The 567,692-nt window shown below is 37.4% G+C and overlaps 9 protein-coding genes across 22 annotated transcripts; 4 read left to right on the top strand and 5 right to left on the bottom strand.

Moving 5' to 3' along the window:
• Nucleotides 1-34,346: 34,346 nt before the first annotated feature.
• LOC103039711 (adhesion G-protein coupled receptor G2) lies at nucleotides 34,347-41,700 on the bottom strand. The gene is made up of 11 exons (XM_049463639.1): nucleotides 41,678-41,700; nucleotides 40,690-40,840; nucleotides 39,943-40,071; nucleotides 39,397-39,516; nucleotides 39,260-39,299; nucleotides 39,050-39,141; nucleotides 37,694-37,815; nucleotides 36,797-37,062; nucleotides 35,667-35,736; nucleotides 35,297-35,574; nucleotides 34,347-34,497 (listed from the first exon to the last, which is right to left on the bottom strand). The coding sequence occupies exons 1-11, from the start codon at nucleotides 41,698-41,700 to the stop codon at nucleotides 34,367-34,369; spliced, it is 1,422 nt and encodes a 473-aa protein (XP_049319596.1). The 3' UTR covers nucleotides 34,347-34,366.
• Nucleotides 41,701-56,982: 15,282 nt separating this feature from the next.
• On the top strand, nucleotides 56,983-124,182 carry fsip1 (fibrous sheath interacting protein 1). 3 transcript variants are annotated; one of them, XM_022672590.2, is made up of 12 exons: nucleotides 56,983-57,076; nucleotides 57,733-57,917; nucleotides 57,999-58,062; nucleotides 58,783-58,937; nucleotides 59,707-59,788; nucleotides 61,095-61,187; nucleotides 61,600-61,736; nucleotides 63,234-63,347; nucleotides 64,196-64,318; nucleotides 74,859-75,026; nucleotides 100,041-100,196; nucleotides 122,351-124,182. In XM_022672590.2, the coding sequence occupies exons 2-12, from the start codon at nucleotides 57,747-57,749 to the stop codon at nucleotides 122,570-122,572; spliced, it is 1,485 nt and encodes a 494-aa protein (XP_022528311.2). In that variant the 5' UTR covers nucleotides 56,983-57,076; nucleotides 57,733-57,746; the 3' UTR covers nucleotides 122,573-124,182. The 3 variants fall into 3 exon arrangements, with proteins under 3 accessions (XP_022528311.2, XP_022528312.2, XP_022528313.2); XM_022672591.2 differs by lacking the exon at nucleotides 122,351-124,182 and adding an exon at nucleotides 104,854-105,420; XM_022672592.2 differs by lacking the exon at nucleotides 100,041-100,196.
• Nucleotides 124,183-125,417: 1,235 nt separating this feature from the next.
• LOC103029184 (thrombospondin-1) lies at nucleotides 125,418-141,646 on the bottom strand. 2 transcript variants are annotated; one of them, XM_049463531.1, is made up of 23 exons: nucleotides 141,391-141,646; nucleotides 140,785-140,881; nucleotides 139,189-139,748; nucleotides 139,018-139,093; nucleotides 138,793-138,885; nucleotides 138,563-138,672; nucleotides 138,136-138,261; nucleotides 135,363-135,459; nucleotides 135,069-135,242; nucleotides 134,764-134,940; nucleotides 134,489-134,662; nucleotides 134,256-134,383; nucleotides 134,004-134,156; nucleotides 132,892-133,110; nucleotides 132,689-132,796; nucleotides 131,617-131,776; nucleotides 131,378-131,496; nucleotides 130,606-130,840; nucleotides 129,887-130,114; nucleotides 129,507-129,778; nucleotides 129,309-129,406; nucleotides 129,032-129,171; nucleotides 125,418-127,870 (listed from the first exon to the last, which is right to left on the bottom strand). In XM_049463531.1, the coding sequence occupies exons 2-23, from the start codon at nucleotides 140,852-140,854 to the stop codon at nucleotides 127,863-127,865; spliced, it is 3,525 nt and encodes a 1,174-aa protein (XP_049319488.1). In that variant the 5' UTR covers nucleotides 140,855-140,881; nucleotides 141,391-141,646; the 3' UTR covers nucleotides 125,418-127,862. The 2 variants fall into 2 exon arrangements, with proteins under 2 accessions (XP_049319488.1, XP_015462406.3); XM_015606920.3 differs by having other exon boundaries at nucleotides 140,785-140,878.
• Nucleotides 141,647-209,810: 68,164 nt separating this feature from the next.
• LOC103031026 (KATNB1-like protein 1) lies at nucleotides 209,811-276,282 on the top strand. Of its 2 annotated transcripts, XM_049463538.1 has the most exons (10): nucleotides 209,811-209,925; nucleotides 270,496-270,613; nucleotides 271,028-271,065; nucleotides 271,812-272,043; nucleotides 272,159-272,274; nucleotides 272,374-272,424; nucleotides 273,157-273,246; nucleotides 274,372-274,479; nucleotides 274,577-274,664; nucleotides 275,499-276,282. In XM_049463538.1, exons 2-10 carry the CDS (start codon nucleotides 270,497-270,499, stop codon nucleotides 275,535-275,537), a joined length of 879 nt encoding a protein of 292 aa, XP_049319495.1. In that variant the 5' UTR covers nucleotides 209,811-209,925; nucleotide 270,496; the 3' UTR covers nucleotides 275,538-276,282. The 2 variants fall into 2 exon arrangements, with proteins under 2 accessions (XP_049319495.1, XP_007258004.3); XM_007257942.4 differs by lacking the exon at nucleotides 209,811-209,925 and having other exon boundaries at nucleotides 270,197-270,613.
• acp7 (acid phosphatase 7, tartrate resistant (putative)) lies at nucleotides 244,392-269,655 on the bottom strand. 2 transcript variants are annotated; one of them, XM_007257929.4, is made up of 15 exons: nucleotides 269,428-269,655; nucleotides 266,486-266,616; nucleotides 264,637-264,802; nucleotides 263,134-263,334; nucleotides 261,563-261,745; nucleotides 260,631-260,656; nucleotides 258,490-258,587; nucleotides 254,156-254,218; nucleotides 250,997-251,111; nucleotides 250,644-250,757; nucleotides 249,343-249,409; nucleotides 247,531-247,598; nucleotides 247,326-247,397; nucleotides 247,078-247,215; nucleotides 244,392-245,672 (listed from the first exon to the last, which is right to left on the bottom strand). In XM_007257929.4, exons 3-15 carry the CDS (start codon nucleotides 264,743-264,745, stop codon nucleotides 245,607-245,609), a joined length of 1,320 nt encoding a protein of 439 aa, XP_007257991.1. In that variant the 5' UTR covers nucleotides 264,746-264,802; nucleotides 266,486-266,616; nucleotides 269,428-269,655; the 3' UTR covers nucleotides 244,392-245,606. The 2 variants fall into 2 exon arrangements, with proteins under 2 accessions (XP_007257991.1, XP_049319491.1); XM_049463534.1 differs by having other exon boundaries at nucleotides 264,637-264,780.
• Nucleotides 276,283-277,916: 1,634 nt separating the features above from the next.
• Nucleotides 277,917-524,697, top strand: LOC103026471 (ER membrane protein complex subunit 7). Of its 4 annotated transcripts, none has more exons than XR_007424032.1 (6): nucleotides 277,917-278,329; nucleotides 279,978-280,097; nucleotides 280,209-280,347; nucleotides 280,474-280,554; nucleotides 281,379-281,764; nucleotides 524,607-524,697. XR_007424032.1 is itself a non-coding variant. In XM_007257927.4 (5 exons), exons 1-5 carry the CDS (start codon nucleotides 278,052-278,054, stop codon nucleotides 281,559-281,561), a joined length of 801 nt encoding a protein of 266 aa, XP_007257989.3. In that variant the 5' UTR covers nucleotides 277,917-278,051; the 3' UTR covers nucleotides 281,562-282,361. The 4 variants fall into 4 exon arrangements, 1 of the variants encoding a protein (XP_007257989.3); XR_007424033.1 differs by lacking the exon at nucleotides 524,607-524,697 and adding an exon at nucleotides 474,153-474,283; XR_007424031.1 differs by lacking the exon at nucleotides 524,607-524,697 and adding an exon at nucleotides 441,921-442,020.
• On the top strand, nucleotides 284,605-290,199 carry zgc:194887 (uncharacterized protein LOC571819 homolog). Its single transcript, XM_022672489.2, has 3 exons — nucleotides 284,605-284,745; nucleotides 285,977-286,136; nucleotides 287,190-290,199. The coding sequence occupies exons 2-3, from the start codon at nucleotides 285,995-285,997 to the stop codon at nucleotides 287,882-287,884; spliced, it is 837 nt and encodes a 278-aa protein (XP_022528210.1). The 5' UTR covers nucleotides 284,605-284,745; nucleotides 285,977-285,994; the 3' UTR covers nucleotides 287,885-290,199.
• chrm5a (cholinergic receptor, muscarinic 5a) lies at nucleotides 290,787-318,609 on the bottom strand. The gene is made up of 2 exons (XM_007257925.3): nucleotides 317,961-318,609; nucleotides 290,787-293,148 (listed from the first exon to the last, which is right to left on the bottom strand). Exon 2 carries the CDS (start codon nucleotides 293,064-293,066, stop codon nucleotides 291,498-291,500), a length of 1,569 nt encoding a protein of 522 aa, XP_007257987.2. The 5' UTR covers nucleotides 293,067-293,148; nucleotides 317,961-318,609; the 3' UTR covers nucleotides 290,787-291,497.
• On the bottom strand, nucleotides 364,068-562,412 carry LOC103030706 (ryanodine receptor 3-like). Of its 6 annotated transcripts, XM_049463517.1 has the most exons (105): nucleotides 562,211-562,412; nucleotides 525,132-525,251; nucleotides 519,707-519,808; nucleotides 511,298-511,372; nucleotides 511,121-511,199; nucleotides 509,129-509,241; nucleotides 507,743-507,842; nucleotides 506,831-506,924; nucleotides 504,746-504,820; nucleotides 503,925-504,081; nucleotides 502,093-502,257; nucleotides 501,729-501,850; nucleotides 499,341-499,521; nucleotides 496,353-496,488; nucleotides 491,142-491,237; nucleotides 490,775-490,893; nucleotides 489,505-489,638; nucleotides 488,257-488,498; nucleotides 486,909-487,101; nucleotides 486,109-486,325; nucleotides 484,882-484,986; nucleotides 478,761-478,864; nucleotides 476,385-476,468; nucleotides 474,667-474,826; nucleotides 473,035-473,182; nucleotides 471,036-471,238; nucleotides 469,676-469,850; nucleotides 467,866-468,074; nucleotides 466,622-466,821; nucleotides 465,680-465,746; nucleotides 465,416-465,576; nucleotides 465,166-465,331; nucleotides 462,403-462,489; nucleotides 461,248-461,474; nucleotides 457,395-458,199; nucleotides 455,705-455,905; nucleotides 454,335-454,437; nucleotides 453,081-453,215; nucleotides 443,730-444,003; nucleotides 442,576-442,690; nucleotides 437,695-437,827; nucleotides 436,524-436,627; nucleotides 435,002-435,137; nucleotides 433,995-434,181; nucleotides 433,571-433,679; nucleotides 433,048-433,168; nucleotides 431,734-431,903; nucleotides 430,680-430,900; nucleotides 430,471-430,561; nucleotides 428,921-429,061; nucleotides 428,030-428,193; nucleotides 426,121-426,199; nucleotides 423,183-423,272; nucleotides 422,094-422,240; nucleotides 420,420-420,482; nucleotides 419,493-419,568; nucleotides 418,694-418,817; nucleotides 417,953-418,068; nucleotides 417,445-417,512; nucleotides 417,209-417,330; nucleotides 415,683-415,732; nucleotides 415,488-415,548; nucleotides 414,553-414,791; nucleotides 413,768-413,849; nucleotides 413,181-413,311; nucleotides 411,614-411,937; nucleotides 411,286-411,526; nucleotides 410,177-410,264; nucleotides 407,755-407,799; nucleotides 406,833-406,925; nucleotides 404,404-404,418; nucleotides 400,229-400,399; nucleotides 400,074-400,133; nucleotides 398,958-399,092; nucleotides 398,586-398,698; nucleotides 395,871-395,967; nucleotides 391,846-391,955; nucleotides 390,541-390,592; nucleotides 390,265-390,321; nucleotides 390,058-390,157; nucleotides 389,268-389,347; nucleotides 388,552-388,628; nucleotides 388,322-388,395; nucleotides 386,777-386,794; nucleotides 385,459-385,539; nucleotides 384,629-384,717; nucleotides 384,381-384,509; nucleotides 383,905-384,009; nucleotides 381,671-381,752; nucleotides 379,200-380,509; nucleotides 379,008-379,066; nucleotides 378,139-378,316; nucleotides 376,985-377,071; nucleotides 374,604-374,786; nucleotides 373,748-373,878; nucleotides 372,917-372,959; nucleotides 372,611-372,738; nucleotides 372,358-372,418; nucleotides 371,304-371,450; nucleotides 370,945-371,079; nucleotides 368,372-368,528; nucleotides 366,150-366,214; nucleotides 365,878-365,978; nucleotides 365,481-365,532; nucleotides 364,068-364,500 (listed from the first exon to the last, which is right to left on the bottom strand). In XM_049463517.1, exons 1-105 carry the CDS (start codon nucleotides 562,256-562,258, stop codon nucleotides 364,405-364,407), a joined length of 14,691 nt encoding a protein of 4,896 aa, XP_049319474.1. In that variant the 5' UTR covers nucleotides 562,259-562,412; the 3' UTR covers nucleotides 364,068-364,404. The 6 variants fall into 6 exon arrangements, with proteins under 6 accessions (XP_049319474.1, XP_049319476.1, XP_049319475.1 ...); XM_049463519.1 differs by lacking the exon at nucleotides 386,777-386,794; XM_049463518.1 differs by lacking the exon at nucleotides 404,404-404,418.
• Between the last annotated feature and the right edge of the window lie 5,280 nt (nucleotides 562,413-567,692).

The raw sequence follows: 567,692 nt of genomic DNA, 5'->3' as shown, positions 1-567,692 counted from the left end.
AGCCAATAGCTTGGAATGTTAAGACTAAAATGCAATAATATTTATATATCTTCAAGAACACAATCAGAAATGCTGAGATTTTAAAGAAAATCTATTCATTAATACACAGACACTGCAATGTTTTATATTAATGGTTAAAAAACCCACATTTCACCTGATTTTAACCGTTCTTACTCTCTAAGTACACATTATTTACTCAGTAAGTACTCAGAAACAACAGGGAGCGTCTGGCTGTATTATGTAGTGTACAGTGTCTTACTTTTCTTACTCTGTAAGTAACTACACAGTATAATAACGCATTACCGACGTTTTTGTGTTAAAATATATATATAATAAACGGTGTTTTGTCTATTTAATAATTAAAGCTCGTTCTTGTCCTTTTTAACACTATTTTTTTTTTTCAATGCAAAGTGTGCCTCTGAGATTTGATTTTGCTCACCGTCGCGTGCTCGCGCCTTTTGCACTAAGTTACTAGGTCACTCAGCGATTACGCAAAAGTTATTTTAAGAGTGATGCAATCTGCCCAAAGCAATGTGTCACCCCTGAAGTAAATACTGCAAGAGCGACACTTGCTTGGCATTTTGCTTGGCATCGGGGTAGTGGATTATTTTATTACTTTTAAATGAGACAAACCTGATGGAAAACTTTATCTACTAAAATAGAAAATAGAAGGGGTTGTGCAAACTTTCTTTTTAAGAAAGTTCTCAAAACCGCTCAGTCTGAAAAACCTAAAAAAACACAAAAATGCTGGTGTTCTTTTAGTTTAAACAGAAGTAAAAGGAGGAGAAAACATTTTAAAACTAAAAAGACGCACAGCTATACAGGACAGTTGAGCACTCAACGCTTTTATTACTTTTTTTATCTGTTTAAAAGTTGTTCAAGCATCTTATATTTATATATTCTACTTAGGACTTACTTAACAAATGTCCGTGCAATAACATTTGCCGATATGTCTATAGTGTAAGTGATTATGTGTATTTTTATTGTGTGTATTCTTTATACTGTAAAGTTTAAAAATCTGTATATTTTATTTTATGTTATTTATTTTATTTTATTATTCTGCTTGTTGTAAATACTGTTCTCTGCCCAATTCTAGGAACCTGCACCCAAGTTTTTCCACTCAAATGTACTCCTGTACTCTGTGACCTGACAATAAAAATCTTGAATCTTGAATAAAAAAATACATTTGGAACACTGCGTTTTGATTCAATTATTAGAAAATGCAATGTGGATGCTCTTCATAATAAGGTTGATTAATAACAGATTGTTATAACTGTGAATCTGAATCTGAATCATACTTTGGAAAATGAATGAAAAACCTTTCATTATGTGGTCTCTTATTTTTTCCAGAGCTGTATATGTGAAATAAAACCTTAAGACAACCTTCGATGAGGTTCTTTGTTAGTTCTTACGAAACCAAAAGAGAACAAAACATTGTGTTTCATATTTCCTAGAAAGTTCCTGGAACAGTGAGTACTTCCCAAAAAATATCTGGGGTTGTCCAAGAGGTTGTCAGATGTGATCATTCTGTATCTGCTAATCAAATTTCCCCTGGATAAATCTCAGCTAAATGCTTAACCATCTGAAGTTTGGGTTGATGGAATACTTGGTGTAGAATGAATAAAGTGGTGTATTTAGAACACTAAATACATAATAATGCATCATATTCTTTGCATAGTCAAATGGTTCTTCTGTATGATGGAGAACGTGTGTATATAGATCTTTATGAATCTTTTCTAAATAATGTTAAATAACAGTAAAAGGTGTTCCATTACTGTGTAAAATTTTAACTAATTGAAAACCTGAAATATAATCAAGAGGAAGATGGATGATCACAAGCCATCAAACCACCAAACTGAACTGCTTGAATTGATTTTTGCCCCAGGAGTAAAGCAGCATAAAGTTATCCAAAAGCAGTGTGTAAGACTGGTGGAGTAGAACATGATGCCAAGTTGCATGATTAAAATCTGTGATTAAAACCAACCAGGGTTTTTCCACAAAATATTGATTTCTGAACTCTTAAAACTTTATGAATATGAACTTGTTTTCTTTGCATTATTTGAGGTCTGAAAGCTCTGCATCTTTTTTGTTATTTCAGCCATTTCTCATTTTCTGCAAATAAATGCTCTAAATGAGAATATTTTATTTGTAATTTGGGAGAAATGTTGTCTGTAGTTTATACAATAAAACAACATTGTTCATTTTACTCAAACATAAACCTATAATTAGCAAAATCAGAAAAACTGATTCAGAAACTGAAGTTGTGTTTCCCTGACATAATCTCAGCCTGACCTCACTGCATGTGAAATGCATTAAAATTTCATATCAGAAAGGCTGATGCCAGAGCATGACTTCAAGACACAGGAGGTAATGAGGTGTTGCCTGTGAACCTGCTCTGTCAGTGATGTAACAGGATGAATATTTACATTTATAATGTGTTTCTCAAGTTCTCTGTGTATCTCGATAAGTGTGTCAGCGGGTTTATATAAAAGTAGGATGTAGAGACCAGACGATAAGAGTCTGTTGATGCTTAAACGGGAGTTTCTGTATAATTACTTTGTTGGGAAAAAATAATTGTATGTAATAATTGTATGTTTTATGGCATTTTTCTTATAATAAGCTTCATAATAAACACTTCTCACATCATGATTTACATTAGCGTCACAATAAGTTTGTGCAAACAGCAAAACTCAATAAAATATCTGCAATTTTTTTGCCTCAAAAGCAAATATCTGTCAAACAACTATCTTGTCGGTTCACATTCACTGTAAATGTAAGTGATCTGTATCTGTGTTTTTAATCTTGGCATCATGTTCTCTTCCTCCACCAGTCTTACACACTGCTTTTGGATAACTTTATGCTGCTTTACTCCTGGTGCAAAAGTTCAAGCAGTTCAGTTTGGTGGTTTGATGGTTTGTGATCATCCATTATCCTCCTGATTATATTCCACAGTTTTTAAATTTGTTAAAAACAAAGAAACTCATCATTTTTAAGTGCTCTCTTTTTTCCAGAGCTGTATAACAGTAGCTAGCTTATAGCATGGATCACTTCTGCTCTGTTAAGTTAATTTTTTTATTATTTTTTGGACAGGACATATCTCTTTCTGCAGTAAGACGTGCGCTTGGCTCTTAATACAAAGTAAAATATATTCCTTCTGGAAATCACAGTTCCAGCTCTTCTACTAACCGTTTCAGATGAAGGACTAATTTGAGCTCTTGAGGCGAAACATTTCTTCCAGAGCCAGAGAAGAGAAGAAATGAGTGTTTCTCGTTTCTCACCAGCAGCACAGTTTGTTTTTGCAGGGAGTTAATGGCCGTAATTGTGGACACTGAATCATTTCCGAAGTGCAGCCGGTGAGTTTAGAGGGACAGAGTCCACTCATAGTCTTAAACAGTCCCTTCCATTTATGGCTATCTGTGTATATTAGTATTAGTATTAATATTAGTATTAGTATTAGGTGTGTCTGGACTACCTGAAAATATGCATAGTCAGTTATAGTCTTGATTTATAATTTATAATTTTACATTTCATTTGTAAATTAAGGGAGCAGAGTCTGGAGGAAGAGTGGAGAGACACACAGTCCAAACTGCTCGAGGTCTAGTGTGAAGTTTCCACCAATCAGTGATGGTTTGGAGAGTCATGTCTGTCATCTGCTGATGTTGATCCACTGTGTTTTATTATCAAGTCTAAAGTCAGTGCAGTTTTGTTTTCCCACAAAATCTTACAGCACTTCATATCTTACAGCTTCCCTCTGCTACTGATGACTTTTATGGAGATGCAGATTTCATTTTCCAGCAGGACTTGGCACACTGCCCACACTGCCAAAAGTACCAATTGGACTAAAATATAAAATTCTAATTTTCTGAGACACTGATTTTTGGGGGTTTTCATTGGCTATAAGCCATAAATATTCATGAACAATAAAATAAATAAACGTTTAAAATAGATCACTCTGTGTGTAATACATTTTAATTGACCCCTATAGATTTAGACTATACCTTCCAAATGTCGAGTCTAACATCAGCCATGCTGCTCTGTACTAAGCTAGCACACCAGGGTTGGGTTGGGTTAATGAGTTCAGAGTTAGGAAGTTCCCACAATGCAGCTGGACCTGGGAGCTGGACGTGCATGACAGCCAGAGCTCTACACAGCTTTGAAGTGTTTTCCTCCCTTTTTCTAATCACAGTATCCTATCAGATAATCAGAAAATCAACACAAACAAACCCAACTTTCCCAAAGCCCTGCGATAAAAACAGCTTAATAAGTGAAACGTGCCTCAGTGCATCCTTAATGCTTTCACACATTACAGTTATAAATAATAAATAACTAATAAAAATAAGCAATAAAAAAGAAAAAAAAATAGCATTAAAAATTTCCTTAAATAAACAAAAGCAAAAAAATGGGAAAAGAGTTTCCTTTCATCACAAATAAAACAGTTTATAGTTAACAATATGGACTTGTTTTCTTTGCTTTATTATTTGAGGTCTGAAACAAAATCTTTTTTGTTATTTCAGCCATTTTTTCTAAAGAACCCATTCCAAGATTTTTTTCACTTTACCCAAAACAGAACCAGCTGCTAAACCAGAAGGCAGGCTATGCGGATTCTATGTATATATATGTCTATGTTCTTATCAGTACAGTAATGGCGGTGCTCGGAGCTGAAAGCTAGCGGCATAGGAATATAAACAGGGTTTTTTAATAAGCGTCTTGTGCACTTTTAAAGTTATTAATGCCTTGTTTTAAATGTCAGGGCTCTCCGGATTCTAGCAAGGAGGTGTGGAGCAACTTTGAGCCTGGATAACGGTGTAAAAAGCGATTTATCAGGGGCAGAAAATGAGTCGTTGTACAGAGTGCTGAGCAAAAAAAGCACAAAATTACTGGATCTCAGAAAGCTGTGGGAGAGCGGAGGTGAGCTATTAAACAAAGATAAGAACTTTTTTTATCATGTTTTACTAACTTACACCCAAAGTCCATTTTACACCAGAGTTCTCCTTTAACTTCTACAGTTGTTGAGCAGCAGTTTATTGTTTAGCATCAACTGGCTTTTTTAAGCTTTCTCACTTACTCACGAACTTTCCCTTTCTGACTTTGCACGTTCTTTTACAGACTTTTATTGTTGGATATTCTCTTCACTCTCATTAAAGGTTTAAATGGAAACCCTCCATGGTGTGAATGAGAAACTCCAGATATGTGCGTTATGCCTGTCTGAACTCAATTACACCATCAAATGTACTTAATGGAGCGTCATCAACAAAACCATAAAAGAAAAGAACAAATGCAGGCCTTGAATAAATAACAGAACCGCTCGTATATCCTGTTCATGAGGAAATGAGGATTTAGGATCTGCTCATTCTAAGGAAGCAGAACTGTCAGTGATGGGCAAGGAGGACTTCATTTATCCAGCAGCTACATAAACTCTAAACGTATGTTGCTTTAAAAGAGTATGTTTCCTCCTGGCTCCTGAATCTTCATTACTGGGGAATCTTCCAAACCTACACTGAAAAAAATGATGAGTAAAATTTATTTTTAAAAAGTTTCTGCAACTTTCTGCATTTCATGCTTTTTAAAAGTAAATTTACAGGTGTTGGAGAATGAAACTGAAACACCTGGTTTTAGAGCACAATAATTGATTGTGGTGACGGACAGTTCTGGTGGAAACAGGAGAGTTGAGGTGCACATTGAATTCTGCGTGATTTGATCAGCCGTGGTTTTATGTTTTTTGGATACAATCCGGGTTAGCACCCGAACATCCCTTTCAGACAGCTTCCTCTTACAGCATCCACAGTTAATCCTGTTGGATGTGGTTGGTGCTTCTTGGTGGTATGCTGACATTACCCTGGATACCGTGGCTCTTGATGCATCACAAAGACTTGCTGTCTTGGTCACAGATGCTCCAGCAAGACATGCACCAACAATTTGTCCTCTTTTGAACTCTGGTATGTCCCCCATAATGTTGTGTGCATTGTAATATTTAGAGTAGAACTGTGCTAGTAGTAAACTAGGATAAAGAAGTATAATAAATTATTTGAGTAATATTGTAAAAATGAATTGTAATTGTAATTAGGTAATATTGTATGCACAAATAAATGAAGTAAAGTTTACTAAAAGAAAGGATTGACTAATGTTCAGTTCACTTATGTATTCTATGTAGCTTAATTTAAGTCTTGAAACCGAGTTGAAGTTACTTAAATTTATCTGAAATTAAATTTACTTTAAAAAAAAAGCAAATGCAGAAAGTTACGAAACTTTTTTTAAAGTAAATTTTACTCATCATTTTTTTCAGTGTAGCAGAGCACTGCTTTCTTCTGCTCCATCTTCCTTCCACTCCAGACACACAGCCTCTGGTGTTGCCATCAGGACTAATTAGAGCCAGGCCTTGTGGTGTGTGTGTGTGTGTGTGTGTACATGTGGTGTGTGTCTTCCATGTGGCTGCCGTGTTTGCCTGTGATTATCTCGTGTAACCTGGCTGTGAAAAGCTGGCCCTGACCCCAGCCTGACTCTCCTGGGGGACGGAGAGTGGGGAAGTGTGTGTGTGTGTGTGTGTGTGTGTGTGTGTGTGTGTGTATGTGCACACACACACACACACACACACACACACACACACACACACACACACACACACACACACACACTCAGGTCTCACCGTGAACGCGGCCCGTCCGCCTCTGGAGCTAATCATTGTTTACTAGTCTCATTTCCACTTCTCAGTGAGCTACTGTCACGCATGGCCCAGAGGAAGAAGAGAAAGAAAGAGGGAAGAACTGGAGGAAAGAGGGGAGGAGAGAAAGCCGGGGGGTCTGACAGACCCGTTCAGGAGCTCCTGAGACGGCAGGGGGTGAAAAGGGAGGAAAAAGAAGAAGAGGAAATGGCCATTCTCTCATACTCAGGTGATGGGTGATTGCACCGAGCATGTGGAAGAATCATTTTAAACTGGGCGGGTGTGATGCGGTCTTCTTTCAGAGCGGATGAATCCGATTCCAGGTTATGTTCAGTCAGAGAGAGAGAGAGAGAGAGAAAGAGAGAGAGAGAGAGCTCAGTCAGAAACTTCACTCCTTCGTTTATTTGGTTTTACTATGAGTGAATAAAGGAGCTACTGAGCTCTGAGTTTCCTCTTCTGAAGTCTCCATTGCTCCACCAGCCGCTCGCGTTCAGTAAAACTGAGCCGGATCCGCTTTTAGAGGCTGTACGTGTGACATAAGTACATAATGACGCGTGACATGGCCAGAAAAATAACTCCTGCAAAAAGCGACACAACACCCCAGTTTTTAGAATGAATATATTAGGACTAGCAGGGATGGTGGTTCAGCATACTGTTACCATTAAACACAATATTTTATCTATATTCTTCTCCACTCAGAAATGCTTCTGTTTTCAGTTTATCTAGCTTTATATAGCTGCAAAAACAGCAAAAGCAAACCACCTGGCCTTTTTTTTTACCTCCTGGACCTGAGCATGAACTTCAGAGCAGCTGTTTACTGTTTCTCCACTCCAGCAAAAGATGCTCCACATATGAGCTGCTAACTCATCCATTTCCCTTTATAAAGCTACGAGTCTCTCCTCTCTCTAATATGAGGGTTTTTATTGTTGGTGAAGAAGGAGGCGTTTATACAGGTATCAATGTGCAGCATGTGAGACGGTGTTTCAGGAACAGATTCTGTGTTCACATTACACACAGATACAGATCACTTACATTTACAGTGAATGTGAACCGACAAGATCTGAGCAAAAAAAATGGATTTGATCATTACCATTATCACTGTTAAGTTATGTTGGATAACAGCAACATAACGGCTTTCCTCAGCATGACATAAGCGTCTCAGTACTCATCAAATGTTAAACAGTACTGTTGCATTAATTATTTATGATAAACAGAGTTCAGCCTGAGCCTCACTGACATGCATAAATCACACTTCACCTGCTTAACATGGACATGTTTTCATCATTACATAAATCCAGCATCTGTTTACTGGGCAAATGTCCATTCAGGGCTCATAGTCATGTTTTTAGCAGTTCCCCCCCCCCACACACTCCCCCCGAGTAGCCTAAGGCTATGCAGGCAGACATTTAAATGGTGTACTGCTAATATTTGTGTATTTTGCCAGCTGCATTCAGCCAACAGCCTCTGCTTAGCCTGTACTCCATCTGATTTCAAGTCCCTTGGGGTTGTGGGAAAATTCTCCACCAGAGGAGCATCAAACCGCAGGAACTTGTGGCTCCTCTGATAAGCAGAGCCTGGTGGGTTTGAATTTTAAGATTTCAAATCAAATCAAATCAAAAATTTATATTTCGCTTTTTATAACAGATTTTGTCACAAAAGCAGCTTTACAAAAACTCCCAGTGAGCGACAGTAGAAAGAAAAATCTTGCTAAAATTTTGCTCAGATTTAATTCGTCTATCTAGACGGTTCACATTCACTGTAAATGTAAGTGATCTGTATCTGTGTGTAATGTGAACACAGAATCTGTTCCTGAAACACCGTCTCACATGCTGCACATTGATACCTGTATAAACGCCTCCTTCTTCACCAACAACAAAAAAAACCTCATATTAGAGAGAGGAGAGACTCGTAGCTTTATAAAGGGAAATGGATGAGTCAGCAGCTCATATGTGGAGCATCTTTTGCTGGAGTGGAGAAACAGTAAACAGCTGATCTGAAGTTCATGCTCAAGTCCAGGAAGTAAAAAAGGACAGGTGGTTTGCTTTTGCTGTTTTTTTTTTGCAGCTATAGCTGCACAGCTCCACCAAGAGATGCAGTGTGGGTAGGAGAGAGAAGCACGTATCGCTAATGCTAATGCATAAAAGCAAAAAGACGCATGAATCCCACATGATTTGACCATTCACATTCATGTTTCATGTCCATGAATCGTATCTGGATACGTATCTGATTTAGGACCACAAATGAAAGTGACTCAAATCTGATTTGAAAAAAAAAAGCTGATCTGGTACGTTCACACAGCCATAAAAAAATCAGATCTGATCTGATTTGAGTCGTTTCAGCCTGGTAATGTGAACGTAGTCTTAAAGAACCAGCACCCAGTGGTGAGACTTTCTAAATTAGAAGGAAAACATCACGACACCTCTGTTCCTTACTAGTGTCACATAATATGCTTTATAATCTGGTGCACGGATTATAGTGTGAAAAATACAGTATGCCTAAAGGCTCAGATCTGAATATAACAGCATAACCAGAAGGTAAATTTTAATTAAAATGATATTTTTTAAAAACCTAAATAAAAATAACTTTTTCTTTTCTATTATTTAAATCATTTTCAAAATTAAAAGCATAAATTAAATAAACCAAAATTTAGGAGGACCCTCCTTTTCCTTATTGGACTGTACCAGTGCGGTTTTCTACTACTTTTATAAACTTTATAAACTGTTGAGAGCAAAAGTTTGGGTACCCCTCATCTCTTTGCAATCTAAAATCTGAAAATTTGGGACAGTATAGAAACACAATGTATAGGAAAAGAAGCATTTTTGTTAATAATATGTGTGAATTTAACTATATTTTGCCTTTTTCAAGAGCTCTATGTCCAAGCACTCATTTATTAAGCTTTATTTTGCTTTATTTTGCACTTTAATTTTAGATTTCTATTAATATACTGTTATTTAGACTTTGGCTAAATATAGCCAGACCAGACCAGAGTGACTCTAAATACTCCAAACCTCATTTCCCGCTCTTGTGAAACTTTTTAAACTAGGCTAAAGTTTCTTTAAAGGGTAGTTTCGTAAGTTGTGGACGCGCTCCCTCCTCCTATCAGTCTGCGTGCCGCTTTTTTTGCTGAGGTGCCACCGTGCAGCTTCATGCATTATGCAGAATTATTTGTTGCCTTTTCCTGTGAGTTTAGTGCGTGCTGGGATGAGCTCGCGTGCCATGCGGGCCTAGCGTGCGCACATCTCAGTTACTGGTCCCCGACCTCCCCATGGGAGCAGGGGGTGGAGATTCTGCCAAGAGATTAAAATGAGACGGAGAGAGAAAGAGATGGGGAGGAGGGGGAGCGCACCGCGAGAAATGGCTTCCAGATGACCCCGATTTCTTTTGAGTTTAGCTCATCTGTAGCTGGCTGATGGACCGGCCAGGGCATGCATAATTAGGAAAAAGTGTATGATGCAAATTCAAAAAATAAAAAATATAATATATAATATAAATATAAATATAATTTAAAACATATATATTATTAAATATACTTTATTATTCTTTGCTATTCTTAGTTATTTTTAAATTATTTCAGTTTGAATTCCACCAGTCTTTACTTTTATTTTTGTGCATTTTGTACGTTTTTATAGATTTTGCTGCTAAAAACTTTTGCTTCTGGAATCTCTTCTTTTGTTTGATTCTGCTTGAGTTTTTTGCTTCTGAGTTTTTGCACAGTTTTCATAAGTGGGCGGGGCTTAGAAGAAGGCGTTCCCCTTGAATCTTCATTGATAGGTCTCAGCTTTATTGGTAGGTCTCAGGTTCAGGTTACCCATCAGTCCAAAATCAGGTGACCAGTGGAGATTCACAAGGAGTGCCTTCTTCTAAGCCCCACCCACCTGTGAAAACTGTGCCAAAACTCACAGTTTGTATACAGTTTGTGTAAACCTGGTGTATTTTTGGACCTCTATTTTGCCTTCTCCCTTGTGTTGTTGGATTTACCGTGTATTTACCGTGTATGCTTGCCTGACTACTCTTTGGTATGCTGTTTACATTTGCTGCCATTCTGTTACTGACCTTGCCTGTCCCTTACATCTCTTTTTTTCTAATAAACTCTGTCAATTTTATCTGCAAATGTCTGTACCTTGGCTGAGAACTGAGCAAACTGAGAGGTATATATACTAGGGAGGGTAGGTGGAGCCAATTAGTAACTCGGAGAGCAGGAGTGCAAAATTTCTGGTGTATCGCTATCTTGGCAATGAAAAACACAGGTGCACCACTGACTGAAAGACAGAAACATCTCTGTTAAAAGCAGTGAGATGTAGTGACTGTAATAAATGATGATAAATGATGATTTAATTTTATGGGATGAGTTCAGCATACAGTACATCAGACTTAAAATGACATTTATAATGGATAAATATACAATGAATTATAATAAATGTAAAATTAAAAAAAGTTATTTGCATTTTTACACACATTTAAAAAATGGCCTTTTAAGGAACCATCCGTTTTTCTACATAATAAGCTACAAAATCCATTCGGAACACTTGTACGGTGTTTTTAAACAATAATAAAAATGCATTTTGATTGTTATGACAGTGTTTTTGTTTTTCTCGTGCAAAGTGAAATAACGTCTTGTCAAATAAAGCCTTATATTTTAAGAGCACACCCTATTTTTTCCACATTGGTTTTAGCAAACACGCACACATGCACTCGCATGTTGACTCAAATGTGGTTTCTTTCTTTCTTTCGCAACCGAACCAAAATATGGCGTTCAGATCTAGAGAAAATACTATTTTTTTTTTTTTTTTAACATTTGGGGTCCACTGGAAAGAAAATAAGGTGGTTACCTAAAAAGACAGAATACATACTGATAGTTAGCATGTATAGCATGCAGCACAGAGTACACTGCATTTCAAGTACAGCATAAACACTCATTTTTGTAATTAACAAAGCTGCGCTGCAGTCCAATAAACTGGATAACAAATGTGTTTCACGCCTTCGCAGCACACTGTCTGCTGTAATTAAAAAGATATTTGGCAGCAAAACAAGAGGAAGTGAAGTTCTGTAACATGGGAAAGTATCTCCTTTCTTTATTGCTTCCATATCCATCCATCTCATCCTTCATAATAGCAAACATATGAAAAACACTGTTGTGTCTGACATGCATGCAACACGGCGGTGTTGACAAGAATGGAAATGTACAAGTATGATACTGTTGACAAGGATAAGCTGTTTTTTTCTTAGTCTGAGCTCAGTAGTTAACTTTACCCAGAGACAGACTGTATTTTTTTAATCAATATACATCAATTTTCTGGTGTTTTTTCATACATAAGGCACATCGTAATATTAGAAGCATTATGAGACACTGTTATACTAGTAAGGAACAGGGGGATTGCCATGTTTCCCTTCTAATTCAGCACCTGTAAAGCTAAACTAAGTAAACAAATTTGTAATTCTTAAAAAACATTTTTTTTTCTATTAATGTCGAACAAGCAATGGATGTTAATCTACAAAGATTTCTCTCCTGAAAACTGTTTATTTGGGTGGGTAAACGGCTTCCGTTTATTTACAGTAAGCTTAGATTTCCAGATTTCCACTAAGGCTGGGTGCAGCAGCATTAGCATTAGCATTCGCGGCTGACCACTAGTGCTTTTTAGTGCCACTAGTAAATTTTACTTATCGTTTTTTTTTTACGTCCCCCAAAGCCTCGTTTTAGTCGGCGATGGTGACATAGGTGAATAAAGTTTATTCTCATGTAGACAGTCAGTAGTTGGACAGGGGTTGGACAATGAAACTGAAACACCTGGTTTTAGAGCACAATAATTGATTGTGGTGACGGACAGTTCTGGTGGAAACAGGAGAGTTGAGGTGCACATTGAATTCTGCGTGATTTGATCAGCCGGGGTTTTATGGAGTTTTTTGGATACAATCCGGGTTAGCACCCGAACATCCCTTTCAGACAGCTTCCTCTTACAGCGTCCACAGTTAATCCTGTTGGATGTGGTTGGTCCTTCTTGGTGGTATGCTGACATTACCCTGGATACCGTGGCTCTTGATGCATCACAAAGACTTGCTGTCTTGGTCACAGATGCTCCAGCAAGACGTGCACCAACAATTTGTCCTCGTTTGAACTCTGGTATGTCCCCCATAATGTTATAGTGTGCATTGCAATATTTAGAGCAGAACTGTGTTCTTACCCTGCTAATTGAACCTTAACACTTTTACTGCTCTTACTGGTGCAATAATGTGCAATTAATGAAGATTGAACACCAGGCTGCTCCAATTTAAACATGAAACCTAAAATCCCACACTAAAATGATGACAGGTGTTTCAGTTTCATTGTCCCACCCCTCATCGGTTATACCCCAATTTATTTGAAACATGTCATGTCTATTGAATTATGGGAGTATTTCCCAGCACACCTGTTTCTTGCACACAAGCAGGATGTTTTGTGTTTATCACTTTATTTGTCACTTGACACATTTTTCTCATGGACGTATTCATGTGTGAGGGGAACCGGTGGGCCTGCCGTGCTCTTTTTCTCTCTCCAGCCATTCCTCAGAAGCCCTGCCAAACATTCACCCGTCACTGATTCACCCGTCACTGATTCACCCGTCACTGATTCATCATGTCCTTCATACAGATGAATGAGTGGAAGGAGGATCGCTCTGCCGAATCAAGAACTTGTACATGATTTGGCTTGTTTCCCTCGATGTGAACAGTCTAATTTTTCCATTCTGGTCTGATATCTGCTCTGAGTGAGAGAGAGAGAGAGAGAGAGAGAGAGAGAGAGAGAGAGAGAGAGCACAGTGGGAGCGTTCTCTGCGGTTCTCTGCGGTTCTGTGTGCTGAGTGGCTTTTCTGATTGTGTAATTGGGCGGGTAATGTTCCGTGATTCCCTCTCTTCTGCACCTATATGTTCCACTTGAGTGCCCAGCTGCTTTTTAGGATCCTGAAAAGGAAACCAGGTCAGTTAGCGGTCAAGCTGAACCCCCTAATGCCCCCAAAACCCCAACTCACCATCCATCCACCCACCCTGTTCCACCCCCCTGTGTGTGTCTCTGTTTGTCTGATGAGTTCAGCTGTTCCCATTGTTTGCATCACTCGTAGTGTTTCAATTACATTTTTTCACTGACCAGGTGCTTAATAATGAGCTATTCCCAAAATTATTATAAAATCATTTTTCAAGAAGTTTCTGAGGGAGAAACACACTTTTCCCGTCCTGTTCCATACTGACATTTATGTATTTGTATCAGGTGAACTCAGGTGCCACATAGTACCTGGTGCTCGGTTAATAGCATCTAGTGCTCACCTGATAGTATCTTGTACTCACCTGATTACATGATAAGAATCAAATGCTATCCTGATAAGTTTATAGTGCTTAAGTGCTTAAGTTTATTGATATTATCTGGTGCTCACCTGTTAAGAATCAAGTGTTCACCTGATAATAATTTAGTGTTAAGTGACCTAATAAGAATCTGTTGCTGACTTGATCCCCAAAAAGAATCTAGTGCTCATCTGATAAGAATTTTGTGCTCACCTGATAAAAATGTAGTACCAAGCTGATCACCTGATAAGAATTTAGTTCTCACATGCTAGTATCTGGTGCTCACCTGATAACAATTAAGTGCTCGCCTGATTAACTGATAAGAATCTAGTGCTCACCTGATCACCTGGTAAGAATCTACTGCTCACCTGATAAGTATCTAGTCCTCACCTGATAAGAATCTAGTGCTCACCTGATAAAAATGTAGTGCTTAACTGATAAAAATCTAACGTTCCCCTGATAAGAATCTGGTGTAATGTTTACAAGATAGTATCTGGTGCTTTCCTGATAAGAATCTAGTGCTCAGCTGATCACCTGATTAGAATGTTGTGCTCATCTGATAAATATCTGTCCTCTATTGGTCACCTGATAAGAATCTAGTGGTCACCTGATAAAAATCTAGTGGTCACCTGATAAGAAACTAATGTTCGCTTGATAAGAATCTATTGCTGACTTGATCCCCTAAAAAGAATTTAGTTCTCACATGCTAGTATCTAGTGCTCACCTGATAACAATTAAGTGCTCGCCTGATTAACTGATAAGAATCTAGTGCTCACCAGATCACCTGGTAAGAATATTGTGCTCATCTGATAAGTATCTAGTCCTCACCTGATAAGAATTTATTGGTCATCTGATAAGAATGTAGTCCATCAGTTATTAGATATATCAAACTGAAATGACTGTTGCAAACACCCAAATATTTAGAACTAAAAACGATTAAGATTAATAGGGGTGCCCAAACTTTTTCATATGACTGTACTCTCGGAGGTGTACGTAAAAAAAAAAAAAAAAAAAAAAAAAAAAACTTTGATAAAACTTTGTGTCTGAGTTGCCCTTTGAGTTTTGCTCAGAAGATTCTTTGAATAAATCTGGCGAAGCTACTTATAATGTATCACAGCAAACACTTATAGAATTAAACACAGCAGATCAAAAACCTTTCATAATATCGCACTATTGCTCAGTAAATAAATGATGGTGATAAATGAAGCAGTTCTGCACTGAGAAGAGCAGGGAGATGCGTCTGGAGGTGTGTTCTAGCGGAGACGTGAGAAAGTGGGAAGTGTGGGTGGCCTCTGCGGTAGTGCAGTCGTGCAAGTGCTCATTACAGCACATCTTGACGGCACGCCGCAAGCATCTGCGTGCAGTGGTGTAAATGGAGACGGGCAATCAGAAGGGTCTGGACCTCGGCTCGAGCCAAGGGGAGATACTCGGCTCTTGTCACGGAGGTGTGAAACATCCTCGAGGAATCAAAAGCAAAAAAGCTGAACTGTGTCCTCCACTGTCCCCTCAGCTCCTTCACCACATGTGTTTCCACTCTCAGTATTCTCCCTCTCGTATTCTTCATAGCTCACTAACTGATCTGTGTTCTGTGTACGCTGAGTGTATTATAATCTAGAGCAGGAGTGCACAATTACAGTGCTGGAGGGCTGGTGTCCAGCACGGTTTGGTGATTTCCCTGCTCAAATGCATCTGGTATTCGCCAGCTTTAGTGGACGTGTTTCAGAAGGGAAAACTACAAAACTGTGCTGGATACTGCTCCACTCGGACAGGAGTTGTGAAATAGTGGATTCAGCGAATATTTGGCAACTAAAAAAGGCAAAAAAAAAATATATATATATATATATTTATTACATCTATTATTATTACATCTATACATTATTATTACATCTATTTTCAGGTCTCATAAGGCACACTGCATTATAAGGTGCATTATGCAACACTAGTAAGGAACAGTGATGGGAGTAACGGTGTTGAAATAAATAATACGTTACTAACACCGTTACTTTTTTCAGTAACGAGTAATGTAACTAATTACTCTGACTGTAACTATAACGCCGTTACCATTTTCGACAACCCCCGTTACTGCACGTTACTTCAGCAGCTCAATGAACTTTTTTGTTTTTAACTTCGCGCGTAGAGACAAAGTTGTCCACGACTTGAAATCAAATTTTAGTGTTAGTGCGGCGCGCTGGAGCAGCATTAGCGTTAGTAGCTAACCATGCTTAGCGCTAGCTCTTTCCCGTTGTCCCGTTCAGAGGTGAGTATATATCGGATTATAGTCTGCATGTTTACCATGTTAAAACAAGCTACATGGGATGAACTGCTAGCAGTTAGCTGCTAATGCTAATGATGCTGATGCTGCACCTAGCCTTAGTGAAAATCTGTAAATTTGGAAATTTAGAAATTTAAGCTTACTGTAAATAAACAGAAGCACTTTACTCACCCACTTTACTAATTAGGAGTGAAATCTGCGTAGATTAACATCCAGCACTCGTTCGACTTTTTTTTTTCAGAATTACAGTTTTGTTTACTTAGCTTAGCTTTACTCCAGCTTAATGCATAACGCACCTTATAATCCGGTGCATATTATAGTGAGAAAAAAAACTTTTCTTTAAAAAACCAGACAAAAAATAGAGATATTTAGGCATTTAGGCTGTTTAATTGTTACCATAAAAGCTACTAATGATTGTAACCAGCAGCATCTGGCCATATTCACGTCCAAATCACATCCATATTCAGGGTAGGAGACATTTGGCGTATGCACCAGTTTAAATATCCATTGATGAGACTTCCTGTGGATATTCTAGTAGGTTTGAAACGTCTCCAGGCTTTGGGTTTCTTCTATTGAGTAACTGTAATGTTATTCCAGAGAGACTAAATCAGCAGATGTTTTGGAAAAGCTGTCTTTGTTATGTCCTAATTAATCTGTTCCCAATGACACAAGTTCTTAATGGGCCATTTCCTACAGCTTAAACGTTTCTTCCTGCACATCCCAACATATGTGGTAAAAAACAAATACCATCCCAGCATCACTGTCCCCTTAACGTCCACCCTCTCGGCTTGCTTCTAACCGCACTGGATAACCAAATTATTTTAGATTAGAATTGCAATAATTTCCAAGCATGCTGCAGTTAGTTGATTATTTCCATGTATCTGTCAGACCACTTGCTTGTGCTGGTGCTGTAACATCGAGGAGCTAGCAAATAGCTCTATTATATTCAGAAACCATGCTGGAATGCTCTCTTGGGATGAGACAGGATTTGTGTTGAGGAGAGACAATATACTGTAACATTAAGGATGCTGGAGAAGAATTCTAATGCACTATAAAACCAGGAAAACAGCTTAACATGGGCTAACGTCCAATTTCTCAAGATCTTTAAAGAGCTTTCAGTGTCAAATTAGCCTTCAGTAGTGCTGTTGTCCCGCTGTCACCATTAGCTTTCCAAAAGCAAACACATTAATCTTCCCAACTGGCATTAATTATGCCTCGAGCTATGTCCAGAAAAAATATAGGCTATTTCTTTTTCTTCCCTGTTTGTTTTTGGAGCATATTAGTGTAGTGTAGAGTTGCATTGATCTTTTTTTCTACTCTACAGTGGTATGAAAAGGTTTGGGCACCCATGATAATTTTCATGATTTTCCTTTACCAATCATTGGTTGTTCAGATCAGCAATTTAATTCCAAGACACACACTTTACTGCTCCCCACAGTCAAATCTGGTGGTGGTTCCATCATGCACACTAAACTCTAAACTCTGCTCAAAATCCCGAAGCTCAGAACAAAAAAAATGTCAATTTAAAAGGAAAATTAATAGGCTTCCCAACAGCATTAGATTTATTGCCAAGAAAAAAGAAATAATGTACCAAATGCAAAGTTCTTTATATGTTGTGTTATCTTTAGAAAAGGGTCCAAGTCCAGGTCTGAGGGTACCTCCCTGAAATGATTTTTTGCAATGCAAACTGCGGCTAGTGCTAGTGGTTCTCTACAAATGCTAATGCTGCTGCTGCTGCTGCACCGAGCCTTAGTGGAAATGTGGAAATCTAAGCTTACTGTAAATAAACAGAAGCACTTTACTCACCCAAGTAAACAGTTTTTAGGAGAGAAATCTGTGTAGATTAACATCCTGCACTCGTTTTACTTTTAAATAAAAATGTATTTTTTTTTTTTTACAGTTTTGAATTACAGTTTTGTTAGCTTAGAAGGAAAACATGGCGACACCCCTGTTCCTTACTAGTGTCGCTTAATGCACCTTATAATCTGGTGTGGCTTATAGTATAGATAGATGGTAGTATTTGTAGTCAATTTATAGTGTGAACAACTGGTACATTATTGTCATTTATTGTACGTACAGATTTTAGCTGTCCATTTAGCATTAGCTAACCACATGCCTTGCACTTACCTACAGTTTATCCCCAACAAACGAGAGTTCCACTGTCACTGGTTCTCAACAGAGATATAAATAGCGAAGGCCTCCTATCCTAATGTCTCTTTTTGGCCGTTCTTGTGCCTCTTGGGAACCGCAGGGTCTGACAACAGGGCAACACAGGAATTTCCCTTTATAAGGCATTTGGCAACGCAGCACTGAGCTAATGTAAACACATAAAAGTGCATCACTCGTGCCAGGAGACAGACAGATGGTTAGGGATATTTACTGTACGTCTAAGACAGCGCTCTCCGCGGCAGCCAGGGAATGATAGCGTCTGCAGTTCTTGGCCTGAATTCAGCCGAGGCCCAGCGGTTTTCATGCTGCTGTTTCACACAGGCAGCGACCTGAATGGCAGTTCAGAAGATAAGATATTAAAACGCAGAGAAAATCACATCTGCTTTTCATTTTTTATTCTGTAGACTTTATTCTTTGTTCTGAAAGACTACAGACGCGAAGGACGAAGATGAGATAATGCTAACAAGGCTGATTCCTTGTTACAAGTACCTAAATGGTTCCTGGCTTGGCGCATGCACACGTTATTTCCAAAAATGGTTCTTTAAAGATGCAACGTCCAACGAAAGTTGTTTTTCTATGGCGTCTTTCCAAAGAACCATTTTTGGCACCTTTGCTTGTAAGAGGGTTCGCTTGAATAAACAAGGCTTTGATGGAAATTGCAAGTGTCTCATGTTTGTCACAGCCATAAAACTAAGAGAACCACAAAGTCAGCTTAATTTTTTTTTTTACAGATGTGACAACATAGAGACCCTGTGTATTTGCTTAATTATCTTATTTTCAACTTAATAAAAAACAAACTTTAAAAAGCTATAGAAAAGGTTTAGAGGCTGTTCTAAAATCTACTAAAGGATCTACTAAATATTAATGTATTGATGAATTTTCTGTTGGGTCCCAAATTTATACATTTATGCACCTGCTTAATTTAGTTTAAAGAGAATTATTGCACACTTCCTGTAAATCCTATAAACTTTAAACATTTAATTTTTTATATATCTCTGTGTTTGTATGCAATATGATATACAGTATTTAACTGAAATTGCTAGATAGATAGATACTTTATTTATCCCGAAGGAAATGTAGAAAACAGCTGGATGGAAACTTGGCTACATTGTAAGCCCGGATAAGTTGAATTTACTTAAAAATTGTTGAGAAAACCGGTTGCCTTAAAAAAGTTAAGTAATGGGGAATGAAAACTTGAGTTAGAATAACTTAGAACATCAAGTTATTACAACTAAAGGGGAACTTTTATATTTATTTCTAAGGTAGTCCAGGGGAAATCACTACACACTGATGGTGAGTGTTAGTTTGTCAGAAACTGTTGGACACGCCCAGTATGCAAATAGATTGTGACAGAAGCCAATAGGAAAGAAGCTGCCAATGGCAACAGACTAAACTTAACCTCAGATATTAAAGGTTGGTTTAACTCAAAGATCTCAGTTTGAATAGTACAGTATATGTGCTCACAAATTCAGTTCAACTAACTCAAAATAGTTGAGTATTGTTTAAAAAATATCCAATTTTATGTAAAACAGACTTTTGAGTTCATTTTGAAATCATTTCAAACAACGTATGGGTTTACAGTGTAGGTCAGAAATCTACTTGCTATTTGTACACAGACAACAACAAATAGTTGCTAGTTTTTTTAGCAATTTGCTAGCAATTTTAAGCCCTTAAATAAACTACTTCATATGTCATTAAAAAATGATAAGTAAAACAGATTAACAGTCAAATCTGGCCATAAAACTGCTTAGCGGTTAATCATCCAATTGTTTTTCTCATTAGCATCAAAGTATCAGACATATTTCTATTATATTTCTTTATACTTATACTCATATCTGATAATACTTCAGAGACTAGGGGAAGAAGAGTGACTTGAAAAGTCATGAAAATGTCTGTAATTCCACTGCTAAACTATGCTGCTCTGTGTCCTTCCAAGTCTGGATTTAGATAAATTTACTCTGGATAGTGAGATGATTAGACATTCTGTGATATTCAATTTCACTAAACCATGATAGAGAGAACAGACTACGAGTAGAACAGCTGCTTTCCACAATATATTCCATATGTTCCTGTTGAAGGCCATAATACCTTGTATACCTACCATCTGGTAAAGACCACCTATATTCTGTAACTATATTCTGCCTTTCTTGGAAGCCATTGTTCTCCCTCTTCCCTCAATGAAAAGTAGATCATATAATAGTAGATTACCTTTATAATCACTCCTAATAGACTGATTATGCAGAAACCCATTAACACATTAAGTACATAACTTGTACCTCTATGAAATGAGCAATATATTCTTTATTTTAATGTATGCTGGTACACAAGATTTAATACTAAGTAACTTTCAGTTATCTCAGTTTTGTGGACAGTGGAGTTAGTGGATGCCAGTGTTTTTAGGTGCCTCTGTGTCTATGTTACCTTCTGACTCCAACTCCCAGAATACACCTATGTTGTTCTATCTCGCCGAGCTTCTGATTGCCCACACCTGGTCCTGTTGGTATAAATATAAATACCCCCCTGTTTCTGTTCCTCATTGCCCGGTATTATAACATAATTATTACTTTACCTTTTTTTATTATCCTGTTTTCTCCCCAAGAAAAGGCCAATTACCCAACCCACTCATTAGGACTCCCCATATCACTAGTGATGCCCAGAAGGGTGAAGATTAGCACACGTCAGACTCCGCCTTTTTTTGAACTGCTGCTGATGAATACAGCATTGCCGAGTAGCATCACAGCACAGTGCTAACGCTTGGAGGAAAGCAGCGCAGCGACTGGGTTCTGATACATCAGCTCACAGACGCAGCCTTGTGCTGATCCACATCACCCTATGAGTGATGAGGGAAAAGAGAAAGAGCGCCATCTACTGTACTGTACCCACCCAGAGAGAGTAGAAAAAAATGCAATAGTTACTTTTACAGGTAACTAGTTACTTTTATAGTGGCGTAACTCAGTTAGTAGCTCTTTGGAGAAGTAGTTAACTACTAACTATAACTAATTACGTTTTCAAAGTAACATGCCCAACACTGATTATTTTATCACAAACAGCCTAAAATAGACTTTTGGCACGGGGTTGTTACTGGAATTAAACAAGCAGAAGAGAGTAAATGCGTGTGGGATTATATCAGTCTTCCTCCTCTGTCCTTATCGTTTAATCGCGAGCGCTAATGGACTTTGATGGGATGGCTGTTGCATGAGAAGACCCCGCGTTCGGGCCCCTGCGTGAGAAGGCCCGGGACAGTTGTGATGGCCCCTGTTGTGTTTGCGTGACTGGGTCCCTCCTCTCTGTCACCTCCTGCTCTCCCCTCCCACTGAGCTCCCCTCTGACCCCCTTCACGCCCTCGTTAGGCGACGAGCTGCTGGTTTATTTACTTTGGCTCCCTGCCCGTCTGCATTCGGCCTGCACTCGGACCAGGCACGAGATGGGGGGGTGGCGGCTCGGGGCTCGGGGGGCATGCAGGGGGAGGGGAGGTGAAAGGAAAACACAGGACACAGTAGTCATCATTAATTATATTTAGCATATTTAGTAAAGCTACAATTAAGGGAGTAAATTTGGAAAAAAAGATGCAGAAAAAGAGGCAGAAAAGAAAACACACAACCCAGAAATAACAGGAAGAAGCTGTACTAACAGATACTGTAGATCACAATGGGTTTAAAGCAGACGTCCCCATTAGTTTATTTTCTTTTAAACTGAAAGCAGCTCGTAGTATTCCTGAGTTTAGAGTTTAGGAAACATTATATTACTATAACATTATAATTAGTAGTGAAGGTGCTGGCACAATCATCCCTGCCACGCCCAGACCAGAAGCAATGCCTTTTAAAACTTCCCAGGGATCAAAGGCATTACTGATAGATTGATATATTTGATTGCATATTTGTTTATTTATTTAGAAGATTTATTCACTTCATTATAAACGAAATAAATTTTATATACTGAAGAAAGAAAAAAATACAAATCACAAATAAAATGAAAGGCAGCAGAAAGAAGAAGAATCTTGACTAAAAGAAAGAAAAAAATGCCTGATTTTTTTTTTTACCACATCATCCTCATATTGAGCTTGAAAGGCTAAAATTGCCACAATAAAAGTGTTTTTTAATGGTTAGGAAATGTATTTAGACAAAAATATGATTTAGGGTTTAGTGGCTATTTAAAACTTTTTCTAATACTTTTTTTAGAGTGTAGTATTGGTAACATTCAGAAATTAATACCGTATTTTCCAAACTATAAGGTGCACTGAAAATCCTTACATTTCCCCCCAATTTTTAAGTGCTCCTTATGTATGAATTCTATCAGTCAGGTATTAAGGAGCAGTAAAGCCACTCCACTGAAGTACAGAGTTATACAGGAGTTTCAGTTTAGTTCTTATTAGTTAGCATTAGCCGCTAACTGTGCTAAGTGCTAGCTCTTTTACTGTTCAGAGGTAATTTTACAGGTATTATCAGCCTATAGCCTGCTGCTAATCCCAGCTAGCACTTCTGGAGCAGCATTAGCATTATCCGCTAAGCACTTGGCCCTTTCACAGTTCAGAGATAAGTATTATCAGACTCTACCCTGTGCATTCACCGTGTTAAAACAAGTTACGGTAGCTACTGTCCTAGCTATGAGTTCCTGCTAGCAGTTAGCAGCTAATGCTAATGCTCAAGCCTTAGTGCTGGTGAAATTTGAGAATCTAAGCTTACTGTAAATAAACGGAAGCATTTTCCTTCTTTACAAATAAACAGTTTTTAGGAGAGAAATCTTTAAAATAATTTAGTTTTTTTTAAGAATTACAGTTTTGTTTACTTAGCTTAGCTTTATTAACTTAGATAATCACCAACCAGCAGTTAGACCTGCTGAATTAGAATGAAATCATGGCGACACCCCTGTTCCTTACTAGTGTCGCATACATAATGCATAGTGCCTTATAATCCGCTGTGCCTTGTGTATGAAAACAGACCAAAAAATAGACGTTTACTGATAGTGCGCTAAATGATCAGGTGTGCCTTATAGTGCAAAAAAAAAAATACATAGTGATTAGTGCTTAGACAAGATAAGATAAGTGATTTAAAACTGTGAATGTCTTAACCCTGAGAGCGGGGTGAGAAAGTGTGCACAGGTGGTGCTCCGTAACCCTTTAAGCTGGTCTGGAGGGAACAGCTCAGTGGGGAGTGAAGCGTGATCAATCACGGTCGCACGGCTGCGGTAAAAGTGCCCCACACGCTCGGTAGTGGTGTGCATTAACCCCTGACCCTGCCTGATTCCACTCTACACCGCTGCTCTTCCCGTGCTCCAGTGTTGCACGCGAACAGGAACCGCACGCTATCGGCTGACGGCGGACCCACACACACTGAAAAAAATGATGCGTATAATTTACTTTAAAAAAGTTTCGCAACTTTCTGTATTTGCTTTTTTTAAATAAATTAAATTTCAGACAAATTTAAGTAACTTCAACTCAGTTTCAAGACTTAAATAGAGTTACACAGAGTAAATAAGAGAACTGAACTTCAGTCAATCCTTTCTTTTAGTAAACTTTACTTAATTTCTGCATACAATATTACCTAATTACAATTACTTAATTTATACAATATTAATCAAATAATTAATGATACATATTATATTATAATTCCTGAAATTTTTATATTTTTCAACACATGGATGGCATGTAAAACATTCTTTATACTAGAATATTAAAAATAATGTATTACATGCATCCGTGTGTTGAGACAGTGACACTTGGTCTGTTTACAAAATAAATCTTTGAGATTATTTAAATATTTTAACGTGTGTTTTAACTAAAATTATATATAATAAAATTGTATAAATGAAGTAATTGTAATTAGGCAATATTGTATGCAGAAATTGAGTAAAGTTTACTAAAAGAAAGGATTGATTCAGTAAAAATAAATGAAGTAAAGTTTACTAAAAGAAAGGATTGATTCAGTAAAAATAAATGAAGTAAAGTTTACTAAAAAAAGGATTGATTCAGTAAAAATAAATGAAGTAAAGTTTACTAAAAGAAAGGATTGACTGAAGTTCAGTTCTCTTATTTACTCTATGTAACATTTAAGTTTGGAAACTGAGTTGAAGTTACTTAAATTTACCTGAAATTAAATTTACTTAAAAAAAAGCAAATGCAGAAAGTTGCAAAACTTTTTTTTAAAAGTAAATTTTATGCATTTTTTTCAGTGTACACGCATGTTTGTTTCAGCAAATTGCAGAAAAGCGTTCGGAAGTTGTTGTCTGCGAAGCAATGCGTCATTTTGTCCGTGCACTTTCTCAACCACCTTGGGGCCTCGAGCAACTAATGGAAAAGAAGATTTATGCGTCGGAGATGATCTGTCTGAGACCGCAAATCGCGTGATTTCCCAAAGACCACGTTCAAGCGGCGCAACTTCGTGTCGGCTTCCTTCGTGACAATGCCCCACAGCTGCTTGCAGCCACATCCGAATGACATCCATAAAAGATAAATGAGAGACATTACAGAGCCGGGCCACTATTACTGTAACAGCCCCCCACCACCACCACCACCCCGAATTCCACTCCCAACGCTAAGTCACTGGTGGTCCATAAGATGAGAACTATGTAGCAGCAAATGCAGACAAACTGCCGCACGCAGACGCTGATTAGAAGTGGCAGGAGGAACGAATGCTCTCTGAGAAACCTTGTGTTTGTTTATGTAAGATTCTGAGATATGTGCACGAGAAAGTGTGAGAACTCTACCCCGCTGCACAGAGAAAGAATGTCCTGACTGTGATTGAAAAAAAAAAAAAAGAAGAGAGACAACATGTTGAGAAATGCCACTCTGGATGGGCAAAATTAGATGGGCTGAAGTGGAAACAGATTGTTCCTGGGTAGACGTACTTTCTAAGAATTTTCTAAAAATATATATATTTTCAGCATTTAAGAGGCCATCAAATCAATATCAATTTAAAAATATATATATTTCACACTGATACTGACTGTAAAGCACCACTGTTGAATAGATGGATATATGGATGGATGGATGGATGAATGGATGGATGGATGGATGGATGGACATGTTGTCAAGGAAAGGCTGATGTTTTTTTTTTTATTTGCATCTACACACATCTGATGCCAGGTTCACACTACTATGACTTTTTGTTCGCACTACACGACTGATGCTGTGCTGTCATGACATGACTGATTGCCAACATGGATTAACAGGGAGAGAGAAAGTGATCAGACTGGGTCAGATATCTAGCATGCCAATTATTTGCTGGGCATCTGCGACGAATCAGCAATCACTAGGCAACGGAACAGATCTTCCCAGAGTCCACCAAAGAAGTTGAATCCATGTGTTCAGCATAATATCCAAAGATTGGCTTTAAAAAAATAGACGAATGAGTGCTTGACGAATTGGGAGGTCAATTTGCATTGCTCAGCTTTGGCTTTGTCCTAAAAGAAAGCCTCTTCTAAAGTTGATGCACAATAAAACCTGCAAACAGTTTACTGAAGACAAGCAGTCCAAGAGCGTAGATTACTAGAACCATGTCCTGTAAAACTAACAAGATCAAGATAAACTTGTTTTATTAAGAGACACTTCAGTTTCTGAAGCAGTTTCTCTGATTTTGCTATTTATAGGTTTATGTTTGAGTAAAATGAACATTGTTGTTTTATTCTATAAACTAGAGACAACATTTCTTCCAAATTCCAAATAAAAATATTGCTATTTTGAGCATTTATTTGCAGAAAATGAGAAATGGCTGAAATAACAAAAAAAAAAAAAAAAAAAAAGATGCAGAGCTTTCAGACCTTAAATAATGCAAAGAAAACAACAAGTTCATATTCATAAAGTCTTAAGAGTTCAGAAATCAATATTTGGTGAAATAACCCTGGTTGGTTTTTAATCACAGTTTTTTTTCATGCATCTTGGCATCATGTTCTCCTCCACCAGTCTTACACACTGCTTTTGGATAACTTTATGCTGCTTTACTCCTGGTGCAAAAATTCAAGCAGTTCAGTTTGGTGGTTTGATGGATTGTGATCATCCATCTTCCTCTTGATTATATTCCAGAGGTTTTCAATTTGATAAAATGAAAGAAACTCGTAATTTTTAGGTGGTTTTAAATCGTGTTAAAATTAAAAGTATAAACAGAATATTTATTAAGTTATTTTTATATTGTATATGTTGCACTGTAAGATCAGTGTTTTTGAATGAGCTCTCGTTGGGTGGAGCAGTGTGGCAGTATAGAGGTTATGGGGGTCAAAGCTTGACTGGTCCCAGTGGAAGCTGGAGCCCCCGGTTTCGTGACGGACAGCGAGGGGAAGGGACCCCCACGGTTCGGCCCCTGACGTGAGAAGAGCTGAGGGGATCCAGCAGGAGAGAGCAGGCATGAAAGCAGAGGTCAGACACATGGTCTAAATGCTTTTACAGGTGCCTTAACCCTCTCCCCCCCAAACACACTCATAAATGACTTCACCTACAGGAGCCTCCACAGGTTGAGATAATGGAAAAATTTATATATATATATATATTTTTTTTTTCTTTATCACTGCACTTCACCTGTTAGATCTCTCTTGACTTAGTCCTTAATCATGTTAATCAGAGCTAAATGCTAAAGCTGCTGTTTCCATGTGGGTCAGCCAGACGCGACTCTTCCTGTAGCAGTTTTTTTTTCTCCAGTTTCTAAGAGTCTTTATTTGAAGGTGTAGGAAACAGTACTCACCGCTCTCTGACTTCTGTATCTGTAATTTCTCTAAAGAAAAGAAAGACGGTACCCCTTTAAAATAAGGGTTTATAAATGGTTTACAATTCGTTTATAAATGGTTACTAATTAGGTTGCAAATGCCTTAAAAATCATTAATAATCAGTTATAACACATACGTATGGTAGAAAGGGCACCAATGACCTGTTGTTTGCCAAATAGTGACTATATTACACAGCCATCTATATTGTTGCCCTTTCTATGTATGTGTTATAACTGATTATTAATGATTTTTAAGGTATTTACAACCTAATTAGTAAGAATTAATAAACTAGTTGTAAACGATTTATAAACGCTTTATAAAGGTAGTCTTATTTTAAAGTGGTACCAGAAAGACTTCTACTTTTAATAGTTACGAGTTTTTTTAAGAGTTCTCTGTGTTTTTGAGTATTTTTCTAGTTATTATGATGCAATCCTGCTCAAATGCAGCTGCTTTACTACAGATTAAGGGCCCTGATAACAGTCTATTTTTTTATGCCTTGCGCCCACACAGGTGTGTTCAGGTACATTTCTATTTCGTATTTCTATCTTGGCGGCAAGAAATGCAGGTTTTTTTACTAGTATTTTAATTAACATTTAAATGTCCACTATAAAAACTTGCATCTTAAACCAACAAGTGCGATTAATTGCAGCTAATCACAGAATATTGTTGTGATCGGTTTGATTAAATTTTTAATCGATTGACACTAGGGGTGTGCCAGATCGTATCATACGCAATAATATCCCCAACATTGTTGAATATCATGAACGATATTATACCCTGAAATATCGTCCACCTCTTATTACCACATCAGGGTACTACTTTTCTTTATTTTTTTTTATTTTCCTGTTTTTAGCAAAAGAAAAGAAAAAATCACAATGTTCTCATTATTTCCCATTATATTATATATCTACTAGAGACAGATTATATCTGTGCAGTATAATTTATTTTACTTTATTCCTGGATATATGGAGATATTTGGAGTGCATTATTATTATTAGTTTCATGACCTCCTTCTGTATCATTGACTTCTGTTACAAATCTGATCAAATTCTTCCATTTTTTAATATCTCAGTTAGGGGTGTGCCATAATAATAATTTTACATATTTTTATTTTATTTTGTTGCAGTAGTGTATTTTTTAAAATATATATTTTTTAATTCAGTGTTTTGTCTTTTTTTTTTTTTATCGTGCAAATACCATGAAATATCGTGATATTATTTTAGGGCTGTATCGGACACCCCTAATTGATACAACTATATAGAACTTCAGTCTTGATTGAGTCTTGAGGTTGGTGAGATTGCTGATGTTTTAAAGTGAAGTCCAGTCTGTTGGTTGTGTTTTTTATTAGCTCCTCAGCAGAGCGCACAGAGCTGCCACTTTTACTTAATTTTTGACCTTTCAACCCAAAGCACCTTTCCTTTTTTTGGTCCTCCTGCCTCCTTTCCTGTTTGGATTGATGGGGCTGATGATGGAGGCAGGGGCTGTGAGTGTGTGAGTGTGTGAGTGTGTGTGTGTGTGTTTAGGGGGAATTCTTTAGCTGTAGTTTAACTTTAGAGCCCCTTTAAAAAATATAAATTTAACCCGCTATAATTTATTTGACCCTTTCTGAAGAGCTTTGCAGCACTGCAGTAATTTGCATTTGAGGGGGCAGAGCATTCCCAGGTTCTGCTCTGCTGTATAATATAGAGTTATCCTAATCACCACCACCCCCCCCCCCCCATATGCACACACACACACACACACACACACACACACACACACACACACACGCACGCACACACACACCATCCCCAGACCTCCCCCAAAACTCGCTGTCACGCAACGACTGCCCTGTCTGTAGACCTCGGCTGGCTGTTTTACTGCGAGCGGCGGGAACACCATATGCTACAAAGGGTCTGAGGGCCACATCAATTTCATGAGTTGAGTTACTGGAGAATAAATCATCTCAAGGACATAAGCAGGAGGGAGGAGCTGTGGTGGATAGGGGGTTTTACTTCTGAAAAAAAATAAAATAATCTGAACTCCACTCTACCTCGTCCTATTCACGCAAGGTTCATAACTTCATATTTATATTTATATTTCTGATATAATGCATGTTCTGCTATTATTGCAGCAGAGCTAAAATCATAAAAGCGTAAAATCACCAAATGTATCCAGTGCTTCCAATAAAAAAAGAATGTTCTATAGACAATCTACAGGCTGTAGTTGTAAAGGTCTTTGGAGGTTTGGTAAGAAAGAAGATTATAGATTTTATTGCAGTCCAGTTTTTATGCACTGGGCGCCGGCTGCTACGCTATGCGAAGTCTATGTATATATATATATATCTATGTTATGTGTACTATGTCAGTACAGTGATGGCAGCTCCTGGAGATGTAGCTAAGGCTATGGGATGTAATCAGTGGTTTTTAATAAGCTTCTTCTGCACTTTTTAAGTTATTAATGCCTCATTTTAAATGTCAGAGCTCTCTGGATTCTACCAATGAGGTTTTGAGCTACTTTGAGCTGGATAACGGTGTAAAAAGCAATTTATCTGGGCAAAAAGAACAAAGTTACTGGATCTCAGAAAGCGGTAGGAGAGAGGAGGTGAGCTATTCAACAAAGGTAAATACTTTTTTATCATGTTTTACTACAACAAAAGTCCATTTAACACCGGATTCTCCTTGACGATACGAAAACATGCCAAAGTCAGAGGGCATCTGGCTCTTAAAGAGAACGATAAACACACCCATGACTAATTAAGAGAATTAGTACACGCCTTTTTTTTTTATTGTCTGTGCTCTTACAATCCCAAATCAAGCTGTGTGATCCTTAGAATCCTTAAAAACGATGCTTAAAATGTACTTTTAAAAAGTTTCGCAACTTTCTGCATTTGCTTTATTTAAGTAAATTAAATTTACAGATAAGTTTAAGTGACTTCAACTCGGTTTCAAGACTTAAATGTTACACAGAGTAAATAAGTGAACTGAACTTCAGTCAATCCTTTCTTTTAGTAAACTTTACTTCATTTCTGCATACAATATTACCTAATTACAATTACTTCATTTATACAATATCACTCAAATAATTTATGATACATAATATAATATAATACCTGAAATTTAAATATTTTCTCAACACATGGATTGCATGTAATACATTCTTTGCCATCCATATGTTGAGACAATTATATATTTGAATGTGTGTTTTAACTAAAATTATATTTAATAATGTTTTATAAATTAAGTAATTGTAATTAGGTAATATTGTATGCAGAAATGAAGTAAAGTTTACTAAAAGAAAGGATTGATTCAGGTCAGTTCAGTTCACTTATTTACTCTATGTAACTCTATTTAAGTCTTGAAACTTTACTTAAATTTAACTAAAATTAAATTTACTTAAAAAAAGCAAATACAGAAAGTAGCGAAACTTTTTTTAAAGTAAATTTTATTCATCATTTTTTTCAGTGTATCGTGCCCTCTGTCAGTGTTTAGTAGTGCGGGCAGAAGCTTTCGCATTGCTCTTCTGGAAATGCTGCTGCTTAGAAACCTCTCTAATCAGGAGCATATTCCTCAGGTCTTTAAAGGTTGCGTGAGCAGGAATTCTGCAGCCGAATGAATCTGTCAGCAGAGCCAGTCTGAGGTAAGCACCCCCTCACCAATCATAGCAGAAAATTGTATTTAAACACAGCAAGTTCATGACTGGAACAAGAACCACAATGTGTTAGTCATAATGAAACCAGTGCCAAGGATTCTTCCCAAGTTATTATGGAGCCCCAGTTCAGGTTCGTAGCCCCCCCACACCACCCCCCAACACCCCCTACCTAGTATATTTATATTTGTGTCAATCACACGCAGAACTATTCAGTCTTAGACTTTACTAGATTTAACTAGCTTATATAAAAATACTATCACTTAAAAATGACTGTGGTTTCTTCTCTCTATAGTGGTTCATATGTAACTTTAATAATTAAATGTATTTATAAACCAGATATAGTGCAGCTGGTGAGGTAAGGGATTAGTTTCTCAGGGGGGTTCTTGGGTGATTTTCTCTTTTATGGGTTTTTCATCCTCTGTGATTTTATTCCCATCCAGAACGACCATGTACGTGTTTTTTTTCTCTCAGACGTCCTCTGACATAAAAAAAATACAGGATGGATTATCTACTGTTTTTCTCTAAACTCTTTTCTTCGTGTTCCTGCGGTAATTTTAGTCCCGTCCGTACGCACATCTCTGAGTTTCGTCTCTTGCGTTTATAAAAAAATTAAGCAATTTGTTCACTGCCACGCACCGTAATTACACTTTGGCCGCTTGGGCGTTTCCACGGAGATCCACGTTAAAAAAAAAAACACAGCAGCGAGTGGAAATGGAGAAGCTACTGAACGCCGCGATGTCATGTGACCGAGAAAGCAAAAAAAAAAAAAAAAACTACTGGTCCTCCTGTTTTTTCAATTGCAGTCTGGCTGCAGGAGTTTTATCACTGAGTAGAAAAGTGTGAAATATTTTTCACAGACGCCCCCCTGAGAAATTAATCCCTTCTGGATTATTTTATTTGTATGATATGATATCTGGATTGTAACACAAAAAGTAAGGAAATTTTATAGGTAAGGAAGTTTGATGGATAATTTCTCATAGAATAGTTCTCATATCATTGTAAAGACTATTTATTACCATTTTAGTTGGGACACAATGACATATTTGTAAGGAACGTGCATTTGGGGGATGAACAGAAGATTAAACACGTGTAAAATATCTTTTTTGCGAGGTCTCTCACGTTTTTAATATCAGTTAAGATGTTTAAAAATCCTGTGAGCCAGGAATAAGTCACTGCTGTGAGCTCCTGGCCTTCGTTAACTGGATTTTTTTGGGGGAAAAAATCACAGTTTGAAGAGGGGGGATGATGTAATATCTCCCTTAGGTACTGCAGCACCACAGGTAGCCATGATATTTTATACAAGGGGCTGTTAAAACACACCGGCCTGTGGGTATGACCCTCGCTCGGCTCACTCTGGGGCAATTACTCTTGGACACGCAAGTGCTCTGGCCCCTACATACAGTAATTATAGAGAGCTGTGTGTGTGTGTGTGTGTGTGTTAGAGAATGCAGTGCTGTGAGAAAAGATTAGGGCTCGTCTTTAATGAACACCACAGGAAATTACAATAAAGTCAGAGACTGCAGGTTGAAACCACGTGGTAATGTGTTGACAGTAATGCATTACTCATTTAACACAGGCTGGATGGAAGGGGCTAATTTCTGGCTATGATTCACGGCTGTACTGCAGGTTGTAAATGTTTAGTCATGAGTGAGACTACAGCTGCCTGAAATTGCAGGAGATAGGAGTCACAGAGTGGCTAAGCTTAAGAAATGACGTAGTGTATTTTAATGCATGGCGTCTACGTCTTATAGATGCACTCTACTTGAAACTGGTTGCCTTAAATAATTAGTTAAATAATGGGTAATACATAGTTATTACAACTAAAGGGGAGGTTGATTTAACTTTTTATTTTTGTCATACTGTAAGACTAAAGCTGGCTTGCTCAATTTCTTTAAGTAATGGGGAATGAAAACTTGAGTTAGCATGAATCTAAAACATCAAGTTATTACAACTTAAGGGCATCTTGATTTATTTGTAAGGTAGCCCAGGGGGAATCACTACACACTGATGGTGAGAATCTGTGAGAATCTGTTGGACACACCCAGTATGCAAATAGATTGTGACAGAAGCCAATGGCAACAGACTAAACTCAGTTATTATAATGACGTTGCTTCAACTCAAAGATCTCAGTTTGAATAGTACAGTATATGTGCCCACAAATGCTCAACTAAGTCAAAATAGTTGAGTATTGTTTAGAAATAATAATAATAATAATAATAATAATTTGAGTTTAAACAAGGTATGGGTTTACAGTGTAGATAGATAGATAGATAGATAGATAGATAGATAGATAGATAGATAGATAGATAGATAGATAGATAGACAGATCATTTTGTTCACTAAGGCAGTTCCACATTAAAACGGAACCCTTGTTCCTTACTTCTAACTTTTATACATGAAAATAGACCAGAATATAGACGTTCATTGATAGTGCACCTTATAATATGGTGCTTCATATAGTGAGAAAAATACGGTCAATTTCTGGTGTATTGCTGTCTTAGGAATGGAAAATACAGGTACGCTCCTGACTGATTAATTACGAGAATTAGTACATGCATTTAGCCTTTTTTGACCAGCACAAGCTGTACTTTTCCCGTTGTTACGATAGCAAAGAGACACTGAAACGCTCTAAATCAATCTGCATGTTTGCAGGCTTTGCTTACATTCTATACAATATAGGAAGAATATTGGGGGTTTGGACTATGGAAGAACCATAATTTTGATTTCAAACTTTTATAATTAATAAAAAAAAAATAGCTTTTATAAAAATTTAAAAACACTTCAGGGCCCAAAAATCTGTGGCAGTACTCATACAAAATATGTATATCTTTTTTGGAATGTTGAATCCACATTTCTATCACTGGCACAGATTTGAACGTTTGCAGAAAGCTCACACTGCCCTCTTGTGCTTCTTTTATACTTAAACAGACTCTTTTTTTACATTTTATAAGTGTGGTATATACAGTATTGAAGTATACATTCATTGTTGGGGCAAAATAATTGTATTTTGTACACTTTTTGATACTTTTAAAAAGTCATACTGTCCTTTATATTGAGCAAACCTTTTTTATAATACAAAATGCACCAATAGAAATTGTCCAAAATTTATTGAAAAATACATACATTATATTTTATACATTGCAAAAATAATATATATATATATCAATCACTTACATTTAAATTGAACAACATTATATCACTGTTATTATGGACATCTATCATGAAAAATAATATTATTACTAATATTATTATTACAGAATTGTTACATACTTGATATTTGCTATATTACAAAGTAAAATATAAAAAGTATACATGAGTGAAATTTTAATTTTGAGTTAAAGTTTTTTTTTTTGCTTATTAAATGAACCTTCAAAAAGTATTAAGTATAAAGTAAAAGTAAAGTGCTGAAACTGTACAGTGTATCAACAGTGTATATATTCAGATTCGCATTATGTATGTAGCTTTTAACTGTTGTAAGTTATAATTAATAAGTAATTAGTATTGCATGCAAAATAACACAAACACCCTTTTTAAAACATAATTATTTCTCATATTTTACAACTTTATTTTTACATTATTAATGTGCGCGTAGTTCTATGTTTTATCTCCAGTGTAATATTTCTCTGTATCTCTGCCAGTTACTTTTCTTTCTCCTCTATGGTTGAGGTTGTGGTGTTGGTGTCATTCGTTTTTTTCAAAGAAGAGTCAGACTGACCCATGTCCACATCTTCATTCCGAAAGAAGTAGTAGTAGAGAAACAGGAAGAAACCTAAGAAAAAGTAGAAAAATTTAATAAATAATTCTCTATGGAACAGTGTAACAATAAAGATTTATATATTAGGTTACCACAACTATGTATAGTGGTTAATTTCAATATTTAGCTTTTCTGATATTGAGCAATATGTCTTTACATTTTTGCTACATTTTATTATTTTAATAAATTACACTATAAAACTCACCAGATTAGGCGCACCGGATTATAGTAAAACAAGCGCTGAATTTCTCTCTTGAACACTCTCCTGTTCATTTGGATCAGTAAATCACTTCTGTTTATTTACAGTAAGCTTAGATTTCCAGATTTCCACTAAGGCTGGGTGCAACAGCATTAGCATTAGCGGCTAACTGCTAGCCCTCGTCGCAGTTAGCAGCTGACCACTGCCTACACTGAGGAACCCTGAGTGTTCCGGCTAACCCCTAAGCTCACTGTAAATAAATGGATGTGCTTTACTCACCCAAATAAACAGATTTCAGGAGAGAAATCTGTGTAGATTAAAATCCAGCACTCGTTTGACTTGTCTGACTCTTCTGAAATGTTTTTTTTTATTCTTCAGAATTACAGTTTTGTTTACTTAGCTTAGCTTTAAGCTAAGCTTAGCTACTTGACTTGACTTGACTTGACTTGACTTGACTTAAAGCTGAATTAGAAGGAAAGCATGACAACACCCCTGTTCCTTACTAGTGTCGCAAAATGCGCCTTATGAAATAAAAAAAAATACGGTAACATACATGAACTGAACTTCACAGATTAATAAATGAGACTGTATAAATGGAAGAGAGGCACCACCTACCTTGGAAAGAATTGAGAATGGAGAAGATGTAGTAAGATGGGATTAGCATAGGTCCATAACTAAAGAAGGCCACGCCCCATGTCAGACCCAAAAGGACAAAAAGACTAAAGATCATTCCTGTTCTCTTTGATGATGTTTTGATGATACCATGTTTAGTAAGTCTTGTGTGGGTGATCTTCTGGACGATCACGATGAAGATGGCGCATGTGAAGATGAAAATCAGTGCGTAGTAGCCAACATTGACTATATAGTGAATATATGTGTTTGTGAGCCAACACCTGTTAAATTAAAGGGGGAAATGTTTTTTTTATTTTTTTGTTTGTTGACTTTTAATTGTTAAAAAATGCGATTTCTCTAAAAAGCAACTTACATTTGATAAGATTTTATTTGTTCATAGTTCCCTGTAGCTGCGATCACAATAACAACCACAGCTGGAAATCCTGAAAAGAAGCAAATGAGATGCGTTGAGTTATTTTGTGTGATTTGTCAAAGGTTGTGGTGCAAAACAACAGGCAAATGTTATCAACTAAATGTTTTGTAAAAAGTGACTGTCCTTATGCTTATGTTTCTAACTCTTAGACCCACACAAGTGGTACTTAAGTAATACAGCGTGTCTGATATGCTCACATTGGCTCAACATGCTTATTGTAATCGTTTATTCCCCCATGGGAAATGCTAAAATCACTATTACAAACTGTACAGCGGGCAAGTCTTTCATAGTTTTTTACTTTTAGCCGATATGGATATACTTTAGAGTAGTGAGAGGTGAAATGAGTTTTAATGGGAGCCACAATGCTCCTGAACGCATGCCAATACAGGGCCAGTATTGCCGATATCGATACCGATACTTTTTAATATTTAAGCTTCAAAGATCCAAAAGACCTAGGATAGAATTTATCCAAAATACAACATTTTTCACAAGCAACAATGAAACAGAAACAAAAAAGTTTGCCTTAACATAAGGAAAATAAAACTTTTTTGGCAATACAAAAGTAAAATAAAAGTAGATTTTGATGAATCCGCGTGCGCAGCAATCAGTGCGGATCGATACTCAAGTATTTTTACATGAGTATTGATCAATATCAAAACCAGCGTTGGTGTCAATATTATTGATATTTGGATCGATAGACTGAATGGCTCACTCACAGATTCTTTGTAGAGAACAGGCCAATCAGAACCCTTTGTTTTGCATGCGCTTCATGAATATGCACTGAAAATATCGCAGAAAATTCTAGCCAGTGTTTTTGAAATTTTTTGAAATGACTTTTCTAGCCATTTAACACAGTCGCTCTAATTTATTACTGATTATTCTTTTAAGCTCAAACTAATCATTTATAAAACTGACCTAAAAGAATGAAGACACAATGTGATTGAACATTTGACACAGTGAAATAGAAACAAATTAAGACATTCATATCAAGGTAAATGCAGCTAAATCCTTATAAAAACAGATCAGCACTGTACAGCTAATAAAAGAATGACTTATTATTCAAAACTCACCCCATCCTAAACCAATGACTGACAGCTTGTATTGTCTCTTTGTGGTATTGATTGCATTGAGGCTCAGGTAGAAGTGAAGTGCCTGGACGAAGAACCAGGTGAACGTGGCTAACATGGAGAAGTGCGTAGCGGCTGCGATGATGACGCAGGAAACGCTGTTATTCAGATTCGTTACTTGCTGATTAGACAGGAAAGTAATATTCAGGAGGACCAAAGCCACAAACAGATGCATCAGGATTGTGGTGCCCACCCTGATTTTGGCACGCCTACAGACATAAAAACAGGACAGATTACTCAGCTTACAGCATTTACACACAGTTACAGTTTCGTTTATTTAGCTGACTTTAACATATTGAGAAAAAAACATCAGAGAGCACATAAAAACTACGAGTTCCTTTGATTTTTCCTACATTTAAAATCCTCTGGAATATAATCAAGAGGAAGATGGATGATCACAAGCTATCAAACCACCAAACTGAACTGCTTGAATTTTTGCACCAGGAGTAAAGCAGCATAAAGTTATCCAAAAGCAGTGTGTAAGACTGGTGGAGGAGAGAGTGATTTCTAGCTTGTAGTGTGAAAAAAAGTATTTATTTGAATATCTTACGAAAAAAGTAAAAAAAAAAAAAAAAGCGCTGTATTTCAGAATGCTGGGTGTGAATGGAGGTGGGCTACTCGACAAAAGTTTGTACTCTTTATCATGTTTCATTAAACCCCAAGTCCATTTCACACTGGATTTCTCCTTTAAACAAAGCTAACTCAATACAGTACTTATTTTACATGTATTGCAATGTGCTGAAATGTATTGAGTGTAGAGTATCTGGCATTACTTTACAAAACTACAAAACATCTTGTTCAGTTTTTAAAAAGTTGTTGTGATGGCTTAAAAAGACTTACCGCATCACGAAGTGAATGAACAGACCTACGATGAGGAAAAAAGTGGACAAGCCACAACCAATAGAGGTGATATAGGTCAGTGACACCACATCTACTTCCGAGATCACCTGGTTTGGCTGCGACTGAGAGAAAAGAATGAAGAGAGCTAGTTTAGTGCTGTGCGATATGATGATAAATATCGTGGGGACGATAGAAAAGTGTCTATCGTGCTGCTTACCTTCTATCATCTCTATCGTTTCTACAGAAATTTCATAAATTATTCATGCAAATATATAAAGTAGGCTATGATGAAATGTTTTGGCGTGGTCTCTTTGCATAAACTCGGTTTATATAAGTGATAATAAAGTGATCTTCACAAAAAAAAAAGCTTCATAATGTGGTTTTGCGACGTGATGCTGCTTTATGTTATTAAACTCGTGAGAGCTGAGCAATGGAGACGCATTGTTCCTTTGAAAAAATTAGCTACTGCATCTACCTCATCTGTTTTTCTTTTCATTTGATACATATATATTGCTGCACTAAAAGGTACACAAAAGGTAATTCTCATTTGTGAAAGTTTGGTTTAATGTCACTTTGAAATAAAGTTGGAAAAAGTAAGAAATTATATTATTTTGTCATATTTTTCGAAGAATAACTGAAAACATACTTAAATGTGGTATATCATGATATATATCGTTATCGTGATATTAAAAAATTCCATATAGTGATATATGATTTTTCCTATATCGCCCAGCACTGAAGAGAGTAGTGGCTTCTACAGCTCTGGAAAAAAATAAGAGAGCACCTAAAAATTATAAGTTTCTTTGATTTTACCAAATTAAAAAAAACCTCTGGAATATAATCAAGAGGAAGATGGATGATCACAAACCATCAAACCACCAAACTGAACTGCTTGAATTTTTGCACCAGGAGTAAAGCAGCATAAAGTTATCCAAAAGCAGTGTGTAAGACTGGTGGAGGACAACATGATGCCAAGATGCATGAAAAACAAATATTGATTTCTGAACTCTTAAAACTTTATGAATATAAACTTTGTTTTCTTTGCATTATTTGAGGTCTGAAAGTTCTGCATCTGTTTTGTTATTGCAGCCATTTCTCATTTTCTGTAAATAAATGCTCTAAATGAGAATATTTTTATTTGGAATTTGGGAGAAATGTTGTCTGTAGTTTATAGAATAAAACAACAATGTTCATTTTACTCAAACACAAACCTATAAATAGCAAAATCAGAGAAACTGATTCAGAAACTGAAGTGCTCTCTTCATTTTTTCCAGAGCTGTATTATGAATCACTCCAGTAAATACTTTATGTATTCCCGAGTAAACAGTGTATGAAAATACAGATACAGATTCTTACCATCAGGAGCGCAAAGAAGGTCAGGTGAGTACAAGAACACTGAATTGTGTTGTTTATGAAGTTGGTTTTACAGCCAGATGAGGTCCACGTATCTTCCAGGAGACAAAAAAAAGAGCTAATTTAGAGAAATCTGAACTTTTACCATAAAACATTTACTTTTACTGGTTTCAAACCAAACTGGTTTTGATTAAAAAAAAGTTAAACAATTACCTGCACTATCTGAAGACATACAGGTCCAGTTAGCAGCAGGCTGTGCAAATAAACTCATGTAAATCTTTAGTTTTGTACGTAAAGATTATATAATTCCTTATAAAAGGAATTATTTTAAAATTGAGAAAGTGGCTTACCATACTCAGCTTTCTGAAGTAGATGTCAATGCTGTTTGTGAGATTAGTAATATTGGCCTCCATCGATATGCCAAAAACATCACTTTTGAAATACAGTGTTGAATCATTGTCTATGATGCTCTGAAACATTAATGATACACAGCAGGATACATTTTAGTGTACATTTTATAAACTGTTTCTCAACAAAAAATCATTTAAAGCTCTCATTTCATAGTTTTTTTCATTTATTTTAAAATGTATGGTTTGTAAATTATCAGTCAAAAAATGTGTTTTTAATTAACGGTTAGAAGTGTTCCAAATTCCAATAACTTCTTAAAATAAATTAATTTACATCTAGAATAACTGTAAATTTCAGTTTAGCTTAGTTTCCATCAAAATTCACATTTAGTTTCCTCTAAAAATACCAACTAAAAGCTGTTAAAAGCAGGTGAATCATGCATCGATCTTTTTTAATGAACTGAAATAAAGCGTTTTACAACCCGTTTGAAATATGTTTTCAGGTCTAAATAAAATGAGTAGATTTTTATATTTTTTAAAGAAAAGTACCTCTACAAGATCTTGGAATCGCACAACCCCGACGAAAGGTGTTTCATTCATTTGCATACGTGCCATACTGAACGCTTCTTCTGGAACCGTTACAGACCACTTTGACTCCTGTGAAGTGTCAGCCACAACCTGTCGAAATTAGAATATGATTATTCACAAAAAGCATTTCCAACACAGGCTTCATTCTGAGCAATGATTAAGGCTACATTCACACAGCAGATATATGATAAATATATACATATTGTAAAGTTTTAAGAGTAGAAAAAATCTATATTTGTTTTTTTTAATCATGCATCTTGGCATTATGTTCTCCTCCACCAGTCTTACACACTGCTTTTGGATAACTTTATGGTGCTTTACTCCTGGTGCAAAAATTCAAGCAGTTCAGCTTGGTGGTTTGATGGTTTGTGATCATCCATCTTTCATCTTCCTCTTGATTATATTCCAGAGGTTTTCCATTTATTAAAATCAAAGAAACTCATCATTTATAGGTGGTTTCTTGTTTTTTAAATTTCCAGAGCTGTATAAGGGAAATGGATGACAGCAGCGAGTAATGTACTTTAGTATACAAGCGTGAACTGTTTGGATTAGCGTTAAAATTAAAAAGATAAGGTGAATTGCTTAAAGAAAAGATCAAATTTGGTTGGAAAATTAGATTTGGCCCACTTTTACAGCAGTGTTGAATGTTGGGGCTGTGTCTCGTCATATGTTACACTTATATCAGATATGCAGCAATGCAACTCTTACCACCACGTCCCAGTTGTCATCATATCCGATTTTCACGCTTTCATTCTTGGCATTTTTAACAACAATGCCTTTAGCACCATCCGTTGTAATTGGTAACGTGCATGCATCACAAATTGATTTAGCTGCTTTTGGGAGGTCTCTCATCACATTTCTGAAAATTCAAAAACAGAATTATAAATCATTTAAGGACATTCATTGCAAGAACTGTAATTTTTCTTTGTTGAAAAGACTTTGGCTCCATCATATACACTGCGTAAGGCATGTCGCAATGTTAATTGCTATCATACACCCCGTCAACAGTTTAGGAATAAATCTACACTGATGGTTTTGGCGTGGAGGTCTGGAATTGAGGTGTGTTTAGGTAAATTCCTGGCATGTTTCTGTACTAACTTGCTGGCGGAAAAAACACATCGACAGAACTTGACTTTTAACTCAACAATAAACAGAATGAAGAATAAAATATCATTGCTGTTCCCTTAAATGAGCTGCTGGTGTATCTTCATGTGCAGGTCAGTATCCTATATCTGCTGAGACGCACAAAAGCGCCGCGCTGTTAAGATACGAACGCGCCAAAGTCAGAGCTCACCTGGTTCTTAGAGGAAATGACAACTGATTAGCACACTGATTGGTTTATTTCACGTTACGCTCAAAATTAACCACACCCATGTTTAATTAAGAGTATTAATTCATACCTTTTTTGCATGTTTAAGACACACAAGGTGCATATTTTGCGTCCTCACGATACCAAAGACACATCAACACGCCCTAAATCAAGCTGCATGAGCCGCAATTCATTGTTGAGCTGTAGATCGCTAAAATAGGGCCCATTGTGTTTAACTATTTCTGGTACATCATGGTACATCTGGTACATTCTGGTACATCATGAAAATTTACTTTACTCCTTGTAACTCAGGATAGTGACCAAAACAGTAGTCTACTTACAATGCTTTTGAAATCTTTTCCGATCGATTGAGTGGTCTTGGTGTACTTGGTGTTGTCGGAGTTGTACATGATGTATTTGGTTGACAGAAGCTTCTGCACTTTTCAATGTCTTGAACGTGCATAATGTATTTGCTATATTTTTCTTGACACAACAAAATGCAGATATTTAATCAGCTACGTTTTCACTTCTGACCAAAACAGTCATAAGCAGCAATGGACAAAAAAGTACTGGCACTCCTGCAGTTTTTCCAGAAAATGCACTGCATAACACAGATATACACAGATATGCACTGCATATCACAGTTACGACTTTGTTTAATATTATTATTATTATTATTATTATATTTTATTTATTTTTTTCATTTTCCTTTAAAATGACCCCAGCTGGCACACAACCGACCTTCAACGTTGAAATGTGGTTGAAATATGACTAAAGTAATGTATGTTGTTGTTTCAACATTGAAACAATGTTGAATCAACGTTTAATGTTCAATGGTTGCGCTAAGGTTGAAATTTTAATGTCCTCAACCTTCTGACTTTTGAATCAGCATTTTACATTTCATCACCATATAATTCCTAAAAATGGTTGGATGGAGGAATGAAACAATGTTTTATTTCTATTTGCAGTAACTGCTTTTCAATTTAACATCATGTTCATGTTTTATTAGATTTGAGTTAGTGTTTTGAGATCAGATGTTCAGTAATCAGATTGGTAGTGGTGGGTAACTTTCTTTATACTCAGCTTTACTGCAGTGATGTGAGTTTATTGTTAACACTCTATTAACTATAGGATTTTCTCATTTTAGTGAGCTATGGTTTAGTAAAGTTTGAACATATGACATTGAAACAACGTTGCCATATCAATGTTGATTCACTTTTAGAAATCAACAGTTGATTCAACGTTGAAATGCCAGCTGGGACAGCTTAAATACTGTAACATTTACTAGGAAAAGCTTTTTACAGTGCTCACATATTCGAATGTGGATTCTAATTCGCCAGCTCTCTACAATAGTCAGATATTTCACTGAAATGATAAAATATAGCTGATGCACTGTGGCGCAAATAATAATAATAAAAAAAAATCACATTTAGTTTCCTCCAAAAATGCAGCTAAATGCTGTTAAAAAAACCATTATTTTCGTGAAATTACGTGACAGATTTTAAAAAGCAGTCTTGTTATTATTATATTTATTATTTATTTTTTAAGGTTATTTTTCTTTAAAAATGACAAATACTTAAATGGTGATAAAAATGCATATAAAAGCTGTTAAAAACAAGTAAATCATGTATTTCATTTAAACAGATTTTTTCTTTTTTTGAAATTACATGACACGTTTTTAAAAAACAGCCTATTATCATTTTTAAGGTTACTTCCCCAAGAAAAACATGACACTGAAAGTACTGTTAATATTACTGGGAAAAGCTTTTAAAAGTGCACATATTAGCACATATTAGAATGTGGATTCTAACTATACAGCTTTATATGGGCAGATATTTTACTAAAATAATAAAATACAGCTGACGCACTGTATCTTTAATGATAAGTGTAAAATTTGAATAGTTGAAGGTATTAAAAAGGGAGCACAGTGTGGGGTTTGGGTTTAATAACAGCCATAAGGTTTTGCATGCAGTTTCCTTTACAGCATGTCAGGTGATTTGTGTAGTGAAGGTCACCTGGGCTGTATGTTGTATTCCAACAATCTGACATGTTCTTGCAGAGATCATGGAGGATGAGAGTGTTATTGGGGCAGATACCTATAAAATAAATGGAGTTTCCAGTCAAAATCAATGAGCTCAAGTTGATACTGTAATATTTATAGTTTTTATGTATTTATGTTTAAGTTTAAGTTTTTATATGCTGTCACGTTATGAAACGTTGTCACATATTAAACCTGTATGGCATCACATCAATGTCAAAAGTCGTGGCGCAAAAATACCAGGTGAAAAATATTAACCTGCGTGTTTTAACATGTGTTTGTGTGTGTGAAATAACTTTTTATGCGAGCGCAAATGTGAAACTTGGGAGCAAAAAAAAGACAGAACAATATATCGCTCCCGAGATTTATTTCTCTCCCTCTCAAGGTTTTTTTTTTCTCTAAAATTCACAGTTGTCCTCACGCACTATGCAAATTGCCTGAAGCTACCCCTTTTGAGGGGCACAATATGAGGGCGGGGTCAGTGTGGTGTCACCTCCCTCAGCGAATGCTATTGGTCAATATCTCCATCAGGGTTTGTGCATAGCATAGCACCCCCCAAACTGTCAAAAACACCCTTTCAATACTCCATTGTAAAAGCCTCACTCGACAGAGTTGCCAGGTTCACATTTTTCCCGCCAAAATTAGCTTGTTTGAAAATCCAAAAAAAAAAGATGCAGAGCTTTCCGACCTCAAATAACGCAAAGAAAAGACAAAGAAAAGTTCATATTCATCAAGTTTTAAAAGTTCAGAAATCAATATTTGTTTTCATGCATCTTGGCATCATGTTCTCCTCCACCAGTCTTACACACTGCTTTTGGATAACTTTATGCTGCTTTACTCCTGGTGCAAAAATTCAAGCAGTTCAGTTTGGTGGTTTGATGGCTTGTGATCATCCATCTTCCTCTTGATTATATTCCAGAGGTTTTCAATTTGGTGAAATCAAAGAAACTCATCATTTTTAAGTGGTCTTTTATTTTTTTCCAGAGCTGAATATACTTTTTGATGCTACAAAAGGTCATTTTAGAACATGTACACCAACCTGAACCTGAAACTTTTTTTTATTCAGGCAAATTGGCTTTAGTATCCAAATGGTTCCTTAAGTTATTATGATTCTATTTAAAACCATTGCTTTGACTAAATTACTGATAAAAATACAATCTTTTAAAAAGCATTATATATAATGAAATATTCTGTAATGTTTCATCTAAAAAGCTTAATGACAACAAGATTAAAAATAAAAAACAAAACTAACCTGCATTAGTCTGGTTCTCTGATGGCAGAACTGTAGAAATATTTGGTAGAAACCGCAGAATTATGTCATCAGTAAGATTTTTATCTAAAATGAATTCATACGAGCTCATATTTTTGGTCACAGTAAAGTTTAGTTGGCGGTTGGGTGTGTTGAACAAGCAGAAACCTAGAAAAAAAGGAAATGTTAGGAAAATTGAGAAATTACCATGTGACTCCAACATTACCTTTGTAAAATTATTCTATGTCTTTTGTTTTTACATGTTTTTTTATATCTTATAACATATTTTCATTTTAGGGGATTCCTTAATCTTAATTAGAATAACTGTGTTTATACAGTTTTCTAGTCTATTTTACATAAAGCAGACAGAGATGAAACAGTAATTATTAACTATTCATAGGTATTCATAGCAAATATACTCATAATATTCTCATTTTCCTTACTGTCTTAATCTTCTTATTGATTGAAAATTTTTATTCCATTTTCTCCCCAATTTACAAGGCCAATTACCCAACCCAATGATTAGGACTCCCCCCATTGTTTATACATTTAAAAAATCAAAGTCTCTTTTTTGTTATTCAAAATTTGCTCCAAATATCGTGAGAAAATGAAGTTGCAAATACTGAATCATGAATCCAGAATCAAGTATTGAACTTAATCTCCAGCAGTGTGCATCATTACACCCAGACTACATACATTTATGCTTATAACTGAACTAAGAACCTTCACAGTGAATTTGCAAAGCAGTTTTATTAATTAAAGCTTTACTTCTATTTCAGACTAATTTCACTGACATAAGTAGTCTTAAACACATTTGCATATTTGCATGGGATTTCATGATACTAACTATTTACCAACAGGCTATTCTAAACATTGCTTACCTTTAAATTAAACACAAATTTGTCTTTTTTATTTAAAAAGAACAGAAAAAGAGACTGACCTGTGGGCGACTGGTCTGAGACGTACATCAGACAGTGATCTCCTATTATTTTGTGATGTCCTGATGTATTACAGCCGGTGTGTGTGTCTGCAAAAGCAACATCAACAATTAAACAGCGTTAAATGTAATCTGTGTTTTACTGTTTGATTTATCTAAATAATAAATAAAATTAGCAATATTATGATTGTAATATATGTATGTATTTCAAACTCACAAAAGCATGTGCAGTTTGATGTTAAATTGAAGCATCCCACAGATGGCGTGTTTGTTATGGTAATCAGTTTTTTACAGGCTATAAAAAACAAGAGAACAACATAAAATAAAGAAAAATGTTTAAAATGATAGATGATGATGATGATGATGATGAAATATCAATCAATTTTGTAATGAGACTAACAACACAAAAACAACACTAAGTGCTTTTACTGTACAAAACAGTTGCATAAAACAAGACTTTATGGTAGAATTATTTGACATGAGTTGATCTGCTTTAATCAGGCTTTAATCATCTGGCCTTCGGCGACCCTAAAATATGGAGTGAATTTTGTGCCAAAAGTTTTACGCAAAAAAATAAAATCCACAAACAAAATTTTAAGAATCAAAAAGTATACGATGCAAATTCAAAAGAGAAAAAAAAATATAGCAAATATATATATATATTTTTTGTAGTTATTTGAAAACTCTTTCAGTTTGGATTTTGTCAGTCTTTGCCTTCATTTTTGTGTTGTTGTGAATTTTACATGCATTTTCTGTGGATTTTGCTGCTAAAGACTTTTGTGGAGTGAATGTTGTGCCACAAGTTTTCAGCAACAACAACAAAAAAAAAAAAATTAAGAATCAAAAGGAAAAAGTGTGTGATGCAAATTCAAAAGAGGAAATAAATATAGAAAATATATATTTTTAAATATACTTGGTTACTATATTTTATTATTTGCAGTTATTTGAAAATTATTTCAGTTTGGATTTTGTGAGTTTTTGCTTTTATTTTTGTTTTGTTTTTTGTGGATTTTGCTGCTTAAGTCTTTTGCTTCTGGAATCTCTCATTTGCTTCTGCATTAATGTTTTGCTTCTGAGTTTTGGCACAGTTTACATGGGTGGGCGGAGCTTAAAAGACAGCGAGTCCCTTGAATTGTTCTTCAGCTTACAGAAAAAGAAATAAAGCCTAGCTAATATGAGCTGTAAAGATGTGATTTACATCCCAGTAAATGGCCACTGATGGATCTTTTTGTTTGCAAAGTCACTAATAAGATCTGTAAAGAACAATTATTTGGCTAATTATTGCTTAATATATTACTGTACTATACTGTATTACTGTATATTAGTGTACACTTGAGCCTACAGTGACATTGTTAGGCTATTTACATGTTGATATATGCAGTAGAAATATTGCTATGTGGATCATCTATTAAGTCTCAGCACGGAGTTTAACTTTCAGCTCTGCTGTGTTACTAGACAATAGGCTATAGAGAACGCACTGAACCAAAAGGCTAATTTACTTTAAACTCAAAGTAAACAACTTGCATTTATTCAGCAATTCTACCAGTCAGCAGCTCTCTCTTAAACCAATATACCAACGTAAGTGGGGGTCGGAGAGGGGGGGGGAGTTCACCCTTGAATACTTAAAGAAGGATCTCACCTTTTCTGGCCTTTTCTGCTCCAGCTGGTCCAGCTGCTGTGGTTGTGCAATGGGGATTCCCTGAATTTGGTTAATGTTGACAACTAATGTTAGTCTGCTCATAATTAAGCAATAATACACTCGAGGTTCGTGCTATAACATGTAATATTGGCACTGCTGTGCTGCGGTCGTAGGCATGAGGTCGAAGGCCGAATAATGTAGATCAACACAGCAGTGCCAATATTACACGTTATAGCACGAACCTCGAGTCTATTACTAGGATTATACCACAGTTACATTATCACTGTTTATTGAAATATTTTGAGTTAAATAGGACGAGAAAATGTGATTGGTTTGGTTATAAAAACTCCGCCAGTTAAATTAGTTTCATTGCTGCTCCGCTTGTAGCTGTAGCACTGTAATCTCTGTATTTCTAAGCTTACTGAAATTAAACAGAAGCGCTTTACTCACCCAAATAAATGTTTTTCAAGAGAGAAATCTGTGTAGATTAAAGTCCAGCGCTTGTTTGACTTTAAAAGAAAATGTTTTATTAAGAATTTAAGTTTTGTTCACTTCGACGCCCCCCAGCAGCAAGACCTGCAGAATTACAAGAGTCCACCGTACATATAGCTTAAAATACCCTATATTAACTGGAAAATATTTACATTTAGCTTTTATTTTAATAATAACAATGCTTAACCTGATATTGGTGGCTGATAATGTGTGTAATAATGTGTATTTTCGAATTGCTGAGCTTATTTATTTGTGGGACCGTGTCTTTGCCTGCGCATTTGGTTTGTATTTGGTTTGTAAGCTAGGTTATTTGTATGTGGTGGAGTAATACATGGAGAACTTCGGTTACAGTGCATTACCGGCTGATAATGTTCTTTTTTCTTCCTTTCTTTCTTTTTTTAATAATTCAATTTCTGCTTTTTGGGCAGCATGATGTCTCTAGCCCCCAGGTCGTTCAATCTGGGCTCACTGATGTTACACTTGTGGCCGGTCGCTGTCCAGAATGTCTAATATGTTGAGAGGATTCTGACTAAAGTTCATTCCCTCAGTTAATGTTATCAATATATTTGAAATTTTAAGTAATAAATAATTAATTGCAGGCCCCTCTCCCTACTTGGGCTCTGGTTAGTTAGGTAAAATCTGTATTTATTTAATTTTTTATTTTTTTTACTATTTTGTTCCTTATTTTTTCTGTTATTTTTTATTACATGTTTTCAATCCCCTTTTTAACTGTAAATGCTCGTCTGTGTTATAGTAAATGAGGGTCATCCTCACTGTATTCCTACATGAAAATGAAGGTTAATTGGTATCAAGACTCAGCGATGCTGCTGCAGCCAGAAAACCACAGGTAAAACTCAGTAGAAGCATCTTCATACTCTAAAATCTAGGCAAAATCACTTTTTATCTGCAATCTTTCAGTCAGAGAGCATCCACAAAGCACAGATAACTAACTTATATGTCTACAGCCTTTGAGCAAAAGCTTGCAGATTCAAAATCAATCTATTTTAAAATATAGAATAAACAGAATCATATTTTAAGCACATTGCTAATCATTTTAAATGTATAAGAAACAGAATTCATAGTAGAGCTTACTGTTTGATTGAAGGCATGATGAGTCAACGTGAAGTATCATCAAAACTGCTGACCAGAGGAAAGTCCACTTGATCAAAGACATTATTCCGATTTTTGGGGGGGTTTTAGATTTTGCTGAATATAGAAATAGAAATCCCTTCGTTTGTAGTTTGTAACTTCCTAAAACATAAGTTGTGTTATTCATTTTATTAAGATAAGAGTATAAACAACTATAAAAACAACATATCATTGCTGTCCTATGAAAAAAGACTTATCTCCATTTTTGTCGATTTTTAGTTTACTACATAATTTGAAAAGACAAACTGTCCCCTACACTGTGCCGAAATTTCTTGATGAACGGACCAATAGAAACTCTTCAAAATGACCTGAAATAAACTCTTTTTACACTGACTTCCATTGAAAGTTTACAAGGTTTTTTCTCTCTCCCGTAAAGTTGCTGTTTTGGAGATAAGTGATTTTCATTGGAACATTTTCTTACACAGACTCTTACAATAATATCATAGAATTCAGAATTTACGACAGTTAAGAAGTTAATTAGGCAGGTATTTGAATAATTACGGTAAAAAATGTAAAAGAAAGAGAGCGGTAGAACGTCTTACCTGAGGAGAGACACTTCATACAGTATGTGTCTGTTACCAGTATTTCAGGCACTGATAAGAGTCGTCTACTGATTTCACTTGCAAATCATGTTTGTGTTTGTGTGTCACTGACGAAGACCTCTGGGTCTTAGTAGGTCTATGGATATTTAGTTGGCTTAAATATGGTCTGCCTGAACTCTATAGGTCAGAAAAAAAATTAATTACAGCAAACTAAAATAAATCCATGTACAGCTCTTGAAATATGAGTTTCTTTGATTTTACCAAATTGAAAACCTCTGGAATATAATCAAGAGGAAGATGGATGATCACAAACCATCAAACCACCAAACTGAACTGCTTGAATTTTTGCAGCAGGAGTAAAGCAGCAAAGTTATCTAAAAGCAGTGTGTAAGACTGGTGGAGGAGAACATGATGCCAAGATGCATGAAAAAAAAACTGTGATTAAAAACCAGGGTTATTCCACCAAATATTGATTTCTGAACTCTTAAAACTTTTAAATCTTTATGAATATGAACTTGTTTTCTTTGCATTATTTGAGGTCTGAAAGCTCTGCATCTTTTTTGTTATTTCAGCCATTTCTCATTTACAGCAAATAAATGCTTTAAATGACAATATTTTTATGTGGAATTTGGGAGAAATGTTGTCTGTAGTTTCAGACAACAGCGTGACTCACAGGTCAGTTTACTTTTTGAAAACATATATTTTAGCTTAAGAGTAGAGACAAATCATATATTCACAGCTTAAACACATTTAAATTTCTGTTATATATTTGGTGGTATGTTGTTGACATGGATTTGCAAACGATTTTGATTTTTCATCAGAGACAACTGTTTGAAATGTATTTTTTTTAAACAAATTCCTCTATGTTTGTAATAATGTGTTCAGAGTAAATATTGAAAAAAAAGAAAGAACTATTAAATTGATATTGACTCTGCATATGACCACCTGACAAGTAATTTATCCCTCCTTTTTACTTGTCAATATTATCCTGCCAAAACGTCAGTTATTATATAATAATTAAAATTGTTACCCAAGTTAATGTTACATGCCTTGTCTTTTTGAATGTATAAACGATTTTGCAATCATAACAAACATATGGACTGAAAATTACTTTTATGTTGTAAAAACTGATAAGATATATTAAATTGTACTAAATGTACCCATAATATAATAGGACGGTTATGATTCATTCTTTACTTTTCCTTAAAAAACTAAAAGTCTCCACTCTTGAATGAAATATATAGTATATATAGATATGTATTGGTGTTGTGTGTTGAATGACTTTGCAAATTTGACAGATTTCCATATTTTTTATCACACAGGTGTACTTTCCCCAGCGTGACCACAACTCTGTTATAGACTTTTAAAGAGTTGTTGGCTTTTTTGGAGTTGACATAATGCCCAAATAAGGAATCAGAGATGTTGTAGAAAGTCCCCGGTACATCCTGTTCTGTGTACATGTTATAGTCAAATATCCCTGAATCTGAAAATGAATTACTGGATATGATTGAAGCACCGGATATGGATGTTGCAACATCTTTGAGATAATTTATTGAGAGTGATTTACAGTATGAGTGTATTAATAGCTTTACAGTATAAGAGAATGGCTTTAACCTTTTGAACTTTAGGCTGTTTTTGGGGTGTTTTTTTCTCGGGTTTGGTCAGTTCCTCTTTTTTAGGTGTTATAGCACAGTAATTATATCAGACAGACACATGCCCTGATCTCTTTTACTCCAGAAGACATACGGCTGCTCAAAAATATAATCATTTAAAATGTAAAAGGAAGCAGAATCATTATATTTTCCTGCAACTGATCATGTTTTGGTCAAAATTTTACCAAGCGCCTGTTTTTTTTTTTTGTTTATTTTTTTTTTATTTTTGAATGTATAGACTTTAAATATATTCACACCTAAGATATCTTTCCAAAAATGGTTAGACTAGAGTGTTTATGAGTTGAACGCTTAAGAATATTGATAATATATAGTTCATTAGATGGCTTATTAATTATTACTTTGATAAAATACATGGAGAAACAGCATCAGCCGGAGTTATTTTTCTTGATAATCAATAATCACACCTCTAGGATACATGTAGATACTAAAAACCTGACACTCAGAGCAGCCTATGCCTTTAATTATTTTAATCAGTCAGGACACACAAAGAAAACGTCTACAAAAAGGTAAACTTTTTAGTCTAAATAAATAAAATATTTAGAGCAAAATAACTACTTAGTAAAAATGGGAAAGTAAAATAAAAAATATATATATATAAAGTAGTGCGCACACCATACTTAGCTTTAGCTTGAGTAAAGCAGGTAGTTTCACACTTTTTCTGTGGACACTTTTCAGTCATTTACTGATATTATTTGGTTTAAAATATCATTTAAATATGTACCGAGAGACATGGTGTCTCTTAGCTAACGTTAGCTAAAATATTCCCCACTAAAATAAAGTAGTTAACATTAGCTAACCTAGCTAACATTAGCTAAAACATTCATCACTGAAATAAAGTAATTAACATTAGCTAACCTAGCTAACGTTAGCTAAAACATTCCCCACTGAAATAAAGTAGTTAACATTAGCTAACCTAGCTAACATTAGCTAAAACATTCATCACTGAAATAAAGTAATTAACATTAGCTAACCTAGCTAACGTTAGCTAAAACATTCCCCACTGAAATAAAGTAGTTAACATTAGCTAACCTAGCTAACGTTAGCTAAAACATTCATCACTGAAATAAAGTAATTAACATTAGCTAACCTAGCTAACGTTAGCTAAAACATTCCTCAAATAAAGTAGTTAACATTAACTAACCTAGCTAATGTTAGCTAAAACATTCCCCACTAAAATAAAATAGTTAACGTTAGCTAACCTAGCTAACATTAGCTAAAACATTCATCACTGAAATAAAGTAGTTAACGTTAGCTAACCTAGCTAACGTTAGCTACAACATTTCAGACTGAAATAAAGTAGTTAACGTTAGCTAACCTAGCTAACGTTAGCTAAAACATTCCCCACTGAAATAAAGTAGTTAACATTAGCTAACCTAGCTAACGTTAGCTAAAACATTCATCACTGAAATAAAGTAATTAACATTAGCTAACCTAGCTAACGTTAGCTAAAACATTCCTCAAATAAAGTAGTTAACATTAACTAACCTAGCTAATGTTAGCTAAAACATTCATCACTGAAATAAAGTAATTAACATTAGCTAACCTAGCTAACGTTAGCTAAAACATTCCTCAAATAAAGTAGTTAACATTAACTAACCTAGCTAATGTTAGCTAAAACATTCCCCACTAAAATAAAATAGTTAACGTTAGCTAACCTAGCTAACATTAGCTAAAACATTCATCACTGAAATAAAGTAGTTAACATTAGCTAACCTAGCTAACGTTAGCTACAACATTTCAGACTGAAATAAAGTAGTTAACATTAGCTAACCTAGCTAACGTTAGCTACAACATTTCAGACTGAAATAAAGTAGTTAACATTAGCTAACCTAGCTAACGTTAGCTAAAACATTTCTCACTGAAATAAAGTAGTTAACATTAGCTAACCTAGCTAACATTAGCTAAAACAATCCCCACTGAAATAAAGTAGTTATCATTAGCTAACCTAGCTAACGTTAGCTTAAACCTTCATCACTGAAATAAAGTAGTTAACATTAGCTAACCTAGCTAACGTTAGCTAAAACATTCCCCACTGAAATAAAATAGTTATCATTAGCTAACCTAGCTAACGTTAGCTAAAACATTTCCCACTTTAAAACATTTCACATTTCTCACTTTTTTAGGTGTTTTTCTCACTGTTTTTCGCACTGGGATTTGATCACTATTTTTAAGGAAGTAAGTTCAGCCCTTTCTAACCATATATGGATTATTTTTATGTGTGAAGGGATTCTTGAGTAATTAAACTGAGAACACAAGGTGTGATTTTGGACAGAAAATCCGTCCGTAGGGTTCTTAGGGTTAAAAAAGGCTCAGACAGTTTATTGATTGATTAGGGGCATTAGCATCATTTGACTACAGATGAGCAATACACAAAGTTTCATCACATCACTTATCATCATTGCCTGATAAGTGCGTATAGTGCACAGGCTTAAATTCACTAGTGCAGAAAGAAATAAATTGAGTGAAATACTGTAATTCTTTTTTTTTATTTAGTATAAAATGTACAAGTGTAGACACAGTGATATAAAGATAAAGAGGAGTAAATACACAGGAACACATTGTACACTGGCACCATTGTGTTGACAGTCCTTGCTCCTCTATGCAAATCCCTTGCTTCTGCTCCTCCAGCTCATTCTGTAACTTTACAAACAGATGCAAATTCATTTTCCAGTGAAGCTGCATATATTGAAATTAGTGGGCACCAGAACAGTTACACAGCATCACTGAGCCAGTACTCCTCTCACGTAGATGGAAATGACATGCAGTGGGTTTTTTTTTATCAGCATTTTACTGACAGATGACACTAACAGCATGTCAAATATATAATAGTACTTCAGTTTCTGAATCAGTTTCTCTGATTTTGCTATTTATAGGTTTATGTTTGAGGTTTGAGTAAAATGATCATTGCAGTTTTATTCTATAAACTACAGACAACATTTCTCCCAAATTCCAAATAAAAATACTGTCATTTACAACATTTATTTGCAGAAAATGAGAAAAGATGCAGAGCTTTCAGACCTCAAACAATGCAAAAAAAAAAAAAAAAAAAAAAAAACAAAACAAAAAAAAACAAGTTCATATTCATAAAGTTTTAAAAGTTTTAAGAGTTCATAAATCAATATTTGGTGGAATAATCCTGGTTTTTAATTACAGTTTTCTTATGCATCTTGGCATCCTGTTCTTCTCCACCAGTCTTACACACTGCTTTTGGATAACTTTATGCTGCTTTACTCCTGGTGCAAAAATTCAAGCAGTTCAGTTTGGTTTGATGTCTTGTGATCATTCATTTTTCTCTTGATTATATTCCAGAGGTTTTCAATTTGGTAAAATTAAAGAAGCTCATCATTATTGTCGTATTTCAGAGTTTTTTTGTCTAGATCTTTAAAAAGGTTAATATCATATAATTGAAAAGTTATTTATTTCAGTAATTCAGTTCAAAATGTGAAACTCATATATTATATAGATGTATTACACAGAAAGTGATCTATTTTAAGCGTTTATTTCTTTTATTGTCTTAGAAAATTAGAATACTTTATAATGCCAATTGATCCTTTTGACAGTGTGGGCAGTGTGCCAAGTCCTGCTGGAAAATGAAACCTGCATCTCCATAAAAGTTGTCAGTAGCAGAGGGAAGCATGAAGTGCTGTAAGATTTTGTGGGAAAACAAAACTGCACCGACTTTAGACTTGATAATAAAACACAGTGGATCAACACCAGCAGATGACAGACATTACAGCATGATGTGTTTGATTTAATTGCCTTAGGTGACGTCACACATTCTGCGATGTGACTATTGCGCAAGCTTAAATGATATATCGTGCATCCCTACTCCACATTCATATCCCGCAGGTCAGCGCAGGTCAGTGCTGTGTTCTTTAGAAGTTCCATTATGCAAAACAGTTAGATAGAAAAATCATCAGTGGGTGTATGTTTACAAGTCCTTTGCCAAACCAACATATTAAGCAAAACTAAAAGATCTGATAAAGAGCGTAAAAAGAGTCCTGTCTTTAACAAACCTGTTTTAATAAAAGCTGTTTTAGACCAGATTAGCCCCTCCCACTAAACTGGAAAAACAAACAGTAATTCAGACATTAGGGCATGGTAGCACTAACCTGTTATTCATGGAGGCAAAATTATTGCTTAGTTTTACTAATTTTATTTTGTTTTACTGTTTAGGAACGGTTTGTGAAATAAAAAGGTCAATATAATATAAATATTATAAAAACAGGATTCCAGTGAAATTGAATTAAATTGAACCTCTATGGCATAAATTATGTTTTTTTTATATATATTTCCACCTTGTGAGAGTTTTGACTTTAACTTTTTTATTGTAATAACCAGCTGATTGTTTAAATCACCGCTGCTTTAGCATGATTGCCCTAAGAAAAGTGATAATGAGATATATATAAAATAAACTAACAGGCAAAAAAAGGGGAAGAGGAGAAAAAAAACTTAGAAAAAAAGGTCTGAACAGGATAACCACAGAACTTTATTAATGGCATTGTTTTTGTTTAATATTATTTTTTTGTTGCTGTTTTGCTGTGAAAAAGTTATTGTGTTTTATCTTATTTTATTAAATTTATTCTAAATATGGATTCAATAAAAAAAAACTGTATGTCTATAGTTAACAGATGAGACATTACTTTTTATGAAGTTTATTTTACTGTTTAGGGATGTTTTGTAAAACAAAAAGAAAAATTTATTTTATTCAATTTATTTATTCTATTTTATTAAAGAATTATTCTAAATATGGATACATTTAATAAATAACTGCGACTGTTTATCTGTCGTTATTTCGTAGTATTTTTGTAGTCATTTTTTATTTATAAGCAGTATAAAACGTTATAAATGTGTGTGGGATGTATTCATATATAATGAGTGATAAATCATGTATTGGAGTCTGGAGTGTTTTGTCCAATGGCGCTTCCTGCTGGCAGCGTTTATTATCTTTATAAAAACTGCAGCCTGAACTTAGAATTACTGTCATTTTAGTGAAGATTGTGATGACAGTGATGGACAGTAGGGGTGTGCCATATCGAATCATACTTAATAATATCGGCAACATTTTTTAATATGATGAACGATATTATACCCTAAAAATATGGTGCCATATTACCCACCCCTAATTATCACATCAGGGTTCTACTTTTTTACTGTTTTTAGCAAAAGACAAATTTACACTGTTCTAATTTTCCATTATATATCTACTAGATACAGATTATATCTGTCCAGTATTATGTATTATTAGTTTAATGACATCATTCTGGATCATTGGCTTCTGTTACAAATCTGATAAAGTTCTTGTATATTGTAATATCTCAGTTAGGGGTGTGCCATATCATATAGTATGCGATAATAAAATGTAATTTTCATTTTGTTGCATTAGAGTGTTTCTGCATTTCTGCATTTATTTATTTATTGGTTATTTTTTACATTTATTATTGTATATTTCTGCATTTATTTATTTTCACATTTCTTCATGTATTTATTTACGTATTACCATATTCGTTTCTCTATTACTGCATTTGTATGTTAATTTGGTAGGCGGTCCTATACCTGCGATAAAGCAGGATTGGTTAACTGCAACTTCAAATAAATGAATAATTAAATAAATGCAGAAATATATAAATAAATAAATGTAGAAATAAATAAATAAATAAATAAAGGTAGAAACACATCAATCACTAAATAAATATATAGAAATACATAAATAAATAAATGCGTAATAAAAGTGTGTACTTTTTCATGACAAATGTACTATTATTTTTAAGTGCGTTCATTTATTCATACTTTTGTCATTTTTTGTATTCCATACGATCGAGAACAAGGGGTAGGGGTATAAAAGAGAAATGTGATTGGGCCTTTTAGTGTATGGTGCGGATTTGGGACGCAGCCGTAGTCTCGTTGCGCTTCTCGGGATTTCTGGGGAAAAGTCTGGCAACCCCGGCTGTGAGCCCGTTGCCCTTGGAGACCGAAATCGCTACAAACAGGAACCCGGGATCTGAGCGGACCTTCAGTAACAGCAGCGCAGCGCGAGTTACTGAATTATATTCAGCACATTTTCACGGTAAGACCGCAGTTCTGAACTCAGAGGAAATAAGTGCGGATGAAAGTGAAGAGAAAACATGTTTAAACCCGCGGTGACGTCATCTGCACTTAGAAAACGCTCGGTCGCGCTATCTACACCGAAAATTACTGTGCGCGTCTAAACCGTGTTTTACGGTAGTCGCGTGCACATATCACCTGCAGAAACTAGTTTTACAGCTAAATAAACATGATTTAAGCAGGTTAAATAATTCAATACACACCAAAAGACTATACTGCCTTACTATACAACAGTGTAACATTTCATATATTTAGACAAAATATATGCAATATGTTTGCATCCTTGTAAAAATTGTAGTAAAAATAATCATAAATAATATGCTAGTTTTAGTTAAAAATATAGTGCAACATCTTTGCAAGCTTGTTATTAATAATGCATGTTAAAAGATTTTTTGTAAAAATGACAAAAAAATTATGTGCTAGTTTTATTTGAAAATATAGTGCAACATCTTTTTTGTAAAAATGACTAAAAATGATGTGCTAGTTTTATTTGAAAATATAGTGCAACATTTTTGAAAGCTTATAATTAAGTAATAATGCAGCTCTAATGCAATAGTGCATCTCAGCTTATTTGTTTTACTGTTTATAATCTCATGCTTTATGATGATGTTATTTTAGGTAGAGATTATTTCATGGACATCACTAAGGGCAGTCTGGAGGAGATCTCTCGGCCAGCCTCCAGTGAGCGCTCTCGACCGGGCAGCCGTGTGTCCAGCATATCTCTCTCTGAACTGGGAAGAGTGAGTGTGGAGAGCCCGGGGTCTCTGGAGGTTCTGAGCACAGAAACTCCATCAACACAGGCAGTGAGAGCCCTGAATTAATCTCCTTAAATTTGTTCTTTTAAAATAATAATCACGTAATGAACATTTTTTCTTTTATTATAGGACAGTGGAATTGAGAAGGATGAGGATTTAGACTGCCCTTCAGAAAACTCAGCCCCCGGTCAGGGTAAGTGATTAACTGTGGATCACCCTGACCCTTTTTGTGACATTTGTATTTTCTAAAACAATAAAAAGATAAAACCAGGAATTAATTGGTGGGGTTGTAATTGGGTTGTATGTACAGTGTTTGAAATATACTGTGGAAAAAAAAATAAGAAACCGCTTAAAAATAATAAATTTCTTTGATTTTACCAAATTGAAAACCTCTGGAATATAATCAAGAGGAAGATGGATGATCACAAGCCATCAAACCACCAAACTGAACTGCTTAAATTTCTGCACCAGGAGTAAAGCAGCATAAAGTTATCCAAAAGCAGTGTGTAAGACTGGTGGAGGAGAACATGATGCCAAGATGCATGACAAAACCAACCAGGGTTATTCCACCAAATATTGATTATTTCTGAACTCTTAAAACTTTATGAATATGAACTTGTTGTTTTCTTTGCATTATTTGAGGTCTGAAAGCTCTGCATCTTTTTTGTTATTTCAGCCATTTCTCATTTTCTCTACATAAATTCTTTAAATTACAATTTTTTTATTAGGAATTAGAGAAATGTCGTCTGTAGTTTATAGAATAAAACAACAATGTTATCTGTTTGATATTTAACACGTTATGTCAATACAGTCTCATTTATTTAATTAAAATAGTATTATATGATGTTATAAGAACTGGTATAAGCTATTTATCAATGTTTACAAATATGTTATGAAGTCGTATGTTTTACAGATGTGTCTGATGAAGAGACTGAAGATACCCAGTTGCAGAAAGCCATTAAGAAAATGAAAAGACTGGATAGAAGACTGGCTCTGGCGATTCGCAATGAAGAAGAGGTGAAAAAGCGAGGGAGGGAACTTCATCAGAAACTCTGGCAAGAACTGCAGGTAATACTGAGTTTAAACACATGTTTATAGATGAAGCATTTAGTTAGATTTCATTTAACCATCCATGAAATAAGGATTCTTTAATTAAAAGTACCTACAATGTAGGGGTGGTCGATATGGCCATAAAATAATATCACAATATTTCATGGTATTTTACAGATAACGATATTCTTAGCGATATGACAAAACACAATTTAAAACAAAAATTCCAAGAATACACTACTGCAACAAAATGAAAATTTAATTTTACTATTGCATATGATATGATATATCACACCCCTAACTGAGATAATAAAAAATACATTTTATCAGATTTGTAACAGACGTAAATGATCCAGAATATCATGATAATTATAATGAACTCCAAATATCTCCATATATCCAGGATTAAAGTAAAATAAATGATACTGGACAGATATAAACTTTTGCTAAAAACAGAAAAAAGTAGAACACTGATGTGATAAATAGGGGTGGGTGATATGGCACCATATTTAAGGGTATAATATTGGTATAATATTTAAACTTAATACATTATTATTTACAACACTTACAATTAAAATGTAGAAATTATTAATATTAATGTCTTAACTAAATAAATATATAATAATTCATTGAGACTTATCGATGAGGCTTATTCATTGAATAATGTTTTTATTACAGTTATAATACTACTGTTGTCTGTGAGCCTTATTGTAAAGTGTATGTGCACTTTCACCCTGATTATTGATTTGACCTGTAATGCTTTTTTAATGTTTAATTTTTTTTGTAGGATCTTAAATCTGAAATGAAGGCAGAGTGCAGTGACCAGGTAGAAAACACACGGTCGTTTTTGGCACTAATGTCCAGCAGTTGTAAGTAATGCTTAGAGAACACTTTACCAGAATTTGATTAAATGTGTATTAATGTTAGTTTGTAATGCATTATTATTAATATTTTTTATTTTAGCCTCTTTTTCTTTCATATTGACAGTTTTGCAATATCAAAAGAATAATCACTAAAAATGAATTAACATTTTTTCTGTGTTAAGTACAGACCTCATAAATGTCGCCACCATTACACCCTATTATAGTCAAAACTGCTTTAAAGTATATATATTAAACAAAAATATGAAAATATGAATATAAAATGCTATGCACACAAAAGGCCCTTTTCTCTAAATTTAAATCCACAGTTGGGTGTAAATCTGTGTTAGTGAGCACTTCTCCTTTGCTGAGATAAACCATCCACCAGTCACAGGTGTGGCATATCAAGATGCTGATTAGACACAGTGATTATTACACAGGTGTACCTTGAGTTGGCCACAGTAAAAGGCCACTCTAAAATGTAACACACATTTAGACCCAATAATGAACAGAATTTAAGAGAAAAAGACCACTTTAGATTCTGAATCAGTTTATCTGATTTAGCTATTTATAGGTTTATGTTTCAGTAAAATGAACATTGTTAATTTATTCTATAAACTACAGACAACATTTCTCCCAAATTCCACATAAAAATACACACATGGCTGAAATAACAAAAACAGAGCTTTCAGACCTTAAATAATGCAAATAAAACAAGTTCATATTCATAAAGTTTTAAGAGTTCAGAAATAATCAATATTTGGTGGAATAAACCTGGTTGGTTTTTAATCACAGTTTTTTTTTCATGCATCTTGGCATCATGTTCTCCTCCACCAGTCTTACACACTGCTTTTGGATAAATTTATGCTGCTTTACTCCTGGTGTAAAAATTCAAGCAGTTCAGTTTGGTGGTTTGATGGTTTGTGATCATCCATCTTCCTCTTGATTATATTCCAGAGATTTTTAATTTTTAAGTGGCATTTAAATTTTTTATTTGAGCATAAATCTACGTACCTGCTGAACTTAGCATAAGTGCTACTGTTTTTACATCCCTAAATTAAAGCTTGCATTAAAGTTTCTGGATTAATCACACGTGTTAACGTGATTCATTTTAATCCATCCATTATTATAATAAATAAATTATTAAATTCAATTATATGTCCATGTACATATACCAGCCTGTGTTAGTTATAGACACAAAATAATATTATAGAAAATAATTATTATTACGATCAAAACATGTATTTTAAGTAGATATAATATAGAATAAATCTACTGAAAGATGCTTCATGACCCTCAATAATATTGTCTTTAGCTTGCAGTGAGGAGATGGAGTTTGTACCTGTGTTTGGGACCCAGGTTCCAGATGAAAGCACTGCATCATGCCCCCTGAGCCGGGAGAATAAAGGTAAAAGCAGGTTAAAATCTGAGCTTATTTTGTGTCTTATTTCAGGACCTGATTCACTTGTGCTAATCGTGCACTAGAGGGAGTTATTGCCCTGTAAATGATTATTGTGTCCCAAGTTTATAGGTTTACCAGATGCTTGGTTTTATCTGATGCTGTTTCTCAGTTTCTCAATTCTCTGTTCATGGGTTTAAGTAACTAAAGTAGTGCTTGGAGAAAAATTCTGAAAAACAACTTTAAGTTAAAAGTTAGGCTATTAGTCATTGTTTTTTTTATTAAGTTATATCTCTTATTTTCCACCAACAAGACCTCCATCTTTTCCAGAAAGTAACTTTTCCTAAAGTATATATGACTGTCTGCTGAATTGCAGTGTTTTTACTACTTCACTCTCCTGTATGCTTGTGACCCCACACAGAGGTCGGAGGTCACGCTGAGTCTTCAGGCTCTCTAGATGGGGGTCGGAAGGTGAGGCAAGACAAGCAGACAGACAGCAGAGAGACCACAGACGGCAACAGCAAGCACAGACAAGATTTCATCCAAACAAACATCGAGGTATGTCGACTTCAAGTCCATTTGAAGACTGTGTGGGTGGCTGAACAGCAGGTCACTTTCTGTATTCGGAATAATTAAAAAAAAAGAAAGAGAGAGTGAGAATGAGTGCAAATAACTAATTTATGAACCTAAATTCATAAATTTTGTCCAAAAGCGACTTACAATAGTGAAGTACAAAAGTAATAGAAGTTAAAGGTAAAAACATCTTTAGACAGGGCTTAAAGGAGGTCAAAAGGAATAATGGGATAGAGGAGTAGAGCAGGGGAAAGAGGTTAGAAGTAGTTACTGTGTTAGAGGTGTTAGGAGAGTAAGAGCTCTTTGAAGAGCTCAGTCTTCAGGAGTTTATTAAAGATAGTGAGAGATTCTCCTGATCTGGTAGTAGAAGGTAGTTAGTTAGAGGTGTTAGGAGAGTAAGTGCTCTTTGAAGAGTTCTGTCTTCAGGAGTTTATTAAAGATAGTGAGAGATTATCCTGATCTGGTAGTAGAAGGTAGTTAGTTAGAGGTGTTAGGAGAGTAAGTGCTCTTTGAAGAGCTCAGTCTTCAGGAGTTTATTAAAGTTAGTGAGAGATTATCCTGATCTGGTAGTAGAAGATAGTTAGTTAGAGGTGTTAGGAGAGTAAGTGCTCTTTGAAGAGTTCTGTCTTCAGGAGTTTATTAAAGATAGTGAGAGATTATCCTGATCTGGTAGTAGAAGGTAGTTAGTTAGAGGTGTTAGGAGAGTAAGTGCTCTTTGAAGAGCTCAGTCTTCAGGAGTTTATTAAAGTTAGTGAGAGATTATCCTGATCTGGTAGTAGAAGGTAGTTAGTTAGAGGTGTTAGGAGAGTAAGAGCTCTTTGAAGAGCTCAGTCTTCAGGAGTTTATTAAAGATAGCGAGAGATCCTCCTGATCTGGTAGTAGAAGGTAGTTAGTTAGAGGTGTTAGGAGAGTAAGTGCTCTTTGAAGAGCTCAGTCTTCAGGAGTTTATTAAAGATAGTGAGAGATTCTCCTGATCTGGTAGTAGAAGGTAGTTTGTTCCACCATTGGGGAACTCTAAGTGAATGTTTGGCAAAGCGATGTGACGTTCATTGGAGGAGCACAGCGACCTATATGTCTAATGATTTGCACAGTGCTAATGAATTGAAATCATCCAAATATTAAATTGCAAACCAGATTATTCAGTTTGAGCTAAAATGTGATATGTAATATGACTGGTAAGTAAGAATTACGTACTAATGTGATGTTTTTATTTAAATTGCATTTTTTTTTTCGATTTATGGCATGCATTATCATTAAAGGGTTATTTATTAGCATGATCAGCATTAGCTATTATATTTAGAGAATCCTTGGAAGTTCACTGGTCATTTTTAATAGCAATTAAAATGCATATTTTTGCATTATAGCTGATCTTGAAAATTAACCCTTGAAGCTCCGTTGCAGAACTGGATGATTCAGTAAGATGAAGACGTATGAGTCCATTTTAACGATAATATGATGTACGTTTGTGTGTAACTGTTGTAGCTTGCAGGTGACGCAGTGCGTATGACTCAGAGGGAGAAAGAGCGCTTACAGGAGCTCCTCAAGGACATAGAAGAAGAAGAGGAGGCTTATGATGACCCACTGGCCAACCCTGAGGTACATACAATCATGGCCTAAAGTGTTGGAACAGAAAACGATTCGATTAGCCTTTTTTTTGCTCTATAAGGTGCACTTAAAATCCTTTAATTTCCCCAAAAATCGTCAATGACTTTTATAATCTGGTGCTCCTTATGTATGAATTATATCAGTCAGGTATTAAGGAGCAGTAAAGACACTCCACTGAAGTACAGAGTTATACAAGAGTTTTAGTTTATATCTCCAGCACTGAGACTGGAGCAGCATTAGCATTAGCTGCTAACCACGCTAAGCTAGAGTATATCAGACTGTAGTCTGAGCATTTACCATTTTAAAACAAGCTATGTGGGATGAACTGCTAGTTAATAGTGCCCTGGCTTACCAGAACACGCAGGGTTCCTCAGTGTAGCTCTGTTGGGTGGCATTTACTTGCACTAAGCACTGCTAGTGCTAGCAGTTAGCCGCTAATGCTAATGCTGCTGCACCCAGCCTTAGTGGGAAAGCTTACTGTAAATAAATTAAAGCACTTTACTCACCTAAATAAACAGTTTTCAGGAGAGAAATCTGCATAGATTAACATCCAGCACTCGTTTAACTTTAAAAGACAATGTTTTCTTTCCTAGGAATTACAGTTTTGTTTACTTAGCTTAGCTTTACTTAACTTAGTAACTCAGTAACACTTCACCACCTTTAACACACAGCAGTGAGACCTGCTGGATTAGAAGGAAAACATGGCGACACCCCTGTTCCTTACTAGTGTCCCATATTGCGCCTTATAATCAGGTGCACCTTAGGTATGAAAGTAGACCAGAAAATATAAGATATAAAATATAAGCTATGAATGTGATGTTTGATTGTATCTGATGCAGCTTGCAGGTGATGTGGGGAGTGGAGTTTTGACTCAGAAAGAAAAAGACAGATTAAATCAGCTCCTCAGTGACTTAGAAGAAGAAGAAGAAGAAGATTATGATGACCCACTGGCCAGCCCTGAGGTACACACTCACACACATACACACACATACATCACATTTTTCTCCATTGTGTCTAGAGCCCCATTACACTGTCAGGACCGCGTCAGTGATGAGTCTACAGGTCTTATCTTGTCTGCTCGGTCAGCGCAGTGCTGAGACTGAACTGAACTTGAGGAACGTAACTGCTCTTTGATAAATGATGTGATGACAAGTCCTCTGAGACAGAGTTCACTGGTACAAAGGGTGTGTTCACATGCTGGATTTGTTTGATTTGATTCAGTGGTTACATGACTTTTGATTCCTTTAGCCCCTTGCCTTTATAAAAATAAATATTGTCAGAAATTACTCATAAGTGCTTATTTATTTATGGGAAAACTATTTGAGAAAATGGGAAATTTAAATTATGGCAAATGACAACAAAAATTAATACAAGGCTTTTGATTGACAGCAGAAATACAGTCATTGACAAAAAAAATAAATATCACAAAGAAGGAGATGTTGACAAGGATTTTACTGTATATCATTATTAAAAAAATCCATGTTAACATCTTCTTTATCCAAATTATGAAAACATGGAATTATTTTCTGAACAAAATTGCATTAAACAATCCAGAATATATTTTATATTTTACATTATACCACAGTTATGTCCGATGTCCCTGCAATGTGATTCGCTGAGAGGCATTCTATGAGTGCCGTTATCAGCCGGTAATGCATTGTAACCGATGTCCTCCATGTATTACTCCACCACATACAGGTAACCTAGCAACGATGCAGCGCTTACAAACCAAACAGCACAGTTACAAACAGAGCAGCAATGGAACTATTTTAACTGGCGGAGTTTTTATAACCAAACAGATCCTGTTTTCTCCTCCTCTTTAACTCAACATCTTTCAAAACAAACAGTGATAACAGAACTGTTGTATAATCACAAGCAATAATACACTCAAGGTTTGTGATATAACATGTAATATTACAATAGTGCCAATATTACATGTTATAGCACTCCTTCTCATGTATAATTGCTTAAGTATATGGCATTTTTTACTCATGCAAGTAAAGTGGGTTGCATAAGTATTCATACCCCTTGAACTTTTTCACATTTTGTCACCTTACAACCTCAAACTTAAATGTGTTTTTTTTTAGATTATAAGTGATAGACCAACCCATAATTGTAGCAGATAATTGTAAAGTGGAATGAAAATGATCAATAGAAAAGAAGTGTTAAGTGCAAAAATATTCAGCCCCCCTAGAGCCACCTTTTGCTGCAATTAAAGCTGCAAGTCTTTTGGGGTATATCTCTACCAGCTTCGCATCTTATATCTAGAGACATTTAGAGGTTTTTGCTCCATTCTTCTTTTTTTTTGTTTTTTATTTGATTTAAATTTTAAAAACGCTGTATAATTTTTGTTGTTTCACTTCACAATTATGTTCTACTTTGTGTTGGACTATCATAAAAATACAATCTCAATAAAATACATTTGAGTTTGCGGTTGTAAGGTGACGAAATGTATAAAAGCCACTTCATATCATGTGTGTTTTTTTTTCTCTGTAATCCATTAGGAACGTGTGACTCAGACCATCACTGGGTTTATATTAACATTCTTTTTTTCCGTCTGTGGTGCCAAGACTTCATCTGTCTGTTACTTTTTCCATTAATCCACTTTGAGGCTGCTACCTTTGGAATGAAAAGGTTTGTGGGAATAGCCCATATTGTCTTCATTATACAATTGCAACACTCCGTTCCCCGCTCTGGAAATTTGTGAATGATGATTCTGAGACATAATGTCAAAATCTAAATTTTTCCGTCCATCAGCCAATAACTGAAACAGCATGTGAGCTGCAGCATACTGTATACCGGGCTGAAACTGGACTTTCATGCAGTGCATATCGTCGCTGTCCAATAGAAAACACTTACCTCCAAAAACAGCAACTTTACAGGCGAGAGAAAAACCTTGTAAAGTTTCTATCGGTCCGTTCATCAAGAACTTTTGGAACAGCGTGAAGGAAAATTTGTCTGTTCAAATTATGTAGTAAACTAAAAATCGACAAAAATGGAGATAACTGTTTTTCATTGGACAGCGACAATATGTACAGTGGCTTGCAAAAGTATTCATATCCCTTAAATCTTTCCACATTTTGTCGCCTTACAACCACAAACTTAATTGTATTTTATTGAGATTTTAAATGATAGATCAGGTTTGGGGTCATCGCCTTGCTGGAGGGTAAATCTCTTTCCCAGTCTTGCCAAGTCTTTTGTTGCCTTCGACAGGTTTTCTTCATCCTGGAAGAACTCTGACCAGCTTCCCAATTCTGTCCCTGCTGAAAAAAAAGCATCTCTACAGCACGATGCTGCCACCATCACCATGTTTCACAGTGGGGTGTGATGGTGTGTTCAGGGTATAGACTGTGTATAGCTGGACAGAGGATCGTCTCTCAAAAGTGAAGCCACCACAGGTCGTGCGCCCCCTGCTGTTCGGTTTCAGAAAGCTGTGTAACCCCACCCATCCCCATAGGTTTCAATGGCAAAACAGACAAATTTCAATCACGTTTTTTTCTAATATACTGTAATTCTACCTCCATTATTTAAATGCAGCAGCTAGTGTAACCTCTGCTTATATTGTTAAATTTTTATATCCCCACAGAATTCGTTTTTTATAAACGTTATTAAGCTCTATTTAAAAAAGGTGTGGTTATTGTAAAAGGGCTGGTTATGGGCGGGACCAATAACAGACCGTCAGCTCCGCTCCGCCCCGCTCTGCAGCCTGTGACCTCGAGGAAGCCCTCAGGGGCGGGGTTATTTAAATGAGTAGGCTGCTCTCCACAGTCTTTCTCCCTCCTCTGGTCTCTACTGCGACTCAGACTCGGGTATCAGGATCGCCAACATGGAGGAAGATTTTGGCTTCATTTTCATTGAATGAATGGGAACGGCGACACAGCGTCCATCTTTTTTTACAGTCTCTGGTTCAGGGTGATTAGTTTCAGTGTTACTTTTCCTCCCCATATAGGTTATATGCATTTAAGCCAGACATTGTTCAGTTCAACGTTGGTCTCATCTGACCACAGAACCTTCTTCCACATGTTTACTGCAACTGCAAACAGCAAATACATGTTTTTTTTTTGTTTTTTTTTTTTGACAATGGATTTCTTCTTGACACTCATATTCCATAAAGGCCATATTTGTAGAGCGCATGACTTTTTGACTGTTTTTGATTGTTGTTCTGCATACAGATTCTCCCATTTGAGGTGTGGATTTCTGCAGCTCCTCCAGAGTGACCATGGGCCTCTAGCACTGGGTTTTATTTAGGAGTTTCAGCTGAATACTTTTGCACGTCACACTTTTTTTTTTTTTTTAATTTGATAAAACAATTTAAAACCATTTATCGTTTTCGTTCCACTTCACACTTATACAATACTTTTTGCTGGTTTATCATTTAAAATCTCAGTAAAATACATTTAAGTTTGTGGTTGTACGGTGACAAAATGTGGAAAAGTGATAAATGCTAAAGAGAGGCCGCGTTTAGCTAAATTTTCCCCTTTTTTCTGCTGCCTATTCCAGCATCACTCACTCCGCCGCGCGCTGCCAGAGGATTTGGCTGCGACAGTTATGGTGTCCTTCTTCCCTTTGCAACTCGTTCGTCTGCAATTATACATGGAAACCAAACAGAGCGGAATACAGATGCTCGGAGGCCACCTGAAGGGTCAGAGCGAAAGGCTTCCTGTTATTGCGAGACCCTGTTGTTGTGCGTGCTGCAGACATTTTTTGATGTCTTTTGGCCGATGCCGGGGACATGTGAGTGACCAGGCACACAGAAGGGTCTTGGCAGCCTCTGATATGACCTCATAATCAAACACAGACGCCTCCTGTTCTCCTCTTCTATGTTTTATAGCCCGTCAGTCAGGAATCGATTCCCCGAGGCGTTAAAATGTGACTTCTACCTGCAGGAGGACTATAGTTAGGACTGAACGGCGTTTTAAATCTTCCTCTTTTGCAGACTTCAGGCTAAATTTGAGAAAAGACTGATGACCTTTAAACTGGTTTCCAATCCAAATGATCCCCATTATCCATTTTTCATTTGTAGTTCTAAAATTACAGACTGTAGTCCTGAATCTCTTTCTCTGCAGGCTTTATTATCATTTTCTACCCGGTTCTTTAATGGTCAGGACCCCACAGGACCATAGGACCTTTTTTCTGGCATGAGTAGATCAGATGCAGCAGTGCTTATGGAGTTTTTAAACACTGTTACCACTCATTAACATTTTAATGTAACACAAGACAAACAATAAATCTACACTGATGCCTATGATGGTCTGGAAGTGAGGTGTGTTCATGTAAATTTTTTGGTGGGTTTCTATGTATTTTGGTGGTGGAAAACACAGGAGCTCCACTGACTGATTAAAACCCTGACAACAGTCAATCATCAGAGTGCATTCCTATAGGTGCTCCCAGCGCTGCATTCACCCCTGCTCATTAAACACACACGAACACAAACCCAACTTTTAACTAACAAGAATAACAACAGAATAAAGAATAACATAACTGTGTTAACATGCAGGTCAGTATCCTTTGCTAAGACGCACAAAAGCGCCGCACTGTTAAGATACGAACGCTTAAAAAGTCAAAAAGTCAAAGCACACCTACTTCTTAAAGAGAATGACAACTTGCACTCTGATTGGTGTATTTGGTTTATTGGTTATGCCCAGAACACACCCATGATTAATTAAGAAAAGTAATTCATGCTTTTTGCGCGTTTCGAGCTGATATTTGATGCCCTCACGATACCAAACACGCTGTCATTATGGACATTCGTCATAATGACCTAAAAATTTAAAAACTAACTAAAAATCTTGCATCAACTAAAAACTTGCTTGCATCATTACCCAAAATGCAAAATTTTATTTGTAAACCAATGCACATATAACACCCATATAACATCAACATTGTGTACCACAGCAACCCTGAGACACCAGTGAAACCACTTAGCAACCACATTGCAACAGTATAGCAACCCCTTGAAATACCAAAGCCAACCATTTATCAACACCATTGCAACCACTTGGTATACCATGGCAACCTCTTAACAACACCATAACAACCACCTGGAAACCATAGCAACCAATTAAAAATGAATTGAAACTGTGAACTTTTTTGAGAGTTTTGATGATATATTTTATATAAGTAATCAGCAAAGCACTTTTTAAATTCTTTAAAAGAGAACCAAATTTTTAACAATTATTAGCATTTTTTTACTTATTAATTGATTTTATTTAAAACAATCCTAATCCCTACTGAGAAAAGACATCTCAGCAATATCTCAATATCTGTGCCACCCCACATACTTCACTTTTTAATCTCATCTGACAACTAAATCTTATCTCATATTTTAGATGAGTCACTCTGATGCTTCCTTCCAAAAAAAAAATAAAAAAACGAAATAAAATAAAAAACACCCAGCTCCACACTGCAGAGTGGAAAAATGCAGCTTCCAATTCCTCATAATTGATCTAACAGTGCTCTCTGGATATCCTGATTCTTTCCTATCTTGTGCATGTTTTATTTTATATCTATTCATCTCTGTATTAGTGGAATTAAGGAGGATCTTCACCAGAATAAACGTTATATAAAATAATCATTAGTTGGAGCCCTACAGTCAGTTAGCTGGTCTGTTTTAATGAAAGGACAAATCTGGATAATATTTATATCTACATCTGATTTTCTGCACATGTTGTGACATAAAAACACTTACGATAATTAGCATCGCTCTCTCAACCGCCACCCAGATTAAGAACTATCAGTCTATACAGTGACATGACCTAGTTTCAATTTAAAAATGACTTTTTCTTATGCAAATAAAGACTAGAAATATATTTAAATATATTTAAATTGTCATAGTAATCTACAAAACTACACTCCCTGGCCGTGTGAGCTGTTATTTGTAAAAAAAAACAAAAACAAAAAAAAAAAACAGTGATCCAGTATAATGCTGCTTTAGCCAATAGGATTGTGGCTCTTGCTTATAAATATTCATACATGCAAACAGCACTAATAACAGTCTAATAAATGTCATTTGTTACTTTACAACATGTGTAATAATGCCCTGCTAAGTGCAGTTCAGTCACTGACTTAGAGTCTTAGAGTCTCTGTAAAACACCAAATCCACCGGAGATCCTATTTAAACCTATAGTTACTTACACACAGAGGTGCGTAGACCAGGTCCAGAAAGTAAAAATCCACCCCAACCCCACATCATTTACTCATTTAAATCCAGGTGCCAGTTTATAAAGTACCATTTCCATCATTTATATAATTTAGATTCACAACAAAAATCTGTGTATTTTTAAAAATTATTTTTAATCTCAGATTGAGTCCTCCTCTTGCTTCCTAATGCTTTTCTGTCCTCTATTTTTTTTTCTTTTGTTGTTTTTTTCCACACTTCATAATACAGCAACCGAGTGCTACTTGATATTCAGAACAACCACATCCAGATGTGTTTTGTATTACATCACTTCTCTTTTTCGGGTGTTCAGGCGGATAGGAGTGGAGATCAGCCCTGTGGAATCAGATCAGGGCAGATCCCTGTATCTTTGTTGAGCCTGGTGTTGTGTTTCCATGGAAGTTGCAAAGAGGTAAAAATAGGGCAATATTGTGAAAGAAATCTGCATTTCATGGGAAAAAAAAAAATATATATATATATATATATATATATATATATATATTTTTTTTTTTTTAAGTAGCCTTTAAATGCTAATCATTAGCCTAAATCAAATTTTATATTTTAATGGAGAAGTCTTACTCTTAATAATAAGAGTACTACAGTTTTTTTTACTACAATTTATGTTTGTTTAAATTTATTTTTTTTATTTTATTGCGTGCTGGAGTTCACTTTCTGTCGAACTGTCTTGAAATTTGCTAATTTTCTAACTAATTTACTGAAAAAAATGATGCGTAAAATTTACTTAACAAAAGTTACGCAACTTTCTGCATTTGCTTTTTTAAATAAATTTAATTTCAGATAAATTTAAGTAACTTCAACTCACTTAAATGTTACACAGAGTAAATAAGTGAACTGAACTTCAGTCAATCCTTTCTTTTAGTAAACTTTACTTCATTTATTTTTACTGAATCAATCCTTTCTTTTAGTAAACTTTACTTAATTTATTTTACTGAATCAATCCTTTCTTTTAGTAAACTTTACTTCATTTATTTTTACTGAATCAATCCTTTCTTTTAGTAACTTTACTTCATTTATTTTTACTGAATCAATCCTTTCTTTTAGTAAACTTTACTTCATTTATTTTTACTGAATCAATCCTTTCTTTTAGTAAACTTTACTTCATTTATTTTTACTGAATCAATCCTTTCTTTTAGTAAACTTTACTTCATTTATTTTTACTGAATCAATCCTTTCTTTTAGTAAACTTTACTTCATTTATTTTTACTGAATCAATCCTTTCTTTTAGTAAACTTTACTTCATTTATTTTTACTGAATCAATCCTTTCTTTTAGTAACTTTTACTCAATTTCTGCATACAATATTACCTAATTACAATTACTTAATTTATACAATATTACTCAAATAATTTATGATACATAGTATATTATAATTCCTGAAATTTAAGGATTGATTTAGCAAAAATAAATGAAGTAAAGTTTACTAAAAGAAAGGATTGATTCAGTAAAAATAAATGAAGTAAAGTTTACTAAAAGAAAGGATTGACTGAAGTTCAGTTCACTTATTTACTCTATGTTACATTTAAGTCTTAAAACTGAGTTGAAGTTACTTAAATTTATCTGAAATTAAATTTGCTTAATGCAGAAAGTTGCAAAACTTTTTAAAGTAAATTTTACTTATTTCAGAATTTTTTTTTTTAAGATTTCCAATTGAATGAACTTATATGTCACTTTTTAGAAAGAGTTTATTAGGCTTTCAGGGACTAGCGCAGTAGCCGTAAATGCTACTATATTTCCCTCTTACTACTGGCAATCGCGACCACAAACGTGTCCCATATTCCAATATGGCCACTCAGTGAGATCACAGAAATAATATGATGGGGATATATAGTGACCCTCCAGCCTGCTGTGGGCAGCATGACAGCCATTACCTCAATCCTACAGTGCCCCTGACCTCACTGCACTGCTTCATAGGCCCAGAGCCTATTGGGAAATTTGCTCATTTGGAAACTGCGGTGGGAAGGGTAGTCCGTTAGTGAGAAACCTGCTTTTAACTGGGAGTTTTTGGCTTTAGAAATGAGCAGAGCAATACGGCTCTTGTCAGTTCGCCAAAGGCAGATACCAGGTGCAAGACAAACACTGAGCCTTTGTTGATTAAAGTGAAGTTATAAATGAATATCTCATCTGAAGTGTAATATCCCAACATTTTTCATTGTTTTAGTTCCCCTGTTTTTCTAGAATCTGCAAATACAGCTCTGAAAAACTTAGAAATCACTTAAAAATGATGAGTTTCTTTGATTTTTACAAATTAAAAACCTCTGGAATATAATCAAGAGAAAAATGCACCAGGAGTAAAGCAGCATAAAGTTATCCAAAAGCAGTGTGTAAGACTGGTGGAGGAGAACATGATGCCAAGATGCATGGAAACATTTAACTTTAAACTGATTAAAAAACAGGGTTATTCCACCAAATCTTGATTTCTGAACTCTTAAAACTTTTTTTTGCATTATTTGAGGTCTCAAATTATATTTTGGTGTCATTCACTCGAAAATCCAGTATTATTCTGAGGGGACAGTAATAATAGTGTAGCTTTTTACTGTATTATGATCTATATCTAAGAGTAGAGAAAGCAGGCACAGAGCGAGTGAGAGAGAGACAACACGAATGAGCTGAAGAGAGAGAGAGACAGCGCTTTTTTGGTATTGAATTTTGATACCCAGCCTCAGCCATGACAAGCTGTTTTAACATATTTGAACAAATCAGTTTTGTTTTAAATATTTGTAAATGTAATAAATAGAAACACAACGTTAAAACTTAGGATCCATTACCATTACTTGATGTATTCACTTGAATGTTTTGGGTCATTGTCATGTTGCGTGGTCCAACTTCGCTTTAGCTTCGGCCAGTATTGGGCAGATAGCAGTCTCATATTGATACTTGATATCTGGCTAAAGCAAATTATTCAGTTTTTCTAATGGTAGATCTTGTATTTTTACATTATCTTTGGCAAGTGCTACCTGTAGGTCTTGTACCTGTGATGGGGTGTACAATATGGAAATAATTGTGATGTGTAAAAATCGATGTATTGATGTAAACATAATAAATTCAGATGTTTTCATAATTTATTTCAAATTTTATCCAGTCTTCATTTTGGAAGGCTAATTACCCAACCCTATCTGTAAGACTCCCTCTATCACTAGCAATGACCCAACAAAGAAAAATAGCACAGAGGATGATTTCAGATCAATAAATTCCAGTTTGATCGTCCAGTGTGGCTCATCGATCCAAGCATGTGCTTCTAATTTAAAAAGGCCAGAGTTTCCTCAAAACCCTGCAGCAATAAAAGTCGTAGAGTTACATAACCGTGCTGAAGCAGTCATAAAAGCATCCCTACGATCTGATCTACGCAGAAGGTTTGAAAAAAAAGTGGTCAGAGGTGAAGCTGCTTTGTAAAAGAGAGTAAAATAAGAGAGCTCTTAAAAATTTAAGAGTTTCTTTGATTTTACTAAATTGAAAACCTGCTTGAGTTATCCAAAAGCAGTGTGTAAGACTGGTGGAGGAGAACATGATGCCAAGATGCATGAAAACTGTTGAAATATTGATTTCTGAACTCTTTTGAATATGAACTTGTTTTCTAAGCCATTTCTCATTTTCTGCAAATAAATGCACAAAAAAAACATCATTTTTATTTGGAATTTGGGAGAAATGTTGTCTGTAGTTTATAGAATAAAACAACAATGTTAATTTTACTCAAACATAAACCTATAAATAGCAAAATCAGAGAAACTGATACAGAAACTGAAGTGCTCTCTATATTTGAAAACACATAATGTATTTTTCACACACTTAAAATCCTTTCATTTTCCCAAAAATGCAGCAAAATAAGCACCAATAAACCTGTGATTGGCAGAGCTGTCTGGCGTGGGAGTGAGAAAGTGAATATAGTGAGGAGATTTGGTGTTCTAGCCTGCAAAAATCGGTGCATTTTGAAGCTGCTTTAACACAGAACACTGAAAATTTGCAGCTGCACTTTTAAACCTGTGTGTGTTTTTTTAATGGGACGTGCAGTGAATGCAGCACACATGGGTGGGTGTAAACAGCGTGGAGCAGCAGCAGAGAGAGAGCAGAGAGAAAGCAGTATATTTGATATTTGGTTCGGATCAGGACTGGATCACTTTATCACCCCAAGCACAAAGCACTCCAGGATGCTTTTCTCCAAACCTGAGTGTGATTACTGTTTTATTTTAACACCTGCTCAATCGAACCGCACTGAGTGTGGAAACCAACCAGAGTCTGTTTTAACCGAACTAAACAGTGCTGGTGTGAAAACGCCCTCAGATTGTTCAGTATTCAAACTGCTCACATTGTGTTTTATTGCTCTCATTTCAGGCAGACTTTTCACTGTGGACTGTGCCCACCACATCTGGTGAGGGTTACACGCCCCAGCCGGCCGAGCTTGACCAGCTCCTTCATATCGATGCCAGACTGCAGCTCCTACTTCCTGTTGAGGACTTCTTCTGTGTGAGAAGCCCATATACTGACCGCAGCCTGACCCAGGTACGTTTCATTCTCCCACTTTAGACATCTGCGACTTTCAGGAGCCTGTGTTCACAGAGGTCCTGTATTATTTTTTACCTGCGTTAAACGCCAGCCGCCTCAGCAGCACGGCTAACGCTGTTAAACTCAGTGGGTTCTATCCTCAGGTCATGAGTGAAAGTCATGGTTTCTTTAAATGAATCCCGAAAGGCAACCTGGCATCTGTTTGCTTTATACTGTAAAAGCTTTATTTGGGGGTGTTGCCTCTCCCTCAGGAGGAACAGCGCTATGTCACACTTTCCATGTAATGCATATATATTGCATTCTTTTGGCCGGGTTACCACATGATTGCTCTACATGCTATAATAGCTGCCACTTTCCCTTTGTTCTTTCTTTTTCTTTTTTTTGTAGTATATTAAAAAAAAAAAAAAAAACAGCGCCGTTAACATCATGTGAACATCTTGTTACGTTAACGTGCATTAAAGTTTTTTTCCTCCTGCAGGAAAGTTGCTATCTGAGAGATACAAGGTTTTGTTATGACAACGAAGCTAAAAAAAAAAATCTGCTGGGTGGGTGGGATTGTACATCCGTTATAGTGTTAATCATACTCGTCCTAATTTGCTGAATTTGCTTGTTTGTCATTCGCTCCAGCTTTTTTAACGTTAAAGTTGCTGGAAAAAACAAGAGAAATTTAGGCCCAATACCAACATTTTTGAATATGGTGAATATGGTGGATATCAAGCAGTTCAGCTTGGTGGTTTGATGGCTTTTGATCGTCCATCCTTCTCTTGGTTGTATTCCAGAGGTTTTCAATTTGGTAAAATCAAAGAAATGTTTTGAGTTGTTTAGGTTTATTTCTCAGGGTAAACTGACAGATTACGTCATTAATGAGCACAGTTGATTTTTTAGTCATTGTAGAGCAGGGGTGTCCAAACTACGGCCCGCGGGCCATTTGCGCCCCGTTTCCTTTTTTGGAGCGGCCCGCGAGGTATTTTAGAAATAGAATGAAAGTTGGCCCGCTGTTAAGCAGGTTTTTATAATATAAGATTCAAAGTTCGAAAGCTAGGTGTCAGAAACGGGGCAAAGAGCCTAAAAGCGGAGAGAGTGCGCATTTCTAGCGCAGAAAAATGGGCCAAAGAGTCTAAAAGCAGAGAGAGTGCGCATTTCTAGCGCAGAAAAACGGGCCAAAGAGTCTAAAAGCGGAGAGAGTGAGCATTTCTAGCGCAGAAAAAGGGCAAAAGAGTCTAAAAGCAGAGAGAGTGCGCATTTCTAGAGCAGAAAAACGGGCCAAAGAGTCTAAAAGCGGAGAGAGTGAGCATTTCTAGCGCAGAAAAAGGGCAAAAGAGTCTAAAAGCAGAGAGAGTGCGCTTTTCTAGAGCAGAAAAACGGGCCAAAGAGTCTAAAAGCAGAGAGAGTGCGCATTTCTAGCACAGAAAAACAGGCCAAAGAGTCTAAAAGCAGAGAGAGTGCGCATTTCTAGCACAGAAAAACAGGCCAAAGAGTCTAAAAGCGGAGAGAGTGCGCATTTCTAGCACAGAAAAACAGGCCAAAGAGTCTAAAAGCAGAGAGGGTGCGCATTTCTAGCACAGAAAAACAGGGCCAAAGAGTCTAAAAGTTGCCGTAATTAAGGAGTTTAATATTAAGAGACATCATGAAATTAAACATCAATTTGAAAAATCTTAGTTTACACAACACTGTCAAAGATAAAGATAGTAAGTCAAGTAAAATGGTGTGTAAATGAAATAATCAGGACAAAGTATTATTTAAAGTGGTATATTTCATTATTTGTTTAATTGCAGAGTCTGTGGCCCCTGACTTCAGATATATTTCTCCTTCTGGCCCCCAACAAAAAAAGTTTGGTCACCCCTGCTTTACAGTGTGTAACTTAAAGATGCAGTAGCTTGAATTAAAGGAGCATAGGAAAGAAGCACAGAGGATGATTTCAGATCAATACATTCCAGATTGATCGTCCAGTGTGGCTCGTAGATCCAAGCATGTGTTTCTACTTTTAAAAGGCCAGAGTAACCTCAAAAACCTGCAGCAATAAAAGTCGTAGAGTTACATAACCGTGCTGAAGCAGTCACTAAAGCATCCCTACGATCTGATCTGCGCAGAAGGATTTAACCAAGTAGAAAAGTTGCAAAGTGGTCAGAGGTGAAGCTGCTGTGATTATTATTTAACTGAAATGTTTGATAATATATTTAAGGTAATAATGCATACCTGTCATGTTGTAGTTTGTACACTTAAAGAAGAACTTTGGGGTAAAATGGACCTTTGTTGTAGTAAAAGTATTTACCTTTGTTGAGTAGCCCACCTATCTGTTCTCCAGCAATGTTGTGCTTTTTGCCCAGCATTCTGTACAACGGCCACTTTGGGGCATATTTTTCCCCAATAAATTGCTTATTACACCGTTATCCAGGCTAAAAGTAGAGCCTGTGGAGCTACTTTGAGCCTGGATAGCTGTGGTGACATTAACAAGTCCCCCCATGTAGTTTTAGGCTAATCTCTCACCTTCCTTATGATTAAGGATTCCCCACGAGGTGAGATTTTGCATGGAGCCCCATAACGATGATGATTGACACTCATTTTGTATTTCTTCAATTTTCCTACTATTGCACCAACTACATATATACATATACATATCCTCCTAAGACCTGAACTTTTGCATGGCATGCAATTTGTATTTCTCTTTGCTATTTGGGCTAATTGGCACCTGATTAGTGTAAAAACAAAGAATTATCTTTTTACACTATGCAGTGTCCACATATGAGGACTTAGGTTTTATATTTCGATAGTACACAATGAAGTCGCAATTAGTAATTTTGTGCAAAATATTAATTTTGTGCCTGAACACAGCAGCATTTATTGCCTGAGTGCAAAACAAAAGTGAGCAATATGGCTAATTTGAAGTCCTACTACAAAGACATACATTTTACTAAAACAAACAGTATTTACTGTATTTACTGTTCATTTAAATTGCTGAACAAAATCAAACTTGTTAAACTCTTCTGCCACCACTAGGTGACAGTATAATGGCCTCATAAGAGGACACCAGGCCCTTGTAGAGCGAAATTAGTGGAAAAGAATAAAAAAAAAATATTGTGGTCTACAAATCCCAAAATGTGATGTCCACACACAGGATATACATTGATAAAATAGGGCCTCAGTCTCATCACTGACCACCAGGTTTGGCTACCTCTACAGGTTGATTAAAATGCAAAATGAGATAATTATACTTGTTTTATATAGTTTAGTTAACTGTGTAACTTAATAAATAAATTCTCATTTCGAAGTGAAAACAAACCTGAATAAAATCGGAAAAGTCAGAAACTGCTAAAAGTCACACAAGGCCAAATCAAGGCTAGAAGTCATCAAGGCCAGATGTCTCTCTCCTGGCTTTTGTCTTCTTCTGAGATTCTGCTGTGGGACAGGAAATGTCACGAACGATGAAATATTAAGATCTGTTCTCTCCTCTTGACTTTCCACCTGGGGCTGAGGCAGGGCCCGTAACCTCCACCTCGGGGACCACAGCGTTCCTTAATTCGCTTCATGGCTGGAAGGGACGAGTCTAAAGACGTGTCTTAAGTAAATACGAACATCTTCTTATTCTCTGAGGACATTATTAATGGCCTTTCCAACTACATCATTCAGAATGAGGCCAGCGGTCAGTGTTTTAATGATGTAGTGGGCATGCTGTTAAAATGCTGTCATGTGAGAAGCAGATGAAGGGGTGGAGTCAGATCTCAGGATCTGATCTTACTTGTTTTTTACATACTTCTTCTGGCCCTCAACCAAAATCTCAGTTCTCTGCATCTGCAGATGTTACATCTTAATTCTAACATGCGTTTAATCCCAGCTTTTTATTAATGTCTTTATATAGTGGGTGTTTACTCTCAGCACATGTGCTGTATATTCTCTATCTATACAACAATAAGCACAGTAGAGCTGCAACTAATGATTATTTTGGTAGTCGACTGATCTGATTATCATTTTTTCGATTAGTTGATTAGTCGAGGTTATTTCTGCCATGTCCTCCAGCTCTAAAACAACAGAAAAACAGATAAACATGAGATTTAAAAGATATTTATGATATCCACATTTTGTTTAAATGTGGAGAATGCTGATATTTAGTGAATAAATATGTATTCTGTTGTGTTTGGGCACTTTTGGAGACACAGACCAAGTTTCTTCTGTCCCCAGCACTTTGTGTAATGCGGCACTGTTACAAATTAACGATTAGTCGACAATGAAAATAATCGTTGCAGCCCTTAAGCACAGCATTAATATTAATAGTTAATATTATTATTATTGCTTTTATTACTTTTCTTTTTGCTGTAATGTTACTTTCCAAGCTCATTCTGATCCCTCTCATTCTCTTAAAAAGTTTTCAGATGTTGAACTGCTTATCGGACCAATGGGCTCTATTTTAACGATCTGTAAGTGAGCTATCAACTGCACAGCGTGATTTAGGGTGTGTCAGTCATCTTTGCTATCATAACAACGGGAAAAGTATGTTTTGCGTCCGAACGGATTGTACTTATTCTCTTATAGGTGTGTTTAACTTGCAATAAACTAATCACAGTGTCACTTGCCGTTCCTTTTAAGAGCCAGGTGCGCTCTTACTTTGGTGGATTGCTATTTCAGGGGCGCAGCTACGTGTTACCTCAGGGGACTTTATGTATAACTGTATAAGTTGTGAGGTAATACCTTGTGCATGAGGTTGAACACAGGCCGTGAGAGAGCTGATAGTGGGTGGGAGCAGGCCAGATCCACAGTATCATGTTTGTACGGGGAATATATCATAGAAGGCAATGAATATCTAATGAATAATTATTGTAACTTGTTGCCATTAAATTTTAAACTTGAACTTTGACAAAGTTTTAAGCAAATTTGTGTTTGATGTTTAGGTATTTTTTTATATTTTAATAAGTTATGTAGACAGTAAAGAAATTTAATGAACAGCAGATATTAGCAAATCTCTTGCAAATACTACTTTTAAAAGCGTCCTTCTGCTAAAATCCACTTTTTCTTGTTCTTTGTGAAATACAGCACACTCCTCCACTGAACTGAAGCAGTGTTATACTGAATCACAGGAGCAGTTTTTTTTTTCACAAAAACCAGCTCACAATGCATTACTTCATACTAGAGACCACAAATAGACATTTTAAAATGAATATAAAAATGATGGAATTTGACCTTTAAGTTTTTATCTGTTTGTTTACCTGAAATTAGGTTCCTAATTTGCTTATTAAAAGTAAAACAAGTTTTTTTCCACAAAATTATGTCATTCTGACCTTTAAACCAGAGTCATTAACCCAGTTTGTTAAGAAACTCTGCTTTTGTCCTACTTTTGCAAAGTATTAATATATGGTTGCATTAAAATACCCTGCCTTCTGTAAAGCATCTTCTGTTTAATTGTGTGTTCCCGTCAGGCTACTGAACTGTTATGCTCCTGCACTCCTGTGCAGACGTTTGATTAAAACCGTTTGGATAATTCAGCCTATTTGCTCACGTGCAGGACTGCTCACCTCCTCACCGTCATGCACATTGCCTGCTGGACCCGAGCCCTGAGAAATCCCAGGTTGCACATTTCACCATTATACTGATTGGCAAAGACTTACTGTCTCTTCTCCAGGCCAGAAGAGCATTGCTGGGCTATTCTATCATTGCTCTGCACTTCCAGGATCCATGACAGAATCGCAGTTGGAAGGGTTTGTTCGATTTGTTTCAGGCCTGTCAGCAACAGGAACATTTGAAGCACTTGCTAGCTAATCATCTCAGGTTTTTCTGTCGGATCCCGACCCTTCCATATGTTGTTGCACACATGTGCGAGACTGGAGCCATGTTTCCATGCCATTGCTTAGAACCAAAGAGTTTTACTGACCTCATTCAGCACTTTTCCACCGAAAGAACAAAAGTTTTAGTGGAACCGTTTTAGTGGAACCATCAAACATCATATCATACGTCTTTGCACAGCGATGGTACAACAGAAGCAGTCACAATTTGCGCTAAAGAACCTGGTATACTTCACTTTTCGCTGCAAACAAACGTTCTTGGTTCCACAACCTACTTTTGTTGGTGAAAACCAGTTCAAAATTAGGTTTACAAACCAGAACGGTGCCGGTTGCATGCCGTTGGAAAAGCACTAACAGTGTCACGCTGACCAGACACATGACAGACACTCACAGATACCAATCGCACAGTTTATTTAGAAAGGGAATAGGCTAAGAGGAGTAGTAAGGGACAGGCAGGGTCAGTAACTATATGGCAGCTAATATAAAACAAACACAAACCAGAGTGTGGTCAGGGTCATAGACAATACATCCAGCAAAGAAAGGGCAAAGGCAAAAGAAAAAGAAAATAATACAAAAATAGTTCAGCATTGGGAATAAACAGGGGGCAAGAGGGCAAGGCAACAATTGGCAAACACGTCATGTTGCAATGGTTTGATTCTTGACACAAAAAGTAGATACACAGCGTTGTCTCTGTGTCTGTGTGAGTGGCAGGCTGCTGCTGCCTGAGAAGCGTGAGGGGGAGGGGGAGCAGTAAGAGCAAATATAAGAGTAAAGATATTTCCATCTACTGCTGAATTCACGCTTTTAATCTCAGAAAAAATAAACACTCTTATTTACCTTTTAAAAAGCCATTTAAATGCCTGATTATTAGGGTTGATTACTGTTGTTTTGCTTGGGTTTTTCTTTACTTGACTGAATTAGGTCTTTATCGGTCTGGAGACGTCACGGGCGCTGCATTGTTTAATATTGTAATATATATCACCGAAAAAAGAACATTTGCAATGTAAAATGTTTCTAATATCGTGCAGAACCAGTATAAAAAAAATACTCAGGTGTAAAATTGCTCTAAATAAAGTCCCCTTCCTAGTTTAAAGTGGAAAGAAGAACATAGAACACAGAAAGCTTCCTTTCATGTGTACTTGTGATGGATTCGATTCTATTGGATGCTCTGTTTGGCTGTACACACCGTTCTGTCAAAGTCCCTCCTCGTTCAATAGTGTGTGTTTAATCAGTGCAAGTGCATAACGTCACCAGCAGATTGTAACCATCTGAAAAAGGTCAAATATTATGGTTAATGACACCGGTGCCAATTGTATGGATTTCAAGGACATGTGTAGGAGGAGAGACTGGTTAGCGGAGCTCCAGATGCTCTGGATAAATATTGAAGAACTATCGTGTCTGTCGAAATACGAATTCACTTATTTTATTTTGAGACCAGAAGGCATTGTTCTGAGACTTCCACTTCTTAAACCGTTCCAGCCTGGATCTTCTCCAGCTCATGTTCTGGTCTAACGCCATCGCTCTTTTGTCATTTCAACCCATTTCCCCCATTCTGTCACTGGAACCATTTTTCATTATGGCTTAAATTCATTCAGATATTTGAGAACTGAGATACTACTTTTTCTCTATTTCTACTTCTCTCTAAAAAGTGATTTTGTGTTTTCGTCAGAAGAACTAACTGTTATGCTGGTTTTCTTTGTCTCAGATCTGATTTTAAGGTCAAAGTGGCTCAGATCTGATTTTTTTCATGACTGTGTGAACGTGCCAAATTAGATTTTTTTAAATCAGATTTGAGTCACTTTCATATGTGCTCCTAAATCGGATACGTATCCCATCCACGGACATGCGGCATGAATGTGAACGGTCAAATCATGTGGAATTCATGCGACTTTTTGCTTTTACGCATTAGCATTAGCATTAGTGCTACGTGCTTCTCTCTCGTACCCACACTGCATCTCTAGGTGCAGCTGTGCAGCTATAGCTGCGAGAAAAAAACAGCAAAAGCAAACCAAAGCCTGGCCTTTTTTCACCTCCTCAACGTGAGCATGAACTTCAGAGCAGCTGTTTACTGTTTCTCCACTCCAGCAAAAGATGCTCCACATATGAGCTGCTAACTCATCCATTTCCCTTTATAAAACTAAGAGTCTCTCGTCTCTCTAATATGAGGGTTTTTATTGTTGTTGGTGAAGAAGGAAGAGACGTTTATAAAGGTATCAATGTGCAGCATGTGAGACGTTTTTTTAGGGACCTATTCGTTCACATTACACACTGATACAGATCACTTACCATTTACAGTGAATGTGAATCGTCAAAATAGACAAATCTGATCAACTTGAGCAAAAAAATCAGATTTGAGCAATGTGGCTTTGAGTAATGTGAACGAGAAAGTGTGTTGTTTAGAGCAGGAGTTCTCCTCTTGCTGGGCTGCCAACTCTCACACATTAGCCGTAAGACTCCCACAGTTAGATTTAATCTCACACAATCATGCTCGACTTTTTTAAATGCATTTTTAATGATCCCCTCGTTCCCCTCCATAACAACCTTCAGATGAATCTGACCACACGTAGTCTACTACTCTGGATTTCAGTGATTAAACACACACTGGGGCTGAAACAGCAGCTTTTCGAAGGGATTAACTGTGTTAGTATACATAGTCTTCTGCCAAAACTGTAAACAGTTGCAATAAATTGCAATGCTATTTTAAACATAATAAAGCTTACCAGAAACAATAAATGATTCACATTTTAGAATATACAGCCATTTCATGTTTATTAAACTTCTCATGCAGAAGTCATATGTAATATGTAGGATACTTCATGCTTCCCTCTGCTGACAACTTGTATGGAGATGCGGATTTCATTTTCCAGCAGGATTTGGCACACTGCCAAACGTATCAATTGGTCTTATATAGTATTTAACTTTTCTGAGATTTCGACACTGATTTTTGGGTTTTCTTTGGCTGTAAGCCATAAACAATCACCCACAATAAAAGAACTAAGCGCTTAAAACAGATCACTCTGTGTGTTTAATACATCTATATATATATATATAGATACTTATATATCATAAGTTTCACATTTTGAACTGAATTACTGAAATAAAGTTATATATAAAGTTAATGATACTCAAAAAAAATTGAGATGCACCTGTATGTAAAGTGTCTGTGATGGAGCACAAAGATTTTTTCATAATTGTTACATAATGATGGTGATGATGATGATGAGTATATAAACATACAGTGTTTTGCAAAAGTATTCATTCCCTTAAAACTTTTTCACATTTTGACACCTTTCAACCACAAACGTAAATGTGTTTTATTGAGATTTTAAGTGATAGACCAACACAAAGTAGCACATAAGTGTGAAGAGGAACGAAAATTAAATAAAAATCTGAAAAGTGTGACGTGCAAAAGTATTCAGCCCTTTATACTCAATAAAACCCCTAAACAAAACCCAGTGCAATCAATACAATCGCCTTCAGAAGTCAATTAATAAGTTAATAGAGTCCTGCTGTAATAATAACTATAATAATTTAGTCTCAGTATTAATATAAACAACTGTTCTGTGAAGGCCTCAGTGGTTTGTTAGTAAACACTAGTGAACAACCAGCATCATAAAGACTAAGGAACAATTATGTGCTACTTTGTGTTGGTCTATAAACTAAAATCTCAGTAAAATACATTTAAGTTGAAAAAGTTCATGATCACCTTTTTTAAACTGTGTTTAAACTGAGTAGAAAAGTTGTAAGGTGTGTAAGCTTTTGTTCTGTAGATGAGTTGTAAATATGTTATTGATCTGGAGCAGACTGGAACAGTTGATCTAATAACTCATTTAGTTTAAGTAGCCGGGAAAAAAGATCCGATATTTCACGTTGATTTTTGAGCGTCAGCCCGGCAGTTAATAAATCGCAGTAATTTTGAGCATTTTTATGTGCGTCATGTTTTTTGAAGCAGCCATGCGGTTTTGATCTGTTGAAAGCTCACATTTAGCCAGACCACCCTCATTCTCCAAAAGCAGCGCTACCACGTCCAGATGACCCGGGACTCCGGGAGTTTATCTTCTAATACTACAGGAATGCGCGGCCATCAAAGCTTCATCTGTGAGTGATTCAGCCTTCACGATTATAAAAGAGAAAAGTGTTCATGCTCACCAGGGAATATCTTGATGCTGAGATGATTGGGTGTCATCACAGGGATGTTAGGTACTGTTGTATGACCCCTTATAATTTTCATGATTTTCCTTTATAAATCATTGGTGATTGGTGGTTGGGATCAGCAATGTTTATAGGATTTACAGAAAGTGTGCAGAAATTATTTAAAGTTGCAGTCTGTATTATTTTGTTTATAAAACGGAAAGCAGAAGCATTTCTGGAGAAGAGTGGAGAAGAATATGGATAAAATATTGTGTTTAATGGTACCAGTGTGCTGGAACAACCATCCCTGCTAAGTCTAATAATATATTCATTCTAAAAACTGGGTTGTCGGTCACATTTTCGCGTGAGTTCTTCTTCTTCTGGCCATGTCACGCGTCTTTACGTACTTACGTCTCACGTACAGCCTCTAAAAGAGGATCCAGCTCAGTTTTACTGAACGCGAGCGGCTGGTGGAGCATTGGGGACTTCAGAAGAGGAAACTCAGAGCTCAGTAGCTCATTCATTTATAGTAAAACCAAAGAAACGAAGGAGTGAAGTTTCTGACTGAGCTCTCTCTCTCTCTCTCTCTCTCTCTCTCTCTGATTGAACATAACCTGGAGTCGGATTCAATTGCTTTGAAAGGAGACCACATCACACCCGCCCAGTTTAAAATGATGATCTTCTGCATACTCAGTGCTATTACCCATTCTCACCAGAGAGGCACTAAATCCCCAAATTCCCACAAAACTTACGAACATCAGATTCAACATTGTTCTGAAGAATCTGCTGACATTGACTGGAGTCCATGAGACCCTCAACTTTAACAAGATTCCCAGTACCTGCACTGGTCCCACAGCCCCACAGCATGATGGAACCACAAGCTTTTTTCTGGTCTTCAGTTGTGAAGGCTAGAACACCAGCACTAGTGGTGAATGTTGTTCAGTGCACTGCAGAAAATGGGTTGCCCCAGATTATGAACCAAATATCCTTCGTAAAAAGCAAGCATTATAAATATAACTGTAACGACATATGCAGTGCTGTGTTAAAGTTAAAAACAACCCATTTTAATTTTATTTCCAGATTTGGAAAAAGTGGAATTTGGAAAGATGTTCGTTTTTTTACAGAAAATGAGGCAGAAGCTTCAGAAACTAAATATAATATCAGATGTTGCAGTATTTAGCGAGTCCACCCTTTAGCTTTATTTATGAGCTTCCATTTTTTTCAGACTTTTCAGACTTGCTCTCAGTTCTTCTGCAGGGAGATTTTTCCACACTGCCAAACTCAGCCTTAGAAACATTTCCTGCTTCTTGCCAACCAGCTCACTCAACCACCAAACACATTCAGTGGTGTTAAAGTCTGCATTTTGGGGTGGTTGCTCTGTTGTAGCTTTAGCTGTTTTAAATGCAAAGGTTCTTATTTGTTTGCACAGTTTTCTTAGTAAGAAATTAGTATTAATACATTTTAGCAATGTCTTTATGTATATTATCTAAACAAATGTTCTATTTTTTCCACTTCACCAAAGCAGCAACATTTATGTGGGTAAACTGGCTTTTTAACAATAATAATGCTCGATTAACTAGTCCTGCAATGCAACTACAGGGGTTGCACAATGAAACTGAAACACTTTGTTTTAGAGCACAATAGTTTATTGTGGTGACGGACAGTTCTGGTGGAAACAGGAGAGTTGAGGTGCACATTGAATTCTGATTTTATGTTTTTTGGACTGGAAAATTCTATATAGACTATTCTATGTGAGATCATGTTGGTAATAATGTTAGAATCTTGACCAGAATGATGACTTACATGTTTGTGTTTTCTATTTGTGGGAAATGATTATTCCATTCTGTCCCTGGTCAGATTTTCATCATTTCTAGTGTGATTTTGCCAGATTTGCTCTGTGACTTGGCAGCTTGTATACAGAGACACTGGAAGTTCATAGCAACTGTTGCAGTTGTATTGTTTGTTCCTTTTTGCAGGCCATCCTTTTATTTTAGCTTTACTACTACTTTATTACTGTATTTTTCAGACTATAAGATGATGCAGTGATGCGAAAGAAGCCATTTCTGCAAGCACGCCACAAACAGAGTCGCCTGAGGTATGCTTCGCATACTGAGAATATATTTTGCATAATAAGAAATGGCTTCTTTTGCATCACTCTCCTATACAGCTTCTCCTTGTGTAAAGTGCGCTGTATTGTTGACTGATGCACAGTGACACCATCTGCAGCAAGATGATGCTGCAGCTCTTTGGAGGTGGTCTGTGGATTGTCCTTGACTGTTCTCACCATTCTTCTTCTCTGCCTTTCTGATATTTTTCTTGGCCTGCCACTTCTGGGCTTAACAAGAACTGTCAATGAGGTTACCAAACCAATTTTGTGCTTCAGTAAGTCAGTAAAAAGTAGTTAGGAGTATTCAAATCAATAAAATGATAAGGGTGCCCATACTTTTGCACCGTTCAAATTTTAGTTTAATGCATATTGCACATTTTCTGTTAGTACAATAAACCTAATTTAAATCCTGAAATATTACTGTGTCCATCAGTTATTAGATATATCAAACTGAAATGGCTGTTGCAAACACTCAAAAATTTTGAACTAAATGATTAAGATTAATAGGGGTGCCCAAACTTTTTTCATATGACTGTATATATATTTATATATATATATATATATATATATATATATATATATATATATATATATATATATATATATATATATATATATTTATTTTATTTTTTTTCAGTTCAGTTTTTCATTTCACTTTTTTTGTTTTTTTGTTAAGTACATAAAACTCTACATGTGTTCATTCATAGTTTTGATGCTTCAGTGAGATTCTACAATGTTTACATTACATTACATTACATTACATTTGGCAGACGCTTTTGTCCAAAGCGACTTACAATAGTCAAGTACAATGTAAAATAAGTTTAAAGGAAAAACATCTTTGGATAGGGATAAAAGGAGGACAAAGGGGAATAACAGGATAGAGGAGTGAAGGAGAGGAAGAAGGAGATGAGGTTAGAATTAGTTAGTTTGTTAAGAGGTGTTAAGAGAGTAAGTGCTCTTTGAAGAGCTCTGTCTTCAGGAGTTTATTAAAGATAGTGAGAGATTCTCCTGATCTGGTAGTAGAAGGTAGTTAGTTAGAGGTGTTAAGAGAGTAAGTGCTCTTTGAAGAGCTCTGTCTTCAGGAGTTTATTAAAGATAGTGAGAGATTCTCCTGATCTGGTAGTAGAAGGTAGTTAGTTAGAGGTGTTAAGAGAGTAAGTGCTCTTTGAAGAGCTCTGTCTTCAGGAGTTTATTAAAGATAGCGAGAGATTCTCCTGATCTGGTAGTGGAAGGTAGTTTGTTCCACCATTGGGGAACTCTGTATGAGAACAGTCTGGATTGCTTTGTGTGAGTGTTTGTTTGGCAAAGCGAGGCGACGTTCACTGGAGGAGCGCAGCGGCCGGGAGGTAGCGTAAGCCTTCAGGAGTGAGTGCAGGTAGGAAGGAGTCTGTTCTGACATCACCTTGTAGGCGATTGTAAGAGTTTTGAATTTGATGCGAGCATCAACTGGTAGCCAATGGAGCTCAATGAGCAGCGGGGTGACATGTGCCCGTTTTGGCTGGTTGAAGACCAGACGTGCTGCTGCGTTCTGGATCATCTGGAGTGGTTTTACTACACAGGCCGGGAGGTCAGTTAGCAGGGCATTGCAGTAGTCGAGGCGTGAGATGACGACCGCTTGCACCAGGAGTTGGGTGGCCTGTTGTGTCAGGAACGGTCTAATTTTTGGGATGTTATAGAGCGCAAAGCGGCAGGACCGAGCAACTGAGGCCACATGGTGCGTGAAGGAGAGTTGGTCATCAACCATAACACCCAGGTTCCTAGCAACCTTTGTCGGTGAGAGAGAGAGAGAGTCGATACTTATAGAGAATTTGTGTTGAAAAGATGGTTTTGCTGGTATGACCAGAAGTTCAGTCTTTGAGAGATTTAATTGAAGGTGATGCTCCCTCATCCATGAGGATATGTCAGAGAGACACTGCGATATCCGTGCAGAGATTGAGTGATCTTCAGGTGAGAACGACAGGTATAGCTGGGTGTCATCAGCAAAGCAATGGTAGGAAAATCCGTGTGAGCGGATAACCTGACCAAGAGAGGTGGTGTATATGGAGAAGAGAAGGGGTCCCAGTACCGAACCTTGGGGAACCCCAGTGGATAGGGAGTGGGCTGAGGACAGCTGTCCTTGCCACGACACCTTGAATGAGCGCCCAGTGAGGTATGATCTGAACCATGACAGCACATTATCTGCGATCCCCATGTTTGGGAGTATAGTTGTAAATAGTCATGAATAGTCATGAAAATAATAAAGAAAACGCATTGAAAAAGAGAAGGTGTGTCCAAACTGTGGCCTGTACTGTATGATCTTTAGCGTTTCTATGCATTAAACCTCAGAGCTTGAGGAAAGCTGTGGAAGATCTGTGTGTGGAAGAGTTTTGGCCTTCCACGTGGCAGTGGCTGAAGAGGCAGCAGTGGAGGGGCAGACTGTGTGACTCATGCTGCCTCTGTTTTTGTTAGACTTGGGCCAACTTCCAGAGCTCACATTGCACGGTCTGAGTGTGGGGGCACACACAGGAGAGCAGTTCCGGCGCTACTTCACAGCCCGGCGCTGTAAAGTTTAGTGGCGTCCACATTGAGAAAGCTTCGTACTTGATCTTAAAGCTCGGCTATGAAACTATAAAACTATAAAATGAGTTCAAATTCTCTTGGATGAGGTTTATATACTGAAATGTAACATATGCACACACTATATACATTTCTTAATAATGCATAATAAACATCTTGTTAGAAACAGAAAAGTTTAAACAAAAGAAAGCAAGAAAACAATAAAGTAGCAGCCTCTCTAGACGACTTAATAGAAATAGAAAGAAATATACATTAAAAAAAAAACAGACCCTCTCCAGCTTATTCTTCAGCTGCAGAAGCATCAGATTGCAGATTTGGGGCAGGAGCTGAAAGCTGGTAGTCCTCAGTCCTCACAAGAAGCTTCGGAGAATCAAAAAAAAAAAGAGCTAAGCTTGGCTAATGGAAAACAACTGGAACTGCAAACTCTTCCCCAGCACTCTCTCTGTCTAATATGTCTGCTAAGAAAACAGCGGCATACAAAATGTTTGGACACCTCTGGTCAAAATAGCAGATACTCTGAATATCCAAGTAAAAGAATAAAAAGTTGCCTAAAAAGCTTGATTTTTCCTAGAGGTCAGTGATAGTGAACAGGCTATAGACCTATCAATCTAATTTTTGAAAGAAAAATAAGTCAATAAGTATTAGTTATTAATACCTTGCTGCCACTATGATCGGGAGATCGCTGGTTCGAATCCATGTCATGCAGCTCGCCATCAGCTGCCGGAGCCCTGAGAGAGGACAGTTGGCTTTGCTTGCTCTCTCTGGGTGGGTACAGTACAGTAGATGGCACTCTCTCTTTCCCCTCATCATTTCTAGGGCGATGTGGATCAGCACACGGCTGCATCTGTGAGCTGATGTATACCTTATAGTCTGAAAAATATGGTAGTCCACCTTTTACAATCAAGAGCGTGATTCACAGGAGTTATAACACGTGAATAATATGTGAAGACCATAACTTGAGAAAGTTAGCATTTTTTTTTATCAAAGCTGTACAGTGAATAAAACACCCAGAGAAGTGCTCTCTCAGGGCTCCGGCAGCTGAAGGCAAGCTACATGACCGGGACTTGAACCACTCTGAGCCCCCAGCTGTTTAGTTATTAGTTTATTGTATATCTTTTTTTGTTATGTATTGACTGTTCACACTGTTCTCTGCGGCTGTTCTTTGTAAAATGTAGCATCATATTTCAGAAGGACTTTATTTTTTCCCTGATTCAAAACCTGTCAGGTAAGAGGAAATGCCAGTAAAGCTGACATTAACTTTCACATTGAAAAGGTGAAACCCCAGGTCTGAGTTCTGTAGAATTTCTGCAGAAATTGGAAACCTTCCCGAAGCAGTGCTTAGAGTGCTCACATCATGGTGAAATCATGTCAATGTGTCAAATAAAAGACGTTTCTGAAGCATTGTTTTCATTAAAGTAAACGGCTGCACCAACAACTCACCAGTTTTTATAGATTTAGCTGATAAATGTTATACGTTTTCCTCTACTTTTATAACGGAGCATTGATTGATTTAAGAAAACAAACAGTAAAGCTCATTTTGATGCTTTTAAATTCCTTAGAAACTGAGGTCAGGCAAGTCATGAGGAACTGGAAACTGGGTCAAAATGAGCGGTTTTATGGAATGCAAGCTGTAATCATCTAATATGTCTGATTTTAGGCATTTTTTATCTTCACCTGTAAGCGTACCTAATATGTATTGCTTTTCTCTGCTATTTATTTATCTATCTATTGGAATGACTGATGAGTAAATGTACTCAGAGTTGCATTTAAAAACATATTGGAATAAAACGTATGAATATGCAGTTTTATGGTCCTTTTGCTGCCACTATGATCGGGAGATCGCTGGTTTGAATCCATGTCATGCAGCTCGCCATCAGCTGCAGGATCCCTGAGAGAGCACAGTTGGCTTTGCTTGCTCTCTCTGTGTGGGTACAGTAGATGGCGCTCTTTCTTTCCCCTCATCACTCCTAGGGTGATGTGGATCAGCAGAAGGCTGCATCTGTGAGCTGATGTATCAGAACCGAGTCGCTGCGCTGCTTTCCCCCGAGCGTTAGCGCTGTGATGCTACTCGGCAATGATACATCATCAGCAGCAGTTTAAAAAAATAAGTGGCGGAGTCTGACTTCACATGTATCGGAGGAGGCATGTGCTAGTCTTCACCCTCCTGGTTTTGGGGGGCATCACTTTTGATAGGGGGGGTCCTAATGAGAAGTTTTGGTAATTGGCCTTGTAAATTGAGGAGAAAAAGAGATAAAAATGTTTTAAAAATATATGAAAGACTCCAATGTGCTTTTTTATATATTGAGATAATAAATTTAATTGAATAAAAGAAGTATAAAAGAAGGAAGAGGTCATAATGTTATGCAAAGAGGCAAAGAGATAATAGGAAAATTTGTGTTGTATGGTTCTCAAAAAGCCTTATGACATAATATTGTGCATAATTTTGTACACAATACAAAACTGTTGTCTGAATTGAAGTTGTAATTTTATGACTTAAACTCTTCCTTGCTATGGCTGTCCGAAAGATTTCAGATAGTGAAAGTTATGTGTCTACTGTCTTTTGGGCCAAAGAGGAAAAGGACTATCCAGATTGTTATCAGCATCTCTGATGGTATGGGGGTGTGTTAATGCAGATGGCAGTATCATTATCACAAAAATACCAAGAAATATTGTGATATTATTTTAGGACAATATCGTTCATCCCTATTTGCAAAAAGCAAGTTCATCCATTTGAACATTAACTATCTTGTCTTTGTAGTGGATTAAATTAAATTAAAATGGTTGAAAAGTTTTTGCAAATCATTGTATTCTGTTTTTATTTATGTTTTACACACCGTCGCAACTTCATTGGAATTGGGGTTGTAGATTAAATGAAATAAACTTGGTGATTAAGGTGGTAGAAAGTAAGTGTTGGAGCAAGTTTCCTGCCAGATAAGCTCAATTCCTGGAGAGGGATTGTCTGCTGTTGTTGGCTTCAGGCCGGATTAAGTCACATCTTGAATTTTGCCAGTAACTCCTGGATGACTGATTTGTCAGATGTTTGGGATTAGGCAAATAAAAAAACTGATTAGATGGATTCTCGGGTTTTATACTCATAATAACACACACACACACAATATTTAATAAAATGAAGGTGCTACAAATGGTTCTTTTGGTTTGATTAAGAATCGTACTTGTAATAGAGAGGTGTCAGTGTTAATGTAAGCTTTCAAAGGCTTAAAGAGAAGCTTTTACTTGATGTGAAAAGTAGGGGTGGGCGATATGGCTCTAAAATAATATCACAATATTTCAGGGTATTTTTGCGATAACGATATACTTGGCGATATAGGAAAACTTAGTTTTTTTGACTGGGTGTTTATGTAGGTGATTTCAGGAACTCATCTAGCTCCCAGTGGAATTCAGTGCACTCAGTTTAAGCTAAATATGGAGTTTCAGTAGCAAATAAAAGGGCCTCAAAGTGCCTAGAAAGCTATTTTTCACATGCTAGTGACAGACACAACATCAGCATTGGTGATATTTAGATATCTATATGATTATAGTTCTTTTTTGAGATTCTCAGACGTGTGAATAGAATTGTATACCTGTTAAAGTCATGGTATGATTTATATTTGTAATAATGAAAATTAATGTAATGTAATAATGGCCTGAGAGAGCACAGTTGGTCTTGCTCTCTCTGGGTGGGTACAGTACAGTAGATGGCGCTCTTCTTTCCCCTCATCACTCCTAGGGTGATGTGGATCAGCACAAGGCTGCGTCTGTGAGCTGATGTATCAGAACCCAGTCGCTTTCCTCCGATTGTTACTCGACTCATGCTACTGAACAATGCTACAGCATCAGCAGCAGTTTAAAAAGAGAGCCATTCTTTGAAGATATTAGCAAAAACAACCCCCTCAGAAAGGTTTTCTCAAGAAAAACTGACAAGCACTTTCATTTAATAGGAATAACTGCTTGGGTTTTCTCTGGTATTTCTGCAGAAATATAAAACCGCCTCAAAGCAGGTCTGAGAGTACTCTCATCCTGGCGTCATGGCCAAATATAATAATTTATTAAAGCATTGTTTTCATTAAACTACAAGATTTCACCTATAACTCACCAGGTTGTATATTTTTAGCTGATAAATGTCGTAACTTATTCTCTACTATTAATAACTGGAAATTGATTGACTGTGTGCTCTCTTAAAGCCACAGTCAGGAAACGATGCTGAAACGATGCCACAGCCGATTAAAGACTGGCTCAGAGTGAAGAATGCAGTATCAAAACCTGCCAAGTGCAGTGATCTGTAGTTTGGGTCCTTAATGATAAAAAAAGTCCCTTATCATTTTATTGATTTGAATACTCCCAACTACTTTTTACTGACTAACTGAAGCACAAAATTGGTTTGGTAACCTCATTGATCTTTGAACTTCATAGCCAGGTGTATCCAATCATGAGAAAAGGTATTTAAGGTGGACAATTGCAAGTTGTTCTCCTATTTGAATCTCCTCTGAAGAGTGGCATCATGGGCTCATCAAAACAACTCTCAAATGATCTAAAAACAAAGATTGTTCAACATAGTTGTTCAGGGGAAGGATACAAAAAGTTGTCTCAGAGATTTAACCTGTCAGTTTCCACTGTGAGGAACATAGTAAGGAAATGGAAGAGCACAGGGACAGTTCTTGTTAAGCCCAGAAGTGGCAGGCCAAGAAAAATATCAGAAAGGCAGAGAAGAAGAATGGTGAGAACAGTCAAGGACAATCCAAAGAGCTGCAGCATCACCTGAGGTGTGCTTTTGCATAATGAGAATATATATTTTGCACAATTTTAATAGACTTGAATACAAAAAACACAGCAAAAAGGCAAGTATTAAATTAATTTGAGTTGATTTTAACTCTTTTTCATAGGTTCAAACTCTTTGGAGATAAATCAACACTTTCAAAATAGTTAAACCTTTAACACCTTGCCAGATTTCCCTTTTTTTAACTCACATTTGTATTTCTTTAACTTCCTAAATTGTTACACTAAAACTGAAAAGAGTTTAAATATATATATATAAATGAGAAGAAGATTAGTCAATTGATATGACTTTTTATTATTTAATTATTATTCAGGACAGGTTAGCGTGTAATTTTCTATTGTATTTCTTTGTGCATTACCATCACTTTATCACAATTTACTGTACAGAGGATGGTAACTTGCTCTTATAGCCTACAATATATTGGCTAGACAAACAACCATTAAACAAAATATAACACAACACCCAATGGAAGGAGCCCTGGTGGGCAAGATTTAAGATTTCACACTGGTGGTAAGTTAGGATCTGGGGGACACACCCATTATGCAAATATCGTGTTTGACTAGGCGGAGTTTAATTGAATCTCTGTGGAGTTGGACAGTATTTATTGGGTTTAGTGGGATTAACACTGAAATATTCAACTCTGTCAAATAACTCAAACACTGAACACCATTTAAATCTGAAAGAGTTAAAATTACACTTTGAGAGTGAAAAAATTACACTGTCCTTGTATTGCTGATTTTTTTTTTTTTATGAAAAACAAGTAAATTATCCTAATTGAAGCATTACCTGTTAAATTAAATTAAATTAAAAAAGTAAAAAAACATAAGGTGATGATTAAGCTCAAAAACTATGATTTTTTTTGTTTAGTCTATAGCCTTTTTAACCCTTGTGTTTGCACATTTTTGTTACTCGTTTACTTTGTTACTTGTATTTAATTCAGCAAAATGAAGCAATTTTACATTAAAATGCTTTACACATGCTCGCTTCACCTAAATTGCAAGCAATATAAACAGCTTACATGGTTAATATTTGCCCTTTACCTTTCTTATGTTACATTTCTTTCAAAAAGTGCTACTCTTTTTTTATTAGTTTTTTAATAAAATGTAAAAGAAAATGAATTAAACTCAAGATATGAGTAGAAAATTTGTTTAGTTTCAAATTTACAAATGAAGCAATGTTTATTAACCCTTGGCCAAACATACTGTATGTAATATAAATGTGTGTGTGGGGGTGGGGGGGCAGGTGTTTACAGTGTGTGTTTATCGAAAATGTGTTTTGATATATGTTTTTCACAAAAAATGAGCCAATGCCAATGAGTTTGAGTTAGAACAAATATTTTTTTAGTATCATTTGATGAAAAATGAAAACGGGTCCCACAGACCCGAACACCACACAAGGTTCAATTCATTGTTAGAAGTTTTAAAGGCCGAAAGACAGTATTCCCAATACTGACCCCAGAAAATAAGAAAATTGGTTCTTTGAAGTGTTTCTTCTTCTTTAGGTGGGAGTTAATTCTTACAAGGCTTGGTGAATAGAACCAAATATGTTTTTTATCTGATCTGAAATATCTTCAGCACTCAACACTGGATATGTGGTCTCTCTCTCTCTCTCTCTCTCTGCGAGTTGTTCCACACGACGGACGTCTAATCAGTTGAGACAGAGTCTGCTCTGCAGATCTGGAATCATTTGTTCCGGCCTCTCTGTTCAGGCTGCTCGGGATTTGTTGTTGCAGTCATTTGAAACATTAGCGCACGCTGAGACTCTTAAGAATAATAAAAAAAAAAAGGTTGTTTACTGGCTTCTGGCTAATCCAGCGTTCTCATGATCAGAGCAGAGACCATGAAGCATCTTCTTGCTATGACCTTTTATTGAGATGCAGCTGTAGCAATCTCCAAGTCCTGAATAAAAAAAATTCAATCTAGGTCAGATGGAATTAAAGACAGTTATGAAAGACAGAAGTTGATCCAGAAGGCGCAGCGCTGTGAAGCAATACTTGGATTGGACTGAGGTCAAGGAAATCCATTTCTCAGAGTCTAATTCAGCGGGTTTATGTAGATCTGGACGTCCACCGTAGGTCAAAAAAGTATATAATTGCTTATACTGATTAGTCATTTAATTCTCTTTATTTCAGGATGTGCCTGGTGATGTCATTTTGAATGGGGTCTGTGAAGGTGAAGGGTTGAACTTACAAGCAAACATGTGTGCGCGCTAAAACAGTACAAATGACATCATTGGATTGGCTCTGAGATTTTTGTTGGGAGAACAAAGACGAATGCGGTTATTTCTATGGTTTATGGCCACTGTGGACAGAACCTGAAGCACAGTGGCAAAAAAAACAATAGTGGGGAGTTCAGAAACCAGTTCAGAAATCAGTTCCTGTGCTAAACACACACATATGGCCCTGTTTTAGCAATCTATAGGCGAGCTATCAACCTAACACTAGATTTAGGGCGTGTCAGTGTATCTTTGCTATCGTAACGACAGGAAAAGTATGCCTTGTGTGGCTCGAAACTAATCATAGAGGTGTTTTATAATGTGACCTTTGTACAGAGAGCTAGAATGCTGTATTCAGGGTTCGTACGGTCTTGAAAAACCTGGAAAAGTCATGGAGTTTGAAAATAGAAGTTTTGGAAAAATAAAAATACCCAGAAAGTTTTGGTAAAGTCACGGAAATTTGGTCTACAAATCTTTTGTTTCAGTTCATCGATGGAGAAAATCTACTTTGAGCTAACAAATAGCTAAATCAGCTAATTACTGAGATAATTCAAGAATTTAGCCCTAAACAATGGAGCGCTTAGTATCTGACACACGTTTTATTATTAAATAATAATAATTGTGTGTCAACATTTTTATCAGATTCATTTTAGGCCTACTATAATCAATTTTAATTGTAGTTTTAGTTAATTTTTGGTTTTATTACTGTCCACGTCTGCACTGATGTTTTAAAAATCGTATAGTCATGAAAATTCGCCTTGAAAGCCTGATGGAAAAGTCATGAAAAAAACATGGAAGTTTATTGGTTAAACTGTGTATTCTCCTCCTGTGATTCTAGCAAGGATGAAACCGAAACTTCACGTGAAGCGTTGCTCTTTTGCGTATGCACGCCTTTCAGAGAAATTTTACTTTTTTTTTTTTTAGATTTTTCTGATTTCTGTGTGAATATAGCGTAATTTGCTCCAGTTATTTTGCCACAAATACCCTCTTTTACCTTCTTTCTACCCCCCTGGCTAAATCTCTGCATCTATAAATCTCAAAAAAACGCCCCAATTGTGCTCCTGCTACTTTTCTCTCGCTGTTGTCTGGACTGCCAGTTGCAGAGATATATAAATATAAATGAGTCATTAAAATCTTTATGATGGAAGTATATATTACTTTTTACAGAGTCTCTGCATAGGATTCCTGTAAATGTTAGGTTAGGGGTTTAAATTTAGCCCCGCTAACGCTGCTTTACGAGACAATGAAACGCCACAGGGCCTCTTAAAGGCTGGGCGTCGAGTGAGAAACCATGACTTATAGCAACCTAAATAAACAAGATGACCTCACTGTGTAATTACAAACACACACTCCGCACAAGATGCTACTTTTCTTAATCAGTTCTGAAAATTAGCACTCGATGCACGGCTGCGGGGGCTGTGAGGTGAAACAGTCTGCATTAAACCTTTAGTAGCACAGCATTTAGTCACCATTATCACCTGATTTAGTTTTGTTAGATGCTATTTTTCTGAATTATCTATACAAATAAAATAAAGAATTAAATAAGAATTGTAGGGGAAATTTAGACTATACTTTTAAATCTATGATAAAAACACTTTGAATTGATTTGTTTTGGGTTTTGTTATAGTTTGCATGATAATCTGTCATTTTAAACATGCAAATATATAAATAAAAGAATATATATATTTTATAATATATGTATATACATATGAGTAAGTGATTTACGGCTCCAGGAGGTTTTATCAAATGTAATTATTAGAATTACTGTTTTAATGCAATTTTCATCAACATTTGATCATTGAGAATTTATATATGTTCATATAGAATTTGCCAGAAGGAATTCAAATAGATTTAAATAGGCTTGTGCTGTAAAAAACAATATAAAAATATATAATAAAAATAATCAAAAATACAATTAAAAATCGCTCATATGTTTAGATGTTTCACTATTCAGAGGTGAGTATATCAGACTGTAGTCTGCGTGTTTTTACTGTGTTAAAACAAGCTACATAAAACAAACTGCTAGCTGATAGCGCCCTTCAGTCTAGCGCTATCGAGCAGCATTTACGTCCCGCTAGCGTTGCAGTTAGCAGCTAATGCTAATGCTGCTGCACCCAGCCTTAGTTTACTGGAGAAACTTCACTGGAATCTCACCCTTAGACAAAATATTGGAAATCTAAGTTCAGTCATTAGTTGAAACCCTACATTCCAGTCATTCCAAACCCATTCAATGACGCTGAGTCCTGGATCCTGGGATGTTCAGTCAATTGTTCTGAGGACAGCAGCAGCTGCAGCACTTTGATTTGTGAATCTTCTTTATTTCAGACTGTTTGCGTTTCTCAGCATTAAGAACATCCAAACATGGAGAGAGAGAGAGAGAGTACTCGCTGTGGTGCTTCTCAAGCATTTAAGAATTATCTTTGTGCTTAGGAAGATGGAGGATCACAAGCCATCAAACCAAACTGAACTGCTTGCTGAATTTTTGCACCAGGAGTAAAGCAGCATAAAGTTATCCAAAAGCAGTGCGTAAGACTGGTGGAGGAGAACATGATGCCAAGATGCATAAAAACTGTGATTAAAAACCACCAGGTTATTCCACCAAATATTGATTATTTCTGAACTCTGAAAACTTTATGAATATGAACTTGTTTTCTTTGCATTATTTGAGGTCTGAAAGCTCTGCATCTTTTTCTAATTTTCTGTAAATAAATGCTCTAAATGACAATATTTGTATTTGGAATTTGGGAGAAATGTTGTCTGTAGTTTATAGAATAAAACAACAATGTTCATTTTACTCAAACATAAACCAATAAATACACGGTTTGGACAATGAAACTAAAACACCTGTCATCATTTTAGTGTGGGATTTTAGGTTTCATGGCTAAATTGGAGCAGCCTGGTGTTCAATCTTCATTAATTGCACATTGCACCAGTAAGAGCTGTAAGAGTGTGAAGGTTCAATTAGCAGGGTAAGAGCACAGTTCTGCTCTAAATATTGCAATGCACACTATAACATTATGGGAGACATACCAGAGTTCAAAAGAGGACAAATTGATGGTGCACTTCTTGCTGGAGCATCTGTGACCAAGACAGCAAGTCTTTGTGATGCATCAAGAGCCACGGTATCCAGGGTAATGTCAGCATACCACCAAGAAGGACCAACCACATCCAACAGGATTAACTGTGGACGCTGTAAGAGGAAGCTGTCTGAAAGGGATGTTCGGGTGCTAACCCGGATTGTATCCAATAAAAAACATAAAACCACGGCTGATCAAATCACGGCAGAATTCAATGTTCACCTCAACTCTCCTGTTTCCACCAGAACTGTCCGTCACCACAATCAATTATTGTGCTCTAAAACCAGGTGTTTCAGTTTCATTCTCCACCCCCTGTAGCAAAATCAGAGAAACTGATTCAGAAACTGAAGTTCTGGTTCTGTGCTGTGTTGTGTGTGTTAGTGTGGGCTGCAGGGTTCGGATGGAGAGCGTGGTGAAGAGCGGCGGCCGCCGGGGGAGAGGGTCCTGAGGGATATGAGGGAGAGCAGAGGGCAGGAGGAACGTCTGCGAGAGATCCAGCAGCAGCTGCAGCTCCTGGGACTCGGCCAGCAGAGCAGCGTGAGTTCAAAGAGCCTCCGCTGCACACACACACCCAGCCTAACACACACTCAGCCAGACCAAACACTTCCACTGTAAACACATAATGTGAATTGAAGGTATACACTCACTGAGTGTAAGTGCAAGACAAAATACACATGTGCCTTTTTATAGGACTGGGCTGTGTCACCAAACACCTCATTTTTTTCTTTCTTGTTTTGTTTTTTGTAAGGATCAGTGACTAACTTTTCATCCGCAAAACACACAGTGAGTTTCCATCAGCTCTGGACAAGATAATAAAACTATAGAGGAAAGAAAATAAAAAACTAAATTATTCTCACTGTGTATTAGCTGTACTGTAAGTAGCCCAACAACTGAGCACATTGAATTCTGCGTGATTTGATCAGCCGTGGTTTTATGGAGTTTTTTAGATACAATCCGGGTTAGCACCCGAACATCCCTTTCAGACAGCTTCCTCTTACAGCGTCCACAGTTAATCCTGTTGGATGTGGTTGGTCCTTCTTGGTGGTATGCTGACATTACCCTGGATACCGTGGCTCTTGATGCATCACAAAGACTTGCTGTCTTGGTCACAGATGCTCCAGCAAGACGTGCACCAACAATTTGTCCTCTTTTGAACTCTGGTATGTCACCCATAATGTTATAGTGTGCATTGCAATATTTTGAACAGAACTGTGCTCTTACCCTGCTAATTGAAACTTCACACTCTTACAGCTCTTACTGGTGCAATAATGTGCAATTAATGAAGATTGAACACCAGGCTGCTCCAATTTAGCCATGAAACCTAAAATCCCACACTAAAGTGATGACAGGTGTTTCAGTTTCATTGTCCAACCCCTGTAGTTATTTGGTTTAATAAGAGCTATGAACTCAAATGAACTCAAATATGCAGCTTTAAAAATGATAAGTTGCCTTGATTTCACCACCTCTGGAATATAATCAAGAGGAAGATGGATGATCACAAGCCATCAAACCACCAAACTGAACTGAAGGCATAAAGTTATCAAAAGCAGTGTGTAAGACTGGTGGAGGAGAACATGATGCCAAGATGCATACAAAACTGTGATTAAAAACCAGGGTTGTTCCACCAAATATTGATTATTTCTGATCTCTTAAAACTTTGATATGAATATGAACTTGTTGAGGTCTGAAAAAGCGCTACATCTTTTTCCTTATTTAAACGAAATAAATGGTCTAAATGATGATATTTTTATTTGGATACCAAATAAAAGCTTGCATTGTTACCAGGGTGAGCAATACAGATAAGCAAACAAGCAGAATGACTACAGTCTGCAGTCTGAGCGAATAAATTGGATTTAGTTGCTTAAAACTTGATGAAATCTTCCAGCTCTGCAGTGGAAACAAAGCCTATGAAGAAAAGCTATTTTATGCTTTTTAAACTGTGCCAGTGTGTCAGGCTGCAATTTACATCAAAGTGACATAAGAACATAACAACGTATTCCGGCCAGACCGCAGGAGCGAGGACACTGCATCGCTGCAGAAGTAGGCCATGAATACGTCAGGCTGGGGGATATACGGTTATTGGTAGCTACATTTATTCTACTGCTTTCCTCCGAACTGAAGCTGGAAATGGTCAAGAGAAAGACACCAGCCAGGACATTCCTGCATGCAGGACATGGCAACATGGGTTTTTGAGAGGTAATGAATCACTGTGTCAGCCCAGAGACCTTTAAAAGCAAAGACTATGAGGCAGTTGTGTGCAGTAAGGCCCTTCTAATCGTTCAGAGAAGGGGTGACTATAAGTGCATGTAATATCATTCTATAAAATTTAATCAGGAAATATATATCATAGTTATTGTAAACTATAAGCATATATTTCATTAATTAACTTTTTGGCACAGTTTTCACGGGTGGGCGGGGCTTAGAAGAAGGCGTTCCCCTTGAATCTTCATTGGTAGGTCCCCAACAAGAGTTCAGGGTACCCGTCAGTCCAAAATCAGGTGACCAATAAAGATAGATTCAAGGGGAATGCCTTCTTACAAGCCCCGCCCAAATATTTGTGTTTTAGTTTATTAATGCAGAAAATCTAGTTTGAGCTGCAAAAACTTTAATTACTTTAATTCAGGGATTTAGCTCTACACAGTGGAGCTCTCAGCATATGACACACATTTTATTATTAAAGAATAATTGTGTGTCAACATTTATCTGTTATGATTTTAGACCTACTATAATACATTTTGATTATAGTTTAAGTTTTAGATTTTTGATTTTACTGTCCATGTCTGCCCTGAGGTTTTAAAAAATGTATGGTCATGCAAAAGTCGTAAAAAAAAAAAAAAAAAAAAATCATGGTAATGTATTGGTTTAAACGTGTATGAACCCTGGGGTTGGATTGGTTTGGATAGTTAGGATTTGTTAGGTTTTCCTCTAATAAATAAAATTGTTATTTAAATAGTGCTTTTTATTTTCTATATTTACGTTTTATTTTATTTTTTTTTTTACTTTTTATCTTTGTCTGAAATTAAAGTTTGTTTAATTATCGGAAAAATATCATTATGACAAAAAAGCAGAAACAAAAGAAATCTGTAAGGGGAAAATACTTTTTCAATCTGCTTATAATCAGATTTTTAGCATCTAAATCTGCACATATCTTTAGTCTCTTTGCTGCCTAATAAACTGTTTTATAAACTAGCTTTTGCTACAGAAATGCAACAAAAGGAAGTAGCCTCACATCAAGCACATGGATTTGTTTTCTTAACATCACTGCTTTCTCACTTACGCAGTCTCGCCAATACTCCAGATTTCTCAAGACCAGGTCCCGAAAGCCCCAGCCGGACTGCTGATTGTGTGTTTGCTGCTTGGTAACGCGGCGAGTCGGCCAGGCTTGGCTGATAACAGCAGCGCTCGTTTGATTTGTGCGTCTGCCCTGGTGGTGAGAAAGATAATGCCAAAAGAAACACCCTTATCTCACTGTTAAAAACACCACCTGGTTCGGCCGTTGGGGAATTCCTCTCCGTTTGGTTAGTATATGGATTTTGAAGCATGGCAAATGGGTTTGTTTAGCAAGAAATGATCCATTTAAGTGTTTCAACAGATAATATTTCAACAAGTGAAGTCAGGAGGACACGACGCTCTGATCGTCTGTTCCTATAGAACAAACCTTAGATCTTTTAGATCTGGCTCTTTTCTCTGACACTAAATTTAATGGTGTAAAGTTTAAAACATTTAAATATAATTGTTTCCATATGGCAGCAGACTTTGACAATAAAAAGTGCAGTACTGTACTCAGCAAGTTGATGTTTGATGGAAATGCTACAACACCTGTCATCATTTTAGTGTGGGATTTTAGGTTTCATGGCTAAATTGGAGCAGCCTGGTGGCCAATCTTCATTAATTGCACATTGCACCAGTAAGAGCAGAGTGTGAAGGTTCAATTAGCAGGGTAAGAGCACAGTTCTGCTCTAAATAGTGCAATGCACACTATAACATTATGGGGGACATACCAGAGTTCAAAAGAGGACAAATTGTTGGTGCACGTCTTGCTGGAGCATCTGTGACCAAGACAGCAAGTCTTTGTGATGCATCAAGAGCCACGGTATCCAGGGTAATGTCATCATACCACCAAGAAGGACCAACCACATCCAACAGGATTAACTGTGGACGCTGTAAGAGGAAGCTGTCTGAAAGGGATTTTCGGGTGCTAACCCGGATTGTATCCAAAAAACTCCATAAAACCACGGCTGATCAAATCACGGCAGAACTTAATGTGCACCTCAACTCTCCTGTTTCCAACAGAACTGTCCGTCACCACAATAAATGATCTTGGTCTGCATTATCTTGTGCAGCATTATACAAGGACGGCAGCAGTAGTAGTATTAGCCATTAAACTGCGCTAGGAGATATCTTTTACATCTCAGATGTGATTATTATTGTCCTGTAGCCTTCTGCTGACCCCAGCTAGCACTGCTGGAGCTGCATTAGCATTACCCACTTACCACGCTAAGTGCTAGCTCTTTCACCGCTCAGAGGTGTGTATTATCAGCCTGTAGTCTGCATTTTTACCGTGTTAAAACAAGCTACGTGGGACGACATTAAAATGATGAGTTTCTTTGATTTTACCAAATTGAAAATCTCTGGAATATAATTAAGAGAAAGATGGATGATCACAAACCATCAAACCACCAAACTGAACTGCTTGAATTTTTGCACCAGGAGTAAAGCAGCATAAAGTTATCCAAAAGCAGTGTGTAAGACTGGTGGAGGAGAACATGATGCCAAGATGCATTAAAAAACTGTGATTAAAAACCAACCAGGGTTATTCCACCAAATATTGATTTCTGAACTATTGGGCCACCCATGGTGAACACTGCTGTTGTACTCCAGGAGGCACAGTCACTGGTATTTAAGAAACCCTTGAAAATAAATACAGTATGTATGAGTCTATCCTTATTGTACTCTTCTATGCCTATTTTATGAACAGCTCAGTGAAGCCGAGGCCTCGCTATGACTTGTGGTCACAGATAGTTAACCTTTCCACAGAATTACAAACGTAAACTATCCATAAAAACCATATCTAGCTGTATAATCTTGAATCGTGTTCCTCTGACCGGATGAAAAGTGCCTGCAGATCAGTCCAAGATCAGGCCTGAGAAAACAACAGTAAATGTTTTTGCTTACATCACTACCGTTATTTCAGGTTTACAGGCTGACCGCTGTTTTATTTGGGCTCGAGATGATTCAGCCTGCAGTTTGCAAAAGCATGGGAAGAATTTCTGCCTGCCAAACCTTCGGTAAAAATGTTGCAGAAACCGACATGCTCTCAAAACTGGTATGAAGCTGCCTGCATTAAATCAAAGCATCAAATAAATTGTAATCAATAAAAACAAATATTTCAGCCTTACATTGAGAAAACTAAAATAAATTTTATTAGTGGTGTCAATCAATTAAAAATGAAATATAATCATGATTCTTTTTTTTTAATGCTGCTAGTTCCCTGTGTTTTTGAGAGGCGGCAGTAATAATAGTGTAGTGTGGTTTAGATCAGGCAGACTAGAGCTTTTTTAGTGTATTGTAATATGTCAGGAGAGAGAGAGAGTGAGTGAGAGACAGCGTGAGTGGGAGAGAGAGAGAGAAAGAGAGAGAGACAGAGGGAGTTAGCGAGAGACAGTAGTGCGAGAGCAGGCGACTCTTTACTACTTTTACTTTTACTCTTTACTTTTATCAATTAGATTGATCTGTAGTTCTTTATGATCCATAGTTTGACCTGCAGATCTCTATGGTCTATAGTTTGATTCACAGATCTCTATGGTCCATAGTTTGACCTTCAGTAGTTTGACCTGCAGTTCTCTATGGTCCATAGTTTGACCTTCAGTAGTTTGACCTGCAGTTCTCTATGGTCCATAGTTTGACCTTCAGTAGTTTGACCTGCAGTTCTCTATGGTCCATAGTTTGACCTTCAGTAGTTTGACCTGCAGTTCTCTATGGTCCATAGTTTGACCTTCAGTAGTTTGATTCGCAGATCTCTATGGTCCATAGTTTGACCTTCAGTAGTTTGACCTGCAGTTCTCTATGGTCCATAGTTTGATCAGCAGTTCTCTATGGTCCATAGTTTGACCTTCAGTAGTTTGATCTGCAGTTTTCTATGGTACATAGTTTGACCTTCATTAGTTTGATCAGCAGTTCTTTATGGTCCATAGTTTTACCTTCAGTAGTTTGATTCACAGATCTCTATGGTCCATAGTTTGATTCGCAGATCTCTATGGTCCATAGTTTGACCTTCAGTAGTTTGACCTGCAGTTCTCTATGGTCCATAGTTTGACCTTCAGTAGTTTGATCTGCAGTTTTCTATGGTACATAGTTTGACTTTCATTAGTTTGATCAGCAGTTCTTTATGGTCCATAGTTTGACCTTCAGTAGTTTGATTCACAGATCTCTATGGTCCATAGTTTGATTCGCAGATCTCTATGGTCCATAGTTTGACCTTCAGTAGTTTGATCAGCAGTTCTTTATGGTCCATAGTTTGACCTTCAGTAGTTTAATTCACAGATCTCTATGGTCCATAGTTTGACCTTCAGTAGTTTGATCTGCAGTTCTCTATGGTCCATAGTTTGACCTTCATTAGTTTGATTTGCAGATCTCTATGGTGCATAGTTTGATCTTCATTAGTTTGATTTGCAGATCTCTATGGTCCACACTTTGACCTTCAGTAGTTTGATCTGCAGTTCTCTATGGTCCATAGTTTGATTCGCAGATCTCTGTGGTCCATAGTTTGACCTTAATTAGTTTGATCAGCAGTTCTCTATGGTCCATAGTTTGACCTGCAGATCTCTATGGTCCATAGTTTGATTCGCAGATCTCCATGGTCCATAGTTTGACCTTCAGTAGTTTGATCTGCAGTTCTCTATGGTCCATAGTTTGACCTGCAGATCTCTATGGTCCATAGTTTGATTCGCAGATCTCTATGGTCCATAGTTTGACCTTCAGTAGTTTGATCTGCAGTTCTCTATGGTCCATAGTTTGATTCGCAGATCTCTATGGTCCATAGTTTGACCTTCAGTAGTTTGATTCACAGATCTCCATGGTCCATAGTTTGACCTTCAGTAGTTTGATCTGCAGTTCTCTATGGTCCATAGTTTGACCTTCAGTAGTTTGATCTGCAGTTCTCTATGGTCCACAGTTTAATTTGCAGAGCTCTGATTTGAGTTTCACAGAAGCCATGTTTTCCCTCATTCACCTACCTTGCCTTACTTGTCTTGTCTAAGCACTTTATGGTAATAATGTGTCTTCAGGTTCATTAATAAGGACTGAAGGACCATTCAATCATTACATCATTCAGAGAGCGAATAGTTGAACCCTCCAGTTTGCACAGGCCATGATTGTCTCTGCTGAATGTTAAGCTGTTAAAACACAATGAAACAATTTAGGGTTTATATGCACCTATCCCCACCTAAAACCAGCCCCTAAACGCAGTGTTGCTGGTTTGGCTAGCCACGCTGTGACCTGTTGTTAAACCCAACCAGACCATAACTGCACAGCCAAGCCCAGTCTCTTTATCCCATAATCCCCAGAACACGCAGAGGGAGTCAACGTCCAGTGTGTTTCAGCTGCTCACATCCTCGTACTCGACCACACCAGGCAACCCGGCCACTCACTCTCACCGCAATGTAGCTCTGCAGCTGGACTGGCTGTGGGAACGGCCGGCTTTCGGACGGTTGTGGTGCACAGTGCATGCATCCTGCCTGACACATCTATTTAAACTAGTGCTACAGAATCTCTGCTGGTATTAAAATTAGAATAAATATGTAAAGTTGCACAATTAATTACATAGTTTGTGGCACACTGACTCATATGGTTCATGTTTACATTTTATTTCATTTTTTACTGTTTAAATGTTTCAATGTTACATTACAATTCAATTTTAAAGGTAAAGATTTTTACCCTAAATATATAAATTTTCAATCAAATTTTATATGTTTTAGCTAAAAGAATCTTTCTTAACAAAGTCAACATATTCTAATTTAGTTTTTTCAATAGTGTCTTTACGTGTGTTAGATGTGTTTGCATAACTTATTTTTTACTTAAGAAAAAAATAAGATAAAGTTAAATCATTCTTCAGTTTCATATTGTTTGGTCTGTTTAAAAAAAAAAAAAAAAGTTAATTTTAGATTTATGTAAAGTTAAAATTGTTCTTAAAGTTCCAGTTAGTTTTGGCCCTTTGTACACCTCCGAAAGTTGGACCACACAAGGCAGGTGTGACAAATCCTTAGTTTCTTTTTAAGAAAAATCAAATATTTTTTTTACAGAAAAAATAATAAATAATAATAATAATAATAAAATATTTCTGCATTTTCAGAAGAGTTGCTGGAATGTTCAAATTTTGATGCATTACTAATCACAACTAATCACAGCTATTTGTGCACGGCCAATACCAATACTGCACAAACTGGTATAAAATAAAGTTATATGTGTTTTGTATCTGCTAAGTGGTCCAGTGTTCTAAAGCGCTGCTGCTATGTATGGGAGATTGCTGGTTCGAATCCCGACCATGCAGCTTGCCATCAGCTGCCGGAGCCCCGAGAGAGCACAATTGGCCTTGCTCTCTCTCTCTCTCTGGGTGGGTACAGTAGATGGCGCTCTCTCTTTCCCCTCATCACTCCTTTAGGGTGATGTGGATCAGCACAAGGCTGCATCTGTGAGCTGATGTCTCAGAACCGAGTCGCTGCGCTTTCTTTTGAGCGTTAGCGCTGTGATGCTACTCAGCAATGCTACAGCATCAGCAGATTTAAAAATGGAGAAAAAACTGGAGAAAAAAGTTTCGTATAGTACTTTTTAAGGTCAGAGTCAAATGCAGACTGCTGGACTGTTTAATCTAAACATCCATAGTTCTCTAATCCCTTTTGTCAAAGTATTAAAAGTTTTCACAAGCTGTTGATGTAAGCCGATGATTAATGATGAGAATCACTTCAGTCTTCCATTGAATTCTTTGTGAGTTTCACTATTTAAGGCGTTGTTGATTCTCTTTGTCATGCTGTTCTGACTGTTGTGGATGGTTCTGTGAGATTATGATTTATTCCTAATCTGACACTGAGTTAACACAGGCTTCTACAGAACTCACGTCTTCAGAAACAGCTAATCAAAGGGCACTGGAGGTCAGTGAGAGCTCTGTTCTTACTCAAACTGCTGTAACTGTGGCGCTTTTGACGTTACAGCAAAGAGCAGAGAATTAAACTTTTAAAACAGGAACAGGATACAATATATGAGTTCCAGTTAGAGATATAAACAGCCAGTCTGCACGTAAAAGAGTGAGTCTGTGGCGTTAGATCAGTTATTTGGATTTTAAAAAAATATTTTGTCTTCATAGAATGTCAAAAGCTTGTTTTTTTTGTAGTATATACTGGCATGCTTAAATGAGTTTAAGTGAGGCCTGGTAGTTTTTTTTAACTGTATACTACTGCATCTAAAATATATATATATATATATATATATATATATATATATATATATATATATATATATATATATATATATATATCATTGAAAGGTTATTTTATTTCAGTAATTTAGTTTAAAATGTGAAACTCATATATTATATAGATGTATATAATAAAACACAGTGGATCAACACCAGCAGATGACAGACATGTCTCTCCAAACCATCACTGATCATCAGTAAATTTTACATTATTTCATTTAAAGTAAATCAAGGGATCAGAGTCTGGAGGAAGAGTGGAGAGACACACAGTCCAAACTGCTCGAGGTCTAGTGTGAAGTTTCCACCAATCAGAGATGGTTTGGAGAAACATGTCTGTCATCTGCTGGTGTTGGTCCACTGTGTTATATCAAGTCCAAAGTCAGTACTTCATTACCATCAAACCTGAATGAACTGGAGATGTTTTGTAAAGAAGAATGGTCCAAAATACCTTCAACCAGAAGACTCTCATTCAACCAGACTCTCATTGGAAGCTTTAGGAAGAATTTAGAGGCTGTTTCTGTATTTATGCAAAAGGACGATCTACTAAATATTGATGATGTTTTTCTGTTGGGGCCAAAATGTATAAATTTATGCACCTGTTTATTTTAGTTTAAATAATTATTGCATACTTTCTGTAAATCCTATAAACTTCTTTTCACTTCTCAAATATTTAATGAAATTGCTGATTTGAATGACCAATGATTTATAAAGAAAAATCAGGAAAATAATCAGCACTGGATGTATTGTTTTGTATAAGAAATTGATGTATTTAAGACATTGTACAGTAGCTTTGTGAAGTTATACCCTCCTGCATTCTGCCACGTCTTCCTCTCTCACAGAAAATATATGGGCAGGTGGCATGCTGCTTTGAACCGCCTGCTCTCTCTTCTCTTTCGTAACACTTTTCCACATCATACAGGGCGAACTCTTTGGGTATCTCCGGCTCTTTCCAGAGACACAGAGGAAATCATGGCAGATGGCTTTGATAAATGCCTCAGTAAAGTGCCCTCAGCTCTCAGGAGATGGGATTCTCCAGGATAAAGCTCAGTCTAGACAGTCTTTGCTTTTATTCCATTTTCATTCAGGAAATGTGGAGAGGAAGCCTTTAGCAAATGCACAGAATGTATACAATTCAGCAGCTGCAGACACTAGAGAGGAAGAAATATATGAAGAAACCTAGATTACCATGGTGATCATATTTTATTATCTTGCATATTGTGCATAGTGCACATCTTTGCACTCATTTTAAAATGTATAGTTGTGTCTCTAGTATGACTGAATGCCATGTGAGCTGTTTCTTGTGAAACAAAAGTGCTCCGGTGATCCAGTATAACGCTGCTTTAGTCCGGTGGAGGAGTGAGTGGGGGCGGGGAGAAACGATGCTCATGGATATTCATACATGCAAACACATCGTCTTTGATTGGCTACCAATACTGCGACACTAGAAGGCACGAACGAGACGGAAAACAGTTAGAAATTATTTTAAAATAAATACATTTTTACACTAATAACATTTAAGTCTTTGCAATGTCATATGTTACTTTACAACATGTGTAATAAAGCCCTGCTAATAATAAGTTCAGGCACTGACCTAGTCTTAGAGTTTCTGTAAAATGCAAAATCCACCGGAGATCCTATTTAAACCTATAGTGACTCACACACAGAGGTGGGTAGTCCAGGTACATTAGTGCACTTTGTGTTGGGATATCACCAATGATATGGGGAGTCAGAGTTGGGCAATTGGGTAATTGGCCTTGTACATTAGGGAAAAAGTGGGATCAAAATAATAATAAAACAAAAATAGGGTGAAAAGTGCATGAACGCCTGGAGGGGCAAGCTAATAACGCTATAAAAAATTGACCTCATCACCCTTTCGCACAAACATGCAGCACTAGTGGCCGTGCTGATGACTTTATTGCTCTCCCTCGTGCAAACGTGTGCACTCGCATCGCCCAAATTGTCCAATATATGGGGAAATAACCAAATATGAAAACGTCTGTTGTACAAAAAGCGTACGATGTATCACATCCAAAAAACAGCACAAGAAATGTAATTTTTTTATAGTTCCTATGATCCTGTTGTTCTGTGTTTCCATGTCAAAAGCTGTAAGAGAAAAAGCATTTAATATTTGTGAATAAAATGATAAGAAGAAGAAGATTAAGAAGAACAGCAAGTTGTTGTTTTTTTTCAATCCAGCTGAAAAAAAAAATATTTAGGTTTATTTAAAGCTGCTTAGTGACATTTGTTGGTCTCGACTATGACTACTTAAAGTCTTGGCCTTAACCTGGATCTGATGTGTCCCGGTCTTGATTTTGGTCTTGGTCTTCAGGAGAATATCAAAGAGCTCCACCACCACCCAGTTTCCTCCTTTTTAAATGTTATCTCTCATTCCTGGCTCCAACCACAGGAGGAAGGAGGACGAGCTTCCTACCACAAGAACTCCAGACAGATATCTCTGAAGTCTCTCCTTTCCCTTCAGGTTCCTCCCAGTCAGGGCACATCTAGCATAAAGTGATTTATAGACAGACACAACAGATTTATTTATGTTGCGTTTATATTGTGTTCTATTGCTTGTAATGCTCTCAACTAATGCCCCAGATGCTTTAATCCCCCAACTTTATTATCAACTTCCTGTGTATTAATAAACAGGTTCTCACCACTCTCTGCACAGTTGGAGCGGAGCTTTAAACTGAGCACTTTCACTCTCTAAAGGTTGGAATCTCACATAAAAGACTACGTGTCCTGTGTGGACCACTTCACAGAGAACTACTGGGGGGATTGGAATGCACCTTTTCTTTTAGAACCGCCAAATCCAGCATGTATGGAATGTAATGTGATGAAAGACCTTGTGAAAAGTATGTTTAAATTAGGTAAAGAAAACTAAAAGTGCACTTTCTATTTAATATTCTTTATGAAAATACACATTTAATATAATTTCTCTGTATTTCCATAAAATGTATTTTTAAGAAAAAAAAAAATATAGTGGCATTAAATACTAATTAAAGTGCACTTTAGTGTAGTTTTTTCCCAGAAACACAATATGTGCATCAACACGCAAAGTATTTACAAAATACTATAAATGTATTAAAAATTATATTTAAAAAAACACATTTTAAGTTTGCAGAAGTTATACGAAAAAAGCACAAAAAATCACAACTCAGTGCTTTTATTTTGTGATTTTACAGGGTTCCCGTGGGTCCTGAAAAAGTCCTTATATTTAGCTAATGTACTAACATTAGCGGTGAGCTAGCTAACATGATAACATTAGCGGTGAGTTAGCTACGTTACTGAGGAAAGAACTAAGGTTAGCAGAGAGCTAGCTAACATGCTAACATAATAACATTAGCGGCGAGTTAGCTACGTAACCAGGAAGAGAACTAAGATAGGTGCAGATTTTTTGGGAAAAAAAAAAAAGTATAACAAATGGGAAACGTTAAGTTTTGATTTTTAATACAATACATTTATTTCTACCAAAACAATTATGACTACATTTTTGGGTCTTAAAAAGCATTACATTTGACTTTTAAAATGATGCAAGAACCCTGTTTAACTATAGCTTAATTACAATCGATATACACTTAAGTTGCAGTATGCTGTTCCAAAATAGTATATTTAGTAGTTTTTTAGGTGCATATTAATTTTAATGCTAAAAGTATGTACTTTTCCATGTTAAGTATACTTGACTAAAGAGAACTAAGGATAGCAGAGAGCTAGCTAACATACTAAAAATATTAACATTAACAGCGAGTTAGCTACGTTAGCGGGGAGAGAACTAAGGTTAGCAGCGAGCTAGCTAACATACTAATGTTAGCAACAAGTTAGCTACGTTACCGGGGAGAAAACTAAGGTTGGTGGAGAGCTAGCTAACATTAGCAGCAAGCTAGCTAACATTAGCGGTGAGCTAGCTAACATACTAACATTAGCGGTGAGCTAGCTAACATGCAATCATGATAACATTAGGTGCAACTTAGCTACGTTACCAGGGAGAGAACTGAGGTTAGCAGAGAGCTAGCTAACATGTTTACACACTAATATTAGCAGTAAGTTTTGGGGTGTTTTCAAATGACGCAAGAACCCTGTTTAACTATAGCTTATTTACAATTGAATTATGCTTAAGTTGAGCTGTGAGCCGTGAGCTGTTCTAAAATAGTATGTATTAGTATTTAGGTGTGTATTAATTGTAATGCTAAAGTATGTACTTTTCCATGTTAAGTATAATTTAACAAAAAATAGAATTAAATGCACTTTTCTTTTACTAAAGGAAATAAAAGAAGGGACATGGCTAAGTAAGGCAGAAAAGTTGATTCCATTCATTTTTATTCACAGAAAAAATGAGAAAGGTTTTGAAGTGATTCTGAAGTGATTAAATCTGAGTTACAAAGCAGCAATCGACATGTGTTCTGTGTTAATTTGCATAGACTACTGATACCAGCGTACCAATTTTTTAAATATTTGATTTGAGTGTTGCAATCCAATAAGACATATTTTCCGTTCGGTTAATGTGAGATAACTAGAAAAATGTGAAAGATATTAAATAGACTGGTGCCTAGATTTCTAGGTTTGAGACAAATAAAATAAAATATTTTGGCAGGTAGAGGTCAAACTTGTGACAGAATATTTCAAACAAGACAAAGCTACAGCAAGATAAGAGAATAATAACTGGAAGAGAAGGAACAATTATGCTGTCTATACTCTACATGACTTTTTTAAAAAGACTTTTAACAGCCTCTCACATCTAAAAATGAGTTACAGACTGTTTACTCACAGACTAAGATTTTGTATAGAATGGGCACCTTGCAGGGTCACTATTTGCCAAAGTGCAACAACAGCGGTTGGACAATGAAACTGAAACACCTGCTTTTAGTTTTTTGAATACAATCCAGGTTAGCACCCGAACATCCCTTTCAGACAGCTTCCTCTTACAGCGTCCACAGTTAATCCTGTTGGATGTGGTCGGTCCTTCTTGGTGGTATGCTGACATTACCCTGGGTACCGTGGCTCTTGATGCATCACAAAGACTGAACTGCATGAACTGACTTTAGACTTGATAATAAAACACAGTGGATCAACACCAGCAGATGACAGACATGTCTCTCCAAACCATCACTGATTGGTGGAAAGGATGAGGAGAGACAAACAGTCTAAACTGCTCGAGGTCTAGTGTGAAGTTTCCACCAATCAGTGATGGTTTGGAGAGACATGTCTGTCATCTGCTGGTGTTGATCCACTGTGTTTTATTATCAAGTCTAAAGTCAGTGCAGTGTTTTTTTCTCAGTTCTCTGTAGATTAGAATTCAGCTCTAGTCTCTAGGACTCTCAGACTGATCCTGTTGAAGCGTCTGGTCTGAAACATGTGGCACGGCCTCAGGGCTGGCGTGGGGAAGTGTCTGGAGTGGTGGCCGACTCATTGTGATGCTGCTGCAGTGCTGTAGATAAATCAGTACTCAGGACCCGTCTGCTGCTGCTGTCTCTGTTCTCTGTTTTTATTTTAGGGTTTGGGTGAAGCTGCCATAGACTACATTCATCACCAACACTTTCAACATTGCTCAGCTTTTCCTTTATTCTCTACAACACACAACATATCATTACTGCCCTCCTGCTTCTGAACTTTAACTTTTTTAACTTTAAAAGTGGACAACAAACATGTATAGGTTGTAAAAGGTGATTTATTTGCAATTAAATACGTTTTAAGTAATTACAGCCAAAATTTCAAGTGGAAAAAATTAAATTCCAGGTATTTGTTTTTATTTTTATCAGTGATGTGCAGTGATGCTGCGTTTCTGGATGTTTAAACTGAATTACAGGTTTTAAAAATACATTATTTAAAAAAAAAAAAAATGTCTACAAAAAACATGCACATATTCTAAAGCTGCATGTAATGCAGTTAAATTGCCACTAGTTTTGTAAAGCAGCAGCTTATGGTTTTAACAATATAGGAAAATATAGGATTTTCTTTTACCTGCATTTAACATACTGTCCATACCTTTTTTCTTTTATTTGGGGTTATAATTTTGGGACATTTTATTTGATCTGTTTATTGTGAAATGTTCCGAAAAGTGCAGCTTCTGAAATCAGGCTAAATCAATTTTTATCTTTAAAATTAAAAGTTGCTGTAAATTGAATATTCTATTGGAATAATTTTATTCCAAGTAAATTAGCAGCATTTGTATTGGTTTGTTCATAACAAAAATTGGACATAATTTAAAGAACAGTTGCTAGATTAAAATTATGTCCGAAAGTTAAAGTGGGATGTCACGTATGGTGCTGTTAGCTCCTCTGTCCCTTCCACACCCAGCTCTAACGGAGGTTCTCAGGTCAACAACTACATTACCCAGAATGCACCACCCGCTGACATCACGCACTCACCTGATCACGTGACACCTCACCTGCTTCCTCCAGGAAGTCCTGAATACTGATTACTGGCACTATATAAGAGCACTCCACACAAACACCCACGCCGCGTATTGTAGGTTCTCCTCTTTACAAAGCGTTCTATATCTCTTGTCTCAGTTTATCTCGTGTTTGACCTTGCCTTTGTTTTCTCGACGCCGATTATTGCCTTTGCCTCTGATATTGGATTGCTTGTGTATTACCTGGACTGTGTTTTCACTACTGCCTCTTGGATTACCTCTGACATTGGATCTCTCGTGTATGAACTCTGGACTGTCTCTCGTTTATGGTATGGTTTTGTCTACATTGCTCTGGTTTCTGGTGATTAACTGTTTTCTGTATCAACCACGTATTACATCTGTTTATTTTTATAATAAACATATATTTTTATCAGTATCTGCACGTGTCTGCAATTCTGTGCTCAACATGACATGGGACAAATTAGATGCAAGGTTTTTGTGTATTGGTGATGGACAGCGATGCTATTTTTAATAGTAGGTTTCATAAAAAACGTAATTTTAAAAACATTTTAAAGATGCACATAACGCAGTTTAAATGTCATAAAGTTCCAACTTTTAAAATTATTATTATTTGGGGTTATATATTTGGAACTTTTCGTTTGAGCTGTTCATTTTAAAATGCTCTAAAATGTTTTGCTGCTGTAATCAAATAGTGCCAGGCAAAAACCTTGTATCTGTTCATCATAAAATTTGGACACAATAAAAAGAACAACCTCCAGATTTAAATTATGTCCAAAATTTAAAGTTTGAAAAATTAAATGCCAGTTTTTTTTTTCTATTAGTGATGGACAGTGATGCTCATGATGTTTCTGGAGGTTTAAACAGAATTGAAGGTTTTAAAAAAAGATAAAAGATGCACATAATGAAGTTCAAATGTCATATATTTTGCAAAACAGCAGTTTATGGTTTCAAATACTAAAAAAAATATAAGACATAAAAAAATAAGATTTTTTTTATCTGCATTTAACACAATGTGCCAACCTTTTTCCTTTTATTTGGGGTTATAATGGGGGTTATAATTTCGTACATTCTACAAAAAAACTTCTAAAGATGCACATAATGCAGTTTAAACGTCATTTGTTTTGTAAAACAGCAGCTTATGGTTTCAAATCCTCAAAAAGGCAAAATATAAGTCTAAATATATTTTGTTCGGATGTGTTATTGAAGTGTGAATATGTACAGAGAGGGGGAACTGTCTGGTTCAGTGTTGGGAGTCTGGAGTTTCCTGTCTCTGCTCTCTGGTGTTCTTGGCCTCCTCCCCCACACTAAGTGTGAAGCAGGAGCTCCAGCAGCGCCTGGACCTTTGACTTTTAACTTTTTAAGGTGCGATGTAGACTTCACGCCGTTCCCCAGTATTTAACACATCTCTGTGATTCCTGTAGAGCTCGCAGGGACGACTGCAGGAGTTCCAGCGTGTTCAAACACATAACTCTCCCGTCCAGAGGCATGTTTTCCTCAGGCCAGGCTCCAGCGCTGGCGTCCCATCCTAACCGCTGACCTACTTTGTGCCTTCAGGAGGCTGGGATGGATTTTAATACCCACCTGTGTTAATATGCAAGAGTGGAGCTGTGTTACAAGCTGTAATTTAGAGGGCAGGCTTTCTCAGGAGCAGAGGGATGAAGTTTGTTTTAATTTCAACACAGTATTTTCTCTGGGATCTGCTGTCATATGAGGATTCGTGCTGCAGCGGAAAGTCATTTATTTTAGTGTGAGGGAAAGGAAGGGTGCATGCAGGACTGGGCGATATGGTAAAAGTAATATATCACAATATGCAAAAATATATATTTTTATGACAAACAATGTTTACCTTCATACACATCAGTTAAAGTATAGTAGTGAAGAGGTGGAGTTACAGGTATACAGTGAATAGTGAAATTTTGACTAATGTTCTAATCCAGGTTATGAGAAGCAACAACTACTCAACTAAATAAAGAAAAAAAAATACTTAAAAAAATAAACACCAGTCAATCAGAAAATTCCAAGAACTTTGAAAGTATCCTCAAGTGCAGTCATAAAATCATCAAAAATGTTTTGATGAAACTGGCTCTCATCAGGAATGCCCCAGGAAAGGAATAGCAACAGTTACCTCTGTTGTACAGGATGAATTTATCAGAGTTACCAGCCTCAGAAACCACAATTTAGGTTTTGAGTTGCTTTTTGTTTAGTTTTGTCTGTTGGGTTAGCATGCCTGCCACTCAAATACTATATATTTTTTTTATTTGAAATTAAATTGACCAGAAAGGACATTAAATATCCGTGTTTCATACATACAATCAAATAAAAATCAAGTAAAGTAAAAGAAATGTATGTGTGTTTAACAAACTGTGTCAAACTTTTGGGGATTATATATATTCATGAAATTTAGGAGCATTTCTATTGATCTGCTCATCCTAAAATTTAGATTCCATGTAAAGAACAATGACCAGATTGTGTCAAAAATGTTGCAATAAATTAATTGTTTGTCTATCAGTTAAGATGTGTTTCTTTTTGCGTTTCCTCTTCAGCGATTCGCCCCCAGCATTCTGAAATATACCTCTTTTAGCCAATGTTCCCATAATGTTGCCCAAGCAAAGAAATTACTATTTCAAAAAGCTGGGGGCAAATGGAGTTTATACTCGCTATCATGTTTCAAGTCAATTTCACTCCAGATTTCGCGTTTCACCCTTCACTCTAAAAAACAGAGGCACGATATGAGTACTTTTTTGTACTCTAAGGTACATTCTTAATAATTGTACCCTCAAAGGTATAATATTGGTCTTTACAGGGTCAGATTTGTTCCCTCTGAAGTGCAAAGTAGTTTCTAACAGCAATAAGTACAAATTTGTACCATTTAACCTGCAGCCAAAAGGTACAATCAGTATTCTGTACCACTGTACTAATAAACAATATATATTTTAATTGCAATTTTTTTATTGAAAGCCAGACAATTTTGCATCATCACGTTTTTGAGCCATATTTAGTTGATGATAATGTTTATAATTTTTATAATCTTTATTGGCACAAAAACCATGGGTACAAAAAAGGACTTTCACTGAAAGGTACTTTTTTGTACCTCAAAATAAGGTACAGCCCCAGCGACAAGCTTTGTACTCTTTTAAGTACAAATCTGTACTTACTTTTATAAGTGTGTTTTAGACCTGAATTATGTTCCACTGATGGAATTATATATAAAAATGTTTTCTGTCTGTAATGCACAAAAACAAAGACTCTAATATTCTAATACAAACTCTATATAAAATTGAAGGAAGGGTGCATGTAGAACTGCACAACACAAATCCTGAACCCAGCTGCTCAGTTTAGCTAATAAACATTTATAAATATAATCCAAAACCGTGCATCTTCCAGTTAATTGTTTAAAGTCCATTGCTCTTTAAAACGTGTAATTGCATTATTATAATATTATACCATCGATACATATATTGGTGGCATACAATGGTCTTACAAAATGAAATGAAGTACATCGTTTAGCATAGCCATTATTTCTATAAAAAAAAAAAACAGTTATCATGACAGGCCTAGCCAAACCCTTTTGTTCTGACAATGATAAAACGATGCCTTCATCAGACCATCATCGTTATCTTGTCTTCTGCAGACTTACAGCTACAATTTTTCAGTCATGGAGGTTGAAGGTCAAGTCTGAGGACATAAGTCAAGTGTATGAAGGCTGACAGTTTAGAGACGTGTTGAGGAGCTCAGGAGTTAAGTAAAGGGGACGGAGCTGGAATGTGTCTGAGAGAGAATAGCTCTTTTTCCCATTAACATTAGATCAGAGGAGGAACCGGGGCACTTCTGATTACAGGAGAGGTAAGTGGAGGTGCACCACCCTCCTCATCACGGCCTGAGGCGGCTCATTAGGGTTGATGGAGCGCACCACAGACAGCGAGCCATCCAACCTGTGGAAAAAAATAAAAACTGGTGTAGGTCACAGGCATTGTCATGGATGAGGGAGGTTCTGGGGGTCAGCGTAGGTGCTGGGTAGAGCCTGAGGGGGTGTTACATGAGACTGAGGAATGCTGGTGACCCTTCTTCCATCTTTGCAGCAAAAGGAGAAGACTGATGAACTACGCTGCACTCGTCTGCACTCTTGACTCGTGAACAACGAAAAAAAAAACAGGTTCTGTTAATAGACGAGTGATCCACGACTGTCTGGAATGGATTTGTGTCAAAGGGTCAAATGATGTGATGGAAGATTTGGGTTTACACCTACCCAGAGAGGAATGCGTCTACTTGGCCGGACTTTTCTGTCGATTTCATAGAATAAAATAAAAGTGGGGAGGATAAAACCTAGCTTACTTTAACCGCGCTCAAGCCAAACACGTGCAGTATCTAACAGGAACACAGAGCTTTTCAGAGTTTTATCAGTAGGAACAAATGTGTCATACATCGTTGGGTTCCAGCAGTGGAAACATGGCCGTACAGTAGTTTTTTCGGCCGCCGGTTCTCAGGATATTCTCACCGGCAGCGTTTGATGAACTGGCTCTGCACTCCCACAGTCCCCGAGCATTAGGTGGAGACTCATCGCAGATCCACTTAGAAAAACAAGCAATGATTCCTCTTACTCCCAGATAGAAAAACAGTCTGCTCTCCAACTGGACCTGTCCTACTTCACTGGCCGTGTTTACTTAGGCGAAAACCGGACCTTCTCTGGGACAGGTCCAGCGCAAGTAGCTCGGGGGACTTTGATGACAGCTTGATTCATCAGTAGGAAATACCACAGCAAAATCTGCTGTTATAGTCAGCGGGTAAACAGGCCATATCACACTCCAACGTATGTCCCAATTACAACAAAAGATTTGTCCGAGGACTATTTGCGGTTTTTAGTTTAACAAGAAGAAAGAGAAGACTTTTGTTCTCCATCACAGAAGCATTAAAAAAAAGATTACTGTACATCTTAAAGGTGTCCTTCTGCTAAAATCTTCCTTTTCTTGTTATTTTGTATTTTGAAATAGAGTAGGTCTCTCTGAGTTGTATTTGATGCTGCACTCTCAATTCTCAATCGACCTCCATTGTCTGCAGAAGATAGTAAGATAGAAAATATTCAGAAAAAAACAAGTCGATCAAGAAAAGTACCGTCAATTTTACAGCTCTACAACTTTTGTACAAGGGACAAAATGTTTTTAGAGATACAGCCTTAGTTATAAAGATACAGCACTTAATACTAGGTAAAGTTAACCATTAAACTTCGATTAAGGGTTTGCAGACTCTCAGCATCAGTTGTGCTACCTTGTCAAACCGTGCTTCCCTAGTGTATATTTAAGGTCTCTGTAAAACACAGAATCAACCGGAGATCCGATTTAAACCTCTAGATACAGTCATATGAAAAAGTTTGGGCACCCCTATTAATGTTAATCATTTTTAGTTCTAAATATTTGGGTGTTTGCAACAGCCATTTCAGTTTGATATATCTAATAACTGATGGACACAGTAATATTTCAGGATTGAAATTAGGTTTATTGTACTAACAGAAAATGTTTGAACAGTGCAAAAGTATGGGCACCCTTATCATTTTATTGATTTGAATACTCCTAACTACTTTTCACTGACTTACTGAAGCACAAAATTGGTTTGGTAACCTCATTGAGCTTTGAACTTCATAGCCAGGTGTATCCAATCATGAGAAAAGGTATTTAAGGTGGCCAATTGCAAGTTGTTCTCCTATTTGAATCTCCTCTGAAGAGTGGCATCATGGGCTCATCAAAACAACTCTCAAATGATCTAAAAACAAAGATTGTTCAACATAGTTGCTCAGGGGAAGGATACAAAAAGTTGTCTCAGAGATTTAACCTGTCAGTTTCCACTGCGAGGAACATAGTAAGGAAATGGAAGAGCACAGGGACAGTTCTTGTTAAGCCCAGAAGTGGCAGGCCAAGAAAAATATCAGAAAGGCAGAGAAGAAGAATGGTGAGAACAGTCAAGGACAATCCATAGACCACCTCCAAAGAGCTGCAGCATCATCTTGCTGCAGATGGTGTCACTGTGCATCGCTCAACAATACAGCGCACTTTACACAAGGAGAAGCTGTATGGGAGAGTGATGCGAAAGAAGCCATTTCTGCAAGCACACCACAAACAGAGTCGCCTGAGATGTGCACCTTTAACTAATGCTGTTAGTAAAGTCATTCTCCATTCTTTTATAACAGGGGTCTGCAATTAATTTTGGCCGGGGGCCAGATATTTTCCAAGCCATAATAAAAAAAAATGATCTGTTTTGGAAAATGTAAAAAGTGTAATGGGATGGAGTGCTGCTACAGACTAGTAGCTCTCCTGCCCAGAGGGTTGTTGAACCCAATTGCAGAACAGTTGATCTCAAAGCAGGTAAACCCAAGAAGAAAGGAAAAAATAAATTAATTAATTAGTAAACACAGTGCTCCTCACGCAGGATCGAACCGCGTCATCAGGGTCACGCTCCAATAAACTACCGCTGCCCCGGCTAGTGAATTATTGGGACACAACCAGAAAAAAACAGCCTTATAAGGAGATAGGGAGCCCAAGAACAGGCGGAAAAACAAGATTGAGCAGAAACTAAAGTCACGCCGAGAGAAGCATTGTATAATTAATTTTTTTAATTATTATTCTTCGTTATAGTTCAAGCAACCTCTTGTGCCTGATGTTTCATGCTTGTAAGATTGCAATAAAAATGACACAGTGTCAGTTAGTGATGAAGAAGCAGCAGCAGGACAACATTGTTCTTTCTGTGGGTTTGGATTCAGGTGGATCTCAGCTGCCAGAACTGCGCCGGTATAAAGCCGTGGGCTGCCGGTTTGTTCTGGCTGTGAAACGAACTCTCAGCGATTTCTCATGTTTCCACCTGCAGGTTCTACCTGAAGAGCAGCTACAGCGTCTGCTGGAGGAATGTCAGACGGCCGTGAGCAGATGTTCTCGATTAAGTACAGAGGATTCTTGCCCTGCGCCGTACTGCGCTCTGGAAGGACCCGAGGTGTCTCTGCTGGCCAGCATGCCCTGCCTGTCCAGTTCTGCTCTCTCAGAGCTCATGCAGGAGATCTGTGAGGGTGAACATGAAGAGACCCGGGACTGAGAACTGAGAGCTATGATCAGCGTGTGCAGGCTGTGATATAATATTAATGATTGATTCTAGACTCTGATTTGAAAAAAAAAGGCATGAGTCTACTAGACATCTTAAATGGTGTAAATTCTCAGATAAAAATTGTGTTTTGTTATTTTTACCAAAATATTATTGCAAAAATTGCAAAAAGCATTGCCATACTTATGTAAGAGTTACACCTTAAACTAAAAAAATGAAAAAATCATGAAGAAAAATGGAAAAAGTCATTTATTGCAATTTGATTTATGAGCAGAACATTCCAGTCATATTTTCCCCAAAGTGCTTCTCCTGCTGAAGAGCTTTACCCTCTCTGCATCACGACTAAGTTCACTTTTATCCGTGAATTTAAATTCAATTTAAAGTTCAGAGTAAATGTGGTTGTGTAGTTTTTGATTATCATGTATGTCTGTTTTTTTTAAGGGTCATTAAAAAAAAAGTAATCATATTTAATATTAAGTCTTTAATCATTTTTCCAACCTTAATAACTTTTTATTTTTACTTTTTACTATTTTTCCATTTTTAACCGACTATAAGGCGCACCGGATTATAAGCCGCATTTTAAGCGACACTAGTAAGGAACAAGGGTGTTGCCATTGTGTTAATCTACACAGATTTCTCTCCTATAAACTGTTTATTTGGGTGAGTAAAGCCCTTCAGTTTATTTACAGTAAGCTTAGATTTTAAATATTTTAAACAGCACGGTTAGCAGCGCTTAGGCTACATTCCGATATATACTCACCTCTGAACGGCAAAAGAGCTAGCGCTGCGGTAGCAGCTAATGCTAATGCTGCTCCAGCCTTAGTGCTGGAGAAACTTTACTAAAACTCCTGTATAGCTCTGTACTTCAGCAGAGTGGCTTTACTGCTCCTTAATACCTGACTGGTAGAATTCATACATAATAAGGAGCACAGACGATTTTTTGGAAAATTAAAGGATTTTAAGTGCACCATATAGTGCGAAACATACAATTTTTTAATGTCTAAAGCATTCCCAAGTTTCTAAATTAATATACACTTGTTTGTCTTTGCATTATTTTAGGTCTAAAAGCAACATTTATCATTTTCTGCGAATAAATGCTCTAAATGTCAATAGTTTTATTTGGAATTTGGGAGAAATGTTGTCATTAGTTTGTAGAATTTGGGACAAAATGCATTTTTATTAGCGATTAGCAATAATTCTTACAAACTACTAAACTTTCAAACAGCACTAACAACTCCATTAACACTCGGGAACATGTAGAAATGTGTGTTGGAAGATAGCGATGGTGCTCCAGTGCTTCAGCTGTTCAAACAGGATGTGAAAAGATCCACAAAATCAAGTCTATTTTAGGATTATTTCAGGTTATGAGCACACATCCAACAGTCAAAGAGCAAAAGTTACCCCTTAAAAGAATTTCAAAGCAGGGTGTAACACGCCCTTTTCCCTTCATAGCTACATTTGCAAGAAAAAGTATGTGAACCCTTTGGGACTATACTTGGATTTTTGCATAAATTGGTCATTAAATGTGTTTTAAACTTCATCTACATCACAACAATAGACAAACACAGTCTGCTTAAATTAATACCACACAAACAATTTATATGTTTGCATGTTTTATTGAACACAGCATGTTAATATTCACAGTTGGGGGGGGGGGGATTATGTGAAGCTTTGTATTTAATAACTGGTTGATCCTCTTTTAGCAGCAAAAACCTCAACCAAACGTTTCCTGTAGCTGCAGATCAGACCTGAACAACAGTCAGGAGGAATTCTGGATCATTCCTCTTCAGTAAACTGTTTCAGTTCAGCTATAATATTATGGGATATCTTGTGTGAATCTCTCTCTTGAGCTCATGATGCTGCAGCATCTCAATTGGGTTCAGGAGGTCAGGACTCTCCAGAAGGCGCTGTGTTAATTTTCTTCTGTTGAAGTCGTTCGGTTGTTGATTTACTTCTATGTAGGTTTTGGGTCGTTGTCCTGTTGCATCATCCATCCTCTGTTGAGCTTCCATTCTTGTTTAATGTTTTCCTTATTGTAGATTTGTCAACAAAAATGTTAGCATGTGCCAGAGATTTCTGTATTCAGTCTTCAGCTGACACTCTAGGATTCTTCCTCACCTCATTGATTCACCTCATTCTGCGCTGTGCTCTTACAGTCATCTTTACAGGACTTTTCCACACCTCGGGAGAGTAGCAGCAACAGTGCTGAACTTTCTCCATTTGTAGAGCGTCTATCTTACTGTGGACACATGAACATCAATACTTTTTTTAGAGATAATTTTGTAAACCTTTCCAGCTTCATACAAGTCAACATTTCTTGAACGTAGGTCTTCTGAGAGCTCTTTTGTCTTTTGTTCGAGGCATGATTCACATAAAGCTGCAATGCTTCTTAAGAACAGCAAACTCAAAACTGGTGTGTGTTTTTTTAGAAAAGTCATTATTCTAAGGGTTGACATACTTTTTACCCTCCTCACAATGCAGAAATCCAATTTATCCAGAAATCCAAAGGGTCCACATACATTTTCTTGCAATTATATGTTATAAAGTATAATAAAGGAGGTGTTAAAGAATAAAAACATTTAGCTAAGCTATGAAGCTATGCTACAAACCACAATACCCTCTTATTGTGTATTTTACCATGTATGACCCTGTTTTTCCTAATTGCGCTCTGGTATGTTGGTTACATTTGCCGCCCTACTGTTACTGACCCTGCCTGCCCCTTACTACTCCTGTAAGCCAAGCCAAAGTTTATCGTTTTGCATAGTTTAGTATTTATTATAGAGGTTTAATTATTTGATTAAAAGGAACTCATGCAGATATGAAAAACCAAAAACATTAATTTCTCTGTTTTCAACTGTTTATTGTTCGGTTGTCCTTTTAAAAAATAACTGATACGAATAAAAAAACAGCATTTCTGTGGGTAAAACTTGCAGTATTAAAATACAAAGTAGCCCAAATTGTACAAAGGGGGGGGAAAGGAGGGGGGACAAAAGAAGCAACAGACACTAAACAACAATACAAACATCCTCAAGTCAGTGTGCAAACAGTTTATACAGACAAAAACACTTCCAATGTCAGTTCACACTTCCTGATAAATTATTTAAATAGTATATATCTACACACACGAAATGACTTTTTGTTTTTCAAAAAGATAAAAACAACTTTAATAATAACTTATTCTTTAAAAAAAAGGCATCATTCGTTCACTAAAGCACAAAAACATAACTTAAAAAAAACAAACAAACAAAAAAAAAACAACAACAACAAACACAATAGTCCATTTATACCCTGTTGGGGGTATTTTATGCTCCGAAAAATATTTTGTATTATATACATTTTTGAAAATATATGACCGTACTACATTTGCTAACTAAATACAAATAAAAGAAGCCGATGGGTTTATATTCTGCAGCTAAGAAGTATTTGTATTTTATTGGTATTTATTTATTTTTTTATTTCGATTTACAACAATGAGGTAATATTTGTATATTTTTGTTTTCATTGGATTTTTTTTTTTTACTTTTTACAACATAGAGCAAACTGAACTGCACCCTGTGCTAAAAGAAACTACTAACTACTAAAACTATGTTAGATTTGTTCTTTTTTTATGTGGAGAAAATGAATGCTGGCTTTCTATACAATTTGGGCAATTTTAGCCCATTTATCTCCAGTTCGTTCTTTAATTATTCAATTATTAATAACTAATAATCAAGTGATCAAGCTGCGTTGAGATGAATAAAGGATGAGACGAGGATAATTGATAATTCAAGGTGTTAAAAAAAATCATTAATTCATTCATTCAATCACAATTGGGTACTATGTTTTCCCTGTTTCCCTGTTTCACATGTTTTCTTCCCTTTCTTTTTTTAAGGGGATTTTATTCCATTTTAAGCTTCTTTTAAGCTATTTGTGTAAATATCTCCTGGTACTTTAAACTGCTTCTGTTCTAAAAGGCTGATGATGATGTTGATAATGATGATGATGATGATGATGATGTTGATAATGATGATGAAGGTCATTTTAACCCTGAGAACAGCTTGGAGAAAATATACAGCTCTGTAAAAAAAATTTAAAACACTTAAAAATGATGATTTTCTCTGATTTTACCAAATTAAAAAACCTCAGGAGGAAGATGGATGATCAAAAGCCATCAAACAACCAAACTGAACTGCTTAAATTTTTGCACCAGGAGTAAAGCAGCATAAAGTTATCCAAAAGCAGTGTGTAAGACTGGTGGAGGAGAACATAACTCCAAGTGTGATTAAAAATCAGGGTTATTCCACCAAATATTGATTTTTGAGCTTAACCTTAATCTACACTTAAAACTAAATGACGATATTTTTATGTGGAATTCGGGATAAATGTTTTGTTTAGTTTATAGAATAAAAAAAAAATATATATATAATGTTTTTTCATTTTACTTAAACATATACTTATAAATAGATTTTTTTTTTTCTGAGCTGTATATCTCCAGAAAAAAGGCAAGTAATAGCCTTTCAATGGGCATGCTGTCATCAACTATAAAACTTGAAACTTGAAACCTGATTGGATGGGTTACTGGATGGGTTAAATCATTGTAATCATTGTAAACAATAAAATAAAATAAAAAAGAATATGAACATAAGAGTCCATAAAACTGGGGTGTTGGTCATAAACATACACACACACACACACACACACACACACTCAAAAACACTCATTCATTCTCTCAACATGAAAGACAGTCCATTTCTGTTTATACACACACATATATATTTATATTTATATTTATATATATCGTCCTGTGCATCCTCCTCCCTCGGTTCTCCCACAGTTCCTCCACAGTGGGACCTCAGACCCAGCAGAAAGAAGTGGAGCTCCTGTTGCTTTTCTTCATTTTTTTATGAGAGGTTTCTTCCTTTCCAGATTATAGTCCACAGCAGATCTGAGCTTCAGCGCTGCAATTACAGACAATAACGCTTCCTTTTCTCTTTTTTTGGTCCGCTATGACGGGAGGATGAACCTGACCAGTCGAGAAGTTCAGAAGTCTTAATGTTTCTCGCTCGTTTCAGGCAGAACTCCACGCATGTCCGTGCTCTACCTGCCACTGGTGCAGGGTTCGGCTGTCCCCGCTGTCCAGGTCACGTGACTCCATCTCATCCAATTGGTCCCATCATAGGAAATAATAAAAAAAAAAAATCTCAAAAAGGCTTCGTCCCAGAAAATATGTAATGAACTTATAAATAGGTCGACGTCAAAAGATGATTCACGGCACATTCTTCGGGGAACTCAAACTATGATCCCGTTATATATCTGAGAAAAAAAGAGAGAAAAGACAAAAAAAATCCATGTGTTAAAAATTCTTATCATTTTACTTGACTTTTACCTATTATTATTATTATTATTATTATTATTATCTTTTTCTTCATTTTATATTTCATAAATTCTTTACTATTTAAAGAAAAATGAGTCTTGAGCAGTATTAGAGGTCAGTATTATCGGCCTGTATCCTGCTGCTAACTCCGGCTAGCACTACTAGAGCAGCATTAGCATTACCCACTAAATGCAGCGCTAGCTAGCTCTTTTGTCATTCAGATGCAAATATATCAGACTGTAGTCTGTGCGTCTAGCATGTTAAAACAAGCTACATGGGACTAACCGCTAGCTAATATCGCACTGGCTTACCGGAACACTCTGGGTTCCTCAGTGAAGCACTGTCATGCAGCATTAGCTGCTAACTGCTAGTGATTAGCCACTAACGCTAATTCAGGAAATTCAGGAAATGAAGCTTACTGTATATAAACAGAAACTGTGTAGATTACCTTTCAGCACTCGTTTGACTTTTTTAAAGAAAGTCTTTTTTTTATTACAGTTTTGTTTATTCAGCTTAGCTTTACTTAACATAGTTAGCTCTACCTGTATATTAAAGGTTAATATTAAAGCTTTACATAAAATGTTTCATGTTTGATAAGAAACATTACTGAAAATCCTAATTGTAATTGTGATAGAAAACATTTTAACAAACTGAAGTAAATCTGCAATATTTTCCTGAATACAAAACAACATTCATGTCTTCCAAAAGTTTTGTTTTGATATAGTTGATATGATAGTTTTCTATGGTTGTCTATTTTCAAACATGCAGAATTTGGGGTTGATTCCTCTTGAAACTGATGTGAAATTATGAATTATAAAGTGCATTAAGAGTAGAGAGTGAACAGGCATCTTCTCAAAATTTTGGTAGGATAATCTCCACGTTCTTCAACATTTTCAGAATGTAAATAACTTTTACATGTAACTGCAGAGAAACAGGGTTTTCGTATCACCTACACCTGTAGCCTGTATACAGACCAAGGCCTGTTAAGGTTTATTTTAATTTTTAATTTTTTAGAAGACAGTGCAAAGTGTATAGTAAGGTGGGTATGAATGAATGGTTCAGGGCAAGGGGTCTAAGTCAAAAAAGTGTAATATATTTACCTCTGCATTCATATTTGAGGTCTGAGAAGTAAACCATCTCTTGAGAGAAGACAAAGAGTCCAAGTCTTCCACCAGCATACGTCTTGTCGTATACGCTTCCAGAATCTGCCATAACCTTCTTGCCTTCGTACATGATGACTCTAAAAAACAAGAAAAAAGAGCAACAAGATTTTAGACACGATTTAGACACGTTTCCAGGCTTAATTCTTTTGTTATGTTCATAGTTTTAAAAGTCTTTAAAATCTTCATTAACGCTAACTCACTAAACTCATCTCACCTGATGTGTCCAGTTTTAGGTCTGTGGATCAGGTGCCATCTGTAGGCAGTGTAATCCTTCCAGCCGATGTTCTTGGGGTCGTGCCACAAAGTGCGAACCTGGAATTTAACACAGAACATGATTCCTCGATACAGTTCTTACAGATACAACTAGAACCAAGAGTAGAAGTGATTTTAAAAGTCAGAAAGCACTGCTTACCTGTCCTGCCGTGTCTCCAGTGTGCCACAGCGCGTTCCTGAGGTGCTCTCCGGGTCCTGTGGTGGAGTTTACCACTTTGATGGACAGTCCAGAATAGCCCTGAGCTCTGGTGGGTGTGTGGGACCAGTATGTCTGGGTGATCTGTTTCCACATCACCACGTAGAAGCGGGAACTGGACTGATAGCCGAAGACGAAACCGGCGTAATCGTCATCACGGTCGGTATTGATGAAGAAGGTTCCACTGAAGTCCACGGCGTTAAACTCATCAAAACCTACAAGAGATAGAAAGGAGATGATTTTTCATGAGTTTGTTCTTGACCTTGAGAGGTTCCACTTCTTCTACCAGTTCTTCTAAGTTCTACCGGTTTTCCAATACGTACCAACAGCAATGCCAGGGTCGCAGTTGACTGTCTGCAGAAGCTCTTTGCCCTGATGCCGGACCACCCAGTTGGGGTCAATCTGTGAAGTTCCTGTGGGGTCCAGGGGAACCATCTGGAACTTGCGGAAGTCTGTCTCACTGATGGCGAAGTTCTCCGGACAGACGTCTTCAATATCGGGCACATTGTCTTGGTCAAAGTCGTCTTTGCAGGCATCGCCACGCCCATCACCTAGAATGCGACAGTGCAGAACCTTGGTTAGCCTTTTTTATTTAGATTTAAACAATTTCACAAATCATCTTCTTTCCAATTTACAAGGCCAATTACCCAAACCCACTCATTAGGACTCACCAACACCAGGAGGGTGAAGACTAGCACATGCCTCCTCTGATACATTTGAAGTCAGACTCTGCCTCTTTTTAAACTGCTGCTGATGCAGCATCACAGCGCTAATGCTCAGAGGAAAGCAGCGCAGCGACTCGGTTCTGATACATCAGCTCACAGACGCTCACAGCCTTGTGCTGATCCACATCACCCTAGGAGTGATGAGGTGAAAGAGAGAGCGCCATCTACTGTACTGTACCCACCCAGAGAGAGCAAGAGCAAGGCCAATTGTGCTCTCTCTCAGGGCTCCGGCAGCTAATGGCAAGCTTCATAAGCAGGATTCGAACCAGTGATCTCCCAATCATAGTGGCAGTGCTTTAGAATTTTCATTTCCTCACCATCAGAGTCAATCTGGTCTGGGTTGGGGGCCAGTCTGCAGTTGTCTTTGTCGTCAGGAACACCGTCGTTGTCGTCATCGTGGTCACAGGCGTCTCCCTTGCCGTCCTTGTCGTGGTCGGCCTGGTTGGCGTTGGGGATGTACGGGCAGTTGTCCAGATTGTTCTGATGGCCGTCCTCGTCGATGTCCTGATTGCTGTCGCACTTGTCGCCCACATTATCTGAATCTGAGTCGATCTGTAGGAGGAGAGGAATGAATGAGGCTGTTGTTATAAAGGGATGCTAAGTGTCTTTGTGCTGCTTTGCTCATTCAGTGACTTTTCACTAAAAATGCCATTTTCAGTTTTATTCATTATGACTTATACAGCTCTGGAAAAAATGACATGTTAGAGAGCACTTCAGTTTCTGTATCAGTTTATCGGTTTATGTTTGAGTAAAATGAACACTGTAGTTTTATTCCTTAAACTACAGACAACATTTCTCCCAAATTCCAAATAAAAACATTGTCATTTAGAGCATTTAATCACAGTTTTCATGCATCTTGGCATCATGTTCTCCTCCACCAGTCTTACACACTGCTTTTGGATAACTTTCAAGCAGTTCAGTTTGGTGGTTTGATGGTTTGTGATCATCCATCTTCCTCTTGGTTTTATTCCAGAGGTTTCCAATTTGGTAAAATCAAAGAAACTCAACGTTTTTTCTGGTCTCTTATTAAGTGGTCTCTTATTTTTTCTCAAGAGCTGTATATATTTAAATAACATTTAAATAACCTACCTGATCAGGATTGTGCTCCAACGGGCAGTTATCACAGTGGTCTCCAACGCCATCATAGTCTGTGTCTCTCTGGTCAATGTTGTACACGTATGGGCAGTTGTCTTTCTCGTTCAGAATACCTGAGAAGATCAGATAAAAGAAGATCCTTTCTTTAGACACTTTTTCAATCATTGATCTCTTAGCTCTTCTGCTAACAGGTTTAGCTTTTTCATGCTATGAGGCCTAAATTTGTTGCTTACCATCGCCATCGATGTCAATGGCACAAGCATCGCCTTCGCCGTTGTTGTCGGTGTCGATCTGGTCGGGGTTGCTGTCGTACGGGCAGTTATCACAGCGGTCGCCGACTTCATCGCGGTCCTGATCATACTGTCTTGGGTTGAAGGTGAACGGGCAGTTGTCCTGTTTTAGAGAAAGACGAAAAGGAAAATTCAAATTATCAATAAAAAAGAACATGATTCATATTGATAATACCCCTAAAAACATTTGCTTGGGGGCAATGAATGGTCCAGCTTTCTAAAACACTGCCACTATGATCAGATCACCGGTTTGAATCCCGGCCATGCAGCTTGCCATCAGCTGCCAGAGCCCTGAGAGAGCACAATTGGCCTTGGGTACAGTGGCACAGATGGCACTCCTAGGGTGATGTGGATCAGCACAAGGCTGCATCTGTGAGCTGTTGTATCGGAACCGAGTCACTGCGCTTTCCTCCGAGAGTTAGGTCCGCTGTGATGCTACTCAGCAATAAGACTTCACATGTATCTCCTGGTGTGTTTAGGGCATCACTAGTGATAAGGGAAGTCCAAATGAGTTGGTTGTGTAATTGGTTGTGTAACAGTAGGGTTTACTGGCCGATCAAAAACCTGTCAGAAAGACATCTGTTGCATCTTTTCTGCTTCTTCTTTTTTTTGTTCTGTTTTTTTTGCTCTATGGATGGATGGAAACTTAGGAATACACCAGCACTAGCACTTCAAAGTAAGCACTAAATCAAAAGATGGAGCCATCCACCACAGACTCAACACAGGCTGGATTCAGGATGGATTCAACTGTGCTGGTATGTAAGATTTGGCTCTGGCGGCAGCTGCTACTGTTTACTTGCCCAGTTATGTTTTTTTCCTCTCAACGCAGGGCTTTTAAATTATGGACGTAGAGCCGAAAGGCATTATGCCCGTAGCAAAACTGTTATTTATGTGCTACTGGAAGGCCTGCTCTGTGCTCACTGTTCCCGAAGGTTTTGTACTCCCCCTAAACTTTCATTCTCTCTCTCTTCGTTTCGTCTTATTTTGAATAGGAAAGAATGTGTTTTCCTCTCACCCTATCATCAGGGATCCCATCGTTGTCATCATCGCTATCACAAGCGTCTCCGGTTCCGTCTTTGTCGTAGTCCTCTTGCCCGGAGTTGGGAAGGTTGGGGCAGTTGTCCTGAAAGAAAACGCATTTGGATTAAGGGTTTTGAACTTCAATTATACGACATAGCGTTTTTTAATCATACGGCAAAAACAGGGGTGGTTACATACCTTCTTGCAGTGGTAGGTGGCATTCTCCACGCAGTGAAGATTGGTGTTGGGCCAGCCATCCAAGTCCGAGTCCTCACCGCAGATGTGTCCGTTTCCTGCGTAGCCAGGTTTGCACTCGCAGCGGAACATGATGTCGGAGAAAACGCCCAGGTAAATACAGTTTGCGTTTTTGTTGCAGTCATGGCTGCCATCCTCGCAAGGGTTCTTTGGTGCGCAGACCTGCAGAAGAGAAGAAAAGAAGAAAACCACATAAGACATAATAAGATAAAGACCTGTAATTTTCATATACAGGACATATATATACAGGAGTTGGACAATGAAACCGAAACACCTGGTTTTAGACCACAATAATTTATTGTCTCAACGGACAGTTCTGGTGGAAACAGGAGAGCTGAGGTGCACATTGAATTCAGATTCCTCTTACAGCGTCCACAGTTAATCCTTTTGGATGTGGTTGGTCCTTCTTGGTGGTATTATATGCTGACATTACCCTGGATACCGTGGCTCTTGATACATCACAAAAAAAATACTTGCTGTCTTGGTCACAGATGCTCCAGCAAGACGTGCACCAACAATTTGTCCTCTTTTGAACTTGATTGTATGTCTCCCATAATGATGTGTGCATTGCAATATTTTGAGCAGAACTGTGCTCTTACCCTGCTAATTGAACCTTCACACTCTTCTTCATGCTCTTACTGGTGCAATAATGTGCAATTAATGAAGATTGGACACCAGGCTGCTCCAATTTAGCCATGAAACCTAAAATCCCACACTAAAATGATGACAGGTGTTTCATTTTACTACTTTTTTTATTGTTTTTAGCAAAAGAAAAATTCACACTGTTCTCATTTCCCATTAAATACTGTATCTCCTAGAGACAGATTCTATATGTCTAGTATCATTGATTTCACTTTAATCCTGGATATATGGAGATATTTGGAGTGCATTTTTATTAGTATCTCAGATATCGTATGCAAAAATGTAAAAATAATAATTTTCATTTTTTTAATTCAGTGTTTTGTCATATCATCAAAAAGATGGAATATCGTGATATTATTTTAGGGCCATATCGCCCACCCCTGGTGAACAACAGAACTAAGGAGAACACTCACCTGTTTGTTGGCCATCGCCTGTTCAATTCCTTTTCCAAAAGGCTGGACTCCGGAGTAGCGAGGGGGACACGGAAGGCAGTTATAGCCGGGCTCTGTGTTCTCACAGCGATGGACTCCGTTAAGAGTGAAGCAAGCTTCAGGAACAGCTTTGCACTGAAGAAAAAACAGAAAAGATTTTAGAATTTAGACTCAGTTTCTAGTTTCAAAGAACAGATTTAAAGTTTCTTATTGGTGAACACGGCCAATAACTACCTCGTCAATGTCCTCACAGTGCATGCCATCTCCAGTATACCCAACAGGACACTCGCCACACTTCCAGGAGCCGTCAGGAAAGCTGGTGCACTTGGTTCCAGCAAAGCAAGGGCTGGAGAGACAGCCATCTGTTGGGAAAATGATGGAAAATGAAGGATCTGATTAACAATGGCTCTTAGTGGAATAAGAATTAGAGAGCATGGGCGCATTTGTTTTCCTAATTTCGCTCCTACCGATGGGACAGTCCTCGGAGTTGCACAAGCGAGTGCCTTTAGCATCACCCACGCACTCTTTTCCACCATGTTTAGGCATGGGATTGTTACAGAGGCGATGTCTGGTCTGCAGTCCTCCTCCACAAGTTACGGAGCAAGTGTCCCACAGTGACCACGGCCCCCAACCTCCGTTTACTGATGTCACAGAAAAAGATGAGATAAAAAGTGAGACATTTGGATACTTTAGACTGTAAATCATTTGATGAACTTTGATGGATAAAACCCAAAGTTCTTACCAGGGCATGGAGACATCTTGCATGGCTCCGTTTGACGACCCTCTCCCTGGCAGTCCCTGCCTCCCATTTGCGGCGTAGGCGAGTTGCAGAGGCGAATGCGGGTGATGACGCCCTCTCCGCACGTCACTGAGCACGAGGACCAAGGAGACCAGTGGCTCCAGCCGCCATCTTGCCTGACTGTGGGACGAAAAGAAAGAAGTGTAATATGAAAACAGTGTGTGATGCAATACGCTCACTCAATTCGTCATCGATGCATCAATGCATATCTAATTACTGAACGGATTTAACAAGTGTACTTGACTCACAGCGCTTGTCGCATTCCTGCAGGTAGCAGTCTCTGGTTTGCACAGAGGTTCCCTCGCAGTTGCTGTTGATGCGGTCGCAGGAGCGTCCGCGCTGCTGGATGCCACGACCGCAGGTTACCGAGCAGTGCGTCCACTCAGACCAGGGGGACCATCCGTCCTCAGCGTAGTCACTCGCTATGAGAATAAAAGAGAGAAAAAAGTCAAATAGATGAAAAATGGCTGCAGCAGTGTTTTTTTAATTACATGCAATTGTGATGATGGCATCCAGCCAGGGTTAAAAAACGTTGAACTTACGTGTTCCACAGCGTGGGCAGCATTCACCGTCGGGCACGGTGGCGTTGGCACACGGCATGAGCGGGCAGGAGATTTCCCGGCAAATGGTGGCAGAGTTCTAAGGAAAAGGAATGTTGTGTTAAAACTTTTTAAAATAAGATTTTACTAGATTAAGCCTTTTTTTTAACCCTTCTGTCATGTTCATTTGTCAGGAACAGTAATGGTTTAATTGTGTTTAATTATCCAAAAGATGTCTGAAACATAAAAAAAGACATGTTCAAACTTTTATTTATTTATTTATATATTAATGTTTCACTACTTTTATTACTTTTTTAAAATGCCAACTATTATCAAACATAATAGTTTTACATAACATTGCAGTTTTCTTTTAGTTTTTGCGAAGTTGATTGCAAATATGTGAGATGGTCCATTTTTTTAAATTGTATGTTAATTTAAAAATATATATTTTACTACACTTTAAACCCATACGTTGTTTAAACGCAAATGATTTAAGTCTGTTTTACATAAAATTGGATTTATTTTAAACAATACTCAACTATTTTGAGCTAGCTGAACATTTGAGGGCACATATACTGTACTATTCAAACTGAGATCTTTGAGTTGAACCAACTTGATTATAATAACTGAGTTTAGTCTGTTTTACCATTAACAGCTTCTTTTCCATTGGCTTCTGTCACAATATATTTGCATACTGGGTGTGTCCAACAGTTTCTGACAAACTAACACTCACCATCAGTGTGTAGTGATTCCCCCTCTGGGCTACCTTACAAATAAATCAACTTCCTGTTTAATCTTTAGTTGTAATAACTTGATGTTTTAATGTATGCTAACTCAAGTTTTTTTATTCTCCATTACTTAAAACAAAAAATAAGCAAATTGGCTGCTTTAAAAAAGTATGATAAAAAATAAAAGTAAATAATAATAACTTGATGTTTTAAGTTATGCTAACTTAAGTTTTCATTTCCCATTACTAAACTTTTTTAAGGCAACCGGTTTTCTCATTTTTTTTAAGTAAATTCAACTTATCCGTGCTTACAGTGTAGTTTTAGCCTTTTTTAAACTATTTTAACACACATCACCTCAGTTAAACTCAATCTGTAGTACATATTTTAAGGCCGTCTCAACTTTCTTTTTTCCGTTTTTTCGTTAAAAACGTAAACTCAGCAGTTACAGTTTCCATTGTTATGTCTGCGTTTGGCAGTGGAGGAATGACCTCTGGCTTGGGCAGGGGAGTCCTGTGGTGTTATAGTCTCAGCCGGTTGTTTGCGGTTAGTTGGGGTGGGCAGAGCCGTGGCTCACACATACAAAACTCACAGAGCTCTATAATTGTCACGGTAGTGACTGATGTTTTCTGCTTTAATGCCGTGGTCAGCATGAGGTGAATATTACAGCCGCGAGTCTGAAGCCCTTTTCTGAAGCCTTTTTTTTTTTATCTAATAACTGCTGCTAGGAAAACATTTTCCAGACAGATCTACTCCACTGGATTTAATGGATTTTATGGAGAAATCGTGGCTCGAGAGAGAGAGAGAGAGAGAGAGAGAGAGACAGGAGAGGAATGCTGATTCAAAACTAGACCTAGAAGTCTCAAAAGTTTGTCTAAAAGGGAACAAACTCAAATACAGACTGACTACAAACTTTTCGATTTTTTTCTTTACAAAAAAACCCTGCTGGCTGCAACTCTTTCTCTCCTATTCGCAGGCAGGATTCTGATTCAGGATTCTGACCAATAGCCAGCCGCTCCAGCTGAGTAACGCAAGCTCGATTTGCAAGCGTGCCGTTCGCACTCACTACAGGATAGCTTACCGAAACCTGTTAGCATGTTAGCAAGTCTACAAGCACAATTTTTGCGGAACTGCAGTAAAAAAAAAAAATGCTGTACTTCTGATTATTATTAGTTAAATCCAAGCAAAATTCACTTTACAACCTAAATAAGTTACTCCACATTACTGCAGTTAGAAATAATTATGTGCGCAATGTCTTAAATATATACATATATGACAAAAACTGATCAGTTATTACCTAATATTTAAACAATATAACAAAAAGATTAGGTTATTATTATTATTATTATTATTATTATTACTATTATTATTATTATTATGTATTGTCATGCCCATTCTGTTGTATACTTACATTTTCTCCACTCTTTAATTTTTTTTTAAATCTCAGTTGCATTGTGTCCTGTGTTTTAATTTTTTTCTACTAAAAGCACTTCTTACGATGGGGTCCTTTTATTAAAAGAATGTAATTTTACGTTTCATAGAGATTTCTGGCAGCAGTGAATATATATGTTATTCAGCTATTCAGAACCCCCGCCAGGAAAAGCACCCTCTCTCTGGAGCGTGCACCCACATCTTCTTGGCTTTAACTTTACTTAGAAAATGCAATGGAAATACCCAAAATACCCAAGACATGTCACCTGCAGCCTCTCACGAGAGGTGGCGCTTTTCCTGGCTGGGGTGCTGAATTCGGCACCATAGTTGTGCCTAAATCTGCACCCCCTTTCGGCAGTTGTATGCATGTGTCTTCTTGATAAATGCAATAAATGAGAGAGGGTGCTTTTCATGGCGGGGGTGCAGATATATATCTGCAGTATAAGTTTTTGTAATAGGTGTAATCCACCTATTTCTGATATCAGGTAGGACACGTACGCCAATGGATGAGTGTAATTAAAAGGACAGTTGGGCCAGGACACGTCTGTCTGCTGTCTGTCCACTGCTGTCTATATCCTTTGAACTTTGCTGAGCTTTTGTTCCAGCTCAAGTAAGCTTACCTGGCAGGTGCAGTGGGTGCAGCTGTCCACCGTCCACTCGTCCTTGTCTTTGTAGACGACGCCGTTGTGCAGACACACGCCGCTGTGGATTTTGATCTTGTTCTTTATCAAGTTGTTATCCGTCCTCTGCAAAGAAAAGAAAAGAATGGGGTGAGAGATGAAGAAACGCACACAGAAAGAGAGCACAGTTACTTCTACTTCACAGAGGGAGGCAAACATAGATCGTAACAGGAGGGATTCCACTGGATATGAATCAGAGGGATGATCGAAAAATGGAAGAAAATGGAAGAAAGGAGGCTTGTTGCTATTCACATGAGGCAAATTTGAGGTTTGGCACAGACGAGGAAGTGACTAAGAAATAAGTGTCTCGGCAGTTGAATAGAAAAATAGAGCGCAGAAACTGAGCACAGCTGGTTTTGATACTCACCACTTGGAGGAGCTCGTTTGACAGCTGCTTAACCACCACACCGAGCCCCTTGAGCTCCTTAAACATGCTGGCCAGGTCCTCACAGGAGAAGCCACAGATGTCTTGGAGATCTGAACAAAAAAAAATACACTCTCTGTAGAGTCTGAGACTTCACAGACCATCACAGAACCAAAACCAGAACCAGAACCAGAGCAAGAGTCCAATGAGCGCTAAAAAAAAAAAATGCTAACCTTTTGTCTTGTGTCCAGTGTAATCAGTGCGGATGGCCGGACTGGAGCCGTTCACAGGGTTGTCCAGGGTCATGACGTCTGTGATGTAGGTGGCTATGAAGGGAACAAACACAACGGTTGGCTCAGGACTTCAGCTTTTCTTTTTTTTTTTTCTCTGGCTTTGGCTGAAAATGATTCATTTGTAGAACTATGCAGCTTTGTCACGTGACACACATAATCACTTACAGCTCTCGCATCCCATGTTGCGTCGGATCGCGTCCACTGTGGTTCTGAATACAAAGCGCACATTCTGGAGAACACCCTGTGGAGACAATTGAAGCACGTTTGTTAGGAAATGCTGGGAAATTCAATAGCGATTTCAAGAGCTCAGTATCTTAACAAAAAGCTCACACTCACCATAAACCTATCTTTCACTGCTCCCTTCCCGATCCTGAGGTTAGCGATATCGACGACCTCCTGCGTCAGAATCTGGTGAATAGGCACGTCCAGCTCGCTGGTGTTAATCTCTTCGCAGCCGATGTGTAACTGCGCACGATCCTCCTGCACAAACAGCGTGATGTTCTTCCAGCTGCCGCTCGCCAAGTGGGCATCCTCGATGGACACCACGTCCTGCTTGTTAGCCGTGGTGAAAACCAAATCCAGAGTGTTGGCATCTCCGTTGGAGATAATCTCGAAAATGGGCCCGCTGCCATCCTTCTTCTCCACAGTCAGAAGGCTGCCTCGGGTTTTCTTGGCCTGCTTCAAGTTGACTGTGAAGAGGAATCCCTTTTCTTCCTGAATGGAGTAGACGAGGTCCCTGAAGGAGTGCTCTGGGATGGAGGGGATCAGGTTAGGGTTGAGGATTTTGTACGCGGGACTGTAGGGTTCCGGCCCCTTCACCAAACTCACTCCGTGGTTCTTCTTATTCACACGTGCCAGCTCGAAAAGATCGTACACGCTGTTGTCATCTCGGTTCTCTGTGAATTTTTAAAAAGAGAAACGTTTATTGTTAAAGAGAGAGACTGAAGTGTTGAGTTGAAGGTTTGGGAGTTTAGGAGTTTAGAGTTAAGAGTGGAGAGTTTGGTTGCAATGGATAAATCTTAATGTTAAATGTCTTTTTTTTTCTTTCTTTAGAATGATTTAATAGAATGTCTTAATTTCTTAAGGATTGCATGTGTATTTATATTTCAAGTTATGTTTAAACTCATTCAATATATTGCAAAGTTTAACAATTAAAACATCAGCATCAGGTCAAACACTTCTGAAGTTCTGAAAATAGTAGAGCTTTTTTAGATTATTAAACTTTTAATTATCCAATTATCACAAAAAAAAGAAAAAAAAAATGGTCCAAATAGTCACTACAACCACCTACATGCATTAGGGCTAATATTGTTGCTTTATTATTGTTTTATATATTGTTTGGATCCCCATTAGCTGCTATGGCAATAGCACCTATTTTCTTCTGATGTCATAACTATAGCACATATAACAAATATATACATATAAATACTTAAAAAAAGAAGAAAAAAAGAAAAGATAGGGGGAAAAAACTACTACAACATATATATACAAGAAACATAAAAATAAATGAGAAAATATATATATTCTCAATTTCTCAATAATGCAATAACGCAATTAAATTAAGTGATTAAATACAGATAAATTCCGTTTTTTTATATTAAGCATGTAAATGAATATTTTAAGACAGAAAACCAATGTTGGACTTTTGTTTTTTGGTTGTTTGCATCAATATCTTAAATGTGCCAAACAGACTAAAATTACGCTATATATCACATATGTCACACAATTTTGCTATCATATTATTCAGTCCTTAATTATAAGAAAAAGAGCTGAAATGCTCATTTTATCCACCTAAATAGAAATATAAAATGAAATATAACCCGTTAATACCCAGCATTCACCTCACCTCACCTATTCTATTCACAGGGGTTGAGGCTACCTGAGGTAACTAACTAGCGCGAGACACCCGGTAACTTTCCATAAAGTCCTCACCTGCCATCCGGCTTCCTTCTGAAGTCCAGCAGCAGAGCATCAGCAGTAAAAAGAGCGCGCTGAACATCATGATCACAACTTCTTCACTTCTTTACTGCTTTAAAAAGAGCAAACAGCAAAGTTTAGCCTACCAGTCAAGAGATCACTTCAACCATCAAACCAAGCTGAACTGCTTGAATTTTTGCACCAGGAGTAAAGCAGCATAAAGTTATCAGCCAAAAGCAGTGTGTAAGACTGGTGGAGGAGAACATGATGCTAAGATGCATGAAGAAAAAACTGTGATTAAAAACCACCAGGGTTATTCCACCTAATATTGATTATTTCTGAACTCTTAAAACTTTATGAATATGAACTTGTTTTCTTTGCATTATTATTTGAGATCTAAAAGCTCTTCAGCCATTTCTCATTTTCTGCTCTAAATAAATGCTCTAAATGACAATATTTTTATTTGGAATTTGGGGGAGATGTTGTCTGTAGTTTATTGAATAAAACAACAATGTTCATTTTACTCAAACATAAACCTATAAATAGCAACATCGGCATTTATAGCTAATCTCAACTGTTCTATTATTATAGTATATTTTATATTATATTATTTAGACTCACCTGAATGAAAATGAGATATCCCAAAAAAGAACAGCAGACAAAAAGAGTCTTGGTTAAAATCCCTTTTGTTTAAGAATCTGTGAGAATCTGTGATAATAAAAAAAAGCCTAAAGTCCAGCTCCTCTGATTAAATATATAGTTCTTTAAATATAATTATTAATATTCTCTGATGGTTTTCTCCATTTAAAGGCTTTTCCTCCTCCTGGTTCCTCTGGTTTCAGCTCAGTTCAGCTCGTTCTCACTGAAACCCTTCAGAGATAAACGCTATTTAACTCCTGTATGGACATTCCAGAGGCGCTGGCTCAGCCAATCAGAAGTGAGGACCAGCGAAAGGAGGCGTGGTCTTCTGTGCTTACCTCACACTGAGAGGAATATCTGAGAAAAAAAAGAAAAAAGAGACACATTCCATTGCAGAATTTCCATCAGCGGAGAAATATTTTAAAGACGAGCCAAAGCGTAAAAAGAAAAGCAGATTTTCAAAGAATAAACTGGTTTAAACTGCTTATATATTTATGAATATTAGATAGATAGATAGATAGATAGATAGATAGATAGATAGATAGATAGATAGATAGATAGATAGATAGATAGATAGATAGATACATATATACATAGATAGAAAGATAGATAGAAAGATAGATTAACAGTAATTAATATAAAACTATAGAAGATTACTATGCAACATTACTTAGTCCAGTCTACATGCAGAATATTTATATACAGCTCCATCACTTAAAAATCACTTAAAAATGATGAGTTTTTTATTTTTATTAAATTAAAAACCTCTGGAATATAATCAAGAGGAAGATGGATGATCACAAGCCATCAAACCACCAAACTGAACTGCTTAAATTTTGGCACCAGGAGTAAAGCAGCATAAAGTTATCCAAAAGCAGTGTGTAAGACTGGTGGAGGAGGAGAATAATAAATAGATTGGTTTAAACTGCTTATATTTATTTATAATAGTTAGATAGATAGATAAATAGTGACCAGGAGAGCAGTTGTACAGTGTGTGATTATAGTATAGATCAAAAAGTAACTAAATAAAGAAGAGAAAAACACACATATTGAGTTTGTTTTGCCTGTAAATCTGGTTTGCTGAGCATTAAAGTGGATTTTAAAAAGTTTAGCTCAGGTTTTCACCTAAACATTTGTGTATATAACTCTTTTTTTCTCAGTAAAAGTAGGAAAAAATAATAAATAAATATATATAACATAGTTTTCGATACTTTCAATGCTTTCTCCCAGTTGTCTTTTGGTCTTTTTATCACCAGAACAGACATCAGAGTCAGAATCACAGTTCCAAGGTTATCCACTAGGAGCCGGTCTACTCCCCCGTCTCCTCCACAGCTTTACCCTCCTAATCTCACTCATCCATCCAGCACTCAGACTGATTTCCTCTGCTACTGAAACTGCTTTTCTATTCTTCACACAAGAAAAGAGACAGGGAACAGTGTTTACACTTTGAATTTTAGCTTTATCATTCACTTATTAATTCTAATGCATAATATATTGCACATATTTAATATAAGCCTGAGATTTCCTTTTTTTACTTTTATTTTTTTCTATAAAAAATGTCATATTTATTGGTTCACATACAGATATCACCATTGTGAGTTTAGATGAATTCATGAATGAACTAAAAAAAAAACTATTGTCAAGCCCACTTCTGTACTAAAATAAAAAAATAAAATTCTATAGGCTTCAGATACAGTAAATATGTATAATAATTTATTTCTATAATTTATTTAGCAGAAACCTGATAAAGAGTAAAAATATACACTATACAGAACTACATTAAAATTATTTAAAAAGTATTAAAAAAGGGTAAATAAAAGAAAAAGCTCTTGATCAGCATCTTCATTTTGTGGATTTTTTTTTTGTATTTTTACTATATAATTTAAACACATAACCTATCCTTTACACTGTACCAAAATGTCTTGATGAATGGACCAATATAAAATCTCCAAAAAGAAATCATTTTTGCTTTGACTTACAATTACTTAAAAGTTACTGTAATAATGTTTTATCTCTCTTTTGCAAAGTTGCTGTTTTGGATATACATGTTTTTGATTGGACAGCGACAATATTTTATTCTCCTTCCCATTTATCTGTTACTCAGCTGTATATAACCCCCATCACTAGTGATGCCCCAACACCAGGACGGTGAAGGCTAGCAATACATGCCTTCTCCAATACATGCAAAGTCAGAGTCCACCTCTTTTTTTTGAACTGCTGCTGATGCTGTAGCATTGCCGGCATTGCCGAGTAGCATCACAGCGCTAACGCTTGGAGGAAAGCAGCGCAGCGACTCAGTTCTGATACATCAGCTCACAGACGCAGCCTCACCCTAGGAGTGATGAGGGGGAAAGAAGAGCGCCAGCTACTGTACTGTACCCACCCAGAAAGAGAGCAAGGCTAACTGTGCTCTCTCAGGGCTCCGGCAGCTGATGGCAAGCTGCATAAACAGGATTTAAACCAGTGATCTCCAGATCATAGTGGCAGCACCTTAGTCTGCTGGACCACTCAGAGGCTTAATAATATCAACCTAAATGCTAAGCCTTCATGATTATGCTTGATATTTACTCGAGATGAGAATCATTAAAATGAAATGATTACTGTAATTAGCTACACATTCCTTGCTTTCTTAGGGCCAAATCTAGCTGCCAAATTGAGTTGAAATCATTCTATTCTGCTGTCACTGAAGCCAAAACATGTGTACGTCTGTTTGTTTTTCCTGTCCCTCTCCCTGTTCAAATGTCCAGATGCTAATTTGTTAAGATTATAAATGGCAGTGGTTCTATTTTCAAACAATGAACTGTTTCAGTGTAACGAGTCAGAGTGGATGAACAGGGATTTACAAGCTAATTTACTTTATACTGCAATATTATTTCCAACAAAATACACGTTTGGAATAGGAAATTATAGCGTTCACAAATCTCATGAAAAGCGCAAACCTCTGTTTTTGGGGGTAAAATAGGCAGAACGGTGCTCGAAGGGCTTTTAGGTGTTCAGAGAGCGATTTGTTGGTAATTTTTACAAATACAAAGAGCAAAGTAAGCTTTCCTATTAGTTAGGACTCCAGAAACTGGACAGAAAGTCTAGATAAAAAGTTTTGACTGAAATGGCTCTAAGGGCACTATTGAGTATGTCAGCCATTTTTCTTTGAGTGGAAATGAACATGATTTTGAGGGCACTAAAATCCCCCATAATGCTCAATGACTTTATAATTATAGTAAACATCGCTGTACACTACACAAGCTGAATGTGTCCCAAAATGCATCGCGAGTCTCGCTACTAAGCAACAGACAGAAAAACAAACAGAGCGGACAGCGAGCCATCAGGGTTGCCAAATTATTACAGTGGGATTCAGATAAAACACAGATAAAACAGTTTTCAAATCCGCAAAAAAGGCTGAGAAAACTGCCCAAAAAAAAAAAAGCTGGTGTTCAGAATATCAACAAAATTATAGGGTTTATTCCAACCTGTCCTTAAATAAAATACCTTATCCTAAATATCACCAATTACAAAAAAATATATATTTAAAATTATTTTATCTGCATGTTTGTATTGTATAGTATATGTTTGGGGCATTGTATGATAGGACACATGAACCAATGCAATTAGAAAAGCAATTACAGTGCATAAAAATAAATTGGCAAGCAATGAAAGAAGTAAATACTCTTACATAATAACATAACCAACACAAACACCGTTTATTAAAAAAAAATTCTGTGGACTGTAGTCTGTGTAGGTAATACCATCCCTGGATTACTGGAGCATTCAGGGTTCCTTAGTGTAGCGCTGTCTGTAACTGCTAGTGATTAGCCGCTAATGCTAATGCTAATGCTCCAGCCTTAGTGCTGGAGAAATTTGGAAACCTTAGCTTTCTGTAAATAAACAGAAGCGCACAAATAAACAGTTTCTGAGGAGAAAATGTGTGGATTAACATCCAGCACTTGTTCAAATTGTTCAAAAGAAATTCTTTTTTTTTTTTACAGTTTTATTTACTTAGCTTAGCTCTACTTAACTTAGTTGGCTGCACCCTACCACCACCATCCAGCGGCAAGACCTGCTAAATTAGAAGTTCCTTATAGTGTCATTTATTAAAAATGTAAATAAAAACGAAAATAGACCAGAAAATAGATGATCACTGACAGTGTGCCTCATAATCTGGTGTGCCTTAGTAGTACGAAAAATATGGTTTGGAAACACAGGCGAGAAGGTACTAAAAGAATACTGGGAACCGGGAACCGTGTATAACGGGGTAGGGGGTGTGTATAAATGTGTTTATTGGTCGTTCAGTTCCTTGGCAGAAGCGTAATCCTAAAATATTTCCTGGAATTTAAAGTGAGAGTGTAAACGCAGGTATGTTGAGACGTGCCCATGACTTCAGCGTGTGGGTGGTAAAGGGATGGCATGGGCGGGCACAGGAACCTGCCAGATTAGGGGAGCCGGCTTCCTCGCCCACCCTCTATCCTTCCTGTGAGACTGAAAGAACAAGTTGGTCATTCTTTCCTTCAGAGCCAAGATACAGAATCTCATGCAGAAGAGGAAGGTCTTTCTGTTTAGTATCTGATCAGTGAGAGTGTTGTAGTACTCGAGTGCGGTCTCGAGACCAAAAGCATCTCAGTCTCATCCCTGTCTTTGTCCAACATTGTTTGAAATGGGTCTTGTCTCTGTCTCGTAGTGAGGTAGACTCGGAGACTGTGGACGAGCCTGGCCGAGTCCGAGTCCTCTGTCTGAGGTGAAGTTCAGTAAAAACTGAACCATTTTTCTATTGTTACTAAACATCAACAAATCATTAAAACACTAATGTTACCTGGAAGAGTCCTAAAGCTACTGACAAGCTAGCTACACTTAGCGACAAGCTAGATAACCTTAGCGACAAGCTAACTAATCTTAGCGACAAGCTAACTAACCTTAGTGACGAGCTAGCTAACCTTAGCAACAAGCTAGCTAGCCTTAGTGACAAGCTAGCTAAACTTAGCGACAAGTTAACTAACCTTAGTGATGTGCTAGCTAACCTTAGCAACAAGCTAGCTAGCCTTAGTGACAAGCTAGCTAAAATACTAATGTTACTAGGGAGAGAACTAAAGCTACCAATGAGCTAGCCAACCTTAGTGGCGAGCTAGCTAAAATACTAATGTTACCAGGGAGAGTTCTTAAGCTAGTGACGAGCTAGCTAACCTAAGCAACAAGTGAACTAACCTTAGTGACAAGCTAGCTAAAATTCTAATGTTACCAGGGAGAGAACTAAAGCTAGTGATGAGCTGGTTAACATTAGCGACAAGCTAGCTAACCTTAGTGACAAGCTAGCTAACCTTAGCGATGAGCTAGCTAAAATATTAATGTTACTAGGGAGAGAACTAAAGGTAGTGATGAGCTGGTTGACATTAGCGACAAGCTAGCTAACCTTAGTGACAAGCTAGCTAACCTTAGCGATGAGCTAGCTAAAATATTAATGTTACTAGGGAGAGAACTAAAGGTAGTGATGAGCTGGTTAACATTAGCAAAAAGCTAGCTAACCTTAGTGACAAGCTAGCTAAAATACTAAAGTTACCAGGGAGTGAACTAAAACTAGTGATGAGCTAGCTAAAATACTAATGCTACTGGGGAGAGAACTAAAGCTAGTAACGAGCTAGCTAACCTTAGCGACCAGCTAGCTAACCTTAGTGACGAGCTCGCTAAAATACTAATGCTACTGGGAGAGAACTAAAGCTAGTCACAAGCTAGCTAGCATTAGCAACAAGCTGTTTGCGGGCAAATTGTGTTTTTTTTTTACATTTTATAATAAAAATGATATAATTTGATTCAGTTGACTTTGTGTGGTGACTTCGGATTAGGTTTTAGAAGAGATACAGATAAAAAAACATAATTTTGATAAACAGAGAAGATATTTTAATGTTTTTATTTTTAAATCTTAATCTGGTCTCAGTCTTAGACTCAATCTCAGTTTTTCTGTCCACCAAAAGTCTTGGTCTTGACTCGGACTTGACATGTCCCGGTCTTGGAGACTTGATTCAGACTCGGCTCTTGATTACAACACTAGTGTGAGGTTCAGTCACAAGGCAGAGTGTCTCTATTTCCAGCAGTGAGGGATCCAGGTCTGTGTTCAGTTATATCAGTTCATGAGGAGAATTAATTTCATTAGCTAAATGTCAGATGGAAATGTGCAGTAACTCGAGACTGGGCTGAAGTTCCTCGCTTTTCCAGAGCTGAAATGGAATAGAAATTAGGAGCTCATGTCACGCCTCAAAGACCTTGGCTTTGCGTCTTCAGCTGAGCGTCTGACTGAATGATATAAGCGGACGTTCCGTGCAGGTTTGATATCTGCTGTCTTAAACAGATGCTGTCAGTCTAGCCAATAGGCTCTCGTCGACAAACCCGAGCCACATTACCTGGGCATGCTTTAGGGCACTGTTCTTTAATCCTGGAGATGTTCCAGTCTATAGCAGCCCAGGTTTCCTGTTGGTGACATCCCCTTAAACAAGAAACCTGAACGGCTATAGCCTGGAACTGGATGAAGGACATGTGATGAGTTTTTAAAATCTTGCTATTGCTGTGGAGCCACCAGTATTGGGCACGTTACTTTGAAAAAGTAATTAGTTATAGTTACTCATTACTTCTCCAAAAAAGTAACTAACTGAGTTACTCCACTATAAAAGTAACTAGTTACCAGTAAAAGTAACTAGTTCATAATTGTGTTACTTTTGTTATTCACCTGTAAAAAAAAAAGAAAGTCAATTATGTATATACTATTATTATTATAAAAATAACACATGAAAATAAACCCAAAATGTTGACAAAAATATAATCTACCGAATAAAAAAAAAAAAAACTAAATTCTCCACACAGCCAAAGAAAATTACTAAAACTTGTAATATTGAAAAATACGAAAAAAAATGAAAAAACGCATAAATAATCTGATTACCCCTTTAAAATGTAACTTAGTTACAGTATAAATTACTTGATATTAAAAATAAAACTACTACTAAGTAAAAGTAACAACTATCACTTTTGTTCCAAACACTTACAGAAGACCTGAATCCCTATCGTACACCATGTGCAAGTCATGTTGCGATGCTTATTGCTATCTTACACCTCGCCAAAACTTTTAAGTGGCTGCGTCCCTGAAATAGCAATGCGCACCTGGCTCTTGCTAGTGATAAGCTGATTAGTTTATTGTACGTTACGCCTTAAACACTCCCACAATTAATTTCCGGAAGTAGTGCATGCCTTTTGCATGTTTTGAGCCAGACAAGGTATACGTTTCCTGCTGTTATAATAGCAAAGACAAAAACAGTAAACAGTGTTTTTAATGAGCTTCTTGCGCACTTTTAAAGTTATTACTGCCTTGTTTTAAATGTTAGTGCTCTCCAGATTCTTCCAATAAGGTATGAAGCTACTTTGAGCCTGAATAATGGTGTAAAAAGCAATTAATCTGGGAAAATATGCCCGGATAAGGCTGTTGTAAAGAGCACAAAATTACTGGATCTCAGAAAGCTGTGGGAGAGCTGAGGTGTGCTATTCAACAAAGGTAAGTACTTTTTTTCATGTTTTACTACAACAAAAGTCAGTTTTACACCAGATATTCCTTTAAATAGACTCCTGAATTTAAATCTGTCCTCTTTGAAAGGGGAAAGAAAATTAAACTACACTATAAAATTACTATCTATTAGATCTAAAAACAGCCACAGGTGTTTCCATCCATCCCTCCTTCCACTGTAAAAAAAAAAGCATCAGAATTTTTTTTAAGTGGATCCACAGAAAAGAAGGGAATCTGTATTAAAGGATAAAGATGGACTACATGCTAAAACATCTGATATTATACTGTATTTATTTGCTTAGGCTTCTGTGCGGTTTCATGTTTTCTTGGTTCCTGATGTTGACACGTTGTCTGGAAAAGAAATAAATCAGTGGTGTTCCCTGACTTTTGCACGATGCTGTCATTAGCAGGGCTGTCATTATTTATTCCAAATCATTCCAGCGAGCCAATAGTTGGTCACGCATCCCACAGTGTCTTTAATACACTAACTATATTCAAACTTGTGTAATGTTTGTTATTCCTCTCGGGACGCGACTCGATGCTGATAGATTCATTTCCAGTGTGACACAACTGGGTCACAAGTATAACTCAGAGTAACGGCTCAGAGGAGGACCAACAATTTCATATTTGGACAACAGCAAAGTGCTGACACCACCTCAACCCAGATCCCAGCTCCTCTCAAAGAGCTCACAGTTCTCAGAACGCTCCTTCAACTCAGCGTTTAGCTGCAGTTCTTGATTTGTTAGCAGAGAGATGGCGAGCTTTTCCCAGACTTTGGTAGGTAGGATGTACACGGTTCAACCACACTTCCAATGAAGATGATACCTTGTGTAACACATAAATAAAAACAGATGCACACTTCAAACCGAGGGGTATGAGAATCACTGGTATGATGGCAGAGAACACAAGAAACCCAGAAATGTAAGTATTTTCCTTGTTAAAAAAGTGACAATTAGCAATATATCACCATAGCTTAATGCCTTGTTTCAAAGTTTCATGCCCAAATTCTTCATAACAAGCCTAAAAAAAGATCTAATTGTTACTCTTATTGTTACATAGTTACTTTGAAAAATGAATCGGATTACCCCTTTAAAATGTAACTTAGTTACAGTATAAATTACTTGATATTAAAAATAAAACTACTACTAAGTAAAAGTAACAACTATCACTTTTGCTCCAAACACTTACAGAAGACCTGGAGCCCTATCTTACACCCTTTGCAAGGCACGTTGCGATGCTCATTGCTATCTTACACCTCGCCAAAACCCTATTTTCACTTTTAAGTGGCTGCGTCCCTGAAATAGCAATGCGCACCTGGCTCTTGCTAGTGATATGCTGATTAGTTTATTGTACATTACGCCCGTTACGCCTTCAGGAATTTCAGGAATTAGCGCATGCCTCTCGCATGTTTCGAGCCACACAGGGTATACTTTTCCTGCTGTTACGATAGCAAAGACACATATGAACTGTGTTTTTAATAAGCTTCTTGTGCACTATTAAAGTTAATAATGCCTTGTTTTAAATGTCAGTGCTCTCCAGATTCTTCCAATAAGGTGTGGAGCTACTTTGAGCCTGGGTAATTCTTCATAACAAGCCTAAAAAACAAGATCAGTAGTAGTTTGTCTAAGTAGCTATTTAGCAAGCTAACTTTCCCGTTCCACCTTAAATGGTGCAACAGTTGGCAGGGGCTGCAGCATTTAAGGTGAAACGATAGAATAAAATAAAATAAAATAAAATAAAAGCAAATCAAAGCTAATTTCAGCTCCCTATGACAGAGTTAAGAATTAAGGAATGGACATTAATAATTAATTTCTGCACCATCTCCCTCCTTTCTGAAGACATGCGATAAAATACGCCCTCACTCAGTCCTGTTACCATAGCATGTTACCCCATCTGAAAAAATCTCATCTACAAAGTCACATCCACAACAGGAAGTGACATCAGCTGGCTCTTCTGAATATCATGGAAAGAGCAAAATGAAGTTCCCTCATTAGTTGTTTTTCTGTATATTTGATCTTATTGTAACGATGACTGAGAAGGAGCTCAATCTCAACACTCAGTCCTGTTACCTAAATAAATTCTTACTTAAATCTTATTTGTTTATTTTTACAATATAAAAATTGGGAAAATCACTAGAATGTGCTTAGTGTTCTCATGCTATTAGCATAGCCGCCATTTATCTATTTTTTCATGTTTTTGCTAATTCTATGCTAAAAACATATTCCTTTTACTTTCAGTGCTGATATTTAAAACATAAAAAGTGCCATTAACAGGAGTGAGTTCCAGTAACAGGAATGATTTTTTTTTGTCATAAATATCAATTATTTGACCATGTAGTCCAACATTTCTTTAAAATAAAGACTTTCTTGAGAGAAAATCACAGGAATTAGTGGACTTGCTTTTAAACATGCTCATTAAATTTCACATGAGTTTTGTAACGATCATCAGATAAGAAACCTTGTAAAAAAAGTTGACCAGTACATGTTTTGAATAGTGAAATATTTGTGTTTTTAGATTCAGAGATGAAAAAAAAAGACAAAAAAAAGTTTAATTTGAGTTACAACAAGCAAATGGCACCCATTTGGCAGAATGGCCTTTTTTTTTACTTTTATTGTTTCCATAATGTTAGTTTTGTAATTAGTATTATAATGTGAAAAACATTCTTATAACATTGTGAATTAAATATTTTTTATATTGCATGTTTTTTTTTTAAAGTTCCTGAAATTATTCTCATTATTTCTCTAATGTTAACAGGCTGACCTACCTAAAAAACCCTTTTTTTTTTCCCATTTTTGATGAACATTTTTAAAACATTTGCTGTTAGCTGGGTTCTCTTCTCTTTGGGTCTCTTTCCAGGTTCTGTGGTTCAGGTCTTCCTCTCTTCTCTCCAGGCTCCAGTGTTCCCTTATTGTATTCTGTATTTTATGAGGATTTTTCTTCCCTGATCTTGTTTGAGGTTTAGATCGTGTGCCAGGATGAAGGTGTGATTTACGCAACAATAATAACTTCAGTAAAACCGACCCTTTGTTTAATGGACACAAAGCCAAGATGATATGAAATGTTTTTAGCACAAAGGCTACTTGCTGACTGCAGTGGAATCCTAAAATTTGTGTTGTAAATTTGTTTTTCAGTGAAAACAGGTGTGAAAACTGCATTTTGAACCGTCCAAGAACAACGGAGCTTCGCCAAGCAACTAAATCAAACAATTCTCTTTTTTTTTATGTCAGCAATAGGCAGATGTGTAAAAGGGAGTTTTCCAGGCCAGTAATAATAAATATGTGATGTATGTTGAGCTTAGTGAATTAAACATGGCTACTGCTTTCATTTCAAACACAGAACAGAAACTTTCCTGCATAGCTTTAATGATTTAAACTGCATTAGCTCAGAACAGCTGTTTTACTTCAAATGTGCCTAAAACATTGAGTATTCCCATTCATTACTCTGTAGGTAGAAGTATAGATACTAGGGTTTAATAAAATACTTCTGTAGAAGTTCAAAAAGTATCAGCTTAAGCTTTTTACTCTTAAAAAAGTAAAAGAGTAAAAGTACTGGTTTCTAAACTACTTAATAAAGTAAAAAAGTAAAAGTAATGTAAGGAGAATATATATAGTGCACTACCCCCCTCCCCAAAACACATTTTTCTAAAAGCCATAATGACTATAATAATATATGTTGAGATGCACTAGGCTGTTCCCTAGTGTTTAAGCTGCATATATGCCCCATTGTAAATAAATGTATTTTATTAGAATGTAAATATATTAAAGAAGCTTAGTTTTTTTTTTTTTTTCTTGAGTCTCTACATGGATAATCTTAATTCATACTAGGCTACATACAGGGGTTGGACAATGAAACGGAAACACCTGGTTTTAGAGCACAATAATTTATAATTGTTTTGACGGACAGTTCTGGTGGAAACAGGAGAGTTGAGGTGCACATTGAATTCTGCGTGATTTGATCAGCCGTGGTTTTATGTTTTTTGGATACAATCCGGGTTAGCACCCGAACATCCCTTTCAGACAGCTTCCTCTTACAGCGTCCACAGTTAATCCTGTTGGATGTGGTTGGTCCTTCTTGGTGGTATGATGCTGACATTACCCTGGATACCGTGGCTCTTGATGCATCACAAAGACTTGCTGTCTTGGTCACAGATGCTCCAGCAAGACGTGCACCAACAATTTGTCCTCTTTTGAACTCTGGTATGTCACCCATAATGTTATAGTGTGCATTGCAATATTTAGAGCAAAACACTGCTCTTACTTCAGCTTTTACTTATACAGCTTGTCCTCACAGCATGTGAACTCTAGCACGTTGTAGCCGTCACCCAGCTAGATCCAAAGCCCTGAGTCACCGGATGACGCTGTAAACAGTTACTAACGTAAACCCTTCAGCTCCTTCAGCGCACCTCATACTTCACAGCTCAGATTAGCCTCAACATGACGAAAATGATTTGCATCTGCTTTCTGCCAGGTGAAAGGCTTCATCATCCTCCCCTGGGGCTTGGAACCCAGCTACACATGAGTCAGTACACTTCTACAGCGTGCTACATTAGCTGCTTGCTTGGCTGAGCTCCATATCTAGATGCCTTGAGCAGCATTTTTTCATGTCTCTACAAAGATTGCCTTCCTCTGACTCTTCCACGTAAAACTAACAAGTTGTTCTGGTACCTTTCCAAACCTCTTGACATCAGTAGATAATTTGATTGTTTCCTTGATCTGTTGATACAAAACACCTCTGTGGTTTTGGACCAGGTCTCATTGTGGATTGAAGCGTACGGTTCCTTTGGCCTTAAATGGTGTTTCACCTCATCTTATGGGGAAAAAAATAAAATATGTTCCATATATGAAAGCTTCGGCACATATACTGCCAGGAAAGACCAGACACAGCTTACATTTGGGGGAATGTGCTGCATAAACAAGAGGATCAGGGGAAATTTTAAATTCGTCACCCCACACCCACTTCAGGCATGCATATATATATATACTGTTATACAAATATACACAATTTCAGCCCACATATATAGAGAAAAGAAAAAAGATGCAATGGAATGTATGGTGTGTAGTTACTATACAGATACAGTAGATATTGGTCAGTTCTGACTCTTTAATAGTCTAGCCGAAATTAAGGTTTGAATTTCTCTCATTTTCTGTCCAATTATGGTCCAAAAGATAACAACAATATAGTCAATTTATAAAAAATATATATTTGTTTTAAAACATGCGCGCTACATCTTAAAACCAACAAAAATCAATTCTACTAGCCTGAATTGTGTCAGTAGTTTTTTTTCCCTTTATTATAAAAGTTATTTCTGACCCTGCAATGTGATTGGCTGAGAGGTCGTTCTATGATTGCCCTTATCAGCCGGTAATGCACTGTAACCGAAGATCTCCATGTACGTATTACTCCACCACATACAGGTAACCTAGCAACCATGCAGCGCTTACAAACCAAACAGCACAGCAGCCACAAACAGAGCAGCAATGGAACTATTGTAACTATTTTAACTCGCTGAGTTTTTATAACCAAACAGATCCTATTTTCTCTTCATCAACGCAAAATCTTTCAGTAAACAGTGATAATCGAACTGAGGTATAATTGCAATAATACACTTGAGGTTCGTGCTATGACGTGTAATATTGGCAGTATATAACAAAGCCAATATTACACGTTATAGCATGAACCTCTCATGTATTATTCCTATGTTGTTACTTCAGCTGTATGTATCATGGTTTGATATGAAGTGTTACAACTTCCCTCTGTGAAGGTCCTTAGTTCAATTCATATATATATATATATATATATATATATATATATATATATATATATATATATATATATATATATATATATATAAGAAAGAGACTTGGTGCTAACTTAACTGACGTTAATACCTACTGTAATATGTAGCTTTGCTAGCTCCCTAGCTAGTTTTAGCTACCTTAGACCTACAATAACAATGAAACCTCAAATTAAAGTGTTGAGTTAGTTGAGGTTTCATTGATATTGTAGGTCTAAGGTAGCTAAAACTAGCTAAAAATATAATATGCAGCTTTATGTAGGCTAATTTTACCACAGATGTGGTAAAAAAAGGTCTTTTATTCCATTAAGCAAGATTATTAAACCACTTTTATTGTTGTAAATGTACAGATATATATATTTTTAACAGAGCAGGTGTTTGCCTTGATCGAACTCGATCTAACATCAACATCAGGTTTAGACTCAAAGCTTCATGTGGAAGTGAATCCAGCATAACTCAACACTGACATCAGTTACGGGATGAGGGAAAGTGTCATAGCGTCCCATACGTCTCTGTCTCTGAAGTACGAAGCTGAAGATCTTCAGGCACGCTCCACCAAGCACGATATATACGCCTTTCCACCGCAGCCCTGCGGAGCTCTCGCCGCTCGGCTTTAATAACTCAGCTTTGTTTAAAATTACACTTCCCTGACGTGGGCCTACTTGGCGAGAGTGTCGTCCCTGTCATGGAGTAATAAACCCCGGCCCTTTGGAAACGCTGCAGCTGTGGAGAGTTATTCTCCGTCAACTTTTGATTTAATACCCAAGCTTTTGAGAACATGTGACCTTCGACAGTGGAGAAACTGGGTTTCCGATGCGTGCCCTTGGATCCAGATAACAGCTTTACTGCTCGGGCAGCGCTCTCTTCTCTGAGAGCCTATATGCATCGTGGCAAAAATCAGTTCCAAAAGCTGCCAGTAATTCCCATGTCTCCGGTCCTGGCTTAGTTAAAAATCTGGCCGCTATCATGTCCAATGGTCATCTTTTTGCCTTTTTTTTAAACGTCTTTTCCTCACATTTTCTTCCAGCTTAGTCACAGCAATTTCCCAGTTTAGCTGTAAGTCTCTGCTCTGTTGGACGGCACAGCCAAAGTAGCTTAACTGCAAGAACAAAGGTCAACAGATGTTGTCTGCGCAGCGTTGAAAGCATGCTGGTCTATTATTCAAAGCATTATTCATGCAATGTGTAAAAAACATTTTGAGCTTCCATTTTTAAGAACTCTGAGGACATTCAGTGCCACACTACAAATGCGTTGGATGTATTTAAGGTTCAACTATACATTTTTTTAGTGGAATGTTATGTGGTTGGTGCCCCTTGCATCATCATGCATTGTGTTTAGCAGTAAAACAATAAAAAACATGTTAAAGAAAGGTAAAATTAAATAAATGAGTATATATATTGATATAGTTATACAGCATTTCAACCAGCCACTCCAAAACTATCGTTTTTGGGGTTTTATTTGGAGCCATTCCAAGGTGGACCCTAAATTAGATTTAGGGGCAAATACTTTTTTTTTTTTTACACAGCACTAGATTGGTTTTGGATAGTTTTTTTACTTTAATAAATAAAATTCTCATTTGGAAAGTGCTTTTTATATTTACTCAGGTTGTGTTTGTCTGATATTAAAGTTTGTTTGATAATTGGAAAAATATTAGTATGAAAAAAAGCAAAAACAAAAGAAATCTGTAAGAACAAATACTTTTTCATGCCATTGTATGTTTTTACAAATATTTACTTATAAATTCTATATTTTAAACAATGGGCCTAATTAGCGGAAAACTTCTTAAAAAATAATATTTTGTTCTGTTTTTTTTTTTTTTTTTTGTGTGTGTAAATTTTCGACCTGTCATCTTTTTACACAGTATTTATCAGTAAAAATCCAAAAATGTTTTTTGTTTTTCAGGCAGAAGGAAATTTTACAGTGCATGCTGTCACTAACTGTCAAATTTTACACTGCTGGCCAATGATGAGCTCCACTCCGTCTGCTCTACACAAAGTCCATTCTGTCCATTTTTCCACTAAAAGGGAAAAGAAAGGGAGGCCAGACGACAATCATTTTGGGGATGAAGTAATCAGAAAAGCCGGCTCTGCCTGAATGTGTGGAATTTTCCGTTTCATGCACAGAGCGTAGTCTGCTAATCAGTGACGCACATTTAAACGGGACAATAAAACAGAGGAAAACTATTTCGAGATATTTGTGAAACGACACGTAAATATATATTGGCCTCACTGGTAGTAATAACTGACTTGTAAATTCTAGTTCAGTCCTGTTTGTTTAAGCAACATGCTGCATCATCGACTCGTAAAGAAACAGAGTTTCCTCAGAGCTGTTATTTATTTCACATTCACTGATTCCTGTTGATACACCTGATTTTTGGATGCTCAATTTTGTAAAAAAGGGATTTTTGCATCATTTTTCAGAAAGTGTTCTTTACAATTGTTTATAATTATATGACCTGTTTAAAAAAAAAAAAAAAAAAAAAAAAAAAAACATGTGAACCCGTTGGATTTCTGGATATATTGGATTTCTGCATAAAGTGGTCATTAAATGTGTTTTGATCTTCAGTCAGTCGTCTGAAGTCACAACAATAGACAAACACAGTCTGCTTAAACTAATACCACACAAAAAAATATATATGTTTGCATGCTTTTAATGAACACAACATGTTAATATTCACAGTGAGGGGTGGAAAAAGAATGTGAACCCCTAAAATAATTTATTTTCTAAGAGTTTGCTTTGAGTTTTCTGTTCTTAAGAAGCATAAAAGATCGCACAAAAGATCAAGCTCTCAGAAGACCTACATTCAAGAATTGTTGACTTGCATGAAGCTGGAAAGAAAGGTTTACAAAAGTGTCTCTAAAAGCCTTGATGTTCATGTGTCCACAGTAAGACAGACGTTGTTGCTACTCTCCCTAGGCGAGGTAAAGTCCTGTAAAGATGACTGCAAGAGCACAGCGCAGAATGCTCAATGAGGTGAGGAAGAATCCTAGAGTGTCACCTGAAGACTGAATACAGAAATCTCTGGCTCTGGCTCATCTCTGGTTCATTATGATGAACCTTAGATGCCACCAACAAACATAATTTTTCACACCACTGTAGATTTTTCCAAATATTTACTAATAAATCGTATATTTTAAAAAGTTGGCCTGATTGTAAAATAGCAAGAAATTTGTTTTCTGAGTGAATTTTCGACCTATACATTTTTACATCTAATATTTCATTATAAATGTCATCTGCTGGTGTTGATCCACTGTTTTTTTTTATCAAGTCTAAAGTCAGTGCAGTTTTGTTTCCCCACAAAATCTTACAGCACTTCAAATCTTACAGCTTCCCTCTGCTGCTGACAACTTTTATGGAGATGTGGATTTCATTTTCCAGCAGGACTTGGCAAACTGCCCACACTGCATACCAAAAGTTTCAATTGGTCTTATACTGTATAATATTCTAATTTTCTGAGACACTGATGTTTGAGTTTTTATTGCCTGTAAGCCATAATTATCTTTAAAAATAAAATAAATAAACACAAAAATAGATCACTCTGTGTGTTTATTACATCTATATAACATATGAGTTTCACATTTTGAACTGAATTACTGAAATAAGGTAACTTTTCAATGATATATCAAAGTAATTTTTTGAGATGCATTAGTATATCCAGAGGATGCATTAATGGGATAGTATCATATCACCTTATGTCATTAAAACTCTCCAAATAACCACTAGAGTCACTAGAGTACATATAACACTATAATCACCAAGAGAATTTTGGGGGGAAACTTTTTAAATATAGACTTTTTATTGTGTTTTCTGATACAGTTTTTCCTTAAGCTTTATGGTAACCATAAAAAAATAAGAATGTACTTTTTAGATTTGTGGTTGAAATAATATTATGTCTCTGGAACTCAGAGGGTTATTGTATAATACCTGAAGGGAAATACAGTGCAACAGGACGACTCGTGCTTTCGTGTTTTCCGGCAGTTTATGTTGCACCTCCATTTACGGTCAGTGGAGGGAGAGGAGCATTCCAGCTCACCCAATAGGATTGAGCGCTGCGTCACACCGAGTCCAGAGGCTGATCCAGGACTGACAGCTGTGTCTGTGACGCTGCAGACGAGGCTCGAGTTCTTCATGTTCAGCTCTTTCCATTACAGTGTTCCACTGGCTGACATGGTTCAGAAACGTAATACCAGTAAAAAAAACCTTAATAAAGTTATATACTGATCAGCCATAACATTAAAGCATTAAAAAAGATCATTCACACTTGGAATATAAATGATATTTAATATTAAAAAGTGTTTGAAATATTGTCTGTTGTAGTTTCAATATTAAATTGTTGTGAAAAGGTAATCAAAGTACTGTACTTTACCATTTCAATCCATTTTTAACTTGGAATTAACCTATTCTTACTTCTAAACATATTGTATTATATTAACATATTGTCTTTGTCTTATACATATAATAATTGTAAAAAGATTTTATTAGCATTAGGGTATTTTTTACATATTTTAAACTAAAATCTTTATTGCTGAATTTTTTCAGCACGCAATTCATGTCTGCCTGCACTGGACTCTGAACTACACAACAAAGACTCCAATTCCCAGCATGCACTCACACCAGGCTTCCCTGACTCTGCTGATCACGTGACGCTACAGTGTTCTTGCTCCCCCAGTTACTGATTGTTTACACCTGGTCTGTTTTGATTAAATACCCCTCTGTTTTCTCTATCCATTGCAAAGTATTGAATCTAGTCATCTAGCTCTTCTACAGCGCTTTTCCTTTGTCTTTTGCCTTTGTTACTGACTTGTTTTTGTTTCTGAATCTATTGTTTTTTTTTTTTCCAATGCCGATTTTTTGTGTATTTTTGACTAGGCAAGGCAAGGCAAGTTTATTTATATAGCACCTTTCAAACGGAACCTTTAGTAATTCAAACTACTCTTTTTGCCTTAGCCCAAAGTAAAGCTAAGTTAAGTTAAGTAAACAAAACTGTAATTCTTGACAAAAAGGCAAACGAATGCTGAATGTTGAATGCTAATGCTGCTCCTGCAGTGCTAGCCAGGGCTAGCAGCAGGCTATAGGCTGATAATACTTCCCTTTGAACAGCAAAAGAGCTAGCGGTTAGCATGGTTAGCAGCTAATGCTAATACTGCTCCAGTCTCAGTGCTGGAGAACTTCACTGAATCTCCTGTATAACTCTGTACTTCAGTGTTTAGAGTGTCTTTACTGCTCCTTAATACCTGACTGATAGAATTCATACATAAGGAGCACCGGATTATAAGGCACACTGATGATTTTTGGGTAAATTAAAGGATTTTAATTGAGCCATATAGTGTGAAAAATACGTTAATATGTAAAGGTTTGTGGAGCACAATCATTAGAAACCTTCTCACCAGACAGGAGAGAATGGATGAGAATTCCCAGAACAGAAACGGTCATGCCGTTTTCACGCAGCGCAACCTAAAGGCAGATACACAGGAATGGGTGAAGGTTTGGAAAGCGTGCTATAACTCATATACAGGAAGCACATTCCTTCAGTTTCAGCTCAGCACCTCAGAGAGACATGTCTCAGGCCTTTATCAATCCTCAACACAGTGAACTTCAGCAGGTTAAGAAGATTTGAGGAAACATGAAGCTCCAAAACATTGCAATAAAACATATTTATTTTCTATTCACCATCAGAATCACTTTAAGTCGGAAATGTACTGAGAAATGCTAAGTAAACTATAAGAGAGCACTTAAAAATGATGAGTTTCTTTGATTTTACCAAATTGAAAACCTCTGGAATATAATCAAGAGGAAGATGGATGATCACAAGCCATCAAACCACCAAACTGAACTGCTTAAATGTTTGCACCAGGAGTAAAGCAGCATAAAGTTATCCAAAAGCAGTGTGTAAGACTGGTGGAGGAGAACATGATGCCAAGATGTATGATTAAAACTATGATTAAAAACCAGGTTTAGTCCACCAAATATTGATTATTGATGTATTATTTGAGGTCTGAAAGCTATATATATTAGTGATCTATAGCTGGCATATTTCCTAATGTTTTTTAAAAAAGGTTTGCAGCCAATGCAGAAGTGCAGTTCTGCAAAACTAGACGTGTCTGATATTTTTCTTGTTTTAAACAGAGTAGAGTTGAACTGTAAGCTCTCCCACATGCTGTTGGCCGAGTGACCGTAGGAGTAAATGACCTGCTGCCGCTTTCCAAATCTCTGGAAAAAGATTTAAACCAGGTTCTAAAATTAAATTTGCCTTCACTTGATCCAGAACATCCCTTAATATTTAGTACCTTTTTATGATGGATGAGTGCAAAGGTGTAGGAGAGGGTTTGACATTGGGGAAGAGGCAAATTTGCTTTATGCAGCAGTTAATATAAACTTTAGATAACCCAAACCATCACAGTCTGTTAGCAGAACAGGACATTACCCAGATATTGTTTTTTATTGCAGTATATTGTTATTGTTGTGATTCTGTGCTCTCATCACTGACCTCGCATGTAAAGCCAGTGTTGTGTCGAGTTCAGCACCCCCGCCAGGAAAAGCACCTCCTCTCGGGAGCGTGCACCCATTACTTCTTGGCTTTAGCTGTACTTAGATAATGGAATGGCAATACCCAAGATACTGTTCTAAGCTATGATGATTCGTAAGAAATAAGGAAAAAGAAATATTACCTGCAGCCTCTCCTGAGAGGTGGTGCTTTTGCTGGCGGGGTGTTGAATTTTAGAACTATAGTAGTGCCTAAATCTGCACCCCCGCCATAAAATGCACCCCCTCTTGGCAGCACACTGTACGCATACACACTGTCTTTTTAATAAAAGCGTAAATAACTGCTTTAGCTAACTTTAATTAGAAATGCACTGCCGAGAGGGGGTGCTTTTCATGGTGGGGGTGCTGAATTTGGTGAGCTTTTAAAGTAAAAGTTAATTTTAAAACAATTTTAGCTTTTTTTGCAGTATTATTTTTTTGTCGGGGGTTCAAATCCACTTATTTTTGATATCCCCCCAACAGATAGCTTTTCACATCTACATTCTGTGCTAGTGGTGATGAAATAACATAAAATAAAATAAATATTTTTCAAAAAAGGAGTTGTAGACAGTAGTAGATATAACACTGATCTCTTGTATTCCAGTACTAAAACAAAACACCTAATTTGACAGGTCCACAAAAGTTAAAACATGTGATCAAGGGTGGAAAAGTACAGCATGTCCGCCAATCGTTGCTTCCTGTCCTGCGCTTCCCATTTTCCCCTCCACCGCGTAGATAAAGACACTAATAAGACTTCCCATTAATGATGTTGGGAACATGGCCTAGGAATGTACTGCAGTGCGGTGGGTACATGTTTGGCACTGGCGAGCTCCACCGTCCTCCAATAGCAAGCCTTAAACAGGCAGCGAGATTCCTCAGACTGCTTGGAGAGCTCTTAAAGGAAATTGCTGACTTCAGTCCACACTCTCTCCTCCGCCTTGAAAACCTATTAAAGCTGCTGCTCCTCTGTTTTTCCTGACTGCTGCTGCTGGATCCACGGGGGGCGTCGGGAAACTGCCCAGGCCTCGGCGTAAGCGAAGCTGAACCTGCCTTGGATAAACAGAGCTTGTGGAAATGGAAATGGCTGGAGACCGAATAAATATACCCGACTGTCACAAGCCCTCCGTGAAAACAAACTCATCTTAAGCTCGCAGAGGCAGAATTGTCCCGCTGTGCATTAAAAAGACACGTTTTTGACGTTATCTACCTTTTCTTGCTGTTCTTCTTTCCTTGATGGCATCCTTAACTAATCAAAATACGATATCTTGACTCTGAGAGGCCTTCCTATTCTCAGACTCTTGAAGATCAAAAGCTGTGGTGGTGCTGATGGGACTTGAACTTATGATCTTCTGTCTCTTGAAAAGCTGGCAGTTGCACTTAGAAGGTTGCACCACTCTGGAACCGTGAAAATGATGTATATGTATCATGTATTTTTCTGTGTTCAGACTCAACAGGGGTAAATATGTGGTTCAACTGTATCAAAAGTATCAAGATTTTACACAAAATTTTACAGTATTTCACTTTTTAGAATTTGGGAAACTGATTGCCTTATTTTTAGACCAAAAATTGATATAATTATTGGTTACTGGCATAATTGTTTTGCATAATTGGTGTGTGTGTCCCCACCACTAACACCACTAATCATCAGTGTGTAGTCTTGTAGACATGGGCTACCTTTATATTGAGTTTTTTAGTCATTTTATATAAAAAATAACAAAAAAATGATTGTCAATAGGTTTTTGTTAACTATTGATTAATCCAGCTCAGAGTTCCTTCATTACTTCATTAATTTTAGCCCATTTTCTTCAAAATTTAAAAGGCCAATTACCCAACCTGCTCATTAGGACTTTTTTTTTTAATCTAATACATGCAAAGACACCTCTACCTTTTTTTCTGAACTGCATTACCCAGTACACGTGGAGGAAAGTGCAGCAACCCAGCTATGATACATCAGCTAGCAGATGCCTGTGCTAACCAACATTACACTAGAAGTATTGAAGGTAGAGAGCATCATATACTCACCCAGACAAAGAGCAAGTCCCAAACCCCCCAACATGATCCAGTATCCAAACCAGCAATCCTCGGACGCTTTTAAAAATGTAACTGTTGGGGGCGCCGAGTGGTCCAGTGGTCCAAAGCGCTGCCACTATGAGCGGGAGGTCGCCGGTTCGCATCCCCACTCATGCAGCTTTGCCATCAGTTGCTGGCGCTCAGAGGGAGCAAAATTGGCCCTGCTCCCTCCGGGTGGGTAGATGGCGCTCTCTCCCCACATCACTCCTAGGGTGATGTCTGCAGCACAGGGCGTCTGTGAGCTGATGTATCAGTGTATGTATCAGAGGAGTAAAATTAGGTTCGCAAACCAGAATGATGCTGGTCCCACATTGGTGGAAAAGCACTATGGTATTCTCATTAAATCAATAAATCTGTGCTGCTATTCAAGCTGTACACTGACTACTCTCGATTCTAACCAAAGGTTAGAAGTAAAGGTTGTATAAATTTATAATGGGATATCATAAAGAATTGAGTAGGTGCCCCTCCAATACCTTCATGCACACAGTCCAGTGTTTAACTGATACGTACTCTCGGTTTTGATGTACTTCAGCGCTATCTGTTTAACACATTATAGATGTTTTTCCACGTTTCCCGTCCATATGTTTCCTAGAAACAGCTTCTTCCCGAACCACGTTGACTAAAATAAATCTGTCAAGCTGAACACAGGCTATTGCTAAAGCAGGTTTCTGATCTTTGCTATGTGCCACTTCATCTCTAGTCCTGAGAGCTTCGGTCCAGGAGGACAGGAACTGACCATTGATCATGAATGGTTCCATTTAGCCAGAGCTAAGAGTCCAACAGGAATTCAGTTGATAGTTGGGTTGTGGTGTCTTTAGCTCTCTCTCTCTCTCTCTCTTGAGTGCCTAAACCAACATCAGAGAACTCGCTCTCTTAAACAAGACAGAACCCAAACAAAGATGATGTTACTTTGAGGACAGGTGTATAGACACATACAAAGCAATCTCCTAGTATCTCTCAGAGATACTGAAACACAATGTCTCCTTTCTGAGGAGGAATTTCAAGTTTTTAAAAAAAAAACATTTTTTTTTTTTCAAATTTTTCCCATTTTCTTCCCAATTTACACGGCCAATTACCCAACTAGGACTCTCTCTATCACTAGTGATGCCCAAACACACCAGGAGGGTGAAGATCCTGATGCTACCACCACCATGCTTGACTGTAGGCAACAGACAGTTGTCTTGGTACTTCTCCACAATGGATTGCCATACATGCTGGACACCATCAGAGCTAAACAATGTTTTTTAATGCTTTAGTTAAGTAAAGGAAGCAAAAATATAAGGCAGACTGGCCTGTATTCATGAGTAGAACTTCTGGCTACTTGTCTTTTAAATGTACTGAAGTCATCATGATGTTTTAAATGGCTATAAATGCTCACAGTATAGAATTACAACATGTACAGATCCTGCGATGCAAGCTGACGTCAAGCTGAAGTCATCATTACAGTCCCCACCAACTCTCATCACATAGCAGTAAAAAAACGCCTGTGTTTAACACATGCATATACACACACACTAGTGAGTAATTGATCACACACACACACACACACACACACACACACACACACATACACACCCAGAGTGGTGAACAGCTACCTCAGTGCCCGGGGGGCAGTTCGTTTTCATGCTTAAACGAGAACCACTCTGTTCCTTCTCTTCCCCAGCCCCCACTTCCTCCACAAACTCAATCCTGTGACCTTTCAGCCCCAAACCCACTTTCTCGAACATTCAGGGCGCTGCATGAGATCTCAAGCCTGACTACTGCAATGTTTTACTGAGATAAAATAAATGCACTATAAAATAAAATGTATTTAATTGTTAAATTAGTCTCCACGCTTTTGTTTCCATCCATTTCTAAGTGCTTTTGAAAGAACGTTCAGGGTCATTGTCCTGCTGGAAGACCCAAAACTGAGCCCTGTGTTGCGACCCAAAAATACCTTCTTCAGATTTCATGATGTCTTTACTATGTAGGCCTCACTCATTCAAATTACATGTGTAATTGCAACCATTTTCTGGGAAAAATATTTTTTTTCTAAAAATGTTTTGAAAGCTTTAGTGGCTGCTTACACTTTTGGCCATGACTGTATATGCGCTGTAAAAAAATCCCACTTAAGAAAAAAAAATGTTTGAATGACAATATATTTTTATTAGGATGATAAAGAACATAAAAAACCTTAACAAATGTCTTAACAACACAATTTAAAGTTACAAATTAAGTATAGTATGTAATTATGCATTAATTCATGAGAGTGAGTGCTATAACATGTATTATTGCGATTATACCACAGATCCATTATCACTGTTTGGCTATAAACACTCTGCCAGTTAAAATAGTTCCATTACTGCTCTGTTTGTAGCTGCTGTGCTGTTTGGCTTGTAAGCGCTGCATCGTTGCTAGGTTACCTGTATGTGGCGGAGTAATACATACAAGAGAGCTTTGGTTACAGTGCATTACTGGCTGATAACGGTACCCATAGAAAGCCTCTCAGTCAATCACATTGCAGTTTTGGAACTAATGTAGTATAATATTTGGTAAAATGTGGTCCAGGTCACGTTATTTCTATTTTAAGTTTAAGAAAAACACTGCTTCAGTTTATAGTTCCTAATCTTAACGCTTCATGTTGAAATTGGCTCTGAGCGGAGAGCGGAAGTTCCTCTACTTTCAGTGATTAATGAGCAGAATGACAGGGGTCATCATAAAACACTGGACACGGGGTGTCATTTCCAGCAACTGCTTCTCCTGAACCGTGTCCAGGCACGGAGATAGGAACTGCAAAGCTCTTTGGTGCTGGATTTACCACAAGTGCATTTACTGTCACCTTCTGCACTCAGTCTGGAAAAGATCAGTCAAATAAGATCTATATGACTTTTTTTAGCTTAAAAATAATCTTTTGACCTCTGCCTCTAATCAGGTTCTGCCTAATATTTTACTGGAATCCCTTTTGATTGGCTTTGATTAATGGCGAATAAAAAATAAATATCTGAAATGAATGCAAAATATTTTTTTTCCATATTTGTACCATATTTTTTTGCACTATAACCCCTGTAAAAGAAAAGTGTATTAAGTATATTTTAACTATAAAAAAGTGTATTAAGTAAATTAACTAAAACTCTTTAAAAAAATGTATTAAATATATTTTAAATATAAAAAAATATTGAGTATATTAACCATAACTCTTGTAAAAGAAAAGTGTATTAAGTATATTTTAACTATGGAAAATTGTATTAAGTGTATTAAGTATCTTCAGATTGTAGCCTGCTGTTAATCCCGGCTAGCACTGCTGGAGCAGTATTAGCGTTAGCCACTAACCGTGCTAAGCCCTAGCTCTTTTGCTGATCAAGTGAGTTAAGTAATTTGGACTGTAGTCTGCACGCTTACTGTGTTAAAACAGGCTACATGGTACAAACCGCTAGCTGATAACGCCCTGGCTTATCCCCTTAAAAAAACAAAAACATGGTGAGACCCCTGTTCCTTACTAGTGCCACATAATCCGGTGGACCTGCAAAAAATATGGTAACTGTTTTTTTCTAGTTTACGTCATTTAAAGTCAAGAAGCTAAAAGTCACCTGAAAAACTATTAATAATTACTCCAGTAAAGTATAGTAGATATGTCATAGTCCTCAATCAATTCAGGTACCTTCTGATTATCTCAAAGGTACACCCAAGAGGATGATCTCAGATCATGAGAAAAACAGAGAGGAGCTTCAAATCCTCAAAAATCAAAACGGAAGCCAGTTTCCCCCTGAGAGCAGACTGTGGGGTTACACTGTGAAATTTAGAATCAAACTGAAGAACTTGGATCCTGCAGGGGAAACACTGAAAACATAAGCCAGAGAAAAGAGATGGATTTAACAGAGATCTGTAAAAACCTGCTGACTGTGCTGAACATCCACAGGATCTTACAGAGGAAAACACTGCAGACAAGAAGCTCAGTTTGTTCAAAGAATCAAATAGTAAATAAAGGAACTCCCCTGCTTTAATACACCACTGAATAACAGACTTTACACTTTACACATGCATTTCTGGATAAGCTGAGAGATAAAGAACTGGTGTCAAAAGTAAAACAAGCATTTGAAGCATTGTTACGATAGAGAAATATTACAGAAATATTACAGAATATTGTCCACTTAACCCAAATTACGTCTGCATTTTGTTTTAAAGAGACAAGCTTTGAACACAACTGATGTTACACAGAAGCCACTTTATGCTCATGTTGGGAAATTACTATAATTTAACTATTGCTTAATGTCTATGTTATTCAGATTTGGGTTGGATTGGCTGTGCAATCTGTGCATTTATAGTTAGAGAATTAACCAAGATACTAAAAAAACATATAGCTATGTCTATGCTTTAAAAAACAATATACATATAGCTACGAGAAGATTGAAAATGAGTCAAAACAATTGCACAAATACAGCTCTAGGAAAAATGAAGAGATCACTTCAGTTTCTAAATCGGTTTCTCTGATTTTGCTATTTATAGGTTTATGTTTGAGTAAAATTGTTGTTTTATTCTATAAACTACAGACAACATTTCTCCCAAATTCCAAATAAAAATATTGTCAATTCAAAAATGCAGAGCTTTTAGACCTCAAATAATGCAAAGAAAACAAGTTCATATTCATAAAGTTTTAAGAGTTCAGAAATCAATATTTAGTGGAATAACCCTGGTTTTTAATCACAGTTTTCATGCATCTTGGCATCATGTTCTCCTCCACCAGTCTTACACACTGCTTTTGGATAACTTTATGCTGCTTTACTCCTGGTGCAAACATTCAAGCAGTTCAGTTTGGTTTGATGGTTTGTGATCATCCATCTTCCTCTTGATTATATTCCAGAGGTTTTCTATTTAGTAAAATCAAAGAAACTATTAATTTTTAAGTGCTGTATAGTCCATAGCCTGTACTACCTTTTGGAATGCCCTAAAGAAGAAAGTCGTCACTGGTGTACTAACTTATTTTCAGCAATTTCCCATTTTTTGTAAATAAATGCTCTAAATTACAATATTTATATTTGTAATTTGGGAGAAATGTTGTCTGTAGTTTATAGAATAAAACAACAATGTTCATTTTACTCAAATATAAACCTGTAAATGACAAAATCCAGAGCTGTATGTTCCAATTATTTTTTAAAGGGACTGAAATAGGGAAAAAATAAAGAAACTAGAGTGCCACATGCACTTCTGGAATCAAACCCAAGGCTCAGTAGACTGATTGAAATAAACAAACGGGAGCGAGAGATAACACAGGAAACATCTTGCAGCTACTCTGTTGCTAAAACGGCTGTTTTACTGGAAACAGGGAGAAATGTGAGGAATGTGTGTATTTTTGGCTCACTTTTTTCTTGCAAAAAAAAAAGAAAGAAAAAGTGAGTTCCTCTTTTAGGGTGTCCAGGAATCTTCCATGCTTTATCTTTTGGCCATATGCCCGAGGACCACCCTTCGTCTGTCCATGTGTGTGTGTGTGTGTGTGTGTGTGTGTGTGTGTGAGGGTTTTACGGTAAGGGGTACAGTCTGTATAAGATGAATCTCAGGGGACTCATAGGCTTAAGATGAGTTTTTCTATAATGACCGAGATGATCTCCAGTAAATTTACACAGCCATTTAGGACGAGCTTCAGTCTGGAACAACTGTCTACCAGATGTATTATGCAATCCCAATCTGCTGAGGCTTCTGAGCATTTGGAATTTGCAATTTTGTAGCTGAATCTATGTAAAACAAAACTTCCGGAGCAAGTATTCCAGGTGACTGCAATGTTTTAAATTGTAATTTATGTACACATGTACACAAAACTAGTTAAAGTGTTTCTCCTGTTAAAACATAACTAAACTGCCACACCTGTTCTCAGTCAAGAAATAACTTTTATACGGCCTGCCTGACAAAGCAAAGTAGACCAAAAGATGCTCAAAAGGTAGACATCATGCCAATATCCAAAGAAATTCAGCAACACATAAGAAAGAAATTAGATCTATTTATAAAACATTGCAAAGTTTTGGGACTTCAGCGAACCACAATGAAAGCCATTATTCATAAATTACCCCAAGAGGGCAGGGAAGACTCATCCAAGAGGTCACAAAAGACTAGGAGACTAGGTAAAATGTACTGCATGGCAGAGTTCCTAGACGAAAACCACTGCTGAGCAAAAAGAACATTACTGCTTGTCTTAATTTTGCCAGAAAACATCTTGATGATCCTCAAGACTTTTGGGAAAACTTTCTGTGGACCGATGAGACAAACGTTGAACTCTTTGGAAGGTGTGTGTCCCTCAGTACATCTGGTGTAAAAGTAACACTGCAGTTAAGAAAAAGAGCATCATACCTACAGTAAAACATGGTGGTGGTAGTGTCTGGGACTGTTTTGCTGCTTCAGGATTTGATAGACTTGCTGTGATAAATGGAATTATGAATTCCATTGTCTACCAAAAATTTTGGAAGGAGAATGTCCGACCATCTGTTCATGACCTCAAGCTGAGACGAACTTGGGTTCTGCAGCAGGACAATGATCCAAAACACACCAGCAAGTCCACCTCTGATTGGCTGAAGAAAACTAAAGTGAAGACTTTGGAGTGGCCTAGTCAAAGTCCAGACCTGAATCTGATTGAGATGCTGTGGCATGATCTTAAAAACATGGTTTATGTTGAAAAATCCTCCAATGAGGCGGAATTACAACAATTCAGCGAAGAAGAGTGGAACAAAATTCCTCCACACTGCCGTAAAAGACTAATTGCAAGTTGGGGGACAAAAACTTTTTCACACAGGGCAAGATACGTTTGCTTGTTTTTGCTTAGTTATAAAAAACTTTATTTAAAAACTGCATTTTGAGTTTACTCGTGTTGTTTTTGACTAAAATTTACATTTGTTTGATGATCTAAAACATTGAAGAGTGACAGCCATCAACACAAATAAGAAATCATGAAGGAGGCAAACACTTTTTCACACCACTGTGATAAAACACAAGTTGATAGGAGTCAATGTTTCCGGATCTATTATCTTTTCCTGGACGTCGTGTAGAAAAACACCAAATAAAAATGTTTGGAAGCTTCCAGACGTGCACTCGTTCACTTGTTAGGCATGTGCATGCAACATTTCCCCCGACAGCTTGCTGCTCTGTGCAATGTGTCTATTAATCACTCCGAGGGATTAATGTGAGACGCATTAATCATCAGGGAACAAGGATTTGGTTGTTCTCTTATTGACAGGCTGACTCAGACATATTCGGACGTTTTAATTCCAAGAACATGTTTATTAAGTGCATCACAGCTTTTATTGGAATGGTTTATCATTCATTGTACACTGTTCAAAAACAGTGTTCAGACCCAGACGGAAGTGTTGGATTGCGATGCTATTCGGAAAGAAAATAAAGTTTTACCAGAAACAATAAAGAATTTATATATTTAAGACTGATTCGGGAAGTCTTTACTGAGCGTCATGTACAGAAGAAGTGTGTAATGCAACATACCAGACATAGACCTGTCACAATAAAAAAAAAAATTGTGGACAAAATGTGCAAGTAAAATAAAAACTATATAAAGTAGTGCGCACACCATACCAGGCTTTAGTTTGAGTAAAGCAGGTAGTTTCACACTTTTTTTTCTGTGAACACTTTTGAGTCTTTATTTACTGATATTATTTGTTTGAAATCATATAAATATGTTTGAAGCACTAAAGGTAAATAATATTGGTTGGGGAAGGAGATCTTTTCACTTTTTTAGGTGTTCTACTCAATTTTTAAAAAAAGAGTAAGTTCAGCCCTTTCTAACCATATATGGATTATGTTTATGTGTGAAGGGATTCCTGAGTAATTAAGCTGAGAACACAAGGTGCGATTTTGGACTTAAAATCCATCTGTAGGACGACAACAGAGCGATGCTTCACGTTAAGATTCACTTTGATCCTTGCCAGAATCTCCAGAGATATGAATGAATTCACACTGCAGGTAAAGCGTATCACCGCGTCCAAGCTTCAGGCCACTGTTGCCCTTACACATCAAGCTAACCTCCATTAAAACCTCCTTATCATCTAATTTAACATGCATTTCTATCATACAAAGACAAAAGACCCAAAACACGTAGCATTTGAGAAAAATCCAGCATTTTACTATAATTTTTTTTGGTACCACTTTAAAATAAGACTAGCTTTATAAAGGGTTTATAAATGGTTTACAATTAGTTTATTAATGGTTACTAATTAGGTTGTAAATGCCTTAAAAATCATTAAAAATCAGTTATAACACATACGTAGAAAGAGCAACAATATAGATGGCTGTGTGTTCACTATTTGGCAAACAACAGGTCATTGTTGCTCTTTCTACGTCTGTGTTATAACCGATTATTAATGATTTTTAAGTCATTCACAACCTAATTAATAACCATTAATACACTAATTGTAAACCATTTATAAACCCTTTATAAAGCTAGTCTTATTTTAAAGTGGTACCTTTTTTTAACCTCAGGAGCCCTTCAGGCAAAAAAATCATCCACTAATTAGAAATACGAAAACATTAAGTGTGACTTTACTAATATGGCTAAAAGATCAAATATTTCACATATTTAGATTTGTTGCATGCTCATTTATTTTAAAAGTAAATTTTCCTTTTTTTACAAGCTTTACAGCTTATCAGTTCAGTTCTCAACACATCTGTGATATTTACTACAGTAAAGTGAGTCATCCTCAGGCCTGCAGAGTAAACAGATCTGCCAGAGGTTAAACCGTGTTCATCAAAACTGCCACCACCAGCGTGGCCTTTCAGAAAACGGGTGAAGACTGACAGCTCCAGGAAACGAGAGGAAAGAGGAGAGAGCTGTGTTCCTCAGTTTACAGACGCTGACGCTGTGAGCTCTGGCCTCCTGGAGTCCATTTTTGTCAAACAATGACGGGAGTGTTTTGACCAGCAGACAACAGCTTTAAAGATCTAACAGAAATGGCATAAGTGTGATCTATACACAGTGACATGTTTGGTGGTTAAATTCTGCACTGAAAAAGACCAGACAGTGTACCTGACAGATGTGCAGAACAGCTGGCAGCTGGACATATTTAACATCCCACCAGCACTGCAGAAGACCCCACCTTTTTACTGATGCTGTCTTTGGTGCCAAGGTGTGTCCTGATTTATTGATTATTCACTTAATAATGACTTATTTGGGTTTTGCCTGTGGAGCACATGGCAAGGAAAACAAAAGCAGATTTCCCATTGGTTCTTAAAATGGCTTAAATAAATATCTGGGTAATTAAGGTCTTAAATTTTCTAGAATTCACTGTAAATTGGATGTAGGCGTTACATTTTCAGACAATGCGTTTAATGCCAGTGGGAAAACAGAGTTGCCCAGCGTAAACATCTAATACAGGAAGAGAACTAAGGCTAATGGAGTGCTAGATCACATTAGCGGTGAGCTAGCTAACACAATAACTTTAGCGGCAAGCTAACTAACCTGACCGGGAGAGAACTAAGGTTAGTGGAGAGCTAGTTACCATACTAACTTTAGCCTTGAGTTAGCTAACGTTACCGGGGAGAGAACTAAGGTTAGCGAAAGCTAGCTACTATACTAACTTTAGTGGCGAGCTAGCTAACGTTACTGGGGAAAAAAATATGAAAAATGAAAAACAGAGAGCTAGCTAACTTTAGTGGTGAGCTAGCTAACATTACTGGGGAAAGAAATAAGGTTAGCGAAAGCTAGCTAACATACTAACTTTAGTGGTGAGCTGGCTAACATTACTCGGGAAAGAAATAAGGTTAGCGAAAGCTAGCTAACATACTAACTTTAGTGGCGAGCTAGCTAATGTTAGCTAATGTTATCAGAGAGAAAACTAAGGTTAGCAGAGAGCTAGCTAACATTAGTGGCAAACTAGCTACCTTACTAATTTTAGTGACTGGTTTGCTAACATTACTGGGAAGAGAACTAAGGTTAGCAGAGAGCTAGCTAACATTAGTGGCGAGCTAGCTAACATACTAACTTTAGAGGCGCGTTAGCTAACGCTACCAGGAACAGAACTAAGGTTAGCATAGAGCTAGCTAACATTAGTGGCGAGCTAGCTAACATACTAACTTTAGAGGCGCGTTAGCTAACGCTACCAGGGAGAGAACTAAGATTAGCGGGGAGCTAGCTAACAATAGTTGCAAGCTAGCTAACATACTAAGTTTAGAGGCGAGCTAGCTAACGTTACCAGGGAGAGAACCAAGGTTAGCAGAGAGCTAGCTAACATTCCAGTGTTAGTGGTGAGTTAGATAACGTTACCGGAGGGAATACTAAAGTTAGCAGTGAGCTAGCTAACATACTAACTTTGGCAGCAAATTAGCTAACATAACTGGGGAGAGAACTAAGGTTAGCAGAGAGCTAGCTAACATATTAGTGTTAGTGGTGAGCTAGCTAACGTTACCGGGGAGAGAACTAAGATTAGCAGAGAGCTAGCTAACATAATAACATAATAATGTTAGTATTTTAGTAGTAAATTGATAATAAATGGGAAATGTTGAGTTTTGATTTCCAAAAAAAGAAAAATTTAATTTTCCACCAAAGAAATTATGACTATATTTTTGGGTCTTAAATTGTTTTATTCAGGTCTTAAAATGCATTAAATTTGACCTTTAAATGGTGCAAGAAAACAGGCAGAAAAGCAGGACAGAAACCACAAAGAAAGGAAAAACACAAGACTTATAAAGGCTATAAGGAGTAACACTTGATGCTGAGCTGAGTAGCCATCACCTCTTACACCAGTGTCTGTGGTGCACATCACGTCTTAATGATTGAGTGTCAAAATAAAAGCCTCTACAATTAAAATGAGATTTTTATCTTTGTGCTATATTCACATAGGTCCTTCTACCATGAGCAGAAGTTTGCACACTAGTGCTGCGTCAGGGAAAATGCAGAAACAGACGTGCGCTCTCTGGCTGTGTTTGTGTAGATCTCCCTGGTTGAGGGTAGTATCTCGTGACTTAAGGCTTTCCGCTCTTTTCTCCCAGCAGGAGATGTAATACAGCACGGCTTTGTACCGCTTGTGTTCGCTGCACACAACCGTCAAGTGCGGCCTCCTGCGAGGATATACGTTTTCCAGGCCGAGAAGCAGCACAGGAGCCAAGAGGAGCAGAAAACAGCTTCGGCGGACCCGAGAGACGTGATCACGTTACCGTGAACCAAACGCAGAGGCACGTGTGCTGCCCTCCTCCGGTCCTGCAGTACGGAACATTTAGAAGCACGGCGGAGACTGGAGGAGAAAGGTGTTAAAGACATTGACCAAATTTCATACGGCTTCTAATGAGCGAGAGGAGGAAATGGTTCAGTGCTGATCTCACGCGAGGCCGGCGGGGCTGTGAAACACATTCAGCTTCAGCTTCTGCATTGCTGACATTTTTAGGAAGCACACAGTCTGCAGTCATAAGCGGTAGAACAGACCATTCACAACGAGGACGAGAACTTCTAAATTAAGGCCTGGACACTCAGTTCTGAGAAAATCATCCAATTTACATTTTCGGCTGTTATTAAAGCTTTAAAAAAAAGGTTCTATACACTCATATCTCTCTCATATTTATAATCAACTTACAGATTGCACTACGTGAACATTAAGTTTGAGCATGGATGTTCAGATCAGCAATTTCAGTTAAGTATATCAAAAAAGCAGAAGAACACAGTGATATTTGACTTTATAAGTAAAATTACCATTATACCAGTGCATAAATTTGGGTCCCAACAGAAAAAAATACATCAATATTTAGTAGATCCTCCTTTTGCAGAAATACAGAAACAGCCTCTAAACTCTTCCTATCGCTTCCAATGAGAGTCTGGTTGAGTCTGAATGAATCTTCTGGTTGAAGGTATTTTGGATCATTCTTCTTTACAAAAAATCTCCAGTTCAGTCAGGTTTGATTCAGGTTTCTGATCATGAACAGCCACTTTAAAAAATCACACCACAGATAATATTCAATAATATTCAGGTCTGGGGACTGAGATGATCTGGGATGATCATTCCAGAATGTTGTACTTGTTCCTCTGCATGAATGCTTTTAGTGCTTTAGTAGATTTTGAGCAAAGTTTAGTGTTTAGGGTCGTTGTCTTGTTGCAGTGTTTAACACACTGCATCTGGGAACAAAAGGCGATAAACAAAGAGCTAGATAACTCAGTAGAGAACAGAGCAAACTGAGGGGTATTTATACTAGACATGCCGGGTGGAAACAATCAGAAACAGGGGGAGTGGGATGGCTCGTGATCATCCTCATGATGGCTCGTGATCATCCATCTTCCTCTTGATTATATTCCAGAGGTTTTCAATTTGATAAAATCAAAGAAACTCATCATTTTTAAGTGCTCTCTTATTTTTTTTCCAGAGCTGTATTTAGAATAGAATTTAGAATTTTATTTAAAGCTTCTGTTGGTTTAATGTTTAGGTGTTCCAATACTTTGTGGCTGATTTAGTCTCTGATATACAGTATATTCAGGTTCATTAATTCAAGGATATTTTTTAAAAACAACAACAACATCGGCAACAGCTCACAGGCTGAATGAACAAACTAATATAAAACACAGATGATTTTTACACAATCTAAAATATTTATGAACAGCTAATGATTTACGCAGAACCGCAGCATGCTATTTACATCATAAAATCTGCTAAATTACGAGCAGTATGTTTTAGCTATTATCAGCCAGTTCTAGTTGTATACCTCATGTTTATGGCATTGTCATTAAGTTTGAAGGAAAAGTTCAGATAGAAGAAAGTTCACCGTCATCCATCAAATGAGGTATCTGCCCATCTGCCACACTGCTCTCATATTTAAAGGAGCTGTCCTGAACGTACCGTAAATAACCCGACTCTCACAGCCTCCCTGCTGGATTACAGTCATGCTCTTCTCAATGGCATTCCTCCAAAACTCCTGGATGGAAAAACTGATTCATACAAAGCTTCACTTTTCTAAAAGGAGTGTGGGACGACGCATCCCTGAACAGAAAAAAAAACAGAGAGAGAGAGAAAGAGAGAGAGAGAGAATCTGCTTGTGAAATTCCTGCAGTTGCTTCTGTTCAGTCCCAGATGTGAAGCTCTGAAACATGAGTGGGTTTAATCTGCTCAGAATTTAGCAACACAACAGAGTCACAGCTTGGATACATTTTATTTTCAGACTAAGTGCATGTTGTAGCCTTTGAAGTGTGATCTAAATGTAGGTTAAAACTTTTAAAAAGTCCTATGGTGGAGAGAAACACTTCTAAACACAAAAAGGAATGGTTTGCCTAAAAAAAAACTAATCTGCCAAAATGTCCACATAAAGTAAAATACGTCATTCTTCTTTGTCTTTGGTGTCTTGAGGACGCAAAAAACCCTGCCTTGCATGGCTCAAAACTTGCAAAAGGCATTAACTAAATAATTATCTTAATTAATCATGGTTTTAGGTGTGAAATAAACCAGTGTGCCAGTCGTCATTCCCTTTAAGTTTCAGGTGAGCTCTGACTTTAGCGCAATCGTATCTTAACAGTACAGCGCTTTGTGCATCTCAGCAGAGAAAACTGCCCTGCAGGTTAGTTAAGGGAACAGCAATGTTATTTGGGATTGGGTGGCTGACTGTTTACTGACTGTTGTCAGGGTTTTAATCAGTCATTGGCGCATCACTGTATTTCCCACTGCCAAGATACATAGAAACATAGATAGATGTATTAAACACACAGAGTGATCTATTTTAAGTGTTTATTTCTTTTATTGTTGATGATTATAATTACGACTTACAGCCAATGAAAACCCAACAATCAGTGTGTCAGAAAATTAGAATATTATATTATAAGACAAATTGGTACTTTTCGTATGCAGTGTGGGCAGTGTGCCAAGTCCTGCTGGAAAATGAAATCTGCATCTCCATAAAAGTTGTTATCAGCAGAGGGAAGCATGAAGTGCTGTAAGATCACGATAACTTCTGACAACTTTTATAGAGATTAAGATTTCATTTTCTAGCAGGACTTTACAGGACACCTTGCTCACACTGCCAAAAGGACCAAATGTTCTTATATTATATTCACATTTTTATTTTATTATTATTTACATACACAATTAATAAATTGCGTAATTGCATCATTTCCAGCCATTGCATTTCCTGCTGGAAAAAAACATTATCCTCGATTCTTAGATAAGCTAAAATAGTTAATAATTAAAGATTCTCTAAACATATATTCTGAAAAAATAACTCAAACAAATACATGCAATTAAAATATTAAATATGGTGCTTAGATTTTAATCAGTAGTTTTCAATTCCTGCAGGTTTCCTGTTCAATTTTTTCAATTTTAAAGATGCAAACCATGTTTATCACTTCATTAATAAAGGTTAGTTTGACCAACATGTGTCTGTCTATGTGCATCTGTCATGTTAATGACATAATAATGTCATAATAGCTCTGTCATAAGGCGTGTTATGAGTGTTATTAGCCAAAACTGTTACTTAATAATGAAATCATTGGTTTGGTCAAGTTTCTCTCTCTCTCTCTCTCTAAAATGTGCAGGGCAGAGATGCCCCACATCCAGAATTTAAGGTCACTGTTCAGTAGCATTGCACAATGGGAAAATATGATGCATACAATACACTGTCCTTTTTTAGCAATGTTCTATTGGCGTGATTTTTGATGAATTCAGGACAGATAGTTTAGCAGCTGCAGTAGGAGAGGCACATCTTGGACAAAACACGTCCTTGAACCCATCTGCTGAAACAAACAAACAGTTAAACAGAACCACATGGGCCACATGCAGCTAGACATGCTAGACGAGGTTCTGCAGCTTCTGATTCTCATTAGAGGTGCAGCGAAAAGTACTGGATGTTCCAAAGTCAAGAGCTGAACTCGGCATCATCAAAATCTTAAAAATCCAAGTGAAGTATTGGATAACTGCAATCAGGGGATGTGATAATTAACATGAATCAAATGTAATGTATTTGTGTAGTGCTTTTTTACAAGCGATGTTGTCACAAAGCAGCTTTACAGGCATAAAAAAAGTAATCCAAAAGCAGTGTGTAAGACTGGTGGAGGAGAACATGATGCCAAAATGCGTGAAAACTGTTATTAAAAACCAGGGTTATTCCAGCAAATATTGATCAGATACTGACCCACACATAAACTGGGGGTACATGAAGGAATTTGTGTTGGGTGGCCAGTAGCCTTGTGGTAATCCACTTTATGCTGACACGCCCACTTTAAAAAGTTGGTTTCTTTCGCCTTTGTGGTAGAAATTCTGGTCATTTTGAATTAAATGTTTAATGGCTGTAATAAATTTAAGTCGAGATACCTATTGCTAAGTTAAGCAGCTTCTGCTGTGGACAATGATCACAATTTTTTAGCAGCAGTGCTAACTCAACATCCCAATAAGCTGTTTAATATTATTTTGAGCTATTATAGCATAGCAACGTAGCTTTTCAGTAAGTGTAAGTAAGGGTAAGTTGTGGGGCACTGTTTAACGTACAGTGCTGTGAAAAGGAGTTTTTGCTTTTTATAATTTTGTAATAAACATTTTACAGATTAACGAACACATTTTAATATCAGACAATTAGAAAAGGATAATCTTAGTAAATATAAAAAGCCGATTTTAATGATAACTTAATTTATTACAATAAAAACCTATTCAAACCAAACTGGCCCAAAGTGAAATCTTGGATAGCTGCAATTATTGTATTGTGTTGTTGCTGCTGGATGCCTAAATTTCCTTCGGGATAAATAAAGTATCTATCTATCTATCTATCTATCTATCTATCTATCTATCTATCTATCTATCTATCTATCTATCTATCTATCTATCTATCTATCTATCTATCTATCTATCTATCTATCTATCTATCTATCTATTCACGGGATTGCATTAACTGGCATTAATCAAATCAAATTTATTTGTTTAGCGCTTTTTTTACAAGCGATGTTGTTTTACAGGCATAAAAAGTAATCCAAAAGCAGTGTGTAAGACTGGTGGAGGAGAACATGATGCCAAGATGCATGAAAGCTGTGATTAAAAACCACCAGGGTTATTCCACCAAATATTGATTTCTGAACTCTTAAAACTTGAGTATGAATATGAACTTGTTTTTTTTTTTGCATTATTTGAGGTCTGAAAGCTCTGCATCTTTTTTTGTTATTTCAGATTTTTTCTCATTTTCTGCAAATAAATGCTCTAAATGACAATATTTTTATTTGTAATAATGTTGGAGAAATGTTGTCTGTAGTTTATAGAATAAAACAACAATGCTAATTTTACTCAAACATAAACCTATAAATAGCAAAATCAGAGAAACTGATTCAGAAACTTTTTTCCAGAGCTGTATTCAGGTGTATAATTTTTCTTTACAGTTTTTAAGCATCCCTGTGATTTACAGTGGTAAAGTAATGTCCTCAGATGATGATGTCACTGGTTTTCAGAGCGAATCTGATCAGTTGCAGACATGTACAACAGAAGGCAGCACTAATTCCCGTCGCATCTTATCTTGGCTCCTCCCCAAACGAGAGATTTGACACCAGAACATCTATCAAACAGTAAAAACGACCACCCTGGATCCAGTGAGTACATCTGATTTAACCAAGACGTCCTCCTCAAATCTGTTGTCAGGCTGGAGTGAGTCAACAGTCTGGGTTATTTCACTATTCTCTGAAGTGGGAAACAATTTCACTAAAGTCGCAGGGATTAAAAAGATTCCTGAAATATTATTCAGCATTCCGGGAGTGGTTATGCACCTTCAGAGTTAACCTTAGATTAAAAACACATTTTAGATTTTCTTGTTTAAATCATGTTTTATAGCTTCTTGTCACGTAACCTACTGTCAATGAATAAAACACGTTTTTTGAAACACAGTGGAAGTAATGACTTATTCTGGGATGGGCTCACTAATCTTCATGGATGTTGCCGTGCACAATGGCAGCAGTACATTTCGGGCACTACTATACATCATGTTGCTATCTTACACTTCGTGAACAGTCTATTTTCATGCTTTGCTCCCGCACTGTTAAAATAGTGGCAGAGAATATATCTACACTGATAGTTTGGTGTGGTGGTCTGGAAGTGAGGTGTGTTCAGGTACATTTTTGGTGTGTTTCTTTCTTGGCGGCGGGAAATACAGGTGCGCCACTGACTGATTAAAACCCTGACAACAGCCAACACGCAGCAGCCACAAATCGTGCTTTTACATCAACAATAAATAGAATAAAGAATAAAAAAACATTACTGTTCTCTTAAATTATCTGGCGCACCTTCACAGCGTAAACGCACATGTTAGTTTCCTCTGCTGAGATGCATAAAAGCTCTGTGCTGTTAAAATATCAACACTCCAGATATATACATTCATGGTTCATCAGGGACACAAGAAGTGGAAGGTTTTAAACTGACCTGTTCAATCTCCACACTGAAATGCTATAGAGCATGCATTTTACCTAGGAGAGTGAAGGGAGTAACCCCTACTACCCCAAACTTTAATCATGACAGTGGGTCACAGGCTTGAGCCAAATATTTGCAACTACATATTGTGAGTCTTAATCACTTAATTTTTGTCTTAATTTTTGTCTTAATCTTGTTTCAATTTGTTAATCTGTTATTTTGTATTAAACTATCATAGTATAAATGTTAGGAAGCGTTTAGAGGCTGTTATTTTTGCAAAAGGAGGATTTACTAAATATTGATGTCATTTCTCTGTTATAAATTTATGCATCTGCCTAATTTAGTTTAAAAAATGGTGAACACACTTTCTGTAAATCCTATAAACTTCACTTTACGTCTCAAATATCACTGTGTTCATCTGATATATTATATATTTTACTTATTTATTTATTTATTTATATATACATAGAGATGTGTATACATAGAGTGAACACACTTACTGAGATCAGATTGGTTAAGAATCAGAATCAGATGAGCCACATTACAGTTTAACAGTATATTTAATGGACTGTTGAAATAATACATGTTAAATATTAATATGATAATATTTATATAATGCTTATTACAGTTATAAATAATAATAAATAAAAATAATAATGTGTTTATTCATGGCTTGTAATCTTGACCTGTAAAAATCCACAGTGTGCCAAACTATTCAGTAGGCTAGAGAGTGTCATATATTGTATTGTATTGTAATGTATTTACTGTATTTGCGGTCGTACTTGTGGTAACTATGTTTTTTTCATGCAACAAATCATAAAAACGATCAAATAAAGAGAGGCCACAACATAAAACGAGCCATAACATACACAACAGCCGTTGTAGAAAGAAGAACTTAATAATTTAAAAAAATAATTGCGAAAAACAATATTGTTCTTCTTGATATTAAGCTAATATAAAGCATGTGTACAGAATGTGCTTCTCAAACAAGCAGCACAAATTAAGTCTAAAAAAGCTACTAACTATTTCAATAAAACAGCCGCAGTTGGAGCTTCATGTATCACACATGTGACAAATTAAAATCTGCACTGATCTCTAAAAGCGAAGGAAAACCGCCATCAGCAGACAGCAGCAGACAGTAATCAGCCCCTGCCCTCAGCCCCTGCACTCAGCCCCAGATCAGAAAGGCCACTGTATTTGTTTTATATGTCAGCGGGAGAGCAGGAGGAAACAAAATATGTGATTTCACAGTTTTCAGATGATCAGAACACAGAGAGAGGAACTTCATGTTCCTCATCATAATCTGGAACAACACAGAACTGGGGCAGAAATTTAAAACATTACATTTTAGCTCATTTTATCTCCGTCCCAGTGTCTAACCACTAGACACAGTTTGTTTTGTATTGTTTTTTTGGAGTTAAGTGACTTTCAACATCTCCACACTGTTGGATGCTGTGCAATCTGACTGACGGCTTCTTGACACTGAGAGAACATGATTATATTAACCACATACAAGCAGTCCCTGTTGAAAAAAAAATAAAAATCTTTATTGTATTTAAAACATATTGAGAAATGTCTAAGTATGCTGCAAATCTAAATATAGCAAATACATCCAATTAACTACAACTCTGTACCTTGATGCCTCTGGTGTCTGGCAGAAGATACCGTAGCATCTAAGCTTCCACTACCAGACTCTGCAACAGCTTCATCCACCAGGCAGTCAGACTCCTCAACACACAGAGACAGAGTTAAACCCTCCTCTGCTGTAAAATAATTCTCCTACAGGAAACTTGGAGAAGCTGTTTGTTCACTATCTACTTCACTTAATAGTTTCAGATCAGTAACAGATACTATAAATAAACAGATTGATGTACTTACCTAAAATATATTAAAAGCACATTAATATTATGCTAAATCATCAAATGTTAAAAAGCAAACTTTGATCATACTTTTTAAAAAGTACAATATAGTATATTTAAAAATATATATATAGACTACTATGAAGTACAATTTTAGTTTAATGTAATTCAATATACTTTTTAAATATACTTTTGTACATTTTTAGCAAAGTGTGTTAAAAACAACTGTTACAGTAGGTCATTTAAAATACAATGTATCGTGTAACTTTTTAGAAAGTAAATTAAATTACTACTACTAATAAAAAAATTAAAGTAAATTTGTAACACGCTAAAAAATTGTAGTACAGTATATTAAATATATTTTTATACCCAACAAAGTATACTAGAAGTGTGCTTCTTACAAAAGACAGGAACATGAAGCATGTAATTTGTGCTCTAATGTAAATATAGATCACATATATTTAACATCAATTCTTAGTACATGTCTAATATACCTGGTGTATAATAAATAGTGATACAGTTGAAATACTCATTAAATGTATTGTAATTTTACTGTAAGCATATTTAAAATATATAGTATGTTTAAATGTTACTTAAGTATATTTAAAATAGTTCCATTTTAACACATTTTAAGTAGGATATTTGTTCTATTTTTATACAATTAAACTATAATAAATATAAAAAAGTAGTTCCATTTTAGCACTCTTTAAATATACTGGTTAATAATAAAGTGGCTAAAAAACACTTTAGTGCACTATAGCATAATAATGCTAAGTATACTTTAATCTACTTTTTTTACACTAAGGGTAAGAGTAAATTTCCCTCCAAAAAAGAAAAGCAAGACATTTTTAGTTCGTTTTTAGGCTTAAAGTGGCAGTGCATGCAATTAGGGGATTTAGGGTTCTGTTGTAGTCCCTGCGCAAGGTGCGTCACAATGTTTATTGCTATCTTACATCCGATTAACAATCTATTTTCATGCCTTGTGCACATGCTGTTAAAATAGTGTCTTAGGTTAGGAATAAATCTACACTGATGGTTTGGTGTGGTGGTCTGAAAGTGAGGTGTGTTTAGAAACATTTCTGGCGTGTTTCTATCTTGGTGGCAGAAAACACAGCTACGCCACTGACTGATTAAAACCCTGACAACAATCAATAGTCAATCACCCAATCCTATATTATCTCTGCTGAGGCGCACAAAAGTGCCACGCTGTTAAGATACGAACACGCCAAAATCTGAGTGCACCTCAGCGCCTCTTAAAGGGGATTTTTTTTAAGAATATTGATTGGTTGATGGATTTTAATGTGGAGTAGGTTTAATTTCAGAATTCATTTCAACTTTGGTGAAGTGAGAATCAAGTGGGACACTGAAATATAGGAAAACTAGACCCAGTTTGGTAATAATTTAATGAATTAACACTTGGCATGGCAGATCCTGGGCAAGTCAAAACAATAGTTTTACATACCCACTGATAATTACAATACAATAAGCAAGAATTGTTAATGTTAAACTGATTCACACCAAGAGGCTATCACAAAATCACATGACCTAAATTAATATGCATTTCATATTAGGCAAAAAAGACAATCTGACACAAAATTTAATAAAAAAAAACAAAAACAAAAAAAAAACTCTCCAACTGTTCAGCATAGGATCGCATGGAAAATATTTTACAGTATTTAATGGTAGAGAAAATAATGGGTTAAATAAATATCAGCAAATTCTGTAACCAAACATCACAAAAAAAAAGATTTAATCCCTGAAGATTAAAACAGAACTCAAGCTAAAGAAGGTCCCCCAACATAAACATCATTAAAATCTGTGAATAGACCCAAAAAGAGCAGCGGATACAAAACAGTCCTACAGAACTCCAAGCTGTTTAGCAAAGAGGAACTGGCAAAAATCCTCCAAACAAAAACTGAAGGGCGGTTAGCTGCCTACAAAAGCATTCGCGAGATGAAATTCCTTCCAAAAGGGAGTGAACTGACCACACAGGACGCTCTTCTGGGCTCTTGGCTGCTTAGAAACAGTAAAAGATAGAAATAAAAATGTAATCTTGCTTAAAATCTGTTGTCTTAATATTTATGTGTTTTGGAAATCGGAGCATTTTACAGTACTTGCTTAGCCATTCACAGTAAGAGAAAGTTTTAACTAAGGGTGCACATACTTTTGCAAGCCTCTGTACATGGCCTCTTTTCTTATACTGACAAGCTTGTATCTTATTTAAAAAGCAGGACTTTAGGATTTAAAGCAACATTATGCAAGAATCAGTATTTCTTGCTCTTTAACTCCACCTACAGTCAGACGATTCAGTCAGATTAGTTTACACTTTTAGCCACGCTTAAACATAACTTATTATGTAGCGTTAAGGACAATTATTGTGCTGAATCTACTTTTAGAATCTATTTTTCGCATTATAAGGCGCAATAAATCAATAAATGTCTATTTTCTGGTCTATTTTTATACGTAAGGCGCACTGGATTAGAAAGCGCATTGTGCGACACTAGTAAGGAACAGGGGTGTAGCCATGTTTCTCTTCTAATTCAGCAGCTCTTGACGCCAGGTGGTGAGACCTGTAAAGCTAAGCTAAGTTACGCAAACAAAACTGTAATTTTTAAAATATTTTTAATCTACACAGATTCCTCCTCAGAAAATTGTTCTGTTTAGTTACAGTAAGCTTAAATTTCCAGATTTGTACTAAGGCTGGGTGCAGCAGAATTAGCATTAGCAGCTTACCGCTAGCATAGGCCGCAGTTAGAGACTAATGCTACCCTGGAGCAGGAGTAGCATTAGCCACGTACCACGCTAAGCGCTAGCTCTTTCGCCATTCTGAGGGTGCGTATATCGGACATTTTTTGCTCGAGTTTCACATTTTATGCTCACGAGAAGTTAATTTACACACGCAAAATGTTAAAACACGCTGGTTAACTTTTTTCACCTGCTATTTTTGCTCCCCTAACTTTTAAAATTGATGAGACGCCATACCTAGTAACAAGTAATCAGCAGCTATGTTCAGAACATGGCCACCATCTTGAAAGCAGCCATATTTTATTTCTAAAATAAACATAAAATAATACGTTTTATAAAAAAATATCCCATACCCTGACAAAAAGACTGAGAAAAAGAATTTTCCATGAACTGTGTCCTTCCTTTAATAAAAACTAATAATAAAAAAGGAACATGATGGGAAAAACTTTCCTCTAAAACATCTATATTTTGTCTCTGCCTCTTTTTCCAGGTATAGAATTCTGCATCTCTACAGCTGAAAGATTTACGAGCGTTCCTCCTGGAGCGATTATGTTCTCTGTTAGAACTACTACCATAAGCATGATGGAATAAAAACAGAGGGAACGAGAAACGAGAGACAGAGGGAGCGAGAGAAGGATGGAGAAAATGCTCTTTGACTCTCCTGCTACTGTGTAAGACCCTTCGCACGACACTGATACAGTACAGATATAATGCTAGATAGAATTCCTCATGGAAAGATCCTGGACCTTCTGCGCTTTTTGTGTTTATGGGTTCTGCATCTCCCTTACATCAGATTGGTGGTTGGAGATTCTTTGTGTTCTGTTTTACAGTAAGATCACAGACAAAGAGCTCCTGGGAAGCCTGTACACAGTTCAGTGAGCATTTTATGATATATTGCGAACTCTGGGGCTTTGACGTGGTAAAATTGCCCAAGAAATGTTAAAAAAGTGGAAAAACCACTCGGTTACGAGCCAAGGGACGCTAAAAGCATAATTTAAGGGTTAATTTTACCTAGCACTTAGTGCTATATCTTTATAACTAAAGCTGTTTCTCTGAAAATATGGGGGAAAACAGGTAGCCTTCTCTGCTGCAGTGCTGTTAGCCAATCAGAGGCTGTATGTTTGCATGTATGAATATGCATGAGCAAAAGTCAAAATCCTGTCTTTTTTCAGAGACCACCAATTCAGATAAAAAAGCAGGGCTATACAGAAACACCAGAGCAATTTTTTTTAACAAAAAAAAAAACGACTCACATGGCATTCATTCACACTAGAGACACAACTAGATAATTAAACAACATTTAATAATTAATGAAAAACGATGGAATGAGAGTCATGTCTGTCATCTGCTGGTGTTGATCCACTGTGTTTTATTATCAAGTCTAAAGTCAGTGCAGTTTTGTTTTCCCACAAAATCTTACAGCACTTCATATCTTACAGCTTCTCTCTGCTACTGACAACTTTTATGAAGATGCGGATTTCATTTTCCAGCAGGACTTGGCATAAGAAAGGCTTCAACACGAGCTTAAACGAGCTTAATGTAGTTGGATAGAATTGCAGAATATAAAAATACAAGTTTAGAAGGAGAGCAGGTGAATCCGTGTATCATTCGTTCATTTGATATTCAATTGAGAATCAAAATCGGAAAATTAAAAAACCAATTCGTTTTTTCGTTTTTTCGTTTTTGAAAATAATACTAAAAAACGAATAACGGCTTGTATTTTGTATTTTTATTTGGTTATCCAAACAAAAATTGGAAATTTAAAAAACGGACCAGGAGCCGAATTTGATTTTGATTTTGAACTTGACCCATTTGTGTGCCCCGGAAGTTACTGATTTGTTTATTCTTGGTGGGTTTCTGTTGCGCGGGAGTTCACTGCAGTGTTATCTACACAGTCTGTATTGCTGTAGGCTTTGGATGGAGTTGAGGATGGAGAGTTTTATCTTGTTCAGAGGAACTAAACGCGTTGCAGTGAAAGAAGACGATATGACAACAGAAAATACATGTCTTTTTCGCTTAAGGTCGTGTTGAACACAGAACCTTCTAACACTCATTGCAGAACATCGCTGGATCCCCATTTGCTGCAACGTGCACGAAATCTCTTCATGCGTCTTACCACCTTCAAAAAGATCTTTAATTAGGCCAGAATGTGGTTCCAGTCCGGCCATGCTGCCTACAGCAATACAGACTGTGTAGATAACACTGCAGTGAACTCCCGCGCAACAGAAACCCACCAAGAATAAACAAATCAGTAACTTCCGGGGCACACAAATGGGTCAAGTTCAAAATCAAAATCAAATTCGGCTCCTGGTCCGTTTTTTAAATTTCCAATTTTTGTTTGGATAACCAAATAAAAATACAAAATACAAGCCGTTATTCGTTTTTTGGTATTATATTCAAAAACGAAAAAACGAAAAAACGAATTGGTTTTTTAATTTTCCGATTTTGATTCTCAATTGAATATCAAATGAACGAATGATACACGGATTCAGGTGATTGGGCGGCTTTGTGTTCTTGTTTGGAAATAAAAGACTAATACTCCTTTAAATAACCACATAAAAATATATAAAAATGAATCGGTGTCACATTTTACTCTGCATTCTTCTGTACCCCAAGTTCCTCTCCCCACGACTTCCTGGATCATTATAAAGGTTACTTCAGAAGTATAGTGTTTTCCTGTTTACTGTTTTACTACATGCTTTTATTGTGCTTGTTAGGCAAATACCTTATGTTTACAAAAAAAAAAAAATGATAAAACCATAAAAGAGTCTCAGAACATCTGGAATGTTTTATATGTTAATGTTAAAAGGACATAACTCTTTATTTAGGATCAAAAGGCCTAAAAAAAACTAGATCATTTATAGCTCAGGCTGTGCTTTAAATGTTGCATGAAGAATTAATACAATGTGAGTTCATAACTTGATCAGTATATTGATTATTAATACCATTCCCTAGTGAAAAACATACTTGTATTTAAAATATATTGAGAAATGTCTAAGTATGCTGTACATATATAACAGATTTATACACTTACTTAAAATATATTAAAAGTACATTAATATTATGCTTTCATCAAATGTTTGAAAGTAAACTTTGATCATACTTTTTAAAAATTACAATATAGTGTATTTTTTTTAATTGACTACTATGAAGTACACTGTTAGTTCAATGTAATTTAGTATACTTCTAAAATACTTCCAAATCCAAATATACTATAAAATGTACATTTTTAGCAAAGTGTGTTTACTTAAAGTACAATGTATCATGTAACTTTTTAGAAAGTAAATTAAATTACTACTATTAATTTTAAAAAAAGTATATTTGTCATATGCTAAAAATTGTTGTGCAGTATATTAAAATATATTTTTATGTCAAACGAAGTATACTAGAAGTGTGCTACTTACAAAAGATAGAAACAAGAAGCATGTATATTTGTGCTCTAATGTAAATATAGATCACATATATTTAACATCAATTCTTAATACATTTCTAATATACCTGGTGTATAATAAATAGTGATACAGTTGTAATACTCTAATAATTAAATGTATTATAATTTTACTGTAAGCATATGTTTTTAAATATGGGGTTATATACATGAAGTAGTTTATATGTTTAAATGTTACTTAAGTATATTTAAAATAGTTCTATTTAAGTACAGTTAAGTATAGTTTAAGTAAGACTTTTGTACTATTTTTATTAATTAATTAAAGTATAATACGTATAAAAATTTAGCACTCTTTAAATATACTGATTAGTATATGTTAATCATTAATAAAAAAATCTCTAAGGGTTAATATCATGTTTAATAAGTAATATACAGAAAACTGAATATAGCAAACTTTTAGGGACATCATTTTAAAGCTCATATGAATAAAATTATGTTTTTTGAGGAAACTGACGACCCTGCAGGTCATAAAATACAGTAAATATTTTATATTAAGCTCTAGTTTATATGTTTTAACTCAGATAACCAGTTTCTCGTCTATTCTAACTATTACAGACCAGTTTAAACCATCTGAAAGCAGCTTCCAGCTAAATCTTCAGCTGGATTTTTCAGCAGGTAATTCTATAACTATGATTATGATGCAGTTTGTAATCTGCTCTCCTCATTACAACATAATTAACCACAGATGATGGACGGCTCCTCTGTGATTCCACGCTTCAATTCACCATCTGTTCTATAAATGAGCTCTTTGTTTTGGTCGGTCTTCAGAAAGAAATATAACCAGATCTGAATAGCATGAAAATAATAAATAAGGCTCCTTTATTACAGTTTTTTAATAGGTTATAAATACTTTATAACCACTAATAAGCAGTTATAATTCATATTTAAAAAGGATTTTACATTAATGTATTCTGTTAAAGCTTAAATATTTCTGGATGCTGATCCTACTTTGTCTTTTCCATCAGTCAGCAGCCAATAACAAATCTATTAATAATATATCTGTTATGAACTTTTAACTTTAACCAGATTATTCATGTATCCAATTATTATAACATGGTGTATTTTAACATAAAATAATATAAAATATATCTAAACTGACTTTCTATAAAATTGTATTAGATATGTTAATATGTTAATATGCTGAATATTAAAAAAAGGAAATCTAAGTAAGATATGTGTCATGTGTAACTATTTATTAATGGTGTTTAAAGTATTTACAACCTAATTATTAACCATTAATAAACTTCCTCATATATTATTTATACATCCTTTATAAAGGAGCATTATTTGAAAGTGGTACCCATGAATTTGCAACATTTTTGGAAACATTAAATTATACACTATATTATATATATATATATATATACACTACACATATTCCTAGTAAAAATATAGTGTTTCAGACAATTAAATATTAAAAATATTTAATAGACACCAAAACAACACCTCAGCAACACCATAGCAACAACCTAACAACTGCTTAGCAACACCTTAGCAACCACCTAGCAACCACCACAAATACCACAGCAACACCTTAGCAACCACCATGAACACCATAGCAACAACCACAGATACCATAGCAACACCTCAGCAACCACCTAGCAACACCTTAACAACCACACAGCAACTGCTTGGAAACACCTTAGCAACCACCACAGACACCATAGCAGCCACCTAGCAACCACCACAGATACCATAGCAACACCTTAGCAACCACTTAGCAACACCTTAGCAACCACCTATCAACTGCCTAGCAACACCTTAGCAACCACCACAGATACCATAGCAACACCGTAGCCACTACCTAACACACCCCACACAGCCTACCTCACACACTTCACACCAAAATTATCACACCACCAACACTAGCAACTGTCTGTAAAAACCTTAGCAACCAATTTAGATAGCAACTGCCTACCACACACTTACCAACAACGTAGCAACCACTTTTCAGTGTTATTATCACACTTTTCCAAGCCAACTTGAATTTCAATCACGAACTTTCCCATTTTAGTTAACATTTGTCATTATTTTTCTTAGCCCCAAACGCTAGAAAGTGTGCCTGGTTACTTTAAAATGATTTTAACAGTGTTAGCAATGAACATTCACCTGTTATCAATTAGATTTTTTTTTGTTTGACCGCTGGCCGCTCTGGTTTGTATGTAATGGTTTATTTAATGGTTGATTTTTTTACGAGGGCATGTGAAAGAAATTGAAATTCAAACAGAAATTTGCAACCCGCATAGAAAAATCATCCTTTCTCATCTCCGGGGTTTACTGAAGACACCGAAGACGTCTCTGGGCCAGATGAAGACACTGTGCTTTTGTTTAAATCTGCATCAGGATTCACAATTCTGTTTTAATCATTTAAATCAGGTCTTTCACAACAATTTTATCCTCCCTACTGTCCTTTCTCTCAACTGCACAGGGAGGCGGCATTGCTATGAATCTAGTGGTTCAACACTACTTCCATACCCAACAGCCTCGTTTTTATTCTATAAACTACAGACAACATTTTTCCAAAATTCTAAAGAGAAATATTGTCATTTAGAGCATTTATTAACAGAAAATGAGAAATGGCTGAAGAAAATGCAGACCTCAAATAATTCAAAGAAAACAAGTTCATATTCATAAAGTTTTAAGAGTTCAGAAATAATCAATATTTGGTGGAATAATCCTGGTTGATTTTTAATCACAGTTTTCTTCATGCATCTTGGCATCATGTTCTCCTCCACCAGTCTTACACACTGCTTTTGGATAACTTTATGCTGCTTTACTCCTGGTGCAAAAATTCAAGCAGTTCAGTTTGGTGGTTTGATGGTTTGTGATCATCCATCTTCCTCTTGATTATATTCCAGAGATTTTCAATTTGGTAAAATCAAAGAAACTCTTCTACAGATGCACCATCAATATCGCTTATCAATGTCTGGAGGTCTTTGGGAAAAATATAGATATTCTACACTGGATTCAAATGCAAATGGTTCCATCAAATTTTCAACAAAACAGAATCACTGTCAGAAGAGCACAAACCGCAATAAGAAAGCATGGTAATTGCTCCAGCTGTGTTGATTTAAAGGTGCACGTTTCTCAACGTGAACACGTTTCCAGACCTCCGGTATAGCTGAGCTACTTCTCTCCTTCTTTTCTTTCACAACACACACTGCTACAATTTCACTTTCATCTGTAAACACGGCAACAGCTTCCTCAGAAAGCGTCTGCTCACATGCAGCGCATACACAACCTCAATTATATAAACACCTTTCCAGTAGCCTGATCTATAGTTCTGACTTGTAAAGTAAAGTGTTTGGAGAGATTGACCCTGCGCTATGAGGCTAACACTGTCCTGCTAAGCTGTATATGTTTTTGCCTTTAATAACTTAATAACAAAATATAGAAAGAAATTAAAAGTAAAAGTGCATAAAGTAAAAAGCCATATCCAGACTGGATTAGTTCCTCAGGGGGGTTCTGGGGTGATTTTCTCTTTTAAGGGGGGTTTTAATCCTCTGTGATTTTATTTCCATCCAGAACTACCATGTACGTGTTTTTCTCAGACGTCCTCTGGCAGAATTACAGGCTGAATTACCTGCTGTTTTTCTCTGAGACGATACAGGTTTTTGGAGCTGGTCTATGGGTTGACTTTGACTGTTCATCTGCACTGCACTTTAGACTTGATAATAAAACACAGTGGATCAACACCAGCAGATGACAGACATGACTCTCCAAACCATCACTGATTGGTGGAAACTTCACACTAGACCTCGAGCAGTTTGGACTGTGTGTCTCTCCACTCTTCCTCCAGACTCTGATCCCTTGATTTACTTTAAATGAAATAAAGTAAAATGTACTGATGATCAGTGATGGTTTGGAGAGTCATGTCTGTCATCTGCTGGTGTTGATCCACTGTGTTTTATTATCAAGTCTAAAGTCAGTGCAGTTTTGTTTTCCCGCTAAATCTTACAGCACTTCCTATCCTACAGCTTCCCTCTGCTACTGACAACTTTTATAGAGATGCGGATTTCATTTTCCAGCAGGACTTGGTCTCACATAATATTAAAAATTTTTGAGACACTGATTTTTGGGTTTTCATGGGCTGTAAGCTTCATAATCATCAACAATAAAAGAAATAAACGCTTAAAATAGATCACTCTGTGTTTAATACATCTATATAATATATATAAGTTTCACATTTTGAACTGAATTATTAAAATAAAATACGTTTTTTGAGATGCGCTAGTGTACTGTGCACTGTTCTATGCAGACTGACTGATATGCTACCTTTCCAAAACTACAAGATGTTTCTCAGATATTTCTATCTGGACCGCCATAGGCTGTAAAGGACAATAAGTAATGGAACATGTGGAGACACTGGAAGCAGATGTGGCTCTTATAAGAAAACCTGCATTTCTTCAGGACATGTCTGACCTTTCATAAGCTTCCTAACCTGTGTGAAAAATAGACAGAAGCTTTAATGGAAGAGGTAAAATATAGCTGTAAATTCACAGATGTAAATTCCACTGGCGTCTAGGTTTATGTTATAATAAGTTGCCAAAATGTAAACCTAGCATTGGTTTCCATGTTCAGAAAAAGAGCAGACTTTTGGATGTTGCCTCCAGTCATGTGGTGTCCTCCTTTTTTACAAGACGTTGCGAGGAGTTATAGAGTTATAGAGGCTGGAAGGAGCGCCTGAGAAATGACGTGAAGCTCTGTTCTCAAGATGTACATTTACTTATAGGCAGCTTTATATATAAATTAGCCTGTTGACTTTTTATAGCAGAAGACGCCTCACAATTCATAAATCACAATATACATTTTTTTTAATCATTTTTGTCTCACCGCTGGGTAGTGGTGGTGGTAGAGGTAGTAGGGTAACTTAGTTCGGTTAAGATAAGCTCAGTAAACAAAACTGTAAACTCTTTTAAAACCAAACAAGAGCTGGGTATTAATCTACACAGATTTCTCTCTTTAAAACTGTTAATTTATGTGAATAAAGCACTTCTGTTCACTTACAGTAAGCTTAGATTTCCACATTTCCACTAAGGCTAGGTGCAGCAGAATTAGCATTAGCAGCTAACCGCTAGCGCTAGTAAATGCTGCACCGGGATTACTGCTACACACCTGTCACATCTGTCCCAAACCATGCTATTCATCAACATATAAACAGCATTGATTTTTACAGATACGCTAAAAAAAAACTCGTCTGAAAACACAGAATTTACAATTATTTTTTTAATGTTTTCTTGACAACTAAGTTGTGAAATCTGCTTTTTTTCCCCACTATACACCTAGTGTCCAGTAAACCATGTCAAATCTGAAGCTCTTTGGTGTTTACTGTGCACTACTGCTCTACTGCTGAGTCACACTCTCATATTTTAGGCCCACAGTGACTCGTGAAACTAAGGACAGTCCTCTGTCATCTACTCAAACATCTGCAGGACAGGTGTTTTAATCATCTGTACAGATTCAGTGTGTTTTCTTCATCACAACACTGTTGGAGCTCAAGGATGGATTCATAATCTTGGGGGCCCATATACTATATATGCTAGTTGCATATATATATATATATATATATATATATATATATATATATATATATATATATATATATATATATATATATATATATATATATAAATAAAGTGTTAGAGCATTAATGCACGCTGTTACTTTGGAATCAGTAATGTGTTACTATTTTTTTTAATTAGGGCACCAAGTTTGACCCCTACTTTCTCTGAATTCCAGCTCAGACCCAGTCAGAGAGCTTTATTTCTCTCTCTCTCTCTCTCTCTCTCTCTCTGTCTCTCTCTCTCTCTCTCTCTCTCTCACACACACACACACACCCCGAGATTTTAATACTCATAAAGTATACCCTTCGTTGATTTTATCTCGCCTCAAACATACAAGTATACTATACTATAATTTTAATTGACACCACAAATATAACTTACATACAATGGCATTTTGCGTTTCTTACATTGCTATTCATCGCAGTTAATCACAGAATTTTGTTGGGATTAATCTGATTAAATGTTTTAATCGATTGACACCATGTGTATTTATAAAGGTCTTCTAAGTTTCAGGTCTCTTTCTGTATTTGACCAAGATGCATGCTATATATAATGACTATCCACATACCTTACTGTAGGGACGATGTTTGTAGGAATAGGTTATTAAGTTTAGATTTTTTGATTTGTGGTCTAAAAACTTTATTTTTGTCTCAAACTGTCTTCTTTTTTTAAATTTACACTTATTTTTTGTATTTTGCGAAGAAGAATGGGCAGAAATCTCAGTCTCTAGATGCGCAAAGCTGGGTAGAGACATACAAAAGACTTGCAGCTGTAATTGCAGTGAAAAGTGGCTCTACTAAGTATTTTGTTTAGATTTTTTATTTGATTAAGATTTTAAAAACCATGTATCATTTTTTGTGCCACTGCACAGCAGATGTGCTACGTTGTGTGGGTCTATACTGTAACTTCTTAAAATCTCTATAAAATACATTTACAGCATCAAGTTTGTGGTTGTTAGGTTACACAATGTGAACATTTTAAGGGGTATAAATAATTTTCTAGATACCGTCTGCTGCTTTAACCCTTGTGTGGTGTTCATATTTTTGCTACTCGTTTACTTTGTTACTTGTATTTAATTCAGCAAAATTAAGCAATTCTACATTAAAATGCTTTACACATGCTCTCTTCACCTAAATTGCAAGCAATATAAACAGCTTACATGGTTAATATTTGCCCTTTACCTTTCTTATGTTACATTTCTTTTAAAAAGTGCTACTCTTTTTTTATTAGTTTTTTAATAAAATGTAAAAGAAAATGAATTAAACTCAAGATATGAGTAGAAAATTTATTTAGTTTCAAATTTACAAATGAAGCAATGTTTATTAGCCCTTGGCCAAACATACTGTATGTAATATAAATGTGTGTGTGTGGGGGGGTGTACAGTGTGTGTTTATCAAAAAAGTGTTTTGATATATGTTTTTCACCAAAAATGAGCCAATGCCAATGAGTTTGAGTTAGAAAAAATATTTTTTTAGTATCATTTGATGAAAAATGAAAACGGGTCCCACAGACCCGAACACCACACAGGGGTTAATCAAGAGGATCATAGCTTTTTCCATTTCATGCAATAGGTGCCTTATTTTTCCTTCACTGATATGTATTTATTGCTATTTAAACAGACTGTGTCTCGGTCTGTTCTTGGAAATCCTCGGCGGTTGCTTGTCTGTTCCTGGTGTAAAGTTCTGCCCTGTTCTCTGCTTTGGTCTTCAACTCTGACCTGACCTGAAGCCCCCTCCCCCCCTTCAGTGAATTCTTCCTCACAGTACACCGCAGCCCTGCGTATTTGAAGCCCCCTCGGGGTCCGGAGGAATGGCGATCGCACATGGTGATTTGGCAGAGCCGTTTCTGCTGGCCTTGCCGCCTCAGAGTGAGGAGCACTTCTCGAGAGTTAACCTGCGTGACTCTGCAGGCATTAGTTGCATGCTCTCTGTGCGAGCAGACCTGCGGACAAGCAGCTTCCTTCTGCTGGATCACTTAGTGCCGCCGGTGGCCCTGGAGCTTTTCTCTCGGACTCAGAATTGAAGGAGCTGCAGGAAGAATGATAACCACCACTGCACTGCTCTCCTGGAGGAACAGCTTTTTTTTTCACTACTAAGCCTCATATGAACAAATCTCTCTCTTTTAGATTCATCTCAGATAAATATAAACCAATTTATATTTATATTATGTGAAATTATACAGTGAAAAGAAGTGGTGTGGAATGCCTCGAAGGTTAAACAACATTTAATGGAGGATTAAAGTAGAACTTATTTTTATACACTCATCATCAATAAAAAAACATCCAGAAAGAAATTTTAGATTGCAATGCTATTCAGAAGCAGTGATGGCAATGGACTTTGTTTTGGGAGATCACCGGTTGGAATCCAGGTCATGCAGCTTGCCATCAGCAGCTGTGTTTAGGGTATAAGACGAGCTTGTGATTGAGTGCTAGCTTGTTGGCTCTCTAGCCTGTTGATATTTTGGACGACAGCAACCAATGTAAGTTCCAGCAATAAAGTGACAGTTCTTATGTATTTTTTTTACCTAGGGAAAATGAAAAAAGTAACTTGGATAAGTAACTTTAATCTGATTATTAAATTGGAAATAGTAACGCTTTAGATTACTCTTCACTGAAAAAAAGTTATCAAATTAGAGTTACTGACATCACTGCTCAGAGGGAACTCAGAGTGTGCATCCAAAAGAATAAAATAAAAGCCAAAAAAAGCAAGACATTATGCCCCGACCTAAAAAAAATATAGATATATTTTCTAGGAAAACATGGAACAGTCATGTACCTTCCCAGGAGTGACCGACGCCTACCAGAATTACTTCAAAAGGGCATGAACAACTCATCCAGGAGATCATAAAGGAACCCAGAACAACATTTAAAGAACTGCAGGATCTCACTCACCTCAGTTAAAGTCAGTGTTAATGGTTCAATAATAAGAATAAAGAGACTGGGTGAAAATGGTCATCTTGATGATCTCCAGAACTTTGGGTAAATATTCTTTGGACTGACGTGACAAAAGTGGACACTTTATGGAAGAACATCAATCTCAAACATTGTCAAACATGGTGGTGGTAGTTATAAAGTGATGCCCCCTGTGGCTTTGCTTTATGTTATAAGAAAAAAGAAAAAAAAATGAACATTGTATAAAATATATAAGTAAAAAGTATAAGTAAATTTTAAAGTGACATTTGTTAACAAGTTTACAGATTAGCAAAAAAAAAAAAAAAACTAAACCAAAGTTTAGTATTAAAGATATTTAAGAGTCTCCACCATGTGCTTTTAGTTAGTTTAGGTATTTTAGTGAGAGCACCATCTACAGTATTATTTCAGTGGAGGGAAGACTTGCTGAATAAACGTATAAATATATATATATATAAATATTGGTGGTATATGGATACGGTTGAGATTTGGGTTGTTTTGGGTTGGGGTGGCTGACTTGAAACCCCGTCCCTAAAATTAGGATGTCTGAAGTTGGTATTATATAACTTCTGGAATGTAATGCAAAAAAAAAAATGAAAAAAAAAAAAAAAGCAGCTGAAACATGATAACAACAGGAGCGCAAAGTTTCCAATCATCTGTCAGAACCCGCTATTGGTTTTCCTCCATAAGCAGCAGCTGATGATGAGTTTTGGGGGGGATATGATTGGTTTAGTTATAATCATCACAGGCGAGCTTGACTCTTGTGCATTCTTGTGGATTTTGCTTAAAAAAAAGGCCTGAAATGATTCTATGAGTCTTCGCTTACGTGACATCTCATGTTTTGGATCGGCACGTTTCTGTGTGCTCCTTCAGTCAGGTCCTGGCTCCGGCTGCCTTTTCCATCTCCTGCTCCCACATAAAAATAGGGGTTGGATGTAAGGAAATTGCTCTTGGATTGGCTCGGTGTTTGGTTATGAAGTTCTCCGACAGACGGCGAAAACCTTCGTAGGCAGAAATGTGAATTTCAGAGGCAATATTTCAGTTTACGAGAAGCGAGTCTGTCGTGAAGTATTTAAGGAAAAGTACGAGCCGCCGAAAATATGCAGTACGGCGAGGTGATCTGTTCTGTGATGACTTGATCAGCTGTGCCGGTCTGGAGTGTATAAGCCATTATAGTTTGGTCCACTGGTCATCCAACAGAGGAAGTGATGGAAACAACTTCAAAAAAAAAGGAGTAGCTCATAGAACAGAAAGCATTGTGTCTATATGTCCAGAAAACCAGCAAAAAGTAATTAAGATATTTAATAGAATGCTATATTGCATACGTTGCACCCACACTGTTAAAATAGTGTCAGAGTTTAGGAATATATCTATGCCAAAGGGCTTAAAGACGGAAAATACCAGTGCACCACTGTCTGATTAAAACCCTGACAACAGTCAGTGGGCCAATCCTATATTATTCATGCAGGAGCACCACGCAGAGCGCGAATCTAGCTTTAAATGAGCTGCTGGTGTATCTTCACAGCGTGAACACGCAGGTCAGTGTCCAAACGCGCCAAAAAAACAGCCATGACTAATTAAGAGAGTTTGTTCATGTCTTTTGCGCATTTCAAGCCGCGCAAGCTGTGTTTTTTTTGCACCCTCACGATACTAAAGACCCACACTGACACACATGTTCTATATATCGCTAAAATAGAGTCTATATTGTGTTGAAATCTGTGGATGATGGTTCTCCAGGACTTGGACTATTTTAAGCTATTACGCAATACACACATCAGGTCATAAACTACAGACATAAAAAATTGTTAAACTAGAAAAACTAGTATCTTTTGCAATATGTGGTATTTTCTTGTGCTAATTTAGTCGTCTGGGAAGGAGAAACACCTCGTGAATAAAAGATAAAAGACAGATAAAAGACAAATAAAAGACAAATAAGTCTCTCCTTAGGCGAATTTATAAGCTGATAGAAGGGCGATCTCCATTCACAGGCATCCTAAAACTTCCCTCTGGCTCGCTGTCTGTCTCTCAGCGCTCTATAATGCGAGTGTTTTTGGAAAAAATGTCACTTTGGAAAGTGCAGTTTTTGCCTGGTACCACATGAAACTTTGATGAAGCTTTGGCAGGATATATAGTGAAGAGTTATTGTGAGCGAGGAGGACGCTGATGATGAACGCTTCTGATAGCGTTTATCCCAAAGTGTTCGTCTCTGGCTGAAAGTTAAGAGGAAACTTTTTTCATTACATAACAGAGATTTCAGCTTTTTTTTTACTGCGATTCCTCAAAAGCTGCTCATAATGAGTGCAATAGGGAGCGCTCGCATGCCAGGGACATTGGGTGATAAAATCAGGCCTCGCTAAGCAGTCAGAAGTCCCAGCAGGCCGAGGGAGGAAAAGCATGCCTTTGTGCAGAGTGTTAGCAGGCCTCAGTTGTTAGCACGCGCACAACAGCCTACCATAAACAATTCCCGCAATTTTCACACATGGGCACATGGGAAAAGAGGAGGTCAGAATCTGCACAATCTTTGCATGAGACTTAGACCCAATCCAAAGTGGTAGGGGTATCCTGATTTCTGTTAGGCTATGATATGGGAATCACTAGTAAGATGGCGAAACAAGTGAAACAAATTTAGGCCTATCTAATTTGGCCTATCTACAGGGGTTGGACAATGAAACTGAAACACCTGTCATAATTTTAGTGTGGGATTTTAGGTTTCATGGCTAAATTGGAGCAGCCTGGTGATCAATCTTCATTAATTGCACATTATTGCACCAGTAAGAGCTGTAAGAGTATGGAGGTTCAATTAGCAGGGTAAGAGCACAGTTCTGCTCTAAATATTGCAATGCACACTATAACATTATGGGAGACATACCAGAGTTCAAAAGAGGCCAAATTGTTGGTGCACGTCTTGCTGGAGCATCTGTGACCAAGACAGCAAGTCTTTTTTTGGGATGTATCAAGAGCCACGGTATCCAGGGTAACGTCAGCATACCATCAAGAAGGACCAACCACATCCAACAGGATTAACTGTGGACGCTGTAAGAAGAAGCTGTCTGAAAGGGATGTTCGGGTGCTAACCCGGATTGTATCCGAAAAACTCCATAAAACCACGGCTGATCAAATCACGGCAGAATTCAATGTGCACCTCAACTCTCCTGTTTCCACCAGAACTGTTCTGTCACCACAATCAATTATTGTGCTCTAAAACCAGGTGTTTCAGTTTCATTGTCCAACACCTGTATGTCACGCTGGTGAGATACATGATAGACACATGTGGATACCAAACACACAGTTCCTTAATGAAGGGCTTAGACTTACAGAAAAACGTACATATCTAATATTAGCTAATTCGACACCTAATCCCCTAATTGCATGAGCTATTCCAAAATTAGTCTTTCTTCTGAATGTCCTATTGAACTTTTAGAGACCAGTTTGCTTAGTCTGGGCTTTTCTACTGGTGCTGCAGTTGTTGTTCCGCTTAAAGGATGGGAAGAAGTGAAGGAAGGTTTTATTTTGAGAAACGTGGGTCAGGAGGACAAAGACAAGAAACCCACAAACATTCAGGCATGCATTCAAACACACCTACAAATCATCAGCTCTGGAGCACAACGCCGCGCAGATGACAGGAACAGAAGTGCAACTGATTTCAGAGCGTTCAGCTGAGAAAATGAATAAGTAACTTTAGCCCTGTAAAAGACAAAAAAAACAAGCTTTTTTATTTATTGTAATTGGTTTGAATCCTGTTCATGCAGCTTGCCATCAGCTGCTGGAGCTCTGAGAGAGCACAATTGTCTTTGCTCTCTCTGGGTGGGTTCTGTAGATGTACTGTAGATGGCGCTCTCTCTTTCCCCTCATCACTCCTAGGGTGATGTGGATCAGCACAAGGCTGCGTCTGTGAGCTGATTTATCAGAACCTAGTCGCTGCGCTTTCCTCCCGAGCGCTTCTTAGCGCTGTGATGCTGCTTGGCAATGCTTCCTTAAAGTGTTCCTTACTACCGTCAAGAAACTCCTAAAGACAGAGCTTTTTAAAGAGCTCTTACTCTCCTAACACCTCTAAATATTAAACTAACTACTTACAACCTCATGGGGGGATCAATAAAATCTTATCTTATCATCTTATCTTATCTTATTTGTAAGTAGCTTTGGATAAAAGTGTCTGTCAAATGTAATGTAATGTAATGTAATGTAATGTAATTTAATGTAATTTAATGTAAAATATTAAACTTCAGCTCCATAGTTGGAGCGGTGGATGATAGTAAATAATTGTTGCATCATTCTGCCCCTTCCGAATTTATCTGATATCGTCGCGCTGTCCAATGAAAAACAAGTATCTCCAAAACAGCCACTTTACAGGAGAGAGAAAAAACCTTTTAAACTTTCAATGGAAGTCAATGTAAAAAGAGTTTATTTCAGGACATTTTGAAGAGTTTCTATTGGTCCGTTCATCAATAAATTTTGGCACAGTGTATGGTAGAGTTTGTCTGTTCAAATTATGTAGTAAACTAAAAATTTACATTTTTTTTATTCAAATGGGGAAGATTTCAACCACTTCCACTTATGAGGGTGATATTAAAAAACAAAAAGCAGGATTACAAAGAAAGAGAACTGTTATTTGGCCCCAGTGTACAGAGAATAAAAGGGCACGGCTCCGGTACCCTAAGGAACAGAATGCAGGAATGAAATCCTGAAATGCGATTGGTCCGTCCTCCTCCTGCTTAGCAACGAGCACAACGGTACCATCTGCTGGTACCATCTCACAGGGCCGTTCGTCACGCAACGCTCTTTTACTAATCGAAAACATTTCCCAGAATGTCAAACAAGTGATAGAGGAAGATATTTCTTCCCAATATTAGTCTCTTAAACCTGTCAGAAACGCAGCCCAGGACAATATTATGAATTCCACTCTCTTAGTAATGGTGTATATTTCTCTAATATTTCAGCTGCCTCTGGGGAATACGTGTCACTCAGCAGACTGCGTAAAGTATTTTAGTCTATTGACTGTGTCTATGAATAGTTTTCCTTCCAGTAAACCTAAATTTACTATATGAAAGAATTTTGTTTATGTATCATACTTATATCATTATATTTCAGTGTATTTTTTAGGATTTTTATTCTTCTAGAATTCACAAATTTCTCATTTCCTGTTTCTTGAAAATGTAATCAATAATTTAACCTTATAAAGACCTTATAAGTAAGAATGACCGACTGACTTTTTCTGAATTCTGTTCTTAGTGTTTCCTCTTTGTGTTTCACTACGGATGCAATGTATTTGCAAAGTCTCCATAGAAACAGGTGAAAAATAGGTAAAACAAAGTTCCACAAACTACAGGAACAAAGAAGCAAAATTTGATCTGACCAAAATAACTGGTCTCAGCCCAAATCTAATGAACCATGGTCTGATTTCTCTGCAGTGTAAAACAACTTTGCTGTATATTTTTTATTTTTGGGCAAATTAAAGGTCATTAAAGCCGGCTTTCACAATACAAAAAAAGGACAGGACAGAGCAGGTGTGGGCAATCAGAAGCTCGGGGAGCGTGAACGCTGTGGTGTGACGTGATCTTTAGAGTCAGGAAGGCCCAGTGAAAGTGCATGCTGGGAATTGTAGTTGTTGGAGCTGTTTTTATCACTTATTAGACACTAAAAAGAACTGAATAAATATTTCATCAATCAATCACAGACCCCTAATTAAGCACCAATAACACTTACACAGAATAAAGCCTAATACGTAGTGAATAAATCATTTACAAATGTCTAATTAAGGCTTTATTAAGCAAATAATAAGACATTAATAAGCGGCTAATTTGTGTTCCTTAAAATCCTGTTCCTAAAGTGTTACCGTTATTGTTAATGAGTCCACCAACAGAAGAACACTGAACAACAATGGTGCACTCTAAAAAACAGAGGTACAATATTAGTACTATTTTGTACTCAAAGGTACACTCTTCATAATATTGGTCTTTAGAGGGTCATATATGTTTCCTCTGAAGTACAAACTATATATAAACTATATATATTTTAATTGCACATTAATTGCACATTAATTGCAGATAATTTTGCATCATCAAGTTCTTGACACATACAGCCCCAGCGACAAGCTTTTTACTCTTTTAAGTACAAATCTGTACTTATATTTCTTAGTGTGTGTGTGTGTGTGTGTGTGTGTGTGTGTGTGTGTGTGTGTGTGTGTGTGTGTTTATGGCAGGGTTGCAAAGAAAAAAGCCACTGCTCTCCAAAAAGAACATCGCTGCTCGTCTGCAGTTTGCATCACATGGACATACCAGCCATAAGCCAGAATTGTACATAAAAAAATAATAAAAAAGTATACTGTTGTGAAAATACAATTTTTGCTTTTTTTAAACCTCCCAATTAGTTTAACAGTAAGGCAGTCACATGGGTATGTTTTTTTTTCTTATGAATTTTTTTTCTTATGTCTCTCAGTGGTCCTGCTGGGAAGCCTGTACCTGTGTGTACCGTCCTCTCCTCTCCACGTGCTCCTGGGGTATTATCAGATATTCCCAACGTGATATTTCCAGTCAGAGCAGAGTCTGCGGCGTCCCACAGCTATGGGAACAGACGGAACGCCGAATGTAAACATATCCCTCAGTCTAAATTCAGCTCAGTGCGGTTTAGAGAGAAGAAACGTCTGTACGTTTTACATAAAAGCCAGGAGCCGCCATTAGCAGGTATCAGGAATGCTCTAATCTAAACCAACGATCAGGAACGCTAACGCTAATAGTTTCTAAACGCACTTATTAAAGCTGTAGAATCTATAGAACCACATCTCTGGTTTTGAGGATTTTCCATTGAGTGTTCTTTGGTATTTTATATTATTATTATTAAAAAAAAATCTCCAAATCCCACATGGGCACTACTAAAGCCTGTGCAATAGCCCTCACAGTCCCCTAAACTAAATATTATAGAAAATGTGCCTTAACCCTTTCAGACCCTGCATTCATTACAATGGACATCATGTATTTTCTCTGTTTTTAAATCATTTTTGCACATTACACTATTTGAGAGCTTGATGTTGTCCATCGGAATAGACCATGAATCAGCCAATGAACAAGTATGTTTATAAACCAATTAAACAGTACATTGGCCACGCCCACTGCCCTAGAAGAACTAGTAGTACTAGAGCCATTTAAGTAACAGCTTATTTTTTATTAATTTACTAATTTAATGTGATTACCCAACCCACTCATCAGAACTCCCCCTATCACTAGTGACGCTCCAACACCAGGAGGGTGAAGACTAGCACAACCTCCTCTGATACATGTAAAGTCAGACTCCGCCTCTTTTTGAACTGCTGCTGATGCTGCAGCATTGCCGAGTAGCATCACAGTGCTAACGCTCGGGAGGAAAGCACAGCGACTCGGTTCTGATACATCAGCTCACAGATACAGCCTTGTGCTGATCCACATCACCCTAGGAGTGATGAGGAGAAAGAGCGACATCTACTGTACCCACCCAGAGAGAGCAGGACCAACATGATCAAAATGTGTTTTACATTCAGAAGATTGCTGTTTCAAATCCCAGTTATGCAGCTTGGCATTAGCTGTTGGAGCACTGAGGGAGCACAGTTGTCCTTGCTCTGTGAGTGGGTAGGTAGATGGCGCTCTTTCCCCTCATGGATAAGCACGTCTTTGAGCTGATGTATCGGAACCGAGTCGATGAAATTCACATGTATGGGAGGAGGCATGCACTAGTCTTCATCCTCCTGGTGTGTTGGGGCATCACTAGTGACAGGGGGAGTCCTAATGAGTGGGTTGGGTAATTGGCTGAGTAAATAAAATTTTAAATTAATTTATATGAAAAAATAGTTTCTAGAACTGGTCAGTGCTAATACAAGTAAAAAGCACAGTGTTTTTCTCTACGTTGAATTGTTCTTGATTTGCTCTAACATTAAACACAAAGCACTCAACAAGCCAGACGTAGCGTAATTGTTTAGTTAACAGAGGAACGACACCTGTTACAAAAGACCTGTTTTCATCTGAGTATTATGTGTTTTGTACCTTCTGAAGCTTTTCTGTGGGAAAGCAGCGAGCAGATGAACCACAGGTGTTCCATTACAGCAAATGCATTTATTTCAAAGGAATTGTTTTGGCCCCATAGAACTACATTAGCAGACCAAAAATATCACTGCACTTTTTTAAGAAAACGCAGCACCACTTCTCCAAGAACATTGTTGCCATCAGCAGTCAGAGTCTAAGAGTATATAATTGTCCTTGCTCTCTCAGGGGTGTGTAGATCAAGTCAGGTTAGGAGGCTTTTATTGTTATCACATCTACAGGTAAACAGTGTAACAAAATTACATGTAAGAAAGGAAGTGGATGAAGCTGTTGCAGATTCTGGTAGTGGAGGCTGTGTGAGTTGAGGAGTCTGACTGCCTGGTGGAAGACGCTGTTGCAGAGTCTGGTAGTGGAGGCTGTGTGAGTTGAGAAGTCTGACTGCCTGGTGGAAGAAGCTGTTGCAGAGTCTGGTAGTGGAGGCCCTGTAGTGGGGCTTGTAAAATTGTTTTACTTATTTTAGGAATAATGATCTTATTCCTTATTACCTTTATGCTTGATTTGAGTCTTACTTTGTTCATTTTGAGACTTTGTGATTATAGCTTATTTTAAAAAAAATATTTTTAAAAAGATAAATTTGCTTACCCCATTTGTAGTTTTTTTATGCTTAATTTAAGCATTTACATCTCAGTTTTTATATATTTTGTTTAGTTTTTGCCAATGGATTTTTTACAGTTCGGTGTTATGTTGGTTTAGCACAGCATCTTGAGAAACCTCTTGTTTTTGGATATGTTTTCACTGCTGATTTTAATCCCATATTATCAGGCAAAAGAAAAAAAGATCTGTACTGGGGAAGAGCTACACATGGCCTATCGCAAAAAAGAGAGTAAACGATGCTGTACGAAAGTATCCAAAACTCAGCAGGAGAGAGATGTTGAGAGATTGTTGGCGCGGCGATGGACACTTGTCACATTGCTTTAACGTGATTAGCAACCGTGAGGAAGAATACGTTCTTGATGGTTTAAATCAAGTTGTTCATATTGCACTGTTTGCTCTGTTTTCACTGTTTGTCCTGTTTTTTGCCTCGGCAACAAATTCAATTCAAAACAGACCTCCGCTAATATCTGCTTCTGCAATTAGTTTGATGTTTTCTTGAGTTAAACTCAAACTTTTGAGCAAATGTAGATGAAAAGTACGAGAACGCTCTGTGTGTCCTGCTTCCCTGGACCTGTCTCTCACTTTACTGTCTGTAAGGAAGCGGAACAAAATCAGTTCCAGGAAAAAAAACAGCCGTTCCACTCTCGGACTTCCCTTTGCCAGATTTTTGTACACCTCCAGGTGGATTCCATCTCCTCTGTATGTAATAAATGTTCAGCGACCACTGTTATTAAACTCGGGTCCAAAAGCAGCGCCTGCTTTCTTAAACTCATCAAAGCATTGAATTAACCTGATTCAAGTGTTTACACTCTTCACATATATAATAAATATAATAAAACACATTACATCAGAGCGGTTTCTCCTTAAATTCACATTGGTGTAATATTTGTAATTGTTGATGTTGAATTAGAATTGAATTAGAGTACCATATTTTTCGCACTTTAAGGTGCACCGGATTATAAGGCGCATTATGCAATTATGCAACACTAGTAAGGAACAGGGGTGGCGCCATGTTTTCCTTCTAATTCAGCTAGCACGGTTAGTGGCTAATGCTAATGCTAATGCTGCTCCAGCAGTGCAAGCCAGGGTTAGCAGCAGGCTACAGGCCTAAGGTAGGTAATACTCACCTCTGAACGGCAAAAGAGCTGGCGCTTAGCGGCTAGTTAGTGGCTAATGCTAATACTGCTCCAGCCTTGGTGCTGGAGAACTAAAATGATCTAAACTGATAAACTGACGATTTCTGGGAAAAATAAAGGATTTTAAGTGCACCTTATAGTGCAAAAAACTGCAGTATTCACATTTGTATTTATCATTATGATGATTATAATAATTATATAATAATTATTATATGTTAAAACAATATACAGAGGCCCTAAAGGGATATGGTAAGTTTTTATGCTTTGTTTTCTTATAATATCAGGTGAGCACCAGATACAGTCAGGCTTAAAAGTTCTAAAAGTTCTAAAAAGTATATTTGAAAATAAATATTTAAGACGTATATTAAATAACATTAAACTAAAAGTCATAGACTTCCTAGTTTCATAGTAGTCTATTTATTTTGAAATACACTATATTGTATTTTTTAAGAAGTATGATCAAAATTTAGTTTCAAACATTTGATGAAAGCATAATGTTAATGTACTCTTAATCTATTTTTTTACAGCATAGTTAGACATTTCTCAATATGTTTTAAGTACAGTTAACTATAATTTTATCATTTTTCCACCAGAGCAGACTCATGTATTGTATCTGTACACATGTATTTATCAATTATGTCTTTATTATTATGATAATGTTTCTCAATAACACTGGAAAACCTCTATACAATACTGATGTTCAGTACATTTATAAGTGTTTACAGATGCATGTTCATAATGCGAGCAGCATCAGGGTACAGTTCATGGCAGTCATTGCTTTTTAGTGAGTAAAACATCTTTTTCTGATCGCTTTGTAGACACACAGTGTCCTCTCCAAAATACGACGGCTGTCACTCGGTGATGGGTACACCATAAATCTCTCCGGGTCTTCTTGGATCCGGACAAGCGCCGGTCCAACGACAATTATTTGATGCCTTCAACAAGGATTAAAAAGAGCTTCTTGAACACATGTGTGCGTCTGCTCCCACGAGCCAAGTGATTACCAACAAATGAGCCATGCGCCGCAATTACATAATTAAGAACAGCCTCTTTGTTTTCCTCAAATCAGTTTTTAATGCCCTGACTCATGTGTAATTTATTTTCTTTTCCTTGTGTGAGTGCACATGCCATGTGTGTGTGTGTGTGTGTGTGTGTGTGCGTGTCATTCTGTCTGCAGCTAATCAAAGACATGAACTTTGAGCTTTAGAGTTGGGTTTGTTTAGTCTGATGCCTGGAGGAGGACAGGCAGTTAGCATGCTACACAGTTGGAGGGGTTTTCTTAGAGCGGACTGAAATGATGCATCCAAAAAAAGCAGTTACTACACACTACAAACATGTGGACAAAATGTTGGTACCCCTTAGTTAAAGCTGATTTTTAGGGCCCTCTCTGGTGGTGAGAATGGGTAATTGCACTGAGCATGCAGAAGAATCATTTTAAAGTGGGCGGGTGTGATGCGGTCCTCTTTTCACTCCTTTGTTTCTTTGGTTTTACTAGGAGTGAATGGAGGAGCTACTGAGCTCTAAGTTTCCTCTTCTGAAGTCCCCAATGCTCCACCAGCCGCTCGCGTTCAGTAAAACTGAGCCAGATCCTCTTTTAGAGGCTGTACGTGTGACATAAGTACGTAAAGGTGTGTAACGTGGCCAGAAGAGGAAGAACGGCAAAAAAAAGACCCAACACCCCTGTTTTTTTGAGAATTAATATATTATTAAGTTTAGCAGGGATGGTGGTTTCAGCACACTGGTACCACTAAACTCTATATTTTATTCATATTCTTCCCCACTCAGAAATACTTCTGCTCTCATAGTTTTCAACTATGTAAAAACTCATTAAAACAGGCCTGGACAGAATTGATGGTACCCTTAACCCTTAGATGTTTTATTGCACAACCTTTTGAGGCAATCATTGTAAACCTTTAGTTTTTAAATACCACCAGAAAGCCTGTGCGGCAGATTGTGCAGGAGCAGGAAGAAAATTTCTTAAACAAAGAAACAAACAATGAACCAAGAACTATAAAACCAAACTCAAAACAAGAAACAAATTAGGGAAATAAATAGGAGAGCAAACGAGATGGAAAATAAACGAGAAAATGCTATACAATCAAAGAAAACATAGAAAAACTGGGGTATAAATACACAAATGGGGAATGGAAAACACCTGTGATTGCTGATGAAGGGGGCGGAGCTACAAATGAACACAGGTGGGAGCACTGAAGACATGGGCGGAGACAAGGAGAGACAGAAGAGCTAGGACAACAAACAAAGGAGGGGAAAAAAACATGGAGACAGACAAGGGACAGGACAAGGACAAGGACGTGACACTGTGACTGTTTGAAACTATTTTTATTTTAGCAGTTTCATTGTCCAACCCCTGTCCTTTCCACTGTGTTCCTGTGTGATAGTGATATATATTGCCTCAACTGACTGAGGGATCAAAAGTACCAATATTTTGATTTGAAATCAATTATAGAGCATAAAGATCTGGTATCGAAGGTATTGATATTTCAGTATCGACCTGCACATCACTACCACACACAGTTTTAAAACCATCCATGGCCTGTGTATATCCATCCCATCACCGCTCCCACGAGCCCTCACCCTCGCCCTCGCCCTCGCCCTCACCCTCGCCCTCGCCCCGTGACGTGGAGCACAAGTGCTCTGGAAGACAAACAATGGTCGATTGTTAGTTCAGTGCTGCACAAACTCCAACTTGTTCTTGTGGCAACAAATTGTGCTAATCAGCCTCCAAACATTCCAGGCATTCCCGGGGAGCGCTGCTGACCAATCCCAGAGTTTAAAGTTCAGGTCTGATCCCTGTTAAACGGAGCTTCTTATGTAATGGATGCGGTTCTCCTCCTTTCTCCCAGCTGCCCTATCAGACTGAGCGGAGGACCAGAAGTGCAGACGCTCACGTCCATATAAGGACTTCAGAGCGGCGTTAAGAGCTTCCTGATCTGTCTGAGGCCAGCGGTGGACGGTATGTTTCTCATGAGATTCCCACTCGCTTCTGATTCCCTTCTGTTTTCAGTTTAGTTCAAAGTGGGGGAGATTAGGCTGGATCAGTAGGTCTTTTTTGGGGTAAAATAATGATAATAATTTGGTACCTGCAGAAGCTGTGGTCAGATGTACAGGTTATATTATAGGAGCTGTACAGGTTATGGTTCACCTGATTGAAACAATAAGTTCCTAAAAAGTTGTCCTTATTTTACTTTCATTGTTTTTTTTTTTTTTGTTTTGTTTTTTTTTACCAAAACTGTCCATGCATTGTACACCAACCAGCCATAACATTAAATCCACTGATAGCTGATTGGTTGTGAACAACCAATCAAAGGGTAGATACTATATTAGGCAGCAAGTGAACATTATAGAGTGAATTTTGTGTGTGTATATGTACAGTCATATGAAAAAGTTTGGGCACCCCTATTAATCTTAATCATTTTTAGTTCTAAATATTTGGGTGTTTGCAACAGCCATTTCAGTTTGATATATCTAATAAATATATCTGATGGACACAGTAATATTTCAGGATTGAAATGAGGTTTATTGTACTAACAGAAAATGTGCAATATGCATTAAACCAAAATTTGACCGGCGCAAAAGTATGGGCACCCTTATCATTTTATTGATTTGAATACTCCTAACTACTTTTCACTGACTTACTGAAGCACAAAATTGGTTTGGTAACCTCATTGAGCTTTGAACTTCATAGCCAGGTGTATCCAATCATGAGAAAAGGTATTTAAAGTGACCAATTGCAAGTTGTTCTCCTATTTGAATCTCCTCTGAAGAGTGGCATCATGGGCTCATCAAAACAACTCTCAAATGATCTAAAAACAAAGATTGTTCAACATAGTTGTTCAGGGGAAGGATACAAAAAGTTGTCTCAGAGATTTAACCTGTCAGTTTCCACTGTGAGGAACATAGTAAGGAAATGGAAGAGCACAGGGACAGCTCTTGTTAAGCCCAGAAGTGGCAGGCCAAGAAAAATATCAGAAAGGCAGAGAAGAAGAATGGTGAGAACAGTCAAGGACAATCCACAGACCACCTCCAAAGAGCTGCAGCATCATCTTGCTGCAGATGGTGTCACTGTGCATCGCTCAACAATACAGCGCACTTTACACAAGGAGAAGCGTAACACGGCACCTCTAGGAAGTCAATCACCTAAATATTGATTACAAAAATTGGTCAAAACAAATATATGGGTATATATATATATATATATATTGTCTCATTTATCATCATCACACAGACTACTGTAGAGCAGGCCTCTGTTCAGTAAACCCTTGTTTAATAACATCAGTCCTGTTCCCCTGGATACTACATGCTGTAACATTCCTTCCTATACTCTCTCACCACATAATGTTTCTCTATACATTTTCCTGAGCATAAATGTCCAAATCAGGGTGCTTAACTGTATTATAGCGCACTGATCTGACCAGAGCGCTGGATACAATTTAGACACAACTTTCCATTTCCATAGTCCACAGTCTTTTACAATTTTTTCCTGCCCTTTCCTTTTTAACCCTTTCAGGCTTTTTTTTTTCACCAATATATATATATATATATATTTATAGGTTCAACTTAACTGAGTCAAGTCATCATTTTTGCTAAAGACTCAGTTATGCTGTAAATATATACAATTTTAAGTGTAAGTTTAACTAGATGGTGACTTGAATTATTTAGGTTTATTCAACTTGCAGTAACTGAGTTTTGTTCATACAACAGTAGTTGTATTAAGGATTTTTTTAAATTATATTGGTATTCTCAATATATTTTGTATATGTTTAAAGAACTGCTACTACTGACAGTATAACACTGTAGCTCCAAGCCAACTTTTGTGACTAATAAGAACACAGAATAAAGAAAATTTGCTCTTACAGCCTACAACACTGAGGCCTGGTATCTAGCCAACATGTGCTACTAATACTAATGCATAGCTTTTGGCAAAAGTCAACACAGAGGGTAAGTAAGGGAGAGGCCACGCCCAATATGCAAATATATGGTGCCAGGAGCCTGTAGCTATGTTCACATTACCAGACTGAAGTGACTCAAATCTGATTTTTTGCTCAGTGTGGCTCAGATCTGTTTTTTTTTCATGGCTGTGTGAACGAGCCAAATCAGATTTTTTCTAATCAGATTTGAGTCACTTTCATATGTGGTCCTAAATCGGATACGTATCCAATCCATAGACATGCGACATGAGTGTGAAAGTTCAAATCGTAATTCATGCGTAATTCTTTTTGCTTTTACGCATTAGCATTAGCATTAGCATTAGTGCTACGTGCTTCTCTCTCGTACCCACACTGCATCTCTTGGTGCAGCTGTGCAGCTATAGCTGCAGAAAAAAACAGCAAAAGCAAACCAAAGCCTGGCCTTTTTTCACCTCCTGGACCTGAGCATGAACTTCAGAGCAGCTGTTTCCACTCCAGCAAAAGTTGCTCCACATATGAGCTGCTACCTCATCAATTTCCCTTTGTAAATGTAATGGCTAGGGGCCGGCCGAGTGCTTCTTCGGCCGCCAGGGGGAGGTCTTGAGCCCCTAATCAGACCTGATCCACTCCACCTGGGTTTGCCCCTATATAAACCCTGAGATTCAGGTCCTCGGGGCTGGATCTTTGAAGCTCGTGAGAGCGAATCTATGCCCGTTTTTCGAGTGAGCCTCGGCTCTTTTCTCTTTCTCTTCCTGCTATCCCTTGGGAGAGAGTATGATCCAGCACCGCTGGCATACTCCTCCCGCAAAAGTATCTTCCTCTGTCCCTTTCTTCTCTCTCGAGTCTGCTGGAGATAGAGCTGTGTGCTCTCTCCTGTGTCTCTGTGTTTGTGTGTGTGTGTGTGTGGTAGCCGCTGCGAGGCACGCGGTGTGCTCACCTGTTCTCTCCCCTCGCTGTTCCTCTTCTCTCTGGTGGAGCAGCGTTTAATCCAAAAGCACCCCAATTCACTTCTTTGTTTAGTTTGGAAGCTCTTTTGTTTTTACCTCGCTCCATAAGAGGTAGCCGTTAGCTTCCGCGGCGAGTCTTGTTTACATTCTCCCCTTCTCTTTCACTCACGCTGGGCGTGAGGTTTTTGTTTTCCACCCGTTTTCGTCCTCCGCCCGTTTTCGTTGCTCCGCCCCTTTCGGCGGAGGTTCTAAGGGCGAATAAAGCGGCCGCATCCCAATCCGCTCGCTGGTGCAGCGGTTAGAGCACTGGGCTGCGACCGCGACAGCCTGGGTTCGATCCCCGCGTGGAGCGGGGTTTAATAAGGACATATATATATATATATATAAATATATTTATATCTATATATACATACATACATATATATACATATAATTTTATTATTATAATATTATATATCCTATTAATATATATTTATATATATTAATGATTATATATAATTAATTATTATTATTATTATCATTATTTCCCTTTTTTTTCTTGAGTTTACCTGCTTTGAGATCTGCTGTTCTGCCACTGGGTTCTAAAACTCTCTGGGCTGGAGTGCCACCTATCTGTAGCACTCCAACCCATTACAGAAAGATCCAGCCCAAACATGGATCCAGCAGAACAGTTGGATCTCGAGCAGGTAAAAATTGCCCTGGGGAACCAGGGGGTGGCAATAGGGAAGCATGAGCAGACCCTGCAGCAGATCTTAGCCCAGCTGCAGGGTCTGACGGCTAGGCTGGCCCGGAACCCACCCCCAACCATTCAACCAGTTCCCCAGGGGCCGGACCCTGTTCTGGCAGAGCAGCCTGTGGCGGCTGCACCCCCCTCTGCACGTTTAGTTGAGCCACCGTTACCGGCTCCCATGCGCTACGGGGGCGAGCCAGGGGGCTGTAGGGGTTTCCTCCTACAGTGCTCGCTGGCTTTCGAGCTACAACCCTCCCGCTTTCAGTCAGAGCGGGCCAAGGTGGCATACATCGTCTCCCTCCTCACCGGAAAGGCATTAGCGTGGGCAACCCCAGTATGGGTACACCAGCCGGGTGTTTGCACCACAGCTATGCTGTTCGCGGAAGCTCTTTCGCGAACATTTGACCTTCCGGTTCGAGGAGAGGAGGCGGGGGCCCGCCTCCTGAACCTGCGTCAGGGTAGGAGGTCGGTGTCTGAGTATGCCATCGAGTTCCGTACGCTCGCGGCTGAAAGTGGGTGGAACGCTAGTGCGCTCGCTAGCGCATTCCATCACGGGCTCAATGAGGATCTCAAGGATGAGCTCGCCCATCGCGACTCACCAACTACACTTGATGACCTCATTGAGCTCACCCAGAGGCTTGATAACCGCCTAAGGGAGCGGTATAGGGTACGGACTGGGGATGGACCCCCCAGTCCTACAGGTAATAGAGGGCGGCCCGTGCAGTTGAGGCACACGCGCCTCTCGCAAGAGGAGCGAGACACCCGCATGCGAGACGGCAGGTGCCTCTATTGCGGGACAGCAGGGCACCAACGCACCGACTGTCCACAGTTGGCGTTGAAACGCCAGCATCCGTTAGGGGGTGAGGAACCCCTAACGGACCGACCCGGGTTCCCTCGGACTACAGGGGTTTTCCTCAACGCCACTCTGGCATGTGGGGACTCTGAGGTCCGCCTGCCCGCCTTCCTGGATTCAGGAGCGGCGGGTAACTTCCTGGACGCAGCCACAGCCAGGAAGCTAGCCTTGCCGCTGGTCCGTCTGAGGGAGCCCCTGCCTATAGAGGCGATTGACGGGCGGTCCCTGGAGCCAGGGATGGTGTCACATCAAACACGTCCCCTCACACTGCGAGTCGGGTCGCACTCTGAACAGATCACGCTGTTCATCATCAGCGCCCCTGACTTGCAGCTGGTTCTGGGATTCCCCTGGCTCCAGAGGCATAACCCCCATGTCGACTGGCTGTCCCGGTCAGTGTTGGCATGGGGGCCCGCCTGTCGGACCTCCTGCCTCCAGCCTTCCCAAGCCCCCAGAGGCACAAACCTCGATCCTGAGGCTGCTGACCTTTCCCGAGTGCCCACCGACTACCATGACCTCGGGGAGGTGTTCAGCAAAAAGAAGGCCCAGATACTGCCCCCCCACCGCCACTGTGACATGGCCATCGACCTTCTCCCTGGAACTAGTCCCCCCAGGGGAAGGTTGTTCTCCCTGTCAGGCCCCGAGCGCCGGGCGATGGAAGAGTATATTCAGGAGGCTCTGGCCCTGGGTTTCATTCGACCCTCTTCCTCCCCGGCCGGCGCCGGCTTTTTCTTTGTAGGGAAGAAGGATGGGGGTTTGAGGCCCTGTATAGACTACAGAGGCCTCAACAAAATAACGGTTAAAAACCGTTACCCCCTACCCCTTATGTCGTCCGCCTTCGAGGCACTGCAGCAGGCCACCATCTTCACTAAGTTGGACCTGCGCAGTGCCTATAATCTAGTTAGGATCAAGGCGGGCGACGAATGGAAGACGGCGTTCATCACCCCCTCTGGGCACTATGAGTACCTAGTTATGCCCTTCGGGTTGATGAACGCCCCCGCTGTCTTCCAGGGGTATATTAATGAGGTGCTCCGGGAGGCGTTGGACAGGTACGTGTTCGTTTACCTGGACGACATACTCGTGTATAGTCGTTCGGTAAATGAACACGTCACCCATGTCCGACGTGTGCTCCAGCTACTCCTAGAGAACCACCTCTACGTCAAACTGGAGAAGTCCGAGTTCCATGTGCAGACGGTGTCCTTCTTGGGATTCGTGGTGTCCCATAACACCCTGCACATGGACCCCACCAAGGTCAAGGCAGTCGAGAGCTGGCCCCAACCCACCTCAGTACGCCTGGTCCAGCGCTTCCTGGGCTTTGCTAATTTTTTCCGGCGGTTCGTCCGGAACTTTAGCACTGTGGCCGCCCCACTGACCGCCCTGACCAGGAAGACCTCAGGGCGGTTCACCTGGACCACAGAAGCCCAGGAGGCATTTGATGCAATCAAGAACCTCCTGACCAGGCCGCCAGTTCTCCGACTGCCTGACCCTGGACTCCCATTTGTCGTGGAGGTGGACGCCTCTGAAGTAGGCGTGGGTGCGGTCTTGTCCCAGCGGGCGGGGCTGGATGGCCGACTGCACCCATGTGCCTACTATTCCCACCGTCTGACCCCTGCCGAGCAGAGGTATGACGTGGGAGATAAGGAGCTCCTGGCGGTAAAGCTCGCCCTAGAAGAGTGGAGGCACTGGCTTGAGGGGGCCGAACACCCCTTTCTGGTCTGGACAGACCACAAAAACCTGGCCTACATCCAACAGGCCAGGCGCCTAAATCCACGCCAGGCCAGATGGGGGTTGTTTTTTACCCGGTTTGATTTCGTCTTGTCATACCGCCCTGGATCCAAGAACATCAAACCGGACGCCCTCTCTCGCCAGTGGGAACCCCTTCCTCTCCTAGGCGAGCCCTCCACCGTTTTACCTCCAGCCAGGATCCTGGCGCCCCTTCGGTGGGGACTCTTGGACGCCATCAGACGGGCCCAAGAGACAGATCCTGGTCCAGAGAATGGCCCACCAGGTCGGGATTATGTACCTCCCTCCCTCAGGAAAAGGGTACTCACCTGGGGACACTCCTCACCTCAGGTCGCACATCCAGGGGTCACACGCACGCTCGAGTTCCTGCGGCGCCAGTTTTGGTGGCCCCGCATGGAAAAAGACGTGCGTGCCCACGTGGCCGCCTGTGTGACATGTGCGCAGGGTAAGGACCCCAGAACCAGGCCCACGGGTCTACTGCACCCTCTAGCAGTCCCCTCACGTCCCTGGTCACACCTGTCCATGGACTTTATCACGGGGTTGCCCCCATCTCGGGGCAACACCGTGATATTAGTCATTGTGGACAGGTTTTCCAAGGCTGGTCGCTTTGTGGCCCTGCCCAAGCTACCAACCGCGCAGGGGACTGCAGAGGTGCTGCTGGACCAGGTGGTCCGCATTCACGGACCACCCGCTGACATCGTGTCGGACCGTGGGGTGCAGTTCACCAGCCGGTTCTGGGGGGCCTTTTGCCACTTACTGGGGGCTGAGGTCAGTCTGTCCTCGGGGTTCCACCCCCAGTCCAACGGGCAGACAGAGAGGGTCAACCAGGACCTGGAACGGACCCTCCGCTGTCTGGCGTTGGCGGCCCCGTCTACCTGGTCAGACCAACTGAGGTGGGCGGAGTATGCCCATAATACGCTCTGGCACTCGTCCCTAGGGATGTCACCCTTCGAGTGCCAGTTCGGTTATGCTCCGCCTGCCTTCCCCGGACAGGAGACGGTAACGGGAGTGCCTTCAGCCGACCAGACGGTTAACCGTTGTCGCCGGGCTTGGAGAAGGGCTCGGGCCGCCCTTTTGTCTGCCCGGGCGATGCAGAAGCGTCACGCAGACAAGAGGCGGAGGCCTGCGCCCTCCTATCGGGTCGGACAACGGGTCTGGCTCTCGGCCAAGGACATCCCACTGCGGGGCAGCCCACGCAAGCTGGCTCCACGGTACCTGGGACCCTTCAAGGTAGTGCGCCGGATCAATCCGGTGTCCTACCGCCTCGCCCTGCCCCCTGCCATGAGGGTACACCCGACCTTCCACGTGTCCCGCCTGAGACCCTACCTCTGCTCCGTTGGTCGTGCCTCTCCCCCCGGACCCCGTGTCGTGGGTGGTGCCCCGGCCTACACTGTCCGCCGGCTCCTGGACTCCCGTCGGGTGCGCGGGAGCCTCCAGTACTTGGTGGATTGGGAGGGCTATGGACCGGAGGAACGGTCCTGGGTGCCCTCCAGGTACATCTTGGACCCCGATCTGGTTAGGGCCTTCCGGCGGGACCGTGCGGCGGGTTTAGGGCCGTCGGGTGCCGCCCCTCGGAGGGGGGGTCCTGTAATGGCTAGGGGCCGGCCGAGTGCTTCTTCGGCCGCCAGGGGGAGGTCTTGAGCCCCTAATCAGACCTGATCCACTCCACCTGGGTTTGCCCCTATATAAACCCTGAGATTCAGGTCCTCGGGGCTGGATCTTTGAAGCTCGTGAGAGCGAATCTATGCCCGTTTTTCGAGTGAGCCTCGGCTCTTTTCTCTTTCTCTTCCTGCTATCCCTTGGGAGAGAGTATGATCCAGCACCGCTGGCATACTCCTCCCGCAAAAGTATCTTCCTCTGTCCCTTTCTTCTCTCTCGAGTCTGCTGGAGATAGAGCTGTGTGCTCTCTCCTGTGTCTCTGTGTTTGTGTGTGTGTGTGTGTGGTAGCCGCTGCGAGGCACGCGGTGTGCTCACCTGTTCTCTCCCCTCGCTGTTCCTCTTCTCTCTGGTGGAGCAGCGTTTAATCCAAAAGCACCCCAATTCACTTCTTTGTTTAGTTTGGAAGCTCTTTTGTTTTTACCTCGCTCCATAAGAGGTAGCCGTTAGCTTCCGCGGCGAGTCTTGTTTACATTCTCCCCTTCTCTTTCACTCACGCTGGGCGTGAGGTTTTTGTTTTCCACCCGTTTTCGTCCTCCGCCCGTTTTCGTTGCTCCGCCCCTTTCGGCGGAGGTTCTAAGGGCGAATAAAGCGGCCGCATCCCAATCCGCTCGCTGGTGCAGCGGTTAGAGCACTGGGCTGCGACCGCGACAGCCTGGGTTCGATCCCCGCGTGGAGCGGGGTTTAATAAGGACATATATATATATATATATAAATATATTTATATCTATATATACATACATACATATATATACATATAATTTTATTATTATAATATTATATATCCTATTAATATATATTTATATATATTAATGATTATATATAATTAATTATTATTATTATTATCATTATTTCCCTTTTTTTTCTTGAGTTTACCTGCTTTGAGATCTGCTGTTCTGCCACTGGGTTCTAAAACTCTCTGGGCTGGAGTGCCACCTATCTGTAGCACTCCAACCCATTACAGTAAAGCTACGAGTAAAGTCTCTCGTCTCTCTAATATGAGGGTTTTTATTGTTGGTGAAGAAGGAGACGTTTATACAGGTTTCAATGTGCAGCACGTGAGATGATTCAGGAACAGATTCTGCGTTCACATTACACACAGATACAGATCACTTACATTTACAGTGAATGTGAACCGTCAAGCAAAAACTTGGATTTGAGGAAAGTGGCTTGGAATGTGAACGTATCCTATGTGTAGTTGGTTGGAATCCCATTCCAAGCTCTAGCTGCTTATCAGTGAAGCCCCTGTTTACAGCACCAGACTAAACCAGAGTTAACTGACTCAGTGCAATGAAATGTGGACTGGCTGGCTGTGTGCCGGGTCCAGAGTCGGAGTGAGAGTGGGAGTGAGAAATGCTCTCCTCGTCTCCTCCTCTCAGACCATGACTCAGTGAGTCAGCAGCTGGAGCTTCTCAGACGCCATATCTCTTTCTCTCTCGCAGCTCCGCGGGAATTCTCACGTGTGACGACATGGAGATTTCCGCCCCGTCCTTTTATAGGCATCCTTTTCTGGGCGGAAGGGCTGCTTGTTCCTTCTGAGAAGTTCTGTGGGCATCTAAACTCTGATTTCATGCATTTTATAATGCGATGGTGTCCTCTGGGGGAGGGGGGGGGGGGGGGGGGGGACATACCGGAGATGATGTTTGGGTTTTTTTCTGTCATCGAGAAATCAGAGAGTTTTTAGTCATAGAATTTTTATTTTTAGGTAAACAGCATCAATCATCATTTGGTATCAAAGCATGTTCTCAATGTCTCAAAACAAAACAAACAAAAAAAAAATTTCAGATTACTAATCTGTATCAGAAGCCAGAATACAGTGGTATGAAAAAGTTTGGGCACCTCTGATCATTTTCATGATTTTCCTTTTATAAATTATTGTTTGCTAGCGAACTCAGATGATTGGACAGGAGTTCGGGGCAGCTTCGCTGAAAAAGCGTGGAGCTGAAGCCCCCCCCCCCCCCTCCCTAGGTGAGTGCGAGCGGTTGTTCGAGACGCAGGTAGAGAGGAAGTGACGGTTTATATCGGTTGGAGAGTGGGAGGAGTAAGGGCGTGGATCAAACTCCCAAATTTACGTTATAAAACTCCACGTTGTTTAGATCATCAATTTCAGTTAAATACTGTAGATGGATGGATGGATGGATGGATGGATACTTTATTGATCCCCGAGGGGAAATTTTAGACGTCCAGCAGCAGGTATGTATAGTACACAAAGTTACAAAAAAATAAAATATAACGATACATATAAAATACAATAAAATAAAAATAAAATGAAAAGTATAAAAGTACAGTCTTTAGTGTGTGTGTGTGTGTGTGTAATGTAGAATGGAGGTAGTGCAGTTGAACACAATAGACAGTGAACACCAGTTGATAAAGTGCAGAAAGTGCAAATACACAGTTATATAATAATTTTAATTCAGCAGTGCAAAAGATACGTAAACAGAAGACAGTGAAGGAACCATTAGTGAAAAATAGGGTAGAATTATAAAAATAGTGTTCTAGGCATCAGCAAGACTGAGAGTGTCTCCATTGACATTTTTGCTCTGTGAATCTCAGCTTCTTTAGTCTTTCTCTCTGATGTTTACCAGACTGGATAAAAAGTCTGTTTGTAGTCGTTTAACGTTACCTAAAGCCGGCTCCCCATCCTGAGGATCAGATGAAGAGTTAGTAATGCAATCACGACTTCAAGGCCTCCTAAGCTCGGGTTTTTACGGCTGTAGATACAGAGGGCCTCACAAATCTTCCTGATTGGAACAAAACGAGCGTACAAAAACAACCGTTTAAAGACAATTTGTTGCTTTGGACCACACCAGAAACGGAGGATGGAAAGGGACTGATGAAAGTTTATTATGTCTTTGAAAATCGAAAAAAGAAAAGGTATGCAGTGCTCGAAAAAACTGACAATAGCCTTAAGTACTATTTTTTTTATCTGAGTATTGATAGAATAAGAATAGAATCTTTATAAAACCACTTTATAGTTTCATGTTTATGCTCCCTTTAATTTCTAATGCCTTAAAAGGGAGTTCCAGGACTTCAGTGTTTCCATACAGTGTTTCCTGTTTTATCAGGTTTTAAACAGCTCTAAATCTAAATCTGCAGCACACCTGAGTCTATGTGTTTAAGCAGTCAGTCAGTCATCAAACAGCCAATGGTGTGTGAGTCTCCTTGGATGAAATAAATGAAAAAAACCTGTAGACACACCAACCCCTTACAGATTAAAGATTCGAGACCCTAATATAGAACCATAACAAATTCAAGACCCTTTTAACTGCTTTAAATGTTCTTTTAATGAGAGGAGGTGTGTCCAAACTTTTGACTATATATATATATATATTGAAAGTATATTGAAATTTGAATTTGGGCTCTTATGTGTTAAATAGGAGGCAGTTAAATGATAACTTTTGTCACTTATGTTGTCAAATAATTAATGTTAAATATAAAAACATAAAATATGGTGTAAAATTTCCCCATTTTCAAATGTTCTACTTTCTCATTTCTGCCCCTCACAAACTGAATTCTCCATTTTTTCATCTTGTCACAAGAATTTACTTTTGTTACAAGATGCAAAAATGGAAAAATATGATAATCGGTTAAAAATGATTCTGAAATTCTGATTGCGAGGTGCAGAAATAATAAAAAAAAAATAGAAAATGGTTACTGAAGTGAAGAAATTAAATATTAAAGATTTAGGCCCAGTTTTTCTATTTTCAAATTTAGCCTTAAAGGTCTGAAAATTAAACTTACTAGGGGTGACCGATATGGTCATGATATTTTATAGAATATTCATGATATAGATAATTTTGGCAATATAACAAAACACTGAATTTAAAAAAATATATATTTCAAAAATACACTACTGCAACAAAATAAAAATTATTATTTGATGAAAATTTAATTATTGCATACGATATGATATGGCACACCCATAAAAAATCAGATTAGTGACAGAAGTCAATGATCCAGAATGAGGTCATGATACTAATAATAATAAAGCACTCCAAGTATCTCCATATATCCAGGATTAAAGTAAAATAAATGATACTGAACAGATATAATTACATTACATTACATTACATTTGGCAGACGCTTTTGTCCAAAGCAACTTACAATAGTCAAGTACAATGTAAAATAAGTTAAAGGTAAAACATCTTTGGATAGGGATAAAAGGAGGTCAAAGGGAAATAATGGGATAGAGGAGTGAAGGAGGGGAAGAAGGAAATGAGGTTAGAAGTAGTTAGTGTGTTAGAGGTGTTAGGAGAGTAAGTGCTCTTTGAAGAGCTCTGTCTTCAGGAGTTTATTAAAGATAGTGAGAGATTCTCCTGATCTGGTAGTAGAAGGTAGTTAGTTAGAGGTGTTAGGAGAGTAAGTGCTCTTTGAAGAGCTCTGTCTTCAGGAGTTTATTAAAGATAGTGAGAGATTCTCCTGATCTGGTAGTAGAAGGTAGTTAGTTAGAGGTGTTAGGAGAGTAAGTGCTCTTTGAAGAGCTCTGTCTAGTAGATATATAATGTGAAATGAGAACAGTGTAAAATTGTGAAAGTAGTACCCTAATGTGATAATTAGGGGTGGGTGATATGACACCATATTTCTGGGTATAATATCGTTCACAATTTTAGGCGATATTATTGCATAAGATACGATATTGATTAATGCAATGCTCTGCAGATTACCTGGTTAAACTGTAAGCTCCAGTGCATGGGTTGAATTGTATGTAGATCTTATTCAGCACTGCCAGCAAACAAGGCTGTCTCGATTAGCCTGTTAGCATTTTTGTTTTTAAGCCTCCCAAACGTAATGTGTAGTGCGTAATGCTCGGATGTGATTGGGCGCCAACAATTAGGCTGTAAACGATTCCTCATTAACTCAGTTCTGAACTGAACTCTGTTGTGTTGAAGATCTTGTTGCTCTGCAAAACCAAACAAGCGCGTGAGAAAGCGTGTGAGTGTAATTGGTCATACTTGTTTAAATGCAGTGAGGGACGTATCTGAGTACAGTACAGCGTCCACCTCCTCCCTGTTGTCGTTCGTAGCGAATTCTTTATGACTGAAGACACCAGCGGCGCTGTCTGACTTGGCAGATTGAACCCCTTCAGTTCATTGTTTTGGAGGACTACAGTTTATGATCAGCAACATCTGCTCCACATAAAGCGGGCTTTACGGTCCAGAGCTGTGGGTTTGTGGGAGTCTGAGGTGCCTGAGATTTCTCATAGGGACAGGAAGACTTGGGTCCCTCCTTTGGGTCAGTTCTGATGTCCAGCACGGCTTGGCTCACGGTGTGACATGAAGCAAACCTTTGAACGCGGACAGAAAGCCAGAAACGCCATCTGTTTCTGTGACTGGCTCTATTACAGCTTGTCATGCTATGGTATGACTTGGGTTGGGAACAGAGGGAGGCATGGAAGAGATGGAGATGGAGGGAGAAAAAGAAGAAGAAGAAGAAGATGGTACGTGTCCAATGTAATGATTTTGTACAGGCCTGGTCAGCAGAGTCAAGTGAGGAAACTTCCTGTAACTTCACACATTTCAGCACAGATTAAAAACGACGGCTAAATTGGAGCAGCCTGGTGGTCAATCTTCATTAATTGCACATTGCACCAGTAAGAGCAGAGTGTGAAGGTTCAATTAGCAGGGTAAGAGCACAGTTTTACTGCTCAAAATATTGCAATGCACTCTATAACATTATGGGTGACATACCAGAGTTCAAAAGAGGACAAATTGTTGGTGCACGTCTTGCTGGAGCATCTGTGACCAAGACAGCAAGTCTTTGTGATGCATCAAGAGCCACAGTATCCAGGGTAATGTCAGCATACCACCAAGAACAGCCAACCACATCCAACAGGATTAACTGTGGATGCTGTAAGAGGAAGCTGTCTGAAAGGGATGTTCGGGTGCTAACCCGGATTGTATCCAAAAAACTCCATAAAACCACGGCTGATCAAATCACGGCAGAATTCAATGTGCACCTCAACTCTCCTGTTTCTACCAGAACTGTCCGTCGTGACAATTATAAATTATTGTGGTCTAAAACCAGGTGTTTCAGTTTCATTCTCCAACTATCGTGTACTATCGTGTGGTTTTGCAGGGATGTGTGTACAAGCACTAGCAACTGTTGGCAGGTAAACAGCAGTACAGTTCTGGGAAATAACAATTACAGCAAATATTAAAACCATCCCTCTATCAAGATCTGCAGAACTGCAGCACTTCCCAGCCTCAGGCAGAAGATAACTTGACCTTAATTGACCTCTGGGCTGTTGAAGTATAAAAGCTTAGCAATGCTTGTGGGCCATCCCACTGAATGGGTGCCATTTGCTTGTTGTAACTCTTCCAAATTAAACTTATTTTTTAAATCTTTGTTCAACTCTGAATCTAATAACACATGTATGTGTCTCAGGCAGCTTTTACTTCATTTTGTCCAAGGTTTCTAATCCAAAGATGGTTATGTTTTTCTCAGTCCTGTTACCAAAACTCATGTGAAATTTAAAAAGCATGTTTAAAAAAAGCAAGTCAACTAATTCCTTTGATTTTCTCTCATGAAAGTCTTTTTATTTTTTTAAGAATTAATTGATTGCATGGCGGCTATGCTAATAGCATTAAGACACTGAGCACATTCTAGTAATTTTCCCAATATATAATGTATTTTAATAATATATACTAATATAACATACAGAAAAACAAACGAGGGAACTTAATTCCTGTTACATAAATGAAATCTTAGATCTTATTTGTTTATTTTTAAAATATATTTTTTGGGAAAATCACTAGAATGTGCTCAGTGTCCTCATGCTGTTAGCATAGCCACCTTTTGCCTATTTTTCATGTTTTTGCTAGTTCTTTGCTAAAAACTCAGTTCTGTTACTTTCAGTCCTGTTATTCATAGCATAAAAGGTAACAGGACTGAGTGCCAGTAACAGGAGTGATTAACAGTAAAAGGACTTAGTGCCAGTAACAGGACTAAGTGCCAGTAACAGGAGTGAGTGCCAGTATCAGGATTGAGTGCCAATTACAGGAGTGAGTGCCAGTAATAGGAATGAGTGTCAGTATTAGGACTAAGTGCCAGTAACAGGATTGACTTTCAGTAACAGGACTGAGTGCGAGTAACAGGAATGAGTGCCAGTAACAGAAGTGAGTGCCAGTAACAAGAATATGTGCAAGTAAAAAAAAGTGACAGTAGCGACAGTAACAGGAGCGAGAACTGTTGATTTATTAATGTGAATATTAATAAATAAGTTAACGAAAACCACTTTTTTTCCCCATTTTGTTTGGCTCATAATGTATCAATTTGTTTAATAAATGAATAAATTGCATGATAATACATTTGATCAATTTCAGGTTTGGATCTTCTTGAAAAATGCAATTTTAATACAATTTAATTTTTTAATTTCTAGGAATCATTAGATCTTTTTTGAAGACCAGTGAGGCCCAAAATCAAACACCTAATTATTTATACTAACAGGCTTGATATCACAACTAAAATTCAGCGCAAAATCTCAATTCAAGACCTCAGTAATACAAACCACGTTCTCATGAGCTCCATGTTCGAGAGTTTGATTAGGAAACAATCTCTGGCTTCATCTCCATCATTCTTTACCAGAAGACGTGTTCTCTCTCATGGCCGCTGTTCAAATTGGCAGCTCTCCGTCTGACAGTCTGTGGTAGATGAGCAGACGGGGAGCAGGGGGATCGGCGAGGGACTTTCCTGATGAAGTAACGGCTCTCTTTTATACGGACTAACCGATGGATAGCTCTGCAGGTTTACACGGGCGTATAGTGAACTCAGCCGTCCCTGTCTAATCCAATCAAATGAGTCTCGTCTGATGAGCTCAATAACAGACATTTTCCCACCAAGACGACTCTTCTGGGATTAGTTTCTGAAGATGTGGGTCTAAAAGGAAGGCGCTAAAAGATTTTTGGGAGAATTAAGAGATGTCACAATGTACAGTTAGTGTTTATTCCAAAGCCAGTTTCATATTCAGGCATCAATTCATGACCACATAATGCTTGAACCTTTTCACATTACAGCCACAAACTTTACTCTATTTTATTTGTTATTTTACGTAATAGACCAGGGGTCACTAATAGGTGGACCGCGGTCCGGACTAAGAAGTTGTCCAATGCGGACCCAAACCGATATTCTACAGAGAAGGATTTAATTCTGACAGTGTTCATTTAAAGCGGTGTAACTTTTCTTGTTCACACTGCAGCCACGCGGCATCGCTCCCAATCGCTTTCCCTGCTTTTCTCTCGCCGCTTTGGGGCGTGTCTCCTGAAAGAGCAAGCAGTTTATCTGCCACCAGCAAGAATGTGTAGAGTTGTAGTTCAGCGCTGTGTATGAACGAGACGCCCGGTGAACCCTGCTAAAACAACCAGTTCAGGACCAGCTGCTCCTCCGTCTCTGTTATCTTACAATGAGGTTTCTTAAAGCACCAAAAAGCCTACTCAGCCTGTTCAGCCTGTGGCGTGTGTGGTGCTGAAGCCCTGTCCGCGTGGCGCTGATTGGCTATCGCCCAGCGAAACTCGCTTCTCATTTGCCGCTCGCGTCTCCTCGCATCGCATCGCTGCAGTGTGTGTTTTGCGGTACAGAAAACCCACAGACCAATCACGTTTGGTGTAAGATCACCAAATGCTCTCCTCTGCCAAACAGATCTGTGCAAACTGCTGCCCCAGGTAGTGAATTGGGGCACGTCCTGGAAAAAAGGCCTTTTTAAATAAATATATATATATATATATATATATATTTAAGAAGCAGCCAAGAGACCCATGGTCACTCTGGAGGAGCTGCAGAGATCCACAGCTCAGGTGGAAGAATGTGTCCACAGGAAAATGATTAGTGAGTGGAATAAAGAAAGACAATATGAACTATTTGGCCTGATGTTACACAGTGTTTAGCTGAAGTGGGTTCCTACATACCATGAGTTCTGCCCTATATATGTCAAACTGGGCCAAGCAACTTTGAAAAAACCTTTTCTCTAGCCCAGTGTTAGATTGTGATAAAGTACTGGATCAATTTTCAGTTTTAGATTACCTCCTCATTTAAACAGTGTATTATTGTATATTAGTTTTAGTTTCTAAGCTTACAGCCCCACAGCCTCTTTTTTGATGTTGAATAATTAATAGCTCCTGCTTAATGGTTGTTTGACTAGAAATGAAATAAATGAAGGCTGGGCTCTGACTTTTAAACAGTACTGGAGCTACTTTAAAAGAACAGGAAATACAACCCCAATTAGAAAAATGGAAAGCTGAGAAGATGTAATAAATAAATGTAGCTTATAAACAGATATTTTATTAACAAGAAATCCTAGAACACTACAATATTTAATATTTAAAGTTAATATTACACCATTTTATTTAAAAAATGAACTGATTTAGGACTGATTTTGGGCAGAAATACATCACAGCAACATTAAAACAGTACTTAATAAAACAGCCGCAATAGGAGTGTTAGACTCTGCTCAAGACTCTGAACTGTTCTATAAAGACTCGACTTCCCAGCATGCACCAACACCAGACTTCCATTCAGAATCCATTGATCACATGGCGCTAAAGTTAACTGGCTTCATCTGCTCTCTCTAGTATATATACCCCTCAGTTTGCTCAGTTCAGTGCTGAGAACTGCATCTAGTTGCATCAACCTTTTTAAGGGGGACAAATCCACCTATTTCTGATCCCCGTCAATGGTCACATGTTTCACTTCACGTGCGAAAAAGCCAATTTAATGGAAGCTTTCAGCGTCTTCACTTCTAGACGGTGCAAAAGAGCACCAGGCACCTCAGAAAGGCATTCAATCCCTCTGCCTCGCAGCTCCAGCTGCTTCAAATATTTGCCTCCCTGAGAAATCTGCAGACTGGGAAGTCTTAAATTACAAACAGAAGTGACTGGGATCTGCGGAGTCATATTTTCTCTTTCTCTTTTCTCCGCTCTCCTCTGAAGAAGTCCGTCGCAGGCCGCTCCTTGTTGCTTTTGGCTGCTGGCGTTGTGTTCGCTCCCTCCGGCCTCGGCGAGAACGAAGTGACATATCGAGACCTCTGTGTTCACAGCTGCCTCTGGCTGCTCTCTGAAGAATATTGGGGAAGGAATATATGAAGTGTGCAGGGAGTAAATGTGAAGTTTCTGCTTTAATAATTTTTAAACTGTACCGTTAACATCAAAGAAGGACTTGCTGAAGCTCTGTAGAAATCGGTGATAAGCTGGAGTTCTGAGCATGCTTCTTTATTCTAATACAGGGGTGTCCAAACTACGGCCCGCGGGCCATTTGCGGCCCGTTTCCTATTTTGGAGCGGCCCGCGAGGTATAAAATAGAAACAGAATGAAAGTTGGCCCGCTGTTAAGCAGGTTTTTATAATGTGAGATTCAAAGTTTGAACGCTAGGTGTCAGAAACGGGCCAAAGAGTCTAAAAGCGGAGAGAGTGCGCATTTCTAGTGCAGAAAAACGGGCCAAAGAGTCTAAAAGCGGAGAGAGTGCGCATTTCTAGCGCAGAAAAACAGGCCAAAGAGTCTAAAAGCGGAGAGAGTGCACATTTCTAGCGCAGAAAAACGGGCCAAAGAGTCTAAAAGCGGAGAGAGTGCGCATTTCTAGTGCAGAAAAACGGGCCAAAGAGTCTAAAAGCGGAGAGGATGCTCAGTTGTAGTGCAGAAAAACGGGCCAAAGAGTCTAAAAGCGGAGAGAGTGCGCATTTCTAGCGCAGAAAAACAGGCCAAAGAGTCTAAAAGCGGAGAGAGTGCACATTTCTAGCGCAGAAAAACGGGCCAAAGAGTCTAAAAGCGGAGAGAGTGCGCATTTCTAGCGCAGAAAAACGGGCCAAAGAGTCTAAAAGTTGGCGTAATTAAGGAGTTCAATATAAAGAGATTAAGAGTTTCATGAAATGAAACATCAATTTGAAAAATCTTAGTTTACACAACACTGTCAAAGATAGATAAAGATAGTAAGTCAAGTAAAATGGTGTGTAAATGAAATAATCAGGAAAAAAGTATTATTTAAAGTGGTATATTTCATTATTTGTTAGTGTGGTCCGTGACTTCAAATATATTTCTCCTTCTGGCCCCCAACAAAAAAACTTTGGACACCCCTGGGTTAGACTCCCCATAAACGGCTCTAATAAAGCAGGGGGTGCGTGTTGTTCCTGTGGTTCTCTATTTCTCCGCGATTCCATTGGCTGTAGGTATCCACTGCTCCTGACTCCCAGTCGCCGACTGGGTCAGATATCTAGCATGCCAAATATTTGCCGGGTGTTTACACTGGACTTTTTAATCTTCTAATTGGATTTCTCTGTTTTTTTGACGTTTGAATGTTATTTACATTGAATGTTGATACAATTTGTTGACAGCAAACCTTTCTGCTCTGGTCCTCCAACAATAAAATTTTTTTCTAGATTTTTTTTTCAGTGCAGCAAATTGAGCAAAAGAATAGGGATGTATCAGCTGATGTACGTCCACTTTTTACTCTAAGACGTGTCTGTCTCGCCACTTAAACTTTTGTGAGATTTGTGAGATTTAGCATTCCAGGAATCATAGCTCTTTGTGAATATACAGGCAGTCTTGCGTAAACTGTGAAGTTTAGAAAGATTTCAGCTGAATCTCCTGAATGCACTGGAGAGGAGGATAAACCATGGCTGATCTCTGGCATGAAGGTGCATCACCGAGCTACACATGATGAGGCCTGGGGAAGAGTCTGCTGCAAACCAAGTGCATCAGCAGCAGATTATCAAACAAACTTAGAACAAATCAGACAAAGATAACCTGAGTAAATATAAAAATCACTTTTTAAATTATAATTTAATTTATTAAAGTAAAAAAAAAAAAAACTATCCAATTTTGTTTTAATTCAGACACACTACATGATTTTCCAGCTTAAATGTCCTGTTTACAAAGTGAGAAAGGTTAGATTGGTCTGGATAGTTTTTGTTCCCTTAATAAAAGAAATCCTCAATTAAAAAGTGCTTTTTATATTTACTCAGTTATATTTGTTTGATATTAAAGTTTGTTTGATAATCTGAAAAATGTGAGTATGACAAAAATGCGAAGAAATGTGAAGCAAGTCATTTATTGATATCAAACAAAAGAAAACGAACAAAGAACCAGAAATAAAGAGAAATAAACCAAAGCATAGAAACGAAAAATACACTGAATAGAAACTAAGACAACTAACAACCTAACAGGCGTAAAACGTATATATATATATATATATATATATATATATATATATATATATATATATATACATATTGTTAAAATACAATTGGAGGGAACAGCTAACAGGCAACACCTGGGGGCAGGTAATGAGGGGGCGGAGCTACAAATTAACACAGATGGGAGCACTGAAGACATGGGCAGAGAGTGCTAAGGAAGGTATATAAACAAACAGTAGGAGAGGAAAAACACAGACACACAAGAAAGACAAAACAGGACGAGACACACTGTAAAAATATATATAATAGTAATAATAATATATATTAATATAATTTTAGTTTCACTTCTGTTGGCTGTAATTCAGTATCACTCTAAAGCAAGTGAACATCCTGTTGATAATATTTGCTGTTTTATTTTGTGATTAAAAATACATTTGCACTCATTTTTTCACGTCCCCGTCTCACTGATCATATTTGTTTGGACGCAGAAATTTTATATATTATAAATTTTAGGTTGGAAACCTGGTTTTACTCAAAGCGAAACATACATACAACTCAAAAATGTGAATAATGTGCACAATGATACCATGTTTTCCCAAACTTTAGAACCATAAGTGTGAGTAAAACCATGATATGTGTCATAGTTTTGCAGGAAAGACACCGCAACGTAAACATTCCCCTCCGATGTTTCCGAAACTTTATTACCGATGTGTTGAGCTGTGAAATATATACTCAGAGCAGCACGGCTTGGATGTGGCTTCAGATCTGAGAGGGTGTATTTAGTGTGTGTTTAGAGCAGTCGCTTTTACACACTGTAATTTTGCATGTTTGAGAAATGAGACTGACTTTTATATTTACGGGAAAAACACATGAACAAAATACAGCTCACACAAATAGAGAAAATGAACTCAGGCTACAGGCCATCAGTCCTCCACTGTCCTATTACATACTTTAACTCACTTCCCTTCCAGATTTATAGGAGCCAAGTCCTGGTGTAACCCCAGTCTCTTATCTCACTGCGTGAAGTTTTCCTGTGAAAGTTAGAGAAGGACAGTGTCTCTGTGTTATTCCACTGCAGTCTGACGCCTTTCTGACGAGCCTTGACCATTTTTATTAAAAATATACCTAAAATTATTAGCTTGTAATCTGCTTTTATTCAGCACAAACTACTCCAAACTTAGTTTGTGTGAAAAAAGTTAGTGTAAAGATCAGTTTCTCTGATTTTACCCGGACTTCTGTTTGGTGTGCATCTGTTTAAGATTATCAGGACCTAACAAGTATAAAAAACAATACCCTCATATATGAATCATAATTTCAGCTTTCTAAAGAAAGGAACTAAACTAGTTTCAAAATAAAATCTGATGAGGATTTTTACCTGGCCCACGTTCACATCTCAACTGGCTGTAGAAACTTTGGTCTGGGATTCCCGCCATCTTGTTTTCAATCAATTGAGTGTAATGTCGTCTTGTGACCACTAGGTGCTACCGGCAGTGCCTTCATATCAGACCAAAGGGTCAGCGTTTAACAAAAAGAAGTATTATGGTGCACAGAAGCAGAAATGTAGTGTCCACATATGAGGACGCAGGGTCTAAAGAGGATATGTTCGAGTTGAAAACTGGCCTCATTGGAGAAGATGATCTTACTCCAGTTTTATTTTTAATGATGAAAGGCTTTTTTTTCTAGCTTTACATGACTTTACAGTTTTCAACTGTTCTTTCTTTGCATTACACCTAGTCACCATTTGCCATTCTTTTTGTAGGTCACTTGAAGTCATTTGAAAAAGTTAAGTTAAGAGGAAGACAGATTGTAACAAGCAATCAAACAAACCAGGAGTGGCATAAGGTCACACAAAAGTAGTGTGAAAGACTAGTGAAGAGCATGAAAGATATTATGAAAAATGACCAAGATGTTGAACAATCTTTGTGTTCAGCTCATTTGAGAGTTGTCTTCAGAGAAGATGAGAAAAGAGGAGAAAAACGTGCTATTGGCTTCTGAATCCTTTCTCATTATTCTCAGGATTCACCTGTGTGAATGTAGGTCAAGGGTCAATGAGCTTACCAAAATGTTTTACCCAACATTTTGTGTTCCAATAATTAGTTCTAAAGGTTTTCAAGTCAATAAAATGACAATGGTGCCCAAATTTACACATTTATGCACCTGCCTAATTTAGTTTAAATAATGATTGCGCACTTTCTGTAAATCCTATTTTTAAAAACACAATTTTAGTGAATACGATGATGATTATTAGTAAGTGCAAAACTTTCTGAGGAAACAAAATAAGGCAAAACAAGTCTAATAACCGTATTTTAGTAAAACTTCCAGTAAAAGAAAGAACTGGATTCAATCCCAGAGCCTTTTCCACTGGGTTATAGGTCTAGACTCCATTCCAAGAAATGAAGGTATGTAATTTACAGCAGTTCCAGATTACTAATTAATAACCACTAAAGACATTTATTGCTTCTCGTGAACACAACAGAATGGTCATAAATAAATAAATAAATAAATAAATAAATAAGTAGATTCTGTAGAAAAATCTAATCAAACTTGCTGAGAAATGGCTTCTTTGGTTAACGCCTACGGCTCTGTAGGTTTTACCTTTCAAAAAGTTAGGGACAAAAGGTCAAGGTTAAGGTCATCATGTCTGAAATACATTTCTTTTACAATATATGCAGCTCTGGAAAAAAAGAAGAGACCACTCTTTCTCTTATATGATGAGTTTCTTTGATTTTAGCAAATTGAAAACCTCTGGAATATAATCAAGAGGAAGATGGATGATCACAAACCATCAAACCACCAAACTGAACTGCTTGAACTTTTGCACCAGGAGTAAAGCAGCATAACGTTATCCAAAAGCAGTGTGTAAGACTGGTGGAGAAAGAGAACATGATGCCAAGATGCATGAAAACAAAACTGTGATTAAAAACCAACCAGGATTATTACACCAAATATTGATTATTTCTGAACTGCAGCCGCAGCCGTGTGCTTGTTAAGAAGTTGTGTCTTGCAAATCTGCTGTGATTTTTAACTTTTGAATATGATCAAATCGCCTCTTATTTGGAAGAAAATCAACTGATACTGATACATAGCTGATCGATTTCTCCATCTCTAAACCTTATAAATATCGGTTGTACAGTTAAAATTCCCTTAACAGAAAGTGAAGCAGCTAAAAGCTCAGGATACCACAGGATGCCCACAATCCCTCTGTAGAACATTGTGAGGATGGAAGGATGCCTTTCAATTGGGTGAACTGGAGTATATAGTCCACAGCCTGGCTTAAGCTCACCGAAAATGAAGGACGTGGACAGACAGTGCCCTCTACTTTTCAAAAACAACAGGAGGCACATGGCTAAAATCAAAAGCACATCCAGTTCATTCCCTAATGTTTATCGTTTCATCCACGATTCAACTCAACAAGCTTAAATTAGAAACAAAATCAGGTCAGGTTTGCCTTTCTCATACCAATATTTACTCTAATACAATGTCCTTGTACCACTAATTCCCTTTTTTTTTAAGTTTGGTAGAGCAAATTAGTTCAAAATGATCTTTTTTTTAATGCGATCAATAGATGGTTCAATGCATGAAAAGAAAAAAAAAGAAAAACGAAACCTGCCAACAATAAACATGAATAAAAAACGATTTCCCAAACAGCTGCGGACATTCCTTCCTCCTGAGTCCAGACCTTTCATAACCGCTGCCGTCCACCACAGACGTTTCCTACAGGCGGTGCAGCTCGTACGACAGCCGTCAGAGACGATGATCAAGTGTACATCAATGTCAGTTAATATAATAGTCATCAAAAGATCTTTTAGAGCTAAAATTTGCAACCCATTGCTATGTCCCGGTCTATGGAAAAAGGGTCATTACTATGCACTGAGCTCGTTTTCTCTCTCTTTCCAGGGATGTGGATCAAACATTAAATGGCAAACATCTGCTTATTTTATCACCGGAACATCGTAATGGTCAAAACAATTGTTTTGGTGCGCCAAATAAGATCTGCTTATTGATGACAAGGGATTAAAGGCGCAATCTGAGGCTTTTTAGACTTCCTTCCCATCTGGTTCACATTTTTCAGCGATGATAAAATAAGCAAAAGTCCAGAAAGTGAAACATCCATCCGAGCTGCGAAAGAAAGAATGTAGCAGCTCTGAGAACCACAGTATAGTGTCACATTAAATGTATTTTGTGGTTATTGATGTTTGTTTGTTAAGTCTGCTTTGTTCTGAATCTCAAGGGACTGGGCAGAGTGATGCACTCTTGAGAGGGTTATCCAGTTAGTGGTGTTAAAAGGACTAACTTTACTTTATGAATTACAAATGTTGTGGAACAAGAGCAATTGCTGAGAGAACCTGTGAATTTTTGAATAGTATTTTATTTTTTTTACGGTGGAGCTTAAAGTGGAAACACGTCTAAAAGGGCTGCTTAAATAAAAAATGCAAAAATTCCATCACTCCATTGGGTGAATCCTTTAGCTTTTTTAGCTTTTTTTAACTGTTGCCTTTGATCCTTTGCTGGTGGATAAATGTGCAATATTGTGTTTGCCTTTTTTGTGGTTATTGATCTTTGTTTGTTATGTCTGCTTTGTTCTGAATCTCAAGGGACTGAGCAGAGTGATGCACTCTTGAGAGGGGTATACAGTTAGTGTTGTTAAAAGGATTTGCTTGTTATGGGAAGTTATTGCTTGTTATTTAAAAGTCTTCACGAAAGTTTAAACCCTGCAGGCACGTTAACTGTATTAGATGTTATCCTGACGTAATTAATTTTTTTTTTTGTCATCTTATGTCATGACCAACATTCAACCAGTAAAGCAACCTATGTCTATATCTACAATATAGACAATCTATACAATCTATATATATACAGCTGTTGGACAATGAAACTGAAACACCTGTCATCATTTTAGTGTGGGATTTTAGGTTTCATGGCTAAATTGGAGCAGCCTGGTGTTCAATCTTCATTAATTGCATATTATTGCACCAGTAAGAGCAGTAAGAGTGTGAAGGTTTAATCAGCAGGGTAAGAGCACAGTTCTGCTCTAAATATTGCAATGCACACTATAACATTATGGGAGACATACCAGAGTTCAAAAGAGGACAAATTGTTGGTGCACGTCTTGCAGGAGCATCTGTGACCAAGACAGCAAGTCTTTGTGATGCATCAAGAGCCACGGTATTCAGGGTAATGTCAGCCAATACCACCTAGAAGAACCAACCACATCCAACAGGATTAACTGTGGACGCTGTAAGAGGAAGCTGTCTGAAAGGGATGTTCGGGTGCTAACCCGGATTGTATCCGAAAAACATAAAACCACGGCTGATCAAATCACGCAGAATTCAATGTGCACCTCAACTCTCCTGTTTCCACCAGAACTGTCCGTCACCACAATCAATTATTGTGCTCTAAAACCAGGTGTTTCAGTTTCATTGTCCAACCCCTGTAGATCTACAATATATATACAGTATAGCAACCGATTGTGAAGCTTCTTGCAAATCTGAGAAATAAAGAATGTAACAGCACTGAAAATCGCAGTAGTGTCACTGAAAGTCTCCTGATACTTCTCGTAAACATCATCTACATTTTACTGTCTGTTAAATTCTACATAAAATGGAAATTTGTCGTACGCATTCGCCTCAACAGAACCACAAATTTTGCTGTCATTCTTCTTTAAATTCGCCCCCAGCCTTCCAGAGGCCTGAAGCTCCAACCCACAAAAGCCCATTTGCTCATAAAATACAGCCACTCAGTAAATCGCTGGTTAGATTTTATGGATTCTTAAGGCCACAGTGACAAGTTCTGTGCACACACACACTCAAACACACACACACACAAACGCAGATACACACAAAGTGAGCTTTGTACTGACAAATTTTAGCAGCACGTAGCTCAGAAGCCGGACCACACCATCAATCTGATTATTCTAAAACACATTATGTCCAAAAAAGGCTTAAGAAAGAAAAAACACACTTCTAAAATTAGCTGCTAAAATCATTTAGCAGCTCAGGAGCATTTTCACCTTTTTTCCTGCCAACAGAACAACTACAGAATACAAAGTGTACCAAACGTACCAAAGCCTTCAAACCAGCAGGATTAATATTTATCAATATTATACAGCTGTTTAACCCCTTAACGCCTGAATTAATGTAGCTGTATCTGAAAAAATGTTTCATGTGTGTTTTACATTTAAGTAGATAGTAAATATTGTTGAGATTATTAATTTCACTTTTGCACAAAAATAAATAGAAATTTTGGTATGTTGCAAATTTGCTACAGCAGACATAATGGTCCATACTAAGATAACAATAACAGAGTAATATAACAGTGAAAAATCAATGTTTTATTTATGCACCCAACAGCAGGCATTCAATAATAAATAACACCAATTACTGTCACCAACACAATATACACAAATATTACAGGAAACATTTCATTAATTTGAATTCTAGATTCATTTGAATTGTAAATTGTCAAAGGTTCCTAGGTCCGTGGCGAATATGCACTAACAGGCATTGGGAGAATGCAGGCGCTATCTTCGCAGGTTGATTGAATCAAACGGTTAGTCGCATATTTGCAACAACAGGCGTTAAGGGGTTAAGTTCTAAATCAGAATATATATTTTATTATGTACATTATATATTGTCACAGTCCAATGAAAAATAAGTGTCTCTAAAACAGCAACCATGTAAATTTTTTAATGGAAGTCAATGTAAAGAAATATATATATATATATATATATATATATATATATATATATATTGAAGTATTTATTTTGGTCCGTTTATCAAGAAATTTTGATGCAGTGTAAAATACAGTTTGTGTGTTCAAATTAAGTAGTGAACATCAACAAAAAAAACAACAAAAATGGAGATACTTGTTTTTCCAGAATTGAATCAACAATGTTAGTGTTAAATTTTACACTCTCAGTTTTAATTGAACACTAACAGTGTTGATATAACACTGGCGAATTTACTCTATGGACAGTGTTTATATAATAACAATATATTTGAACACACTCTTGTTCAATGTTTGTATTTATTTCTATTGTTTTTCTAATTTGTAAATTAACACTGAAGTGATTGAGACTATAAAGGAACACATAAGCAATCATGAAGTATCATATAACTTTGTACTTCAGTGGAGTGGCTTTACTGCTCTTTACAACCTAACTGGTGAAAGTGTTTATATAAGGTGCACCGGATTAAAAGTCGATTTTAAGAAAAATTTAATGATTTTAAGTGCTCCTTATAGTGCGAAAAATGCGGTACGCAAAAAATTTAAACAATATAATTGAAAAAATGTGGATCAGCCATCACTAAATATTTCCTCAAACTGAAAATAACCAATGACACAAGAGTAAGGACTATCGTTAATTCATTTTTATTCATGTGCTAATGAGGAACACACATGTGTTATTGGACATTTTTGCAATAGATTCGATTCCTCTCTGGAATGAAGGGTGGAACAGGGGGATGCAGGTACACATGAGACTCATGCCTCTCATTCCCGCAGAGCTTTAGAGCCTCATAAAAGTCACATAAAAAACAAGGGAGCTAATGGGCTCCCAGAATTCAACATTATTACAAAATAGAAAATTATAGATACTCAGAGAAATACATTGCAAAATAGCTCCTTATCATCACTTCTTACCAGTTCTCTCACACCCAAGACATCCAATTTTCTGTCAGTTTTAAAAGGTTAATAATTCACTAATATGGTTTTAATATTGTAGCGTCGGAGCGTCAAAAGGGTCAGAGTTACAAGGCCAAGCCAAAGTCCCCTTTTATTTTAACCAGGAGAAAAACACAAATAACTGCAACAAAAAATAGATCTTAAAAAGCAAGACCAGTGGCTTTCTGGTAGAGAACCTTATTAACCCACCACACTAACCCTCTAAAGGGTTAATAAAACCAGTGGAACTGCTTGATCTAAACAAAAACAAGATCATTCAAGATCCTAAATAACAAAAAAAGGCTAGCCACTTCCTTCCTAATTTTATCTTTCTAACCATTATATCTGAAAATGACATCAATTTGTTAGAAAGAGTCTACGAGTGAGTCCTTAATAAAAGAAAAAATAGCACAACACAAATGGAAGAAAACTGGTGGAAAATTAGGCTTTTTAAAAATGTTGAATTTCAGTGTGAAGTTTCAAATTTGTAAGAAACTGTAGCACAGCCTTGACTTTGGGATGGATGGATGGATGGATGGATGGATGGATGGATGGATGGATGGATGGATGGATGGATGGATGGATGGATGGATGGATGGATGGATGGATGGATGGATGGATGGATGGATGGATGGATGGATGGATGGATGGATGGATGGATGGATGGATGGATGGATGGATGGATGGGCATGTTATAAGGAGATGTAGAAGTGTAGTAATACAAAATAAATCAGGTAAAAGGGAAAAATCAGGTATCAGCATATACAACTATACTAAAAAATAAAAATCTGTCCAATTATTGTATTCTATTGTATTTAGTAGAAAGTAAAAGTGTCCAGGAGAGCAAAAATTACAGGTTTCAGCAGCAAGAAAGCAGCTTATAAGCCCTTTGGAGAGGCCTTTCTAAGTCAGGTTGTTTAAATCAGTCCATCCTTGCAGGTATTTCTATTTTTGTCTAATATTTTGGCCTAAGCATGGGATTTATTCATTCTGCTGATTTTGGTAGCTTGTAAAATGGATAGAATAATAGAATAATGATCGCCGCCGTCACGTTTACGAAGGAGAAACTATTTTAACTTGAATCAAGGATTTAGAGTGTCAGTCTAATGTGCTGGATATATTACCTTTTGGAAAACAGGGAGTACAGTTAGTTTTCTGCTTGACGTTTGGAGGAGTACTGAAGCTCTAAAGGATTTGTCTGCAGGGATTTACTCTGAGTGTTCCTTCGAGGATCTAGGATCTCCCTGTTCGTATTCTGAGAGAGATGCGGCTCATAAATTCTGGTTCGGGATGGTCGATGCTTTTTGTGCTGCTTTTGGTCAAATACTTCATGCAGTTCCAGGAGAAATCGTCTTCAGAATGAAGGCTTGAGAGGCTCCACAGACTGAAACCTCTGGGCACCAAAAGCTTGTGGTTTTACCCACTGCATTCCTTTATTTCCTGTGAGGAGTGATGAGTTAATCCTGCAGCTCAGTCGCTCCGCACAGGATGTACCCTTAGCTTCCATGATGCTTCGGTTCGGCCGCATGGTACGCTCGCAGAAACCGTCCTCCTGCTGAAATAACAGGTCCTGTTTAACGTAGAGCCGACTGTACAGTTCTGAAGGGAAAATAAAGCGATCCCGGCGGCAGATAAGAGGAAGGCTTACACCTGAACCCTGTGTAGACAGCCATTTCCTCACTTGTGGCCTGCTGCTCCCCTGAGGAAATGGGTTTTTACTCGCTGAGGGATCTGACCTTAGGTTTCAACAATTCTATTGTGCATAGCTTGTTGGGTTTTAGCCCTTTGGAACGTCACCCCTGATGGCTTAGGTATCCAGCGCCATTCCATCTAGATTCCCACTGAGGGACAGAAAGAGCCTGCCAGTCTCATGCTAAAAAAAAAACAGCAAAAAAGTAGAAAAAAGCAGACTGGATCCACAGAGCAACAAGTCAAGCATTGTTCACACTTGCCACATCTCAGGTTATGTGAAAACAGTAGGATCTACTCTGTTTAAATCTGGGGAGAAGTGCTGGTGTTGGGCGATTTTCCCTTTAGGATGCTTAGAATGGAATCGTCTAGAGCAGGGGTCACTAATAGGCGGACCGCAGTAACCGATAAACTACTGAGAAGGATTTAATTCTGACCGTGTTCAATTAAAGCAGCGGAACGTTTATTATCTTTAAGGTTTACGTGCTTTATTACAGTGCAGTAAACTCACAGACCAATCACGTGTGCTTTAAGATCACCAAACGTTCTCCTTAGCCAATCAGATCTGTGCAAATGCAGGAGGGCGGAGCCACACAGGAGAAGCAGGCAATGAGAAGTGGGAGGATAAAGCGAGAAAAGATGAGAATACAGATGGTGCGCACCAGAAAAAGAAATTAAAATACTACATTTATATAACATATTAATAGTAATGTAACAGAGCGTTGTGTTACTTAAAGGAATTAAAGAGAAACAACCGAGACAAGAGTCCAAAATATTCCACTTTACTCCACCTGATCAGAAAAAACCTCTCTCTCTACTCCCAAAACAACCCTACCTCAAAACTACGGCAGCCCCCAGAGGACAAAAAGCATTGGCAACTTCCCCCATCAGTTTTGCCCACAACACAACATAAAGTATGCAACAGTAATAATAATAAATAAAATAAAACTACTGTTTTTACAAAAAAAGCTGATATTTTGGCCAAGTTCAGCAAACATTTCTCCATATATTATACGATTTATCATTCACGTAATTATTATTATGACAGGCAGGCCTAAATCCAATATAAATAAAATCAAATAGAATAAATATAGCATTTTGAAACAAAGAGAACATAGAGATTAACATTATTAGACTCGATATGTTAAATGCGCAGAACCAACCGGAGATCTGTTTTAAACCTATAGTTACTTACACAAGGTAGCTAAAGTTAACTAGCTCTGTAAACAGAGCTGTAAACTCCGCCTGTGGGCAGTCCTGAGCTGGGGTGGGCGAGGCAATGAGGTCGCTGGTTGACATCGACATTTCTTTAATCAACATCTCTCTGATCAACTCATATTTCTCTCATATTTCGGAGGATTTTCTTTTACTAGCTACTGCAGACATTGGAGGTTAAGGAAGAGTTTCATGTGCAGCATCAAATACATCTTGGAAAGAACGACAGTATTTCACAAAGAACAAAAAAAAAAGGATTTTAGCAGAAGGAGACCTTTAAGATGTATTCGGCCAATACTCTCTCTAGTGAATGGAGAAATAGCGCACTAGCGCAGAATGGTGGCCCTGCGGTTAAAGGCAGTGCTCAGGTTACGTCAAAGCCCCAGAGTCCGCTCTATATCATAAAATGCAATTAAACAGCGCTCACTTCGACCGGTATTCTGTCGAGTTGTGTTGCTTTGTCAAACCGTGCTTCCCTAATGTATACTTCATGTCTCGGTAAAACACAGAATCAACCGGAGATCCGATTTGAACCTATAGTTACTTACACAAGATAGCTAACGCTAACTAGCTCTGTAAACAGAGCTGTAAACAGAGCTGTAAACTCCGCCTGTGGGCAGTTTTGAGCCGGGGTGGGCGAGGCAATGAAGTCACTGGTTGACATCAACATTTCTCTCAACATCTCTCTGATCAACTCGTATTTCTGAGGATTTTCTTTTACTAACTACTGCAGACAACGGAGGTTAAGGAAGAGTTTCATGTGCAGCATCATAAACAACTCAGACAGAATGATAGTATTTCACAAAAATAACAGAAAAAAGTGGATTTTAGCATAAGGAGACGACGGTGCACTAGTGCAGAACAGTAGCATTGCGGTTAAAGGCACCACTCAGGCTCTGGTTGGATCTGAACGCAGACCATCTGTCCTCCACCGATTTGGTTTATAGAAAGACTTGGAGGGATACTATGAAACACACTTCAGCTTTCATCACACAAGAGGGGAAAAATACCACCCAGCGCTGAAAATAACACAAACAGCGCGTAAGATCCACCACAGCCGAGTCCCGAGCCACTGTGTGTGCTCTTAGCGCTTGTTTTGATCGCTCAAGATGTTCGTTTGGCAGAACCATACACAGTTCTTGAATCAGTTAAGAGAGAGAAAACACACTGTTAGCCCATCTTACAGCATATATATTACTGGTGATATAGCGCTTATGGGCTGTGGTGCGGTTTATCCACACTCTTCAACAACTTGAGTCCTTATTTCTATTCCTATGGGAATGTGATAAACAGCTAGGGTTGCCACCCGTACTGTAAATTTCAGGACATCCTTTATTTGACAATTAAATGTTGCGTCCTGTATTAAACCAATATGCAAAGCGATTTGTTCTTTATTTCCAAAAATGTCCATAGAAATAATAAACATATGCATATATATATACATATATTTGTAATTATCTTTAATTATAATTAAAATAAGGCATGCCCACCAAATAAATATGATTTCTGAAAGGTGGCAACCGTATAAACAGTTAAAAACAGCCTTTAGACAATACAAGAACAAGCAAGGGACCTCAAAAACAAGCCCAAACACATTTACTTAATACTAGTGGTGTCAATCGCTAAAAAAAAATATATTACATTTGATTAATCACAGCAAAATTCTGTGATTAACTGTGATTAATCGGACTTGTCCTTTCTATAACGCGGGTTTTTATAGTGGATATTTAAATGCAAGTAAAAGAATGAACTTAAGAAATATAAAATGTAATTATATTTTTTTTAGTAGAGGTGTTTAATAAAATACTAGTATATACTTGGTATGTTTGAGGGGAGATAAGCCAACATGGGGCGCTGAAATAAAGAATCTCAGGAAGTGTGGGGGGATGACCATTTAAATGGACTGGGTGAAAAAAAGAAATGTGTACACTGTCCCTTTAAGAGGGAGCCCTACTTAAAACACATCACTTAAAGGAGAAACCTGTTGTGAAACGGGCTTGTAGGGATGTAGTAATACATGATAACTAGTATGAACTTTTGTTGAATAGCCGACGTCCATTCATTCCCAGCATTAAAAAATACATCACTTTTAGCCGATGCTTCCAACAGGCTTACAATGCTAGTAATAGGGGCATAGAGTTACCCATGCAAAGATATCTAAAGCTATGTTTACACCATTAACAAACTCAAAGTAGCTCCACTTTTCATTTGTAGAATTATGTGGGCCCTGACATTTAAAACAATGCACTCAGAGCTTTAAAATGTACAGATTGGTTATTAAAATCACTGTTTTACATCACTAAGTTTCTCTAGAAGGGCTCAATTCTCCTCAGACCACCCTCGAAGGCTTAAACTAATAATGAAGAAAATTCTGAAGAAATGGTGGAACTCGCTGTCTTTAAATCAACACAAACAGCATCCAGAGCATTCCTGACCTACGAGGTCACAAACCTTGGAAACAGCAAAGACCAAATACAAAAAAAATATAAAAAGAAAAACAAAGCAAAACACAAAAGTGAGCTCAGAGCTGTTGAAAGGAGGTTGAATGTTCACCAAAACAGAGCTCAATTAAACTAAACTAACCAATCCCCTTCTGTTGAGGAGCTTGTATTATTCATTATTTTTCATTATTTATTAGGCTGAACAAGAAAAAACAGTTTCCACTGCTTATTAAAAAGTCAGTGTTTCAAAAAAAAAAAAAAAAAAAGGTCACACGCTCTAATATTAGGTTAGACCGCCTTTAGCTTTCATTGCAGCTTTACGCATTCACTGTGGCATTGTTTCAATAAGCTTCAGCAATATCACAAGATTACTTCAATCCAGTCTTGCATTAATTTAGTTTTTTTGCCTCGCTCAAAACACCCAAAATTGTGTGTGCACCTACCTTGCTAAGATGGAAATGGACGTCTGAGTGTTGTCACGGTTCAAATCAGTCAGTGGCGCACCTGTGTTTTCTGTTGCCAAAATAGGGATAGGGATATAGTACCTATATATAGACTGAATCAGTCTAAATCAGTTAAAGGATGACTCTGTCTCTGCCCCACAATTCTTTTATTCTAATACTTACCATATTTTAAGGCGCACTTATCATTGTCATTACGCCTTATAATCCGGTGCCATCTTTTGTATGAATTCTACCAGTCATGTTGTAAGGAGCAGTAAAGCCACTCCTCTGCAGTTTTCAGGAGAGAAATCTGTGTAGATTAACATTCAGTGCTTGTTCAACTTTAAAAGAAAATGCTTTTTTTTAATTATTATTATTTACAGTTTTGTTCACTTAACTTATCTTAGCTTAGCATTACAGGTCTTTGCTGAATTATAAGGCAAATATGGTGACACCCCTGTTCCTTACTACTAGTGTCACATAATGTACCTTATAATCTGTAATAATAATAATGTGCCTTATGTAAGAAAATAGATCAGAAAATAGACATTTATAGATAAAATGTGCCTTATTATCCAGTACGCCTTATAGTGATGGTCCTAGTGATGGCCCACAGGTGTGTTTAACTGAAAAGTGTGTACTGTTGTTAGCTATTTGAGCAGTCTGGGGTTATTTAAAATGAATATATTAACAATATGATTCAGTCAAGAACTTGAGCGTTACTGTGAGGAGCACTGTGTAGGTTTAACTGGCAGGTCTGCACCAACCACAAATATGCCCACGTTATGTAACGTACTTTCCGAGACGGCTGCCAATCAAAGCCAAAAAAGGTGCTTTACTTGCCAAGCACATTTTGGGTCTGTGGGGCTGAATTAGCCAGAGCAGATCAGTTATCTCCTGAGCCCAAGAAAAAGCCTGACGTCTGGCAGAGGCAGTGCAAGCTTTGGCTTAAAGAAGGTATTACAAGGGAAATGACTTCTGCAAGAAAATGAAGACTGTCCATCTTCTGCAAGACACTGATAAAAAAAAAGGAATTTATTGCACTTAATTTCAACAGGTTAAAGGCAGCAGTATTCTATTTCAGAGTTTTAAGAGCTTCTAAAAAATCAATAAAGTTGCATACAGTACATAGTTTCCCTGTTAAGATTAATACATATAACAAAATTTGAGATATTTTTTTTATAACAGTGTTTAAAAGCAAGCGAATAGAGGTAAGAGAGAAAACTATTGATTAAAATCGATACATAAGCAGATCTAGCTGTATAAAATTAAGACATCTTTAATGAATAAATTTTATCTTTAATTTAAAGTGTACCGTATTTTTCGCACTATAAGGTGCACTTAAAATCTTTTAATTTTACCAAAAATCATCATTGTAAAAGCAGTAAAGCCACTCCACTGAAGTACAGAGATATACAGGAGCTTCAGTTCCAGTTCTCCAGCACCAAGGCTGGAGTAGCATTAGCATTAGCCGCTAACCGCGCTAGCTCTTTGGCTGTTCTGAGGTAAGAAATAATCAAGAAAGACTGTTGTAGTCTGCTGCTAACTCTGTCTAGCACTACTGGAGCAGCATTAGCATTACACGCTCGCAATTAGCAATAATGCTAATGCTGCTGCACTCAGCCTTAGTGGAAATCTGGAAATCTAAGCTTACTGTACATAAATGGGAGCACTTTACTCACCCAAATGAACAGATATCAAAAGAGAAATCTGTGTAGATTAATATCCAGCGCTCTTTTGACTTGTCCGATTTATTTATTTATTTATTAAGAATTACAGTTTTGTTTACTTAACTTAGCTTAGCTTTACAGGTCTTGCCATCCAGCAGCGAGACCTGCTGAATTAGAAAACTAAACATGGCAACACCCCTGTTCCTTACTATTGTCTCATAATACGCCTTATGTATAAAAATAGACCAGAAAATAGACGTTTATTAATAGTGCGCCTTCTAAACCGGTGTGTCTTATAATGTGAAAAATACGGTATTCTGAATCTGCTGAATGCTATTTTAAAAGATTTAAGAGATTTCAAGATACATTCTTTAAACCTTGTGATCTCATTAAAGCTCCACAAATACCTCAACCTGCTTGCATCATAGAGTAATGTAGTATTCACTGGTTCATCTGATAAAGGTTAAATGTGCAGTTCTCCCTTAATAAGCTTTTAAAGTGCAACATCCTGAGAAAATGTGTTTGCTTGGTTTGGTTGCTGTGACCTTTCCAAAGCTGCAGGGTCTTCAGCGCCAGGCCTCTGGTCCATGAACATCCTTTATCAGTGTGATGCTGTCTATTACTTTGCCAGACTGTGGACAGAACACATATTATCAGTTCTTAGGTCAGTTGGAAAGCCTTGTAGACAAGAGTTTAATGGTGCAAGTTTTGTACAAACACTGAACATCACTGAAAGAAAAACATAATGTTGATAATACTCAAAATAATAAAAGTAAAACATTTGCTAATAGTTAAAAATACTGTAAAAACTCTATGACCCCATTTACATCTGGTAATGTAATGTGACTTGTATCTGGATTGTATCCTGATATGATTTTTAATCACATGCATCCACACTAAGGACTAGCAAGTAGTAGACTTTTTTTTTTTTTTTTTATGTATAAGCAGATCTCGATTATGATAATATTTTTTACTTCTTACATAACTAAAAAAGACAGCTATATTCAGAATTTTTTTAGAGCCAGCAAAATATTAAAAATGGCACCATTTACAGCTGCTAAATTTGCAAATGATTGCAAACGAAAAAACGACAACAAAAAAATACAAATAGCAAGCTGCTCCTTTCAATTTTATTTTATTTTAAGAAAAAATGAACAAAAAAACATCCCTATTAAGGAAAAGTGCAAAATATAAAATGTACTTCTATATAGGGGATTAAAAAACAAGCGTATCTACTGACATAAGCTACCCTCTGGCAGGTTCTATACACAAAGATGTACAATCTCAATTATCTCACTTAAAAAAAAAAATCACATTAACACAGTAGACTATATTATATTGTCATAGAAGTTGCACACTCCTAGTCTAATCACTAATAAGGTTTCTGACGAGGCACTGATTGTTAAAGCAGTCTAAGGCGCTGCTTCTATGATCGGGAGATTGCTGGTTCGAATCCCGGGCATTCAGCTTGCCATCAGCTGCTGAAGCCCTGAGAGAGCACAATTGGCCTTGCTCTCTCTGGGTGGGTACAGTACAGTAGATGGTGCTCTCTCTTTCCCCTCATCACTCCTAGGGTGATGTGGATCAGCACAAGGCTGCATCTGTGAGCTGCTGTATCAGAACTGAGTCGCTGCGCTTTCCTCCGAGCGTTCAAAAAGAATGAAAAATAAAAACATAAATGAATCGCTCAGATTGGCCAAAAGCGCTATGCTTACACGCAGATGTCTGTAGCTCAGCGGTGGAATCAAATTGTGCCCATTATGCAAAATGAGTGAATAAAAAGTTTAATAGTTGTTGAATGGTTACTAAATGCATCTTGGAGAGACAGATGTGGCTTGAATGCATAAAATGGTCTGAGTGATCATGTTCTATCTGATTTAAACATGTCTAGGGTGTGTGTACACATTTTTTACACAGTTTTATGAGCCTTTATGAGCCTAAAATATGTCCTGATACACCAGACACAAGCGTTAAATAACCATATATGTTGCCATAATTCCTTTAAAAATTGTTAAACAAATTTCTCAGAGATTTTACCTGATCATCAGACACCTGCTCCAGGTAGATGTGTGTAGTGTTGATGAGGTGCATACGCGTGTATCCGTAGTCAGTGCTCCTGAAGGCACTCCAGTCCCGAGGCTTGGGAATAAAGCCATCATGCTTCTCTCGACAGCCCTGAGGAAAACAATACATTAGCCTAATAATGCTCTCTGAGAGTCTTTAGGGTAGGATATAGTTTTATCTTATAGCTACATGTCCCTTTAAAAGCTCTTATGTATACTCACAGCTGAGCCAGTGATGATATGCACAGGTGCTTTGGGGTTCACATATGGCTCATCAGTACTGCCATTATACACCTGTGAGAAACAGGAACAGCGACTAAACGCTCATTAACATCTGTGCAATAATAACAATTAATCTGCATTTAATATGATCAGCACAACTCATCTAGTGTCTTTAGCCTCAGATTGAACTACAAATCCCACTGACCTTGTAGTTGTACACAGGCCACAGCCTCTCATAGGTATGCTCATGTGCCCAAAGCTCCAGATCCACACCTGCAACAACACAACACACAAATCACATCTGACATCAAATAAATAAACAGATCACACTCATATCCAGACATCAAAATAATAAACTGAACTCATCGTGGCTTTGAGGCTGAAAGCTAGTGCTCCAAAACACATTACAGACTTTCTATGGAACTTCCACTGAGAGAGATCCAAACCCTTCAGGGTTACTGTGGTGAAATGTTCAGAGAGATTTCTATTACTGTCTGCCTGGCAAGATAGAGTCGTCTTCAGCTGCAAATAAACACTCTCACTGATACTCAGAGAGCAGAGGACGTCTGTTACTTTCACTGAATGAGTCTCAAGAAATATAGTTGTTAAGAAATGAATGTTATAATGCACAATTTGAATGTAACAAAACCTAAAGGCTAATGTTTTAATAAACCTTAGCAATAAATTATCTTCAAATAATAACAACACAAATTAAAAAAGTAAAATCATAAAAATACGTAATGCATACTTTTAGATAGATAGATAGATAGATAGATAGATAGATAGATAGATAGATAGATAGATAGATAGATAGATAGATAGATAGATAGATAGATAGATAGATAGATAGATAGATAGATAGATAGATAGATAGATAGATAGATAGATAGATAGATAGATAGATAGGGGTAGTGCAACAAGAGAGCACAGTAGGAAATATAAGACTCTAAACTATAAGATTCTAAACTGAAATTTGAAGAATATATACATCAATATATAAATACAAAAACTATACAAAGTGTGGAAGTAATCAGCCATTGATATGAGGTAGTGCAGTAATACAGAATAAATTAAGTAAAGGAGATAGCAGGTATCAGCAGGTATATGACAAATACTAAATATAAAACCTGTTTTGTTTGACTTAAACAAGACTAAGATGTTTTTAGCTTTCATCAATTAAAACTAGACTAAAACTAATAACAAACAAGGGCCCTAGTTTAGCGTTCTATAGTGCACTGGTCACTTCACACTTCACACTTCACATGCCAGCAGCTCATTAAAGGGAACAGTAATGTTATTTTATTAGTTATTCTTTTTATTCTTTATTGTTGCATGTGCTTCAGTGTTTTACAAATATAAAAAATATATAAAAGCAGATTTCAGTTAAATAATAGCAAAGTGAAATAAAACGTGATTTTCACTTTTCAATTTTTGATTTCCGAAACTGCAGGATGTGAGAGAGAATGGGTGAGAATGAACAGAATGCCTATATCTGCTTTATTAAGTAACAATTATTAACTTTAAGTTGCTGTGCACATTTTTAAGAATATTTGTTTTATATAGTTGGTTCCTGAAGGCTCTGGGCGTGGTGTTTTTTTGTTTTTGTTTTTTTTTTGCTGTGGAAAAGAAGTGATGGTATGTGGTATTTTGCTTGGAATGCGCAGTGTGCAGTGCGCACGGTGATCCAGACAAGATTGGGCGGCTAACTGTTGACTGTTGTCCTGGTTTTAATCAATCAGTTGCGCACCTGCATTTCCTATCACCGGGGTACAAGAAACACGCCATAAATTTACCTGAACACACCTTACTTCAAGACCACCACACTCATCTGCGTTAAAATATTCCTAAACTACCAACACTTTTTTTTAACAACGCGTGCGCAATAGACTAATAGGCATGAAAATAAGTTACATACAGTGCTTAACCAGTGACTCAGAATGTATTCAGCAGTAGAGGATTGTAAGATATATGTGTGCAGTATACTGAGACAGACATAGTGGGGTCATTAAACAGATACCATGCTGATAAAACAGATCCTCCAGGCCAGGGGCTGGAGGTTTCGTGTCGTTCCGGCCAAGCCGTACCTGAAAAAGAGGGAGATTACGGATTACAGCGGCTTCGGTAGTGCTGACAGTCTCCCAGTCACTGTAAAATCTACTGCTGGTTTAGAACATAAAAACTAATTAGATTTAAGGGCATGCTGAACTGAACTTAATGGAGACCAGTTTACGAGATGCGCAGTAAATGCAATTTAAAACAGCTGTGTTCAGTATGTTCCAGTCGGAGGTAGAAGATCAGCTCAGCTCAGGACCAAATTGTCACTTTCAGAAGCCATTAAACCCGTCCACAAACGCAGCCCTGTGCAAATCTTTCAAACGGCCTTCCCTTACGTAACACAGGAAGACCTCCTGAGATGCTGCATGACCGAGCATTTCCCCTCCAAGACCAGTATACACCGTTTACAGGCTTACGTCAGGTTATTCACATACCTTTATAACACTAGCGGAAGCTGACTAGCGGAGAGACACTGGAACTTAATCAGTCAGTGCACCTTTTTCCAATTATGAACTTAGGAGACACACACTGGCTATTACACAGTAGTAAGAGCAGGCAGTAAGAGCATGGAATTTGCATTTAAATAGACCAGTGTGGGCAACAGACAACTAAGTGTGGCGCCAAAGCAGCAAACCCTGTTCACATATAGAGTCCTGTCTCAATAACCCATGTATCCTGTCACGGTTTGAATGAAATACTAGATCAAGCAGTATAAATTCAATACCCTCACATTACTCCCCTTGCTTGGAATGATATATCGTGCAGCCCTATTATAAGGCGCACTGCATTATAAGACACATTATGTGACACTAGTAAGGAACACTAGTGTCACCATGTTTTCCTTCCAATTTATTAGGTCTCACCTCTGAGTGGCAAGACCTGTAAAGCTAAGCTAAGCTAAGTTAAGTAAACAAAACCGTCAAACGAGCGCCGGATATTAATTTACACAGATTTCTCTCCTAAAAAAAACAGCTTAATGCCGCCCGACAGAGCTACACTGAGGAACCCTGAGTGTTCCGGTAAGGCAGGGTGATATTAGCTAGCGGTTTGACCCACATAGCTTGTTTAAACTCGTTAAACGTGCAGACTACAGTACAATATACTAACTAGCGGTTAGTGGGTAATGCTGCTCCAGCAGTGCTAGCCAGGGTTAGCAGCAGGCTACAGCCCGATAATGTTGGATGGTCAAAGATCTAGCGTATACGTTGCCATTGCACATTGTGCCATTAAACCCGGAAACTCAAACCCAGAAATGTTTCTTACAAAGCTCTCAAACTTTGTGCAGTCATCATGATCATCATCAGAGCAGTACATGGGTCGGTGTGCCATAGTGATGATCCAGGGCCGTATTGCTCGGTTCTCTGGTTTGTTCGCCTCCTAAAGAACAGACAGATGTAGGAGTAGAAAGTTTAGATAATTGGGTGAAAATGTAACAAGTAGAAGTAAAAAGTGTAGTATAGATATAAAAGTATAGATAACCAATATTTCTATTTAGTATTAGTACTTCATTACCTGACACCTCTGTCCCAACACACTTAATAAACATTGAAAATATGTCAGAAAATGTAATTAAGCATACAGTATAAGACCACCAGTATGTTGGTGTTAAGTCAAACCTCCAGGTCACTCTGCAGCCACTTGTATTGTTCGAAGAGAAGATCCAATCCATACTCAAGGTAGAAGTAGACCTCAGTCGAGAAGGAGATAATGTGAGCAGACCCGATATTCCAGCTGCAAGACACATACACAGCAGTGTTAAATATGACAGGTGATTTTGATTTAGTTTTAGTCTTAATCTTTTAACTAAAATGCGTTACAGTATTAGTCACATTTTTGTCTTTTGGTTATATCAACATTTTAGTCTAATTTAGTCTAATGAACAAGCCCACCTTTCTAAATATCTTGGTAACGAGATGCACGCCACATATTTTGAGTTTAAGTTTTAATGGTAGCGCAGCTGCTCCTATAAATGTGGAAAAAGAGCTTTTTCCTTATGATCGGTGTTGTGCCGAATTCAGCACCCCTGCCAGGAAAAGCACCGCACACATCGTCTTCTTGCCTTTAATTTACTTGGAAAATGTAAAAAAAAAAAATCACAAGATACTGTTCTAAGCTATGCTGGCTTGTACAAAATAATGAAAAATAATCATAATCATGTCACCTGCAGCCTCTGTCGTGAGAGGGTGCTTTTCCTAGCGGGGGTGCTGAATTTGACACAACACCGGTCATAAGGATCATAATTTCATAAGGTCTTCATGTTCGCTAAGTTTTTATTATTTGACAAAAAGTGTAATACATTTTTTTTCATAGTTTTTGTTTTCAAGCATTCATTTATTTTTGTTTTCCTCTCGTTTTCGTCATAAAAAATAGGTTAACAGATTTTTTTTTATCATAGTTTTCTTTAGTGAAATTAACACTAATACACAGACATAGCACATTCAAGTACTTTCAGAAAGCAAAAGTGAGCAATGAATGCCTTTCTATAAACAAAAACACTGTTCCGATAGCAACCGCTATCTCCTCTTTTTACCAGTGATTATCCCTGGGAAGCTGTTCCAGAGAACAGCTGGAAACGTCTGCTCCTGTGTTATTAAAGCGAAACCTCGGCGCTGCTTCCAGTCTGACAGGAGCGAAACTATAATGCTTAGTGAAGCGAAGATGTCTAATTTGTAAAATTATGTACAAAATGTTTTACTGGTCATGCCCAGAACACGGTAAATGTGCTTAAAATCATCTAAACAAAATACTTCTGCATGTAGTTTAAATCTTGGTGTCACAGAGGAGCACAGGGGATTTAAGGTTTAATTATATCAGACACACTAATGTTCAGCAGGGAGAAAATGTTTCATTTTATTTTGGGAATGATCTCTTACTGAGTCTGCCATTTTAATCAGTTATCTAACTTTATCGCATGAGGACTTCTGATCCGAGCCATCTGAAGGAGTCAGAGCACTGCCAGGATTCAGCACAAGCCAAAAACACAACTGGACAGCGCATTACAGGCAGACTGAAACGGAAAATGAAAATGAATAACAAGAAACAATGATTTTAGAGTATTTAGAGTAGATGCAAGTGAAAATCTGTTTGGACTGAGGAGAGAGCACTGTATCATACTCACTATACCAAGCATATGTTCACAGCAGGTAAAAATTGCCCATTTTTTGCAGAATATGATGCAAACGCAAGTGTGTTTTCTGTGTGAACAGCATGAACCAAACCAAGTGTGACCTTTTCTATTCGGATGACACTCATTTTTATGATATACAGCTCTAGAAAAAATGAAGAGAGCACTTCAGTTTCTGAATCAGTTTCTCTGATTTTGCTATTTATAGGTTTATGTTTGAGTAAAATGAACATTGTTGTTTTATTCTATAAACTACAGACAACATTTCTCCCAAATTACAAAAAAAAATAGTCATTTAGAGCATTTATTTACAAAACATGAGAAATGGCTGAAATAACAAAAGATGCAGAGCTTTCAGACCTCAAACAAGTTCATATTCATAGAGTTCAGAAATCAATATTTGGTGGAATAACCCTGGTTTTAAATCGTCATGCGTCATTGCATCATGTTCTCCTCCACCAGTCTTACACACTGCTTTTGGATAACTTTATGCTGCTTTACTCCTGGTGCAAAAATTCAAGCAGTTCAGTTTGGTGGTTTGATGGTTTGTGATCATCCACCTTCCTCTTGATTATATTCCAGAGGTTTTCAATTTGGTAAAATCAAAGAAACTCATCATTTTTAAGTGATCTCTTATTTTTTTCCAGAGCAGTATATCTGATTTATCCAAAATATGATTCAATATTTAGATCTTTAGAGCCCAGATCATAATTCATGCAACACTTGTGTTAAGAAGAATGAATAAAGGCCATTAGGAAATATTTGAAGAAATGACAGAACGTTGCCTCAATAAGATTTTGCTGCAATGTCAAAAGAAACAGAAAAAAAACTAAAAAAAAGTTTAAAGAGAATCAGAATTGTGCAGCCAATGTCGTCCAGTTAGCAGTGTCCTATGAGCAGCGTCCACTTCAAATAATGCTCATACTGCTCCAGTCTCGGTGCTGGAAAACTAAACTGAAACACCTGTTCTTATACATCAGCTCACAGACGCAGCCTTGTGCTGATCCACATCACCCTAGGAGTGATGAGGGGAAAGAGAAGAATGCCATCTACTGTACCCACCCAGAGAGAGCAAGGCCAATTGTGCTCTCACCGGGCTCTGGCAGCTGATGGCGAGCTGCATGACCGGGATTCTAACCAGTGACCTGAATTTTTGTGGTGTGGATAGATAAGAACGAAACTGAAACTCCTGTATAACGCTGAAAGGCGCAGTAAACATTTTGGGGAAAATTAAAGAACTTTAATTGCTTAAAATACGGTACTTGCATTTTGTAAACCTTCACACTAAAAAGAACGCTTCCATTCCTGACCAGCAGATGTGATGGATGAGACCTCAGTGGAGCTCGCCTGCTCTAAACAGGAAGACATGACTGCATGCTTGTGGTCTAACAGCAGCTCATCTTACTACTCTGCAGCTCAACCCACCACCAGTTAACTCACTTTCCCCTCGCCTTCCTCTCACGCACAGCGCAGATCAGGGTTTGATGCAGAGCAGCGCTGCTTTGGGTTGTCAGGTCTTTGGTATTTCGCTTAAAGATGATACCCATTATTACGTAAGAGGAGAAAATCTGAAAATATGTCCTGGACATAAACAGGTAGTTGATGGATGGAGGCAGTGGGAAGGGAACTGAAGAAAAACTGGAGGTCTTACCTGTACCAAAGGCTCTCTGTCTGGCCTGGCATGCTGAAGCGGTTCCTGTAGTGCGAGAAGTTACTGGAAGAAATAGAGGAAAATATATTTTGAGCACCAACATCAACGGCTCTCCCCAAAAACACCTGAGCGCGTGATGAAACGCCCGGCGTGTGTTCTTTCAGTCAGCCAGAGGTGCGCACCAGGCCTAGCCAAGCACATGCCAACCTGACGGTCAAATATTTTATTTGGACATAAAGCTTGGAAAGAAACGTCTTTCTAGGAACTTTCTATCCAGCAGAGGTGCTAAATTTTCCTATGTTTTCCCAAATTTCAAAGTCATGGAAGTGAGCGCCAGTAAGCGTCTCAGAGATGTACAGGTATATGTGAAATCTGTAAGCAGCACGATGAAAAACTACAATGTTAGAAAGCAGAATGGTATGAAATCACTAATTAAATTGTATGCAGTAAAGCAGGGGTATGAAATTGGCAGGAAACATCTGGCCTGTGAGGTTGTTTAAACTATAAAAAAAACTAGAAAGCTTCTCTGGTGAGCTTTTGTTTATATTCCTTCCCTTTTTCTCTCTGTCGCGCTCGGCTTGACTTTAGTTTCTGCCCGTTCTCGTTTTTACGCCCGTTCTTGAGTTCCCTATCTCCTTATAAGGGTGTTTTCTTTTCCTGGTCGTGTCCCAATTCACTAGCCAGGGCAACTGTAGTGTATTGGACCTCTATTTTTTTCTTTCTCCTTGGGTTTGCCAGATCTGAGATCAACTGTTCTGCAATTGGGTTCAACAACCCTCTGGGCTGGAGAGCTACTAGTTCCAGCACTAGCTCGAGGAATGTAAAATATGCCTGCACCACATCAGAAAAGGAATATTCCAACTATGGCACCCACCAACAGGCCATGCTTGAACTCTTTGGTCGTCCCCAACCTATGCCTGACGTCATGCTTTTATTTACTGCTGTCCCTTAACTTTTGGCACAGCAGTTCATATTCTATAGAGAACTTAAACGTCAATCGTCAATTCAGTCTATTAAGTTTCCATACAACCATGGACTCAACTCTTACAGACCTACAGATGCGTGCATGGGCACACGGCATGAGCAGCATGTAACCCTAACTTAACCCTCAGCCGCTGTAAAACAACACCGTAACAGAATAAACGAAAGTGGATCTGCATAAAGAGTTTCGGCAGTATGAAGGCCATCCTGAAGATCCGGGGCTGTTTTGAACGTAAAATAAACATGTCATCACCGCTGGCAGAAAACCTCAATTCTCCAAACCATTGCACTGCACTGGTGGAAAAGCTTGCTGGACATTTTCCACACAGCTCCAGGCTTTTTTTTAACGATGAAATATAGGGTTAATGGTAAACTAAATATAGGATTATGTTTCTTTTTTGGTTCGTTTGAAAAGAGGCCTTTTAATTAGGTCTCACAACTATGTCGTAAGCTTTTACACAGACATGCAATGAAATGCACAAAAAATGTTGCATTTGAAATAATTTAGCTACACAAAAGTCTTTTGAGAGCCTTAAAGGTGTGTTAAATTAGGTAAAGAATGCCGTATTTTTCGCACTATAAGGCGCATTTTATTATTTTTTTAATTCAAACAATTGCTGCATGTTAATCCACACAGATTATTCTCTTGAAAACTGTTTATTTGGGTGAGTAAGCTTAGATTTCCACTAAAGCTAGCCAGACAGCACTATACTAAGGAACCCTGAGCGTTCTAGTAAGCCAGGGTGATATTAGCTAGCGGTTCATCGCACGTAGCTTGTTTTAACATGGAAAACATGCAGACTACAGTCTGATATACTCACCTCTGAATGGCGAAAGAGCTACAAGCGCTAAGCACGGTTAGCAGGTAATGCTAATGATGCTCCAGCAATGCTAGCCAAGGTTAAAAGCAGGCTACAGTCTGATAATGCTCACCTCTGAAAGGTGAAAGAGCTAGCGCTTAGCACGGTAAGCAGCTAATGCTAATACTGCTCCAGTCTCGAGTCTCTGTGCTGGAGAACTAAACTATAAAACTAAATTATAACATATAACATAAAACATTAAAAATCCTACATACGGCGCACTGACAATTTTTGGGAAAATTAAAGGATTTTAAGTTTTTAAGTGCACCTCATAGTCCAAGAAATACGGTCCTAAAAGTGCATTTGCTATTTAATATACTTAATATCGTTTTTTTTACACAAAATACACAATATGTGCATAAGTACGCAAAGTACTACATTTACAATATACTTCAAGTGTATTAAAAAGGGTGTTTAAGGAAAAACACACACTAAATCTACTTAAGTATGAAGAAGATATACAATATATATAAAATATAAATAAAAATATATATAAAATGCTTTTATTGTACTTGTTGTATTTAAATATAGCGTAATTACAATTGAAATATACTTAAGTTGCCATAAGTTGTTCCAAAATATATAATTTAGTATGCATTTAAGTAGATATTAATTTGAATGCTAAAAGTATACTTAAAAAAATATATATATATAGTTAAATACACTTTTCTTATACAAGGGGTAGCTTAACTGCCAAAATAGGTTTTTTGGTTCACTACTGTGAGCAGAAGAGCACATAATTACAAAGAGAAGTACTGAAATTTTTGAGAAAAGCATTTTTGGCATCATTCACTGTTAGTAAGAATGGAAAGAAACTGACCGACCCTCATAGCCTCTATTTACATTGGTTACTTTGCTAAGTGTCTCTTTTCTCAGTCTCACCCACAGAACACCAAGTGATTCATGTCTAAATTTAAAAGAAAAGCAAAAATTCGAGAAACGCTCTGAATCTGCACTGACTAAGACGTTTTTTCCTCCAGACAGTAGCAGCAGCCCATGAGAACAGTCAGAGTTTAGACAGACAACTTTTTATATGTTTATGGAATATGTATTTAAACTCTGCCAAAAACCGTTTTAATGACAGAGCAATTGAGATATGAGTGGACAGGAATGCTGCTAAAGTAGAGAACGGGGAGAACTGGGGCAGATCTGAAAAAGATATTGTCTAGACTTCAGACTGGCTGTTTATCTAAAGAAACGGCGCTTCAGAGGTCATGTCATCACATCAACACAACAGCACCAGACTTATACTGCAATTAATAAAACAAGGAATGTAAATAAAATCAATTTTACTAACTATAAAGAGAAAGTAGGGCTGTTCCCACAGAAAGAATAGCTGTTAAACTACATCAGGGGAGGTAAAAATGTTAATATTTTTTGCAGGCTTTAAATAAAATGCATACAGTGCCTTTTTTGAGTTTATTTTAGAGTGATCAATGATCTAAATGTTCCAGTGTACTGCCATTATTTTAGCGATAGCATGCAAATACTCACAAATTAATTAAAGGAATTCATTAGAATTAGCATAGAGTTGGATTTTGAAACATTTTTATTTTAGGATCAAGCTGTCGCTGGCTTTGATTGCCCTTATTGTCCTTCACCAGGAAATAATCGGCTTGCTGACTGGCAAAAATCACAAGATAATTGGCAAAAAATAAATAATTATGCAATAGATCTAGATTTAAAAAACGAAACAAAGATAAAAGCTAAAAAAAACTGTTTATTAGGTGAGTAAAGTGCTTCTGTTTATTTACAGTAAGCTTAGAGTTCCAGATTTTGACTAAAGCTGGGTGCAGCAGCATTAGCATTAGCAGCTAACCACTAGCGCTAGTTAGCTAATGCTGCCCAATAGCGCTACACTGGAGAACCCTGAGTGTTCAGGTGAGCCAGGGCGATATTAGCTAGCGGTTTGGCCCACATAGCTTCCACAGGCTCCAGTTCGATATACTCATTTCTGAACGGTAAAAGAGCTAGCGATTAGCGCAGTTAGCAGCTAATGCTAATGCTCCTTCAGCAGTGCTAGCCGGGGTTAGCAGCAGGCTACAGGCTGATAATACTCACCTCTGAACCAAACTGAAACTGCTGTATAACTCTGTACTTCAGCTGCTTAACTTAGAAGCTTAACTGCTTCTTAATTCCTGACTGGTAAAATTCATATATAAGGTGCACCAGATTATAAGGCACACATTTTTTGGGGAAAATTAGAATTTTAATTTGGCCTTATAGTGCAAAAAATACAATATATAAATGAGAAAATCGACTTGAGCCTACTTTTGTAGCACATGAGGAACCGTTTGCGAGGCCTGTCCTAGACAAATCTATAATATACTAAATTAACTTAGATTTTATTTTATTATTATATGAGAAAACCTTCAATCACAACAGAAATTAAAGTTAGGATGCACAACAAACCTACTATACATAACAAACCTAATATAACTGGTATTTTAGTCTAGATGAGAACAAAAGAAGCAGAAAGACTAGAATACTTACTAGGCCCACTCATGATTCCCGGGGCAGGTCATATAGGGAACATAGGCAGCGATGGACTCGATCTGTTTCATAAACTCGTCTCCAATTCTTCCATTGTCCTTAAAAACAAATTGTGCAAAATAGCAAAATACGCAGACATGAGAAAATATTATGAGTAAAGATATTAGTGATTACTAACCAGAAGAAAGGCAGCAGCTAATCCTTAAAAGCTTCGAAATTAGCAAAATACTTGAATCTGCCTTAAAGAATGCTGACAGCTTAAATGCTGCAATTTTCATTAATGATTAGCCATAAGTCTGACTGATGCCCTTTTTCTTGAGGGCGATGGCAGCGAGTAAACTGTCAGCGAGCTTGACTGAGAAACCTCAGTGATGGCAGAACGCAAGTTATAAGTGCAGTCAGGAGAGAAGGCCCTAAAAGCTAGGCCTGCCATTAGGCTAAATCAATTTTCCAGGCAACTTCTCCAGATGCCCTATCATTATGCAAAAAAGTAAAAGGAAACGTGCCTGATGAAATCCGAACCCACCGCTTTGAAAAAATATTTTAATAGAGGCAATTGCGGCATAAAAACAGTACAAAATATGGTGTGCTGCTGAATTTTAGGGCTCCTAATGAGTTTTCTGACAGCGCCTGCTCTGTTTTTCTAGTTACGACATCTGGGGAGTGGTGGAACGGAGATGTTCACAGAACTGGATGTACTGCGGTGTACAGACCTTTGCACTTTTATGATGCTATCTACTGCAATTTTACTCTATTAGAGGGACATAGCGATTTCATGACAAAGGTTAGCAGAATACCATTAAAATATGTGGAAAATGTTTGGAAAGTCTTGTAAAAATGCAGAGACAGGAATCTAAAAGAACATCTGTGATCACATTATGTACTATTTTTTTAATTGAACTGGGGTTCACGACCTCTGTGTGGTAGCAATATATCATTAGTCTCCACATAAACAGGTTACCGTAATTTACGGACTATAAGGAGCACAGAATTATAAGGTGCATTATGCGACACTAGTAAGGAACAGGGATGTCGTCATGTTTTCCTTTTAATTCAGCTTAGGTTAAGTCTACACAGATTTCTCTCCTGAAAACTGTTTGTTTCAGTAAGTAAAAGCACTTTCATTTATTTACACTAAGCTTAAATTTCCAGATTTCCACTAAGGCTAGCTGTGGTTAGCAGCTAATGTCGCCCAACTGTGCTACACTAAGGAACCCTGAGTGTTGCAGTAAGCCAGGCCGATATTAGCTAGCGGTTTGCCCCACGTAGCTTGTTTTAAAATAGCTCTTTCGTCATCCAGAGGTGAGTATATCGGACTGTAGCCTGCGCCTTTACCGTGTAAAACAAGCTACGTGGGACAAACCGCTAGCTAATATCTCCCTGGCTTATCAGAGCACTCAGGGTTCTTCAGTGTAGCGCTGTCAGCCGGCATTAGCCGCTAATGCTAATGCTCCAGCCTTAGTGATGGAGAAATTCGGGAATCTAAGCTTACTGTAAATAAACAGAAGCACTTTATTCACACAAATAAACAGTTTTTAGTAGAGAAATCTGTGTTAATTAACCAAAATTTTTGATAAAGGTTTGTTTACGTAGCTTAGCATTACTCAACTTAGTTAGCTATCTCCCCTCATCACCTCCCAACGGCGAGACCTGCTGAATTAGAAGTCCCTTATAGTGTCTCTTAAAATGTGCCTTATAATCCGGTGCACCTTATGTATAAAAATAAGACCACTCCTGAATATAGGCCTTTTTAATAATAGTGCAAAAAATATGGTATATTGATTCTAGTAATTCACTTTTATCTCCATCTTCACTGCACGTTTGGAATAAACGTTACCAAGATCCAGACTGTGTTTAACTTACAGCACATTCTGTACACTTGTAATTGGCCTTTAAAGTGTTTCCACTAATTTGACCATTAACATAAACAGCCACTTATATGCGGTTTGTTTTCACAGTTATGACTTTTTTAGACAAGCTACTGGCTGTATATATTAGAACGTAGGCCACACAAGAAGAGCTTTTTACGGTAAATAACGGGGGAACATCGCTAATTTTGCCATGTGCTGATGATGCATATATAAATACACATTCTAAACTAGTGGAGAATTCATTAAAACAAGTGATGTAAGTAACTGTACCTCATGCATGTCGTAGGCAAAGTCCCCTACAAATCAAGCACATCAAACACACAATAAACAGAACACATTAGCTTCATGTATTGATTAATAGATTTTCAGTTATAAACATTATAAACAACAATTTCCTCTCCCTACTCCCCCTGCTCTAGCATGGAAATAGATTGACTGTTCTATTATGTAGAAAAAAACGGACTTCTAACTTCCATAAATCCTGAGAAACCTTGTAAATACTGCTCATTTTAAACATTATAAAATGATAAATGTATTGTTATGCACATTTGTTGGCAGATCAAAGGTATATACTTCAGCATGTTTCAGCAATTTACCTTAAATCTCTATATAATCCTGTGTATATAAATAGAGCTCTGAACAAAATTAAGAGAGCACTTCAGTTTCTGAATCAGTTTCTCTGATTTTGCTATTTATAGGTTTATGTCTGAGTAAAATGAACATTGTTGTTTTATTCTATAAACTACAGACAACATTTCTCCCAAATTACAAATAAAAATATTCTCATTTAGAGCATTTATTTGTAGAAAATGAGAAATGGCTGAAATAACAAAATAGATGCTGAGCTTTCAGATCTCAAATAATGCAAAGAAAAAAAAAAGTTCATATTTATAAAGTTTTAAAGGTTCAGAAATCAATATTTGGTGGAATAATCCTGGTTGGTTTTTAATCACAGTTTTTTTTTAATGCATCTCGGCATCATGTTCTCCTCCACCAGTCTTACACACTGCTTTTGGATAACTTTATGCTGCTTTACTCCTGGTGCAAAAATTCAAGCAGTTCAGTTTGGTGGTTTGATGGTTTGTGATCATCCATCTTCCTCTTGATTATATTCCAGAGGTTTTCAATTTGGTAAAATCAAAGAATCTCATTATTTTTAAGTGGTCTCTTATTTTTCTCAGAGCTGTATCTCTGAGGCTTACCTATGTGCAGGATGGCATCGTACATCCCAGCCTGGGTCTCTTTCTGCAGTCGGGCGAGTGACTGAGGGTTTTCATTGCCCATGTCACCAAACAAAGCAAATCTGGGGCTAAAGCTGGCACTCTCGTTTAGAGCAGTAAAGTAGAAAAGATCACTCCAGCCTTCCTCACTGCCACAGTGATAGACTGTATAGAAAACACACACAGAAAATATAGGAGTTTTAATTTTAAAAATCAGTAATTGTACTGTGCACCTTATAATCCGGTGCTCCTTATGAATAAATTCTACCAGTCAGGTATTAAGTCACTCGGCTGAAGTACAGAGTTATACAGGATATTCAGTTTAGTTCTCCAGCAGCATTAGCATTAGCTGCTAACCACACTAAGCACTAGCTCTTTCCCATTCAGAAGTGAGTATTGTCGGCCTGTAGCCTGCTGCTAACCCCAGCTAGCACTGCTGGAGCAGCATTAGCATTAGCTGCTAACCGTGCTAAGCGCTAGCTCTTTTGCTGTTTAGAGGTGAGTATTATCGGACTGTAGTCTGTGTGTTTACCGTGTTAAAACAAGCTACGTGGGACGAACCGCTAGCTAATATCTCCCTGGCTTACAGGAACACTCAGGGTTCCTCAGTGTAGCGCTGTAGGGCAGCATTAGCCGCTAACCGTGGCTAGCATTTGTGGAAATCTAGAAATCTAAGCTTACTGTAAATAAAGGGAAGCACTTTACTCTCCCAAATAAACAGCTTTCAGGAGAGAAATCTGTGTAGATTTACATCTAGTGCTCATAATTTTTTTTTTTTTAAGAATTACAGTTCTACAGTTCAATTAAAGCTTAGCTTTCCAGCTCTGCTGAATTAGAAGGAAAACATGGCTACACCCTTGTTCCTTACTAGTGTTGCATAAAGTGCCTTATAATTAGGTGCGCCTTATGTATGAAAATAGACCAGAAAATAGACGTTCACTGATACTGAGCCTTATAATACAGTGCTCCTTGTAATCCGGTGTGAAAAATACGGTAATTGACATGTTTCCACTGGACTGAGTAAACATTCTCTTCTGTTTCTCAGAATATACACTAGTTTTAGGATCATCACCTTGAGCAACTTGTTTTAAAATCCACTCAGGTGAGCTAATAAAAGCTGGATGGACCAAATGTGATCATATAAGAGATATAAGAGATGTACCAATTATGGTTTTTGATTTTCTTTCAGACATATCCACCTTTGCATGCATGCTTTCTAATGCATCATTGTGTGTGTTTTTTTGTGTGTGTTTTTTGTAATTTTCTATGGTTTATGGAGTCATACAGTGCAGTAAAAAACACCAGACTAACTCCACACATGGAGCAGATTGCTACACTGGTTTCTGTGTTCATGCACAGGCTGTTTATTGACAAATAGCAACTAAATGAGGAACTTCAGGTTCCAGTCATTAAGGCATGATAAATGAATCATATTTACTGACCTGCTCTCAGTATGAGGTATACAAACTGTCAGCTCAACAATCACATGTTTAGGCTGAAAATCGGACAATGCAGATACATAGCTTATTGATATTTCCATCTCAAATGCTTACCGTATGTAGACCCAGGCCTCAGATCTGACAGGGTGACTCTATGAATGTACAGTTTCCTCTTCTCTGTCCCTCCATCAACAAACAGTGTGGAAATTCCTTTTGCAGACTGAGTAAAGAGCTTCCCACCCCACAGATTATACTCCACCATGCTGTCTGTCTTATCAAAGGTTGTCCAAGTGATCACCATTGATCCCTTTACACCTGTGGGGGGAAAAACAAACCAAAAAGCACATTGCCTACAGTTTATTTCAGCTGATAAAGATGTGTGGAACATCTAAGTAAAGTCAAGAGACAAAACAGCGCCTGTTTTCCCAAAAGATAAATGCACAACTTAGTTTTCAGCTACATAAACATAAATATCAGAAGCGTCAACATTAATTCTACTGAATGTTTTGTTTATTCATTCAATTATTAAGTGTTATTTTTACCAGTACATTTATTTTGTAAATTAAGGTGCATCAGAATATGACTTAAAGGAAAAGCAATGTAATGGGGGAGGGTTTAGAATCGTATTATTAGGGTAAATATAGGCTGACAGTTTGTTATGTGCAAAAATGGGACATTTTTAATATTTTAACATGTAATTTGTCAGCCTGGATTTTTTATGTAAAGCAAAATCATCAATAAATCAGGCTAAAATTTACTTTTTTTTCTTCATGAACTTCACCAAATACTTTTAATCATATAAATGCAACTCAAGTCAATTATACAGCTCTGAAAAAAAATTGACCACTTAAAATTTTAATTTTACCACATAGAAAACCTCTGGAATATAATCAAGAGGAAGATGGATGATCACAAGCCATCAAACCACCAAACTGAACTGCTTGAATTTTTGCACCAGGAGTAAAGCAGCATAAAGTTATCCAAAAGCAGTGTGTAAGACTGGTGGAGGAGAACATGATGCCAAGATGCATGAAAACCAAATATTGATTATTTCTGAACTCTTAAAACTTTATGAATATGAACTTGTTTTTTTTGCATTATTTGAGGTCTGAAAGCTCTGCACTAACACTATTAATTATGTTAGTTAATTGGATTTATGTGCTGTAAAGATTTCATAGTAAAAGTCTTCTTTTCTGTGCATTTTTTTTTTCCATCACTGGAGATAATTCAGGTCTGAAAGGATTAAGGTTCTTGATAATGCTCCTTTGTAGTACTATTGTGCCATCTACTGTTGAAATGTTTAAAAGCATGCTCTGGACAATGATATTTGCAAAATAGCTAAAAGTAATGCTGTATTTATGTATGGATTCATAATACACAACTCAAGCTATTAAAAAGCAACAATGGTGGTTTGATAAACAGAAACTGTAGTTATGAATTGATTATTATAATATATAATAATAATATAAGGAAAATAAGTGATGTGACACATCAATACCTAACCAGTTTTAACCAGCATGAGCCAGCATATGTTCCTGCATTTTATAAAAACCCTTAAGAAACAAAAGTCTGCAAATTGAGACCAATAAATAATGCATTAAGAAAAGCAAATCTTACCTGGATATGATATGTGCACCTGCTCAGGTTGGGTCCAAATGGGCGGCACACATAATGCCACAGGCATCAGTCCACAGAAAGATAAAAAAAAAAGAAACAGAGGGGCCATCCTTTCCTTTATTCTCCTGTTCTTGTCTCAGGCACCTGGATAGTGGAATAGAGAAGACTGAGACAGAGAGGAAATCTTCACTTTGCTTGTCAAATAGTGACAAAAATCACATGATCTGCTGTATAAGCGCTTCCTGGTGTCACATGATCACAGTCCAATAGAACAGTAAACATGCAATATGACTTTATGAAAGTTGTAAACTGTTTTTTTCTGTTTTTGGCTGGATACAACAGAAACACACAGGAGCAGGTCAAGTGTCACATGACAGAAAGACTGACAAAACAATACTGCTGGAGTTTCTCACTGCCCTTTAGAGACCGAGAAAAGAAATCAGCACAATACTGCAAATAATATGCTGATGTGTAGTGTCTTACATTGGTCGTCACCAAGGATATTATCGGTAACGAAAACGAATGAAATAACCAAAACTGAAAGTGAAAAAACATTTTTCTTAACTGAAACTAATAGAATGGTAATTAAACGGTAATTAAAAAATAAAAAATAAAACTACAGATAGAATACCCTTCGTTTTTATGTTTGTTAATTTATTTATAAGCACTATTTATATCCACTCAAGCAATTTTACAGCGGGTGGCGAGCAACGCTGTACGGCCCGTGACAGTCCTTCTGTATACACTGCTCGCGCTAGCCGTGAAATAACTACAGAAAACACTTAAAACTCCACTAGGTAGGATTGAGATTTTGTGCTCGTGTGCTGCCCCTACAGTTGTAGAGTGTAATAAATGTTTCAGGCGGATTAGTTTCTCTTTCTCGTTTTCTGGCTTTCACAGACATATTCGGTCTCTTTCCAGCTTTCAGTAAAGAATGAACCAGTAGTCCTTATAGAACTGTTAGAACTAAAGGTCGGAAAGCAGGTCGCAGTTCTCGCGAGCGTTGGTCGCGGCCGCCTCGGAAAACTTACAGAGTCTTACAGTGAGATTCAAGCTGTAATTTTACTTCTTTAAAAAGATCAAATATCAAGGAAATCCTACCTAGTGGTGCTTTAAGAAGCTGCAGAAATGTTTGTACGGGATTAGAATATGAGCACAAGGGAGATAAAAGCACGTGTCCTATAGTGAAATAGGTGATACAGTATGTCGAATAAACACCATACAGCTATAAGTTAATTGGAAAAGCAGGATAAGCTCACCAGCTACACTCTCAACACCCCAAGCGGAAGGATGAACTGATAAATCTCTCTCTCTCTCTCTCTTGCTCTCTCTCTCTCACACACTCTGAAAGAAATGTATTTCAGACAGCTGTGTTCCCTTTCTGATTTTATATATGTGAGGTACAGTATAGTTAGCTCTACACTAACATGGTAAAAAGCTGTATTTGTATCTAGTGCTGGGTGTCCATTTCCTACTTTACTTCTGAGCTTAAATTTTTGGTGAAAATGAATGAAACCTGTAGAGTTAATTGGGTTTTACATATATTTTTTGCACTTAAGGCTGCTAGATTGTGGACTGTTACAGTTTTGTGGACAGTTGGTTATTTCACTGTAACTGAATATTTTTTCAATGTTTTTTTTGGTTGAGTTTTGTTACATAACACCTTTTTAAATCCTACACCTCATAAATAAGTATGAAAAAACTCAAACTAATACTAGAATTAATAAAAAAAACAACTAAAACCAAGCACTAATAAAAAATAAAACTAATAAAAAATAGCAAACCCACTCTAACCTTGCCTTGGATGTTTATTTGTAGAGATCTTGTCTTAGGAAGAGATAGAACTTACTGTGTACTTCCTCTGGAATGTTGAGGTGCCTGTTTTACTTTATGTACTGTAAGATGATTCTCCACAGTTATGCTTTAACTTGAAACTGTTGAAAGGCAATGCCAAGAATCATGCTGATCACAAGGTTCCATCTGTTGGCAAGAAGAACAAGGTCAAAACGCTCATTAAAAATCACTCCAGATAAAAAAAACAATGTATTGTGTGTTGTATCCCAAGATGCCCTGTGCACAACTTGTTGGCCTGAGCAAGTTATCAGAAGCACAAATGTAATTCCATTTTTTTTATGTAATCTAAGAGAATATCTGAGAGAAACATCATGTTCATCATGACCATTATTCAATTTTTTTTAGTTTAACTGAGCACTTTGTATTTCTATACAGCATTTTCCTCACTATGAGGTGCATCGAATTATAAGGTGTATTTTATGTGATACTAGTAAGGAACAGTGGTGTCGCCATGTTTTCCTTCTTTAGAATTTAGCATTCACCTGTAAAGCTAAGCTAAGTAAACAAAACTGTAATTCTTATAAAAAAACCATTTCAGACAAGTCAGACAAGTCAAACGAGTGCTGGATGTTAATCTACACAGATTTCTCTCCTGAAAACTGTTTATTTGGGTGAGTAAAGCACTTCTGTTTATTTACAGTTAGCTTAGATTTCCAGATTTCCACTAAGGCTGGGTGCAGCAGCATTAGCATTAGCATTAACATTAACATTTAACGCTAGTGGTTAGTCGCCAAGGCTAACGCTACAACCTTAGTGCTGGAGAAAGTTTTCAGGAGAGAAATCTGTGTAGATTAACATCCAGTGCTTGTTTGAATTTAAAAGAAAGTCTTTTTTATTACAGTTTTGTTTACTTAGCCTAGCTTTTATTTAACTTATTTAGCTACGGCTAAATAGGCGAGACCTGCTGAATTAAAAGTTCCTTATAGTGTCTCTTATAAAGCGCCTTATAATCCGGTGCGCCTTATGTATGTTTGAAAATAGACCAGAAAATAAATGTTTATTAATAGTTCGCCTTATAATACAGTGTGCCTTATAGTGTAAAAAATACTGTAATCTATACAAGCTTTTTTATCATTGAATTCAGGTGGTTCATTTAGTCTTATTGATACAGGTGTATAAAGTCAAGTATATATATGAAGTATAGTTTATGAACCACAGAAACTCGGCCATAAAGCAGGGCGGGAGCGAGGTCACAGAGTGCTGAGGCGCATGCTGCATAAATGTCACCAATGCTCTGCTGACTCAATAACTGACTCAATAATTGACTCAATAAGAGCTCCAAACCTCCTCTGGAATTAACATCAGCCCAAAAACTGTGCCAGCAGCTTCATGGCATGAGTTTTTTTTAATGGCTGAGCAGCTGTAGGCCAGCCTTACCTCACCAAGCACAATGCCAACTGTCAAATGGTTTGGTATAAATCACACCAACACCAGATTCAGTGGAGCAATGGAAACATGTTCTGAGGAGTGAAAAATCATGGTTTTCTATCAGACAGTCTGATGAATGAGTCAGGGCTTAACAAATTCCAGGAGAACGTTACCTGCCTGACTGCATTGTGCCGCTAACTGTGGTAAAGTTTGGTGGAAGACAGACTATCCTATTGGGTGGTTTTTAACTTTGGTGTGAACTAGGATGAATGCTGTGAACCAGGACCTCTCGTGCAACATCAGTGTCTGAACTCACTATTGCTAATCTGGACAAACTGGCTAAAAAACACAGACACACATATTAATGCTTATGGATTCTGTGTTTTTTTTTTATTTATGGCTGGTAAATGTACATATCGTTGCTGTCCAGTGAAAAACACCATCCTCATTTTTTTTTAATGAATGGACTAATAGAAATCTAATCTTCAAAATTACCTGAAATAAACTCTTTTTACAATGACTTCCATTGAAAGTTGACAAGGTCGTTCCTCTCTCCTGTAAAGTTGCTTATTTAGAGATAAGTGTTTTTCATTGGACAATGACGATATTTGTGTATCTAAGAGCAAATTCTATTAAAAGCAAATGCATTAATATTGTAACTTTCAATAACATTGTTATAATATATCCTTAAATGTGGCCTTTGCTACGTTTAACGCAGTATTGAACTCTTTCTGGATTAGTGCTAAACTTTGTAATCTGGAAGTAGCTTGTTTTTTTCAGCTTCTGAAGTCTATTAGTGAACCAGTTGCTGCCAAAAGCACACAAAACAATGCTAATATGGCAAATCATTTCAGCATAAACATGTTTAATTTATTGTCTTTAGTGATATGTACTACTGTAGAAAGGATCTTCTTGTAAAGATTCTTGCCCTTTTTATTATTGTGCTGTAGTGTGTAACTGCTACTGACTGCTAAACTTCAGGATCTATAAGGTATCTATCTATCCATCCATCATCCATAAAATCAATCTAACAAGTCAAAATAACAGACTGTCAATTATTTTATTATTTCTAGTAGTAATAGATAACCTTAATTGGTGTTCTACTCAGAATTAATACATAGATTAACGGGATACGTAGACTTGGGGATTTTTTCTAGTTGAAATTACAATGTTGGTGTGTTCATGTTCTATTAGTTTTACTGTTGTGTTTTTAAGATCAGATGTTGAATCAGATTGGTAGTGGTGGGAAAATTTCTTTATTCTTTCTTTACACCATATGATCTACTACGTTTAGCTACTTGTAGTAATTTCTTTAAAAGTTTCTAATAACTAATAAACTTATATAAAGTTATATCGAGTGACACTGACCAACAGCTGAGTGATCTAGCGTTAGCTTAGTTAGCTTAGCTAAAGCTAGTCAAATGTGTAAACTCTGAGGAAGCAGCAGGAAGCAACGTTAAAAACCTCAAGGAAATAATACTTTTCCTCACACGCCTGCGTAATGTACACTCTCTGTGTCTGTATCACTCTCTGTATCACTCTCTGTACACCAGAAACTGAGTAACTCACCTCTCCGGCTGGAGGCTAGCAGCGCTAGCGCTACATTAGCCGGCTCACAGTTAGCGCTAGCTGTCCACAGGCGAGAGCGGCGCTCCAAACAGTAAAAATTAAAAGTATAAAATAATAATAAAACAACTCACAGATATAAGACAGAGACTCTGTAAAAGTGTGTAGTGTAGTGTTAAGCCTGTGGCTCTGTGTTCTCCACTATCACTACTATCACTGCTTCTGTCTCTCAGACCAGTACTAACCGGTCCGGCAGGAAGCACGTGCACAGCGCTGTTTATGTTTTGAACGGGTAACGCGCATGCGTGTGTGTGCGTGTGTATGTGTGTGTGTGTGTGTGTGTGTGTGAGAGAGAGAGAGAGAAAGTAAGAAAGAGAGAGTGTGTGTGAGAGAAAGAATAGGTGTGTGAGAGAGAGAGAGAGAGAGAGAGAGAGAGAGAGATGTTGAACTAAGGAAAAGTGTATGTATGTGAGAGAGAGAGAAAGTAAGAAAGAATGTGTGTGTGTGAGAGAGAGAGAGACAGAGAGAGAGAGAGAGAGATTGAACTGAGGGATTGTGTGTGTGAGAGAGAGAGAGAGAGAGAGAGAGATTGAACTGAGGGATTGTGTGTGTGTGAGAGAGAAAGAGAGAGAGAGAGCGAGAGAGAAAGAATATGTGTGTGCGTGAGAGAGAAAGAGAGAGAGAGAGAATGTGTGTGTGTGTGTGTGAGAGAGAGAGAGAGAGAGAGAGAGATGTAGAGCTAAGAAAACTGTGTGTCTGTAAGAGAGAGAGAATGAGATAGCATGATAACATTCAGAAAACATGCCCATATGGGTACAGTGGTCTGACAGGAGACAAGAGCGTTTTGTCCACTGGTTCCTTGTAGGCCCCACGAACAGATGTCAGTGATTGGCCCCATCAGGGTTGGGTCCTAGAAACAACACACGGAAACACACTCAGAACCCACGCCCACCTGGAACCCACTGGGACCACGCTCCACCCATGCGAGTCTCACATGGGCATGTTGGCTTGGATGATTTTTCAGTGAATCATTATTTGACTGACCCCAGATATTTTGCTTTCTGTTGACAGGATGCCTTTTACAGTCATGTCGTCTGAAGAGAATGATTATGAGGAGAGCGATGGTTCAGAGGAAAACCTGACCAGTGAGGAGCAAACCTACAGGGTTCGGGTCTCCCATTATACTGAGGTAGACTGCAAATATCACATAGAGGAAGAAACGTCAAAACTGACAAAATTATATTTGTCTTATTTTTGTCTTATTTGTCTTGTTTGTCTTATTCTTGCAATACCACAAATCATTGTTGTGGCACCACCGATAAGTGCAAGTGGCAGAAAATTAGGACCACTCTTTTAAGATCTACTTCTACAGACCATCTACCAATCATAATTCATAATTCATCTTAAAAGCCAGGATAAGCAAATCCAGTCCTGAAATGCTGGATTTCTGAACAGACTTTCCTTCTCAAACAAACCTGACAGGCCTTTTAAAGCAGGGAAAACAACAAATTGCACTATACTAAATATTAAATGCTTAGTAGTACTATCAAATTGATATTTAATTCGTAAGTACTGACCTCATATTTTATTGTCATTCTCATAGATGGGATTTAGCAATAAGAAAGAGCCAAATAAAAAGAGGTGAGTGTGTTTTTAGTAATTTTAGTGATTTTAGTGATTGTGATTGACTGTCCATTTGTCTTGCATACAAAAATAACCTACAGTGACAAAGATAAGTAAACCCACAGTGAGGCCCAATATCCTGAAATCAGAAAAATGATTCAATACTGCATAACAGACTAACTTTAGCCTAAGTCTAAAGTTAGCATCTTATTGAGCAGCTTCCACATTAAAACCACTTAAATGAAACAGCACATGGCTCTCCTTGTCTCTTCATGGCTCTGCCCATGTCATTAGTGCTCCCACCTGTGTTCATTTGTAGCTCCGCCCCCTCATTATCTGTCCCTAGGTGTTTGGTGTTTCCTGTTCCCTCCATGTGTATTTAAGGCCCTGTGTTTTTGTTTTTTTTTATGTTAGGTGGTCTGGTCGTGTGCTTGTTTGACGGCAGTCATGTTGCTGTTTCTTTGTTTTCTTATTTGTAGTTTATTCAGTGTTAATTCCAGTAGTCCTGTCTGTTCGTTTATTTAGGTTTGGGTTTTTTTGTTTTGTTTTCTTGCAAATAAATTTCCTGCATTTATGTCCATCTCGTGTCCTCCCTTCTGCAATCCCTGACACCAGCACTAAGGTGGAATTGAATATTTAAATTAGAAGCAAACCTTTGCTTTACCCTATTGTAAAATCATCAAAAGGGGGTTGTGCTTAGAATATATGTATATGAATGTATTATTTCAGCCTATTACTTTATATGTCATTTATAACGCCATCAGGGTGAAGAGAGTTGTCTCCTGCAAGAGAAAAACACGACACCTCACTGTGAGCTCAGGAATACGCAGGAGGCCTTCAATAAATGCCAAAACATTTGAGGCATTCAACAAGGACAATGAAAATACTGGCAGAGAAGAATCACTAGATGGAGGCCGCTGTGGATTTCCTCTCAGTGTGGCTTTGGGCTACAGGATGGAGGAAGAAAACATCAAACACTTTCACTACTTATCAGAGGTACATCACAAAAATCCCATCACAAAACGAGGTCCACATTTCCCATTTATCTCATCATAAAAGTACTGAATTACTGAATTTTTTTAATGTATACTGTATCACTGGATGTTTGCAGATCTCAAAGGATCACAAACGAATGGCAGAGATTCTTTTTGGACGCAACCTTAGACTCAACATAGCACTGACCCTTTGGAGAAGAAACATAGGAGAACTACTTTCATTTCTTATAAAGTAAATTTAGAACACCTGGCAACACACATTGAGTATTTTTACAATTGGTAAATGTTGAATTTGTAACTGTGTTCTTTTTTTGTTATATTACCTTAACAGAATCCAGGATTTAAGTGTGCTTGTTGACTGCCTTCCTGTGTTCACCAACAGGTGGGCTTTCTAGGAAACTATTTTAAGGGCATGTCTACATGTATCTATATATGTAACATATATTTTTCTTTTTGTTCCAGTAGTGTTTCACAAAAATGCCACAAAAGTGTTCATAAAACTCTCATGATCATGCCAGCACACTAGAGGGCTCTGAAGCCCATTTCACAGTAGTCACAGTGACTGGGCTGCGTCCCAATAGCATACTAGAAAGATATTTGAATATACTCATAATCAAATTAATCTACTGCATAACATCTGAGTTTGTGATTAACACTTGTACCCCATTGATGCAAATTGCATAAAAAAACGTGCATTGTTTAATGTGTCAATGCACCAACATGTTTCATACATTGTGACAAACAGGGAACCCTATTGGTTCTAGAAGTAGCACTGACCTCATGCTGAGCTGAAGTGTTTTTGAGAAATCTATTGTGAAATACACCCAAAAAATAGGCTTACCTTCATACTCTCATGCTTTATCCTGTTGTTATAATCAGCTGATAGTAAATATCCAGTGTACTAAATCACTTTCTTTAAGTAGTGATTGGCCCAAATTACTCAAACTTCATTACCATAGCAACATCAGCATTTTCCAAAAGCTGTGAATTCAGTCCAAAACTCAGAGAAAAGGCTGTACTTACAAACCTGGATACATGTGGACAGGGCTGAAGTATATATGGCATGGATGGTGTGTATATTCACATAGTCATGTTCTTCTTTTGGTCTTTCCAGCCTTCGTGATAAACACACCCATGTTACCGCCGGCTTTTGTGTGGATCTTTTCCCTCTGGTGAACAATGTTCTCAAAAGTCATTATAAAGAGTAAGTGAATCCACTAAATTACTTCAAGACAAGAGATATGGAAAATGTAGAAAAAACTAAAGTTAAATTATGACTTGTTTTAACTTAAGGTATGTGTGTGTTCGTTGTTTGCTTTATCCCATTTTCACACCTGCTAGTTTTTGCTGTAAGACTCCAGTTTGTTTGTGGTTCTGTTGTGTTTTTGGAGTGTTTTATTTATTTATGTATACTTACCATCAAGGTTTCAATTATACAAGGTTATATTGCCCCTTATATAGCCCCCGATTCCCTAACAAATGTGTATTATCACTGATATTATAGCTGAGATATGGTGTGATAATTTAACGTGTCAAGTGAAAACCTATCATTCAATTGGATAAATAAAAAAATATTTTTTTCTTATTCTTTTAATGGGCAAACACTGATCAATGAAGTAACATGCTACTACTTTGTCATAAGACTGCTCCCATGATTCTTTGGGGTGCTATTGATTTCTATTTATTTAAAAAGAAGGGAGATTTAGCTGCAGTTGTTACACCTCAGCCCATGTCTGTCCTGTGTTTTTTCCCTCTTTTGGTTTTCTGTGCTCCTGCCCTGTTTTCCTGTCTTGTGTTTCCAGCCATGTGCTTTTTTGAGCACATGGCATTGTTTTGTTATTGTTCTGTCTCCGCCCTAGCCCCGCCCTAGCCCTGCCCAAGCCATTAGTGTTGTCACCTTGTGTCTCATTTGTAACTCCGCCCCCTCATTACTTCCACAGGTGTCCCTAGTGTGTGCCTGTGTATAAATACCTCATGTGATCCATTGTTCTCGGTCGCGCTTTTTGTTTGACCTTGTCCCGTGTGTTTGTTATTTTGGTCTACAGTTCTGGTTTGTTATCTTTATAGTGTTTTGTTCCTTGCTTCTCAAGACCTAGTTTATCTTTTGTTTTATAGTCTTTAAGTGTTTTATTTAAGTGTTTTCTTTGTCAGTTTTTGGTTTGCTTTTTTTGTCATGTCTAAAAATAAATATGACTTGCATTTGCATCCGGCCTCCTCCATGTTACAGCAGTTGTGTTAAGCAGGTGATTTTTGTAATACAGTGATGATTGATAAATAACATAACGTATTGGTTATGTTTTTTTTTTTTTTATCTGATCTCTCCTCTCAGTTATCTGGTCATTGCTCTTCTCTGGATTCAGGCGGTTCTGGTGAAGTGGCTCCCGGAGCTTTCGCAGAACGTTGGAAGTGCATTTACCATCTGCTCTTCTGATTATAAGTAAGCTTGTATATCTATTCTATGATAGCAACAAATAGCATTGTTACATTTTTTATAATGTATTTATTAGTTTATTGATTGTGCATTGTGGTAACAGGAATATTCATGCTATTAAGCAGCAGCTGCGAGCATTGTGGAGATATCAGCTACGATTCACCACTGAAGCCACTGCAGAGATATGGAAGGTAGGACAAAGACCATGTCCATTCTAAATAATAATAAAAAAAAAATTTTTTTTGTTTGTTTACAGTACATATAACAGTATATTTTCACATTTAACAGTATTTACAGGTGGTATGAAAAAGTTTGGGCACCCCTGATAATTTTCATGATTTTCCTTTATAAATCATTGGCTGTTCGGATCACCAATTCCAGTAAAATATATCATAAAGCAGAAGAACACAGTGATATTTGAGAAGTGGAATGAAGTTTATAGGATTTACAGAAAGTGTGTAATACATTTTTTAACTAAATTAAGCAGGTGCAAAAATTAATACATTTGCGTACCTAAACAGAAAAATGACATCAATATCTAGTAGATCCTCCTTTTGCAGAAATACAGAAACAGCCTCTAAACTCTTCCTATAGCTTCCAATGAGAGTCTGGTTGAATGAATCTTCTGGTTGAAGGTATTTCGGTCCATTCTTCTTTGTAAATCATCTCCAGTTCAGTCAGGTTTAAGTCAGGTTTCTGATCATGAACAGCCGCTTTAAATCACACCACAGATTTTCTAATCAATTAATTTTTAAGTTCTTTCAGAGATTCAGTGGGGTGTTAAAGTAGGGAAGTCACTAAAATGTGCAGAGCAGGGGAGGTTCCAAGTCCAGAAACACAAAGTTACCTAAACGCTACCCAGCACTGTTAAAATAACCCAGCAAAATAAGTCAACATGTGGAGAAAACAAACCAACACAGCAATTATTAGGTGTATGTTTCCAAATGAAAATGTCTGTTCATATTTAATGGCAAATATTAAATGGCTGTACCTGTAACTGATTTTCAAATTGTTCAAATTTTTAGGACATTGTGTCCCTGCTGTATCCGTTACGACTGTGTTAAAAAAGAAGACATACTGAGAAGTTCAGCACGCCAGCTTGACCAAGAGTTTCCACACCATAAAAAGACATAAAATAATGTCTAGTATTCTGACCTGGTTACTCTGGATGGTGAGAAGCAGGATGGTTGTTTCGACGAACCAGAACAGGATCTGCTAGAGGAGATGGTCTTGGTTCAGGTCCGGTTGTTTTAATCCACACCCAAGTGCGATAAACCAGACCAGATTCTAAGCTCAACATGTTGGGTATTTTTAAAAGCTTTTTTATATACCAGACTTCCTTTGAATAACTATCAAATAAATATCATTTTCTTTTGGCCCACTTACTGCATTGATTGATAGGACTTGCGCAGACTGCAAAAAATGGGCTTCTTTTCTAATAACTGTTAATTTGAGCTATTTATGAACACTTTAAGAATATATATAACCTTAAGAACCTGCCAAATTTCTTCAAAAGTCATTTTGTTGTTGATTCTGCCTTTTTATCTGTACTTTCTATAGTTATAATAATCAACATCAAAATGTCTATGTAAATGTTAATATCATACATATGTTTATTCCCTTTTTATATAACAAAGGCCTTTGTTGTTAAGCTGTACATTCCTATAACTGTGTGTGGTTTTAGATTGAGCATGTGAAACAGTTTCAAAAGTCATGATTCTCAAATACACTACAGAGGTTATGCTGTATTATGTTGTTGCTCTAAATATATTTATTTTTCTTTCTTTAAAAAAATAAAAATATTTCAAAGTTGTCAAACTTTTAATTATTGTTTTCTTTGTTCATGGATATTATGAGATGGAGAATCTTGTCAGTGGTACATTTAATTATTCATAAAAGATCAGTAAAAGTCATTGTAGGGACTTTGAACAGGCACTAGATAGCTGTAACGTAGAGGAGGAGGCAGGATGCAAATGCAAGTCTTTTTTATTATCCATATATAAACTAACAAAGAAAAGAACACTAGGGAGTATAAAAAGAAAAGGTAACTAAAACAAAACACTATGAAACAGAGGATAAACTAAAATACTGAACCAAACAAGCAAGCTAAGCAAACAAAGAAACAAACTAAATAAAGCAAACCTGAAACACTGAGGACAAACAACACAGCAGGTCTGTGGCTAAACAAAACAGATGAACACAATCTGGACAGAGTAACATGACAAGTTGAGACAAAAGATGCGACAAACTACAAAGGAGCACATGGGGTATTTATACACAGGCACACACTAGGGACACCTGTGGAGGTAATGAGGGGGCGGAGTTACAAATGAGGGTTACAGATGACAAGGCGGGGCTAAGGCGGAGACATGACCAAAACACAGTAGCACATGGCTGGGAAACATGACCGGTAAACAAAACACAATAACAGAGGACAGGAGCAGGAAGGAACCAAAAAAGGAAAGACACTGGACAGACACAGGCTAAGGTGTAACAATAGCAGTATGGATACAGAAATATCTCTATAAGGCTCTGTTTCTGCCAGAGAGGTTCTGATTGGTTCTGCCTAGGCATTTAACTTTCTTTCCCCACCCCACAACAGGAAATATCCATTTTTACATAAATCAGAGTTTAAACTACTTGTAGGTTTACAGTGTGGCTTCCTGTAAGAGTGATTTTGTATTAGTACTCATAAAATAATTTAGTCCTTAAATATATTTATATTTATCTTACTACATAGTTTAGAAATATTGGAGTATGTTGATTTAGATCTGTAAAACTCTAAGGTTTCAGCTGAGCAGTTAATGTTAATTTGAGCAGTAATAATGAATTAATAGTTAATACAAAGGAGAATGTAAGTCTCTGTAATTAATAATTAATTCAGTATTATCTACTGAGTAATTACTAAATACTTCCAGGTAGTTATTAAGAGGAATTTAGGTGTTAAAGCAATACTATCCATTAGTTAAAAATTAGGTCTTGCATAGTTATGTATTAAACATTTTTATTCAAAAAGGAAAAAAAAAATAAGGATGTATGATGATCAAAAACAAGTTAATTGAGAAATACTTTAAATTCTAAATGAGTGAATAAATATATTGCAAAGATTAAAAAAAAAAACTCACCAGGGTCGTTTTTGACACACATTGCACATCAAAGAGTTAAAGAGCTGGTTTTATTTTCTCATTACATTTAAAATTTAAAGTGGAAATATTACGACTTTAATCTCGCAATATTATGACTTTTAATCATGTAATATTACGACTTTATTCTCACAATATTACGACGTTAATCTCGTAATATTACAGCTTTATTCTCGTAATATTAGGACTTTAATTTTTATTATAATGCGACTTTATTCTCACAATATTACAAAGTTAAAGCACAGGTTAACTCCGTATATCCGCAGTTTGCGCAGCTCTGAATGAATCCTGCGTAACTGGAGCGCAGCCCGCACTGCGTCATTCCCCGCAATCCGAGGCGAGCTGTACTCACACAGAGCACACAGTTTAGAAACCGGATTATAAATTAAACAGAGCGGATTTTAACTGCTGAACTGCTGCTAAAGTTTAGAGAAGATGGTGTTTAAGTGCCCTGGCGGGGCTGCGGTTCTGATAAGTGCAGTTCTGTGTGTTTTCGGGCCGTGTTTGTGCGGCGGGCAGCAGCCCGTCCTCAGCCCGGAGCTCCCGGAGCCGCTGGCGGGGGGAGAGGTGGGAGAGGGCGGGGAGGCGGCGCTTCTGACCGCGGACAGGTTTCAAATCGAGGGCCGAGCGGCTGTTTATGGAGTCCGGCCTGAGATCTGGGCTCCGTCCGCTGTAGTGCTGGTGGATGGAGAAGAGCACGTTGGTTTTATCAGGTTAGTCTGTTAATAAATAAAACCACAGAGGAGAACCTGAGAAAAGCTGCTACAGCTGCTAAAACTTGTTGATTAGATGAGTTATGTTGATTTTCAGCAATATTGGGTAATTAGGTTTTAGTTTGAGTTTGATGGTTTAACTGGTCTAACTACAAACATATAACAACAACATAGGCAACATTATCTCGTTTTTATGAGTTATTATTGTATATTATGAGTTTAATGAGTTATTATTATATATTAAATCGTAATTACGAAATACATATCTCGTAATTATGAGTTATGTCATTAAAACAACATAGTATGTCGTTAAAACGACATAGTGTGTCGTAATTGTGAAATAAACATCTCGTAATTATGAGAAAGTATCTCGTTTTTATGAGTTATGTCGTTAAAACGACATAGTGTGTCGGAATTATGAAATAAAGTTGTATTCTGTAAATGTAAAAAAATATTGTACAAAAAAAATCTTGTTACCATGAGTTATTATTATACATTATGAGTATAATGAGTTATTATTATATATTATATCGTTATTACAAAATAAATATCTCGTAATTATGAGTTATTATGTCATTAAAACGAAATATTATGTCGTTAAAACGACTGAATTAAACATCTCGTAATTATGAGAAAGTATCTCATTTTTATGAGTTATGTAATTAAAACGACATAGTGTGTCGAAAGTCATATTCTGTAAGCATGAGAAAACATGAGAAAAGCAACGTAGAAGAATTAAAATATAAAAGACAATTTGGTTTGTTTAACACTTTTTGTTTATGAAATAATTCCACATGCGATGCTGTATAATTTTAATAATATATTTAATATTAAATCTACGAAGTAAACAATCCTAAAAAAATAAATAAAACATATTGAATGAGAAAATGTGTGTCCAAACATTTGACTGGCACTGTATGTGTCACGGTCTCGCTCTGTTCCCCTGTAATTTTCCGTCAGGTGTGTCTAATTTGTAGCTCCGCCCCTCGTTACCTGTCTCCCCAGGTGTTCATTGTTTCTTGTTTAGTATATATAGTACCTGTTAATCTACGTTTGCTGTCGGTCTTTGCACCTTCCAACGTTGTCTGTCTCGTCACGTCCTAGCTATAGTTTTGCCACGTTTCTAGTTCTTTGCTTATATCTCTTGTTTGTTTATATTCCTTGTTTTGTTCATATTTACGTATTTATCCTTTGTACATATTCCCTTACCTTGGTTTGTACTTATCTGTCTAGTTTAGCTCTTTGTTTGTTTTCCCTGTTTGTTTATGTATATATATATATATATATATATATATATATATATATATATATATATATATATATTCGTTATTCCCCTGTTTGTTTATTTGTTTATTTGCTATTTATTAAAGTCTGTCTTACCCGCATTTAAGTCCGCCTCCCGTCTGGTCACGCGTTACAGTATGCCAAACCTGAATTGATAAAATTTGAAAAACAATACGTAACATTACATAAAGACTGGTATTATTAAAAATAATAATAATAATTATAGTAATAATAATAATAATCATGTAAAATATGTATAGTTGTTATAGGTTTTAATGCTGTATTACTGTCTAACTATACATGTTCTCTACTCCAATATAAAAAAAAATGCTGAGCTAAACTGCTCATGTCTCTTTTGCACCAGACTCGATGGAAGCTTCACAGTAAATGATGTCCCTTCTGGATCATATGTGGTCCAGATTGCTTCCCCTGTGTATAAATTTGAGCCTGTCAGAGTGGATATCACCAGCAAGGGGAAGATGAGGTATGTTTCTTATCACTTCAGCCCATGTGGATCTCGACAAAATGCTTCCTCTGCTTATATTATTACAACAGTACTGTCTGGTAGCTAAAATATCCATGTTTTTATTTACAGAGCTCGAAGAGTTAATTACATCAGGACATCTGAGGTCCTTCAGTTGCCTTACCCGCTTCAGATAAGATGCACTGGACTTCACTCCTACTTTATAGAAAGAGAAACCTGGGGGTGGTCTGATTTCTTGATGAATCCCATGGTAATCTTGGTGTTATGCCTTCATGTTCATCTAGAGTCACTGTATTCATATTGATCTGTTATGAACACCTCAAAATACAATCCTTCAACAATCAGTTTACTCACTTTTTTGCCATTTTTTTCTCAGGTCCTCATGATGGTGCTTCCTCTCGTGATCATCCTTCTTCTTCCAAAGGTTATCAACACAAATGACCCAGCAATGAGACAGGTATGTGATTTTGCACATATATGACATTCAGTTTTAAATAAAATCTGGAATTGCTGTCTTCAAGTGAACAGTGTGCCTAAATTCCATGTTAAAGATGCCATAGAATGAGGTTGGGAATTGTATAACTTTAGGGGCAGTTTTCCAGCCTAGTCTTGGACTACACAGCATTTCGAATTGAGATTCAATGTATACCATATGGCGCAACACTAGTAAGGAACAGGGGTGTCGCCATATTTTGCTTCTAAGCTAAGCTAAGTAAACAAGACTGTAATTATTAATAAAACACATACTTTTAAAGTCAAAAAAGTGCTGTATGTCAGTCTACACAGATTTCTCTCCTGAAAACTGTGTATTTGAGTAAGTAAATATTAGATTCCTAAATTTCTTCAGCACTAAGGTTGGAGAATTAGCATTAGCCATTAAGTGCTAGTGCACTGACGATTTTAAGTGGATTTTTAAAAGGATTTTAAGTGTGCTTTATAGTGTGAGAAACATGTTGGGTACTTTGTGGGTTGTTATTTTATGTATATAGAGTAAGTGTGTGAATTTTGTTTTATTTGTCTCATTTTAAAATTAAAGTAGCTAAGACAATTTTTGGAAAAAATAAAGAATGCAACCACGCATATTAGTTGAAATCTGTAAATCTACCAAGACAATTAAACCACTGTGTAGACCCTTGTTAATTTGCACTTTTTATTAACATAGTACATGATTTGTTATTTTTTTTAACTTTTAGCCTGGTTAAGTAGCATTGTGAGGCATTGTTGAAGTTTGTAATTGGATGATTCAATTGTTTGTTAAGGATCTTTTTTGTGTTTTTTTAGGAAATGGAACAATCTATGAATATGCTCAACCCAAACCCCGACCTTCCAGATGTGTCTGAGCTAATGACCAAGTTCTTTGCTCCGCCCAAAAGCCACAGTAGCAGTAGTAGTAGTGGTAGTGGTAGTAGTAAGTCAGGAGGTGGCAGTCAGCGGGGTCACCGGGGAGGCCCGAGGAGAAGGTAGCGCTGATCTGAGCAGGGACATGTGTTACTTGTGCCAATTATTCACCATCATCTAAATGAGCGCCATTAGTCATTTTACTAAAAATGATTGGAAAAAAAAAAAACAAATGCGATTGTTGCTACTAATGCCTTATACAGCTCTGGAAAAAAATGAAGAGAGCACTTCAGTTTCTGAATCAGTTTCTCTGATTTTGCTATTTATAGGTTTATGTTTGAGTAAAATTAACATTGTTGTTTTATTCTATAAACTACAGACAACATTTCTCCCAAATTCCTAATAAGAATATTGTCATTTATTTATTTTGCATTTATTTGGAGAAAATGAGAAATGGCTGATAATGCAAAGAAAACAAGTTCATATTCATAAAGTTTTAAGAGTTCAGAAATCAATATTTGGTGGAATAACCCTGATTTTTATCACAGTTTTTTTCATGCATTTTGGCATCATGTTCTTTCTCCTCCACCAGTCTTACACACTGCTTTTGGATAACATTATCCATCCATTTTCCTCTTAATTATGTTCCAGATGTTTTTTAATTTGGTAAAATCGAAGACACTCATCCTTTTTAAGTGCTCTCTTTTTATTTTCCAGAGCTGTTTTTAGACTGCACTGATTAATGCAGAGTTTCTAAAGGACTACTCTGGTGTGCATTTCTATTTTTAAAATAATTTATTTATTTATGTAGGATTTATTTATTGACTTTGAGTAAACAAAATCTGATGCATTTATATCAGAGCTTTATTAATATTTTTCTGAGTTAATATATTTAAACAGAAAATAAAAAAACTTTTTCCAGCTGATTGAGTTTGTATTTCTTCATGCTGTTGTGTCTATTCCCTCAGATCACTGAGATTCATTGATTGCTGTGTTTAGCCTCCAGTGTGTATTTTAAACAGACTTGGCTGACTGTTATGGAAGTTGTGAAAGTAGTGAGGTTAAATATAGCAGTAGTGAATGTGAGGAGGGAAAGCTTTAGTGGGGGGCTATGAGGTGCTGGGTTTCACAGTAAAACTTAATGTGAACTAAGGCAGCACAATATGTAATTAAAAAAAACATTTTCCTGCTTAATACAAAAAAAAAATATATATATATTTTTTTCAGAATATAGATTATATTTACCTGATATATTTCATGCAATTATTCATGCATATATTGTATTAATAACATCATGACTCTCTCGGCAAGTCTTTCTGTGAGAAACACTGTTGTAAATATTGCAATATTTTTAAATACATTTGCTGAGAAACTGGAGAGATGCTCCTCCCATTTTGCAGGAATGGAGGTATATTAATATTTTAATATATTAATATTTTAAATAAAAAGTTGATCAAACAAAACATGAAATATCTTGATTTCATACTGTCTAAAATTAAATCAAAATTTAAGTAAATGTTAAAAAACGTTTTTTTTTTTTTTTTTGCTAATTCTAATCTATATTGTCCCAGATTTTTTACATTTGGAGTTTAAGTGGGTATCAAGTCCACTGTTGACTAGTTAAAATGGTTCTTGGCTTGGATGGAGCTTAGTTGCAACAAAAGGGTAAAGGTTATCGTCTATATTTAGCATTTTACATCCAAAGTGAATTGATCCAGTTAGCATTAGCATGCGTAGCAATTGCTGCTGTATTGATGTTTGTTTGGTAGTTTGATCAACCATTTAAAAGAACTCATTGTTCTATAAGTTGATCACAGATAAAGAATTAATTAGGTCAATTTTCGTCATGGTTCTTGGCCAGGAAGTTAGGCTATGGTAAAGAAGCAAAGATATGGTTCTGATAGCTGTATTTAGAGTTATTTTTAGAGACTTGTTATTTTATTTATTGATGTATGAAGGAGAAATCTGACCGGTAGCAACTTGTATACAATGTGGCATCTACAACCAGCAAATGGGTGCCATTTGCTGGTTGTAACTCTTTCAAATTAAACTTATATTTGATTTTTTTAAACTCTGAATCTAATAACACATATATTTAACTATTTAAAACATGTACTGGTAAAACTCAGGCAGCTTTACTTCATTTTGTACAAGGTTTCTAATCTGAAGACGGTTACAAAACATTTAAAAGAATGTTTTTTTAAAAGCAAGTCCACTAGTTCCTTTGATTTTCTCTCAAGTAAGGCTTTATTTTATTTTAAAGAAATGGTTGACTGCATGTTAAAATAATTGATATTTATGACAAAAAAAAACATAATTCATGTTACTTTTTACTTTTTATGTTTAGAGTAACAGGAATGAAAGTAACAGGAGTGGGTTTTTAGCATAGAATTAGAAAAAACATGATAAATAGCTAAATAGCAGCTATGCTCATAGCATATGAGGACACTGAGCACATTCTAGTGATTTGTATTGTACAAATTTGTATTTGTACAAATAAATAAGATGAAAGAATTAATTTAATTAATTTAATTTAATAAGATCAAATATACAGAAAAAAAACTAATGAGGGAACTTAATTTTGGTCTCCGCATGATCTTCAGAAGAAGCAGCTGATGTCACTTCCTGTTGTAGATGTGACTTCCTGTTGTAGAATGTTTCAGATGTTCAGGTTAATGTGTTACAGTAACAGGACTTTAACTTAAATATTATGGATTTATTATGAAAAAATAAATTGAATAATAGAATTCTATTCTAATATTCTAATAGAATAGAATAATAAATGGATGGGATTTGGAGGCACACAACAATGTAAACATTTTTTAATAATTATATTTCATGGTAAAGTTTATAGTTAGGAGAGTGGGGGGACAGGTAACAAATGCTATTTTTTCATTGTTCTAAGTATTTTTTATTAATGTTTTTAATTGCATATTTTACTTTTGCAATTAGGTCAATGTACCAGACACTAAGCTTAATAATAAAATGTATTTTAATGTTATTCTGTGTGCATATTTATACATCTAATGTATAAATCTGGGGACAGAAATAGCACAGATTCGGCAGAATATGACACAAGTGATCTAACACAGTCCTACCCCAGATAAAACACAGATAAAAGGCTTTAACCCTTGGTGTGTTCCTGTGTGACGTGAGAACGGGGCTGAAGTCCAGTACTGATAGGCTGTGTTTTAGTGTAGTCTGTAGATTTGTGGGTTTCTGTGGACTCTGAGATTGAAGCTGCCAGCCTGGATTTCTTCCTCTTATTCAATTTTGCACAAATACAAGAGAAATCCCAGCCTGTGTGAAGGTAAGCGTGTTCATTTTATTGACTAGCTTAGTGGTTTCTGTGGTGTTGTTAGCATGTACAGTGCTTTTCCAGCTGACACACTAGTTAACAAAAGTAGATTAAATTATACTAAGCATTATCATGCTATAGTGCACTAAATATAGTGTTCTTGTAGCCACATTATTATTATTAATCAGTTTATTAAAAAAACACTAAAATGGAACAATTGTTTTTGTACTTATTATATTTTAATTACAGTATAAAAATAGTTTAAAAGTCTTACTTAAATTGTGCTAAGTGTACTTAACTGTACTAAAATGGAACTATTTTAAATATACTTAAGTAAAATTTAAACGTTTAAACTACTTCATGTATGTAACCCCATATTTTAAATGAAAATACTTACAGTAAAATTATAATACATTTAATTATTAGAGTATTACAACTGTATCACTATTATATTATACAACAGGTATATTAAGAATGTACTAAAAAATGATGTTAAATATATGTGATCTATTTACATTATAGTACAAATAAGCTTCTTATATGTTCCTGTCTTTTGTAAATATGAAGTACACTTCTAGTATACTTTGTTAGGTATAAAAATATATTGTAATATACTGTACTACAATTTTTAGCGTGTTACAAATTTACTTACATTTTTTAAAATGAGTAGTAGTAATTTAATTTACTTTCTGAACTTTACTAAAAATGTACAAAAATATACTTGGAAATAAGTATTTTGGAAGTATATTGAATCACAATAAACTAAAAGTGTCCTTCATAGTAGTCTATTTTTTTAAATACACTATATTGTACTTTTTAGTTTACTTTCAAAATTTTGATGAAAGCATCATATTAATGTACTTTTCATATATTTTAAGTAATACATGAATCTGTTAGTATATTTACATCATACTTAGACATTTCTCAATATGTTTTAAGTGTAATTAAGTATATATTTTTTCGCCAGGGTAACCACAATTCACTGTTGTAGGTCGGTTGTGTGCCAGATGTGTGGGTTGTAAGCTATTGTTATATATTGTTATTATATATATATATATATTAACAATATATTAACACATTTTTAATATGTTGTTTTCACACAATATACAATGGAACATTGAGGTAAAAAATGAGAGAAATGACTTTATTATGGTTCAGAGACTCTATCTCTCTTTCTTTCACTCAGGTTTTAAGTGTTTAAGTGTTTAACTCTGTCTCTATTGGTTCTTGATTGTTGGTTAAGTGCTCCCACTGCTAAAGGATGGAGACTCTGAGCAGTCGGGTGGTGGCCTTTCTGAGCATGCTCATTTCGACCGGGGCTCTAGCAGTGCAGCCACATGCTAAAAACATCCATCTGCTTTCTTCAGAGGAGCACAAATTCATCCTAAACCTTGGACATAAAGGTAAAAGCTTCTAGCTTTCGAGCTTTGAATATTTTTATATGTATTAAAACTTGGTAAAAGATAAAGGTCAGTATTATATACAACATGCAGCATAGTACTTCAGATATCATAAAAAACACTGTGTAATAAGATTTACTTAGATTTTTCAAGATTTACTCTGAAATAACACATTATTACAAGTGTAGAGGAATGTTAATCTTAATTTGGAGTTCAGTTTGTACATTATATACAGTTTTCTTTCTTTGGGTATAGCGCTGGGTATTGAAACTTGGTACCAAAAAGGCATCGACCGAAAAATCTCAGATGCTCAATTTTTAAGTAAAAGAAAACACTCTTAAAACTGAAATACATAAAGCAATATGCGTAAGAATGTATTTTTTTGTAAAATGTGTTTAGTTTAAGCACAAGCAATGACTTTTGTTCTTAATAAAGCTCCACAAACAATCATGCTCACTGTTTGTTCCAACAAGATCCAGAAAGATTGAGTCTCTCATGGTGATTCTCAGTATAAGAATGAGATTACTCATGTCAGCTGTTAAATAAATGTGTAATGTTAGAATAATGATTGTTTTTTTGTATTTTTTGGTAACAATTTAGAAAAAGGTATCGGAAAAAGTATCATTTGGGTATCGGTATCGAATTCAAAGTATTGTATCAGTACCAGTAACAAAACCCGGCCCTATCTGGATATGTGTATGCCATCTCCACAGCACTGTCTGCTAAAGTGGAATTATTTTTGCCATTTTTTTTTTATTTATCTCTTTTAATAAAAAAATTAAAAAATCAAGCTACTTAATTTGCAGCTTTATGGAATAAGTAATAGAAGCAGTAGACATGTTTTATGGCGCCACGCCCCGTTCAAACTACACAACATGAAGCCGCTGACTTTTAACACAGTTCTTTAGTCACAGCGCTCAGTCACAGTAGGACACGTTCTTCCCTGGAAGTATCTGTCTCATTATCTTCAATATCAGATTGCTTCCTCTCATAGGAACTTTTTTTTTATTCTCATTTTGAGGTTTTTATGATTTTTATCTTCCTTTTCTCCAACAGAGATCCCCAGAGACTGCTATGACCTGTGGGAGGGCTCTGGAGCTAAGTCACCGGATGGAGTCTACTTGATTAAACCTGCAGACACGCCCATCGTCGCCTACTGCGCCATGCAGGAAGGAGGCTGGACGGTCATCCAGCACATCACGGTCAACAGCAGCGTGGACTTCGACCGTTCTTGGGAAGAGTACAAGTTGGGCTTTGGGAGTCTCACTGGTAACCACTGGCTGGGAAACGACTACATCCACCAACTCACCGTTGGTCCTGGGCGCTACAAGCTGGGCATCAAGTTGGTGGATAAAGATGCCGTGACCAAGACAGGCGAGTATGATCCGGTGCTGGTGGAGGGAGAAGATGCCCAGTACCGCCTCCGCCTCGGCTTGTATCAAGGAACGGCTTTGGATGCTCTAACCCTGGACCCGGAGAACTACCTCCACGACAACCAGAAGTTCACCACCAAGGACCGCGATAATGACAACTACTACCAGAACTGTGCCAAGCTCCAGTTCCAGGGAGTAGCAGGAGGGGGGTGGTGGTACGACGCTTGCGCCGGAGCCAACCTGAACCGCCGCAACGTCATCTACTGGCAGAAGGACTGCAACAAGGAACATCTGTGCAAATACGCCTGGATGATGGTGAAGCCCTCAGAGACCGTCAAAATCATTCGACCCGCAGACTGCAAAAGAGATGAGCTCTGAATTCATCATATCATACAGGGGTTGAGCAATGAAACTGAAACACCTGGTTTCATTGCTAATTGTGGTGACGGACAGTTCTGGTGGAAACAGGAGAGTTGAGGTGAACATTGAATTCTGCGTGATTTGATCAGCCGTGGTTTTATAGAGTTTTTTTGGGATACAATCCGGGTTAGCACCCGAACATCCCTTTCAGACAGCTTCCTCTTACAGCGTCCACAGTTAATCCTGTTGGATGTGGTTGGTCCTTCTTGGTGGTATGCTGACATTACCCTGGATACCGTGGCTCTTGATGCATCACAAAGACTTGCTGTCTTGGTCACAGATGCGCCAGCAAGACGTGCACCAACAATTTGTCCTCTTTTGAACTCTGGTATGTCACCCATAATGTTGTGTGCATTGCAGTATTTTGAGCAGAACTGTGCTCTTACACTGCTAATTGAACCTTCACACTCTTGCTGCTCTTACTGGTGCAATGTGCAATTAATGGATTAAAGATTGGCCACCAGGTTGCTCCAATTTAGCCATGAAACCTCCCACACTAAAATGATGACAGGTGTTTCAGTTTCATTGTCCAACCCCTGTATATCACTCTAGATAAGCACTCAGGGTTTTTAAAGGCTGAATGTTTTAGAAATTACGATACAAATCATGTCGATTATCTGATAAAACAGGGGTCGACAATTAAGTTTAGCTGGGGTGCCAGATATTTTCCAAGCCATTAGTTTTTTTTTTTCAAAAAAATTCTGGAAAATGTAAAAAGTGTAATGGGATTAAGTGCTACAGACTAGTAGCTCTCCAGCCCAGAGGGTTGTTGAACCCAATTGCAGAACAGTTGATCTCAAAGCAGGTAAACCCAAGAAGAAAGAAAAAAATGAATAAATAAACACATTGTTCCTCATGTTGGTTCGAACCTGTGCCGTCAGGGTTGTGGTCCAATATACTACTGCTGCCCTGGGAAGTGAATTGGGACACGGCCGGGGAAAAAAACGCCCTTATAAGGAGATAGGGAGCTTAAGAACGGGCAGAAAAAACAAGAATGAGTAGAGCACGACAGAGAGAAAGGGGAGCAATGTAAACAAAAGCTCACCAGAGAAGCATTTTATTTTTTTCACTATTCGTTCATTATAGTTCAAACAACCTCACGACCCAGATGTTTCATTCTTGTGGGCCACATCTGGCCCACTGGCCACCTATTGCCGACCCCTGTGATAAAGAATCAACCAATGAGAAAGTACCAAGATTGAGACTGTAAAACAGTAGTTATGAGATCAACAATTTGAAGTTCTTTTCTTTTTAATAAAAAAATTGTATTTATGGAGTCAGAACATATTGTGAAGCAGATCTATATTTTTTGAAAAAGAAAAAAAATAATCCAGACTTACAGATTTACAGTCACAAATTACATTAACAAACAGAACAGCAAAATACTCACATATTTCTGCCTGTACATAAAAAAAAAAACATCACCTCCACTGTCAAATGTACAGGTCTGGAAAAAATGATGAGTTTCTTTGATTTTACCAAATTGAAAACCTCTGGAATATAATCAAGAGGAAGATGGATGATCACAAACCATCAAACCACCAAACTGAACTGCTTGAATTATTTCAAGCGTTTTTCAGGAGTAAAGCAGCATAAAGTTATCCAAAAGCAGTGTGTAAGACTGGTGGAGGAGAACATGATGCCAAGATGCATGATTAAAAACTGTGATTAAAAACCACCAGGGTTATTCCACCAAATATTGATTTCTGAACTTTTGAAATTTTATAAAATTTACTTGTTTTTATTTGCGTCTTTTTTGTTATTTCAGCCATTTCTCATTTTTTTGCAAATAAATGCTCTAAATGGCACTTTTTTTATTTGGAATTTAGGAGAAAAGTTGTCTGTAGTTTATAGAATAGAAAAACAAAGTTCATTTTACTCCAATTCTTTCCAGATCTGTATGTAAGGTGTAATATGCAAAGATTGTGATTTATATGATTTATATACGTTTTATGGGCTTTTCTTTTCCAAACATCTTTGAACATAATTTTATGCATGTTGGCATAGCTACCTACTAAATTATCCAAATGCTGAACAACATTTTCATGTTTTTTTTCCTCAGGCATGATAGTAGGTAGCACGTAGATCTTGAGGTGTCCGCATACATCCTGCAAAACAAAGATCGTGCCTATATGTTCTGCCGTTTTATATACCTATAATTTACACGCCACAAATGCATGTCTTACTCTTTTAACGACCAATCACAGGTCTTCACCCTTCACCCGACCATCATCTTTGCAAGCAATACATTAAAATCCCATGATGTAATTCAAGTTATTTGTGTTGTTTTTATAATTTAATTTTTTTTTTTACCTTTTCAATGATTTTCAATGTACCGCTTGAATTTCTCTTTTTTATTTAATTTTTTTAAAGTGTGTAGTGCTCTCATGTTTGCTTTTTTGTTTTCTAAAGAAAAAAAGTAATGAAGAAGGCATTTGATGTGCACATACAATCTCGATCAAGCATCTTCATTTGTATTCAGCTTGAAATGTAAAAGCGAAAAACAAGACTGAAAAAAACTACAATAGCCCTTAAAGACTAACATTGTAACGAGCATAAATATCAGAACGGCAATTACAGTACAACTCACTGACCGAGAATCACCGAAAATGATTATATATTTGTTCTTTTAGCAATGCACAGACATACTTCATCTGGAACGAAAACGATTAACCACCATCGCAACACTGTTCAACTTTTCGCACTTCATCAATTTACCCATATATATATATATATATATATATATATATATATATATATATATATATATATATATATATGACATGAAGTGAGAAACTCATATTCATATTCCATATTCCTATGAAAACAACACTGGAAAGTCTTTTTTTTTTTAGATATACAGTGATGATGACACCAGAGAGACCAGAAATTGTGTCTGATTGTAAACGTTAAGATATTCAGGGGTTGGACAATGAAACTGAAACACCTGGTTTTAGGCCACAATAATTGATTGTGGTGACGGACAGTTCTGGTGGAAACAGGAGAGTTGAGTTGCACATTGAATTCTGCGTGATTTGATCAGCCGTGGTTTTATGGAGTTTTTTGGATACAATCCGGGTTAGCACTCGAACATCCCTTTCAGACAGCTTCCTCTTACAGCGTCCACAGTTAATCCTGTTGCATGTGGTTGGTCCTTCTTGGTGGTATGCTGACGTTACCCTGGATACCGTGGCTCTTGATGCATCACAAAGACTTGCTGTCTTGGTCACAGATGCGCCAGCAAGACGTGCACCAACAATTTGTCCTCTTTTGAACTCTGGTATGTCACCCATAATGTTGTGTGCATTGCAATATTTAGAGCAAAACACTGCTCTTACTGGTGCAATGTGCAATTAATGGATTAAAGATTGGCCAACAGGCTGCTCCAATTTATCCATGAAACCTCCCACACTAAAATGATGACAGGTGTTTCAGTTTCATTGTCCAACCCCTGTACATAAGTCACTTCTCACTCTCTGTATTATTCATCTAGATTCTAGAGAGGGTTTATCGAAACAGTTAGCGTGCGCTCATTATCATCATCATTATCGTCGATTTTGTTCAGATGCCCTTACGTTAACTTGTTCCCCACAACAGGGTTTTGTCCGTACCAGTGAAGCTTCTCCTCTACACGCTTCTTCTTCCACTGGCACAGCAGAAGCATCCGGAAGGTCTTTTGAAAGTTCTTGTTGCAGAGGGCGTAGCACATTGGGTTGACGGTGCTGTTGACGTAGCACAGCCAGTAGCCCAGGTGCCAGAGAGACAGAGGGATGCAGTCGGAGCAAAAGGTGGAGATGAGCACCATGATGTTGTAAGGCGTCCATGTGAGGATGAAGGCCAGCAGAATGGCGCTGAGTGTCTGTGCGGCCTTCCTCTCTTTGATCAAGACCATCCTCTTGCGCTTGGTAATCTGGCTCTTGAGCGTCGCGTCAATGGGTTTGGAGGACGAAGCGGTGGACGGGGCGCTCATGGATTCGGCTGAGGAGAAGGACGCTGCTTTGGTGTCTTCTTGGCTGTTGGTCTGCAGAGAGTTGCCTTCTTTGGCGGCTGTCTTGAACTTGTACGAGACGCACTTCTTGCTCTTTTGGGAGTTACTTTTGACTGGAGATGGGAAGAAGTTGTCGTCTTCGTGGGTGCTCAGCTGTTCACTGTCATTGGACAGCCCAGTTTTGTTCTCGCCACACGCATGGTTCCTGTACGCTGGGAGGACTCCAGGAGATATGGGCCGGTCCTCGTCGTCGGAAGAGGCGTAGCTGTTGAAGGTGGCCAACTGGTCAGCTTTGGACCACTCGTCGTTTGAAGCAGCTGAGGATTTCACGGATTTGCAGCGGCTGGACAAGGACCAGGACGATCGCTTCTTGTCTCTTGAGGTGCTGCTGAAGCAGGACCTGATGATGGCCCTCTGTGGTTGGGCTTTAGTGTCTGTAGTAGAGTCTGTAGAATGGTTGACGCCCTGGAGCTCGGCCAGGTCCTTGGTGCGCCTTTCCGTCTCCTTGTATATCCGACAGTACAAGATGGTCATTACGGAAACGGGGATGTAAAACGCTGCAATGGCTGTGCCAAAGGTTATCACTGGTTCTGAGAAGAACTGGATTTGACACTGCCTCTCAGGTACCGTCCTCTTGCCTACGAAATACTGCCAACACAGAATCGGAGGTGCCCAAAGGACGAATGACACAAGCCAAGCCAATCCGATCATGATTCCTGCACGCCTCGGAGTTCGCTTGGCTCTGTAGGTCAAAGGCCTCGTAATGGAAAAGTAGCGGTCAAAGCTAATGACCAGCAAGTTCATTACCGAGGCATTGCTGGCCACATAGTCCAGAGCCAACCACAAGTCGCACGCCAGGCTACCGAGTGCCCAGTAACCCATCAATATGTAGGAAGTGTATAAATTCATTGAGAAAACACCAATGATTAGATCGGCAAATGCCAAGCTCAACAGGTAGTAGTTATTCACAGTCTTCAGCTGACTGTTCACCTTGAAGGACACCATCACAAGAACGTTCCCGATTATCGTGATCAAGCTCACTATGGCTGAGACCGTTGCTATCGTGATGACCTCCCACAGGCTGTGAGTGACGAGATGGATGTCGGATGCGTTGGCGCCGAGTGAGGAGTTCTCCATTTGGCCTCCATCCATGGCTCTCGTTTCCGCCTAACTCCTAGCAGAAGTTCATGGGAAGTTTCTGGAAGAGTTTGCGCCCCATGCTGACTTGTCTGTTCTGAGGGAACAAGCAAAAAAAAAAAAAAAAAAACATATTAATATATATATTAATTTAAAGATGAATTGAATAAGAAATACTCATATGCTATATAAAAAAAACCCAGGTGAAAAAAAACACTTAATTGTTCTGTAAAAGACATATTGAGAAAACAGCATATCTAAGTATGTGAATTCTGTAAATATACAGAAAATAACAGCTTTATTTACTGTAATAGCTAAAGTACATAAGTACTACCTGAAGTACCCTTTTAGTTGTTTAATGTTTAATTCAATATACTTCTAAAACACTTATTTACAAATATACTTTTGTAAAACATTTTTGCAAAGTGTGTTAAAAACAACTGACTTTTTAGAAAGTAAATTAAATTACTACATTGGTAAAAATGTTTTTTAAATATATTTAGGTAGTATATATTAATATAACAGTTAAAATGTAATTCAATGCTCTGTCATTATAATTATAAATTTAAGTAAATTATAGGTTACAGTGTTAAATAACACATTTAAATGTAAAAAAAATAGCATTTGTAACATGCTCAAATTTCTATTATAGTCTATTAAAATATATATTTTTTATACCCAACAAAGTATACTAGAAGTGTGCTACTTACAAAAAAAAAGGCACAAGAAGAATATTTGTACTCTAATGTAAAAAAAACAAAATCACATATATTTAATCAATTCCTGGTACATTCCTAATATACTAATAAAACGTATTATAATTTTACTGGAAGCATATTTAAAATATGGGGTTACATACATGAAGTAGTTAATTGTTTAAATGTTACTTAAGTACAGTATATTTAAAATAGTTCCATTTTAGTACAGTTAAGTACACTTTTGTTCTATTTTTATACTATAATTAAAGTATAATAAGTACAAAAAAAAAGTTCAATTTTAGCACTCTTTAAATATACTGATTAATAATAATGTGGCTACAAGAACACTTTAGTGCACTATAGCATAATAATAATAATAATGCTTAGTATACGTTGATCTACTGTTTTTCCACTAGTAAAAAGTGTGTGTGTGTGTGTGTGTGTGTGTGTGTGTGTGTGTGTGTGTGTGTGTGTGTAGATTGGCTGCTACCAGAAGGGGGAGACATTTGTCCTTCCTTGAGTTTCTGGCCACACATAGCACACACTCAACATATTTATATTTTTCAAGAATATACTTTGAATATCATTGTAAAGTTATTTTAATTCAGTAATTCAATTCAAAATGTGAAACTCGTATATTATATAGATGTATTAAACACAGAGTGATCTATTTTAAGCCTTTATTTTTTCTTTTATTGTTGATGATTATTTATAGCTTACAGCCAATAAAATCCCAAAAGTCTGTGTCTCAAAAAATGTGAATATTATATTATTATAAGACTAATTGGTACTTTTGGCAGTGTGGGCAGTGTGCCAAATCCTGCTGGAAAATAAAATCCTCGTCTCTATAAAAGTTGTCAGTAGCAGAGGGAAGAATGAAGTGCTGTAAGATTTTGTGGGAAAACAAAACTTTAGACTTGATAATAAAACACAGTGGATCAACACCAGCAGATGACATAACATTTTATAAAAATAAATAAATAAAAATTATTAATAAGCTATTAATAAAAAACTATGGTTTAAGATTTAGTGGCTCTTTAATTACTTTTTTAAAGTTTTTTAAAGACTCTAGCTGGATTCATGGCTTCATGTGAACGATATAAGACCTTGTGCTTAATTTGTTCCTCTGAAAGGAAACCTAAAAGTGAGGAAAAGGTGGAAACTTGGCTTTTTAAACTGAGGAAGGGAAGTTCAGACCTCCAGCACGTATTACCTGTGAACAAGGTGTTGGCAATCAAGCCTCTACTGTTTAATTAGTAATTAGTTAACAAGCAAAAGAACAGCCGGGATTTGATGAGGAGGTTCATCAGTCCTGAACGCGCAACCACGTTTAGATTACTTTGCTCTGCAAAAGGTAGGATAATGTTTTATAATAAATGCTGCCGCTGTGCAGTGATACCTTCAACTGAGGTGTTTAACTTCAGGATGGGTTAGAAATATAAACTGTAGCTTTTTTCAGTAGCGTCCCAGCTGCTACACAACCGACCTTCAACCTTAAAATGTGTTTAAAACATAGTTGAAGTAATGTCTGTTGTTGAAACAACATTGAAACAACATTAGATGTTGAAATTTTAACGTTAAATCGACATCATGTCCTCAACCTTCTGCCTTCCCGTGTGAAAAAGTTTTGTGTTTGTTTAAATATAATAATAATAATAATAATAATAATAATAGTCTACTTGAACTATATGCAGAATAACTGAAGTATACTTTTTCTACTTATACATATATTTGACCTGTTTAATCTATATTTCAGTCTACTTTAAAAAAGTGTACTTTATTTGTCTTTGCTAATTGTGCACTGGTAATGTAGTTTCTCAGGGGGTCCTGGGGTCATTTTATTCCCGTCTGGAACAACCACGTAGGTGTGTTTTTTTTTTTTGTTTTTTTTTCTCAGATGCCCTCTAAATTATTTACTGTTTTTCTCTAAACTCTTTTTTTTCGTGGTCCTCCAGTAATTTTTTATCGCCCAGGCCAAATACACAGTATTTTATTCTTATAAATACACAGTATTTCTTCTTAAATCCTGCTTTTCAAATATTCTTTAATAAAGAGTACAGTGATTTATTTATTTTTATATATATATATATATATATATATATATATATATATATATATATATATATATATATATATATAAATAGTTTCTGCTCATCATCCAATTAAACTGTCATTTTTTTATAGTCTGCATAATGATATTCTCGATACAATAGGAAATTTTATTTGAATTATTTGTATATATTTTATATATTTTATATTTGTCCAGCTCTAGTTACAGGACAATTTTACACTTTACATTGCTCTTTTTTTTTAGCTATAAAATCTTAATGTCAGTTTAGAGTACCTTTCTTAATTTAGTGTACCTTTCTAGTCCTTCCCTTGTTTTTTTCCTTAAATTTGGCTTATTGTTTTAACTTAAAAGCCCTCTGTGCAGTTTTATAATTGCATAATTTTATTGCATTTTATACTATTTTGAAGCAGTTCCAACTAAATATTTGTATCAGAGATGTATGTACGGTTTTGTATGTAGCAGAAATGTAGAAACGCAGAAATGTAGCATTAGTCAACTGCAGTCACTGTGGGCTGACTGGGCCCGAGCACGAGCACTACTATTGTTTTAGAAGACAATGTGTGGCCTTGTTGTTCTTCAGCTTATATAATCGAATGTTTTTTATTATTGTAGCCAATAACATTTAAACAAAAAAAGTTTTATTCCTCCTTTGTGAACTTTTAGAGTGGTGAAAACAGCTGCTAATCATTTCTTCTTTCTCTTTTCTGCATTCTTTTCTTATTCAATACTGTCTCCCGGCACCTGGCTGGTAAGCGCGGACACGCTCCTGATATAAAAATGGAAACGTGGTGACGAGCGAGTCGTTAACGACACTGTCTTTCCCCAGAAACAGAGGCCTTCAGGAACGAGGGTCGGATTAAGTGGAAACGGTGGCTTTCAGCTTCATATACAGGCGTGTTTTTACATCTTGCATCAGACAGAGCACACACGAAGCAGTGCGTTCAGAGCGAGGAGAGCGGCCCATCTATCACTGCGGCTTTTTGTTTCTAGGGAAACGGACAGTCGATTGCTTTTGGAAGACAAGAGCCAACATAATTTCAGGTGCAGGGAATGTGCTCCAGGATTTGCTGGAGGGCAAAACAAACAAGCACTCAAAAAAAGAAAGAAAAAAACAGTTGAGCATGTCATGCGCTCCCCTGCGCCTGTTTTTAAATGGACTTGTAGGCAGATGTGGTGTTTGTGCCACTGTCTTTTCTCAGAAGAGCCGTTACTCAGAGAAACAGGAACTGCTTACAGGCCTGAGGTCAGTTTTTGTGTGCGTGTGTGTGTGCTGACTAAAATAACTGAAAAACTTTGGTGTAAAATTGACTTTTAGTGTCGTAAAACATGACAAAAAGTACTTACTGCTCTCCTACAGCTTTCTGAGTTACAGTAATTTTGTTCTTTTTGCCCAGCACTCTTTACAACGGCTGTATTGGGGCATATTTACCCCGATAAATAGCTTTTTACACTGATATCCAGGCTCAAAGTAGCCTAAAACCTCCTTGGTAGAGCTCTGACATTTAAAACGAGGCATTAATAACCTAAAAAGTGCAGACAAAGCTTATTAAAAACCACTGTTTACAACCCATAGCGCTTCTTTGTAGCTCTGGGTGTCGCCATCACTGTACTGATAATGACATAGACACATATACAGGGGTTGCACAATCAAACTGAAACACCTGTCATCATTTTAGTGTGGGATTTTAGGTTTCATGGCTAAATTGGAGCAGCCTGGTGTTCAATCTTCATTAATTGCACATTATTGCACCAGTAAGAGCAGCAAGAGTGTGAAGGTTCAATTATCAGGGTAAGAGAACAGTTTTACTCTAAATATTACACACAATGCACACATTATGGGTGACACACCAGATATCAAAAGAGGACAAATAGTTGGTGCACGTCTTGCTGGAGCATCTGTGACCAAGACAGCAAGTCTTTGTGATGCATCAAGAGCCACGGTATCCAGGGTAACGTCAGCATACCACCAAGAAGAACCAACCACATCCAACAGGATTAACTGTGGACGCTGTAAGAGGAAGCTGTCTGAAAGGGATGTTCGGGTGCTAACCCGGATTGTATCCAAAAAATACCAAGGCTGCTCAAATCACGGCAGCTTCTCACCAGATTCTACCAAGCAGTTGTTAAGCTACTTTGAGCTGGATAACGGTGTAAAAATCTATTTATTATGGCAAAATATGCCCTGATATGGCCGTTGAGAATGCTGGGCTAAAAATCACAAAATTACTGTATCTCAGAAAGCTGTAGGAGAGCGGTGATGGGCTATTCAATAAAGATAAGTACTTTTTTATCATGTTTTACTACACCAAAAGTCAATTTTACACCAGTGTTCTCCATTAAAGTGAAGGAACTGATCTGTAAATGAATATTTAATCTCAACAAGCATATCAAGAAACAGATCTTTGGGTTATTTCAGAATCGGCTGGTTTTTACTGGACATAATTCGATGTCACTCGCCAGATGCTTCTATCCAAGGCGACATATGGGTCCTGCAGTGGATTATGGGCGTGCAGTCTCCCTGAGGCTATCCGGGGTTAAATGTGTTGCTCAAGGGCAGAACTGCAGTACCAACTGGAAGAGCTGGAAAACTGAAAAAGGGGATTCCTGTGGTTCACTGGCACTTCATCCAAATTCCTTTAATTTCCACTTTCAAGACCCGTAACCAGCAGCTTTTTTAATAGCAGTAGCAATACCAAAAATTATAAGAGCTCCAAAAATATAGACCATTTGTAAAAGCGATTGTAGACAGTGTAAAAGACTAAAGCAGCAGTAAAACTGTGGTGTGTGTGTGTGTGTGTGTGTGTGTGTGTGTGTGTGTGTGTGTGTGTATGTGTGTGTGTGTGTGTGTGTGTGTGTGTGTGTGTGTGTGTGTGTGTGTGTGTGTGTGTGTGTGTGTGTGTGTGTGTGTGTGTGTGTGTGTGTGTGTGTGTGTGTGCGCGCATGAGCATGAGCATATGCATACTCGATGGAATTGCTTCTGTATCATTTTTTTGCTTTTTGCTGTTTTGGAACAGTTTTCACTGGTGGGCGGGGCTTAGAAGGAGGCGTTGACTTTAATTAGCCATTGGTCACCTAATTTTAGATTGCCAGGTACACTGAAACCCATGTCAAGGGCTTAGCCACGCCCACCCTCCCAGCTTTCATGCATTTCTGAGCTTGAAAGAATGACCTTGTTCTAATACACAGCAGCAGCAGCAGAAACTGAATTTCTGTATTAGAAAGTTGAGACAAACTTTATTAAAATCTTTATGAATAATTAATAAATAACCCGCGGCTGATTGTGGATTTTTTGACACTGCTCCAAACTGTCAGGATCCGCTGGCAGACTTCAGCAAAAGTTGCTCTTTGTATGCGGCCGGTTTTGGTAAATTATTTCTCGCCGCTTTTCATCCAAGCCTTCCTCTTTAAATCCACGATTCACGCTGATTTAGAGTAGCTGCAAATACTTAGTCATCCTGACGAGCCCTGGATTAATCTACACACTTGTTTTTTTAATTGAAAACAGTTTATTTGGGTGAGTAAAGCACTTTTGTATATTTACAGTAAATTTACATTTCCAAGGATTTGATTGAATTGGTGGCATAAAGCTCGTTAGCACGTAAAACAAGAAAAAAACATTATGTGAACTGCACCGTTAAAAAAGCCACAGTGTTCAAAGCCGGTGAAAAAAATAGTGGCTTATAGCCCAAACATTAGGAAACCAGAAGTGCATCCAAAGTAAATAATTACCTGTAAGTTCTCTATACAGCTTGTTTTCAGTTAAATACATTCAACTAAAGTAAAAGTAAACTTCACCACAATGCATTGGTTATTGGTTAGACATTAGTATAGTTGCATCAATGGTAGTCAGCAGTTTAGCTGCTCAATTTAGCTTAATTTAGTTCACAATAAGTGCATCCTTCACGCTTAGCTTTCTAAATGAAGAGCATAAAGCAAACTAAATTGATTGCAAACCAAAAACATGAATGAAATAAAATCATTCCCTGTTTAAAATAGTAAGAAGCTAAAGCAGAATATCTCTATATTTGTTCCAGCATGTCCACTCTGGTTATTACATTACATTTGGCAGACGCTTTTGTCCAAAGCGACTTACAATAGTCAAGTACAATGTAAAATAAGTTTAAAGGTAAAACATCTTTGGATAGGGATAAAAGGAGGTCAAAGGGAAATAATAGGATAGAGGAGTGAAGGAGAGGAAGAAGGAAATGAGGTTAGAAGTAGTTAGTGTGTTAGAGGTGTTAAGAGAGTAAGAGTTCTTTGAAGAGCTCTGTCTTCAGGAGTTTATTAAAGATAGTGAGAGATTCTCCTGATCTGGTATTAGAAGGTAGTTAGTTAGAGGTGTTAGGAGAGTAAGAGCTCTTTGAAGAGCTCTGTCTTCAGGAGTTTATTAAAGATAGTGAGAGATTCTCCTGATCTGGTAGTAGAAGGTACTTTGTTCCACCATTGGGGAACTCTGTATGAGAACAGTCTGGATTGCTTTGTGTGAATGTTTGGCAAAGCGAGGCGACGTTCATTGGAGGAGCGCAGCGGCCGGGAGGTAGCGTAAGCCTTCAGGAGCGAGTGCAGGTAGGAAGGAGCTGTTCTGTCATCACCTTGTAGGCGATTGTAAGAGCTTTGAATTTGATGCGAGCATCAACTGGTAGCCAATGGAGCTCAATGAGCAGCGGAGTGACATGTGCCCGTTTTGGCTGGTTGAAGACCAGACGTGCTGCTGCATTCTGGATCTCAGTGCCCACGCTGCAGTTGGCGGCCGTGTGAGAAACCCAGTGTTCCTGTGTTCATCCTGAGCAGATCTTCACCTTGCCCTTCAGCCGGATGCCATGACATTTTACATAACTCACACCATCAACATCAAAACAAGCTCTGGGAGGTTCGGGATTTTTTGTTTCCTTGCCTCTGTCATTTTAGAAATGGAACTTCACCTGCCTCTTTTCCTTTAAAAGTGTTCGAACAAAGCTCTTTTATAATTTGAATATCACAAAATACCAATAGACATAATGAAAATTATTAAGAATGTGGATTCATAATACAAAAAAAATCTAAATTATGTATTTGGGGCCTGTGTTGCAGTTTGAAAAGCAAACATTTTAAATTACAGAGCGTATAAAAATTGGTCAATTTGGAAAAAATAATTAAGTAAGGAATTATTATTTTACACATTGCTTTTTTTAATATATGCAAAAAATGCAATTCTTATTATATATTTGAGATGATAAGGAGCACTTAAAATCCTTTTAATTTTCCCAAACATTTACAGTTTGCCTTATAATCTGGTGCTCCTTATATATGAATTCTACCAGTCAGGTTATAAAGAAAAGTAAAGATACTCCACTGAAGTACAGTGTACCTCGGATGGATGATCACAAACCATCAAACCAAACTGAACTGCTTGAATTTTTACACCAGGAGTAAAGCAGCATAAAGTTATCCAAAAGCAGTGTGTAAGACTGGTGGAGGAAGAGAACATGATGCCAAGATGCATGAAAAAAACTGTGATTAAAAACCAACCAGGGTTATTCCACCAAATATTGATTATTTCTGAACTCTTAAAACTTTATGAATATGAACTTGTTATCTTTGCATGATTTGTTCATTTTGATCAAACATAAACCTATAAACTGATTCATTCAGGAATTTTGTAATCACTGTATATATTACAGAATTCCTGGACGCTGTTTTCACCTCTAGATGATCGAATGCATGTGTAGCGAGGGTCTCTTGAGGCCCTCCTGCCATAAAAATAGCGTGGGCTGAGGATGATGTTGAATTAGTGATGACTCGTATTCACTGACACACGAGTAAAGATGCTTTCTTTCTTTCTCTCTCGGACTCAGTGACTCAGACTGTGACTCAGCGGCTTCAACACTTGACACCCTGAATGCAGAGCACTGGGCAAACTCAACTTCCCCTGTCCTGTAGCAGAGAAGTTCTGCAGCGGGGTAATGTGCTGATGCGGTCCTGATAACTCTTTTTTTTTTTTTTTTTTTTTTCTTTTTTTTTTTTTTTAGTTTGCTTCCTGCATATAAATAAAGCGAGATGATAAGATTTGCGTGTACTTCAAAAGAACTCAAATGACTGGACGAAATCCGTACAGACTAACTAAACATTTCAGTGCGAAAAGCTACAGTCAGCTTGTTCTTGTTCAAGCTTTCTCAAGGTTCAGATGTGAAATTTTGTATAAATAATGAGGATTTAGCAAGCTATAATTGTTTATTTCAGAACGAATGCTTTAATTTGATGTATTTGAGATTCAGAAGTTGTATATTTGTTGTATATAAGGTTCATTTTATGGATAAAATATAAACTGACTTTGATAACACTTTGCTTGGTTAGTCCAATTGATGGCCACATTAATGACCAACTGACATTTAACTAACATTCAACTGCATATCTATTAAATTCAATTGAACTGAAATTCCCTGCCCATCTTTTCTGGATACCACTATTGTATTAAATCATAATTATAATCACCTGTTTGAAATCATTATTAATTTATATATATTTTATATATATTTTATTTATATATATAATTTTTTTTTATTTATTTTTTTTTTACGTTATTTCTAGGTCTGGGCAAAAATATGGCTAAAATCTCTATTTTTTCTGAATGATGATATATATATATACACATCTGTTGACTTTTTGTTCAGTCAGGGCACCACCTGTGTTTTCTCTTGCTAAGACAGCAATATGCCTGAATTTTACCAAAACCAAAACTCTCTTTTTGAGACTACCACGCCCATCAAGCCATGTTGCTATTTAAAATTCTCATTCCATCGTTTTTTCATTTATTTTAAAATGTCTAGAATTAATGCCATGTGAGCTGTTTTTTTGTGAAAAAAAAATGATCAGGTGTTTCTATGTAGCCCTGCTTTAGATCACTGAATTAGAGGTCTCTGAAGAAAGACAGCTTTTGGCTCTTGCTCATGAATATTCATACATGCAAATATATCACCTCTGATTGGCTATCAGCACTGCAGCAGAGAACACCTACCTGTCTTTCCCGACCAATCATCCCCCCCAATCACAGTTAATTTTACAGCTCTAAAACTCAAAGGACAAAATGTTTTCAGAGATACAGCCTTAGTTATAAAGTTAACCCTTAAACTTTGCATAAGGTCAGACTTGAGTGACCCCGCGGCCGAGAAACGTTAGGCTGAGAAACAGTTTCATATGCATTATCATACACAACTCAGAGTGACCTATAGTATTTCACAAAGAACAAAGAACAATGAGACCTTCAAACAAAGCAAGCACAAGGCATGAGAATAGACTATTAAGGGAAGTGTTAGATAGCAATAAGCATCGTGACACACCTTGCACAATGTGTAAGAGTTTTAACCCTTGTGTGGTGTTCATATTTTTGTTACTCGTTTACTCTTTTACTTGTATTTAATTCAGCAAAGTTAAGCAATTTTACATTAAAATGCTTTACACATGCTCGCTTCACCTAAACTGCAAGCAATATAAACATCTTACATGGTTAATATTTGCCCTTTACCTTTCTTATGTTACATTTCTTTTAAAAAGTGCTACTCTTTTTTTATTAGTTTTTTAATAAAATGTAAAAGAAAATGAATTAAACTCAAGATATGAGTAGAAAATTTGTTTAGTTTCAAATTTACAATTGAAGCAATGTTTATTAGCCCTTGTCCAAACATACTGTATGTAATATAAATGTGTGTGTGTGTATCGAAAATGTGTTTTGATATATGTTTCTCAAAAAAATGAGCCAATGCCAATGAGTTTGAGTTAGAAAAAATATTTTTTTGTATCATTTGATGAAAAATGAAAACGGGTCCCACAGACCCGAACACCACACAAGGGTTAAAGTGCAAACTACACTTAGAAACAATACCAATAAAAGCACGCATGCCATTTCCTACATAATGCCTTTGAAAATTAAACCAATTACCAAATCATGGCTTACTCTCTTCTTTCAGCTGAATCGAAATAAATGCAGTTAAAAAAACCCTAATAATGTAAAGAAGTGTTTCTCTTAATAAAAAAAACATATTATAATATATGTATTGCTAAATACCCCAAACCTTAATCTAAATTGGTTCGACTTGGTACCAAGTCTTTCTGATGCTAATTGAATCACATGTTGCTGAGCAGAAGCTCCTGACCATTCATAGCATAGTTCCCTATTTAAACAGAAGCACAACAGGACAGCAGGTGGGTGCTGACTGATAAGAAAAGCGAGCTGTATTAGTTTTACTGTGAAATACTGCCACAGCACATGCATTATTTTTCAATCACAGATAAAATATTGTAGATTCTACCTCCACTATTAATCTACAAACGAGCTGCTATGAAAAAAGCCTTTTGTTTTCTTCTTCCTTTATATCTTTATAACACAGTCCTGCAAAATACAGAGCACCTTGCACCATCAAGGCTGCTCTCTAATGTCTCCAGTGTTCTGAAAAAAACGCTTTTGATCCAGATGAATCATTGCTGGAGCTACAACTCCGATGCATCTTTGGGTAGTCAGGCCTTGTAGGACTATAAATAGCAGATATGGTTTGTGTTACAGAGAAGTATTTACAGTGCAGGGACCCTTATCAAAGAGATAAGGAAGCAGCGCGGTGAATACGTCTGGTTTTGGGGAGGAAAAGACTTAAAGACGGTCCACCTGAGGCTGGTCTACATCAAAGCTAGCCTTCAAGAAGAAGTTCTTCCACAGAGAGCCCATCTGTTTGAGGTCACATATTCTAGGACACTTTAGATATCCTCACACTTGAGGTTGTTTTCTAAAGCTGAGGCTGTTTGACTGTTTAAAAGTTGATTATGGGTAAGTAATAAAGCTGTGGTTGAGTCCGGGTGTGACCCTGAAAAATTGATTCTTGGCCCACCCAAGGATGGTTTCCTAGAGTTGTGCAGAAGGAGAAGGAGAAATATATTTGAAGTCACGGGCCACAGACTCTGTAATGACACAAATAATGAAATATACCACTTTAAATAATACATTTTCCTGATTATTTTCATTTACACACCATTTTACTTGACTTACTATCTTTATCTTTATTTGACAGTGTTGTGTAAACTAAGATTTTTCAAATTGATGTTTCATTTCATTTGCCCTTTTTCTGTGCTATAAATGCGCACTCTCTCCGCTTATAGACTCTTTGGCCCGTTTTTCTGCGCTAAAACTGCGCACTCTCTCCGCTTATAGACTCTTTGGCCCGTTTTTCTGCGCTAAAACTGCGCACTCTCTCCGCTTATAGACTCTTTGGCCCGTTTTTCTGCGCTAGAAATGCGCACCCTCTCCGCTTTTAGACTCTTTGGCCCGTTTTTCTGCGCTAAAACTGCGCACTCTCTCCGCTTATAGACTCTTTGGCCTGTTTTTCTGCGCTAGAAATGCGCACCCTCTCCGCTTTTAGACTCTTTGGCCTGTTTTTCTGCGCTAAAACTGCGCACTCTCTCCGCTTATAGACTCTTTGGCCTGTTTTTCTGTGCTAGAAATGCACACCCTCTCCGCTTTTAGACTCTTTGGCCCGTTTTTCTGCGCTACAACTTCACTCTCGCCATTTTTAGACTCTGTGGCCCGTTTCTGACACCTAGCATTCAAACTTTGAATCTCACATTATAAAAAACCTGCTTAACAGCGGCCATTCTATTTCTAAAATCCCTCGTGGGCCGCTCCAAAAAAGGAAACGGGCTGCAAATGGCCCGCGGGCCGTAGTTTGGACACCCCTGCTTTAGAGGAACTTTGCTGAATAGTGCTGACGTAAAAAAGCCCTAAACATGTCGTAACAGATGTCATACATTGCCTTACTACTGGACATACTCTAAAATGTTTTTGTTGTAAAAATCTCCCAAACATTGAAGCAAAAGTGAACGTGAAATTGAAGTGAAACCAGACATTTAATGTTTATGTATATTTTTAGTCACCATGTTTAATTAGGTCATTATGTCATGGGTGTGGCTGCTAATCATTTCAAACTTGCTTTAATTTTTCACTACTTTTAAATATAAACATATTAGTTTTACATAACACTAAAAACATAACATTGTAATTTTTAAATTTTTGTTTTTGTTTTTGCAGGGGGTGAATGGTTGCAGATATGTTAGATGAACTATCTTCATATTATATGTCGATTACACTAATTAAGGCAAGCACAAGACGTTTCACATTAAAAAAATACTTTTTTAACAATTTTTCCCATATCTTTAAACTTTAAAACGGGTCAATTTGACCCAGAACTAGACAGGAGGGTTAAAAAAGGAGAGAAGACCATGCAGTTCACTCATTAAACACAGAACTTAAGTTAAAACACTCCAAAAACATGCAGGAGCTGATGATCTAAGGGCTGATGGAGTGCCTCCCGGGATGGAGCACAGTTTGGAGAGATTCTGGAAAGGATAGGTTAATAATTTTTACTGTCATACTAGAAGAGTGTCTGTCCTTCATCTCCTGTCTGAAGATTTTTAGAGTTTAAATTCCTTTGTGTCTACACAAAGGCCCTGATACATCACTGACTAATCTCTCAGCCCGCTGCTGTACATCCGTGTGTGTGTGTGTGTGTTGTGGAAACAGGCCAAGGGCTTTCTGGCACTGTACTTGCAGCCTGCATGCCTGGAGTCAGTGTACTGACCCATACCTAAGATCTCGCATATCTGGCATTCAGAGACCTATGACAAGACTGCTCCAGGACCAGCGCAGACACTGAGCGGATCCAGTATTATATTATTACACATATGAGTAATCTCAGGTAAAGTCTGTTATGGGTGTTTACAAACAGTAACATGAATATTACAATATAGTTTATATTGTTATGAATAAAAAAAAAAAAAAATAGATTTTTTTTATTATTATGTAATCAAAGCTGTTTTCTTCTTTGGCAAACAGACAAATTGCTTCTTATGAATGAATCCTATATAACAGCCTTTGTGTAACTCTAGATATGATTAAAACTGCAGCTGATGAAATTGATGACTCCTATTCTTGTCTTTCACGAGGCCAGTTTATTATCTGTATTTGAAAAATAAGGCATATATATTAAATACTAAATATTGTAGTACGATACAAAATGTTAGTCATGTCATTCCTGCTTGTAGATTGCAATAAACAAGCATTAAAAATAATATCTTTTTTATTAAATCAATTATTTTAATACTACTAAGTGTAATAACATTCATTTTTTAAAACTGCCATTCAACAATGCAATTGCAGATGAAGCTTACATTTATTTATGTAGCCCTTTTTAACAATAGATTATAATTATATGTAATATATTATAAGGCACACTATCAATAAATGTCTATTTTATGCTCTAATTTTATACATTTATTATTAAATGTATTTTTATACATTATGTGACACTAGTAAGAAACAGGGGTGTCCTTATGTTTTCCTTCTGATTCAGCAGGTCTCTCCTGGGTGTAAAGCTAAGCTAAGCTAAGCTAGGTAAACAAAACTGTAATTCTAAAAAAAAAAAAAAATTCTTTTCAAGCTAAACAAGCACTGGATGTTAATCTACACAAATTTCTTTCCTAAAAAACTGTTTATTTGGGTAAGTAAAGAGATTCTGTTTATTTACAGTAAGCTTGGATTTCCAGATTTCCACTAAGGTTGCATTAGCATTAGCATTAAGAGCTAACCGCTAGTGCTAGCCGCAGTTAACAGCTAATACCATCCGACAGCGTTAAACTGAGTGTTGCGGTAAGCCAGGGAGATATTAGCTAGCAGTTCATACCAAGTAGCTTGTTTTAATACGGTAAATATGCAAGCTACAGTCTGATATACTCACCTCTGAATGGTGAAAGAGCTAGCACTAAGCACGGTTAGCGGCTAATTCGGCACAACACTGGTAATGAGAGCAATGAATCGCAACACTAACAATTTTTAAAACAATTTCTGCTTTTTCTGCTATATAATTTGAGGGGGGAAACAAATCCACCTATTCCGCCCACCCCCCCCCCCCCAGTTCCTATGCCAATGTATCAGACAACAATATAGTAACTTAAACAGCTTTAATATATTTTACAGGTAATGAAAATCTAATGGTAAAAGTTTACTCCTTTTTAATTTCTAAAAGAGCACATTAGAAACTTCAAATAAAAAAGTGCTGTGGAAATAATTTAATTTGCCAGTTGAACTTCATCCTTCCTGTTCATTTAATGCGGTTTATCCTCCACTTTAATATAAACGCATTACGCTGTATTTCACACCTCTACTGCCTGCACTCCTGGGAACATCTTATTGCTGTGTAAGATCAGCCGGAACTCGGAGAACATAATAGCTGTAATTTGCGCTTGTGGGATATGAAGGATAATTTGCTGAATATGATAGCGGTTGGGAAATGACTTTAATCTCTTTAAGGTAATCATGCCTAACTGACTCTATAGAAGAGAAGAATGCATATCGTCATGCTTTGATCATTTTAAGTGTCTGTGTTTTTGTCCTGTAGCAAAAGAGATTTGTAGGAACAATAGCTCATAGCAATCTCTGTTATCTGTATCTTTATTGATATTTTCAGGAGCACAGAGAAAGCCTAGTCTTGGACTATTGTTGGACTAAGCTTTAGGTCTAATCCTTTCCTGGGAAAAGAGGCAGCCCTGCTGTGTATAAGTAGGTTAAGTAGGTTATCTTAATGGGAAATGATTCAGCCTGCACCTGACCAGGGTCACTCAGTTCTGCTTCTGCATAGCTGCATGCATAGCTGGTTCGAATCCCGGTCATGCAGCCTGCCATCAGCTGCCAGAACCCTGAGGGAGCACAATTGGCCTTGCTCTTTCTGGATCATACCTGTCAAGTGTCCTGTTTTGGCCAGGAAACTACTGAATTTCCCTTATTTTTAAATCCAAAACTTGACAGATATGCTCTGGGTGGGTAAAGTACAGTAGATGGTGCTCTCTCTTTCCCCTCATCACTCCTAGGGTGATGTGGATCAGCACAAGACTGCGTCTGTGAGCTGATGTATCAGAACCGAGTCGCTGCGCTTTTCTCATTTTAGACAACACCCTTCAGAAATCAAACAATGTTATTTGTTCACTGTCCCTTTACGGAACTATGTTTAATTTCTGAAGGGTACTGTCTATAAATTATATTATGTTTTGTATATTTGAAGGTTTCTTAAAGGGGCCGTCTACAAATCATGTTTAATTTCTGAAAGGAACAATTGATAAATTACAAACTATATATATATATATATTTTTTTTTTTTTTTAAAAACTGTTTCTTTCATGAAATCAAGCAATATAATTAGACAATACCCATCAATAATCAAACAATGTACTTTGCATAATGATCCATATATATATATATATATATATATATATATATATATATATATATATATATATATATATATATATATATATATATATATATATATATAATTTATTTTACATTTTTTAAAGCATTTATAATTAATGTATTACTTTTTTAAGCAGATCAACAATGTTCATTTAAATCATATAAAATTCCTCTTATTTGCTCACAGTTTTTGGGAATATACAAAATTATGCCTCAGTAATGAATCTTCTACAGCTGTTAATGATGCAAAATAGAGCGTAGAAGCATAAATGGCATAAACTCCTCATTATTCCTAAATCCTGTCTTCCATCATTGAAATAATAATGTATAGTATAAGTAACGATAATCTAAACGCGTCCTTAAATCACACAGTAATAAAAAATCAAAAAACGCCATATTATAAAAAACAACTCTAATTTTAAAAAGACTTGTTCAAATATAAAACTAAAGCTCATCTGTGTTACAGTCGAGCATGTTTACAACACAATGCAGAATCAGTGTGAGACCGCTCTCAGTTGAAGCTGCTCTTTTAGCCTTAACACACAGTGTTCAGCCTCACTCCCCCAGGACATGATCTCTACAGGGGCTGCAGGAAAAGATCTCCAGGACTGAAGGGGAGTGAGAGAGTGAGAAACTCACGCTGAGAGAAGCAGGAGTGTACAGAGATTATAATATGACCAGAAGAAGAGAAAAGAGAATAGAAAAAAGCAGAAAGGAAAAGAAATGAAGGAAATGGACATGAACAAAGAGAAGACTACTACTGAATATACTGATTACAGTGGTATAAATAAGTTTGGGCACCCCTGATCATTTTCATAATTTTTCTTTATAAACCATTGGTTGTTCACTGGTTTGAATCTCGGTCATGCAGCTTGCCATCAGCTGCCGGAGCCCTGAGAGTGCTTAATTGGTCTTGCTCTCTCTCTGGGTGGGTACAGTAGATGATGATCTCTCTTTCCCCTCATCACTCCTAGGGTGATGTGGATCAACACAAGGCTGCATCTGTGAGCTGATGTATCAGAACTACTCGGCAATGCTACAGCATCAGCAGCAGTTTGAAAAGAGGCGGAGTCTGACTTCACATGTATCGGAGGAGGCGTGTGCTAGTCTTCACCCTCCTGGTGTGTTGGAGCATCACTAGTGATGGAGATAATAGAGTCGTAGTAAGTGGGTTGGGTAATTGGCCATGTAAATTGGGGAGAAAATTGAATAAAAATTAGAAATAAAAAATGTATAAAAGTATATCTCTAGCCTTAGAAATCGTACATCACTCTTTAAATGTATTTATGATCGCAAAAGGTGTATTAAAGTTTGGATTATGCTAAATAACTACAGTGTTATGCAATTAGTTGTGATTATATCTGAATCATTTTGCAGCTTTAGAAATAAGGCTGAATAGATTTTGTGCTATGTTATGTAAAGCATGTTCAACATAACAACGGTTGCTATGAAAGAATACATTTTTGGCTGGCTAGAGCACAGACATGTCACTTACTGACGGTAACCCATCTGCTGCTGCATAAATTGTCTCCCGAATCCTCCATGCCCATCAATAAAAAGGGACAACTATTGTATAGGGCATCCACTGACTAGATATACGAGTGCGTCTTAAAAATAATAGAATAGAATATCAAATTTTCTTTTATTGTTGATTATGGATTACAGCCAATGAAAACCCAAAAATCAGTGTCTCAGACAACTTAAATATTATATAAGACCAATTGGTACTTTTGGCAGTATTGTGGGCAGTGTGCCAAGTCCTGCTGGAAAATGAAATCCAATCTCCATAAAAGTTGTCAGTAGCAGAGGGAAGCTGTAAGATATGAAGTGCTGTAAGATTTTGTGGGAAAACAAAACTGCACTGACTTTAGACTTGATAATAAAACACAGTGGATCAACACCAGCAGATGACAGACATGACTCTCCAAACCATCACTGATCATCAGTAAATTTTACTTTATTTCATTTAAAGTAAATCAAGGGAGCAGAGTCTGGAGGAAGAGTGGAGAGACACACAGTCCAAACTGCTCGAGGTCTAGTGTGAAGTTTCCACCAATCAGTGATGGTTTGGAGAGACATGTGATCTGCTGGTGTTGGGTCCTTAACCAGGGCATTGTGATCTTTGGTATTTTATGTATTTAAAAGTATATATTATATAAAATATTCTGCATTGTAGATTACTACTCTGTAATCCAAACTATGAATAAAACCATATTTTAGATTGTTGCTGCTGGATTTTCTCAGTCAGCTTTATGAAGTAGAACTACCTGGAATTCAGGCTTTCAGTTAACAGCTGTGCTGAACTCATCAAGAGTTAATTACTTGATTCATTTCTTGTCTCTTAATAAAGTGTTTGAGAGCATCAGTTAAAGTAAAGTAGTGAAGAGGTAGAGTTACAGGTATACGGTGAATAGTGAATATTTGAGTAATGTTCAAATCCAGGTTATGAAAGTATCCTCAAGTGTAGTCAAAAAGACCATTAAGAACATGATCGAACTGGCTCTCATCAGGACCACCCCTGGAAAGAAAGAGCAAAATTTACCAGCCTCAGAAACTGCATGTTCAGATAAGAAAACAGCTCTCCAGATAAGAGTATCTAAATGCTTCTTCACAGAGTATTTTTGTGTGTTTTTAACACTTTTTTAAGTTGCTACATGATTCATTATGTGTTTCTTCATAGTCTGAATCACTTCAGTATTTATTTACAATATAGGAAAAGTCATATATCAACATATAAACAAATACTAAGACAAGTGGGTCAGATTCACCTTCATAAGAGATGGGCTACAAAGTTTAACCTGGCCCTGGGCCTCCTATAATCTGAATTATGGCCCTCTATAACATGCAGGAGGCCCTGGGCAGGGTGGTTAACGTGACACTGCTGTGTTTTCTGTGTCTGTCAACCACCAGTATCCAGTCGAGCGTGATCCTGTGGTCAGAAACTGACAACTGATGAGCTGAAGAGTAACGAAACTGTGCTCAGAACAAGATGAGCTATAGTGTATACTATAAAGGCATGGCTGGGAGGGAGTTTCAGTAGTTCTTCATGGGTGGTGGATAACACACACATATACAGTGCAGCAGATTATATACTGTTTTATATACTATATTTAACCACCCGAATGTCACACGTTTTTCTGTAGAAGTTTCTACAGGGCTTATACTGACAATTTCTTATTCTCAACATAAATGTTATAACACATGAGACTGACTGTAACAGAGGGGCTAGTTGTAATATTTGTCCTGGTTAAATGTAATTTGAGTGTCCCCAAACTTTATTGTGCCAGTTTGAACCATTACCATATGCAAAAGAAATACAGGGATATAAAAACCTATATGAATTCTTCTCTCTACCAGAAAATCCTGAAGGAGAATGTCCGGGCTGAAGCATGCTTGGGTTCTGCAGCAGGACAATGACCGAAGTTAAAGTCTGATTGAGATTCTGTGGATGATCTTAAATAGGCAGTTTATGCTCAAAAACCCTCCAATGTGGTTGAATTAAAACAATTCTGCAAAGAAGAGTGCTCTCAACCCAGATAAGTTGACTTTTTAATAGAAAATTGCATGATTTTTTTACACAAGAAGAAACTAAAGAAAAAATCATTCATTCACATAAATTAGCTCTTTTCTGTAGTTTAAATGGTAAAAAAATGGAATAAATATATTTTTAAAATGTTTTAAAGTTTAAAAGCATGTTAAAAACATGTTTTCTGAGCTAGGGGACCTTTCTAGTGGCATAAAAAACAGCAAATCTTCATCCAATATGATCAGCAGATTGAGACTCTGTCAAATATGGCAAATTTATGATCGACCACAAAGTATATGATATAAGATCAGAATGTGTGTGCATTAAAAAATCAACCATGCCATTTGAAGGTTATATTGTAGTCTGGTTTGTTCTCAAATTGGTGAAATAATTAAAATAATAATAATAATAATAATAATAATAATAATAATAATAATAATAATAATAATAATAATAATAATAATGAAGACGACGAAGAAGAAAAACTTTTGTATAAACCCAGCTAATGGTTAGGCCATGCAAGTATGAAACAGATAGGAAAGAGTTTATAGTTTATAAAGTGCTTTATAGGAAATGCAGGGAAAGCAGGAGTCTTTTATATATTAGTGAGATAAAAACACATTTTAAAATGATGCAGAGAAACTCTGAGCAGATATAAAAGCCTGTAGTTTCTGTGTGTTTTGTAACAAGTCCTTCACATTTTGAAGTGCGCTGATTACACCTGCAAATCATTATCCACCCAGAATACCCTGGAAACTGTTGTGTAAAAATATGAATGCAGTCCATAACAGTGTTTTGAGCACTGCTTTGTGTGTTTTTCACAGAATTTTTCTCTTTAATTCTCTTTACTCTCAAGGTCCCTGTACTAAAAACTAGTGCATATAAAAAATACCATTTGAAAAATTACTTTATTTCAGTATTTTAGTTCAAAATGTGAAACTCGTGGGCTCCGAGTAGTCCAGCAGTCTAAAGCGCTGCAGCTATGATCAGGAGATCGCTGGTTCGAATCCCGTTTATGAAGCTTGCCATCAGCTGCTGGAGCCCTGAGAGAGCACAATTGGCCTTGCTCTCTCTCTGGTGGGTACAGTACAGTAGATGGTGCACACTCTTTCCCCTCATCACTCATAACTAGGGTGATGTGGATCAGCACAAGGTTGCGTCTGTGAGCTGATGTATCAGAACCGAGTCGCTGTGCTTTCCTCCGAGCGTTAGCGCTGTAATGCTACTCGGCAATGCTAAAGCATCAGCAGCAGTTCAAAAAGAGGTGGAGTCTGACTTCACATGTATCGGAGGAGTCTTCACCCTCCAGGTGGTGAAGCATCACTAGTGATAGAGGGGGAGCCCTAATGAGTGTGTTGGTTAAATGGCCTTGTAAATTGGGATGAAAATGGAATTAAAAAAAATAAAAAAATCTCAGAAGATTAGAACATTATAAAAGACCATCTGATACTTTTGGCAGTGTGGGCAGTGTGCCAAGTCCTACTGGAAAATAAAATCCACACACATTTTCTTGGACACTGATTTTTGGGTTTTCATTGTCTGTAAGCTTCATAATCATCAACAATAAAATAAATAAATGCTTAAAATAGATCACTCTATGTGCAATACATCTATATAATATATGAGTTTCACATTTCAAACTGAATTACTGAAATAAAGTAACTGTATTTATATATATTTTATATATTTTTTTTCTCAGTTACATTTGTTTTCTCAATGAAACAAAATATCTTTAAACTGAATAATTGGGAAGCCAATGTTTCTTACAGGGACGATTTAAGGTGATTTAAAGAAAGCTCTTCTGCATCTAAAATGTTTGTACAAAATCCAGTTTGTAGTGAGATCATACAATAGTTTGTCTGGAACAAGAAAAGCAATCAAAGAACTTCCTCCAGTTTATTTCAGGTAATTTTAGAATGTGTGAGGACCCCCCCCACCCCCCCCCCCCCCTGTTTGGCACCAGTGTTGTAGATTTTAATGTACTGGGAAAGTGTTCAACTTGAGCTTTATTTAGACGAGCAGCTAGATCACATTTTCACTTTCAGATCTGAAACAGCAGGTGATCACACCAACTGACTTTTTACGTGCAAAAAAAAAAACCTAGGGATGCATGATATTGGGGAAAAAAAACTGCGAGTGCATAATTTTACTATATATTTGCAGTGTATGTATTGCAATATTAAAATATCTCTGGGATTGGGGGTTGGTTCTGTTGAGTGTTAAATAAAATGAGTAAAATCTAACAAATAAACTGAGCATAGGCATTTCAAAATTCAACATACATCACTAAAAATAAAAAATATATAAAAATTGAATAATAAAAACAAATATATATTTAACATTGCATATCTTGAAAAGGTTGTTTATAAATTTTCTCATGTTATAAAGCACTGACATACAAAAATTCATATAAAGCATGGGCATGCATTTATTTATCAAACATATAAAAAATATGAAACTCATATATTATATTTATTTAATTGTTGCTGATTATGACTTACAGACAATAAAAAAACAAAAATCAATGTCTCAAAATATTCGACTGTTATATAAGACCAATCTGTACTTTTGACTGTAGTGTGGGCAATGTGCCAATTCCTGCTGGAAAATGAAATCTGCATCTTCATAAAAGTTGTCAGCAGCAGAGGGAAGCTGTAAGATATGAAGTGCTGTAAGATTTTGTGGGAAAACAAAACTGCACTGACTTTAGACTTGATAATAAAACACAGTGGATCAACACCAGCAGATGACATGGCTTTTTATAGAGATGTGGATTTTATTTTCCAGCAGGACTTGGCAGACTGCCCACACTGCCAAGTACCAAGTACCAATTGGTCTTATAATAATATTATATAATATAATCAAATTTTCTGAGACACTGATTTTTGGGTTTTCATTGGCTGTAAGCTTTGTAATCATCAACAATAAAATAAAAAAAAGCTTAAAATAGATCACTTTGTGTTTAATACATCTATATAATATATGAGTTTCATATTTTGAACTGAATTTCTGAAATAAAGTAACTTTTCAATGATATTCTAATTTTCTTTATATGTGACGTACATTTTAAATATATTTTTATTTTTTTCAGTATTTTAAGCAATTTCAAATCAATTGCATAAAAAATTACAAATATATTTATATATTAGCACTATATTAGTACTTTTTACTTAATAAATGAGGTGATCATGAGCTGCTATGTTGTAAAAATCTTGAACTCTGCTCTTAAGATTCGTAACCAAACAAGTCGAGAACTTTTTAACCTTATGACCTTTAATTTAGTTATGAAAAATTTGCTTTATCACTTTTCCCTCTCTTTCTCTCACTCTTAAATAACATTTCCTTTCTCTGAGGCGGCAGGCAGCATTAAAAATATATGTTGAGACCTCTCAGCAGGCACAGACTCCTGCATGAATATAGCATACTCTGCCTATTTCTATCAGTCTCGTGCTTGTACACACTTGGAAGTGCTGCTGTCCCTAGAATGAACCTGACCCTGAACACTCCAGACACAACACTCACCCTACACTCATCTTCATCACTGCTGGAGCAGCAATGTTCTCACTGTTCTCACTACAGTTCTGTAGTGCAATTTTAGTCAAAATCCACTAAAAACTCCTTAAAAACTCCTGGAAACCTAAATCTGAGTTTTGTTTCGAATCGAGGTAATTTGTGTTAAATCTGATCCCCCTGTATAAATATACACAGTATTTCTGATCAATTTCTTATAAATAGTAGGTCAAGCTGACAGCAGCAGAACCCTAACCAATCATGTAACGTGTAATGGTAACATAGCTCCGCCCCCTCTCTTCTAGTCTGAGCAACCGGAAGCAGAAAGTAGGTGAGCTGTTGCTTACTTACTATCTTATTATTTCTTCAAGACTAAATTTACACTGGTGTATAAGCTGCAAAAAAAATACTTTCCCTTGTGTCATAGTGTCATTTCTAGATATTTCTAGATATCTCATGCCTTATTTGGACTTAAATGGAAGTTACAGTATCACAATATATTGCAATTTATTAAATTCTAGCCTCTGAATCATGATAAATATTGTGATTCTTGGTAATACACAGCCCTAATTATGTAGTCATGCAAAAGGTTTCCTTATTACATGTCATTTTCATCTATGGCTGGGCGATATGGAATAAAACCAATATTTTATTTTTTATTTTTTTGCTGAAAGGTGATCTATATATGATATGCAGCTCTGGAAAAAAATAAGAGATCTCTTAAAACTATGAGTTTCTTTGATTTTACCAAATTGAAAACCTCTGGAATATAATCAAGAGGAAGATGCAGCTGGAGTGGCGTAAAGTTATCCAAAAGCAGTGTGTAAGACTGGTGGAGGAGAACATGATGCCAAGATGCATGATGAAAACTGTGAGTAAAAAAACGAATATTTCCACCAAATATTGATTTCTGAACTCTTAAAACTTTATGAATATGAACTTGTTTTCTTTGCATTATTTAAGGTCTGAAAGCTCTGCATCTTTTTTTTTTTTTTTTTTTTTATTTCAGACATTCCTCATTTTCTGCAAATAAATGCTCTTAATGACAATATTTTATGTGGAATTTGTGAGAAGTGTTGTCCGTAGTTTATAGAATAAAACAACAATGTTCATTTTACTCAAACATAAACATATAAATAGTAAAATACCAAAAAAATGTTTTTTTTTGTTTTTTTTTTTCAAACTGGGAGAAGAGAAAGAGAAAGGCAAACTGTCGAAGCTAATTGCAATATAAATTGCAATATAAAAGATACTGTCTCATTTTAGATCTCACATGAAAATATATTAATAATTCTTAAAAACTCAATATATTGCCCAGCCTTTACATAATCACATTTAATGTAAATATGCAGGCATCTGTGTACAGGGATATATAAGAAAGATTGACATAAGTATTTACCTCTTATACTTTATTTTAATGTATCAATTCTCCAAAACACAGTATGGATTTAATTCATTTTTAAAATTTTAACTATTTATATACAAATATTTGCTAATAGACTTTGAATCATTTTTAACTAAATTTCTTGTTAGATCTTGTTAGTCTTCAGATGCCACTGTTCTGATACAATACTGTATGATGGACAATAAACATGCATTTTACTTGCATGTTAGTGACATTAATGTTGCACTTTATAACCCCAATAAACTTCATTCTTGCCAATACACTATAGTTGTGCTATATAGTGCACTAGGTGCCCTTTTTATTTATTTATTTTTTTGCATCTGCCCTTCAAACAACCTGAATCCATCACTCATTCAAATGAGAACTTGTATTCTCAGAATTCCATACTCATTACCGCTATTTAGACCTCTTTTTAAGGGTGCATCTATAGCTTACTTACCTATACAATGCTTCAGAGTTAGTTTCCACTGCTCGGCTCCAGTTCTCCTTTTCGCAGAGCGCACAAAAATCCACCAGCTTCATCTTCTTCGTCTTCGAGCTTCTCATTCGGACAGAAAGGAGAGGCGTGCGGTGGAGAAAAGAGAGGCATTTTGATGGAGCGCAGGATCAGAAATCCTCCAGATATGAGCATTTTGAATGGAATGAAGCCCCCCAAAACCTGAAGCCATTATCAGGCAGAGTAGAAATCTCTGGCTGATCCTTCAGAGTGTGACTTTTTCTTTAGATTTGACGCAGATATTTAGTATAATATAATATAATATAATAGCAATCCAAAGCTTCAGCAGCATCAGCTTCTGTTAGAAGAAGAGAGAAGAAGAGCTGGATTCTTCCTGAAGGATCTTCTCAGAGAGCTTCTTTTGGAGGTTGGAGGTAACTTTACTACTGGATGCTTCAGAACTACAGTTCTGGGTTTGGACCGCAGATGACGGAGGAGTGCAGAGTTGAAGGTTTCTATCACTTTTCTCCCCGGCTGATGTTTGTTACGGCCGCGGTCGCCGCTCTCGCCTCTGGTGGACACAGATGCGCCGGGCGCTCCGGGCCGGGAGGGATTCCCAGAGGGCTGGACGCCTCATCATGTTTCAGGAGAGTGAGCATGCAGCCACAGCGCTAAAGAGAGAGAGAGAGAGAAGTGGAGGGAAAAAGACAGAGAGAGAGTATGGGAGAGGCAGAGAGAAGGAGGAGGAGGAGGGTGGGAGGAAGAGTGTGTGAGAGAGAGAGAGAGAGAGAGAGAGAGAGAGAGAGAGAGAGAGAGAGAGAGAGAGAAAAGAGGAGGGGGCTGATTCTGTGAAGGGTGTGGAGAGAAAAAGGTAAAAGAGCAAGTGGATGATAGGGTTAGAGACAGAAAGAGTGAGAGAGAAAGAAATATAACAGACAAAAAGCCAATTGAGACTGCTGTCAGTCTGCTAACATCTGTCAACCAAAACAATAGAATTTTAATTTAATTTAATGGGTTGGACAATGAAACTGAAACACCTGGTTTTAGAGCACAATAATTTATTGTGGTGACGGACAGTTCTGGTGGAAACAGGAGAGTTGAGGTGCACATTGAATTCTGCGTGATTTGATCAGCCGTGGTTTTATGTTTTTTTTTTTTTTTTTTGGATACAATCCGAGTTAGCACCCAAACATCCCTTTCAGACAGCTTCCTCTTACAGCGTCCACAGTTAATCCTGTTGGATGTGGTTGGTCCTTCTTGGTGGTATGCTGACATTACCCTGGATACCGTGGCTCTTGATGCATCACAAAGACTTGCTGTCTTGGTCACAGATGCTCCAGCAAGACGTGCACCAACCATTTGTCCTCTTTTGAACTCTGGTATGTCACCCATAATGTTGTGTGCATTGCAATATTTAGAGCAGAACTGTGCTCTTACCCTGCTAATTGAACCTCCATACTCTTACAGCAGCTCTTACTGGTGCAATAATGTGCAATTAATGAAGATTGAACACCAGGCTGCTCCAATGTAGCCATGAAACCTAAAATCTCACACTAAAATAACAGGTCAATTTTTAGCCAAAATATGAAATCAGCAATTAAAGTGTAATTTTAGCCGAAAATGTATAGCTATGGAAAACAATAAGAGAGCACTTAAATGCTGAGTTTCTTTGATTTTACCAAATGGAAAACCTCCCAAATATAAAAAGCCATCAAACCGAACTGAACTGCTTGAATTTTTGCACCAGGAGTAAAGCAGCATAAAGTTATCCAAAAGCAGTGTGTAAGACTGGTGGAGGAGAACATGATGCCAAGATGCATGATTAAAAACTGTGATTAAAAATCACCAGGGTTATTAATCCACCAAATATTGATTTCTGAACTCTTAAAACTTTATGAATATGAACTTGTTTTCTTTGCATTATTTGAGGTCTTAAAACTCTTAAAACGCATCTTTTTTGTTATTTCAGCCATTTCTCATTTTCTGCTTTAAATAAATGCTCTAAATGAGAATATTTTTAGTTGGAATTTGGGAGAAATGTTGTCTGTAGTTTATAGAATAAAACACCAATGTTCATTTTACTCAAACATAAACCTATAAATAGCAAAATCAGAGAAACTGATTCAGAAAATGAAGTTTGTGGTAACATTGTAGTGCTGTTAGATGACGTGGATATGGTCTGAGCTCCGGCAGATTAAACTCCTTATGCCTTTAATCCCCCTGATGTGGTCGGCTTTGGCTGGAGGAAAAGATTGCGTATCATAACCCATAAAAGCTGTCGCAGCAGAACCGCCAACCGCCACACGTGAGCGGCTGCCATTCTCAGTGGGAGTCTAATGGAATATGAGTGGTGGGATTAGCTGTGTTAGGAGTAAGCAGTGTAAAGTCACTCACTGTAGTGCACAAAGGCAGGACTTCTAGACACGGATTACGCCTAAACTGTGCATTAAAATCCCATACAAATGGCAAAGCTGCTTAATCTGGAACGAGACTTCATCTATTTCCAGAAACAGTCCTATTAAGAAGAGGAGTGCGCTGGTAGCCCTCGGCAAATGCAATTACTTCAGTGCTTGCTTGCTAGGTTAATGCTGTATTTGGAGGTTATTCAAATATGTAATTAAAATCAAAACTGCAATAATTTATTTTCCAGTTATATAGATATATAGACTGCACAATGCCCATTGTCCAGTTATTTATAATAGTAATAAATAAGTTATAGATGGCTCAGTGACCCAGAATTGCTCCCGCAGGAGAAGAACGATGAATCGGGTCAGACTGTGTTAATTAAACACAGCTCACTGAGGCAAGTCCTGGCAGGGAAGTGTTCCAGCATCTCACAGTAAAGGAAATTGAACAGAATGCACACTACTTTCACAACAAACATATATATACACATATATACACACTCTCAAACTCTCAAACTCTGTGAACTCATTTTACTTGAGACAAAATATGTCTTCAGCACAGACATCCCAAGTTGCAAAAGTTGATTTCAGGGAGGTTACCCGCCCCCACCCTCTCTGTTTTCTCTCTCTCCTTCCCACACGCGATTAGAGAATAAAAGTCTGTGGCCTGTGTGCGCGTTTGGGGCACTCGTTCTGAATTCCGGGAGATTATGTGTGACTCACGGGCATCAGGGAGCCACTACCTAAATGCGGGAGACTCCCGCAGCTTCAGGGAGACTTGGTTTGTCTGTCAGCATTTTTTTTTTTACTGAAAGTTTTATTTTGGCATAAATATAGTCACACAAGGCAGCAAAGAGTCCATGTCGAAAAAATTCCATCTAATCTGGTACTACAGTAAAAGCTCTTTTTAAAATACAACAGTGAATAGTGATTCTAGTGGTACAAAAAAAAAAACTACTTTGGTGCTGCAACTATGATCAGGAGATTGCTGGTTCGGATCCCATTCATGCAGCTTGCCATCAGCTGCCAGAGCCCAGAGAGAGCACAATTGGCTTTGCTCTCTTTCTCTGGGTGGGTACAGTATATCAGTAGATGGCGCTCGCTCTTTCCCCTCATCACTCCTAGGGTGATGTGGATCAGCACAAGGCTGCGTCTGTGAGCTGATGTATCAGAACCCAGTCGCTGCGCTGCTTTCCTCTGAGCGTTAGAGCTGTGCTGTGATGCTACTCAGCAATGCTACATCATCAGCAGCAGGTCAAAAAGTACATTTGAGTTAGGATATGAGTGATCTATTTTTTTTAAGCTTGATGCTCTTAGAAACTCAACTCAAGCAATAAAAAAGCACTTTTCACCCACCTCACTGTCTTAAATCTAAATGTCTTAATCAATGTGGAGCTGAAGACTGGCTGTTAATGTGCGGACAAGGATTTACAAGCATTAATGAACATTTATTCGAAATCAAGAGAAAATGCTCTAAAAAACATGCATGGTGCCACAAAGGCCTTTTCATATGAATTCATTTCCACTTTTCCATGCAATTGCACCTTTTATTAGTCTTTTGAAGCATAGCATTTGAGTAGGATCCTAAATCGATTTAACCCTTAACAGCTCATTCATCCATTAACTGCTGATTAACTGCTCATTCACATATTCACTATCCATCTTCTGACAGCTCACAGAGCCTGAAGACCAGCGTTCAGTTTACTCTGAAAGCAGACGGTTAACAGCAGTCGTGTACATTAGTCAATATGCCAATCAAATCAGGAGAGCAGCCAAAAAATGTGACGGAAACCGTAAAATGCATTCAAATGGATTAAATGGAAAGATGACCTGGGGCTGGAGGTAAAATCACTATGACGTCTTCTCAAGATAATGAGGGAACATTTTTACTGATTTTTTTTTAGCCTTGATGTGTGGGAAATGTGACCTGAATCAAAAAAAACAAACAAAAAAACACTTAGCTAGTCGACCAATAACGTACTGCCATTTGTGTAACTCTGTACTTGAGCCTAAAAACCCAACATGATCTGCATGGATCTATTTCAGGATTTATCTCTTGAACACCAGGGCTGATTGCAGAACTAAATTCAACCCCAGACTTTTTTCTAGACCAGGTGTACTTAAAATTATTTAATTTTGTATTTAAATTATGTAGGAATTCTACCAGTCAGGTATTAAGGAGCAGTAAAGCCACTCCACTGAAGTACAGAGTTATACAGGAGTTTCAGTTTAGTTCTCCAGCACTGAGACTGGAGCAGCATTAGCATTAGCCACTAGCCACGCTAAGTACTAGCACTTTCGCCATTCAGAGGTGAGTGTAACAGCCTATAGCCCCCTGCTAACCCCGGCTAGCACTGCTGGAACAGCATTGTGTAGCATTTGTTGATTAACATCCAGCACTCGTTTAACTTTAAAAGAAAATTATTTTATTTTTTCAAGAATTACAGTTTTGTTTTCTTAGCTTAGCTTTACTTACTTATCTGCTGAATTAGAAGGAAAACATCCATGGTGACACCCCTGTTCCTTAATAGTTTTGCATAATGCACCTTATAATCTGATGTGCCTTATAGCGTGAAATGTATGATAACTCCCTGTAACTGGATAATCAATGTTATTCACAACATCTAGGATACGTTTAAGTAAGATACAGTTTATTCAGCATGTTTTTAAATGAAATTAACTTTGGCAAGTAATTTAGCTTGATTTATTTATTATTTTTTTCTGTTTGTTGAACAACCAAAAAGACCTATTAATAATGTAGCATGCTAGGTTATGATTTTTTAATATTGTGCCCTGAAATATATATCGTTCAATTTCACCCAACCCTAATTATCACATCAAGGTACTACTTTTTTATTGTTTTTAGCAAAAGAAAAATTCACATTTGTTTTCATTTCCCATTATATATCTACTAGAGACAGATTATATATTATACCTGTCCAGTTTTATTTATTTTACTTTAATCCTGGATATATGGAGATATTTGGAGTGCATTATTATTATTAGTATCATGACATCATTCTGGATCATTGACTCCTGTTAAAAATCTGATAAAATTCTTGTATATTGTAATATCTCATTTAGGGGTGTGTCATATAGTATTATATGCAATAATAAAATTACATTTTCATTTTGTTGCAGTAGTGTATTCTTGAAATATATATATATATATTTTTTTTAATTCAGTGTTTTATTATATCGCCAAGAGTATCGTTATCTCGAAAATACAATTAAATATTGTGATATTATAATAGGGCAATATCGCCCATCCCTACTATCTGTGTCTCGTGACTGTTGCTCTCTATCCTTCAGCTTGTTGTCTAATCTGCTTTAGCTGTGCATTGTAATGGAGCTTGATACACACACACACACACACACACACACACAGTCTCTCTCAGACAGCCAGCCACAGCTGGCCATGGGACACATGAATCTTTTGACCTAATTGTGCACTCAAAAGCCTTCCCAGATTGTTTTCTCATCACTCGAGAACAAAACCGCCGTGCTTTTAGTTTCAGTTACCAGAGTTTCTAATATTTTTACTTTATATTTCATTTTAAAGTCGACAAAATACATCAGAACTGCTTATTAAAATTCCTATGTTATATTATACTGTCCTCTATTATACTGTCTCTTAGGATGCAATATCGTATTGTATGCAATAATATTGCCAATTTTTTTTTTTAAATGTATTTTTGTATTTACTTCATTTAGGTTTTTTTGCAGTTTAAATGCATGCAAAAATACACTGCACCTTAGTTTTGTAGTTGATTTTTATAACAGTTTTTTATTTTTATTTTGTTATACTCATATTGTTTTATACAAAATCAGGGTCTTTGTAAGTTACTGTTTAAAGAAATTAGCAAATGTTTATAAACTTGATACTATTTATTTAGACTAAATAAACCCTTTTTAAATTTATTTTGTTGCAATAGTATATTTATAAAAGATTATTTTTAAAAATGTAACATTTTATTGCAAGAATACTCTATTTTATCACTAATATATTGCTCTAATATGTTAAAATGTATTTTTTTAGAACTAATTCAGATGGGATTAGGAAAGTGGAGTAATGTGATGCTACTACATCTCTTTTGTCACATTTATGACCAATTTGCCCAGAAAAATAAATTAATTGACTACTTGATTATGCAAATGTGATGCAATTGTATGAGTCACTTATAAAATAATAATTCTCACTTGAGAAAAAACACAAACTAATTTTCCCCAGGATTTGGCAGAATACACACAATAATCAAATAGAAGTTTTCGTTTTTTTTACAGCTTTCTAATAGAATGAAAAATGAACATAAAAATAAATTACATAGCGCATTAAGAAGTAAGTCTTTTTGAGTTTTTCTGTTTTTCCAGTGAATATATTTGGCTCTTCAGAAATTCTAGCAGAAGCACATATACCCATAAAATATTTTGTCTCCTCTTCATTCAGAAGTACTACTGCTTTCAATTTAACACAAAAAAAATCTCAAGGACTGCTGCTTTAAGTATGACGTCACACAGATAAATTCACACTCCTGCATGTTCACCCCTCAGTCCTTCTTTTTAGAGCTGCTGCTGACCTCACACTGCAGCTCCGCCTCCCCGTGTCCTGAAACATTGATGATGCTTCCAGCTCAGACACTGGATCAGGCCTCAGTGATCGAGATGGAGCTGAAAGAGGCGTCGCTGGTTCCTTCTCTACAGGACATCAGACACCTCTCCCCAGCCGGCGGCAGCTCCGTGACCTTGTCCCGCAGAGTAATGAGGAGCGTTTTCTGGCAGGGAAAAGCAGGATGTTTCTGACGGAGGCTGGAAACAGATCTGCTCCTGCTGGAAACTCGTACCTGTTCTTACTGTTCCATTTCTCATTATCATTAAGACCAGATTACAACACCCGTTTCAGCTTCGTTTTAGTTTTAGCGTTTAACGTAAAGTCCTGCAAAAGTTTGGGTATCCTGTTTAAATGACATTTTGATGTTTTGATGATTTGCTAGGAAAAAGTTCATATAAATTATTGTTTATTTGCTTTACATGACATTAGTGTTTGGTGTTATGGCCAAAAATGCATATCATGCTTTTTTTTTTTTTTTTTTTTTAAGATTCTGACAGATACACGGTATATCACGGTATTTTTATTTATTTTTTTGATTATTATTTAATATTTTTTTGCATGACTGGGCTTTAATGTAGGTTTGTGAGTTACTGTACTGTAAGGAGTACATACATATACCATAAAACACTAAGGCTTTAAATTAAGGCTTTGATTAGTATTGGGTTTACTTTGTCCCACAAAATATATATATATATATATATACACAATATATGAAGAAATCAGACTTTATTGTCAGAAGAATTTATAAAGAATGTAAACAACAGACCTAAAAATAAGATATGTTAACATATTTAACATGGCTCCCTTTACAAAATTTAATATTTTAATAAATAGTTGCATATAGACTATAAACAAACCTAAAATATGCATTGTTTAAGTGTTAAACGAGATATTTCTCAAAAGTTCTATACCAAGTTCACCCCCGAATGAACCGGTATACCGCCCAGCTCTACATGACATTGTACTTTAAGGTACAAACATAATTGAACATTTTCATCGCTGTTTTTTACATTGTGATTTGAATCTGGCTGTTCTTTACATTGTTTAACCCTTTCCGGCCCTTTCAGACATGATGGTTAGAATGTAATCCACACAAAATAAGAATCAGTGAGGTATTCTAATACAAAATCTAATACAATACAATTTTAAAAGTAAACATTTAATATTAAATATTTTTTATGTCCATTGCATTGGAAGCCTGTGTTTAACGCTGTTACTTTCGTAACTGATATTGGCCTTTTTATTTTGTTTACACAAACCATGCTTGTACTGTAAAATTAACTTTAACTGAAATAAAGTGTTCTAAATTAGATACAATTTTGCCATGCCATACTACAGCTGTTTTTCCAGTGCAGTTGGTCATTTTTTTTATTGATATATAAATGTCTATTGTGATGGACAACAGGTCTCGATCAGTGATATGAGCAACAAAACATAAAAAAGTAGAAACCCACACTGAAACCACATTGGCAAACTTAACATAATTCCTTTACATAATCAGGATGATCAGGATTTGTCATTCTCTCACTGTGTGTGTGTGTCTTCCTCTTTCGCCCCTTTTTCTCTCATGTGCCATCTCTCTCACTTTCTTTCTCTTTCCATAACACATTTTTATTTATTTATTTTATTTATTTATTTTTTCTCATTTTTTTAAACAATTTACACAACCAATTACCCAACCCATTCACTCGGGCTTCCTCTATCACTAGTGATGCTCCCTAACACAAAGAGAGTGAAGACTAGCACATGCCTCCTCTGACATATGTGAAGTCAGACTCCGCCTCTTTTTGAAGAGACTCGGTTCTGATACATCAGCTCACAGATGCAGCCTCGTGCTGATCCACATCACCCTAGGAGTGATGAGGGGAAAGAAAGAGCACCATCTACTGTACTGTACCCACCCAGAGCAAGACCAACTGTGCTCTCTCAGGGCTCTGGTAGCTGATGGCAAGCTACATGAACAGGATTCAAACCTGCGATCTTGTGTATCATGTTGATCGTTGTGGCGGCGCCTTAGTTAACAATGCTTTAACAATGAAATGTTTTTTGAGTTTCTCCGACTAATGGTTGCAGACCTAATAATAACTGAATAAATAATAAACTAAAAAGTAAAAATAAAATGAGGTCAACGTAATGTATGAATCATGGCTTTTTGGCCTGGTTTCAGCTTTGTTCTGCAGGTGTTGTGGTGTGTTTATTCCATGTGTGTCTGTGTTTAAATCTCATCTGGGATTGGGACTGTGGCGCGACCAGCTCTTTTGTGTATCAGACTGATTGATGCATCAAACCCTGAAAATCAAGCTCAGAGCAAGAGGCCTTTTTCCTTAATGCCCCCGGAGAATGTTATCAGGGAGAGCAGCGTGTCTGACTGCACACACACACACACACACACACACACACAGGAAGAGTCGACTGATCCGTTGACCTTTGACACACCCTAGAGAGCAGCAGTTGAAGTGGCGGAGACGATAAATCATTTATGGTGCGGGAGGCTGCGGCGGCTCCGCTGGCACATCTTTTTACGCCACGTCTTTATGCCAGGAGCGTCTGGGTAATTGGGCTCTCTGAGGGGCCGCCCACTGCTCGGCTAATTCTGGTAGAGTTGGGACATTGTGGAGGCGGGCGTGATGCTCAGAGGACCACGGGCTCATGTTTCAAGAGTCTCAGAGCGCCGCGCCGCGAACAAGTACTTACCCCCCTCATCTAATTTTCTGCAGTTCTGCACACTGGAGTTGTTAAGTTCTTCCTGTGAGCTGCAGAGAGAGATGGCAGACACCAGACAACACAGTTAGTTCCAACCCTGCAATGTGATTGGCTGAGAGGCATTTTATGAGTGACATTATCAGCTGATAATGCACTGTAATGGACCAAAGCTCTCCATGTATTACTCCACCACATACAGGTAACCTAGGAAGGATGCAGCGCTTACAAACCAAATACAAACCAAATGCGATGTCATTATACAGAACTGGGAGCCGCTGGATCCTATAGAGGCACAGTGTAGAAACGCTAAGCAATGTCTCCAATAGCTGGCGCAGGCAAAGACATGGTCCACACAAATAAATAAGCCCAGCAATTCGAAAATATGCATCATTTCACACATTATCAGCCACCAATATCAGGTTAAGAGTTGTTACTAATAAAATAAAAGTTTAAGTGTATATATTTTTCACTTAATATAGGGTATTTTAAGCTGTAAGAATGTAAGATGACTTACGACTGCAGCACTGCAGTGCCAATATTACATGTTATAGCACTCCCTCTCGTGTATTAGTGCTTAAGTATACAGACTTCAAGGACCTTGTGTGCATATTCATGAAGCGCATGCAAAACCGAGAGAGTTCTGATTGGCCTGTTCTCTGCAAGAAATTTGCGAGTCAGCTAATCAGTTTTTAGGGTGGGTAGGCGGTGTTTTTTTTTTTACCCCCTCCTGGACTGGATGCATTCAGGAGCATCATGGCTCCTGGTTAAAAACTATATCCAAAGGTTCACATACTTTTTCCACCCTGCACTGTGAATATTAACATGTTGTGTTCAATAAAACCATGCAAACATATAATTTTTGTGTGTATTAGTTTAAGCAGACCGTGTTTGTCTATTTGTTTGTCTATAAGTGTCATCAGTTTTGAATAATAATGAGAACAACCTGTGATAGTTTGCATTGCAGATCAAAAACGATAGTAATGTAATAATACACATTAAGGCTGCAACTAATAATTATATTGATAATCATTTTTTAATTAATTGATTATTGGTAGACAGAATATTAGCATGACCTCAATGGGTAACTGGATGCCTTTCACTTCTCTCTTATGTGATTATGCACCTAAATGCTACCAGAGATCGAAATAGTCTCAAAATTCTTCGAAAAACCACATAAACACATACTGTCATGACTCGTTTCCTGGGCTGAAGTGTTGAAGTCTTTACCAATCAATATCTGTCAAAAACCCAAAAAAACAAGAAGCCTTTCAAGGCTGCCATCTCCCAAATCCTCAGAAAACAAGATTCTTTCAACTCATCATTTCCTCAGAACAAAAGAGCATAGCATATAAACGTCAAAATGTGAAGGACAGTTTGAAAAAAAAAAAAACATTGAATCTACAATTCCTCAATAAATTATCAGTCGCAAGCAAATTAAAGACTTTATACATATGCAAATGCCTGAAGATTTTTTTAATCATAAATTATGTACATCAGTCTAAAATCAGTTCAGAAATGTGCATTTTAATATTTTTATGAAAATGAAACCAGTAGCAGAAAAGTTTTAAAATGATTATTGCATGCTAATATTGAATACGGAACAGGGGTGTTGCCAGTGGTTAGCAGCAGCACTAGCCAAGGTTAGCAGTGCTTAGCGCTAGTAAATGGTGCTCAATAGCGCTACAGACAACATTTCTCACAAATTCCAAATAAAAATATTTTAGCCATTAAGAGCATTTATTTGCAGAAAATGAGAAATGGCTGAAATAACAAAAAATGTGCAGAGCATTCAGACCTCAAATAATGCAAAGAAAACAAGTTCATATTCAAAGTTTTAAGAGTTCAGAAATCAATATTTGGTGGAATAATCCTGGTTGGTTTTTAATCACAGTTTTTAATCATGCATCTTGGCATCATGTTCTCCTCCACCAGTCTTACACACTGCTTTTGGATAACTTTATGCTGCTTTACTCCTGGTCCAAAACTACAAGCAGTTCAGTTTGGTGGTTTGATGGCTTGTGATCATCCATCTTCCTCTTGATTATATTCCAGAGGTTTTCAATTTGGTAAAATAAAAGAAAGTCATTATTGTTAAGTGAGATCTTATTTTATCCAGAGCTGTAGATATCTTGGCTTTATACTTTTTTCAGTTATATAAAAGTCAAAGTAAACTTAAGACAGTTTTCCATACTGTCATTACTTTTTTTTTCAGATTTTCTGGTTGTATTTGCAGCTTGATGAATAGATTATGCAAATAAATACATCAATTCCCAAATTATATCACTTATTGCAACTTAAACTTTCTTTTTCTAATCTAAAACCTAATGAATGACTGTAACTTTTTCTTGAACTGTCTTCCACGGGTTATCTCAGGTAAGCGCTCTGGTTTTAAATCAGCACCACCAACAAATTAGCAGCGCTGCTCCTCAGGGCAGACACTCATCAATAAACCAGCGCACATTAATTATAATGAAAATTAAAGATGCATGGCCCATCACTTAGCTACAAACTCCTGGACCAAGACGCATCGGCTTACGCTGGCCACACAGAGAGAATGGAATTAGCCAGAACGTCTCAGAGGTAATAAACTCAAACTGGACTCAAACAGTCTCAATATTTACAGGAGGAAATACAGCTCGAAATGAGACACCAGCAAAAGGCAAAACCTTTAAAAAGAATTAATTAATGAACTCTACTACATTAATCACTATGTTACACAAATATCTGGCTAGCAGTTAGCGGCTAATGCTAATGCTCCAGCCTTAGTGCTGGAGAAATTTGGGAATCTACGCTTACTGTGAATAAACAGAAGCGCTAAATGAACAGTTTTCAGGAGAGAAATCTGTGTAAATTAACATCCAGTGATTTTGTTTTACTTTAAAAGAAAATTACAGTTTTGTTTACTTAGCTTAGCTTTACTTAACTTGTTTAACCTACCCCCATCACCCACTGCCACCCAGTGGCAAGACCTACTGAATTAAAGAAGGAAGTAAGGAAAACATGGCGACACCCCTGTTCCTTACAGGTGTCGCATAATGCGCCTTATAATACAATGCACTTTATGTATGACAACAGAGTAGAAAATAGACGTTTATTGATAATGTGCCTTGAGGGTAATAAACACTAAATGTTTATTTAGCATAGCATCTTTGTTGGTTATTTTTGGCTACGTTCACATTACCAGGCTGAAGTGAATCAAATCTGATTTTTTAACTCTGTGACTGTGTGAACGTGCCAAATTCGATTTTTTTGAATCTGAATTGAGTCACTTTTATATGTGGTCGGAAATCGGATGTGTATCAGATCCATGGACATGCGACTTGAATGTGAACGGTCAAATCCATTGAATTCATGCGTCCTTTTGGCTTTTACGCATAATAATTAGCATTAGCGATACGTGCTTCTCTCTCATACCCACACTGTATCTCTTGGTGCAGCTGTGCAGCTATAGCTGCGAAAAAAAAAAACAGCAAAAGCAAACCACCTGTCCTTTTTTCACCTCCTGGACCTGAGCATGAACTTCAAATCTGATTTAAGCAAAAAATCGCATTTGAGCAATGTGGCTTTGAGTAATGTGAAAGTAGCCTTAGTTGACGAGTGAGCCGTCTTCATACCACAGCAACAGTGAGTCAGTAAAGTGTAAAAAGCCCTAATCAGCATTCATCCTGCACAGTAGGAAGCAATGTGGCGTGCAAAGCGTGAGGCAGAAGAACTCCAGCATGTCATGTTGAGGAAGTGGCTTGGTTTGCATAGGGTTGCTAATGTGATTCAAAGGTTGTGCAGCATGAAGGAAATTTCCTGGAGTTTTATCAGGTGACCTGCTGGGAACCTGAGCCTTAAATATGTATTTATAGCTTACCACATGCCAGTCTTCTATGTCCATCTCTATACATTGCCCCCAGATATGGCATTTCCATAATGCTAAATAAAGATGTCCTTACAGAATTATTAGACATTGAAAAGTTACTTTTTTTCCAGTAATTCAGTTCAAAATATGAAACTCATATTATATTATATAGATGTATTAAACACAGAGTGATCTATTTTAAGCGTTTTCTTTCTTTTATTGTTGAGAATTATGGCTTACAGCCAATAAAAATCAGTGTCTTGTGGGCAGTGAGCCAAGTCCTGATGGAAAATGAAATCTCCATAAAATATTTTTTCTCAGCAGAGGGAAGCTGTAAGATATGAAGTGCTGTAAGATTTTGTGGGAAAAAAAACTGCACTGACTTTAGACTTGATGATAAAACACAGTGGATCAACACCAGCAGATGACAGACATGTTTCTCCTAAGGAAGAGTTGAGGGACACACAGTCCAAGCTGCTCGAGGTCTAGTGTGAAGTTTCCACCAATCAGTGATGGTTTGGTAACATTTATCCTTTTTTATTATAAATTTGGACTGCTGAGTAATTGGTTTGGGGTGAGCTGGAGCACAGAGTGAAGAAGACAAAGGAGCAACAAGTGCTAATAAACATCTCTGGGAACTCCATCTCTGGGAACTTTTCATTTCAGGTGGCCACCTCTTAAAGAAGCTCATTATTCATTATTTTAAGTAAATTAAACAGACCAATAGCATAATTTATGAACTAAATATACAAATGTACTACGGAAAATTATAAAAATAGTAATGCACAGTTACTTAAATAAATAGCTTTAATCTGATTACTGGATTGGATATACTGATGTGTTAGATTTCTTATTACTGGAAAATTGGGCAGATTAGAATAATGCATTACTAAGTAACTGACATCACTGGACCTATAGCAAACAATACATGTTACAGGGAGCAAAATACGATTTTTATAAGCTCAGAATCAGCATCGCAGTTACTATACTAGCATCGTGCTTTCATTATAATTAATTTTGTTGTAATTTACTGCAGTCTGGCATCGGAGATTCGCTCTCATAAATGTCAAATTGGCCATAATAATCTTTAATAATTATTTTAATTCTGTAATTTAATTCAGCAGGGGTGGCAAGGCTTTCTTTTAGGGTGGCAGCTGCCCCCCTATGCCACCCCGGTAGATCCGCCCATGCTTTTGCATTTTTTTCTTTGAGACTTTGTCAAAGGTCTCTGGGAAAATTTTATGATGTATTTTATGATGTCTGACAACACTTTTTTTGAGTTTTGTTGAGAATATAAGTGTAAAATTAGAGAAAAAACTTGAACAAAAAGAAACCCCAGTATTTATGCTCTAGTCTAGTCATTACATTTGGCAGACGCTTTTGTCCAAAAGAGACAATAATGAAGTACAAAAGTAATAGGAATTAAGATAACCCATTTTTAGATAGGGCTTAAAGGAGTTCAAAGGGAAATAAAGGGATAGAAAAGTGAAGGAGGGGAAGAAGGAAATGGGGTTAGAAGTAGTTAGTGTGTTAGAGGTGTTAGGAGAGTAAGTGCTCTTTGAAGAGCTCTGTCTTCAGGAGTTTATTAAAGATAGTGAGAGATTCTCCTGATCTGGTAGTAGAAGGTAGTTAGTTAGAGGTGTTAGGAGAGTTAGTGCTCTTTGAAGAGCTCTGTCTTCAGGAGTTTATTAAAGATAGCGAGAGATTCTCCTGATCTGGTAGTAGAAGGTAGTTAGTTAGAGGTGTTAGGAGAGTAAGTGCTGTTTGAAGAGCTCTGTCTTCAGGAGTTTATTAAAGATAGTGAGAGATTCTCCTGATCTGGTAGTAGAAGGTAGTTAGAGGTGTTAGGAGAGTAAGTGCTCTTTGAGGAGCTCTGTCTTCAGGAGTTTATTAAAGATAGTGAGAGATTCTCCTGATCTGGTAGTAGAAGGTAGTTAGTTAGAGGTGTTAGGAGAGTAGGTGCTCTTTGAAGAGCTCTGTCTTCAGGAGTTTATTGAAGATAGTGGGAGATTCTCCTGATCTGGTAGTGGAAGGCAGTTTGTTCCACCATTGGGGATGTTATCTTACAATATAAATCTGGTCCTTTAGCACTAGATGTTGTCTTATTAAAGTTACAATTAACTTTACTTGTTGAATAATGATGGCAGTGTTCAAAACCGGATCCATATATATATATAGATGAGTCCATCTCAACTTCCTGTAACTTCTGCCCAGCAGGAAGGTGGTGAAACTGACTTCCCCTGGGTGTCTGAATGGCATCATCTCTGAATGCCAACTAAAGACCCATCTCTTTAAATAGCTGTTAATTGGGCAGTAATCTTATACTTATTAAAGGCTTGTGATTGTACTCAGATGTCTTTCACAGCTTTTTCTGGCTCTAATGTGTTCTTAGAAAGCAGGAAGTGTGTTCTTGGAAATCAGTGTAGTATGTATTGTTTTTTATGTAACTGTTTTGTATTTTTATTTATTTTTGTGAAATCTCATAGCCTAATAATTGTGACTACATTACATTACTGCCTCCACTATTTAGCTATTTAAAAACAGGTTAATTCTGAGGGTTTTTCTTTGTCAGAGTTTTACCTTCACTTGATGGAGGAGAAGGAGCAGCAGTGCTTAGACACGGTTGCAAAGCACGCGAGAATGCAATATACAGAACAGGCCAAAAGTTTGGACACACCTTCTCTTTTTCAATGCGTCTTCTTTTTTATTTTCATGACTGATATTTACATTGTAGATTCTCACTGAAGCATCAAAACTATGAATGAACACATGTGGAGTTTTATGTACTTAACCCTTTAACGCCTGAATTAATGTAGCTGTATATGAAAAAATGTTTCATGTGTGTTTTACCTTTAAGTAGATAGTAAATATTGTTGAGATTATTAATTTCACTTTTGCACAAAAATAAATAGAAATTTTGGTATGTTGCAAATTTGCAACAACAGGCAATATGGTCTATTTGGGGTAAATTTGGTATGTTGCAAATTTGCTACAGCAGACATAATGGTCCATACTAAGATAACAATAACAGAGTAATATAACAGTGAAAAATCAATGTTTTATTTATGCACCCAACAGCAGGCATTCAATAATAAATAACACCAATTACTGTCACCAACACAATATACACAAATATTACAGGAAACATTTCATTAATTTGAATTCTAGATTCATTTGAATTGTAAATTGTCAAAGGTTCCTAGGCATTGGGGGAATGCAGGCGCTATCTTGGCAGGTTGATTGAATCAAACGGTTAGTCGCATATTTGCAACAACAGGCGTTAAGGGGTTAACTATAAAAAATGAGCTGAACCTCATTATATTTATATATATATATATTTATCAAACTTTTGGCCTGTACTGTAATTAGACAGGAACTTTGAGTGCACTACACTTGCTTTAGGCAGCAGCCATTCTTCACATTTTGTCCTCTAAATGCAAAACGTATTCAATTTTATTCAGGTAATCAGTGGATGCAATAGCCTGTAATGGACTACATTTAGAAAGTAGCCCATTTTTTATTTATTAAAGTATTTAGCTGTAAACATCAACAACAAAGTTTTGCAGTATTAATCTGGATCATTGAGCTGTTTAAATGACATATAATTTGACACTTTAAAACAGATTATATTTATATATATATATATATATATATATATATATATATATATATATATATATATATATATTCCATTTTAATATAAGTACATGTCTGACATTTAACAGCAAATAAGGCAAATGACTCCATTAGGCTGATATTTGTTCAGCATCCCCCCAGTGTTAATAATGCATGACCTTGGAAAGGGCAGAGCCGTGCACTCGGGAGCACCGCACTTATACAGCTATTCTTCTGTGCTGTAAGATTCCTTCAAGGATACAAGTTCACTACTGAAATGAAACATGAGGCTATTACCAGTGTTGGGTATTTTACTTTGAAAAAGTAATTAGTTATAGTGTGTATACTAGTTACTTCTCCAAAAAAGTAACAGAGTTACTCCACTATAAAAGTAACTAGTTACCAGTAAAAGTAACTATTGCGTTACTTTTTTGTGTTACTCGCCCCCGTAACCCCCTCATTCCCCCGGCCCCGCCCTTCTCAGAGTGTGTTTCATAAGCCAGATGTATAGAGTGCACGACAGCGAAGACAAGTACCTGCATAGAGGTTTTTAATTCGGGGACATAACGTGAACTCAACGTGCATATTTTTACCTTTGACCTTGAAATAGGGTGAGTTTGAAATAGGGTACCACTTTAAAATAAGACTACCTTTATAAAGGGTTTATAAATGGTTTACAATTAGTTTATTAATGGTTAATAATTAGGTTGTAAATGCCTTAAAATCATTAATAATCAGTTATAACACATACTGTACGTAGAAAGGGCAACACTCTAGATGGCTGTGTAATATAGTCACTAATTGGCAAACAACAGATCATTGTTGCCCTTTCTGTTTGAAAGTAAATTTGATCATACTTTTTTACAACAAAAATACACTTAAATAGACTTAATGTAATTCAGTATACTTCTAAAATACTTATTTCTAAATATATAATATATATAAAGTGTGTTTAAAACAGCTGTTACAGTAGTTCACCTAAAGTACAATGTATCATGTTTTTTTTTAGGAAGTAATATAAATTACTACATTGGTAAAATATGTTTACAATATATTTAGGTATTACATTGGTATAACAGTTAAAATGTATTTCAATGCTCTATAAAATATATAAATATAAGTATATTATATAAAATACAAATAAACAAAATTAAGTACATTTGTAACATGCTAAACATTGTAGTACAGTATATTAAAATATATATTTTTATACCAAACAAAGTATATTAGAAGTGTATACTAGAAGCAACTTACAAAAAACAGGAACATATAAGAAGCATATTTGTACTCTAATGTAAATATAGATCACATATATTTAGCATCAATTCTTAGTACATTTCTAATTTACCTGGTGTATAATAAATAGTGAAACAGTTGTAATACTTAAATTAAATATATTATAATTTTATCATTACTGTAAACACATTTAAAATATGGGGTTACATACATGAAGTAGTTTAAATGTTTAAATGTAACTTAAGTATATTTAAAATAGTTCAATTTTAGTATAGTTAAGTACACTTAACACAATTTAAGTAAGACATTTTTGTATTATTTTTATACTGTAATTAAAGTATAAAAAGTACAAAAAAAGTTTTCATTTTAAACGTTCTTTAAATATACTGATTAATAATGTAATAATGTGGCTACAAGAACATTTTAGTGCACTATAGCATAATAATGCTTTTTTTCACTAGAGAAAGCAGCAAGTAAACACCAAAAATGGTTTTATCAGTATATTTATATATTTTTTTATATATAAAGGATTTGCCTGGAGGATGTTTGAGCTGCTGCTGTGAGCCGAGCCTCATTTCTGAGCAGCGATTTGCATCTTCTTTATACAAAAGACGGTGTTCTTCTTTTTAGAGATGCCTTTATTGTTGTCTTTTACATGATCAATCAGTTAATCAATCAATCAAAATGTGTTGCCTTACCAATTTTCTTGTCATTATGCACACGGCAGAGACGACAGTAAAAGCACAGATACTGAACACAGCATAAAGCACCTCTCATAATAATAACCTCTGGAATATAATCAAGAGGAAGATGGATGATCACAAACCATCAAACCACCAAACTGAACTGCTTGAATACATTTTTGCACCAGGAGTAAAGCAGCATAAAGTTATCCAAAAGCAGTGTGTAAGACTGGTGGAGGAGAACATGATGCCAAGATGCATGAAAACTGTGATTTAAAACAAGGGTTATTCCACCAAATATTGATTTCTGAACTCTGATCTAATTAAGAAGAAATAAAATTAGAAAAAGAAAAATATTCAAAATAAAAGGATATGCAGACAGGCTAAAATGTAAAGCAATAAAACGAAGAGATAAATAATTGGATTGATGGAACTAAAATAAAGTTAAAAACGTATAAAAGAAATACGAAAAAGGATGAAAAAATTTAAAGAAAAAGGTAAAAAGCCAAAACTAAAACCAGTAATAAAAAAAATAAAAGGACAAAAAAAAAAATAATAAAAATAAAAAGGCTAAAAGGTAAAACATAAAATTAGATAAAAAAAAGAGAAAATATATATAATTCATTATAAATAAATAAATAAATAAATAAAATAAAATAAAACAGTTGCAGGCTTACTGAAGGTGGTTAGAGACTCATAGTTTAAAATGATTTTTAAAACAGATTTTTAAAAATCGTCCAATTTCATGCTCTGTGATTATTTAATCACCTGACAGCACTATTATAACCTATAAATCCAAAATGTGATGCAAAAAAATACATAATAATAAATAAAATAAATAAACGTTTTTTTTTTAACAATAAAATGTATTTCATAGGATCCTACATACAATATTGTTCTCTATTAGAAGTCTAATAAATAAAAAAATAAAATAATAAAATTAGCATGTGGCTCCAGCCCTGTTGCCAGCGTCCTCCCTGGCCGGCAGCACAAGCGAGCGTGATTGGTCGTGCTGTATCCGGATGGGTAGTGTGGAGTGCAGTGCTGGCGAAGAGATCTGGCAGATGGGAGTAGAAGTATCAGAACTGGCAGTTCCTCTTCTTTGGGTGTTAATCTGCGCAGAAACTCAGTGTTAACAGCATTTAGAAAATAGAACTGCAGTTGGCTGCTTTCTCTAAAGGAAGCACATGCTAGTCTTCAGTTTCTCAGTGGTGGAGTGGTGGCATGGTGTTAAAGGTTAGGACCTAGTGGGTGGGGATTGCCTGTGACGCAGGTATGCTGTGAACTCGTTTTATATGAGTGCCGTTATCAGCCGGTAACGCACTGTAAGCGAAGCTCTCCATGTACAGTATTACTCCGCCACATACAGTACAGGTAACCTAGCAACAATGCAGCGCTTACAAACCAAACAGCACAGCAGCTACAAACAGAGCAGCAATGGAACTATTGTAACTCTCGTCTCTTAACAGCATTAGGTTGGGCTTATAGGAGCTTTTTTCATATATCTTTTTATCTATACTTTTTTTTCATTCTACAAATATACCATATACCATATAATATCTGCACCCCTTATTACCTATAAGCACTCTTCACTTTACTGTCTTACTTACTTACAGTCACACTGCCCCCTCCCTTGCCCTACCGGCTTAAGTCTCAGTTTCAGCAGTGAAGGGAAAAATAAGAGGTCTGACAGGTGAAAAAGTGCAGTAATTAAGAGATTGCTAAAATGAGAAAATAAAAAATAAAAACTAATTGTATATACAGCACTGCAGCTACTGGACTACTTAAAAAAATTGGGTGTTCTAAAACGTTTGACATTTAGTAGTCCATTAAAAAAATCCATATAGCGTTGAATTGACTATATATATATATATATAATAAGAGTTTTTATTTCTACTGCAGAGGTGTATCCACAGAGGTGCACCATATTCTGTGATAATTAACTTTGACATTTTTGTAGTCAGATTCCTGTGAGCTGTATCTTACCGCCATGCCAACCAGGGACTGAGCTGTAGCCGCCAAATTACTGTGACCGCCGAAAAAGTCCGACTATTTCCAAACTTTTTATTTACAAGCCTGAGATTTTCATGGTCATTTAGTTTTCTCTTGTAAAGCTTTGTTGCAGCCAATAATAATAATACTAATAAATACCATATTTTTAGCACTATAAGACGCACTTATTTATTTATTTATTTTAATAAAAATCATCAGTGCTGAATTAATTTTTATACATTTTTTAATGATTTTTTATGAATTTTATCAGTCAGTTTATTTCAGTTTATTTCTCCAGCACAGAGACCTGAGGAGTATTAGCATTAGCTGCTAACTGCGCTAAGCCCTACCTCTTTCACCGCTCAGAGGTGAGTATTATCAGCCTGTAGCCTGCTGCTAACCCCGGCTAGCACTGCTGGAGGAGCGTTAGCATTACTGCTAGCGCTTAGCCGCTAATGCTAATGCCTCAGCTTTAGTGGGAATCTGGATATCTAAGCTTACTGTAAATAAACAGAAGCGCTTTACTCACCCAAATAAACAGTTTTTCACACTGAGAAATCATTGTAGATTAACATCCAGCACTCGTTTGACTATGTCTGACTCGACTAAAATGTGTTTTTTTTTTTTTTTTTTTTTTTTTTAAGAAATACAGCTTTGTTTACGTAGATTAGCTTTACTGAATTAGAAGGAAAACATAGCAAGACCTCTGTTTACAGAGGTGGAAAGTAACTAATTACATTTACTCACGTTACTGTAATTGAGTAGATTTTATGAGTAATTTATAATTTTTAAAGTAGTTTTTAAAATAGGTAACCGGTGTTCTGACGAGTTATGCTACCAGTCGATATGTGCTTCTTTACGGCACTGCACCGACCATGTTTTTCATAACAATTCCTTAAGTTTTTATTGGTAACATTAAACAATCTGCTTTAATGTTAAAAAAAAAACAATCATAGGCAAATGGCAAGTTAAAAAATAATATTGAACTGCAAAACTATAAAAATACAGTTTATAGTCACATATATGACCATAACTTTTTAACTTTTTAACAGTAAAGAAAAAAATGGATCATAGAAACCTATACCACCTGTTCTTGAATATATTTTATGGGGTGGTCTGAACAAATACTGCCCAAATGATTTAATTTAATAATTGTTTAATTTATGATTTGTACTTTTTTTACATCAAATAAATAAAAGTAACTATGTAACTTTTACTCAAAGTAAATTTTAAATTGAGTACTTTTTTACTTTTACTCGAGTAGATTTTTGGATGGGTACTTTTTCTTTTACTTAAGTAGAATTTTAGCAAAGTAAAGGTAATTTAACTCAATTACAATTTTTCAGTACTTTTTACACCTCTGTCTGTTTATTACTATAGTCGCATAAAATGTGCCTTATAATCCAGTGCGCCTTGTGTATAAAAATAGATCAGAAAATAGACGTTTATTGATAATGTGCCTTAATAATCCGGTGCACCTTATAATGCGAAAAATACGGTAATAATCTTTGTTCGCTCTAAATAATATATTGTATGCTAAACTGGTCACAAGCAGACGAAACGTTGCATTCAGGCAGTAATTGAGGTGGGTGTTTAGTAGCTTTCCTATTAAGTCCATTATGTGTTGGACAGCTCAGGAGTCGTGTTGCTCCCAGTGGCTGGTATTTTAGGAGTGTGTGTGTGTGTGTGTGTGTGTGTGTTGCATGTGTGTACACTCGTCCTAGTCATACTCTGCTGCAGGAGACTAGCCTCTCACTGAAGTAATGAGTTTCTGCTGCTCATTAGGACACTGACTCATGCACACACACAGCCACGGACATGCGTGTTTCTTAAGAAAGCCCAAAGGCTGTGAACAGAGTTCTGCTTCTGTTGGGTCTTGTTTGTGGCCTGTGGACTTTTTTTTTTTTTTTTTTGGACTGTGTGTTCGCCTTTATGACCTTATTGATCCCAGTTTATGAAAAAATACAAGAAAATAATGTATAACGTTGAATAAAGTCAGTAATTCTCAGTAGAACCATGACTACTTATAAACCCTTTAAAAACAGTGGTGGACAGTAATTAAATAAATGTAATTATTTACTGTATTTAAGTAGTTTTTTTTAATGCAAGCTTCTTCTTCTTTCTCGTATTTTTTGCATTATAAGACTTAGCACTTAAAATCCTTTAATTTTCCCAAAAATCATCATCAGTGCACCTTATAATCCGGTGCTCCTTATGAATGAATTTTACTAGTCAGGTATTAAGGAGCAGTAAAGACACTCCACTGAAGTACAGAGTTATACAGGAGTTTCAGTTTAGTTCTCCATTACTGATACTGGAGCAGTATTAGCATTATCTGCTAACTACAACTACAAGCGCTAGCTCTTTCGCCATTCAAAAGTGAGTATTATCAGCCTGTAGCCTGCTGCTAACCCCAGCTAGCACTACTGGAGCAGCATTAGCAATAGCCATTAACCCTGCTATGCGCTAGCTCTTTCGCCCTTTTAGAGGAGAGTATTATCAGACTGTAGCCTGCTGCTAACCCCAGCTAGCACTTCTGGAGCAGCATTAGCAATAGCCATTAACCCTGCTATGCGCTAGCTCTTTCGCCCTTTTAGAGGAGAGTATTATCAGACTGTAGTCTGCATGTTTATCGTGGTAAAACAAGCTACGTGGGACTAACCGCTAGCTGATATCACCCTTGTTTACCGGAAGATTTGGCTACTGGTTAGTGGAAGAGTGGTTTGCTGTTAATGCTAATGCTGCTGCATCCAGCTTTAGTGGAAATCTGGAAATCTAAGCTTACTGTAAATAAACAGAAGCGCTTTACTCACCAAAATAAACAGTAGTTTTCAGGAGAGAAATCTGTGCAGATTAACATCCAGCACTTGTTTAACTTATATATATATATATATATATATATATTTTTTTTTTTTAATAATTCAGATGCATGATCCGTAATTGACCGGTGCGCTGTAAGTCCCATCATGCTGGCAGCCCTCTGAAAGTCCTCTAGCAAAAGGAAGCTACCATATACAGATTACCAAGTCTTCAAGTCAGTTTTTTTTTTCCCCTCCTGGACAAGATTCTGTGAATTAGGGCGTTTTCACACCTGTAGTTGGTTTCTCTGGTCCGAATCAGTTGATGAGTTTGTTTACTTGGAGCGTTTCCTCCCTCTGTTTAGTCTGGTTTCACATTGGCATTAATGTAAACGCACCAAAATGCGCAACAATAAACACGCAAGCAGGCTGTGTCCTGTGATTGGTCAGAGCGTGGTCTGGCGTGGAAGTGAATATACATATACAAAAAAAGTAAATATAGCCAGAAGATTCTGTGTTTCAGCGCATATAGGTTTTTTTTTACACTGAATGCAGAAACGTTGCACTTTTAAACACAGTGTTTCTACGTGCAGCGCAGATGTAAACATAGTAAACAGAGTCACGCGGCTGTGAGCAGTAAATGCAGCTCAGACGGCGCGTGCATGGACACAGCGTTTGTTCTTAGCTGTGGTAATTAGCATTATCTGGCTAATATATCAGTTTAGACTGCGTCTTATCAGCCGTTTAGCTCAAATAAATGGACTATATTTAATAGCTGGATCCGATCGAGACCGGATCACGTTCTCACCACAAGTGAACCCGCTCCAGAGTTCGTTTGGTACCGGACCGAGACCACCTCCTCTAGCTGGTCTCGGTCCGGTTCTTTTGATCCGCACCCGAGTGCGATTTCTGTTTTCACACCTGCTCAATCGAACCGCACTAAAGTTACAAACGGACCAGAGTTCATTTTAACTGGACCAAATAGTGCTGGTGTGAAAACGCCCTTAGAGAAGAAGCGTCATGCTCCAATCAAACCTTATTTCACATCTGACTACTCTAAAGTATATCCATGTCTGGTAATAGTAAAAAAAACAATGAAAGTCTGGCTCGCTGTACAGTTTTTAATAGTGATTTTAGAATTGCTCACGTTGGAATAAGTCCAGGCCCAGGGGTACCTCCCTGAAAAAAAAATTAGCAACCTGGTATGTCTGCAAATATGTGTTTTGTTCTTGAGATTCTTGTAGTTCTGGATACAATTAAGAATCAAACTCAAGTTCGCTCCAATAAAATATGCTGAATAAAAGTTAGCTTGTTTATGGGCGATGAGGCTGAGTGCTGACAGGCACTGTTCCAGCTGCTTGGTGAGGTCAGGAATGTGAGGAAGCAGACTGTATGTTTTGCGTGTGTGGGGAGGTGCGGGGGAGAGAGATAGTGGGAGGAAGAAGAAGAAAAACATTTGAGCGCTTGAGCGTTTATTAGAGACAAATAGATGAGAAGAGATGAGATGCAACAGAGGGAAAGTGTTGGATGAAGGCGTTTGAAGCCAGTAGATATCTGTTTTCAAAAATCCGGATCCGGAATAAAAAAATTATACCATTTAAAAAAAAAAAAAAAAAAGGAGAAATTGTTTTAAAATAAACTTTTATTTTGAAAGCGTGCAGAAATCTACACTCCCGCAATAAAAAAAAGCATCTCCTCCTGGGAGCGCGTTTCTAATTAAATTTATCTAAAGCAATTATCTCCGAGAGAGGGTGCTTTTCATGGCAGGGGTGCAGATTTAAGCACTACTATGGTGTCGAATTCAGCACCCCCGCCAGGAAAAGCACCCCCTCTCTCGGGAGAAGCTGCAGGTGATGTCTTTTTTTTCTCCTTATTTCTTACAAATTAGCATATCTTAGAAGAGCATCTTGGGTATTTCCATTCCATTATCTAAGTAAACTTAAAGCCAAGAAGACGGTGTGTGTACGTGCTGCCAAGAGAGGGTGCTTTTCTTGGCGGGGGTGCTGAATTCGGCACAACACTGGCTTTACACACAACACAAGCTCAGTAATGAAAGCAGTGAATCACAATAATGATATACTGCAATAAAAACAGCATTTGGGTAATGTCATGTTCTGACAAAAGACTGGGAGGGTTTGGGTTGTCTAATGTTGGCACCACTTTAAAATAAGACTACATTTATAAAGGGTTTATAAATGGTTTACAATTAGTTTATTAATGGTTCTTAATTAGGTTGTAAATGCCTTAAAAATTATTAATAACCAGTTATAACACTGTACTACAATACGTAGAAAGGGCAACAAAATAGATGGCTGTGGGTTCACTATTTGGCAATCAACATGTCTACGTACATTTCTTTGTATGTGTTATAACTGATTATTAACAATTTTTAAGGCATTTACATCCTAATTAATAACCGTTAATAAACTAATTGTAAACCATTTATTAACCCTTCATAAAGGTAGTCTTATTTTAAAGTGGTGCCCTAATGTTTTTATTAACTGCTGCCAAAAAAAATATATATATATAATGCAAAGTTACATTATTTTCAATAAAAGGACACCATCATAAGAAGTGCTTTCATTAGACAAAATTAAAACACAATATAACAACAGTAGGGTTGTGTCCTATTTTATATATTACGTAATAACTGATCAGTTTTTGTAATATATGTATATAATTCAGACATTGCACGCATATTTTTTTTCTAACAGCAGTAAATGTAATGTGGAATAACATGATTGATTAGGTTGTAAAGTCACCTTTGGTTGGATTTAATTAATAATAAAGAGAAGTACAGAAAAAAAAATATATATTTTTTTTTTTTATTAACTGTAATTTGGCAAATTCTCGAAGTCATTACAGGGTGGGCTTTGATTCATTTTAGCAAATTTGCCCCCCCAAATCTTAAACACCTTTGAGACGGGGGAATTGAGTAAGGGAGCTACAGTCTATAGTACTGTAAAAAACGACCCGAAAGTTCATCACCCTGCTAATAAAAGCGTACATTAACATCAGCCCGGCACAGAGACCCGTTACATAACACAAACATTGAGCAGAGACAATGAGTCAAGTCCTCTCCATCTGCATTCTGCTTCAAAAAGACAAAGTGAGATTTATCCTGATCATAATCTGCCTGTTATCTGTTTATCACACCCACATCTGCATTTAATCAACCTTCAAAATATGCTGATTAAAAAAAAACTGCAGCAAAATAAAATACTGACGGCAAAGAGCAGATCCAGCGCTGCAGCATCATAAGCCTGGATTATAACATGAACTGAGATAAATGATCACGGGCGGGTCAGTCGATTGGAGATGAACATCTGTGTGCTGTATTATACCGGCCTGACCCCACTGTCTGTCTCTACAATCCCCCCCGTGTGTTTGTGCTTTCTGCACACGACGCAATTTTAGCCTGATTTTAATCTGTTTTACCCTTTCCACACAAATTTTACTAAGAAATAATTGAATAATTGTCTTGTGGATGATCTGGTAGAGTGAGAGCTAGAAATTGGTGATACGCCCATGAAATAAGATCACGATAAATCAGGGTATTTTTGTGATAATATTCTTGACACAATGACAAAACCCTGGATTTTGTACAATTAATTTCAAGAATATAAAATATAAAGCTGGGTATGGAAATGGTGCCTGTTTTTAATACCCTCTCTCTCTCAGTCCCACTGTCTCTCGCTAACTCGTGCTGTCTGTCTGTCTCTTTCTCACTCCCACTGTCTCTCCCTAACTCATGCTGTCTGTCTCTCTCTCACTCTCACTCTCTCTCTTGCACTGTCTCTCACTAACTTACGCTATCTGTCTTTCCCTCTCCCTCACTCATGCTGTCTCTTGCTAACTCGTGCTGTCTGTCTCACCATCTCTCTTGTTCTGTCTCTCCCTCTCTCTCACTCACACTGTTTATCACTAATTAGTGCTGTCTGTCTTTCCCTTCCTCTAACTACCCCTGTCTCTCACTAACACGTGCTGTCTGTCTCTCCCTCTTTTTCACTCATGGTGTCTCTCGCTAACTTGTTCTGTCTCTCCTTCTCTCTTACTCATACTGTCTTTATCACTTGTGCTGTCTGTCTCTCTCTCACTCTATTTCGCGCTGTCTCTTACTCTCTCCATCTCGCGCTGTCTATCTTTCCCTCTCTCTCTATTTCAGGCAGTCTCTTGCTAACTCGTGCTGTTATTCTCTCCTTCTCTATCACTTTTGCTGTCTTTCTCTCTCTCTATCTCGCGTTGTCTATCTCTTACTCCCTCTCTAACTCACGCTGTCTCTCACTAACTTGCTCTGTCTTTCTCTCACTTGAGCTGTCTAGCTAACTCAAACTGTCTGTCTCTTTCTTTCTCTTACTTGCGCTGTTTCTCCCTCTCTCTCTCTCTCTTGCAAACTTGTGCTGTCTTTCTCTCCTTCTCTCTCACTCATGCTGTCTCTAATTCATGCTGTCTATCTCTCCCACTCTCTCTCACTAACTTGCGCTGTCTGTCTCTCCTTGTCTCTCACTAACTTTCGCACTCTCTCTCTCTCTCTCTCTCTCTCTCTCTCCTGAGATATTATATACAATATTTCATTTGTTATGTACAATATACAGAACGTACAGTTATTTTTTATACAGTATAGAAATAATCCTCATATGAGGAGGGGTTTTTTGTTGCTTTTATCAAACCCAAAGTGGTTAAACGGTTCAGTGATTAAACTGACCCTTGTTTGGAGCCTTTATTCAGAATGCAACACTCTGAATAACTGTATACTGAGAACTATAGAAAATACATCATTTTTGGCACGTTCTGTGTCCAAACGGTCCTGAAAAACTAACAAAACAAAGCCATTGAAAGGCCTGTGGCGTGTGGAGGAAAGATGTCGAGTGGGCTGGTGGTGTTTTGTGTGGTTTGGAGAACAGCGTGGGCGTGAGGAGTTTACCTGACTCTTGGAATGACCTTCATATGCCACCATGACCCAGCATATTCAGCGCTGCTATTTCCAGAGCTCTTGAATGAAGCTGAATTGGAGTTGTTGCCTCTGGTCCCTCCGATGAAAGTGTTATGTAAATTGGCTTTGGGGTAAAGTTTTACATTAACTAGGCATCCAGCATCACTCCGTGCAAACACACAGTGTTTTTATACACACGGTTCTGGGCTATTCAATTAATGCTTTTTTTAAAACTGTTAAAACTGTAGTTCTGCCCAAATCATGTCTAGAAAAAGTAGCTAACAGGCATCTGAGAAATATCAAAAGGTTACAGCAGGACAAACTGGTTTCAGTCATAGCTAGCAGGCTCTTTTCTGCTTCTTCCTGATGATCTTTATCCTTGATCTATAAAAACATTTTATAAATGACTCATGAATGTTTTCAAGGATTTTTTAAATATTGCTCATGAACTGCCAGTGGCTACTGAGGTGGAGCAAGGGTGTGGGAGGAAGCTTAGTGTGCAAGTTTTGAGCATACAAAATACTTCAAAATATATGTGCATATAAATATATAAACTCCAGGAGCGCTACTCTGTTTTATCAGTTTGATCCAGGTTGTTGAACACCTAATTTAACAGACAAAAGTGACTTAATTCAAAGCCTATTTTAGAGTCAGGCGCAGCTCCCTTGTCAGCAGCTCTAACTCTATGTGCAGCTCACTGGGATCTCCAGTTAAACACACAAGCAGCTATACAGAATGCTTTAGCCCTACTGAGTTTTTTTTACGTGATGGCTAAGCAACCGAATAAAAGTCATTTTAGTCATCATCATCTCTCTCTCTCTCTGCTAAATATATAATAAATATATAATAAATAAATATAATAAATACAAAAAGCAATAAATATTTACACACTGCGTATTTATTTAACATCCGACATGAGAAATCTCATTCTGATTCTGTCATCATTACAGGCTACCATACTTTTGGATCTTGTTGGAACAAAAAACTATTTGCATGTTTATTTGTGGTGCTTTATTAAAGAACAGAAATATGAACATTACTTTAACTATTCATTTTTTACTTAAACTACAAATATTTTCCCTAAGCATATTACTGGATACATTTCAGTTTTTTAGAGTTCTTTTTAAGAACTTTCAGCACTATAGATTGGCAAAATTAAATAATATTAATGTTAATGCTGTCAATTACTTTAAAAAAATATTCTGTATTAATAAAGATATAATAATGGTTGCACATTGCAAAGCATATTGCATGAATCTGCATACGGAACACCTTGGGTCCCCGGCTCTCCAGTACTGTGTGTGTGTTTGGAGGAGCTGCTGGATAAACCAGCTACTGCTTTAAAGTTTAGACACCCCAAAAGCCAAAGCCACGCCATGTGTTTGCACTTTGCAAAAAGTGGTTGCTAGGGTGTTGCTATGGTATCTGTGGTTGTTCCTATGTTGTTGCTAGGGTCGTTATGGTATCTGTAGTGGTTGCTAAGGCCTTGCTAGTTGGTTACTAAGATTGTGAGGGGACAGCAATAATGGTGCAGTGAGGTTTAGGTTTGACTAGATCATTTTTACTGTATTGTACTTTTAAAAAATAGGTGGTCATAATGTTATGCTTGATCTGTGTATGATTTTGTCTTATTTCTAAATATCTGTTCAGCAGTTTTTTAAATCAGCTGTAAAAATGGCATAAAAATTCATTGGGTTTTGATTTATTTTTTAATATAACTGAATATTTCTTCCTTTGTTGGCAAACTTGCAACTTGCATGAGCTCGAGTTTAAGCTCCGCTTTCAGGTCATCAAGTTCTGACTCTGCTCTCGGAATAAATAATAAATGAAGCCTCAGGAAAAAGTGTATTTTTATTTTTTTAGGTATTTATAAAATATCAAGAAAGAAAAAAGAGATTTGACCTTGAATGATCTATGCACTTTAATAGATGGAATAAAGAAATTCACTATAGTAAAATATCACTCAGGGAATGACGGAGAAAACGGTAGAATTATCAGAACCACATTTTTCTGCTTCATTGTCTTTGAGTTAAATTTGCACTGAATTACATAAAACAAGGCAAATAGCCCAGAATTTTATTACACAGAAACACACGAGTCTTAGTGAGAGTTCTCACACTCTGCTCTTATTCTCTCACTCTCTCACACGGCCAAACAGCATCTGTTCTGCACAGTCTCTGTTTAAAACACCTCCCACTGTCCCCTGAGGGGTCCTCAGTAAAAGCACTGTGTAGAACAGATCCCTGCTGCTGGAGTTCAGATCCTCACTCTCCAGTCTATTCATCAGATTTGGTCGCAACATAAATAAAAACGAATAGACAAATAATAACAAAAAATTATTTATTATATGGTGGACTCCATGTAAATCTGAGCATTACTTGATAGCTACATTAGCCAAGTAACAAGAAGAATAAAATATAATATAAAAATATAATCCTTTATAATAATTAAGGTTCCACATTGTGAAGCATATTGCGTACGAATTTATAGGGCTGAATCCAGCTGAATGTGTACACAAAATACCTTGTGTCCTCTGCTCTCAAGTACTGTGTGTGTTTGGAGGAGCTGCTGGATAAACCAGCTATTCAAATAGGTTAAATGTTTGGACACCCCACACGTCCAGAGCACCGTAGCATCTATAGCCACGCCATGTGTTTGCACTTTACGAAAAATGCACATTGCTATGTAGTTTCTTGATGTTGCTATGTGGTTGCTAAGGTGTTGCTATGGTATCTGTGGTGATTGCTATGTTTTTGGTAAGGTGTTGTTAAGAGGTTGCTAGCTGGTTGCTAAGTAACATTTGCATAAAAAACTTGCAAATACTTGTTTCTAGGTGGTTGCTATGTTGTTGCTATGGTATCTGTGGTGATTGCTAGGTGGTCACTAAGTAGTTGCTAAGGTGTTGCTAAGGGGTTGCTATGTAACATACGTGCATAAATGAAATGTATGCAAATACTTTACTTGTCAACACCTTAGCAACAACATAGGAATCACCACAGCTATGGAAAATATTAATAGCAGAGTATTCATAGAAATATTATATAATTTAAGCTGTTGTGGTGCCATAGTGTTTTAGTGTTTTCCCAATGATTTGGTTTATTTTCACACAGGCAAAAAAAAAATCTATTGTGGCACAATGCATCACAAAAACTGAACCACGTGATAACGTTTTCTCTGCTTATTGGTCAGAGAACTTGGGCAGTGTTCAACTGATCTGAAATGTGTACATGTTTAAAAAATGTTCTAAAACCCAATTTAGGCCAAAAGTTACATACCTAGTACTTTACACATAAAAATAACTTTGAAAAGCAGCATTTGATGCCATCTTTATATTGCTGATTTCTGTTTTTAAAGCACTGTATGAATGGAGTTTCTGCAGCTCACCTGCTCAGAGTCTCTCTGCTTGACTTCTGGTCAAAGTGACACCTCCCCCATCCCCCAGCCATCATCACAGCGGTCACGTGACCGGGCTGAGCACTTAAGGTTTTCCGCTGAGTGTACATAAAGCTGCTGGTGCCTCAGAGAGACACCGCTCCACTCCATCAGAGACGTGTTCTGGTTGCAGCACTTTCTAATGCTGTGTTACTTTTAGAACAAGTGATCTTTGAGTCTGGGATGATTTAGAGTAACATGAAAAGCACTTTATTCATTTAAGAGTCTGGTAATTGGTGTTTTATGCAGCTAAAATGTAATAATTGATGATCCAATCAAGTCATTATGCTTAATCATTAGTTAATGTAATCAAAGTGTCACATTTATTGCAGATCGGGCTGTGTCTAATGTACGTGAATTAAATATTAAGAGAGCTAATGTGTTTCTTATTACTGTATTTTGTGCACTATAAGGTGCACCGGATTATAAGGCGCATTATGTGACACTAGTAAGGAACAGGAATGAGAATAGGTTGAGAATATGTTGGCTTTAAGGGCCCTCTCTGGTGAGAATGGGTAATTGCACCAAGCAAGCGGAAAATCGAATTTTAACTGGATGGTTGTGTTGTGGTCTCCTTTCAGAGTGGATGAATCCGACTCCAGGTTATGTTCAGAGAGAGAGAGAGAGAGCTCAGTCAGAAACTTTACTCCTTCGTTTCTTTGTTTTTTCTATGAGTAAATGAGCTACTGAGCTCTGTTTCCTCTTCTGAAGTCTCCATTGCTCCACCAGCCGCTTGCGTTCAGTAAAACAGAGCCGGATGTGTTGACATAAGTACGTAAAGACCGCTGGATGTTGATTAGCTAGTGGTTTGTCCCACGTAGCTTGTTTTAGCAGAGTAAACGGACAGGCTACAGTCCAATATACTCACCACTGAACGACGTAAGAGCTAGCACTTAGCATGGTTAGCCGCTAATGCTAATACTTCTCCAATCCCGAGTGCCAGTGCTGGAGAACTAAACTGAAATTCCTGTATTCCTGCTCCTTACAAACTGACTGGTAGAATTCAAACATAATTACAGGATTTTAAGTGCACCTTATTGCGCAGAAAATACAGTACTAAAATTCACCCAATGGTGCAAGTATGAGGTTGCACTCTTTAGTCCCTGCTGCCAACTTAAGCTGGTTAACAAGTTTAGATTTTAACCCTTGTTGGGTATGCTTTGGTTTGAGTTTGATGCTTTGGATGGTCTACAAGCCTATGATCAAGGATTAGCACAATCACATTAATAAACCAGCATGACCAATTCAAGAATTGTTTTATCAGATAGATTATCAGTATGAGGATGAAGTTTTGGCCTGGACTGGATGACCAGCTTTTCAGCCTTCTTGACCATAAAGATCAGCTCACACCATCTAAAACCAGCTAACGCTAAAGCTGGTCCTAAGCTGGATTTTAGCAGTAGGATTTGTCTCGATATGAATGCCAGTGTGTTGCGTCAGAGTAAAATCAGCTTTCTGTTTGCAAATCTGTTTTTTTTAATCTGCTTTTATCTGCTTATGTTATCAGTAGTGGTTATGATATTCCCATTTATTATCAAATTCTGGGGTCTTGGGTTCAAGTCCCTATCTGGTAGCACCTTTCCACCAAAAGAAAAGGTTCTTTGATTTAAATTTATTTTTATTTCTGTTTCTATTCCAGTTTCTTCCCCAATTTACAAGGTCAATTACCCAACCCACTTATTAGGACTCCCCCTATCACTAGTGATGCCCCCCAACACCAGGAGGGTGAAGACTAGCACACGCCTCCTTCAATACATGCAAAGTCAGACTCCGCCTCTTTTTGAACTGCTGCTGATAGCTGTAGCATTGCCGAGTAGCATCACAGCGCTAACGCTCGGAGGAAAGTGCAGCGACTCGGTTCTGATACATCAGCTCACAGACGCAGCCTTGTGCTGATCCACATCACCCTAGGAGTGATGAGGGGAAAGAGAGAGCGCCATCTACTGTACTGTACCCACCCAGAGAGAGCAAAGCCAATTGTGCTCTTTCAGGGCTCTGGTAGCTGATGGCAAGCTGCATGAATGGGATTCAAACCAGCAACCTCCTGATCATAGTAGCAGCACTTCAGACCGCTGGACCACACTATTTTTGATAAATCAGTGTTCCAGATCTTTACCACCTGATTCCAATCCTTTGAAAATTAAGTTTACTGATCAGGGACATCCCTAGTATATGTGACTCCAGCTCATTTATATATATATATATATATATATGTATATATATATATATATATATATATATATATATATATATATATATATATATATATATATAAATGAGCTGGTGTCCCTATATATGTAACTATATATATAGTTCCAGGCACCAAAGCAAATTAAATTAAAAAATCATTTATCTTAGCAATATGAATGTTTTTATACTGTGTAAATGTATATATCGATTTGGGTTGTATCAGTGTGTCTTTGCTATCGTAATGACAGGTTAAGTACACATTGAACACAGTGTTCAAAACATGCAAAAGGCATGTGCTAATTCTTATAATTAATCATGGTTGTGTTTTGGCTTTGGATTTGATACCATTGTTTTAATATTGATAAAAGATATATATAAAAAAATATATGATGTATAGTATATTAGCTGATTTTATTGTACACACTGAAGGCACTGCAATGCGATGTAATACTACATCTGAGCGTTGGCTTGCTGTTAGGACACGGTGTTACAGTCTAGTGTGGCATATTTGATGAACCTCTTCTGTACTGCAGTAACTGCTAATCTGCTGACTGGAGGCTTTCACTCTATCTCACTCTCTCTCTCTCTTTCTCTCTTTCACACTCACACACACACTCACACTCACACACAGAAAGCAGGTCATTCAGAGCAGGAACATGGTCACAAGGACAAAAAGCTTAAAGCAATGTGAAGCCGAAAGCAATATGATACTGAAACCTGTGTGTGCAGTGTAATTTAGGGCGTTTTCACACCTGTAGTTGTGAAAGTTTCTATGGCACCCGAAAAACATCCCTTTCAGACAGCTTCCTCTTACAGCGTCCACAGTTAATCCTGTTGGATGTGGTTGGTTCTTCTTGGTGGTATGCTGACATTACCCTGGATACCGTGGCTCTTGATGCATCACAAAGACTTGCTGTCTTGGTCACAGATGCTCCAGCAAGACGTGCACCAACCATTTGTCCTCTTTTGAATTTTGGTATTTCACCCATAATGTTATGTGCATTGCAATATTTAGAGCAGAACTGTGCTCTCAGGTGTACAAACCAAACAGAGTCTGTTTTAACCAGATCAAACAGTGCTGGTGTGAAAACTAACAGAAACTAACTGAAAGGTCGTCAGGTATACCCTGTGTGTCTATCTGAATCCGTCTCTCCTCCCCTCGGTTCAGTTCTGGCTGGTCTACAGTTCAGGCGTTTGCTTGCTGGAGGTCGGCAGCTGCTGGATCAGCGCAATAGAACACCGCTGGAGTGTGATTCGTCCACTTCAGCTCTACACACTGCACTCCTCTTACCCTCGTCTGCTCCTGTGGACTCCTTCCACACTCAGCCCCGAACACTCTGTCTCCTCCGGCTTTCTTTCACTTCTTTCTTTCTTCTGCTTAAGCTGGCAAAAAAATGGCTCTTTTTAAACAGTGCTTTTGAAACAAAAAAACACTCAATAAATTTCCAAGCCAAAAACCCTTTAAAGCGTAAAGGAAGCGTAAAGTTACTTTATTTCTGTGTATTTTAAGTGTTTATTTCCTTTATTGTTGATAATTGTTTATGACTTACAGCCAATAAAAACCCAAAAATCAGTGTCTCAGAAAAATTTAATACTATACAAGACCAATTGGTACTTTTGTCAGTGTGGGCAGTGTGCCAATTCCTGCTGGAAAATAAAATCCACATCTCTATAAAAGATATGAAGTGCTGTAAGATTTTGACCTCGAGCAGTTTGGACTGCGTGTCTCTCCACTCTTCCTCCAGACTCTGATCCCTCGATTTACTTTAAATGAAATAATGTAAAATTTACTGATGATCAGTGATGGTTTGGAGAGTCATGTCTGTCATCTGCTGGTGTTGATCCACTGTGTTTTATCAAGTCCAAAATCAGAGGCAAACACACAAAACAACTGCTTGTTCCTTAAAAATAATTTTGTTTTTCATTTAGGGTTTTTCAGAGGCTTTTAAAGAAACGGTGCATTTTGTAAATAAAAGTATATACAGTATGAATGCACTGTCGAAAGTAACTAAACTGAAATAAACATTTTATCGAAGCAGCGCTCCTTTTAAATCACTACCTTTTTTTCAGGCTGAGCAGGGCTGAAGTAGATTACATAACAGTTACGGTGTTCTGGCTTTGCACCAGTGCTACTCCGCTGATCACAGTGATATCGGTTGCCAGTGTGTTCATCGAAATCTGCAGAGCGTGTCATTGCTTAGCAAGTTCTCCTGAGATCAGGTACTGCTACAGCTGCAAAGTGGGAGTCTGAATGAGCACCCAGCACACACACGGGCACCTTTCTAAAGCTTTCAGTTCAAAATGTGAATCTCATATATTATATAGATGTATTAAAAACAGGGTGATCTATTTTAAACGTTTATTTATTTTATTTTGTTGTCTCAAAAAATGTTCTATACTATATAACATTTAATTGGTCCTTTTGGCAGAGTGGACAGTGTGCCGAGTCCTGCTGGAAAATGAAATCCTCATCTCCATAAAAGTTGTCAGCAGTGGGAAGCATGAAGTGCTTTAGAGTACTGTCATCTCAAAATGGAAAGATCTCAAAAACATTTAAAAATAGCAAAAAAAAAAAATAATATTTTAGGACACAGGCGTTAAAAAATATTTATATAAAAATATTAAACCAACGATAAGAAAATAACAAATTTGCCAAAAGGGTTTTCTGTAGTGATGCTATAGAACAGGGTTGCCATGCCCTGATCCTGCTGATCTTCCCTCTGCAGAGTCTCTATCTCCAGCTTTAATCTAATAATCCGTCACACTTCAGATGTCAGGATCATCTCAGCTGTTAAAGAGAGTGTTCAGTTTGATTCAAAAAGCAATACAATTTGTAACAAGTGTAATTTCAAAATACTTGAAACTCTGGATAAGGAAGTAAGGAAGGAATAAGCGAGGAAGAATCTACGTTTTAAATCTTTAGCTTGAAAAATGTTTAAGTTGCCAAATATCACTGGACAGGATTCCAAAATTGGGTGTGAAATTGTCTTGGGGTATATTGAAACAGGATAATGAATATGCAAGAACAAATCCCCCTATGAGGGAAAAGAGTGTCTACCCAGATCTATCTACCCAGAGAAAGGAAAGCCAATTGTGCACTCAGGGCTCCGGCAGCTGATGGCGAGCTGCATGAACAGGATTCAAACCAGTGAACTTCCTCCAGGAAGTTTGTTAAAAAAAACATTTCTCCCAAATTCAAAATATAATATTTTAGTCATTTAGAGCATTTATTTGCAGAAAATAAAAAAATGGCTGAAATAACAATAAAAAGATGCAGAGATTTCAGACCTCAAATAATGCAAACAAAACAAGTTCATATTCATAAAGTTTTAAGAGTTCAGAAATAATTAATATTTGGTGGAATAATCCTGGTGGTTTTTAATCACAGTTTTTAATCATGCATCTTGGCATCATGTTCTCTTCCTCCACCAGTCTTACACACTGCTTTTGGATAACTTTATGCTGCTTTAGTCCTGGTGCAAAAAATAACATTCAAGCAGTTCAGTTTGGTGGTTTGATGGCTTGTGATCATCCATCTTCCTCTTGATTATATTCCAGAGGTTTTCAATTTAGTCAAATCAAAGAAACTCATCATTTTTAAATGTTATCTTATTTATTTATTTTTTTTCCAGAGCTGGGTATATTGTGTCTACAGCCTTGGTGAAACACTGATGTAGTTTTTTCACCAGTTTCACCAGTTGTTAAGACATAAGACATCATCTCTGTAAAGTGGAGCGTACCTTTAATCTCCTGAATTGCTGGAGAAGCTCTGAACCAACTACGCTTTTAAATCTTGTGTTAAGAGGGGGTCTTTCATAGTTTAAGTGTCCGGCGGTGTAGTAGTTGACTCCCCTGATCCCTGAGGGCTGCCGAGGAGAGAGCTGAGACAGGAAGCTGGACACAACAGGCCGGGTCTTTTATGTGTGGCTCTTGAGGGGGGGTGAAAGGAATTAAGAGGCCGATAAAAACAAGGCTGGCGCTAAATCCCAGCCCAACTCCAGAGGCGAGGTCAACGACCTGGACGGATGTGGGGATTAACACAATCCTGCCGAGCTCTTACATAATTACTCCAATTTCTAGCACAACGGATGCGATTGGTATCCACCCCAAAACCCATAATAGAGTAGTGGATACAGTATATTAACAGTATATAATGATATCAGAAGAGCAGAGTAGAGCGATTAAAAGAAAAGTAAATTAAGGAGAAAATTTAACACTATTTTTTACACTATAAGGCACACTTTAAAACCTTGCATCTTATGTATGAATTCTATCAGTCAGGTATTAAGGAGCAGTAAAGACACTCCACTGAAGTACAGAGTTATACAGGAGTTTCAGTTTAGTTCTCCAGCAGTATTAGCATTAGCCGCTAACCGCGGTAAGTGCTAGCTCTTTCGCAGTTCAGAGGTGAGTATTATCAGCCTGTAGCCTGGTGCTAAACCTGAACAAGCACTGCTGGAGCAGCATTAGCATCACCCGCTAACCATGTTAAGCACTAGCTCTTTTGCCGCTTAGAGATGAGTATTATCGGCCTATAGCCTGCGTGTTTACCATGCTAAAACAAGTTACCTGGGATGAACCGCTAGCTAATATCACCCTAGCTTACCAAAACACTCCTCAGGGTTCCTCAGTGTAGCGCCAATTGGTCTTATATATTATATTCTAATTTTCTCATTTATGTTCTAATTGGCTGTACGCCATAATCATCAACCATAATAGAAATAAACACTTAAAATAGATCACTCAGTGTGTAAAACATCTATATAATATATGAGTTTCATATTTTGAACTGAATTACTAAAATAAAGTAACTTTTCAATGATATTCGTAGTTCCAGAATTGCCCTAATTTGGTGCATCCTTAGTCTAGGATCCATATTTACAGTTGACCATTAATGAGCTTTTCGATGGTACAAAACAAAAATAATACTCTAATCTGATTTATTTATTTTTGTAATAGTTTTTAATCTTCTATTCACTAAATTAGTATTTTTTTTTTAGTAAATCACTCAAATTTCACCTGTTACTGTTTCACGGTGTTGCACCTTGTGCAACATCACCACATCTAGTTAACCACCTAACCATCTATTTTACCTCCCTAACATCCGACGGTTTGCATCCTTCTCCATTTAAAACCACACTAACCCACAGTTCACAGAACTCGGGCAATTAGCAGTTGTGCAATCGCTCTTTAGAATTAGGTAACAAACAGGTGCGCAGCTCAGCCTGATCCAAAAAAGGGAAAAATCACAATAGAAAGTGTAATTAAGAAAGAAAGTGCCTTAGATTGCTGCAATCTGTATCCATTTACCTGCCATTTAAACTATGAATGTAATCAAACTGCTCCTGGAAGCTTCCTTGGGGGTGAAGGAGACAGACTGATAAACAGCACATTTAAACCTCAATTAACCCGGAGGTAAACGCTGCTGTACCACTGTGACCCTGAGACTTCCACCGCGGAGCCGTCAGCCGAGCTGCACCTATTTATACCCAAATCTGGGGTTTTAATGCATCAAAAAAGCTTTGAAAAAGCAGGAAACCTTTGTTTTTGACTGGGTTTTGACTCTATAGGCTTGTGAATTCTTATGTAAGAACGGAGGAATATTATATTCACTACAGTGTATAAAAATCTTAGGTAGTTTTCACACCAGCACTGTTCGATACCAAAACAACGGCACCATATAATAATAGTTGGTCTCGGTCCAAACCAACTATTAAAAATATACTCCTATGTATATATATGAGCTAAACGGCTTTTCAGTTGCAGTTTAAACTGATTTAATACCCAGATAAATACTACTACAGCTATGAACTAACACTGTCTCAGTTTACTATGTGGATACCTGCGCTGCACTTATATATATATTATACATATATATGTCACAGTTTAGCCCATGTCTGTCTTGTGTTTCTTCCTCATTTGGTCTCTTGTGCTCCTGCCCCTCTGTTTACCTGTCATGTGTTCCCAGCCATGTGCTTTTGTTGTGTTTTGGTTCTGTCTCCGCCCTAGCCCCACTCTGTCATCAGTGTGTGCCTGTGTATAAATACCCCATGTGCTCCTTTCTTGTTTGTTGCGCTTTTGTCTAAACTTGTCATGTTACTCTGTCCAGATTGTGTTTATCTGTTTTGTTTAGCCACAGACCTGCTGTGTTGTTTGTCCTCAGTGTCTCAGGTTTGCTTTATTTAGTTCGTTTCTTTGTTTGCTTAGCTTGCTTGTTTGGTTCAGTATTTTAGATTATCTTCTGTTTCATAGTGTTTTGTTTTAGTTACCTTTTCTTTTTATACTCCCTAGTGTTCTTTTCTTCGTTAGTTTAAATATGGATAATAAAAAAGACTTGCATTTGCATCCTGCCTCCTCCTCTACGTTACAATATACATATATATTGCTGCACTGAAAGGTAGTAATTCTCCTTTGTGAGTTTATGTTTGGTTTAATGTGAATTAAAGTTGAAATAAAGTTGGAAAAAACTAAGCAATGATATTATTTCGTCATATTTTTCGAAGAATAACAGAAAACATACTAAAATGTGGTATATCATGATATACATCGTTATCGTGATATAAAAAATTCCATATCGTGATATATGATTTTCCCCATATCGCCCAGCACTAACTAGACATTTTAAAATAAATAAAAAAATGATGGAATGAGACCTTTAAGAGGTTTAATTCATCAGAAATCACAAAGAAAAAAACTTGACATCATAACAAGCCACTGTCCCCTCCCCGTCCCCGTCCCCGTCCTCTCGCTCTGCGTACAGACATGTGCTTTTTGAATAAGAACTGATTTTGTTTACCAGATTGAGGAGCCACAAGAGCCCTGGAGCATCGGGGCTGAACGGGACCTAATTACGGCGCTCTCGTCTGGGGAGTCTCGCTCCTCGGGAGTCCTGCTGTAGGTCCTGCTGTCTTCCTCTCTCCCGTCCCCTCAGCGTGAGACCAGGACAACCTTTACATGATGGACTGTTTCTGGTGGAAACATGGTAGAAACGGCCGGTCCCTCTTAGTTCCACTTAGTTAAAAAGCCTGAAGAACTAATTAGGAACTCTGACATTTTGGTGAGCCTATTATTAGCAAGGAAAAAAAAATCAGATTTTTTTTTTTGCTGGTGACTAATACGAAAATTCGTCACACTGGCCAGTTCGAAAAAGTCTTCTATCTTCTAGCAGACTGCTTAATATTTTTATAACAGGAGCATCAACCACCCTATAATCTATAATCCTATAAGTATTGTATATTGTATATAATCTATTGTGCTTATATAATAGCATAAATCTAAATGTTCGCAGTGGATTGATTAAATAATATTCTCGTCATTTTCCGATACAAAAGACGAATAAAGTCCTGTATAGAGAGCTAATGGTATATACAGTGCCTTGCAAAAGTATTCAGCCCCCTTGAACTTTTCAACCTTTTGCCACATTTCAGGCTTCAAACATAAAGATATGAAATTGTAATTTATTGGATATTTTTTTACTTTTTTTTTAAGAATAAAAAAGGAAAAAGTGGGGTGTGCAATATTATTCAGCTCCCTTGCATTAATTACTTTGTAGCGCCACCTTTTGCTGCGATTACAGCTGCAAGTGGCTTGGGGTTTGTCTCTATCAGTTTTGCGCATCTAAAAAACTGAGATTTTTCCTTATTTTTCTTTATAAAACAGCTCAAGCTCAGTCAGGTTGGATGGAGAGCGTCTGTAAACAGCAATTTTCTTCTTGCCACAGAAGATCAGTGGGATTTAGGTATTTTAGGTATTTAAGACTTTGACTGGATCATTCTAACACATGAATATTCTCTGATCTAAACCATTTTTTCCACTGTAGCTCTGTAGTGCTGTATGTTTAGGCTCAGGGTCATCGTCTTGCTGGAAGGTCTTAAGTCTTTTGCAGACTCCAACAGGTTTTCTTCCAGGATTGCCTTCCAGGATTTATCTCCATCCATCTTTTCATAATCTCTGACCAAGTTACACACAGTTGCACTTTATTCACTTATTCAGTGACTTTTGATGGCAATTGACAGCACTGGATTTTAAGAGTAAAATGGGGGTTAAGAGAAAAGGGGTGTTAGAAATTCGGCTTTCAGGAACCAGGTGTCCGATTCAGGAGTCAGGAGACGGCTTCAGAGTTGACTTGAGTTTATTCACGTGCAGACAGAAAATCTACACGGGCACAGCTTAGTCAGTCGATCAGAAGTAATCTAACTAGGGATATTTTGAGGGGACATTATATACATTGGATCCTGCTTTGAACACTGCAGGATGGTCACTTTAATGGGGGGTTTCAAATTAGCATAGAAACGATGTGGGTCCCTGCAGAGATGAATGGTCAGAGATAGTGGAAGATTGACACCTCAACTTTTGTAGCAGACATGATGGAGCCACAATTGGGGGAATAGGAGAGGGTGAAAGAGTTAAAGTATAATTTGTTATGGGCAGAATTCTATTAGGGGGATGAATACTTTTCAGATTTTTATTTTATAAAAACGTTTGGAAACAATGTATGATTTTAGTTTGTGGTTGTAAAAAAGTGACAAAATGTGAAAAAGTTGTAGTTCCATAGCAGCAGGCCTGTTGCAACAGGACAAAAAAAACAAGCTGCCAAAACTGCCTGGTGCCCTGAGCTGGCCTGAGTGCTCTCTCTGGGTGGGTACAGGTAGATGGCGCGCTCTCCCCTCATCACTCCTAGGGTGATGTGGATCAGCACAAGGCTGCGTCTGTGAGCTGATGTATCAGAACCGAGTTGCTGCGCTGCTTTCCTCCGAGCGTTAGCGCTGTGATGCTACTCGGCAATGCTACATCATCAGCAGTTCAAAAAGAGGCGGAGTCTGACTTCAAATGTATCGGAGGAGGCATGTGCTAGTCTTCACCCTCCTGGTGTTGGGGGCATCACTAGTGATAGAGGGGGAGTCCTAATGAGTAGGTTGGGTAATTAGTCTTGTATACTGGGGAAAAAATGGGATAAAAAGATATTGATATTGTTGGCTCTCTGGGAGGTTTATAGACGTTGGTGGTCACTGACTGTGATCTAGAGCAGAACGGCGAGACGTCGAGTAAGGTCAAGTGCAGGCGAGAGGCACAGGTTTACGCAGGAGGTGTTTGGGTGCGACAGGATGCTTTCTTCTCCCGCAGGCAGACGACCTCTCTGCTCAGCGCTGACGATAATCACACGTTGTCATTGCTAAAGCCGCCCCACTGAAAGGTCACAGCACTCTTAAGAATTAAAGGCAGCCAATCACTCAGCGCTGGGGCTGCTGATGCCACATCGATCTGAAACCACAGTTCAAAAGCCCCTCTTTTCCTGTTAGACATTATGTGCTGTTTTTGTACAATGAAACTGAAACTCCTGTCATCATTTTAGTGTGGGATTTTAGGTTTCATGGCTAAATTAGAGCAGCCTGGTGGCCAATCTTCATTAATTGCATATTATTGCACCAGTAAGAGCTGTAAGAGCGTGAAGATTCAATTAGCAGGGTAAGAGCACAGTTCTGCTCTAAATATTGCACACAATGCACACAACATTATGGGGGACATACCAGAGTTCAAAAGAGGACAAATTGTTGGTGCACGTCTTGCTGGAGCATCTGTGACCAAGACAGCAAGTCTTTGTGATGCATCAAGAGCCACAGTATCCAGGGTAATGTCAGCATACCACCAAGAAGGACCAGCCACATCCAACAGGATTAACTGTGGACGCTGTAAGAGGAAGCTGTCTGAAAGGGATGTTCAAAGGGGTGCTAACCCGGATTGTATCCAAAAACTTCATAAAACCACGGCTGATCAAATCACGCAGAATTCAATGTGCACCTCAACTCTCCTGTTTCCACCAGAACTGTCCGTCACCACAAATTATTGTGCTCTAAAAGCAGTGATTTATAAAGAAAAATCTGTACTGTGGCTGAAAACACATACCAAAAGTGCAATACCATTTACTGTATGAATTAATATTTTTAAACCGTCACACCACATCCTTTAATTAAAGATGTGTTAAAAATTCACTTAAAGTCCAACAACATCAGATAAAGAGTTGAATAAGCTGAATTGAAGCTTGTTTAAAGCATATAAATGAGGTCCCGTGTCCTTGACCTGTAGACGGACCATAAGAAGCTTTTAAACAGGAACAAATGGAGAGTGACAGAACAGCCTGAGAGATGATCAACCATGATAGTGTCTCATCACTAATGCAAACACCTCTGCTGTCTGACTGAGGACAGGAGGTGTCTTCTCTTTTTAACGCCGTTTCCTTGATGAGCATCGTCAGACAACTGTGGAAAAATAGAGCATTAATACAGAGAACCTGTTTAACTTTGAGAACTTCAAGGGCATCCTTACTTTTGTGACTGCATTGATGGTGCTGATTTCCACTAGGGCTGGGTGCAGCAGCATTAGCATTAATGGCTAACCGTAGCTTGTCGTGGTTCGAGCTAGTAAATGCTAGCCGACTGCGCTAAACTGAGGAATCCTGAGTGTTCCCGTAAGCCAGGGTGATATTAGCTAGCAGTTCATCCAATGTAGCTTGTTTTAACATGGTAAACACACAGACTACAGTCTGATATACTCACCTCTGAATGGCGAAAGAGCTAGCGCTTAGTACGGATAGTGGCTAAAGCTAATGCTGCTCCATCAGTGCTAGCTGGGCTTAGCGGCAGACTACAGGCCCATAATACTCACCTCTGAACGGCAAAAGTGCTAGCGGCTAGTTAGCAGCTAATGGAACTGGACATTTTAAACCTGAAAAGAAAGTGAGCAAAAATGCAAATGAAAAAAAAAAACCTGCCAAAATAGGAGAATTTTATTGCACTTTTTTATTATTTTCCCTTCAAAAGAAATGCACAATTCAGCAAAGCTACTACATAGAAATAGCCATACAATAGCGGTTTCCTTATTTATTTAGTTTTTTTTTTAGTTTATTTGTTGGTTTCTTTAGGTTTTCTGCTAGAATTCTGGACTTTTGTTGCATCGAGAGCATTCTGTTTATTACAACAACACTGCTGTTGGCAAGACTTATGACAAATTACGTCCTTATTCTCTCTTTTTTATTTATCAAACTAAAACTCGAAAAGCCACAAAGTAAGTCTGAGGATTTGTTTTATGCTTAAATTCAGGAGAAAAAAAAAAATAAAACAGGAGCAAATTTGTTTTATAAAACATAAATGATTTTGCATAGCTTCTCTTGTCATGAAGGTAAGGCACTTTATCAAGACTTGATAAGAGGCAATTCATTGCATGACCAACCGTTGTGTTTTTTTTTTGTTTGTTTGTTTGAATTTTTTTTGTTCCTTTTTTTCTTCTTCTTCTTTTCTTCTTCTTGTTCTCGTCTCATCGCATCTCATAAAAGCAAGCAGTTTAAAATGTTTGAAATCTGAACCATGTACTCTCTCTTTCTCTCTCTCTCTTTCTCTTGCTTTCTTTGTAAATATTATTCTGCTCACATTTGGCATGTGTGCAATCTTCTCTCTTCTCTCCAAAACGCCAAAAAACAAAAAAAAAATAAAATAAATAAATAATAAAATAAAAAAAATTCTTGTGCATATAAGGGTATTAGACTCTTTAGGACATGTTGCACATAAACGCCACACAACCCGGCGGTTCTTCAAAAGACGGAAAAGAAAAACGTTGTGCAATGGTTTCAGGGTTATGTGGAAGAAAGGCAACATGTTTCTTTTCTTTTATTTGAAAAAAAAAAAAATATATATATATATATATATCAGTCCCAAGATCTGGGCTTGATTATAACAAGACAGTCTCTACATTGGCACTGTTAACCGAGGTAACAATTGGGACTTGAGATGCTGATGTATCGTTTCTGTATCAGTTCTTCAGTAGAAAAAGAAATACTGGCATCCGAACTCCTCCTCTGAGTTGGTGAGTAAAAGAGAAGGCCGATTCTTTTTGGGCGTTTAGGAAAATGTCAGTGGTTTGAATGCGGAAAAAAAAAGAAAAGAGAGCGAGCAGTTGGTGTGCGGCTCTCCACTCGTTTAGAGAGGCTGGTGGGTTTGGAAACGCGGCCGCGCTAGCCCAGCTGGTCCTCGTACTGCTTCCGGAAGCAGTCTCCAGCTGGGAAGAAGTCCCAGCATCGCTCCTGGTACATCTTCCACACATAAGACTCCTAAAGACAGAGAGACAGAGCGACAGAGCGAGATTTTGAGTGAGCCAAGAGGAGGAGAGTCTGAGAGCCCTGAGGGGTAAAAAGCTGAGGTTGGAGAGGGGGAGCAGGAAATCGCTGGGAGTAGAAGTAAAAAAGAAACAGAAAGCTTATCCTCTCCTGGGTCCTGAACAAAAGGTATTGATTGGTTGGAATCACTGAACCATAATAGTCTCTTTTTTAGTATTCTGATCTGAATCCAGTAGAAAAATCATGATTGTTGCGTATCTCTAACATAAGTAACACTTTTAAAAGTGCATTTTAATGGATTACGTCTTTTTTTATTAATCTTAAAATTAGGATAACAACCTTTATAAATTTTGGTGATCCTTGGTAAAAATGCATGTATTCATAGTTTAAAATCTGAAAGATTTAGACAAAAAAACACTCTGGTACTCATAATGTGATCATTCATTCAGATGTTTTTAGTTTAGTATAGTGTTAGTATCTGATTACCCAAGTGTATGCTAAAACTAAATGCACTCAGTATCAGGAAAATTACGTACCATATTTTTTTTTTGCACTATAAGGTGCACCGGATTATAAGTTGCACAATGCCATACTAGTAAGGAACAGGGGTGTCGCCATGTTTTCCTTCTAATTCAGCAAAAAAGAGCGCTGGATGTTCGTCTACACAGATTAAAGTAAAGTAATTTAATCTGTTTATTTACAGTAAGCTTAGATTTCCATATTTACACTTAGGCTGGATGCAGCAGCATTAGCTATGGTAGCTAACCACTAGTGCTAGCCGTGATTAGCAGCTAATGGTGCCTGACAAAGCATGCCACATGCTTGTTTTAACATAGTAGATCAAGCAGTGGAGTGGCTTTACTGCTCCTTAATACCTGGTAGAATTTATACATAAGGAACAATACAGATATTTAGGAAAATTCATTCACTTAATTATATAAAATTGAATAAAATGAGTAGAAGAGGAAACTCACCTGGCCTGTGTGCTCGGTTTCATCCTTGTTTATAAGGTACATGAGGAAAAACCTGAGAGATCAAACACAGTAAAACAGTCACAAATGGCTGAGCTCATCTCCACAAGAACAAACACAGATCTGGCTGAGCTGAATTTATATTTGGCTTAAGACTGAGATATATTACGCTGATTTTCTTCCAACAACATGGTGTTCTGGATTTGCCAGAAACCACAAAGCACAAATGCACCGACTTGTAGAGACTCTTGGCAGGAGGCCTTTTTTTAGCACCCAGAATCTTTTAATCCAAAACTAGCAAAATTTTCATTTATCATCAACATATATATATATATATAAAACATTATAAAATCAACCTCTTTTTATTACTGGGTGTGGGTGGTGGGTGTGTTCTACTCACAGGTAGTTGGCCAAGTTGTGCTCTTGTAAGGTGTGTGTCTCAAAACCGTGAGGAGTAGTGTCGAAGTAGTCGTTTCCGATCCCACAGATAAAACATTTAGTCTAAAAATGTAGAGAAATCATCAATAAAAAATACAGATTTTATACTTTAAATATGGTTTCAAGGCAGACTATAAATTAAATGTAATGCTATTGCTATGATAAGGCATTATAAAGGTAGCATATATTAAGCAGTAGATAAACAGAGATTTTGTGCATGTGTTCAGCTCTCACCTCCATGTCCTCTTTCACCTGCTCCTGCTGATCTCTCAGCTCTCCAAAGGCATCAATTATCAAACCTGTGGACACAAAGATACAGATGTAGAGCTTAATGACCTCGCATGCATAAATTATACGCCTTCTTCTAAGCCCCGCCCACCCGTGAAAACTGTGCCAAAACTCAACTTTAGCAAAATAAATAAAGAAGAAGCAAATGAAAGATTCCAGAAGCAGAAAAATCCACAGAAAATCCACAAATACACAAAAATAAAAGTAAAGACTGTCAAAATCTAAAAGGAAATCATTTTCAAGTAACTACAGAGAAAAATAAAGTAACCATGTATATTTAAAAATACATATTTGCTATATTTTTTTCTCTTTTAAATTTACAACATACACTTTTTCCTTTTGATTCTTAAGATTTTGATTGCAGATTTAATTTTTTTGCATAATACTTTTGGCACAAAATTTACTCCATAGATTTGTAACATTTTTAAGAATTGTACTGAGTAACAATGCAGCACATAAAAATGCATTAGAGTAAATGTATTCAACTTATACAATATGTAGTGAAGTAAAAGTAGTAGAAAAAAATACTCTAGTAGATAGAAATACAGTATTTTAGTACTTAAGTACAGTAATGAAGTAAAATAATCCTCCAGTAGATACAGATACATCATTTTAGTACTTAAGTACAGTAATGAAGTAAAAATAATACTCCAGTAGATACAGATACAGTACTTTAGTACTTAAGTACAGTATAGTGAGGTAAAAATAATACTCCAGTAGATACAGATACAGCATTTTAGTACTTAAGTACAGTATAGTGAAGTAAAAATAACACTCCAGTAGATACAGATACAGTATTTTAGTACTTAAGTATTAAAGTGAAGTAGTTCTACTTCATTACTACACATCTCCGCTATTATAACCCAATTCTAAACCCGTCCTTCACACAAGTTACTGTTTACTGAAATAAGGCCAGGGTTTCCGGAAGTTTTGAGTTTGCATGTGAGAGATTTTTAAATTCCTCTCTCTCTTTCTCTTTCTTTCTCTCTCTCTCCTGCTCTCTCTCAGCACGGCTCTAATCCCTCGCTCTGCATGTGTCGCTCTGAGCCTTCCCACTTCTAGACACACAGTTGGAGTGACTTTAACCCACTGAGCCCAAGCCCTGCTTTACCTCAGAACTGGATCTGCTCAGGTCACACAGCCTACAGACACCACTGACACCATTCTGGGAGTTTTCATTTTTCACATTTATTTTTATTTTGTGTAATATGTAATGATACTCATTTGAACTGTATTATCTAAATAATTATATTTAGATCTGTTACTAAATTTTTTATTATTTATCAAGTAATCTACCATCCCAGTTTTTTAATAAAAAAAATCCCAAACAATAAAACATACATTTAACAAAAACTCACCCAAATAAACCATTTTTAAAAGATAAATCTGTGTAAATTACTTTTTTTTTAATAATTACAGTTTTGTTTGTTGTTTAATTTATTGTCTCGATGGACAGTTCTGGTGGAAACAGGAGAGTTGAGGTGCACATTAAATTCTGCCGTGATTTGATCAGCCGTGGTTTTATGGAGTTTTTTGAATAAATTCCGGGTTAGCACCCGAACATCCCTTTCAGACAGCTTCCTCTTACAGCGTCCACAGTTAATCCTGTTGGATGTGGTTGGTTCTTCTTGATGGTATGCTGACATTACCCTGGATACCGTGGCTCTTGATGCATCACAAAGACTTGCTGTCTTGGTCACAGATGCTCCAGCAAGACGTAAAATATACACACATATATATATATATATATATATATATATATATATTTACTGTTAGTCCTTGTGCAATAATACTGGTCACAACCTACCATAGTCATATCTCCTCTGACCTCATCTCAGCTGCATTAGATTTTTTTTTGTATATTTTATATATATATATATATATATATATATATATATATATATATATATATTTTTTTTTTTTTTTTTTTTTCTGTAATATTTTGTATATATATAACATTGCAAATAATATATATAATATTGCAAATTTTCCATTCCAATTGTGGGATTAACAAAGAATTATCTTATCTTATGTTATCTTATCTTATCCTAACCTAATATGATGCGCCTTGTAATCCGTAAAATATGGTAATTAATAATTTTAGATGTATTAAATGTTTTTTTGTTGTTTTATCATGTTATCAATACAATAATAAATGCAATATTTACCTTGGATAATGGCCAGAAGGATGACGATGACAAAGAAGAAGAAGGTGATGTCGAAGAGGATGCGGTACAGCTCATAAGGGTCCCCTGCTGGGTCTTCAATCTCATCACCTATTCCACCACCAGCACGCACACCCACATACATGTGGAACAGATAGCACTGAGAGACAGAGGTACAGGGAGAAAGAAACAGGACAGAAAAAAAGAGAAATATTTTAAAAACAGATAAAATCCATTTATCTCAGCAATACGAGTGTATTTACCTGAAAAAAAAAACACCACATATGATTTGAACAGATGCAAATAAACATACATATAGTAAAACGTAACAAGGAATTCTCTTTTTTTAACTAAGTTAATGTTATATCCCTTATTTCCTATGAGCCTGAAGCTGAAGAATAAAGTGTAGAGATTCCAGATTTCTCCTGCATGCCCCTCAGCCAGCATGTGTATATATATATACACTAGAGATCAAAATTAGAGAACAATTTATGAACACTTGGTTTTTTCACAAATAGTGTAGTCTTCATTGCTCAACATTTGAAGGATGTTTTGGTGTGGCTTTACCATGCAACGAGAATAGTATTTTGTAAAATTACCAAGGCACTTCAACAAAAAAACTTTATTTTGCAAAAAGCACAATAATCAAAATTAGAGAACAACAATGCCTATAGCAACAAGAAAGATTACAGCATTTTTTTTCTGAAGGTTACAACAGTCAACAGTTAGTAGGAAGTGTACAGTCCGTTGCTTTGAATGACTTGAGCACATCTGCGGCCACAGGACATCACTAGTCTCTCAGTCTAGTGCTCTGGTGTGATTCTGGTCCACTCTTCTTTCAGTCTCTTCCACAGTTCAGTGACAGTAGTGGGTTTCTTGGCCATAACTTTGTCACCAAGGATTTTCCAAAGGTTTTCTATTGGGTTTAGATCAGGACTCTGGGCTGGCCATTTCATTATTTTAATATTTTCAGTTTCAAGGTACTGCTTTACCCGTTTTGCTGTGTGGCAGGGGGCATTGTCCTGCATAAAAACTGCTGGCTGATTGGGTGATGAACGCAGGGAAGGAACTGCATGTTGTCGAAGAAGGTTCTGATAAACATTTGCATTTACTCTGCCATGTAGCTCTATAAATGGCCCAACTCCTGTTGCTGAAAACATTCCCCAAACCATGACAATTCCTCCTCCACCTTCCTCCTTTCACTGACTTCTTTACACACTTTGGGTTCAGTCTTTCCCCAGTCTGACGACGAACATAATGTTTCCCATCAGACCCAAATAAATTAAACTTACTTTCATCACTAAAGTGAACTTTGGACCACTTCTCCTCTGTCCACACAACATGTTCTTCAGCAAAGGCTAGTCTAGCCTTTTGATTCTTTCTGCTAATGAGGGGTTTGGTCACTGCAGAGTGGGCTTTCAGTCCAACTGTTCTTAAACGTCGAGACACTGTATGACGAGGCAGATCCTTGCCCTGTTCAATGCTGAACTGGCGAGCAATTCCAGTTGCTGTGTTGAATCGATTGCTCATTGAGATTCTCCGTACTATCCTGTCCTCTCTTGCATTTGTCTTTCGTTGGCGACCAGCCTTCTTGTGGGACTTGAATGAGTTTGTAGTGTTGTAAAGATGCAACATTCTAGAAATCACAGATTTGGAACGACCCACTTCTCTTGCTATGGCAGATATGGTCATTCCTTTGGCCTTCATCTGGACAACCTGCTGCCGGAGGGTTTCAGTTACTTTAGAACGGCTGGCCATCTTGCAAAGTCAGTGAAAACTGGAAGTTAGGCTGGCAGTTAAATAGGGTTTGTCAGATAATTATGGAAATTAGCACCAGGTGCCAGATTGACACCAGGAACTGGGAGGTATCTGAAAGTGTTCTCTAATCTTTTTTTAAATATCTCTTTTTTATATTTATATTGTGCTTGATAATATACATAACTTGTGAAATACGTTTAAAATATTACTATTTTACTACTGTTTGAAACATTTTAAATAGGGCTATGCAGTGAGTTTAATATTCAGGGAAATTATATGTTGTTCTCTAATTTTGATCTCTAGTGTATATATATATATATATATATATATATATATATATATATATATATATATATATATATATATATATATATATACATACATATGTTCAGTTCCGTCAGCAGCTCACCTGATTTACCACATTTACCAATTTATTAACAAACCAGGTGTTGATTAATATGATGAGAACTAGAAATAACTCTTTAAACTCAGATGAGGAGGAGAGATTAGGAAAACATTTTTTGCTTTTTGTATTAGTTTGTTGTTTGTATTTATTGTAATGCTGTAATACTGTTTTACTGAGATAATAAACTCTTACTGCACACTTTACTAAAATTCCCAAATATTGTACATTAATTTCCATTAAAGATAAAAGCTGGATTTGGTTAGAAAAGGTGAATGTTTTTTTTGCTTTGAACTAATCATAAAACACAGTTATTTTCTGTCTGAATTATTATTTAAAGCTTTGATCTTCCCGTGATGCAGGTCTCTGCTCTGATCTTGATCTAGAAAATAAGTCAAGTGTTTTTATAACTTACCGTCATCATATCATCACACTTCATGTCTGGCTCGTCTTCGTCTGCACTCTTGTTGTAGAACTTGCGGAAGAAGTTGAAGGCCACCACAGTGTACAGATACACCACCACGGCCAGCAGACCCACAGTCAGCACCAGCTGTAGAGAAGAGAGGAAAGGAAACAGAAACATTAAAAGAGAAGGTGTGTCTAAACAAGTTTTCACAAATATCCCACTGTGTTCACACTGGTTCTAAATGTGGACGAGACCCATCTCTTTAAATGTAGTTTAAGAGATCCGTCCATAATCCATTCACAATGCTCTTTGGGAGTTTTTACACCTGGCTTTTCATGCAGGCAAGCGAAAGCCAAATGTGATCTGACCTGTTTGCCGTTGTGCGTGACTGAGGAGAGGATGGTCCTCAAGGTCTTGAAGCCCATGGCGATGTCCAGCAGGTGAGCAGCGAAGAAGAAGTTGTTATAGTGCCCCAGGATGGACATAGTGGTGTACCACACCAGGTACAGGAAAGACTGCAGAAGCAAGAAAGACCAAACGTTAAATTCATTTTTATACTAGCCTTTTTTTTAACAGAGTACTGATCCTTGTTCCTCCTGAAATCAGTGGTCTGGGATTTGCTTTAAGGGTATGGAAGGGGGGGAGGGGGCTTACATCTATACTTTATATACTTGCTATATCATATCGTACACTATAATATCACCAACATTTTTGAATATGGTGAACTATGATATTATAAACTGAAATATGGTGCCACAAATCACTGTTCTCATTATTTCCCATTATATATCTACTAGAGACAGATTATATCTGTCCACTATCATTTATTTGACTTTAATCCTGGATATATGGAGATATATGGAGTGTATTATTATTAGTTTCATGACATTCTGGATCGTGGACTTCTGTTACAAATCTGATACAATTCTTGTATTTTTTTTAACATCTCAGTTAGGGGTGTGCCATATCATATTGTATGCAACAATAGAATTTAATTTTTGTTTTGTATTCTATAAAAGTGGGTCGTGATTCGGCTACTGGAGCCCTGAGAGAGCACAATATGCTTTGCTCTCTCTGGGAGGGTACAGTAGATGGCGCTCTTTCTGCCCATCACACCTAGGGTGATGTGGATCAGCACAAGGCTGCATCTGTGAGCTGATGTATCTGAACCGAGTCGCTGCACTGCTTTCCTCCGACCGTTAGCGCTGTGATGCTACTCAACAAGTTCGGAAAGAGGCAGAGTCTGACTTCACATTTGTTGAAGGAGGCTCCTTGTGTTGTGGCATCACTAGTGATAGGGGGAGTCCTAATAAGTGGGTTAGGTAATTAGACTTAATGACCCTGAGAAAATGTGGGTCCCAGGCTCAGACCAGTTAAGAACCCATGCCCTAAATCACAATACACTACAATTAGTCAACTCACATTGTCCGTAAACACCACACCCATCTTCCAGATATGATATTTGGTGTCGATGGAACTTAACCTGTAACAGAAAATAACGAGTAGATATGACTAACTCTTCAGTGACCTTATTATATATTACATCACATATACTAAATGGTGATTATATGAAATTGAGCATAAAGTAAATATTGAATAAATGTAAGCATGTTAAAACAGTTTGAGTTTAGTTAAGTACAGTTAGTTTAGACTGTACGGTGTTCACGTTACTCACCAGGAGACGAGGGAAGCCTCTTTTGCGATGGCCTCTTCAGTGGGGTTGAAGTCCAGAGCGCTCTTGTCGAGACCGAGAAGCTCGGCAATCCGCTCTGCTCCATACAGATCTCCATACTTATTAATTACCTGCATATTAATAACCATTAATCAATAACTGTTAGTAGCTTTCACTCCTTCGCTCCTTTACTACAGCAGCCAATTCCCATTTAAAAAGTTTTTAACAGTTTGAATATTGGAAATTGTTTTTAAACTAATTACACATATTTGATATAACAGAAAAAATAAAAATTGGAACTGTACTTGCCTTGCGTTTAACAAACTTGTCCCAGTAATTATTGGGAAAGGATCTGTAAAAAAACACACACACACACACACACACACAGAATAATAGAAAGAAGAATTATGCTTTTAATATGTAGTGTGTAGGCCTTTTATTATCTAAAAAAGATAATTAAAACCAACATTAATTATGGCCTTAATTTAACTATTTATAAAGCAAGGAGAAAATAAGCAGTGAAAACTGCTAATATAAAATTAACAGATGTTGACTGTTTAGTAAATTTTATGGTTAATACGTATATATATATATATATATATATATATATATATATATATCCTGAAGAACTAATCAGCTATGTATCGTAATGATTTTAGTCCAAAAACATAATTCAAAATACAAAATACACAGTTCCTTGACAATGAAATGCTGTGGACATTCCTACATATGTAACTCTTATAAAACAGCCTAAACTAAAACACTTTTCTAGATATTTTCGGTCCAGAACTGGAGACTTTAATGGCTGAATGATTTTAAAGTATCTGACTCAAAACTCAATTATTTGTAGAATGTATAAACATGTATCATGGAGAGCGCAAAGAAAAGACATTTAACGCCACTAACTGGATATCCCTTTTGAGAGAGCTAACAAAAACTGCAGAGCTCCACAGTGCAGTGCTGCACAGTACTGTACTTGTCATGTACTGTAGGTCACTAACAAATGACTGCTGTTTTCCTTGCTGTTATATCTGCATTTGTTGAGTTGAATCAGTTAAATTCCATTTAAATAAAACAACGCAACCTTTTTACTGACATCTCTGTTTCTATAGGTGTTGAGGAATTTCCTCTCAGACTTACGGTGTGTTAATCACAAGCCTGTCCCATTGCCCTTTGATGTCATCATCTGAAGGCTGCTCGGTGATGTAAAGGCCATCAAACTCCAGCTTCCTGGCGATTTCCTTCTCCCGCTTAAAAACCACCAAAGGCACCTGGTCAGGAAGACAGGTTTGAAAAGATCAGAGGCTTGCTTTCGGAGCATGCTAATATATAAAATATATACTGAATGTTAATGCATGCAATTGGTGATCATTTTAAAAGGATAAAACTCACTTAAAACGTCACCTAAATGGATCTTGTTCCGTAATGTATAAAGTTTTTCTGTATTTTTCACACTATAAGGTGCACCGGATTATAAAGTACATTATGCGACACTAGTAATCTAATAGCACGGTTAGCAGCTAATGCTAATGCTGCTCCAGCAGTGCTAGCCAGAGTTAGCAGCAGGCTACAGGCTGATAATACTCACCTCTGAACGGCGAAAGAGCTAGGACTTAGCGCGGTTAGCGGCTAATGCTAATACTGCTTCAGTCTCGGTGCTGGAGTACTAAACTAAAACTCCTGTATAACTCTGTAATTCAGTGGAGTGTCTTTACTGCTCCTTAATACCTGACTGGTAGAATTCATACATTAAGCGCTCTGACTGATTGATCTTGAGAAAATTAAATAATTTTAAATGTGCCTTATAGTGCGAAAAATACAGTAATTCAGTGTCATAAGTAGTAACAAACAGAATAAGGGAAGTAGGAGGTAACTATAAACAACAGCAGGATCTGGCAGAATAAACTCTGAATGTTTCACTATATTGGCTTTTATATACTGTGCGTGGATGTGTGTGTATATATGTGTGTATATGTGTGTGTGTGTGTGTGTGTACCTTCAGATAGTAATATCCCACCACACACAGGAAGGAGATGAGCGTGTGCAGTACAGCTAAGAAGCGCAGTGTAGGCGCCATGTATCCAGTGCTTTCCTGCAGAACAAAATACTCCACGCCGCCGTCCTCCTCCTCTCCTCTCCCCGTCCACGGGTCCACCTCCTCCGAGTCCTCACCCGTCACCTGCACCAGCACACACACACCTCTATATTTAGCATCATATAGCAAACATAGCAAAAGACCTCCTGCAATATCATTAACATATCATTAGAACAGGTAATGAGATACAAAAACAGGGAATTAGATAGCAAAAAAAAAGCTTTAAATATCTCTGCTGGATTTTCTCAGTCAGCTTTATGAGGTAGAGTCACCAGGCATTCAGTTAACAGCTGTGCTGAACTCATCAAGAGTTAATTACTTGAATTTCTGGCTCCTCTTAAACCTTTAAAAGTCCTTGTTGCATATCGTCACCGTCCAACAAAAAACACTTTTCACATCTTCAAAACAGCAACTTTACAGGAGAGAGAGAAACATTTTTTTTTTTAAGAGTTCCTATTGGTCCGTTCACAGTGTAAGGAACAGTTTGGGTGTTCAAATTATGTAGTAAACTAAAAATCAACAAAAATGGACATCCATGTTTTTCGTAGGACAGCGACGATATACAGGCTACAGGTGTAAGTGATACAAAACTCAAAAACTTAAAATTCCAGATCAGTAACAGGAATCAACACAAATTCTGCATGTTAGAAAATAGACGTAAAAACTAGACAAACATAACGAAAACTAAAAGTTTTGGAGGACATGAACTGTTTGATTTGTATTCAGGAAAATATTGATTTTTAAATTGTAAAAGTTCAGGAAAAAGAGCCAATTGCATGATTTTATTCATAATATTTTGACTTTGGCAGACTTACTTGCATATTTTTTTAGATTTTCTATTACACCCAGCACATGCACTTTTTGTCCCGCTTCCCTCAGGACGGAGGCTGCGGAGCATCAAGTGCAAAACAACCAGACTGAGAAACAGCTTCATTCCGGAAGCTGTAAGACTCTTAAACTCCACTTAACAACACACTGCACTGACACACAAGGACAATTACTGTACAAACACGGTCACTTTACCCGCACTGAGACACTTTATTTTCTACTGCTCTAATTCATTTCATGCTGCTATAGCACATTTGCACTCTGGACTTGTTGCTGCAACCTGTCTACTCTTTCTATTTATTTCATTTGGGGGTATTTATCTTTAACTATTTTGTATATTCTATTTTTATTGTATTCCTTTATTGTACTTTTATCTATATATCTATTAATAACAGCTCTTGGGTGTAAACTGGATCGTGAGATCACAATTTCGTTCCACCTCATGTACCACATAAGATGCGAATGACAATAAAATCTCCTTGAATCCTTGAATCCTTGAATTATAATTTAGCTTTTTAGTAATTTTCATTATCAAAAATGAAAGATTTTATGTAATGCTTGAATAGAAATCCTCAAGATTTAGTGGTTTAATATCAGTCAGACTTAGAGGTGGAGTTACAGGTATACAGTGAATAGTGAACATTTGAGTAATGTTCTAATCCAGATTATAAGAAGCAACAAATACTCAACTAAATAAAGAAAAACATGGTCAGTGAATCAGAAAAAAAAGTGTCAAGAACTTTGAAAGTATCCTCAAGTGCAGACACAAAGACGAACGAAAAAGGTTGATGAATGATGAAACTGGCACTAATCAGGAACCCCATCAGAAAAGGACGAGCGAAAGGGACCTCTGATTCACAGGATAAGTTAATCAGAGTTACCAGCCTCAGAAACAGTAGAATTTTGAAGTATTTTGGTTTGTTAACACTTTTAAAAGAGAATTCCAGAGTGAAAGCAAAGATAAATCGCCTTTTCCACCGTTATTCAGGCTTAAAGTAGCTCCACACCTTATTGGTAGAATCTGGAGAGCCCTGATATTTAAAACAAGGCATTAAGAACTTGAAAACTGCACAAGAAGTTTATAAAAGCCACTGTTTCCATCCCATAGTGTAGGTATTTTTTTAGCAACAGCTGGAATTCATGCCTCTCTCGGACTCTGGCTGCTGAGGGTCAAACAGCATATACTGGGATTTACCTACTACTATACCTAATCAGATTTGTCAGAAAAAGTAAACTGATCATTCTAAAATCATTAAGTTGCTTCTCGTAGCTACTCTTTGTATTATGACGGTTGTTTTTTGATGCATTAGGTAATGTGTTCTGCATATGCTTATTAAAATAATCAGCCTGAGGCATTATCACAGCCGGAACTTCTCTTCCACGAGTCAAGCAGATCTAAAAGTGCGAAACAAATGAGTGATAAACGGTGGAAATGAGAGAGCCAGCTGAGTCACCTTGTAGAAAAGCAGGATGAAGTTGATGGCGAACGCCACAAACAGAGCCAGGAATCGCAGGTTGTAGAAGTTGCGGGCCAGGTAGTTCTGCAAACATGAGAAAAAAAAATTAACTTATCTGGAAGAGTAATATAAGGATCTGTAAATTCTGGACAAAAAGACAAAATAGCTTCAGCAGTAGTTATGGATTTATTATATAAAGGTTAACTGTAAAAGTTGATTAAAGCATAAACCAGTAGTATATCTGAGTTGGGAGGGGACAACATTTCTGAACTAGGTGGTTGCTAAGGCGTTGCTATGGTGCCTGTGGTGATTGCTATGATGTTGTTAAACAGGTGCTATGTGGTTGCTAAGGTGTAGCTAAGGCGTTACTATTAAATCCATGGTGGTTGCTATGGTGTTGCTTAGCAGTTGCTAGGTGGGTGCTAAGGTGTTGGTAGCTGGTTGCTAAGGCGTTGCTATGGTGTCTGTGGTGGTTGCTATGATGTTGCTGAGCAGTTGCTAAGGTGCTGTTAAGTGGTTGCTAAAGCATTGCTATGGTATCAATGGTGGTTCTATGGTGTTGCTAAGCAGTTGCAAGGTGGTTGCTAAGGTGTTGCTATGGTATCCATGGTGGGTGCTATGGTTTTGCTAAGCAATTGCTAGGTTGTTGCTAAGGTGCAGCTAGGTGGTTGCTAAGGCATTGTTATGGTATCCGTGGTGGTTGCTATGGTGTTGCTAAGCAGTTGCAAGGTGGTTGCTAAGATTTTGCTATGGTATCCATGGTGGTTGCTATGGTTTTGCTAAGCAGTTGCTGGGCGGTTGCTAAGGTGGTTGCTAAGGTGTTGCTATGGTGCCTGTGGAGGTTGCTATGGTGTTGCTAAGCAGTTGCTAATGTGTTGCTAGGTGGTCCATAAACCTATAAATAGCAAAATCAGAGAAACTGATTCAGAAACTGAAGTGCTCTCTTTATTTGTTTTCCAGAGCTGTATATTTATGCTAAAATGCTGAAATTAATAGTACAAAAGGCTATGTAGAGTTTGAAACACTAATATGAAGCTGCTTTAATATGAATTATTCTGCCTTAAAAATCATCCAAATTATACAAAATTAGTTTACATTATTTCAAATCACTTTAAACAGTAAATAGCTAGAAAGCTACTAAGGTTTCTTACCAGCATCTTAGTCTGATAAATGTCCAGACCAGCGAAAAAGCTGCCCATAAAAGCCTCTGGTTCCTCTTTCTTCTGCCCGAGTCTCCTCTTCAGCGGCTTTTTCCCTTCATTTGATGAAGATTCTACAAGAGAACCTTCTTTACCCTTATCCGGGTCCTTCTTCTCCCCGTCCTCTGAACTGAGGAGATAAACATGGACAGGAGGGTTAGAGTAATGCAACATTTATGAATGAAAAAAAAAAACAGAAAAGTAAAAGAGTAAGAGTAAAAAGAAACCAACAACATGCAGGTTTTCAATATGTTTAGTTTTTTTTCCCCATTACAATAAAACCTGGAACAATACTGAAATTAACAATCCAAAAGAATTATTGGTAACATTTTATAATAACTTTCATCAATATACTTTTATACTTTTCATTAATATACGTTTTACTATCCTTTAAGTAGATGGCAACAAAGCATTAGTTTTTATATAGCATTAGAATTTGAATATGAACAAATATTTACACATGAAAATTAGTTATCAGCATTAATATGCATATTCAAGCGGTTCAGCTTGGTTTGACGGTTGATATTCCAGAGGTTTTCAATTTGGTAAAATCAAAGAAACTCATAATTTTTAAGTGGTCTCTTTTTTTTCCAAATTAGTTATAGATTAAGCATATAAATTTTGACTGTAAAAGCTGATTAAAGCATAAACCAGTAGTATATCTGAGTTGGGAGGAGACAACATTTCTAAACTAGAAAGCACAGGATGGTTGCGCAACTACAATGGCTTCCTCTGTTCGCTATAGGGGTTATTATGGTGTTGCTAGCTGGTTGCTAGGTGGTTGCTAAGGCGTTGCTATGATATCCATGGTGGTTACTCACTCTGTCTTTTCTGATTCTGTTTTAAATTCACTTTCGTCTGCCTTCTTGCTCGCAGCTTCCTGCAAAAGAGAGGAAAAGAACAGAACATTTATTAGATTTATGCTGTAAAAAACAACAGTGAACGTTAAATTTAAACATCGTCAGACGTGTTAAAGCAGCATTAGGTTCATCAGATAAAGTGCTGCACTCGACCTGGGCTTTTTTCTGACGCACTGCAGCAGCTAGAGACGGAGAGTCCACTCCGACCACTTCAGAGACGTCCCCCAGCCCAGGCTCGGCCCCGTGCTTGCCCCCCTCTTTCTTCTGCTGAAAACTCATCAGCTCCGACATGAGGTCCATTTCCACTTGGTCTCCTTCCACCATCTGGTCCATTTCCGCCACCAAACACGCCTCGCTCGCCTCCAGCTTCTCGGCCTCCAGAACGTCTCCATGGATACCGAACTGCGTGGGGTCCGGCATGTTGCCCAGGATGTCCGTCACCTTCATGTTCTTGGCGCCTTCCACCAGCCCTCCGCCAAACAGGGTGGTCCACAGGATGTGGAAGAAGCCCCAGACCAGGTTGTAGAGGAACCGAAAGACGCCAACGAAGATCATCCAAAAGAAGGAGAAGAAGCCGCGAATCATCTCCCTCACGCTCATCTTCCGGAACTTCTTGTAGTGCTTCTTCACGCTCCTGAAGGTCAGCAGCTTACGAAGGCTGCACAGGTTCTTCTTCACAGAGAAACAAGCCATGGTGAACGCCGAGAAAGACTCCAACGTTCTTTCCTCTTCTTCCTCTGGTTCTTCAGCTACGCTCTGAGAGTCTTCATTGTCTTCTTCGGTTCGCTCTACGGCGTCGGGTTCAGAGATCAGAGAGGCCAGCTGCATCTCGAAGATGGTGTCCTCGCAAAAGTTCACGAAGAGTTCCATCTTCTCCGATTCTCCGCCTTCGTTCACCACGTCAAAAATGAACTGCCGCTTGGACTCTTTTACCTGCGGCTTTTCCCATTGAGTTCTGCTGGACTCGCTGATCTCGAAGTAAACCCTCTCGATCCTCTTGGCACCGCCCATGATCTCGATGCGCCCCAGGTACGGCTCGAAGTAACTGAGAACGCTCTCGGCCAGGCTCAGGAAGGTGGCTAAGCGGGAGTCGTGCGGCATGTGTTCCGACAGGTTGGTGAGGAGCACGGCCACGTTAAATCCGATGTCCTTGGCGGGCTCGTGAAAGCGCTTGACGAACTCGACGTAGTTAAACATGTCGTTCTCGTCCGCCTCGGCGCACGACAGCAGGAACTCGATCTCAGACTGAGAGTACTGCTTCTGACTCTCCATCGACTTCTGGAACTCTCTCTTGGAGATGACGCCTTTGCTGTCAGAGTCGTGCTCCTTGAAACTGTCGGAGGTGGTGAGGTCTTTCAGCTTCAGAAACATGTCGAAGAATTTGAGAATCATCTCAACGTTGCTGGAGGATTCCACCAAAGTGTCCACCATCTGTTTGCCAATGGTTCCATTGACAACGTTACCTGCAGATACAATGCAAAGTCGATCAATAAAAGTTGTTTTAAACTGCCTTTAAACTGCAGATTTCAGGTACACATTTTAACCCATAAGAGCTCAAACCCACTTCTTTTATTTTATTTCGAATTTCTATTCTATCTACAATGCCAATTACCCAACCAACTCATTAAGACTCCCCCTATCACCAGTGATGCCCCCAAACACCTCCTCCAATACATGTGAAGTCAGACTCCGCCTCTTTTTGAAGTTTTTATGTGGATAAATAATAATAAACTTATTTTTAGTTTCGAGGGGAATGCCTTTCTCTAAGCCCCGCCCACCCGTGAAAACTGTGCCAAAACTCATAAGCAAAAAAATGATGCAGAAGCAAACCCGAGATTACAGAAGCAAAAGGCAAAAAAGGGCAAAAAGCCAAAGAAAATCTACAAAAAATGGCAAAATACAAACTGAAATAATTTTCAAATAACTTTAAAGAATACAAAAGTAACTAAGTATATTTTAATATATGTATTTGCTATAATGCCTGTGACACATCTCCCATAATTCTTAACTTATCACCTTACCATGACCACACAATCCTGTGTTTATTCTCACTCACTTGTTTATTCCTATATATATATATATATATATATATATATATATATATATATATATATATATATATATATATATATATATATATATATATATATATATAATGTACTGTATATAATAACAGTAATTTTAGCAGTAGTTCCATGCTAAACAGTTTGTGAATCAGACAGTAGGTACTCAGTTACCCTGAAAACTTACTGCTATTATATATTATATACCCTTTTAAAGCATCTAAAACATGAGTGGGTTGGCTGCTTTGCTCTTTGCCACGACACAAGTCATTTACAAGAAATTTATTCAGCTTTTTAATTTTTTTTTTATACATATATCTACTGATTAGTAGCACAGCTAAACTGATTTACGATGTCTAATTAATCACTAATAAGCTGAGGTTTATGCCCTGGTTTTAGTAAACTGCTGGCGTACGTTCTCTGTGAAGAATAATGTGGCTTTTATGGAGAATTTAATACAAAATTCCACAATCTAACTGATCACAACAACAGTTTCTGTGAACAGAATGGGAATGACACATTCTGTTTGCTCATTATTAAGCAATGATTGCATAAGAGAACCTTCCAGAAGGGAGAGCAACATGACGATCATGTCCTTCTGCAGATCCATCAGCTCCTTCAGCAGCTCGATCTGGCTGGAGTCCTGCAGGAGGAAAGAGAATAGATGTAAGAAAGCTAAAGGAAATGTCTTCTCTCATCCTCGTCTTCTTCTTCTTTCGCTTAATGTGTCTAAAGGTCACAGCGTCTCATCGTCTCTGGAAGCGTGGATGAACTTCAGCACCCCTCGGATGGGTTGTGTTTGTATAAATATGCAGGTGCCAGTATTTGATCAGTAATATCACTACATAGATTTGTTGCACTCTGGGAAGCCTGGGAGACAATTTGACTTTAATAAAGAAATTTGATCATCAATTACTAAATAATATGAAACTGTTTGAAATCCATCCTTTTAACATATTAAATATACTGTTGCCGAATTTAATTTCAAGAAAATACAATAAAAAAAAAAATTATACACAGATTTACTGTTGTTTCCACTAAGGCAAAAACAGAACACATCACTGAAGATGACCCTCTGCTATCCGCCTCTTGCCTTGGTATCTTGTCTTGCTGTCTTTCTGAATATACACTCTGGTAAAAAAGATGTCTCAAGAGTTTGTCTTAAATATATAGATACAATGCACCAGTAAAAAATGTCAAGTTCATATTCATAAAGTTTCAATAGTTCAGTTTACAGTTTTCATGCATCTTGGCATGTTCTCCTCCACCAGTCTTACACACTGCTTTTGGATAATTGTATGCGCCTCAGACAAAACTGCAAGACTATATATATATACCAAATTGAAAACCTCTGGAATATAATCAAGAGGAAGATGGATGATCACAAGCCATCAAACCACCAAACTGAACTGCTTGAATTTTTACACCAGGAGTAAAGCAGCATAAAGTTATCCAAAAGCAGTGTGTAAGACTGGTGGAGGAGAACATGATGACAAGATGCATGAAAAAACTGTGATTAAAAAACACCAGGGTTATTCCATCAAATATTAATTTCTGAACTCTTAAAACTTTATGAATATGAACTTGTTTTATTTGCATCATTTGAGGTCTGAAAGCTCTGCATCTTTTTTGTTTTTCAGCCATTTCTCATTTTTTTGCATATAAATGATCTAAATGACAATATTTTCTTACATATTTTATATATTTTTATACATATACCTATAAATAGCAAAATCGGATAAACTGATTCAGAAACTGAAGTTGTCTCTTGTCTGTTTAAATGTTTTGTCTTATATATCTTGCTTTGTCTTTCAGAAGGTATGTTCTTAGATAGAATTTTTTTTTTTTTTTATAAAAGCCTTTTCTATGTCTTCAAAATTCACAGACACAAGACAACAGTATTAACCCTCCTATTATCTTTGGGGTCAATTTCAATGTCTTCAATTGTTAAGGCTGTTTTATATGCATAAAATATAAGAACTCCATATTTAATCGATATTTTACACACATTTGTATGGTAATATTTTTTCTCTAAATGTTCCTTCACTTTAGGCTCTATCTTCACACTAAAATGCTAATAACACTTATATAACACTAATATAACATTTTAATAATGCCAGAATTGCTGATAATTTATGAAATAAACATAGAGTAACTGATGAATCAACTTTGCTAACGTGTTTATTTAAATTTGATTTTAATAATTTTATGGAAGGTTAAATTGCTGGGATCCTGTTGATCCAGAGAATAAAGGGTGTTAATAAATTTGAGGATAGTAGGAGGAATAATCAGCAGAGCAGTTAGTGTCATTACTTTGTTTCAGTAGCAGATGGTTGTGATGCATTGAGGCTCTAAATCTGTGATAAAGCTGTGATTAGCTCAGTTCACCTTGTCTGTTTGTCCAGAATCTCGGCCTAAGTCATCAAACACTGTCCTCCCAGCACTAAACACCAGACCCTGCTGTGCTACAGACCTGTTACAGGCATGTTTTGTCTGGTTTAAAGGCCAAATGTCTAAATCAGAAAAAGACTGAAACGCTGGTGGACTGGTTACAGATTCCCATGTAAAGAGGGACACCTAGTGGCTGCTAAAATACTAGGAAAAAGCAAAAGGCAAAGCAAGAGTATTAATTGGTCTTATAATATAATATTCTAATTCTCATGTACACTTTTCAACAAAGAGTCTTTATAAAATGAAACAAAACAGTTATTAGCAGCTACACATTTGCATCAGTATGGTTTCATAGAGAACACTGTTATAGCTGCTCGTTCAGAATACCTGATAAGTGAACTTGCCTGTGAGAGCTTCATTTGCATGTTGGCGAAGACGTGCAAAAAGCCAACTACAGCATCCCATAACCTACTGTGAGCCAAACTCTGCTGGTTGCCTATACATGGACCCTGAGGGGAAAGAAGAACAGTGCTTAGTTTTACAGTAAAATACCTAAATCATCGGCATCTTTTTTGTTATTTCAGCCATTTCTAATTTTCTGCTTTAAATAAATGCTCTAAATAACAATATTTTTATTTGGAATTTAGGAGAAGTGTTGTCTGTAGTTTATAGAATAAAACAACAATGTTCATTTTACTCAAACATAAACCTATAAATAGCAAAATCAGAGAAACTGATTCAGAAACTGAAGTGCTCTCTTTTTTTCTATTTTTTTTTTCCAGAGCTGTATAGTGCATGAAGTTCAGCCACGTTGTAGCACATACTAAAACATTTCCAGATAAATTAATAGCAATAAAAAAGCACTGATGTTGTCAGTTACCTGGATGTATTCAGTGAGGGAGTTAAAGATCTGCTTGGCCACAGCCAGGGCTTTAGAGAAGTTACGCTGACCGGCTTCATCCATGATATCTTTACCCGAATAATACCAGTAAAAATCACTGATGGATTCCTACAATGACAGTGAGACAGCATTATATACAGCAGTAAGTTTATATGTGCTGCTGTGTGTTTTAGTATAGTATTTGTGTCTGTACAGTGCATGTGTATATATGCGTAGGTCTGTATTACCTGCAGCCTGAGAAGATAATCCACTGTGCTTATGATTATGTTGACAGTAGTTGTGTTTCCAGTCTGTGTCCTCAAAAAGTTCTGGAAATCTGTGAGAAAGGAGGAAGAGTGACTGTAAACCAGATAGATTTTACACCTTGTGGAAGGTGCATTGCGATCTTACACCCTGCCAACAGTCTATTTTCATGCCTTGTGCACTGATGGGCGTGGTGGTCTGGAAACGAGGCGTGTTCAGGTAAATTTCTGGTGCATTGCTATCTTGGCAACAGAAAACACAGGTGCACCACTGACTGATTACAACCTAGGCAGACGTCAACAGTCAGATGTTCATTGCTATCTTGGCAGTGAATTGTCAACACAGAAACATGCCCATTGCACATGCGGAACTGCGCATTACTCTTTTAAAACCTCTAGATTGAAACCCAGGTTTATGATAAAGGTGGTTGATGGGGCTTAATTATAACTACACTTTATTAAGTGCATTAATCCTGGTTTCTGACGACAGTTAACTGTAACTGTAATATTTCAATCATTATATTTTAGTTTAGTCAATATTGATCACCCATTACCCAAGGCCCATTTAGCCTTGACAATGGATAATTCAAACACAAAACAATTAATGCAAGTATTTAAAGTTTAAAGTTTAAGTTTTATACATGTTATAAATGTTCATAAGCAGACGTTGCTTGTGGGACACTGCCACCACTGCCTCTCTGCAGATAGATCTTTCTGTATGGGGACGAGTAAGCAAATATTTTTTTGTATAAGTTTAACTAATCATGGAAAAATGGTTAAAAAATGGTTATTGCATTATTATTATTAGCACTTACCATTGTTGTGGCCTTCACAGAGCAGCTGCAGGAACCTAAAGAGGTCTTTAGTGAACTCATCATTCTGGAGCACCTTGGAACCTTCATGAAAAAGAGAAGAGGAAAGCTATAGATCATTTATTTCATATGCAGATAAAAGAAAAGGAGCTGCTCAGACGATAGCATCAGCAGCTCTGCGCTTATTTCCCTACTCGCTCCTCAACTAGCAATTTTTTTTTCTTTTTTCTGGAAAGGTAGGCGATGATTTGAGACCATCTGACAAACACACATCACCAAATTACAACTGAATACTTACTGCTACAGTATATATAAATATATATAAACATATGATATGAAAGGGGCAAGCTTTGTACAGGTTAATCTGACTCGTCAGGCAAAGAGGCAAAGCAGGGAAGTCTGGCTCTTACTACCAGCGATTCTTTAAAAACAGTAGTGCATTCATTTATAATCAAATCCCAGACAAGATGACACGCATTTATTATGTAGAAGAGAGAGGAGAGAGGACAGAAGAGAGGCAGAGAGGAAGACAGAGGGAGGCAGAGGGACAATAAGGAGGAAGAAGGGCAGGAGGAAGTTAGAGGGACAGTAGGGAGGCAGAAGGACAGGAGAAAGTAAGAGGGACAGTAGGAAGGCAGAGGGAGAGTAGGGAGGCAGAGGGACAGTAAGGAGGCAGAGGGACAGTAAGGAGGCAGAGAGAAAGACAGTAGGGAGGCAGAGGGACAGTAATGAAGCAGAGAGAAAGACAGTAGGGAGGCAGAGGGACAGGAGGGAGGCAGAGAGACAGTAAGGAAGCAGAGGGACAGTAAGGAGGCAGAGTGACAGTAAGGTGGCAGAGGGAAAGACAGAGGGAGGCAGAGCGACAGTAGGGAGGCAGAGGGACAGGAGGAAGTTAGAGGGACAGTAGGGAGGCAGAGAGACAGTAGGGAAGGCAGAGGGACAGTAAGGAGGCAGAGGGAGAGTAGAGAGGCAGAGTGACAGTAAGGAGGCAGAGGGACAGTAAGGAGGCAGAGAGAAAGACAGAGGGAGGCAGAGGGACAGTAAGAAGGCAGAGAGAAAGACAGAGGGAGGCAGAGGGACAGGAGGGAGGCAGAGAGAAAGACAGAGGGAGGCAGAGGGACAGTAGGAAGTTAGAGGGACAGGAGGATTTTGCATCATCAGCTCTATTGTCTCTTCTAAAAGGCATGCATAAGGACGAGTCCTGAAGACTGGAGCATTTGTTCACTGCATTCAGCACAAAACAGACAGAGACAGAAAAGACAAGACAGGGACTGGAGGGGCAGCAATGCTGAGACGAGTAGAATCTAAACCGTGTATTTACCCCGCTCCCTCACGTTGACTGCGACCGATGAGATTAAAAAACATGACGAGAGGAAAGAAACAGAAAGAAACAAACAGGCAAAAAGGCAGACATAAGCAAAGGAGAAGACATTGAAATTTCAGTAAGAAATGAGGGATACTGACATCAACTGGCTGAACACCGACATGAGACTAACAGACTTTAACATCTCAACAGCTTCTTATTTATTTACTTATTTGTTTATTTAGTTTTTTTTTTGTTTTGACGGATAAAGAACATCACAGGATTGATCTCACCATCACTTATGCCTGAATTGTGAATTGAATGACAGCAAAAACGGCTTGAATATGACCAGTGTATGGTGGAAGATGGTTCTCTTTTTTTTTTTTTTTTTATCCATTCATACTTTAAATGTGAAGCAGTGAAAGTGTGCAAACCTTTTAGTGAAAACAGTTTTAGTGAAAACTGATCTCAATCAGTTCTTACTATGATGAAGGGTGTTGATGGGAATGGAGATGGCATTAAATAAACAATGTGAGTCAAGCTAATACTCATTTATACATCATTTATATAAGCAAGCAAAAAAAGATAAACTAATAAAAAAGTCACTTAAAACAGTCCCAGGCTTTCTGATGGTGATTAGAAACTAAACGTTTATTTCAGTACAGGTTGCTCTGAAATGAGGAGGCTTTGTAGAAAAATGACTGTAATTCATAATGTCACGGCCTCGCTATGTCTCCCTGTGTTTTCCCCGTTTCCTAGTGTGTTTCTCCAGTAGTTTTCCGTCACTTGTGTCTAATTTGTAGCTCCGCCCCTTCCCCAGGTGTTCTGTGTTTCATGTTCCTATATATATATATAGTACCTATTAGTCCATGTTTATCCGTCTGTCTTTGCACCTTCCCCCGTTGTCTGTCACGTCACGTTATTGCTTTCTCCACGTTTCTTACTTACTCGCTCTTGTTTATCATCAGTCACGTTATTTCTAGTCACGTTTATTTCCTGTTTGTTTCTTTGTTTATTTTGTATATTATTTACGTATTTATCCTTGTATATTTTCCCTAGCCCTGTTTTGTTATTATCTGTTTAGTTTTAGTCACTTATCTGTTTAGCTTAGCTCTTTGTTGGTTTTCCCTGTTTGTTTATGTATATATATATTCGTTATTCCCTTATTTGTTTATTTGTTATTTATTAAAGTCTGTAAGAAAGGGCTATTTATACTGTGAAAAATTAGTATTCCGGACTTCCGGGGGGTGTACTGAGATCAGGTGAATGTGTGATGTCAGCGTGTGGTGCGTTCTGGGTAGTGTAGTTCGGAGACTGGAGATCGCAGGGAGCACTTTATATGATATTTTGGTTCAACCCCTTTATTTAAACCTTAAAGTCTACACTCCAGTTTCATTTCATTTGTTTTTATTTTAAATCCAGTGTAGTTTCATAAAGAGCCCAAATCATGAATGTTGTGTCACTGTCCAAAAACTGTACATATGTTTTATTGGTAAAAGAAGGTTGAAGCTGATTGGATAATGTAATGTGTGCAGACATTATTATTGTGTGTGTGAGACTTACTTGAGCCCTCCTCAGTCACCATGCCCAGACCTTCAGCTTTGTTCTGCCGCTCAAATGCATTCAGGTCCAGAACACTAAAGAGAACCAACCAGTCAATATGAGTAATAATACTTACATTAACCTACAATTAAAAAAAAAAAAAGCTGGACGCCATGCTATGGGCTCAAATACTTGTTATTTAGCCTTCACTAATCAAGCAATTCAAAAGAGAGTCCACATTTGCAAATTACCTGCATGACTGCATTAGTCCAGACAGACTCTTAAAGAAGCCAGCATCTCGCTTCTCCTTCAGATAGTCCAGCATTTTCTGTAGAAAGATTTACATTTTTAATCAAATAAACCGTACATTTGAAAGCCAAAAGGTTTACTCTGAGCATTTAGTGGAAATTTTCAGTGTTAAAACCAGTCTAGGATCAGGTTATTACAGAAAATAAGAGTGGGTTCTCTCTTAATACCCTCTGCAAAAGCAAACACAAGACATTAACGTATATTTCGCACTATAAAGCACTAAAAAAGCACTTTTTTTCCCAAAATTTTTTAGTGTGTTACTTATGTATGATTTTTTTTTCCAGTCAGCTTTAAAGAGCAGTAAAGTAATTTGCTGAGATATAGTATTATAAGGGTGAGTTTTTTGTTTTCAATGAAGTTTCTCCAGCACTAAGGCTGGAGCAGTATTAGCATTAGCCGCTAACCATGCTAAGCACTAGCTCTTTCACCATTCAGAGGTGAGTATATCAGACTGTAGTTTCCATGTTTACCATGTTAAAACAAGTCCCTGTCTTACCAGAACACGCTTTCGGGTGATCTTTACGAGGGTTAAGCACTGCTATATTTTGTGTCATATCTGTCTATATTACTAGATTATTGAGAATTGCTAATTACCACAATACATTCACTTAACATTCTGCATTTTCAGACAAAAGTGCTTTGAAAGTGTGTGTTTTACCTGCTGAACTATAATGTTTCCACCGTTCAAAACAGAAATGCCCAGCTTCAGAGTGTAAGTTACCATGGGACCCAGTCGACCTGAAAGAAATATGGGTCAGTAAATACATTTTTCATATATATCCACCATATATATACATATATATATACATATATATATATATATATAAATATATCCACCGAATGGCTGCCATTTATGTCCCCAGGAAATGACATGTACAAATGTGAAATGTACACACAAATTAGATTTATATAATTAAAAAAATATATAAATATAAAAAAATCCTAGGACACTGAAAACCAGCATTTGTGACCTGTCTATAACTATAAATATTACCTTGAAATATAGTTATAAAAATTCTCCAGAGATGTAATTATGCTAAAAACTCATTCCTGTTACTTTCATTCCTGTTTCTCAAAACATAAAAAGTAACAGGAATGAGTGCCAGTAACAGGAGTGATTTTTTTTTTTGTCATAAATATCTATTTTTTGAACATGCAGTCTATAACCATTTCTTTAAAATAAAGACTTTCTTGAGAGAAAATTAAAGGAATTAGTGGACTTGCTTTTTAAACATGATTTTTAAATGTCACATGAGTTTTGTAACCGTCTTCAGATTAGAAACCTTAGGAAACCTAAGTAAAGCTGCCTGAGATTGACCAGCACATGTTTTGAATAGTTTATTATATGTGTTATTAGATTTAGAGTCAAATAAAAAATAGGTTTAATTTGAAAAAGTAAAAAATAGCCTATATACTTTATGCGTGTGTGTGTGTGTGTGTGTGTATACCTTTGCTGGCACTGATCATCTGTAAGGCCATCTCAGCAGCGCCTCTGTCGTGTAATCTGGCCTGCTGATACAGAGTCTTCTGTTTCTCCATTTCCTTTTCCTGTCATATGTTGTACATAGATATTAGTACAAACATCCAATATTTCCCAGAGGAGCATAAATAAAAAAATGGGAAAACAAAAGGCATTAAAGCACTGGAAAATTAACCTCAAAGGTTTTTTCTTTCCCTTCCTCATCCTCATCTTCTTCATCTTCAGCACAGCTCTAAGAACAGCAGAGACACAGAGTCACAGACCAGTTACATCTTCCTGTGATCGAGAGAAGCTTTTAAAGGTTGGTAACCTTCAGTACATTACAAAAAAATAAAAAAACATGGAATTTGTACATTACTATTGATGTGATTAGGATGTGATAGAAGCAAGATAACAACTTTCATTACGAAGTTTTAAACTTTAAATACTTTTTAAAGTTTTTTTTTTTTACCTTTGCCATCATGTCTGCATATGCGATGTACAGTGGATCCTCTTCTAGGGAACTGAAATAAATTGTTAGAGTTAGATGCAGGTAAACAAAAGGTCTGAATTCAGTAACAAAGTATTCAGAAACAATAATTTGTTATGAATTACAAGTATATCAGAAATCGTAAGCAAAATCTACTCCCAGATTATTACATTTAATTTTTAATCAAAGATAAAGCAGGCAGAGCTGAAGCCGGGCTGCAGCAGAACCATCACTGTCTCATTGTCTAAGTAGGAGCTTACAGCTCTGTTTACACAGCTAGTTAACGTTAGCTATCTTGTGTAAGTAACTATAGGGTTAAATTGGATCTCCGGTGGATTCCATGTTTTACCGAGACCTTATATATACACTAGGGAAGCACGGTTTGACAAAGTGGCACAACTTGATAGAACACCGGTCAAAGCAGGCGTTTTTCACATCGAATTTCATGATATAAAGCGAATTCTGGGCTTTTAAAGTGGTAAAAAAGGCTGAAGCACCGAATCACCAAGTCTGAGGTAAGAGTTAGTAGCATTAGTTTAACTAAAAGAAAACATTATCAGCAACACTGACAGTGTTATGTTAAGCGAAGTTTAGGGATTAATTTTACCTAGTACTTAGTTTTATCTCTTTATAACTAAGGCTAAAGTATCTCTGAAAACATTTTGTCCTTTGAGTTTTAGAGCTGCAAAATTGACTGTGGAGGGAAGACAGGTAGCAGGTGTTCTCTGCTGCAGTGCTGTTAGCCAATCAGAGGTGATATGTTTGCATGTATGAATATTCATGAGCAAAAGCTGAAATCCTGTCTTTTTTCAGAGACCGCTAATTCAGTGAACTAAAGCAGGGTTATACAGAAACACCAGAACAAAAAAAACAATGGCTCACATGGCATTCATTCATACTAGAGACACAACTAGACATTTTAAAATGAATAAAAAAAACGATAGAATGAAATCTTTAAGTACTTTAAACATGTATTTCCAATAATCTACTACTCCACAGTCTTGTAGACAACACAGGTCACATAATCAAAGCTGAGACTCATCACAGATCATGCTGATTAGAAAACGGTGGTGTTTTCAGGCTGACATTGTTGTAATGTGAGAAGAGAAGAGAGACTGGCAGGTGTGTGTGGGTGAGGAAATGTGTGAGAAATGTGTTTTGTATATTCATTGGTTTAAAGAGTGTATCTGTCAGCTTTTTTGAGGATATGTGAGCAGGTTGTCTGTGTGTTGTGTGTGTGTGTGTGTGTGTTATGTATGTGTGTGTGTGTGTGTGTGTGTGTCTCACCTTCTCTCTGTCAGAGCATTATGACTAAAATGCAGGATGAGCTGATGAAGAGGGTCTGGCTGTTCCTCCGCTACCTCCTCTTCCTCCTCCTCTGCTTTCCGCTGTGTTCTCTACACACACACACACACACACACACACACACACACACACACACACACACACACATTTTACACAGTGTCATGGTAAGAGGTTCAGTTTAACTGAAAAAAAGTTAAATGAGAAAAAAAATAAAGATTTTGCTAATGTTGTAAAGCTAAGTGTAAAATAAACCTGAATCGTTACTTTTTTCAGGTAAAAAACAGAAAAATACATAATAAGGACACGCCCACTATGTCAGAAACCTGTCATTCTTCACAAGAGAGAGGTGTGTGTGTGTGTGTGAGTAAATACATAGTTAACAGCTACTGAAGTCTCTGCAGTGCTTTTGGAAAGCAGACGTACATAGAACCTCAGGTCTTCATATGTATGATGAAGAAAATATATAAATAAAGGATCAATTCTTTTATTACACATTTATTACTGCCTTCCTTCCAAAATGCAGAAATATAATATATATTTTTTACAATTTTCTTTCCAATTTGTATCCCATTTTCTCCCAATTTACACAGCCAATTACCCAACCCACTATCACTAGTCATGCCCCCCAACACCAGGCGGGTAAAGACCAGCACACGCCTACTCCGACACATGTGAAGTCAGACTCCGCCTCTTTTTGAACTGCTGCTGATGCTGTAGCATTGCCGAGTAGCATCACAGTGCTAATGCTCGGAGGAAAGCGCAGCAACACGGTTCTGATACATCAGCTCACAGACGCAGCCTTGTGCTGATCCACATCACCCTAGGAGTGATGAGGGGATAAAAGAGCGCCATCTACTGTGCCCACCCAGAGAGAGAATAAACAAGCCCAACTGTGCTCTCTCAGGGCTCCGGCAGCTGATGGCAATTTTTTGTCTTAAATTTGAACACACAAGAATCAGAATAACTTGACCGGTGACTTATTATGAGTTTAAATGGTTTAAAACAAGGTGAAAATTAGAAGTAAGTCTGGTTAAGATCATTTCTAAAATAAGCAGAATAATTTTACATCTAATTGCTTCTCTTATCAAAGAAACAAATATTCTTTGACTTGATTGCCTTAAAATTAGATCCTTTGTTTATTGCAGTGTACAGGGTCTACGGAGAAAATAATTGATCATAAGCTCAAACAACACACGCCACTCCAGCACAATCCTACTGACAGATTCTGAAGCACATCTATTGTATTACATTTCCCATCAGTTACTCATCTTACACCTTACACAGTTACACACTTCAATACAAGCTAGTGAGAGTGAGTAATGTGATTATTACAGTGCAGTAGACTCCGGGGGGAAGACTATTAAGAAACACACACTCATAGAAATACCCAGACAGACACCATCACACACACTAAGGGCGTTTTCACACCTGTAGTTGTGAAAATTGAAGTGTTTTCACCATCCGTTTGGTTTATTTTCACACAGGCATAATAAACCTAAACGCACCAAAATGCGCACCAATAAACTATGGAAGCACATCGTCTCCTCTGATTGTTCAGATCTGTCTGGCGTGGAAGCAAGGTAGTAAATATAGCAAGAAGATTCTATGTTCCAGCTGTGCTTTCAAACAGTGTTTTTAAAACAAAGTCGTACAGCTGTGAGCAGTGAACGCAGCACAGTGCATGTAAACAGCATGGAGCAGCAGAGACAAAGTTTGTTCATAGCTGTGAAAACTAATCAGTGTTATCTGGCTAATATATCAGACTAAACTGTGTCTTATCAGCAGTTTAGCTCAATTAAAAAGAAGAATATTTGAAAGCTGGGTCGAATTGAGACCAGATCACATTCTTACCACAAGTGAACCGCTCTTTTTACACCTGCTCAATCGAATGCGCGAGACAGTATGAGCTCTGCGCGATAGTAGCTAAGCTCCACGAGACAGTTAAAAATCTCCGCGAGACAGTAGCTGAGCTCCGCGGTACAGTAGCTGAGCTCCGCGGTACAGTTAAAAAGCTCTGCGTGACAGTCGCTGCACCCGCAAAAAAAATAGATTTTTTAAAAATGAGAATCAATTCTGAATCGTTCATTGTTAGAAACGCGATTCGAGCTCAAAACGATTTTCTCCTGCACCCCTAAACGAACCAAATAGTGCTGGTGTGAAAACGCCCTAAAGCAAGAAGCTTTAATTGCACAGTGTACCGAGTCATGCATTTGGATAATGTAGCAGTACGTGCAATTAGCAATTAGCTAACAAGCAGCAGTCATGCATCATGGGAATGAATGATGGAACAGTTAACAAAAGGAACAGTTAATCCTCACATTCTGCCCTCAAACCCATTTCATACGCATGAACTGGACCACGTCTAAAACCTGCATGAACATGAGAACGGCCAGAAATTCGCTTCTGAAAATTTACGAAAGTCTCTCCAATTCCGAAGAAAGCTTTCCATAAATTTCGCCAGTAAAGGTAAGAATTTAATTCAGACGCCTTCTTACCATCCTACTGGCTGCATCAAGCATGTTCAATTTAAAGAGCAGAGACACGACATCAAATGGAGAAGAGCTCAAGCACTGACATCTACGTGGCGTAAGATGTCATGCGTGCCTGAGGCACAGCTGTTGTGGGAACAGGACTGGCAGATTGGCCAGAATTAAAAAATGAAAACAACAAAAGCAGGTAAGACTTTAGTTGAAGGCCCTAAATACAGACATTGGTTCAATACAAATTCCCCTTTGTACCCTTACCCCTTGTTTTTGAGTGTAACCCACTATAACCTGAGTGTTATAGACTTACACTGACTAGTAGATCAACACCAGCAGATGACAGACATGTCTCTCCAAACCATCACTGATCATCAGTAAATTTTACATTATTTCATTTAAAGTAAATCAAGAGAGCAGAGTCTGGAGGAAGAGTGGAGAGAGACACAGTCCAAACTGCTCGAGGTCTAGTGTGAAGTTTCCACCAATCAGTGATGGTTTGGAGAGTCATGTCTGTCATCTGCTGGTGTTGATCCACTGTGTTTTATTATCAAGTCTAAAGTCAGTGCAGTTTTGTTTTCCCACAAAATCTTACAGCACTTCATATCTTACAGCTTCCCTCTGCTACTGACAACTTCTATGGAGATGAGGATTTCATTTTCCAGCAGGACTCGGCACACTGCCCACACTGCCCACATTGCCTGTCGTGTACCAAATAGTGATTCCTCATTCTTTTAGTGTTAAAGTTCTGATCTTTTCACATGCTTATCTAACTCTGTCTTTTCCATCAGTCATCAATAACATTTATGTTAATAACTGAATTCATTTAACATATATAATAACATATTAAATGATTAAACTGACTTTCTATATTATTTTTTTAGATATGTAGATAAAAAAGCTATTATAACTGTTGTTCTTTTTATGTGTTGTAAGTGCTAATTAATGTTTTTAAAGTATTTACAACTTAATTTATAACCATTATTAAAATCCTTTATAAACTATTTATAAACCCTTTATAAAAAAATATTTATACTCTTGTTCTCCGGGAAAAAAAAGACTCCAGTTCCCAGAATGCACCTGTGCTCAGTCCTCCGGACTTGACACATCGGCGTTCCGGTTCACCTTGTTATTGAGATTGCTGTCACCTGGTCTCTGTAGTATAAATAGCCGCTACTTTCACTCTATCCTGTTTTTTTTTTTTTAATTTGCCATTTATAGGACAAATTTCACTTTTTATTGAATATAAATTTGGGGGGGAGGGGGGGGGGGCTATAAATAACATTTAGCTCACTTTCAGCTATTTGAAATACTGCTGAAGTTCTTTTTATGTGCTATATATAATATATAATATAAAGCTCTTCTGTAGTGCTCTTCAAATAAAGTATGACCAAAACAAAACAAAAATCACCATGGCCACGACCACACCCAATCACGACACGCCGCTCGCAGCACACCTGACCGGCGGCGTCAGGCTGGACCCGCCCACCGAACACAGAGATACTGGTCGACACGGGAAGTACTTACTGCCAGATCCTGCACTAGTTTCTCCTCAAAAGAGTAGGTCTCTGTCTCTATCCATATTCTCTGATAGCCCGTGAGGAACAGGTTAATAGAACGATGCCTGGGGGGTGGAGGCAAGAGATTAGGCCAGGTTACCAGGGTTAGGATAAGGAGGAAGAGTGAGGTGGGGGGGAGAACAGGTGATGCTGAGGAAGAAGAAGAGGGTTAATTGGTTAGTAAGAGGCACAGGGAGTCTGAATGGTCATCTTATTGAATATGTTATGTGTGAGAGAATAACAATGATATTACAATCATTCAGGCTTTCAGTTAACAGCTGTGCTGAACTCATCAAGAGTTAATTACTTGAATTTCTTGTCTCTTAATAAAGTGTTTGAGAGCATCAGTTAAAGTAAAGTAGTGCAGAGGTAGAGTTACAGGTATACAGTGAATAGTGAATATTTGAGTAATGTTCTAATCCAGATTATGAGAAGAACTACTCAGAAGTACAGAAAAAAAACTTTAAAAAGTATCCTTGAGTGCAGTCGCAAAGACCATCAAAAATGTTATGATGAAACTGGCACTCATCAGGACTTCTCCGAGAAGGAAATACAAGAGTTTCCTCTGTTGTAAAAGATAAGTTCATTAGAGTTACCAGCCTCAGAAACCACAAGTTAATAGCTCCCCAGATAAGAGCAACTAAATACTAAATGGTAGAGTATTTTGGTTTGTGTAACATTTTTAAGTTACTACATAATTCCTTATGTGTTCTTTAATAATCTGGATCACTTCACTATTCATTTACTATGTAGGAAAAAAATAAAACATTGAATGAGAAGGTGTGTCCAAACTTTTGACTGGTACTGAATGTGTAAATGATGATCATAAACTACAGTGCTTCAGATGACCAATGAGACTCCCAGCTGAAGTATGAGTTACAGTCCAAACCATGGCTGGGAAATGGAGCATACAGAGGAATCAACCAGTAAACAATCCCCAAGCATTACATTACCGTCAGCATGGAGAGCAGACTGTCATAATCTGTGCTCTCATGCATTTTCCCCAGCCAAAAGTGTCGGTAGGAATTCAGGAAGTAATTATTAATTTTGTGCCTGAGGGGAAGGGCAGTATTGTCATTGGAGGAGAACAGGAAAAAAAAAACAATAAAAGAAATGATAAAAGTGGAACTCCGGTCACATATATGTTAAAACTAACAATAGCAAAATAAAATCAAAAGATGAAATACTGTATTTTTCTCACTATAAGGCTCACTATTTATAATAGTCTATTTTCAGGTCTACTTTCATACATAAAGCGCACTGGATTATAAAGCACATTATGAGACACTAGTAAGGAACATGGGTGTCGCCATGTTTTCTTTCTAACTCAGCTAAAGCTAAGCTAAGTAAACAAAACTGTAATTAATCTACACAGATTTCTCTCCCGAAAACTGTTTATTTGGGTGAGTAAAGCACCTCTGTTTTTTTATTTACAGTAAGCTTAAGATTTCTACATTTCCACTAAGGCTGGGTGCAGCAGCATTAGCATTAGCAGCTAACTGTCTAATGCTGTCTGACAGCGCTACACTGAGGAACCCTGAGTGTTACAGTAAGCCAGGGTGATATAAGCAAGAAGTTCGTCTCCTTTTGTAGCTTGTTTTAACAAGGTAAAGACAAAGACTACAGTCTGATATACTAGCCTTTGAGCGGTGAAAAAGCTAGCACTTAGCGGGGTTAGCAGCTAATGCTAATGCTGCTCCAGTCTCAGTACTGGAGAACTAAACTGAAACTCCTGTATAACTCTGTACTTCAGCAGAGGGGCTTTACTGCTCCTTAATACCTGACTGATAGTAGTCATACATAAATTAAAATGAATGGATTTTAAGTGCGCCTTATAGTGCAAAAAAAAAAAAAAAAGATAATAGAAATATATTTGGTGCTTGGCTCCTGAAAGAAAATCAAAAAGTAAATGCACACAAGACCCAAATAAACCTAAATTTAAGCTATTTTTACTGATTTCTGATAAGCAACAAACTTTAACAGTAAGGTTAAACATAAAAAACAGAGAAATGATGAATAAAAAAGCAAAGACAGGGCTAATTAAAAGGTACAGATCTAAACTTATAACTTCCCCCTCGACAATGATGCAGTAGCAGTGAAGCTACAGGGCAACAGAGCATGAAATTACACAATGTCCTTATCAGCCTGAAGAAGAACATAAGTTATAGAGAGAGAGAGTAGAACAGAAATAAGTAAATAAGAAGTAGACTGGCCTATATATATATATATAATAACATAAATAAATATGCAGCTCTGGAAAAAAATAGGAGACCACTACAGTTTCTGAATCAGTTTCTCTTTTAAGAGTTCAGAAATCAATATTTGATGGAATAACCCTGGTTAGTTTTTAATCACAGTTTTTTTCATGCATCTTGGCATCATGTTCTCCTCCACCAGTCTTACACACTGCTTTTGGATAACTTTATGCTGCTTTACTCCTGGTGCAAAAATTCAAGCAGTTCAATTTGGTGGTTTGATGGCTTGTGATCATCCATCTTCCTCTTGATTATATTCCAGAGTTTTTAATTTGGTAAAATCAAAGAAACTCATCATTTTTAAGTGGTCTTGTATTTTTTCCAGAGCTGTAAATACAACAAAATAAATATAGGCACTTCTAAACTTCTAAATTCAGTGGAATAGTTAAAATAATGCAGTTTATTACTGAAAAGAGTGAGTAGCATACCTAGGCAGGTTGTATAATGGTGCCATTCGGAAACAGGCCACTACGGCGCGCTTACGCTGCTTCGACAGGAGCTTCTGCCATACACACTTTTTGGATCTCAGCGGCTGCTCCACCTGCAGAGAGTCAATTCCATGTGAGAAAAATAGAAAAAGAAAGATAGGAGAATTCCCATACAAATTCCCTGTCAATCACTCTGGCTTTCCTTAAGAAAACAACCTTTATTCTCATCCAAATGAACCTAAAATTTCAATATATTTAATATTTACAGTTATTGGACGGATATGGTGTTTTTTTAACCATAAAGCCCTGAATCTGAATGAGGGAAATAAATGGGGAATGGGGAAATAAATTGAGACGTCACGGCTGTCAAACCTGCTCCAGATGAAACACAGCAGCAGAGATGGTCTGCAGACGGTCCACCGTTCTCTCAGGATCAGGCGGGCCTTCATTCCTCACCACAACATCCTTATACAGGTTCAGCTGCCACCTCACTGCAGGGTCTTCCGTCTAAAAAAGAGAATATGAAAGTTAAAGTGAGTATGAGAGTAAGGCTACGTTCACATTACCAGACTGAAGTGACTCAAATCCGATTTTCTTGCTCAAATGTGACTCAGATCAGATTTTTTCTTGGCTGTGTGAACGAGCTAATTGGATTTTTTCAAATCAGATCTGAGCCATTTCCATGTGTGATCCTAAATTGGATACGTATCCGATCCATGGGGTCTTGCGCCATTTTAAAAGTCAAATTTAATGCTTTTTAAGACCTTTTTAAGACCTCAATAAATATTATTTAAGGCCCCAAAAATGTAGTCATAACTTATGTATTATATATTAAATATAATTTATTGTATTGTACTTAAGATTAAATTTTCTTCATCAATTTTTTTATTGTGATGCAGAACATCTTAGCATGTTAGTTAGCTCACTGCTAATATTAGCTTGCTCATTGTTAACCTTAGTTCTCTTTAATGTGATCTAAAGGAACTGCTTTCCCCACACTATTTACTGCCATTCACAGACCATCCATAAGGGCTAGAATGCTCTTCTGCACATATTCCACCCCTAAGCATCACATGTCCTTGAAGGATTAGCGGTGATGTCGATCAGCACAAGGCTGCGTCTGTGAGCTGATGTATCAGAACCGAGTCGCTGCGCTTTCCTCCGAGCGTTAGTGCTGTGATGCTACTCGGTAATGCTACAGCTATCAGCAACAGCTCAAAAAGAGGCGGAGTCTGACTTCACATGTATGGGAGGAGGCATGTGCTAGTGTTCACCCTCCTGGTGTGTTGGGGCATCACTAGTGATGGGGGAAGTCTTAATGAGTGGGTTCGGTGATAGGCCTTGTAAATTGAGGAGAAATGTAATAAAATAATTAAATAAATAATAATAAAAAAAAGAATAGGATGTCACTCAATGTGCAAAAATATTTTTGCCGATAAAAAAACAACAATATTAACTCACTATTACAGCTCTCTATGATTGGCTCACCTTCTCCTGCAGATGCATATTCTGCCTCAAATGCTCCTTGACCTCTTCATCAGTATCTTTCTATAAAAAAGAGAAAAGAACAAGACATATTAAAACCTTATAAGCAAACAGAGCTCAGACCATCTGAGCACTGACCTCTAGCCCCACCCACTCACCAGGCTGTAGCGAGTCTTAGCCAATGAGATGAGCTCCTGGTCGCCGGGTGTGCACATGTTGAGGCCGATGGGCAGCATCTTCTTCAGTGCGGCCACGATCAGCGAGGTCTGGATGGAGTAAAACTCACCACGCCGCTTCTTATGCTTCCTCTCCTGATCCTGTCCTCCTGCCTGAGAACAGAAACCAGTTAATACACACTCCAGCTGAGGCATCAGTTACGTACACACACACACACACACACACACACGCCACAGTAACTGCGATCATGAAAAAAAAAAACACGCAACAAGGAACATATAGATAAAGAATATGACTATAATCTAAAAATCTTAAAAGTAATATTGATTTAAATGAAATCAATAGGTGAATTGACTAGATCTAAAAGACTAGATAAGCTAAGTAAAGCTAAGCTAAGTAAACAAAACTATATCTCTTTAAAAAATAATAATATATATATATATATATATATATATATATATATAATATTAGCCAGTGTTTTATCTTACATAGCTTGTTTTAACACGGTAAACAGTTTATATAAATGCAGGTTACAGTCCGATATACTCGCCTCTGAATGGCGAAAGAGCTAGCGTGGTTAGCGGGTAATGCTAATACTGCTCCAGCAGTGCTAGCCAGGGTTAGCAGCAGACTGCAGGCCAATAATACTCAACTCTGGGCGGAGAAACAGCGGTTAGCAGCTAATGCTAATGCTACTCGAGTCTCTTTGCTAGTAAATATTCACTAAAAATCCTGTATAACGCTGTAATTTAATAACTTTACTGCTCTTTAATTCCAGACTGGTAAAATTCATACATAAGATGTAATCGCTAAGGTTAAATAGATCTTCGCGAGCTTCAGTTCACTTCCTGGTAAAATTAGTGTATAATTTAGCTCGTTGCTAAGGTTAGCTAGCTCTTCGTGAGCTTCAGTTTACTTTCCAGTAAAATTACTGTGTAATTTAGCTCATAGCTAAGGTTAGCTAGCTCTTTGTTAGTTTCAGTTCACTTCCTGGTAAAATTAGTGTGAAATTTTGCTCGTTGCTAACGTTAGCTAGCTCTTCGCTAGTATCAGTTCACTTCCTGGTAAAATTAGTGTGTAATTTAGCTCGTTGCTAAGGTTAGCTAGCTCTTTGCGAGCTTCAGTTTACTTCCCAGTAAAAGTAGTGTGTAATTTAGCTCGTTGCTAAGGTTAGCTAGCTCTTCGCTGGTTTCAGTTCACTACCTGGTTAAATTAGTGTGTAATTTAGCTTGTTGCTAAGGTTAGCTTGGTTAGCGGTTAGCGGCTAATGCTAATGCTACTCAAGTCTCTTTGCTGGTAAAACTTCACTGAAACTCCTGTATAACACTATAATTTAGTGGCTTTACTGCTCTTTAATTCCAGACTGGTGAAATTCATACATAAGATGATTTCTTTCGATTTTTGGGAAAATTAAAGGATTTTAAGTGTGGCTTACAGTTACCAAGTTAACCCCTAAGATAACACCTTACGATCAATTCGCAAATCCCATGACAACTGGCATATCAGTGTAATATCACACTAATAAAAACAATTACAAACAAAGCAGAGACACAGATAGAGGAGAACAGCAGTACAGAAACCATGCTACAGTAAAACACACTAACATATAATGATCCAGACCTCAAAAACAATACAGAAATTTCACACACAGTGAACTATGAGCACCAGAAGAACAGAACACACCTGTGTAATCACGCATTATACCCAAACAAACACACACACACACTGACTCCAGCTTTATTACACACCTCTTCTTATATGCTGGCCCCTGTTTTAAATCAATCAATTTGATCAAGTACTGTCCAGCAGTGTTTTCCTTTTTTAATGAATAGAGATGCAGTCTAATAGCAATTAAAAGCTTATAAGCAGCCTTAGCCTAAACAAACTGCCTTAATAAGCTCAGCTTAGTAAGAGAAAATGTGATAAATGACAAAGAAGCCAATATGAGAAGCTTTAAGACATAGGTATGTCATTACTGCATATATTTAATATATATAAGATCAGTAGGTTTAATATAATAATGCTAGATCCACCAATCTTACAACAAATATCAACAAGAGATGGCATACTGTAATCAGTGGGTATAGGTATCAGCCTGATAAAGGCAGAATCAAATATCATAAAGTAAATTAAGCATTTAATCTGATCCACACTTAAAATAATCAGGGCTGGCTGTGAATTGGCAAGACTAACATCCCTCTCGATGCTGTCCAATAAAAAACATGAATCTCCATTTTTGTCGATTTTTGGTCGACTACATAATAATAGTGTTGTTGTCAAGACTACTAGAGCCGAGTCCATGTCAAAACCAAGACCAATACTAGGACATGTCAAATTCTTAGTCAAGATTTAGACTTTTAGTAGTCGAGTTTGAATCAAGACCATGTAAAAAAAAACACAATTTGCCCTCAAACAGCTCATCATCAGGTTAGCTTGCTAATCGCTAATGGTAGTTCTCTCCCCAGTAGTAATAGTATTTTAGCTAGCTTATCGCTAACGTTAGCTATCTTGTCGCTTAGGTTAGCTAGCTCTTCGCTAGCTTCAGTTCACTTCCCGGTAACATTAGTGTGTAATTTAGCTCATGGTTAAGGTTAGCTAGCTCATCACTAGCTTTAGTACATTCCCATGTAAGATTAGTATTTTAGTTAGCTTGTTGCTAAGGTTAGTTAGCTCATAGCTAACTTTAGTTCTTCCCCCAATAACATTAGTATTTCATTTAGCTCGTTGCTATGGTGAGCTAGATCGCTGCTAGTGTTAGTTAGTTCGCTAGTTTGCACTTACCTCTCTGTGCTTTCTTTCTACATGTCTGGAAAAATTAATAGTGGTCTCCGAGGTCACAATGATTCACATAAACATTTAACTTAACATCGAACTATTTAAAATGAAAAGTGCATTGATTGAATACTAAACAAAAGCGGGAGTAGCGGGAGCTAGCATAGCTTGTTTTAACACGCTAAACGCACAGACTACAGTCCGATATACTCACCTCTGAACTACAGAAGAGCTAGCGCTTAGCATGCTTTGCGGCAGTTGCTGCTCCAGCAGTGCTAGCCGGGGTTAGCAGCAGGCTACAGGTCTATAAAACTCACCTCTGAAGAGCTAGTGCTTAGCATGGTTAGCTGTTAAGGCTAATGCTGCTGCAGTCAAGGTGCTGAAGAACTAAACTCAAACTCCTGGCTTTACTGCTCCTTAATACCGGACTGGTAAAATATATACATAAGGCTCACTGGATTATAAGGCGCAATGAAAATTTGGGGAAAATTTAAGGATTTTAAGTGCGCCTTATAGTGTGAAAAATATATATCTTAGGGTATTTTTGAGATACATGTTTTTCAGTGGACACTGGATTGCTAAACTCAGACTTGATGTCACCAAACAGCTTATTTCCTTAACCGTGATGTACAGTATGCGCTCAAAAGGTGAGATTATGTAAAATCAGTGAATTTTAAAGCCATGACCTTTTTTAAATAAATAAGTTTAAGCACTTTTTAACCATAAAAAAACAGCTAAATAAACAACACTAAATTCTTGTGTTATTGAATTATAACCTACAGTATATGCCTGGTTATTTGAACATAGATTAAACCTAGTCCTGATGGCAATGATGCATCAAAATTGAATGATACTTAATCAATTTTAGTTTGAACTAATCTGACTTAATCTGGGTTCAGAAAACCAGTCAATAGTGCTGACACGAAACCTTTAAGGGCGGGTTCTTAAAAAAAGGGATTAAGCACAGTTCTTGACTACACAGCATTCTTTTTCTTTAAAGAAAACACAAAAAATTTAGATTTTAAAGAACATTCATTAAACCTATTAATCCTATTTTAGTGATCTATAGGCAAGCAGTCAGTCGTACACTGCACAGCTTGATTTAGGCCGTGGAAAATCTCTTAAATCTTTTAAATGCTGTGTCATCCAAGACTAGGCTTAAGCCCAGACTGGAAACTCACAACAATAGGTGTAAATTCAACAATAGAAAGATTTTTTTTTTCCTGTAGTGCTGATAATAAGCTGGGCATCAGAGAGACAAACAGAAATAAAGACAAATGAAGTGAAGGTGGGTCGGCACTGTACGGCAGTGAGAGTCCCTCACAAAATCAAAAACACTGAGCTCAGACAAAGCCAACACGCTGCTCATGCACCCTCACTGTACCTTCGGCAGAAACGACTGGGTGGGTGAGTTAGTGAGTGAGAGAAAGAGAGAGGAAAAAGAAAGAAAGTGAGAGGGTTGAAAGAAAGAAGAGAAAAAGAAAAAAAAAACAGCACAGGCAAGAACAGAATTAGAGAACACATCCTCGCACAGGAACAAATTCACCATTTACAGAGTACGAGTTCAATTCAGCCCATGCAGGAGCTGCAATCAGGAGCAATTTACGAAAAATCACAAAAAAATCTGCATTGCGTGACTTCCTGAACAGGCTGAATTAAAATTCTGTATAAAAACACAATTCAAAGCTGTTTCCTGTGAGAGTTAACAGATGTGTTGACATTATTTACATGTGTGAAGCACCCAAAGGGTCAAAACACAGGTTAAATATGTCGTGTCAGTATATAATAATAAAAAACATGCAGGTGTTAAATTCGCATTATACCTAAATGCACTCTAATGCTAATCTAAATGTTTGTTTTCTTTGGAAAACAAATCTATAAAATTGCAGTGAGTGAGCAGTGATGTTAAAAAGCGTAAAATCCACCGGGCATTTCAAGTTTGCAGCTCAAGTTTGCAGAAGAAAAACTACATTTACAGGCCTTTCTCTAACCCAAATATAGTTGATCAGCCAAGGCACGTTCGTTATTAACATATTAAGGAAATATTCCAAAGCAGTTTACTTTTTTTAAAGATTTATCCATATATTTAAGTCTTTAACTCTTATCATTTAATCGGTTAACCATTTAAGTTAATGCTAGCTGAATGTAAGCCCCTTATAGATTTAACTAACCTTTATTCTGGTTACTTAATGTCACAATTAGGGCTGGCCAATATTGTAAAAAATATTCTTTAAATGTATGAGTGATTCTTAAATACAATTTTTTGTTCTTACATAACAACTTATTTAGACACACAAAGCGCCATTTTAAGTAATGCACAAACTATACGTTCCTTTATATTTATTTTTATTTTATTTTATTTTATATATTTTTTTTTTTTAGTAAGCAGCCCCCCTTAACATTACACACAGAGCCAAAACAACCTCCTTGTATTTCAGTTGAGGAAATGTCTCTCTAATAAGATTCCCTCTGGCAGCATCTATATGTAAAGATGTACATTCTTGAATATCAATTTTGAAAACTGCATTTAAACAGTAATTTGATTAATCAAATTAATTCTATTAACAGCCCTAGACCTCACAGTCCTAATTAGAATTACTTTGAGCAGTTAACGCTAGTAAATGCCAACTGACAGCGCTACATTAAAGAAACGGCAAAAGAGCTAGTGCTTAGCACGGTTAGCGGCTAATGCTAATACTGCTCCAGTCTTGAATTTCGATGCTGGAGAACTAAACTGAATCTCCTGTATAACTCTGTAATTCAGTGAAGTGGTTTTACTGCTCCTTAATACCTGACTGGTAGAATTCATATATAAGAAGCACCGGATTATAAGGAGCACTGATGATTTTTAGGAAAATTAAATTATTTTAAGTGTGCCTTATAGTGCGAAAAATGTGGTATATGTTACTGCAGATAAACTCATCGTATGCAGATTATATGGACTGTGCAGCAAATGGAACGCTCTAAAATGATAAACAATATTTATATATTTATTTTTTAAAAATGTAAGCTTTTTAAATGTGTTCTGGCTGTATCTCATTTTACAATATTTTCAATAATCTCTAATAATCCTTCTAATAATCTCTATTTCCCAAAACCTGTATGCTGTCGAAAATTGTAAATTTACATGTAATGTATGGATAAGAAGTTTTAAATATTTAAAAAAAATTACACAAATTACCAAATCTAAAAGAAAAGTTTCTTGACACACAACTTAAAAGTAAAGTATTTTTATGTGTTGTTTTTATTACATAAATGTAATTTGCATTATTAGTGGATTTTGTTTTTTTTGTCTTGACTGATCAATTTTGGGTACAGAGAAAACTGTAAATGAAACATTTTAGCAAACTATTATTTTAATGCCCGTGTTTCTGGAAATAGACGAGTATTAGTTGCGTTGTTCTGTGCACAACTGTGCACAAATGTGTATCTGAGTCGTATTTTAAGACATACCTTCCTCTATTTCCTGTCTGTAATAGCTCTACTGATCTGTGAACAGTAACAGTAACATCACAGGAGATGTTTACAATCCTCTAAAAGCCTAAAACCCTTTAAATGCACAGTGACGGTGCAGACAGAGCGCAGAAACCCTCACTGTTCTCCAGTTCCACATGAAACCACAGGAATAACAAGCTCCTGCTTCCAGCCCTTTCAGTTTTTCTTCTTTTAAAGCTACATCTAAGCCGCTGTGTGATGATTTTTCTCAGTGTCTCAATAAGTCAGCGTGTGGTGCTTGATGTTCTCTGTCTCTGTTGAGGAATTCTTAGAAGTCTCTGGTTCAGACGGGCTCCTCGGCTCCTTCTGTTCTCCTACCTTTGCCATCTTGGTCTTGCTGTCTCCGGTCAGGAAGGAGAGGTTGTTGATCTCGTTCTGAACCACAAAGTTCTGCTCCTCTCGCTTAAAGTTCTGCGAGGGAAACAAAGTAGAACTAAAAAAGAAGCCTGGAGGACTTCACGTGGATCTGAGCATGAACTGAGAATGAATCTGTTGCACGTCACTTTCACGAGAATTAAAACAACACCATATCTGCCAAAAATAAGTACACTCAAACACGCTGATGTAAGGTGGACACATTTAAAGCATGCAAATTGTCATTTTAATTAAATAATTTAATTAATGCATATTTTTTATGTGCAGGAGTTGAGAGTAGGGCACAGCTTATTTTGTTTTTTGCTGATTTTTTTTTTTTTTTTTACATTTCAATTTTACAATTTACATTTTAAAATTATTTTAGCTCTTTTTATCTTTAGAAATTTCTCTGCAAAAAAAACAAACAAAAAAAATGTTATAGCTAGCAATTTATGATGTAATGATGATGTAATGTTAATTAAAAAGAAAATCTTTTTTTTTAAATAAGCTTTTTAACCTAACTACATAAAATATCTTTAGAAATATCTCTGCAAACAAAAAAAAAAAATTGAGTTTTTATAACTAGCAATTTATGATGTATGTTAATTGAATAAAAATCATTGTTTTGTTAAATAAATAAGCTGATAAACTACAGTAGAGTAAATATCTGCAGCCAAATGCATGTGAGAAGTGAGAAGTGTAAAAAGAGAGCTGCATCAAACACGACACATTTATGGTGACCAAACACAGAAACAGGAAATATCAGCATGATAACAAAATGTAAAAAGTAGATAAGAAAAAAAGGTTATAGAAATCAGATTATAGAAATGACATTTAGAGTGTTTTTTTCTAATTTATCTGTGCATAAAAACCTCCAAACAATTACCTGCTTTGAATTAACAAGAGGGGATATGCATTTCTTCCACTGTTTCTGTGGGGAAAGGTTAGTTCTAACATGATAAAACAGTTATTTTCAAGCTTAAAAAAAGAATCCATCTTCAAGGTGAATCTTGTGAATCTAAATATGTGTCTGAATATGTAAAAACAGTGAAAACAGTGAAAATGTACAGATGGCGCTGCAATGAAAAAGTATGAAAATGACCAAATAACAAAATAACTACTTTGACCTGTTTAAATACAACTTTAGTTAAAAAAAGCAAAAAAACAATAAACAAGTCTAGTAAATTTTACAGTTAATTATTAGCAGCAGAGAAAACAGCTTCTTTCTGTAACTTCAATTTGGATTTGTAGAATAATTCTATATCATAAAAGTCTATTATTAGAATTACCGTATTTTTTGGACTATAAGGTGCACTTAAATCTGGCTAGCACTGCTTACTGCTGCTAACCGGGACTGGCTAGCACTGCTAACTGGGTCTGGCTAGCACTGCTAACCAGGAATGGCTAGCACTGCTAACTGCTGCTAACCGGGACTGGCCAGAACTGCTAACCGGGGCTGGCTAGCACTGTTTAATGCTGCTAACCGGGACAGGCTAGCACTGCTAACCGGGGCTGGCTAGCACTGTTTAATGCTGCTAACCGGGACAGGCTAGCACTGCTAACCGGGGCTGGCTAGCACTGCCAACCGGGGCTGGCTAGCACTGTTAACCGGGGCTGGCTATGCTGCTAACCGGGGATTGCTAGCACTGCTAACCGGGACTGGCTTTGCTGATAACTGAGGCAGGGTAGCACTAATAACTAGGGCTGGTTATGCTGCTAACATATGCTGGCTATGTTTGCTAACCGGGGATGGCTAGCACTGCTTACCACAGCTGGCTATGTTGCTAACTTGGACTGGCTATGCTGCTAACCGGGGCTGGGTAGCATTGTTAACCCGGGCTGGTTATGCTGCTAATCGCGGTTAGCGCTTGGAAAAAAAATGGAAATCTAAGCTTACTGTATGTAAACAGAAGCGCTTTACTCACCCAAATCAACAGTTTTCAGGATAAAAATCTGTGGTTTGACTAAAAGAAATTATTTTTTTAAGAATTACAGTTTTATTTACTTAAGCGCTTAGATGGGAAACATGACACCCGTGCTTACTTCAATGTAGGCATCCTTAGTAGTGTCGCTTAATGTGCCTTATAATCCGGTGCTCCTTATGTATGAAAATAGACTAAAACATAGACATTTATTGATAGTGTGCCTCATCATCTGGTGCACTTATAGTCCAAAAAAATGTGGTACACTACAATGGTCACAGTAGAATTACACACAGCTATGAATAATTGTATATACACAACAACATTACTGTTAACAAAGTTAAAAAGGCATTAAAGACATTAAAACTGTTTCTGCTCAAGACATTATATTATAAAACCTGCTGCTCGTCACACGCCTCCGATGGAGCTCCCGACCTAAAAAACAACGCTTCAGAGTGTGATAATTTATCAGAAAAAAAAGCAAATCTGCGGAATAAAAAATCGGAATAAAAATGGCAATTTCGTAGATCCAGCCCTAATATTAAGAGTCTATAATAAGCAATGGATGCAATCTTCATGAATTGGACTCTACACTGGAATTGCATGCCACTACACTGGATTTGAAATGACTTTCAGGTTTAAAAAAAAAAAAAATACGGTATTCACTTAATCACACCTTTTAAGTAAAAATAAAGCTTATTTTAATAAATATTAGGAGTTCTTAAGAACAACATACAACGGCAGGTAACAAATGGTGCACCTTCAAACTGTAACAAAAAATTATAATAATAAAAAAAACCTGTGCAACTGTGTCTTATTATTTATCTAATGAATATACATATTTTCCTCTATTTACACTACATTATGTGAGCTCTGCTAAAACAAATGTTTTATTCTATGACCCAGAATTTAATAACTGAGTGCAGCAGCTCTGACTCTCGTTTTATTTCATTTCATTTTAATTTGATTACTTATGCAGTAAACAGGCTAAAGGTGAGATGGTGAGTATAAGTATGCAAATAAGGATCTTTTAGAACAGCGTTGTTATTAGTGGATCAACAGAATACTAAAATCTAAAAAACAACAAAGCATCTATTGTTACAGTGTTATAATGCTAAAACAGTAATTACCATGATAAAAGTCACATTAAATGACATTAAAATCTGCTGTTGTTTTGTGTTTTGTAAAATGTCATGTTGCAGCAGCCTTAAGCCATCAAAATACAGGAGGATAAGGCTTTGGCCACTGTGGAAAAAAGACTTGATTTAAATGTACAATACAGAAAATCAGCATAATTACTGAGCACTGATTTAATATTACATGTTTAATTCATGTAGAAAAAAGCATGTGCAGATTTGAATCAAGTCGATTAGAGCAGGAGCTTACGTGGGATTTGCACCAGAGTATGAAGATCTCTGCCACCATCCTGAAGAGCTCGTTGGAGTCGGGGTCAGGCTCTTTCAGCCACCGGGACCTGCAGAGGAAACAGAGCAATATATAACTAATATATTATATATTTAGAATATAAACTCCACTCATACTGTGCAGCAGTGGCTCTAAAACTCGGATCTAGTACACTAGATTAGCGATTCTCAACTAGTGGGTCAGGAACTGAAAGACATCCCTGATTCCACTGATTACATGACGCTAAGGCGTTCTCGCTCCCCGAGTTACTAATTGGCTCCACCTGCCCACCCTAGTATATATACACATCTCTTTTACAGAGTCAGGCATGCCTAAGACTGAGGGTAGAAAAAACAACATTTTAGGACCCAAAAGGCATCCCTTGTACTACACTCGTGCTTCACTTGCCCACTTCATTGTCCATTTTTTTTATATTTTTATTTAGATTTCCCATTTTCTCCCCAATTACCAACACACTCATTAGTACTCCCCCTATCACTAGTGATGCCCCAACACCAGAAGGTGTGAAGACTAGCACATACCTCCTACGATACATGTGAAGCCAGACTCCGCCTCTTTTTGAACTGCTGAGCGCCATCTACTGTACCCACCCAGAGAGAGCATGACCGGGATTCGAACCGGCGATCTCCTGATCATAATGGCAGCGTGACTCCTCTTTTGCCTTTGCCCTTCTTTGCTGTATTTACCATGTATGACCCTGTTTTGCCTGACCACTCTCTAGTATGTTGTTTATTTTTGCTGCCATTTTGCTGCTCACCCTGCCTGCCCCTAACCACTCTTTTAGGCCTATCCCCTTTGTTATAAAACTGTTTGATTAGTATCTGCATTTCAGTAATGTGAAACACACAGAGTGTACTATTTTAAGCATCTATTTATCTTATTGTTGATTATTGTGGCTTACAGTTAAGGAAAACACAAAAATCAGAGTCTCAGAAAATTTGAATATTATATTAAATATAAAAAAAAGTAATTGGTACTTTTGGCAGTGTGGGCAGTGTGCCAGGTCCTGCTGAAAAATGAAATCTGGCGATTAACACTAAAATGTGCTGACCTTAATACAAATGAATTACCTGTTGTTGTCCACATAGCGAATCAGCATTGGGTAGAAGGCATACAGATCCCTGCACAGCACAGCGAACTCATCCAGGATCAGAAGCTCCGCCTCCTGGGTGTCTCCCTTCCCATCAGCCTTCAACAGCTCTTCCTCTGCCACCACCTTCACCGTCTTCTTCTTCAGCTTCTCCAGTGTGGGGAGGAAGTGTGTCTTCAGAAGGTCTGCTCTGGCCTTGCTGATGATTGGCTGGGCGTACACTGTGAAAGATGTACAGGAGGAGACTGGGGTTATTGCGCGACATAATAATGTACTTATGACCTGCTGACTAAAGGTTTTAAATGTACCTGCTATCCTCTTCATCCAGGAAGCCTCATCGATGCCCAGATTGCTGTTGAGGATTTTGAGGATGTTGCCCAGTATGACGCTGAGGTGTTCAGAGGTGACTGTAGTGCTGCAGACGGTCGCTGAGCTCTTCGGCTGATTCTCGGGTCCTCTCTCCCACCAGTAGGATAAATAGTTACAGAGCATGGGCAGCACCACCTCAATCACATGCGGCATCTCAGTGTAGCGAGCTCCAGACTCAGACATGTCATTAATGTCCTTCATCAGGCAGTCCAGCCGAGGAACTTCAGGACACATCTCTTCTACAGAGTCCGGCATGCCTAAGACTGAAGGGAGAGAAAACAACATTATATAAACATGTTTTATTTGAAGTACCCAATTTTTTGCACTATAAGGTGCACTTAAAATCCTTTAATTTTCCCCAAAATCACCAGTGTGCTTTATAATCCGCTGTGTCTTATGTGTGAATTTTACCAGTCAGGTATTAAGAAGCAATAAAGCCACAGGAGTTTGAGTTTAGTTCTCCAAGCAGCGTTAGCATTAGATGCTAACAACAATAAGCGCTAGCTCTTTCACCGTTTAGAGGTGAGTATAATAGGCCTGTAGCCTGCTGCTAACCCGAGCTAGCACGGCTGGAGCAGCATTAACGCTAGCATGTATATTATTGGACTGTAGTTTGCGTGTTTACTATGTAAAAACAAACCCCTAGCCAATATCACCCTAGAGGTAACACTTTAAAATAAGGGTCACAAATAACAGCACTTACCACAGTAAAAAACTAATGTTAAATAGTTCATTAATATTTCAACTAATTAGTAACTAAACATTACTACATTTTAATTAATAAACATTTTGTAATTAATAAAGAATTGAGACAAAAGTAAAAAATATTGTAATGATTAATAATGTATTAAGTAGTTTCAATTAATAATTAGTTGAGATATTTTGTGCTAAGTACTGTTAATAAATTTACCCTTATTATAAAGGCTTACTGGAACTCTCAGGGTTCCTCAGTGTAGTGCTGTCGGGCGGCATTGTCTGTTAACCGTTGCTAGCACTAGCAGTTAGCTGCTAATGCTAATGCTGCTGCACCCAGCTTTAGTGGAAATATGGAAATCTAAGCTCACTATAAATAAATAGAAGCGCTCTACTCACCCAAATAAACAGTTTTTAGGAGAAAAATCTGTGTAGACTGATTTTAAGAATTACTTTTACAGTTTTGTTTATTTAACTTTGCTAAGCTTTCCTTAGTCTCACCACCGATTGGTGAGATGTGCTGAATTTGAAGGAAAACATGGCGGCACCCCTGTTCCTTACTAGTGTTGCGTAATGCGCCTTATGTATGAAAATAGATCCGGCGCGCCTTACAAATATGTTTTTTAATCAAATGTCCTTCTTCATAATGTTAATAAGAAATAACTGCAAATAAAACACAATCAGTGAATCAACAGTATCAGGAATAAATACTAAGAGTGAATAAGAGGAGACAGTTATTGCTACAGCAGCTGCACAGATTTATTCAGTATTGATTGGTTGATTAAACTGTGCTGTAAAGAGGCTGAAACTCACTGGCTCGTTCCCGAGCGGTCTTGGTGTTGAAGACTGAGCAGGGGTTGTGTGAATTCAGGTGAGGCTCTAAAAAGGCTACGGGCATGGCTCCTGCCAGGGTGGCCAAACACTCCCCCAGAGCTGGAAGCTGTCTGCAGTAAAACCCAACACGAACACAAACACAGCATCAGTATATCATTTATATACATATATATCATTATTATACCCAAAACATCTGTCATATAAAACACTTTATGTGGACTGGTCTCACCTTATTTGCGTAATTACAGTATATCTAATACTTTGTAGCTTTTATTATATGCAAGATTTTTAGCAGAAGCGTCAAAGAGGGCTGTTTTTTTTACAGTCTCATCAGCAAATAAAAGGCAATATAGTAAATATATATGAATGAATTGATAATACAATTAATGCATCAATAAGCATCAGTTTGAAATATTAGGCCAATCGAGGCATCGGCCCAATGCTGATGATTCTAAGAAGAAAACAACTATCAGAAGATACCAATATAATGATTCTGATTCTTCTTAAAAGCACAAGTGAAACCCTTGAAAGGGTTAAAACATGAACTCTAAGGTTAAACTGCTCACCTTTCAACATAGATGTTTTTCCCAGTTCCAAGTGAATAAAGACTGGTCAGGATTCGATAGCAAGATACCTGGACATCATCCACTAAAAAAACACACACATATTCTTACTGAATACTCATATGTGTATATTTCCTAGGTACTCACAATTCAATCAATCAATAAACAGATCAAATGTATTTTTACACATTGCAGTTTTAGCATAGTATTTTATGCATTTTATGCAAGTTTATGCTCAGTAAAAGTCTCAAAATTGTAATTCTTGAGTGTCCCTAACAAAAAACTTAAAATAATGACCTTGGAGTGTCCATTAGAAATAGAAATTTCAGAATCACAGCTTCCCTTTTACTACTCAGAAATTATTTAATATGACGATTTAAAACATTAATAGTAGCTCTAATATCTAATAATATATGTTTACCTGAAACCAGATTTCTGTGTATCTCAAATGACTGCAGATAATAAATGACTTAATGAATGAATTAATTTTTATTTTAATAATGATACTACAACCACATCCAACAGGATTAACTGTGGACGCTGTAAGAGGAAGATGTCTGAAAGGGATGTTCGGGTGCTAACCCGGATTGTATCCAAAAAACATAAAACCACGGCTGATCAAATCACGCAGAATTCAATGTGCACCTCAACTCTCCTGGTTCCACCAGAACTGTCCGTCACCACAATCAATTATTGTGCTCTAAAACCAGGTGTTTCAGTTTCATTCTCCAAACCCTGTAGTTTTAGTGACACTGTCGCTGTGTAGATCTGAATAGAGCTTAACTCACGTAGCAGGTCGACTCCGAACTGATGCTCAGTGATGTGTTCAAACAGGGCCGTGAGGATGGGCAGGAGAGCCACTGTGGTGTAGTTGATGTTCTGAGACACACCCTTCATCTGGCTGCGGGAGTGCGTGAACTTTCCCAGCTTCAGATTCTCCAGGGTCTTCTCCAGATCCTCCGCTGCGTTCTCGAAGAACGTCCTCAAACCCGCCTTCACCAGCTCAGAGCCCGACTTCATCACTGTCCTGGAGGAGATAGACAGGAACGGCATCATGAGCAATAAATCGTGTGAAGCTTATTAAAACAATGCCACAGAGAATACGCCCCATCTAAATATTAGAGTGTGTGATCCTAGTGCTTTCAAAATGTATAAATATTAACATTTTAATGTAACATTATAGTCATTGTGGTTTTGTCAGACATTGCAGTTTGTTCCTGTGTTATTTGTGCGAATAACACATCAGTGTTATATGCTTTACCCAATAATTTAGAGCTAAGGAACAAATGGTTAGAATTTGTCTATAAACAAAGGGTGGATTTTTACTTTCTGGACCTGGGCTACCCACCTCTGTGTGTAAGTAACTATAGGTTTAAATAGGATATTACACATGTTGTAAAATAACATATGACATTTCAAAGACTGTTATTAGTGTAAAAATGTCTTTTTTTGTAGTATAAGACTTTTCTAACTGTTCTCCGTCTCATCTGTGCCTCCTGGTGTTGCAGTGCTGTTAGCCAATCAGAGGCGAAATGTTTGCATTTATGAATATTCATGAGCGAAAGCTGAAATCCTATCGTTTCTCCCCGCCAACTCCTTCACTGGAATAAAGCAGTTATACCGAATCACCGGTTTCACAAAAACCATGGCAAAAACATTTCACAAATGAAATGTTGAATAAAAAAAACAATTGAATTAGTCCTTTAGTTAAATGTTGACGTACCTGGTATCCAGGGTGTGAGCCAGGATATGAAGGCAGCTCACCATTGTGGCCGAGTCACTTCCTAAAACAGATAATAATAAAATAATAATAATAATAATAATAATAATAATACAGAGCAGATGTCAGGAAGATAATAAATATTCAGGTAATAGTGTAGTATAAAGTAGTGAGACAGCGACAGAAAGAGTCTCTTACCAAAGAGAGAAATCCTGTGTCTGACAAGAGCTGCCAGCTTACAGAACAGACTGAAGAAGTAGAGGAAGAGGGGGACAGATGAGTAAATATATATATATATATATAGACAGAGGGGTTAATGAGGAAAACAAGTGAGAACAGTATTAGTGTGAGAAAAGTCAGAGGGGTTATAAATATTTTATAGAAACTACAAAACTACAACTACAATTTCCTTTTTTTAATTTTATCTTTAATTATCACCATGCTCAACACACAACTTAACTCCTAACCTGCTATTAAAGCATTATTAACACTGTTGTGAAGGTAATCCACTTAAAACAGGGGTAATAGGGGCAATAGGTGGCCCAGATGTGGCCCACAAGCATAAAACATCTGGCCCATGAGGCTGTAATGAACTATAATGAACGATAATGAAAAAAAAAAAGTAAAATAAAAGAATAAAAAGCTTCTCTGGTGAGCTTTTGTTTATATTCCTCCCCTGTCTCTCTCTGTCGCGCTCTGCATGACTTCAGTTTTTGCTCCTTCTCACTTTTTCGCCCGTTCTTGGGCTTCCTTTCTCCTTATGAGGCCGTTTTTTCCAGCCTGAATCGTTTATTAATCCAAAGTTTTATATTATTTAAAATATTATCATAATTTCTGGCCTATTAAGCTATTCTCTGACCTTGTTGTTGTCTCTTTTTTGCATTTTTTTAACTGTTCCTTCTGTTTTGTTTACCTGGTTATGTTTGATTACTGTTTAATGGTTCCTTCTTTGATTGATTTCGCTCTTATTCTCTACTTCAGTCTAAACCTTTTAACCATTTTAATCCTGAATTTACTGTATTTCTTACACTTTAAGGTGCACCATATTATAAGACGCATTATTAATAAAACTGTATTTCCAGACAAGCGCTGGATGTTAGTCTACGCAGATTTCTCTCCTGAAAACTGTTTATTTGGGTGAGTAAAGCACTTCTGTTTGTTTACAGTAAGCTTAGATTTCCAGATTTTTTCTGCTAAGGCTAGCCAGACAGAGATACACTGAGGAACCTCAAGCAACCCTGAGTGTTCCAGGTAGCCAGAGTGATGTTAGCTAACGGTTCATCGCACATAGCTTTAACTACGTTTTAACACAGGAAGTTTAAACCGGAAGGCTACAGTTCGATATACTCACCTCTGGATGGCGAAAGAGCTAATTAGCGCTTAGTGCAGCTAACGAGTAATGCTAATGCTGCTCCACCAGTGCTAGCTGGGCTTATACTCGCCTCTGAATGGTGAAAGAAATAACTAGCGCGGTTAGTAGCTAATGCTAATACGGCTCCAGTCTCGGTGGTGGAGAACTAAACTGAAACTCCTGGCGGATTAAAAAGTGCACTGATGCTTTCTGGGAAAAATTAAACAATTTTAAGTGCAACAAATATGGTAACTACAGCATTATCAGCTTCTGATTTTTTTGACAAGTAAACTACTCTATGATTCTATATTATTCTAAATGTTGCATCTTTATTATGTATTTTTATAACTCTGTAATTGCTCTGATAGACCACCTGGTGACCATCTCCTTCTCCTTGTTGGAGGCGTAGCCGCTGCTGCTGAGGTTCTTGCTGGGTGAGGAGAGGAAGTAGAGCGAGTGGTTCTTGAAGTATTGATCTATTAGAGGCAGAAGAACCTGTAGGGGGTTAAATAACAAAAAGGAGAAAGGTGAAAGTTAGCAAAGGTTGATGAGTCTCATAAGAAGCACTGATGAAGAGTCAGGAGTCGCCTAAGGTGCTTTGTTGCAGACCTTGGCAAAAAACTTGATTTCTTGCTCATGAGGTGATCTGTCGTTCTTTCCGCTGGACGCCATCGCCTCTGAATAGTAAAGAAAGAAAAAAAAAGATCACATTAATTGTAGCAGAATTTTATGTGCATGTATTTTATATTTATGCATGCATTTTTTATTAGACGCACCAGATTATGAGGTAAACTATCAATAAACGCCTATTTTCTGGTCTATTTTTATACATAAGGTGCACTGATTTTAAGGCGCATTGTGCGACACTGGTAAGTAACAGGGGTCTGCTCCAGCATTGCTAGCTACATGCCGATAATACTCACCTCTGAACAGCGAAAGAGCTAGCGCTTAGAGCAGTTAGCGGCTAATGCTAATACTGCTTTTTTTAATACTGATTTCAAGTGCGCCTTATAGTGCAAAAAATATATGTCTACTGTAAAAAAAAACATTATTTACTTTAAACAGTTTTTATTACACTTTTTAATACTTTTTTCACAGAGTTTAATTGTTTAATTACCTAGGTGTGCAATGAACTCCTGCGCTGAGTCCACATATTTCAGCAGCTTCTTCAAGAATTTATAGGCAAACCTTTTCTCCATGGAGGAAGAGTCCTGCTCCATGTCTTTTAAACCCCTGACAAAGAACAAACAACAGAATTAACACAGTCTGGATTTATAATATTTATAATATTTATAATAATACAATTTTGAGTTACAGGAGTTTTTTTTTTTGGAGTTACAGGTCATCATTTATTTTTATGTGAGCATAATCCAATCTTTATTCATGCCAAATTAAACAAGGTTGTTTCTCGAAGAGTTCATAACAATGAGTATTTTTCTAACTTCATACTTCATACTACAACTATACTTCTAAAACGTTTAATTAAGTGTTTTCTGACCCATTCATATCTTACTAAATACTAAACTCAATTTAATTTAACCCCCTTTAAAGTTTGAAGATCTAGAAAAAATAGTTAAAAGCCTTTTTTTCAGTATGAAATGTCTTCTGCTTGTCTTAATTAGAATAATCAACGTTTAATATAAAAATGGTTCATCTCACATATTTGCAACAACCACTCCCTGCAAAAACCTTTGTGTGCTTTGCGCTGCACAAGGTGTACTTTTCCCGTGGTTACTATAGCAAAGACACATTGACACACCCTAAATAAAGCATAACGGTGCATGGTTGGAAGCTGTCCTATATATTGCTACCAGCAAAATTATACACATAAAAAAGTAAATCACACACAAACACATACCTGGTAATAGCATAGCCATTGATCTGCAGGAAGCGGAACAGTTCCTGAGCTTTCTCTCTGTCTCTTGCTTTCTCTTTGGCTGTGAGAGTATCATACGGCACCAACAGAGGATGTGTTCCTCCACCTTTACCAAGAGAAACATCACACAATACACAATTACTACATTATACAGCTCTGGAGAAAAAAATAAGAGACTCTGATTTATCTGATTTTGCTATTTATAGGTTTGTGTTTGAGTAAAATGAACATTGTTGTTTTATTCTATAAACTACAGACAACATTTCTCCCAAATTCCAAACAAAAATAGTTTCATTTAGAGCATTTATTTGCAGAAAATGAGAAATGGCTGAAATAACAAAAGAGATGCTGAGCTTTCAGACCTCAAATAATGCAAAGAACACAACAAGTTCATATTTATAAAGTTTTAATCAATATTTGGTGGAATAACCCTGGTTGGTGTTTAATCAAAGTTTTTTTTTCATGCATCTCTGCATCATGTTCTCCTCCTCCACCAGTCTTACACACTGCTTTTGGATAACTTTATGCTGCTTTACTCCTGGTGCAAAAATTCAAGCAGTTCAGCTTGATTTAATGTCTTGTGATCATCCATCTTCTTCTTCCTATTTCTATATATTTCTTATAAATACAATTAAATACAATAAGTATAAATACAGTTAAATAAATGCAACAGTGCTTCTTTCTCTAACTTGTTGATTTCTGTGGTTTAAAACGGAATATTTCGTGATCCTCTGATTTCTCCTGTGTTTGTGTGGGTGATGATTTGCATGCATTTGTTCACCTTTTGCTCCAAGGTCACTCTTCTTCTTCTTGGCCCAAATGTTGTGGTAGTTTTCTGCCAGCACCTCCACCATGGCCTTTATTAGATTACACACACAAAAAAACAATCTGACTCGATACAGATTAAATAAATCAGTGTAATATTAATAAGACATCATCCCCTAAATAGTGATAACTGTCATCATACGGCCAGTGGGTGCTCTCCATGGTGCTGCAGGATCCAGCAGATATTTAGAGTGGAATTCTCTACATTACTGGCAATATTAACTAAATTGTAGTTAATAAAGTCATGGTATTTTTGCAATATCGATACTCTTGGCAATATAACAAAACACTGAATTAAAGAATATATATATATATATATATATATATATATATATATATATATATATATATATATATACTTAAAAATGTACTACTGCAACGAAATGAAAATTTAATTTTATTACTGCATTCGATATGATATGGCACACCCCTATAACTGAGATATAAAAACATATGTCATGATACTAATAAAACTAATAATAACGCACTCCGAATATCTCCATACATCCAGAATTAAAGTAAAATAAATTATACTGGACAGATATAATCTGTCTCTAGTAGATATATAATGGGAAATAATAATGATAACAGTGTGAATTTTGTTCTTTTGCTAAAAACAGTAAAAAAGTAGTACCCTGATGTGATAATTAGGGGTGGGTGATATGGCACCATATTTCAGGGTATGATATACTATTTCAACATATTCAAAAATGTTGACGATGTTATTGTGTACGAAACGTTTTGGCACATCTCTAGTATGTGGCACATTTTATATGTATCTGCTTAATCTGTTCAATGCTTTAATAAATGTGCAGAAGATAAGTAGATAGGTGTGTTTTCTATAAAGCATGCTTTCTTTTTAGTAAGAAGACCCAGATCATACCTGCAGTTCTCGAGACAGGAGGACGTTACTCATGTCTATTGGGCTTGGGTTGAAGCCACTACCCTGTGAACACACAATAAAAAAATACTACAATAGATATCATTCATAAAACATACATGACATACAGGCATCATGTGCACTCTTCTGTGCAAAATGTATATATACAAGTACTTTTTTGAGCAAAATAACATTTGCAAGCTGAAAAAATACATTTAAATTAATAATTTATTTCAATTCAACATTTTTGAAAACAGTAGCTACAGTAACTAGTAGTGTATATGCTTATCTATGTTTATGGTCATGTTTTATAGATTTGTACTAACCAAAACACATATAAACATTTAAACTGTAACAATTAATAATATAAAAACAAATTCTTAAATATAATCTTAAAAAAAAAAAAAAAAAAAAAAAAAAAAAACGTATTACATTTTTTGGATGTTTTTCAATTTTTGCCATAATTTGAATGTGAGAACTGTTTTTTTACATTGAGTTTAGAAATGCTCCAAAATTGCTTGAAATAAAATACTTCCACTGAAAGAAGGTTTTGCCATTTTTTTATTTTTGCATTTTGTGTGAAAGTGATGTATTAAATACTACATGTCTTGGAAACAAAACAAATACAGTAGAATAATGTCACGTCTTAGCCCTGTCTCATGTCTCTGTGTGTCTTCCCCACGTGACCTGTGCCTCTCTGTGTCTCCTGTCAGTAGATTTCCACCATGTGTTTCTCATTTGTAGCTCCGCCCCTTCCCCAGGTGTTTCCAATTCTAGTGTGTTTTATGTTACTATAAATAGCCCTCCTCTGCCACCTTGTCCTCCGTCGGTCTTTGCACCTTCCCCTGTCGTTTTGTCTCTCAGCGTTTCTCTGTGTTTTCATATCCCGTTTCCTAGTTCAGTGTTTATCTCGTTTTACTTCTAGCTCCTTGTTTATTTCGCTTCTTTTCTCCCTTGCCCAGTTTAGTTAACCCTGTCTTGTTTTAGTTCCTTGTTTGTTAGTATTTGGTTTATTTTATTATTTGGTTCTCCTTGTTCTGTTTAGTTATTTTAGTCTTGTTTCAGTTACTCGTTTGTTTCTTTCGTCTCCCTGTTTTGTTATCGTTAACCCCTTATTTGTTTTGGTTATTGGTTATTTGTGTATCTTTGTTTCATGTTACTTGTTCCTTGTTTTCTTGTTATTTATTTATTAAATTATTATTTATTTTCACCCTACCCGCACTTGTGTCCGCCTCCTCGTCTCCCTGCCTGGGTCTCCGTGACAAATAATGTTTTGTTTTTACAAGTAATTGAGATATTAGATATATTTGCCTAAGAAAAATGACATGTGCTTTATTCAGGATATGAAGATATAAGGGATGTTTCATTTACAACAGATCATTTCTGGAGATATCCCAATATTGTAATTATATAGTAATATAGACTCATAATGCTGAGCATAATAATGAACTAGCCGGTGCTGATACAATCTTTGTATTCCTATAAATAATCCAGCCTGCTGATGTGCTGTTAATTAATACTGAAATGTGTGGATGCTTCTTCTGTATTTCATCTTTATTTAATGCTAAAGTAACAGCCTTTGTTTTTGTGTTTTTATCTTTATATATTGTAAGATTCTGGATCCTTAATTTTTTAAAACGACAATTTTACAGTATTTTTTAACGTGTAAATGTTTACCTGAGAGACCTGAGAGATTTTGCGTAGCTTCTCGTTCTCCCGCTGCTGAAACATGGTCTCCCCCTCTTTGGTTCTGTCGATGTTCCAGCCCATAGCCAGCATGCTCTTTAAAGACTCCTTTACTGGAAAGCGGTACACTTCCTTTTCCTGTTGACCGGAAACCCACAGACACAGATAATATTTCTCATCTTATCAATAACTTTACTATTACTGCAGTTATTTACCTGTCAGATCTCTAATTCCTGTCTTCACTGCTCAAAACTGAGACATAAGTTCTAAAGGCTAAAGCTGTTGTTTCCATGTGGGTCAGCCAGACGTCCTGTAGCAGTTTTCTCCAGTTTCCAAGAGTCTTTTTAAGGTGTTTCTGTGTCTTTTTCTAGTTATTATGATGAGAAAAGTGTGAATGTGCTGTGTGTACGTGTGTAAATGCTGCAGTACAAAGTTCTTTACTAAAGATAAAAGCTTTCTAAATTTACTTTTTTTTTTAATCCAATTTAAAGCTCCCATTTATACAGACTAGCTGTATGCTGGTAAAAATGGTTTGTTTCTTAAAAAAATATATATATATTTTTTTTTTCCCCCTTAAAAGCACTGAAAGTTTATGGCTAACTTTAATACCCTTTTAGTTCACTGGATTTTATACCATTTCAGGTAATTTACTAGGCCTGAAAGGTTTACCGTATTAACTTTAAATCTTTAAAACGTATAAATTTCCCCAAAAATCGAGACACGTATGAATTGTATCAGTCAGGTATTAAGGAGCAGTAAAGACACTCCACTGAAGTACAGAGTTATACAGGAGTTTCAGTTTAGTTCTCCAGCACCGAGACTGGAGCAGCATTAGCATTAGCCGCTTACCACGCTAAGCGTTAGCTCCTTCACCAATCAGAACTGAGTATATTGGGCTGTAGTCTGCGCAGCTACTGTATTAAAACAAGCTACATGGGACAAACCGCTAGCTAATATCACCCTGGCTTACTGGAACACTCAGCGATATCACAAATGGTTAGCGGCTAATGCTAATGCTGTTCCAGCAGTGCAAGCCAGTTAGTGTAAATGGCAAAAATAATTGTTATATATACACTGTACCTTCTCTGTGAGTGACTTGTAAGATCTCAGCATGTGGTGAGTCTTTGCTTTCTCGTCAATGCCATCTCCGTACTTCCATCCCAGAATAACCTGCAATTTCAGAAAAAGAACATCATAGTAAAAGTTAAACATGGTGGTGGTAGTCTGATTGTTTGTTGTAGCTGCTTTGCTGCTTCAGGGCAAAAAAAAATATGCGTAAAATTTACTTTAAAGTTTCGCAACTTTCTGCATTTGCTTTTTTAAGTAAATTTAATTTCAGATAAACTCAGTTTCAAGACTTAAATAGAGTTACACAGAGTAAATAAGTGAACTGAACTTCAGTCAATCCTTTCTTTTAGTAAACTTTACTTCATTTATTTTACTGAATCAATCCTTTCTTTTAGTAACTTTTACTTTATTTATTTTACTGAATCAATCCTTTCTTTTAGTAAACTTTACTTCATTTATTTTACTGAATCAATCCTTTCTTTTAGTAAACTTTACTTCATTTATTTTACTGAATCAATCCTTTCTTTTAGTAACTTTTACTTTATTTATTTTACTGAATCAATCCTTTCTTTTAGTAACTTTTACTTCATTTATTTTACTGAATCAATCCTTTCTTTTAGTAAACTTTACTTCATTTATTTTTACTGAATCAATCCTTTCTTTTAGTAAACTTTACTTCATTTATTTTTACTGAATCAATCCTTTCTTTTAGTAAACTTTACTTCATTTATTTTTACTGAATCAATCCTTTCTTTTAGTAAACTTTACTTCATTTATTTTACTGAATCAATCCTTTCTTTTAGTAAACTTTACTTCATTTATTTTTACTAAATCAATCCTTTCTTTTAGTAAACTTTACTTCATTTATTTTTACTAAATCAATCCTTTCTTTTAGTAAACTTTACTTCATTTATTTTTACTGAATCAATCCTTTCTTTTAGTAAACTTTACTTCATTTATTTTTACTGAATCAATCCTTTCTTTTAGTAAACTTTACTTCATTTATTTTTACTGAATCAATCCTTTCTTTTATTAAACTTTACTTCATTTATTTTTACTGAATCAATCCTTTCTTTTAGTAACTTTTACTTCATTTATTTTACTGAATCAATCCTTTCTTTTATTAAACTTTACTTCATTTATTTTTACTGAATCAATCCTTTCTTTTAGTAAACTTTACTTCATTTATTTTTACTGAATCAATCCTTTCTTTTAGTAAACTTTACTTCATTTATTTTTACTGAATCAATCCTTTCTTTTATTAAACTTTACTTCATTTATTTTACTGAATCAATCCTTTCTTTTAGTAAACTTTACTTCATTTATTTTTACTAAATCAATCCTTTCTTTTAGTAAACTTTACTTCATTTATTTTTACTGAATCAATCCTTTCTTTTATTAAACTTTACTTCATTTATTTTTACTGAATCAATCCTTTCTTTTAGTAACTTTACTTCATTTATTTTTCCTGAATTAATCCTTTCTTTTAGTAAACTTTACTTCATTTATTTTTCCTGAATCAATCCTTTCTTTTAGTAACTTTACTTCATTTATTTTTACTGAATCAATCCTTTCTTTTATTAAACTTTACTTCATTTATTTTACTGAATCAATCCTTTCTTTTAGTAAACTTTACTTCATTTATTTTTACTAAATCAATCCTTTCTTTTAGTAAACTTTACTTCATTTATTTTTACTGAATCAATCCTTTCTTTTATTAAACTTTACTTCATTTATTTTTACTGAATCAATCCTTTCTTTTAGTAAACTTTACTTCATTTATTTTTCCTGAATCAATCCTTTCTTTTAGTAACTTTACTTCATTTATTTTTACTGAATCAATCCTTTCTTTTAGTAACTTTACTTCATTTATTTTTCCTGAATCAATCCTTTCTTTTAGTAACTTTACTTCATTTATTTTTACTGAATCAATCCTTTCTTTTAGTAACTTTACTTCATTTATTTTTACTGAATCAATCCTTTCTTTTAGTAACTTTACTTCATTTATTTTTACTGAATCAATCCTTTCTTTTAGTAAACTTTACTTCATTCATTTTTACTGAATCAATCCTTTATTTTAGTAAACTTTAATTCATTTCTGCATACTATATTACCTAATTACAATTACTTAATTTATACAATATTACTCAAATAATATATGATACATAGTATATTATAATTCCTGAAATTTAAATATGTTTAGTTTAAACACACATGCAAATATTTACATAATCTCAATTATTTATTTTTTAAACAGACCAAGTCTCACTGTCTCAACACATGGACGGCATTTAATACTTTATTTTTTGTATACTAAAACTAACTGAACATACTTAAATTTCAGGAATTTTAATAGCGCTGTGATGCGCTATTATACTCGGCAAAGTTAAAAAAAAAAGGTGGTAGTGGGGCATCACTAGTGATGGGGGGAGTTCTAATGAGTATGTTGAGTAATTGACTTTGTAAATTGGGGAGAAAATGGAATAAATTATGTGAAATTAATGTAAAAAATGTGAGTATGGTTGAAAAAAAAGGGGAAAAACTAAAGAAATCTTTTGAGGAAAGTACTTTTTCACAGCACTGTATATATAATGCACCTGTATAGTGCACACTGTACTGCTTTAACAGTGTGAAAACAATGAAATCTTACTCTAAAACACACTAGACAGAGAATAATCGACCGTTATACAGCTTCATATTACTACAGCAGGCACTACAGCAAGAACTACAGCAGGCACTTCATCATTAGGCCACCAGCAGCCCATTGCAAATCCAGTGTAAACCGCTAAAGCTTTTAAAAACACAGCAAAACCCAATATATCACAGCCCTCAACAGGCCTGTCACTGAACCGTCATTAATGACAGAAAATAAAGACGCTGGTGAATTTCACGGCTCATTTGCCAGCAATCGAGGCCCGGTGGTAATATTGGTGGAGTGCAGTAATCCTACCTTCTCAGCGGACCATTTGTCATGGGAGTGCTCCGAGTACTTGTTAGCGATGTACTCCAGCTTCTCAGGGAGGGAAATGCTGTAAAAGAAACGAAAAGAAAAATGTCTGAGCAAATGTTTCACTATAAAACACTAATGAATGATGACACAATCTGGGGCACAGAAGAACTTTGATCTCTGTGTCAAAACACAAAAAACGTGTGTTTTACTTCGCACCAATCACCATCCAAAAAAATACTGTAACAAAAAGTGTAGAAATGAGAGATTTGATCTCAAAGTAGGATGACACAGACATTTTAACACTTCAGAGCCCATAAAAAAATCTACTTTAACCCTTGTGTGGTGTTCATATTTTTTGTTACTCGTTTACTTTGTTACTTGTATTTAATTCTGCAAAATTAAGCAATTTTACATTAAAATGCTTTACACATGCTCGCTTCACCTAAATTGCAAGCAATATAAACAGCTTACATGGTTAATATTTGCCCTTTACCTTTCTTATGTTACATTTCTTTTAAAAAGTGCTACTCTTTTTGTATTAGTTTTTTTTATAAAATGTAAAAGAAAATGAATTAAACTCAAGATATGAGTAGAAAATTTGTTTAGTTTCAAATTTACAAATGAAGCAATGTTTATTAGCCCTTGGCCAAACAGACTGTATGTAATATAAATGTGTGTGGGGGGGGGGGGGGGGGGGGGGCGTACAGTATGTACAGTGTGTTTATCAAAAATGTGTTTTGATATATGGTTTTCACAAAAAAATGAGCCAATGCCAATGAGTTTGAGTTAGATGTAAATTTAAAACGGGTCCCACAGACCCGAACACCACACAAGGGTTAATGGATCGTTATCTGTTTTGGGTCTTTCCAATCTAATAAAACATATATTTAACAATTAAAAACATGTACTGGAACAAACTCAGGCAGCTTTAAAGTTTCTAAGCCGAAGATGGTTACATTTTTCTCAGTCCTGTTACCAAAACTCAAGTGGCATTTAAAAAGCATGTTAATAATAAAAAATAAATAAATAAAATAATAATGATAATTATAATAATAATAATAATAATAATAATAATAATAAACTTTATTTATATAGCACCTTTCATACATTAAAATGCAGATCATCAAAGTGCTGTACATAGAAAAAGGCAATCAAAACACTAATAAAAAAAACGGAAAATGGAAAAGGAAAAAAAACAGTAAAATTAAAAATAAAAAGAACATTCAGATAAGAATGTTATATAAAATAAAAATGATAAAACTGTAAAAGGACAAAAATAAAAATAATAAAATAAAAGTGACAAAAGATTGTGACTGTGAAATAAAACCACCAATAAAACATAAAACAAATGGATTAACTATTAAAAAAAGTTTAAAGAAATATGTCTTAAGCTGCTTTTTGAAACTATTTACTGATGATGCTCGTCTGATCTCAAGTGGTAAATTGTTCTATTAAAAAAAAAGCAAGTCCACTGATTGCTTTGATTTTATCTCAAGAAATTAATTTATTTTAAAGAAATGATTGATTGCATGTTCAAATAATTGATATTCATGACAAAAAATCATTATATATGCATGCACATTGCATTTTTCTAAAATATGCAAATCTATTTTTATCTTTTCAAGAAGACCCAAACCTGAAATTGATTAAAAAAAATTTATTATCATGCAATTTATTAAACAAATGGATAAATGATGAATCAAACATAACTGGATAAAAGTGGTTTAAATGAACTAAAAATCACTTTAATAGATCAATAAACCAGGGGTCTCTACTCACTAAATTCTCTCTATACTAGTTTATAGGATTTTAATACTACAGACGTTTTGGGAAATTGGTCCTTATCAGATAAATTCATAATAAAAACATACACACACTCTTTTCCTCTCTCTCTCTCTCTCTCTCTTACTTGGAGGTGCTGATGGGTCTGGGGTCGAAGTTGCCCTGGGCGTCCACTGAGACGGGTTTCTCCAGTGTGGTGCTGAGAGATGAGTCCACGTAGTCCGGGGGTAAAGCTCCAGCTATAGCACTCAGACACGGCATGGCCATCTTAAACAGCTCCTGCTCATACTTCTGCACACACACACACACGCACAGTGATGAAACCAGAACATTTTAAATAGATATATTACAAAAGAAAAGAAAAAAAAAAAAAAAATATATATATATATATTTTTTTTTTTTATATATATATTTTTTTTGTAATAACAGTTTATAATAGACTGCATTTACATACAGTATCTCACAAAAATTAGTACAACACTCACATTTCTGTAAATATATTTTATTTTATTGTATTTTAACACTGAAGAGATGACACTATCCTCAAACAGAAGGTAGAGAAGCAAAATATCTCTAAGGCTATGTTCACATTACCAAGCTGAAGCTGAGTCCCTTTCCTATGTGGTCTTAAATCGGATACGTATCCGATCCACGGACATGCGACACGAATGTGAACGGTCAAATTATGTGGAATTCATGCGACTTTTTGCTTTTACGCATTAGCATTAGCGATACCTGCTTCTCTCTCGTACCCACACTGCATCTCTTGGTGCAGCTGTGCAGCTATAGCTGCAAAAAAAAAAAAAAACAGCAAAAGCAAACCACCTGGCCTTTTTTCACCTCCTGGACCTGAGCATGAACTTCAGAGCAGCTGTTTCCTGTTTCTCCACTCCAGCAAAAGATGCTCCACATATGAGCTGCTAACTCATCCATTTCTCTTTATAAAGCTACGAGTCTCTGTGACTTATAGGATATAAGACGTGCTTCAGGAAACAGAAAGGAAATAGGCGAGCTTCACCTTTTGCGAGAGTGAATCAAATATTCCCCAGAAGATCTTCTTGGTGAGAAGCAGCTCCTCTTCAGAGGCCATCCCATAACTGCCCCACCCAGAGGGCAGACAGTAATACTTCCAGTTCTGCTCGTAGTGGTTGGTCAAAAGCTGTGGAGAAACAAGAGTCTTTTATTTTGTAGATCCGCCAGTATGATTCATAACAATTCAAAATAAGAGCCTTACAGGGTGTCTGTAAGAAACTGAAAAAAACTGTTGCTCGAACAGTATAGTCACATGTATGGAGGACAAGAAAAATGACAGGAGCATAAATAAATAAATGCACATTTAAATAAATAAATAAATAAATAAATAAGTACATTTTATTTTACAAATTATATAAGGAATCTATTTCCATATTCCTATGCATGAACCTTTATTTCAGGCTGTTTCTGCATTATTTATTTATTTATTTATGTATTTATTTCAACATTCATTTAGTTATAAATGATTTAATTAAATCATATATTTATTCATTTATATATTTCAACATTTATTTATTTACTAAGTCATTCATTTCAACATTTATATATTTATTTATTTTTTTATTTTTTAAACTACTATGTAGAAAACTACTTTTTCTACATTTTCTTACTTGTTTAATCACAAATTCATTTATTTCCACAATTATTCATTTATTTCAACCTTTTTTTATTTACTTATATATTTATTTCAACATTTCCTAATTTCTTCATTTATTTATTTTAACATTTCTACATTTATTTATTTAATTTTCACATTTTTGTATGCATTTATTTATTTATTTACACATTTCTACATTTATTTATTTATTTATTTATGTATGTATGTATGTCTGCAATTGTATGTTAATTAGGTAGGCGGTCCTATCCTTGCTCTAGAGCAGGATTGGTCAACTGGTGAATCAGACAGAATCAACTGGTTTCTAAGGTTAGGTGCCTGTGTCAAAACACAGCGCTGGGAGGGCTCCCCCCACAAATAATTAAATACAACATAACAAAATGTGGACATAAATAAATAAATTTAGACATGTTGAAATAAATAAATTAATAAAAAAAAAAAGAAATGTTGAAATAAATAAATTAATAAAAAAAAGAAATGTTGAAATAAATAAATGAATAAAAAAAAATGTTAAAAAATAAATAAATGAATAAAAATAAAATGTTGAAATAAATAAATGAATAAAAAAGAAATGTTGAAATAAATAAATGAATAAAAAAAATGTTAAAAAATAAATAAATGAATAAAAATAAAATGTTGAAATAAATAAATGAATAAAAATAAAATGTTGAAATAAATAAATGAATAAATAAATACAAGCAGAAATCTATAAATAAAGAGATGTTTAAATACGCCAATCAATAAATAAATGAATTAATTAATTAATTATTAATTAATTCATGTATTTGTCTGTGCAGTTATTTATGCGTGTATTTATTTTTTTTATTCATTTATATGTGCATTTATTTATACTAGTCATTTTTCATCCTCCATACACATGGCAAGATGCTGGAAAACAGGGAAATATTATGATAGATTACCTTGAGAGGCATCTTGCAGTACTCAGACAGCAGAGGCACGTCGAACACCAGGCGACGCAGCAGCTGCTGAAGCATGGAGGGTCTTAAATACCTGTACAAACAAAACACATGACTTACTGATCTACTGACTCTCTTCTGATTCTCTATTTAACACACAGCTTCCTCCAAGAAAACAACAAAAACAAAACACTAAATATTAAATGTCTCACTTGCAGACGGCGAGCAGGCACTCCTCGATGGCGTCTCTTTGGGCCTTGGTGAGGGAGGAGCCCTTGGACAGGCGGTAGATGGTGTGAAGTGTTGAGTCGATGAGAGCGGCGTGGTGCTCGGTACCGGAGAAGTGAGGAGCGCAGCGGGTCAGCAGCGGCAGCATGGCCGAACCGATGTACCGGTTCATAGCCAGAGCCGTCTCTGTGGTCCTCAGAGCGTCCTAAACAGAGATTAAATACAAATTAAAAATAAAATAAAAGCAAAAGTTAGACAGATGCACCATCCATGAGCCCTGTTGAAGCCCTATTCCTATTCTATGTGCACATAAAATAACTTAATAAAATACATTTTATTACTAAGCATAGTGTCTTGTACATTGACCTAATTGCAAAAGTAAGATATGCATTTAAAAACATTTATAAAAAAATACTTGTATTAAAAAATAGCATTTGTTTCCTGTCCCCCACTCTCTAAAACTATAAACTGTAACATAAAAATATATTTATTAAAATCATTCAGAGATTATATACTTTTTTGCATTGCTTTAAAAATATTTAGTTAGACTTGATAATAAAACACAGTGGATCAACACCAGCAGATGACAGACATGTCTCTCCATATACATCATCACTGATCATCAGTAAATTTTACTTTATTTCATTTAAAGTAAATTAAGGGAGCAGAGTCTGGAGGAAGAGTGGAGAGACACACAGTCCAAACTGCTCGAGGTCTAGTGTGAAGTTTCCACCAATCAGTGATGGTTTGGAGAGTCATGTCTGTCATCTGCTGGTGTTGATCCACTGTGTTTAATTATCAAGTCTAAACTCAGTGCAGTTTTGTTTTCCCACAAAATCTTACAGCACATCATATCTTACAGCTTCCCTCTGCTACTGACAACTTTTACGGGGATGAGGATTTCATTTTCCAGCAGGACTTGGCACACTGCCCACATTGCATACCAAAAGTACCAATGCTGCAGAAGTAGAGCGCCCCCTTTAGGCATATTATCATATATATCTCAGTAAGATATGGTTATATGTGTAGAAAGCTCACCGTGTCCATAGAGGCAGCAGCCCGCAGGTCAGGCAGGAAGCCCACCTCCAGCAGATGCAGCAGGAAGCTCTGGTCCTCTATCCCATAAACCCTGTCCAGAAACAGCACCATGGGGGCCTTGTGGTCGGGGCAGAAACATGCAGACATGTCCGGCTCGGTCACGCTACCATCTAAAATGAAAAACAGAGAGAAAGAGAGAGAGAAAGAGGGAGAGAGATGCATTACAGATCCATACAGCATACACTCTCTTTGATGTGGAGATCTGCGCAAGTGCAGTAGTAGCCATATCAATCTGAAAAATCATGTTTTCGTAAATTATACATTGAAAAACATGATGTGCAAAATTTACTTTAAAAAAGTTTCGCAACTTTCTGCCTTTTTTTTTCTAAATTTAATTTCGTGTAAATTTATGTAACTTCAACTCGGTTTCAAGACTTAAATAAATTGATGATAATAAATTTGGTCAAAGTTTGGGTCTTCTTTATAAGATAAAAATAGCTTTGCATATTTTAGGAAAATATAATGTGGATGCATAATTGCATGGACACAGAAATGACAATGTCCAATGTTCTTATCACACTTCGGACCTGTTAATGGCTTGAATTTCATAGACCAGTAGTTTTCAACCTGTGGGCTGCAAACCAAAATCATTTTTTATTCCCTGTTATAGACTATTTGTGTATTGATGCTGACCATGTGCATCCCTTCATGTCCACATTTACATGATGCATCTTGATGCAAAACAAAAATTCTCTCTGTTTTTTTTTATTTTTTTTCCCATTTTTCTTCCCAATTTACACGGCCAATTACCCAACCCATTAATTAGGACGCCCCCATCACTAGTAATGCCCCAACACACCAGGAGGGTGAAGACTAACACATGCTTCCTCCGATACATGTGAAGTCAGACTCCGCTTCTTTTTGAACTGCTGCTGATGCTGTGGCATTGCCGAGTAGCATCACAGCGCTAACGCTCGGAGGAAAGCACAGCGACTCGATTCTGATACATCAGCTCACAGGCGGCCTGTGCTGCAGACATCACCCTAGGAGTGATGTGGAGAGAGAGCGCCATCTACCCACCCGGAGGGAGCAGGGCCAATTTTGCTCCCTCTGAGCGCCGGCAGCTTGATGGCAAAGGTTCGAACTGGCGACCTCCCGCTCATAGTGGCAGCGCTTTGGACCACTGGACCACTCGGCGCCACTTTCCAGACATTAAATCTGAATCCAATGTGGTGGATTGGAAAATTAAACAATTTGCAGGAATTGTTAAATTCACAGGAACTATGATGCAAGATGCAAAACCAGCCTCTATACCTTTATTGGCGACGGGCATTTTCAGTGGAATGCTGATGATGCCAACCAGGTCTTCAGTGGGCACCAAAGAACGCAGGATCGCACGGATCCTCAGAGCCTCGCCTTTACCCTTATTGATCAGCTGTAGAGTGAAGGAAAGCAGAAGGTCACGTCTGCAGTCTAATATACTGAAGACAGCATGCAAATGGTTTGAAATGCAATCCTTTAAACACAAAAACATAAAAAGTGCAGCTGAGCTGATTGCATTTTAAGGAGGTTTGTGTGCAATTCTGACAATAATTCAGCACATGGTTCGGAAAATGTTGATTCTTGTGTACAATTCTTGTGCATTTCATGTTGGCACATATTCTGCATGCTAGTGAGGAAAAGCAATGCATCTTATGAATTTCATTTACATTTTTCCTCATTAGTGTTTGCTTTTCAGTTTGTCACTAATTTCTCTCCATTACTGTCTCCAAAAAAAAAAAAAAAATCACCAATGATACTGTATGTCTGTATTAAAGCACATAGGAGGTTTACACACATGCATCTCAGGAGCGCAGCGTCCCAGCAGGTCAATGAGAGCTGAGTAGAAGGACATGATGGCATTGCCCATGTGAACCACCTCTTCCTCTTCATCATCCTCTGTAGACCTGAGAGAGAAAAAGAGGTGAGAAACGAGTGTAAAAGAGACTGAGAGCAAGTCTCTGTATAAATTAACAGCTGTTGATTAAGCTAAACATATGTACAAGCTTATGTAGCTGTCTAGATTCATGAACCACACTGAAGCTCATTACTTGATTACTTGTTCAATAAAAAAAAAAAGCCAGCCCCCTCGTTTCCATGGCTGCAGTTCACTGTTTGCGTGCTGTACCTGGCAAACCTGAGTGTGGAAATGGGACTCCAGCCCTCCATGATATATATATATATAATAGTGTGTAATAGTGTGTCTACAGTCAGAGTCCTACGTGTCTGAAGTAAGGCCCTGGGCGGTGCACGGCAGGTCGAGCGCAGGCGTCTCAGATATTTTAATAGCCTCCTTCATCGCTGCCAGCAGACCGTTCCCTCCTTCTCCACGCAGGGCGGGGCCAAAACACTCCGGCCGACGAATCAGCAGCTTCACAACAACGCTGGAGTTCTCCTCCACACTCTCACCTGTACAGCATCAGTGCAGCAATCTCAAAATGCTGGTTATTTAATACACACTTATTGACTTACAGGGGTTGGACAATGAAACTGAAACACCTGTCATCATTTTAGTGTGGGATTTTAGGTTTCATGGCTAAATTGGAGCAGCCTGGTGGCCAATCTTTAATCCATTAATTGCACATTGCACCAGTAAGAGCAGTAAGAGTGTGAAGGTTCAATTAGCAGGGTAAGAGCACAGTTCTGCTCTTAATATTGCAATGCACACAACATTATGGGCGACATACCAGAGTTCAAAAGAGGACAAATTGTTGGTGCACGTCTTGCTGGAGCATCTGTGACCAAGACAGCAAGTCTTTGTGATGCATCAAGAGCCACGGTATCCAGGGTAATGTCAGCATAACACCAAGAAGGACCAACCACATCCAACAGGATTAACTGTGGACGCTGTAAGAGGAAGCTGTCTGAAAGGGATGTTCGGGTGCTAACCCGGATTGTATTCAAAAAACATAAAACCACGGCTGATCAAATCACGGCAGAATTCAATGTGCACCTCAACTCTCCTGTTTCCACCAGAACTGTCCATCAGCACAATAATTTATTGTGGTCTAAAACCAGGTGATTCAATTTCATTAATCTTTGCCAAATAAAAGAATATAATTAATGTGCAATTAAGTAAAGTAGGGTAAACTACACTATCAGCATTTATTTGGCCAAAACACTGGAATTAACATAGTAATAAAGAACAGAATTGCTATTTTCACATACACTTTATTGGCTAAGATTTTTCTTTTTTTTTTGTTTTATTCTATAGTAGTGTTTGTCTCACCGTTGACAAAGACAGCAAAGCGGAGGAAGGAGAGATAGCGCTCTCCCTCTATCGGGTTCCAGCCTATATCTGGATAGCCTTTAGAAAGCAGCATGGGGCAGCTCTGCAGTCCACAGCTGGCCAGATACGTCACTACCTGCAAACACAAAGAAATTAAAATTATACAACAAATTATACAGCTAAAATCCTCCCCCTTAGAATTGGGACAATCCTTTAAGCACTTGATTCAGATATATAACCTTTAGCACTGGAGCGCTAAAGTTCAGCAACCTAGCTGCTGCTGGATAACTTTAGTTTTAAAGGATTAAAGTTCTTCAAAAAAGAGGGAAGGTGGTGCAGCAATTTATTATTATTGTAAATTCCTTAATTCTTTTGTGATTTGATTTTTTTTTTTAGCTTTTATTATATTTTACTTTTCTGTTCCACCTTAAATGATGCAACGTCTGCCATCAGTTGCATTATTTAAGGAGCTAGCTTTATTATTTAAGCTTGCTATGAAGATAATGGCCATTAAAAACACTGAAACTACACATTAAACTAATGTAATATGGTGGTTATTATAATTTTGACGAGGAAAATACTTTATTTGTTTGCAACATTGTGCTAGTGATTCTCATATCCCTCTGTTTTAAGTGTGCCTCATTTAACCCTAACAAATGTTTCAGTAGGTAAAAAAAGTGTTTGCCACCTTTCTTGCTTTTTTTATCATACCTACATTTTTTCAGATTAACAAACACATTTTAATACCAGACAAATATAATCTGAGTAAATATAAAAAGCAGTTTAAATGAAAATTTCATTAATTAAGCAAAAAAAAAAAATCTATTCAAACCAACCCTGCCCTAAATGAAAATGTATTTGACCCCTAAACCTAATAACATGGCTGTATAACATAGATCTAATAACATGGACTTGTGTGTTTTGGGTCATTGTCCTGCTGCAGAACCCAAGTACGCCTGAGCTTGAGGTCACAAACAGATGGTCGGATTCTGATTCTCCTTCTGGATTTTCTGTTACACAGCAGAATTCATGATTTCGTCTATTACAGCAAGTTGTCCAGCAGCCCCAGACCATCATGCTACCACCACCATGTTTAACATTCAGTATGTTTTTTTTTTAAATGTAATGTTAATTGTGAGCCAGATGTATATTTTGACACACACTTTTGTCTTGTCAGTCCACATTATTTTCCCAAAGTTATTAGATTTAGGGGGAAATATCCTTACCCCTCGTGCCGAACAGAAATTGGGACACCGTATCCCTAAAGTGCACATGCAACGGCTAAAGAGGGGTAGGGCAGAAAGATAGGGCCAAGGGTTAAAATGGGACTGGGCCCAACTGTGTTGTTTAAGGCTTCTGTTGCTTATTGCAAGCCAGCATGATCCCAGAATATTTAATAGAATAAATAAGTAAGTAAATGTCACTGTTGCTAAATTATGTTGCCCATTATGAGCATGAACACACACACACACACACACACACACACACACACACACACATACATTAACATATACACACACACCTTATCCAGATCAGGTTCCTCAAGTGCAAGCGCAAGGCCATTGTTATCCATCACGGAGGAAGCAGCTACGTCCAGAGGAGTGGAGCCTCTCATGGATGGAGATGCTGTGAACACACACACACACACACACACACACACATGCATTTTTTAACAGACATGCAGTTACAACTGTAGTAACTCATGGAAACCAGAAGGAGGCAGTATTTCTATGGCCTATAATGATATACAGAAAGTCAAAAGTTTAGACACACCTAAAATTCAGTGTTTTTTATTTATTTTAAAATGATCTGCATGTAGATTAATACTAAAGACAAAGTCAAATTATGAAGAAAAATAGCAGTAAACAAAAAGTGTTAATCAAACCAGAATATGTTTCATATTTTATATTTTTCAAACTAGACACTTCTTGCTTAGATTAGACAGTTTTGAACATCTCTGCTGGGTTTTCTCAGTCAGCTTTATGAGGTAGAGTGACCTGGAATTCAGGCTTTCAGTTAACAGCTGTGCTGAACTCATCAAGAGTTAATTACTTGAATTTCATGTCTCTTAATGTAAAGTTTAAGAGCATCAGTTAAAGTAAAGTAGTGAAGAGGTAGAGTTACAGGTATACAGTGAATATTTGAGTAATGTTCGAATCCAGATTATGAGAAGCAGGAAATACTCAACTAATTAATGCAACAAAAAAAATGTAAATACAATAAATTTTTAAATTAGTGCTGCAGTTAGCGGCTAATGCTAATGCTGCTGAACCAAGCCTTATTGGTGGAGAAACTTGCTATACTGTTCCTTACAACCTGACTGGTAAAATTCATACATAAGACGCAGTGATTAAAATTGAAAAATTAAACTTCATTCTGACAAATCAGGCTATACTTTAGGACATATTTTAGAAACATAGCTGATAAAGATGTATCATACAATCTCCTCCTATCATTAAATTCACCAATAACACATCCATCAATCAAGATCAATCAAGACCTCTTTCCTCCACTCCCAGTGAATTTTAAACAGCTTCATATCGATCACGTATGAAGACTAAAAAAAAAAAGACGTGACATGGTCTTTAACAACCTGCAACCTGTCATTATACTAAACATAAATATATCATATATTCACTGTATAAGCTAAAAGTCCTGTAATCAATGCTAATACTGCATCAGTGCACACTCACCCAGACCCACGCTGCTGTTCTCCAGCAGGTAGCTCAGGTGGTCAAACATGGCCTTCTGGTTCTGACGGCTGATTCGACAGAAGTAGCACAGGAAACGACAGCAGCTGGCCACCATTTTCGGAAACGCAATTTCCTGAAAGAAAGAAAGAAAGAAAGAAGAGATGTGAATAAAACTGACAAAGGAAGAAAACTGACTTGAGTTACAGTTATTACGTACAAGCAAATATAAGAACGTAACTACTATATTAAAAAATAATAATACAGGGCCACGACTTATTGAGGTCATGGCCACGCATTAGAATCCCATTTTCACGCCTTAATAAATCGTGGCCATGCATTAGGATCTCATTCCCACGCCTCAATAAGTCGTGGCCATGCATCATTATTATTAGCATGGCCAACTGTGATCTCTCGCAGCTCCGTCAGCTGATGGCAAGCTGCATGACCGGGATTCGAACCAGCATGCATGTCATGGCAAATACTGTAGTCTTTTTTTTTTATCTATTCTTGTCCTATATCTTTCACTGTTTCCACATTTGGGTTTGAAACAACTAAAAATATTCAATAATTGTACAGATATTCAGGTTTTAACATCTTACTTCAACTTTTTAATCTGTGATATTTCTTTCTTATAAAATAAAAAAAAAAGAATAGAATGTATTACACACAGATTATCTATTTTAAGCATTTATTTCTGATTATTCAATGAGCAGTCTCGCATCTTATTATTACATATTAATCCATGACTCCTGTTTTATATTTCAGTATAAAAAGGTCAATTTCCACAAAATCCCTAAAATAAACCTGAAGTAAACTTGTGATCCTGAGCCATTATACTTCCTGTGCTTTTTTTCCCCAGGACATACTGGTACTTTTAATATGCCTGCGATTCCCAGACCCTTAAAAATACACACAAAACACATCCGCTCAATTTTGAGTTGAAATCAATTGTGGTTAATGACATCACATAAATCAAACACAGATTCTGCATTCGCTTATTAAGAAACAGCAAAGACTGACAGCAGGTCCTTCGGGATACGGAGACTCATTATTTGAATGCATGATTGAGTGCGCTTGTGCCTGTCTCTGTGTGTGTGTATATATTTGTGTGTGTATATATTTGTGTGTGTGTGTGTATGTTTTTGTGTCTTTATATGACCACCAGGGCTGTAGTAAAAAAAAAAAAGAAAAATCTCTGCCCTGGAAAAAAATATATACTTAATTGTACTTAAAACCTCACTGGGCGCTCGTTCAAGGTGTCGTGGCAAGGACAGCTGTCCTCAGCCCGCTCCTTATCCACTGGGGTTCCCCAAGGTTCGGTACTGGGACCCCTTCTCTTCTCCATATACACCACCTCTCTTGGTCAGGTTATCCGCTCACACGGATTTTCCTACCATTGCTTTGCTGATGACACCCAGCTATACCTGTCGTTCTCACCTGAAGATCACTCAATCTCTGCACGGATTTCGCAGTGTCTCTCTGACATATCCTCATGGATGAAGGAGCATCACCTTCAATTAAATCTCTCAAAGACTGAACTTCTGGTCATACCAGCAAAACCATCTTTTCAACACAAATTCTCTATAAGTATCGACTCTCTCTCTCTCTCACCGACAAAGGTTGCTAGGAACCTGGGTGTTATGGTTGATGACCAACTCTCCTTCACGCACCATGTGGCCTCAGTTGCTCAGTCCTGCCGCTTTGCGCTCTATAACATCCGAAAAATTAGACCGTTCCTGACGCAACAGGCCACCCAACTCCTGGTGCAAGTGGTCGTCATCTCACGCCTCGACTACTGCAATGCCCTGCTAACTGGCCTCCCGGCCTGTGTAGTAAAACCACTCCAGATGATCCAGAACGCAGCAGCACGTCTGGTCTTCAACCAGCCAAAACGGGCACATGTCACCCCGCTGCTCATTGAGCTTCATTGGCTACCAGTTGATGCTCGCATCAAATTCAAAACTCTTACAATCGCCTACAAGGTGATGACAGAACAGGCTCCTTCCTACCTGCACTCGCTCCTGAAGGCTTACGCTACCTCCCGGCCGCTGCGCTCCTCCAATGAACGTCGCCTCGCTTTGCCAAACATTCACACAAAGCAATCCAGACTGTTCTCATACAGAGTTCCCCAATGGTGGAACAAACTACCTTCCACTATCAGATCAGGAGAATCTCTCACTATCTTTAAGAAACTCCTGAAGACAGAGCTCTTCAAAGAGCACTTACTCTCCTAACACCTCTAACTAACTACCTTCTACTACCAGATCAGGAGAATCTCTCACTATCTTTAATAAACTCCTGAAGACAGAGCTCTTCAAAGAGCACTTACTCTCCTAACACCTCTTACTAACTACCTTCTACTACCAGATCAGGAGCATCTCTCGCTATCTTTAATAAACTCCTGAAGACAGAGCTCTTCAAAGAGCACTTACTCTCCTAACACCTCTAACACACTAACGACTTCTAACCTCATTTCCTTCTTCCTCTCCTTCACTCCTCTATCCTATTACTCCCCTTTGACCTCCTTTTATCCCTATCCAAAGATGTTTTTCCTTTAAACTTATTTTACATTGTACTTGACTATTGTAAGTCGCTTTGGACAAAAGCGTCTGCCAAATGTAATGTAATGTAATGTAATGTAATGTAAAACATATTGAAAAATGTCTAAGCAATGCTGTAAATATACTAACAAATTTATGTACTCACTTAAAATATATTAAAAGTACATTTTAAAAATATTACGCTTTCATCAAATGTTTAAAAGTAAACTTTGATCATACTTTTTAAAAATTATAATATAGTGTATTTAACAAAAAAAAAAATAATTCAATATACTCCTAAAATACTTGTTTCCAAATATATTTTTGTGCATTTTTAGCAAAGTGGGTTAAAAAATACTGTTACAGCAGTTTACTTAAAATACAATGTATCATGTAACTTTTAAATGAGTAAATTAGATTACTACTACTAATTAAAAAAAAAAAATTAAATTTGTAACACTCTAAAAATTAAAAAAGACAGGAACAGGAAGCATGTACATTTGTAAATAGATCACATATATTTTACTCTTTATATCAACTTATTATATTTAGCATATATATCAACTCTTACTACATTTCTAATATACCTGGTGTGTAATATAATAGTGATACAGTTGTAATACTCTAATAATTAAATGTATTATAATTGTACTGTAAGCATATTTATTTAAAATATGGGGTTACATACATGAAGTAGTTAAAATTAGTGTTTAAATGTTACTTAAGTAGAGTATATTTAAAATAGTTCCATTTTAGTACAGTTAAGTCACAATGTTACACTTAGCACAGTTTAAGTAAGACTTTTGTACTATTTTTATGCTGTAATTAAAGTATAATAATTAAAATATACTCTTTAAATATACTGATTAATAATAATGTGGCTACAAGAACACTTTAGTGCACTATAGAATAATAATAATAATGCTTAGTATACTACTTTAATCTACTACTCTTTTTCACTAGGGTGTATAAACTTAAAATTAAAGCTTCAGAAGTTGTCGAGTTATTAAATCACAGGCCAATTAAATCCTGATTAATCTGAAAAGTCCAGACAGAAATGTCCTCCCTCCGAAATAATGTGAGCAGATACTGGAAACTGGATACAGAAGGGAGACTCCACCTGCTGTGGCAAATGGCCAGTCCTCATTAGTCCACCAGCACACATACATACATACATACATACAGTACACACACACACACACACACACACACACACACACACACTAAACAACCTCCCCCAGGAGCCAATCAGCACTTTAACTGAGGCCAGAGGAGGCCACAGTGACATCTACCCCCGTATATTTAACACCACACATCCAGTTTCACCACAGTGCCGTAATGATGCTGTCACTCCAGTCCTCCAGCAAATGGCACATTCTCTCATTCCGCCCTCGCGCTCTCGCGCATGTGCTTAATCACTCGCGCTGCTCTTTTTAGCATAGGCCACTCCGTTTCAGATTTGAATTAATGACCCCGTCTGGATTCACACAGCAGGAAGCACAAATAACCAGTTTTTACACTTTCCTTAACAGGATCAGCACTGTAGCGCTTTATACGCTTTCATTAATTACCCTGCTTCGATATTAAATTAATGTTCTCTCCCACAAACTAACTCCCTAACTAACCCACAAAAATGAAGAGACACTTCAGTTTCTGAATCTGTTTCTCTGATTTAGCTATTTATAGGTTTATGTTTGAGTAAAATGAACATTGTTGTTTTATTCTATAAACTACAGACAACATTTCTCCCAAATTACAAATAAAAATATTCTCATTTAGAGCATTTATTTACAGAAAATGAGAAATGGCTGAAATAGCAATAAAAAAGATGCAGAGCTTTCAGACCTCAAATAATTGCAAAGAAAACAAATTCATAAAAAAAACATATTCATAAAGTTTTAAGAGTTCAGAAATCAATATTTGGTGGAATAACCCTGGATTTTAATCACAGTTTTTAATCATGCATCTTGGCAGCATGTTCTCCTCCACCAGTCTTACACACTGCTTTTGGATAACTTGGATAACTTTATGCCACGCCTGGTGCAAAAATGTCAATTTCAAGTAGTTCAGTTTGGTGGTTTGATGGCTTGTGATCATCCATCTTCCTCTTGATTATATTCCAGAGGTTTTCAATTTGGTAAAATCAAAGAAACTCATCATTTTTAAGTGGTTTCTTTTTTTTTTCAGAGCTGTATACCAGGAATATACATAATATACAGTGACCAGCAGCATCTGACCGTAATTGACCCTGAAAACTGGCCAGGATTAACAATCAGTACATTTTTAGTACATTGTATTTTTAAGTACTAGTGAAAATGGTCCCAGTAAAGCTGTACAGTACCTGAGACTTGCCTCCCCCGAGGACGTTCACCATGACCTCCATCACGGTCTCATGCATGCCCAGTACTCTCATCAGGTTGGGGTGCTGGTAGAAAACCTTGTTGTTCATGATGTCACTATAAAAAAAACATACAGGTATTATTAGTGTTTTTATTATATGAAATACATGTACTGTAAAAATACAGAGAAACAGTACAAATGCATCTTATGTATGAATTTTACCAGTCAGGTATTAAGGAGCAGTAAAGACACTCCACTGAAGTACAGAGTTATACAGGAGATTCAGTTTAGTTTCTCCAGCACCAAGGCTGAAGCAGCATTAGCATTAGCCGCTAACCGCAATAAGCGCTAGCTCTTTCACCGTTCAGAGGCGAGTGTATTGGACTGTAGTCTGCATGTTCACCGAGTGGAACAATCCGCTACCTAACATCGCCCTGGCACTATCAGGTGGCATTTGCTAGTGCTAGCGGTTAGCCACTAATGCTAATGCTGCTGCACCCAGCTTTAGTGGAAATTTGTAAATCTAAGATTACTGTAAATAAACTGAAGCGCTTTACTTACCCAAATAAACAGTTTTCAGGAGAGAAATTTGTGGAGATTAACAACATGGCGACACCCCTGTTCCTTACTATTGTTGCCTAAAATGTGCCTTATAATCCGGTACACCTTATGTATGAAAATAGACTAGAAAATAGACGTTCACTGATAATGCGCCTTATAATACTGTGCACCTTATAGTCCACAAAATACGATAAGTATATATATATATATATATATATTTTTTTTTTTATATATATTTTTTTCTTATATTAGATTACATAAACTGCTAACACTCTTTAAAACGTGTATTTAACAGTACTTGTCAATGAAAGAAGTACAAATACTTCATTACCTTACTTAAATTAAAATTAAAATTTCATTTACATCAAAGATTAAATAAATGTATTAAATCTTATGTACAGCAAGAAGCTTTTCAGGTTTATATCTCCTACAATACAACTAAATATATTTTAGCATTATCTTTTAAAGGTTTTGGTTTCTGGCCATCACCACCCTCCAAGCTTTAAGGGACTTTTAAGGATTTCTAAGGATTTCTAAAGACCCTTAACTAGCTTTTATTTTATTTTAACTCCAGTCCCTGCAGTCATTTCTCACCCCAGGCCGTCGATCATCAGCTGCTCCTCCTCCTTCCCCATGCGGACGCTGAGCAGCGAGCGGATCTGGCCCAGGGAGGCCAGCAGGTGGATGGTGTCGTGGACGGAGGCGGCGCTGATGCTGTAGCTCTTCCGCATGGCGCGCAGCAGCTCGCCGATGCTGTCGTACTGCCGCCGCAGCAGACTGAACATCACCCGCACCAGCTCCGGGTCCTGGATATGAGTCTCCTGAGCCCAGCTCACCATCGTCTGAGAGATCAGCTCCTTCAGGTTAGCTGTGGAGAAGAGGAGACAAAGTGATGAAGTGCAAGTTTCCATAAAACTTGGGGCCTGTACTGCAAAGAACCCACTGGGCAACTTGTAGGACTCAAAATGATTTTTTTTCTCCATAGAAAATATTAATTTAAAAAAAGTAGTCGGTACATAAATGTTTGGATAGTAACTCAATCATCCAAATTTGACACTGTACAAATAATGCAAAGAGTTCAGAAATCAATATTTGATGGAATAACCCTGGTGATTAATCACAGTTTTCTTGCATCTTGGCATCATGTTCTCCTCCACCAGTCTTACACACTGCTTTTGGATAACTTTATGCTGCTTTACTCCTGGTGCAAAAATTCAAGCAGTTCAGCTTGAGTTGGTTTGATGACTTGTGATCATCCATCTTCCTCTTGATTATATTCCAGAGGTTTTCAATTTGGTAAAATAAAATAAAAAATTAAAGAATTTTTAAGTGGTCTCTTATTTTTTTTTTCAGAGCTCATATTTTTTAAATATTTCTCAGCCAGGTTGGATGGAGAGCGTCTGTGAACAGCAGTTTTCATGTCTTGCAATTGAAGGTTAATGGGATTTAGATATTTTAGGACTTTGACTGGATCATTCTAACCAATGATTATTCTAATAATGAATAATCTAAACCATTCTATTGTAGCTCTGGCTGTATGTTTAGGGTCATTGTCTAGCTGGAAGGCCTACAACAGGTTTTCTTCCAGGATTGCCCTGTACTTATCCCTATTTATCTTCCCATCAACTCTGCCCAGCTTCCATGTCCTTGCTGAAGTAAAGCATCCCCAACAGCATGATGCTGCCACCACCATGTTTCACAGTGGGAATGGGGGGTATAAGATGATGAGCAGTGTTTGTTTCCACCACACTTAGTGCTTTGTATTTTGGACAAAATGTTTAATTTTTACATTTTGGTCTCATTGAAATACATACTGTCTGTCGTTGTGGTGACGAAATGTCATAAAAAAAGTTCACGGTGAATTGTGTCAAATTTGTTTGCATTCATACTGTAACTGAAGGTCATTTTCTACAGTGACATCAGGATGTGCAATGGCATAAGGCCTCCTTCCTTTCGATGTATCTGATCCTTCTCAAAAGCTCTTCATGAAAAATACGCTATAAGCTCTTCTTCAGACAGTTGAGAGCTGCCCAAACGGACACTTGATCACTTATACACCTCTGCTTTAAAGAAGCCCTTGAGAAAATGGCTCAAAGGCACGATGCCACATGTGCCTCAGCTATGCAAATGAAGTCATGAATAACCCGCAACCTCCTTCCTTCTCAAATGCATCCACGGGCTTAAAATAATAAATAAATCCACACACTATAAGAACACACATTTAGAAACTGGGATCTTCACTGTATATCCGAGCACGAGGGCGTCATTAGCGAGCGCGCCGTCTACAGATATATTTACACGCTTAACTCTTGTGTGGTGTTCATATTTTTGTTACTCGTTTACTTTGTTACTTGTATTTAATTCAGCAAAATTAAGCAATTCTACATTAAAATGCTTTACACATGCTCGCTTCACCTAAATTGCAAGCAATATAAACAGCTTACATGGTTAATATTTACCCTTTACCTTTCTTATGTTACATTTCTTTTAAAAAGTGCTACTCTTTTTTTATTAGTTTTTTAATAAAATGTAAAAGAAAATGAATTAAACTCAAGATATGAGTAGAAAATTTGTTTAGTTTCAAATTTACAAATGAAGCAATGTTTATTAACCCTTGGCCAAACATACTGTACGTAATATAAATGTGTAGGGGGGGGGGTGTACAGTGTGTGTTTATCGAAAATGTGTTTTGATATATGTTTTTCACAAAAAATGAGCCAATGCCAATGAGTTTGAGTTAGAAAAAAATATTTTTTTAGTATCATTTGATGAAAAATGAAAACCGGAACACCACACAAGAGTTAATTTTCCAATAAAAAAAATTTCAAGAAAAAGATGGATGATCACAAGACATCAAACCACGTTATCCATAAAGTTATCCAAAAGCAGTGTGCAAGACTGGTGGAGGAGAACATGATGCCAAGATGCTTCATTAGCACATTATTCTTATATCCTCTGTATAAACTAACTGAGGTTCAGAAGTTGCCGAGTTGCCGATTTAGAAACTGGGATCTGGGAACTGTACATCCGAGCACGAGGGCGTCATTAGCGAGCGCGCCGCCGTCTGCAGATATATTTACACGCTTAATTTTCCAATTAAAATTCTAAACGCTCTGACCAATCCCGGCTCCCCGGTTCATGAATAGGCGATTAGATCTCCCGCCGAGCCGATTTCCGCTCGCCGTTACGCAATCATAATAATAAAAGCGAGCGGGTCGGTTATTAATAGTGCAATATCACACAGCTAGCAGCTCTGACTGAGTGATCTGTTCAGAAGGCCATTACGTGTGCGGCTGTAGTGTGTGTGTGTGGGGTGTGTGGGGGGTGTTGGGGGGAGGGGTAAGCCTTAAGGCTTCATTAAAAGTGAATCAATACACTGCAAGCTGCGTGCATTCCTGAATAGAAGAGCGAGTTAGAGTTGGAGTGCCATCCTGTTGTCAGGACATCAACGCCAAGGCTGCTTCAGTCATCGGTACTCACACTTACACACTGCAACACTTACACACTTTTTTTTCTCCAAGAAAGATCTGAGACCGACAAACTGATACACACGAGTTATTTTCATGACTGATATTTACATTGTAGATTCTCACTGAAGGCATCAAAACTATGAATGAACACACGTGGAGTTTTATGTACTTAACTATAAAAAATGAGCTGAACCTCCACAGTCACCGGACCTGAACCCAATCCAGATTTGAGGTTTGGGGTGAGCTGGAGCTTCACAGAGTGAAGAAGACAAAGGAGCAACAAGTGCTAATAAACAAACACCTCTGGGAACTCCTTCCTTCCTTCAAGACTGTTGGAAAACTTTTCATTTCAGGTGGCCACCTCTTAAAGAAGCTCTTTGAGAGAATGAGAATGCCAAGAGTGTGCAAAGCAGTAATCCGAGCAAAGGGTGGCTATTTTTTTTTAGTTATTTCACTTTTTTTGTTAGGCTGAACTACTTGATTTTTTGCACCAAGAGTGGCATAAAGTTATCCAAAAGCAGTGTGTAAGACTGGTGGAGGAGAACATGATGCCAAGATGCATGAATAAACCAGGGTTATTCCACCAAATATTAATTTCTGAACTCTTAAAACGTTATGAATATGAACTTGTTTTCTTTACCTATGATGTTATGAGATTTTTTCTTATATCTTATTTATCTTATTAAAATGCTGTTTCTTTTATTATTTATTTATATTTTTTTTATATTTATTTTATATATCTTCTCTCTATGTAATTGTAAATGAGGGCCACCCTCAATGGACTCTGAGTTTAAATGAAGGTTACTGACTGATTTGAGATCTGAAATCTCTGCATCTTCTTTTGTTATTTCAGCCATTTCTTGTTTTCTGCTAATAAATGCTTTAAATGACAGTATTTTTATTTGGAATTTGGGAGAATTGTTGTTTGTAGTTTATAAAATAAAACAACAATGTTAGTTTCTGATTCAGAAACTGAAGTGCTCTCTTAATTTTTTCCAGAGCTGTATGTTGGATGTACTGTAAATCAAATGCATATTAAAGCAACAATTACAGTAGACTTTTAAAAGTCATTTGTAGAGGAAATGACCGATTAAGTCACTTGTTAAAACTCCTTTCATTACCTCCCTTTAGCCAGCAACACCTTGAAAACAGAAAATAACCTTTTTTACGGAGGTGACCAATTACGCTGCCATCGTGCAGGAGGACCTGAGGGAGAACAGGTGGAGAAACAATGCTGAGCTCAGGACCCAGAGGGACCATAAAACGTAATTGGGCTGGCTAGTTATGATGAGACACTCAGTAGCACAGAGCTGGAGAATGTGTGTCTGTGCGAGCGCTTAAGTGTGTGCTTGGGTAAGCAAAGCTAAAAAGAGGGAATCCTCAGTCCAGAGCCAGTCCTGACCAGATGGCAAAAGCTATTTCATCACATAATAATGAATCACCTCAGAAGAGCTGGCCACCAAAGACATTAACCCCTTTAAAATGTTGAGGTTTAGGGGGGAATCAGCATCTGCTTGTAAACAGTACTGGGCCAAAAAAATAAAAAAATAAATAAATAAATAAACACTCTGCTCAAGCAAGAGTTTAAAACACATTCTATAGCCCTATCCGGATATTTCACACTTCTACTCAGAGATAAAACTCCTGCATCCGGACTGCAATTGAAAAAACAGGACATTGTGTTTGTGTCACACGACATCGAGTTCAGTAGCTCCTCCATTTCCACTCACTGTTGTGTTTTTAACGTGGATCTCCATGGAAACTGTGTCGCGCCCAAAGTGTAATTACAGTGAGCGGCAGTGGACAAAAAGCTATTTTATTAAACGCGAGGAGACGAAACTCAAGCGATGTGCGTCCGGACGGGACTAAAATAAACAGAGGACCACGGAAAAATAATAAATAATTTTGCCTGTAATTTTCTCAGAGGACGTCTTAAAAAAAAACGAACATGGTCGCTCTGGACGGGAATAAAATCACAGAGGATAAAACACCCCCATAAAAAAGAGAAAATTACCCCAGGACCCCTTGCCTGTTTTTGACTACGATTTTAGATTACCTTTATTTAATAAAGACTTCTAATTGTTATAAATATGTTTGTCTGATTTATGCCTGGTCAACAGACAATATGTCTTGTTTATAAGAATGTACATAGAATGTATTATGTATTATTGTATACAGATGTATTAATATAATGCATATAATTACATAAATAAATCAGAGTTATACAGGAGTTTCAGTAAAGTTTCTCCAGCAGTAAGGCTGGAGCAGTATTAGCTTTAGCCGCTAACCGTGTTAAGCGCTATCTCTTTCACCATTTACAGGTAAATATTATTGGCCTGTAGCCTGCTGCTATCCCTAGCTAGCACTGCTGAAGCAGCATTAGCATTATCCACTAAACTTTAGCTCTTTCACCGTTAGGAGGTGAGTGTTATCGGCCAATCGGAGTGTTAAAACAAGCTACGTGGGACGAACCTCTAGCTTACTGTCAATAAACTGAAGTGCTTTACTCACCCAAATAAACACGGTGAGTTTTAAGGAGAGAAATCTGTGTAGATTAACACCCAGCACTCGTTTGAATTTTTTGTTTAATAAAGTTTTGTCCATTTAGGTACCCCGAATGGCGAGACCTGCTGAATTAGAAGGAAAACATGGCGACACCCCTGTTCCTTACTAGTGTCTCATAATGCGCCTTATAATCTGCTGCCCCTTTTTTATGAAAATAGACCAGAAAATAGACGTTTATTGATAGAGCGCCTTATAATCCGGAGACCCTTAGGAAAATACAGTTATAGCTAAACAATGGGTATATAAATATGATATAAATCAGAAAATACTTTAGGCCTATAGAATGCCTTGTTAAAGTCTTTGCTGAACTGTTTCACACCTTCACACTCCTCCAATCCCAGGCAATTACCGAAACGCAGCTGTCCACCAACCTGCTGACCTTTTAGTCTACAGCTACAATCAATCTTGTGAAAGATCAAGCAGAGGATCAACACACAAAAGGACTTGCTGTTACGCAGAGGTAAACACACACACACACACACACTGTCTCTTCACACTGCAGAGACTCAGACAGAGACTTTCAGCTGATGTCCCTGAAGAGATCAATAGATGGGTATTGCATGACCCTCGAGGACCGGCGTTAAAAGTCTGGGGGGTATTGGATTTCAGTGTCTCGGCATCGCGGGGACATATTTCAGCCCAAATTTAACTCCGGCTACTTTGAGAATTTCTCCACGGCTGCTGCCAGCTGGAGCGCATTGGGCATATTTTGCTGTGTGGTTGGACTTTAAAGGCTTTGCTTCAGGGTGAACAAGCCTCAGGTACAGCAACAGAACAGCAGCACAATCATTTTTTCAATTGCACATTGCACCAGTAAGAGCTGAAAGAGTGTGAAGGATCAATTAGCAGGGTAAGAGCACAGTTCTGCTCAAAATATTGCACACAATGCACACAACATTATGTTATGGTGACATACCAGAGTTCAAAAGAGGACAAATTGTTGGTGCACGTCTTGCTGGCGCATCTGTGACCAAGACAGCAAGTCTTTGTGATGCATCAAGAGCCACGGTATCCAGGGTAACGTCAGCATCATACCACCAAGAAGGACCAACCACATCCAACAGGATTAACTGTGGACGCTGTAAGAGGAAGCTGAAGCTGTCTGAAAGGGATGTTCGGGTGCTAACCCGGATTGTATCCAAAAAACTCGCCTATAAAACCACGCCTGAACAAATCACGACAGAATTCAATGTGCACCTCAACTCTCCTGTTTCCACCAGAACTGTCCGTCACCACAATAAATTATTGCGGTCTAAAACCAGGTGTTTCAGTTTCATTGTCTAACCCCTGTATATATAAGCAACAGCTAGAGCTCGAGCTGGATGCACAATTTAACATGCCGTTAGATAAGCACACATACGCTTCCTGCATTTAAAATGATGTTTAACGATGTTCGGCGATCGTTACGCTGCCTTTTTATCGATTTATCAGTCACATGACACAGCTAATTGTTCACAGACAAAAAGCTTTCCCTTTATTCGACTGCAGAAAGAAAATTAACCAGCCAATCTTTGTCACCTATTGATCGTCTGGACGTGGAATCTGTGAATGCTGCGCTGCTACAACACTGTGCATCCGTGATGAACTGATAGTATTCAGCGCTGTGGAATTGCTTTCGCTTTGAGGAAGATTATTGTGCCAGTAAACAGGTTTCCAGCATCCTGTTACCAGACACCACAACTATACATTAAAAAAGCATCCGAAATTATAAACCATGCAAATAATTTCCCATTCTGATGATTTATATGAAAAGCATTCCTGAATCTACTGGGCCAAATCTGCCTGACTGTATGCATTGCACTGCTGCCACATGACTGTCTGATTGGATAATTGCATGGATTGGTTTTGAACTCCAGAAAAAGTATTTGAGTGTACACAATATCAATCCAGTGGGCTTCTGTCACAGCTCTGAAACTCGCATATAATAATTCACTAGTGTGGGTTTATGCAAATGAAGATTTCAAAAAAAGAATGATTGCAGCTTTTGTGACAGTCTAGGAAACATCAGAATGGAAACATGACTGTAAATACACAATATACACTGCAGTAATACTGCATTTAATCAAGAACTGCTAATGGATGATCATTTTAACAAATAAAGCTCTGGAAAAAATTAAGAGACCACTTCAGTTTCTGAATCAGTTTCTCTGATTTTGCTATTTATAGGTTTATGAGTAAAATGAACATTGTCATTTAGAGCATTTATTTACATGTTCTCCTCCACCAGTCTTACACACTGCTTTTGGATAACTTTATGCTGCTTTACTCCTGGTACAAAAATTCAAGCAGTTTAGCTTATAGGTTATATATATTATATATACACACACTGTATTTTGCTGGATCTAGACACATTTCTCTTTTAAAAACTGTTTATTTGGGTGAGTAAAGCTCTTCCATTTTCCTACAGTAAACTTAGATTGACAGATTTCCACTTAGACTAGCCTGATAGCGCTACACTGAGGAACCCTGAGGGTTCTGGTGATAATCCGGGTGATATTAGCTAGCGGTTCATCCCACGTAGCTTGTGTTAACACAGTAAATGTGCAGCTACAGGCCGATATATTCATCTCTGAGCGGCGAAAGAGCTAACCAGCACTTAGCCGTGGTTAGTGGCTAATGCTAATGCTGCTCCAGCAGTGCTAGCTGAGGTTAGGAGCAGGATACAGGCCGATAATACTCCCATTTCAATGGAAAAATATCTGGCATGGATAGCGGGTAATGCTAATACTGCTCCATCAGGCTACAGAACGGCAAAAGAGCTAGCGCTTAGTGCGGTTAGCAGCTAATGCTAATACTGCTACAGTATGAAGTCTCGGTGCTGGAGAACTAAACTATGGAAATAAACTATAACGATGTACTTCAGTGGAGTGGCTTTACTGCTCCTTAATACCTAAAAAATCATACATAAGGAGCAACAGATTATAAGACATTTGCACATTGGAATAATTGGTTAGTTCTATAGTGTATATATATATCTGTAGCTTTAAAGTGCGCATGGTTATGCTGTCCTTGGAGTTATAAATGCTTGAGCATTTTCATATTAAGCCATGCCCTCAAAAGCACCTGCTATTTTTGTAATACTACAGGGATTCTGAAATAGATATGGCTTCTTCTGCACCGACCACAAATCATGTTAGCTTTCTATATCTCCCACTATGATGCAACCGCTCCTCCTCTCTTTCAATATTCTTTTCAATTTCTGCTTCTGCGGCAGGGTGAGAGGGTTTCGCTCTGAGGGCTGTAAAGGTAAAACTAATCCATATCTGAAAATGACAAAAAAAAAAAAAAGCACTTACGATTTTTGCCCGCAAAAAAAGTAAAAAGACAGAATAATTTAAACAGAACTATGATTAATTTATTTGAGGTTATATTGCAGTTGTTTCTCTAAGAGTGGCAGGATCAACGCTTGGTATCAGTTTTCTGTTGGCTGATTTCCAACTGAAAGTTATGAACTGTACAGGGCTAGGATAGTAGCATTAGGCTAAGCTAACTTGACTACTTTCTTAACGTCTTTCTCTGTCTACATTTCTACTCACATTTAACTTAAGCAGCAGTACTGAGGTAAATGTATGCCTTAATTACTTTGCTAAAGTTGAAAGTTAAAAAAGTAGACTAACACTGCTGAAGTACATTTATTACTAAAACTGCATTGCTGAGGTAAATGTGTGACAAAAGTAGCACTGCTGAGGTTAAAATATGGTGTTTTGCTGGTGTGTCTGATTGGGATATTCAAGATATTCATATATTAAGTGTCTGGGGCTCTGAGTGGTTCAGTGCATCACTAAATCGGGGACAAATGTGGGATTTATAAGAGAGGCTTTGTGCAGTGGTCAGACTCATCTTATTACATTGCAGAAGCTTATTGAAACAATGCTAAAGTGAATGCTAAAAGCTAAAGGCTAATTCTTACACGGAGTGGCCTCCTCTTTCTCTGTTGGTTTCTCCTCCGCTCTGTGAGGCTGTCCCTTGATCTTGTACACCAGAGCCAGCAGGCGTCCTTTAATAGACATGTCCTGCTCCTCCTCCTCCTCCGCCATAGGAATACCTGCAGGAACACAGAGACGTCAGTGAGATTAATCCAGCACATGTGTCTCACAGGCCACTGTCTTCAGGCTCAGTATTTTTAACTCCACTTTCAATTTTTTTCCCCTTTTCTCTTCTCTTTAAGTCACAGCGTGGTGCAGCTGGGGCTGATCTGAGCAGATACTGTTGTTGGCGTCATTTCATTGTACCCCCCTCCTCCACGACTCCAAACGGGCTCCAAAGAGCCTTTTCAATTATTTAAGACAACAGCTACGACGTCAGAGCTATCAGCCGAGCACTGAACTATGACTTATCTGCAGAGAAAGGCTTTACGCTGGATAGAAGTTAAGAGAAGGAGAAAAAACGCAGCACTGCAGCCGTTTTTAGACTTTTACACAGTAAAAGTCCTTTTACACTGAGTACATTTCCAATTTTTTTTTATCAAACTAGAACAGTTTACAGTGGTTTACAAAGGGTATTCATAATGCTTTAACTTTTTCACATTTTGTCACCAAGCTAAAATGTATTTTATTGAGATATTTATAGCACAAAATTGTGCAGTGTAAGAAAAATATGTGGTTTTCAAAATTTTAAGCAAATAAAAATCTGAAAAGTGTGATATACCAATACTTAGTTTACCCTTTTTTATATTTCCCCAATTTACAAGGCCAAATACCGAACCCACTTATTTAGGACTAGTAATGACTCTAATCTTCTAATACATCAGTTCACAGATGCATTGTGCTGATCGACATCACCCTAGGAGTGATGAGGGGAAAGAAAGAGCGCCATCTACTGTACCCTCCCAAAGAGATCAAGGCCATTTGTGCTCTCTCAGGGCTCTGGCAGCTGATGGCAAGCTGCATGACCGGGATTCGAACCAGCGATCTCCCAAACATAGTGGCAGCGCTTTAGACCGCTGGACCACTCAGAGCCCAGTTGAGCCACATTTAACTTTAACTTATAGCAGCAAGTCTTTTGGGGTATGTCTCAACTTAAAGTTGTCCTGTATACAGCTTCTCCCACCTGAGCTGCGGATCTCTGGTACAATATGTACAATAAATTAAACGTTTCGGCAAATGAAAATATTTTAGACTTCCAAGGGTTACACGTGCTTTCCTAACGAAGAGGCTGATCTTACCACAGTGTAGACTGAGCTCATTGTGGAAGTCGTACAGCTCCTCCTGTATGTCCTCAGGGCACGGACAATCCTCCCCCATACTGAAGTTCAACAGCATGTTAATCTGAGAAAAAAACAGAAATATAATTTCAGATCAATGATCATATTTTATCCAGCATAAACCACGACTGCACAACTATGTTGGGGGGATTTGAAAAGAGAGAGTAAGACAGATAAAGATAGAGAAAAAAGACAGAGTCATAGATAGATAGATAGATAGATAGATAGATAGATAGATAGATAGATAGATAGATAGATAGATAGATAGATAGATAGATAGATAGATAGATAGACACACAGACAGGAAGAGGTAGTGAGAGAAAGACTGAGGTAGAAACTAAGAGAGAGAAACGACTGAGACAGACAGACAGACAGACAGACAAGGGGTAGTGGGAGAGAAAAAGTGTTGTACAAAGAGAGAAATTACAAGAGATAAACAACTGAGACAGACAGACAGACAGATATGTGGTAGAGAAAGAAAGGGTAAGGTAGAAACAACAAGAAAGAAATGACTGAGACACACAGACAGACACACAGACAGAGGTGAGGTAGAGGGAGAGAAGGAGTGAGGTAGAAACAAAGAGAGAAACTACTGAGTCAGACAGACAGGCAGACAGATAGGGAGAAAAATAATGGGATAGAAACAAAGAAAGGGAACAACAGAGAAACAAAAGAGATGAAGGGATGAATAGAGAAACAGAGAGAAAAAGAGAGAGAGAGAGAGAGAGAGAGAGAGAGAGAGTCAGAGAAAGGAAAAGAGTGGTGGTGTGCTGAAGTGTGAGGTGAATATATAGTCTAGCTGCAGCCTTGAGGTGTTACTGGGTGGGAAGATAGGTGTGAGTCGCAGGAGAGAGAGAGAGAGAGAGAGAGAGAGAGAGAGAGAATAAAAGCTGAGAAACACTGACAGACTCAATGACAGCTCAGACCAGAATGAATTCTCTCAGCCTTGTGGTCACTGTGTAGGAAGGACACAGAGACAATAGCACAGAAACACATACTTTATAGCTCATAAAATCAAAGAACATTGTGGTGTTTCCTAAGAAATTTAAAAAGTGAAGGGATGTTTACAAAAACCAATACCGTATCCAACAAAGGCAAGTACTCCCAGCAGTCTGAGGAAAGCACAGCTCCCCAGCACTGATATATCAGCTAACAGAGGCCTGTGCTGACCAGCTGTTTCTGTTACTGAGCTGCTCTACAGACAGACTCAGGAGATCCTTTGTCCCGAGAGCCATCTATCTAATCATTCATCCATCTATCAGATAAATAGGGATTTCACTATTTGGTAGTTTCTTTATATGGAGTAGTGAATGTATTAGAGTGGGCTGTACCTGTTCCTGTGGTGGGGAGCGGAACTCTTTGGTCTTCTTGGCGGTGACCGCCGCAGACATGTTGAGAGCCAGCATTAACTCATTGTACCGGAACTTTTGGTTGTACTGCAGTTTTGCCACAAACGTATCAGAGAATGAAACGATGGCCTCGATACGGTGCCTCAGCTCACAATCACAGAAATAGTGAAGAAGTTCACACATCTGTGGAGAAAAGTAAAGACATGACATTAATACAGATAAAAAATCACACAATGAGAGCTATTACATTACTCATTATTACAAAAATAGATGATTACAAATTTAATTCTATTTTAATACTTAATAATTTATTTATTTAATCTCAACATGTAAAATTATGTAAAATACTCATGTTAATAGACCTGAGTTAAACACAAAATTGTTCTACACATAACATATTACAAATTTGATTAAATAATTTAATGATAAAACAAAAAATTAAATATTTAATGTCTGGTGGTTGCTATGATATTTTTTTGGATCGTCTAAATTTTAATGTGTATGCAAAACCTGTTACAAGTTATGACATTTTATTAAAATACCTTAATATCAAAATATATTTAAATTACACTAACACAATTAACAAAAATACAAAATTTTGATTAAGCTAAACTTGTGTATTATTTTATCTAAAAAGTAATACTTTATGTGAAGGGTAAGAGAAAGGACCAACTATGATGTATAAGCGAATCATATTATGTTAATGGAAAATTAACACCAAATAGCTGACAGAAGGTAAAAAGTCCATCATCTTCTTTGATTTGTGAAAAGTTATTGTAGAAAAACTCATCTTTCTACAGCACTAAAATTTTCATTTAAATTTATTTGTAAAATATTGATTTTTCCATTCATTGGGCTGTTAATTAGGAGTGGGCGATATAACCCTAATTTAATATCACAATATTTCATGGTAATTTCGCGATAATGTTACTCTTGGTGATATGACCAAACACTGCAACCACTGCAACAAAATGATCTAGACTGTCATGATACAAACAATAACTAAAATAAATGATACTGGATATATATTATCTGTCTCTAATAGATATACAGCTCTAGAAAATAAATAAGAGACCACTTAAAATGATGAGTTTCTTTGATTTTACCAAATTGAAAACCTCTGGAATATAATCAAGAGGAAGATGGATGATCACAAGCCATCAAACCACCAAACTGAACTGCTTGATTGTTTGCACCAGGAGTAAAGCAGCATAAAGTTATCCAAAAGCAGTGTGTAAGACTGGTGGAGGAGAACATGATGCAATGACGCATGAAAACTGGGTTATTCCACCAAATATTGTGTAGATTTTTGAACTCTTTTTTTGTTATTTCAGCCATTTCTCATTTTCTGCAAATAAATGCTCTAAATGGCAGTATTGTCAATGTTGTCTGTAGTTTATAGAATAAAACAGCAATGTTCTTTTTACTCAAACATAAACCTATAAATAGTAAACACACAAACTCTGATGGGGCAAGTTCAGTGTTTGGACTGTGGTAAGAAATGGGACAGCACTATTTAGTGCTATATAACTGTTTTAATAAATATATAAGTCAATTTTAAGCACAACATTTTAACTAATTAAATTCATTAAAGGTCTGCAGGGCGCAAGCGACAGAAATGTGTATGTTTCAAGAAGGCGCTGGATTAAAACAAACGACCTCTTCTCCATACCTGTCGTTTGACTGACTCAGGTAATCTCTTCTCCAGCAGACCCTTGATGGGCTGCTTGTTGTCCTTCGCCTCCTCCTCTCCAGCCTCCACCGCCTTCTCCTCCGCTCCCGTCACCCCCTCCTTCTCTGTAGCCTCCCCGACTCCATCCTCCCTCTGCTCCCCGAACACGTTCGGCTCAATGAGGAGCAGGATCATGTGAACGTCCTGACTGGCGAAGACGCCCATGGTTAACAACGTGCTGATCAGTCTCAGAATGGGCACGAACTGGTACTCCACGCTGCCCCCTACAGGGTCTCGGATGTGGTGTCCTCCCCCCTGAACGGCCTCCGTCAGCATGCTGATGGCCTTCTCCCGCAGGACGTCCAGAGGGATCTCAGGGCTGTAGAGGTGCTGGTCCCGCTTGGTGCTGATGAAACAGGGCGGAGCGAAGCTGAGTTTGGGCTTTAGGGACGTGCTGAGCCCAACACCGGGAGGCTGGTGGTGTTTGGAGGCATCTGGGAAGAGTTTGATGCTGCGGGTTTCTGGCGTGACGGGGATGATGAACTCGTTGTTCATCATCAGACGGGCAGCTTTGGCGGTCTCCAGATGGATGCAGATCAGAACGTTGTAGAAGCCCTCTCGCAGCATGCCCGACAGGTACTGGTTGTCGATGGTGTAGAGGAGCTGGGATTGGTCCAGGTGGCTGCAGAGGGCGTGGGCGACGCGTGTGTTGCCGAGGGCGCAGAGAGCGCAGTAAAGCTTTAGCGTGTGGTAATGGAACGTGCATAGATCCTCCTGCTCAGAGAGCTCCATGATGTCCACACAGCTGCAAGAGGACGAAGCAGAACTGGGATTAATCAGTTTTTTGGTACCAATACCAAAATAATTCTCTTTTTAATACTTTGTTTTTTAATTGTAACCAAAAAAATATATATTTAATCATTCTCACACAATGTATTTATTTAACAGCCGATTATGAGTAATCTCATCCTCATACTGTCACCATGACAGACTCCATCTTTCTGGATCTTGTTGAAGCAAACAGTGAGCAGAGTGTTTGTGGCGCTTTATTAAGAACACGAATCATAGCTTGTGCCTAAATTACAAATATTTTTTCTACATATATTACTTTATGCATTGGAATTTTTAAAAGTAAAAAAAAAAAAACATTTGTATGCATTGGCAAACTTAAATTATATTAGTGGTGTCAATTAATTAAAAATGAATTAGAATCATGATTCTTTTTTTTATACTGCAAGTTCCCTGTATTTTTGAGAGGCTGTAATCATAGTGTAGTGTGGTTCAGGTGAGACAGGAAAGAGATTTCTTTGTGTATTATAAAATTAAATGAATGAAAGAAAGACAGAATGAGTTATTGAGAGATAAATTAGCCTAAATTAGCCAGAAATAGCACAAATTAGTAAGAGACAGCTTGAGTTAGCGAGAGACAGTGCAAGAGCAAGAGACAGTGTGAGAGTGAGAGACAATGTGAGTAAGTGAGAGGTATTGCGAGAGACAGTGCAAGAGTAAGAGACAGCACGAGTAGACGAGAGACAGCTCTATGCCTAATACATTACATTCGCTGGACACTTTGGCATGTAGTTGTGTCCCCCACTAACCTTTAAAAGTCTATCAGATTCTACGTTTGTGTAGTGCACCTCTTGGTGAGAGATCACTGACTGTACATTTTGTCCAGCTTTCAAAATTTTAAGAGCGGGTGCATCATCAGAGTAGAAAGACGCTTCTCTCAGTTCGATGGCATACAGAATTTTGAAAATGCTCAATGCAATGTACTAAAATTACAAATTAAATCTAGGGCATTTTTAAGGACTTTTTGGCATATTCTGCCAAATCTGTGCCATTTCTGTCCCCAGGAAATAAGTAAGAAAGTAAGAAACTACTTAGAACACTGAAAAAATAGCATATAAACTATAAACTTTACCATGAAATATAATTATTAAAATCCTTCAGATGTATTTTTTTGCATGGTTGTGTGACTCCAAATTCCATCTATGTCTATATTTTTTTTATTTCATAATGAATCCATAATATTTAAGTATAATTTGACTAAAATACACATTTTAGTTGTGTCCCTAGGTTTCACTCAGTCCTGTTACTGTAACACATTACCCTGAACATCTGAAACATCTGGAACATTCTACACAGAAAGTCACATCTACAACAGGAAGTGACATCAGCTGGTTCTTCTGAAGATCATGGGAAGATCAAAATTAAGTTTCCTCATTAGTTTTTTTTTTCTGTATATTTAATCTTATTGCAACTAAGACAGAGGAGCTCAATCTCAACACTCAGTCCTGTTACCAACATTAATTTTTAGATTATATATAATTATTTTTTTAATTTTGTGAAAATCACTAGAATGTGCTATCAGCATAGCTATTTTTCATGTTTTCGCTAATTCTATGATAAAAACTCAGTCCTGTTACTGTACTTTCAGTCCTGTTGAGTGTGTTCCAGTAACAGGAGTGAGAGTGTTTAACATGGCAAATCCATGCTCTGTGTTTAAAACAGGCCAAAATAGCTGACAGGAAAAAAAACTGGACCAATAAGCTTCACAATTGTCTGATAATGGGCGTGTTCTTTATTCATGTCGAAGGTAAAGCCAATAAACCTGCATATATGAGTCTACAAGATGTAGTATCTTCTAGCTGTGTGTGCATCATTTAGCTAAAAATCTTCTGTGTGAAAGCAAACCAGCAGCAATAAGCCCCTCCCCCAAACAAGCCCAGAAACAATCAAAACCATGCTGTGTAGGGAGTTGTCCGTTCAGGGCGAGTGTGTGTTTAAGTGTCCTCAGCTTGTCTGTGTAAGTAGGGAAGGAACCAACCTATACACATGATTAACTATCTCATTATATACCAGAATGAGCTCAGTGCCTGAGCCTGAAACTGTTCGACTGGCTAATGAGGAAAAAAGGTGTAATAAGGGTCAGTTTATATTATGTAAATAAGCCTAAGCTAAGTGATTCCCATTAGTTTTTATTTACTCATGTCATTTATACCACTTATACCATTAGCATCCCTGAAAGTTATTATTCTTCATGTTTCAGAGGTTTGTCCAGTAAAGTTAATAAGGATAACATTAAATATCTGCTAAGAATCTGCTTAGAATAAGTATATCTGTTCAAATTCTTTTTCTCTACTTAAGGAATCATGTAGTAACTTTAGGTGCTCTTATCTGAGGAGCAGTTAACTTGTGGTTTCTGAGGCTGGTAGCTCTGATGAACTTCCTGTACAACAGTGGAAACTCTTGCTCTTCCTTGTCTGGGGTGGTCCTGATGAGAGCCAGTTTCATCATAACGTTTTTGATGATTTTTTGCAATTTCACTTCTTGATTTTTTTTTCTTTACTTGAATCCTAGTTACATAGTTTTTGCCATAGTATGAATTTAAACCTTACTCATTTAAAATATTAAATACATTCAAAATATAAAACATATTCTGGTTTGTTTAACACTTTTTTATACCACATTAAAATAAGGCTCCTTTATAAAGAGTTTATAAATAGTTTATAAAGTATTTTATTTATGGTTACAAATTAGTGGTTATAAGTTGTAAATACTTTAAAAACATTAATAAGCACTTACTCTTATTTTCTCCTCTGATATATAAATTACAGGCTGAATTATCTACTGTTTTTCTCTGAACTCTTTTTTTCGTGGTCCTCCGGTAATTTAGTCCTGTCCGGATCCACAGTGAGTGGAAATGGAGGAGCTACTGAACACCGCGATGTCATGTGACCGAGAAAAAAGCCTAAAAAACTCTCTGGTCCTCCTGTTTTTAATTGCAGTCCGGACAGGGTTTTATTTGTGTGTGTGTGTGTGTGTGTGTGTGTGTGTGTGTGTGTGCACTAACCGGTTCTCCTCAGGTATGTGCACAGCCAACATCTGCAGGGGTTCGATGCACTGCACCTGCCAGCCGTGCCGTTCACTGACCCGCGCCGTCTCCACCTTCAGGAAGGTGTTGGGCATCCTGCTCCACAGAACTGCTTTAATGGTCTGGACATCCAGCCGGGGAGGACACTGAGGGACCGGGTTCTTGTGCTCGCTCTTAAAGATGGCTGAGGATAGCGGCATAGTGTTCTGCAGATAAAGAAAACCAACAGTGATATGGAATACATAAAGTGAATCGGATTATAATATGCATTATGCAACACTAGTAAGAAACATGGGTGTCGCCATGTTTACCTTCTAATTCAGCAGGTCTCACCACTGGGTGGTGGTGGGGGGTAGCTAAAGTAAAGCTAAGTTACGTAAACAAAACTGTAATTCTTAAGAAAAAATACACCTTTTCTTTTCGAGTCAAACTGGATGGTGCTGGATGTTACTCTAGACAGATTTCTCCCCTCAAACCGGTTTATTTTGGGCGGGTAAAACGCTTCTGTTTATTTACAGTAAGCTTAGATTTCCATTTTTTTTTTTCGCTTATGTGGCCAACAGTGCTAAGTGCTAGCTCGTTCACCGTTCAGAGGCAAATATATCGGCTTGTAGCCTGCTGCCTACCTCGCGGTTAGCGTCTAATGCAAATTTTGCTTCAGCCGTGCTAATTAGCAGCAGGCTACAGTCTGATATACTCACCTCTGAACAGTGAAACAGTGAACAGCACTTAGCACGGTTAATGGGTAATGCTAATGCTGCTCCAGCAGTGCTAGCCGGGACTACCAGCAGGCTACAGTCCAATACACTTGCCTCAGAATGGCAAAAGAGCTAACGCTCAGCACGGTTAGCGAGTAATGCTAATACTGCTCCAAATGGCATTGGATATAAAATAAAAGAACTTTGTAAAAAAAAAAAAATGCATAATTTTTAACTTCTGCACTATTTAAGGTGGACTGGGGAGTTAGAAATAAAAGCCAAAAGCCTTGTTTTATCTGCTAACTTGTAACATCACCATACTATGCATGATTTTATGAACTGCACTGGTTAGCATTTGAAATGTTTCATAGTGTTCGTAATTGTTATAAGAAGAAAAAAGAATGAACAAAGATGAAAATGGGAAAGATGGACCAACCTTGATCTTCGCCAGTTCGAACTGGAAGAGGTTTGGACTGGTGGGCCGAACAAACACAGCGGGGAACAGCTTTGTGTTGGGCTCCACCTGATCAACAAACACAACACATCTTTATTTCAGCACTCTCTCCTTTCACAGAGACCACATGTCAAACCAGGTTAAAGCAAATGAGAGGAGACTTTGATTCTTATTCAACTGCGACATGAAAACAACAAGCAGCAAGAGTTCAGCATGTCCCTGCAGCACACGCTGCAATTAAACAGTGATGTAACTGGCAGAATAATAGAAGAGCAGAACATTTAACCCGTAGCCCTGTTTAAATCAGGTTTATTCTGGTTCAGAAGTTCCTAACACACCTGATTGAGCCAATGAAAACTCAAAAAATCAGTGTCAATTGGTACTTTTGGCAGTGTGCCAAGTCCTGCTGGAAAATGAAATCTGCATCTCTATAAAAGTTGTCAGTAGCAGAGGGAAGCTGTAAGATATGAAGTGCTGTAAGATTTTGTGGGAAAATAAAACTGCACTGACTTTAGACTTGATAATAAAACACAGTGGATCAACACCAGCAGATGACAGACACGTCTCTCCAAACCATCACTAATCATCAGTAAATTTTACATTTCATTTAAAGTAAATCAAGGGAGCAGAGTCTGGAGGAAGAGTGGAGAGACACACAGTCCAAACTGCTCGAGGTCTAGTGTGAAGTTTCCACCAATCAGTGATGGTTTGGAGAGTCATGTCTGTCATCTGCTGGTGTTGATCCACTGTGTTTTATTATCAAGTCTAAAGTCAGTGCAGTTTTTTTTTTCTCACAAAATCTTACAGCACTTCATATCTTACAGCTTCCCTCTGCTACTGACAACTTTTATGGAGATGCGGATTTCATTTTCCAGCAGGACTTGGCACACTGCCCACACTGCTAAAAGAGCAAGACATTTTTAAACAAACAAAAAGATTATTAATGTTTCAGCATCTGATCAAAGCTCACTGAATTACACAAAACACAACATATAAATAATGTACCCATTTTATATATATATATATATATATATATTTTACTAGCTCAATGGAAGCCTCTCTTCATCTGAGAGTATATCTGATATCTGTGCTCTGATCTGATATGTTCGTGGTGTTGTTCTGAGGAAGTCTCTGATGTGAGTGTTGACTCAAAGGCTGAGGAGGCACAGCTCTGTCACTCCTGATTCATCAGCTGCTGCTCATGTACCAGCCAGAGCCAATTTACAGAGATCAGTCCCCTTAAAAGAACCTGCCTGTTCTGCCTGATAGAAAAAAAAGAGGGAGTTTAAGAGGTGCAGAGAGAGAGAGAGAGAGGGAGGGAGAGGGGAAGAGGTAGGTCTGGTAAAAACAAAGTCACATGGAGAAGGAAAGCAAAACAGAAGGTCTACAGAGAAAAAGAGAGACAGAGACAGGGATGAGTAAGATATAGAGATATAGAGAGGGATAGCGAAAAACATGAACAAATAAAAGACTGAGAGAAAAAACTATAGATATAGAAACTATAGAAAGAGAAAGAGAGAGTTTAAGATAGGAACAAATAGAGAGAGAAGAGCTAACTGAGGACATTAAACAAATGTTTCAGGAAGGTTAGCCGGTAACATTAGAGAAAATAATATTCCAGGAACATTCTGAACACAGGTGGCATAGTAATGGTTTTCATCACAATGTTATTCCCAGCTACACGAATACTAAAATTATATGAAAATGCTAAAAGTAACATTTCTAAAACCAAAGAACCTTTAAAACGTTAAATAAATACATTCTAAGAACATCCATAAAACTTAATAGAATGAATGTTACAAGAACGTTAACTGTAACGTTTAGAAAGAGTTCTAGTGTGGGTGTTGCACAGGTACGAGTGGATTAGGCACAGCAGTGCTGCTGGAGTTTTTAAACACTGAGAATGTCCAGCCATCTGTTCATAAACCTCAAGCTCAGGAGTAAACACTATTTCATGGCCAGATTTGTTGTGTAGTTTATTTAATTGAATAAATAAAATGATCATTTATAAAGTGCTTTTTATATGTACTGGAATCGCTGAATCATTTTAAACTTTTAGTTTCTAACCATCACCAAAAAGCCTGTGACTGTTTTAAATAAGTTTTTTTTTTTAAAATGAGTTTATCTTTTATTTATTATTTTAATTTTTCATTTGTTTTGCTTACATTTATTTATCTATTAATTACTATTTATTTACTTTTTATTCTAATGTTTTTAATTCATTTTGATTCCTACTTTCTCAGTTCCTTATTATTATTTACTTATTATTCTTATCATTTTACTTTACTTTTACTACAATTATCTTTTTATTTATTTTATATTTTATAAATTCTTTACTTTCTTTACGTGTCAATTTGTTTTATGGTCTTTTTTAGATTTTTTTTTTTCTTTTTTACATATATATATATATTTTATTCATCTATATTAAATGTTGATTTAAAATTAGTATTTATTTTATTTCAATTTTTTTACGATTTTATTCCTTGTTATTTCTTAATGTTTTAATCCCTTTTATACAGCAAATAATTGGCAACATTGTAAATGAGGATCACCCTCAATGTATTCCCAAGTAAAAACAAAAAGTTAATTGATTAATTGATTGATATTTGTCTGATATTAAAGTTTTTTGTTTGAGAATTTGAAGAATATTAAAAATATGACAAAAAAAGCAAAAAAGCTAAAGAAACTTGTTTTTCATTGTATAACGCAGAAAGGTCCGATTTTTTTCACATTAAAGAACAGTACCTGGTATGAGGTCGCAAGCTCTTTGCCATTAACAGTGAAGGTGACCATCCCAGTGGACAAATCAATCAGGCAGCCGATCTCTAAATCCACATTACTCCTCCTGGATGAGTGAGCAGCGGTGCTGATATCTCCTCCCCAAACCATGTAACAGTTACTCCTCTTCACACTGTAAAACATGGTGCAGTTAGCCTCGCTGCCATTATTTCCACAACAACCTAAAGGCTAAACTGACCAATAGCTGAAGACCTACCTCTCGTGGACCCGGCCTCGTTCATCCCCCAGCGTCACCGTCACGGTGCGGATCTTACTCAGGTTAAAGGAGCTGCTGTAGTAATGATAGTCTGGAGTGACCCATCCAACCCACACGCAGGACGGGTCCTGACCGGCAAACACCCGGACTGAGTGATAATACTGCAGAACACATTATCAGCACATATATATTTAATATACTGTAGTAAATAAAACCGTATATGATTTAAAATGTAAATATGCCTCTTAACTCTTAATCACTTACAGTTGTTATACTGCTATAGTCAGTTCTCCTCCCGTCCTCTATGTGCTTCATAGATTTAACAACATGCCTGTAAAGAAAGAGATCACTTTAGTTTCTGAATCACTTTCTCAGATTTCTCAGCTATTTATAGGTTTATGTTTGACTAAAATGAACATTGTTGTTTTATTCTATAAACGAAAGACAACATTTCTCCCAAATTCCAAATAAAAATATCGTCATTTAGAGCATTTATTTACAGAAAATGATAGCAGAAATGTCTGAAATAACAATAAAAAAGATGTAGAGCTTTCAGACCTCAAATAATGCAAATAAAACAAAAGTTCATACTCAGAAATCAATATTTGATGAGTTTCTTTGAGCCATCAAAGCCATCAAACCAAGCTGAACTGCTTAAAGTTATCCAAAAGCAGTGTGTAAGACTGGTGGAGGAGAACATGATGCCAAGGTGCATGATTAAAAACTGTGATTAAAAACCAGGGTTATTCCACCAAATATTGATTTAAAAAAGATGATGCAGAGCTTATAACAAATAATTAATTATCAATCTTCAGACCTGTACCCCATTGAAAAGCTCTGGAATAAAATCAAGAAGATGAAGATGATGGATGATCACAAACCATCAAACTGAACTGAACTGCTTGAATGTTTGCACCAGGAGTAAAGCAGCATAACGTTATCCAAAAGCAGTGTGTAAGACTGGTGGAGGAGAACATGATGCCAAGGTGCATGATTAAAACTGGGATTAAAAACCACCAGGGTTATTCCACCAAATATTGATTTCTGAACTCTTAAACTCTTTGCATAATTTGAGGTCTAAAAGCTCTTTCAGTACAGTAATATATATATATATATATATATATATATATATATATATATATATATATATATATATATATATATATTACTGTACATATATATATTATGAACCTGTATATTATGAACCTGTGCTTGAGTTTGAGCGGCTCCTCTTCGTGAACTCCGTTCATGTCGATAGTAGGGTTGCACTTGAAGGTGGAGTGGAATTCCACGGGCATGCTCAGACGGAAGAACACCATGTCAGCATTACTGTTCTGCGTCCCAAAGGTCTTGTGGGTCGCTTTTAGACATGGAGGACTATCAATAGTGCCATCGATTCGCGTGACCTGCAAACACCAGAGCTTTAACCTCTCATCTTACTTCCAAAAAGTCCTTCAAATACATCACTGGTCTTACAATAAACCAGAAGATTTGTGGGATCTTGAACAGACATCATGGATTCTGTAATTTTCACACTATAAGGCGCACTTTAATTTTCCCAAAAAATCATCAGTGCTTTGTATATGCCGATGTGTAGATTTTTCATACTTCAGTCAGGTATTAAGGAGCAGTAAAGCCACTCTGCTGAAGTACAGGAGCAGTATTAGCATTAGCTGCTAACCACGCTAAGCACTAGCTCTTTCGCCGTTCAGAGATGAGTATTTTTAGACTATAGCATGCTGCTAACCCCAGCTAGCACTGCTGAAGAAGTATTAGCATTACACGCTAACCGTACTAAGCTCTAGCTCTTTTGCCATTTAGAGGTGAGTATTATTGACCTGTAGTCTGCTGCTAACCCCAGCTAGCACTGCTTAAGTAGTATTAGCATTAGCTGCTAACCGTGCTAAGCTCTAGCTTTTTCACCATACATAGGTGAGAATATCAGACTGCAGTATGCGCATTTACCATGTTAAAACAAGCTATGTGGGACGAACAGCTAGCTAATATCACCCTTGCTTACCAGAACACTCAGGGTTCCTCAGTGTAGCGCTGTCAACCAGCATTAGCCGCTAACTATGGCTAGCCTTTATGGAAATATGGTAATCTAAGCTTACTGTAAATAAATATAAGTGCTTTCAGAAGAGAAATCTGTGTAGATTAACATCCAGGACTGTGTATTGTCTGCTATTAAAATTAATATTAGTTAAAGTAAACGACTTTTTTTCCAATCCTTTAGCTTAGCTTATTTTAGCTTTACAGCTGAATTAGGAGGAAAACATGGCAACATCCCTGTTCCTTACTAGTGTGGCATAATGTGCCTTACAATCTGGTGCACCTTACGTATAAAAGAATAGACCAGAAAAAAGAAATACAGACACATATTAATAGTGTGCCTTATAGTGCAAAAGTCATATATTCATTTAGCTCCAATAGCTAAAAGTAGCCCTTACTGCAATGTGACCGTGATCTCTGGGCACGTTGACGAAGGTAGGCAGGCGCTTGCTGAACCACGTGGTGACCTCTCTGTTCATGTTGACGGCAAAGGGCTCGAACCCTTCCTGAAGGCCACACATGGTGTAGTACTTGAAGGTGCTCGCGTCCTTGCCGAGGTTCATACGGCCGACCTGAGAAAGCCCCAGGCTGCAGACTGGAATAAAGCCTGGGGATGAAGATGAGAGGACAGTGATCATCGTTACAGGACAGCTCGTTGTCTTTGGAAACGTACAGTAAATAACAGTGGCAAGAGGTTTGCTGCCAAAACGTGAACTGCAGGAACATTTATCTTAAGTAGCCATTCATCAACCGCGATGCTCCATCAAGCTGCTCAGTGGCTTTATGGTCATCGATACACTTTACTTCAATCTACTTGATAGGGAATGCAGGCTTGGGAATGTATTACTAAATCATTACCAGGCTTTCAAGTGAACAGTTGAACAGTTTGAGTTGAACCATGTAAACCTTAAACATGCAAACAAAAATTTAAATTCATCAATTCAATTTGAATCCAAATTCATCCAGATAGAAGTGTTCAATTGTAATGCTATTCAAAAAGAAGATTGTAAGAGGGTCCTATCTGTAACGCGGGGATGAGACGGGAGGCGGATTTATATGCGGGTAAGAACAAGACTTTAATAAACAAATAAACAAACAGGGGAATAACGAATAAATATATATAAATAAACAAACAGGGAAAACCAACACAGAGCTAAGCTAAACAGATAAGAACAAAACAAGGTTAGGGAATAAATACAATGGATAAATATGTAAATATATACAAAATAAACAAAGAAACAAACAGGCAAGAAACGTGACTAGAAATAAACAATAGCGTGTAAATACAAGAACATAGAAAGAGCAATAACGTGACGTAGTAAACAATAGCAAACGTGGCGAGACAAACGACAGAGGAAGGTGCAAAGACCGACGGAGGAAAAGGTGGCAGAGGAGGGCTACTTAAGTAACATAAAACACACTATAATTAGAAACACCTGGGGAAGGGGCGGAGCTACAAATTACACACACGTAATGGAAAAGTACAAGAGAAACACACTAGGAAACGGGGAAAACACAGGAAAACATAGCGAGGGCGTAACACTATCTTACACCTTGCACAAGCAGCATCTCAATGCTCATTGCTACCTTCCACCCCGCCAACAGTCTATTGTCACACTTTCCGCTGCATCGTTTAAATAACAACAACGCTTGTAAATATACATTTGTTGGCTGCAATCCATGACAGTCTGGTAAAACTAAATACCAACTTTCATTTCTGTCAGTTGACAACGAGTGTATTTGTACATCACTGGTCAAAAGTTTTAGAACTCTTTTTATGGTTTAGTAGTCCAGTAGCAGTGCTGTATGGCCCAGATAAGCTGCTTTTTTATTTTCTCATCTTATCCCTGACTTTATTACTGCAGTTTTTCACCTGTCAGACTAACTGTAATTCTTCTCTTCTCTGCTGAAACTGAGACTCAGTCCCTAATCATGTTAATCTGAGCTAAAGGCTAAAGCTGCTGTTTCCATGTGGGTCAGCCAGACGTGACTCTTCCTGTAGCAGTTTTTATTCTCCAGTTTCTAAGAGTCTTTATTTGAAGGTGTAGGAAACAGCACCACTCTCTGGCTTCATCAGTAATTTCTAATCTAAAGAAAAGAAAGAACTTCTACTTCTAATAGTTACAGAGTTATCTGTGTTTTATCTGTGTCTTTTTCTAGTTAAGATAGAATTGGACAGTATGGCCACACAGAACACATCTCCCTTACCATCGTCAGTCTCAAAGTCAGCAAAGCAGAGCTCTGAGCCCTTGTTTGTGATGAGGATTTCTCCGTTCAGGGTGAAGATCATGGACTTGTCCTCCATATTGATCATGCAACCCACCACGTCCCCGGCGTGCCAGCAACGACCAAACAAACGGCTGCCCTGGTGAAGACGATGACCCTGCAATTAGATCAGTAAAAGTTTTATTACTCGGATGCACCATAACAGAAACAAACATCCTAAAATCCATCTATTTAAAAAACTTTAACAACAGAATATATTTACTGTACATTGTTACAGAATGCAGAGCTTAGAGCCTTTATGTGTGATGACAGTGAAGATCACAGACTTGTCCTCTATATTGATTATGCAACTCATCATGTCTCAAGCATGTCTCAAGTGTCTCTACAGTGTCTCTCAAGGTCTCTCTCAGAGGATGCCCCTTTTCCAAAAAGTCATCAGTAGTCATTGTTTAAAAAATATGAGTTAATGCACACTTATTTATTTATATGAGTGTATTTTAATGCTGTCAATGTTAACCCTCTACAACACATTCATCAAGGCTGTCAATGAGCTGCTAGTGTTAGCGGATAGCGCAAATGCATCACTTTCTTTGATTTTCTCAAAAATGAAGGGTTTCTATTAAAGAAATGGCTGAATGAGTGTTCAAATAATTGATACTTATGACAAAATAATCACTATATATGCACGCAGATTGTAAACTTCTGAAAGATGCAAAGCCAAAAAAATCTGAAATTGATTAAATTTATTATCATGCAATTTATTAAACCAACAGACAAATGATGAGCCAAAGAGAATAGGAGAAAAGTGGTTACCAGTATCTGTTACTGGCACTCACTCCTGTTACTTCCACTCACTCCTGTTACTGGCATTCACTCCTGTTACTTGCACTCACTCCTGTTACTTCCACTCACTCCTGTTACTGTCACTCATCCTGTTACTGGCACTCACTCCTGTTACTGGCACTCACTCCTGTTACTTCCACTCACTCCTGTTACTGTCACTCATCCTGTTACTGGCACTCACTCCTGTTACTGGCACTCACTCCTGTTACTTCCACTCACTCCTGTTACTGTCACTCATCCTGTTACTGGCATTCACTCCTGTTACTTGCACTCACTCCTGTTACTGGCACTCACTCCTGTTACTTCCACTCACTCCTGTTACTTGCACTCACTCCTGTTACTGGCACTCACTCCTGTTACTTCCACTCACTCCTGTTACTGTCACTCATCCTGTTACTGGCACTCACTCCTGTTACTGGCACTCACTCCTGTTACTTCCACTCACTCCTGTTACTGGCACCAAACTACATCGACAACACAAAATAAATGCAGAACTCACTTTATAGCCATCAAACACGTAGGCCTGATCATCAGTTCCCAGTTCCACATCAGGCCGAACTCCAGGCCGAGCCCAGCCGACCCTCATATCTCCCCCAGTCACCGCCTCGAACTCGAAATACCACTTCCCCGTCTTCACAGCATACGTCCTCTCCAAGCGGAAGAAGCGGATCTTATCAATGCTCAGTCTCTCCACTACAAGACCTGAGAGAAAAAAAAAAACAAAGATATGCAGTTAATGCCACATTGTGCATTGAGTTTCATAAACTAGTGCCAGCTTTGGGCACAATCCCATTTCACCCCTATAGCAATACCACTTCTTTTTTGTGCGTTCATGCCTAGGGTAGGGTGTCCCGATTCTTGTTAGGCTGGAGGGGTAGGTTAGGGAGAGTGTTTGAGCTACATGACCCTTGAAATGAAGATTTTTTAGAGGCACACTCAAAACAGAGGTCTATGAGAATTACAGGTAAGATGGACCAAAGAAACCCAAACCCAAAATTATATAACTCAGATAACACTTTTCTTGGTGTAGAAAGCCAGTCCTCCTTCTTATATATTATAAGTAGAGTAACAGGAGGGAGAGATAACAGAGTTTAAGGGCAGTGGAGGGTTGTGAAAACTTGTTATGGTAATTCAGTGAAGTGCAGGGTATTCATAAGGTACCGGATTAAAAGAGGGAAGTGCTTCAGGCGCACTTCTCCTCCCAAAAACATAGATATTTCATAGCAATAATTAATACACTTATTAGTGATGAGACCGATCCAAATACAAGCTGTTGCTTTGAATAAAGGGTCATTTGTTTGGAGATATTTTAGTGTAGTTTAATGTTAAAAAACCAAGATATTGTTTTACATAAATTTATTTCAATTTTTTCTCCTATTTTTTTCCAATTTACACTGCCAATTACACAACCCCAATACACCAGGAAGGTGAAGACTAGCACACGCCTCCTCTGACACATATGAAGTCAGACTCCGCCTCTTTTTGAACTGCTGCTGATGCAGCATTACTTAGTAGCATCACAGCGCAGCGACTCGGTTCTGATACATCAGCTCACAGACGCAGCTTTTTGCTGATCCACATCACCCTTTGGAGTGACTAATTAATATCAGACAAAACATCAGCATTTACAACACAAATAAACATAAAATAAATGGAAATAAATTGTGTTGACAAAAATATATAAAACAAAATGTTGTTTTGCACAAAAGCATATGTGAATCCAGATTCCGAAGAATGCATTTGTTTTATTTAATTACATTAAATGAAATATTGAACTTTGTGTGTGTTTGTGTGTGCTCTCGCTTTGGGTGTGCTCTATTAAGTCTCTGATTAGAGCTTAGAGAAACATGTCGAGAAAACACTCAAGCCAGTTAATTACAGTCAGCAGTGCAGAGCACAGAGCAGAGAGCACCGAGAGCAATATATACTGCAGCTAGTTTACCTGCACTGACTGAAAGCCTAATCAGTGTGTTTTACATTTTCTCATGTTGTGTAACTGTCTAAATGACTACAATTACAAAATTGCTTTAGCAATGCTTTTTTTATTACCTGAGACTCTGACAGTCTCGTCTACAGATAAAACTTTAATTTAAAAGCCTGTGTCTCACAGTTTAACGTCCTTTTTTAAGCCAGTATTGACTGAAAAGTAGCACAAAGAAGTTTTTTTTTTATAATTTCATTTAAACTTTTTTCCCATTTTCTCCCTAATTTTGCACAACCCACTCATTAGGACTCCCCCTATCACTAGTGATGCCCCCTAACACACCAGGAGGGTGAAGACTAGCACATGTGAAGTCAGACTCCGCCTCTTTTTGAACTGCTGCTGCTGCTGTAGCATTGCCGAGTAGCATCACAGCGCTAACGCTCGGAGGAAAGCGCAGCGACTCGGTTCTGATACATCAGCTCACAGATGCAGCCTAAAAGCAACAGTGCAGATTTATAAAAGCTGTGTTATAAATGCAGAGACTGTGTATCTGAAATCTCCCGGCGGTGCTCACCCCCCTCCTGGTCCGGAGGCTCGATGTTGTAGCCGTATCCGATTAGCGTGCGGATGGCTTCACGCAGGCTGTCCCGGTTTGACTTCTTGGTGCGCTCATCCAGCAAAGCATATGGCACTAACCGAGGATTGCGCTTGCTCTTCAGATCCTACAGGGAAAGAGAACGAGGGACAGAGAGAGAGAGAGAGAGAGAGAGAGAGAGAAAGAGAGAGATAAGCGATGCTTGTACTCTCACACGCTGCTACTCTGCTCTAGGGGATAGCACTGCTAGCTGCTATTTGTTACGAATGGCCTGTCACTGCTTTTTGGCTAATTAAGAAATTAATTGGCCATTTGTCTCCATTATTATATCTGTGCTAGCATTCACTCTGCTCTTACTTTGGGAACTGAAGCAACAATTTACTGGGACACCTTTCCAGTTTCTAATGTTGGTTCTGTACTTAGGTTTTCCATGTACAGGACCAGATAAAGGTTTGGACGCACATTCTCATTCAATGTTTTTAGTATATATATATATATATATATTTTTTTTTTTCCTACATTATAAATTAATAGTTATTAATGAACTTGAACTATGAACTTGTAAATATACATGTACTATAAAAAAATATGTATACTTAATAAATTCCATATAATTTCCTTTAATAACAAAAGTCTCCAAAACAGACTTTTTTTTTACATGTTATTTTATTGTCTATCACTCTGAACATCTAAGGCCCCGTCTACAAATACTGTATATCGTCGCTGTCCAATGAAAAACACTTATCTCCAAAACAGCAACTTTACAGGAGAGGGAAAAAACCTTCTTCAATTTCAATGGAAGTCAATGTAAAAAAACTTTATTTCAGGTCATTTTGAAGAGTTTCTATTGGTCCGTTCATCAAGAAATTTTGGCACAGTGTAAGGGACAGTTTGTCTGTTCAAATTATGTAGTAAACTAAAAATCGATAAAAATGGAGATAAGTGTTTTTCATAGGACAGCGACGATATACTGTAAAACTGTCATTTTAAAGATACTAGGGTTTGTGTGAAACCAACAATATGTACATACAGCTCTATAAAAAATTAAGAAACCACTTCAGTTTCTGAATCAGTTTCTCTGATTTTGCTATTTATAGGTTTATGTTTGAGTAAAATGAACATTGTTGTTTTATTCTATAAACTACAGACAACATTTCTCCCAAATTCCAAATAAAAATATTCTCATTTAGAGCATTTATTTACAGAAAATGAGAAATGACTGAAATAACAAAAAGCTTTAAGAGTTTTAAGAGTTCAGAAATCAATATTTGGTGAAATAACACAGTTTTTTTTTCATGCATCTTGGCATCATGTTCTCCTCCACCAGTCTTAGACACTGCTTTTGGATAACTTTATGCTGCTTTACTCCTGGTGCAAAAATTCAAGCAGTTCAGTTTGGTGGTTTGATGGTTTGTGATCATCCATCTTCCTCTTGATTATATTCCAGAGGTTTTTAATTTGGTAAAATCAAAGAAACTCATCATTTTTAAGTGCTCTCTTATTTTTTGGAGCTTTGATGAAGCTGTAGATCCATCAACAACAGAGACCACAAACGATAAGATCAGAAGATCATCCAGTGCAGCTTTTTTAACCCTGGCTCAGTAAACTGACCTGCTGAATGCCGTAAGTCCAGCCTTGTTTGATCCGATCTTTGGCCCAGACGTTGTGGGCGTTCTCAGACAGCTTGTCAACCAACAGCTCTTGACCGGGGGTCAGTTTCACTTCAGACAGGTCCAGTGGAGTGGGTTTATAACCGTTAGACATCATGTAGCTTCATAGGAACACAAGACAGAGAATGAGAATGACAAAGTATTGTAAACGCGATACAGCAGAAAAAGTTGAACAAATCCTAATCCAAAAATTGTCACATAATCTGATTATTTAAGCTGTTTAGACAAGGGTTAATGTAACCAATATCATATATGCAACATTCATTATAATTTAATTATACTTCTTTTTCACATTTTTTTCTCAAAATTAGTTTTAATTCGCTTTTAGAGTGGGTTTCCTAGTTTTTATTTTTTTTTTTAATTAATTTTTAATTATAAGTGCTTAGTTTTAGTTCGTTTTTATTCATTCTAGTATTAGTTAGTTAGTATAGAGTTTTTTTCATACTTTGGACTATTTTTGAGGTACAGGATTTTAAAAAGGTGTTACGTAATAAAACTCAACAAAAGAAACCATTTAAAACAAATATTCAACTAAACACAAAAAACTGTAACAGTCCACAATCTAGCAGCCTTAAGTGCAAAATATACATTATTTTACAGTAATACTGCTGCTTAAAATAGCCAATCAGAGAGCTCAAACTGAGAAACACATAAACAATCTCAAAAAACCCAATAAACTAATTTTCATCAAAATGATCAACTCATAAATAATTCGGAAAAAAAAGCTGGTAAAGTTTCTCACAGTTTGCAGCACAGATAGAGTTTGTTCATAGCTATTATTGTAGTAAATTATATCAGTAATTAATCAGGTTAAACTGCACCTGAACAGCTGTTTAGCTCAAATATGAGGGGTATATTTGATTGATAGGTCAGATTAAGACCCAAACGCTTCAGAATATGTTTAAAACAGAACCTCCTCGATTTGATCCCCTCCTGAGTGAGATTACCGTACTGTTTACTGTTTACACCCGCCCAAACAAACCGCACCAAGGATAAAAACTAACCAGTAAAAAAAATAAAATGTGAAAACACCTTTTAGCCCTATCTGGACAGGATTAGTTTCTCAGGGGGGCGTCTGTGAAAAAAAATCACACTTCTACTCAGTGATAAAACTCTTGCATTCAGACTGCGATTGACAAAACAGGAGGATCAGTGAGTTTTTTTGGCTTTCTCGGTCACGACATCATGTTCAGTAGCTCCTCCATTTCCACTCGCTGTTGTGTTTTTAACGTGGATCTCCGTGGAAATGTGCGCCCAAACTGTAATTACGGTGCGCGGCAATGGACAAATAGCTGTCTTATTAAACGCGAGGAGACGAATCTCAGAGATGTGCGTCCGGACGGGACTAAAATTACTGGAGGACCACGGAAAAAGAGTTCAGCGAAAAACAGTAGAAAAACAGCCTGTAATTTTCTCAGAGGACGTCTGACAAAAGCACGTACATGATCGTTCTGGACGGGAATAAAATCGCAGAGGATAAAAAAACCCATAAAAGAGAAAATTACCCCAGGACCCCCTGAGAAACTAATCCAGTTTGGATAGAGCTTTAGTCCCAGTTTCTAAATATAAAGGCTTAAATAGGCCACCTACAAGGTAAACAAATCTCATGAACAAAGCAAATAAAAAAATACTTCTAAACACAGTTCGAAGCACACTTACTTCTTTGGGAGTTTGACTTTCTTCAGGTCCTCCTCAGCGTTTACATTGAATTGAACCACATGGCAACCCAGAGCCAACAGCGTCCTAAAAAAATAAAAGATTCAGAGCTGCTGAGAGCTGCTGCCAACACTGCTGAGAGCTTCCTCTGTACACAAACCTGAAGTGTACACTCCACAAGAACGACAAGAATGTTAAAAAGCATGCAGCAGGAATAGTGGCATTAAGAGAGGAGGAGGCTCTTTATCAGTCATTTATCAACATTTATTTGGTAGCAGACAAAAGTGTGGGTCCTGAGGATGTGCAATATTGTATTGTACATGATATAGTGATGATCATTATCTTGTACTAAAGGTAAACTAAGTAACTGTTTATTTGGGTGAGTAAAGCACTTCTGTTTATTGACAGTAAGTGTAACAGAGTTAGAATTACCAGATAATATAATTAGTGAGTTTCACCAAAATTGCTCTACTATTATAAAAATGGGTAAAAAAAGTCTAAAAAGTTCATTTTTTTGTGAAAGTTTATATTTTTGTAAAAAAAAGGTTAAATATATTTTTGGGAGCTTTTCATTTCTTGCTTTGACGTCCCTGCAGGCTGTGTCCCTCTGCTGCTGCCGTACCTCCATCAGACGAGTGAGAGCTCTGAGATGGATGGTTCGTAGCTGCTGCAGTTTCTCTCTAAAATATATATTTTCTAATCTTTATCTAGTTAAAAACTTTAAAAACACTGTTCTATAACTTTATAAAAATATCTAGTGCTCTATTTATTATAAAGTTTTGATAAGAAATGTTAACTTTATCGAGTTTAGTCTAGACATGTGCTCCGCACGTGCGGGCCGCATTATATAATTCATGTCTCTAAAGTAAAATGTGAATTAAGCTAATCCCTTTTTATCTTATTTTACTTTTTACAACCTCAGTGTGCTATACCTGCAGCCGTTCATTGCAAGACGTGAAGGATTATTTGATTTAATCTGTTTCAGGTATGTTGCTCCCTAGACTTTCCCTCCAAAGATGTTCTTTAAATATTTCTAAATATGTTATTAATTAATTAATTTTTCTAATGCTGTTGTGCTATAAGATAAAAAAATGCTTTCCTCTGTAAATTTTTGAATATGTTTTTATGAGAAAAACAAGCTATACGATCACGTACATGTTATGTTAAAATACTGTTTTAAAAAAAAAAGAACACTCAGACGAGTGAGAGCTCTGAGATGGATGTGTGCTATACCTGCAGCCGTTCATTGCAAGACGTGAAGGATTATTTGATTTAATCTGTTTCAGAATAAACAGAGTGGAAAGCAGCACTGGTCTGAGACTCATTTACTGACCAAACAGTGGTCGTTACATAAGCTTAGATTTCCAGATTTCCACTAAGGCTGGGTGCAGCAGCATTAGCATTACCAGCTAACCGCTAGTGCTAGCCACAGTTAGAAGCTAATGCTGCCCAACAGCGCTACACTGAGGAACCTTGAGTGTTCTGTTAAGCCAGGGCTAAGTACAGTCTGATAGCACAGTTAATGCTAATGCTGCCCCAGCAGTGCTAGACGGGGTTAGCTAGGGTTACAACTCTCCTGTAAAATACAGAATGTCCTTTATTATGTCCCCTTTTAAACCAATGTGCAAAGTAACTTGTTTTTTACTTCCACGAATGTCCATATATGTCCATATATATATATATATATATATATATATATATATATATATATTTTTTTTTTTTTTATTTATTTTTTTTTATTAGCTATTTATTTGGAGGGTGTCTCTTATTTTCATTTCTAAATAGAGGCAACCCTAAGGTTAGCAGCAGGATACAGTCAGATATACTAACCTTTGTACAGCAAAAGAGTTAGCGCTTAGCGTGGTTAGCGGCTAATGCTAATACTGCTTCAGTTTCGGTGCTGTAGAACTAAACTGAAACTCCTGTATAACTCTGTACTTCAGCAGAGTGGCTTTACTGCTCCTTAATACCTGACTGATAAAATTCATACATAAGGTGCACTTTCCAAGGATTTATGGGAAAATTCAAGGATTTTAAGGGCACCTTATAGTGCGAAAAATACGGTAGGCAATATATAGTATTTATTATCGCTAACAGTTACAAAGTGACCCACACACTGAGCTGTCAGCTGCACAGAGATGGCTGTGGACCTGCTGTGCTCTGATGTACAGTGTGTGTGTGTGTGTAGATGTGTTTGATTTACCTGTGTGTGTGTGTGTGTGTGTTTTTGATTTATCACTCTGGATTTATCACTCTGAAAGCGTGATCACACATATATAGGACACTTTGAAGTGTGAACATGCTAAGGGCAATACTAACATGAATACACACACATATACACACACACACACACACACACACAGATAAGAAAGGACTCACTTCAAGGTTTCAGTCGACATCTGCAGGTTGTAATTCTTCTCCGTTTCAGGCAGTTTGGAGAAATCCACCAGGCAGGGGTGCTGTCTTTTATTATCATCTCTTATCTGAGGAGGACAGTACACAAATCATTACAGCACAGCGGATCCGCTGCCCGGTACCACACAAACACTGCATGAGACAAACTGCAGAATAATGACAGGAGACAACATATAAAGAACATACAAGAAAACTATAGCAACTTGGGCTGTTACTAATGAATATGATTATTATTTTTACAATTAATCAATTCATTGTCTATACAAGCGCTGGAAAAAAATAGGAGAGCACTTCAGTTTCTGAATCAGTTTCTCTGATTTTGCTATTTATAGGTTTATGTTTGAGTAAAATTAAGTTTTTTTTTCTCTATAAACTACAGACAACATTTCTCACAAATCCCAAATAATTTTTTGTCATTTAGAGCATTTATTTACAGAAAATGAGAAATGGCTGAAATAACAATAAAAAAGATGCAGAGCTTTCTGACCTCAAATAAGTCCAGAAATCAATATTTGGTGGAATAACCCTGGTTGGTTTTTAATCACAGTTTTTTTCATGCATCTTGGCATCATGTTCTCCTCCACCAGTTTTACACACTGCTTTTGGATAACTTTATGCTGCTTCACTCCTGGTGCAAAAAATCATCCATCATCCATCTTTCTCTTGATTATATTCCAGACTTTTTAATGTGGTAAAATCAAAGAAACTCATCACTTTTTAAGTGGTCTCTTATTTTTTTCCAGAACATAAAAAAGTGAATTTAAGCGAATTGAAAAAATACATTTAAAAACACACACAACCCAGATGTTTCATTTGTACGACAGTGTGAACAGTGTGTAAAATTAAAAAAACTAATCTGATATTTTTAAGTACCGATTTGGGCCACTGCTACAGTATATGTGGTATTGAAATCTGATTCATACTGTATATGATACTGTATATGATCTGTGGCAATGTGACTCAATACCTAGATCAGAATTCATGCATGTTATACATCATGGAGAAAGGAAAGAAGGCTGTGAGGAGAACAACGAAGCTAAAAAAAAATGAAAATGGATGACAGCGATGAGTGAGGGTTCATTGAGTCACAGAATGGAGAGATAAGAGGCCTACACAAAATATTTGGACTTTTCACTAACATTAAAGGCTAAAATTTACTAAATTTAAAGAAACCAAGGACAAAAAAACAAAGCAAAGCAAAGTGTCCATTCCTGAATTTGAATGTTTTACAATGAGCTAGCTTGAATACTGTATAGATCTTGTGATTTTAGCAAAGGATGAAACTGAAACTTAGGATAAAATGGATAAATCAGGTGAAACTGTAGTGCTAAAAAAAATAAACGCTGATAACTATTTTTTTTTTTAAGAAACCATCGATACAAAACAAAGCAGTATCCATGAGGCTGATTAATGTGTCAGTTTTACATCAAGCTTAATTAAAGTATAGATCTAGATTTTGGCAAAGGATGAAACCGAAACGTCATGTGAAGCGCTGGTGTTTTGCACATGTGAATCATTTCTGCTGTATAAACTGATCACGCTCTAAACTGTGATACTTAAACCACAGTGCAACTGTAGTATACTGGTGTATATATATATATATATATATATATATATATACACACACACACACACACACATATACACACATGCACACACATGTACCACAGGAGAGAAGAGGGATTTTGGAAAGCAGTGTTATGAATGGAAAAGGCAGCATGGGAGAGTCTGGAACATCAAGTGTAAAAAAAGAGAATTGCTGAGTGGGACAATTCAAGGCAAATAATCCCTCAATCGCTTTTCCACAGCTCAGTAGGAGGTCAGCGCAAATCAAGCACATGTCGTGTGGGTTTTTTTTTTTTTTTTTTTTTTTTTAACAGCTACACTACTTCTGGAGGGCTGGGCAATACTACATTTGCTCAAAGAGCAAGTCTATATTATATAGATGCACATGGAATATGATTAGAATGTTTTATATGTGCTTTTTACTGTACACCATGCAATCGCTCGTACATAGTAATTGCATTCTAAAACACCCTACACCCTAAAAACACAACAAAAGCTCTGCTAAGGTGAAATGAAGCATGTTTAGATTGCATATAATGCTGAAAAACTATACATAATAACAATGCTTGTAAGCAAGCGTATTATTTGTGCAGATATCCATAGCCAAAATATGTTTTGTAAACGTATATATGTGCTCACAAGTACACATGCGCTTAGCTTAGCGTGATTAACGTAGTGTGGTTAATGCTAACGCTGCTCCAGCAGTGCTAGCCGGGGTTAGCAGCAGGCTACAGGCTGATAATACTCATCTCTAAATGGTAAAAGAGCTAGCTCGGTTAGCATGGTTAGCGGCTAATGCTAATACTGCTGGAGAACTAAACTGAAACTCCTGTATAACTCTGTACTTCAGCCGAGTGGATTTACTGCTCCTTAATACCTGACTGGTAGAATTCATAGGTTATAAGGCGCACTAATGTTTTTGGGGAAAAAGAAAGGATTTACAGTACATTAAATTAACTTAATAATATGTAGCCAACTGTGTATTGAATTTGCAATGAAATGTGCGATTATGTACTTTTACTCAGAATGGCAAAAACACTTTGATAACACTTCGATTTTAGTGGTTAAAAGATCCTTAAATTCAATCAGAAAGAAAAGGCAATCAAATGATTCTCTATAAAAAAGGAGTTTTGTCACTCAGTTCATTCAACTGCTCTACTTTTTCATGGGGAAGCATAAATCTTGGAAAGGAACGAGGATCTGAATGGGGGGAGTGATTTAAGGCAGCAGTGATCTCCCCTCTGTGCAGATTTGAAGCCATCGCTAACAGTGCCAGATCCATCGGAGTATACTGCCCGGCCACTCTCTGTCCCTCAGCCAGCGCCGCCTCACCCCTCGGCTAACGAGGTCTCGTTAAAAACAGATATAAAAACCTGCCCACAACAGCTGGGCCTCGGCTACGGCAGATTAATAAACGAGGGGCTCGGCCTGGTGGTAATTGCCGCTCTCGTCTCAAACCCAGAACTCTATTAAAACTCTGGAAAGAGCCAAAATCCTGCTGAAGGCTCGGCGCTAAAAAGAAAGAGACGAAACGAGGAGAAAGATGAAGAAAAGTAATAGAGTGAGGAAAAAAAGGTCAGTTTACATAATAAACAAATGATACTTGACTAAAGCCCTATCCGGACGGGATTATTTACTTATATTTCACACTTCTACTCAGGGATAAAGCTCCTGCATCTGGACTGCAATTAAAAAAAGGGGAGGACCAGTTAGTATTCTTGGTCACATAACATCACAGTGTTCAGTAGCTCCTCCATTTCCACTCGCTGTTGTGTTTACATGGATCTCCGTGGAAACACATCATGATCAATGTAGATTATGCTATCCCATGACTTTTGGTATGTCAGTGTACATTATACAAAGGAACATCAAACCGGATCTCATAATGAAAAGTAAATGTAAATGAAGATGAGAGTCATAGTTATGTTTTTAATAGCCTTTAAAATGCGCTGTATATGCTTTAAAAACCATTAAAAATGTAATGGCAAAGACTGACTCTTAATTGGCTGGAACAAAACATTTGCTTCACTTTTTTACCAGATAATCTACATATACATATGAGGCAAAAGGAAAATGGGGTATACATGATGTTTCAGTAACTTTAAAAGGAGAGACATGATGCATGAATAGATATGAGGTACTGTATTCACATACATATCAACATACAGATCACATTTATAATACAGACATAGATACAGATATCTATAGATGTAGAAGAGTCAGGTTCCAGTTCAGTGTCTGTTGATGATTTTCTGCCTCTTAAAGGGCCCAAATGTATCCAAAAATTGTCCATATTACTAAAAACAGTCAGAAGTATGTGGACACCCACTGTAACTCCTGGGTTAAATTTATTTGTGGTTTAGATTCAGGCAGACTGTTTTGCTCTCTTGCTCTCCCTCTCTCTCACATGCGTTGTCTCTCGCTAACTTGTGCTGTCTGTCTCTCCCTCTCTCTCTCTCAGTGCGAGTTAGCAAGAGACAGAGCGAGAGAGAGGGAGAAAAGAGTGAGAATGAGAAAGAGGAAGACACAGACAGCACAAGTTAGCGAGAGAGAGGGAGAGACAGACAGCATGAGTGAGAGAGAGGGAGAGACAGACAGCATGAGTGAGAGAGAGGGAGAGACAGACAGACAGCATGAGTGAGAGAGAGGGAGAGGCAGACAGTGCAAGTGAGAGAGAGGAAGAGACAGACAGTGCAAGTGAGAGAGAGGGAGAGACAGACAGTGCAAGTGAGAGAGAGGGAGAGACAGACAGTGCAAGTGAGAGAGAGGAAGAGACAGACAGTGCAAGTGAGAGAGAGGGAGAGACAGACAGTGCAAGTGAGAGAGAGGGAGAGACAGACAGTGCAAGTGAGAGAGAGGAAGAGACAGACAGTGCAAGTGAGAGAGAGGGAGAGACAGACAGTGCAAGTGAGAGAGAGGGAGAGACAGACAGTGCAAGTGAGAGAGAGGAAGAGACAGCGTGAGTTAATGAGAGTAAGAGCGAGAAAGCGAGATACAGCGTAAGTGAGAGAGACAGAGAGACAGCATGAGTTAGCAAGAGACCGCGAGAGAGAGAACGGGAGAGATAGACAGCATGAGTGAGAGAGAGGGAGAGACAAACATTACAAGTGAGAGAGAGGAAGAGACAGCGTGAGTGAAAGAAAGGGAGAGACAGACAGCGCGAGAGAGAGAGAGAGAGAGGGAGAGACAGACAGTTGTGTCACTGAGAGTTTCACTAAACCCAAGTCCATTTCACACTGGATTTCTTTTTTAGGTTATTGCAGTTAAATGGGGACATACTCTACATTAACCATCACTGATTTAAAACTAAATGTTCAATAAAAACATACAGAGAGGATGTCCACATACTTCTGGCTTTATCTTTTATAAATGAGTCCAGTTTTACAGACATGCGTAGATTAAAAAAGCAGATTGATATAAATTAATAGAACAGAAATTGGCAGTATGCGAGGCGTCACACATTGAGCCCTTTAGTTCTGAGTAAATCAATCACACTTCAGATCATATCAATGATGCACAACATGGGAGAAATGACTGAACTGACTAATCTTCTGTATATGGAAACTGAAATGGACACAATAGAGATTCAACAGCATGAAGAAACAAGATGATCTTATTATTTTCACTTACCTTCTGTTTTATTTTGAACAGCAAATTATAAAAGAGAAAGCAAAACGAGGTGCTGAGCAGGTTTTTCTCACGTAAAAATGATGATAAAGTTACAAACTAAGGACAAAAGTGCTTCTGATGTGTAATAACTGAAGATTTTTTTTTTATTGTACAGTATTTTTCGCACTATAAGGCGTAACAAATTATAAGGCACATTTTGCGAAACTAGTAAGGAACAGGGGTTCCTTCTAATTCGGTAAAGCTAAGTTAAGCTAAGTAAACAAAACTGTAATTCTTAACAAAAAAAATCTTTTAAAGTCAATCAAGCACTGGATGTTAATCTCCACAGATTTCCCTCCTGAAAACTATTTATTTGGTTGAGTAAAGTGCTTCTGTTTATTTACAATAAGCTTAGATTTCCAGATTTCCATTAAGGCTCGGTGCAGCAGCATTAGCATTAGCAGCTAAACATTAGCGCTTGTAAATGCTGCCTGACAGCGCTACACTGATTAACCCTGAGTGTTCCGGTAAGCCTGAGCGATATCAGTTAGCGCTTCGTCCCACGTAGCTTTTTTTTAACTCAATACATATGCAGACTAAAATCCGATATCTTTACCGATGAATGGCAAAAGAGCTAGAGCTTAGTGTGGTTAGCGGCTAATGCTAATGCTGCTCCAGCAGTGCTAGCTGATCCTTATATCCTGACTGGTCGAATTCATACATAAAATTAAAGGATTTTAAGTGAGCCTTATAGTGCGAAAAATACGATACATGTTTCAACTACAGGGTGCATGGCTAAATTCTGGTCAGAACTAAAATGTATGGAGGTGTGTTAAGATGATATGAGCTATAAGCTGTCAGTATTATGAATATATACAGTATATATTTTCACGTCTGTGAGAGTAGGTACCTTGCCATAAGACCAGCCGAGCTCAATCTTGTTCATGGCCCAGAGCTCATGGATGTTCTCAGCTAGCCTGTCGCGCACTTTCTCCAGGTGAGGAGGCATAACGATCTGTAACATAACAGATAATCAGATAATCAGATAATCAGCGAATCAGTGAATCACTCACATTTATAAACTGTCCACTTAGCTATTAAACCAGGGGTGTCTAAACTTTTCTTGTTGGGGGCCAGAAGAAGAAATAAATGTGCAGTAATATACTACTTTTAATACATTTAATCTTTGACAGTGTTGAGTAAACTAAGATTTTTAAATTGATGTTTCATTTCATAATATTTTCCTAAAAGCTCAGCAACATTAATGTAGGCAGGGTTGCCAGATCTACCAAAAATATCCAGCCAAAACTCGCCCTTTAGAAGCCTAAACTAGCCCAAAATATATGTCTGTCAACTTATTTTATTTCGCATTTTTTTTTTTTGTTTATAAGGGGTTTATTATCAGTATTGCCATTTATCTTAAAGTCATTAATGATATTGTAACATTTGTGTTTTATTAGTTCTTTTTATAACAGTTTTATGTCCCAAATAATAAAAAAAAATATTTAGCCAAAAAAACTAACTTTTATTTACTCTTTTCTGTGTTTTTTTTTACCAAATTAAAAACCTCTGGAATATAATCAAGAGGAAGACGGATGATCACAAACCATCAAACCACCAAACTGAACTGCTTGAATTTCTGCACCAGGAGAAAAGCAGCATAAAGTTATCCAAAAGCAGTGTGTAAGACTGGTGGAGGAGAACATGATGCCAAGATGCATGAAAAAAACTGTGATTAAAAACCACCAGGGTTATTCCACCAAATATTGATTTCTGAACTCTTAAAACTTTATAAATATGAACTTGTTTTCTTTGCATTATTTGAGGTTTGAAAGCTCTGAACATTTTTTTTGTTATTTTAGCCATTTCTCATTTTCTGTAAATAAATGCTCTAAATGAGAATATTTTTATTTGGAATTTGGGAGAAATGTTGTCTGTAGTTTAAAGAATAAAACAACAATGTTCATTTTATTCAAACATAAACCTATAAATAGCAAAATCAGAGAAACTGATTCAGAAACTGAAGTGCTCTCTAAATTCTCTTGAATACCAGCAAGTTTGTGAGTTCAGATGGTAACAGATGTTCCCAGCTTGTGTGTGCATTTGTGTGTGTGTGTGTGTGTGTGTAGTTATTGACCTGAGAGGTGTCCACTGGTGTGGGTATGAATGAAGCCTGGGAAAGGAACTGTGTGTTTCCCAGCAGGTCTCTCACTCCGTCCACGTCTCTCTTGTACTCTTTCACCGGCTCAACGCGCATCTTCTCTTTGGGCAGCAGCGCCTCGTAGCATGGCGCGTAACCTGACGGAGGCAGGAACTTGAAGTCTCCATGGCGACCGCCTAAAAGGAAGCGCACCCTGCCGAACAGAGGAAGGTCAGATGAGTGGACTTTGGCTGAGCATGCTCTGAGCAAATCTCTGTACAGGGATTGGACAGTGAAACTGAAACACCTGGTTTTAGACCACAATAATTTATTGTGGTGACGGACAGTTCTGGTGGAAACAGGAGAGTTGAGGTGCACATTGAATTCTGCGTGATTTGATCAGCCGTGGTTTTATGTTTTTTGGATACAATCCGTGTTAGCACCCGAATATTCCTTTCAGACAGCTTCCTCTTACAGCGTCCACAGTTAATCCTGTTGGATGTGGTTGGTGCTTCTTGGTGGTATGCTGAGCTGACATTACCCTGGATACCGTGGCTCTTGATGCATCACAAAGACTTGCTGTCTTGGTCACAGATGCGGCAGCAAGACGTGCACCAACAATTTGTCCTCTTTTGAACTCTGGTATGTCTCCCATAATGTTGTGTGCATTGGTGTTTCAGTTTCATTGTCCAACCCCTATATTTTTATTTAATTTTTTTATAAATGCCTGTCTAGACTGTAGCAGACACACAGACACAAACACACACACACATAATATTGCATAATAAGAGACATACTTGACCCCAGCAGAGAAGCTGACCACGGGGAAGAAGAGGCCATCTGTGTTGAAGTTTTCAAACATGCCCTGCACAGGCTGACCATTAATCCTGAAGGAGATGCTGGGAACACCCAGGTCCAAACAGCAGCTGACCACATCATCTGAGGTGAGTATGTGCTGGTTTACTGAGGCTACTGTTCGCGGAATTCGCCCTGCGGGAGAGAAACACACACACACACACACACACACACAAACACACACACAGATAGAAACACAGTCTGAAACCATCATAGAGGAGACAATAAACAGTATTTAATAGCCACATGCTGAGATGTCAACTGAATTTAATGTAATTCACTTGTAATGCGCTTGAAAACACTACATGAAGTGAAAAAAAACACAACTAGGCCTGTCACGATAAGATTTATTTGAGGACGATATATTGTCTCAGAAATGATTGCGATACACAATATTTTTGTAATTTTAAGACTATTAAATTCCACTGACATAATGATAACAGAATAGCATAAAAAGCATTTATACACTTTTTTTTTTCTTTTTTTTTTCTTTTTTTTCTTTTGCCCGTCACCACCCCTCCTCTTCGGAGGACCAATTTAACTTTATTGTTTATTAGTGTTTATGCAAAGTTTTTTGGTACTGTGGGCATTGTGAGGAAAAAAAAAAAAATAAATAATAATAATAATAATAATAATAATAATAATAATAATAATAATAATAATAATAAAATAATAATAATAATAATAGAAAAAAGGGGGAGAGAAAAAAAGTAATAATAATAATAACAATAATAATAACAAATATACATATATATATATATATATATATATATATATATATAAAATAAAAAATAAAAAGTGGGGGATAGTGGAGAAAAGGGGGAAGAGAAAAAAAATACATAGAAAAAAGAGAATTAATAATAACAATAATAATAATAACAATAATAATAACTGAACAATTTGTAAACCACAAGAGAAAAAAGAGAGGGGAAGAGAGAAAAAAAAATACACTTTTTAAAGACAGCAAAAAAATGAATTAATTATTTATTATTATAATTAGCTTGGGAATTATATACTTATTTATTTACCTACTTCAGTCCACACAGTGTGTATGTTATGGAGTCACAACTATAGAAGAATGACTGTCTAAAATACTGTTCACTGTTATATATGTGAACAAACAAACAAACAAATAAACACAATAGATGATATCACAATTATCAAAAATTATTGAGGTCTTTTGTTAGTTATTTGTCGATAAATCGATATTGCAATTGTTGTGACAGGCCTATCCACAATTACACCAAAAACTGATTAAACTATATTAAACTATATATATATATACTATACCTGACCACAAGTGCAGTCCATCAAAGCCGTACGAGTAGAGGTCGTCCCCAACTCCATTCCCACCCCAGCCTTCTCCACCCCCCGGGTAGGGGGCGTAGCCTTTGGTGGAGGCCCACCCGACCCGCAGGTGAGACGGCTCGCTGGTCATGAAGTGCTCCACCTGGTCGATCATCAGCTCAAAGTACCACTTCTTATACTGAGCTGAGCCCTCCCTCACACCCAGAAAGATGTTGGGTCTCATGCTGCAGGTATGAAGGTAAGAAATTATAGTAAAATACTAATACAGTACAGGCCAAAAGTTTGGACACACCTTCTCTTTTTTAATGCATTTTCTTTATTATTTTCATGACTGATATTTACATTGTAGATTCTCACTGAAGAACTATCAAAACTATGAATGAACACACGTGGAGTTTTATGTTCTTAACAATAAAAAATGAGCTGAACCTCCACAGTCACCGGACCTGAACCCAATCCAGATTTAAGGTTTGGGGTGAGCTGGAGCTTCACAGAGTGAAGAAGACAAAGAGCCAACAAGTGCTAATAAACAAACACCTCTGGGAACTCCTTCCTTCCTTCAAGACTGTTGGAAAACTTTTCATTTCAGGTGGCCACCTCTTAAAGAAGCTCATTGAGAGAATGAGAATGCCAAGAGTGTGCAAAGCAGTAATCAGAGCAAAGGGGGGCTATTTTGAACTAGAATATAAAACATGTCTTTTCAGTTATATTATATATTTTTTGTTAAGTAAAAGGCATAGTTTTAATGCCTTTAGTGAGAATCTACAATGTAAATAGTCATGAAAATAACAAAAAAAACGCATTGAAAAAGAGACAAAGAAGGTGTGTCCAAACTTTTGGCCTGTACTGTATATGCTAAAAATGTAAATTTACACTATACATTGGATACAAATCAGTCTGTACGCACTATAAGGCGCTCTATTAATAAACGTCTATTTTTGTATGGTCTATTTTCATTCATAAGGCGCACCGGATTATAAGGCACATTAAGCAACACTAGTAAGGAACAGGGGTCTGGTCATGTTTTTCTTCTTTCTAACTTAGCAGGTCTCACCGCTGGGTAAAAGTCATTTAAACAAAAGTGTAATTCTTAAAAAAAAAAATAAAATTAAAGTCAAACGAGTGCTGGATGTTAATCAACACAGATTTTATAGTAATTATATAGTATATAGATATATAGTAACTACATTATTTGCCACGTTGCTTACTAAAAAAAAAAAGACTCTTTACCTTTGTACATCATTGACCAGACGCGTCTGGAGTAGCAGGTCTCGCTTTGGGAGCAGGTGATCACAAATGAGGTTCTGATTGGCTCTCACAGCCACTCCATTACAAACACACAGAGAGCAAAGCACATCTAAGATCTGAGGATACACAAACAGAAAATACCATGATGGTAATCATTTAATATTCAACATAACTGCATAAATATCTTATCCTACGTATCCTACTTATTTTTAGCATTACTAAGCATACAGGAGCATTTTGTAGTTTTTAACTATAGACTACATTCCCACCAATTCTATGCATACTTTATCATGCTCCTTTCCTTTCTTATCTCTGTTCTTTAATGGTCAGGACCCCAAAGGACCACCACAAAGCATGTATTAGTTGGATGGTGGATCATTTTCAGCATAAAGTTATCCAAAAGCAGTGTGTAAGACTTGTGGAGGAGAACATGATGCCAAGATGATTAAAACCAGGGTTATTCCACCAAATATTGATTTCTGAACTCTTAAAACTTTATGAATATGAACTTGTTTTCTTTGCATTATTTGAGGTCTGAAAGCTCTGCATCTTTTTCCTTATTTCAGCCATTTATTCATCCCGTGGTGGAGCGTTAGTCACCATCTTGGTTGTGGGTTGGACAGTGGATAAGGGTCTCCAGCCAAGATTATTATTCTGTGCTATAGGTCACATTATAAGGATTCATAGCTACTCTGGTTTATAGTTTTGGGGCAAAAATTTGAAAAGTGAAAGAGAGCACAAAAATGATGAGTTTCTTTGATTTTATCAAATTGAAAACCTCTGAAATATAATCAAGAGGAAGATGAATGATCACAAGCCACCAAACCACCAAACTGAACTGCTGAAGTTATCCAAAAGCGGTGTGTAAGACTGGTGGAGGTGAACATGCCAAGATGCATGAAAAAAAACTTTTAAAACTTTATGAATATGATTTTGTTTTCTTTATTTTCATTATTTTAAGTCTGAAAGCTTTGCATCTTTTTTGTTATTTTAGTAATTTCTCATTTTAAAATTTTGCAAATAAATGATGTAAATGAGAATATTTTTATTTGGAATTTGGGAGAAATGTTGTCTGTAGTTTATAGAATAAAACAACAATGTTCATTTAACTCAAACACAAACCTATAAATAGCAAAATCAGAGAAACTGACTAGTCTCTTAATATTTTTTTATATAAAATCTGTTTAAATCTATTTAAATCTATTCACATGTCAAAAACTGCTGCCAGTATGAGGAGATATGGGAGGCTAACCTTGTGATTGCGTCCGTGTTTGTACAGCAGAGAGATGATTGACTTGATATGTCCTCTCTGAATGATGTTGAGAGCCTCCGGGCTCTCGATTAGGATGCAGTGCAGGACCTCCAGAATCCCTGAGGCCCAGAGTCAGTCATTACAGCCCAGCGGAACAGAGGCAGCAGGAAGAGGAGAGAGAGAGAGAAGAGCACAGTGAGGACTGGGCTTCAAACAAGGTGCAGGAATACTCCAGAGTGTATAACTGCACTTCAAAGCTGATTCTGTGTAGGTGTGTGGAGTTACACACTGACAAGATCAAGTTAAATCAAGTATATTATCCTGACATATATATATATATATATATATATGCAGTGTCTTGTCCTACCTGAGGATGACTCCAATCTCTCCAGCTTACTGACCAGCCAGTCCAGGTTTTGGGAGAACTGTGTGCAATTGTTCCTATTTCCCCGTATCAAGGCAGCTAAAAAATAAATAATTGATTAAAAAAATGCAATATATCAAATAAATTACAACTAGAGCTGTCAACGTTCAAGCGATAAAGCATGGGATTTTCATTAATGCAAATTTTCATGTATATCATTTTCATATATATATATATATATATATATATATATATATATATATATATATATATATATAACCTTGCACCCTCTGTACTATTATTGCACTTTATTTATATTTGCCAACATATTACTATATGCTCATTTACACAGTAGTTTGGTATTTATTCCACTCATGTATATATTGTCTGTATACAATACAGTATTCCACTGTTTACACTGCTCTACACTTTATACCTCAAACTGTATTGCTGCTACCTGCACATCCATATTGCATTTTATGTAAGATACTTCTGTAGATCTCATTGTATATTGTATATTTATATATTTATACTTATGTATATGTACTTATATCTATGCACTTTATGTAAATAACACTGTATATTGCACTTCTGGTTGGATGCTAACTGCATTTCATTGGCTCTGTACTTGTACACTGCACAATGACAATAAAGTGGAATCTAATCTAAAACAATAATTAAATAAATAAAGAAAATTGTAAAAAGTAAAAGTAAAAAAAAAAAAGAAAATCGAGAACCGAATCGTGACCCTAAAATCGGAAAATAAAAACGAATCGAGGATTTAGAGAATCGTGACACCCCTAATGCATTTCCACTGATTTATTACATCATTATATCATTATATCATTTAAACTGATATCCAGTTTAAAATCATACAAATTCAAGACAACAAATCATTTTATTTTATTTTATCAAACATCGTTAAAACATTACCTCATTCATTACCTTGGTAAGTTTCCTTCCAAGGGCATCAGCATCAGCTTCAGGCAGCTGAGCTTTCATGTATATTAATTGCAATACATTAATATACATTTTAAAGAAGGAGGTCTTGACTCTAGTGAGGAGGGAGGATGCACACTTTAAGCATCCTGACAAGGTCACCTAGCTGTGGCAGATGGGGAGCGGAGGACAGAAGATGCATCCCAAATTGGGTTAGGACTAAAGTGACACACAAGTGTTCGCGTGTGAGTGTGAGTGCGCGTGAGCGTGCACGTGCCCGAGGGGGTGAAGGACCGCAGCCGAGACGTGGGCGGCACGCTAATTCTCCCTCCTCAGCTCGGGCTAATCACTCTCTCCGTATGCAGTGTGAAGGACACGGTTCTGAGAGAGGGACGGTCCGGCAATCAGACGCCACCGTTTGGTTTGAGATGAGCCTCAGAGCTTCAGAGCCTCAGAGATTCTGCTGAGCCTCGTCTGCATTAGCATGCCGAGAAACAGGCGACGGCAGCTCACATCAAACACAGAGACAGAGAGAGAGAGAGAGAGAGAGAGAGAGAGAGCTGTGCCACAGGTGATGCTGTGTAAGTGAAGTGTGGAATAGGGACAGCAGAGTCCAGGTTATTCCAGATGACTGAAAGGACATCAGCTGCCACCACAGACAGTGATGATTCAAAGGCCGGCCATCTGCTGAGAGGAGGATCAGCATGACTCCTATAAACATGTTACCGTATTTTTTGCACTATAATGTGCGCTTAAAATCCTTAAATTTTCCCAAAAATCATCAATGTGCCTAATAATCCAGTGCTCCTCATGTATAAATTCTACCAGTCAGGTATTAATGAGTAATTAGGGAGCAGTAAATCCACTCAAGAGTTACAGTTTAGTTCTCAAACTCAAGCTGTAGTCTTCTGCTAACCCCGGCTAGCACTGCTGGAGCAGCATTAGCATTACATACTAACCGTGCTAAGCACTAGCCCTTTCGCCATTCAGAGGTGAGTATTATCTGCGAGCTTGTAGCCTGGAACACTCAAGGTTCCTCAGTGTAGTCCTCTGTCTGGGCAGCATTAGCCAGTGGCCACAGCTAGCGCTAGTGGCTAGTCGCTAATGCTAATCCTAATGCTGCTGCACCCAGCCTTAGAGGAAATCTGGACATCTAAGCTTACTGTAAACAAACAGAAGCGCTTTACTCACCCAAGTAAATACAGTTTTTTAAGAGAGAAATCTGTGTAGATTAACATCCAGCACTTGTTTGACTTAATTACAGTTTTGTTTACTTAACTTAGCTTAGCTTTACAGTCTGCTAAATTAGAAGGAAAACATGGTGACACCCCTGTTCCTTACTAGTGTCACATAATTAAGCAATAATACACAAGAGGGAGTGCCGTAGGTCAGCACAGCAGTGCCAATATTACATGTTATAGCATGAACCTCGAGTGTATTATTCTGATTATGCCACAGTTCTATTATAGCTGTTTATTAAAATGTTTTGAGTTCAAGAGGAGGAGAAAATATTATCTGTTTGGTTCTAAACACAAGTGTTACCCACAGTTGTATATCTGTAAGTCTGCTCCAAGTTTATAGTCTCTTAAAAATGTTTATAATAACATTGCATTACCAATAGGCTGATTACTGCAGGAAGTGTTTGCCCAATATTTAGCAAAGTGAAAAAAGTGTCATGAAAAACTTTAACATGTATTTAACGAATCACAAGAGACTAGACTATCTAGACTGTTTACCTCACTGCTCTACCAAACCAATTCCATTGTTCTTTAACTGTAAAACTGTCTAATAAGAGGAAAATACGAGTCACCACTCTCACATCTACAGCTCCACCTGAAAACCCATCATTTTAAAGATGTTCAGGAGCATTTTAAGAGCTGAGAGTGACACCTGAGATAAATCACCACTCAGTCACACCACAGGAAAGAGAGTGCACTGCAGACTTTCACTTTTACTACACAATGAAACCACTCACAACATTTCAATGGTCGTATAAAGGTGTGTGTGTGTGTGTGTGTGTGGGTAATAGTTTTCTTATTAAACTTTTAACTTTCTGAAGCAATGAAATGAAACTCTGTTAGAGAGCACCATCTACCCACCCAGAGAGAGCAAGGCCAATTGTGCTCTGTCAGGTCTCCGCAAGCTGATGGCAAGCTGCATGAACGGGATTCTAACCAGCAATCTCCTGATTTTTCTTGTTCTTTGTGAAATAAAATAGGTCTATTTGAGTTGTATATGGATGCTCCAAATTAAACTGTTCCTCACCCTCGATAAAAACGTTCAAAAAACGAGTCGATCAGGAAAAGTACAGAGTCTATGTCAACCCGTGAATTAGTATTCATGGCTCCGCCCACCTTGGCTCTTGACGGCCCACAGGCAAAGTTAAAGCCGGGCAGCGACGCCGTCTCGTCAGGTAGGAGCTAAATAACAGCATGGCAGTTCATTCCTGTGTTATTTGTGCGAATAACACATCAGTGTTTATATACTTTACCCAGTGATTCAGAGCTAAGAAACAAATGGTTCGAATTTGTCTATGGAGGAAAAACACCACCAGACAAGTACTATAGAGATAGGTAGGTGTATGTTTAGAACGGTTCTGTTTACACTAGTTAAATGTAAAAACCTGGACCTGGACTACCAACCTCTGTGTGTAAGTAACTATAGGTTTAAATAGGATCTCCGGTGGATTTTGCGTTTTACTCTGAGAGACTCTAAGACTAGGTCAGTATAGGCTGAACTGCACTTAGCAGGGCATTATTACACATGTTATAAAGTAACATATGACATTGCAAAGCTTGTTATTAGTGTAAAAATGTCTTTATTTTCAAACATTTCTAAACGTTGTTCGTCTCACTGCCTCGCAGTGCTGTCAGCCAATGAGAGACGATATGTTTGCATTTATGAATATTCATGTGCAAGAGCTGAAATCCTATTGTTTCTCTCTGCCCACTCCTCCACAGGACCAAAGCAGTGTTATACCGGATCACCGGAGCATTTTTTTTTTTCACAAAAACCAACAGCTCACATAGCATTCATTCATACTAGAGACACAACTAGACATATTAATATGAATAAAAAAACGATATAATGGGATCTCTCTACGTAGTTTTGAAACCAGTACTTTCACACTTTTACTTAAAGAGTAAAAAGCTTGAGTTGACGCTTCAACTTCTACAGACGTATTTTAAACCCCTATTTAAAATTAAGAAGTAATTAATGTATGATGTAATAAATGTCAATACTTTTTTTCACACCTTTGCTGTTAAACGTGAATGTGCATTGCACTTTAAGAAAACTGCACTAAAACTCTTTCGACACCATTGCACATCAATGTCACACCTTCTACCACATCTGGATGAAGGAGCATCACCTTCAATTAAATCTCTCAAAGACTGAACTTCTGGTTATACCAGCAAAACCATCTTTTCAACACAAATTCTCTATAAGTATCGACTCTCTCTCTCTCTCTCACCGACAAAGGTTGCTAGGAACCTGGGTGTTCTGGTTGATGACCAACCAAAATTAGACCGTTCTTGATGCAACAGGCCACCCAACTCCTGGTGCAAGCGGTCGTCATCTCACGCCTCGACTACTGCAATGCCCTGCTAACTGGCCTCCCGGCCTGTGTAGTAAAACCACTCCAGATGATCCAGAACGCAGCAGCACGTCTGGTCTTCAACCAGCCAAAACGGGCACATGTCACCCCGCTGCTCATTGAGCTCCATTGGCTACCAGTTGATGCTCGCATCAAATTCAAAGCTCTTACAATCGCCTACAAAGTGATACAGAACAGGCTCCTTCCTACCTGCACTCGCTCCTGAAGGCTTACGCTACCTCCCGCCCGCTGCACTCCTCCAATGAACGTCGCCTCGCTTTGCCAAACAAACATTCACACAAAGCAATCCAGACTGTTCTCATACAGAGTTCCCCAATGGTGGAACAAACTACCTTCCACTACCAGATCAGGAGAATCTCTCACTATCTTTAATAATAAACTCCTGAAGACAGAGCTCTTCAAAGAGCTCTTACTCTCTTAACACCTCTAACACACTAACTACTTCTAACCTCATTTCCTTCTTCCTCTCCTTCACTCCTCTATCCTATTATTCCCCTTTGACCTCCTTTTATCCCTATCCAAAGATGTTTTACCTTTAAACTTATTTTACATTGTACTTGACTATTGTAAGTCGCTTTGGACAAAAGCGTCTGCCAAATGTAATGTAATGTAATGTAATCTGTATCATCTGGAATGATCTCGCTCATCAGCTTTCTTACCCAGCAGCTCGTACAGCAGGTTGAGGATGTCTTTCCAGGCGGCTCCCGCCTCTTCTCCTGCACACTCTCCAAAGTGTGCGGCGCTGTTGTACACACTCAAGCGATCGATGCAGTTAGACACCAGAGTCAGCATCCCCTAGTAAAAAGAGAGAGAGAGGTAGAGTGAGAGAGAGAGACATATGTGCTCTCTTTAACCTGCGGTGCGCTCATTGCTCACTGCACTGTGCGAGGTGTGAGCTGTGGCCCTCAGGGGCCCGGTCATCATAGCCTCGGCATAAAGCAAGCGCCGTGAAAAACCGAACAACCTGAAGATAATTTACAGCTCCTCAGCTAGCCTTATGTTAGCCATCAACAATGAAAAATTTATGCCGGCACACACTGAATAAAAGATAAGCTGGAGGAGGAAGCCCTCCTCACCGTCAGTTTAACCACGAGAGATTCACTAATGCCAACACTGAATGAGATAATGAATTCAACAGACCACGGATAAAAAAGTTAGGGTTCTATATTACTTTAATGATACTTTTTAAAAAAAAATAATTTTATTTCAAATTTTTCCCATTTTCTCCCCAATTTACACGGCCAATTACCCAACCCACTCGTTAATTAGGACTCCCTCTATCACTAGTAATGCCCCAACACACCAGGAGGGCGAAGACTAACACATGCCTCCTCCGATACATGAATACGTGAAGTCAGCCACCACTTCTTTTTGAGCTGTTGCTGATGCTGTAGCATTGCAGAGTAGCATCACAGCGCTAACGCTCGGAGGAAAGCACAGCAGCGACTCGGTTCTGATACATCAGCTCACAGACGCCCTGTGCTGCAGACATCACCCTAGGAGTGATGTGGGGAGAGAGCGCCATCTACTGTACCCACCCGGAGGGAGCAGGGCCAATTGTGCTCCCTCTGAGCGCCGGCAGCTTGATGGCAAAGGTGCATGAGGGGGATTCGAACCTGCAACCTTCCGCTCATGGACCTCTCGGCGCCCCCTAATCATACTTAAGTACTTAAATAAATAAATGTAATAATTAAAAAGTAGCTAATGAAATACTTGCATAGCTATTGCATAGATATTTTATATCAACCGTATTTTCCGCACTATAAAGCGCATCGGATTATAAGGTGCACTATCGATAAATGTGGTCTATTTTAATACATGAGGCACACTGGATTATATAGCGCATTTTTAAATGCCACCATAATTAACATCTAATTCAACAGGTAATAATTCAGGGGGTAACTAATTAATTAAATAAAGCTAAGATAAATAAACAAAACTAAAATAAAAAAAAACGAGCACTGGATGCTAATCTACACAGATTTCTCTACTAAAAACTGTTTATTTGTGTGAGTAAAGAGCTTTTATTTATTTACAGTAAGCTTAGATTCCCAAATTTCTCCAGCACTAAGACTGGAGGATCAGCATTAACATTAGCGGCTAACCGGGAAAATAATAGCTATAGTGGTTCGTCTTACGTAGCTTGTTTTAACACAGTAAATGCACAGATTACAGTCCAATATACTCACCTCTGAGCTAACAAGGATAGCGACTAATGCTAATGATGCTCCAGCAGTGCTAGCCGGGGTTAGCAGCAGGCTACAAGCTGATAATACTCACCTCTGAACAAGGAAATTGCGATTAACGGCTAATGCTAATGCTAATATTTTAATATTTTGTAATATTAGTTTACTTAATTTAATTTTTCTACAGTTGTATTGAGTTTTTCATTTTTTATCTTTTGAAATTCGTTAGACTATTTTTTTTTACTATATTGGGTTTATTAAATATCCAGTGTCAGTTAGTAAGAATCTATGCCATTCCTCTTTTATATAATATGTAGATGAAAATCTTACGGTTGATGGTTCAGTGTGAACACTCAATTCAGTTCAGTAAAAAATTAAAAAATCTCAAAAGATTAATCATATTCAAACTATATATTTTAAATGTAACATAATAGAAACAAACAAAAAGCAAAAACAGAAGCAACAGAACTTGGCAAATGAAATCTCAGCTGTGGGTGCCTCATGAAGAAAACAAGCTAATCAGAGATGGAGAAGTTTCTTACACAGAGAAAAAATGGTGATACTGATCTTCTGAAAAGGTTAAAAATCGTCTGCAGGTACAAAACAAACATCAAATACTTTAAACACAGATATAAACATAATGATTTCATTTATTATTTTCTTGTCATATCGCCAAGAGTATCGTTATCACGAAAATATCGTGAAATATCGTGATATTATGTTAGGGCCATATCGCCCACCCCTACTTATTGTACTCTACGTATCCTACGTATACTCAAGTGCAATCTCAAATAAAAACATCAAAAACGTTATGATGAAACTGGCACTCATCAGGACCTCCCCAAAAAAGGAAGAGCGAGAGTTCCTCTGTTGTACAGGAAACATTCTCTAGAGTTAACAGCCTCAGCAATTGCTAAAAGTTAACATTTATATTTTAGTTTGTTTAACATTTTTTAAGTTACTACATGATTCCTTACGTGTTCCTTCATAATCTGGATCACTTAATTATTATTTTACAATATAGTAAAACTGTTACTATAGGCTGGAAGTAGAGGAAACATTCTGACATGCTCCAATTTGATAGAGTTTTGGATTTAACATTAAAAAACCCATATAAAGCCTCTTGTCAAGTGGAGAAAAACTCCAATACAAAAAAAACTAACAAAAAAAAAACTGCTGACAGCAAAAGGAGCAATCCAGTGAAATTCAATGTGATGTAGGAACAACAGAAAATAAATTGATCCGCTCTTGACAAAAAGGGCCTTGGCAAATTCCACTCACTTGACCACTATTAAAAAGGCCACTTAATAAAATTGCCTTTAAAGGAAACACACACACACAGTAAAACACACACCCAAACACACACACAAAGAGAAATGCCTGAGTTCTATTAGATCTTGTCGAATGGCCTGAATTTGGCCAAAAGTACTGTAAAAGCTACTGAGGGAACTGGGAACTGACCTCCTGCTTAAAGAGGTTCTGGCGGTTCTTGAGGGAACGCAGCTTGATCTGTTTCTCCTCGTGCTCCAGCTCGGCGTCAGGAAGCTGGAAATACGTGATGAGGTCATTGAGGGTCTGGAGGACCTCCTCGATGGGCAGAAGCACGGCCACGCGTTTTTTACCGGCCAGACTGTCCAGGTCTCTGAGAGGAGAACACGAGACAAGACACAAACATTAGGACTGCTGTCCTTCCTCTAAAGTCTTCTTTTTCTTGCTGTTTGTGAAAAACGAGTTGATCAGGAAAAGCACCGTGTCTACATCAACCTGTGAATTAGTATTCATGTAATATTTAGCGCTAGGAACAGCATGGGAGTTCATTCCTGCGTTATTTGTGCGAACAACACATCAGTCTTATATGCTTTACCCAGTTCCCAATTCAGAGCTAAGAAAAAAATGGTTAGAATTAGTCTATGGAGGAAAAAAAAAACACCACCAGCCAAGTACAATTGAGATAGGTAGGTGTATGTTTAGAACAGTTCTGTTTACGCTAGTTAAAAGTAAAAAAGCAAGTAAAAGTAAAAAAAGGGTTTAAAAATGGGTTTAGTTCCAACTGCCTGGGCAGGGTGGATTTTTACTATCTGGACCTGGATTACCCACCTTTGTGTGTAAGTAAGTATAGGTTTAAATTGGATCTCCGGTGGATTTGGCGTTTTACTCTGAGAGACTCTAAGACTAGGTCAGTATAGGCTGAACTGCACTTAGCAGGGCATTATTGCACATGTTGTAAAGTAACATATGACACTGCAAAGACTGTTATTAATGTAAAAATGGCTTTCTTTTAAAACGTTTCTAACTGTAGTTTAACCATCTCACTGCCTCACAATACTGTTATCAGCCAATCAGAGGCGATATGTTTGCATGTATGAATATTCATGAGCAAGATCAAAAAAATCCTATCGTTTCTCCACCCCCTGCACTCCTCCACCGGACTAAAGCAGCGTTATACCGGATAGCAAAATGTAAAATTGAAGAAGGAACATTGATATCCGACTCTCTTTGATACATTAACTCATTATTATTATTATTATTATTATTATTATTATTATTATTATTATTATTATTATTATTATTATTATTATTATTATTATTAATTTTACAGAATGCTTCAATCGTTAGTGAAATGGTATAATAATATAATAATAAATAAAGGGAAAAGATACAGATAAGTATGTTACATAGTGAAAACGGTTATAACCACAGTTATGTTCATTCATGCAGATTAAATCATGATTCATCTGCTATAAATAACTTCACAAGTGTGTGTGTATATGTGTGTGTGTGTGTGTGTCATTGCAAGCTAAAAGATGTAAGATGTATTCCTGTACTGAAGCCAGACAGTGGAATGTAATGTAATGTAATGTGTGTGTATGTGTTTGTGTGTGTGTGTGTGTGTGTGTTTGTGGTGTGTGTGTGTGTGTGTATATCTGTAGTTTATGCTCTGCTGCTCTCTTCTTCCTGATTGGTAGAGCATGGCACGGTGCTTCCACTCTTCAAATAAATCATGGGTGAACAAATGCACAGATATAGACACACACACACACACACACACACACAGATATGAACACACACCAACACACACACAGATATGTAGACAACACACACCAACACAATCCCCTACACAGCCAGGACACAGGGGAATTAATAATAGATCAATAATGAAAGGAATGAATGAAGCCTTTGATTTAGAACCATTTAATAGGTATTAAACACTGCTGTCCCCTGAGGGACACCCATTGATATTTGTCCACAATGAAAATCTGCTGTGACATTGGAAGGATGAGAGGATGGACGTAAACCCACAATAGACAACACTGCGATAGTAAATCAACTTTCACTTTAAATTGTCTATTCATTTTTAAATGGTCTCTAGTATGAGCTGTTTTTTTTTTTGTGAAAAAAGTGCTCCGGTGATCCGGTATAACGCTGCTTTAGTCCGGTGGAGGAGTGGGCAGGGAAAAACAACAGGATTTCGGCTCTGGCTCATGAATATTCATACATGCAAACATACCACCTCTGATTGGCTAACAGCACTGAACATGAACAACAGTTAGAAACGTTTTAAAATAGAGATTTTTACACTAATAACAGTCTTTGCAATGTCATATGTTACTTTACAACATGTGTAATAATGCCCTGCTAAGTGCAGTTCAGCCTATACTGACCTAGTCTTAGAGTCTCTCAGAGTAAAACACCAAATCCACCGGAGATCCTATTTAAACCTGTAGTTACTTACACACAGAGGTGGTTAGTCCAGGTCCAGAAAGTTTTTTATAGATATTTTCCTGGTTGCCCCTTGTTTTTTTCTGAATATTTTTTACTATCTACTGCAGACAATAAACACAATAGTACCTGATGAAGTGGCTGAAGAGTCTGGTGGTGTTACGGATGATGCGGGAAGCCCGCGACTCTTCATGCTGACAGCGCTGGAGGGTAAAACCATCGTCCATATGTCCTTCTGAGTGCAGGCATGCCTGAAACAGCGCGCGAGAGAGAGCGCGAGAGCACAGGAGGTTCTCAAGAGATGCACTTAAATCCAAACCTGTGTTTTTCTAATCAATGTAAATGAAGTAAACAGTTTGGGTTGCCCGGCCACATCATTGAACCTGACAATCCAGGGAAAGCCAGAGTGCACACGTACTACATTACTGAGGATTGATTATCTCAGACCGGAGAAGCCTAAAGTGTGCGCACACGATATAAAGCGGTGACTCACTCGTCTCTTGAGAGGCCCCAAACGGGTTGATTTCACGTCCGGAGCCTGGTAGGAGAGCCACAGGCCCGTGGCTGTGTGCATGACGAAGCAGAGCGAGTCCCCGTACTTAATCTCCGCCACCCCCATCCCCTCAATATCACGCTTCGGACTGGACTCCAGCTTTTCCTGAAGAAAAGATCAAATACAAAAAAAAAAAAACGAGAGCATAAGTGGCACTTAGTTCTTATTAATACACATTAAGATTCAGAAACATTGCTTTATTTGAATCATTTAACCCTTGTGTGGTGTTCATATTTTTGTTACTCGTTTACTTTGTTACTTGTATTTAATTCAGCAAAATTAAGCAATTTTACATTAAAATGCTTTACACATGCTTACTTCACCTAAATTACAAGCAATATAAACAGCTTACATGGTTAATATTTGCCCTTTACCTTTCTTATGTTACATTTCTTTCAAAAATGTACTATTTTTTTTTTATTAGTTTTTTAATAAAATGTAAAAGCAAATGAATTTAACTCAAGATATGAGTAGAAAATTAGTTTAGTTTCAAATTTACAAATGAAGCAATGTTTATTAGCCCTTGGCCAAACATACTGTATGTAATATAAATGTGTGTGTGTGGGGGGGGGTGTACAGTGTGTGTTTATCGAAAATGTGTTTTGATATATGTTTTTCACAAAAAATGAGCCAATGCCAATGAGTTTGAGTTCGAAAAAATATTTTTTTAGTATCATTTGATGAAAAATGAAAACACCACACAAGGGTTAAATGTGTTTTTACTCATTCCTGGCCATTTCTTGTGAATATATACAGTACAGGTCAAAAGTTTGGACACACCTTCTCTTTTTTAATGCGTTTTTCTTTATTTTCATGACTATTTGACAGAGTGAAGAAGGCAAAGAATCCAACAAGTGCTAATAAACACCTCTGGGAACTCCTTCCTTTAAGACTGTTGGAAAACCATTTCAGGTGCCCACTTCTTGAAGCTCATTGAGAGAATGATGCCAAGAGTGTTCAAAGCAGTTTTTTTTTTTATTATTTTACCTTTTTTTTGTTAAGTGCAGAGGGGAAATACTGATTCACAGCACTGTATTTTCTAAAAAAATTATTAAATATTATAGCAAGATGACAGAATGATTAAAAACATCACATTCTGGTTGTTAGAAACTGTAAGAATCTTTATGAATCACACAACGCAACAAGCTATTTCATTCTGAGGGCACGGTTAATTATGCCGAGCAGCAGGTGTGGAGATGCCAGGTCTGAGCAGGCAATTGGAAAAGATGCAGACAGACTTAGATGGAGTCGGTGAAGGACTGCAGAAGGGCTGACCTCCCTCTTTGAGATGACTCATAATTACAAGAGCTGCGCACAGACAGCAGGCTAATAGAGGCAGGCCGACAAACATGCAGAGAGAGAGAGAGAAAGAGAGAGAGAGAGAGAGAGATGGAGAGATGGAGAGATGGAGAGATGGAGTGGCATGTGAGTGGCCCACTGTTGATAGCACTGTTAGAGACAGTATAATCATGTCATTAATGAGCTGCTCCCATTGCTTTTCCCCTAGACGACAAAATTAGAATAATATCTCAATAATAATAAAAAAAGCCCATGCAATGTGCTGCGTGTATTTTAACTAGAGCTTAGATCGGGCCCTAAAAAACCTTCTGCCCCAGCCCGACCCGAATGAATGGAAACGGCGACACAGCATCCATCTTTTTTACAGTCTCTGGATGATGCTGATTTACATTGTGTTTTTTTTTTAATGTATTAAACATTAATACAGTTTAATTCCTGATTAAATGTAATCATAATTAAGATAAATCAGGCACCTTGGAGGCTCTGAAGCAGAAGGCTGTGGAGTTGGTGTCTGATTTCTCTCGGTCCTGCAGCACCAGTCCTCTGTCGTCCGTCAGTGCCAGGTAGTGACCGGTGGTGAGATGACGCAGACGGAACGGCTGACCCCAGCGGATATGACTGCCACACCAACTGCCCGAAAATATACACACATTTACATATACATCACAGCTTAAACAAGCCTTTTTTGGGGGAAAATATCCTTGATTCAGTGGGCGGAGCTAAATATAACACAGTGGATCAACACCAGCAGATATCAGACATGTCTCTCCAAACCATCACTGATTGGTGGAAACTTCACACTAGACCTCGAGCAGTTTGGACTGTGCGTCTCTCCACTCTTCCTCCAGACTCTGCTCCCTTCATTTACTTTAAAAGAAATAAAGTAAAATTTACTGATGATCAGTGATGGTTTAATGGAGAGTCATGTCTGTCATCTGCTGGTGTTGATCCACTGTGTTTTATTATCAAGCCTAAAGTCAGTGCAGTTTTGTTTTCCCACAAAATCTTACAGCACTTCATATCTTACAGCTTCCCTCTGCTACTGATGACTTTTATGGAGATGCGGATTTCATTTTCCAGCAGGACTTTTGGCACACTGCCCACACTGCCAAAAGAACCAATTTGTCTTATAATAATATAATATTCTAATTTTCTAATACACTAATTTTTGGGTTTTCATTGGCTGTAAGCTTCATAACCATCAACAATAAAAGAAATAAACACTTAAAATAAATCACTCTGTGTGTGATACATCTATATTTCTATTTCTATATTATGAGGTAAAGATACAAACCTGATCCGAAGAGGCTCTAATCTCCATAGTGACCTGGCCTTGGCTCCTACTTTACCAGTCTCATAGTTGACTATTCTAAAAAAAAAGAAAAACAATAAAAACAGGACAATATGATGAAAATGTGCAGTAAAACATCCTCAGTAATGCAGTAATAATCAAGTGTAACCATCTTATGATCTCAGCTTAATGGCTTTAAACCAGCGGGAGAGTGGGAAAATGCATGGGCATGGTAAACTGGTAAGCTTTATTCAAATATGCAACCAAATGCACTATTTTTGTATCATTTTTCACCAAAATCGCCAAAATACGGATGTGGTATGTCGTTTTGGTGTAAACAAAAATTGACCTTTTGTGAAACCCTGTTTTTTTTTTCATAAAAAAATGACTCAAATGAGTGGAAAAATTAATGGGCATGGTAAATTGGACCAAACTTTGATCAGATATGCAACCAAATGCACTATTTTTGTTTTATTTTTCACCAAAATTGCCAAAATACAAACGTTGTATGCAATTTTGGTGTAAACTTTGACCTTTTGTAAAACCCTGTTTTTTTCTATGAAAAAATGACTCAAATAATTAGGAAAATGAATGTGCATGGTAAGTTGGACTAAATTTTATACAGATATGCAACCAAATGCACTATTCTTTCGGCAAAATACGGATGTGGTATGTTGTTTTGGTGTAAAAAAATGTTTCGTAAAACCCATTTTTTTCCGTGAAAAATGACTCAAACGAGTGGGAAAATGCATGGACTTGTTAAATTGGACCAAACTGTGATCAGCTATGCAACAAATACGTAAGGATGCAGTATGTCGTTTTTATGTCAATTTCGACACCTGCACACACACACGCATTCACACACACAAACACGAATTAGCATGCAACAGGCACGTTCCATCACTGACATGGGTGGCTGGGTTGCCAGATGAGCCGATATCGCTCATGCTGTCTCCCGCTAGGTGACACATATGGAGAGCTCGCAGAAAACGAGGTAGGCTCTCACCCAAACAAACCCTCGATTAAATTTCAAAGGACCGACAAAAGAGGCTCAAGCCACGCTGGCAACCGGCACCTAATCCCGCAGACCGTGCGTCACGCGCCTCGGCTAAAAATAGACGCCGGCGGCGACTTGGAGGAAAATGGAGAGTCCTATCAGATCCTCAGCGGCTCGAGGGAGGTTCTGCCTCTGCTGCGGCCTCGACCCTGTTCAGCCAGGCTGATACACAGAGTGCAGCGCGTCCACAGATGTCCTATCAGAATAATCTCCTTCCTTTTATGTCTCGTCCTCCCTTGTGGCCTTTTTTCCCCACTCATTTATCCATTCAGGTCAGGAGAGTTTTGCGCAGTGAGGGATATATTTACAGAGGTTGGACAATGAAACTAAAACACCTGGTTTTAGAGCACAATAATTGATTGTGGTGATGGACAGGTCTAGTGGAAACAGGAGAGTTGAGGTGCACATTGAATTCTGCGTGATTTGATCAGCCGTGGTTTTATGTTTTTTATTGGATACAATCCGGATTAGCACCCGAACATCCCTTTCAGACAGCTTCCTCTTACAGCGTCCACAGTTAATCCTGTTGGATGTGGTCGGTCCTTAGCCGCTAACTGCACAAAGCTCTAGCTCTTCGGCCATTCAGAGGTGAGGTTTATCGCACAGTAGTTTGTTGCTAACCCTGTCTAGCTTAGCTTTACAGGTTTAGCTGCTGAATTAGAAGGAAAACATGGTGACACCCCTGTTCCTTACTAGTGTCGCATAATACTCCTTATAATCCAGTGCGCCTTATGTATGAAAATAGACCAGAAATCCAAGGTTTCTTGATAGTGCGCCTTATAATCTAGTGCGTCTTACAGTGCTGAAAAGTCGTTTTTTTTTTATAAAATAGTTGACTGCCTGGTTATGGTGTTGTAAGCTGTAAGTGCATGTTACCATTTTCCTAACTGAAATAAGCAAAAAAAATGCTGGCTATAGAGTGCAATGAAGGAACTCTGAGCTGGATTAATCTTCCCCATTTAATGGCAGACTTCTTTTGAACAGTAGGGTCTATTTTATTAGGTAATTTGAATGTCCCTGTAAAATCTTACCTCTGCTCCTCTTCACTCTGATCTGAGCCTGGAATGGTCAGAACCTCATCATGACCATGGAACAAACGCATCACATGACCACCAAGGAGATACCCTACATAAAAATAAAACAATAAATTAATTTAATGATCTCCATACAGTGTTTTTGGAGACACTTTTTTATATCTACAGAAACAACAGAAATAAATAATTCCATGCTGTATATCTTCATTACGCTCTTTCTGTCACATATTAGCCTGTCTGTCCTGTGTTTTTCCCTCTTTTGGTTTTCTGTGCTCCTGCCCTGTTTTCCTGTCTTGTGTTTCCAGCCATGTGCTTTTTTGAGCACATGGCATTGTTTTGTTATTGTTCTGTCTCCTCCCTAGCCCCGCCCTAGCCCAGCCCTAGCCATTAGTGTTGTCACCTTGTGTCTTGTTTGTAACCCTGCCCCCTCATTACCTGTCTTCACCCTCCTTGTGTATAAATAGCCTCTTGTATGAGTGTTGCCTTGTGGAGTCTTTTGTATCTATGTGACTGTATATTCGTGAGTAGAGTTTGTGGTTTGTGTTACTTAGAATCTTGGTCAGTTGTTTTGTATTTTCTAGTTATTCTTTGTTTAAAGTTAGAGTTTCTAGTTTAATTAGTTTTCCTTGCATTTGTCTAAGTTTAGTCCTTATCCTAGTCTTGTTTTTTTTGTAAGTTTTTCATAAGTTTTTAGCGTTACCCGTGTTTTGTTTTCTGTATTTATTTTTCTTGTTTATTTAATAAATACAATTATTTATCTGCACTTACGTCCATCCTCTCCATTCCTCTCATTCTTGACACTTTCTCTGTAATTATTCCTGTTACCAGCTGAGCAGCACATCTGGAATCTGTTTCACTGCATTTTATTTGAATTTATTTTAAGTCATCAATATGAGAATATCAATGCACCTTCTTCCACGCTGCTGCCTGAACAGGTGGGGTGGACGTTCCACAACGTCTGCATGAAGGATGCATCCACCTGGATGTTGCCGTTGGAGATGGAGAGGTGCTGTAACAGAACAGAAAATGGACATAATCACCATGTTCAAACATCTGTACTCAACTTTAATACATCTGATAAATGTTGCAATCAGCATTAGATTTAAAATGAAGTAGATGGTGTGTTCTAATCTAGCAATTAGATTTCCAAACATCTCATAGTTCCTCTGCATGTATGCTTTAGTGCTTTTATGCTAGATTTAGAGCAGTGTTTAGTGTTTATATAAAAGTAATTCATTTTTCACCAATTTTATAAATCTCAGAAGAGCAAAAAATAATGATATTGTGTTTTGTGAATAAGTTTTGTGATAGCACCTATTTTTGCCATATCCTCAGTCTTAACTGTGCCCTGCAAAAAAAAAAAAAACTAAAAAAAAAAAAAAAAAAACACCGCCACCTACACACACAGACACTTTCACACAGGAAAGTATACTTCTAATTTTAGCATACTACAAAATGTGTAGTTGGGCTCGTTAACAGAATTGTAACAAAGAACAATAAGTACATTTTCTTAATCCACATATACCACATGCTTACTGCATGTGTTTGTTTGTTTTTTGCTATTTATAAATGATTATATAAAATTAATATATTAAAATTAAAATTTAAAGTAAATTTTATCCTTTTTTGCTTTTGTTTGGATTATTTTTGCTTATCTTTGTTTATATGTTTTTGACTGCAGGTTTTTATTTGCAAATCTTATTATTTTATTCTTTCTACCTAGATATTTTGCACATTAGAATTTTGCACTTTAAATTGTGCAGCTTTAAACGTTTTAAAAAATTTAGCTTAGTAATATTGTGCAAAATTTAAGCAAAAGGAAATTCACACTGTTCTCATTTCCCTTTATATACTGTATCTTCTAGAGACAGATTATATCTGTCCAGTATCATTTATTTTACTTTAATCCTGGATATATGGAGATATTTGGAGTTCATTATTATTAAGATTAGTTTCATGACCTCCTTCTGGATCATTGACTTCTGTTACAAATCTGATAAAATTCTTGTATTTTTTAAATATCTCAGTTAGGGATGTGCCATATCATATCATATCATATCATATATCGTATGCAGTAATACTACTAATATAATTTTCATTTTGTTGCAGTAGTGCAGTAGTGTAAGTAGCCTAAGTAGTTGCAGTAGTGTATAGTGAAATGTTTTTTTTTTTTTTTCAGTTTTATCATATCGCCAAAAGTATAATTATCGCGAAAATACCATGAAATATCGTGATATTATTTTAGGATCATATCGCCCACCCCTACATTTACTGCATTCTTTCAGCTCTACTCACAAGATAGCGTTCAGATGATACGCTGACGAGAATGAGATCATCACCAATCCGAACCTTCTCCCCCTCTGATCTCTGCTTAGAGGCCGGGTGAATTGTCCACCAACAGGCCTCACCTGTAGGACACACACACACACACACACACAGTGAGAGTAACACACACATTAAAATACAGTACATTATAAATGGTACATGGTCAGTCAGACTGTCACAGTTTAGCCCATGTCTGTCTTGTGTTTCTTCCTCATTTGGTCTCTTGTGCTCCTGCCCCTCTGTTTACCTGTCATTTGTTCCCAACCATTTGCTATTGTTGTGTTTTGGTCCTGTCTCCGCCCTAGCCCCACCCTGTCAGTCATTTGTAACTCCGTCCCCCTCATTACCTCCACAGGTGTCCCTAGTGTGTGCCTGTGTAGAAATACCCCATGTGCTCCTTTGTTGTTTGTCGTGCTTTTTGTCTGAACCTGTCTTGTTACTCTGTCCAGATCTAGTTTATCTGTTTTGTTTAACCTCAGACCTGCTGTGTTGTTTGTCCTCAGTGTTTCAGGTTTGCTTTTTGTAGTTTGTTTCTTTGTTTGCTATTTTTGCTTGTTTGTTTCAGTCTTTTAGTTTATCCTCTGTTTTTTAGTGTTTTGTTTTTGTTAGTTAAATAATGGAAAATAAAGACTTGCATTTGCATCCTGCCTCCTCTGCGTTACACAGACATTTTTATTATTTATTAAAATAAATTACATACCAATACAATAAAAATGTAAACAGAATCACAATGCATTTAATAATTCTATTTTTATTTAAGCATAATTTCTTAATTATTTCTAAATATGCTTCTTTGGGAAAGTAAAAAAATATATATATAAATATAAATGTGACTGTCGCAACAAAACTCAAAATTAACAAATGAACTGTTGCATGGCACCTCACACAAACAACTACACAGTTACATAAAGCTTCTGATTGCTTCAGTCTAAGTAAAAAATTATTTTGGAAAAAAAGGGTTAATATGGCCCGGGTACACCACTGTATAATTGGAGGGTTAAATGTTGATATCTAAACAAAGCAGATATCAACTAGCGGATCTGCATGAGCTAAAGAAGACAATCATTGAAAAGATGTTCAAGCGACATTACATTGAGTCAGAGACGATATAAATGAGGAGACCAGCATTATTTATATTGACCAGAGACTGTAAAAAAAAGATGGACGCCGTGTCTCCGTTCCCATTCATTCAATGAAAATGAAGCCAAAATCTTCCGCCATGTTGGGTTTCAGCACAGTAGAGACCAGAGGAGGGAGATAGACTGTGGAGAGACAGCCTACTCATTTAAATAACCCCGCCCCTGAGGGCTGCCTCGAGGTCACAGGCTGCAGAGTGGAGCGGAGCGGAGCTGACGGTCTGTTATTGGTCCCGCCCATAACCAGCCCTTTTACCATAACCACACCTTTTTTGAATAGAGCTGAATAACGTTTTAAAAAACGAATTCTGTGGGGATATAAAATTTTGACAATATAAGCAGAGGTTACTCTAGCTGCTGCATTTAAATAATGGACGTAGAATTACAGTATATTAGAAAAAAACGTGATTGAAAGTTGTTCTGTTTTGCCATTGAAACCTATGGGGATGGGTGGGGTTACACAGCTTTCTGAAACCGAACAGCAGGGGGCGCCCGACCTGTGGTGGCTTCACTTTTGAGAGACGATGCTCTGTCCAGCTATACGCAGTCTATGATATTAACCATCCGATATAGAGGTATGGAGATATGGAGATATGCGCAAGTGCAGTAGCCATATCAAACCGCATATGTAAAATGTATACAGTTATTTTATACAGTATGTTGATCAAATGTTATAGACTGGAGTATGTTGGTCTCTCCCCATTTAAACAGATAAGAAACTGGTCTTTTTGGTAGCATGAGTGAATATAATGCTTGGTGATGTTGTGAATATAAAGATGGCCGCCATGTAAAGTGATTTGCCAGGCTAGACAAATGATTGGCTTACCTGTTGAGTCTTCCTGAAGCCCCACATCGAAAGATAATTTATCTGTCAGAGATCTGGAGGTTTTTAAGCAGGTCAGGTACTGAGAGAAGAAGAAGAAAGGGAACTCTGTGTTACACTGTTGAATCAATAGGACAGAATGAGACAGAGGACAGATCGAGGACGCAGTGATTTCCTCACCATTCCACTGAAGGAGTGTCGGAGGAGGATGGCGTGTCCGTACAGCAGCGTTCTGTGTCCGCCTCCGTGAGCTGCCTGCATGGACGACAGAGAGCAGACTGTTAGTGCTGATTTTAGCTTTATTAATTTAGAAAATTATTATTTTTAGTTTTAGAGACCTAGAGTGCATTAAAGGTGCTGTATACAACTTTAGTTAGCTCTGGAAAAAAAATAAGAGACCACTGATTCTGCTATTTATAGGTTTATGTTTGAATAAAATAAATATTGTTGCTTTATTCTATAAACTACAGACAACATTTCTCCCAAATTCCAAATAAAAATATTTTAGTCATTTAGAGCATTTATTTAGAGCAGAAAATGAGAAATGGTTGAAATAACAAAAAAAAGATGCAGAGCTTTCAGACCTCAAATAATGCAAAGAAAACAACAAGTTCATATTCATAAAGTTTTAAGAGTTCAGAAATAATCAATATTTGGTGGAATAACCCTGGTTGGTTTTTAATCACAGCTTTTAATCATGCATCTTGGCATCATGTTCTCCTCCACCAGTCTTACACACTGCTTTTGGATAACTTTATGCTGCTTTACTCCTGGTGCAAAAATTCAAGCAGTTCAGTTTGGTGGTTTGATGGCTTGTGATCATCCATCTTCCTCTTGATTATATTCCAGAGGTTTTTTTAATTTAGTAAAATCAAATAAATTCATTACTTTTAAGCGCTCTCTTATTTTTTTCCAGAGCTATATTTATAGTTGGTGATGGATTATCACAGCTGCAATGGTAGCAACAGTTTTCTTATCCACAATGTCAAAGTAAACGAATTTGGGGGTGGAGTTTCTGAAGAAGCACTGAAGGAAGGTTCAAATATCAACAGTGGTTCCTCACAGTCATATACAGCACCTTTAATGACTCAACAAAGGCCTTTTTTATGAGATATTTAGGAGTACGTCTGTGTTGGGTATTGTAGCATTCCCCTGTTCTGCTGCAGCTGAAGCGACCAATTCAATCTAAATCAGTGATTCCCAACTGGGGATACTGTTTCCTCAAGTGCTGAGTAAACAATTATCATTAGGTATGGGAAAAGACATTGCAGAGCAAAGCACTTGGACACTTTGGTTTAAATATCATGTTCTGTTAATATATTATAAGTCAGAAAAACATTTTTCGCACTATAAAAATCATCACTGCATTTTATAATCCGCTGCTCCTTAAGTATGTATTTTATCAGTCAGGTATTAAGGAGCAGTAAAGACACTCCACTGAAGTACAGAGTTATACAGGAGTTTCAGTTTAGTTCTCCAGCACTGAGACTTAAGACTGGAGCAGTATTAGCATTAGCCGCTAACTGTGCTAAGCACTAGCTCTTTCGCCATTCAAAGGTAAGCATATCGGATGGAAGCTTCGCGTTTACCGTGTTAAAACAAGCTACATGGGCCAAACCGCTAGCTGATATTTTGTCTGGCTTACCAGAACACTCAGGGTTCCCCAGTGTAGCGCTATCACGCAGCATTAGCCGCTAATTGAGGCTAAATCTGCAAATCTAAGCTTACTGTAAATAAACAGAAGCGCTTTACTCACCTAAATAAACAGTTTTCAGGAGAGAAATCTGTTTAGAATAACATCCAGTGCTTATTTGACATTGAAAGAAAATGTTTTCTTAAGAATTACAGTTTTGTTTTGAGCAACTTAGCTTAGCATTACAGGTCTTGCCCCCCAGTGGTAAGACCTGTTGAATTAGAAGTTAAGCATGGTGAAACCCCTGTTCCTTACTAGTGTTGCATAATGCACCTTATAGTGTGAAAAATATTGTAGTCATAGAGAAGTGGGAGAGTATTCCGGTAACAACCTGTGAAGTGCTAGTGAGCTCTGGTTTTGACACTAATGACGTGTGTTGAGTTATTTTGAGGGAAAAAGCTAATTTAGACTGTTATACTGTAGATCTACACTGACTACTTTACATTCAAAGTGTCAAATATTCACTGTTTCCCATGAATATTTATTTAAGAACAAAAAAGAAAGTCATACTATGTAAATATTTGTTTAGTTTTTTTTATAATGGAAAGCTCATTATTCTGACTAGGAATAAATTGGTAAACTATATAAAAGTGCACATTAATTAAAGCTCCACTAGGTAGGATTGAGATGTTGTGCTCGTGGGCTCCCCCTACAGTTGTAGAGTGTAATAAATGTTTCAGGCGGATTCGTTTCTCTTCCTCGTTTTCTGGCTTTCACAGACATATTCGGTCTCTTTCCAGCTTCTGCCAGAGTGTCTGTATGTTAGTTTGTAAAGAATGAACCAGTAGTCCTTTTAGAATTGTTAGAACTAAAGGTCGGAAAGCAGGTCGCAGTTCTCGCGAGCGTTGGTCGCGGCCGCCTCAGAAATCTTACAGAGTCTGGTTTGAGCTCAGAGGAGCTCCAGCACAGACACGAGAGCACCGCTATTCCTCCTATTACACCTCAATGCAGCGCTGCAGTGAGTTTCAAGCTGTAATTTTACTTATTTAAAAATATCAAAAATCAAGAAAATCCTACCTAGAGCTGCTTTAAGATAATTTGATAGAATATTGATTTTTGACACCATCATCAATTGTTGTTTATCAATGCATGCATCTAAAAATCTAAAGAGTTCCAAAAGCTAGCCACTCAGCTAATCAAAAAGTTTTCTATAATATTCTGAGAGTGTATTTAATCAGGAATAATACTAAATTAGGATTGGGAACCACTGAGTTAGAAGAAAAACATTGCAGTGCGTGCGTTCATCAGGCTTCAGGCTCAGAACAACCAGTGTGGATGGAGGAGAAGCAATGAAGCTACAAAGAAGCTACAGCTAATAATAATAATAATAATAATAATATTAATAATAATTCACCTCTTATGCACAGTGAACAAGCATTACATCTTATTATAGTCTCTCAAATGGACCGTTGTAAAATGTGTGTAACAGTGACCACAGCAGAAATTGGCTGCAAACCAACAAACTAGCATAAAGTTGTTGTTTGACCGCCTTATTTCTGATTCCTAATCCCACACATTTGTGCATAAGAGTACCGTACACACACACGTCTGACCGGTCTCAGTCTCAGCTGAATGCATTCGCAAAAGCATGCACACATCTGCAATCTCAGATAATTGCTGCTGAACTGAGATCAGGTCTCTCACAGGACGATGGTTGATGTAGAGGAAGCGTAAATCCGTATTCAGTCCCGTACAGCAGGAGATACTCACCTTTTTAATGAGCCTCTGAGGAAGGCAATGAAATAAAACAGGAAAACGTTATATTGAGCCTCCTTCCTCCGAAATTCAAGCGATAAAACGTAGACATCCACATCAAACTGGTTCACTATCATTCAAGTTCGAAATTAAAATAGCTCTGCTGAAGTAAAATCATGATTAGAATAGCACTGCTAAGGTAAATACATTATTAGAATTGCATTGCTAAAGTATATTCATGATAAGAACAGCACTGCTGAACTAAAATCATGATTAGAATAGCACTGCTGAAGTAAATACATTATTAGAAGTGCATTGCTGAAGTATATTCATGATTTGAATAGCACTGCTGAAGTAAAATTATGATTAGAACAGCACTGCTGAAGTAAAATAATGATTAGAATAGCACTGCTGAAGTTAAATAATGATTAGAATAGCACTGCTGAAGTAAAATTATGATTAGAATAGCACTGCTGAAGTAAAATTATGTTTAGAACAGCACTGCTGAAGTAAAATAATGATTAGAATAGCACTGCTGAAGTAAAATTATGATTAGAATAGCACTGCTGAAGTAAAATTATGTTTAAAACAGCACTGCTGAAGTAAAATAATGATTAGAATAGCACTGCTGAAGTAAAATTATGTTTAAAACAGCACTGCTGAAGTAAAATAATGATTAGAATAGCACTGCTGAAGTAAAATTATGATTAGAATAGCACTGCTGAAGTAAAATTATGTTTAGAAGTGCAAAGCTGAAGTACATTTATGATTAGAACAGCACTGCTGAAGTAAAATGATGTTTAGAAGTGCAAAGTTACATCACAAGGACATTTTCTGCCCACATGGCAAGACCAAGAGTAAGTGCTCTAACAATTTTCAAGTTTTTTTTTTCCCAAATATGTTTGCCCAAGTTGTGTGTGTCACTCAGTGAACGCTGTGTAACCCTGTTACTCATATTGTAAGACTAATAATGAGTAGAGTCAAAATTTACTTTATATACTTATATAACCATGTTTGTCCTTGATCTTGTATACATAGCTACATTTTACAGTTAGCATCTGTTCCTGGGGTAAACCACAACCTAGCCTAGATTTGCAACCCTGTTACTCGCAACCCTGTTACTGTAAGTTACCAAATATATTGCATAATCTAATTTAAAAAACTGCTTTGATACCTGAGCTTGACAAATCAAACTTTTTGATAGTCTATTACCTGTATTTAATAAATATATGACTAAAAATGATCAAATTGGAGATCAAATTTTCAGAAGTGACCTCCCCTGAAATGTACCAAAATCCTGCAATGTCCCAACTAATATCGCCCTGGCTTACTGGAACACTCAGTGTTCGTCAGTGTGCTAATGCTGCTGCACCTAGCCTTAGTGAAAATCTGGAATTCTAAGCTAAGGTAAGAACTGCTCAACGAAGTAAAGAAAAAATTCCAAATCCAAATCAGTCAATCCAAAATATTTAAAGAACATTGAAAATATCCTCAAGTGCAGTCGCAAAGAACTTAAGAAATGTTACGATGAAACTGGCTCTCATCAGGACCATTTTAGAAAAGAAAGTGCAAGAGTTACATCTGTTGCACAGGATATCACATGCCTCCGCAAAACAGCATATTCTTATTATTTAAATGTGAGTCTTAGAGATTTATTGCAGAAAGGTTGAAAATAAAAAGTGTATGATGATGATGGTGAGTGTGTATGATTGTGCGTGTTACAGAGTGTATCATACAGAATGCTAAAAACACAGCACACTTCTTTACAGGATCATGCTCTCCTCTTAACAGTGACGGCTGGATAAGTTCTCAAAAAGAGAAAAACCCTCAAGATCAAAAGACAAGCAGCTAAAACATCCCCCCAGCCCCCCAGCTGCTGCCCACGAGCGCCGCGCCGCCGTCATCAGGAAACAGAGCGACCTTTCCGGCTCAGCCGAGTCAGCGGTGGTCCGGCGGAACTCTGCCAGCGGGGGTTTCCTCAGCGAGAGATTCACCGCAAGACTGGCACTCAGGACCGTACCGCTAAATATCACTGCCCACATGGACCTGCCTGAGGATATCAGCATCACAAAGAGCCATTTAATCCTGCTTTAATATCAACTTTATACAAAATAACAGCACAGCCCTGATACAGGAGAGCAGCTGATCTTCAGCTAACCTTTAACAAAGAGCTAAAGAGTGTATATATATATATACTGATACACAGATCACAGATACTGCACTAGCGCATCTCAAAAAAAATTAATATAAAGATGTATTACACACAGAGTGATCTATTTTAAGCGTTTATTTTTCTTTTATTGTAAATTATTATGCCATCCAATGAAAACCCAAAAATCTCATAAAATTACAATATTATACTATTATAAGACCAATTGGTACTTTTGGTACAGTGTGGGCAGTGTGCCAAGTCCTGCTGGAAAATGAAATCCGCATCTCTATAAAAGTCAATAAAAGTCAGTAGCAGAGGGAAGCATGAAGTGCATTAATTTTACTCACGTGACTTGAGTTGCACTGCTGAGGTAAATTTCTAATTAAAATAGCTTTGCTAAAGCAAAAATCAAAATTGGAACAGCACTGCCAAAGTAAAATCAAGATCAGAACAGCACTGCCAAAGTAAATGCATGATTAGAATAGCACTGGTAAAGTAAATTCATGATTAGAATAGCTCTGGTAAAGTAAATTCGTGATTAGAATAGCACTGCCTGCTGACAACAGCATAGCAACCACTACAGATACCGTAGCAACACCATGTCAACCACCACAGACACAATAGCAACCCCTTAGTAACCACCTAGCAACCACTTAGCAACAGCATAGCAACCACCACAGATACCGTAGCAACACCTTAGCAAACATCTAGCAACACCATAGGATCCACCACAGATACAATAGCAACACCTTAGCAAACATCTAGCAACACCTTGGCAACCACCTTGTAACCACTTAGCAACAGCATAGCAACCGCCACAGATACCATAGCAACACCATTGCAACCACCCACAAATCAATCACACTTGCAGTTTCTGCAGAAACTACAATCTGTTTTATTTTGTGATTTCTATGTATCTTAAATTGTGATTTTATTTTTCGATTTTAAATCAAATAGACCTGCATATTTCACCTTGTTAGACAGTGAAGGTCGCTGTGTATCAGGCAGAGGGAAGATTTATCATAAGCAGGAACATCACCACTTTCATGTGTCTTGGCATGTTCTCCTCCACCAGTCTTACACACTGCTTTTGATAGATACATTTTTTTGGAGCCAGAAGTGATCAAGGGCCCTCTAATGGTATGCAATTCTCTAGGGCCCCCTGGTAGGGGCTCTCATAACCAGAAACCTCTAAAAATATGCCCCCCTCTTTCCTAGGACCCCTAATAGCCAGAAGTTGAAATCAGAGCAGTGCCACAACGCCTCATCTATTTTCATAAGGGGCCCAAAAGCATGGCTAGGGTCCCAAAAGCATGGCTAGGGCCCCCAAGAGGCCCTGGGGTCAAAGTCCCTAATAGTCAGAGGATACTTAAACTGGAGGTCCCTCGGAAATAAAAATATAATTAATCATAAAGGTGGATAGGCATCGCAATTTTTTTGCGCCAAGGGGCCCCCTGACCTCAAGGGCCCCTGAGCGCTGGGCCCACTGACCCAGTCAGTAATCCAGCCATGGGTACCATTCCATTACTGCGTACCACACACATTTTCATTCATTCACCCAGAAGAAAACAGCCATTACTTTAACACAGATTTCACAGTTCCTCCCAGATTATCACTCTTCCACAGGCTGTTGGTAGGCCACCCAGGCTCGCAGCGACGAGGACTGAAATAGTAGGGAAGAAGCCAACTGCACACCTTCACTACACACCGACTGCTGTGTTACAAAAAAAAAAATGGCCTCATTTTTGCCCTTGTTTCACATGAGCTGCAGACTAGCAGCCAGCCCAGCTCATGCTCACATCAGCTAAATGGACAGAAACCAATGGATTTTATAGCTTTAATTAGCACGCGCTAAGAGCTAGGTGGCGTACATCTGCACTGACAGGTCCATTTGTCTCTGAATCTCAGAAGCTGAAGAGCCGGAGTTTTGGGCAAAGAGCATGCTGGTTGGTTAGATGCTTCTACAACTCTGAAATATAGCATTCAGAGCCAAAGCTGTAAAACGTAATGTGTACGACATAAAACTTTATATTATATTTAACGCATATGCAAAGGCAACCTGTTGCTATGCAAGGCTTCTGTGATGAGATGTTGGCCTGCTACACATACTGCAGAAGTTTGAAAGCATAACCAATATAAAAATCTATAAGAAAGCCATCAACAGTGCACCTTGCACCTGTTGCACTGGTGTCTTTTCTATTAAATCGATGGGAAAAAGCATGCATTGCATGAATTGGACCCCATAAAGGAAAGTACTAACTTTCTTAATTCATTATGTGTGTGTTTTGTGTCACTTTCTATTTACTTTGAGAGACAGGTCCACTCTGATTTTGGCGGATTGCTATTTCAGGGGTGCAGCTACCTGGACATGTTTAGCTAATTTCTGCTTCTCAGCAGAAGAAAACTAACCTGCTCATTTGTGCTTGCTCATTCTGTTTATTAGTTATGTAAAAGTTTGCAATGCTGCAAATAAGCATGCAATATGGGGATACGTTTGTGACAATTGACTGCCAAGATAGCAATAAACATCTGACTGTTATCATCTGTCTAGGTTACATTCACTTTGCATTCATTTTAACTAACCAAAATGACCTCTATTCTTTTAGCTACACAATCCAGGATTTTTCTAGTCTATATACAGTAGTTGCTGGTTTTAAGATTATATCTGTTATTCTAGCCTGCAGGGTTATTTTCCTCTGAATCCAAATCCTCTAGCAAAGTCATGTAACAAAACTCAATTGGCATTCTAGTACTCAGCCCCTTTCATCTACACAGGTTTACAGAGTTGTGAAACGTAGAATACAGAGCAGGGATGAAGAATAAAGATGTAAATTAAGATTATTTCTCAATTAAATATGGATCAAACTTAAAAAAAAAACTGAACAATTTCAATGTGAATATGTCCCCAATTACTAGTATTTAGATGGATTTGATTTTTAATGTACAGTATATTTTTGTACTATATATATATATATGTATATATATATATATATATTATATACAGGGATGTTTTGCAGTAGATACAGTAGTACTGTAGTGCTGTACTCACGTCATTATTTTGCCCGGTCTTGGCCAGCATCTCCTGCAGCGCCCGGACTGAGAGCGACTGCTCCAGCACAAAGTTACAGATGCAGAGGTCTGGAGGAACATACTGAGAGAGAGAGAGAGAGAGAGAGAGAGAGAGAGAGAGAGAAATAGATTAGGCAAATATTTTTTAAAAAATCACACAGCCAAAACTTTAAATTCAGAGTTGTTATAAACATGTTATTGCATGCAATTAATCTAAAAACTTTAACATTTTTTTTTTTACTTAAATTAATCGAGTGACGAATGTATTGGAAGGGCCTAGTTAAAGCCCAGACCTTAATCCAATTCAGAATCTGTGGTCAGACTTGAACAAGTCGGTTCTCCAGTGGAAACTTTTGCATTAAAGAATGGTCAAAAATCCCAGTGGCAGGATGTGGCTCATAGACTCATAGAGACTTATCCAATGCGACTTGCAGCTGTAACTGCTGCGAAAGGTGTCTCTACAAAGTACTGACTTTAGGGGGGTGAATATTTATGCACTCTGAAGTTTTCTGTTATACTGTCCAATTTGTTGTTTGCTTCACAATAAAAAAAAAAATCAAATGTTCAAAATGTCTAGGCATGTTCTATAAATCAAATGAAGCAAACCCTCAAGTAATACATTAGAATTTTAGTTTTAAAATGCCAAAGGGGGTGAATACTTTTGCAAGCCACTGTACATATGAAACCCAGCAAACAAATGTGAACAATAGTACTTACAAATATTTGCAACATTGCAGGTAAACCCTGCTGGATTCTAGCATGTAATGCATAGAATATCTCACCCGGAAATGTAATGAACTAATTCAGTCTACAGTTCACTATTCCACTATTAAGACCAATTTCACAGTTTCAATCTAAAAAGAATCCAAACACACACACACACACACACACACACACACAAACGCATTCACATTTAGGCATTTATACAGTCCTCAGAAATCCATCGCAGCGCTGGAATAACTCCAAAGCCATTAAGTCTCATTCATCACTGCCAAAGAAAAGGAGCTCTGATAAAAAAAAAGAAAACTCACATCACTGTGCTTGCAGATTTTATGGAAGTGTGGAGCATGCCAATGCCACTTTAAAATGTTCAGTGTGAAAACATCACGTGGACACATGAAATCATTTATATTTTGTCCAGAATCCTTTAATATGTATATACTGTGACCTAAGGAGGCAGGGGAACCGTGGGAACCGATGCACAGCCCCGGTCTGTCCCAGCTGACCCGCATTGGACTGATTAGGCAGCTAGCTGGAAGCAACATAAATACCCTGCCTGCCTTAGCCTTCTTTTCATCCCTAATGTCTCTTTTGATTGAAGGCTGAGGCAGAACATACCCAAAAACTTTAAGGCACCAATTTTATCTATAACGAAAATGACAAGAGATAAAATCTGCATTTATAAGATCATATTAATGCAGTTGCTTCTCCACCTGGGCTAAATCTGAGCTCCTGTAGCCTCTTTAAATATAATAGAAAACTGGAGTAAGCACGCTACTAAGCAGCTCAGTCGGAGTCAGATTGCTACAATAAGGGTGCAGATGAGAAGAGCTGATGTTAAGTATGGGATGAGAGCCAGAGAGGGCAGCGCAGCGGTGCTGACAGTTTGAGGTAAAGCGTGAGCCATGAAGCTGCAATAAGATAAATGGTGCAGATCTAACAAGCAAATAGCCCTCCTTCCCCAACAGTAACCCACCAAAACAACAGCGCAAACTCCATTAAACTAGTTCCCATCATAAAACATGACCCATTTTAAACTTTACAAGCTTTTTATGAGATCATATTATATACTGTATGATACTATATCGCTTATTATTTTCTTTTTTGATCATTTTCAATACATATATACATATATTTTGAAAGAATTCATAGGCATCCAGCAAGATGAAATAAAAAGACAGCTATCAATATGGCATTACAGTAGGAGTGTACACTGCTTTAGAAAAAAAAAATATTACAAGACTTATAGTATTACCACTGTATTTGTATCATTCTGACATTCTTATGGGCTGAAACTTTTGTAAACATAAACAGCTCTGGACAAAAATAAGAGAGCACTTCAGTTTCTGAATCAGTTTCTCTGATTTTGCTATTTATAGGTTTGTGTTTGAGTAAAATTAACGTAGATGTTTTATTCTATAAACTACAGACAACATTTCTCCCAAATTCCAAATAAAAATATCATCATTTACCGCATTTATTTGCAGAAAATGGCTAAAATAAGAAATGGCTGAAATAACAAAAAAGATGCAGAGCTTTCAGACCTCAAATAATGCAAAGAAAAAAACAAGTTCATATTCATAAAGTTCTAAGAGTTCAGAAATATTCAATATTTGGTGTAATAACCTTGATGTTTTTAATCACAGTTTTTAATCATGCATTTTGGCATCATGTCCTCCTCCACCAGTCTTACACACTGCTTTTGGATAACTTTATGCTGCTTTACTCCTGGTGCAAAAATTCAAGCAGTTCAGTTTGAAATATTGAAATATTGTCCAGGCCTAGTTTCACTATAACCCAAGTCCATTTCACACCAGCAAATCACACTGTTTCTCATAAATCAATATCCTCCACATGAGATTAAAAAACCAGTGAAATCAGTGATTCCGTGCATGTTAATGACCCAATTTAACCAGTAGTGAGGCTAATAGTGAGCGGACAGCAGCACTGCGGGCGCACGCTGAGGCCGGAGTTCAGAAACAGCGCCGTGACCTAATTCACTCAGACAGATGTCAATGTACTGGAACTTCAGCGTCTACAGAGACCAAAAGCTAAATGGGCTGAATCTGAGAGCATTTCACACAGAGACAGTGTCACAAACAATCACGTCAAATGTCACAAAACTGGATCAGACACAGCAAATATACACGGATTGGTCAAAATTATATTAAAATACTCAAATTAAACTCACAGCAGTCAAACATTTCTTTATAATTAAGATTTCTTGAGATAAAATCAAAGAAATTGGTGGACTTTGATTTTAAACATGCTTTTTAAATGTTTAAAAGAGTTTAGTCAGCTTAGAAACCTTATAAAACACTAAGTAAAGCTACCTGAGATTGACCAGTACATGTTTTGAATAGCTAAATACAGTGGCTTGCAAAAGTATTCATACCCCTTGAACTTTTCCACATTCTGTCACCTGGCAACCACCAACTTAAATGTATTTCACTGAGTATTTAAGTGATAGACAAACAACAAACAAAGTGTAAAGTGGAATTTTATCAAATAAAAATTTAAAAAAAGTGTGTCGTGCAAAAGTATTCAGCCCTCCTATATCAATACTTGGTAGAGCCACCGTTTGCTGCAATTACAAAAGTGTAAGTGAAGGAAGTATGAATACTTTAAAAAGATAAAAAAAAAAGGTTAATTTGTAAGATTTCCAACAAGCAAATTGCACCCATTCATGGGGATGGCCCAAATATTATACATTTGTGAACTTTTCAGTGGTGTAGAAAAATAAAAATACAGAGATGTGAGGAAAAAGTGACCTGGTCAGAAGGAACATATATCACCATATTCTCCACAGAACGGTGAGTTAATGTTTTAATGTGCTGCTATTTCTCAAACAAAATGTAATTATTACTATTAGTGGGTTACTTCATGTTTTTAGGAGGTGAGAGCAGTACATAAATCAAGTAGCCACTCCCATCTTAGTCATTTTTACTGCGATTTCTTGGGAATTCTGAGGGAACTGTGGTCGAGCTATAGGAGTAGAACCTATGCCAAGATGCACTTTCTTCACATCTACCCCTCTACAACATTATAGACAACAAAACAAGCAATCCCCAAATACTGCGTTCTGTGTTCTGCTGTGGGAATACAATAATGGCAGGTTAACAAAGCCAAGGCAGCAGATAAGAGTGATCAAGCCCCGCTGAATGATAAACTGTCTATTTCAGCAAGTGCAACCTGCAATCTGCAAGGCTGTGAAATGGATCGCTCAAGCGTTTTCTTTATTTATTAATTTATTTATTGCACATAAACGCTCCGGCAAACATCCGCACGTCCGGGAACAATAAGAAAAGCGATGTAATTCCATCTTGAGATGCGATTTTTCACCCGAACGAGCGGCTTAACAGCGTCCTGGGTTGGATGTGTCAGATAGTATTTAGGGCTTGGATACATTTGCAAACTGAGAGCATCACTATTCGCTCTAAACGCTGTGGAGAAAATGTGTCCAGAGAAATGAGTTTGGTGGCGCGAGAGAGAGTGGAAACAGGTAAACTCACAAAATATATATATAAGTAAACCATTAACGGAAGTCATTTGCTGCATGAACTGTATGGAATTTCAAAGAAATGCAATTTCTTAACAATTATTAAGAATTAGGGAACTCTTAAGTTTTTTAGGTTTAGTTCTCTAGCACTATTAGCATTAGCCGCTAATAGATGCGCTAGCTCTGACGCCGTTCAGAGCTGAGTATATCAGACTGGCACTGCTGGAGCACCATTAGCATTAACCCGCAGTACAGTTATACTCAAGTTTATAAACCATAAGCAGAATTTGTACGATAGTTATTAAAATCCCTCAATTTCTGAGGCGGTAAATCTCTCTAATTTGTCTTTGGTTTTCTAGCATGTGCTGTATGTTTAATTTTCCCCCTCACGTTTTCTCACAAGTCATTTGCTAATTTTTTTTTTAAAGAGATGCATTTTTTTTTTTACAATTATTAAGAACTAAGGAACTCTTAAGTTTAAGTTTGGTTCTACAGCACTGTATTGTAAAATGTCTTTAAATATGGTGATATTTTCACTAAATCGCCCACCTCTGACAGTCTGTGATTATGTATGCTTTTTACCATTCATATACAGCTCTGAAAAAAGATCTAAAGACCATTTTAGTTTCTGAATCAGTTTCTCTGATTCTGCTATTTATAGGTTTATGTTTGAGTAAAATGAACATTGTTGTTTTATTCTATAAACTACAGACAACATTTCTCCCAAATTCCAAATAAAATTATCGTCATTTAGAGCATTTATTTACAGAAAATAAGAAATGGCTGAAATAACAAAAAAAAAAAAGATGTAGAGCTTTCAGACCTCAAATAATGAAAAAAAGCAAGTTAATATTCCTAAAGTTTTAAGAGTTCAGAAATCAATATTTGGTGGAATAATCCTGATGGTTTTTAATCACATTTTTTTCATGCATCTTGGCATCATGTTCTCCTCCACCAGTCTTACACACTGCTTTTGGATAACTTCAATTTCAAGCAGTTCAGTTTGGTGGTTTGATGGTTTGTGTTCATTCATCTTCCTCTTGATTATATTCCAGAGGTTTTAATTTGGTAAAATCAAAGAAACTCATAATTTTTAAGTGCTCTCTTATTTTTATTTCTTCCAGAGCTGTATTTGCTAATGCTGAAATGAGCTAGTGTTGTTCAGTCAGTAAATAAGTTTACTCACCTTGGCCTCCGAGGTCGGCTCCAGGTAGCAAAGCCGATTGCCGAGTCCTTCAGCAGACAGGCAGAACTTGCGATTCTCCTTCTGGATGCAGGCCACACACTGCAACACTACCTCATCATCCTGTCAGGAGACAATACAAAAGGGTAAAAGATTAAAACTCGGAGCAGAGAAGTAGGACTATATATATATATATTTTTTATTATTATTATCACACAGCAATTCAGTTAAACATCAGATTAAACACCTGTTCAGCAGTTATTTTGAACCATTTGCTTAAAGTGTCCTGCAATAACGTTAAGGTCAGCAACAAAAAACACGTTTCATAATCACTTTCAGCCTCCCAAAGGAATCTCTATTACAGAGGAGGAGGTGCGTAATCAAGTTAAATACATACTCCGTTCTCACTGCAGGAGAGCAACAGTATAATTTAAAATCTGCCTTATCAGTATTTTATCAAACAATAGGGGTGGGCGATACGGCCCTAAAATAATATCACGATATTTCATGGTATTTTCTCGATAACGATACTTTTGGCGATATGACGAAACACTAAATTACAAAAAATATTTTTTACATTGCATACAATATGATATGGCACACCGCTAATCGAGATATATAAAAAAAATAAAACAGGTATTTTATCAGATTTGTAAGAAGTCAATGATTTAGAATGTCATTATACTAATATTGCACTCCATATGTCTTTATATCCAGGATTAAAGTAAAATAAATGATACTGGATCAATAAAGTATCTATCTATCTATCTATCTATCTATCTATCTATCTATCTATCTATCTATCTAGTATATTTGCTAAAAACAGCAAAAAAGTAGTACCCTGATGTAATATATGATGTAATAATTAGGGGTTGGATGATATCAGGGTATTATATCATTCACGACATTTAAAAATGTTGGCGGTATTTTTGCGTATGATACGATATGACACACCCCTATTAAACAATAAAGAAAACAAAAAGAAAACGAAGATAAGAAAAGAACCAGACAAACAAAGAAACACTGAGAACATGGAACTAAGAAAACCAACAAACTAACAGACGAAAAGACGTACAAAAACCGACAAAAGAGACCGAAAACACATGGACTATAAAGACACATGGACCAAAACAGGAAACAAAAAACACCTGAGGACAGGTAATGAGGGGGCGGAGCTACAAATGAGCAGGTAAGCACACAGACAAGAGCACGTGGAAGAACACAGGACTAAGGCGCAGCTACAAACAAACACAGGGAACAGGTCAAGGAAGCGACACATCCACAGATATCAGTAAACTTTACAAATGCTGCTACTTTAATGCTGAAAATGACTATTTTCAAAATAATTAAAGCCTAAATGTTAGAATTTGGATAAATCTGTTTATCCATAAATCTGTTTATGTCCCGTCATGGATATAATGAGTTTATTTATTTGGAGCGTTTTCCCTCTGTTTGGTTTGTTTTCACACAGGCGTAGTTTTAAACAAACCAAAATGCGCATCAATAAACCATGCAAGCACATCGTCTCCTCTGATTGGTCAGAGCTGTCTGGTGCTGGAGCGAGAAAGTAAATATAGTTAGAAGAATTAAAAGTTGAGCTACACTTGATAGCTGAATCAGATCGAGACCAGATCACGTTCTCACCATAAGTGAACTGCTTCAGATTTAACATGACTAAGAAAACAAGATTCAACAGAACAACCAAGGACAGGCAAGGAGCCCACAAACAAAAACACTCACAGCTCTAACAAAAGCGCATGAAGCGCACAAAGAAAGACCAGACAAAGAACACTGACATAAAGGAGCTCTATATACACGGGGAGAGTTGGAACACCTGGGGAAGGTAATGAGGGGGCGGGGTAACAAGTGGCCACATGTGAGAAGACAGAAAACAACAACAAAACAGAACCATGACAGAAATGACAGAAAAAGACAGTACGTCTTATAAAGTGTTATAATTATTTTTCACTAACAGTATTTTGGTATTCTTCTGTATGCATACATAATTTACCACACTGCCTCTTTAATAAAATATGCTGTTTTGAGTTGTTTTTCCCAGTTTAACCACATTTATCCACATTATTTAATTTAAAAAGGCTGTATATTTTCCTCGTTAGCACTGTAACAGGCAAGTATGTGCCTATATATACTTCCCCCAAGATTTAAAGCACATGCTTATTAACATTTAAACAAAAAATTAATCCCCTGAGAGATCCTGAGGCCTGTTAAAACTCTTTTGGGCTATTTACGCAGCTCGCTGGTAAAATGTGAATAAAGAAGTGCAAGTTCTGGGAGCTTTCAGGTTCCCTACAGAGATAATGATCAAACCAAAGTACAGGTCAGTGAGCTCTGAAGAGAAGGAGGTAGAAGCTTCGTTTCACACTCGTTTTTTTTTTTTTTTTTTTAACTAATGCATAAAAAGCCCAGATAAAAGCTTTCAGGATCTGCTGGGTGCTTTTTGTCTCATGATCTGAGAAAATCCACTTAGCCTTTAGCAGAATAAAAAAAAAAACGGATCAGGTAGAGAGAATTAAAGTGCAGTGCATAGGAAATGAACTGTATATTGAAATAAATATTAGCATTTTACACAATTAAGCACCGTTAGGCCTATATAAAATCACTTGCACGAGTATATACTGTATAAACTATTAATTAGATTTTTAATTCATCATAAAGACACAAAGTAAAAACAAAATTAGCATTATGTTTTAGCCAGAGTGATCACTTTTTTTGTTCACTAGAAATATATGTGAAATGTAGTGTGGAAATTTTAATGTACACTGAATTTGAATGTTCAAGACATTTATACTTTTGTTAGATCGCATTTTTTACAAAAGACCCTATAACACCAACTAAACCTCAGATCTACAGGTGTTGGACAATGAAACTGAAACACCTGGTTTTAGAGCACAATAATTTATTGTGGTGACGGACAGTTCTGGTGGAAACAGGAGAGTTGAGGTGCACATTGAATTCTGCCGTGATTTGATCAGCCGTGGTTTTCAGGAGTTTTTTGGATACAATCCAGGTTAGCACCCGAACATCCCTTTCCGACAGCTTCCTCTTACAGCGTCCACAGTTAATCCTGTTGGATGTGGTTGGTCCTTCTTGGTGTTATGCTGACATTACCCTGGATACCGTGGCTCTTGATGCATCACAAAGACTTGCTGTCTTGGTCACAGATGCGCCAGCAAGACGTGCACCAACAATTTGTCCTCTTTTAAACTCTGGTATGTCACCATAACATAATGTTGTGTGCATTGCGTGCAATATTTTGAGCAAAACTGTGCTCTTACCCTGCTAATTGAACCTTCACACTCTTCATGCTCTTACTGGTGCAATGTGCGATTAATGGATTAAAGATTGAACACCAGGCTGCTCCAATTTAGCCATGAAACCTAAAATCCCACACTAAAATGATGACAGGTGTTTCAGTTTCACTGTCCAAACCTTGTATATTAGAGCAGAAGATTCAAAAGCTGATTTTGCACAGACCACACAGGGTTAAACTGTTCGTAATCTTAGGTAAATATCTGTTAAGGACTGTTAAAGATGTTAATGGTTTGGAGTGTGTGGTCTAAGTGTTGATAAGTGTGTGTGTGTGTTGCTCTGCTGGAAATAAGGCAGGCACAATGTGCTGATGTTGCTGCTCAGAGCTGGAGAGTGGTGCGGTACAATAGCCAGCTGCATCATTTTAATCAGGAGGGGGAGCTTTGCAGCATTTCAGAAAGATGCAGTTCAGAGACGAGACGCTGGAAAAAGCCAGTCTGAGGATTAAAGCTCACAGCTCTTTCTGTGAGGAGAAAAGAGAAGAAACTGTGGTGCTGATAAGAACCATACTGATAAACTACAAACCATTCAGAAAGGAAAATTCAATGCAGACTATGAAGGAACAAATAAGGAATCATGTAGTCACTTAAAAGTCTTAAAAACAAACCAAAATACCCTGTGAAAAGAAGCATTTAGGTGCTCTTATCTGGGGAGCTGTTAACTTGTAGTTTCTGAGGCTGGTAACTTTGATGGTCTTATCCTGTACAACAGAGGAAACTCTTGCTCTGCTCTTCTTTTCTGGAGCAGTCCTGATGAGAGCCAGTTCCATCATAACTATTTGGTGGCCTTTTTCGGTGACTGCACTTGAGCATAATTTCAAAGTTCTTGAAATGTTTCCGATTGACCTATCTTAATGCCTAAAGTATTTTTTTAATTTTTTTTTTAGTTGAGTTGTTTTTTGCTTTTCATAATCTGGATTCGAACATTACTCAAATATTCACTATTCACTGTATACCTGTAACTCTATATCAGATTGGTGCAGGCAGGGAGATGAGGAGGCGGACGTAAAAGCAGGTAAGAGGGGTTTTATTAAATATATAACAACGGTAAACAAAGAACAAGAAACAAAGCAAACAAACCAAAACAAACAAGAGATAAAGAGAAACTTTAATTGCACAACATGGGTCAAAAATGACGTATTATTCATTTTCTATGTAACTTCATGTATGTCTAGGTGTTTTAATTATACATAATTGCAATAAATATATTAATTCACTTAAAATTTGAGGTATTTCTCAATTAAGCTGTTTTTGATCATCATACATCCTTATGTTATTTTTTCCTTTCTTACTTTTTGAATAAAAGCCCTTTTTGTCTCACTACCCATTTTTTACCCACATTGCACATTAGAGGGACTGTGCATATGTTGCACATCAAAGGGATAAAATAAAGAAGTTTTTTTTGCTTCTCTTATAAAGTCACTATTTTAGAGATACATACTTTATTTGGACAGTAACAATATTTACGATAAAAATGCATATTTTTTGTGGATTCTCAGGATCCTCCAGTGTATTTTACAGCATGTTGTACCGTGAGAGGAGAGCATGTTAAAGGAGCACTCTAACAGCCCTGCGACAGAGCACTTATTTCAGGTCACTTAGTCTCTAGCTAACGTCTCCGCCTTCACTGTTATCCTCATTGTGCCAGAATCATAAAGTGCAGCAGCATGCTGTAAATTGGGGATTTGTATTCCCCAAATGAGACAGAGGAATGGGGGGAAATGCTGAAAGGAGACCTATTTTACTCTCCGTTCCCCATTTATTATAGTCTCTAGAGTTCACTGAACGACAAGAGTAAAGAGGGTAAAACCAATAACACTTTAATTCAGGCATTATATCACAACTTTTACTCATGTCATTTATTTACTCCTCTGTGAAAAACAGCTCATTTGGGGAGTTTGGATTTTTTTTGTATATTAATGAACACTGTTCTCATTGGTTGTCTCAGGAAAGGGGGTGGGCTGAGAAGAGGTGTAGCTTTGTACAGCAGAGACCAAAGCCAACAACAGACCAATGAAGTTAAGCGCCATTCACAAACATGTACAAAAAAAATGCTGACAATTTCATCAAAATCATGATTTTCTTTATAAATCATTGGTTGTTCAGATCAGCAATTTCAGTCAAATACTATATATCATATAGCAGATGAATACAGTGATATTCGAGAAATAAAAATTAAGTTTATAGGATTTTCAGAATGTGTGCAATAAACGTGCATACATTTGGGCCCCAACAAAAAAAATGGCATCAATATTTAGTATATATTATTTTTTATTTTGCAGAAATAACAGCCTCTAAACTCTTTGTATAGCTTCCAATAAAAGTCTGGCTTCTATAAATTAAGAAACCACTTAAAAATGATGTTTTTCTTGATTTAACCCAAATGAAAACCTCTTGATTAAATATATTCAAGAGGAAGATGGATGATCACAAGCCATCAAACCACCAAACTGAACTGCTTGAATTTTTACACCAGGAGTAAAGCAGCATAAAGTTATCCAAAAGCAGTGTGTAAGACTGGTGGAGGAGAACATGATGCCAAGATGCATGAAAAAAACTGTGATTAAAAACCAACCAGGGTTATTCCACCAAATATTGATTTCTGTACTATTAAACTTTCATTTCTAATTTTCTGTAAATAAATGCTCTAAATGAGAATATTTTTATTTGGAATTTGAGAGAAATGTTGTCTGTAGTTTATAGAATAAAACAACTTTGTTCATTTTACTCAAATATAAACCTATAAATAGCAAAATCAGATAAACTGATTCAGAAACTGAAGTGGTCTCTTATTTTTTGAGAGTTGTATATTGTTTAATTATAAAGCATGCACCAACTGGAACACTGTAACTGTAATTTATATTTTTGGGCCTTTAAATTGTTGGGTTTGCAGAGTTAAAGCTTTATTTTCCTGAAGGCTCTGGTTTAGAGAGAAAGGCAGTGAGAGTGAAATGAAAGAGCATTTCAGGACACAATGTGCCAAAGCTCCAGCTCTCTCACAGTCTTCTCCCGAGGCACTCGAGGTCTTCGGTCATTCAGTTTGAAGTCTGATAACTAGACTGATCTCAGCACAGTCTCATATAACCTCATTAGAGAAAGACACGAGGTTAAACATCAGGCCCTGAGGCTGCATATTATACGGCCTACACAATAATCTGTGTTTAGGTGAAGAAGAAATATAATAATATCAGTGTGTGTGTTACTAAAAATGGTTATAAAACACTATGAGACAGATTTTTCCCCAAATGGATTGGACCTGTTTGCATGCGAGCTATAGGGATTTTCTTTTTATTATAAAAAGTACGTCTGCAGTCATTCTGCTCTCATTCATAACAATACTTTGATTATAAAGCAACAAAGAGGAAACCCTGCTGACAAAAAAAAAAATGCTTTAAAGCTGAATTTATAAACAGAACAGCTCAAAGCACAGAGCAGCACTTAAAGCCATAAATAAAGAATCAAGTTTTAAATATACAAAAAAAGCTTTGTTTACTCTATTTATTATATTTGTAGACATTTGTAGTGTTTTAGTGTTTTAATCAATCAGTGTTTGTAGGCCTGTCATGATAATTACTTTATCAATTTATCAAACAATAAAATAAAGACCACAATACATTTTACAGACCAGGATATTGTCTGTTGTGTTTCCTTATTTTTATTATAATTTTTTTTTTACATACAAATGTACATCATCAATATTTTACTCTATTTTTTATTTATTTATAGTATATAAATATATATGTAAATATATATATATATATATATAGTATATAAATATATATTTATATATATATTTATATATATATATTTATATTTATAGTTACACAACACGCAATGCATTCATATCCATGCCTTCCTTTGTGAAAAGGAAGTGTATACTTAAGAGCATTAAAAGTATGGGTACCACTTTAAAATAAGACTACCTTTATAAACCGTTCATAAATGGTTTACAATTAGTTTATGAATGGTTACTGGTTACTAATTAGGTTGTAAATGCCTTAAAAATCAGTTATAACAATAATCAGTTATAACACATAATTAGAAAGGGCAACAATACAGAAAGCTGTGGGTTCACGATTTGGCAAACAACAGGTCATTGTTGCCCTTTCTACGTATGTGTTATAACTAATTATTACTGTTTTTTAAGGCATTTACAACCTAATTAGTAACCTAATTAATAAACTAATTGTAAATCATGTATAAACCCTTTATAAAGGTAGTCTTATTTTAAAGTGGTGCCAAAGTGTGTCCAAATTAGGTAAAAAAAAAAAAAAACACCAAAAGTGCATTTTCCATTTTCTATTTAATATATTTTTTATGAAAATATATAAAAAATATACTTTTTTCTGTATTTCCATAAAATGTGTATTCAAGAAATATGCTTTAAATGTATTAATTAATACTGCTTAAAGTGCACTTCAATGTATTTTTTTTTTCTGTAGCATTAAGGTGTACACAATATGTGCATCAATACGCAAAGTAGCATATTTACAATATATTTTAGGTGTATTAAAAATGATGTTTAAAAAAACATAAACTTACTTAAATCGACTTAAGTTCAAAGAAGATGTACGAACAAAGACTCATAAAAAGAGTGTGACTGCTTTATTATTCTATTCTATTAATATTATATTAGTGGTCTTACAACTTTACTTACAATTAAGTAGTGCCAGACAATATGGCCATTTTTTAATAATTTTTTTATAATTTTATTTTTTAATTTTTTTCCCATTTTCTTCCCAGTTTGCACGGCCAATTACCCAACCCACTCATTAGGACTCCCCCCCCTATCACTAGTGATGCCCCCTAACACACCAGGAGGGTGAAGACTAGCACATGCCTCCTCCGATACATGTGAAGTCAGACTTACCAAGTAGCATCACAGCGCTAACGCTCGGAGGAAAGCGCAGCGACTCGGTTCTGATACATCAGCTCACAGACGCCCTGTGCTGCAGACATCACCCTAGGATCACCCAATTTTGCTCCCTCTTATGAACATTTTGCTTTATGCCATTTACTTTAAGACTTTTATATCCCTCTGTCCTCAATATTCCTCGGTCCACAAGTTGAGTCATAATTATCTACCAATATACTTTGCAAGTGTGGGTAATAAAAGGTCGTATGAGAGACAGGGGCATGAACTCTTTTAACACCCCATTGGCACCCAGCTGTAAGATGGATTCCTCAGTGTTCCTCATGTTTCAGCTTTGCTTATTTAAGGAAGGACCTCGAGGAGTCTGGCCATCTTGTTCCAAAGCCAAAAAATCCCATGCCTGTCCTGCAGAGTGATACAAGTAGCACAGAGTAGTCAGCTGAGAAACAGCTAAACCGTGAACTCACAATCTATCTATAGTTAAAGATGAAGGATTAAAAAAGCATGAATAAAATCGCTAACGGTTTAGAAAGATAGTGTTACTCAATATACTCAATATGACATCTTTTGAGGGGAACAAAAAAACTGAACAATATCGTATTTTTCGCACTGTAACATTCCCAAAAATCATCAGTGCTTCTTATGTATGAATTTTACCATTAAGGAGCAGTAAAGACACTCCACTGAAGTACAGAGTTATACAGGAGTTTCAGTTTAGTTCTCCAGCACTAAGACTGGAGCAGTTTTAGCATTAGCCGCTAACCACAGCTAAGCGCTAGCTCCTTCACCATTCAGAGGTGAGTATTATTGAGTTGTAGCTTGCTGCTAAGCCTGGATAGCACTGCTGGAGCAGCATTAGCATTACCCACTAACCACACTAAGCACTAGCTTTTTCACCGTTCAGAGATGAGTATATTGCATTGCAGTCTGTGCACTTACTATGTTAATACAATACATGTGGGACAAACCGCTAGCTTTGTCTTAGCTAGAGTTCCCCAAATAAACAGTTTTCAGGAGAGAAATATGTGTAGATTAACATCCAGCACTCGTTTGACTTTAATATATATATATATATATATATATTTTTTAAGACTTACAGTTTTTGTTTACCTAGGCGTCCCTAGCAGCGACCAACAGGATCCAACAGGATTAACTGTGGATGCTGTAAGAGGAAGCTGTCTGAAAGGGATGTTCGGGTGCTAACCCGGATTGTATCCAAAAAACGAAAGAACTGTCCGACGCCACAATAAATTATCGTGGACTAAAACCAGGTATTTCAGTTTCATTGTTCAACCCCTTTATATCGTTCATCAGGGTCTGGTACAAACAAAAAGTAAGGTAGAGTTTTAAGAGTCTTAGAGCCAGGTCTCTCCTGGAGATAAGTGGGTCATGTCCTAGCTAACTACAACAGACAGTAGCAGGTTGAAGGAGGAAACACTTTCTTAGCTACAGCTGCTAATGGAATCGGGACAGAAGTGTGAAAGGCCCCACATGTGGCGTCACCCTGCTGGTGCTGTTCCAGACTTTTCACAGGTGAGAACAGGTGCGTGAGTCTGGAGCACAAAAAAACACAAAGCGCACTTTCTCCCCAACATCCTCTCCTCACCGCTACCTGCAGACCTGACCTACATCACTAACAACACGGCTCACGCTGGGCGGTCACACTCACACCAAAATAGCCAAGTGTGAAAGTTTAAAATTAGAATATACAGCTCTGGAAAAAATGAGACCTGTTCAGTTTCTGAATCAGTTTCTCTGATTTTGCTATTTATAGGTTTATGTTTTAGGTTTTTTCATGCATCTTGGCATCATGTTCTCCTCCACCAGTCTTACACACTGCTTTTGGATAACTTTATGCTGCTTTACTCCTGGTGCAAAAATTCAAGTGATCATTCATCTTCCTCTTGATTATATTCCAGAGGTTTCTATTTTGGTGAAATCAAAGAAACTCATCATTTTAAGTGCTTTCTTAATTTTTTCAGAGCTATATATATATATATATATATATATATATATATATATATATATATATATATATATATATATATATATATGCAGTACGGTGCAAAAGTTTTAAGCACCTAAGCAAATTACACTAATTCATGTATCTTAGTAATATGAGTCTTTACCTGAAAAAAGAACCACATATGATTTAACCAGATGCAAAAAAAACATATATACAGTAAAATGTAACAAGGGTTTCTCATTTTTAACTATATTTAAGTATGTTATATCCTGTGATCCAAGCTGAAGAACAAAGTGTAGTTCAAGATTTCCCCTGGATGCTCCTCAGCCAGCATGTGTTTATTATGTTCAGTTCCATCAGCAGCTCACATCCCTTTCAGACAGCTTCCTCTAACAGCGTCCACAGTTAATCCTGTTGGACGTGGTTGGTCCTTCTTGGTGGTATGCTGAGCTGACATTACCCTGGATACCGTGGCTCTTGATGCATCACAAAGACTTGCTGTCTTGGTCACAGATGCTCCAGCAAGACGTGCACCAACAATTTGTCCTTTTTTGAACTCTGGTATGTCACCATAACATAATGTTGTGTGCATTGCAATATTTTGAGTAAAACTGTGCTCTTACACTGCTAATTGAACCTTCACACTCTTACTGCTCTTACTGGTGCAATGTGCAATCAATGGATTAAAGATTGGCCACCAGGCTGCTCCAATTTGCCATGAAACCAGTTTCAGTTTCATTCTCCAACCCCTGTATATCTTATATCTTATTATTCGGCTATGGCACGATCTAGGGCACATATAAACCAGGTCACTCTGAAAAAGCTGCTATATTATCTTCAAGGTGACATTTTAAAATTCAAAGCACAGTAAAAAAAAGTTCTGGGAACTGAGAAAAAGTACAACATCTAGTGGTTAAAAATGCAGTAGGAGCTTCCAAACAGAATGTACTTCCAAGGAAAATAGGAAACTAACATTTCCGAAACTCCCTCGGGATGCAAGAAAGGAAAAACCTTCAAAGCATAAATACGGAGTGAGTCTACCTGGACTGCAAGAGAAGGTCAACGTTTCTGAAAGCCTACAGGATTCATGAGCTTTCTCTCAAACTTTATCGACCAAACGTGACCCGTAAAACCTGCCCTGCCTAACGAGAAGGCTCAGACTGCTGAATGGTGAACTGCTGATGAAGTGATTCAGGGGGTATTTTGCTTTTAGCATGTCTTACAGAAGTTTTACATAACTCAGAACAAGTGAGTCGTGTTTTAGGTAGAAGAGTAAAAAAAAAAAAAAAAAAGAAAAACGATCTGTTCCCGTGACTCACCGCAGATCAAGTGAGTGCTAATGCTCAGCTAGCTGAGCAGTCTGGCATCTCCTTAAATTGATGTACACACACACTCTCTGACTCTCACACACACACACACACACACACTTTCTCTCTGCAATCCTACACACTGCATGATGTACTTTTATATCTAAAAATGGACAAAAAAGGGCCAAATTCAAGCATTCTGGTAGTGAAAGTTACGGTTCATACAGTATTCCAGAGGGGAATTTAGAACCAGTAAGTATTTTTTACATACCGCCATACTGCTAGAGGGACTGCGGAGCTTGCTAGCTAATGCTAGCCAGTTAGCATAGCAAGCTAATGCAATGAAGTCATGCTGTCCTGTCTGGAGAAACATTAGAACAGAACTCCTGGAGCTTCGGCTGCTGCTGCTTCTTGAAATATAAGTAACTGTAGCCCTTTTTACATATATACATACTGTAGCTTAAATTATACAATTAAAGCACACTTAACTGAATGAATCTATTAACTTTAGAAACAAGATAATTGTGATAAACTGAGATAAAGAGCTGTTTAAACACTTTAATGCCTTCAGTAATAACATAATAAAAATAATATTAATAATAAATATTGAGATACACCATGAAAACGTCAGGTTCTTTCCAGAGACTTCACCCTAGCTGCCATTCCACCCCATCTCCAGACCTGAACCTCACTGAAAAACCTCTGATTGTAATCATATAAGATGTGTTATCAGCTGGTAATGCACTGTAACCAAAGCTCTTCATGTATTACTCCGCTACATACAGGTAACCTAACAATAATGCAGCGCTTACAAGCCAAACTGCACAGCTACAAACAGAGCAGAAATGGAACTGTTTTAACCGGCGTAGTGTTAAAGTTTAAGTCAGCGATAATTGAACTGTGGTATAATCGCAATAATACTGTAGAGGTTTGTGCTATAACATGTAATATTGGCTCTGCTGTGCTGATGATCTACGACCGCAACACAGCAGTGCCAATATTACACGTTACACACGTTATAGCACAAACCTCTACTGTGTTATTGCTTAATTATATAGTTTTCATATTTGCTCATATTTTTGCTCATATTGTTTGTACACTCAGAGCTAGTCCCAAAGCAGGCATGCTAGTGTTTTGACAGTTTATCAAAGAAGAAAACCATGTATAGACTTCAGTGGAGCACCAGAATATTCCTCAGTGTGAACACAGCGAGTCTCACCCACGCAGGTGTGAAGAAACGCTCCTCAGCATTACTGCCAAAAGCAGAGGAAATCCCTCAGCCGTTCTGCAGACCTGAAAGATAAAGTAAAAGGCCCTCGGACAGGAAAGCGCCGCTCTTCCATTTGTCAGAGTTGGTAAACTGACAAGCTGGAACACAGGCACGCTCAGCCACGGCTAAACCCGCATTTACACACGGGGGAGCAAAGAGCAAAAACTCTCAATGCCCAGACCTCCTCCTTCACCGTCACACCAAATTGCTATTGACTCAAGAGACCAGTAAAAATAACAAAAATCTGAGATAGGAAAAAAAAACACTCTGACAAGCAGATGTATTTTAGGCCTGAAGGGTAAGAAACAGCATCACGCTACAGCAGCAACCAAGACTTCAACCATGCAAAGTGTTTCCACTAGGGCTGAGCAATATTATATGGTATACAATATATCGTGACACAGAAATATCATGATATTAAAAATCCATATCGTGATAATAGGGCTGTTCTGTCTTAAAAGTAGTCTATTATTATTTACTGTGAAGCTTTAGGTGTATAATTTATTGTATAATATACGTTTTAGTTTGCAGTTTATATGCATGCACTAAATATTCTGCAATATTATTTGCTGCATTATATTAATATTTTATGCTATATTATTTATTTTGCCACATTATGATTATTCTGTTATACTATTATACTATATTCCTGAAATGAATGAATTATTTTAGTTTTCCTATATCGCCAAGTATATCGTTATCGCAAAAACACCCTGAAATATCGTGATATTATTTTAGAGACATATCGCCCACCCCTAGTTTCCACTATGTATATTTTCACAAAACTGTTATTTGTAATATATGCAGAACATCTCAATTTACAGGTGCGAGCAATTTGAACCAATATTGGTATTGGGTCCACTACTGGTGTAATTAATCCTCCTATTATTTTAGTTCATTTTTATCACGAACAGTAATGGTGTTCCCGGGTCAATTTGAGCTGGTGCATGTTTAATTATGTAAAAGATGTCTGAAAAAATTTACTAACTAGCTGTGTATATTTTATTACTCACTTGCTAATTATTATCATGTTATGTGGTTTTTCACTTTGTGTAGGCTTAAGTTCAGATGCCTGTTCAGAAATATCCTGCAGTCAGGAGCTTCACTGACCCGAGCTTTCGCCTCATTGGACGTCGGGGAGTTCACCAGCTTGTCGATGAGAGCAATGACTAAATCTGTTGTTACATTTTTTTAAATATTAAGTTATAACTGATCAGTTTTTGTATTATATGTATATAATTCAAATGTAATCCATCAATGTTTCCAACAAATGAGCTAAATGCTATGGGCATTATATAGAAATGCTCTAGAAAAAATCTCCAGGGGAAGAATCGAGTCAGCACTTCACACACTCCTAAAATTGTCCTGGTACTTATATCTACTGACATAGCACACGCCCACTAATTACCCAGTAATTATTTCATTCTTTAAGATGAAATATAGACCTCAGCTAAAAATAAAAAGGTGGGTGCACAGGAAGTAGCAGGATCATGTCCTGATTGAGGTAATAAACGCCTACACAAATGATGGTCCTGGAGGAACGTCATTTTTCTCCACTGTGTACAAACTCTTGTTTTATTATTAACGTAGGAAGCGTGTAGGACAGTGTTTGTTCTAGCACCTGTCTGAGAAATAGAGAGAGAGAGACAGCGAGAAAGAGAAAGAGAGAAAGAGAGAGAGAGAGAAAAAAAAGAGAGAGAGAGAGAAAAAGAGTGAGTGCTTACTCTCTAGCTCAGGGGTGTCCAAACTTTTTTTGTTGGGGGCCAGAAGGAGAAATATATTTGAATTCACGGGCCACAGACTCTGATGATGTCTCTTAATATTAAACTCCTTAATTACGGCAACTTTTAGACTCATTTGCCCTTTTTCTGCAGAACAACTGAACACTCTCGCCCCTTTTAGACTCTTTGGCCCGTTTTTCTACGCTAGAAGTGTGCACTCTCTCCGCTTTTAGACTCTTTGGCCCGTTTTTCTACGCTAGAAGTGTGCACTCTCTCCGCTTTTAGACTCTTTGGCCTGTTTTTTTGCACTAGAAATGCGCACTCTCTCCGCTTTTAGACTCTTTGGCCCGTTTTTTGCACTAGAAATGCGCACTCTCTCCGCTTTTAGACTCTTTGGCCCGTTTTTTGCACTAGAAATGCGCACTCTCTCCGCTTTTAGACTCTTTCGCCCGTTTTTTTGCACTAGAAATGCGCACTCTCTCCGCTTTTAGACTCTTTCGCCCGTTTTTTTGCACTAGAAATGCCCACTCTCTCCGCTTTTAGACTCTTTGGCCCGTTTTTTTGCACTAGAAATGCGCACCCTCTCCGCTTTTAGACTCTTTGGCCCGTTTTTCTGCGGTACAACTGCGCACTCTCTCCGCTTTTAGATTCTTTGGCCTGTTTTTTTGCACTAGAAATGCGCACTCTCTCCGTTTTTAGACTCTTTGACCTGTTTTTCTGCGCTAGAAATGCGCACTCTCTTCGCTTTTAGACTCTTTGGCCCGTTTTTCTGTGCTACAACTGCGCACTCTGTCTGCTTTTAGGCTCTTTAGCCCGTTTTTGAATCTCACATTATAAAAACCTGCTTAACAGCGGGCCAACTTTCATTCTATTTCCAAAATACCTCGCGGGCCGCTGCAAAAAAGGAAACGGGCCGCAAATGGCCTGCGGGCCGTAGTTTGGACACCCCTGCTCTAGCTTGTCAGAGGAGGTATTTGTAAGGAATGGCTACGGCAGCACAGAGCTAATATCCAGCATGCAGGTTCTCTCCAGTCTAGCCGCTGCCGCTGCTAGAGGGGAAGGAAGCTGCCAAAGCTGACACACTCCTCTAACTCAGTGCAAATATCTGTTTTCGTCGACCTCAGATGTGAACAGGGCGTGATGCAAAGGAGCCATGAGCTATTACAGCGGAAAATCCGGACAGAGGGAATTAAAGACCCTCTAAAACTGTCCAGTCGAATGTACGCTAACAGTGTTTTATTTGACAACAGCCTTTCACCGTGCATTTTTTTTTACTTTTTTTTTGGTAAAGCCAGTGCTCCTATTTCCTCGGGAAGGACCATAAAATCAGAATGTGTGTCGTCTGCTTCTCTGCTAATGGTCCTCCAGCACTTTGGGTCGGGACTGCACTCTGACTATGGCCTTCCCCTTTATAGCAATGCAGAAATCCCTACTGCAGGAGTCCCGTTCAAGACCAGGCGTTTCTGTACAGCGGAGTGTCAGCAAATCCCATTAGCTGCCATTAGAGTAGTGGAGAGAGACCTTTGTCTGAAAGGTGTCGCAGTAAAACGAGACAAGTGCCCATCCAACAAAGAGTGGACAGAGCATACGCAGACTAGAAGCATGCAGACCGACTGACAGTCCATGAAGACGGGTGAAACCACCATCTGCTAGCTGCCTTCTAATGGTCACACACTGCCTGTCATAAGTCTAATAGGTGTAATATTTACCCTGCCTTCAAATAAAGTTTTTTTTTTGTCCTAAATGATCGGAATACCTCCTAAAACTGTTGAAAAACGATGAAACAGCTTGAACTGCTGGCTTAAATCCGCGGCTCTGCAGGCAGACACTTCTACTGGTGCGCCTTATGTATGAATTCTACCACTGCTGTAGCAGTATTGGCTTTACCTGCTAACTACGCTAAGCCCTAGCTCTTTTGCCGTTCAGCGGTGAGTATTATCTTCCTGTAGCCTGCTGCTAAACCCAGCGCTAGCGCTAGCTCTTTCGATGTTCAGAGGTGTCTATTGTGTACAGACTGTAGTCTGCGTGTTTACCGTGTTTAAACTAGCTACGTAGGACGGCATTAGCTGCTAACTGAAAATCTAAGCTTGCTATAAATAAACAGAAGTGCTTTACCCACCAAGAAATGAAAGTGCAGCATAAGTTCTGCTATAGATTCCAATGCTCCGCCACCTAATTATCTATCCAATCAGCTGCTTTCTTTTGCCTTTTAATAACAAAGGCTTATTCAGTACCTTTACTATCTTTCAGATGCTAATGGCTCATTCTTCAAACCTCCTTTTCCACCTCGTCCCGATTCTGTATTCCCTGTACAAAAGAATCTACAGAAATGAGTACAGACTTCTCAAGACCTGGGCCGATGAAGGGGCCTACACTAAAGACCCTATCTAAGACAGTTTTCATATAACCTCTTTTTAATATACATGTATTTTGTATTCATGTTATACACGTTTGCTTCACGTTTACTTAATTTAGCTTAGCTTCAGTTTTTTTGCTGAATTAGAGAGGAAAACATGGCAACACCGCTGTTCCTTACTAGTATCGCATCATGCACCTTATAATCCAGTGTGCCTCATGTATGAAAATAGACCAGAAAATAGACATTCATTGAGAGTGTGCCTTATAATCCGGTGCACTTTATAGTGAGAAAAATACGGTAAACAGAAACTATTCAGTATCAAAGTCAAGGTCAAAGTCAGTGTTGGTATTTGTTTCGAAATACCCAAAAAAAAAAACACCTGGCCCAATCAACAGCTGTCACAAAAAAAAAACCCTGGCTGATCTGCAGCGCTCATTAAGATCTCTTCCCAGATTTCTGCTTTGAGAAAACATCTGGCGTGAACAGGCGTACACAAATGAATTAAAAACATAGATCCGCTTCGATCCGCCCTTATCATTGCCAACACTATAAACCCCTACCCAGCCCCCGCCCCCCACCTCCAGACACACACACACACACCAGAGAGCTCAGCAGTTCCATGCCTCCCCCCAGCTGCTGCCCTAGCAAAATAACACATTGTTTTATCACACACATCATTGACTCTGCAGCACCAAGGCTGTAATAAAAAGGCCTGATATCTCTTAGCCGGAGCTCACGGCGAGCAGAAGCCGACGCAGAGGTAGTTAAAGTGGCATGAATCTTTTATGAGGCAGGACGATGGGGAGGGGATGGCGTCAAAAAAGAAAACAGACGTCAGGCGTAGAAGACATTACCATGTAGCAGAGGGCCGAAGGGCTGTCGACACAACAGCTCACCACAGCAGATACAAATAGTGGATAAAACCCCTGCATCCAGAGTACAATTGAAAAAAACAGGAGGACCAGTGAGTTGTTAAGCTTTCTCGGTCACATGACATCACGGCGTTCAGTAGCTCCTCCATTTCCACTCGCTGTTGTGTTTTTTTACGTGGATCTCCGTGGAAACGCGCTGCCCAACGTGTAATTACGGTGCGTGGAAGGACAAATACCTATTTTATTAAACTTGAGGAGACGAAACTCAGAGATTTGCGACTTGACAGGACTAAAATTACCGGAGGACCACAGAATTCAACGAAAATCAGTAGATACTGTAAATCAGCCGGTAATTTTGTCAGAGGACGTCTGAGAAAAGCACGTACATGGTCGTTCCAGATGGGAATAAAATCATAGAGGATAACCCCCCCCCCCCCTCATAAAAGAGAAAATTAGCCCACAGAACCCCCTTAAAAATGTATCCCCTCCGAATAGGGCTAAAGACAACACAAGTAAATGCAAAATCTAGTTTCTAAATAAAGGGTTTTTATTATTAAGGAAGAAAAAAAATCCAAACCTACTTGCTCTAGCCGCACCCAGGCCTGATTACTGGCACACCTGTTCAAGAAGTGAAGAAACTTAAATAAAACCTGCCTGACAAAGCCAAGTAGACCAAAAGCTAGATACTCAGAAGCTAGACATTATGCCAATACCCAAAGAAATTCAGGAGAAAGTAATGAGAAAGAAAGTAATTCAGATCTATCAGTCTGGAAAAAGTTAAGGTATAAAGTTATTTTGGGACTTGAATCAGTGATGAACCTTCCAAGAAGTGGCCAGCTGACCAACATTACCCCAAGAGGGCAGGGACGACTCATCCAAGAGGTCAAAAAAGACCCTACAACAGAGGGCCAAGACAAAAACCACTGCTGAGCGAAAAGAACATTAATTCTTGACTTAATGGTGCCAGAAAAACCTTGATGATCCCCAAGACTTTTGTGAAAATACTGAAATGGACTGACGAGACAAAAGTTTTAGAGACGAAAGGTTTAAAACAAACGTGAGATATTTTTTAAATGTGCTATAAAGAAGCATCTTCTTCTTCAAGTCTTTAGATTTAAAATGAATTTTTAAGGACATTTTCACACCTAAAAGTCTGGACCAGAGTCCACAATAACATTTATGTCTTATTTATATATTATTTTTCAGGATGTAAATGTGTTGTGTTTGGAAAATGCCCTTGGGTGTTTAGAAAGGTGCAATATAGGCGTAATGTCACCATCATTATCATCATAATCATCATGCAGTTGTTGTTCACGAACTCCATATATTTGACAATTCCCAACCCATGAATCCTGACACTGATATGATGGAATATGTTTGTGTCATCAGGGAAGAAAAAATCAAATCCATTGATCCAGGAATAACCTGGTCTATATTCAGTAGTATATTCAGGTAGTCAGCTGACCTCATTCTTTCAGCACATACTGTTGCTGAACCTAAACCTAAATCAGCATACATACTGATCACCTTCTTTACTATACTGTGGCATCTGAGCTAAGTTAAGCATAAATCCACAGTAATGATAAAAAGATCCTGTGGAATGAGCTGAGGAGCTGAGGAGTGTGCGAGGTTCTTCCCTGTGGAGAGATGCTGTCTGTGTAGGAGGGAGAGAGCACAGCAGACCAGACAGCGGCAGAAAACTGCAGGTGCCTCTTCTAAAGCAGCGTTTCTTTGGTAACAGGGCTGTTTTTTTTAAATGTCAAGGGTGGGAAATATTGGCTGGAGGACGACAATAGAAGAAACTTGACATGCGGTGAAATATCAGACACAAAAAGCCCATTAATTACAGCGCTGCACTCGTGAAACAAGCACGGTGACTCCAGCTAGAATTAGAAATAATGACCAGAGCTGGAACTGACAGGAGCCTCCAGTCAACAGGTAACATATAGATTCTGGTTTGTGTGCAGCAAATGCAAGTTTAAAAAAAAAAAAAAATCACTGTTCACTGTTAAATATATGATAAATATGTTTGGTTAACCCTTAATTAACTCTTAACTCTTCTACGACGTGTTTCTTTTGTATTTCTGCTTTTTTGTTACCGATCCATTTCTGTATTTCTGACCAAGTTTATTGTTTGTTCCTGATGAATGCCAGTTTCATCATAAAATGTTTAATGTTAATGCTCTGCAACTGCACTTATCAGATATTATTTAGTTGACAAGTTCTTGCCATAATCTGGATTAGAACATTACTCAAATATTCACAAATAATGTATATAATGTACATAATATATTATAATTCCTGAAATTTAAATATGTTTAGTTAAAACATGCAATACATTATTTTTAGTAAACTAAAAACATCCATGTGTTGAGACAGTGAGACTTGGTCTGTTTACAAAATAAATATTTAAGATTATGTAAATATTTGAATGTGTGTTTTAACTAAAATTATCTATAATAATATTGTATAAATTAAGTAATTGTAATTAGGTAATATTGTATGCAGAAATTAAGTAAAGTTTACTAAAAGAAAGGATTTACTGAGGATTTGCTACATTTATTTACTCTGTGTAACTCTATTTAAGTCTTGAAACCGAGTTAATGTTACTTAAATTTACGAGAAATTTAATTTACTTAAAAAAAGCAAATGTGAAACTTTTTTAAAGTAAATTTTATGCATCATTTTATTCAGTATTCAAAACCACAGTGTATGGATATATAACCCAAACACTGTGGATTCAGTAAAGACACACAGAGACAGAATCAACACCCGTAAGATAAGATCTGGAGCCGTTTCATCTTCCTGTCAGTGACGCTACGTCTGGAGTCATCTGTCTTTATTTATGACTGCTTGACAGTGCTCCCAACGGCTGACAAGTAGTTTAGACACGTCAAATAATCCTCAAACTAGCGCCGTTTCTGTCGCCGCACTTGCACTTAATGCATGTATAAAGCTGCATTAAGTCTCCAGACAGAATTACGTACACTACTACAGCTGTAGCATTTAAAAAAACCAACAAAGTAAATACTAAATCACTAAATCAGCGCCTGTTTGATTGTCTTTGATGTGCATCAGAAATACCGATGCTGCATGCAAAATAGGGAGCATCAGAACGAAGCAGTAAAGTTGAGAAGAATGCCAGATGCCCTGACCATGCAGAACAGTCAAGAAATTCGACAAGGGTCCATATCCAGAATGCTCTTCCTAATAAAATCTTCTGCTAACTTTATAGGGCCAGGCTCGGTACTGCTGGGAACTGAAGCGCAGTGTGATTTATGACCAGCGTTTGATATGCAAGTGTTCCAGAGGTGAGCGACGCTGACACTGTTAAGAGGATGTGCAGACGCAAGCAGAACTGGAGGAAGAGGGCAGTCTCACGGCAGCACCTTCGCTGGTACATTCCATCCAGAAGCAGAAAATATAGTGAATTTACGTTTTTTTTTGTTTGTTTGTTTTTTTATGCCAGTCATCAGTGTTGTGCCAGTTCACAGCTTTTCTGAACTAGTTCAAGTTCAGTTCACACATGCTCAAAGTGAACAGTTCACGTTCAAAGTTCACAATTTTAATTCTGAACTTGTTCCTTTTTTGGTGAGATATTCAAATAAATACTTTTTTTTACACTACAAGCTAGAAATCACTATACGTTCTTTGAAACGGCTCATTGTAGACATTTGCTCATGACACTGCAAATGTGGGTTTCTTACCAGGTGATGAAAATGTTCATAAGGAGAATCGGTGTCTGTCTCCGTGCATCACTTCCACTAGACATTTTTTTTAAATTGCAGCACTTTCTCTCACTCTCGTCATGGGTCTCTCTCTCTCTCTCTCTGTATCTCTCTCTCTCTCGCCCTCGCGCTCCGTGCTCTCCACATCGTTGCTCCTCTCTCTCTCTCTCTCTCTCTCTGTATCTCTCTCTCTCTCGCCCTCGCGCTCCGTGCTCTCCACATCGTTGCTCCTCTCTCTCTCTCTCTCTCTCTCTGTATCTCTCTCACTCTCGCCCTCGCGCTCCGTGCTCTCCACATCGTTGCTCCTCTCTCTCTCTCTCTCTCTCTCTCTCTCTCTCTCTCTCTCTGTATCTCTCTCTGTATCTCTCTCTCTCTCTCTCTCTCTGTATCTCTCTCGCGCGCGGCGCTCCGCGCTCTCTGCGTCGTTGTCAGTGTGTTATTAACTAGCCAACGTTCATTTACAGGGATGTCTGCCGTTCATAACACATACTGTGAAATAATTCACAGTAAGGAGGTCACAGGTTCCAACCCCCGTTCATGCAGCTTTGCCATCAAGTTGCCGGCGCTCAGAGGGAGCACAATTGGCCCTGCTCCCTCCGGGTGGGTAGATGGCGCTCTCTCCCCACATCACTCCTAGGGTGATGTCCACAACGCAGGGCGTCTGTGTGCTGAAGTATCGGAACCGAGTCGATGCGCTTTCCTCCAAGCGGGCTGTGATTCCGCTCGGCAATGCTCGAAAAAAAGCGGTGTCTGACTTCACATGTATCAGAGGAGGCATGTGTTAGTCTTCGCCCTCCCGGTGTGTTGGGGCATCATTAGTGATAGGGGGTGGGTAACTGGCTGTGTAAATTTGGGAGAAAATGGGAAAAATTAGAAATAAAATTATAAAAAAAAACAAAAAAATGATCACTCCTGTACTAAACAATAAGCCATTAAGGTCTGCTGTATCTAGAACAGAACAATATATTCCTGCTTCAGCTGTATAATGGTGACAGATAGCAGTGTGTTAATGACTGAGACGGGTTAGCACAGCGTGTTGTACTATGACTCTGACTGTGGTCAAGGAAATTTCTTCATTTACTGCTGGATCGATAGATCATTAGAGCGTTCGACGGGCAGTCTCGCGCTCAGTGTGTTGGCTTAATTCCACACGAGGCTCATCTGTCAGTCTCCGACTTCATGAAGCTGAGTTAAAGGAAAAGGATTTCTGCTGGGATGTGTTCTCGCAGGAAAACCAGCCCACCTTGTAAAAACTAGCTAACTGTTTAAACAAATGCTGAGAAATATAATTCATTCATTTATTTATTTCACAATTACAAAATTCATACAAATCAATGCAGAAGAACAAACTGGACTATATAGGCTACGTTTACATTACCAGGCTGAAGTGACTCAAATCTGATTTTTCGCTCAATGTGGCTCAGATCTGTTTTTTTTATGGCTGTGTGAACGTGCCAAATCCGATTTTTTCATATGTGGTCCTAAATCGGATACGTATCACATGAATATTAACCGTTAAAATCAGAATTCGTGCGTCTTTTTGCTTTTACGCATTAGCATTAGCGCTACGTGCTTCTCTCTCGTACCCACAACACATCTCTTTTTGTAGCAGCTGTGCAACTATAGCTGCAAAAAAAACAGCAAAAGCAAACCACCTGTCCTTTTTTCACCTCCTGGACCTGAGCATGAACTTCAGACCAGCTGTTTACTGTTTACTCTCCACTCCAGCAAAAGATGCTCCACATATGAGCTGCTAACAAACTCATCAATTTCCCTTTATAAAGCTACGAGTCTCTCGTCTCTCTAATATGAGTTTTTTTGTTGTTGTTGGTGAAGAAGGAAGAGACGTTTATACAGGTATCAGTGTGCAGCATGTGAGACGGTGTTTCAGGAACAGATTCTGTGTTCACATTACACACAGATACAGATCACTTACACTTACAGTGAATGTGAACCATCAGGATAGACAAATCAAATCTGAGCAAAAAAACAGATTTGAACAATGTGGCTCGTAATGTGAACATAGCCTTAGAGACCAAGGAAATAGTGACAGAGATTTTCTTCTGTTTTGGGCTGTTTTACTGTGTTCTCTCATGCTTGAAAAAATCTTAATTTATGGGTAGTTTACTTGGGTAACACTTGATGCCCTTTCCACCATATTTCCTCTGTGGTGTCATCCCATGAAATGTTAGCATGTGCCAGAGATTTCTGTATTCAGTCTTCAGCTGACACTTTAGGGTTCTTCCTCACCTCATTGATCACTCTGCGCTGTGCTCTTACAGTCATCTTTACAGGACTTTACAGGACCACGCCTAGAGAGAGTAGCTCCAGTAACAGTGCTGAACTTTCCCCATTTGTAGAGCGTCTGTCTTACCGTGGACACGTGAACATCAAGGCTTTTAGAGATACTTTTGTAAACCTTTCCTGCTTCATGCAAGTCAACAATTCTTGAACATAGGTCTTCTGAGAGCTTGATCAGACTGTGTTGGTCTTTTAATGACCAATTTATGCAGCAATCCAAGTAATCCCAATGGGTTCACATACTTTTTCTTGCAACTGTATGCAAATTCCCACTGCTCCATTCCATTAGTCCATACTGAGGTTTTAAAATAATCCAATAATGCAATAATGACTGAGAACCAGTGTGTAGTTTCTGACCTGGATAATCCTCTACTTGAGGGCAACCCAGCTCTCTTGAGACCTCTAGTCATCAAATTTGATTTGGTAGATAGAAGCCTTTTTTTTTTTTTAACTAAAAGACTGAATTGAATTGAGAGATATACGTAATTAGAGCATAAATAGACCAACAGAGCCTACCCACACTCTTTATAAAACTTTATAGGTAGACTGTGTGTACGTCTTCAGATTCATCTGCTGATTTCAAACAGCTGGAAAGCTCCCAGCCGAGTTTTCACGGTTTGCGTGGAGGTGTGTGGGCGGGTCTCGAGTGCCAGAGAGGATCCATAACACCCTGTATCACAGCTCAGCACATCTTAAGACCAGAATATACCTCCGCTGCTCTCTGCTCACTTCTTACTGAGTCCAAACGAAACAGAAACAGATATGGAAGCTTCAGTAGGGCTCTCTGTGCTGGAGATGTTTTTTTTTAACGTCAGTCTCGGTTATCTTTTTAAACAGGATGTTTAGGCTCTAAGCATCTCACTGGTGCTTCAGTCGGGTCAGGAGAACAAAGCCGAGTCTGCTGTTCTGACTCCTGCCACACTGGATTAATCACATTTACACTCTGTCCTTGTTTTTAACCAGGGTGAATCTTGATGCATCAGTAGTTATTAGGGATGTCACGATTTTCTAAATCCTCGATTCGATTTTATTTACGATTTTAGGGTCACGATTCGATTCGATTTTCTTTTTTTTTTTACAGCAGAGAGGCCTATGCCAGTTTTAGATTAGTCTATGGTCACTCATTTGTTTGATTCATCAAATTTACAAAATCTTATTTCAAAAGGTGGGCTTGATATAAGTGATGCAAAGTGATACAAGTGTACATCTGTAATACACCACATTAGGCACTAATGGTCAAATTTAAATAATTTAATTAAGATATATATATATATATGTAATGCCATCTAGTGGCTTTTTTGGTAGCAGCCATGTGCACTATTAAAACAGCAATGTGCAACATAACAAAATAAATAATAAAAAAATACAGGAACAGTCATGTACAAAATAATAGAACAATTAGAGCCTTAACAAACTGAACTCTATCCTACTGTAACAGTTAAACATGAAAAATAAGACTTTAAGACTTTTTCGGTCCCTGAGAATGAGACGTTTTTTTTCTTTAATAAAGATATATTATTAACTTTATCTGAGAGAAAGATGCTCCTTAAGGTACCAAAACTATTAACATATTTGAGGCTAGACAAAACAACTGTTATTTTTAAATTTTCAAGTTTTTCTTTAAGGACATGAGAATGTTCACATTCTCTGGAGAACGGGCTGCTCTTTGAGCTGCTCTCAGTGTGCTGTGCCATTTGCGTATTAAGTAGTTATTTTGCACTGAACATTTTTATTTATTTTGACTAAAAAGATTATATTTGTAGTTTATATTGTAGTTTTCTTTGTGTGTCCTGATCCTTAAAATACTGAAAGGTATAGGCTGCTCTGAGTGTCTTTAGATTTTTAGTATTTTATGTATCCTAGAGGTGTGATTATTGATTATCAAGATAAATAACTCCGCCTGATTCTGCTTCTCCATGTATTTTGTCAATATAATAATTAATAATCCATGTAATGAACTCAAATCATCAATATTCTTATGCTTTTAACTCATAAACACTGTAATCTTTAAAGTCTATACATTCAAAAATAAGTTAAAAAAAAAGCAGGCGTTTGGTAAAATTTTGAGCAAAACATGATCAGTTCCAGGAAAATATAACAATTCTGCTTCCTTTAACATTTTAAATGTTTATATTTTTGAGCAGCCGTATGTCTTCTGGAGTAAAAGAGATCAGGGCATGTGTCTGTCTGATATAATTACTGTGTTACAAGACCTGAAAGAGAAAAAACACACCAAAACAGCCTAGAGTTCAAAGGGTTAAGCACTAATTGTTGTGGTCTGTTGTACATGGTACTTTTGTGGTTTGTAGCTGTTGTATTTGTGGGCTGTTAATGTGTATTAAGTTCATATAACCTAAAGTCAAGACAGAGAATATATAGTTATTGTAATATTGTAGGTCGGCAGGGGTGGGAGTGTTGCAAAAGGGGACTTTACTCTATGTGACGCAGGGTGTAGGCAGTAGGCAGCTGAGGCAGGCAGGTGTTTGGTATTCACCCCTCAGGCCTGGGCTGTGGTTTCACTCATTGACAGTATATATTAACTGGACCAAGCCATCCCGCTGATTTCAACGGAGCCAGGTGAGGCCAATCGTGTCACTTCCTGATCGGCTTCTCGTGGGGCGTTCACCGGGAAAGTGAGAGACTGCGCAGGCGCCAGCATGACGCGAATCTTCCGCGTGCCGTGCAAACAACCGTACTGTTTATAGGAGCTGCACAGAACTATTCACTCCACAGTGAGAAAAGCTCCATTCCGTCCCAGAATTTATTGAATAAACAGCAGATAAAAACTAGAATTACTGATATCCAATATTAGTCCACGGATTTACTGAAGAATATTCATAGTTTGTCTATATAACAAGCATTTAGAAACTCAGTAATAAGAATAATAAATGTGCATTTCTATTTCTACTTCTATTTACTACTTTCTTACTATCTACAATATATTATAACTGATAGTAGTTGTGATGGGCAGTGCTGCACCACTGGCCACCAGCAGGGGAGCTGGGCAACAGAGGGGAAAAAGAAGTGGCATTGGGTCCCGAAACTCCAAGTCCCAGAATCCCCAGCGGTGATCAGTGGCAACCAGCGACACCTGTGCAGCACTCTATATAAAGCCCAGTCAAACCACTCATTCTCCTCGCACCTTTAAAGAGGGGTGACTGGTAACAGAGGGTGTAAGAAAATAAAATAAAAGAAAGAAAGAAAGACAGAAGAAAATAAAAGAAAGAAAGAAGAAAAGAAAAGAAAAGAAAGTCGCACAAAAAAGATATAAAAGATCTCAAAAGAAAGTAAAAGTAGAGGTCTGAGCTGTGCTCAGTCCGTTTTGAGTTTGATTGTGTTTTGGTTTGAGTTATTTGAAGCTAAAAAGCTGTGTTTCAGTTGTACATGCCATTTTGTGGCATTTCCTTTGTTCTGTTTCCCGCCTTTTTTTGTGCACCTCTTCAGAGTTTTGTTTTCCACCTATTTTCCAGTTTCCTCTGTGGAAAACCAAACCAAGTTCCACAAGCACACCCTTTTGACACAAACAATATTAAAACATATTTATAAATATCAGAAACAATTGAGTAATCAAATAATTATAAATATACCTAAGCAAACATATATGACTGAAGATATAAATTATTAAATACATCCCAAAACAAACAACCATTTTGCTCTGCACTTGGATCCAACACCACCCTATCCCGTAACAGTAGTAGTATTATATTTGCATAATAAGAGGTTACTTTGACCCTGCTCTAATTCAATCAGCTCGTTACTTTTAAATTAAGAGGAGCAACTTCTCCAAACATTACAGCACGGTGTTTTGGGTCGCTGTCTTTTTACGTCATCGTTAGCATAGTTGTATAAAAATGTTATTTTCTAAAGCTATGAACAGATTATTAATCTTATGAATCAAATTGCAGAATATCCGTTATTTGTAGAAAAGAACATGGGCCGTGTCATAATCGAAAATGGCTTGGAAATACATTTATTATTGGTTTAAAGACACCCCGAAATGAATGGAAGTGAATGGATAGCTTTGCTCAAATGGTCCTCTCATTCCTCAGCAGCACACTTCCGGTGGCACGTTTTGGAAGGGAAAAGCTGGGGGCCTGGTTTCACCACCTATCTCCCGTCTCAGCATCCGTCAGATAAAGAATCACACACACACACACACCTCCATGTGCATAACTTGTACAAATCACCTGGCCTGCTGTCAGTCTGAGAGAAAGACAATCTAAACAGGGGCCAGAACAGCTCGGCTCTCTGCTCTGAGGTCAGTTCACTATCAGAGCACCATATCAGAGCACTAATATCAGAGCTGTCAGGTTTCCACATCCCCGGGAGTGAATCAACACAGGCAGTGTGTGTGTGAGCAGTTCTGCACTCCAGGGGGTTGCAGGCGACTGTTTTTGAAGCTGATGCACAAAATAAACGTGCTCTCAAACACTCACACACACACACACACAGTTGCACCTGTACAGCTGACATGCAGAACGTGAATACAGGCAAAAAAGTGTGAGCTGGGAAATCGTGATAATGGAACATGGCTAGAAAAAAAATAGCGATTATTAACTAATGATTATTTTAAAAGCCAACTAATCTGTTGATTATTTTTGTTTTCGATTAGTTGATTAGTCAAGTGATTATTCTATCATGCCCAGAGAGCTACACATCCAAACTGGTCAGAAAGGCACATTAGTGAATTGCGATATATATACAGGGGTTGGATAATGAAACTGAAACACCTGTCATCATTTTAGTGTGGGATTTTAAGGTTTCATGGCTAAATTGGAGCAGCCTGGTGTTCAATCTTCATTAATTGTACATTATTGCACCAGTAAGAGCATGAAGAAGAGTGTGAAGGTTCAATTAGCAGGGTAAGAGCACAGTTCTGCTCAAAATATTGCAATGCACACAACATTATGGGTGACATACCAGAGTTCAAAAGAGGACAAATTGTTGGTGCACGTCTTGCTGGAGCATCTGTGACCAAGACAGCAAGTCTTTGTGATGCATCAAGAGCCACGGTATCCAGGGTAATGTCAGCATACCACCAAGAAGGACCAACCACATCCAACAGGATTAACTGTGGACGCTGTAAGAGGAAGCTGTCTGAAAGAGATGTTCGGGTGCTAACCGGGATTGTATCCAAAAAACATAAAACCACGGCTGATCAAATCACGACAGAATTCAATGTGCACCTCAACTCTCCTGTTTCCAGCAGAACTGTCCGTCAAGACAATAAACTATTGTGGTCTAAAAGCAGGTGTTTGTCATTAATATGAAATAAGATTGTTTTTCTGGAATTAAAAGCGTGATTTCAGCTGTAACTGGAAATATATGTACTGAACTGTGCTAAACTGAGGTGCACAACTTGTTGTAACAGATTGTCTACCTCTGTGTTTACAAGCACGTGCCCAGCCATGTGTTACCTCGTGTTTATGACCGCTCCTTCTCTCTTGTCCCGCATGACACTTGTCTATGGGAATAATGGTAATTAACCTTGGGATTAATGTGTACGAATGCACCCTTATAAAAAGCAAAGATTTAAAACTGAAATAACTGTATGATAAATGTGTTTACTGCCAAGCATGTTTAAAAATCTCTCTATATATACATTTTTTTGAGGGAGTAAATATTTGTATATGAGTGTGGCCATGTGTTTACCCGACAGACACAGGGGAGATAAAGGGGAACGGGAGGATTGGGAGAAATAAAGATGCTGAATAATCTCGACACTGAGCAGAATGAGTCTGTGGTGTATATCTGCTCGGTTGCTGGAAAATGCCTGTTGCAGTCTCTCTCTGCACCACAAGACATACCTGCTTTGCAATCTCTACACACACACATTTTCTCTCTCTCTCTTACACACACACACACACAAACAGAGCTCTGCCCTCCTTCTCACATCCAACCAGTCAGCTGCTGCCCCCTGCGGAGGAATGCAACAAGCTGGCGTGTTCCTTAAAGGCACAGCGACCCATTGCTTCAACTTACGGCTTCAAGTGACTTATTAGGCCCTGTGTTAGTGATCTATAGTGCACTGGTCAATTTTTGCACTGTGAAACTGGATTGACGGCGTGTAAGTGTGTGTTTGGTATTGTGAAAAAATAGTGCGTAAAAGTAAGCACTAATTCTCTTAATTAATCATGGGTGTGGTTAATTTTAGGCGTAATGTGAAATAAACCAATCAGTGTGCCAGTTGTCACTTCCTTTTAAGAGTCATTCCCAGGTGAGCTATAACTTTGGCACCTGTATGGCTAAGATAGGATTGGGCATCTGACTGTTGTCAGGGTTTTAATCAGTCAGTGGCACACCTGTATTTCCTGCAGCCAAGATAGCAACATGCCAGATATTGGCAGTGAGTTCATGAGATGAGAACGAGATGAGATTTTTTGTAGATTTGGTGTAAGTTAGGAAAGCTTGTGAAACGGGAGCTTCATCAAAACATAAAATTATTTACATGTTTATATATATTTTTTATTTTATTATTAAAATGTCAACTTCTCACTCCATTTTTTTTAAGATTCATCGTCCTGTGTCCTTCAGGTATCCTATTTTTCTGCACAGGGAAAGCTGTCAGAATTAGAGCCCATACTCCTTCATCATAAGCTGCACATGCAAAACATTGATTAGATTGAAATCCCTTAGGTAGCCCTTTTTGAAGAATTTATCCAGTAAAGCAGATGCTGCACCAATGAGCACCACTGATGTTTGACCTCTACTGAAGATCTCAGCTTCACATCAAAGAATGGAGGCTACAGCAGTATCTATGAAACACATGGAATAAACTGAAATCTGTTGGCCATTATTCCTCTAAAGATCCCTAAAGGAGGTTCTTTCCATCAGCACAGATGTAGCGCCAATCAGCACCACTGACCATTGACCTCTACTGAAGGTGAGGCAAGAAACCAGCTTCTGAGCTTCTGGCCAAAAAAATGGAGGCTACAGAAATAAATAAAAAGCCTAATCCCATCATCATCATCAGCCAACAGCGTGAAGAGCTATCTCCTGGTAATGCCATTATGCACATAAATGCACAATTTAAGGAGCTTTCTCCTCAATAGTGCAGTCAATGTGTGCTGCACATGCAGCCATCGGCCTAAATGATGGATTTCCAGCTCTCGCTGCTCACAGCTGCTCTCAACAGCTGACATCACGGTGAAGACGAGGAGAGATAGCATCCAGAACATCCCATACTACTGCTGTATGTGGAGGAGCAGAGAGAGGTGAAGGTGTTGGACAGCCACTCCTTCCAGCAGAAAATTGTATTATCACGCAGCTTGCCATCAGCTGCCAGAGCCCTGAGAGAGCACAACTGACCTTGCTCTCTCTGGGTGGGTACAGTACAGTAGATGGCGCTCTCTCTTTCCCCTCATCACTCCTAGGGTGATGTGGATCAGCACAAGGCTGCGACTGTGAGCTGATGTATCGGAACCGAGTCGCTGCGCTGCTTTCCTCCGAGCGTTAGCGCTGTAATGCTACTCAGCAATGCTACAGCATCAGCAGCAGTTTAAAAAGAGGCGGAGTCTGACTTTATGTGTATCGGAGGAGACGTGTGCTAGTCTTCAACCTCCTGGTGTTGTGGGAATTAATTTTAATTCTGAGAAAAATGGGAGAAAATAGGAAATAAATATATTAAAAAATGCCTTTAAATATTGTGATACAACATTTTTACCTGTTTATCGTCCTTGCTCAAACTCATAATGTATACATATACATATGTATGAGCGTTTCAAAGCTGTCACCTAATGTATCACTTCATGAACCCATTTAAAAGTTATTTATATCTTTTCATGTGCATGTTTTTGAAAGCTATAGAAAAAATATAGCCACGTTCCCAATCACTAGGCTCAACCAAAGATTTTACCTTTTTAATTATTTTCTCTACCTAATTATTAATCTCTCATTTTTGTCTCTAGAGTCTTTAATCAGTCAATCATGTCCAATTGTCCAATCTTTATCCTCTTTATGTGCCATCTGTCCAGTTTTGTCCAGCTTTGTACGTAATTCATTAACCAAATGTCCCCATTTTGTCCTAGAGCTGGAGCCTCAAAGCTCGGCACTGCAGACCCACTGTTAATGAAGTACAGGTGCACCCTGCAGCTGCCACAATCTCCCATGTGCCATCCACAATTTGCTGTCCAAGAGGAAGGAGAAGTTTGGCGTCTGCAAATTTGCTTCATATTTCAATACATGTTTCTCCTAAGGAAGAGTTGAGGGACACACAGTCCAAGCTGCTCGAGGTCTAGTGTGAAGTTTCCACCAATCAGTGATGGTTTGGTAACATTTATCCTTTTTTATTATAAATTTGGACTGCTTTGGACTGCTGAGTAATTGGTTTGGGGTGAGCTGGAGCACAGAGTGAAGAAGACAAAGGAGCAATGAAATCTGCATCTTCATAAAAGTTGTCAGCAGCAGAGGGAAGCTGTAAGATATGAAGTGCTGTAAGATTTTGTGGGAAAACAAAACTGCACTGACTTTAGACTTGATAATAAAACACAGTGGATCAACACCAGAAGATATAATGTAACTTTTCAATGATATATATATATTTTTTTTTATGCACTATTTTATTGTATTGTATACCAGAATTTTGAGTGTCAAAATCTACATACTTTTTTGCTTTAATTTTAAATCCTAAACAAAAAACACTGAATTGATTATTATTTCAGTACTGGATGAAGGTTTTGCCATCATTATCGAAAAACAAAAAGTGCTACAAATGCCAACTTTACAAAAGAGCCATGCAAACATCCATCCTTACTCCAGATACTCCAGTTACAGCAACATCCCAGCTTACAGTAAGCAGATTTTAAGAGGCAGTGGGTGACTCTGCGTCTCTGCAGGACGAGAGCAGCTCTTCTGCTGTCTGAATCCCTCCTTTAGCACATACTGCATGGAGTCAAGAGCCTCCAGCAACTGTGCTTAGTTCACACATTAAACCATGACTCACTTCTCTCCTCATTTGTGATGCAGACAGGGCTGAGATAGATATGCAAAAAGGACATTTATTACAAACCAGAGACCTGTATGCAATATTTAACATTATCTACAAGCTACAGAAATGTAACTTTAGCACAGAGGAGCTCTGGATGTAACTGATGATGTAACTGATGATGATGATGCTTTGGGGATGGAGGGGGGGGGGTGTTAGGAGACATCACAGTGTGGACCTACAGTAATTGGGTCGAGTGCTGTAGTATGCAACCACAATAAAACACAGTTTGTGACACCCACGCATTTCTGTCTAAACATATGAGAGCAATGGACCAATAAGGCAAACATTTGAAAACTGTTTGTCTGATTAAATAACGTAAATAACTTTTTGAGAACTGAGAACTTAAGTTAATGTAGGCTACTAAAATGTGCAAATTATGCTGGCAAAATACAGTCAGGAGCATAAATAAATGTTGTACCGTATTTTTCACACTATAAATTGTTGGTGCGCCTTATAATCCGGTGTGCTTTATATATAAATTTTTACCAGTCAGGTATTAAGGAACAATAAAGACATGTTGCTGAAGTACAGAGTTATACAGTAGTTTTAGTGCAGTTTCTCCAGCACCGGTGCTAGAGTAGCATTAGCATTAGCCGCTAACCACTATTTGTCCGTTCAGAGTTTTGAGTTTTTATTATCTGCCTATAGCCTGCTGCTAACCCTGGCTAGCACTGATGGAGCAGCATTAGCATTAGCTGCTAACAGCGCTAGCTCTTTCGTCATTCAGAGGTGAGTATTATCAAACTGTAGTCTGCGCATTTACCATATTAAAACAAGCTGCTAATATCGCTCTGGCTTCTCAGAACACTCAAGTTTACTCAATGTAGCGCTGTTGGGTGGCATTAGCTGCTAACTGCTAGAAGCTAGGCGCTAATGCTAATGCTCCAGTCTTAGTGATGGAGAAATTTGGAAATTTAAGCTTACTGTAAACAAACTGAACCGCCTTTCTCACCCAAATTAACAGTTTTCAGGAGAGAAATCTGTGTAGATTAACATCCATTGCTCATTTGACTTTATAAGAAAGTCTTTTTTTTTTTCAGTTATATTTATTTAGCTTAGCTTTACTAAACTTAGTTAGTTATTAAATTTTTTGAGACGCACTGGTATATGTGTCCTTGTATTACATTACCAACTAGTGTTACTTCAAGGGATGGCTTGACAAATGCGCACACTTGTGTAAATTTTGAGGTGTTATCTTGTGAGTGAGGTTGCAAAAGTTACATTTTTGGGATATCACTGTATATCTATTATATCATTACATTTCTTTTAAATCTCAAATATGAAGTAATCTTTAAATCAATGCAAAGGACAAAAATATGCTAGATATTTTTCTTATTACACTATTATATTACTGTAGCTGTTAGACTTTCTACTCCCTGGTGTTGGATTATTAAAAGCAGACTTTAATTCTATAAGTTACTACATGGCAGCTGCCCTGTATCTAAACCCCGGCTCTCTTAATCTGGAGACTGTGGGCTCGTATCTCTCTCGAGGGAGAGATCCGGATATGCAAAAAGATGAATTTCGAGCACGATAACCCGTCAATATGAATCTTCATTCATTGTTCATTTCTAAAACTGCCCCAAGAGATCCAGAAATGTCTGCAAAGTCAATGTTAACAGCCATATCAGCTTTCAATATTCCAGTATTTAATCTGATTTAAAACATATAGCTAATGTATTACATCCTGAAGAAATCTGTCTCAGACAAAAACAGGTCCACTGTAGGAGGAAGATCATACATGTCTGATAATTGCAACACTTTAAGCAACAGAAAAGTTCTGTATCCATAAGATTATATGGATTTACAAAATACTGCATGTCCTCAATTACAATAAATTAGTATTTTTCCATGCAAAAAAAAAACAGCATGGAACTATAATGCCTAATGCATGGCTTATTCACTGACATTCCTGAAGTCAGAGGAAAGCAAAATGAAAATTAAGGGCTGGGCGATATGGCCCTAAAATAGTATAACAATATTTTATGGTATTTAGGCGATAACTATACTCTTGCCGACACTACAAAACACTGAATTTAAAAAATATATATATATTTCAAGAATACACTACTGCAACAAATGGAAAATGTAATTTTATTATTGCATATGATATGATATGGCACACCCCTAACATGTTCTAGCCCTGATCCGATGGCAATAACCAAAAAACAGTAAAACGTCAAAGCTGTCACTTAAGGTTACATTTTTTTTTTATTATTTTTTTATTATTTCTAAAAAACTATCAAAAATGTACATTTTAAGCACAAAATAAACAAGTATTAAATAACTAAATTTTTTTCAGACAGCTTTTTTCAGACAGCACCGTTTCCCATTCCAGCCCCTACAGCCTTCCCACAGGCTACGCTGATCATTATAACGTATGCTGCCCCGCCAGCCTGAGACCTCTCTCAATACCAGGGTTATTTTACGAGCCAGAGGATTACAACACAGCAGTGTCATTCTGAGTAAACGCAGCCATCCCTGAAAAGAACAGATTGACAAAGATATAAATTGCAGTGCACAGTCAGCCTACTTCAGTCTGCAAATGAAAAACCTTCACCAGTTCCCCACCAGCACCTGCATGCTGTCTGAATATGGCTGGTTTTATTGCAAACCGGTAGATTGCTGAAGGCTGAAAGGAATTAAACTAAAAAAAACTAAAGGCAACAGATGTAAGGAAAGCTATTAGGATTAAGGGTGTATTTATATATATATATATATATATATATATATATATATATATATATATATATATATATATATATATATATATATATATATGATTAAAATTGATCTTCATTTGTATGAACCGAAATAGATTTTATAAACCTAAGATTGATCCTTAGAATTAGCCCATTTTCCCCATAACGTCTCATTTTATTACATACATACAGCGTAACAGGTTTAACTGTTCAGATGGAATAACTGTAGATGAATGTGTAACTGAGTGATTTAATTAATGTGTAAATAGTGGAATTATGATCCTGTTCTCTATCAAGCGCTGTTACTAGTTAAATTCTTGCATTTCTGCATGATTAGTTGAACAAAAGTAAAAACATTTTCAGTGTGGTAAAAATGTTTAAAAACTAATTCAAATGTTTATATTTAATTGTGACTGGATTTCATGAGATTACAATAAATATTGATATTGTGTATAATATGCTTTTAGAACATGACAAATAGAAAAATTCCATTTTCAATGGAAAAATAGTGTAAGACACATAACAAGAGTCTGGGGCATACAGTGATTAACTGTGCCATTGTTAGAGAAAAAATATCAATTTGTTCCAATAATCAATTTTTTTAAATTGCTCACTATATCGTTCACTATTCACTATTCCGCACACTTTGCACAGGGAGAGGCTGTATGGTAGAGTAAAGCAGAAGGAGCCTTTTCTGCGCCACAAACATTCACGTCACATCGCGTTCAGTAGCTCCTCCATTTCCACTCGCTGTTGTGTTTATTACGTGGACCTCCATGGAAACGTGCGCCCAAAGTGTAATTATGGTGTGCAGCAGTGGACAAATAGCTATTTTATTAAACGTGAGGAGACGAAACCCAGAGATGTGCGTCCGGACAGGACTAAAATAATCGGAGGACCGGTTATTAAAAAAAGAGTTTAGCAAAAAACAGTAGATAATTCAGACTGTTTTTTTTTTAGAAGACATCTGAGAAAAATATGTACATGGTCGTTCCAGACAGGAATAAAATCACAGAGAAAATTAACCCAGGGCCCCCTGAGAAACTAATCCTGTTTTTTGGCTATTGTCAGGCTTAAACAGCTGCTAGGTTTGCAGTTTTGTCTGTTCCAGCTGAAGACAGTCAACAATTTTCCAATATTTCCCATTTTCCACAGTCTTTCTGTGTTTAATGTTGTGTTAAGGACTTTCAGGACGACCTTAAGCGGTGACTGAGGGGTGAACACAAGACAAGCGTGTTTTAGAAACAACCACATGTTTAAAAATTCACATCTGCAGGAGCAAACAGGCAGTTCAGTAGAGCAGAAGTTCCTCTCAGGTGATGAGAGACGAGACCATGGAGCACTGAAGCGATGCGCAAACCAGGAGAGCATCCTGTTTTCTCTGAACCAGTTACTTACTGCTACTAACGGTTAATAAACACCGGCTTCTGGATCATTTCGCGCCTTTTCTCCCCGCTCTTTTTTTTTCTCTTTTCTTTTCGCACGAGACGATGTGCGATGCTCGCGAGCTGCAGGAGAGAGTGGAGCTGGAGGAGCAGGATGAGCACGAGCCCCTTTGTCCGCAGCTCGCGGAGCATCAGCAGCATCAGCATCAGCACCAGCATCAGCATCAGCACCGCCACGAAAAAGACAGACCCCCGTAAAGAAGCATGAAGCCCGGGCACTCACCGTCCGCAGGAACTGGATCTCATCCTCTCCTTCCCCGCCGTCAGCCATGGCTGTTCGGGAGCCCGCGCGCTCGGACTGTGGCAGCCTCCGCCGTGGGCTCGCAGCTCCGCGCCGGCCGCTCCTCCTCAGCCTCAGCCTCCTCCTCCTCCTCCTCCCCTGCTGCTGCTGCTGCCGCTATCAGCACATAGCTAATTCCACAGCCATGTAGGGAGGGAGAGGTGTGTGTGTGTGTGTGTGTGTGTGAGAGAGAGACACACACACACAACCGCAGCCTGCTTCCCCCCCCCCCCCAGCAGCTTCCACTATTCCAGTGTAAGGTGGTGGTGGTGGTGGTGTGTAGTAGTGAATGTGTCTCTCTGTATGTGTATGTGTGTGGCTTTCTGTGTGTGTGTGTGTGTGTGTGTGTGTGTGTGTGTGTGTGTGTGTGTCTACACTGGAGCTTCTGGGCTAAAACGTGCTCTCGTCTTGCAGTAGAAAACATAGACACACACACACACAGGCTCGTTCCCTAGTCTTTCTTAGTCTTTGACGTCACCACCTGGTCTTATTAATAATGTTCAGGTTCGAGCCTGATTGAGGCTTCAAATCAAGCTTAAAGGAGCCATGCATGATTTTATTGATATGATATTTCTGTAGGATTTTTAATAGTTATATAGGAGGAGAGGGAATGGCTTCTCCAGCTCCATTACTGCATTGAACTGTGTCTAAGATATTGGCTATTGGTCTCCTTGCAGGAACCTAGCAAACCCTTTCCTATCAAAAGTCTGGATCCAGAAGCTAGTATGGCTGCACTGGAGCTTTTTGGCGCTTCTGTACAATAAATTGTGTTTTTATCATTTTTACGAAATTAGTTTTCATTATAAATACATTGAAAGAGCTGTGATATACCTTAACCTAACTCAAACTGTCTCTGAGTACTACATTTTTACACTGGATAACAAGCTGCTCTATTAACGATTAATAATATCCTGGTCTATTTTCATACATAAGGCGCACCAAACAAGTGCTGGATGTTAATCTACACAGATTTCTCACCTGAAAACTGTTTATTTGAGTGAGCAAAGCGCTTCTGTTTATTTACAGTAAGATTCGATTTCCAGATTTCCAATAAGGCTGAGTGCAGCAGCATTAGCATTACTGGTTAGCGCTAGTAAATGCCGCCTGACAGAGGCACACTGAGGAACCCTGAGTGTTCTGGTAAGCCAGGGCAGTGCTATCTGGGGTTAGCAGCACACCAGCAGACTACAGGCCGAGCTTAGCGGCTAATGCTAATTCTGCTCCAGTCTCAGTGCTGGAGAACGAAACTGAAACTCTTGTATATCTCTGTACTTTAGCAGAGTGGCTTTACTGCTCCTTAATACCTGACTGGTAGAATTCATACATAAGGTGAAACGGATTATAAGGCGCACTGATGGTTTTGGGAAAATTAAAGGATGTTAGGTGTGCTTTATAGTGCATAAAATGCGGTACTCATTGCAGGAACCCAGCAAACACAAGATACATTGTGACAACATTGTACAAAAAAAACTATAGTTTTGGTGTCCATAACTTTACTATGTTTAATATGTTCTAAAATATATTGTAAAGCATTGTAAGAAAATAACCAACATCTTTTAAAACCAATTGCAAAACCCAATGCCATAAAACACAATGTATTTGCAACCATCATCCAATGTAACAACTTAGTTTAATTAGTCTGTTACAGAGACAATAAACTCATCATATGTCTGCATAATTTTTCCATTTGAATACTTTGAATTATGCAAAATCTTATGTATATATAAAAGCCATAAGATACTATTCTACAACTAAATACAACACAATGCAAACAGACGATGAGATGAGTTGTCCCTGAGCCCATATAACAGTCAATGGGGAAAAATCCAGAAACCAGAGGTTCCCCAGCAGGCTCTCCTTTCACCCTTTTAAACCCATTATCAACAGTTCCCTTACTGTAATCCTGCTGAATGGACTCTGTACTGGTTGAGCCCAGATTCCACCGCTTCCTCCTTCACCTCGCAGAAAATGAAGGTCATGCAGATTAGCTGGAATCACAAGCAGTGTGTGTTCACTTTTTAAACTTCTTATTTTTATAACTTTGGCTGCACTGGTTAGGTCACAGTTCTGATCCTACAGTTCGGTGACTGCGTCTCATTTTATTATACTGTATATTCTGTAGCTCTGTATTTATATTTATTACAGCTCATGTTCTTTATTTCTCTGTAAGGACATCTAGCTACTCTGCAGCCAGGGACCCAAAGACTGCATATATATAACAGATTAGCGGAATAGACCTTTCATGGTAACTAGCTATTGGTTACAACCTAAGGTTTTTGGTTTGAAAATAATTCACACGTAAGATAAGTAGATATACATATATATATATATATATATATATATATATATATATATATATATATATATATATATATATAAATATATATATATATATATATATATATATATATATATATATATATATATATATTGTCACTGTCAGACATAATCTATGTTAATGTCTCTATTGTTTTTTTCACATTTGGACATACTGAGGACCTAGCAGTTTTTACAACGCTCCAGAATTACTTGTTTGTACACTAACTTCCATTGAATTATTATTTTCTGCCATTTTTTTTTTTTTTTGTAAAGTGACTATAGTGGATGGTGAGTGGATGCTGGCTTGTCATGGCTACATTGTCATTTGCTGCCCTCTGCTGACCTGTAGCTGTAAAATCAGTATTTGTATTTTGTATTTTCATACAACATAATTCTGATGAGATTGTGACATATTTTAACTCGTATGATATATTCAAATAAACATTAAAACATCGCAAACTACTAATATTAGAACATGTGCTGATTTCAGTATTTATAACTTGGTTTAAAGGTCATGCTGTTCTGCTTATTTAATTAATTGCTTAATAAATTGCTTTAACAAACTGCATCCATATTTTTTATTATTATTGAAATGTCCTTAATACAAATCAATCACCAAATGTGACAAAGATGCAGCAGCCAAAGAATCAACTTAATTGGAGCCCTAGTTATTGAGAAACAGATTTGTTTTAGCTTTTATGGCGCCACCTATCGCTTAATTTAAGTAAAACTTGGATGCCTTCCAAAGATTTTATTTAACTATTTAACAAAACTACTAAGTTGCACTGACACACAATTTAGTATTTAGTAATCTTGATTTTTAGCCATTTATGTGAACTAAGCTCCACCCCAGGATGACTCATTTGCATATAGCAGCAATGTTGTTTCTTTGATCAATTTTGATACCTATATTGTTGGTATAAATTTAAACATCCACAAGCAGTAGAAAAAAATATGTTTTGTAGATTCTGATAAATATGGCAATGGTGGATGTGGGCGGAGCTAAAAAAAACTTCCAATGAGTTTTGATGCAGAAAATTTGCCGGAATTTTGATATATTTACCCAAATGCAAAACATTGCTTTATAGCGAGGTCATAAATTTTGGATTACTTATGGTTACTGCTCTACAACCTTTTTTAGTAAAGAAGAATAATAATTAGCAAAATCTGAGCAATTCCAATTCCTAATAATTGGTGTTTCCCAAAAGGGACCAATAATTGATATATGGTCATTCATAGGGAGGGCTCAAATAAAATATGCAAAAATGTTCTTTTATACCCCTTTTAACAAGTAGCTTTGTAGTTAAATAGTTGTGGGATACAGAAGGATGGTGTTTGGTTTATTGTTTTTAATCTCTGTACACTACCAGGCCACACAGAATAATATTAAACCTTAAAATGACATTCTTACCCAAGATCAAGGCCTTGAAGAACCCAACTGTTCCCACCGCAACGTCTGTGGTCTAAACACGGCATAGTGATTACATTACATTAGTCCTGCTCTTCCACACGTGTGATGTAACACTGCCTTATGCATAGCCTTAATCCTGGCAGGGTGGGTTACGAGAGGGAGGATGGCTGATGAAGATGAAGATGAAGATGAGTGCATGGATGCTAAATAAGATTACACTAATGCTTGTGTCAGTTTGATAAGAGACTAATCGACTAATGTCATCCACTGCACCTACAATGCTCCTGTGTTGTCCTGCTTTTATCAGTGATGGTGTATCACAGGGATTTAAGGGGCCTGTATCACTGTATCATGAAAACTGGAGACGGACAGATGCTGCATGTTATACTTATCACTTTTTTCTTTTGATTCATTCAGTTTATAAAAAATATGCAGACATTTTTTTACCTGCACAGGAGCCTATTGATGGGCAAAAGCCTGAAAATGGGCAGGAGCCTGAGAAAAATTACTTTAAAAAGTTTTGCAACTTTCTGCATTTGCTTTTTTTTAATGTAAATTTAATTTCATCTAAATTTAAGTAACTTCAACTCGGTTTCAAGACTTAAATATTACATAGAGTAAATAAGTGAACTGAACTTCAGTCAATCCTTTATTTTAGTAAACTTTACTTCATTTCTGCATACAATATTACCTAATTGCAATTACTTCATTTATACAACATTTCTATAAATAATAATTTATGATACATAATATATACATATTTTGTATGTACATATTTTTAGGTAAAACACACATATTACACTGTCTCAACACATGGATGGCATGTAATACATTCTTTATACTAGTGTAATAAAAATAATGTATTACATGCCATCCATGTGTTGAGACAGTGAGAATTGGTTCATTTACAAAATAAATCTTTGAGATTATATAAATATTTGAAAGTGTGTTTTAACTAAATATATATATTTAATAATATTGTATAAATTAAGTAATTGTAATTAGATAATATTTTATGCAGAAATTAAGTAAAGTTTACTAAAAGAAAGAATTGATTGACTGGAGTTCAGTTCAATAATTTACTCTGTGTAACATCTAAGTCTTGAAACCGAGTTGAAGTTACTTAAATTTATCTGAAATAAAATTTACTTTAAAAAAAGCAAATGCAGAAAGTTACTAAACTTTTTTTAAGTAAATTTTACACATCATTTTTTTCAGTGAGTATCTGGACAGAAGTCTTTGAATGGGCAGAATCCTGTACCTGGGCAGGAGCCTGTAAATGGGTTACACATGTTTTACACTCTATTTCTGTATGTGTAGCTGAATAAATATTTCTAAAAATTTCATTAGCATGCTACAAACCCAATCATAGCTAATCAGGATAAAGCTAGAGCAGTTTGAACCAATGCATTTCATATGCTAAACTTGGCACCAAGTGAAAATGGTTCTCAGCTCAGTCAGCTCGCCAGGAGCATAAATAATAATAGTGGAGCTGTGTGTCCAGTCTCATTCACGTTTTCAGAGAGAGAGAGAGAGAGAGAGACAGACAGACACAGAGAGACACACACATACATAGAAAGAGACAGAGAGTGAGAGGGAGAAAGAGAGAGTGATTTAAAGAAAGAGAGAGATAGTGATATATATGAAGATGGATAATCACAGCCATCAAACCAAGCTGAACTGCTTGAATTTTTG

This window comes from Astyanax mexicanus, chromosome 14 (genome assembly GCF_023375975.1).
Source record: "Astyanax mexicanus isolate ESR-SI-001 chromosome 14, AstMex3_surface, whole genome shotgun sequence".
Lineage (NCBI taxonomy): Eukaryota > Metazoa > Chordata > Actinopteri > Characiformes > Acestrorhamphidae > Astyanax > Astyanax mexicanus.
This window is presented reverse-complemented; position numbering and strand designations above follow the sequence as displayed.

Bases quoted from the DNA above. Each gene is read 5' to 3' on its own strand.
- LOC103039711 (XM_049463639.1), bottom strand. From the start codon at position 41,700: ATGTACAACTCCGACAACACCAA. The intron at 37,816-39,049 runs GTAAGAATCTGT...CTTTTCTCTCAG, and splicing joins CCTTCTTTGCGCTCCTGATG to TCGCAGCCAAACCAGGTGAT. The intron at 37,063-37,693 runs GTAAGTCTTTTT...TTATGTCTGTAG, and splicing joins TTCATTCACTTCGTGATGCG to GCGTGCCAAAATCAGGGTGG.
- fsip1 (XM_022672590.2), top strand. From the start codon at position 57,747: ATGGACATCACTAAGGGCAGTCTGGAGGAGATCTCTCGGCCAGCCTCC. The intron at 63,348-64,195 runs GTACATACAATC...TATCTGATGCAG, and splicing joins ACCCACTGGCCAACCCTGAG to CTTGCAGGTGATGTGGGGAG. The intron at 75,027-100,040 runs GTACGTTTCATT...TGTGTGTGTTAG, and splicing joins CTGACCGCAGCCTGACCCAG to TGTGGGCTGCAGGGTTCGGA.
- LOC103029184 (XM_049463531.1), bottom strand. From the start codon at position 140,854: ATGATGTTCAGCGCGCTCTTTTTACTGCTGATGCTCTGCTGCTGGACT. The intron at 134,663-134,763 runs GTAAGAACTTTG...CTGTGACATCAG, and splicing joins CAAGATGTCTCCATGCCCTG to TAAACGGAGGTTGGGGGCCG. The intron at 129,172-129,308 runs GTGAGATGAGTT...CTTGTTTTTTAG, and splicing joins CCTAAAACTGGACACATCAG to AGTCATCATGTACGAAGGCA.
- acp7 (XM_007257929.4), bottom strand. From the start codon at position 264,745: ATGGCCCCTCTGTTTCTTTTTTTTTTATCTTTCTGTGGACTGATGCCT. The intron at 249,410-250,643 runs GTAAGAAACATT...CCTCTTTTTCAG, and splicing joins GCACAAAGTTTGAGAGCTTT to GTACGGCTTGGCCGGAACGA. The intron at 247,398-247,530 runs GTCAGTGGGATT...TGTTTCTCACAG, and splicing joins GGCCTGTGTACAACTACAAG to GTGTATAATGGCAGTACTGA.
- LOC103031026 (XM_049463538.1), top strand. From the start codon at position 270,497: ATGCCTTTTACAGTCATGTCGTCTGAAGAGAATGATTATGAGGAGAGC. The intron at 272,044-272,158 runs GTACATCACAAA...GGATGTTTGCAG, and splicing joins ACTTTCACTACTTATCAGAG to ATCTCAAAGGATCACAAACG. The intron at 274,665-275,498 runs GTAGGACAAAGA...TCAAATTTTTAG, and splicing joins CCACTGCAGAGATATGGAAG to GACATTGTGTCCCTGCTGTA.
- LOC103026471 (XM_007257927.4), top strand. From the start codon at position 278,052: ATGGTGTTTAAGTGCCCTGGCGGGGCTGCGGTTCTGATAAGTGCAGTT. The intron at 278,330-279,977 runs GTTAGTCTGTTA...CTTTTGCACCAG, and splicing joins GAGCACGTTGGTTTTATCAG to ACTCGATGGAAGCTTCACAG. The intron at 280,098-280,208 runs GTATGTTTCTTA...TTTTATTTACAG, and splicing joins ACCAGCAAGGGGAAGATGAG to AGCTCGAAGAGTTAATTACA.
- zgc:194887 (XM_022672489.2), top strand. From the start codon at position 285,995: ATGGAGACTCTGAGCAGTCGGGTGGTGGCCTTTCTGAGCATGCTCATT. The intron at 286,137-287,189 runs GTAAAAGCTTCT...TTTCTCCAACAG, and splicing joins CCTAAACCTTGGACATAAAG to AGATCCCCAGAGACTGCTAT.
- chrm5a (XM_007257925.3), bottom strand. From the start codon at position 293,066: ATGGATGGAGGCCAAATGGAGAACTCCTCACTCGGCGCCAACGCATCC.
- LOC103030706 (XM_049463517.1), bottom strand. From the start codon at position 562,258: ATGGCTGACGGCGGGGAAGGAGAGGATGAGATCCAGTTCCTGCGGACG. The intron at 496,489-499,340 runs GTCAGTTCCCAG...TCTTTTTACTAG, and splicing joins AGAACCTCTTTAAGCAGGAG to GGGATGCTGACTCTGGTGTC. The intron at 462,490-465,165 runs GTACTGTTCTTT...TTTGTTGATCAG, and splicing joins AGCTTGCGACCTCATACCAG to GTGGAGCCCAACACAAAGCT.